General features: G+C 38.8%; 4 protein-coding genes across 10 annotated transcripts; 3 read left to right on the forward strand and 1 right to left on the reverse strand.

Annotated features, from left to right (window-relative positions):
- Window positions 1-15679: 15679 nt before the first annotated feature.
- SLC39A12 (solute carrier family 39 member 12) lies at window positions 15680-46761 on the forward strand (the record flags this gene model as incomplete). The annotated part of the gene is made up of 12 exons (XM_084279762.1): window positions 15680-15949; window positions 20030-20311; window positions 22735-22942; window positions 25043-25245; window positions 29641-29812; window positions 31986-32158; window positions 33149-33301; window positions 34479-34586; window positions 36937-37000; window positions 40750-40908; window positions 42236-42423; window positions 46633-46761. The coding sequence occupies 12 exons, from the start codon at window positions 15680-15682 to the stop codon at window positions 46759-46761; spliced, it is 2109 nt and encodes a 702-aa protein (XP_084135888.1).
- Window positions 46762-75477: 28716 nt separating this feature from the next.
- On the forward strand, window positions 75478-333937 carry CACNB2 (calcium voltage-gated channel auxiliary subunit beta 2; the record flags this gene model as incomplete). 7 transcript variants are annotated; one of them, XM_084280129.1, is made up of 14 exons in its annotated part: window positions 75478-75576; window positions 87274-87366; window positions 245393-245512; window positions 294254-294376; window positions 298602-298738; window positions 300484-300560; window positions 304465-304598; window positions 307990-308070; window positions 308374-308432; window positions 311433-311542; window positions 326121-326272; window positions 326995-327090; window positions 328398-328583; window positions 333275-333937. In XM_084280129.1, the coding sequence occupies 14 exons, from the start codon at window positions 75478-75480 to the stop codon at window positions 333761-333763; spliced, it is 1956 nt and encodes a 651-aa protein (XP_084136255.1). In that variant the 3' UTR covers window positions 333764-333937. The 7 variants fall into 7 exon arrangements, with proteins under 7 accessions (XP_084136255.1, XP_084136256.1, XP_084136259.1 ...); XM_084280130.1 differs by lacking the exon at window positions 304465-304598 and adding an exon at window positions 304744-304763; XM_084280133.1 differs by lacking the exons at window positions 75478-75576; window positions 87274-87366 and adding an exon at window positions 147949-147996.
- A 7580-nt stretch (window positions 333938-341517) lies between these two features.
- Window positions 341518-363254, reverse strand: NSUN6 (NOP2/Sun RNA methyltransferase 6; the record flags this gene model as incomplete). The annotated part of the gene is made up of 11 exons (XM_084279970.1): window positions 341518-341759; window positions 345475-345600; window positions 346568-346716; window positions 349123-349267; window positions 353599-353718; window positions 355082-355163; window positions 356712-356865; window positions 359429-359538; window positions 360713-360792; window positions 362352-362507; window positions 363180-363254. The coding sequence occupies 11 exons, from the start codon at window positions 363252-363254 to the stop codon at window positions 341547-341549; spliced, it is 1410 nt and encodes a 469-aa protein (XP_084136096.1). The 3' UTR covers window positions 341518-341546.
- Window positions 363255-368931: 5677 nt separating this feature from the next.
- On the forward strand, window positions 368932-385425 carry ARL5B (ARF like GTPase 5B; the record flags this gene model as incomplete). Its single annotated transcript, XM_084260191.1, has 6 exons — window positions 368932-368977; window positions 376833-376893; window positions 378141-378288; window positions 381044-381127; window positions 382677-382828; window positions 384614-385425. 6 exons carry the CDS (start codon window positions 368932-368934, stop codon window positions 384660-384662), a joined length of 540 nt encoding a protein of 179 aa, XP_084116317.1. The 3' UTR covers window positions 384663-385425.
- Between the last annotated feature and the right edge of the window lie 74106 nt (window positions 385426-459531).

Here is a 459531-nt window from a genome sequence, read left to right on the forward strand (position 1 = left end):
AAGGTCGTATTTCAGATTGTTAAAAATCATGAAGTTCTGTAGAAAATACTGGTATTACACATAATTATTTTTACAAAAGCATTCTGGTAATTTTAAGGTCTGGGAAGCAATACCAAGTCTGATTTTTCTGAGCTTAGTGCTGCATGAAATTCATAGTGGCCCACAGGGGATAAGACACCAAGAAAACGGTAAGAAACAAGATTTTCTGCAAGAAAACAGGACACATTGTTCATATGCAACTGTGGTAAATCAAAGCAATGTTTATTTGTAGTTTGAGTAAATGCTTTAAAATGCTTAACTAGTCAGCAGGTGAATCTGTATTTCGAGTTTGCTGTCATGTCAGCAGTGAGAGACATCTTTTAACTTCTGATTGTGATTAGTATGTGGTAGGACAGGACTCTTGGAAATAAAGGTATGTTTTTTTCTGCCCTCATCTTCAGTAGTTAATGAAGCTTTAGTGTCTGGCATGCTATATTATCTACAACCCCCAAATTCAGAACACATCTTCCTTGTGTTGATTTTGAGAGACAAGCGCTGTACAAAACATGTGGGAGAGAGGCGAAAACTGGTGCAGAGTACTACATTTATACCTCAATACCAAAGTAAAGATGATCTACAAAACAACATAATGATTCCAGGGGTGGTGCAATATTAATTTGACTAACTAAATCAAATGCCTGCTACCATTACTTGCTCAGAAATACATGAGGAGAAGAAAGTGTTCTGCTGAAAAGGAGGTGAATTCAGTTTCATTCATGCAAGAATATGGCATGCTACCTCCATCTTGAGTATTGTTTGACATTGAGGTCTCCACATCTTGGGAAGGACACAGGGCTAAAACAGGTACAAAGGCAAGCAAAAATTATTTAGGTTTAGAGCAACTGCTTTGTGAGAGAGAAACAAGAATGAAAATACTTAAAACCTGGAGTGGAGAAAGCTGATTGTATTTGGTGATGGTTACAAAATCATGAAGGTTGTGGATAAAATGGATATATAGTTTTTATTGAACAGGTTTTACAGTACACTAATTGAAACTAGTAAGTTTAAAAGGGTTGAAAGAAAATGCTTTTTTACATAGTGGGTAGTGAATTTCTGCAAACTTTTAGCACAGGATCTTGTGAAGGCAGGCAGTGCAAAAAAGAATTGAGGTAAATTTGTGGAAAACAGGTTTAAAAGCATATACTAAAGGTAACAGCAATGGTTATACAACAGCTAGTTTTACCGACTACATGCGTGCTGTGGGTGTGAGGAGCACAGACAACAAATGCCAGGCTTGCATGCGCTGTCTAAAGAGCACTTTGTTACAACAGAATGCTGAGCGCAGTAAAACATTGTTCAGAGACAGTGGGGCATTTCTTAGTCCTTATGGCCCTCTGTTCTGGGTAGCTTTTTGATTATTTTTTTATTTTCATTTCCCATCCTTATTTCAAAGGTTTGCCTTGTGGTTTGATGTAGTCGAGAAGTAATGAAAAATGCTGAGCTGTATTAAACAGATTGAAATTCACTAAAGCCATGGACCATTGCAGGGTTTTTGACAAAACCTTACATTCACAGAAAATCTATAGAATGAAAATAATTTTATCAAAAACTGCCTTATATTTGTGGATTATGGCTAAATTAGTGATGAGTCTAAATGATGTTTTTTTGGGTCCTGTTAAAATTCTGTGACAGGAAACACAGATGTCTGTGCCTTTCATTAGCTAAAGACATGGGTAGTTTGATGTGTTCCCATCTGAGGGTCCCTTAGAAAGATATATTACCTCATAATAATGTAACTGGGCTGCCCTACAGTGCAAGTTACATCTTTGCAGATATGTTTATTATGGTTGGGAGTATGGCATCTCAGAATGGATAGATGGATTAAAAAAAAAAAGAGAGAAATATTGGAGACAAAGTGTACTGAGAGAAGGATATGAATTCATAGACTATTCATGTTGGATTTTCTGTTCCTACTGCCTCCTTATTTATAATATTCATTGAGATATGACATTTAACATTAATGCCATGGATATTACAGCATGTTTAACTGAGTAAAAATATCCCTTCAAGTAAGTTGTTCTTCTTTACAAAACAAATTTGAAAATACATTAATCTATCATCTTTTATAATCATTTATTTACTTTGTTAATTTTAACTCAAACTGAAAAAAACATATTCCTCTGTTGCCAAATAAACTTTATGGAAAGTTAAAGGAATAAATTAAAGCCATCTGCCACTTGCAGTTGAATATCTATGCCTGAAACTAATCATTCCCCAGTTTACTATGAAATACACTGGGAAGCTGTTCCATACAGCAGAGGGCAGCAGTGGTAAAATGGCACATCAAGTAGATCGTTACAGTAAGTCTACTTTTATCGTCTTTAATCTAATGTAGCTCAAACAGTAAAACTGAAATCTATTAAATAAACACAGGGTTAAATTTTTTGTTTCATTTTTCTTCAGGATGCTCACGTCTTCATTTATTTTCTTTAATAAAACTATTCTCATACATGGTTTCCAAATTAAGGGCTAGAATTACTGTGGCTTTCACTTCAAATAAAGGTCACTGAACCTCATACCCTATTAACTTTGTTTTTTTCTTTGAAAAATTAAATAAAATCTGTTTCTGGATTAGAAAATAGACATATTTTTTCCTTCCATCATAAATTGCTAGTTCCACAGATGCATTTTATTAGGGATTGCTTCATTACATTCTAGTGGTCAATATCCTGTTATACTGCCTCTCAATCAGTGAATACTTTTTCATGAGTATAAAAATTATTGGAAAGCCTTTATATATCAAAGAAATAGCAGACACAATGAAGGCTGATTGTGTCCAATGTGTTTCCATGTTTTCCTTGGATTCTTTGTTTTGAATAAGATGGTTTCTGGTTTTAAGAACGTTTCTCTTCTGGTTTCTTTCATGTCCATAGCTGACTCTTATGTCTGCAGCTTTCCTACATGCAAATGCTAGTAGAATGCTCATTTTACCTCTTATTTTGCACAGAACTTGCAGGAATGAAGTATCTTTGAGATTTTTGTTCTTCTGTCAAATATATTTAAAAGTGGCAAAATTGTCAAAGGCTTACTGTGGTGGAAGGAGTGGGGAATTTATACAGGGAATTGACTGGCAAAATGCAGTTGAATGTATACATCTACAACAGACAATCTCTTCAGGCTCTCTTCAATGTCAAGGAAGTTATTATAAATATAATTGCAGAGGCTGGAGAGCAATTCCTGTCATCCAAAAGTTTATTCTAGAATAGGCCAGACAAATTGTCTCTTGAAATGCGTCTCCAGTGACTGTACAGGGAGTCTAGGGTGACTTGCACAGATATAGACTTTCACCCACACCAAATTTAGATAAAATCAATCCTGGCTGCACACAAAGATCGTGTCTGCTTAAGTCTCACTTCCTCAGGAGATCACACTGGAAAAAAGTAATAAAACCACCCCAAAACACCTCTTTGCATGAGGTGAAAGAAATTAAAATTAAGAGAAAAAGTAAATAATTGAGACTATACTGATATATGCCTAATGAAGGTAGGAAAGTATTTTATTTTTATTTTAATATAATGAAATAAAATGTGGGCTTCATGCACGTGTTAAAAAGCTTCGGTGGATCTATGTATTAGCATTTATGTCAAACATTCAAATCAAAGACCAAAGAGTTGCAGGCAGGTTCAGGGTGTCAGCTTTACTGTAAAGTTTGTAGTTTTATAAAGAATCGGTTAATCAACATACAGCTACACACCTGCATTCCAAAAAATTTAGAACAGCTTTATAGGTGTGTTAAAGAAGAAATAATACAAAGGAACATGCCAAAAGGAACAGAGTGTATTTTTCCCTCTCCTATGCGCATATACTTACCTTTTTCAAAATTACAGTCTTTGGCAGGTGTATGTCAGATTTTTTTCTGCAGTAAGAGAGCAAATTGAACATGCCAGTTAGAGTGTGCAGACAGTCAATATGTCTGTGTGTGGTGGTTTAGCCCTGGCTGGAGGCCAGACACCCACCAAAGTTGGTCTATCACTCCCCTTTGTAGTTGGACAGGGGAGAAAATACATATTGAGAAGCTTAGGAATCAGTGTAAGGATATGGAGAGATCATCCTGTCATCAACAATATGGGCAAAACAGGCTCAACACAGAGTGAAGGAAAGAAAACTATCTAATCTATTACACTACACTACAAAAACAGTGAAATCAGTCAGGAGCGCGACCAAATCTTAGAACAACGCGACCAGATCTTAAAACACTTTCCCCCCACCACTCCCTCCTTAGCAGACTTTAGTCAGGGATTTTGCTCCCTTCTTCCCTTCCATTGTGGCATGCGATGGGGCAGGGACTGAGGAAATGGGGTTCTCGGTAGCACCTTCCCCCCCACCCCTCCATTCTCAGCAGGCTTCCCTTTAGTCACGATCTTGCTCCCTTCTTCCCCCCCATTGTGGCATGGGGGGGCAGGGACTGGGAAAAATGTGGTTCTCAGTCACATCCTCATGAGCTGTTTTCCTTTTCAGATCTTAAAACACCTCTACCTCCCCCCCCACCCCCCCCCCAGCCCTTATCTTAGGAGACTTCACTCTAATCATGATTTCACTCCCTTCTCCCCCCCCCATTGTGGCACGGGGCAGGGGGGCAGGGACTGGGAAAGTGGGGGCTTCGGTCAGTTCCTTGCAAATTGGTTTCCTTCTTGGCCAGCAGGGGCGGGGCATTCATTCCACACCCTCCCCCTGCTGCACTGTGGGGTCCCACGCACAGGAGACAGTCCATGAACTTCTCCAACGTGAGTGCTTTCCCATAGGGCTTTATCTCTTCATCAGCTGCTCCGCCGTGGGTCACTGCTATGGCGGGCAGTAATAAATCACAATGTCTCTCCAGTCCTCCATGGGGTTACGAGCCTCCCCCCCAGCAAACCTCTTCCAGCACAAATCTCTCACTCATCTCTGTGTCTCTGCTTCTCTTCATGGGCTGCAAGTGCTGGCAGGGGCTTGCTCCAACGCAGATCACAGCATCTTCTCTATGTCTCCACCTGCCTCATCCAGCATGGTCTTGGCCTTTTGCATGGACTGCGGGGAGGCAGGACAGACACACCTGCTCTACCATGGGTTTCTCCACAGGCTGCAGGGGCATTTTTCGCTCTGGCACCAGGGGTGTCTCCTCCCCAGCCTTGGTGTCTGCACAGCTCATTATATCTCCTCACTCCTTTCTCCAGTGGCAAAATGCAGCTGCTTCCTGTTTTTTTTCTCCTATATGTGATTCACAGAGGCGCTGTGACCAATGCCGATTGGCTCAGCCCTGGTCAGCAGAAACTTTGGCCTTGAATTGGCCAATGATTATAGTCTGGGGCCTACAGAGCCTTCTAGCAGCTCCTCACAGCAGCCATTTTCCGTAGTCCCTGTTCTCTCCCAGCACCCGGCTATGCAAAACTGCGACACTGTTATTTATTGCCTTTAATTGACAAGATTTGCTTGTAGAAGAGTTCTGCATCACTCAAAAGGAGGCATAGAAACAATGCAGTGAGCCATTACTGAGAAGATGAGGAGGAAATCTGGTATGTTGGATATTTCCTTTCTCCAGACTTTCCTCTGAAGGTACATACACCCTCACACTTCCCTTTTTTCCCACTTTGCCACTTCTTGATGAAGAATCTTAGCTTTCTTCCTCAGTTTCCTCTTAGTTCTTTTCAGAATATTGGCAAAAAAAGAATGTTTGAAATAAAATTCTGGTTCAAAATCCCACAAACCTATTTGTAGAGATTTAATTAAAAAGATTACCTAAGAGTACGAATGTTTTGCATACTAATCCACTTAGGCTTTCTTGTTCAAGCTTACGAGTGCCAGCCATTGACTTGTTCTACTTGGCTACTTTGAACCTTATACTGGGCTACGGGTTGTATGTTGTTAAGTTTAAGCAAGTGTATCAAATTGCTTATGAATACTCTAACGTCATCTAAGTAATTTGTGAAAACTAAGAACACACTTTATATTGACAATTTTCCAAAATCGTGTCTGTGTTTAAAAAGAGCAGCAAGGAAAGGGTGTGTGTGTGTATATGTAGGATAAATATGCTTGCATATCTCAAAATCTGTTTCCAGTTGTGTAGAAGGCATCATGGGAGCAAGAACTGAAGCAAGAGCAGAGCTGCAGTAGGCTTGGTTAGTATTATACTAAGCAAACAATTTGCTTGTAGCAGACCCTCAGTCCCAGGAAAGTTTCTGCCTTTGGTGTTCACAAGCTGCTCACATTGAGCACTTCGGTATAAATCCCTGGCATGCATGAGAGCTTGCTCAGCTACTCAGTCAAAGCACAAGCACTTGCTCAGCAGAGAGCTAGCATGGACAACTCTCAGCAGGCACTTAGCATTCAAGACTACCTGAATTGTTACTGCTACTGGAGCGAATAAGAAGTTGCCTTGTAAATAGAATTTAAACCTCTTTATTTTTTTAATCTATTTTTGGTTACAGATATTTTTCTTGTCCTCATCTGTACAGATGAGACCTGAGGAGCAAAGCAGAAGCTGAAAGACTTCGGTTCTCTCTGTACTCTTCAAGGAATTTGTTCAGTACAGAGAAAGGCTTGAAAAATCTTTACAGAGGTACTGTAGGTACCAAATTGTTGCTATACTGCAGATTGCTATGTTTTGCTTTCAAAGACAAAACATATAGTTACTTGGGTGGATTTCTAACTCTTGCTCTTTTTTACATTCTTTTGGTCTTTTTGTTAGCTTTAAGCTGAGCATATTCTCTCTAGCAAATTGCTTTGAAGTTAGCATTGCAGAATTTTCTAAATTATAATTATCACAGATAGACTGATTCTAAATTAAAGGCCGCTGTGACTGGTAGAGGTGGATTGGTTACTGAACTCAAGATTGATGCCTACAAGCATCTGTTCATTTCTTGGATTCATATAGGTGCATGTACATATGAATAGTTCTTAACAAAACATACTTGGATGATACTTTAAAAAGGATCTTTCCTAAAAGCTGAAAACATTGATGAGCAAACCTAGATGACTGGGCTTTTTTAAAAACACAATGATTATTGGTGACTAAGAATATCCTAATAGACAGAAATAGCACATATTCTGCAATTTGTCTTAAAAAGTAATTTTTAATAGAAGATGCAATAAAAATTGTAACAAACCTTTTTGTCAAAAAACTGGTATTTTTCTTTACCAGTTTTATAAACATTGTGTATTTATATTGTGTACCCTCCTCTTCCAATTGTATTTCTATACATAGCAATATAAATATGCCATCAAATAATGTGTAAAATAACAAGGGAAAAAGACCCTGATGACAGTGAGAACAAGTATGTATGCAGTGTCAACATTTATGAAAAAAATCCCCATTAATTAAAAGCATAAATATTAAAGAAAAAAGTCTAAGGTTAATGACAAAGAAAGATTTAACAGTGTATGAAAACCAAAGTCATCAGTATGAAACTAAAGTACTCAGTAATAACTGTCAAAACCAACATAAATTCTAGCCCTTGTGTAAGGTCTAGATAAGACTTTGAAAGTGTATTTATGTGTAAGTTCATATACGTACATTAATGTTCTAGCTTTGGAAAGAAGTAGTGTGGGTAGTGTCTTATTCTGATATGTAGATACTTTCCACTCCGTCATAACCAAACAGTTAAATGTTTTAAATGTTTTAAATGTTTTCATGTTAAATGTTTTCATGTTTTTATGTTAAATGTTTTAAATGTTTTCACATCTGCGTGACAGAATGACATGTAGTTAGCCAGAAGCACTGGTCACAGTATGCTGAACCATTAATGCTTGCTTTATAAAAAACCCACATCTTGGACTGTGGTGAAATTTCAAAGAATGTAAACAAGGTTTAAGTGGTTCCAGTATTTTACAGAGGGTAACCAGAATGACTGGGTATCTATAGGCCATTTCACTAGACGTAAATCCTAGCCAACAGCAGAGACATGTGCTGTTGAATGCAGATGGTGGAGTTAAAAGACAGTAGCACAACTAATACTAATCAATATGATTACATGGGAAACAGATCTGGACAAAACAGCTGTGATAGGTTTTTCATAAGACTCTAAACTTGCCCAACAGAGTTACCAGCGCAGAAGCCTAGGCTTCCATGAAGCTTTCTCCTGATTCCTGAATGACTTTGCAATTTAAATAAAAAATAAATTACTTGATGGGATCCCATGAGGCAATATTGACTCAATTAAATGACTCATGAATAGCAAGTTAAATATATAAGGATTTGAGAGTGACTTGTCACCATAAATTGGGTATTTTTAATCAAATATCTCTTAGCATTAAAAAGAAAAAAATTACTAAGGCCAAAATTTAGTGAGAAGGTGGAAATTCCACCAGAAAAATGGTGGGAAAATGTACTCCACAAGAGGCATCCATTGAATAATCCAAATTTTAGCAATCCTTAGATTGCTAAGAAGAGTCCCAAAGGGAAAAAGCCTGAAAAAATACGATGGAGCAACCCTGACAAAATGAGGGATGGTGCTGTTGGAATGCTGACCTGATGGCATCATGGATACTTTTGGCTGATGAGCTCCCAATGTAGAACTGTGGGTGAGATCGTGAGCACAGTTTTAGAAACAAAGGCTGAGATGTACTAAGTAGGTAATTCTGTTTCCTTTATATATGATGTCAAGGTAAACTGTTGCTGCAATAATGTGTAAAAATTCTAAGTTCCAATAAGACATGTGGAAAACTTGTAATGATACTCAGAAAAAAGCTATGGCAGCTGACACCTTGGAAGTGTGTATTATTATGAGATTTAAAATGAATCTCCAGGTTTTATCCCAGTAAAGATTGACATGTAATGGTAAAGGTCTGCATATGCTTATGTTTGTAAAAGGGTTTCTTCTGTATTGGATGTTTAGTGAAAAAACATGGTACCTGCAGCTAAACAAATCCACACTGGAGGTAGGACACATACACGTTAAAGCTGAGGATAACAAAGGTCTGAAATAACTTTCCTTATGATGAGTTAGACCCTCAAATTAAGTTTTTGGTAAGGGCGGAATTTTCTACATAGATATATCTTAGAAGGAAAACACACAGTGGGTTTATTTCAAAAGTTCCTGGGTATAGTGTTTTGTCATGCTTAAATGCAATTACTGTGTAATCCATTACGGTGTAAAGATCTTATATGGTCCCTTCTGTCCATAAAACTATGAACTGGAAGGTACAGGTTGAAATCCTTCCATGTTACTGAATATAAGTTATATATGCTAAAAGAGGAAGTAATATCTTATTGGAACTGTGTGAGGGTATCTTCTAGCTAGTCATTTTCTAAAAGACATTATTTTAAATAAAACATGTTTTCAAAGAGCTTTTTTTTTTTCCTTTCTAGTTACCGCTTACGTTTCAGTAAGTGGAGACTGGAAGTTATGCAGTAGACAAACTAATAGTTTGTGGGCACAAATGTTCAGAAATTAGAAAGGTTATTTACTTTCAATTTCAATTGCTGTCTTGATGAAGAGACAACTTTAATAAAGACTGTTACTCTTCTCTATACAGGAGGTTATAATTAGAACTAAATAGAAAATTCAGGCAAGGGGTTCTTGGAACAGTGTGTGGGAGATTACAGGTACTGATTAGTCGTAGATTATCTGGGTGGTAACAGTTCAAAATCGGTAATTAAAGCTTAAAATACCAACCAACATCACAATGAGTGATGTTGTTACAAAGACTTGATCACTTGCAGCTGAGTATTATAAGGCTTTCCATACTTGATGAAATTCAGGGCCCACTGGTGTGATACCTATCCTGCTAGCAGCTGCTTCAGAGAAAGTTGTCTTCTGGTACCTGACAGACATGGGCTTCAGCCCTGAAACCCAGCATTCTGCCTTAGTGCCAAAATGTTTCTACATTAACATTATTTATTTGTTTATTCTGCACTGTCCTCTTGACTAGGATCCCTGCATGTGTTTTTACTAGTCAGTGAAATGACCTCCCTATTATCGCTTATAATACAAGAATACCATTAGTTGTGAAAAAACCTATACCATAGCTTCATTCGTTTTCTGGACAGGGGACAGGTGTTCAGGCAGTGACCTGAGGTTTCTGGGGTGATTAGCATAGGAGGAGTTCAGTGTCCATACTTGAAATCTGCTGTCCAACTCACAGTACTCCATGGTGTTTGCACTGATATGTCTGATACATGATATGTAACTTAAAAGTATGGACAATGAGCATTTTGTATAACTAGATAAAACAAATAGAAACAGGAAACAATCTTCAGGAATGGAATGGAGCCTGGTTATGCCAGTGCTGTTAACTGCTGAGTTGAAGGACATTAATGTGTCCTTCATGTCTTAAGAACATTTAGTTCTTAAGAAAGCAGTCTAGTGGGAAAGAGGAGTAAATCTGTCTTTGGAATTAGCCTGCCTACTCTGTACCTTTGTTTTGGAGCAAACTTCTATTTCAGACTTGGCTGATTGTGTATATATTTTTAGTAAGTTCCATCTTCTTTGCCAGAATTTGCCAGAACAAGTACAAATATTTACTTACCTGGAAACAGTCTCAGTACAAAAAAAAGATCTGATAAAGGTTTTCTACTTCCAAGTGTTTTGATACAATATCAATGCATGTTAAAGCTTTTTGTTTAAGCTGCATCTATATTGATTTTACTTTAAATATGTTGAATATTTTAAATATTCAATATTTCAGTATTTTCAGATTGTATTAAATGAATCTGCACAACTAGAAAAGACCTATTCTGTATTTTTTTTAATTTTCTTTCTTGAAAATGTAAATGTTTGCAGCTAAAAATAAGCCATTTTTCCATTCAAAAGTTGGCAAAGAGGACCTAATTAATAAAGTAGAAGGAAGGTAATTTTTTTGTTTGTTTTTAAGTGAAGCAGGTGCAGTAGATCAGATCAGTCAGGACTTCAGTGTAACAATTGCGGATATTTGGTGTGGTATACAAATAGTCACAGAGTTGGGCTTTTACAGCCTGGAGAAGAGTAGGCTCCAGGGAGACTAAATTACAGCCTACAAATATTTAAAGGGACTGTTCATCATTGATAGGACAAGGGTCTATGGCTTCAAGCCAAGGAAACTTTCTGCTGACAGGTGAATTTCAAAGTCCTGAACTAAGTCAAAGCTTATTTCAGAGACATATATTGTATATATATAAAACACTCTACAATAATATATGTAACTCAGAGAATTTCAATAGCATTCATTTATTTTAATTCATTGGCAATCTTAATATATGTGATATTGTTAGGAGTGACGTGAGGCCAGTGATCTGAATAGACTATGGCAATTTTAAAGCACTGACATTTTTTATTACAGCACTCTGGCATCCGTTCATTGGCAAAGATGCTTTATATATTGAAAGTCTACACAAATTACATGCAAAATGTAGTCCTTTCATATGTCAATATGCTGCCTATGGCTGTAATTACAGCAATGTGCACACATCACATTAATAACATGGAGGACATCTACAGTACCACAGGATTTCCTTCTATTTGCCATAATTGCTGCGATTAATAAAAGGGCAAAACCTGCTTTCACTTCATCCATCAAAACAAGTTATACAGTATTTAAGGAATAAGAGTTATACGGTTGCATTTCTCTCTAAGCTGTTAAGTTCAGTAGGGTTCCTGTTAAAATAATGCCTACATCCTCTCCCATTCTGCTTTACAAAATACAAATAAGCCATTTGTCAGATCAGTAGAGCTCATAGGAATGTCCTTGTCATCTCAGAGTGAGTTCTCTAAAGAGTTTCCTGTTCCTGTGCAATTGATTCGCTGATCCTTTGAAAACCAGTAAATTACAGAGTGCAGTTATTCATGGCATTTGTGAATGGGCAACTTGCTTTTGTTCTCGCAGCAGGTGCGTAGGTGGGAGAAACAAGAAGATAAGCAGCAGTAAGTCTTATTGGCTCATTTAAAGACAAATAAATAAATAAAAATCCTGTGTAATGAATGAGGGCTTCTTGCACGTGCTTATCATGATTGGTGTCTGGTTATGCCCCTTGGATATCACCTTCACTCCTATTCATTGAGAATGGAAGTTAGGATATTATTATCTGAACTTTCCAAGTAATGAAAGATTGCATTTGTCTGTGGAGAAACTCTGATATGCAGTTGTTTGAAATCATGAATCCAATCATTAATTGAAAATAAGAGTTTTGAGAAGTACCATTTCCATTGGTACATAAATTGTACCAATACTGCACTGTACTGATTTCTTTATGTCTATCTCAGCAAACTTCTAACAGTCATCTACCGACCCAGCTCTGCTGTTAGTACGGTCCCATTTTATCAGATGGCACAGCATCAGGATAGGTAGTAGGGCAATAATGCTACAAGAGAAGGGTTTGAGAAAAGGACTTGGCAATTGTTGCTAGCAATTACTTCAAGAATAGTAAACCAAGTGCTGTGTAGACAGAAAGAATCTTTGATGACAGGTATTGCCCTGATGTTAGGGGTACAACAGAGGTCAAGACTTGAGTTCCCATCAGTGATTTTGCCACCACTGAGAAACTCGTTTACAAGCCAGAGAATGTTTGCAACACAGCTTTAAGAAGGGAAGTGAATTCTCCTTTGAAATCAGCCACAGTGTCCTGTACCAATTAATAGCTGTTGCTTTTCAATACACTGAATATTTTCTTTTGTCACTGTCACTCTGTAATGTAAATACTAATGCAAGATACAGCCAGTGTTATGTAAATCATCAAATGTGATTTTAAATGTTAGTTTCTATCAGCAAAATGAAATAATTCACCCTCTTTTTGTACATAAAATTTGGATGGAATTAATTCTTAGTTTCAATTCGTAATTATATACAAACCAGCAAATTATATACCAAAAAACCTACTCTGGGTTTCTTTGGAGATTGACCAATCCCTAGAATTAAATGCTGGAAGGTGTTGCCTCATTATCTAAGGAATTATTTTTATTAGTGGAACAAATATGGAGGTAGTTAGCTTTATTTCACATAGCAAATTTTATACAAGCTAGAGGAGATATGTATTATGTGTTTCTGCTTTTCAGTTATTCATATAAAAATATATTTTTCAGATTAAAATTTATGTAATTTTTGTTTGCACAATGTTGCATATTTGGCAATGTTAGTTTGATAAATATATTTAGTAATTAATGAAGTAAAATAAAAAGTATTTTGGAACAAATCTGACATTTTGGACCTTTTTGTAATTGACTTCTAGTAATATGATTGAATTTTAAAATCTTGTAACCATAGAGTCACTGAGTTCTTTGGGTGGAAGGGACTTTAGAGATTACCTGGTCCCAACCCCCAGCCATGGGCAGGGACACCCCCTACTAGCCCAGGTTGCCCAAAGACTCATCCAACCTGGTCTTGAACACTGGCAGGGAGGGGGCAGCCAAAGCTTCTCTGGGCAACAAGAGCCGGTGATAAGCCTTGATCATGCCAAAGCTTGTACATACTTCCATGTACTAGTACTTTGGATTTTTGAGGACATGTGTTTACATTTTGCACTTTACCTAAGCTGGTATAGTCAGTATAATTTAATTTTTTTTTTGGTAGCTAGTATCACTTGCCATTCTTCAGCCTTACTAAACAAGGCTTTTCCTTTTGAGCTCACCACCTTATAGGAAACATCAAAGACTTTTTAGAACCTGGGATTTCGTCAATCTATCTTTATGGAGAATTAGGATCTTTCTATTACTACAGGCTTACTGCTTCACAGGATTTGTTGAGCCAACACTGAGGGTTTGGAAGGTGGGAGAATGATGTGACTGGTGTACCTGTTGCTGTGGAAATCTGTCAGTCATGACAGTTTTCACTAACTTTCAGTGCAACAATATTGTAATGGCATGGTGATGTAAATGCCAACTTTGTAATAGCATCCCTCTGGAAAATATGAGTGGAAGAAAATCTTTTTCACTGCAGTGTGACCTATCCCAGCTTTTTTAATTGGTGCAAATGTGTCACTGACTAAGTGGGGGATGAAAGAGCCCGTTCTCTATTGACAGTGTTTCCCAAAAAACCCCCCCATTTTTCTATGGAGGTGCTTGAAAAGAATTTTTTTATTTAGTTCTCATATTTGAAAAAAAAAGTTTCAATGAAAAATACCCCAAATTCAGGTTTGTTGTAAAATTGTTCAGATAATGTAGTAATGTAGAGAACAGTAGAGTGCTTGCATGTATTATCCACTGTAATGAAAGACATTCTTCAGTAGATTTTATACATCTTGCACTGCTGAAAAAAAGCAGAGACTGTTTACATAAAATGATAACTTCTAAAATATGTGAAATAAATGCAATAACATGATGGTTAGGACTTGCCAAGAAGAATATGTACTAATTCCTATCCACCTCCATTGTTACCTTAAGAGCAGCTCTCTCCATAGCAACTGAAAACTTTTCAAGGCAGCAATAAACTAATCCTCTCCAGCTTCCAGAGCACCATCAAGGAATTTTAAAAACATTGGACTTCCAGCAGCTAAATAGTTCTGAGGATTCAGAAGGCCACAAAGCTAGATACACAAGCATTCTTTTTCCCTTCAGAAGGTAAGAAAATAATGTTTAGAAATAAGTGCATCCTCGTAATGCTGATACATGTTCCTAACTGCTAACAGTAGAATATATCTCAACACCAAAAGATTTTCTAACATTGAAAAACATACTAATCTTTATCTGAGTGAATGCCAATTGGAATTCAGTAGTTTTTTTTTTTTTTCATTTAAAATACATTTTTTAGCAGAGTTTCCTTTAAAATACGACACACACGTTACCATATTGCAGTTAAAAGAATCTGAGTGTATGTGTGGCTGCTTAACATAAGTGAATTATCATCTGAAAATGTATGTCACTGCCAGCATCTGCCATTCAATAAAATGAAAACCTCTTTGTGGAAAACAGAAGTGAAACCCTTTTATGTTTCTTGTGCTGTGGTATTGAGAAAGATTACGGTTAAAGCAAAGGCGATGGTGCATTAAGAAGGATAGTGACAGGGCAGATTTACACCACAAAATGTCTTTGCATCTAGAGGTAACAAGTTAAGCTCATTGTTTCCGGAGTATATTTATTTTGTTTATGCACTGAGTTGTGTGAATGAATTAATGACCTCAGTTTTGTAACACTTTCATCTGATCATAAAATATCGTTAATTTGTAAGCACATCCTGTTCATTCTTGTTTTGTCCTGTATAGCTGGAGTTTAGTAACGTTGATTAAGTGTTTTGAAAATAAAACCTGCACTGTATCATTGCTGTGTAACATAATTATTGTACATTCATATCAGAATTACAATAGTAATCTTTATTTACAGCTTTTTTTACTACTAAAAGCCTGTTTCATAATCGAATGAAAGTGAAAGCTATGATATTTTCCTGTTCTTACTGAAGAAGATTATTAGTGAATGCAATAACACTGAAATGAAAACCATACACTTTACTTTTATGAGGAGGGAAGGGCAACCTCTTGTTGGTAATTCTACAGAAGTTTTAAGGCCATGGTTGTCTTAGTTTCCTGCTGTTCTGGGCTGTAAAGCCCTTACAGGCTCCCTGTTGTTCAAAAACAGCTTGTCACTGCAAATCTGCTTAGCCGACCAATTAATAAATCCTTTCAAACATATTGCATTCACACTAATGAAAGGGTTGGGGTTTTTTTCCCCTTTACCATTCAGATTCCTCAGGTTTCAAGTTTAAGCTGTGGAGTGCAAACAACAGTCCAACATTCAGTGCAGATCACGCACTGCAGGAAGAGGAGATGTGTTTTCTGACCAAGCATCCAGCTCTTGGGGTGGTATGTTCTGCTTTCATATTCAGCGTGCTCATTGCTGAAGGACAGCCTGGGGAAGAGCATGGGCAGGATGGCAGCTATGCTCCCAGCCGAGGCTATCTGATGGAAGTTTTACGCGTTCTTTCAGCTGACAACACTGAGCTCCACATGAACCACTCACGAAAACTGGTCAAAATCTTACTGGAGAGAGCTGAGTGCCCACAGCGGATTTATGGCATGCAAGAGGATTGTAATCTGGTTAGTGTTTCAATTAATGAGGGATATCTTTACAGGATCATCAGTGAGTTCTAAAATTATTTATTAGAGTGATACTCACCTGAATACAAAACCTAAATGTGTAAAGGCTTTCTTGTTGCTGCAGAAAATTGTCCCTGCTTTAATCACTTCATTCTGAACCATTAATATTTATTGTTTGAGCTCATGAAGAAGTATTCCAAACATGACAGGCATTCCTTAAAAACTGCATGCTTCAGTTGCATAACACTAATAATATTCCTTTTAAAAGTTGTGAAGTGTTTATTTTCCAACAAATGTTTTTCTTCTTTACCCTGATCTAACTATAAAAGTATGAGCTTAAATTTCGGACACAGGATTTCTGTTGTGGAAAGACATAGGTAAAAAATGGGGAACAGTTCTGCCACTTTGTTTGGTTCTGAATTTTAGTTCATAAAAATAAAACCCAGGCAGTATTGTCTTGGATTTATGTGCCACTTCATTGGAAGTGACATTTTCCTTTTCTTTTTTTTTTTTTTAATTGCAAGGTTTAGAGGAGGGTTTTGGTGAACGGCTCAGGTTAAGGAAAATCAAAGGCAGAACAATAAATCAACAAATCCAAATTAAAAGTGAAAATAGTCCAGGGTACAGCTTCACAGAAGGTTTGGCTGTTGAGTTGAGAATATTTTCAGAACTGATTTCCGGTTTTACAGAGAAAGGAACATGTGTAACAAGATCGTAGGTTCTGGTGGGATGAAGACAGTGAGCAACTTAGCTGAAAGGGACTGCAGAGGGCTTGGGCAGTCTTGGCTCTGGTATTGTTCAGTGACCTACATACAGCAGAGCGTCACTTTTTGTCAGAATTACAAGGATTGTCCTAAAGATGAATTCTTTCACAACATGACTGTCAAGCCAACGAGATGGAGACCTTTTTCTCCCATGCAGTAAGTAGACAACTACTCACTGAGTTGGCTCTTTCTGCAAATGCTCCTATTTTTCATATAAGCCACAGTACAAAATTTCATACATAAAGCACATAGGTGCCTATTATTTTCTACATGGGTCATTTTTATGCAAAAGATGGTACAGTTTTTCTCTTTGCACATATGGGCAAATATGTACCAGGTATGGACCCAGATCAAAAGTTGATAGTGCATTAAACAATAACGGGTATGGGATCATACTAAACTTCACAAAACAAGGGTTCAGGTCTTTGTTTTCCTCATCTGGTTTGCCTTTTTTTTTTTCCTTGTGTTTGTAATTATTTATGGAAAGCATGCCGCTGTGTCCTTGGATGGAAGAAGTCTAAGTGTATTTTGGTCAAGACTTCTGCTCTCTTTAGGCTTTGTCTTGGAAGTTTCCTGTGGGAAGAATTTGAGGACTTTCACCATTTCCAGTACTTCTCCGTGACCCTGCATACATCCTGCACTGCCAATGCCATGTGAGCGCAGTTGTTGTCCACAGAAAACCAATAAGGGAGAAAAGGCATCTTCAGTCATATGCAGCCCATATGGCACAAATCTTCCAGATTATTTAAAAAGATTTTGCTGTCCTTCAAGATCACCAAAATTTGAGACAGAATGCCCCACCTAAGCTTGACATTGTATTTCCCATAGTTGTTGGGAATAAATAATTGATGTCAGAATCAACTTTCCCTTCTAAATCCAGGTTGCCAGTCATATCACATGGATTTCTTTTCAGATTTTTTTTCCCACATTTTTAATGATGTTTCCAAAGGCAGTGAAGTTTAACACTTTTTTAGACCCTTTTTTGGTTTGTTGTTACATATCAGCTGCAAAACCCTTCAGACAGGGGCTGGCAGCTGTTGAAGGGCATCTAACACTTGATCTCCAAAGCCCACAAAAGTCATGTATTTCCTGCAGTGACAAGATTTTTTTTCCTAACTTCTGGCCTCTTTAAAAAAAAAAGTAAGTTGGAGTTCAGTTCCCAGGTTACAAGTTGGCCTCTTTTTATAGCAAAGAAGCGTTTCTAAACTGAGGCCATGCAGATGGTAGTAACAGCTAAACAACCAGTGATGAACTAATTTATATCCTCTTGGTATCTTGAGGGCCAGTGTGTATGGACTACCCATATACTATGAAGTAGCCACATCTTCTACAGCACACCTGCTTCCTCCCAATTAGCAGTTTCCTTTTTAGTCATCTTCCTTGCATAAACCTCACTTATTACAATTTATCCTTGCTGAGTTTAGAAATGTTAGAGCAGTCTTTGAAAATCTTCCACTACATGCAGTGTGTTTATTGTGTTATGACTAAGAGTTTGAAAAGGCTGGCTGAGGTCTTCTGGGACAGAAAGCAGAATAGCCCCAGTTCCTCCTGGCTCCAGTACATGCACTAGAAAAAATTCATAGAACTATAGAATCATACAATATCCTGAGTTGGAAGGGACCCATCAAGTGCAACTCCTGGCTCCACACAGGGCCGGCTAGGTCAGAGCATGGAACTGAGTGCTTTGTCCTGATGCTTCTTGAACTCACCCAAGCTCGGTGCTGTGACCACTTTTCTGGGGAGCCTGTTCCACTGCCTGACCACCCTCTCAGTAAAGAACCTCTTCCTAATATCCAACCTAAACGTCCTCTGTCACATCTTCATACCGTTCCCTCGGGTTCTATTGCTGGTCAACAAAGATCGATGCCTGCACCTTCAGTCCCCCTCATCAGGAACCCATAGACTGTGATGAGGTCTCCCCCCCTCAGCCTCCTCTTCTCCAGGCTGAAAAAAACAGGTGACTTCAGCTGCTTTATAGATGTTAATAGACAAGGGCTCAGAGCTCAGAGGATTAATCATACGGTAATATAGTTTATTTACAAATATAAATATTTAATTTGGCAATTTCCATCCACGGTTCTCTCTCTCTCTCTCTCTCTTTTTTTTTTTTTTTTGAGTATTTGTGAGAATTTTTTGGGGGGTTGTTGCTGTTAAAATGTAGGAGGTCTCTCAGCTCCAAGGAATATAGGCTTCTGAACATGACAATCTGTGTTTGATTCTACTTAGCTTCTGTGTAGGAAAATAAGCAAACATACAAGGAGAGCCATACTGACCAACATAACATGCTTGTAGCTACCAGAGTTTAGTATGACAGACTAAGTTCTGTCTGGATTTAGAGTGCAGTTTTGTTCCCCCCACAGTACCTTCATGTGTTGTAGTTTCTTCTCGGAAATGTACAGTCTGATTGATCTACTGTAATAGTTGACATTAGCTGACACTCCTATAACATGCTTGGAAAGGAGCTAGCTGGAAAAAAAACCAAACAGCTGCACAAAGATATACAGCAAATACAGGGTTTCTTAAAGAAAGGTAATTTATTCTGGAATTCTGTATTTTATTTCCCATAATCTGTCAAAGAACTCTGTTAGTCTTCTGGTCTAATCCTAAAAACTAACTTTCGCTTGAGCTGGCAAAAATTTCTGGAATATATCTTTATGTCAAGAAAACTTCAAGGTTTTTTTTTTTATATATATGTATGCTTTTTCTAAAATATATATATACAGTCTGTGCTCAGACAGAAAGCCTGCACAGGGTGAGTATATCATTTCAATCTCCCTTGAACTGCCTTTGGAGGACTAAATGCTACTGGGACCTCTACGCTGGACCAAATTGTTCCAGTTAACAGAATTCATTGAGAAAAAATAAAAATAGCTGTATGATTTCAGCATTAATTAAGTCTTGCATTGAATATTATATAAATTCTGTTTATAAACCCAGAACTAACTGCTGGTCGGAAATGTTTTTTACTTATAATATAAATGCATATAAAATGCACAGGTAAAAATACGAGTAGCCCTAGCCCTTATATTTAAAACTAGAAATAAAAATTGTTTTGGAGCCAGTGGACTCAAATCTCTACAATGATTGATGAGATCTAGTTTTGTAGTTAAGTCTTAATTTACTTGCATACTTGTCAATGAAGTCATAGAACTGCAGTGAATTACCTGCACTCTCCTCCTGATACCCCATCAACCTGTGTAGGCTTAGGTTCGATCCCTTAAACATAAGAGCTGAATTCTCCTATTTTTTCTTAATGTATTTGCAGCTAACTAGCAATGCATTAATTAAGTTGAATTTTTATTTATTTTTTTCACAGTGCCTTGAACCAGATGCTTTGTTACTAATAGCTGGTGGAGATTTGGAAGACCATCTCAGTGAAGAAGTATTTCAGAGAATTTCTCTTATTCTCCTCTACTACATTCTTCATCAAAGAGATGTCTGTTCTTCAGAACTCAGCTTTGATAATAAGGATTATAAATTTTACCTACAGAGTATGCTTTGTCTAAGACACGATGAAGACTGTTATTATTTCTCACGGAATGAAACTGAAGATATTTTGGCAGCAGTAAGGCAACATTTTAAAACTACAGAAACCCAGGTAAAGAAAACATAAATAAAAGTAACTTCATATTTCTTACTAATACTTTAGGGGAGTTCAGACATTGTGTTAGTATCATAGTCCCCCCGAAAAAATAATAAATAACATTCTGTTTAATAGTAGCCTTCTCCATGGCTTGCTTTTAGCATGTGCTACCTAGCACTTCCACAGAATCTGCTGAGACATGGTTGGGGAGATGGAGTGGATGTTAGGGACCATTCCCAATAGGTAATTTAGATACTGTTGCCCTTCTTAGGGCAGATGGAAAAGAATGTCGCTGTGTAGATGCAAGATCTTGCACTTGACTTCAATGACAGAAAATACTTTGTCATCTCTTGCATTTATTATTATAGGTACACTAAGAATGATTGTATTTAAATGGTATGAAGCAAAACAGCTCCAAACCTGATCTTGCTGTATAGCAGAAATAATGAATCACTTTGTTGTGACGAGGACCTTGCCAAGCCCTGCATTTCCATCCAAAGCAGGGTGGAATAAAAACCTGCCCAAATATATGATGGCTTCTTTCAGTTTGGATGCATATATCTGTGGTAATTATCTACCAGCATGAATATGCCTTACAGAGAGACTGATACAGATAAAGTTAAAATAAAAGTATAATGAGTATATTAAGCTGAAAACATCTTTTTTAAAGTCAGGAAACATGCGGCAAGTTTTCTCACCACTGTTCACTGTTCCTTACCTCAAGTAGGGTCTACAAAATAATAGAGTTATACTCTAGAGTTCACAGTCTAATGAAAAATTGTTTTCCTTCTAATGGGAATTAAAGTAAATTTTTGCCAGATTGGATAATTCCTAAAGTATAGGTTGATTTGCTGTGAGAAGTCCTTTAGATTTATTGATATTATACAGTTAAATTTGGCTTATTTCAAATTTTGGATTTTCCCTTTTTCATTTCATTAGGTTTTAATTTACAGCATACTGTAGTAGAGTTTCCTATGCAAAGAGAAGATGGCTAGGAGTTCTGGCTGTGCAGCACAATTCTGAGGGCCTCCTGCTCCTCTTTCTGTGTTCTTTGTGCAGTCGCTTCCCATCATAAATTATTCATTGACCAGTACTTTTGGTTTTGAGTCTTGGTGAACGTGCCGATTTCCAAGAACTCCAGTGGTATCTGGGCAACTGTAAAGAAGCATCGGTGGGTATTTGGCATGTCAGAGTCAGAGTAACAGTCCATAAAGTGCTTTACTGTGAGGTCTGTTTGTTTATGCTGGCAGTATAATCAGTTGTCAAGCCTGTTCAGAAACTGAGACTTCACCTCTCATTGACATGAGGGAAAAAAGGTTTGGGTTTTTTTTTTTTATGAAAGGTACACAAAACATTATAGACTTTAAAATGCTTAGGATCACAACACTTGAGTTATGGAAAAGGGCCAATGATGCAGGGTGGTAATAGAAAAATAGCATTTTTGGTGGCTCTTTGTATGTTTTGGTTTCACAGAAAATATCCTCTTCTCAGTCTTAGAAGCTAATATATTAATTTAAATGAGAAGTGAAATTTTGGGTCGTGGAAATGTAAATGTGCAATGGATAGACAGGAAAAGAAATGCCAGCCTCCTCTCTGCAGTGTTTAAGGCATATATAGAGAGGGATGAGTATCTGTAAAATAAATTATTGCTGTTCTGGCTTATCTGGTTGACTTTTCAATTTAGTTAATATGGGTTAGAGACAAATGAGCTTAAATAATTTTTGCCATTATTTTCTTTTTTCCTTGTCTCTCTCAAACTTAAACCGTTTGCAATGAAAATAAACAAGAAAGGCAAAAATGGAAGAAAACAGGGCTAAGTTTCCAGGTAACTGAGAGAGCTGTACTCTGCTCCCTCACTTCAGACCTGCGCACATCCACACCCATGGGTGTACATGACTGACTGCTGCTCCAGCAGGGAAGTCACCCTTTATCTGCAGAATCTTATCTTCCCATATTGTCCCCAAATAACTGCCCCATAACAAATTATTAATTCCATTTATTAGTAGGGAATGAAAAACATTGAAAGAATTCTTTCTGAAGTTTGAGTCTGTAGTTTTGGACTCAATTTCTTGTGCCATAACAAAAACTCCTCCCTTTCCTGCCACTTTCTGGAAGTAGTTGTAGGTGCAATTGAGGAGGACATAGAAATAGAGAAACAGCATGAAAATAACGCTAAAGTAAAGTAACCTGAGTGAAGGACTACACTTCTTCACCATCAGATGCTGAGAAAAATTTCAGGCTTTTTTATTCTGTGCCTGTTCTCCTGAAAATGTCCTCTGTTCTACATTTGCCATCCTACTGTCAATTACAGCTTTAATCTGTATTTTTCTGCCCTGGCTGCTTGTGAAAGTGTTCTCTCCAGTTTCTTCTCCTGTCACTCTGATTATTTAAATGGAGGTGACCAGGGCTGTCTTCATGCTGTTTTCTCCTGATTTCAGTGTGTTGATGTGAGTACTCTGGAGAAAAATGCTGATATAAAGGACAGAGATGGTGCTGATGAAAACACTCTTCCACGCTTGGCTGCTTTAATCATTACCCTGGCTCTCCAAGGAGTCTGTATGGGGAAAGCAAGTTTGCCCTCCACAGAATTCTTTATAAAATATATTTTCAATTCTCTAAACAGTACCACTGAGCTCCAGGTGACAGGTAAGCTATTTATTTGTCTCTAGTTGCCTTTTCCAAAACACATTTGATGTAAACTATCTTTAAATGCCTGAAACACTGTGCACTTTGGTTTACATTGAAATGCCATTTCATTTTAGAGCTGTTAAATAGGTTTTTTCTAAATTTAAAAATAAGGCTGGAAAGTTACTCTTTATTTTGATAAATCTGTAACAAATTGTTACTGTGATTGTTAAATGTGTACTGTGACATTAATTTATGACTTAATTGCTCAGCGCTGCCTGAAATAATCAGGGGAGCTCTGAGAGTAGGATTCTAGCTGTGAGGGCAAGTTCACTGGGACTCATTTACATTGCTCCTTTAGGCAGACCTTGATAAACTGCAAGACTCATTTAGGGGTAGAAAGGATGATTCATGTATGGTAGCCAGATAAGGCAGTTTAGTCACTCACATCTCAGTTTAGACATACCTGAAAACACTTTTGCAGTTTGGAATTCCCTGCCCACCTTCTGGTCTTAGTACGCTGTCAGTGAGCCTGGAGTATACAAAGTCCATTGTCTTAAGGAGCTAGGTTACTAGATGTAGCAGAAATGCTGCTTAACCATAAATACAGGTATAGAAAGTTCTAAATAGTCCAAAATAATAATACACAGAGTCACATTAAATCACAGAAGTAAATAAATTTTAAAAAGACCGAAATCCTCAGCCCTAAACCTGAATTCCTAGATTGTACATGCAGACATTGGTTTTGTAGCAAAACCCTTCATTTAAAATTGCCATGCCAGATCTTCTAAAATAATTGGCAATAAAAATGGATGGAGTCATCTTGGCACAGGGCTACTGCCTATCTGTATACGGTAAAGCCCAGACCCCAGTGAAGACAAAAGCAAGACTTTATGGTTGGTGGAGTTAGAGTGTTATTCAAAAAAAACAAAAAAATCTTCTTAATCAGTTTGTTCTACTGTAAGGATATTCTAAACCTAAGCTAATTAAATTGTCCATGTCCATTTAATTTATTTTTCTTCTAATTCTTAGTAGTAACTGGAGAAAAAAGCAAGGAACTGGCAGCATGCAACACAAAAATAGAAAATAGAGTTGACTACACTTAGAAAACAAATCTAGCTTCAGCTCCATTCAGATCTGTTTACTCAAGACAAAGAAAGTAGACGAACATCTTATCACAAGCCTTTTGTAAGATTTGCTATTAAGATTATAACATTTTCTTTTTCTGAATAACCACATTAAAAAATAAAGGATTATCACATGGAAACATTCTTAATCTTGTTGATCTAAATTCCTTTGAAATTAATTTGTGGAATGCCTTTGTTTCCAATGGACAAACTTAGGTTTGCAGAGGTTTCACTCTAGTTTCATCTTGAAAATGCAGAGATGAAATAGGATAATAAGTACAATATATAAGATAGAGCAAGCCCCTTTGTATAACCAAGCATTTCATCCGCAGGCACACACAATGCACTCAAGTTATGTCACAGGACACATCCCTGCATTGTCTCAGATTTGGATTAGGGGTTCTGGCCCCCTCCTTCCTACTTGAGTGCCATAAACAGCCATGTTTCCAGGTTAGCAACTAAACAAGAAGAGAAAGAAACTCCACTGCCTTGTATTCCACTTCTGAAGTGCAAAGGGCAGCATAGCATCCTGAATATTGCCTTTAGGATACTCTAGAAAGTTCCCCCTGTAAATTATCTGGTTTACTTGTCTTTCTGGACTATGGCATTTTAGCATGATGTTCCATTTGCACAGGAAAATTTGAAGAATGATTATGCTATTTAGCAGTAATTTGTAGATAACTTTGGCAGAGAGGGTTGATTAAATAGAAGATAAATTGCCTTTCAGTGACATTTCTTTTTCTCTGAGATAACCATAGGCAAACATCTGAGTGTGGTACTGTAGAGAAGGAATGGCTGAGTGTATAGGTGTTTTGAACTTCTAGAGGTCTTAAGCAGAAATTACCTACAGAACAGAACTGAGAAGAGAAAGAAGTATTAAAATGAGGAATTGGATTAATGTTAAACCTGAAAAATTTAACAATTACTTTTGATTTACCTTTTTAAAATATGTGTTTTGCTATGGTAACATATCTGTTTTCTAATTAATTATTAGAACTAGAACAACTCCTAAATGTGCTTACAGCCAAAAAGACCTGCACTGTGAATGGACAATTCAATAGTCACAGAAGAAGACATTATAGTATGGCAATCAGAGATATTGGAAGCAGAAATATTCCAGTCAAAGGAAACCATACAAAAGGAGACTTTCTGAAGGGTTATTTTGAAGATCGTGAAAGGAACACAGATTGGGATCAGGTTAATTTGTTTTTCTGTTATTAATAGCATTGGGCACAGAATTTCAGTGGTAAAAGTTCAGTTGGTTTGCAAACACTACATTATTTTGAGGTTAAATTTATTAATTTCAACAAGGGAGGTAGATACTGAACTGTGTTTTTATATCTTTATAATTGTTTAAATATTAATTGAAGAACTTTATGGAATTTGAATCTGTGATTAAAGGAGTTGGGAGGGGCTAACAGAATTGCCAGTGATATTCAGAATCAGGTATTTCTTCAAGACACAGAGGACTGAGTACCATGTCTTCAGAGTTTTCACATATTTATTAGAAGGGTTTTATTCCCTTTTATCATAGAGCATTTAGAGCCCCTTAAGTGAATGTACAGAAGAAAAGGTTGTTCTGTACATATTAAAAAATAAATTAAGGTTTCTAGGTAAGTTTCTTATAAAAGGCTTTTGTAAGCCTTTGAAGATTTGTCTTATCCAAACACTTTTAATAGCCATCTGTGGGGTTCCAAAGCCTCCTTTAGAAAATATAGAATCCATAAAATAGAACTTTTTCTTGTTTGCACCTAGTATCTTCTTTGAGGTGGTAGGAGGGCAGTGGCTCATCGCAAGTGATGTTGTCTTTATCCGAAATCTTAGAAAATAAATACATTTTCATTATTACGCTGACTGTGACGGTAACTGATTTTCATCCTTTAGACTGGAAGGCATTCCTTAGGCTAAAAAGGAGACTTCAAAGTATATACTTTGGATACATTATGATGAATACATTTGAAACATATACTGCAAATAATACGCTTCTTTTGTTTTCAGTAAGTTAACTTACATACAATGTATCTTCTCCATTTAGGAGAACAATAGAGGTGCAATTCACTTTTGCTGTGTTGTCATTTTATGATGTGGAACTGAGACAAATGGCATTCTGGTTAAATGACATTGTGACAGATATACATCTGTAATTTTATTGCAAATGTTTACATACTCTATCAATACATTCATTTCTTCCCAGCTGACCACAAAGTATAATCATTATGATCAGCATTTAATCAGATCTCAAAATAATTTTAAATTAAGATAATTTTAAATGTATTTCATATTAATTTTAGATTATGAAGGTCAGAAATCAATAGTGATAATATCTGTACAAGAGTTAAAATGGTTTAGAAGAATTTATAAAACAGAGTTTTTGATTTCTTAAACTTCTGAGAGTAGCTGTATCACAAAAGATAAGTGTGCAGGGGAGTTATCTGATGCTTGGTAGTTGAATTGAGAGCCAAATATTCTGCATATATGAAAATAAATCACAGAGACATCTGGAGAGAAGACATTTTCTCTCCTTTATTAATTCCTAGTTTCTCCTTTTTATCCCATTCCACTTCTTTCTAGCTATGCCTATTATCTTTGAGATATCATTCCATTAGAAGGCTTTGCGTTTCAGCATTGTGCTGCTAATTTTGTCTCCTGCTTTCTGCACATATCTACGATAGCCATTGTGCTCCATTAGTAACAGATGCTGCTCCATATGAGGCATTGACTTGCTTATGGGTTGTGTTTGCTAACCGCATTAAAATCTGTAGTCTGATGTTCAGATAGGAATTATATTTTGAAAAATTATCACAGAAAAAAAGGTCACTACTTTCTTTTTAAGTCATCATCTCTACTGTTAAAAAAAAATCATATATACCAAGTAAGTAGTAGATGATTTAATAAGAGCAATAATATTAAATTCCATTAAACTACATCACCAATATCTGTGTATTCTTTTATTATTCCCTATTAAAGAAACATGGATTCTGGAAACCAATATCATCCATCCATCCATCCATCCATCCATCCATCCATCCATCCATCCATCCATCCATCCAACCAGTTTTTCATATAAAAATATGCAAATTTGATTTACTTGCTTTTTCAGTATTATTCTCCAGGAGTACACACATAAGTTGCTTTACTAATGGAGACTTAGTACTTTGCCTCCCTATTATATCAAGATTAAAAGGCTAGGGCTTGAAACTGGAAAAGATTCAGGTCCTCATGCCTCAAGACTTTGAAGAACATTTTACTAAATAAGCATTAAGAATATTTTTTTAATGTGTTTTTATTTTTCCAGATGAGATCTTGCTTTTTCTTTTAAAATTCCTGATGATTAAATCACATTAGAATTTAGGTTCATAGTAATCCCAGACCTCATCTTGTCGAACCTACTTCTCAAAACAGGGCCAGCATCAATGTCAGATCCAGTTTCAGAGACATGTCCAGCTGAATTCTGAATGTCTCCAAATATGGAAATTCCACAGTCCTTCTGGAAAGCCTGTACCAGTGCTTTATTGCTCTCATTTTGATGGGATTTTATACAGCAAATTGGAATTCTTCCTACCGCAACTACTATGTGGTGCCGCTCATCCTTTTGCTGTACACCTCTGAGAAGACTCTGGCTCTATTTTCCCTATAAACCCCCAATAGGTAGTTGAAGACTGAAGATACCTACCTTCTCTTTTGCAAACTGAGCAAACCCAGACCCCTCACGCTCTCGCTGCACATGTGCTGCTGTTCCTTGGCCATCTTGGTGGCCCTCCATTGGCATTCCCCCAATTTGTCAATGTTTTTCTTGTACTGCTGATTATTGAATTGGACACAATCCAGATGTCCTCAGCGGAGGGCAATAATATTTTTCCATTACCTGTTGGCTACACTCTTGCTAATGCAGGCCAGTATGCAGTTAGCCTTCATTGCCACCAGGGCACACTGGTGACTCATGTTCACGTTGTCTATCAGGACCCAAAGGCTTTTTCTGTAAATCTACCGTTCAGATAGTTTTCCCCAGCCTTTATTGATACAGGGGATTGTTCTATGTGAAGAACAATAAATTTGTCTCTATCTTCTTGGATATCTTGTCAGACCATTTCTTTAGCTTGTCAAGATCCCTCCAAATATCAGCAGTGCCCATCAGCATATTGACTACTTGTCCCAGTTGAATTTCATCTGTGAATGGGATATGGACACTCTTCCATTGCTCAGGTCATTAATGAAGGCGGTAAATAATATCAGCCCCTGTACTGAATAGTGAGGAACGCTGCTCATAACCACCCTGTGAGCTAGACTTCCAACTCCATACCACATGTTGGTGCTCTCTGCTTCTAGAGTCAAAAATCCCTGTCTAGAACAGGCAAACTGAAGGTCTTTTCTAATATGGCTGTTCCTGTCTATGAATTGTCTTCACAGTCTCCTCTGCTTGGAGGCTGAACAGACTAGATATAGGTAGAAAGATCACCTGTCCTCCTGAAGACCTGAATGTGGTATTCAGAATAGGTGTATCAATAGTCAAATATTCTCAATTCATTCAGCCACTTAGTGAGCTACAAGGCAGAATTTACTTTACTAATGAATGCACAACCATAGAAAGATGTTGCTTTTTAATTGGGTTATTTAAAATTAATGATAATTCCAATTTTTATTTAAAAAGCAATTTTCTAAGGTTCTTTCTGAACCTAAGATTCAGTGATCATATTTAGGAATCTCGTGATTCTCAAGTGCAGACTACTTTAAGGAAAAGAAACAAATATTAATCTTTGAATTTAATTGAATCACAACTAATTATGTGGGATTAAGACATCAAGGTAATTCCTTTAATTAGGAAAGCATATTTGATACAGACTTCCTCTTTTTTAAAGTTCTTGTGGAAATTGCCCCTAGAAATAAACAAATGTCAACTGCACACATTTTCACTAGAATTCTCATCATGGAGACAACCAAGCCTTTGTGGAAGTTTTTCAAAATACAAGGGTTCCCAATACAAAAAATTCTTTTTGACAGATGTTTCTAAAAAGAGCAAAAAGTATCTGAGATTCTTAAGTACCTCTAATAATACAATTATTAAGGAATTTTTAAGGCAAATCTAGACTATGTACCTTCTAGTGTGCTTTCCTTAAAGTGACACACCATTATTAAAAGAAATAAAAACACAGCTTAGTTCCATATCTTACTAAAAATGCAAACATGCTGCACAAGGACAAATTACAGCACTGCCTTGTTACTGGCAGTATCATATATTAATTCCTATGAATGTGATTTGTATAAGCATTAGAATATTTTTATTAGCACATATAACAATAAAATATTTAGAGATATTTTTGTGCCAGGTCCTTGTGATGTTCCATAGAAATTTTGCTACTTTGTGACAAAGATTCTGGTCTTTCTGAAATACATTGAAGTATCAAACTTTAATTGAATAAAATAAAAATAAAAATAGAAGTAATTGAAATTAATATAACCAGAAAAGAATGTATGGAAAGCAAGTTCTTTCTAGATTGTATAACACTGTGTTAGTCTAAGCTTCCATATTTAACCTTAGCATTAAAAGCTGCTATATGCAACATATTCAGTAATACTGTATACTTTTCTACATAGGTTTGTTTCTCTGCCAATGAACTTGTGAAGATATTTTTAAAAAATAGTTCTTCCTCTATTTCTAAGGACCACTTCAAGCAAATCAGTCCAGCTATCATTCAGCAACTGTTAAGTTGTTCATGTCAGCTTCCTGACTCCAAGCAGACAAAGCTTCCACCAACAACTTTGGAAAGTGAGTTATGTTGTTTTCAGTACACTACTGTGAAAATTCAGGTGAAAGGGTACAGAGGCTTAACTTCTGGAGATGTTTCATTAATTAATAACAATAAATCAAAACATGATGAGATTTATGCACTCTGTAATTTAAGATTTCTATAATTGCATAGCATATATGTCAGCTAATAGTACCATACTGAGAAATGATAGGTCCTTATGAATGTTTTGCTGGGTAGCAATGACCTGTTTTGTGGAATTACCACAAGGTTTATTCTAGAATCATTACATTGCACCTGTATATAGCCTCAAGTTTATGTTAGCTGGCATTTTATACCATGATGTGGCAAAAATATAGATAAATGTACTGTGAATGTTACTGTTTTTTCATTGTTGTGATATTTCACAACAGAGAAGCTTGGGGGTCCTACTGTAGGAAGAAAACCAGTCACATGGGCAGCAGGACTTGGGCGATAGAGCTGGAACAAGAACTGACTTAGACTATAATCAGATTGTTTCCAGTCACAGTTATATAGTCCTTGCATGCCACTGCGACCAGGGATTTCTGCCCCATCCATTCTGCCAATTCTACTTCTTCTGCAAACAAACCCCAGTCTACAATATCAAAAATTTTAAAAATATTGGAATTTGACCTGACCTAAGGGTTTCTTAAAGTGTTTCCTGGTTTTGTTTACACTTTGAACCAGCAATATCTGGGAAGTGGTTACACAGCTGTGTATTACAGGGGCATTTCTGGTGTGGAGTTTTGCAGCTGGAAGTGAGCAAAAAAGAATGGTCATCTAACCAGAATCACCCGCATCTAGAGCAGCACTTGTAGGCTACAAATCAATGCCTTTATCCTAATATCTACATGACCAGCTCTAGACAACTTAATGTTTTAGGAGCTAGTAAGCTTTCAGGGATATGTCTGTTTTTCATATGGGGAATCAAGGGACAATAAAAGGAAGGAATTTACCCTGGTCACGTACAAGGTCCATGGCAAATTCACAGTGTGAGTAAAAGTGTCTCAAGTCAAAAGCTACTAGCCCAATCAATGATATTTTAGTGATTTCATAAAGGTGAGAGGTCTGTGTAGATGAGAAAAGCTGAACTCTTCAATCACAAGAAGGAACTAGTAGCTGCAACCCTTTCCCTGTGCTTTTTGGCAAGGGAAGGATTCCATGAAAACAGGGACACTTCTGCTGACTTAAGAGAGGCAGAGGACTTCATGCTTGACCTGTGTGTGACCTAGTGACCTGAGAACAGGCTTATTAATTTTATTCTCTGTTCTATTTTACTGACAAGCTGTGCTGTTTTGGCTAAGTCACCAAGGCCTGACCTTCCATAAGTATCTGCTATACCCTTGTATTTGGATGTGCTGCCTGTAAAATTTACTGTCTGATTTTACGAGGTGCTGAGCACTGCAGTGCTATTAAAGTGTGAAACATTAAGTGACAGTCTTGAATATTTTGACATCAGTTCCTTTATGTCTGTTTCCCATCAGTGTTTTACCTCCATCATAGGGATTAATCAGCATTCATGTTGTGCAAAAGTTTGGAAATGTGAGCAGTATGTAACTGAAGAATTAAAAGAGTAACCTTCCGAAAATCCCAGCAACCTGCAAAAAATAGGAGCAAAAGGAGTGTATGTCCCCAGCACATTTGTAAACATAATTTGGACCAAAAATTTTATGCTTACAACATAAATTAGATGTCTACATTTATCTGAGATTTTAGGCCTTGGTTTGTTTCCTGAATATAATTTGGTTAATAATGTGGTATTGGTTGTAAAGATAAACAGGTCTGGCATGTGAGGACATAGAATAACAGGCATAAATCTGTTAAGAGAGGAAACAAATGCAGACCAGCATTCTTTGTGCTGCTGTGAGTGTCTCTAATCTGCACAGTCACAGTCTGTTTAGCTCTTTCAGGTCTGAAATTTGGAGGCATTAGAGTGTATTACCTGTAAAGCCTGAAAAAGTTAATGGGTTTAGGCTTCAGATTCTGTCATCTCTATCATACATAACTAGAAAAATCTATGTGGCACAATGAATCACTTCTATGTGTGCTTGTACAGAGAGGTAGCAAAACAGCCTCAAAAACAAATACAAACACAAAACATGCGGGAACACAATTGTAAATACACAATGATTAAAGGTGCCCTTGGTTTGTTTCATTTGTTTTTCCCTACAGAGTACGGTTACAGCACTGTTGCTGTTTTACTTATTACTATTGGATCTATGTTTGGTACAACCCTCATTTTATTTAACTCCTGTCAAGAAATCTATACGCTCATTTTACAGCTGTTTGTTGGCTTGGCTGTTGGGACCCTTTCTGGAGATGCATTGTTACACCTTATTCCTCAGGTGGGTAATGTGCACTTCTGTGGTTTTAAAATGTTGACACATATGCACACACACGTAGACAAAGTTTTGTTTAAGCCTGTCTAAACCTCATCTATTTAAAAATAAAGCTCTCCATGAAATCTGTAAACTAACTACCCAGCATTCCAATTACATTTGCACTTTGTAGTTCAGAAAGAGATTCCAAGTAGTAAGAATCAGAAATCAATGAGTTGCTAATTCAGAGAAAATAAGGTTCCTATTTTCACAAAAGCTTTTCAGAAAACCCACAAATCCTGTGCAAGGCAGGTTTCTAGATGTGAATTAAACTCTTTCATGAGGTAGATTCTGAAATGTATTTTAGGATAAATTATTCAAAGGCTGTACAAGGCATCCACCGTCCCTTCCACACATTGTTTCAGAGAACCAGAAGCTATCAGCCTAATTAATCCTGCTGCCTAGTACTGTAATTAAACAGGAACTGTGAATTTTTTTATAAATGAATAAAATATATTTTAAGAATAAGGTAGCATGTAAAACAGAAACAAATTTTCCACTTTGTATTTAATTATTTTTAACTGAGTCTGCTCTGATACAACACAACTGTTATGAAAAAAGTGCTTCACACCTTCACTTGAAATTCTGGTTCCATGCTGTGCCACTAGGTGAAAAATGGAAGCACACTCACCAGCAGAAAACTGTAGGGATTATTTTCAATACGATGTTTACATCTGCAAATGCTGCAAGTAACCTTTAGACTTTAAAGATCAACATACTCTAAACAAAATATACTACATATATGTATAAAGGGCAATTTAATAATGCTGTCTCTAAAAATAATGGTTTTTTCAACATTGAGAAATAAAGAGTAACAGGATCCTAATAATTAATTTCATCCAATAGATTAGCTCAAAACACAATTTGAATTTGAAAGAAATGACAAAAGAAATTATGGATAACTCTAGCAAAACCCAAAACATTGCCATTTTAAATATTGTTATCTCTTTTTTATAGACACTTGGTTTACATAAACACGAAGCACAAGAGGTAGAACATTTCTATGAGGGGAAGGAATACATTTGGAAACTTTTGGGAATAATTGGAGGAATTCATGGATTTTTTCTCATAGAAAAGGGTTTCTTTCTTTTGGTAACACCACACGACCAGGTAAAGCTTTGCACAATTTATCCTTTAATAAACCTCTTCTGTTTTGAAATTTTTACAGTGCACAAAATGTTAAAATTATTGTGGAGAGTAATTATCACTTGTATAAGTTAATTGAAGCATTAAAAATTGCTTTCCAAAGGACTCCTAACAGATTGACCTTCATTTTCTGTTTTGCTTTCCTCTATGGATTTTGTATGCTTCATGAATATGTTCCATGTATTTATAACTCTGCTGACTAGCACTGCAGCAGGTGAAGAGTATGTATCCATATGAAATAATTGTTTACTAGATAGTTGTTTGCTTGAGGCTCTTTTTAAAGAGGAGGAAGACATAGATATAGGTATTTTAAAGAATGATTTCTTAAAATATCCAAACTGATTTTGACCCCTATCCCAGTAGATCTGAAAATCTAGTATGTATTTTGCAGTCAGTCAAATCCAGTCCTATGTTAACAATATCTCCTTGCTCACTGCCATGCTTTTATAAGTAATTCTATTGCTTTATTTCAGTGTCGCTGGCACCTGAAAATATGATTATGCACAAGGATATAGTATAACACAAAGTGTAACGGCTCATTAAGTTTCACAGCATGGGAGGCTATCTTAATGTCACTTAAGAAGGCTAAGCCTTTGTTTGTTCTGTTTTACAGAGTGTTTAATGACTGGCCTGATTTAGATACATAGCAATGAGTCCCTTTTCCCCCTACCTTTGTGTCAGTCATACGAATCATACGTGAAATTACTAGAATAAGACTGTTTTGTTGATGGTGGTATTTTGGTTTTTTTTAAGTAAAATGTAGTCCTTTATATTGCTTATTCTGAAAGGAAGCCTTTAGCATCATCTCACAAATCTTTAGACATGTTCTACTGAGAACTAGATTAATTCCAAAAGTTCAGTTTTATGTCCATCTCAGCTTCAAATTTTAATCTTCAGTTTTAAAACAAAATAAGTTTTATCAAACAGTTATGGTTGTCACTGATTTATCTAATTCACTTTTCAAGGTTTGGGTTTTTTTAAAACCAAATAAACATTAGCAAATGCTAATGCCAGACAACAGTCTTTTTCAATAGGTTTTGTTTTAGAAAAAATAATTCTCATAAATGCCAAACTTTCACAAAAGGCTGAGAGAGCGTTCATTGAGTTTCAGAACTAATTGCAAAGCATCTTCATTCAGCAGGGCCTTTCTTTAGTTAATGGGCACTGGGGACATTCCCATGATATTCCAGTGGAATCTGAATTAAATGAACATTCAGGCACAGGCAAATCTACTTCAACTATACAATTGGTAGGTCACCAATATGGCATACTTCTCTGATTTTATATCCTCCTTTCTCTGTTCCTAAAAAATGAACTAAAATAATGTAATAAATCACTATTATTTTTCAGTCTTTATTGATTTTTCCTTTATTACATGACATGATTGTCAGTAATCTCTACATTTTGAAGTTTAGAATGAGCTTTTGTGGAGATTTCAAGCACAGATTTTTACAATAACTTTTCTAAAGCGTGTAGCAGATTGATATAACAATACCCTTCTTGTACTACCTTTTATTGATGAAATTCTTGAAGATTTTCTTCCTCCCTTCTTTTTAAAATGTTATTGTATGCAAGGGCAGACATGGGAAAAAACTTGAGGATATTTTGCAGTGTGAATTAAGTGCATAATGAGTGAATCCTGATCTGTTCTTGGGGTTTTTTCCCCACAGGCTTGAAGAGTAACATAGACAAGCTGGATATCTAGGAATGGTGCTTACCTATGAGAAGTTACATAATTTTCTATTAGTCTATGGAGACGATCCAGAGAGATGTATCTTATAAAACTAAATTGGCTCACACCTTGTTTTCTATTTTTCCAACAATTCTCTTCAGCTTGTATCTAGTGCCCAGATACATAGGTTCCTTATTATTTAAATTAGGATCTGCAGAGATCTTCTATAATGTGAACTCTGTTTTACAAAAGCAGTTGTGATGGGTAAAAGCTTCATGAGCCACTGCTAATCTCTCAGAGACAGTTGGGAAACTCTCAATTGAATGCAGAGCGAACAGATGAGTGAAGAATGTTTACTAATTTGTAATCCACGTCATAGTTTCCTGTTTATGATCATGAACAACCTCATCATTCCCCTCAGCTGCGAGATCCCCCTCACATGAACTAACCCGGCTTAGCTAGTTTGTACAAGAGCAGCCAATTTTTCAGAATCATGTGAGTAATAGTAAGACAAACACTGGTTGACTAAGAAAAGCTTATAAATCCTTCAGGTCAGTGATTAGTCTTGCAGTTTTGACTCAGAGTTCAAAGAAGTGGCATGTGAGTAAATAGTGTAAGAGAAGTGGAACAGTTACTGGAATTCATATGACTGGCTGCAATCATGGGAATTAAACTTTTATTTTTCCTTTAAAACATAGAATTTGAAAACCAAATCCTCCCTCTTCCCTCCTAATGCTTCTACAGCACATATCCCACATCAGAACCCAAGTAACACCAGTCACAAAATGTATCCCATTTTGCAGCCAGTATAATCTCTGATGCAGTTTTTGGAGTGGTGCCTTCTGTCCCTAACAAAGCACTCTTTCCTGCTGCTGTTGACTCTTCACCTGGCATGCCATTTGTCCAAAAAAACCCCCAAAAAAACCCCAATAGTGATTGTAAAGTAAGTTTTTCTAGTTTCAAACAAACAAGGGGTTTTCTTCCTATCTCACCCTTACACAAATTTCTAATAATTTCTCTGTCAGAAAGAAAAGCCCCAGAGAAGTTAAGGGGTCAGAGAGATTCCTCACATTCTGCCTTCTCTCCTCACAATTGCAATTTCTGTTAACTAGATATTCTGCTGATGCATCAAATTAAGTCTCTAGAATAAGGAAAAAGATGCTGTCTCTTTCTTCACTTGAAATAAGGTTAAATTTCATTTACTTCAGTGGAGTTTACCCATGTGCTGCTATGCCCGGCCAGTGATGCTTGATGCAAAGACAAACCCCTAACTAAACACCAAGAGACAAGGCAATGGAGGCTGTACCATGCTGAATAAAAAAAAAAAACACCTTATATTTTGGAATGGTGTGAGACCTACCTGTGATGATCTCTTGTGGTCTTGTGTTTTCACAGAGTAGCTGTAAAGAAGAAATCCAAAGAGACTTTGGGATATACCCATTTTTCCTTGGAAATCCTATAGACCCCCTATCCCCATCCATTCATGACAAAATCAAAAAATATGATTTTTAGTTCTGCGTTGGGATTGGATTTTTGTGCATTCAAGCAGAAAAAATATTTTCTTGGTTTACAACAGTGCTTATCAATGTCTGTCTTCCTCCTTGAATTAGTCTGCAACCTTTTCTGGGCAATTTCATTTCTATGTGCTTCTGCAGTATCACAGAATCACTAGGTAGTAAAAGACCTTTGAGATCAAGTCCAACCATACATGTCCTCTACTAAACTATATCCTTTTCTACCCATCTTTTAAATACATCCAGTACCAATCATTCTGCCAGTGTTCAATATTTTTTCATAATTATATCTATGCAAAGAACATGACTATCTTTAATTCAAAAACCTTGAACATATTTGATATTTTCCTGTATTTATAGCAGCAGCTTGAAGAGCCCCTTAACACTGATCCATTATCTTTGCTTTTAACTAGAGAAGCCCAGAAGATTCTGAGTCTGCTGAAGTTTCTCCAGAGACCAAGGCGATCAGCACAAAAAGTTAGTATCAATAAAAAAGACTAGACAAGAAACAGAAAAGGCTTTAAGACTGAAGATGGAATTGAAAGTGTGAAACTGGCTTAGCTCTGTGTTTGCCATGTGCTACCTAAACACATCTGATGGTGCTTGACTCCATAATTAAATATCTTCTTGAAGACATTTTCAGCTGTCAACCCTGAAATTGTGAAGTTCATTAATCTTATACTGTTCATGCTTTAGTGTTTGTTTACTCACTGTTGCAAACCATTTTTCTAATGTCTTTGCTTAAAGGGAAATGTTCAAAATTTAATATAAAACAGATTCTTGTAATTGTAAACTTTCTCGGGCTCTTATTTTTCAAGGTAGTGAAATGATGGGATTTTGGCTTGCTACACTAATATAATTCTGCTTCCTTCTTCTCTTACACAGTAAAGCAATAACCTCTTTAAACCAGTAATGATTTATTACATGCACGCAATAATGGGCTCCTGATGGCTCTTAGTTTTAGGATAATCAGTTTTCTTCTGAGAGCTTCAAAGTAATTCTTATCTTCTCTGTCCTGTTGTGCTTACTCCAAAAACCAGAAAATAGGCCATAAACCAAACTCTGCCTTTGACTGTATTTGCACGACCATGGTGATTTTAGTAGAGTTGTAGTCCTTCAACCGAGAGAAAAGCATATTAATTGAAATCAGTTTATTTACTATTATTGACTCCCCTTTATTTTGTAATCTGAGGCCATCAGTTTGATTTATTTAACACTGTCATTATCTTTTTCTAGGTTTCTAATATTCTGCTCTGTTCTTGTGGACTTCATTTGCATTTCTGAGGCATTTGAAAACTGGATTTCTTCAGTTTTACCTATCCAGCAGTATATAATCTAGTGACAGTTTCAGTGTGACTTAGTCCATCTCTAGATGTTTCCATTATATTCAATCCTCTCACTACCTGCTAAGCACAAACAGATTTCTAGTGAACCCAATGTTATTTGTTTCAAACAACTAAATTTGGGCCAATTTCTTGGAAAATTCTTTGTTTGGTTCAATTTTTTTCCCCCTCATATTTCAGTTTTACCTCTGTATTAGGAATCAATAACTGAAACTTTAGTATGGAAGGGGACTGTTTCAGTTTAGGGTGGGGTTGGGTTTTTTTTGAGAATGTGTATTTTTCAAAAGCTTGGTTTTTTTCAGTTCTTACAAATAGCTAAATGAATAAACATACCTGGACACCATGGCACTGAGCTAAACTTTTAGGGTTTTTTTTCCCCAAATGGAATGGAATCTGCAGCTCTAAGACAGAAGCCTGACATCTCCAGAAATGCCAGACTTCACTGTAAACCCGTGTTGAGTAGGACTGTGAGAGGAGTTGGTCACCTTAGATAGCCAGTGAGTAACTCGGAAAGCAAGAAGCTGCTGGAAGAAAAAGATCCCTCAGTGTCCTCTCCTTCACATTTATCCACACTTGTTCTATCAGTGTCTGAAAAGATTAAACCAGTAGCATTTTATATTTGGTATACTCAGTAAGACCTTACATTAACTTACATTTTTGCTGTATGAGAAATGAAAACATGAGAAAACAGATCTATTTATGGATAAATGTTTGCTTTAAGCTCTTATTGAAAGCTTAAAATGCAGAATCTATGCTTTGAGTCCTGCACCCATTAACTTCATGAAAATTACAGAAAATAACTTGTTATGAGTTCCAACCCCTATTAAAGCAGAGAAAATGATAAAAATTAAATATAGGATTGTTTATGAGAAGAGGCTTTGCAGAAATAGGGTAATAAGTTAATAGTTACTGCTGCAGCAATATAATGCAGTGAGATAATGGCCAGTAACAAAGTTTCTTTAAAATAGACTGAAAGTAAATTAAGATAAACATTCAGGTTTGTTTATGTATGCATCTTCTTAACTTTCAGTCAGAGAAATTTACAAAGCTTACATTTGCAAATGCTCCATAATGTTAATCTGATCCCTGTGTTATACTATAGATGACACGCTGGAGTGAGTTCCAGTAATTATGGTACGTCTTCTTGAACAATCAGATATTTGAATAAAGCAGACCAGCACTATCTCAGGGCAGGCCATGATTTTATCCTCACCAGTGCTTATTACAAATCACAAACTTAATGTAAAGCAGCAGTCATTATTCCTATGTAATTCATGCTGTGCACTATTGATTACAAACTGCCCATAGTGTTTAGAAAGAACGGTGCAAACTGGGGACATCCACGCCTGGCTCTGTAAGCTGGCAGCAAAATCTAACAGGCCTGCCAGTTTTTTTGAACCCGCAGAGCTCCCAGGCAACTAGAGAGGATTTTCTGAATACAGTTGTTAGGCTTTTATGCACTCTGTGTGTTTTGGGTTGGGTTTTTTTTTGGTTTTTTTTTTTTTTTATAATAGTCTGAAGACCTCAATTCCAGCCAGTTTCTGTAAGAAAAACATCTTCCTCATTGCTACAAAATGGTCGTCTCTGGAAAAAACATTACTGAAGTGAAACCTTGTAATAGCTGCATTCAGACAGCTCTGTGCAGCTCCACATTAGCCTCTGTCACATTACGTCTGAGGAGGGCATTAAGAGTCAAGAAAACACATGATGTTTAAGGTCCAAATCATGACTCTGCTTCTTCAGGCATCCAAACAAGCCTTTGCAAAGTGCTCTGTCCCTTCTGTCTAGAGGCAACCCCCAGGAGTTTCCTGAGAGGCATTAGAAAGTCCAGCTTGTAAGACTGTGGATAAAATGGATAGAACAAAGTACAGGGTAGGGGAGCCAGTTACATGTTGCTAAACCTAAACATTGAGCCTATGCATTGGTCCCTTGCTGCTACTTGAAGACATAAAACCCCTCAGCATGAATCCATTCAGCATGTGGTCCAGCTCTCTGCATTACAGGCTGGACAGGGAGACCCTCCTAAATTCCCCAGCTTGGTGTCAGTGCTTCTATCAGTAGTAGCACCAGTATCACAAGTATCACTAGTCATGTCATATGCCTGAGCATTCAGTGTATCATTCCACACTAAAGCAAGGTCACAGAACAGTGTGGGAAAGAAAAGCAGCCATCTGCATCCATGAGTGATACTGCAGACAGGAGTTCTGTGAACATAACAGCCGTTAATTGATTGGAACAAAAGTTGGAGATGAGCATACTGTAATTCTGTATTAACAGTGATACTCTGAGGCTTGCTGCCTTTCATCTCTATCTTTCACTGTAATACAGTCTCAGAAAGAGCAGACCCTGAAAATGTCACTTGGAAGTGGCACGCATTGCAGTGCTAAAACGATCAGCTGCCTGAGACCGAAGATCCGTCTTCACTGTAGCTGCACAGTGCTGTGAGCAAAGTTGGAAAAACTCCCGTCTTTTAAACTAAAAAGAACCCAAACCCAATGAACCAAACATCTAGGAAAAGTTGTGTGAATTTCAGCAACCAAAGAAAAGATTTAAGGAAACCCTTAAGATATATCATGAGGCTGGACTCAAACCTAATTCTTGGTTTTACTAATAGTTGACCTGCTAAAAATAAGATAGCTAATTCATGGTATTTGCATCTCTGAAGTATTCTACAACCTACTTTTACGTAAAATTTGTATTGAAGGAATTGTAATAACAAGGACAAAAGAGATAAAAGCGACTAGCCTCTGATTATTATGACTTCATAATGTTGTATGTGCAGTCACAGGAAAACCAAATAATTTGTAACATAGCAAAAATTTCAGTATCTGTGTTAACAGTTCTGGGCTTTTTAGTTCTGTGTTTCTTTCTTTGTTTTGCTAGGTAAGAAGATTAGCTTGTTAGCAATAATGGTCCTGGTGGGTGACAGTCTTCACAATTTTGCTGATGGCTTGGTAATAGGAGCAGCATTCTCATCCTCAACAGAAACAGGTGTGACAACGACTATAGCTATTTTATGCCATGAAATTCCTCATGAAATGGGTAAGAAACATATATGTGCATTTTTTCTGATGGGCTTTTTATTTCCAGATTTTCCAAAGAAATCTTTCCTGTATGACCATAGTGGGATTTCTTCTTGCTTGTAGCATCATGAACTATAACATTAATGTAGGATGGATATATAAAGATATAGAAAGAGACTGTGATCCTCTCTTCCCCCTTCATGAAAGGAGGGGAGGCTTTTGTCTTCATTATTGGATGCCATCCTGTCTCACCTTCTCCAAAAGTAGATTTCATCAGGTCACAGCAGCCCTTTATTCCCCTGTGTACAGACAAAAAATACTAAGCTGTGAGCAAGACCCCTGAGTGCATAACAGGCATGTCTGACAGGCTCTAATATTTAACATTTAACAATGTACTCCTCATGCTACCCTAATTCTTGCTGCTAATCAAGAATAAAATGATAATAAAAGAAAATATATGATCCCTATTACCAGCAGACAGAACAGGATGGTAGTTCTATCGAGCATTGTCCTTGATAATCTCCTTGTGGTAACTCTTTTGAGATGAGAACTGTGTATTCTTGATTCTGTTCTTAAATGATTGGAGATTTCATGTGCTATCCATGCAGAAAACTTTGCCAAGCAAACAGGTGGGATGGGGAATTGCTGTTAAACTTTAACTCTTGTTTGCGTAGCAAAGAAATTACCAAAACACTGAACAGTGAACTCCAAAGACAGACCTTCTTAAATGAGGGTGAGGAGTGCCCCAATGTTAGAATGGCATTTCTACACTCACAGAGAAGATTTTTCAAAATCTTTCACTATGGCCCTGTTATCACTTATTTTTGAAGAAAAATCTATGATGGGGTTCTGACATACAATTTGTCACAGTTCTAAAATCAGTGGAATTAAGGTCAAACTGAAATCAGAGTAGCATCGGCCTTTCTGACTTGCAGCACCTGTAAAACACTTGAAGACTGTGCTGCAAATATGCTCACATGATTTGAACTGGCAAGTTCCCAGTCAAGAAAGATTTAGAAACTCTGGGAAAGCACGAGAATTCACTTTTGATGTATCCAAGTTGGAAATGTCTCGGAACATCAAGAACAAACAAAAAGCCACTCCTGTATACTGTATGCTATCTTTAGGAGCAGCTAAACAAATACAACTTAATACAGGGTTTTGGTTTTGCTGTTTTTCACACAGAATAAGTTTATAAGTAATTCTACAGAAATCTAAGGGCAGTCCTCCATCATTTACTATCTTTGTGCATATCTTCATTATCTTAGTCCATGTTTTATTGCCAAGAGTCTTACAAAGACATTTATCAACTAAATAATAAATGTTCTGTCTTTTTTTCTATGCAGGAGATTTTGCTGTGCTGCTAAGTACAGGGCTCCCCACGAAGATTGCAATTTTGATGAATTTCATAAGCGCGCTAACAGCATTCTTAGGACTTTACATTGGCCTCTCTGTGTCAACTGACTTGTGCATTCAAAACTGGATTTTTACTGTTACAGCTGGAATGTTCTTGTATTTGTCTTTAGCAGAAATGGTGAGAACTTCAGTCTATTGTTACATTTTCCTTTTAACATAGCCACATCGCAGGGTGTCAGACAAACACACGTGGATGAGCTTGGAGGGAAAAAGAGCTCACAGGCTTCTTATTACCATGTTTTTCCCAAGCCTGATAGTCTCTCTGTTGTGTTTATTACCATCCCCCACGTCAAGCCTAAGATTTCAAGCATAATACTTGAAACCTGATATATATTTCACCCTATTTAAAATCTAGTTGTAATAATTGACTTTAGACCTTGTGTGTATCTTAGTCTGTTTTCCAAGTTGCATCGTGTTCTGGCACAGGTAAGTTTGGAAGTGAGTCTACCTATCTACTCAGTAGGTACCATTTTACTAACATGGCTAAGAATGACTTAGGTATATTTTTCCTTCCGTATAGGATCAGCAGCCATTAGGGATACACAAGCTCCCAGAACAGCATCATGTTTTCCCTGAGTCATCAAAACACCGTGCCACCTGTAAATCCCAAGAGATTACACAGTTTAAGGCAGTAACAGGGGCATGTTTCCTCTTCTCAGTTTTTCACCATGATCTTGTTCATGATCTGAGAGGAGAAAGAAAGGAGGGATCTTATAGTAGCTTTCCAATATCTGGAGGGGGCCTACAGGAAAGCTGGAGAGGGGCTATCTGCAGGGGCATTGGGTGACAGGACAAGGGGTAATGGCCTTCAGATGAAGGAGGGCAGATTTAGAATAGGTATTAGGAAGAAATTCTCTATTAAGGTGGTGAGGCACTGACACAGGTTGCCCAGAGAAGCTGTGGCTGCCCGATCCCTTGCAGTGTTCAAGGACAAGCTGGATGGGACTTTGGGCAATCTGGGCTAGGGGAGGGTGTCCCGGCCCATGGCAGTGGAATTGGAACTAGAGGTCCCTTCCAACCCAAACCATTCTGCGATTCTATGAGAGGGGAAGATCTTAATTTTCTCCCCTCCCTTTTATCAAATCACCTTTTCTCTGCAATTTGTGGAAGGAATCGCCACTGGGTTGCTCACCTATGTTTGTCAGAAGTGCAGGTGTTGAATATCACATGGGTTATTTTATTTTAAAAATATTCCTGTAGCACTTCAGGAATCTATAGATCTGAAAAGTTTCTTATGTTTGTATAGTATATCTCAAAAGAAAATCAGCCATGCTTTATGCATTTTCCAAGTTTCTGCACAGAAATAACTTTTATTCTCTGCTACATTCTCATCTACAAACAGCAATTATCAGTGTTCCTGGCAATGGTGTACAAATGCTTAATGGTGTAACAAGTCTTAGCTATAATTTTCAGGTTTTGTTTCATGGGCTTTAACATATTCATGTTCTTGTCAGAGCAGCAGTTAAATAACAGAGCAGCAGTTAAACAAAACAGAGCAACCTCACTGGTTTCTGCACCGAGGAACATTGAGGGGTATGTGGTGTTCATTGACAGGACAGCCCTGTGAGATTGCACTGCAGTCAAGGAAGCATGAAACTACTTCTGTGGTTAATTAAAGGGGTTTTGTTTTTACAAATGGCAATCTAGCTCCACCAACAAGCAAGGTAGGCTAATATTTTTTAAAATCTCAGGAAAAGAACAGAAAATAAAATTACTTATATCCTTCATCATTTTTCACCAAGGAATTCTGCAAAACTTCATCTTCCCAGTAACTGGGGATGGTGGAAGGGAGGAGTATTTTGTCTTGCAGATGTGTATACACAGGCATAATACTACAATGTAAATTGTTTGTTGCCTCAAGATACGTGTGTGAGTAAACACCTGTAAGATTGAGGGTTTGGGTGTTGTTTAAACTAAATTAAATCCTCTGAAAAGCAGCTTTTTATGAGCAGTATAGTGTAATTTTTCATCCTTGCTATCTGTTTAGAGGTCACAAATATAATCATAACTTTTCACTGTTTTCAAAGATCCTTTCATTAGTACCATACATTTTCTTTACCATACCTTTAATCTGAATTGACACCTGAGCCACCAGTATATGGAATGGAACAGACCAACTCACTTCTAAGGAACTGGTTCATTGACAAAATGTGCCTCCTTTTCCTCTTGGAAAATAAACTTGAAAATCCTATATCATCCTCTTAAAGGAGTATCTATGAAGTAATCGATATGGATATTTATGAATTCACATGCATTGTATCAAACCCTAAAGACTGGGACATCATTCCCGAGTGATCATACAAACTATATTGGTTTATATGGTTCCTGACCAGGAAGATTTACTGTCTAATTTGAAAAGAGGGAGACAGAAGCAAGAAAGCCAATAAGGATATCAAAGAAACAGGAGAATCCGTGAAGTGTTTTGCATCTGCCAGTTGAATAGGCTTATGCTTCCCAAGAAACAAGCATTTCTCTGCTGTACTCCCCCCCCCCCCCCCCCCCCCCCCATTTGTGTGCAGGCGAGTTCAGAGAGAGTTGGGGAACCCTAGCTGATACTGTGTCAGCATTCTGGTTTTATTTTCAGTGAAAAGGTAAAGCATTCAGCTTTTTATGTCACAAAAGCTAAAGCTATAAAACAGTCTGTGTGCTTGGTAATAGGCATGTGCATTAGGTGGAGGGAGCAGAGACTTGCATTGGATGCAGGAAGGGTACTACCTTTTGAGAACTCCTTTTTAAAACTTTCTTAGCAACGTACTGTGCCTGTGTGTAACTCCTGTGCTGGCACTGCCACCAATAAGAGAAATAACTAGGTTTTGTGGAGGGACAAGTTTCCTAGTGTATAACTTTAGAGAACCTGTTTGCCCATGCCCTGGGGCATGATAGACTGATTGTAAGATAAGACAAGATAGACTGATTGTAAGGATAAGTTAAAAGGACCAAAATTCTAGTTTAGAACCCTGGATTCAGGCCTGGGTCTTGAATTACGGTTTTTACTTTCATGCAAGACAAAATCCACATGCTTTGAACACTTACAAGCTGTCAGTTCAGATTTTTACTTATGTCAGAATCTTGAGGTTTTTACAGTTGCTTTAGATTAAAAGTTTCTGATGATTCTTAAGTATAAATTAAATATAACCACACGAGTTTCTAAGATGTGAATTTGTACCATAAGCTAAACCACTGCGCAGTTGGGGTTTGCCTGTTATTTTTTTATACAAAAAGACCTCCAGTGGAGGCAGATCTTTTACAATAGTTTTCCTTTGGGCCCATGCCAACCTCCAGAGAAAGAAGAGAGCAGGAGAAGTGAACCCCCTTTGTCAGAGGGAAGGGCAAGCATAGCAAGCAGATGTAAGAGCCCGGTGAGCTTCCTTGGTCAGCACCACTCCACTGTCTCCCAGTGGCTGATGCTGTTACAGCTCCTGTGAGGAGACTAAACAGCAGAGGAAACCAGAAGCTTCCTTCTAGTGCAGGCTGTGAGTAGAGCAGGCAGGGATGATGGGAGAATACCCAGGACCACTCGCTCTTGTTTTGAAGTTCACAATAAATAGATAAAAAAAACCCAGACCAAAACCAGAGGTTGGTACCAGGCCATTGCTCTAGATTTATTTCCAAAGTTGCTATGAGAGCACCAGCAGCCCTTAGTGACTCCTTGGTGTCTGTAATACTAAGAGAGTCTAAGCCTGAGACACTATTTTCACAGGCTCTATTGAGACGTACGTTTTGTTTAAAACTCTGATAAAAGGTGGAAGGTCAACAGAAGTAGCTTTTAATATGATTATAAACAGCTGCTCCTTTACTTGATTTAAAACGCAGAGAGAAAAATATTGAAGGTAATTTTTTCAAGCTTAGTTCAAATATCATGTTTTCTACTTGCGTGTCAAAGCCCGAGTAAATCGGAGTGTTGCCAGTTATTTCAGTAAGAGCAGGGTTGACCCTATGTATAGTACTCAAACAAAAAACTCAGAGTAGTTTATTGCCACAAAAAGGAATCACCACTAATTTTACTAAATAAGCATTTCCTTGGAGACAGATGTATAAAATTACTAAAAATTATTGAGAAATTAACAAATCTTGGAATCTCATTTTCTAATTCTTGTCAGTGCTAGTAAAAGAATCAAATGGGTAGAATTTGGTTAATTAAAGATTTTACTGTCAAGATCTGTGTTATTACAATGTACAGAACATGCTGCAGATTAATAGCTATATTCAGAAACCCAGCATTTTGAAACTCTTTTTTTAATGAAGTCTGTCTTGTTTTCCCATAAGACTTTTTTTCCCAGAGATGAATATATCTGGCTCTCATTCTGGTGTCTTATTCTTTTTTTAGCTTCCTGAAATGACTCATATTCAGACACGGCGACCCTGGTTGATGTTTCTGCTACAGAACGTTGGACTACTATTAGGCTGGCTTTGCCTCTTACTTTTGGCTATATATGAACAGAAAATTAAAATATGAGTTTTCTGTTGGAAATCTTGAAGTACCACTTATGACAGTGGATAGCATTATTCACAATTTTGTCATGTCTGCTATAGTGATATATAAGTTAAGTTGCTGGGATTTTTATATCTGAACAGTAGATAACTATTTCACTTTATTAACTTATTGTTCAGCTTTTGTAATTTTTTTTTAAACATGAATGTTTAGAATCATGTTTTATTTGTTATCAAGTTTACTGGATCCCATGCTCAAACTCACAGGAGCTTTTGATTAGTTTTTATTGAGACTGTTCTAGTTCAATGCTCTAAGTGATCTCTGCCAATCTGATTGAAAGAAAAAAAGCACTTTTTTATGCAATAATTAAAGTGGACTAACCATAGTTGAACAATTTGAAGCAGAAATGTTTGTTGCCTCTTACTACAAAGAATAAATGTGTTTCTATAAAACTAAAAAGATTAGCAAAACTAGACAGTTAAATGGCATACGGCAATCTCATTATAGTATCTGCATTATCTACTTTGTCAGCATAAAGATCCCCAGTAGTCATATCTGACTGGTCCACTGTAGCAGGTAAAAAAATGACAAGTATAAATGTTGAAGTTTATGGTCTGGAAATCTGAAAATACATTTTTCTGACTGTAATATAATTTCTCATATGTGTGATGGAATCTGTGACAGCTAAGCATTGGCCTATAGCAACTGTCAGAGTAACCCCCTTCGGCATTACCCCACCTCTGATGGTTGCTCATAGCAAATGAATATGAATGCTGGTAAGAAATATTTTTAAATTATTTTTCCCTGATATCCCTTCCAGGCTCCTCAAATCAAGGGATCCCTTGAGCCAGATGTTGCTTCTGAGCCATCCTTTTTAATAAACACCAGTAGTGCCTTCCTGTCAGTGATTAACTTATTCATCCAAATGTGTTTGTTGTGCATTGTGAAAGAGCTTTTTCAGCCGCCTAAGTGTATGCAGTTGTGCTCTCCTGGGGCCTCACCCCTTCTGTATTGAGTGATTTTTGTGTAATTAGTCCTCTTGATTTCAAGGGAATTCTGCGTAAGGTGACTCATTTAATTTAGTATTGCAGAATCGAGCCTGAAACAAATATACAAATTCTCTCCCGATTCTGATGTGCTGAGCAACTGTGAGGTGATTCTGAGCAACACCCAGATGGGCGATTTCTGTGCTTACATGCTACCACCATGCTATTTTGGTGTAAGGACTTCCGCCACCTAATTTATATTTTTATACGAGAATTGAGATGGTTCTTTCCTCCCTTCCCAGGAACTGTGGAAACAGGGAGAGCAGAGAACACACATGTATTCTTTATGCAGCCAGTTGGTATTTTATTTTCCTTGTTTTAACTCAAGCTTGAAGTATGGTTACATTATGACATGATAGTACTGTCTCACAGCGTGCCCTGTGTTTATTTGACAGTTCCTAGTGAAGGTATAATTATTCTCATATTGCAGAGGGGAACAGCGTCTGCTCTCCTAGAGCACTGTCAGTTCTCAGAGGCTTCATGGGCACATTACCATGTTGTCATCAACATCTAATTTGAAAAGAATTATGAATTTCATTGTTCATAATAGCCCAGATTCGTTGGCTTGTGGACATCCACAGACTAATCTTGGGAAAAGTGCATAAAAAATTTTCAGGGTAGATACGTTCTCATTTTCACCACCTGTTAGTTCTGAGAATCTGTAGCAAGTATCTCAGCGCACATCTAGATGTACAACTAGGCATTACCATACTTTGAAAAACTTGTCCCAAACAATTTATCCAAGGTCACATGGGAAGTCTCTATCTGACTAGGGAAATGAACTGAGCTTGTTTTAGTCCCAAAGTAAAATCCTAGCTAGTTTTATTTAAGTGTGCAAATATTATGAATGCTTTTCAGTTTAATTTTGAAAGATGAGCTGAGAAGCCATGACTGATGCTTCTCTTTTCAAAGTTTACATTTTTCAGGAGTTTGTGATAGCTTTTAGTAAGGAAAGATTTTTTAAAAGTGGTTTCCTAGTATTTCATCTGTCTGTATTGGCACAGTGTCACTCCATGACCTTCAGCTGTGACAGTCAATTCAAGCAATAGCGGGACACCACTGGACGTAAGCAAAATCTATTCTTGTATCAGATGGTGCAAATGAATATTGGAAACATTTGTTGTTTCAAAGAGCAGAGCTGCCACAGTTTGAACGTTGATGTATGCAGAATGTTCACTACCACAGAAAATGTGATTACCAATATGATCATGTTTTGGCCATTTATTTGTATTCCAAATTATTTTTCTACTATTTATTAATGTGCCTGAAAGAGGGTGAGTAATTTCTGGCAGCGCGTGCTTTAAAGTCGCATGCGAACACAGGTTCACATACATCCTGACATGATCTGTGAACACACTGCATCTGCATCCACATCTGTTCAGAAAATGCCATCTTTTCACCATACATATTTAGTAGGTTTCTTGCTCACGTTTGTTTGGACAGCTTCCACTGCAGGCACAAATACCAGCGCTGGTCAGAATACCAGTTAGTCCATACTACTGCCACAGAGCTCGGATGCTTCTGTGGTATTTATCAGTCAGTGAGCAGTTCAGTCGCTGTTTTGCTTTGGTGTCAAGTGTGAACACCTCAATTCCCATTAGCAGTGTATGGAAGTTTGAATTTCTATGGTGCCTGAGAGAGAGCTTACCTCACCACTTCAAGCTGGTGCCTCTGCTGCAATCCTCTTGACATCAGTATCTTTTAACTGATACTGAAGGTGGAGCTTCACCACGTGTAAAACAAGCCTAGAGTGTACATTAAGAACAATGAATCATACAGAGGGGTGGAAACTATTTGTATAGATCACTGAATTGAAAAATTAAATTGGTTTAAACCCAAAAATATCCACCTGCAGGATTCATGTTTTGCCAGTATTCTCTGAAAAGCCCAAGGAAAAGGATAGAAGAATGCAGGTTTGCATCCTTACTAAAAAAGAGGGTGGTGCACAAGTATTCCTGTGATGCACACTCGTTTTGTTTGTTTTAACTTCTGCAGAGTTTATTCATACAGACTTCAAACAACGCTCTATTTAAAGCCAGTTATTTCTTTCTGTTCCTCCAAACCTAACAGACAGAGAGCATAAGATGCCAATGTTTTCATTGAGTCAAATCCTGAGTAAGGGCTGCAGAACTTCATCACTTGCAGCCCTTAAATCAAGGCTGGGTATCTCTCTAAGATGTATGCAATTACTCAAGCAGATGTTATGTGCTTGATGGAGAGATTACTCGGTGAGGTTTTACAGCCTGTCAGGCAGCTCTGACTAGATAATCATAATGTTCCTTTGAAACCCTAAAATATATGAATTTATAGATATGGGAATTTTTCTGGAAGAAGATGGTTAGGATTTCTCCCTTTCATCTATTCTTAGTTTTCACATGAAAACTCTCAAGATGAAAAAAAATAGAAAATCTCTTGCTTTCCTACACTGAAATTGAGGGAGAAAAACAAAAGGTTGAAAGGATTTGTTTGCTACATGATTTTATCCTGGAAGTTAAATGGCAGAGGGCCTCATAAAAAATACTCCCAATTCCAGACTGCCCAGGCTCCTAAGCAAGAGAGACCTGACCTTGTACCTCTCTTTTCTGTATATGTTACACATTACCCAGTGACTCCTAAGATAAATTGTACCTTCTCTGCAGCCAGCTATGCTAATGCCCTTAGAAGTTTCTGGAGCTCATCCGCATGTTTTAAATACTGCCATCTATTCCTTCCCTGTATTTTACGCTTTAGGCATGAATGTGGCATTTCTCCAGAGACAAGAAATGCCTTTTTCATATAAGAAAACATGGTTAGTTTTGATAGGTATATTTGGATTGTTTTTCTTTCATCTTGCCATTGCATTTGAGAAAACACATTATTATGTACCAATTTTTAGACTGCAGCTTGGAACCCAAAGCAGGTTTATATCAAAGCGAGGATTGGGGCTGATAATTTTGTAATAAGGGCATATTTTATCAACATTGTTAGCTATTCTTGCTGTACTGTAACCTTGTGTCATCTTCCTCTTATCTTAAAAATACGCTGCCTTCCATTGTGAGTGTAGCCGTAGGAATGTGACCACAGAAAATACAAACGGTAGTTACACAATGGCTTTAATCAAAACAAAAAGTCCTGCAATTTATTTTACTAGACACACCTTCAATCCCTTCTCCCCCCAAAAACCAAAAAAAAAATCCACACACAGAGCTGTTGCTCTGGGTCACGTAGGGGAGTGTGAGAAGTGCCTCCTTCCTTTTATGTCTCTGATAACAGGACCAAGCACAATGGGAGACCCGGTGTAGACATCTGGTTGCATTGAAGTCACTGCCAAGCTCCCATCGGCGGCAACACAGAACAGCATCCCAGTGCAGGGGGTGCCGGAGTCACAGAGGGCTGGTGCCTCTTCCTTTTGCAGAGATGACAGGATACAGAGCAGGCAGGGGGACTCTGGAGGGGCATGCTTCAGAGCAGCACTTCAAGTGTTGCAGCAGAACGATCAAAGGCTTTATAGCTGTCTCGCTATCATCCTGCAGCAGCTCGCTTCAGGGCAAATGGATATGGTGAAAGTGATGTGGCTGATAACCCCGTGCATGCCGGTTCTCGCAGTGCAGTGAAACGCAGCACCCTGGCTGGTGGCGTGACCCAAGGGAATGCCACTTCTCTGCAGAGGAACCTCCCACTACATTCTCATAAATAAAGGACAAGACCTGTGTTCGTCACTGGGGTGGTCCACCTCCACATTACAGATGCAGGGCACCCTAACAGAGCATGGTGGGCCAGTCCCTCCTCCCCAGGGTCTCAGCTCTGACATTGGCAGAGAGCTTTAAACATGGGATTCCCTGGAAACATAAATCTGCCTAGCAGCCTTTTACATATTGGCCCAAGATAATGCCAACCAACCACTAATCTAGTACTATAGACTTGTCTATATGTGACATCATTGTGTACCACTGCAGCTGGCTGGGGAACTCTCCCTCATACTTTTCCCAGGGGCCAGCGGAAAATAACTTGACCTATCCAAGAGAGATGAGAAGAGCTATGCATAGGGAAATAGGCTAAAATATAATGACACATTCCAATCTTAATTTAAAACCATGCCAAATTCTGTTGCCTCTCCATGGGCTCTCATACTGCAGGGAAGGCACCAGGGCAATTACCGTACTGGTCTGTGGGTAGCTGACCAGGCTGTCCTCAACAGACAACACAGCGGGTGAGCAGCGGCCACATCTAAGGCCTGACAACTGTTTCAGCATATCACAGGTGTCCCTGTCATTGTACACCAGATGTGGCATACACCAGCACACCACCTCCGACCAAGGTTCTTTCTCACTTTTATGGAAAGAACTTTCTAGCATTTGGCCTGCCACATACTTGTTTGCACTATGCAAATCCTATAACAGATATGGTATGTTCCCTCCATCTTCTATACTGATGGGTTTTGAGCAATGTGTTGCAACTCTTTATCACTTTTCTTCAGAAAGGGCAACAGAGCATTGGAAACTTCACTGAGAACCACACAGAAGGAGGTACTATTACCTACACCGTGGTAGCAGCAGTTTGACTCTTCTTATCTGAGAGACACTGCTATAAGTACTGAACACAGGTGCAAGTCATTCTTCTGTTTTTCACACTGAAGTGTGCTGGTGGTGTTTCGGTGGCCTTGGGAGGTTTTATCACTAGCAACTGGTGTGTCCTAATTTCAGGACTTCAAAGGCCATCTTCATATTCCTGTGCAAGGTTTAGTATGAGTTCGAGAGAAATCATACATCTATTTAATGCTGCCATCCCAATCCAGATGTGGGTGGGTATTGCTCTTAAGTATACAAACATAAGTAATCTATATTAGACATGGTACAGCAGCTCAGTAGCTAGTAGGTGTAACCAACAGCAAGTTTAGAAAGGCGTAAGTGGACAATACACATCTGGTAGTTTAATATGCTCAGGACGGCATAGCAATATTCAGAAAACATAACATCCACTACTGAACTATAGCCATGAACACAATTCTTTTCCTGGGCACTATCCACATGGGGATCCCAGGAGTACTGGAATCATTCTGTCGTATTCCAGAACTTCACTGAATTTCTTTGTGCACTTTGGCCAGGGCTTCAGAGGAAAAGAGGCAATGGAGAGAGAATAAGGCCACTTCTGTAATTTCGTGAAGAAATGAATACAAGTGTACTCTAAATTGCCTGGTGATTCATCATCCTGCACAAATGCAAAGCATCTCCCTTTCCACTTTGAGACAAACAGGGCAAAACAGATACGTAACAGGAAAGCCAGATCAAGGAAGCATCCAGGAGAAAGTTCTTGTACAGAACTATGTAAATGCCAAAACAAACAACAAATATGTAAGGAATATTACCCCCACTCATCATAGTTCATTCTCATTGGTAAACACAAAACCCACACAATTCTCCGCAAAGGTTGCTGGAAAATATCATGTCTAAGAAGTTGAGCTTTAGCACTGGAAATAGTTTAAATATTACAAAACAGATGACTTTTAATAACTCTTAAACTTGAGAAATGCATTGAAAATATGATCCATATGTTCACAGCCATATATTTTGTAAAATACATATTCATAGTTTATGAAATCAGTATAATTTTGTGTGCAGGATACCAACTCCATCTCAAGTAATGAGAAGGATAAAAGCTTATGAGATTGTAGTCCATTTTCTGTCATTTCGTACTACCATAAAACCTACTTTTTAATTTGGCTTTTTGTACTTGCAATTAGCAAGAATATGCCATTTGTCTAGACAACAGAGTAGCTCACTGTCTGGCATAGTGTTTCTGGCATTATTAGGGTGGACTAAGAAAACACATGACTGTTTGTTGCAAATTCTTTTCGAGCATGTAATATTTTAATATGCCATCAAAATTCTTAGGTCAGATTGCACTTAATTAACCCTTCATTCTTGATTTTGATTCTCTTTCACAGATCTGTTTTTTTTATAAGTAATTATACTGTATTTCACTTGAGTGAAGTGGGGTTTTTTACTTCCTTCCCTTCATCTCCATTTCTTCCCCAATGTCCATTTCTTCCCCATATTAAGTTTCAGTATTGGTGGTGAAAAACTAATTTGTTAGAAGTTCTTTTCCCAGGCATTTCATAATTATTGCATACGTTGGATCTTGGGCAAGAGGAACCTCAAAAAAGGGTGCTCTGAATTCTAAGGAGACATGACTAGAGCACTTCTTACCCACTACCAGAAAGCATGATCCAGCTTTTAAAAAACAAACAAAAAAACCCCCACAAAACCCAAGAACCAAACATCAAACACAAAGCCAAAAGATTTGAAGTACATGGTGGAAATAGCAACAGTGGTGTCCACCAGTCATTTCACACCAGAGTGCAAGTCATCCGATATCCTGCACTTCCTCAGTCACACATTTTTGACATTACTACTTCCCAGCTGAGGTATATTACCTGACACTGGGCATTGCCTATTTCTTTTTAAATTCTCAGTAAAACAATTGCTAATGACTTTCACTTTTACAGTCTACTAATATTGCATACAAAGGCGTAGAAAAACTGTTTCTAATAATGGGTAGGCATTTGATTTAGGCTATTTAAACTGAAGATTCCTGATGTACTTGCAATATGCTCTTGCAGTTTACAGTTCTGGAATGAATGTAAATCATTGCCTTAACAAGAGCTGCTTTTAATTCTCTTGTATCTGTATTTTATAAGACATATTTCATAGTTTTCCCTCTTCTTCCAGAATTCACAACACAAGATGTATTGAAGACAGTAAGAACAAACTTACAGAAATGTAGGTTTCTCAGGAATCACTTTTTTATGGTCAAAATTACTAATTGAATAGAAAAAAGACCCTTTCCTCTCTCCTGTGCTTGTGTCCTACTTACTTCAGAAATGTACACCTTTGACATAGAAATGTCAAGCCTGTTCCACAGCCAAATTGTGGTTCACCTGATAACAAAGAGACAGTCTTGGCAGAAGAGACATTCATGTTCATTATATTTATGATTAAAAATAGTGTCAGATGGAAGATTAAGCCTTTGCTCTCTAATGCTCTTACAATCAGCAAGATTTCGTTGTATGTAAATGCATAAATGACTTCTGAATTTTCAGGTTAGTTTTGTACAGGTGAAACTTTACTAAAAGCAGTAACTTCTGCTCTATACTATTTTAAACAAAAGAAAGCATGGGCTTTTGCATTGTTTATAATAAAAAAAATAAAAACCAGTCTGCTCAGTGCCTCTGTTGCTGCGATCTACATGATAAGGCAACCATCTGAAAAGCAGCCGGCAACCAGCACTGTTTCTCAAGTACTGAAAGTTCCTAGGCAGCATGTTTGATGAAAAACACATTGCGTGTTCATTTATCCCCTATGTCTATTTAAAATGTGAGATATAAACATCTCTTCCACAAACGTACTCAACAAACCCATATCTGGTTTGCATCTGTCAGTCACCGCAATGACATTTTGTTAGCTAATCCATTGTGGAACTGATTTTTAGCAAAATAGAAGCAAATTCAATTTCTTAAGTTTAACCTGATCATGTAATACCCTTCCAGTAAGTCTGCCACTACAGTCCGGGCTGCCTTATGTTATTGTTTTCTGGTGATTGATAGGCTGCTGCAAATACTTCTGCCATAATTAATCCAATCCAAGGGAAAAGAATAAAAGTCAAAAGTAAACTTCTAAATGACAGGGCACTGCACCTTACGGAGTAAACAGGTCCTTGTGATTTCTAGTTCTATGAAGATAAGGCAAATAAGACACAACAAAACTTGCAGAGGCAGGGAAGAAGCTGTGTTTGGTATCTCTGTGACTGCTAGGTAATAATCATCAGTGAGAGCGTAACAGTTTTGCACTAGGTTGTTTCTCCTTAACTCTGCCTATTGGCTACACACTCATCCACAGTTTTCAGTATAATTATGCAGTGTTTCATATCACATTTGTTGTTGAGATTTCTCAGCAGATTTAAGCAGCATCTCTGGGTGCTTCCAGTGACCCCTAGGGCTTGGCAAATTTATCAGTTTGTCTGTCAGGAGTTACATAGAACAAAAGATACTTCCTTAGGTGTGTGGTCTGATGTCTGCGCTAGACTTTGGAAGAGAGCATGAAGACAGGAGAATAGCATCATCACTGAAAAACCCCAAATATCTTGTACAGAAGCCAGCCATTTCTGGGGAAGGCTAATGCATAAGGCAGAAAAACGTCTTAATCCAGCCCTTCACTCTACAGTTTAGGGGCCTTTGAGATTGCAGAGAAAATCCTTTATCTAGTGACCCAGATCCAGTCCTCTCCGGAGGACACACACCTTATCTTTCAATGATCTGAACATGGTTGTTCCTCTCTTATAGAGACTGTCTGAAGGAGGTTGTTCTGCCAAATTTTATACAACAGCATGGCAAATCAGAATATGCAAAAGTTAGTCTGAAACTAGCTAGTCCCAATTCCAGAGATTTCATGCATTTTCTCCAGGGCCTATGCAACGTAGATACAGAAACACTCCTTGTAGCAAAGACTGGAGTCCCAAAGTGATAAACAGGTCATCAGGCTGGAAAGTATCACAGAAGAGGCTTCTCAGGAGACAGTTTAGTTCAACCATGCTCAGAACAGTCTCAGATGGAGAAGTTTGCCCATAGCCATGTCCAGCTAGGGTTTGAAACTCCCCAAGAATAGACACTGCACAACTTCCCTGGGCGACCCGTGTTAGTACTTGGTCACCCTCAAAGTAAAAAAGAATTGCAACCTTTAAACTAGGTGCTTGGGTTCTCCCTAATTCCTGCTCCAAATATCTTCATAGTCTATGGGCTCGAGAGTTACAGAAGGAAAGAAAATGTCACAAGCTTTTGGTCCAAAGATATGACATATGGTATCTTTACCCTGACATTGCCCTTTCCATGCAGCCTCACAGCCCCCACAGTGTCCTATGCTCATTGTCACATCACTGCTACCGGCTCTAGAGATGGCAGGAGAATAAGAGAGAAGGCAGATATTGCAGAGATATTTCATCCTAAGTCTCCCAGCCTGTGCACATGCCGGCAAATTAATACAGTTTGTTCTGAACAAAGAGTAGCAGAGCTTCAGGTTTTTATGCTTAAAAGTTGAAACCAGTATGCGTTTTTGAAAAAAATAAAAATTGCAAAATCTAATTACTACCTATCATCTCCAGCCATCTCCATTTCTGCCAAAGCTATGCGAATCTGTGAAGTACCCAAGCACCGGTTCACTAATAAACTTGTTTGGAAATCTGAAATTCAAGGAATAACATCTTCTTTTCATAAATTAACAGTTTAATTGCTATCAATGCACTCCAGTTTCCTGCACCACTCAGTTCTGACTGTACTAGGAGCTTTCCATGCTCTTGTTAATCACAAAACATGCCCATCAGATAAAATTTTCTATTTGTCTAGCACTTCTTGTCTTTCCAAATTTGCTCATAAGTCTGGAACATAAGCTTTAAAATGCCAAGTTGCTAAGACCTTCCTTTATCTGAGTGAACACATCCTCAGTTAAAGCAACAGTCCCTTCCATTTCGGAGACTGGCATGACAGAAACCAGGTAGAATTAAAGATAAACATGAGTAGCAAACTACAATAATGAATCAAATGTATCTCAAAAGTTGTATCAATGCATTTTAATTGTATAATTTAATGTAACACAAATTTATAAATCACAGATTCTTTTATAGGAATAGTTTTCAGAGCTCTTGCTTAGGATGCAAAGGGATTATTTTAACAGCAATATCAGATGACAAACTTCAGGACTCCTCTGGTGTCCTCAAGGGTCCAAATATAAGAACAATCTGTACGCACAAAAGAGAACTGGTGTCATAGAAACAGATAATATGCAGAACTGTGATTTCTTCAGAAGACTGCAGACTTCCGTGGGTAGAAGCAAAGTGGGATTTCTGCCTTATTTTGTATTTCATCAGAACAGAAGATAAACAGTAATCAGGTAAAATGTGGGATATGAGAAGACTAGAAGGCGTTAAACAAAGCAGACTGTACATAAGAACATGGATTTCCCACAAGCAACAGCTTCTTCGGCTCCTGAATAATATACTATGACTTTCTTACCTACGCAAGTTGAGAGAGAAGTGTCATCAGATTTTGGCCTACTGGCTTCTTCATCCCATGTTGTAGCAGCTGAGATTGGCCTGCTCTTCTCTGTGAAGGCAAATCTTTGGGGTGCTTCTCCACCCAGACTAGTCTTTTCCTAAGGGGTATTACTTTGTTATCTTTAACTCTGGAGATTTAATTGGGGCAGGAAGCAGGGAATAGACCTAGTAGGTCAATTGATCACAGAGTTTTTATTTTACATCCTCTGAAACACAAGAGCAGCAAGTATCACTGTAGGGAGCAGTTCACTCTGATTTTCACAGCTTTAACAACAGTTTACTTCAACAAGACACTCCAAAACGCTCTCTTCCTACTCAAGAAAGTTCATTTAAAGGCAAGACATGCTTCTACAAAATAAAGCTATTCAAGCATGAAAATATCCAAAACAAGACCCCAAATCTCAAAATTCAAACTCAAAATTCAAATTAAGAAAAAAACATCGTATTAGGCACATCTAGTCTGGCTAAAGCCCCAAAGCAGGCATGCTATGTAAATATGGCAGCAATAGCAGGCTGAATGTCTGTCATCGATTTGTACTGTATCAATGCTGTGTTTGTATTTTGTGGACTGAGAAGCAAACATTAAGTAACTTTAGATTGCTTATGCTTTATGAAGTACTGTTAGTCTCTCTTCTTCTCAGCTGAGCTGTACGTCTCTAGGTAAACTCATAATTATAGAGGCAGGCAAAGAAAAAGATCTTGTCCTTTGGTCTAGAAAATTATAAGACTAATAAAATGATAAGAAAACTCTAAAAAATGCAGAGAAAACATGTGGCAGTCAGTTCATGTATTTATCCTTCCACAACAAAAATGGAATTTTTTAAATTAAAAAAATTATCAGCATTTTTGTGGTTGTAACTGTAGTTACCTGCCCAACATTTCCTCTGTAGAAAACCAAAATGAAATAATTTATTTTACAGGGAAATAAGTACTTTGGAAGTTCAAAAACACACACTTCTGTGCTGCTTCAAGTACTTTTAGTACTTCGATCACACGCTTTTTCAAAGGTTTATCCGATGACTACAACTAGCTAGCACCGCAGAAAAGTGTTGCAAAATAAAATGAAAGATATTCACTGGGTTTATTGCAGCAAAATTTGCTCCTGTTAACTTTTTTCCAAAATGTTCAACATTCAGTTACTCCCGGAAAAGCTCTTTTATTTGCCTTAAGACTTATGCTTTACTGTGGTAAAGTGAAAAAGAATTCCTTTCTTGTGATGTAAACAGCTATAGAATTACAAACAACTTCAAATCACCCCAGGAATGATATTTTTCAATAATATTTAATCCCAAATAAATATATCAAGGGATTTATTTGATGTGAAATCTTTTTACTTAAGAAGTATAACTCCTATCGTTTCCATAACACAGGTTAGAGTGTTTACTATAAAATCCATTATAATCTCATTGGTTTATAATCCAGTCTGATTTCACCATGGAATTTTTTATATATTATTTCTTGACATCTTTTAAACAATATAAACCAGAAATCGATGTTATGGCTTCTCTAGAGAAACTAGTGTCTATTTTCTAAACGCTGCATTTTTTTCTGGGTCAGATACACATTGCTCATAAAATCATAGGTAACAACAGAAATCATATGAAAATACAAACGTTTTTAGTGAAGTGACCCCTACCTGTAGACAGAATGTCTAGCGTCAGATCACATTTATGCCTGGAAAAAATCTGGAGATACTGAAAGTAGTAGTAAATGCATTCTTAGGAATACTGTATACTTCATCCTAACCACTTATTTATGGTGTGGGCCAGATCCAAGATAGTAGAAAAGAAAATTAATAGCTATTTTCTGGCAGGAGAGTTTATTCCATTATTATGCACTGGATATCACAACCAAGAAGGGCTGTTTCTATTTGGGCTCTTCCAGTGAATTGACAAGACGTTTGGCTGTCATCCTTAAAATTTTTGGATACACAAAACGAGGCTTTGTAATAAATATTTACATTTGTTGTTTTATGTAAAGCACCGTGCCAAGACCAAATGAGAAAAAGTCTTTAAACCTTCAAAAAATATTGAAGAAATGTTTAGCTTTACTAATTTTAAAGCAATCCTTTCTTTTAACTGTGCTTGTGCTTCTCATTTGGGAATTCCTAGCAAGATTGAATTGTCTGAGGCTTTTAACATAATGGAAAAGAAAAATTGGAAGCTGCCATTGAAAACAGGTTATTATCTTGTGAACTTGTTTTCTACCCAAGGTTTTATAGAGCTTCAGAAGCTTAGGTGCATATTGCAAATCTCTTCAGTGACGATATTTTGTAAGAAAACAAGAAAATCTATCTGAGTAGATCTCATTTTAAAGGTTTTAAACTGGCTGGCACAGAAATCTTGAAGTGAGATTTGCATTTGTTTATTTTTTTGCTTGAGAGGATCGCAACCAAAGTGAGATAAATTGTGTTTGCATGAAGTTACCACTGAGGAATGGAAACGATGGCAGCAAATGTGGCTATGGCCTTTCCTGCTCCCTTCATCAGCCTGTAGGGTAACAGAGTCTCTGGGTGAGAGCAGCAGACTTGCCTGGAGTGCCCAGCCTGGCACAGTAGCGGGCTTGTACTTCGCTTCCCCAGGTTTCAAATTCCCACCAAACTGTAACTGTACAGAGGAGTTGTGTCAGGGTGGGAAGTAGATAAATGTGTCACTCAAGTTTGTTGATTATGAGTCAAATTTTGATTCTTTAGTATTACAGTATGACATTATTGCACCCAAACTGGTTTTGAGGCTACTATGCAAAAATGGCTATCTAATAGCTGTCAGTGTTACAAATTCTCTGAAGCACAACTGTTCTAGCAAATTTAGGGAACCACAATAAACCAGCTTCATTTTATGGCAGTTCTAATACTTGATAGAAGCCCAGAGTGCTGGAACAATCAAGCCAGAAAAATCTGATCTTCTCTCTGGAGTGACTTATCGGGCAATGCTCGGAGAACCTGACCTAATTTCAGCAACCCTTCTGCACTCGGGCTAATATGAAATGTGACAAGAGCACTTAAAAACTACTCCTGATAAAATCTCAGGGGCAAAGGGTGGCTTGTGTCTGTATCCTATCTCATTACCCCAGCAGGCAGCAATACAAGCTGAGCTGTCTTAGCTGGAATCCAAGTGACTCATCATTTTAAAGACAATTATGATTCCAGCATAGATTTAAAGCATGAATTCTATAGTAGCTTGAAATATTCCCTATGGCCTGTAAAGGAGATGACTTATAAATCCCAGTGAATATTTATATTGTTAATGTTTTCTTTTTATCTTGATTATTTATTATAATCATTCCAAAGTAGCCCATTAATAGTCTTTTTAAAATTATTATTGTTGCTTTTATACTAGCCTTTTTGATAAGATATCCTTATTAGACTTGCTTTGCATTTATGGAGCTGAAATATACTGTGGTTTCAAGGAGTTATGCCTACACCTGGTACAGCACATGTAATTGTCCATCAGCACCACTGGTGACACGAGTATGATGTTTACAAGTCTCTCAGCAGTTTTGTTTCTCACAGGAAACACTAATGAAATATTATTTCTGGAAATACTATCATATGTAGCATTTTTACTAGTGGTATTCTCACATATAAGACTAGTGCTGTTAGAAGTTTGTTTATTACATCACTGTTAATCTGAGAAGCTTTCATGACTGCTACAACCCATATATGCTTAAAATAACCATGATACAAGTTCTTTAATTCTCTAGTAATAAAGTCCCCAGGTAAAAGTGCATTGAAAACACAAATTAAAGTCAGAATAAGTACTAGAGCACGAGGGCATGGAACAACATGGAACAATAGAGCAATTGCTGCTTTGATGAAAAGGTAGGAGCCACCAGTGAGCAGACTGAGGAATTTTAGCCTCAAGAAAGTGATCAGATTTATTAACAAACAAATTATATTTTCATTCTGTATGATGGCTTTAATGGCTATTGAATCAGTTTCTAGAACAGATATTTTTATCATAGAATTATAGAATGTGTAAGATTGGAAGAGCCTTTTAGAGGTCATCTGTTGTCCAACCCCCCTGTAGTAAGCAGAGACATCTTCACTAGATCAGGTCACTCAGTGCCCCATCAAGCCTGACCTTGAATAACTCCAGGGATGGGGCCTTCACTATGTCTGGGCAACCTCTTCCATTGATCCACCACCCTCACCCTGAAGAACTTTTTCCTAATATCTCCCCTTTTGAGTTTAAAACTGTTATCCTTATTCCTACTGCTGCATGCCTTCATGAACAGTTCTTCCCCAGCTTTCTTATAGGCACCTCTCAAGTACTGGAAGGCTCCTATAAGGTCTCCCTGGAGTCTTCTCCAAGCTGAACAAGTCCAACTTTCTTCATAGGAGAGGTGCTCCAGCCTTTCAATCATTTTTGTGGCCCTACTCTGAACATGCTCCAACAGGTCCATGTCCTTCTTGTGCTGAGGACTCCAAAGCTGGACACAGTATTACACATGAGGTCTCACCAGAGCAGAGTAGAGAGGCAGAATCACCTCTCTTAATCTGCTGGCCACACTTCTCTTGATGCAGCCCAGGATGTGGTTGGCCTTCTGGGCTGCAGATGCACACTGGTGGTTCATAATGGGTGGTACTCAAAAATATCACGCTAGTAGGTACATATGAACAGCTGTCAGATAAATTTCAAACTCTGTATCATACTTACTTCGGTGTCAATGAACCTCGTTTTTTGATTCTGCTCCCTCTATAGCTAAAAATGTTTCCATGGTACCTATCAGCACGGCATAGCTTTTTGACATTTTGACCTTTTTTCTAAGTGGGAGGTACAGTTAAACTTCATGAGAAGCATCTGAGAGGCTGCAGAAGTGAAGGTCTCTTGCCATATGCATACTTACTAGGGTGAAAGGGACTGAGTCATGTAAGCGTACATTCTAAAATTCTTCTAAACTAAGATTAATTACCAGATAAAGTTCCAGGAACTTTATCATCGGTCCAGACAGTCCTGATGACCTTGCTTTGAGGTATATGTAATAGTTGCTTTTTTGACACTGTGTATTATTTACTGGAGGGCTTCAAGGGCTGCAGTTACATGGCTTTTTCGCATGAACTGATTTTGCTGCACACATGTTTAAGCTCCAGGAAATATGAGAAGCCTGTATGGTTTCTCTTTATTATAGTGCAATCTGGAAAGTACCACCACACGAGCTTAATCTGGTTTTGCTCTAAAAGCACGGGGATTAGCGCTAACAGACGTTGCATGTGAGACTCACTCTCAGTACCCAGAGAACAGTCAAGCACCACTTCCCATTCATGAAACCCTGCTGTGTTTATCTTAGGGCATTTTGGCCTCATAGTTTCCATGTATGTAGTCACAGCCGCATGAAGCAATCCCCAGCAAAACCATCTCCCCTCTAAAGCAGCGAGGAAAATAAACATCAGCAATGGCGTGTAAGCCCTGTGCTTACCTTACCCACGAATTTCAGCATGTATCCACTGTAGCCATGGCTCACCCGGGCTGCAGCCATGAATCAGTCAGTTTTACCACAGCCGCCAGCACGGGAGATGCGTGCTTGCAGCGGGACAGCCACCCAAGTACTACCAGCTTGCTGGGGCTGTGCTTACAGCCCTCACTGAACCCTGCTGCTTTCCTGTCACCCCAGCTGGCTCGCTTCAGCCATTTGCTGCACAGACTTCTGGCTGCCCGAGGACACGCCATGAGACATCTTTACACACTTTGCTAAACCATGTTGTCACAGGCCGGTTGCTGTTCCGCAGCGGGCTTTCATTTACCCTTGGCTTCATAAATCTTTGTGGATCAGCTGTGGTGTTTCAAGATAGTTTTGAAGCGGGGAGAAGGTGATGAAATAATTTGGATTTCCAATTTGCAGCAATTCGCTCTCAGCAAAGGCACTCACAGGCAAATGCTTAACAATACACGTGGAGGTTTTATGAAATGCGAAGATGCAATCTAGCTGCAAGCATAATGTATTCAGAATATTACTAACATCTTGGGATATTGTTACAGAGGGAAACCTGAGTTGATAGTGATCATGAAAGTGCTTTTCGACAAGGCTAATAAATGCTAATCATAGGTCCTTGGAGAAGAGTAATTTCTTACTGACAAAGGTACACAGAAGTTTCAAAGGTCATGTGGTCTTTGTACAAAACAACTAACAGACAATGGAGGGTGCTGACTGTACTTGAGTGGCAGTACAGCCTTGGGGCTTCACATGTTCAGAAGAGTCATAGTTCTGCTTCAACACCAGCAAAATGAGACAACCTGGTATGGTAGAGTCCATTAGCCTGTCAGGCAGGGATACCTGATTCACGTATTAACAATCTGATTTTCCTATTGCTAACCTGTATGGCTAAGTAAAGATTAAAACCATGGAAAAGATTTTGTATTCTATAGAAAAGAATAGCTTTTCATCAAATGACACTTCCGTCTATGCTTTCACTTTTCAAGTCATGGGGGCCTTTATTTTTTTTACCAGCAATTTTTAAAGTTTTTTTTTTTTTTTTTCACCAAGCTTGGCCTTGGATCACAGACAGCTCAACCTAAGCTAAGGGTTAAAAATAGGTTAATGATATGTTTTTGTAAATAAAGTTGAGAAGTAAAATCTAGTTCTTTTTTTGTACAAATGATAAACACAGTTATCAAGTACTTGCATCTAATTACGCTAAAGACATTTGATTCCACTTGTTTCCATAAGGAAAGTGATTAGGCAGCCAACAATTTTAAGATGCTAAACCTTGAAAGACTTGATTTTGTTTGGGGAGGGGAGGATTTTTTTTTGTCTTTGTCTTTGTAATAAACTGATTTTATAAAATTGTTGCTTATGGACTCCCACTTTGATAATTAACTTTGAATGCAATGCTATGCTAATTCTGTATCTCTGAGCTCTGAAAACCTAATTAAACTACCCTTTCATAATATTGTATATTCTACTTAGGTTTCTTTTCAAGTAATTTCCTTACTAAGTGTATGCTTAGTAAGGAAGATGAAATGTTAGTGAATGCTGCATGTTCCCTTGCGCTGGTGGCTTGCAATGCATCGTTTTACTTCCCAAAGATATTTTAAGAACATTTTTTTGAAAAGGAATTCTTTTTCAAATATTTTGCATTGTAGGGTTTTGTACTTGTATGTTACATTTACGAGCAATCTATCTTCTTATTTGTGATGGTCAAAAATAAAAATTTGTATGTGCACAGACAAACTGGACATATGGTGACTGTGCTGGAAGAGTTTTGGCTTCTGTTTGCAAGGATATTTTGGTTTCTAGTCTAATATCTAGTTCATTACCCAAAAATTACAAAGGGATATATTTAGACATGTAATATCAGCTTTGTTTACCACTTGTGTTTTGAATACTTTTTGTCACATTTTTCTGTTTTGAGTTGGATTTTTTATGTGTTAGATTTGTTACTCAGATTCAATTTCCTCTAAAAGAAGTTGTGTGGTACCTCTGAAATTTAAGCTACTTCTAAAAAACAGTTTGATCTAAAAATAGTATTACTTTTATAAAATGCGATGTGAACTGATATTCCACAGTAATAAAGAACAAACCTGAAAAGGACTGCTGGGGTGCCAGGTGACCTCAGAGGCACTCAACTTGTCGGATACCATATTTCTTTTTAGAGTTTCACCTGTGAGCAAAGACTATGTGCCTTTTTTTTTCCAAAAACACCCATAAAGATCCACATTATTTATCTGTTAGGAGGTTCCTGTGACATTCAGTTCTGAAAACAAGGTTTATTTGAACTAGGAATTATGGGAAGAATAAATATTAGCTTTTATTCCAATGGTTGAATATTCCAAGAAGATAAGAAAAATCTGAGAGTTAATTCCTCTTCTTAATTTATGCAATGCCTACTTTGGTTAAAATTCTGGAATGGTCTCGCTTGGAAACATTTAACTGTTCCATGCTGCTGTAGGCCTGATCCATAAATTACAACTTCACTGGCTTACTACACTGCTATTTCTAATCGACATTTGAGATCTGTGGTTTCTTTCTGTGCATGAAACCATAAATAAATATTTTTGAAAAAAGTTTGCATTTAAATTACACAGTGTGAGACAATTAGAAAAATTACTAATTCTACCAGGCATTCAGAATAATGAAAGCATTAAATGTACCGGAACACATACCTGTGCGTGAAGGCACTTATCTTTAGACTGGTTAGCTGAAGGATAGAAGCAAATGCAGAAATTGGTGACATTTCTTCCAATGTAAAGAATTTAGCTATGCAAATGAAGACATCGTATATAAACACTATACTAGATTGCGGTGAATAAACGTTTATTGCAGTTGCAAACAGCAACATGAATGCTAATTAAATAGAGTTTATAAACTGTTATTGCACAACAGCATATGTGTGCAATCCAAGAGAAGCAGAGCAGAGACTAAACTACACAGTAAAGCGAGGATGCAGTGTGGAATAACATGTGTCTTGACAGCAGCAATTCATGAGGAGCACCTAATCTTTGCTTCTGAGGTCTCAGAAGAAGAGGGATATAAGAAGTTCCTTTCTCCTACATGATCCTCATGTCCTGCATGATACTTTGGTATGAACTCTGCTTGCATTGCTAATTGGTTAGAAAGGCATGTAAAAGCCCTTATTACAATTTTAACCCACTTTAACCTTGTTTATTTAGGAAAAAACCAAAACACAACAGAAAAGGAAGAAAGATTATCTGATTTACTTAGGCTGGCAAAAGTTCCTAGTACACACCCCTTTAGTTTACGCTAGCGGCTGAACAAACGCAGCAGTCAAAGTAATGCTTCTAGAAGAAGCCACACAACAAATGAAGTTGGAATTGCAGAACAGGGTGACCACCCTCAGCTGGCCACTGCACTGCTTTAGGACATTGCTGCCTCAGCAGTAACGGTGGCCAAATGACTATTTTACTGGTTGGAGAACTATTGTGCTCAACATATGAGTGAGAACCAAGGATTAATCTTGTTTTAAATTAGCATAGTGGATTTGAAACAGCAGGAGTTCAGGAGTTGATTCATGAACAATAGTTTGGCTGCAAACAGCTACAATTTCGGTCCTGACTATCTCACTGTGTTTACTGTCATTGTTTCCTTTATGCTGGGTGACATATATAGCAAAACTGAATAAAACAGTATTGTTTTTGGTAAAGGCACGCAGCAGAGTTTTTTTTCCTAAAGAAAACAACCTCATAGAGTACCAGACTGCCAATCCCTTAGCACTTAATCATGAGATTCACACTGATAATTAATCCTTATGACACTGGCAATATTACTTATGCAAGTAGCCATTGACCAAGGTATTACTTACTCTAATACACAGTGTTGACTTTTTATCTATTCTAAATGTTTTGTGTCAGCCTGGAGAAATGAAAACATGTTTTTTAAGTATGTGTTGAATATTAGATGAGCATTTGGAAGAAATAAAAATATTCACTGTTGTAGATATTGAATTAGCTTGCATAAACTAAGAATTGTGTCAGTGTTTATAAGCCATACTGAAATACATCAAATGAGAAAGAAACCTTGTTGTTTGATATACTGTCATCCAGTTAAACACTACTATATTGCACCTTGTGACTTGTGAAAAGTTCTATGAAGTAAATGAAGTTACATGCATGAAGTCCTGTTGGTATCTTTACATGAAGCTCTTTCACAAACCTAGGAAAATTAAGGCTTAAGTAGTAAAGATGAACATGAATTGTTCTCTTTTTTGATGCTTCTCTCTTCAGGTGGGCATGAAAAAATTGCACTACAGTCAGTAGGACAAGTAGCAAGGGCTGGAGGGGCTTCAGAGTTCCATCCAAGACTGCTTTTCTTACTATTAGAACATGACTAAACTGTCCTCCAATTTCTCTAGACAAATCTGGATGTCATGATCCTGCTGAGAGATGGTTGAGATGGGAAATGAACAAGATAACAGATTAATTTGGAAAACCCCATATGACTTCAGCAACCTGTCACACATTTCGTGTAACTTTAAGTTAATTGTAACATAGTTGCCAAGCATTCTAATAGGAGAAAGTTCTTCCTTTGGGCACTGGAACAGACTCCCCAGGGAAGTGGTCACAGCACTGAGCTTGGCTGAGTTCAAGAAGCATCTGGACGATGCACTCAGTCCCATGCTCTGACTTGGCTGGCCCTGTGTGGGGCCAGGAGTTGGATTTGATGCTTAGTAGTCCCTTCAAATTCAGGATATTCCATGATTCTATGATTTTAAGAATCATGTAAGCAAGCTATGCTTTTAAACTGCCTCTGACTTGTTATTGTTGCAGTCTGAAATATATCCATCTCACTAAAACCATGTTGTCAGAAGAAAATAAGATTCTTTGGTAATAGAGCTTCTCTGTTTCCGTGAGCTCCACAATGATTCACTTACAGGAAAACAATACAGATTCATGTATGTTACAGTGAAAGCTACAGCAACGGATTTACAAGACGTTTATTTTGTGGCAGGGTAATAGAGGTACAACTTTAAAAATTTAAGATTCCTTTTTAATGTTCACACTGATTAATATGACACTGAAAAATGATTTTTGTGTCCTGATCAACTCCTTAGACAGAAACTGTCCACAGGCACTGGTCCAGCAGTAAATGTCTTCAATATTCTTGTTCTTTTAGAAACTCCTAGTTCAGCAGCGCATTTACTCACAGCTCATAAAATTCTGAACTAGGAGTAAATAAGCAGATACACACGGCCTGTATTTATTATTTTTTAAAGAAACAAAACAACTGGGTGAAATTTGTTTGAATATTTCCCCCCCCCCCCCCAAAAAAGGCTGTAAATTCTCATCCTGAAATAATTTTGTTCTCAGGAAAAATCATTTACAGTAGAGAAAAATTGCTAATTTCCGATGACTATGTTCTGCTTCCACTCTTGAGGGTGAATTTTTTTTAAGGCTTTGCTCATTATCACTGTCTGAATTGTATTTTTCTTCCTGTTACGCTAGAGCATGCTTCACATATCTTTGTAGAATTAGGGCTCTGGCTAACAGGCTGCTTCTTTAGCATCTGTTGCCATGGAGCTGCCTCTGCCTATTGAATTCACCTGGGCAGACTTTGCTGGCACATTGAAGTTGATTCAGTCTGTCATTAACACGTGTCTTCGGTGATCACAGCTTTTCATAAAGGTTGCAAGAAGCAAGTCCTGTTCAGATTTCCTATTAAGGGACTTTTTTAAGTAAAATTAAAGGTTTGCTTGTTATTTTCATGTGATGCTTTGTGAGATCGCTGATGGCCTGACATATGGTCCTTGACAGAACAATGCTTCAGCATTATTTTTCTTTGCCGCTTTCAGAGATAGCCAATCAGGAAACTAATCCAAGAGCAAAGGTGGGTTTCACCATGGCTAGTGCAGTATTGTTTGATTTTTAATGTCTTGGGTGTCACAGGATTGGAAATGTGTTTTTTTCATAGATATGTAATTTTAAAAGTTGATCCTTTCCTATTATTTTTATCAGCATAATTCTATTATTAAAAAAAAAAAAAAGATAGAAGAAGAAAGTCTTATGCCTATTTCAAACTTTTTTTCTACAAGATTTTTCAGGACAAAATTTAAGGGAATTTTTAAGAAAATTTAAGATTTTCCTTAACATCTAGTGATATAAAGAAACCATTCAGATTTGAGAAACATATCCTAGAAAGTGCTTGAGAACTACAGGGTTTCAAAATAAAATTAAAGTACATATTTATCTACAAAATGTAAAGTAAATCTGATTGATGCTTGCCATAGTTTTTTTTCTTTGCACATGACAAGGAACAAAATGTTGCTGTTAGACTTTGGGCATTTTTTTCTACAGAAGTCATATGGGATACCGTTGCAATATTGCATGAAAAAAAACTATAATCCCAGCACAAACTTGGCTCTTAGGTTTTTCAAAGGACACTTCAAGGACACTTAAAATGAGGGCAGCACAGAATCAGAGGGGAAGATAGCAAAGTCTTGTGCGCTGTTTCAGGTGGATAAATGTTTCTCTCAAAATTTTATTCTGGAAAGAGATAAGATGGTTTTGATGGCAATTAATTCACTGTGGCTAGAACAGAATTTACTTCATGGTATTAATGTGACTGCCAAGATCTTATTTTTCAGAATAATTATTCTTATGAAACTCAAAGGCCGCTAAAGCTTTATTGAAAATTGCTTTCCTACAAAGTGAGACCTTAATTTTGGTAAAGACTGGGGGGCAGTTGAGTAAAAGAAGTTTAGAAGTGAGGGAGAAAAAGGAGGAACAAACAAAAGCTTGAAGACTTGTCTTTCCTCGCCCTCCTTTTGCTGTATGAGCTAAAAGTACTTACCAAAATTACTTTTCAGAAGCCAAACCAGCGTTATTCTGCAGTAATGTTTTCAAAACTGACCCTGGTTGCAGTTTGATGTTTATAGAAAAACTGCTCTAAGGGCTGGTGTGCTGCCAGGAAGGAATTCCTGCAACCCTGCTCTAAGCTATGTGTTCCTGCTGCCCCCACTCTGCCTCTCACCCTGGCAGCTGCACTTGCTGGACTTCATGGTAAGATGGCTCACAGAGATAAAGCAGCAGAGAATTAACCCAATGGAAAGGTATTAACTTTTCTGCTATATTTTGCTTTTAATTCTTGAATGGAGTCCCTCATGCTCTGAGAAGCACAAGTGGTGTGCAGTGGCAGTTCAGGTTAGTGCAGCCAATGCAAGGAGTGAAGGCAAAAGCTCGTTCTTAAAACTGACTTGATGGTAACATGGAGCCATGCCATCAGCAATCTGCACTTCAGCTCTGTGCACGTATAAATTGGCCAAGAATTCGTAAACTCTTTGGCATATTAACTCTGCCAACAACCTTGGTAGTGATGAGTTAACTGCCAACCATGTTGATGGTTTTGTAATCCTCATACAGATTAGACGTTGTCATTGTCTTTTCTTATACCATTTATTTGAAGAAGTTTTGCTTCAGTGCCACAACTAAGAGATTATTGGGTGGGGAAAAAAAAAAAGAAGACAAAGAAAAAAGTCTTCCCCAAAACTGAACTTAGAGCTTAACGAAGGGTAGAGGGAAGGCCATCCTCAAGAAGCTGAGAAGAGCTCAGATGCTGCCCTTGGACATGGGCTGCGCGGTCTATTAAAAGCTGTCTCTCATGTCAGTAACTCACAGGGCCTGAGCATATTTGTGGGTGAGAGTGCTATAAAGCCTTTTTCTGCTCTTGTGACTCAAGTATTTAATAATAAGAGAGCAATAAGGCTATAAATAGGAACACCATAGTTGGTAAGGACTGGGGACACAAAAGGAGATATGTGGTCTGGGTTATGACAGGAGGGCAAAGAAAAAGAAAAGAAAGTATCAACTGAAAGCAGCAACTTCTTCAGAAGTGCTTAATCAAACATGAACTCTGTATACAACCCATCGACAACAAAATTGCCTCTCGCAAAGTGAACAGCTTGTGAGCAGGAGCGAGCCTTTTTTGGTCACGTTTTGCAAAGGGCTGAAAATATGTGCTTAGTAGGTGTTGTGGCTTTTGCAAATATTGCAAGCCTCCCCGTGCGTCAGGAGCATGTTCCCCCCTGTTTGCATCTTGCTCGTTTTGTCCATCATGTGGAAACCTCGCCCCTTTCAGTGCTGTCCCCACTCCCCTGAATATATTGTAAGGATATCAGTCAAGGTTTTGCTGCATGGCACCTATGTCCTACAGAATAAAACGTAATAAACACGAGCTGGAAGAGCAAACTCGTTCATTAAATCCAGCCAGGCGGTGTTGTGTTCTGATACAGACTGATAATAGATTCGTAAGTGAGCCTGTCTGGAGTGGTTTTGTTCAGACCTGTCGTGTGAAAGATAAAGCACAAAAATAAGAGGAATCTCTTCAGTCTGCACTTGTGATAGCCAGCTTCCAGTTTATCATCACCGGAGAAGACAAGCTGTGTCTGTTCCAAGATATTAAAGCCAGGTAACCCAGTGACTTCTTGTTTTCACAATATTGGATTTCTAGCTAAAATGTGTTGTGAGCGGGAGGTGCCACAGAGCAATGAATGGCCAGCACTTCTTTTTAAGTCCATATTTCTAAAGAAATTCGCTGTATCAGGGCTTTAAACATATGCTTAGTTAGAAACATTTCATTAGTTTCATAAGAGTCACTGCAAGCTCACCGGTACATAGTTATGCAAGTTTTTAATGGTCTCCCTTGGGCCCGAGTTATTAGCTTTTAGCTGCATTTACACAAACATCAGCCAACCATCCCAGGCCTATTTTTGCACACTCAGGTGATGTTTATAGACTAAATCAATCATGTAGTCACTGTACGTGTGTACAAAGATTGGGACACAGTGCTGACACCACATTCTTATGTTGGTGGTAGAGGACAATTAAACATGCGAAGTGACACAGTGATCCTTGCTATAAAGAACATCTAATCTCTCAAAAAAACATTTTTTTTTGGCACCCAAATCAGGTTATCATCGTTGTCAGCCTAAGGCTTCGGAGTTGATTTTTTTTTCTAAATGAACACAAAACAAAACAGTTTACCTTTTCTTCTGGTCTTCTAACATTTACATGTTTAGAAAAATCCAAATAAGCATGCACAACACCTCTCCATTGCAGATAAAAATGGGAAAAAAAAAAAAAGGCAGAGTGATTTTCTGTCGAGAAGTGGTTAGGCATAGCAGGTTGTTTTCCCCTTGAGAAAGAACGAGCCATTTGGAATCTCTGAGTATTGTTTTTACACATTGACCCTTATCCCAGAGCAGATGTGGCCAAAAACAGCATGCAGAGGGATGACTGCAGCACATGTGTTCAGCTGAAGGATTTTCATTGCACATTTCAAGGTTAGAGAACTCTGTTCAACTGGTAAACAAAAGGAGTGAAAGAGCAAGATACCTACAATTATATTTCCTGGCTAATCTTCTAACGATGCATTACATCAAGGCAATGAATGATTATTCCCACTGAAGAACACTTAGGCAGAAAATTTTTTCTCATGAAGAAAAATGAAATAAACTTCCCAGAAATTTGGTGATGATCAGTGGGGGGGGGGGGGGGGGGGGGGTTGGTGGGGGTTTAGAGGAAAGTGTACACCACCACTATTTATATTTAAGTACTTTTTTGAAAGTTGGTGAGTTCCCTTTTTTTTTCTGCCTTGAAAACTCCTTTCTTGAATCACTTCTTCTTGCAGCCCTTTGTATGCATGCACACAATCAAGCAAAAACATTACCTTTGTCTTTTTATAAAGGCAAGAAAAGCAGACAAAGTAATCACAAAAGATATAAGACTTAGCAAACAAAAAATGAATTTTGTTTGAAACATTCAAGCTATAATTAATGAGGGAGAAAAAATACCCTTTCAACACAGATACACAATTTATGGTTTTACAAACCGTAATGCTTCCAAAATGATCTCTACTACTGTTAAAGAACTGTGGCATACCTGAGAAAAAAAAGTAAGAAGGAGCTATGTTGTTTATATACTCTTTACAAAGTGAAAAATTCAGAGGGTGATATGAAGGACCACTGTTACATGATTTAATAACTTCCTTCTCTGTGTGAGACAGAACAGGCAATCTATGATGGAGGCCTGAAAATTTACCAAGTAAATGTACTGAATCACAGTGGGTCAAGTGCCTTTCATAGAGAAAGCTTAGACACAGAAGAATAAATGGTTCCAAAGCTATAAAGGTGTTGCAAGTCAAAGCATCTTACCATAACACCACCACTTAGCAGTCATTAACAGGAATACTGTGTTTAGGTTATTTTGTAAATCTTTATTTACCCTTCCGTAATTGTTGTAACAATAACAGAAATTAATGCCATTAAAACAAATTTGTCATTTGTCTACTTCAAGGCCTGCGTTAGAAGGTGAAGCATGCAATCTTCCCACCAAATGTGCAAAGATAAAATATCTTTTTGGGTATAGCCACTAAGGGAGTATCTGGAAGCAGTCCAGGCTTCAGCATCTTTACAGTTCAAAGATTATTCAACATCTCTATCGAGCAGTTTGAATGAAATGTAAGCAGGTAAATGACATTATTTTCACTTAACATTAAGATTCTGTTTTGCCATAGACAACAACCAGAACAAAAATCAAGAAATTATTTTTGAAGAATATTACAACAACTTTTCAAAATAAAACGTGAAACTTTGTGGACGAGTGAAAGTTCTCAACTCTTTCAAACCTTGGAGCATTTCCACTTGCAGAGAAAGCCAGTTCCTTCACAAAAAACAGTTAGTTCCTGCAGGATATTTTAACTACTCAGGAGAGAAAATCCATAGGGCTATGCTAATTCAGAGAGGAAATTTATTAGCTGTTATGAAAAATCAGATAAATCAATGACATGTGGGAGAAAGCTTGAAAGTTTTAGACTAAAGTGGCTTTTGGGCTGGTTTTGGTTCACTGGCCTTTTGTCCCATCTGCAACTGTTATAAGGATCTTAAAAGTACAAGATGTCAGGCCACTCAGATTTTCTATATCTATTTTTCACAGTTTACAATCAACTGACAAGAGATTTCACAATGACAGAAGTTTCCCTGTCATGCTGGATTGGACCTAGCTTGGGTCCAGTCCAAAGATGACAAGGTCTTCCTCTACAACACCTTCTTTGGCTACAGGTATCAGCACATTGTGTGCTACCCTCTGTTGGGACAGTCTTAGTGTTGGGTTTTGTTTCCAAGAAAGTAACAACAGTCCCTCTCGGGTCTCGGGTGACTTTTCCTTGTCTGGTTTTGGACAGGTCTTTCAAAAGCCTCCTCTGGGGTATCTGATAACACGATTGGAACTGCTCTGCTATAGGCTATATAAAATTAGACAAACTTCTTCATTTCACCAGCCAACTAGGAATTACTCATCCCTTTCGGATAGGCGCACGGGAATCTCCAGTAAGTACAGGAAGAAACCGTAATTACAAGGCAGACTTGCAGAACTTTCGCCTCGGAAAGTGCAGCTTTGCTCACTAAACCCACCATACCCCACGCCGCCGGCTGCCACACGGGCTGAGACTTGCGATGCCACACGGTCAGGGACGAGCAGCACCGCGGGGCTGAGGGAGGGCACCCTGGCCCCCCACCCCTCTTTCCCCCGGGTGTACCTGGCCAGGGAACGGCGTGCTTCTCCCACCCGACCCGCGGCCGGCAATGGACACTCCGCAAGCCGCGGAGCTGTCTGCCAGCGGGAAGGGCCGTTTGCCAATAACTTACTGACGGCGTACCGGAGCGCGTCCCTCCCTCTCGGCCACGGCCGCGCCGGTGCTGACCCGGCCCTTCCCGCCGACCCACCCTCCCACCGCCCAGCTGAGTGGCGAGGAAAAGCATGGCCTGACCCCCAGCCCCGCATCCCCAACTTTCTCGCTCGCCTCTCCGCCGCGGCCGCGCAGCCCCCGCCCCTCGGTGCCGGGGGGAGGCAGGCACCGCCCCGCGCCCGCCGCCCGGTAGCTGCCGGGAGGGAGATGCTCGTTGTCACTTTCCCTCTTCCCCACGCACCGCCCCCTGCCCTCCCCCCGCGCCCGGCGGCGGCGGTGCCCCGTCCCCCGGCGCCGCGCTGCGCGCTCCCCGCCGGCAGCAGGCAGGGTAGGGCTGCGCCGCCGCCCGCCTCCGCCCGCCCGCCCCCTCCCCCGGCATGGCCGGGCGCTGAGGGGCGCCCCGCCGCCCCGGCTCGGTTCGGCTCGGCACGGCTCTGCCCCGCCGAGGGGCTCCGCGCCCAGCCGCCCGCTCTCCTCGCCAATGGTCCAGAGCGACATGTCCAAATCGCCTCTCAGCCCGGCGCAGGAGGTGCAGATGGAGCTGCTGGACAACCCCCTGCCCGCGGCGGCGGCAGCGCAGGTATCCGGGGGGTGATAGGGTTCGGCCGGCGGTCCGGGGCTGCGGCGGGGCGGCGGAGCCGAGCCGGGCCGGGCTCGGAGGGCTTCGCCCCGAGGCAACGGGCGGCAGGCTGGGAGCGGCGGGGAGGGGAGCGGGGGGTGGATGCCGGAGCTCCGCGTCCTTCAACTTCGGGTCCCCGCCATCAGAAAAGTTTGACGGCTCTCCTGAGGCGCCTGAAACCCCTGTCCTCGCCCCCACCCCAAAATGCCATTTAATTAGCACGCACAGTGGGATGCTCTGTGCCATAGAAGCTTCTTAAGTCACCAGAACCTTGCAGTTATCTGGAGCGGTGGGTATGTAAGGATACGTTGCTATTAAGACGCTCTTCCGCGCATGTATGTATTACTCACAGGTTAAGGCTATTTTTCCCTGCTCCGGTAACCTGTTGTATCTGTACCTGATGCTTACTACACGCTGCTGAAACCTTCCTCATCTGTTACACAGGCTGGTAACAGACTGTGTTGACGGGGGAAGGAGATTCAGGCTGGTTGTCGAGCAGGATTTTTGGGGAGACTGAAGGTGTTGAGCACGCTGCAGATTTAAGCTGCTCGATTACCGTGCAGAAGGTGGTCGTACAGTCATCTCTGAAATTTTAACAGCTCGGTCCACGTGCACTGTGTTCAGGTGGAGGGAAGAAGAGAGGGGGACAGGGTATGGGTGTTTGCGCACTTGGTAAAGACTTTGTATTTTGAAAGGTGGTTCCTGTTTAATATATGAATGTTGCATAATGTCTTCGAGTTTGCAATAGTTGGCTACAAAGATCTATGATGCTATTTTTAAACCCAGTAAAAGGGTGGTAAAATCTGATTGCGTGCGTTTTAAATTACAAACATGCTTGTTCTCGTTAGGACAGAGGTTTTTTTCCCCTTTTGGGGTGGCAGCTTTTATTGCCGCTGCCAAAGCTATTTGTAATGCTTTATTTTCTTCGAGAAGGTGGTCCAGTTTCACCACAGAAGTGCTTGATTGCTAGGGGAAAATGCTGTCAGTCTGTCAAAAGACTCGTTAATTGATCTTTACTTACTGGGGACAGCAGTGACAGCAGAATGAAATCCAAGCACTGAAACAGAGACTAGGTTAAGCTAAAAATGAAAAAGTGTCTCTTTGGATGTGGATTTGACTGCAGCCTCCAAGTGCAAAACAGACATTTCAGTAGGGCCATATGCTTTGCAAGCTTCTCCAGAAAGCAGTGGCAAGGCAACTAATTTCTGACCTACAAATCCCGCCCTTTTTATATCTTTCAGCCCTAAGCACAGAATCGGCAACTGTCAAATCATATGGTGCCTCTCTGCTGTGGACAAATGTCAAATACTGATCATAAAATTGATTTTCACCCCTCCTTTTAACTAGCAATAAACAACCTCTGTTTAGGGAGGCAGGATAACCCATGTTTATTGTGTTTCAGGTGAAGTACTTTTATTATTTTATTAAAGTGGTTTCTGAACACTCACAGCCAAAAAGATCTGTTTTTTTGTGACAGTAATGCTGCAGCTTTTCAGTTTAGGGAATATTTTTCAGTTTTCAGAACCAAAGCTATTAGCCAACACAAGAACTATGTCTTCTCCATCTATACAGATTACAGTCGTACGTAAACATTTGGTGTAGAGGAAATAAGATTATGGAAGCAAAATAGCTTTTTCTCTGAATAATAATGTTAGTTAATTCCTTAGCACGCATTGCATCAAGAGACAATTATTCTGATCTGAATTTTTGCTCCATTAACATGATTTCCAAAAAATCAGTATTGTAAGATCTTACTGCATTAGAACATACACTGACAAGAGGAGGCTTAATGAGAACATGTGAACCATCAAGTAGATTGCCTAGAGGTACTTCAGTTATGCCCACCGCTGTATTTTTCACTGAGGTACTTGAGTATCAATCCTAGAAGCATTTCATGCCAAGTTATGCGTCAGGAAAAAAATCCCACCCAACATTCGAGCTTATGGAGTGATATCACTTCTAAAAGTATTCTCTCTGAAGTGCTGTTTCTGAGAATTATGATTTAGCAAAACGTAATTGAAGAGCCTTTGTAGAGTTGTAACAAGCCTCAAAAATTCTCTTATCCAAGAATTTTACTTTTTGCAAAGCTGAGGATTTCTTTTAACCTGGCTGTACATCACAGTCCATATCTTGGATTGTGCCGGTCCATCGATTTTGGCCAAACTTGTCACCATTTGGCAAAGGAGTGAATATAGTTAACGCTCTGGAAGTAATTACTCTTAAAAGGTACCAAATATGTCAAATATTCCTAGATAGTTTTGTTTCTTATTTTTGTAATGCACTTTCCTAACAAGATCTGAAAAAACAAAAAAATCCCCGTAGGTGCTGATGGTCACAGTTACACCCAGGGAAGTTCTTTGCAACAGGGACAAGGTATTGGTGCCTTATTTCTGTGTTAACTAAAATTCCATTACATTTAGGTCGGCATTACTGTAAAACACATGGTTCTAGGTACTCACTGTGATCCTAGTCTGGATGAGGTTGTGGTATAGTTTAGATGTCCATTTGTTTCCAGGCAGTTGCACATGCTGACAGTTACATTGTGGAGTTGTTCACAACATCCACATAAGTCAGTAACAATCGGTGCATTTAGGTGTGGCTCTCCTGTAATAAAATCAGCATTTAATTTTTCTGAAATCATAAACCAGTCAAACTGTTCAAACGCTTTGCTGTTTGATGATCAGTATCTGTCTTTTAAAAAAACAACTCCAGTCCTCTTTTTAATTATTTCGAGAACCTCTGAATTCTAGGAAGTTGGATTAGTAAAACATTCAATTTAATAATTTTATTTATCTCAGATGCTATGCTGATTTGTTTAAAATATATTATGGGATAGTATATTAATACCTTTCATGGTGACTCTTGGCCTCCTTTCTTTTCCCTTCCTTCCATGTAATTTTTTTTCTGATTCTACTTCAAAGTTCCTCAGTCCCCAGAAATCATTAGATTCAATTTCTATTGCTATTTTCTCATCATAAAGCTTCCTGTGTTGTGTCATAGGAACAGTCATAGCAAATCAGATCAGTGAATTATACTAGATGTTTCAAAGAAAACATAATGAAACCTCGTATCAAGCAACCGCAGACTACCTTGTGGAGGGAGACGCTGTCTTACCCTGGGTGAATTCTTCCCCATTCCCCATCATTATTTTCCTCCTGTTCTGTTTCTTGCCTTCTTATGCATCATCTGTCAGCGAAGGCTCTAACAACCTGACACATTTTAAATGAAAACAGTTCTCTCTTTGATTGTTTTCTTCAGCTCTTTCACTCACATTTAGATTTCTTTGTGCCCCGATACTGTTACGTGCTCCCCTCTTTCAAGTCTAAAGGGCTCATCATCTCAGGAGTGCTTGGCTCCATTTGGGTGGGTTGCATTGCTGAAGGCAGACTTCAGGCATGGGGCTTGGGACTTCCTTCTGTACTGACTGTGATAGATCTCAATGGGAATTTTAAAGTACATTGATTGCTGTGACTTCAGAACATCAGCTTAGTTACATGGCCCTAGCACTGACTGTTGTCCTTGCTGGATCTCCAGCTACCTTTTCAGTTGCACAGCACCATCCCCTCCTTCCCTGTCTTGTGGTAATGAGGAATGGAAAGAGTGGCTGGAGATTTATTCTCAGTAGATTAATCACACTGCCCTCTACTGCTGTCTTTCAGCTGAGCTGCTTTAACACAACTTGTACCATGTTTGCCTATTCTTCAAGTAAAGATTTTGCAACAGCATATTTCCCCAGTACTGGCTTGCAAGAATACTTTGTAAGTGATAAACAAACAAAATTTATATCCCTTTGCTTACTTAAATAAGGACCATAACCATTCATTGTAGAGGCATGGGAGGTTTTACTCCCTGCTGGCAGCATCCCTAGAATGAGCCAGATCCAATGTGGCTCAATGGGGTATATACAAATGAAGAAGAGATGAAATCAAACTCCATTCATTGGACTTTCTCATGGTCCTCAGCAAGAGGTAGTATTTTCACTCCTGATGTGGTAGCCCCCTTTCAGTGTTGTACTCCCTAGTGGTAAAAACACATTTTAATACTTCTCCACTAAATAGAGCCCTTCAGGTTTCAGCTGTTACTTTGCTGGTGGCAGTTCTTTGCTCTTTGGCTTTATCATTCATTGTCCTTAACTTCATCAGTAACAGGTGATCTTGCATGCTCATCACTTCCAGAGACATTTATTTGCCTCTTGAGTATTACACATCATCAGCATATATGGTCTATAATCTTTGTACTTTAAATTTTCCTAGCGTGTAAAATCCCTTTGAAACAATTCAGCAGTTTCAGTTCTAACTTAATTAAATATCTGGTAACCATCTTCTACAGACAATCTCTGGTTTTGTCTTGTTTTGTCTCTAGGTTGATAATTACAAACTCTTAGGGATGAAGAGTTCCTGTACTCTTCCAAGGCTGGCTTCTCTGGAGTCTCAGCTGTTTTTCTTCTGCTTCTGTTAGACAGTTCTTTTCTGTGCTGGGATAGAAGAGATTCAAAATAATGCAAAGCAACCAGAATCAGCCTTCTTGACCTCCAAGGGCTTGCCTTAGTCTCTGTTGGCAAGGCAGCAGACCCTCAGGAGAGGGAAGCTTGCCGACAGTTGGCTGTTGCTTTCTGTCACAGAGTCAGATGTCTCTTTCTGTTTGCTTGTGTAAGAGGAAAACAGGGTAGGGAGAAGCAGACACTTGCCTACAGCTGTAGCTGCTAGTCTTAAAAAGCAGCAGGAAGTGGAGTGGGGTTTGACCATGAGCTTCAACACCTCCTGCTGTTGCGTGTTCCTGTTTTGCTGAGTTGCAAACAGATATCTCCACCACTGGCATGACGGGTTGATGTGCAGCAGATTTGCACCAAGGTGGGTTCCCATGCCACTGGAGAAGAGCAGAGCAGGCCAGGTCCCCTGCTACTTGTCTGGTGGGTGGAAACTGCCAGGTGACCTGGTCTAAGGCCAGGGCAATAATGCTAGGATATGGTTTAGAAGTGTAGGAACCATTGAGAACTGGGCTATTTCTAGCTGCAGTACTGGCAAGGCTTTACCACAGGCCAGCACAAAAGAGCATCAAAGATTTAACCCTGTTACAGATTTCTCAGCAGATATGTGTTTTCTTTATATATGGAGGAGAATGGAGCATCTGTCAAATATTTATTTTTGGATTATGTATGCAGACTTGGAAAAATAAATTATTTGGTTTTTCTTTTGTTTTGGGTGTTTTGTTTTTTTTTTTTGTTGTTTGGATGGATTTTTTGATGTAGGTGGGAGATTTTATAAACGGACTGTGGAATGGACTTAGCAGACTCATCGTTGTTGATTGTGAGAATTCCGTGATCCTCACTTTGGTAGGATTCCTGAAGGGAAGTCTTGGCTCCTCTGAATTGTGTCCTGATAGTAAATGGTGTGTGTTTGAAGAAATATGGGTTTTAAGACCTAACCTTGGGACCCTTCTCTGCTATGGGAGCATGAATTTGTGCTCTTCAGGCAACTTCTTCACTGAAGAAATGGCATGGGGCTGCACTGGTGCTGATTGTGTAGGATGACCTGAAACCTTGGTCCCGAGACAGAGGCAAGCTAGCATATATCGCTGTGTCCAATATTGCCACCTTGTCCCCATTTCCATTATGGAATGGAGCTATGGAGTGCTGGGAAGCTCATCACCAAGGTCTATATACATCTTCCAACCCTTATCTGTACGGACAGAAGGCTGAAGACATCTCAGTTATGAGATTAGTGTGGTTTGTGAAATATTCATGTCTCTTTCTGTAGCTGACCTTTTATATCCAAAGACATGCAGGCTGTGTTACTTGAATGCAGGTATGGAGGTTTACAGTTGTGCAGCCAGTGCTGGAGGCTACACCACCCAGTAGCTGGAGGGCATCGTTTCTGAGTGGTGGCAAGCCTGGCCATTGACCAGAGAGGAGGGAGGGCTCAAGAGGTTTGACCTACAGGCAAATGATGTTGCTTTGTTGTAAGAAATTGATTAAATTGGCAATTACTTGTATTTCCAAGAGGTTTTTGAAAGGAGCTGGAAGTGCAAGTTCTGCACTGTCCTGGCATACTATTCTTTGCCTGGGACATGGGCGTTTTTAAATATCTTTTAAAGCTTTTGCATGGGACGGACAAATGGTTAGTGTATTCCTTAATTTTTGACATTTCTAGCAATCCTTTTGGGGGGGTCACTCATTTCCTTTACCTTTAGGCATTCTTTTGAAACTTGAAATTGGTCATGGTTCATCTGAAACGGTGAGGCCTCATCCCAGGTCTGAATTTTTATTTTTCTGTCTCTGTTCTCTCCAGTTCCTTTCTTGCATCAATATTTCTATTCTGGGACCTGACTCTACTCTGCTACCCACATATTCTACACCTTTCCTTTTTCCTTTGAAAGAGACCAGTAGGATAGTTTTTAAGAGTTTAAGTTTGCCACTGGCTCTATCAGACTCAGTGACTGGTGCTATTTTACTCATTATAGTTAGTAAAGATTCAGACTCAACCCTGTCTATACTACCCTGCTCTGATGTAAAATACTGCCAGTGTAGTTACTCTTGAAGGGCATTGTAGGACTTGTGAAGATCCATTCCCTGGTTGTAGATAGTTGGTCATTTTTAAATGTTTCACATTTCCTCTTCCAGATGATAGCATTTTGCCTGCAGGGATAAACCATGCCTTCTGTTTGTTGGTTGTGTTAGAGGATTAAATCTTACGGGTGCACGCTTCTCATGTGTTGAGGCAGAATCTCATTAAAATTAAAGGGTTTTGCGGAGCGACACTGATCTCATCTGTTTGCAATAACAAGTAATTGTATATGAAACTGTTAATTATCAGGAAATGGCTGTGCATGCCTCTAATGCTTCATATGATTCCCATATTTTGTTTGATTAGATGGGCTGAATAAAGGTTTCACGATGTACTTTCACATCAGAGTTGGAAAGCGGAGCCTTTCTTTGCTTTATTAAGACTTTGTTGATGAAATGCTTTTTACGAGATTACTTGATAGGGCTTGCTTTGGGCTTTTTTAAGGTTTCACATTGTCTGCCTGGTATTTTAAGAAGCTGTAGAACCAAAGTGTATGTGTTGCGTTTCTCATCTCTGGCAACACAGCCAATTTTAAAAGAACTTCACACATCTGACTAATAAACCAAGCTATAGTTTTGATCTTGTAAACACTTACATGTATCCATAACTTCGAGACAGGTGTTCTGCTGAAATCCAGTGGGAATGTTCCTGTTCAGCAAACTTTTTACATAAACAGTCTTGTTCGCAGTGCTGGAGTTGGTTGTATTAAAATTAGCTGGGGTGAGTAATGGTACGCCATAGGCAGCCAGTCATGATGGGTTTTGAGACTTGCTATTGGGCACTGTATACTGGGGTGCAGAGCTGTTCGGTCCCCTGTGGCTGTTCTGTTAGGTAGAGCTACTGGATAGGTTGAGAAAGACTGCCCCGTGTTGCTGCTTTTACTGGCCAATGTCCGCACGTCATGATTCAGCCCTTTATTTTTAGCTACCTAATTGCAGCCAACTGCTGCACAGAACACAGATAAGGCAGCTAATTTTAATATGAAAATCACAGTAACATATTGAGTTCATTGTGGAAAAAAAAATTCTTTTTTGTTTTCCAGAATTGAAAGTAAGATTATTTGTATTTATTTTTTGTACAAAGGTCTTGTTCTCGCATTAAGCTCTCATGGAAAAATACACTCAGAGAAGCAAAACATAATGAATGTGACAGGATGAGTATTTCTCATTCTCCACATGACAGAGATATTTAATATTATTTTGTTTAAAGTAAAAATCTGTTTTATTTATGGAAGACATCTAATTTTTAGAAGAAAGTTTCAGGCATTTCTATCTGTGGGAATAATCTTGAGAGGCCTGGAAGACAAGTGTAATCCCAGATTAGCATCCTTTAAAATACATAAAAAGTCCTCAAATCCCATTTTACTCACTTGCCAAAATTATCCCCCTTTCCTCTGGTTCAGAGTTGGTCTGTGCACAAAGCAGCTGTAAAACTGACTTTCCCTACACTGAGTGGACGTGGCCTGCCAATGTGTCAACTGGGCTTTTTTTATATTTAAAGTTAGTATTTAGCTTGTGCTCCTGAATAGTTTTCACTTGTGTAGGACTAGAAAAGAAAGGTGCACGCCTCTGTGCGCACACATGTGCACACACAAAAGAAAAATATCTGAAAAATCCCCAAGGTAAACTTCAGCTGGATCTGCCACGTGATCTTGCCCCAAGTAAATATTTTTAGGTGTTACTATGCAGGTACAAAAGTGTGCATTTTATCTGTGCTTGTAAATTGGTTTTATTCTGCTCGTGTGTGTTTTATCCTCATCACTCCAGACACAATCCCTCTTCTGCCTTTGTAGTACATTTTTGCATTATGAAACTGAACACTATGATTCTGTAAATAAAAAAAATATTGTTAAAACTGGGTGCAGGCACAAGAATTTGACTGTGCAAAAGAATATGTGTACATTTTTTCTAGTATCTCCTTGGGGATTACACAGTCCTATCCTGGACATGAGTTATGAAATAGTGTAGGTAGTGTGAACTTTATGTGGCTGCTCTATATTATTGAGCTGCTATGTGAATGTTTTGAATAATTTATTTGTTTGTAAATATATTTCAATATTCTTCTATTAAAAATTGGAGAAAAGAGAATGGGACTGTTGGCAGGTAACCTCAATAAGAAACATTTTTAAAAGATAAATTTTTATTTAAAGATATTTTATTTGAACACTACTGATGTCAAAGATACTCTTTATGTATTTTACATAGCTTATTATCATGTTGTATGGAATACTATATATATTTTTTAAAATGTTATATTGGGTGTAAAAAGATGGTTGTCCTAGAACTGTGTATTCCAACAGTAAATGGAAAATATTTTTAATAATTTGCTGGCAACAGTTGTTCTGATCTAATTTTTAGTCTTATAGATCTATGAAGACCTTCTGTTAGTCATGGATCTATGAGTTGTTCTGTTATCAAAGATCCCTTGTAGAAATGCAACCATGTACATTCATTCCTCATTCAATTTTCATTTTACATGTTGTGACATACTGGGTTACGGTTCTAAGCTCATCAGAAAGTCATATTTTCATCCCTCATACCATGCACCATGCTGATTTTTATACATTTCTGCCCTAACCAATGCATTTGTATAAAAATCATATGAATTTGGCTAAATATATTTCCCATAAATCCATATTTTGTGGAGAAAATCATTGCTTTTCTTGTTAGTTTAGCGACATAACAGATATTAAATAAATCTTTGCTGAGAATTTTGCTGTCAGGCTGACAGATCTATAGTTCCTTGAGTCATGTTTTCTAACAGATTGGTGTAATATTAGATTTTACCCAGTGCTCTGGACTTCCCTGGCATCAACACTAACATTCCGGGTGCAGCCTGAGATGGTTCCTGTGTGTCTGGTGGGGGCAAATTACCTGAAATTATCAGTTTGACACATGATCTGAAATAAGCCGTGGTTACCTCTTGTCCTCCTTGGCTGCTCTTAAATTGAAAAACATTCGATCATATCTACCATATGTGTTACTGTTATGAGCTACAGGCCGTATTTTGAAGTCTTGATCTTAAAAATCTGGCAATATGACACCTTAAGCACGCCTCCGAGCCTGTGCTGGAGCCGACCCTTCCCAGCCATAAGAACTGATGGGGTGCAGCCCCAGAGCTCAGCGTGGTGCACTGAAGACTGCCCAAGCCCCTAGGACACGCTTCACACACCTGAGCAGAGTTTTATCCCAGGGTTTGCTGTATCCAGGCCAGGTTGTCAGGAGGGTTGAATTGTAACACATCGTAACTTTCTCCTTGTGCCTAAACCCAGGAGCAACAAGTGGGTTAGGGCCAGAACTGGCAGTGTGATGGAGATGTGTGGACTTGGAATTCTAGGGGATAACAGTGGATAAATAATATAATTTATTAACGTAATGTTTTGAGATATCAACACACTACTACCTGATTACCGCGATGGTTGTGGATTTTTTTTGTTGTATATTTTAAGGACAACAATGAGATTTCTGTAAAGGAATTTTTATTCTTGGGAAAAGGATTGTGAGATAGTATGGAGGAAGATATGAAATTACTTTCTGAAAATTTAGCATGGAGGCTGGTGTTTAGTTTGGTGGTGGGTTTTATTTTTTCCACTGAGTTATTGTGGAACTCAAAAGTTCAGTGCTGAACGCATGACGAGAGCTAAGACTGGGAATAGTCCAAGGCAGACCTTGAAAGTGAAGACAAAGACCCTGTTTATTTCAGGAACTGTGGGAGGGATTTAAAGACAGGAGACGTGATCCAGGGAGATGGATTAGTAAAATGACCTTTACAGCAGCATGCTGAGTGAGGAAAAATAGTGCATTTATCAACCTCAAGGAAAATAATGTTTGAACTACAAGACATGATTTTGTTGTAAGCTTAGATGTATTTAAGCAATGAGACTGCATAGGAAGGGCTTCATGTAGCTGGGCAGAAAAAAACTGTGAGATTTTGCTGTACCTGGGAGGGACACCCTGGAAAGGGTCTGAGGAGGTGACATGGCACAATTTACAGTCACCACAAAAATAAGAGGCTGCAAATAGCATCATTTTAAGCTCTGTTGTGTTTGCTAGTTTGGTTTTATTTTTAATGATATTTATTGATGGTCCATATTAATCTCACAGAACAAATAGTTTTTTTAGGGTGGTCGGCCATTTTCTGGACTTCTAAACCATAGTTCAATATTTTTTTTCTTCAACCATTGCTTTCTCCTGCTGTCTTTTTGATTTCCTCATAGATAAAAATGATGCTTTGCTTTTAGTCATATATTATCACCACCTACAATTACCTGAAATGAAGTTGTAGAGAGATGGGTGTTGGTCTCTTCGCCCAAGCAACAGATAGGACAAGGGGAAATGACCTCGAGCTGCTTCAGGGCAGGTTCAGATTAGACATTAGGAAAAAGTTCTTCACCAAAGTGGTTATCGGGCACTGGAACAGGCTGCCCAGGGAGGTGGTTGAGTCACCGACCCTGGATGTGTTTAAAAGATGGGCAGATGAAGTGCTTAGGGATATGGTTTAGTAGAGGACAGGTGTTGTTGGACTCAATGATCTCAAAGGTCTTTTCCAACCTAGTGATTCTGTGATTATCCCTTTTTCAGTTAGATTTTTAGTCCTTTTTAAATTGCTATACTGCTTTTATTTAGATCAACTTTTTTTCCTTGGCTGGAAGATTATATCCAAATCAACAAGTTGTTGGTCCTTTCTTGCTCTTCAGTGTTCCCTCAGCTGACTTGGCTCACAGCTGTGATGTACTGGAGAATGCCCCAGTATGTCCTTTTTGAGCAAGTTTATACAAACCAGTTGCAAAACAAACTGTTCTTTTATAATCATTGTGACTTTCATGAATAATATTATAACTACACAAGTCTATAAATATTTCTCTGAACCTGAATGAGAAAAAAACCCATGAACTTTTAAGGCTCGATTGCCCAAGCCCTAGTTGTGTTGGTGAGCACTTGCACACATAGTCCCATCAATTACTTACTGAATAAGTGCTTATTAATTGACTGGAAGTCAATCTATCTGAATCCCTGACGGTACTGAAAGTTTTCTGTGAAGTAACACTGTTCTTCTAATATCTTATCTTCTTCACTTATTTTTTTTTTTATTACAGCCTTACGGTAAGGGGGCAAGAAGAAAAAACCGATTTAAAGGATCAGATGGGAGCACATCATCTGACACAACCTCTAACAGTTTCGTACGCCAGGTATGTGTTTTTTTGGCTTTTGAAAGACTGGATGACTTGCTGATGTTAATGTTCAAGTAAGTTTTTTTTTTTTTGTAAACTGTCGAATTAGAGTGATATTGTAGCCTGAGAAATAGCAGAAGTCTCTGCCAGCACAATGAAATATATTTGATTGCTATTGTTTGAATCTTGGCAGAAAAATACTTCCTCACTTCTTATTCATTTCCATGTATAGTAGTTGTCATTATTTTTGTTACTCTAATGCCATCAGGTGATTAAAGCTGGAGGAGGAGGCGGAGTCTGATTGGGAGTGCCTAAAGTATCAACATTTGTGAGAAAGCATCAAAACCCTACTGATCCTCAGGGTTTTCCTGCTTAAAATATTGCTGTGTGAGGCACTGTTAACTTGGATACTTTCCTCCCACATCCCAGTGTTATTTTAAGGCATGGGTTGGAGGGGAAATCCCTGGCAGCATTTTTCTCCATCACTGATGGTAAAAGGCCTGTAGAGGATGAATTGGTGCCTACATGTCTTTTCCTCAAAGGAGGAGACCCAAATGGAGCTTCATAAGGATCCCAGACCACATGTGGGTGCTTGGACGTACAGCTCAATCTGGTCAACAGAGGTAACAAGAAGTGCAGGGATGGCTATTCAGAGCCCATCGTGGTCTTCAGCTGCACCACAGTGCTACTGAAGCTGTGCTATTGTGGAAGGAGAGTGAGTTTCGATGTGGTTGACAACAATTGGAGACCATGATGGGTACCCAGAGCATCTCCGTGACTGTGCTTGTGCAGACTGAAAAAGTCTTTCATGCCCTGCTGATTTAAGCCATAGTTCTGCCAATTCAGACTTCGCCATCTTTTTTGGAGGGGTTCTGGAATTCAGGAGGTTTCATTGTAGATTTTCATTTTGCTGTAAGCAGGCACCAGACCTTCTCTACTGGCTTGTCCTGTGTTTCCTCCATCTCAAAACATTTAATGATTCCACTGCTGTTGCATCGGTTGTATTGGTACACATCTTCTCTGTGCAGAATTCTCTTGCTTTGTCCTGCTGTGATCTTGTTACTGGTTTTTGTGGTAGGCTGTGGATGTGATATTTCAGCTTCTGTTGGACACAGTGTTAAATATTAATAGATCATGGGAGTTTTTCAGTGGCAGTAAACAATATGAAAGTGTAAATCTTGGATTCATAAATCACTTATTTGTCACTTTTTTTTTTTCCTATTTAAAAATACTCCCAAAAAAACCCCAACAGTCCAAGTAATGGTTGGGACCAACAACTGGATCTCCCATTTCCAAGGAATCTTTGCGAGTAAATCTGTGTGGTGGTTTTCTTTAGCTCCTCATGGATGGTGAATTCAGTCTGAACATTTTTAGCAGAGTATGACTGTTTATTTTACACTTGCTACACATGGTTCTTCACCTTTCTTATTTACCTAACAGAGGTCTGAAGTTGGTCTCAAGTATCTCTTCTTGCTGTTGTGAGGGGGAGAAGGGCAAGGAGGTGGATCATAAGACTGCATACAGATGTTGAGGTCGGCTCCTGTAGTCAGAGGAGATGTGGTTGGCTCTGTAGACTGTGAGGCACGATTTCTCAAATCTTGAAAACAGACAAATGAACCACGGTTGGTGAGATACAGTCTAATAATGTCTGTATCTTTCTCAGGGCTGTAAAGGGAGCATAAAGCTCCCTCAATCTACCTCAAGTATAGATTTTTACAGAAGAGTTTTATATATTTCTCTGAAATAAATAAAAAATTATTAGTTGTTGAAGTGATATAAATGAAAAGTGAAATAGGCTTCTGTGAAAAAACAGATTTAATAGATTGCTGAACTCAGTTTTTAAATGTTATTGCCACTGAAGATAATGAAAGGATGTTAATGGATAAGTATGTTATGTGAAATTGTCTAAAATAAATTTTAGAAAATCATCACAAAACATTTCTACTAAGTAATGTACACGCAGAGCTGTCTGAGGTGTAGGAGATGTATAAGTCTCTCCTCATTGTTGCTGCTGAGAGGTTTCTTTCAGAGCTTGGCCGCATCTTCAACAGCCTGTCCTGCCCTGATTCTCCTCCTGGGACAGCTTGTTTTTCTCCCGCACTAAGGAAAAATTGCCATCAGGCTGACCAGGGTGCCCAGCACCCCAGATGCTAAACAGAATGGGTGCAGTCACTTTCTGCTGGCTCAGTTGCTATGCCCTTCCCAGAAACTACCCTGGTGCTGTGTCTTGCTTGTCTCTGTCTTTCTGGGAGGATGTTTTACATGCTACAAATGAACATAACTGTTTTGCCATAACTATTTATTTGCAGGAGCAAAAGTGGCTCCAAGGATTTGGTGTATCTCCTGGGATGGGTGAAAGCTGCAGAAAAGCAGAGTGGACAAATGATTCCAAACCCAGTAGAATCAATGACATAGCCATTTATTTTCAGTTAATTTATTTTAGTGCTGTCTTAAAACCAGGAGGTCAATTTTTTTTGTAAAGGGGTCTGTGGGGCTTTTTTGGCAGTGGTTTTGATCTAGATGTGGAATACACACAGCCTGTTTGTTTCAGCAATGCTTATGGTGCCTATAGCTGCCATTTTTTCCCTGTGACTTCTCTTTTTCCTCCCTCATTTCCTGTCTCCCTTCACATTTACTCCTTAAGTTGTCCTGCAACTTTTATGTGTGTCTCCACAAGTACTCCCTTCTGCACTCAAGAAGGAAAGCTGGGATTGTCCTGAACATTTATTGCTAAGTTCTGCCTATGTACCTCATAAAGATGAAGGAATGTTTGGAAGGTGGTTTTGCGTCATATTTAGCTGACCAGCCCTTATAGTGGGAGAGCTGTAAGAGGTATCCAGGTTCTTGTCATAAGCATCGATGGAAAGTGGATGTTTCCAGGCAGAGAAATTCATGGGTGCTGGATAAAAGAAGACAAATGTGTCTAGTCCTAAAGAAATGTTGTAAATGTGGAAGGCAGCGGAGGTATTGTGCAAGAGCAAGGATGTAGGATTCAGTCTTTGGAATCCAGTGAGCTGCTGGCCATTTAAGTTAAAGCTGCTGCAGGAGGGAGGGAGTTAGTGTCTGTTACACTGACAAAGCCTTATTGTGTCTGCATTTAACTGTTTCCTTAAGGACATATGCACCTCTGGCTCCAGCATGTACCTGGCAAGTTTCCTGCAACGCATACCAAGTGCTACAGTAGTAAAAATAATGCCAACTTAGTTTTACTTGAATGAGAGAGAACAAAGTAACATTTTATTCAAATTGCTTGAAAATTCCTGCTGTTGTATAAAGATAAAGAATTGCGCTCTGCATGGCCCTGTGTGCAATGAGCTTTTCCATTTAAATCTGTTTTTCAGAGTGCTGAAATGGAGCAATTGTATATAAAAGAAGCATTAGACTGAAGTAAAAGCATTTCTATACATATAAAATGCACATTTTAGAAAATGTTCTTTTCAGTGCAGTTAAATCTCCTCTGTCCTGTGAAGTTTGTCTGTTGGTAAAGACTTTTATTTTTGTCTTTTACTCCTGACACTGTAATACCTGTGAGATTTTAGGAGAAAGCTTTGGATCATGTTCTATTTGATTGTTACAAAACATTGTTGTTTAGTTTTGTCTCCAGAATATTGTTGATATTAGATCTTAGAATAATACCAGCAACTTGATCTTCCTTTCCTTTGCCAGCAGCTATTGCTTGACTTTTCAGTAGCAAGGAAGAATTTTTTTTCACCTCTGTTGCGTTGTGAAGTTGTGTTGGCAATTAAGCAGTGTATGTGGAAAGCAGAAGCATCATTGCACACCAATCAGCTCCGAGCTGACTTTAACCAGTTGTCTTTAGGGAGCTACAGAACACTGCATTATATATTTTCATTATCTTTTTTGAGCTTTGGAGTGATAAGCAGCTTGCTCTTAGTGTTAGCTATGAAAGACTGAATTGGATCTGATCTCTACTTGCTGCCATTTTGACTGATGCGTGGTAATGATTTTGTTCCCAAGGGCTTTTTCAAAATACGGATCAGACAAAATATTTTGCAGACAACATTATGGCACTTCCCAGCAGCATTATTTTAAGCAAAATGCATGTTCTGATAGCATTACATATTTTGTAGTTGCCCTTCTGGACCTGTCTTTGTCGAGGTTTTATTTTGAATCCTAATGATTAATCACAGAGGCAGTCTAAGTTGTTGGGATTTTTATGTATTGCAAAGGCAGATTAGATTGTGAAATAGACTGTAGACTATGGACTGACTTACTGAAATATTTAAGGTTTTACAAATCTGGGGGTTTTTTTTGCCTATAAATATTGGCTTGATGCCTGTTACACTGTGTTCACTCAAAAACACAGCTATAAATAATTATGTAGGGAATTCATTTATTATTCTTCTACTTTCCTCTAAGGACGATTGCCTAGCTGTGCAATTACCTATTGAATTTTATGAATGGCAAAACTAAGTTTTGCACTAAAAAGTGATTTGAAAATATTGACTTAGTTTATTGTTCATAAACATGCCTCTCAATCTTGAGTTCCCCAGAGAACTGGCCCATGTCAGAAATGTATTCCTCTTCTTTTAATTGGGGTTGTTTTGTTTGGGTTTTTTTCCCCAGATATTGAGAATATCTTTTATTTAGTTTTTTTTTTCTTTTTTTACATGAGGGAAAGAGATTATGCATTCAATTCAGGCATGCAGCCTGCCAGTGCCACAATGCATTTACAGGCTGAGCCATGAAGAGGTGGTTTAGACTTGGCACAAGTATTAGCTTTGGTCTTAATGCCCAGGACTAACAATCTTATGCTAGAAACCTGCTTATTCTTTCTCTGCTAAGACTCTTCCTGCCTCTTGAAGATTATGTGTGAGCAAGATTGTGAATAGCCAGAAAATCTGAATAAATAATTTAAAAAAAGAAAAAGAGCTAAATTGCAAATTAATACATTCTTACATTCTTTGTGTACCTCTGATTATAAGACATGTTTGGCTTGTGGAGAGAAAAGGAGCTTTTCAGACTTGCATTTGGCTTTTACACATAACAAAATGAGGTGTGTCAGAAATTTTTAGAGGTATTGTGCAAGCACTGAATGTAATACACAAAAATGTATACCTACTGCTCGGCTTAATTTTCTGATCTTTTATTTGTGATGCTAATGTCTGGGCACATTTTGATAGGTTCAGGTTTTTTCTGGTCTGATTCTGCTGGTTTCACTGAAAGCCACAGTAGTGATACTTGTGGCCAGTGCTTGCTGTTCTGGTTGCACTGAAGCCTTGCATAAGTGATACATCCTAGAAGATCTGTTTATTTGAAAAACACCGAAAACGTTATCTTGTGGGGGTTTAATTTAGTGGAATTGTGGCACTGTCTGTACCACTGTGTTCTTTTGGCATTAGTGGGAACCACCAAACTTTGCTGTTAAGCCAGCATGTCACCTGAAATCCTGGGCAGGCAATGTAGTTTTGGGGGATATGCTGTTTGTATCAAGCTCTGTTAATTGTTTTTTTAATCAAACCCACTGAGCCTGTATTTGTTATGATACAAAATTAGATAATGTCTCTAGTAGTGCTAGTATGGGAAAGCAACTATGTCTTATGTATTTCTTGTTGTGCGAAGTATACCAAGTTCACAGCAGAAGAGTGGGTGAAGCACTCAGAGCAGTGAAAGGATTCATAAGAATATGTCAGTTCAGCTGTTGATGTAGAGTTTCATTCATGGCTGATATCTCAGTTCCTCAGTCATGGTAAAAACTAGTTGGACGGGGAGTAGGAGTAGGACAGCTTTTAGAAGATGTCTGGATTGAGAGTGTGTGGCTGGAGGAAGGAGGGGTGGAGGGAAAAGAAAGGGCCCTTCCTGATGGTGGCGGTTGTGGAGCGGTACTTTGGGCTCTGTAGACATGGGAAAATCACATTACACTCATTCAGCTATAGATTTCCTCAGCTGTAGTAAGGGTTTGAAAAGTCTCCTTTTTTGGCCTGGAGAGAATAGAGCAGATGCCCCTATAAAGCATGGGATTTTGGCACGCATGACTGGAGGGGAGATGGCTGAGAAAAACCCAGCGGAAAGGAAGTTCATTTGCGGACTTCAATTCTTTCATGGGCCCTTTTTTGCCTCAAATGGTTTCTAAGAATAGAAATCAAAATGCTGCCATGTGTTTAAAAAAACCCCACATACCCTCTAACCAAAACAAACAGGCAGAACATCATAAAGCTCTTCTTACACGTCTGTTTACTCTTCTTGTAGCAGGGTGTGAGAAAATTGCAGGGGGTACAACTAAATATAATGCTTTATTAAAAACTAAGGGATAGGAATCCTCTTTATAGCCTTGAATGGGTGTACATGTTTGATGTTACTTTGCCTGCAGCTGAAGTAAACACATCCGTTTCTGAGCAGCCATGGAAATTTTGAACATGGGGCTCATATCTGATGGCTGCTGAGACAATTGCCAGAGTTGCTTTTGAGTTTGCTGAGATGATGGGTGAATCTTGCAAGATGTCTGAAAAGTGAGAAGATGGGGGAGATGTGAGCTGTGAATTGGGAGGTGGCATCCCCACTGGTGGCAGCTGTTGGACCTTCTTTGGCATACCCATTGCTGCTCTCTCTCATGTGCCTCCTAGCTATGTGCTTCTCCTCTGTATCTGTCAGGGAGAGGAGAAAAGGGCCTTTCCAGGTGCTGGGAACTACCACAGCCTGCACTTAAGCGTGACAGCATTGGATGCATCCCTTTGTAGTGGGGCATTTGAAGGGCATAGCAGGACTTGTGCATCTCTGAGCCCCGTGGGATTCCTGCAGGAGGCAGTGTTGCCTCCGTGCTGCAGAGGAGGAGGATGCAAGAGCTCCGCTGATCAGGTACTCAGGGCTGGGAGGGTTTTTAAACCTGCAAGGCAAACTGATGGAGGTAAAGCATAATCTTTATAACTTTTCCAAACATAGACTTTTCTATCATAGTGCATGGCATAGGGAATGAGAAGAAAGCCTTAAGTCTAACTGTGTTTTTAGGTTTTCTCCTCACCCAAATTACCTTCATGACTGGTGACTGCTCTCTGGTGTTCTGTGTCTTGTGACTTCATGCTACTCCGAGTGTGTTTTGCATGAGCTGAACCTCTCAAAGCCTTACAGCTCTGCCAAGAACCTCCTTTCCTATATTTGCTGGTCTTTTGAGTGGGGTATAGCAGGAGCTCCAAGAAAAAAAACAACCCAAAACAACTCCACAGTTGTAAACAGTTAAGATCAAAATTAGGAAAAGGATTGAATGAGAATCAAGTATTTTGTTTTATTTTGTCCCCTGCTTCTCCCAAGAAATTCACTGTGGTTTCTGGTTCTCGTGTGCAGCATTGTCTTACTCAAAACAATGATTTTGAACATTGTGGTGAGATGCAAGGTTTATTATATGGTATCATAGATGTCTTCTAGTTAATAGTGAGCACAGACATACAAAGTGTCTGCAGTGGGACATGGGTTCCAATATATCTATTTAATTACAGCTAATGCAAAAGCTGTCAAAAATATTTTATGAACATAAATGCAATATTTTCACAACATTTTCTTACAGCCCTATTTAGATGGAGTAGATTTGGTTTAGGTTTATTATTAATAATTTTTTTCATGGAGTAGTCTATTGGATTATTTTTTTTTAACAAGGCCTTGAAATTTGGATATTTTGTTTAGAAATAAGATGTTTCAAATCACTTATTCAAGTTTATAGGAATATGTAAACGCACCATAAACATAGCAGCTGCATTGGTTCCTTTTACAGAACAGTAAATCTGCTGTGATTTGGTCATTTTAAACTTTGCATCGATAGGTTTGCATTTATGCTGTATGGTTTTGATTGGGAGAGAATGCCTAACACAAGGGAACAGTTTGGTCCTCTGTAAAGCAAATGTCATCTTCTGCTGCAAAATGCAAGCAGTTTCAAGGAAAAATAACTGCCGGCTGGCAGATGTGCAGCAAGCTGCTACAGTTTCTCTCCAGCATGGAGCCGGTTTGCTCCTAGTCCCTGGCAGGGCGCAGGGAGTAAAGAAAAATACTTTGCGATTAGCCAGGGGGATCTATTGAATCTTTTCTCTTCCAGGATACCTCACCAGTATGTTCCTGCTCAGACTCAGGAGTGTTTGGTTTTGTACCTCACTAAGCAGTTATGTTGTAACATATACAAGTGCCATTTCTGTCCAATTAGTCATGAAGTGGCCGGTTTTACAGGAGGGAGCTGGCTTCTCTTGGGCTATGCGTTCAGACAGTGCTTCCAAAGCTAACTATCTTCCTGAAGATTTGCATGTTGCTTTTTTCATGTGATCTCACCCAGGCTTGACTTTACTGGAATATCAGCTTCATTGGAAAGTTTAGTGGTCCACTGCTTCTAAACCAAACTGTAAATCTCCCAAGGAATTTACAACAGAGCCTTCTCCTGGGTATGAACTGCGGAGTGCTATCCGTGCGAGCACAATTAGTGGGCGTGCTTTTTTTGTTGAATGTCACATAATATTTTAGTTCCCAAATATCTCTGGTCTGAAAAATAGAACCTGAAGCAGTCCTAGGTATGAAAAACTGCAAATCTACCTCTCCTTAAAATCTGATGTTATAGGACATCTGAATTCTTCCACGTTTGCCAAAGGTCATTAATAATCCTGTTAGGATGCATAGTATTAGTTCTAAGCTCCACATAAACCTGCATTCTCCTATACGATAAATGAGTGTCATCAGATGGTTTACTTGTAGGATAATCAAGCCCTGGGTAAGAAACAGAATGAGTGGGGAGCTGAAAGGGGGGGGGCGAGGGGGGAGTGAAAAGGGGGGAAGTAGATCTATATATAACTTTGATATCTTTCTTCCTCTTGTCTCTAGTGGTATTTTTGAGTTTTCAGCTGTTATGCAGATTGAACCAGAAAACATTTCTGAAGTCTGGAAAGGCTGTTACAGGATGAAAACTAGACTTCTGCTTTCATGCCAAGTTAGCTGAGATGCTTCGTCTTTTATGTTAGAAGTACAGCTTAGCTTTAAGCCATGGCTCATCAGTTGACTGTCCAAGCTCTGCTTATCAGATTCTGCTTTTGGAGGGACTGGGCTGAAGGTAGGCGCCACTGTTCCTGTAGAAACAGTGTAGCTGGGTTTATTTTTCCTACAAACTATGAAAATTATAGTATATATTCAGTAATCTCTCCTTACTGCTTTTCTAAAAACATGTTATTGCATGCATAGCTCTCTGAAAAATAAATTGTTCTTTGTCCACCTTCTTTGACCTTACTTACTTTAGTGAAAACAGTAATGTGTGAAGGAAATGTTTGCTTATAATAAGAAAAGTTTAAAGATAATTTCAGTCTTGCCCTTGAAATAATTGCCAAGGAAATTGCAAGAGTTAGTGATGGAGTATAATCAGAAGTCAGTTGGTTTTACACGTTTTCCTAGCATTAACTACAATTTGTCCATCATCTGCCATTTATACTGAAATGGAAATATGATGCTATCCTAAGCTGTTTGTATAGTTAAATAACACACTAAAATAATATGTTAAAATAAAATTTCCCATGCTTAGGAGGAATGCTGTTTGCTCAAACTCCATAAGCAGTTAGAAGATACTGAGGGGTAAAATTTTCAAAATCTTCACGTTCCTGTTATTATCTGAGCAAAGCGAACAGTATTTAAAGTGCTGTTACAGACATGACAAAGAAATGAAAGCACATTAATTGCTTTGACCAACTATTTTGTTACTGTACTTTGAAATCTGAGTGTAGAAAATGAGTCAACACTCTACTTAATAAGTAAGTGTGGTGATAAAGTGTGGTGTTGAGATAAAGCCTCCAAATGAGATGACACAGCCAAGTGGAAGAGAGACGGCATCGGTTTGAGGCCTAAGAAGCAGTGATTCATTGGAGATAGTCTGGAAGAATTGGCAGTGTGCTGTGTGGGTTTTTTTAAGGAAACGACTGTGGAAGGTTTAAGATTTTTCTGATATTATTTGATTAATTGCTCATAAGCAAGAACTACTTAGACCAGTACTTAAATTTTTTGCGGATTGTTCAGCCTATGGGTGGTATTTATTTATTGTAGAAAGACTGAATGCACTTTCATATAACTCGAGTTTGCTTTGTTAAGTAAAATATCACTGAAGGTTTTGAACAGGGAAACTGCTTGATGGTTATAATTCTTTTACAGCAGTTTTGCAGAAAATTTTGGGATTACCACATACAGGTACTGTTTTAACCTCAAGAAGACCTATACACACTAGAAGTATGCAGTTTTTATTTGAACCACCACTTAGGTCCGTGGTTCATGTTTTAATCGTGTGGTTTGCCATTTTCTCAGCAGTGCAGCCCTGGATAGCTGAGACAGTAAAGCCAGTCACTCTGCCAGTGTCCTTGTGATGGACAGTGGGTGTGAGAAGGGCTTGTACCACAGAGTTGGAACTTCTCCCTTCCTCTACTCCAAGGCAAATCTGCTAATACCCATTTTACATCATGCATCTATCTCTTTGCATCTCTGATGCATCTCTGTCTTTGCATCTGTTTTCTAGTCCGTAGTTGAACTAGTCAGATGATTTATTAATCCTGTATTAAAACTTGTGTACTGGAAGTTTTCTGTTTACCACAAAACATGATCTTTCTTAAACCTGGGTTAATGTCTGGGGCTCAGATGCAGGCAAGGAAGCAGTGCTAGTGAATGGAAACTTTGCAGGGGAACTCCATGTGTCCAGAAGATATGCGATTACCAAGTCCTTGTCAAGGATTTGGATTCATACAGGCCTGAGTCCATGGTTTTCCTTGAGAGATGCAGAGGATCTGCTCTGCATTTTGAGGTTTGTAATTCCCATGTGCACTAAACTGGAACCTGTAATGAAAAGTGTTGCCTCAGGTCCGGATCTACAGACTCCTGAGCTTCTGCACGAACCAGCAGGTCTTGTTAGGATGATACCTGTGAAGAAGATTAATTTAGAGGAGTCCAAAATAAGTTTGTTTTTTTTTTTTTTTTTTTCCTTCTCACCAAGACAGTGGTTTTCTTTTTCCAGTCCAGCTCAAAATGCTCATGTCAACCCATTAGATTCCTTGTTTCTTCATCTCTTTGCACAATTGCACAGGTTTTTTCACATCTACCCAAATAGCTTTTCAAATAGACACAACTGTCATAAATCCTGCAGAAATCCTATTAACAGATTATGTGAGTTACTCTGTCTTGAAAAAGAGCCAAGACACGTCATCTTTCTTCCAGTGGGGCTGGATTTTTTTATTCCCACTAGCAGCTAGCATCTCTGGTGGCACACTTGAAAATGAATAATCTAAGCAACAACTTTAAAATGTGACAAAGTATTGAGAAGCAATGAATATTCTGTGCACTGCTGGTATTGTAGCTCCTAAATATGAGTTTATATGCAAATAATGTACATCAACTGTTTATGAGCCACAATCACATTTAATATAAACCTCTGATGAGAGGTATTAACTAATTTATGATAATTGTTAGTTTGCTCTTTGACTGCTCTTAAATGATTAATATTTTAAAATTTACACTGAAAGTTTTATCAAATCTGCTTGAGGTATATGTCTTGTGTTAACTGACAGACTCACTGACACGATGTGTGGTACGTTTTGTGGGCTTCATGGCTGTGGTACTGAATAAGAACAAGGTGCTGTGAGGGAATTGTCATCTTGGCAGGTGAATGCTTCAGAGTCCTCACAAATCCCTCAGGTCAGTGTAATGATTTATGAGCTATTCTTTACTTCATCATGGGCTTAATTCCATTTCTAAGAGGAATGGAGTTGTATTACCCAATAGTTATCTCGTATATGCTTAGCAGCCTATTTTTTTTTTTTTTAATGTCCTCTTGGAACTTGGCAAAGTTTTCTAGAAGGAAGTAGTAAATTTCCAAAAGATAGAAGTAATTCCTTTGTTGTCTGCAACCTAGCTTTTAGATCTCTGTTTCAGATCTTAGGCAATCAGCTAACTTTCAAGTATCTGTAGAATATCATCATCCTGGACCAATGGATACATGTTGTTATACTGGGATGGTTTATATACAGCCTGCCTATTTCCACCTGTTGTCTTCCATGCTTTTTGAAGACCCATGTCCTTAATAGGTTCTAATTTCAACACTTTTAAATTCCAAAATAATGCAAAAGTGAATACCATTCATCTCATACCAAAGACAATTTGAAACTTTGTGACAAAATAAAACACTCTGGTTAGATTTGCACTTAGAGTTCTCTCTAGAACCTGGAGACTACCTCTGAATCTGTCAGGACCATGTACTTACTTACAAGTATTGGTAGTTTTAGAAATCTTGCATACTTCCAGTTTGATCATGAATATTTTAAGTAAAAAGGGGGTTTTTTTTGTATGTGTATATATATATACGCATATAAATTTTATATATAAAAAAATATATATGTATTTTATATGAAACTATAAATCTCTTTCTAATGGCCAAACTCCTGGCAGTCCCAGATGCACAGCAGTACAGTATCACACTTTATTCTTCCTGCAAATTTTCATGGTTCAGAGTGCAACTGAGAACTTACTTAATTGGTCCCAGTTATATGCCTGAAAGTCAACGTAGTGAAATCCAGTTTAACACAGCTTCAGAATTTAGCATTTAGTCTGGTATTCTTCTTTCTATCAGACATTGGCTTTCTACATTGGAAAGATTTGTCGTGTCAGTCCAGAGCTAAATCCTTAAACCATGCTCAGGAAATCCTTTGGTTTCCTTTGACATGTGATGTCATGCACTTTTTGTTATGCTACACCCTGTGCTTTTTCACAGAGCAGGGTTAGCTAAATCAAAGGCTTATTTCCAGCTTGCATCAACTGTATCTACTTTGGAGAATGCCCTATTGGTTCTTCCAAAAAATGGTAACTGGAGCCCAGAAACAGAAAAATCTGTGTCTTTGCTGCTTCATCTCCAGCTCATAACTGTAGCTCTGGATGTTTCATTGTTGATGTGGGGAAGCGTTTGTGGATGACTTGCATTTAGCTCAGAGTTATTAATCAGCAGGGGAAGGAGAGAAATGAAAAAAATAATGTAACCCACTGCTGCAATATTTGCTTGATTAGACGAAAGAAGAAAAGTTCATCCACAGGAACAGGTAGAGTCTGAGGTATTATAATTTTGGCAGATCTTTACTTCATTTGTGCTTTTATTACCTCTGCAGAACAAAAGTGCAGCACTTCCTCCCCCTGGCCCCGTTTGGGAAGGGAAGCAGTCCATCTGGGATGGCTCCCTTGGGGTTGCTCTGCTTTTACCACAGTCCTGACTGAAGACTGATGATGTTCAGAAGGTGGCATTGATCTGCTCCATTTTCTAATTTTTGTGCTGTAAAACACGAACTTGTTCAGACTTGCCACTTATGTTGGTCCTGCAGGCCATTTACACGAAGAGATAGACATTAGCTGTATGAAATCATTAACTCTGTTACAGTTTCCAAGATAGGTTTAATTTTCTATCATTGGGATTTTTGTGGTCAATCAGCATACAATTCTGGATCAATTTATGTATTGGAAAAGGAGAGTTCTTTGTTTAGGCATTCCTTCCTCTTACTGCCTGACCATTTGGTAGACATTGGACTTAGGGGAAATCCTATTCCTAGCTTATACAAAACTTAAACAGAAAGTTTCTAGGCAGACTCTCTTGGCAGCTCACACAGGATTTTATTTTTCATGTTAGAAAAGTTCATTGTATTTATAAGACTGGTATTATTCATGGTTTTTTAGAACACATACTTAAAGTCAAACTGCTGCAACTTACAGTTAATTTGGCTAACATTTACCTCTCTGCTTACTCTGAGTATCTCTCTGGGATTTTTGTCTACCAGCTCTTTATAAAGCTTTTTGAAAGGTCTCACCCACGTAGTTCTGCCAGACACGGAACAGGACCTTTACTTGGTCTTATTTGAACTCATGGTCCTTCCTTTCAAGTCTGTTTAACTATGTATGCATCATTAAATTCTTCTCTGAAAGTGGTATTTTAATGGTCGCTCAAGAGTTGGAAATACAATAGCCCTTATACTTCCAGTAAGACAGGATGTCTCAAAATACAACACTGGTTTTATAACATAAGTTATTCGCAAAGCAGAATACTACCAAAATCTGAAAGGTGTGTAAAACCATCTCTGCCAGCTTGGGAAGGTGCTTCTTACTGTTTTACACTTTGCTGGTGGGAGCGTTTGCCAGCCACTGGGGCAAGGACATACCACTAGAGCAAGGAGACACCCCTCAGGCAAGCGGGCAAGCTGCTGAACATTAACTTACCAGTGCTGGCAGCTACCAGACCTTGCTGGGGCAGCTACCAGGCTTGCTGGGGCAGTGGGGCTGTACAGGCCACTCAGCCTGCTGTAAGGGAAAGGGTCTCGATGCTCCATCCTGGCAGGTCTCCTCTGGAGCCAGCCCAGCAGTCAGGGGGCCTGTGCATTGCTGGTGTGCTGTTTTGGGTCAAGTGCTGGATGCTGCTTCTCAACCACTGAGGACCACAGGAGTAGTCCGTTGGATACATACTGCATACAGTACAACTCAGGGCTGAGGAGTGTGGTTGAAGACCCTATAATAACAAAAACAGTCAAACTTGGACACCTTAGTCACTCTTAGTCACTCTGGTTTTGCTCAAACTGTGGAAAGCCCCTAGTACACCCTGCCAGCATCATGGCAAGCAGAGGTGTGTGAGGACACTATTGCCTTTTTCCTCACCCCTACACTGTGATTTCCCTGGAGGAAAACAAGTCCACAAGGAGACCCAATCTGCTTTGTGTTCCCAGAGTTTGGGCAGTGACTGGACCATCCTCTCCTTGGAGCTTCAGGACATTCCTCTGACAGGTTCATACCTGTCTGGTTGGCACAGGTGTCCCCAGTTACTAAAAAGAGAGATCAAATCATGTTTTAAAAGAGTGTTTTGATTAAAAAAAAACCCTAGTATTGGAAATTGTGAGGTAAGCAGGTGTTCATTATGAGATAGGTCTGGAAACAGTCTGAAATGGAATAGAAGTTAATATAAAAAAATTTTTGCACAGAAAAAAATTCCCAGTCTTTGTGAGCAGAAAACCCCAGAATACCAGGGTGAATGAAGAGAAATTTTCCCACTGTGCCTGCAAACATTTTATACAGCCCATTTGCTCTACAGGGTATACCAGGGATTTCTGAATAGAACTGTTTTATCTGATTGCTAGCAGTCTGTTGTTTGTTAGGTCTCCAGGCACCATAATGAGGGTGACTGCAGCATTTGGATAAACGTTGCTTCTTCCTTATATGGTACATCCTTACCATCTAAAAGAGTATCTATTAATTACTATCCACTTCGCAAACTTGTCTGCTTTTTCATGATGAGATAGGGTACAATTTGTACTATTCTATTTTAGAATATTTTTTTCCCTTGTTTTTATCTAGCTTTTCTAGGAGAAAAGGAGAACCTGGTACAAAGTCAACCCCCACTATTGCTAGCACATTTTGTATGCCTCCAGTGGATGCTGCTGGCATCAGCCAAGGCAGAAAGTGCCATTTGAGCTCTCACCCAAGCTAGCAGCGTTCCTGAGCATGCTTGATGATTACAGAGACAGACCAGCTCTTCCAGAAGTTGATTTGTATTGCCTGTATTAGTCTTCTGAGTTCCTCTTCAGAAGAGGGTAATTGTAGCCCCACTGAATGCAGGGGGAACATCAGGGAACCAGCTTCCTCATTCAGCTGCCTGTGGTTGGTTCCTGTGAATAGTCTGTTTTGCTCATACCTGTATGTGATGGTCAGACTCTCTTCTCAATTGATGTTTCTGCAGCTGTTTAGCATTATTAGCATCCCTTTACTGTTGAGCACAGATTCAGTACACATTGCTATAGTGTTTTCTGCGTCTGTGCAGCTTTCTTATTTCACTCTTATTGCTATATTCTTCAATCTGTTCTACTCTATTGAAATCATATGGTCTATACCTATGGGGTGTATAATACAGCAGCACATAAGCTGTTTTTAATTTTATTGCCGTGCAGCATTTAGGGGTGACTCATTGCTCTGGAGATTGAGTTGATAAAACATTTGCACATCTCATTAATCTAATACTGTAATTCCCAAGAAACATTACAGTGAAAAAGCCTATTGTTCAGATGGTGCATGGTGAGCTTTACTTTATTGATCTGTATGTAACGGTCTACATGTAACAATCCTAGGTGTAATTTTCTGGCAGATGAAAATACAATACAAGGACTCCTTTACAGAATCCAAAAAGTGATGTCTTGGAACTCAGACCTCAGGGAGCACTGGATCAAGAGTTTTAAAAGGCTGCAGTTTAATTTTGTTAGTCATACTATTCATTGTCATTAATATCAACCTAGATGCTTTTCTGAGCAGTGAATTTTTTCTTTCTTTCTCAATATAAAGCTTGGAAATGGATGACAGCAACCTGGTTCAGCAAGAGATTGGTTTGAGAACTGTTTTAAAGCTCTTATTTTATGTAATGGTAGTCCATAAAGCGATACAGAATAATAAAACAAATGGAAAAACTCATACAGCCTTGCACCCCTGTAGTTTTACAATTCTTATCTAGACAAGAATTTTAATGAAAGTGTAGCTAGTGAGCGAAATTTTAAATTCCGAAGATCTTTTTGTTTCACTGACTATTTCTCTCTGCTTTGTCTTGGAATATAGTGTCTCATGTCCCCCCTGCTTCCCTTCCCCTCCACAAACTCCCAAACCAAAAAGAGCTAATGAAAAGTCCACACAATTTATTTTTGCAGGACATAATATTTTTGAGAGTGAGGAGAAACTGAAGGTAGAATGCACCTTGGCAAACAATCATTGCCAGTAATAATCAAAATGTAGTTTCCCTTTTGCAGAAACAGCAAGCAAAAAGTAGGAAGAAAAACCTGTGGAGAGTCCACTGAAGAATGCTTTATCATAGTAACGTTTCAAACCTCTCACAGCACAGTAATATTAGGCCAGGCTTAGGAGCAGCCTGCTTTGTTGGGTCTGGGCAGCCCACCTCCACATGAACTCCACGAAATGCTCCACGTCTCCCTGTCTGGAACAAAAGTTTGATTTTTGCTCTAACATCCTTCACTGTGAGTGTTAGATTTTGCAGCCTTTTTGTACCTTCTGGGAGTGATAACTTTTGAAGTAGTCACATTGTTATGATGATAACATGCTCAGGATGAAGATTTGGGCAGTGGTAGCATGTACAGGCAGTTCTCAACTTAAACCAAGCTATCTGGTTGTAATATATATATATACACACACATTTATTTTTTCCTGCTGCAGGAAGATGGGATGAGGAGATGCACGTGCAAGTTAAAGAGCTTTTCTTTTAAGTTATCCATAGACCATGTATATACATGTTTTATTTTCTTTTTCTCTGGAGGGCATCAAAGTAGTTTTGATGTCCTGAAAGTTCTGGCAGACTGGTGGGCATTTGATGCCCCACAGTTTCTGGAGGGCAATGAACCCAGATTTGCAGTAATTTTTTTTTTTTTTTTTTTTTTTTTTTTTTGGCTCACGTGAAGGACATCTGCTCTGTTCAACATTGTATGTGTTCCAGGGACTCTGTTTATTGCAAGTACAAGACTAGGTACAGAAGCACCAATTTAAGAATTATTTCTTGTAACTTCAGGTTTTGCCCTCCAGTTTTGGTTGGAGAGCATACCTCCATGCAATCCAATCCAGTAGATGATGTTTTATCAGATCTTGGTTCACGACACAGAAATATATATTGGCAAGTAAGCAACATGTAAACTTTATGGTCATAATAACCTGTAATTTATCAATTTTTAAATATCTAAGTCCACAGAAAACTTTGGATATTTCCTCTGCAGCCTGTCTCCACTGTCTGCCTGGGGTTCTTAACCTCTAGGCTATGATAAATGTCAAAGTAGTTACCTTTTCTCTCTCTGATTATTCTGTCTAAACATCCATTCTTTTTTGCCGTTTAAGATATAGTATTGCTCTGTGGATAAATTTTATGAAACATTGTCCTGAATAAAACAGAAAACTTTCATCAGAAAGTTGTGTCCTGAACATTAGCAACTTTATTATAAAGGACAAAAACGAGATACACCATCCTATACCTTGCTTAATTACCAAATAAACCTAATAAGAATAAATAATTGTAGATATGTTGGTAGTATTTGCTAGAAAGAGACGATTTTATCCAGCCTTCATTGCTTTTATATTTCCATAGAAATGTCTAATTTTTAGCTGGGATTAGTATCATCCTCTGTGTGCTAGGGCAGTAAAATAGTGTACGTAATCTTTTTAGACTGTGTTGGACACATTTTCACTGTTCTCTAAAATATTGATGTGAATTAGAATAGGCTGGTTTAAAAATTTGTTTGAAAGTACGTCTTCTTGGATGTTTTCTTTCTTTTTTAATGTACAAACTGTATGATTAAATAGTGATATTTCTAGCATTTCGATTTGTCTTTGTGTTTCTTCAGATAATTTTTTTTCAGGCTGTATTTATATAACACCTTTTGTTCCAAGTATCTTGCATATCCTTTAAAAAAGAAAAGAAAAAGCATTGTATTACCCAGATGATTAAAATGTGAATTTAATATCCTTTGATATTGAAGCAGCTTTAGTTGAGGCAAGGAAAATTGCAAGGGGAATAAGAGGGAGTCAAACATGGGGGAAGTGTGGCCTCCTTCTGTTTCTTTGGTGTCCTACAAGCATGGGGCCAGCTCAGTGAAGATTGAGTTGTAGATGGGTGTGGAAGCAAAGAAAATATATGCTGCTTTTGATTTTCTTCAGCTTGAAAAGCCAACGAGGAGTGTCTTGTTCATAGCCCCTGTCAGCATGTGTGAGGAACGTGTGCAAGGCTGTGGTGACCACTGTGTGAGCGGGGACTGGGGGCCTCTTCAGTGTCTGACCCTGTTAATTGTGCTAAACGAGCAGGCAGGGAGGGGAAAAACAGGAAGGGCTTGAACAGCTGACAGAAACATTCAGTATTTAATATCCTTATCTGCACAGAAATTTTAGGATTAAAGAGGCACAATTTGTTACAGCCATGTTTCCCTCTTGGAGCTGTCTTCTGGGCTGTAAGTAATGGATTATTTTGAGGAGGAAAAAAATGCCTCGAAGACACAATTTACTGCTGTCACAAGTGACTTTATATCTTTTTTTCCATGTGTGTTTGAATTATTTATATCAGAGATTCTGAAATAGTGCCCTGGTACAAAAGCTGTTGGAGAGTATCGCGAAAGCTCCAAGCTTTTGTATTCATCATTGTGAATTTCCCTGATCTTGACGAAATGCAGACTTAATAACCACAAACGAGCATTGCTGTATCTCAGAGAAAAGGCACTTACCCCTTTGAAGCAGAGGCAGACGGTTCCACGCAACGATAGGTGTCACAGTTCTGCATGGGCGGTGAGCAACTGTCCTGTTAACTGGAGTTGATGTGCATTCAGTGCTTTGCAAACTATTACTTTCTAGTGTTAATTTTTCTTTTTGAGCCCTATTTCATTTTATAATGTTTTAGGCCATTGGTATTTGATTTTTAGCCTGTCACTTCAAATCTAGCTACTGCATTAAGAACAGTAGTTAGTACAAGTCGTCTTCATTATTCACTGGTAAAAATCTAAAAATGTATCAATTGAAATTAATTTTTTATTCAAAAGTAGAGGATTTGTTTTTTTTATCTAACTCTGCAGCAGTGTTACATGAAGCTTTTCAATTTATGGTTTGTTTTTACTTAAGGATAAAGAGAACAAATATTATAAGGAAATATAATGTTCTATTTGCTGAGATCAGGATGTATTATATCTAATACATTATGTGGAAACCTGCAGTTTGTTTTCAAAATTTTATAAGATTGTGTCCAAAAGTAAGCAAAATTGGATATGAACTGAAATAGAGTTAAAACAGGGTTGAAGAGTTTTCTTGATGGATAACATGATTTGGTTAACATGATAGGTTATCTGTTTCTAGATATGAATCTCCAAAAATATGTTTTGAAGCCATCACCATTTATCAGACCAGGTGGCACTTTTTCGTGGTCCTTGCAGATAAAAATAATAATAAAAAATAATTACCCTACTGTTTTCATGGTTTTGTTACAGATTCCGAGATATTTAACTGCCTGGGCAATTTCTGAAAGGCAATGAGACATGTGCGTGTTGTCCTAAAGAGCTAATAGTAGACTGACTAAAGTTTACCCCATGTTACCTTGTTGTTTTATTTACATGTTAAGCAAAAAAAATGTTTTTAAATTGCAATATTTTATTCTACTCTGTTAGTCTACATACATTGTTTAATAATATACCAGATACTTCCTCTTCTGATTAAACCTACAGGAAAATATTTGAACACTATTAGCATTATTACTAATATCAGATAGTGCTGACTCTATTAAGTTGCCATAATACATTTATAATGAGAGCTCATTAGTGTAGCTTGTTAGCTTTTTATACATATGCTTTTAGCTTAAGAGATGTGGCAAAAAGGGAGGTTTTTTTCCTGGAGAGTCAAATGATATATGTTTTTACTGTGAGTCAGTTAGTTCAGAAAAATGATAAGTCAGTACAACCAATTGATTGACTTTGCATTTTCCATTTGCCCTTTTCATTCTTTTTTAATGTTACATATTTTGTCACATACTTTCAATAGGTAATCCCCTTAGCAGAAGCTGGGATTTTCTTCTGCTTAAAATAGCTAATTCTAATTAGCAAATTCCTTCTGTAGCGTTTTCTGTTTGATGTACCACCAAGTTGAACACCGACTGGGTAACTTCCTCATGTTACTAATGTGTGAGCGTCAGAGCTTCAGTACTGATGTGGACATCATGCTGGACATAGTTTGTTATGAAGTGTTTCTTAGAATCACAGAATGGCTTGAACTGGAAGGGACGTTTATGGGTCACTTGGTTAACCCCCCCTGCAGTGACCAGGGACATCTTCAACCAGATGAGGTTATTCAAAGCTCTGCTCAAACTGACCTTGAATGTTTCCAGGGATGGGGCATCTACCACGTCTCTTGGCAACCTGTCCCAATGTTTCACCACTTTTACAAAAAAAATAAAAATCTTCCTTATATCTAGTCTGCAATCTAGTTTCCTTCCCATCTCCTGTCCTTGCTCTTGCTGATATTTGCACATTGGAAGAAGTTTGATCCCAGTTCTGTTCCTGGCCCCACTGTAGGGTTACTTTGAATTCTAGGGATGGTTACTGGAAGCTTCAGGAAGATGTCTTGGAGCACACAATCATCAGAGAGCTGAAGCTCAGTAATCCTGAACCATTTGCATCAGTTTTGGCTCTATCTCACTACTGGTATTTTTTTTTACTCATAAGTCACTTTTAAAATAATTCTTTCAAGTTAAATGAAATCTAATCTTTAATAGATACAGCTCATCAATGGAGTGAAAGATTCTTTACAGTAGGTATTTTAAAATACATCTATTTTAAACCAAATGTGTTTCTTGTGTTATTTACTTGCTGGGAGCAGGGTTCAGGTGTCTGTAATCTTTCCCTGGCAGAGCTGATGTTATCATTACCAGGGCACTTCTGCAAGGAGCACTCATCCTTTCTCTGCACTGGGGAGAGTGATGGAGTCGGCTCTTGGAGATGAGACACAGGGCTTGACGCCTGACAGTCTGCAGGAATCAAATATTTCAGACATTGCAGAGGACAATCTAAGTCTTAGACACAAGGATGAGCTGGAAGCAATTCCTGCTGAAGAAATTCAAGGCCTTAAACCTGAGGACTTGGAAGAATCTGCTCCTGCTGAAGCAACGCAGGACACTAAACCTGAGACTGGGCAGGTAACAACAAAGGGATGCTGTAGGTTAAAGGCTTAGGACATTTTTATGTATGTGCAATGTATTTGTTAACAATTATAAGCTTACAGGTTTCTCAGTTATACTAGAGGTTTGCTTGAGGTTTACAGATTCAGCCTTTTGGTAGAGGCAGGATCTGTGAAGCCCCAGCAAGGCCTGTGGTGCAGGGCTTTTAGGTGAGTGCCATGCAAACCTGTTTTGCCTTAGCTGGACACACATTTCTGTATGCTGCTGTCATCTTCAGGTAGATTGAGTGGAATGTGAGTATCTGTTGCAAAGTGACCTACTTAGCTAACTTATAACGCTGGGCACTATCCATTGTGGATAAATTGAAATTGCCCTGCTATGTGGTGTGGTTTTTTCTGTAGTTTGAAATTGTTGGTCTCTGTTCAAAGTGATGCTGAAAAATACGATTTTTTTCTATCTGCAATAGCCTTTACTTTCTTTGTGGTATTGTGTTTCTCTGCAGAAAATTGCAATCTGCAGTGCCATCACACAGCCAAAGGAGATATATGTATATTGGGGCCTTCAAGTAGAACAAATGTAAAATAACCTTACTACGTTGAAATAAACTTTTAATCTTTTTCAGTGTTGTTCCTTAGAAGGGAAAAATAAGATGTCAGGAATGAGAGACAGGCTTTGATGAACAGTCCTGGTGATCTGATCCTTCGCTGCAGCCAAAGTCCTTACATTTCTGAGTTGCAGGAAGCAGACATGTCCTAAATAAAGGACTCTGTTCTTGCCCCAAAATTTTCTCCTCTTAATGTCTCTCTGAAAAATTTTCCCATTTATGTGAACTGTTCAGCACTCCTTGCAACAGGCAACTGAAACATCTGCTACACTGCAGGCGAGTGTCCTACCCAGCAGGTTATGAAGTCCGTATCTTTTCCTCCCAATCAGTAGTCTAAATCTACCAGAAGCTGGATCTCAGCCTGGCTATCTACATCCTGCATGGGTGTCGTTCTCTTCCCTGACTTCTTGTTTTGTGGTGTTTTGTGGTTCTTGTGATTAGTTGATTTTTTTAAATTGAAATTTTCACTAGAAGTTCTATCCTGGACTTGAGAAGTGTGTTCTGAAGAAACTTTTATTAAAAATAGCATATTGATTCAAAATGTCTGCACTGACAGATTGACTGCTTTTATCTACTGTGTCTTCCTTTGAAAACCTCTTAATCAAGAAATGTTAGGAAGAATTCCTTGTCAGAATGAAAAGATGACTGTTGTTTCTGGATGAAAGAATAGTTAATAATACAAAAAGAAAATTAACAAGTGTCTGACGTTATAACAATTTAGGAAACTGAAAATGTTTTTTACTGAATACATTGACTTTCTGTCAGAAAAATCTGAACTTCTGATGTTTTCTTTGTTGAGGGTTTGTCTGAGCTTTAAAGAGCAGGGCCTGGGTGGGATGGTAGTCATCTTTATCAATGTGACATGAAAAAACTCAGTTTGGCACTAAAATTTTGAAGGAATTTATGCTGCTGAAACAGAGCTTTTTTTCTACTCTAAAAATTATTCCTCAATGTGATCAGAATTAACTCTAAATCTTAGCCTTTCATCTTTGGTTTTCCTATTTGTCAGGTGTATTGATAATTTACTAAATGAGAATATTGGTCCATTGTAAGCATAAAGTGTGAGGGAATTCCTTATGCTCCACTTCAGCAGTACATCTTTTGCATCTTTTTATCCAGTAAATGTTTTTACAAAGCATTAGTAATGAAATGTGACAATATTTGGTTGTTACTATAATATAGCAGTCATTTAGTTTTGTTTTGCTTACATCAGTTGCTCACCCTACCATATATTTTGAGCAATTTTGCAGATTTCACCTAATTTCTCCAGCAATAATCCACAGAAGCACATGTGCTACAGTTAGAGCTCTGGTTTTGGTATGATGCATAGCACATACTGCGACATGTTTGCACTTAGCATTGCTGAATGTAAGAGTGTGCTTGATTTAATGAGCTGTCGTGATCCCATTACATGTGTCCTACATTCTTCAGGCTGGTTTGTAAAGCCGAATTGACAGGAAATCATCCCTGATGCGTGTCTTCAAGTGTTTGAGTCAGTAAAGGACAAGGGCTATTTTCAAAGCCTTGCAATTTAATCTTGGCATACTTTATTGCTTTGCTCTAATGCTGCTGAACATACAGTTTCAGAACATAGAAACACAGCTCCGTGAAAGTACTCTCTTTGGCATAGCCAGCCCTCCTTTTTTCTTTGTTTAATAGCTGGGAACAGTTCTTGCTGTTTAGTTCTGTAATGTTTTCTGAGTTCTTTTTGCTGTTGCTGACTGCGTGTGTGGGACCTCATGCATTATGGGGTTGTATGTGTATATGCCCCCTTTCAAAATGAAACTATTAATCATGTTGATAAAGTTGCAAAAATCTTGGCACATGTACAGAGGTTCTTTGCTTATATTCAGAAGCTCTTTTTATTGTTTTTAAGACTCGTCTAAAGTGCATCCCAGCGCTTCTCTAAACTCTCTAGTGAACATTATATTTAGCTAAAAAAAGGGATTCACTAGAAAATACGTTCTCTCTTAGGAAATGCCTTAGTCAATACTTTGAACTAGATAAAAGTAAGTTTATAAGTCATTTCCATTAGTGTTTTGGTGTGAGGTAAATAAAAGTAAAGAGCCGTTTATAAAAAATTAAAGAATGCTATTGTTAGTAATGATAGAAAATGCTCAATCTATGCTTTTAAAATATTTCTGCCTTTTTAGGAATGTCAAGAGGCAAACTTTCAGTGTATTCTGGAAACTAAGTACTTGCATTATATAATGATGTGTGTGTAGTTCTTGAACTTTTTAAATAATGTTTAGTTTATGAACTTTTCAACTTGAGATTCAGCAGACTCTGCCTGGTGACAGAAAGTAAACAGAAGTTACAACCTGCAGTTTCATTAGATGCCTGGACTAAATACAGTTTGTTTTCTAACACATCAGTATGAATGCCATTCATTCTCCAGCCTTCATATTCAGGAACTTCTAATAGATTTATGGATCTTGAGTGTCTTTTTCTTTCTGTCTCTTTGCCTTCCTCTCTCCCTCCCCTTCTTTTCTGGCATTGTTTTCTAATGATTCAGATATTCCACTATTATTCTCTCTTTAAAGTGAAAGTAGTCCTTGCAAGAAATGCCAGTCGAATGTACTGGGAGAGTCTGGTTTCTTATCTCTACAACCAGTTCAGGGTAGGCAGTGGCCAGACCAGAGTCATCATGCAAAGGAGAAAGCTATCATTTCTTATCAATCTGAGCCTGTGAATGTGTCCTTAGTGGCAAATGACTGCCCCTACTAACAGCAAAAGCATGTACATTACTGGAGTCCAGACTGAAGCAGGATTGAATCTCCTATTGGGAGCAGGAGATTGTTGCCTATAAAGGCTGTGTTTGTCCTTGTAAAGCATGTGTGAAATACTGAGCCAAATATTTGGGTTTCTGTGTAGCCCGAAAGGGATGGGAGACTTCTCTGACTGGAACAGCTGTGGCACTGTTCTCTGTTGGGATGTTGCTGGTGCAGCATTACTCTCAAGGTGTTACTCTGCACCGCCCTGACTGTGGTTTTCCATTCTGCATTGCTTGTTCTGCTCCCTTTCTCAATGAGAATAACTTCATTGGTTGCTCGAAGTTAGCCTAACAGGTCTCACATAAAGAAACTAGTAGTTTGGCTTAGACTGGCTCCTTGGTATAACATATACATTCATACCACCAGCATCTTCTGTCGGGGTTTTCTTTGGATGCAAACAGAAAGCAACCCTAAAAGGACCTGGAGTCTGCAATGCTGGCCCATTCCCAACATTGGTTACATCATGCCTTCTTCAGGGAGCGCAGTTGCGTGTCATATTCGCATATGTTCAGAATACATTAGACTGAGTGGATGTTGTTCATTAGACTGAGTGGATGTTGTTCTTTCCCAAACAATATGGAGCTCTGGACTCTGTTTGTGATGAGCGATTTACATTGATAATATCCTTGGAGGAAGAAAAAAAAAAAACAAACCCTGGTGATGGACATCCTGTGTTTGAAGCAGCACAATTTCTGTTCTCTATTCTCAGTAGCATCTTTCTCAGAATTTGCAAGGTCCATGGAGTTGCCTCATTTCCCTTAAGGGGATTGATTGCCCAGGGAGGTGGTGGAGTCTCCATCTCTGGAGATATTCAAGACCCGTCTGGACGCCTATCTGAGTGATATGTCCTAGGGAGCTGCTTTGGCAGGGGGGTTGGACCCGATGATCTCTTGAGGTCCCTTCCAACCCCTACAATTCTATGATTCTATGATTCTATGATTCTATGTCCAAGTTTAGTCAGACTGCCTAATGCTTTGTGAATTTTCCATGAGTTCTTTTAGTTGTATTTGAGATAGCTCCCGTGATTTTTGGCTTTTCTTTGAGTCTGCATTAATGATTGCTCCAGCTGGTTGTAACTGGGTTAACTTGGACATGAAAGGTTGCCCTACATTATTGGCCTGTCCTGGATGAGTCCTGTTTTATAAATGTGTATCATGCTGAATCTCAAGCCAACAACTGGAAATGAGTTTGGCTTGTTCAAGCTGCTCCGTGGTTTATTGGCACATTGCTTTGTGAACCCAAATGAGCTGTTGGTTACAAAGTTGAATATGTCATCAGGAAACTGCTGCTTCTTTCAAGCTGGGTTTTGCTGTCCCTGGCCGTGGTCAGTAAGCTGGTGCTAAAAGAGGTGAAACAAGTGCACTGCATGACTTAGCTTATGGTGCTGAAGCCTTCTGTAACCACAGCCTGCCCAAGTCCCTGTATGAAACCTGGGTGAGCAGCTGGAGAGTTATGAATCATTGCTTGTAATGAGGAGCCGTAACTTAGGCAAATATTAAGTGGTGACTCAGGGGGCCCTGTGAACTGTGAAAACAGAGCAGCAGATTAGTTTCAGAGGGGCAGGTAGCTGAATGCCCAGCAACCTCACTTCAGCAAACCAAGGAGTGGAAAATGGCACACAGAATTAAACACCAAATGATCCAAAACACAAGCTTGAGTTACATGCATGATCTCAGATTCTAGATGAAAATGAGAAGGTTTCATAAATCAATAACAACAAGGAGGAGAAGAAAGTGTGAGGCTGAGCTTAGTTTATACAAGGCCTTTTTAGAGATAGTAGGATTGTGAATCAGGTTTATTACTGCATCTGAAATAACATTAATTTATGCTTCACATGATCTAAATTACTTTAGCATATCAAGAGTGTTTCTCTATATTTCAATATTTATGGGGTTAACATGATCATTGCAAGTTTCTTCAGTTCATTTTAATGCTAAAAATCCCCTTTGATCCACTTCGTTCCCTCCCCATTTTCCCCTCCACTCAAATAGCCTTTCCTGTTTTGTAAAATTTGCACCATCTACCTTTATTCTAAGACTGTTCAAAAAGCAGTTACCCTCACCTAATTTGTTAAGCTTCAATTTCTAATCTTTTGCTTTTGTTGTGACATTTTCTACTAGATTAAATACCTGCTAGAAGCCCTTCCTGCTCTAGTTTACATGTAATCCTTGTTTAGTCATCTCTTCACTTGCTCACTGCAATGAACTGACTTAACTGCTTTCCCATGACTGAAGTATTTTTTCTAGCAATTCTCTAAAATTTTAGTTTTCAGCATCATTCTAAAAGATGTGTGGACACCAGTCCTGCACCTATTATCCCAGTAAGAATCTTACTTATACTGCAACACACCATCACCTGCTCTCTCTTGACATTTCTTTATAGGTTCGAAGATCAGGTTGGCCTTTGAAGCTACAGACCTGCAGAGATACATTGCGTGAAACCAGTATTGTCTATGATCCTTTCTAGATTGTTGCTTTCCTAGGTACTCTACTATTACCTAGTCCCCCTTTTAAAATTGATCCGTGTGTTTGGCTTAAATTAACTTCATTTTATCAGTCCAAGGTTCACATACGTGAATCATCTGTCATTGTGTATTGCATCCTAGAGTTTTCAGATCAACCTACCAGCAAAATGCCCAGCTTGTTGAATACCCTTTTCCTGCAAACTTATTTCATCATGTTTGGCAGAGCAGTGGGGACCCCAAAGACGTTAATTTTATGTGGACTGTGAAAAGCAGAAGGGGGTGTGCGGGAAGCTATGAAGCAGACAGAAATGCATGGTTCCACAATGGGAAGGCAGGTGAAATCTGGCCGCCTCCCAGTCTGTATGGCGATAGTGGGATGGTCAGTAAACGTGAAGCGCATTGTGAGGCAACAAGCACATGCATAGCTTCAGGACAGCCGCTGTCTTCTGAAGCTTGCCCTTGCAGAAGTGGGAGAGGACATTGGTGGAAGACTGGGAGCACTGTGGTGTCGCCAAGTATGGGAATTGGACGTATGAGCGAGCTTAGGGCGTCAGGGTTGCTGGGCTGATGCAATGGATATGATGGGGAAATGTGTAAGGACTTGAGCCAGACAAAGACAGGGTTTGCTGGTTTCGGCTGTCAGTAGCTCCACTGAACTGGTCTGATCCCATTTAGCCATTCCTGTGTTCATACGCTACGTATGTCATGGGTCTGGGCTACAGTTACGGAAATGTAATTGCTGGCACATTGCTTGTTGAATATTGCTTATTTCTCAGAGTACCGGATACCCAAATCTACCTGAGAAAGTATTTTTCTTCAGGTTAAAAAAATGACTGTACTATCCCAGTGTTTCACAATGCAGAAGTTCTAACAGCCCTAGCTAGAAGCACTAAGCAAATATTTTTAGAACAGCAGAAGGAACCTAGTGATTCAGGACTTTGTGTACCATATGACAAAACTGATTAGAGTGCTGTTTGAGACCTAGCCTGTGCAGCTCATGCGTTATTCATGTGATACTAGGGAGAGGTATAGATTTCTACTGATAGTTACATATGGCTGGCCAGAGCAGTAGTATCTAGTCTATCTTGCCATTGCCTGCCATGGGCCAACACAAGCAGGCAGACATTGGGCTTTTACAGGGCACGTTAGACCCCATCCTCTGCTGCATAGAAAGGCACTGGGCTGTAAAATGCAGCAAAGGGAATGGCAGTGAGAACTTATTTTTGTTGTATTTTTTGAGATAGTGGTTCGATTTCAAATAACACCTTTTAATACTGACGTTTTTGTGTAGTTGGTATTTTTAATCAGATTTGTATTTTCTTTCTTAAAAATACTCTAGCAGAAATGTTTATAAGTATGAATGTCAAGAAGCAGCAGATAAAAATTGTAGGTTGCCTTCAACTGCATTTTTCAGAAGAAGTTTTAAAAATGTTGCCAGGCCTGATTGAGTTTTCTGTGTTAAGTTCTGTTGCTTTTTTTGACGAATGGCTTCAAATAACAATGCACTGTGATATAAATATAGAAGTTAACTCGTGTTGCATGTCCTCTTTAAATGATTTGCCCATTGAATTTGCTCTACTAAAGCTATCTGTTATAAATATTTTGCTGGTGTCCAAGCACTGTTCAAATAAACTTTATAATAATTTCTCTAAAGTCTGACATAACAGGAGATTTGTTATGGTTATATAAAGGTGGGACTTGACAAGATTAAGACACTAGGCCATGGAGCATTTGACTGTGAAACTCAAATGTTCATTTTGAGTCAACTGTATAAAATTACTTTGAACTACTGAGGACAGCTGGTGGTGTGGTAGGTTTGACTTACTACAAAAACGAAGGAAAATTATATAAAAACAGGTCATATTGGAGTGTTTTATTTATTCTGAAGACCGCTTCTCTTAACGCTGTGGAAATTGGGACAGTTGTATCACCCCCAACCTTCTGTATTCCACTAATGTCCAAATGCTTTTAATTTCTACTCCGTTTTACTTCTTAGCTGTGAGCTCCCATCCAGATTTGACATTGTTTTCGGTAGAAATACCAGGAATGGAATAGTTTTGATTTTAGGTCAATTAAGGCCAGCATTTTATCATTTATGTCTATGCAGTGTCTTACAAATCAGTCTCTGATGTTTGCTAAAGTCTTGCATGACATTTTAAGCTGAATTTTTACTACGCCTACTATTAGCAATAATTGGTTGGAGAGTCAGTTTATATTTTTCTAGTTTATTAATACAGCAAATTCAGTGGTGTTTTTTTACCGGCTCCTCAGAATACAGCCACAATAATCTTGCTTTCCCTGAAGAATTTAATGAAAACCGTTTTATGGGGTTTTTTTAGGCTTGGTTGGGTTTTTTGTAGTTCGGAGGGGTATCTCTTTAGTATTCACAAAGATTGAATTAAAAGCTGTCAGACCTTCAAGGAGAGTTTTCACAGCTAGCATGTGATGGCATTAGACCTAAATTGAAAGAAATAAGTCTGAATTTCTGATGCTTAAGGTGTTTTTATGGGGCGTTATTAAAAAATTGCCTCACCTATTGGAAAAGCACACTACTTTGGTGGTCTACAAAGTGGCTGCCAGCAGTGTCTTCTGCAGTTCTAATAATCACATTGCAAAGATCAGTGTCCAGCAATCTACTATTCACCAGCATCAGGAGGTTTCATAGTCATATATAAAGCAAACGCTAAAAAAAGACGTGTTTAAAAAAGGGCAGTGAAATGTAATACATGCTATTCTGTGAATACCAATTAATTAATGAGTATTCACATTTAGTGTCTTGTCAAATGCTACACAGTCAAGTGTAAACTCCATGAAGTTGAGCTACGTGCTGCAATTGGCATCTTCTGGAAATTGTGCTTAAAGTGATAAAAAGGGCTTAAAAGTGTTACTGAAAGCCTGTAAGAAGGCAGAATTTAATTAGAGATGTGTGAGCATGATGGATTCATGTGTATAATATAAAGATAGGTAAATCTTTTCTTTTTGAACACATTAAAAAGACTATGCACAGGATAAATGATCATACAAATAAACAAAAGGTGGGGGAGGGGCAAGAGAAGAGACAGATGGCATCAGTATAATTTTTTTATTATTTTAAAGTATTTTTGTTCACTTTGGTTAATTAGAATTTTTTTTTCTTGTGACTGCAAATATAGTCAGCTAAGTTAATTACACTAATCAAAGGTAGTCATTGATGAATCAGGCAAGGGATGATAAGAAGTTGTCACCACTTCAGTAATAACAGGGAAAAGCATTAAATGCAAAATGCAGTCCAATCGAGGTGTGCATAGGGATATATTTTAGAGATGCTGCTAGAACTGGTTTCTTTTAATTCTTTCTCTCTTCATGGTCACTGCTGATACACGACTGCATGTTCCCATGTTTATCACTCAAGGGATAGCTCTTTGTGATTCTTATTGCCCATGTACGTTATTTAGAGTAAAGTAGCATTTATAGAAGTACTATATAAATGCTCTATACTTTATATTCCTTAAATACTTTATATAAGTAACATTTTATATGATGTAGCATTTAATATAAGTAAAAACCCAAAAGTTAAGTTGAAGTACAATAGCTTTATTTAAAAATAAGTTCTCATGTTTTTCTACCAACAGCAGTGATGCCCTGTTTGAGTAATCTGGTTTTGTTGTATCACATCAGTGTGCATTCAGGGAAACAGAAAATGTGGGCACCCATAGTTTCTAGAACATAAAACAATGTTAGAAAAACATCGTATTTCTTCTATGTATCTTTAAATGGCCAGGGTACTGTGCTCTCAGTTATTACAAGGGGATGTTGTTTATCCATTTAAATTAAACACAAACATTTTGAAAATGTAAAATGCATAGCTTCTTTGTGAAATAAATTTTTCCCTTTTTTTCTGTTCAGCAATTGGGTTTACATCCCTTTGAATATCAATGTTTATCTTGTGATTTTTGTATTAGAGCAGCACAGAGATAAATGTGGCAGAACTGAAGTTGCTGTCCACTGCCAATACTCATGTATTTTTTTCCTAATATGTATTCTGCTGTATGTACTGGCGAGCAGCATGGGCACGTGTGTAATGCATTCCTCTGTGTGTGTTTACACATATCCCTTTGAGGGTAAATCTTTTGCTGCATATAATTGCAATATTCAGAACATGTAATTTCAGTGATCCCAAATGTTACAGAGATATCTAAGCTTAAGGACACAACTATATCAAAACGTCCTTCCAGAATTCGACTTCTGTCCTTGATTGTTTAATATTTTGTAAAGTTTCTCAATACAGTGAATAAACAAAAACATGACAATTACTCAGTGCTGCCTGAATTAGGGCGCAACAAGTACATACAGAGGTTAGTGCACTAGATTGCTGTTTGCAGAACAGTTATAGAAAATGATTTTTTGCTTGTATTGACTGATTGATCCTCTGGTGAAAGGAAAACTGGCTTTGACACATCACAAATGTGTTATGCCTTCTAAATACTGCAGTTAAAAGTTAAAAGACATGAGAAGTTTTGTTAATGAATGTTGAAAACAGCCTTTTATGTCATTCACATAAAAATGCAGAAACCAATCTTAAATGTCTGTTTAGCATATTTAGGGCTAAGATAATTTTTTGTATGCTTGCTTGCTGAGAGGTTTTTGGAATTCAAAGAGTTACAGTGGGGAAAAAAGAAAAGCAGCTCTAAGAAATTCTACTACAGTTCGAAAGGGTAAACCAGCAAAGAGATTAATCATGTTTTCACGCAGTTTCCATGCAATTGCATGCAAGTTCCAGATAAATGGTTAAGTGCAATCCGATGACAGACAGCGAACTGGTTAATTTTTACAGAATTATATTCTTGGATACAGAACTGTTGCTCTTTTGTTGGTCTGGAAAATGAAATTCCAATTTTCATTCTAAATATATGTTTGTTCCCCCTGCTCTCTGAGTTTTATATTTAGTCCAATACATGTGACATGGATACTAAGTTTACCTAAAACAAGTATCAATCTTGCCAGCCTTGACAAGGTTAGGGGAATTGTTCTGACCTTTTGCAGTGTCATTTAAAATGGAATATGTCTCATGCTGCAGTTTTACAGATGTCAGAGATGAAGTCTTTCTAATAAGAATAGTTTTGATTCCATCATATACTTCACCGTCCTATGCAGGAAGTAGCTTTTGATTCCAACAGGATCGTCTTGTGTTTACAGTCTGTGCATGCTATTTAAAAAAAATAGTAATTGTATAGATTTTAATTTCTCTAGTAGTACACATATTTATCATAGATATAGTGCCAAACAATTAAGTCATAATAGATAAAGTTCTGCTGTACTGTAAATTTCTGAGGATATAGTTACCGTTAGTGTTCATTAACTTGGTTAGACACGTTTTGAAGATGTAAAGCAAATTGAATCAAACGCTATTGTTGCTAAACACCTAGAAAATGTTTTTGTATAGTTTTAAGAAGGTTGGTTTAAATGCCTAGGGGGTGGTGGTGTTACTTTTTTTTTTAATTTGTTTTGTTTTCCAAATTGTCATTATCTCCACAGATGGTCTGTTTGCTCACGTTTCCACTTTCATTGTGGAGTTTGAACACATCTATGGATCAAAACTTCACAAAACTCATACATTTCCTATACTATGTGTTGAAAAATTTGGATGATACTATTAAAAAGACGCAAGTGAACTCTACTTTGCTGCAAGGTTTCAGGGTCTTCTGGCTTTATATATTAAGACTACATTAAAAACTGATATGGAAATGAATATTTTGATTGTGGAATAGTTTTGGTATATGTGAACCAGTTGCCTTAGAGATGAAACTGAAGTGGAAGGTGTGTGGAAAAGTGGAAGCTCAACGTATGCCCCAAATTATGGTACCAGTAGGGTCCAAACCAATGGTTGAACCAGATGTGTGCTGGAAACATTTTGTCCAGGGAATCAGCCTAAATCTTGTCTGAAATAAAAATCTTTCTACATATAGTTGAGATGCGTAGGGGCTTTCACACCTATGTCTTCCATCTACTGAATGACTCCTGTTGTGCTGAGTAATGCTGATGGAGACATAGCCAAGAGTATGACCTACGGGTGTTAATGACTTCCTTAGATAACCTATTGCAAAGGCTTCCCCCCTAGCATCCCACAACCTCCCCACTTCCTTCTTGCTTAAGCACTAGTACATTTTGTAAAACTTGTTACTATGAGAGTTAATTAGAGGGTTTTTTTTAGTTTTAGGCTTCCATTCCTTGCATGCTGTGCAAATCTATTGGATGATGTGGTATGGTCTGGACTTTTTGGCTAAAAAAGAATAAGGATTTTTAGTAGTTGAAGGTACTTAAGAAGCCAGAGGATTTGTTTTTTTTTGAGTCTGTTACCTTTACCTACCTGATTTTATCAGGAAGTATGCATAGTGTCTTGACTTATTTTATTGCTCACTGATATCAGTTATGTGATAATCTCATCAACTGGATTTGTAAGCAAAGTTATGAAAACAAGACTTTAAATCAATTTAGCTTTGCCTAAGTCTTGTGAAAGAAGAGTATACAATGACTTCAGCTATCAGTTATTTTTCAGGATAATTACAGGTCCAAGCTAAATTGTGTGAGTGCTGAGAACTACTCTCACATCTAAACAAATATAGGCATCTTTACAAAAAGTATTTTGAAGTTCTGTAACATGAAAAACACTCTAGCACTCAACTGAACTCTTCTTACAAGACTCATTCCAAATTATGCTATAACTACACTCAGTCAAGTAACTTCTGACTTTGAGTTCCAGTACAACCTATGTTTTCTGTAAAAATAAAAGCTTCACAGTGATTAAAATCTCATCTCAGAATGGCTGCATTGCCATTGCACTCTGCTGTCTGGGTTAGGCTGTGTTTCTTTCTCATACGATGTGATAAGACCAGACACTGTGGAGGTTGATGCCACCTGAAGGACCAACTGCACTCCCTGCTTAGATGGGCTGTTCTCTGGCACATCTAGAGAGTGGGACAAGTGGTGACTGGGAACCTGCAACTATTTATTTGAAACTGCATGCTTTTCCCAGTGCTGTTTGGATATAGGCAGGAAGTAGGTTTCCAGGTTTGGTGAATATTTGGCCATGATTGCTCTCATCTGCTATCTTGTCCAGAGACCTCCATTTCCTCTCATCTCAGTGTCAGGTAGGGTGGTGTGTGCTGGAGCAGTCACCAGTGCTGCCATCCAACTGTCCTGCTGCCTTGACCCAGGACAGTGAGCCAGAAGACGTACAGACCATCCAGGTAGTAGGCTGAGTGTTTTAGTCCATCCTGAAGGTGAGGAAGTGGGTTTAAGTAGCTGTCGTGCAAGCTGTATCAAAGAATAAACTAGGGACAGCATAGGTTCCTTCATGCTGCTTCCCCATACAGAAGACAGGATTGCTTTTGTGATTATTCCAGATTGCCCCCTCTCTTCTTTGCATGGACCCAGGAGGCTGTAACACCAGCCTTCATCCTGTTAGTGAATGCTGTTCAGCAAATGTTAAGAATGATGTTCAAAATTATGTTCCCAGGCAAAAGAGATGGACTTATGTTAATTATAGTTTTTTCTTTACTGATTCCTGGTTCTGTAACTTATTAAAAGCCTATTTATAGCCAGTTAATTTCCACCAAAAATTAGATTCAGTACAAATGTATTTCCCCATCTAGATATAACAGACCCTTTTATTTTCTCTGGATTTAAAATACTGAAAAGTAAAGAAGAGAGTGCTTTGCATCACTAACATTGAATTTACCTTCCATTCCTGTATGGTGTGCCTTAATATAATATTGCTGTATTCAGCACATGAACTGCATGACACCGATACCTCTCTGGCTATAGAGGGTTTTGTTTTGTTGGGTTTTTTCCTTCCTTTGTTGTGCTCTCATATCCTAATTTATTTGATTTATCAGGAACCAGTTTTCAAAAGCTGTGTGAGCCCTTCTATTGTAGAAACATGGTGGTTACCTGTTCCTGTCTGAAACAGTGTCTTCCTAAAATCAGTTCCATGTAGTATACAGTAAGAAACAGTATGCCATTAGCTCTCTCACGGTATTTGAGTTTCAGAATAAAATACTAACCAAACACTTTATTAGGATATGGATTATGGATCTTGAGGGTCATAATGCTTGTTGCCTGAAAAACACTGGCTTTTATATAAAAGGTGTCATTTGTAGTCAGGGAGGTAAAGCTGGTGAATTTTAATTAACATTCTATTAAGTAAAAATTTTTTTTTCAGCAGCTTACGTAGATTTCTTGCACTTAAGTAGTATTACAACACTGGAGTTGAATATTAAGGAGTGATGTATTTTAAATACATGAATAGTCTTCCAGTATGCAAAATCCTCCATTTTGCTTCCCTTGCTATGATTCCTTTTGATTACAGATGGTCTGTGTGATAGTTGCTATAGAAACCAGACCATTTTACTTCAATCTCTCCCTGTTGCTATGGTGTGCAGAGAGCTGCTACATGTAAAGTGTCATTTAGATTTCTTGTGATCCTCTCTGTAATAGTTAACTTGCAATCAATATTCTCTAATGGCAGACAGAGTAATGTGACATGCTAATTAATGCTTTCTACCACCAACTGTTTGATGCAGTTGTTGTTGGATACAACAGTTGGGCAGAAATTAGTTGCAAAGTTAGTTTAATCAATTCTGCAGATAGAGCTTTCTTTAAATGTTTAATCTGAGAAGAAAACAACTCTGTTAACTCACTGTTAGGCAGAATTGTTTGTGACGTAACACACTCCCTAACTGAGTGCTGAATGTATACAAGGCACATGGCACCTGGGACGGTGGAGACTTCAGGTCTCCACAGAGCCCCGGCACAGGCCTATGGGCTGGTTTTGCAATCTCTGGTTGCTGATGGTAGCTGTAGCTTTCTGGAGGTTCCTGGAGGTAGCAGCAGTTGGGACCACTGAGTGTGAATGAGCTGGAGCGCAAATGTCCCGGCCTCCAACCTTCACCCTTCTGCCAGCCTAAAATAAAAATGGTGTGGGGTGGTGTGTAACACTTCCATGTTGCAGTTTCCTGTGTTGGATTTGTCACCTAAAAAAAGAAATAATCCATTTCTATCAGATTAAAAAATTGTATTTTCAGGAAATACTCTAAGGATGGCATGAGCAACTGCTTGGTGAAGATGATGTCTTGTCATTATTCTGAGATGAAGACCAAGATTATTTTTCATGCAGGATAGTTGTATCCAGAATGAAAGCCTCACCTAAGTAGGTTAGTGAGGGTATCTATATCACTCAGCAAATCAGTGATTTGTTGTTAGCCAACTGATTTAGTTTAGTAGTATCTCCTACTTGATTTATTTTGCTTATATCCCACAGTGAAGATGCCAGTGCAGCATAGAAGTAGCAAAACCTGCCCTGCATCTCGGGTGACAGGAGCAGTCCTCACCACAACGGTTTTGTGCCATTTGAGGCTCACCCATTGGGGTGGGCTGGCACAGCACCCTGGTGTGAAGTTCACCAATCTGGTCCCCTGCAACACATACTGTGCCAGTAAACTGAGTTTCATGGGGATTTGGATTTTTTTTCCCCAAAATTTTGCTACCTGGAGAGACTCCAAGATCCTTATTCCACTTTTCCTGCATCATTTCAGTAATACATTGAAAGAAGCATTTCTGTCTCTGTCATGAAAATGGTGCCATCAGGGTGCATCTGTATATGGCTTTGGTAGAGTTGTTTCAAGGAGGAGACTTTAAGTCATGTTGAGACAGGAAAACATAGGGATAGTCCCTTCTCAGATGTTAAATGTTCTTTAATATATAACTGCCAGTAAAGGGGTGGAGGTGGGGGGGTGGGGGGGGTGGGGAGAGGAATTATTGGTTCTGTTAGGTGGAGTTTTGGGGAAATCATGGAAGTGCAAGGAGATAAACCTTTGCAAACATCTGGATTTCTCCACCAGTTTATGTATTTTGTGCTATTTATAAATATATTTATATATGTTAGCATAGCTGTCTTGATTATGGTTGTGTGCAGATTTAAGCCTTGCATAAGTTCTTCAGCCTAGCTAATTGCCTCACAGCTCACACTTTCATCTTGTTTTAAATTTTTAAGGCATTTGCATAATAAATCTATCAAGTTAAATGTGGTGGGCTGGACTTTTTTTTAATCTGATTTGCAGCGCTGAAGTTGAGTAGCACATATGCCCATTACCTACCATCTGAGCAGCTGAGTCAGGAGATAGTCATGGCACTTCCAACTGTTTTTTTATCACTTATCTTTCTGTTCGTTCTTGTGACTGAGCTTAAAATTAAATAATTGAAACTTCTGCCTTAGGTCTCATGCCTTTGTTTAGGAAAAGAAAATGATTTTTTGCATCTTGAAGAAACATTGGATCACACAGTTCTGAGGGCAAAGCACAGGCCTTGATTACTTGAGAGACGAGTTTATCATGTTGTAGGAACGGGCTTTGAAATCGCACCCTTTCCAACATACACGTGTACAAATGGTACTTGTAGGGTTTATATTTCACATTTGTGCTTTGCTGTGAGAATGAAAATCTAATGTGTGAATGATGGGTTTGGGCTCTGTCATATTCTAATATAGTGGATTTTCACAGTTGTAATACCTTATTAATGTTTAAAAAGAAGAGGATAAATGCCATTAAAAACCCAATGCTGTATTGCAGACCCTCTAACAGTAAAATAGATGCACATTTCAGTATATTTTTTCATACCAAAAATTAAATTCTGTCTTATATAATCTGCTTAATTAAAGATTAAATCACCCAAGTCAGTACAGCATTAAGAAAAGCTGTCTGAAGCTGTTGCTGTAATAGTAAAAATTGAAAATAAGGGTAAAATTCATTCTTACTGTTGTTTTTGAGCTAATGAAAATGGAACACGACTAATCTAGATAATTGAGCCTGGTCAGCCAAGATGCATTGAGAACTGACATTTGGAAACACCAGGGTATATTAATACTTTGATTTTAAGTGGTTGTGTTTTAGAGACACTATTAAGACTGCTGTGCTGTGTTTATGGTTTGGGCTGTTTCCAAAATGAGTCTTTGTCTTAAAATATTTGCTCATGTGGACGGTATTGAAGGTAGATGGATGCATCAACACAGGGGAAACAGAGCCTTTTTTCTCAGGTGTGGGACTATGCACCTGTTTGTGGTTCTCTCAACAAAATGCTATAAAGGTTAGAGTGCAGCAGTCCTGGTTTTGTTTCCCCCTTTTTTTAGGAAGATTAATTAAACCACGGTCATCTGGTGTTGTATAAAATGTAATCCAGACATTGTTCCTAAAATTTTAAGGTTTTATTTTACAAGTCTCAATTGACTTGCGTCTTAGTATCACTCTAACCTAAAGAAAACAGAAAAATCATAGTAACCATTAGAAGTCGCAGTTTATAACCAAGTCACTTATATAGTGTCCTTGAGCTGGAAATCTTACTTGCACTTTGGTGGCATAAATAAATTTCAGTTATTGACTGGAAGGCATTTCACTACATTATCTCCAACATACCTTGATAGAATTCTGAGTATAGTTTCAGGTTTTGTAGTTATTTAGCATCTTCCTTACAGAAGAAGTATTTTTTATTTTTTTCTGATCAGTTAAGACTGTTTGTACTATTTTAGTTCTTTAGCAACATGTGAAAATGCCTAAACCATAACAAAAAATTCATTAATAAGCCTAGTCGTTGTAGTTTATGTGCAAGACTACTTCCTACAGAGATTTCCTTTATAGCCTAAAAAAGGCTGCTCCATTTCTAACTGGTTTTCTAACTCTTAATCCCTCTTCAGCAAAAGTGAGACATCTCTGGCTTTTTTATTTGTGATGAGCTGTACTTGCTTGCAGTAAACCCGAGTATATTGCCATAAAGTTGAGAGAAGGACTGTGGGATGTCACTACTGAGAAAGAAAAGGAGCAACAGCTTGTTGGTGCCGTTTGAGGGAGAGACATCTAGTGTCTGGTTGCAAGTTAGCAATGAAATAACCTTTTTTATATATACTTATTTTTTCTTTTCTCCTTAAAAAAAAGATTAGACTCAATAGCACCTTTAAGAGCAAACCCACAATGTCATGCCCGGGTGATTTGTGGGTCTTAGGTTTTAGGTCAGTTTTTACTGTAGGCAAAACATTGCCAGTGGTGCAGGAATCTCTTATTTGTTTGTTTTTCTTTTCAAGAGACATTTGATACTTGACGTAATAGTGCTTTACGAGGAACTATGGAGGTAGGGGTTTTTTACAATTGTTTCAGTAGAAAATTAGCCCTGGCATGGTTAATGCGTATATTCGTATTTGTAGCAGTGAAAATGCCTTTGTTGAAGAGTTGAGTCAAAGTGGAATGAAGCTTCTCCTGAAATGACATGTTTATTGCTGCTTTGCCGAAAATGGTTGTAGATCTAAATCCATCGTGGATTTTTTGGGAGTTTTTTTCTCAGTGTGGAATTTACTTTAATGACTCAGCGTGCTGTGAATATTAACTAAACATCCTTTCTATAAGCTTGTTAAACCAACATGTTTTATGTATTACTAGTAATAGGATTCTTGCTGATTGGACTAATGTCTGTCTCCTGTCTTCACATTTTTCTTTGCCCTTTGTGATACTTTTGAAGAGTACATTGCAATCTCATTGAAGCACATGCTTTACTCTTGAGTTCTGTTAAGTACTTCATGCAATCAGGAACAATGAAAATAATCAGGTATTACAAATATTACACCTAAATTCAGATTCTAGATGCTGAAAAGTAGACATGACTAAACGAAGAATTTTAGGGCGGGGAGGAGGGCTTCAGGAAAATAAAGGGGAAGATACACATGTAACTTAAAAGGGAAAGGAGAACTACCTTGTTTTATTCCAGAATTCAGGAGCCATTTGGTGCTGTCATTAGCACCCCCAACATGGCTCAGTTTTTACAGTTCTTGTGTAAGAACTAAATTACTAAACAAACTTGCAGGAAGAAAAACTTGCTTCGTTATTTTTTTAACAAAAGTAATGAACATACTGTTGAGATTCCTAGCAACAATTATATCTACATGACTTGATGGAGCACAATATAGATTCAAGCAGTGAAGTCCATAAACGTGTTTGACAACTAATTTCTTCATTCAAGAGAAAACTGCTTCCTCCTTTGTTTGGTGCTGAAACCATTCTGTGCCTATTGTGTATGTGGCAGCAGCTGTATAAAACGATTTCCTATACTGTGAATACAGTTAATTGCCGCAGCTATCATTTCCCTTGGTGGAAAAAAAAGCCCCATGCCATCTGAAGGGGAAAGGAGAAAAGGAAAAATATGCTTTAGGACTGGAATTGTAATTGTGGGTTTGTTTTCTCTATTCTTTGTCAAGGTAGTTGGGTAGTGAAAAGATCAGCCTGTCAGTGAGTTTTAAAGTTGCTGTGGTGCTGGAAGGTTGCTATCCTTATGATGAATGCAATGCCAACAGCGTGACATCTGTGAACGGGGTAACAGATACCCATCTCCATGAGTCATTAATGGCGAGGAATGTTCTTGGTTATTCTGAGTTGTAGGACTGTGTTGAGAAATGTCTTCCTTTTTCGCGAGCTGCACCTCTCTCCACAATGTGGAACTGTTCATTGCTTCATTAACACTGCCACTTCTGTCTCTAATTCTGCTGAGAGAAGAGACAATTTAGTGTGCACAAGGCACATCCTTTCACCTACGCTGCAAAGCTGTCAAGCTGCTCAAAATGTGAAAGGTGTGCTGGACTCTTTCTTCCTACTGCCCTTTTACTCTGCTTACTCCTCTGAAGATCAGGGAGTATATTAATGTATAGCTTTTAGTCTCTAAATTTGTTTCCCTTTAGTCTTTTTGGCATTTTTTCCCTATAAAATAACTATTTTACAGTTAAGTATGTAAGTATGTAAAACATAACAATTTTTATGTTAATTTTTAGTAATCCCTTTAGCAACCATAGTTGTGTTTTGAAGGAGAAGTTTCAGAACCAATTTCATTCACTGGTATAAAAATACAAGATTTTAAAATAAGTTCTTAATTTCCCTCCTGAGTAGTGTCTTTTTCAATGCCCTATTTCTCAGAAATAAGCTTAGCAGCTTGTTCAGTGACACAAGCTGGATAGCCTGGCTAAGCAGATGTACAAACTTGCCTGCGTCTGTGATCCTGAGCAAAAAGAATTTGGGGCAAGTTCTTCTGAATCAATTTATTCCGTGAGCGAAACAGGGTTAGTACTTGTCCAGGTCTAAGCATTTTGTTTATGATAGTGGAATGTAGCCTGTTATCAAATATCAAGACTTAATATACCTGATGGTATAGTGGTGAGTAAGCAAACTAGGCAGGCACCCTGCTGAACCTGTTCTTCACAAATAAAGAAGAACTTGTGGATGAGGTCACGGTTGGAGGCTGCCTTGGGCACAGTGATCACAAATTCTCAATTCTTGGGGATGGATAAGGGAATCGAGTGCACCCTCAATAAGTTTGCAGACGACACCGAATTGTACGTAAGAGTTGATCTGCTGGAAGACAGGAAGGCTCTGCAGAGGGACCTGGACAGGCTGGATTGATGGGCAGAGGCCAACTTTATGGGGTTCAACAAGGCCAAGTGCCAGGTCCTGCACTTTGGTCACAATAACCCCATCAATGCAACAGGGTTGGGGCAGAGTTGCTGGAGAGCTGCCTGGAGGAGAAGGACCTAGGGGTGCATTGTAGTTTTGCATGACTGGGTTCTGGTGGAGAAGGGGAGCTGCAGGAGTGGCTTCTGCAAGAAGCAGCCAGAACTAGGCCTGACAGAGTAAACACCAGCTAACTCAAGGCTGGAGTCATTGTTGACCAAGGCCAAGCCCATCACTGATGGTCATAGCGACTCTGGGAATCACATTTAGGTGGAAAAAAACCCCACAAGCAGCTGTTTTTTGCTACCAGAGAAGGGAGTGAGAAGATGTAAGGAACTAAGCAGACACTAAGACCAGTGAAGAAGGAGGGGGATGAGGCGCTCCAGGTGCGGGAGAGAAAGATGCCCCTGCAGCCCATGGAGAAACCCATGGTGGAGCAAGCGGGTGTCCCCCCACAGCCCATGGAAAAGGACGAGACCCCACCTGAGCAGCCCATGGAGACGCCCCATGCTGGAGCAGGTGGAGACATACAGAAGACTCTGTGACCTGCGTTGGAGCAAGCCCCTGCCAGCAGTTGCAGCCCATGGAGAGAGTGAGAGCAACACAGAGATGAGCAAGAGAGTGAGATTGGCGCCAGAGCAGGTTTTCTGGGAGGGATGCTTGTGACTCTGCTGGGAACAAGGTTGGAACAGTCTGGGCCTGAGACACTGAGAAACATTATATGATTTTATGACTGCACCCCATAGAAGTGACCCACACTGGGGCAGCTGGTGAAGAGCTGAAGCACCATGGGAAAGGACTCACACTGGAGAAGTTTGTGAAGGACTGTCTCCTGTGGGTGAGACCCCACGGTGCAGCAGGGGAAGGGTGTGAGGAATGCCCCTCTGGCTAAGGAAAACAACTCATGTGGAACTGACCGAAACCCCCATTTCCCCAGTCCCTGACCCTCCCTGTGCCACAATGAGAGGGGGGAAAAAGGGAGCAAAATCATGACTAAAGTGAAGTCTGCAAAGAAGGGACAGGTAGAGGGAGGTGCTTTAAGATCTGGTCGCACTTCTGATTGTCCTACTCTACACTACACACAGAGTGAGACCAATGTAATAAATTAGAGATTTTTCTTTCCTTTATTCTGTGTTGAGTCTGTTTTGCCCATGATGCTAATTGCGGAATGATCTCTCCCTGTAAATATCTCAACTCCTGAGCCTCTCAATATGTATTTTCTTCCCTGTCCAGCTGAAAAGGGGAGTGATAGAGTGGCTTTGGTGGGTGTCTGGCCAAACCACCACAGGGTGCTACTGGACAGCTGGCTGAACATGAGCCAGCAGTGTGCCCAGGTGTCCAAGAAGGCCAGCAGCATCCTGGTCTGTATCTGGAATAGTGTAACTAGCAGGAGTAAGAAAGTGATTGTTCCATTATACTCAGCTGTGGTTAAGCCGCACCTCGAGTACTGTGTCCAGTTTTGGGCCCCTCACTACAAGAAGGGTATTGAGATGCTGGTGCATATCCAGAGAAGTGTAATGAAGCTGGTGAAGGGTTTGGAGCACAAGAAATGCCTGAGGGAACTGGGGTTTTTAGTCTTAAGAAAAGGAGGTTGAGGGGAGACCTTATCGCCCTCTACAACTACCTGCAAGGAGGGTTTAGAGAGGTGGGGATTGGTCTCTTCTCTCAGGTAACAAGCAACAGAACAAGAGGAATTGGTTTCCAATTGCACTAGGGGAGATTTAGGTTAGATATCAGGAAGAATTTCTTTACTGAAAGGGTTGTGAAGTATTGGAACAGGCTGAGCAGGGAGGTGGTGGAGTCATCATCCCTGGAGGTATTTAAAAGGTGTGTAGATGCTGTGCTTTGAGGGCATGGTCTAGAGATGGACTAGTCAGGGTTAGGCTGTGGTTGAACTCGATGATCTTAAAGGTCTCCTCCAACTTAAATGATTCTATGATGGCACACAGGAACACTTCTCAATACAGCTGTGCTCTTTGTTAGTATCATTTACTCCTTCTTTTCAAACCAAGGCAATATGCAAATAGAGTCTAAATGAACCATTCTGTAAGTGAGGTAAACACTTTGAATCCTTTGTGGAAAACCAGTGAGGATGTAAGATTGAATGTGGAAAGTAACTTTTGACTTTTAGTACTATTTTGCTTTTAGTCCTATTTCCAAAATGTATTAAATATTAGGTGATAAGTCACTTTTGTCCGCTGTAATATTTGAAGGAAATTCTGGCAAGGCTCTCTTTTTGTAAGAGAAGAAGACCTAAAAAGAATGAATGATGTCAAGGGATGGGAGAAGGCAAGATTTATGTAACTGCTTCTGGTGACCTGGTAAAACTGTGATGAAAGGAGCAGAAGTACTGTATTGCTTTTCAGGAGAGCTGTAGCATACAGTTATGGAAGAGATTCTCCTTAAATAAGAATAGACACTCCTGAATTAGCAGCAGTTAAGATTTTTATGCATTGTGAAGAGTAGGTGAGAGACTGGAGGGGATCTCGGAACATCTTTTTGCATAAAGATTTGTTCTCTTGACTGTCATGAAACCGAGATTGAAACAGCAGCTCTGCATTCCCAGCTCTCATATATGCCACAGTAGTGTGAAAGGGTATGCTGGCCTCTCTTGGCCACTGTTTAACCATTCATGACCAATCCCAGCAGTGCTGGTGTTGAACATGTTGAAACTAGACATACTCAGGGATAATTTGAGGTGGGGTAAACTGGGCCATCTGCTTCACGAGCGGATCCCAGCTCTGAAACTCCTTATGCAGACTTCAGCAGGGGTACAGCAGCATGTGGTTGGGGAGTGATGTCTTCTGTCCACAACTCTTCTGTCACCCTGAAAAACCACTTCCCATCCAGGCCAGACCATTGGAGGGAGCGGGAAGGGCCCTGTGTTTGCTCATCTGTGAGTGATGCCGATGCTGATTCCCAGCCTTTCCCTGGGGAGGAGGCGGTGGGCAGTGGGAAGCTGGCTGCCAGCAGGGTCCTGCAGGATATTAAGCTATGATATAAATTCGTAAAGTTGGTGAAAGGGAGTTTAACTTCTGGTGTCAAAATAATATTTTTGTTTCAAGGCTGACCTTTCTTTTCCTTTTAAAATAAAATTATCTCATGTAAGAATACAGAAAATAAACATTTCATTATAGATCAAATGAAAGCTTTGGGGTTCTTGATACTGTGTTTCCTGAACTGTTCATGCCTGTGTAAACAGTCTAATTTTTTCTTTTTACTGGAACCCAATTTAATTTCTTAATCTGTAACAATCCAAAAATTATTTTCTTGCAGGATATATTTTGACATCTCTCATCTTTTTTGTTACTTGCTCTCATTCCTTTTTTGAATGCAGCTGCTGTTTTCCTGTTATTTTAGCAATCACTGCATGTCTAGTGTTATCCTCACTTCAAGTGGCACTTCCAAGGGAATGTGAAGATATTAGCAGCACTACAGTTTATTCTCTGAATCATGATTTTATTTGCAACTAGTAACATTTTTTTACTTAGTGATGCCTCTAGGAGAACGAAATGTATAACTGCAACGTGCGGCATTTCACAATACTGTGCTGTATTCCTTATCATAGAGACATTGCATAGCTATGAAACCTGCAGTCCTGTTCTGCTATGCATCCCTAGGTCTGTTTAAACTCCTGATCGCTCTGTTATCAAAACAATATACCATCAAAACAGAGAAGCCAAGATTAGTCAGGCTTTGGTTATCATGTACGCAGTCTGTCTCAGGAGACAAGGGCTTCCTGACACCACATCATGTTTCAAGCGAAGTAGCACTGCGAGGTTTAAAATGTTTTCATTTCCAGTGAAATTCTTTGGTGCCATCTGAATTCTTCCAGGCAACAAGTAGCTGGAGGAAGTAGATATTTCATTACTTAATACTCCAGGGATGTCTTATTTAAGGTCACGGGATGTGCCATCTGGAAATTCTTGTTCATTCACATGCTGCAGCCTTTTTTGGACACTGAAGAGCTTCAAGGTGTTTGGTCTGAGTTGCTTTGGACATGGCCCAGTAAAAATGGGCAGAAATATGTGAAAGTCTGTATTAAAAATAAATAAAGATATTTTTTTTTTCCATGTGAGTTGCCCAGGATACCCTGCTCTGCTCTTAAGTCAGTCCAGACTTTGCTGCTGCATACTGCTATGCTTCAAGCACTGTCTCTTTTCCTTCTACTTTTCAGCCAGTTGTGCCATAAAACGTCCCACAGGTGACTGGCAGCAGGGTATCCTCCTCTCCTTCTCTGTCCCTCTCTTTTTTTTTCCTTTTTTTTTTTTTTTTTTGCTCCCTATATCTTCACCCACCAGAAGCTTCAATGGGGTCCATGGGGACCTTCTCTCTTTGCCTGCTGCTCCACAACCTCAGCCTCAGAGCTCAAGGGCTTCTGTGGCCTTGGATATGGCAGCTGCCCATGGAGACTCATCCCCACAGAGACCGGCAAAACCCAGAGGGTGCTGCAGAAGTGGTAGCAACACATGGTTTGTATCACGCAGACATCCTTTTTGAGTCTTGGGTCAGGTTGGAGAAGAATGTTCTGAATGACTTTAATGAAGTGTGACGAAATTTTTATAATAAAACAGGATTTATTTTGATATTTAAAAATCTCTTCAAGTCTATTTAGTTTTTGTTTCTGAGTCTTCTTGTCTCACAATTGAGGCCCTTTGTGACTTCTGTGTAATGGTGTCAGTGTTTATCCCACAGTGTTTCATGCAGAATCTAGTTTCTTTTTATTTGACTACTTATTTAAGCAAGTCTGTAGGGAATTAATATTTGGCGAGATTCTCCCACTCAGTCAAATACTATCGAAACTGGCAAATGAGCCAGTCAGTACACAGAGGAAGAAGTAGGTTTTATTTTATTAGGAGACCAGACTGCATGGATATTACTTGCTTGCTTCTTTGGTTGGAAACAGTGAAATATTGCCCATCGTTCAGAAAATCAACTTAATGTTGCACAACTGCTTTTACTGTGCTAGACTCTGTTTATTTTCCTAGAAAAAAAAAACCAAAAAGCTGATTTTGAGTTAAAAAAAAAAAGGTTTGGTTTGTAAGAATGAACTTTGAGGGAATTCCACTGAGTATTCTGAACTTCTCTTTTCCCTATCATTTGCATATCATCATCAGTATGATTCAGTAGAAATAGGATAGACAGCTGTTTTCCAAGAGTCCAAGTTTGATAATTGTGGAGGAACTACTTGAAAAAGGCTTTGTAAGATATTGAAACTACTCTGAAAGGAAAGTTTTGGGTTGTTGTGGCTTTTTCTTTATTATGTAGCTCATGTTTACTTTCTCATCGCAGCAAATTCTTAAAACTTTCCAGTGTTGTCTTAATAACTATAAAAGCTTGACAAAACAATTGCAAAGCATTGTGTAATTGTTGAATACATTTCTTCTTCAGTTAGTAATAAGGACAGATTCAGAAAAAACAGACTTCAATAAAAATTAAACTGGTTATAAACTTGTTTATTATTTAAAATGCATAAATAGTAGAGTATTACTTTTGCATTGTTTTCTAAATACTGAGTATTAAGTAATTTAAGAAATGGAAATGGTAAATTCTTCCTTTAGGCAACAAGACTGCCCCAAGTTAAGTTTGAGCTAAATTCTGTGGAATTTTGTGTATTTAGTGTTTGTAGGATCCCAAGGTGGTTGAGGTGGGAAGGCTCCATTGGAGATCGAGTGAAATCCACTGTTCAGTGCATGTTGGGCTGAAGCTGGTTACTCAGGTTCACGTCCAGGAAGGTTTTGAGTATATGCAAGTTTGGAGACTGCATGGTCTCTTTGGACAACCTGTTACAGTGCTTGACCACCCTCACTGTAAAAGATAGGTTTCTTATATTTAATTGGAATTGTCTGTATTTTAACTTGTGCCCATTGCCTCTTGTCCTGTCGTGTGGTGTCACCGAGTAGCCTGTCTCTTTATGACTTCTTTTCAGGTATGTATGGATATGGATCTCCCTGAACCTTTTCTAGGCTGAGCATTACCAGCTTCCTGTTTCTGCTTTCATAACAGATGCTTCAAGCCCTTCATCACCTTCATGGCCAATGGCTGGACTCAATCCAGTATGTCCATGTCTGTCTTAATGAGGCTGTGTTTCTCTAGGGAAGAGGATTTGTGAGATTACTCCCTGCTGTAAATGTGTGGTGAGCTCTCTCCCTCCTAGAGGTGCCATGAGTGAGTGGTAGGAACCCTACTGAGATCCAGAGGCCCAGGTTGAGCACACCATTATAAGCTGCTGTCAACTAACCTGTCATCAGACTCATGCTTTTTTGGGGTTGATAATCAAAGGTAGCCAACAATGAGAATACTTTTCTCATTCTCTCATGCGCTTCAGAAACTAGGCTGCTCAAATGTGCTTAGCAGTTGTCTTCTGTTCCTCCATGTTGATTGACTCCTCCCTTCCCCCCTACACCCACCTTACAGCATTCTCTGGAAAGAGAATTGCAGCAGTCTGGGTTGAAAACTTCATGGTTTTAACTGGGGTCAAGGTGGGACTCAAACTTGATGTGGTTCTGGCTGCTTATTTTAACTTTTCCTGTAACACAGAAGTTCATAGATTTTGAGGTTGGGTCACTATGATCATCAGTGTACTGATATGTGAAATGACACACATCTAGGAATGAGAATGGATGCTACTGGGCAAAAAATACATTCCACATCTACTGCGTGTAGCTGGTAACTTTCCAAATGGGCAGTGCACATTGCTTTGGAATGACTCCTCCTCAGTCTGGTTTATTCTGTTTTCTTTCCTCATTCTGAGTGGGAGGTTTTTTGTTCACTTTCACTTAGAAGAAAATTCAAACTAAATACTGTCGCTACTTGGCATTAACTCTTCCTCCTTTACTGTAGAAAATATGATCAAAACTATCAAGCATTTAGTATCTGTAGTGGTTTGCTCCCCTTTGATGCCCACTCCTCCTTCTCTCCAGTCTCCCTTCTTTGACAATGTGATGCTGTAGCCCCAGTGACTTTTGAAGAGGTTGAGCTGGGTGTGAGAAGACCTTACTGTTAGCACAGCTGCTTGATACAGTAAATTTTTAATTTTCTGACTGGGTAAGTTATTTAGTCAAGTCAAAAGTCCTTTACTGTGGAGTTCACCATACTTCATATCTTAGAGCTAGTCAGATTATCCCATGAAACATGAGAAAACAAGACAGGATCCTCCTCTCTTGATGCACTCTGGCACTTCATGCTTCTGGTCCATGAATGTTTTTGGAAGAGGGCAATACTAATATTTGGAGTAGATTTTTATCAAATGATGGTTTAATTAGTTCTATGGGAACTGTGGGACATTTTTAACATGTACTCCTATGAGTCAGATGAGGTTTGCCCTGCAATGTATTTGCCGAGTTTGTGGATCAACTAGTGTAGTGTATTTCATATCACTATTCCCTGCACCGCCGGTACCACTGGGATGTGTAAGTGTACACACATATAGACAGCTTGAAATTTATCTTGAAGCATGATTCAACATGCACATATGCTGAAATAAAAAGTATGAGCTAGAAAGAAAAGATTAAGGAGAAGGAAGCACTACAAGGAAAGTTTAAAAGACTGCCTTTCCTAAAGTATTTTCTGGAATTCAACCATATGGAGAGTTTGTGCTGATTTGAAAGGGAGAAAAGTGGATTTTATGTCAAGAAACATAAGGACGACTGTGCTTTCTACAGTCAAAAGATAGCGCTACTGTGCCTGGTATCAAGTCAGAAGGTAGTGTTTGTGTACATATGTATTCTTTTTTAAACTTAAAGTCTGTAGTCAGTATTTTATTGTTGCCCAGTCCAGTAATTTCTCCTTGTCAGTTCAAGAACATTCACTAAAAATATTTACCTTCAGTATTTTAAGAATTTTAATAGGTATATGCAGCAGTTGAATAATATTTACAAATACTGTAATAAAATAATTTTCTTATTACTCACTTTTAGTTTTTACTTTTTTTCCTCCTGCGGTATTTTTAATAAGTCCTTTTATACTCAAATAGAAAATTGAGAAATCGTTTCAAACCAGTTACTGGTAATTGTTCTTTGGCCAACTTTGCCACCTAGCGGCTATAATTAAAAAGAACAGTTCGTTTTCTTGATTTTTTTTTTGTTTTAATTTTTTTTTTTTTAAGGTAATGTACCACAGTACTGCTGTATTTTTTCCTTCGTATTTAATATGCTATGATTTTTGAATTGGCATTATTTTAGATACAACTGGAACCACACATAATAAAAAGAAACAGTTTATCTCCTAATGTCATTTGAAAGCTCTAAAATGAGGGATTGCAAGCACAGGAGAGTTTAATGCTAGAATTTATTTATTTATTGTTAAAGAAAATAGTCTTTTTAAAATAGAATCAAAAGAGAAACTGTAAGCCCTGGTAAAATCTCTCACAAAAAGTTGTCATTTTAGGCCTCTGTTCGTGTATACCACAGGCTGTCTTTACTCAAGTATCCTTGTAGCATATGTAAAATAAATCATCCTTCTCCAGATATCAGCTGCAGTGCTATAGCTTCTAGTGTGCTTTAGAGATACCTTTGCAGGCAGCTGAGTCCACGTTAGGAGTAATGCAGGCTGTATAAGTATTGTTTTCTTCCCTTCCACTTGCTTCTAGTTCTCATGCAGAACCAGATCAAAAAGAAATAGAAATTATTACATCCCTAAACTGTAATTCTCTATGTTGTAGTGCCTTTATATCTGTGAAATGAAAATAAAATAGAAACTCTGCAAGAGCTCTTTCCTCAGTCTCCCCTATTCTGCGATGCCATACATGCTACAAACAACTGCACTAGACAAGAAACATGTGGGGATATATATATATATATATGTATTATACATAAATAATGAAAATAACATGGGCGTTTTGTTAATGTTGTCTTAGCATTTGTATTATCAGATTAAATATAGCAAAATAATTAAGTGTTGGATTATTTTTAATAATTCCCTAAAGTACAGGAGTGAGTAAACATGGGAGCAGAAAAAATGGGGAAGATGGTGCAGAATTTGTTTATAATGAGAAAAAAACAAGTCTTTGACTTTTGAGCTTGGGCCTAGGGAAAGGTGCTGATAGTGTCTGAGATGGCATCAGAGATGACCTTCACAGTGATGAAAACAAATGGCTAGGTGTAGAAGCTGTGTGTTGCTAATGAGATTTCTGATAACATCTGTGTATGCGTAGTATGACCTGAACTGGTGGCAAAACATAGCTGAGAATTAGAGTTCTCAGGAGTTCTCAGTGGGGTTGCAGAGAAGTTAGAGGAAAGAAGAGAGGAAACACAGAAACATAACATGTTTAAATACCCGTCTGACACGAAAACCTGAAAAGCAGGCTGCCAGTATGGAGAATTAAGGATACGAGTAGAGGGTCAAAAGAATATGAAATATAGTTGATGTTTATGGATAACAAGAACTGTGAGCAAAGGGAATGATGGGACATAAGGAATTTCAACAACCATGAAGAATACAGTATATGTCTGTAAGTGGGAATCCCTTTAAAGAAGACTGGACAGCTTGGATAGCAGATCACATAAAATCCCTTCCTGCATCAGAGTAGTTGTCCATCTAGCACAGTAGTCTGTCTAACTGTAGCTAAAAGTAATGATAGAGAGGGTATGAGAGTGCCTGCGGGCTTTGAGCTCCCTTGTTTTCTGAGAGGGTATATCCCTGAGTGTTTGCATTTGTATTGGTTTATATATCCGCTGCTCATGAATCCAAACAGTTCCCCTCTTCCCCAGTACTGTCTGTGGTATTGCCAGTGGCAGTGAACTCCAGAATTTCATGTCTGATGCTATAAGAAGTATTTTATTTTACTTGTTAGTGATTGATCCCCTACAAAATTTAAACTGTGGCTTGCTGATTGCGATTCTTTGACGTAGATCTGTATGAGAAAAACTACAGCTGTAGCTAAAATGATAGCTTGACAGATTCATACAAGCCAAGGTCAGTGAACGTTTGAGGCAGATTGTTTATTATTTGTCTTTGGAGAGCTTTTAATGTGTTAAAAAATGAGCTTTAAAAAATTGCAGTTTATATTACCTCCCTAGATTACCAGGCACAGTATGGTTTGCGTTTATTTCCTCTTTCAGGATCAACTGTGGTAACAATGAGGGACCACCTCATTAAAAGATAATTTTTGAATTGTTTTTGCTCAGAAATGATGTATGTCTGGATGATGTAAGCTAGAAGGTTTTACGTATTGCTAATTAATACATTAATACAGTAATCCGTGCTAGCAGAAATAGCATAGTGATACATCACTAACTCAAAAGATTTCAGGTTGAAAGTGTTATGTTCTTTTTCAGTCTACACTGACAAATAGTTGACACTGGAAGTTCAGCAGCTTTATAAGAAATAATAAATTAAGAATTGAGCAGTACAGCTCTGAAGCTAGCCAGCATGAAGCCCTCTTAATGAAAATGAAGATTCCTTCGCACTAATATTCTTTTCCAGGGAAAAGCTAGCAGAGAAGAGGACATTTAAAACATTAATAGAAAGTCAACATTTAGTTCTGGTGGAAGACAGGAAGGTGGGAGCTGTAGTTGGCAAAACCTCATCATCAACGATTAAATCAGCAAACTGTTATTTAGGAATGTTAACCGCATGCCGAAGTCTTAGTCTTAGCTAGTATTGCATCTGGTTTATATTAAATTTAGTTTCTTGGATTTTTCCTGGGTAATACAGATTGTATATGGATGATACAGTTGTTATCCATTTGTGTGAAGACTTAAAAAGCAGCTGACTGAAGAGAATGTTATTGTGCTCTTTCAAGATGTAGAAGGGCTGGACATAAACAAAAGAAGATTCTCAAAGAAGGTTGAATACAGCACATGATCAATAAAATGTTATGTGGAGAAAGACAACACCAAAGGACAGAAGTCATATTCTTATAGTTATTTCCAGCACTTTCTGAGAGCCACACCTTTCATGCTTTTGTGTGTGTGTGTGTGCGCACACATGTGTTGAATGCATTGCGTAACAGGTAGCCAAAGCTTCGTAAAGGTTGGACTGTGTTTGAGAATTTCATATAGGGTTTTTACCACTAACTTCATAAGCGAAATATGGTGGGATTTGGGGTTTGATTCTTGAGGGCAGGACTACATCACTTCCTCTACAGATCACAAAACCTAGGGATTCAGAAACAGCTTATTCTGCTAAAAAGTCTGAGATGTTTTAGTCAGAATTTCTCTGTAACCATAGACCCTTCATACAGTTTTGTATGGATGCTTAAAATACTTGATTTGTAGATAATTAAGTGGCTTAAAATATCTCACATTACTTTCTCTGAAGTGCTGCATGGAAAGAATGTTAAATGGTACTGAGTAAATTAATCTATTAAACAACTGACTAATATGCCAAAAACCTTTAGCTAAAAATAACACGTTATTTCATAAACGCTGACTCAGATAAACTACTAAGAAACAGGCCTGAAAATCTTTAGCAGAAGGGTTAGAGTTAGAAGGAAATTAAATATTTTGACCTAAATTTAGGAACCCGTTCAAGTATTTAAAAGAAATATGTTATGATGCAACTGCCAAAATCAGACCGAAATATTTGTGTGTATAAATTTTAGGGGACGAAGCCTTATCTGAGGGACAGTGGCTTACACTGAGTATACATGCCACTAAGCTGACATCTTAGAAAAATATTTGAATGGTCATGGTGTTTGGGGAAGGTTTGTGAGGACTGAAAGAAAGCAAATATCACCACAGTCTTCATGAAGGGTGAGAAAGAGGATCTGGGAGTTACAGGCTGGTCAGCCTTACCTTGATCCCTGTGAATGTGATAGAATGAAAGACAGGTAGGTGACTGGGAATAGTTAGCATAGATTTACAAATGGCAAATCAGACATGACCAGCTTGACAGTCTTTTATGATGATATGATTGGCTTAGAAGACTTTAGAAGAGTGGATGCTTTTTATCTTGCCTCTGGCAAGGTTTTTCCAAACTGTTCCCCAGGACATTGTCATAGACAAAGTGATGGAGTAAGTAAGTGGATGGTGAAGTGGACTGGAATCTGTCAGAACTGCCAGGCTCGAAGGGTTGTGATCAGTGACATGAAGTCCAGACCAGCTGTAGGTCAGTCACTAGTTTTGTGCCCTAGGGATGGCCCAGGGCCAATAGAGTTTAACTCTTCATTAATAGTCTGGATGATTGAGTGTACCCTCAACAAGTTTGCAGGTGCTACAAAGCTCATCAGAGCGTTGTGCTACAGTCCAGATGGACCTCAACAGGTTGGAGACCTGGTCTGACAGGAACCTCGTGAAGTTCAACAGAGGGAAGTACAAAGTGATGCATCCAGGAAAGAATGACCCCATGCACCAGTATATACTGGGGCTGATCAACTTTGTAGAAAAGGCCCTGGGAGTCCTAGTGGACCCCCAAGTGAACACGAGCCAGCAACGTGTCCTTGCAGCAAAGGTTAACAGCCCCTTGGCTCTGTTAGGAAGAGGGCTACCAGCATGTCAAGGAAGATGATCTTGCCCTCTGCTCAACTGTGCTGAAACATATCTGGAGTGCTTGGTTCAGTTATCTGCTCCCTAGGACAAGAAAGACTTGGACATTCTAGAGTGAGACCAGCTAAGGGCCACAAATTTGATAAAGGGATTGGAGCCTGTGTCAAATGAGGACAGGCTGAGAGGACTGGCTGGAACCGTGCAGGTGCAAAAGGGAAGGCTCAGGAGGATCTTCTCCATATGTATGAATACCTGAAAGGAATGAGTAAAAGAGGTGGGGATCCACTGACAAGAATCTAGCTCCAGGACAGGACCAGAGGCAGTGAGCACAAACTGAAATACAGGCAATCCCAATTAAACGTAAGAAAATGCTTTTTTTTATGTGGGAATAGTCAAGTACTTTAACAGGTTGCACAGAGATGTTATGGAGTCTCCACCCATGGAGACAGTTTGAAAATTGCCTGGACATGTCCTTGAGCAACCAATCTGTTCTTTCTCTAATCTGCTCAGCCTTCCCACCTCACCAGTTCTATGATTCTGTAAGTAAATTGAAATAGTAACATAATGGAGCTTACCCGTAAAGGATCCTGCAGGTAGCATGGCAAGGACAGTCATTTTTCTGTGGCTTGTTTCGATGGAGGGTTGTGCCTTCTGGTTTTTATCATCCAGCACTGTTTAATTCCATCGTTGCTCTCATTTGGAGTGGAAGTGATGCCATTTGAGGTAGTTGGGGCAGCTGTGCCTTGAGCTTGGCACTGAACGCTTCAGATCCATTTCATTAGCTCTGGGCAGTCACTTGATCAGATTATGGAAGGTCTGGCCACAAGCTTTGGGTGGCTGTGAGCTGGCAGAGTCTTTACCCAGAAAGCGCTGGTTAACTGAGGATGCCAATCAACATAAATGATAACAGTTTTCTGACAGCCGTTTTTTTTTTTCTTCTCCCCACCCCACACCCCCCCACCTTTCACTTTATATAACCAGTGAAATGAAGCACTTGAGAAGAATGCAAATAGCTGTGTCACTCATTTACCCTCTAAGGGTTCATTCCTACTCAATCTTTTATGCCAGCCTGTTCATTTAATTTCAGATAAAAACTTTTGTCCTTTTTTCAATGCTGTTTCAATATTGGAGAAGGTGCATCTAAATATTTGAAAATTAACATCTCCAATTACTTCAAAACACTTATAACCTTTTTCCTTATTTATTGTGCCTGTTGGTGTATTTGTCACCACTATGTCACTGTTTCTTCCTGCTCCCCAAATGTCTGTAGCAATCTCTTTGGTATTTTTTTATATGTATCTAATAAAATCTTGGTTTGAAGGTGCTATCATTTTGCCTTGAGTGCAAAAATAGAATCTTTCACTAAGGACATTAAACTTGGCATTGTCCTAATGATAACAGCTAGCTCAAAGCTAATTTCAAATATATATCACAAATAATACAAAATTAGAAGACTTGCTATATTCATAGCACTATTATTTTCAATTTTAGAGTGTGCAAACGAGTCTTTCAGTGGCTTGGTACTATTCTGTCTTTTAGTGAGTTTTTTCTGATTTTTTGATATTCCTGGGTTAGGTTCCTTGTTACACCTTTGATTTAAGATAGGATAGAGAGATTTTTATTGGAGTGACAATGTTAAGGGGGGGTTTGATTCCAAATTTACCAAGCTGTGTGCAACTATTGAGGGAAGGGCTATGGCTGTAATCCATGTGGATTTCTGCAAGGCCTTTGACATGGTCCCCAACAACATCCTTCTCTCTAAGTTGGAGAGATATGGATTGATGGGTGGACTGTTCAGTGGATAAGGAATTGGCTGGACGGTTGCATCCAGAGGGTAGTGGTCAATGGCTCCAAGTCCAGGTGGAAGATGATGACAAGTAGAATTCCTCCATGGTCTGTGGTGGGACCGGTGCTGTTTAATCTCTTTCTTAATGTTATTGACAGTGGGATTGAGTGCATCTTTAGAAAATTTGCTGATGACACCAAACTGAGTGGTGAAGTTAATGTGCTGGAGGGACAGGATGCCATCCAGAGGGACCTAGACAGGCTGGAGAAGTGGCCCAGGTGAGCCTTATGAGGTTCAACAAAGCCAAGTGCAGGGTCCTGGACACGGGTTAGGAAATGATGTGCTTGAAAGCAGCCCTGAGGAAAAGCACTTGGGAGTACTCATGGATGATAAGCTGGACATGAGCCACCAATGTGCATCTGCAGCCCAGAAAGCCAACCACATCCTGGGATGCATCAAAGAAGTGTGTTCAGCAGTTCGAGAGAGGAGATTCTGTCCCTCTGCACTGGTGAGACCTCACTGGACTACTGTGTCCAGCTTTGGAGTCCTCAGCACAAGAAGGACATGGACCTGTTGGAGCATGTTCAGACGAGGGTCACAAAAACGATCCAAGGGCTGGACCACCTCTCCTGTGAAGACAGGATGAGAGAGTTGAGCTTCTTCATCCTGGAGAAGAGAAGGCTCCGGGGAACCTTATAGCGGCCTTCTAGTACCTGAAAGCTGCCTCTAAGAAAGCTGGGACAGAACTTTTCTCAAGGGCATGTAGCAATGGGACAAGGGGTAATGGTTTTAAACTCAGAAAGGGAAGATTTAGGTTGGATATTAGGAAAAAGTTCTTCAATATGAGGGTGGTGGAACAGATTGCCCAGAGACATAGTGGAGGCCCCATCCCTGGAGGTATTCAAGTTCAGGCTTGATGAGGCTCTGAGTATCCTGATCTAGTGAAGATGTCCCTGCTTACTGCAGGGGGTCGGACTAGATGACCTCTAAAGGTCCCTTCCAACCTTACACATTCTGTGATTCTATGATTTTGTAATTAGATGGTTGCAATTTGCCAAAACACTAAGCTAACACAAAAATTACAGGACAGATAGTGAGGAAGTGTGCTGCCTGAATAGTCATCATTGTTTCTTTGAATGCAGTGAACGTGGTAATGATGAAGACAAAAAGAATTAAATTCCAGTGTGTGCGCTGAACAAAATTTAAGAGAAGATGGTTTGATTCAATATTCACTGCCTTGTCCTACAGGGACTGTAAACTGTCATATTTGCTGACCATAAAATTTCACTGGATTTCAATTAAAGATGAGTTTGACTTGGAGATACTCATGTGCATTCTATCCACAAAACAATCATACCTTCCCCACCCCTCCATAACAAGCAGGTTAGAATCATGTTGAAAAAAAGTCTTTGGTAATTGAAGGAAGGTAATTGCAGAGCATTTTAGTAATTTGGGAGTTAGGAGGGGAAAGAGAAAACCAAACAATTTTCCTGCCTATGTTGAAAGATTTTATGGTTGGGTTGTGAAATCTTTGGTCGTGACAGTAGATGAACACTAATTTGATTAAGGATTGTGATACTGGTTTTGTAAGAGTTGCTTATGGTTGCTATGGGTCATCCTGATGTGTTTTAGGAAGAGTTAGAAATACAAACGCATTTCTCTTCTTCAGACGCAATTGAATCTTCTAAAATGAACTGCTACTTTTTCATACTGTTTGCTTACTGGTGCAAGAAGCAAAACCAATATTATTGATGGTTTTCAAGTATACGTTTAACTTGTTTGTGAAATTTAACATATAGCTATCATATTTGGGTTATATTATGTATGGATCTTCCCCAAGAGTACAAAGTAGTCAGTGTAAGGAGAGAATATAGATAACTGGCTGTTATGTGTGTATGTAGTTGCTGTATTATTCTTTCTAGCTTTATTTGATTAGCTGTTTTGAACAAGTCATTATTTTTTATGGTAATTCTCAATACGTCCTGACTTCCAAATGTTTTTTTCCTTCCCACTAGTTGTCATTATTGATATGTTTATTAACGGTTTTGTTAGAATAACTCTAAGCAGTCTGATGTGAAGAGATGAATGGTTTGCATTGTTTATTGGTCTGGTATACTGCTTTTGGACTGTGAAAGCTTTGCAGGGACACTTCCTGATGTGTTGTTGTGGAGCACCAACTTCGGTCCTTCTGCTAAAGTTAAATCATTACCTATCAGACTGTGTAGTGGGAGGTCAAATAAAGCTAACTTAGATTTAGGTGTATAGATTAGTCCTTACAGCCACAATTTCCTGGTTTTAATTATATTAGTCTTATTATATTTTTTTAAGATGCTGAGAGCATCTGCAGGTCCAGCTGCGATGAGTTATCAGCAATTCATCTTCACTAACAATTGTAGTTTACACCCAAATACATTTGGCTTAGAAAGACCAGTCAATCCACTGGTGTCCATAGGAACTGTTGGGTTTTAGATGGTGTGGAAAACAAACAAACAAAACAAATTACACCAAAAAAAATCCCCAAGCCAATCAAGCTAATGATATTTAAATGGCTAAATATGCATCTTTGTCTGCAAAGATATACAGAGACTTAACACTGTGACTTTTATTTTCTTAAAGAGGAAGACTGCACATGAAAATCATGTACTTCACATTGGCAGGAGATAGGTCCCTGAATTGAGTTTTAGTTTTCAGACTGACAACTTCGTAAATGTTGATTCTCTTAGTTATGCTATTTCAACACAGTGAGAGGGCTTCCTGCTTCTATGGGCAGATCTTCATTGTCTTCTGCTGGAATAAAACCCTCTCCTGACCATTTGACCAAGTTTGAGTACCTGATACTATTTTGCCTGCACACAAGTAGTTTGCCTTCTTTGGAGTCCTCACTTTCAAGTTTGGAAGCCAAATGAATCTCTGAGGACCACCATTTTCTTTTTCTTTACCCTTTTGAGAAGACTTAACCCCTTCATTAGCCATCATCACACAGCCCACATAAAGACAGGGTGAGAATATCTTGTATAATCTCTAATATTTTCATTGCAAATTTTAAAAATAAACTCAGTCATTAAATTAAAAAGGAAAGTACCTTTACCTTTTTTGAAGCAATATACCAGTTCTCTTTTTTTACCATTTTAAGCACATGGTGTACCACATATTTTAGCAAGATGCTGGTGGTGAAACAGTTAAGTTTACCTCAGTGTTAAAAAGCTGAATCACGCATTCACCTCCCCAGAGATATACAGTACTGGACACAGTTAAGACTCGAAGACCACCGCCATATAGTACTGAAGGATATAACATAGCTATTAAGCCTTCTCAGTATTGGAATATTCAGTTTCTCTCAGAAGAGTGATGAACTGTGATCATAAAGATGTTAATTTAATCTGTCCTGATTTCAGAAGTGTCCCCTTATTGCTTTAAGGATAATAATTTTTCATTATATTTTCAAAACCATTATCCATAAGTCTCAATTATCCAAGCATTTAATTAGCTCTTTCTGTGTTTTAGGTAAAAAAAAATGAAAAAGAAAATAAAAGGGGGGGGAGTTGTTAATCCCAAAGTCTAAGTACATATTCTGAGTTGTGATGTTCTCTCAAGTTCTTTTTGTAAACAGCATCAGTAGAGGAGACTGTGCCTCTGATGCGAGTCAGGTAGTAAGGCCACTCAGCAGTCCTGCCTACAATTCATGTGAGACACGTATCGCCAGACAAAGCATCTGACTATTTGGAGGGTGGTTCTGAGTCTTGAGAATTCAGAGTGAATTAAAGTCTAGACTCCGTCATTTTTTCAGGCTGTTGGGAAGGGATAAATAACAAATCAGATATGCCCAAGATAGAACAGAAGTAACGCTAAAGCAAGGATGCACTTGCTGGATTGTGCTTTGGGAAGAAAGCTGTAATAGCAGCAGCAGCAGCAGCGATAACAGCAGCAGCAGCAGCAACAGACCTTCGGAAAGCTGGGTGTTGCAGTAGTCTGAGATGTAAAGATCCTGTTACGTCTCTGTCTTTCCTAAGTTCAGAATGGTTGATACAAACCTTGTGCCACATGTAGTAAAAGATGTATATGAATATGGAATTTGCTTTGTAATAACTGGATGCTGAGGAAATAAAGCCGTGCCTCTGGGTTTTTGTTGTTGGGTTTTTTCCTGCCCTTTTTTTTTTTTTAATCATCTGAAACAGAAGAGATTGGTTTACTCAGAGAAAGTAAGTTTCATCTGTCTTCAAGATAATTGAAAAGGACAGCTTTGGAGGGTGACTGTTTTTCTACCTGTTCTCTTGCACTTGGGGCTGAAAAGTGAGGAGAGATGGACAGTGTCTCAGAGGAGACAAGAATGACCGAAGCTTGGTGAAGGCACATACTGATTGCTGTCTGCTGTCCTCTTCATGCAGTGCTGTGGGCTGGTGCACCGACGGCGAGTACGGGTTTCCTATGTAAGTTTTTGTTTGCATTAGAATGATACTTGTGTGTTCAACTCCTAATATATTAGATGGTACGGTATGCCTCAGGCAGGTATTTTAATGTATATCTGAGTGACCAACCGGAGCACTAAGTATCTGTGAAATAAGTTTTTACAGCACGGAGACACGAGGATTGTTTTAACAGGTATGAGTTTCTTGTCCTTTATTTTTTCAGAACTTGATCATATCAAGAATATATCTTATTTCAAAATTACCTGCAGTGTTAAAAGACTGTAAGTCTGAGCCTTCTGACTTCTTTTTTAAATGGTGTGGTTTTTTTCTTACTAGTAGCTTTTCTAAGTGGAGTCATTAGGAAAGGACATCTCTATTTGTCCATACATTATAACCAAAAATCAATTAATTTTATAAGCAATTATGGAGTGGCATGAACATTATTCGAAAGACACTGAGGAGGATAAAAATCGTGTTGTGAGGTAGTTCTTTTGAAAAAGAGCAGTAGCACAGTGGCAGAAGTATGGTCTGATGATACGCATGGTTTGTTTGCTTTCCAGAACAGAGTATTTCATACTCTGGTATGGTAAGACTGCTCGGTATTGCAAAATGGCTGTCTCTAATAAATTCCACAAGCAAGGCCAGCGCCAAAGCTTAAGTATTAGTAATGAAAAAGATTGGCTATTACCTGAAATATGTCTGAACTACACTCAGCTGATGAGATAATCTCTTAATTCATTTATATTTTAACATTCCTTTTCTATTCTGCTGTTCAGTTGTCAGACAGACGTGATAAGAAACAGGAGACTGAAACGATCTGACTAAGCTGCAAATTGAAATTGCTGAGTACTTGCAACAAGCAGCTTGTAGCTTGTTGCACAAGAAAGGAGCAAATACATCAGGAGAAACAGTTCTGTTGTCAGGAATGCTGTGTGTTTATGTCATACAAAGCTCTTACACAATGCTTAAAAAATGATCACAGAACAAGCAAGGTCGTAAATAGGTGCGATTCAAGTCAAAGTTCATATGGAGGAAGGATAAAGAGAATAAAATTATTTAAAAGAAAACAAATCTCTTCTTCAGAGTATATTGCAGAGACGTAAACAATTATGAATGTGAGTGTGGTTATAGTTGTTTTGCACAGCTAATATGATTTGAGATGTATTTTGTTCTCACTGGTGCAACAGTTGATACTTTCCTGTACAAAACAGGCAGCAGCATGGAGATCCTTGCTCAATGTTAGTACTTACAGTACAGTATTTTGCATCATGCAATATTAATCAAAACCCAATGTGTAATTCATTTAACCATCAATTTAATATAATATCAAAACTCAGGCATCTATTATGCAGATACTTATTTCACATACAACTATTCCCACTGTTACGCAGAATTTGAAATATTGGTGAATTGAAAGCACTTCTTATTTCTTAGCAATCTCATGCCAGTGGAGTTTAGGGCACAGGAAAATAATGACTCCTTGATACACACCACCACCCTTTCACTTCTCCTTGTTATTGTTACTTAACAGTAGCACTGGCCACTATGTGTAGTATTATCTAGACAGAATAAAATATTTACCTGTTTGCAAAGAAATTTTCACAACTTGAAAGTGTTTGTGAACCACAACAACATACTTGGGTTTAGTCTCAGACCAAACTCCATGAACTCTGTCAATTTTTGGATGTTTGTGGGTAATGGAGAGAAAGATGCTTAGTGAATGTCTTCTAAAGTACTAAGGTTTGACCTTATTTCATGATGCTTGCTGTTTAAAGGGTATTGTGCTATGCAGCTGGGCCTTGAGGTATTCTGAGTACCTCACTAACTGTTTACAAAAAAGAAGGTTGCTCCATCTTAGTTAGGATAAGTCAAATGGAGTTTGTCCTTGATCTTTTTGGTGCAAACCCCGTTACGTGAATGATGACCGTGTTCTCAAATAACTTAATTACAATGAAAATTCTTGCTGTTGTGTGAATCCTTGATTATCCAAACCCGTTATTATTGAATTTTTTTGGTGCTCCCCACGGCATTGGGCTAATTGAGGTTGTACTGTGTGATTCTTTTGGGATGAAAGCACTGAAATTAAAGTGAGCCAAGATATGACCCTTTTTATTAACGTCTGACTCACTGGGGAAAAACATCAGACTTTTATTCTAGGTTATTAGTTTACCGTTCCTAAGTTGCTTATAAATTGTAGTGGTGAATGATCCAACATAGAAGGTTTTTTTTATTTTGGGGGGAGTTTAAGATATTGTACTTTATGTTTTATCCAAAAACACATGACCAAATCCAACTGACTTACTGTTTTGCAACCACTACAACTCTTTCTGGTCCAGGTCCTAAAAATTGTTCAGGTCTTAGGGATAATCAATACCTTTGATGGTATTTTGGTTGAGGAATAGACAGATCACTGCAATTAGTTACATGGGCTCACGTTGTTTTTTGGAGGAGCAGCATTATTGGTGAACACAGTTGTAGTCTTATGTTGATTCTTTCCATGATCTCCCATGCAGACATTAGTCCAGCATCTATATGCAGGGATAATATTGAAGTCCTGAATGGATTGTATCCATCTTTATGTTCTCTCCAGGTTTTGCTGCTATTCAGTGCTGTGCATACTATACAATATTTACAAGATTAAGTTTGGCTCAGGTGTTCTCCGCAGCCTTTCCTGATCATTGATTCTTCCTTCAGCATGGCACCATGTACTGCCTACATCCACTTGGTGGTTTGACCCTGTCTGGAGACCAGATGCCCACCAAAGCTGCTATCACTCCCCTTTTCAACTGGACAGGGGAGAAAATATATATTGAGAGACTTAGGAGTTGAGAATGGCATCATGGGCAAAACAGACTCAACACAGAATAAAGGAAAGAAAACTCTCTAATTTATTACACTACACTGCGCACACAGTGACACCAAAGTGCTATCAGATCTTAAAGCACCTTCCCCCCACCCATCCCTTCTTAGCAGACTTCACTTTAGTCATGATTTTGCTCCCTTCTTCCCCCCTATTGTGGCATGGGAAGGAGCAGGGAATGTGATAATGGGGGTTTCGGTCAGTTCCACATGAGATGTTTTCCTTCTTAGCCGGAGGAGCATTCCTCACACCCTTCCCCTGCTGCACCGTGGGGTCTCACCGATGGGAGATAGTCCTTCATGAACTTCTCCAGTGTGAGTCCTTTCCCACGGGGCTTCAGCTCTTCACCAGCTGCCCCAGTGTGGGTCACTTCTATGGGGTGCAGTCATAAAATCATATAATGTTTCTCAGTGTCTCAGGCCCAGACTGCTCCAGCCTGGTCCCCCAACAGACTCACAAGCTTCCTCCACAGCAAACCTGCTCCAGTGAGGGTCTCTCTCTCATGATCATCTCTGTTTCTCTGTCTGCATCCATGGGCTGCAAGTGCTGTCAGAGACTTGCTCCAACGCGGATCACGGAGTCTTCTGTATGTCTTCACCTGCTCCAGTGTGGGAACTCTCCACGAGCTGTAGGTGGGGTCTCTGCTCCCCATCATATTCCATGGGCTATGGAGAGACACCCGCTCCACCATGGGTTTCTTGACAGCTGCAGGGCAATCTTTCTTTCTGACACCGCATCCCCCACTCCTTCTTCACTGGCCTTAGTGCCTCCACAGTTCCTTACATCTTCTCACTCCATTCTCTGGTGGCAAAAAGCAGATGGTAATGATTTTTTTCCTCTTAAGTGCAATTTCCAGAGGCACTGTGACCATCGGGGATGGGCTTGGCCTTGGTCAGCAACAACTCTGGGCTTGAATTGGCCGATGCAGAGAGCTTCTTGGGTCTGCAGAGAGCTTCTGGCTGCTTCTTGCAGAAGCTACCCCTGCAGCCCCCCTGCTCCACCAGAATAGAGGCATGCAAAACTACAACACCACTACATTTCCACTCTTCTTGTGCGTTACTCTTTGTGGGTGGGTAATCAGGGTGATGGGGGTGAGGACGTCATTGAATGTGGTATGTTTAATACAGTGTGGCATAATCTGCAACTTGTAATGGTAGGCTGTGTCACATGGATGTTATGACTGCATACTAATCCTCCTTTTCAGAAATAACGACCCTTCTATTTGACATTTTATTGGCAGAAACTGGAGATAATTCCAAATAACAGCTTGTTGTTTTAGTTGTGTCTGTGAGACGAGGTCATGCTATTTATCAACCAGGGTCCATTTGGTGTAGTATGGAGGAGCAGCTGTGTGGAGTTTTTTCAGTGGACAATCTGATTTCTTTCTGGAATGTGAAGTCTAAAACATTAGTACTAATTGTATGTTGTCCAAACATGCGTTCACAGCTCTTACTGCCAGCTAGAGAGCCTGCTTTGGCAGGGGGGGTTGGACCTGATGATTTCTCCAGGTCCCTTCCAACCCCTATGATTCTATGATTCTGTGTCACAGAACATCTAAAAGCACGGGAGACTGTAGACTGACTGTTATATTTCAGCTTTCCAATTTTAGTCAAGCATGTCCACCTGTGGGTCCAGGCTTCAGGAGAAGTTGCAATGTGATGGAAGTCACAATCTTGCACTGTCTTCAGTTCTCTGCTGATCTCCCTGGAAGTGTTTGAAAATGAAGGCTGCTAGAATCCAGAGTTCAAGATATTTCTAGACTCTGCACATTTCTAAACAGAGCAATGAGCTGTCAACCCCTCTGCCTGACTGTATGTACTGTCTCTTACTGCTGTGAGCAGTCCTATTTGCAGTGGTGCAATATACCTGCCAAACTGGGAAAACTGATGATATTACAACATAACAAGGGGTTGGCTCTGAACCTTTTATCCATGGCAGTGGAAGCAATCACAGGTACGTACAGGAAAAAAGTTCATGAAGTTTATTCAAAGACTCTTCAAGATGGTGAACTGGGAAGTGACCTAACGCATAGCTGGAAGTCATATAGCAGTGGACAGAAGATTGCCAAATCCCAGCACGTTGAGCACGTATGTTAGTGTACTGCAAAGCATAGTGCAAAGCTTCCTGGCACCTCAGGGTGCAGGAGTGTTTGCAAAGTATGTGTTTGTTGCCACTCTTGCAGTGGCACAAGAAGAAATAGGTGAATGTAGGCAGGGAACGGCCAACATGTGATGATCTGTATAGGCAAGCCACAGGCTGGAATTGTATTTTTAATAGCAGCTTAAAGTCTTCAGCTGTTTGTTTTTCTCAACACTGATATTTATTTGATATTTATTTATTGGCAGCTTAAAACTAACCTTGTTGACTTTTTGAATTTTTTCTTTTTTTTTTTTAGTATTATCAAATGACATTTCTGCTTAGCTGAAAGTAGTATTCTGAGTAAGTCTAAGCCAATGTTTTTGAGATTTTTCTCAGATATCTAATTTGATAAAGCATGGAAATGATGTCTGGAAGGCAAATATTCATTACTCTGATGCTAATCCTTAACAAAGGACTATTACAATTCGATATTAAAAAAAACCCAAACAACTTTAAAAATGCATTCCCAAATGATATTTGGAACAAACTTTATTTAAAGATTAGAAATTTATGGTATGGCTTGCACTGTGTATTTTAGATTAATGTAATTAAGGACCTTGGTATGGTTTTGTTTCAGTATGCTCCTTTTCTAATGGCGGGGCTAGTAATTGGAGATCTTTCTGCCTGCAGCAGCAAGCAGGATCCAGACGGCAGGCTTTTTGTGCCTGTGCCTGGAGGATATCTCAGACCTCCTGAGGGAATGCTCCCTTTTTGGTGTTGTTAGATTTGGACTAGGGATTTTTGTCTGCTCCTCTTGAGACTGTAATCTTGTCCATCTATCACTTAATCGTGTTTCTCACCAGACCATTCTTTATCATAGCAGATGCTGTCCTACTCCTTGTTCCTTCTGCTTGCTACTTCCCTATCTGTTCTTCATTGCTGATTTATCAGGTTATGTTTTTGCAGATATAGCTACTTCTTTTTCCCTCTTCTCCACCATGCTTCTCTGGCTTTGACATGCAGAAATCTAGCTTCACATCTGGAAACTTTTTGTTCTCTCTGTTGACATTAGTCCCAGCCTTATATTTTCCCTTCCCAGGACAGCACCTGCCAGGGATATTTCTGTGACCCTTCACACTGCTCTGCCATCAACTCTAGCCTTGCATTTATCCCTCCTCTTTTCTCCATTGCTGTTGTTGTCAGTTTTAGCGGAAGTTTGATCTATTCACATGCAGAAGTTGCAGGCTAAGGCAGCTTTTGATGAACCATTGCTGTTTGAAGGATTTACCCCATATTTATTTTTTAATTTAGATATATATATACACACACATATATATCACCTATCACCTTATTGATATTGGGTATTGTGGGCAGAAAAACCACCCTGCTGGGATGGATGGAGGAAATGAAGTATAAAGAAGTGGTGGTTTACTGCTGATGAGAATTAAATGACATAAACTCAGCATAAACTTAGTATATTTACACCTTAATTGTCAGGACTAGCAAAAATTGTTCTTTTTAAGTGAGTAAGTTTTAAGTACTGGGTCGCTATGGCTGACATAATACTGTTAGGGAACAATTCATAATCTCTGGATTTGGGGGATACTTTGTGTATTTTAAATAGCTACTGGAAGTCTTTTTGCATTTTTTCTGCACCCTCCTTTTCTAATAATTTGCTTTGATAGTATGGGAAGAAAAGTGAATTGAATGGAATAAACTAGTAATATATGAAGGGGAAGTGACCTGAACCAAGACTGTCAGTTGCTGCAAGGGCAAACTTTGCATGGCCCAAATTAAAGGGAAATAAATCCCCTTTATCAGCAGTTACTCTGCTATAATTGACTAGCAGCATATATTTGTTATGTTGGGAGTATTACTGAAGCTAAATTGTTTCCATTGCAGCTCCAGTCCTTGCAAGTGAAACACATTAGCTCCAATTGTTTCAGTTTTTCTTTTTACGTGTTAAGTGGTTATAATTTATTATATTTTACTCCTGTGGCTGCTTTTAAATGATTGCATTTCATTTTACTAGCATAGAGTTTGCACTACAATGCCTCTGTTTAAGGAAACAAAATAAGAATATATTTTCTTGTCCTACTTTAAATTATTTCCTCTTACTGCATTCCCTAGGTACAATCTTTGAATTTAACTAGCAAAAGGGGCTTCTTTTTGAAAAAATAATTCTTACATTTGGGAGAATTAAATGGAGCATTTATCACTCATTGTGCATTTTGAAGTAAAATTATATAAACTTATGGCTGGTGGATAAAATATTGTGACAATATATGCAATAAAGGCCTGCTCTCTTTCATTTTTTATATCATCTAACTACTTGAATAACGTTGGTAAAAATATTTTAAAGTTTAAATATACTTAAATAAAGAATTAGAGAACACCATTTTAGTTATTTTCCTTTATCCTCATCTGATAAGACTGAATCCATGTTTCCATTGGTAATACTAGCAATAATTGTTAGGTGGGGGCATCATGTTATTATGCTGTGCTAATCTGCGTGCATCAAAGTAGTGACATTGTTTGCATTGCTCAGAGTTGTAAAACCAATCTGCTTCCCTCATAAACTCCTCATCCTATACCAGTAGCACCCATGACTTTGATTTTATGCATGTTATGTCTGAAGCTGTATTTTAAAGAAATTGTTCTTAAGAAACTTGTTTTCAGAAAACTGTGTTATGCTTATGAAAATAAATTGCAAATTTGCAAAAAATACAAGTGTATTTATTTGCAAAATACACTTAGAGCACCATATGCTCAATTATTAGTGTCTCTGAGTTGATAAGTGGGAATCAGGACCTGTAAGCTCTGTCTGTCTCCAGACCTGCCAGTAATTCATCCTGTGGCTGTGGACAAATCGTGTGGAAAGAGGCCTGAGGTACTTCTTTCCAGAAAGCTGTGATTCTTTGGTGGAAGCAGACTCCTGCTGCAAAGGGATATGTGCAAAAGTATCGTGTTTTCTCTGAAACCCAAATAAATTTTTAAACAATAAACACTTAAGAGATTTTTACAAGTAAAATATAACCCTTTTTCATCCTTCATTTCTTCTTGCATGACAGTCTTTTTGCACTCTTCCTTTTCTTCTACTTCCTACACAGTAAGCTTTTCTATCCTCACTTGGTGAATGTGTTTTCTCTTTCCTTCTTAGTCTTTTATTGCTTTGTGTTTTTGTGTTCTCTCCTTACTATATTTTTTTTCCTTCAACATATGCCTTGTCTTTCTGCTCTTCTTGGGTATAATGTCCTTGGGTACAATGCTTACTGACGATAGCAGTGTAGGAGACATTGAAGTATACTTGGCAATTTTAATACATTTTCTGTTGAGTTGGCATTCCATAACAATTTTATGAGAATCTGACGTCATGATAAATTAACTGGCTGTCTTACAATACTAATTGATTCTCCTGACTTCTCTGAGGAAGATTGCCATGTTTAATGACTTTCCTACTATTTTTATACTTAACCGGAGTAGCAATGTTATATCTTACTCAAAGGGAAATGAGAGCTAAATAAAATACTTTGGGATTTGAATTAAAAAGGTAGATTTGGTTAAGTTATGAACATAGCAAGAGTGCTTCAAGGAGCAGAAACTCTTCTGGAAAAGTTCTTCCAATGGATGATTAAATGTCCCCTTCTGGCAGGAATGTTGAAGAGAAGGAAACTGTTGGGTCAAGAGAGGGTCAAGATCAAGGTAAACTGGCAAGGCCAAACAAGAATACTTTCTGAAAGGTCAGTTCTTTGCTTCATCCTAAAAGAGCTGGAAGAACCCATTTTGTTTAAATAAGGGGTTAATATCCTTTTTATGTGTAACAGAAAGAGGAGCTTTTGGTCTTTGTGTAGTCCTTAAAGTTTTGCTAGACAAGGCAAGACAAAATGAAATTAGGACCGAGAGTCAAAGTGCTTTGGATTGGTTGGATTTGAACATGTAATTTACACCTCAGTGAACAAATTAACTTGTAGAGCTCTTTTATATGTCATTTCTAGTCACAGCTACTTTAACATGATTCATGGGTGCAGATAGTGCTAGGACCATCCGGGATGTAGATGTGAATAACTCTGATGGTTACAACATTATCTTTTCTGTCCAGTTCTACAGAACATGCACTGCTCACAGGCACAGGAGCCGTGACACCAGGTAGCAAGCCCTTTATACTGAGCATCTTGTATTAATAGTTTATGCCTATTCTTTTATTTTAAACTAGCTAGTCAGGGATGAGTAGTTTTTACACACTCTTCCTCTAGATGGAACCACTCTGCTGCTTCACTTGGCTGAAATAAATACTATTTGTTTAACAGCTGAAGAAACCACTGCAGCATGTACTTGCAATTGTACATCTGGAGTTGTACAAGTGCATACTGATGGATAGGAGAATCCTGGTATTACAGGCATAATATGATAGAAGAAATGCTCTTGGGTTTGGTGTTGTCTCTGGAAATAAATAATTTGAAGGTAGTGATTACAAACTTTGATCTATTACAGAGTTGTGAAAATTATTATCTTTATGGGATTAGTATCTTTATGCCCTACTTATTCTACATCTGGCAAAATGCTGTCTGATGTGTCATCCTGTCCCTCTTTCCTGCAAACTCTGTTTCAGGGTTTATAACCAGACTGTTAGCAATGACAGTCACCATCTTAATATTTTATAATCTTTTCTGTTCATGGGTTTGTGCACAGAACGTGATCTACTAGTGATCTGGAGTACTGTGTCCAGATCTGGGGCCCTCAATACAAGAAGGATGTGGAACTGTTGGAGAGGGTTCAGAGGAGGGCCACAAGGATGATTAGAGGGCTGGAGCACCTGCCCTACAAAGAGAGGCTGAGGGAACTGGGCTTGTTCAGCCTGAAGAAGAGAAGGTTACGGAGGGACCTCATTACAGCCTTCCAGTACCTGAAGGGAGCTTATAAGCAGGAGGGGATTCGACTTTTTAAAAGAGCAGATAATGGCAGGACAAGGGGGAATGGACTAAAGCTAAAGGAGGGAAGGTTTAGATTAGATATTAGGGGGAAGTTTTTTACAGAAAGAGTGGTGAGGTGCTGGAACAGGCTGCCCAGAGAGGTAGTGGATTCCCCGTCCCTGGAGGTGTTTCTGTACCCTTTGAGAAATGGCTGGATTATAGGTGGGGGGAAAAAAGAATCTCTGCTTTCCTAAATGTTATAAAAGTACCAAAGGAACAGTGTAGATGTTTTGCATTAGGGAAGTCATATATATTCAGAGAACACGAATGACAGATGATACAGAAAAGCCAGTTTGTGACTACTGCAGTTAAATAAAAAAAAGTTGTTCAAGAACAGTTCAACCAGCAGTAAATAAAAATTTCTTAACCCTGCCAAGGCCGTCGAGACCCAAAGTGATTTGCCAATTAAATGACAGTCACATGGTTGTGTGCTTATGGGTTGTGTTTAATTTCTGTAGTTCCATGCACAAAATTGAAATCATTCTACCAGAGGACAAATGAGTTGACAAAACAAAGCTTGTGTTTGCAGTCATTTCTGTAGAGGTTGTACTCTTTGTTGTGTGTGTGTGTTTACTTGACAGTTTTCAGGGGCTCTCTCCAAATACCATCTTGTGTGAATCTCAAATTGAAAATTTCTGTGCAACTTTGTCAGCACATAAAATGCAAATTTCTAATCTAGAGGGTGGAAAAGTTATTTATATACTTGAAATAAATTATTACATTTCTGATTTGACATAGCCAAATAGAAAATTCTTAATATAAGAATTTATACAAGCAACTGGCTTATTGACTTAAATACAAAATTCTTCCCATGATTTTAATAATTAACTTTTTCAGTTTGAAATTCAGGGATTTTTCTGTGTGCTTCCCAAACTGAATAGGTGCAGTGTGATGTTATCATAACACTACAGATCAGACTGTCTAGTCAGTAAGGTTTGCCTATGTCAGTGAATGTTAGGACCCAGGAAAAATTGGTTTGTAAGAAATTGCTTCTTTCTAGACTTGAGTATTGTTTAAATTTCCCAGTAAGAACTGGGATGAAAGAGTGAAAAGTGAGTTATTCACAGCTCAGGAGGATAAAGTTTCTTGCCCAAGAAAAGTGAATTAGATGAAATTAAAGTCTATTTGAAGGAATTGTAATGCAGTGCTCCTTGCCAAAACTAGATGCACACTCCAGCAAGCAGGAGAAGGTATAAGCAGGACTGGCTCTCCTAGTTCAGATTTGGCTTGTTGGGGCAGGACATCTATGTCAGCCCTGTGGCGGCAATTGCAGTGGTACCGAGTACATAGGACCCACCAGGCCCCCATGGCACAAGGTGAATCAGTCCCCAAACACGTCACATTAAAGTCTCGGAGATTAACATCAATATTTGGGTTTACACAGTTTATCACAATCAAGTTTTGAGGCTTTTCTGATGGCTGCACAAGGACAGAGGGGAGCCCACCAGAGGCTACCACACTGATGTCCTGCCTGCCTCCTGCCTGACAGCGCCTTCCTTGTGCAGAAGGCACAGACTGGAGTAATGCCACCTTTTTGCCACCCTAAATTTACAATGTATTGTAGCCCCAGTGTTATATATTGTGAATCTTGTTGAGATAGAGATGTTTGTGTTAGATTATTGAGTTTTTTTCTTCACATAGTTTGCAGAGGTGGTCTGACCTGCTGGCTCTTCTCTCAGCTCAGGAGGCCACTCGCTGACACCACTTACAACTCAGCACTCATGTTAACACTCACCATAAAATGCTGAACATCATTCTGCCACACGCTATACCCATCGCTTTCATCCCTCAGCACCAAAGTTGTGCTCCAGAGCTCATTCTACTGCAGGAATGTTTATTTTGGGGTGTGAAAGATGGTGTGATTTGTTGCCTTTTTCCACTTTTGATTAGATTGGATTGTGTTGGGCAATCCAGGAGGATAATCTGTATATGTAACATATAAATATTGCCTGGATAAGCTGAACGATATTTAATTACCTTTTTCTTTGTCCTCTATCTCAGCCTTTTCTCCTCAAACCTTCTCATTAACTAGAAAAGTACAATACACAGAGCCAGGTGTTTTCCCTTGATTTGGCTGCTCACACCGCACTCGCTGTCTTCCCTTCATATACATGTTAAACCCATGAGAAGCAGTAGAGATCCATCCTACTGTTTTGTTTAAAGCAAATATAAATAGGCATGAGAAAGATGAGATCAAAAAAGGCTGTACAAGGCAGCGTCTTTCTTGATGCATGGTCTTCAAGATGGAAAATACTGTCATCTTTGTTTTTAGGAGCATGTCTCAGAGCACTTTTGTTTTGAACTCCTTGCTTCACAGTATGTTGCTTATCCTTGAGGAGTGATGTGGCATGGTAAAACAGATTCTGATTTTTGCTAGCCTTTCACGGCTGATTTCAGTGATTAAAATACAACATTGTGTGAGATTAAAATGAATCTGCCTTTCTGAAATGCTCGTGCAGTGCTGGTAGAGATTGTGATTATCACTACTCTAAACTTCATTGCCTGTTTGCTAACAATTTATTACGTTTTCTAGTAACAACAGAGAAAATCCTGCCTAGGAATCTAGGAGGGATCCTAGGAATGCTGAATTGGTCTACATTGCATCTGATTAAAAAAAAGAGAGAGAGAGAACTAAACAATTAAACATTGAATAAATTTAGTATCTTCTCCTTTTCAGACATTGAATGTGTAACTCAAAGCTTTTTAATCTCAATTATTGCAGTAGTCTAGGATCTTTGGCTTTTCAGTCAGTGAATTTTCAATCAGTACAGGAGATAGCCACAGGAAAATTGTAGCATCTGAAGGGTTATTTAATTAGTGTTAGAAGTAAAGACAAAGTTAACATAACTTTTTTTGTCCCCAAACACCTTTATGCTCTTTCATGGCTTTGCTTATGTGTGTACAATATTACTTTTGATTTGTTATATAAAATACTGCAAATGAGTCATGTTAACTTATGTGTGTGTGTGTGTGTTTCAAAGGAACTGTTAGAGTAGTGATAAGACAAATGACAGGAAAATACAAAAAAAACCAACAAAAAATATCAAACTAAGAAAATATTCAAGTCAGTATGTTAGAAAGTCATAATAAAGGATATACCCAACTATTCAGAAAAATAAATTTTTAAAAAACATTTATTTAATATAAAGATGTGTGGATGAGATGCGTACAACAGGTTTGAGTAGGTTTCATAGTGTACTCACTGTAGTTCTGATTTCCTTATATAAGAATTAGACAAAACCTTCAGATGTGTAGAAAAAAATTAATAGCTTTTGAAAAAGTCATAGAATTCCTATTGCTTACCAATGCTTGAGGAATATATTTTTAATCAAAATATTCTCAATAACTGATACCTTTCTCAATGTATAGTGCATTTCCCTCTTTTAGAAAAGTGTTGATTTGGCTTGCCATTGACTATTGATTGATGCCTTTCATTATTTTTCTTTGTAATCTCAAATACAATTTAGTCAGTGACACTCATCAAGTATTAAATCTCAGTTCTTTGAGTATTTTTAGTATTTCCATTATTACTTGTATGCAGTGAACCAAAATACCACTGAAATATTACATTTACATACTGTTTGAGCTTTCTTTTGCCCTGAGCATGTCATTAATTTTCTACTTATAAATATCCAATGTGAACTTTTCAGTAACTTATAAAACATCATGCAGGAGCTTGTAAAAATCAAGGATATTTTCCATTTCTTTCTGTGAACTTTTTTGCACTTTTCTGTATTATTATGAAACCATTATGTTTCTGCTTTGCACTGCTGAATAGGGCAGCTTTGGAAAGAAGCTTTTTGTCCTACCTACCTTAGAAATTAACTGTTGGAAACAGATACTGTACATTATAAATATCCATAGAATTTCTTTCCTGCTTTGAGATACGTAATTCCTGGATCATTATCTCAGAATTTTGAACAGATGAATGATGCCTATAACCTTATGACAACTGCTGAAGAATCATTTTTCAATCAAACTTTATTTGAATTTTATTGGATTTCCTTCCCCTCCGCCGCCCCCCCCCCCCCCCAGCTTTGTAGTTTGTGGGATTCTGGCTGTTTGTAAGCCCATTCCATTTTTTTCTATGCCTGCTGGGCTATCCCAGCATGGTGGTAGCCTTCTCACTTTGCTACCTGACCCTTCCTTTCATCCCATATGCATCAGCTCTGAAATTCTGCAAATTGGTGTTTTTCTGCACTCACGGTCTCTGTTCCAGAAGTTGTTTAGAATTAGGTTAGAGGAAATAGGCTGATCCAGAGGAAATGCTGGTTACACGTCTGTTTTGGAATAAGCTTTGGGGATCTGCTTAGAGCAAGAGGTCAGCCTGCCGCCATCCTGCATTTGGCCATCGGAGCAGGATGGTGGCATTGCTGTTGCCTGGAGCTGACAAGAAGGACAGGGAGGCAGGGAGCTGGAGGAGGATGAAGAGGAGGCAGGAAGCTGGGCTATGCAGCCATTTGGTGACACAGAGGAGATGACTAGGACAGTAAGTAGCTGGAGGGGACATCAGGAGAAAGGGAGGTACCACTGTCTGAGCTGCAGTATCTTTCTGGTATCAGTAAGCAGAAGACCATGTGCCTCACCCTTTCTGAGAGCTTGGCCTATGTAAAGAATAACAGTTAGGGTTTGACAGCCCATGTCACGGGTTCCTCTGTTATGTGTACAAAGCTTTTCTTTAATGATCTTCATTAAGCACTGCAGTCTTTTTTAATGTTCATCTAATTGCTTCAAAACCTTTCATGAGAAAATTTACAGCATTTCTTCGCAAGGTTACGTTGTTATTTCTGTTTTATATCTGGAGAACAGACACGTTAATTCCAGTGTCTGCAAATTCTGAGGAGCCAAACCAAAATGACTCTGGCAGCGCATCTGTTTCAGCCACAGCTCTGAACTGAGGTCAGTTGCAGGCAGTACTGTGAAGTTTATTGCAGTCGAAATCATTCCATGCATTCATGGTTGATTTTGTGGGTTTGTGTTGTGTTGTTTTGGTTTTTTTCCTGGTGGTGACGATGCTGGGACTATTATATTAAAACCTATACAAAAATTAAAAAAGGAAAACCTCTGCATTGTAATGTGTTGAGATTACAAAACCAGTTATTTGAAGCTGAAACAGCCTAGAATTGTGTGTATACACTGCAATGCGGCATTGAAAGGCCAAGAACCATTCTCTTTTTCCTAAGATCACAGCTATATTCGTCACTGGATGGCTAATGCTCAGGAGAAAAATAAATAATCAATTTTCTTGATGTGAGGCATCCCTTTCTTGCTGAAGAGGGAGCTCAGTAAGTGAACATGGGACAGGAAGAGAGTTTTATGAATAAGACTGAAATGGATTTGGTGCTTGTTTGGCTCTTGGCAGGGCTGGACATTTTGCTTAAATCAGAGCTTCAATTCATTCTCTCTCTTCTTCACCACCATTTTGAATACCAGGCTTAAAATAATTCTGTGATCTTAAAATTGAAATGACCGAGATTTGTTTGAAGAACTGCTGAGCATGAAATAACAGTGTTGTCCGCAAGTGTGCTCTAAAGACAGATGGGAAAACTATGGGATGTTGCAACAACTGTACAGAGATGCAGCCTCAGAAAGGAGATGATGCATGATGAACATGTTTGAAGTAGTGGAATATGCCTGTCATTTCAGGTTTATTGTTCATCTGATGTGGACCTTCTGTTTTCTACAATGAGATTTGTGTCCTCTGGCATTAAAGATCATGCCAAAAACCAGGGCTAATTTCTCTATTTGCTAGTCTTGGTGGCAGCTATATTTTCAACCTTTATTGTCTTTTAATTATTTTTTGCAGTAGGAATTTTTAATGCATCTCGTTGGCACTAAATTAACTGCATTAAAGTAAAATTCTGTATTTCTAAATCCTTCTGTGTGATGGAATAAATGTGGTTCATTTTATTTGAGCACATGTCTGGCAAGTCATCAGCAACTGCTGCTCTAAAAGTCTGTGATCTGACTTAATAAGAAGGAGAAAACTCAAATGTCAGTTGTTTGTATGGGACCAAGGTCATGTTTATTAACACTGTGTGCCAGGTCAGATCTGATCTAACCTGGTTTACATCAGTGACACTAATGTAGGATGAGTTACTAATATAACAAACTCTATAGTTATATCCTCTAACTTTCAGACCAGAATGAAGTAATAATTTCTCTGTGAAATATTTTCTTTAATGTGTCTAGAAATGGTCTATTTGAAACAGAACTGATTATAATAACTGTTTAACATCTCATTGAGAATCTTCCTTGTTCTTTGAAATGTTTCGCTACAGAAAGTTCCACACTGCAGTAGGGACATCTACCCAGTCATACACCTTTTTATTTTGTTTCACCTGTCCAACTACTAGAATTTGAACCTCAGTGCACTTATTGGAGGCAGTTATTCACCATTTTATTTGAGCCCCAGTCATTTAGAAGTTGAATGTAGCTTTGCAGTGAGAGTTCTTCCAGAGGAAATGACTGCATTTACAGCACAGCATCCTGTCTGTACATATGTATGTATAGACAACATATGTCCATACATTGACATTGTAACTTGGACTTCAGGAGAAGGTGTGCTGGCTTTTTGCTGATGGTGACTCACTTCATGTTTGTAGGTCAGCATCAACATGGGTTCACTGACTAGGACTGTTTGATTTGAGATACATCTATGATACTTTAAAACTGTAGAAACTGAAAATTCAACCAGGGAGTGGAAATCTATGCCTTTGTAAGTGCAAAAATATATGTTTATAATGTTTCTGTCTGTGCAAGCATTTTACCTCTAGTATTCTGAGAAGCCCAGAAATTCTTACCTCTTATTTTATTTGCAGGTAATTTTATTAAGTAGAACTGAGATTACCTTAGTGACAGCCTCATTTAGCTTACATAGCCTATTTCAGGTAATGTTTCTTTTCATGTATGTATGCTGGTTTGTACTGTTTCTTCCCCCTCCCAGGACTAAAATGGGATTTGTACTCCTTAGGGCCCGCTCCTCCCAGGAATCGGCTGTAGGAAGATCTTCCTCAGCCCAGTTCCTTTATCGGTAATATATTGATTGTAGCACAGATGCAGCAAAGTTCACCAGAACCGTAAGTTCAAGTCTGTTTAGGTGCTTCAGGTTTCTCCTGCTGATACTAACTTCAAATTTTCACTCCACTGATACTGGAGGAATTACAGAGAATAATGACTTCATAATGAAACAAGTGTTGCCTGTTTCATGTATCTACTTGATTCTCAATCAGTGGAAAGCAAATCAGCTTCTGAAGTTATTTTTCCATGTTAAGAACTAACTTGTAGAACAGCATCAAAAACTCATTTGCATTTATTTCTGTCACTTTTATCTGTTTTGTTCCACCTGGAACTATGGGTTTTGTGGGCTTTTTCTACTTGATTCCTTGCGTATATCTTGCCATTTTATGGTCAAATAGAGGGAAATAGATTGATTTCAAAGTCTGTGGGAATTCTGTCCTGATATTTGCCCGTGTTACACATCTTTCAATAAGTATGCATACATACTATAAATATGGTATCTAAGATACATCTTGTCACTATTAAAAAAAAGAATGTCAGTGGCCGGTTTCCTAGTGCTAACAAAACCATAAATGAGATGAAACAATGTGTTCATCTCATACAAGTAATTTGTACTTTATCGTAGATCTACTCCAGTGATATTAAGAGAGAGTATGGAGATCTATAGTGCAGAGTTATTCATAATATATACACTCTTTTGTCTTTGGTGAGGAGCACATGTTAGTTTAGAAATGTTCTGATAGAAATGAGTGGATAAAAATACTGTAGTCATCATTGATACTGAAATCGAATCACATGCAGTTAAGTATATGCCTCTAACAGAAACAAAAGCATGACCTAAAATCTTTTCCTGATTATGTGTCACTGATGAATAGGTGGAAGAACCTTTTCACAGTGAGGGTGACAGAGCACTGGAACAGCCTGCCCAAGGGGGGTTGCGGTGTCTTCTTATCTGGAGATATTCAAGACCTGTCTGGACACCTACCTGTGCAACCTGACCTAGGGAGCCTGCTTTGGCAGGGGGGTTGGACTCAATGATCTCTTGAGGACCCTTCCAACCCCTACAAAATTCATTATATTATATTATATTATATTATATTATATTATATTATATTATATTATATTATATTATATTATATTATATTATATTATATTATATTATATTATATTATATTATGAATGGATGGCAGCTCCAATCAGTGAGCACCTCTAAAGTGCTTGAGACTGGCTTGTAGTTTCTTTTCTTGAGAAAATTATAAATCACAGCCATTGTTATATGGCATTTTGTACCTTAAAAACAGTTGTTTGTGCTTTGGCATCTGTAGTTTATGTTTTGGGGTTTTTTTTTAATTGAAAGGAGAAGCCTTTACTTGGCCATCTTAATTACACTGCTACCACAGAGAATTTTTACTCTTTTTGGCTCTCAGTATCAGTTTTTAAAATTTATAGTTTCTTTCTCAGGACAGGAGTGTTTATCTTTCCTCTACAAAATAATAAAAAAGCGTTACCAGTACAAAGTATTTCTTTGACTAGGACTGAACCAGATATGTTTCCTCTGACTTGTTTCAGTCAGAACTAGACATACCAGATATTTGAATGAACTTTTTCCCCTGGCGATGCAAGAGCTTGTCCAGGTGGTCATAGGTGAACCGACAAAATCCTGAGCTTCTGTTTGCCACTGGGCATCAGTCAACCTGGTATAATAAGAGAGATTCGTTAACTGCCTGCTGGCAAGTGGTTCTGTGGTCAGCATGAACAAAGGGGAGAACAGATACATTTGATACATGATTCATCTAAAGATGAATACAAGAAGAATGTGCCTCTTTGGCAAAAATCAATGCCAGCGTTGTTCTGAGACTCAGTAAAGCTACTTTGTGTGTCACATGAGAGAACAGTTATGTGCTTTTGGGGAGTCTTGATAGCCAGGGAGAAATGCTGCATAGTTTAGCAAGATAGATACAGGTGTGCCTATACCTGCATATGAATCTTCACATTTTCCTACCTGTCTGGGTTATGTGATTAAAGAGAAAGCTTGCTCATGACCTTGTATTTTAACTTTGATCTTTGTAGTTCTCCCAGAAACTTTCAAAACGTGTAATTTGTAAGTGGTCTCCTTGTCTAAAGGATGACATGAAAAGTACTATTGCAATTTAGGGATACAAACACATATCCAACTTTGAGTTACATTGAAGGAAGCAAATTCAACCTGCTGTTTTCTAGTGTCATCTTGCCTGGAACCTTTGATTTATACAGCCTATGTCCTGATGTAAGGTTGCCAACATACAGTACTACAGTGCTTCAAAATTTTGTTCTGTAATATCCAAGGTATTCTGTGTCTTAATATTTTTAAAAAAGCTAGAATGTATTTTTTTAAATATAGGCAACATTTAATAATTGCATTATTTGTATTTTATTTTCAGAATAAAATTATCTAGCTCACAGGATTTCTGCCTACTGGATTATGTTTGAACATCTACAGTAGAATGATATTTCTCTTTAAAAAATTCCTACTTTTAAACTACCCCTTATTCATACTGTCTCAAATAGACGATTCTAATTCACCAACTTCTAGAGTTCATCAGATGCTGACTTCCTAGATAAGAAAGTTTACAGATTCCTCTAGTTCAAGGTGCCAATAAGCCAGTAATTGATAGTGCTTCCTCTCCGTGAGACTGGGTGGACTTACTGAAAATAGGGATATGTATTAAAAAGCTGTGTGCAAATGAGTCTTAATTCTAATATATGCAAAGCAAAGTGTACCAAGCTTCTTGTAAATAATTTCATTGTGGACTACAAATCTGCAGAGGACTAATTATTTTGAAATCAGGTTATTATTTCCATTGGAAATTGCTTTTCTGTCTGCCCCAGTAAGGGTAAACAGTTTCTAGAGTTTACAGCATAAGAAGACCTAAATGTGAAAGAAATGAGGGACCATCCACAAGCTGAGTTATGCAAATACATTAAATAATGAGTGTAATGTGACAGATGATGCTTGGAGCATAATCTAGGTCGGTATCGTGAGTAGATAATAATATTAAGTTATTATTTCGGAAGTCCTGGAAAAATGGCATGTTGTAATGCAAACCGCATCTGTGTGTTGCATTTACAGTGTCTGTCAGCTGGACTTAACTGAATTCCGTACATTTATTTATTTACTTACTTATTTTTAGCATCTTGCCCCCTTACTTGTTCTGTTCCACCAGTCTCCTTCTGGATTTTAATTTTTGTTTTCTTCTTTTCAAGATCCAGTACCACAGTTTGACAATGGCACTATAATTTTATAATGCATCCTACCTTTTTACTTCTTAGCTTCTGATTGTGTTTAATTAAATTAATATATATGTTTGAATATGGTTCAGGCAGGCAATTTTCTCATGTTTAATGATATGATTTAGAAAAAAAACCACATTTGAGTCGGATTGTGAATTGCATAGATAACATCAGAAGGATTTGCAGGGGCTGCCCCAGGGAAGGATGATGCTTCTCACAGGTTTGGTGCTCAGGCAGCACGCAGCTACGCTTGTACCGGATCTGTATTTGAGCAGTTGCATTAGATACACAGAGAGCTTTTGGCACATAATTGTGCTTTGATACTCTGTGCTTTCTGGTGAATCCCTGAGACTGCAGCAGACTCTTGCATCTGGAAACACTTTGAAACATTCCCCTGTAAATTCAGGCAGCTATTAAGAACAGGATCTCTTTTCTGTTTTCAAAGACGGCGCCGTCTGGCTTGTTTATCCTGCACTGTTTCTCCTGGAATGGACTGCTCCAAATGTTCTCGGCCTGTGCGGCGAAGCGTGTTCTGCAAATGGTTCTGCCCCGCGTGCTGAGTGAGGAGGCAAAGGTCCTCCTGTATAATCCGATTTCAATCAACTCACTCTAATCACTACTGATAGTTGCAAAATTTAGCCTGGATCTGCTCTGGTAATCTAGATTGACGGGAGGTAAAAGTAAAGGGACAGAAGGGCAGAGGAACAAAGCGAAACAAGCAGGGACAGTGATTTTCTGCTTTTGCTTCTCCTTCTGGGACGCGTGTCTGTGCTGGTGGGTACGCCCAGCGCCAGGGCAGAGGGGCTGGGACAACAGGTGCCCTCCGTGGGGCTGGAGCAACAGCCGCCAAGTGTCAGGCACGCTGGGCACAACAGGTACCCGTGCAACCTGTTGGCATGCATTATTGATTGACATTGAGATCCTAATTCTCTTTATTGCTTGGAAGATCCTGCGGTCGTGAAATATTCAGGCACAGCAGCAGTTAAACGTCGCGGCCAGCAGCCGGGCGTCTCTTTGCCATCCTCTGGCTTCCAGTGTTGGGCTTCATTCTCCTGCAAGCTCCAGCCTCAGACCTTGTGTGAAGGCTTGGTGAGTAACCAGGTGCTGCATTTTGCAGGTGGAAGGGGGAAGTGTTTGAAAGAGTGAGTCCTTTTGGCTTTAAGTTTTAACTTTTCCAAGAGAAGGGCCAACTTTGGATTTCATGGATATACAGAAATACAGGCAGCTGCTGCTGAAGACAGGTATTTCACACAGATTTGTCTCTGTTTGACTGGATTGTGCATCGGGAAGAAAAATGACTTTTTTTATTGTTACCTGACCACATGCTCAGTTTGCCTGTGTCAGCCAGGCTAAGGGACTGTACTCCTTGGGGTAAAAGAGGCACCTGGACTACGCCTCCATCTGACTTTCCATGCTGGTGGGGCTGTTGTTGGTCATCTCAGCCTTGCATGTTGCCATGCTAAAAACACCCAAGGCTAAAAATGTGTCCTGGGTAAGTACAAAAGGACGAACAAAGTTTCTATAAGTATTAACTTTTTCAGATGTATGATGAATATGCTTTTATATATCTATATACATGTAGAGGTATAAACTTATAAACTGAGGGAAGGTAAGATTTAAAAAATTGTAAGCAATTAAATATAATTATTTAAATTATTTATAAGAATTTAGAAAAAATATATTACTAGGAACACAGGTATTTTGAAGGAACTATATTCTAAATTTAAAGTTGCAGGCTTTCAGCTGGTTTGTTATGTATACTTTTCATCTATACTAGTAAAGGGTTTGTGCTACGTACTTTTAAAACAGTTGCAAAATTGATGTGGCTTTCAGGGCACAGGATCAAGACTTTAAGAGTAAGATTTAAAGATCTAGATGGGATTAATGCTTTAATGATAATTTCTACTTTTGTATATTTCAATGATTTGCGACTGTAGGTATTGTTAAGTGTAGTATGATCCGTGACTTTAAACATTATTTTAAAAAGTCCCAGGAGATGTTTCAGGATGTTGTCTTAAATTGTAATACACATTGGGATGAGGGAGTTGGTGTTCAGTGCCGTTTCTGTTGACTTTCTTCTTTTTAGGAGGAAAAGACATTGTTGTTTTGTCCTTATACATTATTTCTGTGTCAGAAACTAGGATTCTCTGTTAGGGAATAAATTAAGCCATGAAATATAATTCCAGAATAAGTAACATTGCCCTTTCCTAATCCCCATCATGTATGATTACACAACACTACCATCCCACAGCCTGCTCTACCGAATAAGCAGAGTATCATCAAACCCCACTTCCACACAGAAACCTGGACACTCTGGCAACTGCTCAGCAGATGGATTTAGGGTGTTTTCAGTGACCTCACCAAGTCCCAGATCTTACCCCAACTCCATTGCTCGTAACTGCATTACCTTGTCTACAGCACTGGGGTTGTTAGGACATTGTGGCTAGAGTTGAGTATACAGATGTTTTTCTCTTCCCTGAGACTGCTCAGTGATTAGTAGCTATATGAAAATATGTTAAATTTCAGATTAGTTAGAAATTTGTGTGTGCTCATGAAGCAGGCTATGTCTGTCTGTAAGCATATTTGATGGACACTTGTATCCCCAAAACTGGAACTGAGGGATGAACTGCTCACAGACACAGTGTGTCCTGGAAGCAGGTATCTTGTATGTTTGCAGCTGTGATTATCTCCACACTCAGCTATTTAAAATACCTATTTCTGATTATTATGTTGGAGAATTCTGAGGTATTTACTGTAACCCATAGCTTTGGACTGTGGAACAATCACACAGAACTAAAGAAATAAGACCTCTCTCTCCCTCCATACTTTCACTACCAGTTTGCATACAAAAGGAAATAGACATATGCTATCAGGAAAACGGTGAATTGTAGTGATCATTTCAGTTGTATGATTGATAAAGAATTTATCCATCATGGCATAGCCATATGTTGCAGGCATCAATGGCTTTTGATTGTTTCAATAAACCCACAGCTGTACAGTGAGATGTATAAACTATAAACTGATTTGAAAATTCCAGTGCAAAAATGGCAACTTACATGATTGCAACTGTGTGCTATGTAAAGAAGTGGATGTAGCATCCAAACCACTGTAGCTTTTGGGATTATTTCTACTTTATGAAATGCTTTTCCTCTTCAAAAATTAATAAATAAAACTGCAAAAGTTATTTGTAAGGGTTTTTGACTTAAGGCTTTTTAATTAAGTGTGTTCTGTTAGTACCTTATCGTTGTGACTGGATATGTTTGCGACATAAAGAGCAAAAGTAAGAAATTCATAGTTCTGTAAAAAGATGGAGGTACTTTCATGTAGCCCTTGGGTTCACCTCTTTTCCATTTAGTTTTCTTGTGGGATGGGGGAGGAGATGTTTAATCACTTTATCCAGTTTGGGTTTTTTTAATATATATATATGTATGTAGTATAATTATTATTCACTACTAAGGGATGAAAACTATTGTTTCCTTAGTAAATACAAAGATAATTTTGTGACAACTATTTTAAATGGAGAAAAAAAAAGAGAGCATCTATTACACTGGGGAAGTTTAAAACAAATAATGAGAATTTTTCAGAGCATAATAGTATTTTTTTTTAGTTCTCTAGTCTTTTGGAAAAGAGAGCATCTATTACACTGGGGAAGTTTAAAACAAATAATGAGAATTTTTCAGAGCATAATAGTATTTTTTTTTAGTTCTCTAGTCTTTTGGAAAGCTGAGATACCCTGCAGTGACCTATAAGGGCACCTTACAGAATCAGATACCTGCTCAGAGTATCATTCTGTTTAAATCACCAGTGGAGATTATCTTCAACTCCCTGAAAATCTGGGATTTGACTCTGGAAGTTTTACCTGTCTGGTGATTTGGTCTTGACCTTTGTGAAGTGAAAATATGAGGGTCCAAAAAAGGATGAATACAAAAAAAAATCTTTGACTATAATCTAGCATCTTCAATATCTGCTGAAATTTCAGCTCTTCTCTCACCTACTTTAAAAAAAACCATTGTGATCAACCACTTTGCTGAATCTGTGTGTTTGCTGAATTAATGTTGGCCTGTAGTTAAAGTTGGCATTTGATCCTTGTGTCTTTCACATGCAAGTTCTTAATGACAGAAACCACTCTATGCTGGTGTATCATTGTCCCAGAGGGAACCTGCATAATTCATATTTCCCCTCTGGGCCTAAGAAGTGCCTACCTATCCAGATGTGTGAATTCTAGCCTTGGCTTTGTGTCTGTAGAGTTGAGGAAGGCTTTGGTCACTGCTGCACAAGTTGTGTGGGCTTTTAAGTGCATTAAATGGCCATGGGGGAGCTGCAGTGACTTTAGTGTTAACTTATATAGAGATTATTTTCACTTAACCTCTCTAAAGGCTATTGTTTTTGCCACATGTGAATGTTTCTGAAGGTTACTGGGAAGAACTAAGGCTGACCTAGACAAGATGACTATAAAATCTGTTTGTCATCTAATGCCTGGGTTTTTTTAATATTTGATTTGCAAAATGCATCCATTTAATTATCCCTGATGGAATCATTTTATTAAATGGACTCCTATTGACATAAATTTAATTTTTATTGTCCTATATAAGCAATGTTATTGTTTGTTTCTTTATGTAGATGCAAGATCCTCTACTTGAGCTCTGTAGATAGGCCCTACACCTGTGAAAAAAACCCAGTAGATTACAATAAATGCAGTTATGCGACGTGTTATGGTTTGGGTTTTTTAAGTATGTTTTTGGCCTAAGCAGCAGATGATAGTGAGATTTGAGCTTAAGGGATCTTTTAAATTTGAAGTACCTTAGGGTCTTCAGATTATTGCTCTACACCTGTTCCTGAGAGATTTTGTCCCTATCTTTCCTGTAAACTATTTGGCCAGTCTGTTACACTGCTATATTAGAGGAGTAAACACCTTTAAGTATTCTGTGAAAGTCATTTATTTAATTTTGTACCTGATTAATTTTCAAGGGTAACATGATCTTACAGAGCTCCAGATAGAACCCAGCTTTCCTGCCCCAACGTCCCCTGGCCATTGGAGCCATACAAGCCCTGCTGGAGGGCTGCAAACCTTGACTCCGTGCCAAGGCAACCTACTGAGCAGAAAGGTCATTGAGCTACAGATATCCAAAAATAAATTCTAGCTCTTTAGCTGAAAGCTGTGGGGCCTCCTCCCATGCTTTGCTGTCAGTAGTTGTAGATCATCGTACACACTGCAAAAAAGAACAAAATCTGTGTGCCACTTTGGTAGAGTAATTATTCTTTCCCTGAAAGACAGGTTTGGATGGGTAAGACATTTGCTGCATTGCTATTGCCATAAGTTTAGATCCTTAAAAGTGCACACACAGTATGTTTCTGCTTTTATTAATATTTAAATTGCATTTTCCTCGTTGGTATTTAAGAGCTAAACCTTCTTGATTGCAAAGTATCCATTATCTCAGTCCTCTTGCTTATTAACACTCTTTGTCACACACCTAGTATCACTCAAATACAAAGGAGTGGAATTTACAGAGGAGGAAGGCTGATTTTTATGTAATTAACTAAATTACAGTTCCTGGTGAATTCCCTGAGCTAATAAAAGTGACTGATATTTCTGTCTCTCTTTATTACTTAAGAAGTTACATGGTGGTACACATAGTGCAACAAGGATACAGAAAGTGAGGAATGAACGAAGAAAGACAGGATGTAAATAGTGAAATGTGCTTGTTCGAGCTCAGAATGCTTCACAAGAGGATGGAATATCTGGGAAAAATGAAAAGTATCATTCAGATATATTGATTTGGAAACTCTTGAAATATCAAGTAGCTTGAGAAATTGGAGGATTAAGTGGTCAAATAAAAAAGGAGAGAATCTCTAAGGGAGAAAAGGGAGATAAAGACAAAGTAGAGCTTTGAATCTTAAGATGTGATAGTATTAGAAAGGAAGGATTAAACAAATGCAGAAATACTAAGAGGAGGGTGTGGCTACATTAAGAGTTCTATTTTTATGTCTCCATTTGGGGTCAACTTGAAAATAGGAAATTAAGCAAGTAGTTTGTAGAACAGTGGGAAAAGCTTGAAAATAATTGAAAAATGATCTGAGTATGGGTTTACACTGAAACAAGCAGATTAAGGATAACAAAAAAGTAGGTGAAGTCAGGAAATATTAAAGATGGAAATGTCACCTGGAACAATAATAGAGTCATTTCAAGGGGTTGCTTTAAGATGTTACTGAAAGAGGGTAGGCAAGGATCTGATGGAGGGTCTAAGCAGAGAACTGCTGACTGCAACAGTATCTCTGTGGGCTTAAAGCTATATCCATGCAGTAATTTGAGTTGTCTATGGCACAAGAGGCAATTGATTACTCAACTCTGGCTTGCGTGGAGGACTTCAGCCTTTGATAAACTGTGGTTCTTAACATTTAAAGATTGACATAGCTGAAACAGCTGTAGGTATTTTTGGATGAAATATAGTATTATCGGGGAAAAAATAAGAAAAAGAAAAAAACCTCCTGATTGTTACATTTTTTATGAAGCTGTATTTCTTCTCAGTAGATTTTGGTTCTGTCTCGGCCTGGCCTAGTGTGTGCTAATGCGATACTGGTTCTGCCAAAGGATCACAGACTGAAATGACATTGTCATTTGCTTTCTCTCTGGTTGAGATCAAGTCCTTAGTTTCTATTGGAGACAGCTCTTAGCATTCTTGGGTGATAGAGCAAGCTTCCTCGGCAAAGTTCTGATGAGGACTTTGGCTCTGTCCCCTGGCAGCCCAGGTTTTTTCTATTAATAGAGTTGTCTCCATCCTTCAGCGGGAAACCTGTGGGAAAGCTACTGTGACTGATGGATTGCCCCCCTTTGCTTGCACGGGACTCAAGCAGTGTGCTACAGAATGTGCAGGGGATTCAGAGCACTAGGAAACAAAAGGCGAAAAGCTTAATTACATGTTATCCTCTCCTCTGATTTTTCTTGTACTTATTTATGGGTGAAATTCCCACTGATCTTGGTGAGAGCTATATGCATAACCCAATTAGCAGAAGGCTTGTTAGGGCAAGTAGTCTGCTGTAAGCTAAAGGACTTGCTTCCCCTGAAATCTGTGGAAGTTTTTCCTTGAATTGGGGGAACCAGGACTCTGTGCACGTCCTCACAGCTGCTGGGCTGTGCCAGCAGAGTTGCGCTGATGGCAGTTTCTAGCCTGCGTGTGCAGGGCTGTGTCGGTGCTCAGTCTGCTGGCACCAGGAGTCAATACAGGGCAGTTGATAACAATGTTTGACTCAGGCAGATTACTTGATCTTTAAAATTAAGCAATGATGTTTGAAAAATAAGTTAATGATACCTTCCAGATTGGCATCTACCGTTGATTTTAGCACTTCATGCTGAGTTCATGACTACAAGGCAGCAGTTTTAAAGAGGCTGGAGGACAATTTATGCTAAAGGTAAAAAGTTGTTGACTGACCATACAGTACGGAGAAGGTAACTTTCCTACAGTACTTTTTCTTACTACTGTCTAGTAGCATACATAAGCATTTATGATGGACATCTAATTGCTGCTTCTAGTCTTGACAGGCTTTTGTAACCACAGAGCTACAAAGAAGGTAAAAGGCATGTGCTTTCCCCTTTTTAAGATGTAAAATTTGGTTAGTTTTCCAATACCAAGAACTAATAAAAAGGCAGAAGTTGTTACTAGTTGACCTTGTCACAAGAGATTTGAGCTGCCTTGAACTGTCTTCATGAAGAGAAATTTTTAGAAACCTTCAGTTTATTCTGGGTTAGAGAAGAGCATAGAAAAAAATACAAACTTGACTTTGAAGGTAATGTTATCTGAGATGAAATAGATGGTGCAATTACAGAACCATCTGTGGATAGAAGAAAATTATGCATGTTTTTCTCAGTAGTATTTGTACTGCCCTTTGACATTAAAATCTGGATGCAGGAATGCCAGCTGTATATTCCAGGGGGTTGGTTATTTCTATTGTCATTTCCCTTTTCTTTTCTAAGTTTTTTTTCCCTACTAAAATCTGAAATGTAAATCTGCAATGTGATTTTCCTGCATTTGAATTGCAAAGACTAAAGCTGACTGTGGTCTGCTGTTACTTAAATGTATGGCAAATTGCCAGACACATCTTGCATTTCTAGAGGCATAAATGGACCCAGAGTGTTTAAAGTTTATTTTTCCAGTGATGCATGACGATTTTAACCACATAACTGTGTAAGCTTGTATGAGTTCTTTACTCAAATCATCAGTGCATCAATGGGAGAGTTCTTCTTAAAAATATGGTAGCCGAGGGAAATAGAAAGGGAGAGAAGAGAGCAGCTACTGGACATTTTGGGGCTGAGAACATATTGCAACACTAGAAAAACTCTTTGAATATTAAAGAAGATGGTGAAGTTTTAACCCTTTCATGTCTGAGTATTATAGGGGATGTAGAACTGTTGGGCTGGGTTTGAGCAGACTAGGGCTATATATGAAGGCTACAGGATTTTCCGTTTGAATTAATCCTTCTTCCTTTTAAAAATCCCTTTGTTCCCCACAGCCACTGAATTTCCACTGGAACCCTACTTCCGACATTATCTTATACCATCAGCTTATACTGACCTTTATGTAATTTGTGATGCTCCCCCCCAAAAAAAACCCCCCAAACCTGACTCACATAGCTGGAAGGCTCATGAGAAATATTCAAGAAATGCTTTCATATTTTAGTCAGAATGTTATTGATACAGTTGATCAGAATTTCATGGAAATTTGGTAATTTTATGCTCAAGGCTTGCTGGTTTTGTATCTATCTATTTCTTGCTATTCATACTCATTCATAAGAGTGTATTTATATCCAACCATTAACTATTTTATACTGAAGTCATAAGGGCTACTGATTACATCAAAAGCCTTACTAAGTGACATTTAGAACCAATCTGGATGTAATACTGTGCAAAAAAATAAAGCAAGTAAAGCATGCTTTTTAGTTGTCCTTGTGGCAGAAAAAGCTATAACAATTACCATAATTAAAAAAACCCAACCAACCAAAAAATCCCAGTTACTATTCTCTGAATTATCATCAGGAATATACTTACCTAATTAGTAGGAAATGTTTATTTGTTGCATCTTGAGTTGTCATGAAGAGGTGTCAGTAAGACATCTTCTGTAGTAGAATGAAAGTGACAGCATCACTTGTTGACACAAAATATAACAGTTGATTACTAGACTGGTTAAATCGGGGCAATGATATGCAAAGTTATGTCACACAGAAAAAAATATGTACAAATAACATGCAATAAAGTGTCATATGTGGAAGCATGTGTTACAGTCCTAAGGTGCACACTGCTGAAAATCTCCCTCTTTTCCATTATACATGATACCTAAGTCATTTCAATTGCAAGAGAAAACATCTTGGAAATCAGAGAAGAAATTCAAAAGACAATAGAGATTCAAAATAGAAGCTTTTGGTGTCAAGAATTTAAAAAAAGCAGACCTGTGCCCAGAGCCTATTCGTGATGCCTTCTCTGCAGAGGCCTAAGGAATTGCCTCTATGTCCCACTTCCCTCTGTTTCTGCTTCCTAACTTTCTTTACTTCATGTTGGCTTTGGTAAATAAGTACCTGGCTACCATAATAGATTAAATTCCATTGGATACAGTGCACTGAATTTTTGCCCTATTTCCAGACTTAGTGCTGTTTCCTCATCTCAGCAAGTCCTTGTCTGCTCTTCAGGGCAAACCCCACTCTGTGAGACTTCTGCCACAATACAAAACCTGGTTCTTGAATGCAAAGTGTTTATAATAAACCCTGGCATAATTTGTTAAGTAAATTTAATTTGATAAATTACAAAAGGCACTTTGACAGTTACTGTAATAATATCGTTATCTTCAGAATTTTTAGAATATAGCAGGAGGTGCTCTGCAAGCAACGCATCAATTTTTGAATATTCAGCATTTCATACCAATACCATATCCTTCAGTTGTGAATGACTTTATTGTGGGGCTTGTCTATGTTCACTACTGGCAGATTTTACCATCTTGTGTGTTTTTATCTTCACTGGAAGTTTGGCTTACAATTTGAAATTACCCTGTGGCACAGAGTGAATTGCACTTCTTTTTTTATCTGATTTCTCTTGAGCTTTCCAGTCATTTTGAGGTTTTACTGTCAACTTTCCCTCTGTATCTACCCAACGTTGAATAAAGAATTCATATGCACTATAGGAGAAAATAATCAGGGGAGAAGGCCATGAAATACAGAAAACACTTTCTAGTGAACTAGGTACTCTTACTGTGAATAATATTTTATAATAATATTAAATGTTAATTCTTGAAATAAGACTAGTAGACAGTTTGAGAGAGATGTATTTAAAGAACATAATCCCGTGGTAGAAGGCATGGAACTGGATGATCTTTATGTCCCTTACAACCCAAACCAACCTGTGATTCTGTGATTCTACTATGTGTCTAAAACCAAGAAGTGACGATACTATTATTAAATAAATACAGAGTAGTTTGTTGGGTCCTTTGTGCTAATATGCAAGAAATTCTTTTACTTTTTTTTTCATTGCTGTATTGCTGAATGCGGTTTTCTTTTGTTAAACTACAGGTAGCAAAACTTCCAGCTTACTCTTTCTTTGGCTAACAAGGGCCGTTCATGAGTAAGGGATGTTTTCTTGAGGTTAAAGTTTCCCACAAAAGATGCAAGAATGTCTAAAGACAGCAGGAAAAGCAGAATTAAATCCAAAAGCACAAAGCAAACAGGGAAATAAACAGATGTTGTCTCAGCTTTTGGTATCTACTTCTCTACTTTTTTCTCCTTAGAAGGAATGGGTTAGATATGACATCTTCTGACACTGCTTCTTCTTCATAAACCATCATCTTGGTCTAGTCATAGGGTTGTTCCTGCTTATTGCTGGAAATGGGATGTTACTGGAATGCCCTAAGATAATTATGGCCTTTTTTGGTTGTCAAAAGTTAGAGGAACAGTTAAGACAGACAGATTTGACTCAGACAGATGAATATACAGCAGAAGTACCCTAAATTCAAGACCTCTTGGTGGCTTCTCACTAAAACCTTAATTTGCAGACTTGGACATATACCATGACTTGCTTCTCACAAACCAGACAACTGGGGTTTTTTATGCTTTTTGTTTGGCCACTAAGGAAAGAATGCACTTTCTCCTAACTTTCTCCAAGCTTCCTAGTGTAAGGAAGTCAAGGTTTTATTTAATGACTGCTTCTGTACACTGACAAAAGAGGAACACGTAAGTACTTGGTGTGCGTAAGTGCATGGAATGCGATACTTGGAAGACCCCAATACATGGTTATATTCTCTGGAGTCATTAACAATTGATAGACAATAAAGCTAATGAAGCAAAATATAACTAAAGAATGGACATTAATTTCCCCTTAAAATAACATATTCTAGGAGCAGATTTTTTCAGAGGAAGAAGGAAAGAACCAGAATCACCCTTTGCCAGCTAAAGCAGCTCCGCAATTCAAAAATGGGCAAATTGTATTCTTCAATGAAAAAATAAACTTCTAATCTCAAATATGTTTTCAGCTGTTAAAAAGTATTAACATAATATCCATGTAGCATTAATGTCTATCATTAGTTTCACTTAGGTAGTTTAAGATTTTTAACAAATTCCTGTGGGTTTTCTTTTAATTATAAAATGTTTCTCAGTATCAGGGAGACTCATGTTAGGAGATTTTTCCCATTGTAAATAGAAATTAAGCAAGCCGTATGCCAGCTATTTCAGTGCTGACAATTGGGCTCTTGCAAGGTCACTTACAAAAGCTCATAAACTTAATTAAGTTCTCTTGTGAGCTTTGACATGAAGAGTAAGTTGAAAAGTGTCCGATTGCCAGAAATTTTGAAGTGTTCCCAGTGCTGCAGCCAACAAAGCGGCGGGAGAGGGGACAGGGCAGAACAGGGCTGTGCTCTTTAGTTCCTGGCAAAATGACACAAAGATAGAGCAAAATCTCTTGAGTGACTTTCCAACTTTTTTCTGAACAAAATGTACTCTCAAGTACCATTTCAAATGCCGTCAGCTCTGTCATGTGCTTAATGCTGTCATAGAAGGGTAAGATATTATCTCTGAATATTTGTTTGAAGTCCGTAAATATGGTCTGATTTAGCCTCTGTGTGCCTCGACAACAGCACAAGGACAGTGCTAGGTATGACACTATATTTCTGATGAGTAAAATAACATCAGTCACACAACACCTTTCTACAGTATCATCAGAGCAGACGTTTCAGACTTTCCACCTGCGCTGGGGATGACAGGGAGTGTGGGCTGCACTGCAATCCATGCGTTATTGGACCTGTTTTTCTCCATCAGATGATCTTGAGATAAATCCATCATCTCTGTACGCTGTTGGACTGGCAAACTTTTAAAATCAATAAAACTGATGCCCCACCTTTCCAAAACCAACAGGAATTTTACTTTCTATCAGCAAGTCCAGTGATCCAGTGGCAGCTCCCAGGTCTGAAGTCCTTGTGCCTGCTCCAAGGGGGGCATTTAGCTGGTCTCCATGTCTGGAGTGGGGTTGATGTGACTTCCCATACTGTGCTATGTTCCCACAGTAACGGGAACTACTGTATTCCTGTAGTATACAGTTTTCAAGGAAGTCCTCATACTTCTCTGTCTGAAGCAAAGCCTGTCCCCAGTGACAGCCTTGCAGCATGGCTGTTTAATCCAGCCCTGTGATTTCTAAGCTGTTTGCAGCAGGACCTGACCTGCATGGATCAAGTCTGCAGCTGCTTGATAAGGACCCCTAAATACCATCAGCCACTGCATCAATCTGCTGGCCCTTATTTTCCCTTCTATCCTCCAAACTACTTCTCCTTTCCCACCCCTCATTCTCACCTGACTACACAGCCCTCTCCTGATATGTTTTTTCCCAATAGGTCCAAATTTTGGTACATCTGACAGTGTTTCCCAGGTAACATGGGGTTATACCACCTTACTGATGGTCACCTGTGCATGGTGTTACCATTTCAGCAGCCACAGAGAAGGGTTCATGTATTGGTGGGTAAACGAGGCAATGGAACCACTGAACCACTGAAAATCTGAACCACTACTGCACAAACAGTGGCCTAAGTGATCAGATCCAAGCATGTGGGTCTTAATTTGAACTATTTTGGGGGGTGATTCAAGCACTCGAGAAGTAACGGCTTTTGAATTGCAACTTTTCCTATAAATTTTCATTAACAGCTTGGTAAATTTGAAAGAAATTATTTTTTGTAGGTGACCTCTTCCAAGGGAAAAAGTATCTGGCTTTTTAAAGTACCTTCTTTGAAATCCTGTTTTTAAGTGAAATAAATCCTAAAAATGAGCATATTGCCTCCTTTAGAAAAAAAAAATCAAGTTGAAGTCCAAAGCCCAATTAATCTAAACTACTCAAGTAATTTCTACATATTTATGAGTTGAACAGTGCTAGGCTAGCTCACAGTAGCGAATTAAAGACTTTTTTTTTTCTTACGGTCGATGTTTTTAAATACTCCTTTGTATCTTTTTCCGTAGATAGTTTCTAAGGGAAATACTTTGAATCCTATGAGAAATGTGGTATGTTCCCACAGTAACAGGAACTACTGTATTCATGGAGTATACAGTTTTCAAGGAAGTCTGCATGCTGCAAGTTACATCATGAGTAATGAACGTGTTGGCTCTGGGAACTGGTGTTCTCCTAGTGACAGCATAAACTCTCTGTTGTAAATATTGCAGTTTTAAGGAGAAGGAATTTAAAAGCTCTTTAGCAGTAACACATGCATTCTAGGTTAGGTAATTATAAGTTGTATGGTGGTCTTTGAAGTCAGGGTCATATTCATGTGCTAGTGGCCGATTTATTCTTGTTATACTGTAATGTGCTAATGTCTTACCAGTGGGTTTTAGCAGTGTAGCTTTATAGCTGTATAGCTGTCGGATAGTTATATTAACCGTTGTATTGTTGCCACCTTACATTGTATTGCAGTTCTAAAACTGCAGAGAAAATTGAAGATTCAAGGCCAAATCTCACTGTTGTGTGAAAAAAAGAGGAGTTAACTTTCTACAGTTATTTCAGGTATAAAGCACAGAAGCAAAGAGAAATATTAATAATGGTAATAATGTTGAAGCGTATTTGGAAAGAAAGGGTAAAATATCTCTGAAGCATGTTAGGTTTTGGTGTCCATCCATCATGAGCAAGACGCTTAATGGCACTGTTACAATAGTAGGTTAGGGTGAAATTTTCAGGACTTGCCAAATTTGTGTAATTTGTGAAAATCTGTAGATAATTCCTCATGTCCAGACAGCAAAAGTTGCTTCAGTGTTTCTCACTGAAATCAGAGCTTTAAAAGCAGTCTTGGCATGTGCCCATAATTAACAACTTAATGCACAGATTCATATAGGATTTTGTCTGTGTGAGTGCACCTGACTAAAAGGAGGAGGTTGAGGAAAAGCCATTGAAAATCATTGTGCTTCCGAAGTGATTGATCCCTATTATTTCGGATATCATCCATGCACTTCTATCAAGCTACACAGAAATTAGCCTAGTTAGATGTTCACATCTTGTGTGGCTATAATGTGCAAAGTGACAGAGCATATAAAGTGCAAAGAGAAAAAAATCCCTTCCTAAAGATGCCAAGTAGTCATTGTAGACAAAGGGAGAGTTTTATACTTCATTGATGCAAAGAGCTGTTTACTAACTACTAAGTGTGACTCCAGATGTAATGTTTATAAGCATAATGGAGACATTTATCTACTTGTTGGATGGGGACAAACTGTTCTTATTCAAAATGGTGAAGAAGAAAGTGAAGAAGTTTCATCCAGAGGGTAGAGGACGTTCAGGAATTCTGAAATCTTTGAATTTCTATCTTTAACTGGTTTGAGATAACTGTGAGCATATGTGTTGGGCTATTTCTCATGCAAGGATTTGGCCCATTTGTGAGCTGGAGCCTTGCAAAGCCATCAGATATACTCCATCTCTCCTCTGTGTTACTCAGTACATACAGAGAAGAAACCAAGGAAAACAGAAAACGTTTAGAGTTGGAGCTTAACCTTTAAGACTCAGAAACACAACAGGACCTATGTCTGACCCTAAATTCTTTGAGACAGTGGCTGATTCCCATTATAAGTTAAAGGGGGAAAACTTGTTAAACCAAAGTTCCTTCTTAGCCCTGCCTGTTAAACTGCAGCTGCTTGAGCTGTTCCAATAGAGTAAATGAAGTATTTCTGTAGTTAAAAACAACCTATCTTCCTTTCTAGCAGAAAAAACCACCTTGAAAGGGGATAGGACTGTAGAGAGAAAACATAAAAAGTGAAGTTGAATTACAAAATAATTCAGCAATAATAGTAATCAGTAATCGTAAATGTATCTAGTAACTAAAAAGAAGTAATATACATAATTTACTGGCTCTTCCAAAGCCATTATCAATTTCTACTCATGCATTCATTTTTAGGGACACTATATAGCTACTAGAAACACAGATTTTGTGTCACAATTTACTTAAAGAATGCATTCAGCAAAGAGTTACTGTAGAATAGACAGGTTTCATATTTTGTGATCAAAGTCTTCAAGCTGTTTACAGTAATTCATTATGTCTTTGCAATTCTGTGCTTAGGGTTATTTATTTTTTTCTGTTAATCCTTTGAAATGTGACTAAGTGGAGCTGTTGCACAAAGTGTAACAATTGGGACTATATCCAGAGCCTCCTGTAAAGACTAACTGCCCATTTTTCAGGTATTCATGGCACTTTCATCCCTTGCAAGCCGTGTTCTGGTGTGTTGTGTCCTTTTTTGGTACTGAACTTACTGGTCCAGTATTGCTATAGTCAGTTCTCTAGCTAAATGAGTGCAACTCCTCAGTGCTGTTACTGCCAAATTCTGCTTTCTGTTTCTGAGGTTTTTAATTTTTAATTTGCATGAATAAGCATTGCTTCATCTGTTCACAGCTGTAAATTAGGACAGTTGAATGCATTTGTTTTCACAGAACCGGGCAAATGACGGTTATTCATGGGAATAATATAGGGAAGAGGTTGGGATTGCTTACTGCATCTCTCAGTTCTTCCCAGGGGTGTCATGTCATCCCTGGCATCTGGGGTGTCTGGTGGGAAAAAGCCTTCATGGGTAGCCAGTTCATGGTCAGAGTCGGGGGTCGGAACTGGAAATCTGCTATTTCTGGAGAGTTCTTACTTCTTCCCAAGGTTCCCCTGATGTGGGCACTCCTAACAAGATGTTAGTAAAGATCATCCATCTTTTCAGCTTACCTTTCCCTGATCAAACATCAACCTCCAGACTCAAAAGCACTTCCGCTTCATACGTATATGAATGGGAATTGGGGACCCCATTCTACAAGAGGAAGGCTATGAGCTGTATCTTCAGTGAGACCCATTCCTGGCTTTTTTTAGACATAGCGTCAGCATATTAAAAAGAGTGGTATTTTAGGCCAGGATTGCTTCCTAGCAACAGACCATTTACTGTACTATGGGCTTAAAATGTATTAAATAATTTTAGCTTTCCTACTTTAACCTTGGTGGATTGTGGATTACACTAATGCCTCTAGGCTCTCTTCCTGTGCTATGCTATATGCCTTCCAATACAAGACAGCGAACTACTGTCAAGGCTATATTGTGCTTAACTCCTAACGCTGTTAAACGTTTTTTAGCATAAGGATGGTAATATAAATCCTGCTACCTTCCTACAAAGCAACTAGATAAGTAAATATTTGGAAACTCGAGAGACTGCTATCCACTAGGGATCCTGATTTATACTTTTGCAAGCTTAAAAAAATAAATAGCTGTGAAAGATGTGTCATTCTGTAGAACCAGTAAATAAAAATGAAGGAAAAAATCAGAATAGGTTTGGTTAACCTTTACATCTGTTAAATTTGCAGATTATTAATTATTTCAATGCAATAGGAAGGAATATATTTAGCCGGTTGGATTTTTGTTAAGAGTGTTATTGGATCTCTTTAATAAGTTTTTTCCTGACTAATTCTAAATATTTAACATTTGTAACTGAATGAAGTTCACTTTATGGTTCATTTTAGACTTTTGTGTTCACGGTACGGTATTGGTTTGCAGAATTTCCTCCAAAAATAGTTTTGATTTTCAGCTGAAATCCATGCTGAAGGCAAATAATAAACTTCTCTGGCTAGAATAGCTTATTGTCTAAATAAAGCCTGTACTGTTTAAAGAGGATACTTTGACTGAAGTATTTAAATAGTCTAGACTTGATAGTACAAGAAGGCAAAGGTCATACGAGTCATTTTCTTCCATACCCTCCCACCTTCTAAATGTTGGTTAAATCTGAGGAAGATCATCCCCTCAGACAATGAACTTACCTTTCCAGTGGCACAGCATAATTACCTAACACAAAAATTACTTTTACACACCACCCCCCCCGAAGCAGTTATGGAAAGAAGCAAATAATAAACCTTCAGTAAATGCCAGCCAGTGGCTACTCCTTGTAGACTTCTAAAATATCTTAAAGTTTAATTGTGGAATAGATTAACCAAAGTATTTTAAAATAATTACTGTAATGTTCTAAATGCATTTTGAAATTCCTTAAAATTCAATTTTTAATTTATTTTTAAATTTGAATACTTGAAATATTAGGGTATTCTCCAAATATACAAGTATTGGATATTTGAAACTTTATGTTCTCAAAATGCTTAAAATATTCTTTATCAGTTAAATATCTGTTGATTTAGGCCTTGTAACCTTTTTCTTTATCCTGTGAAGCTTCACATTTAAAATGTGAAGTAAAAGTCTTTGGGCTAATTTTGTTGTTATTTATGCATGGGTAAAGCAAATCACAGCTGTCAAGTTTTGTGCACACCATGGAAGATGTTTATGCAAATCACTGAATAAGTAATTTTGCATGCTTAATGCAATTTTGCATATAATAAAAAGCTTCCATTTGCAAAACAAGTGCTGATGAAAAATGTCTACTGTCTTCTGTTGATAAAGTCTCTTATTATGTACAGAGTAAACCTAAGTGCTAAAATACTGCCCTATTAGCAGGTCTCAGCCCTTGATCAGTGGGATTAAAAAGTTATTTCCACCTTGTTTCTTTGCTTCAAGTGTTTGTCTGTTTGATTACCAATTAATAGTAACTGTGATAATTAGTATGTACTACGGAACCTGAAACTGAAATCTCAGCAGTCTGGCAGATGGGAGAGATGTTTTCATGTTAACTGAGATGCAAAGGGAAATCATCAATGCATTTATGACACAGTTCATTAGCCAGGTCCAACTAAGAACAAGTTTCTATTGAGGGGTTGTACTTGTAACACATAATCTTAAATTAGACATTTCCTTAAACTGAGTCCCAAATTAGACATCAATTTTGTAAAATATTTTTTTTACCCTAAATGGTTAATTTGTATTTGCATTTCAATAAAAGTAAACAGAAATTTTGGTGCATTCCTAATATCGTAAAAGACATTGCATAGTGCAATGCTACTGCTTTGGCTCGTGCTCCCAAATATTAATTATTTGAGCAGCTTTAACCACGACTCATAAAACACAATCTTCAGCTTTCCTGCTTTTCAGATCACGTGCTTGAATTCTGCTGATGCTCCCTACTTTTCATATAGCTACGTGTTTGTTATTTTTATTCTGTTAAACTTTTTTATGTATCTGGGTCTCAATCTTTCATGTGCTTGGTTGCAGTAACTTCTATCTGTGCACACTCTGAAGCTGCCAGATGAAATCTGTCTGAGGAACGAGGCGGAGATATTCTGGGATCTCAGTGTTAGGAGACAAGGTCTTGTTTGTCTCAAGAGCAAGAAGATTCTTTCCCATAAGACATTTCAAAGCCTTGTAGGAAAGAGCTTTCAGGGTTGAAACATTGTGTTCGGCCTCTAGCCTTGACAGATCTTTACCTGTATCTTGGTACTTCCCATCCTTCATGATCATGCGGGAGGGCTTCACATGCCTCACACAGCTGGTTGAAGATCCAGTTGCAATGGCCTGAAGAGCCAGTAGCTCCAGAAGGTGCCAAGGGGAGCAACTCAAAATCCCTCTCCCCAAATGCAACACTGGGATATTCCCCTTGTCCATTCCTCGGGAAGTGTAGCTCAGTGTAACCATGCCCAGATACAATCAGCACCACCTATTGTGATGGGTGATTGTGATTGTACATGTCAGTTCTCTGGCATTCTCCATAACTGTGCTTTTTTTCAAGGAGAGAATAATTTCAACTAAAAATGCTGTATAATAAATATTAGGATTGTGCTAAGCTTAGAACTTTCTGCAGTGTCTTTTGTATCATGCCAGGAGGATTTCATCCCTAATAGAAACTATAGTTTGGGATGTTATTGAATGCCTATTGTGTACTGAGCTCCTGATTTACATGTAGTTTGATGAGAGAAAAGATGAAATTGAATGTATTTTGGAGCAAAACAGGATGCTGAAAGTGTCCATGGTAATGGGCTAAAGAGCACAGAGCTGAAAACTGGTTTGGAAAGTCTAGAGTTGTATTTTTTAGGTCCTAAAGTTTCTGAGAGATATATTTTAATTGTAGTTTTCTATATGCTTGAGAAATCTAAACGATGCTTCCCAGTAGGCACCCAGACTAGCTGGGCTGGCTGTGGCTGTGGGCAGGGACCTGCTGGGACCTCTCACTGGCATGTGCCGGGAGGCGCAGAGTTAGCTCTGTAATCTGCCGTTTCCTTCTAACTTCTACAGAATCCTACCATGAAGTGAGTTTGTGTTGCTGGCAGCACTTGATGCTTTTATCCTTCCGTATTTTGTATTGTCCCAGTTTCAAGATGAATTCTAGTGAGATTATGCTAGGAACATGTCTTAAATTTTCTTTAGTAAATCTGAATAGATTAGTCTGAATCATACATATATGAAAAAACATTAAAGTAGTTGTTAAAATCCCAAGCATGAACCGTCATTCTGAGTTCCTCTGAAAAGTAGCCTTGCCTACTCCAACAAAATTACCTTCTTGAATCCATACCTTTCTCTGCTCTGGAGTATTTTTTAATTCTTTGCTACATCACCATAACTTACCTCATGCCTTTTTAAGGATTTTGTTGAGCTTCAAAGATATTTATACTTGGCTGCAGTGTTTTCTGCATTATCGGTTGTCAGTTGATGGTACAGGAAATCCCCCCACATTCCCTGGTGTTTTACAGACAGATGGTCTGATAGGTGTTGAGGGGCATGCCAAAAATCTTTCAATATTTCTATGCCAATGTTATGCTTGAGTCTTGGTGTTCTTTTGTGATTCTTGGTTAAAAATCTCTATTGGCATTATGGTAGCAGAACACAAAAAATTCTGTTGCAACCAAATGCAATTATTTTACTGAGGCATCTTTAAAAAGTATTTGTCTAGGGTGAATATGAAATAATTAAGAATCTGGGCTTTTGTACATATGCCTAAGTAACTGTTCAGATATCTGTCTGACTTGAAGAAATCTTTAGTTGGCTTGATAGTCTTTCACTTTTCCTATTAAAATTGTTCCCAAGGTAGTATGAAGGAGTGCTATGGAGCAGATACACATTTTCTTATGCTGCTATACTGTGTTTTTTCAAGGGTTTCTTTTTTTTTTAATGTTGCTGCTTTAGTTATAAGTGAAGAAAGGGAAAAAAGGAACAGAAAAGGGAAAAGGGAAGAAACAGAGAGAGGAGAGGTGAGTCATATTAGTCTCATAAATGGCAGAGCTAAAATGAGTTGTAGTGAGGATACTAAATTTCATTATTTTAGACAAAGCAAGAGCCAACAGTTGAAGAAATTAAGTGAAACTGGAAAATAAGTTGTAACAAAATCAGTGGTCTTTAAATGGTACCCAGGTGTTCTAGGGGAGGGATCAGTGAAAATTAAAGAGATATGTCATGTCACTCATGGCCCTTATGTCATGAAGACAGGAATATCCTGAAAAGTACAGGTGTATTTATCTGCATAATACGATGTTCCTGGCTATGACATCAGGCAGAGCAGCATCTCCCTGTGCAGAACCATGAAGAACTAAGCACACCTGCTTGATGTGAACATGGAGCTGGTAAAGCCAAACTGCCAGAAAGCATGAAGCCCTGGACCTGGTTCAGAAGGTGGACCTGTTTAATTCCTACATGTCATAAATGGGAAATCAGAGACTGAATTTGCAGTACTCCTCCCCAGAGATGGCAGATTGTGTTGTCAGTACAGCAAAGAGCTGAATCTGAAAATATTTATAAAACTGGTCTCCATTTAGTAGAGAAGACCTATTTTTTTTCAGGATCTGGTTTTATTTATATCATAATGCTTGGTTTCCTACGCTAAACCCTCAGCATTATATTCAGGGTCACAGATAATGAGCCATAAGTGCAGCTCAGGCGAGGTGGTGCAAAAAGGCCTTGAGCCATCAGCCTTGGGACAATGACATGACTTCATGTAAACTTTCCCTGCCTAAGCTCCAGCAGCCTCTGGGATCCTCGGTCCATTGCTCCTCCCCATGTTCCCCTGCCCTCACAGGCCCTTTTTCTGGGAGCCAGGAGCTAAATAGTGTAAAACCAGCTGCTCCACTATAGCTGCTGTTGCAGTCCTGACACTAAACAAATAGGTTCTTTATTTTTGTCTTACATGTTAGAGGGTGCTCTGGCTCCCTGATACTCTCTTTCTAAATGTCTGCTTGCATTTTATAATTTTTGCAGTACCTTGTAGACATACAATATGAGGGACAATGCTACCCTTGCAAAGATTTGTGTTTGTCATGAATACACATGAGCATCCCAATCTACAGGCCAAAATAGTCATCATCATTTTTGATTTCTTTCTCAAAAAAGATACAGCCACCATTTCTGTGTTGTAATACAAGTACAGTAGAAAAGGTTTAGAAATTAAATCATAGCACTAGGCAAACTGATTCAGTGGCATTGAAATGTCATTTCTAGAATTATCCGGCTTACTGGGGACTGTTTCAAGGAATAACCTTCTGGCATGGCAGACTACAGTGCAGGGATTAGATGGGACTTGCACAGCAGGCCAAATTCTGCCTGGTGTTAATGAGGATTGTGTGAGCATAAGTGAGGACAAGAACTGTCCCAGTGATTGCCATTTTATTTTTACATATCTCTGGTATGTTTGTGACATTACTTTTCCCAGGTAGGGCTCATTCCCCTTTTACTTAAAAAAAAAGAAAAAGATAATCAGATTATATGTTGACTGAATTGTTCTACTACATTACAGCATCTGTTTTGTTTTCAGAAATTAGTATATGTTAGGACCCTACTTTCCAGAGAAATGCATCTGATTTTAATTTTGTCTAAGAAACAGTAATATTACCCTGTTAGCAGATCCTAGAGTTTTTTCATGGCAAAACCTTTGAATGTGACTCCAGAAACCAAATTAAGACAGACAAACTTTAGCCCAGAATGTTCACATGGAGCTTTGCATGCTTCCCAAATTGCTATTTAACAGCGTCAGAATGAAACATTCAAAAACACAGCTTTGAATTTTGAGTTGGTCCAAATGTAGAATATGCAGTCTGCAGCCTTCCGCTTCAAGAGGCTAGAAGAAATTGGAGCTGATTAAATAGCATTAATACTGTTATTTTCAATAATGTTCTTTTGATCTGTGAGTCTTTGCTATTTTTAAGAAATCAGATCAAAAGTTCAAGTGCTAAGAGGTGCTATAATTGTAATAAGCTTATAACATTGAGAAGGGAACTTTTGGAACTGTTGCTAAAAGGATGAGACCGATTTAATGGTGTTTGCTGGGAGCTACCAAACAGCTTATTGAAAGGAGAATCTAGGGCATAGAAGAAGCACTTGGATTTAAATTATAAGGAAATAAGACAATATGTGGGCTGTATTTTGGCCACTTCATTTCTACCTGGAAAACTGCATGTGTGTGCTGGTGGGGAAGAATGCAGAAGGGAGCGAGGAGGAGAAACACATCTGGCCCAGGTGCTGAGTGCTGACGGATGGACCGTTTTCGGGACAGGGATGTTTCCTCCTTTGCCTTCCTGTGGGCAGCTGGCAAACTGCTGATTTCACGCTAATTTCCTGAAGTTTGTTGTGGGAATGATTGAGACTGTTTTTAAAGAGTTTGTAATTCTGTTATGTAATTGTGCAGTTTGTGAGTATGCCACAGAGTTAAAAAGCAGAAACTTTGTTGCTTGCAAAGTCGTTTGTATTGTGTTGGTAGTGCAATTCAAAACAATTAAGTTAGAGATTATTATTTTTATTCTTATTATTCATTCTATTTACTGCAAAACGGTCTGACAAGACTTGAAGCCAGATGTCAGTGCTAATTTCTGCCATAGTTGTGATATAGCTGTACTCCATGGACCAAGGATGAAGCCTTATACATTAATTACTTGTTTGAGTTCTATCTTTTTCCTCATTTAGGCAGATGGAGTTGGAGAAACATTTAATGATTGTCTATGCTTAATGTGTTTATGGTTTTTGTTCTCTGTAGATAACTGTTTATTCTGGGCACCTAATACTGTTATTCTTCCTAAGAATTCTCATTTTATTTATATCTGTCTTTATAATATTTTTAAGCTTTTTTTTTCTTTTGCTACTGCAGAAAAATGAGGACCTTTAAAATCAGCCCCATGATTAAATGATACAATTAAATAGAATGTTTATAAAGGGATAATACACTAGAAATGACTAACTTCTATAATTTCTGCCAGCCGCCCATGCACCCTTAGCTCATCAAGGAAGGTGCTGGCAGCTGTTTGTTTATGTTAAGAGGGGATGGCATTTATGTCTCGTGTTAAATCCTTGATTGACGCAAACTGCCTAAATCTTCTTAGGAAGAAACAATCACTGTGAGGCACACTGGGTCGGGTGGGCAGGAGACTCCTCTCATACATGGAGCAGTGTCAGGACAAATGTGTGGCTTGCATCGCCTGCGCTCATTGGAGATGGTTTACTGGAGGAGAGGGCTGGGGAGCTGCAGTCAGACCCTCCCTTGTGCTTCCCTGTGCTCAGCCTTTGCTCGTGAGTTAGGTGGGAAATGTAAGGGAGTTAGTTCTGGGCTTAATCGATGACTTGACATGCGACTGGGGAGGTTTAGGTTGGATGTTAGGAAGAGGTTCTTCACTGAGAGGGTGGTTAGGCACTAGAACATGGTCCCCAGGGAGGGGGACCCAGCACCGAGCTTGACTGAGTTCAAGAAGCATCTGGATGTTGCACTCAGTCCCATGTTCTGACCTGTCTGGCCCTGTGTGGAGCCAAGAGTTGGACTTCATGATCCTTATGGGTCCCTTCCAACTCAGGAGATTCTGTGATTCTGTGATTCTATGACTGTATGTGGACTTCCTCTCAGAGTAACATACGGAGTAAACAATGAGAAGTTCATTTTTCTGTTCTCTACGGGCATTTCCCTTGATGGATCTATAAACCCAGCAATTTCATTTGCTTGTTTGTTTATGAACAGAATTGCAGCATTCTGCTTCCTTTAATTAAGCATCGAAAGACATGGAAAAATTGGAATTACATTATCAGCAGCAAGAGAATACCTTTCTGTGCTGGTTTAAAGAAATAATCAAACCTGGTAGATTTGCAGCCATGACATGACTTTTTTCATGACCATACTGGGCTTGGCAGTGGCAAACTGATACTTGGGTCTTCCTGTTCTCTTCTGTGCTTCTTTTCCCCCAGCCTGATGTCAGGAAATCACAAATACATAACCAAGGAAAGAGGCGGGGCCCTGAATCCTCCTTCCAAAGGTATCTGTCACAAAATGTCCTGAAAAGCAGCTTTAAACCAAAAATACAAGAGGTGTAGCAGCTTCGAAATAACCTGACTTTTCTAAGTACCTGAGTAATTTATGTTCTCCATTGCAAATCCATTTTTGTCAGACTGATCTGAAAGATTAACTACAGAACTAATTTTGCAAGTAATGGATCTTTATTTAGCTCTACTGTATTTAATAAGGGGAAAAAATAGTTAAGAGGGTTTTTTTAAGGAAATTGTATTAACTTACAGATCTTAGACAGAGTTTTAGTTCTGTTGCTGTTTGATTAAATTCTGATTTCCTGGGTGTTTTAAGAAAGTGAGATTTGGAGCAGGTGTTTCCTTGCAGAAGTCTGTTTGTTTAACAATGAGCGCCAGTGGGAAAGCAACAAAGTTGCAGTAGAATGGGTTAAAAGACTTTTGGAAGGACTGTTTCACGGAGGCAGAGAGAAGACAAAGAAAAGAATTACTCCAGAGTTGAAGGTGAGCTTTTAATTCAGCTCAAGTAACAGTCATGTTTGAAAAAAGGTGGATATAAAAATGTGCAGTTGTAATTTAAAAAGCAAGTAACATGAATAATCAAATTCTTAAAAATTAATCTGATTTACAGAAATTCATTTAAGGTGTTATGGTTGAGATCTTTTTTGAGGTGTACCAAAGTGGTATTTGGGATTCAGATAATCACATAAAACTGAAAACTGGTTTCATATCTGTAGCTCAGGGCTCTCTGCTGCTGGATGACACAAAACTCTGTAAACATCTGTTTTTATGTGTTGCTGACAACATCCGCACAGTGCAGGGAAGAAAGACAACACAGCCTGATGAAATGCTTCATCTCTGACTTCTATGTACCATTAATGAAACAAAGTATACAATAATTTAAAATTCAGTCTACAAGATTATTTCAGGTTTTAATTCTTAAAGGAAGAGGTGTAAGAGATTAATTCCATGTTCCTTTACAACCCAGGAGCTGGAAGAAGGAAGTTCTTCCTCCTCTCAGCCTCAGCTGTGGGGCAGGCAGAAGGGTTTGGGTGGGCAGAAAGCACCAAGCATGCTGCAGCCACACATCCCATTTGAAACAGTTTCTGTAGTAAAATATGCTCTTCTAGAAAATCCTTGTGTTTGCTTCATTCTTTTTTCTTCCTTAATCCCTACCCTTTCTTTTATTTCTGTTACACAAGCAGCCTAATTGCTTTTCTAATTCAAATTCTTTTTGTTCTACAATGTATTCACCTCTCCGCATCAGGAGCTAATCCCAAAATATCTGTTACGTACCAGAAATAGTAAATGGGAGTTTTATGTTCTGTTTTGGTTTGGTTTACTGTTGTTGGAGTTTTTGTTGTTTTGTTGGGCTTTTTTTCTAGAAGCTTCTTTCCAGCAGCCTCTTGTCTAAATACTGCCCAGCAATCCTGTGTCATTCCCCGGATCAGGGACACAAAATCATTCTCTTAATTCCCATCTCTGATTACTTTCCGCTTATGACCAGTCTCTGGAGCTGAAGCACACACATTTAGTCTGTTTGAATTGCAGCACCACTGAAATCTTTTATCGGCCAAGAATAAAAACCAAACCAAAACAAAAATCCCACCCAAACCTCTTCTCTCTGCAGCTGTACAGGAGGAAGCACAGTCTCAGGGAGCCAGAAAGCTTGAAAATCTCTCTGAGTGATCCAAAGTGAACACCTGCTTTCATTTGTGTTATGTTATACTGATCTAAATATTTTGCTGTGTTAAAAGGTAATGAAATTTGGTGTGGAAAGGTGATGAAAAGAGAAGCAGTGGTTGGGGTGGGTCTTAGGTTTATAGAAATAGCCCCAGTTGCAAGGAGATAAATATGTTTTTGTCTTAACGGATGCCATCAGCAATCCTAAATCAGCATGTAAAATGCCTGGAAGTGTGGCGGATGTGCATGTAATCCCGGCCTCACACAAACATCAACTGCATCAAACTAACCAGGTATTTAAATGACAGCACTGCATCCAACAGAATTTTCTTTCCTAAATCTCCTTTTACATGCTTTACCAAAGCTTTATGGGAGTAATTAACTAAGTTAAAGTGAAAAGCAAAGAAGACCCAGAACAGAAATAATCAGATATTAGCAGTGCTCCGATTCAGTGGAAAGTTTCAAAGTCTGTAAGAGCTGTGTGAGCTTCTCCATGCTGGCAGGCGGCCTGTGGCCTGGCCCTACCTATGGAGGTGGAGGGGGGCACGGCTGGCTGGCTATCCCACCAGGCAGGGATGTAGGGGAGTCTCTGGAAAGACACTAGAGAGGTTTAGCAGCACAGTGTCAGTTTGGGTTGATGCTGCATGGTGCTGGATTGAAAGAAAACTCCAGATGAGCAGGTGAGGATACAAAATGGAAATACTTGAGTTGGCTCAGAAATGGTGGTAGAAGGATCGCCTGAGTGCTTTTTGAAGTACATTTGTGGCCATAAATGGGGTCTGGCTTTGTCTGTAGGAGTTACTGAAGCTGTCCAGCACTAAGGCCTTTTCTGTACATGGAAGCTGAGGAGCATCAGAGGTTTTCTGGCACAGAAATGCAGCTCCATAGAGTTGTCAGAGTGGTCCCTGCTGTGTGTTTGGCTGGGAATAACTTGCAGTCTTCCAGGCAGCTCTTTGACATCGCACAGGCCAGGTAGTATTCCTGCAGTGTGGATTCAGCCATCCTTTTTGAAGGAGAAGAGAGTTAGCTTAATTCTATGGACTTGGGCAACTCCAAGCCAGTTGGCTTTGGTTCAGGAGAATAGTCCTGTTATGTTTGATGCATTAGACCCCAGTAAAAGGAGCCAGAAGTACTGTCCCATGCTAGTAGTCACCGATTTATCTTCTGGGGCCTGGCAGTGGTTGCTCTGCTAAGTGGATCAGGAGCCAAATAAGCAAGGAGGAAAAGCCCTGATGTTCCTCCAACCCTTGGAGGTACCTCCATGTTTACAGAAAAAGTGTTGCTGTTTCTGCCCTTGTGTGAAACATGGGCATTTGCATGGCCAAGATATTTTTCAGCAATCATTTTTAAGTCGCCTGATAATAAACAGAGAAGTAGTTATTTTGAAGAATATTTAATTTTTTTTTACTGTACATCTCTTCTGAAATGCAAATGGTGGTATTGCACTGTCTGCTAAAAAATATTGAGTCTTTTGGTTAAATTATGCTGTGCATGAAATGTATTCTGCTTTGGAAATGTAGTACCTTCACAACTATGCTCTGTGTTGAAAATAAAACCTCTCAAACGAAATACTGATGTTGGCTGTACAACAAAGTTCAACAGGAAGTGCAGTGTCTACTGTAACTTCTGGGTATGGGTAAAATCAGGTTTAAAGGAAGAGTATATCATGTTCTTGGCTCTTGGAGAATATTAAGGAAGTAATCATGGGAAAGAAATGTACTGAATTGTATTAGGAAGGAGAATAAAATAACACTATCAGCTGAAGTCTGTATGCAGAGATAATGTTACCTTCTCAGCAGTTCCTGCTGTCATGGGCTGTCCCTAGTTCATGGTCAAAAGCACAGTTTAATGCTGTAGGGAAAACTCCTTCCCATAGCCTGTTACTTGACAGTAGTGACATCTGTACTGACCTGTGTAGTTTAACGGAAATGCACAGCAGTTCTTTGAATGTGCATTTTTTTTCTCCTGAGCACAGTCAGGGACTCTTTGCCCTTAGTACCCCACATTTGGGTGTGATGTTTCTGGAGAATTTGTACTTTAACACAACAAGAGGTTGATTTCTTTTTTACCAGAGGGAAGGCTAAGTCCTTGATCACAAAAAACCCCCAACAAAACCAGAACCAGAGTTAAAAAAAAGAAAAACATAAAAGGAATGAAAAGGAAAAAAATGTATTTAACACCAACCTCCTTCCTCAGCCCTGAAGCCTTGGGGGCAGCTTAGCCCCATGATGCTTCTTGGGATTTATGTTTCATATCAGTCTTTAAACTAACTTTGAAAGTTGAAGAACTCAGAGTGTATCTCGTTTTCTTCTTCCTTTCTTCCCCTCATCTGTTAATTTAGCACTTGATATTAAAAACCCCCAAAACCTCAACTGAGTTAGATCAAAGATTGATCTGTTTCAAATAATAGTCAGTTGAGAAACAGAGGGAAGTACAAGCACAAAGCAAGTGTGTAGTGACACCCTTCCACAAGACAGTTTATTCTCCATGAGGACTGGCTCAAGAACTATGACAGTGGTACTGCATCTAAGGTTTATTTAATGTGTGTTCACTGGCTGTCAATGGTTTTGTATTCCATGAATGTGTTGTGTCTACTCTCTGCATATGTGATTTACTCATCAGAAATATGGTTTCAGAACTTACACTGCAGGTGGTTGTGATAGCTCAAGTTTTTACTGGAGGACTCACCTTTGTTATCAAAATGCAAAAGGAGGGAAGTTTCTGCTTTAAGGAGTTAATCTGCATTTTAATTATGTTGTATCCATTATTTAGCATCTTCCTCTACTCTAAAAAGCCACCTTTTTGGTTGTTACTCTGCTGTGTCTTCCAAAGTTGTGTGGCCTTGTAAGAGGGTCTCTTGCAGTTGTCAACTACTTGGAGGGGAGACCCTGGTGCTGGGGGCAGGAGATTTTCTCATATTTCAAATGCTGAGAAGATACCATGACCTTCAGAACTAGCGACCCCCATCTACCTGTATTCTGCCTGCTTTAAGTATCATCTGTAAAGCACAAAAAAGCCCCCTTCATCTTACTGTGCTTCTTATTGTGAAGATAAATTCTTTTTGAAGCTATAGAAAATACTAGTGATGAGCTTTTCAGAAAATTCCAATAACAAGTTAATAATACTTGCTTCAGAGCAATGCAGGAGGCCTGAGGCCCAAATACTCAGGAGAACAAAGAGGAGAAAAAAATATATATAAGGTAGCGGCTCAGTAAACATTCATCTGTCTGTGCGCTGAAAAATGTAGGAGCTTTCTGGAAATCAGAAAATGATTACATACATGAAGACAAGGGAATTAAATTTAAGTTGTCCAAATGCTTAATTGCTTTATTTTGCAGTCTTGCTAATCTTTTGTCAAAGTAGGCTTTGTGTGTAATACATCGTAGTTTAACCTCGGTATGACTGTGGTTTTTGTCATTCTTTCTCTGGTTATAAGAAAAAAAAGTTCAAGTGTTTGCTGTTATTTAAAAGAGTAAGTTAGTTGCTTGATTTTGGTTTGGTTTGGTTTTTTACCATGTTACATTGTTTTATAGACCCTATTTACATGTCTTAATTCCTGTTTACATGTCTTAATTGGCAAGTAATTGCTTTCTTAATCCAGATAAGTAGTGTTGAACTGTGAGTTGCAAAGTCCAGTGCCTTTTAGACCAATGGATAGAGACTTTGCTGTTGTTTGTGAAAGATTACTGAAAATTCTGCATTACCAGCCTAATAAACTAAATAACTTCTATCAGTATGGAAAGATGATCTCAGGTATTTGTACGCTGTAGTATTTGGTAGTAAATGGTTCTCCAGCAGACAACATGAAACACAAGATGAGAGTGTAAACAATCCAATTTTATTGCACTGACACAAGTTGGGAAAACAGTTTTTAAAAACCCTTATTTTTAAACTGTTTTTGAACTGTTGTGCTGACCTATATTTGATATAATCTGTAGGCTGTAATCTGTAGATGATTCTCTGATTCCCTGTAAACCAGTGCACCTTACTGGGTAGTACTTTTGGCTCATCTATTTATTTCAGAAGGCTTTTTCTAGAGTAGTAATACTGAATTCTTCACAAGGATTTAGTGATAATCCTGTTAATATTTTATTGTTTGTGCAATTACAAGGATGGATATAGATATCCTTCTGTGATGCTGCTGTTGTTTTTAGGAAGAAAAAAAGCAATTTCACAAGAAATTGTAGTTTCTCTTTTCCGGGGCGGGGGGGGGGGATTATGCTTAAGACAAAATTAGATTCTAACAGCTCATCATACTTCTTTATTATATATATATAATATAATTATATATTATATAAACTATATATATTTTTATATACATATATATATTATATATAACCTAATGAACTAATGTATGCAAGTTTTTCACTAATTAGTGACAATCCCTTTCAAACTTCACTGTGCAGTTGCACATAAACGAATATGCATTCACTCACATATTGGTAACTACCACGTGTGGGCTATGCCATTGTACTTTGTGTGTGTACATCAGTGTTAGATTGCTTTGCCATCTCCTGAGTGAGATCACAGATCAATCTAGAATTTGCAAAGTGTATACTTTGTATAAAAATAGTGTAGGAGAGGAGGCCTGACCCTGGACCTTCTCCCTTCCGGTAGTTCTGGCTGTGGTTTTTACCTCCTGTGCAGAGATGGACATGAATTTGGGAATCACAGAAGTTAGGAAAAACCATGCTGGAGTCCACTAAAGGTGTATATCACACCACATTGCGTTCTCTATTTTATTCTTTTCGGGGAGGATATGTATTAACTTGCATGTTCAGCTGAACAGAATTGCGTATCAGTTGTGCTTTTCCAAAATGTGGGCCTCTGTGAAGCAGAAACGAATGTATACACACAGAAACTGTGTCTGTCGGAACTTGCACAGTAGAAATGAGCCCCAGATGTTGCAGTTATGTAAGGGCCTAATCTAAAGCCAACCGAAGAGAGCCTTGCGGGCTTCAGATCGCGCCAATAAGAACAGTTTCAGGAGAATTACCATCCAAGGAGATTGCAGTAAGTTAACATTGTCTGTATCTATTGTAAGTATAAAATCAAAACATATGGACGGAGAGGCATGACTTATTCACTGTGGCCAGACTTGGATTTCTACTTTGAAGGGGGAAAATTTGACGTGAATTATCTTTAATAAAAAAAGACTTCATTTAAATGTTAAGCACAACTGTATGTATCTTAAAGCTGTCATTTTTTTCTGTTTACTTGAGTAAGTGTGTGTGGGGGTGGTTAATTATTAATGTTTTGAGTGTGAGATACTTGTTTCTTTTTCCCTTTTAAACTGATACAGCATTACTGTGCATAGCTATTACTGTGCATGATAAAATAGAAATTAAATTCACAAAGGATGTTAGGCCCTTGGTGGGTTATCTCATAATGCTTCACAGTGAGGCTTGGGTGGTGGAGGGTTGCTACCCCACCACTACCAGCATCCTTTCCCCTGCTTTTGTTCCTTCTAGCTATTTAAGCTTACTGACCTGGCAGGAAAAAAAAATATGGAAAAGAAAGACAAAGACAGAAGCTGTTCCTACTGCGTTAGCTATGTCACTCTTCTCTTGGATGGGTCTAACAATGTTGGGACCTGCAGAGGGTAGGGAAGATACTGCTGGAGGTACCAGGGATGGAGTCAGGAGTGTAGAGGACCAAGAATCTCAGCAGTGGTGTTTACTTATTTAAATTGTTTTATGTGATGTTTATGTTTTATATGCTCACTCAGATTCCTGTAAAATTCCTAACACATCTTTTGGTACCATAAGTGAACTTAAATTTTCATCTAGCGCTGGAGTTCCTTCTCTGCAGAGATTAAAAGTGATCTGTAGGAGCTCTGCGAATCCTGCTTTCCTAACCAACACCTGACCTTAAAGCATACTGAACCTGATTTGTGGACCTTGCAGTAAGGCAGTGTCATGTGAAAAAAGGAGTGTATTTAGACTTGGTGAAATTCCACATTTTCCATTAAATTGATTTTTCACAAAGCAGTGTGTACTTGAAGTCAAGGAGATAAGCATCTATGACCATGCAACAGTTTCTTCTCATACACAGCTGTTGCTCTCAGGAGTAACAGTTTCCAAGACCAATTCCTCAAATTAACCCATCAAAAATGAGGATTATAAAAGTGTAATTCTTGGTGATCTAGGCACTTTTATTGTGCATTTTACTGGTGAAACATAGCTTTGAACCTTTTTTCTACCAGTAGGTATCAAACCAAGTCAGCTTCTCTGGGTGTTCTAACAATGCTGCTGGCTATCCCATAACCAACTCAGCTCCCACAGTGATGTGTGAACAGCTGGGTTATTGTCTTCTGCTAGAAGCACTGATCAGCCGTTGTCTCAGCATCTCAGCTGGGGCTCTGCTGTGAGTGGCCTAACTATTCAGTTAGTGTGCAAAACACCAATTGAACTGGCCCTTTGGTAAAGATCTGAAAGGAAAAATGAACTTGAGAAACCTTTGTGAGCTTTGACATGAGCAAGGGAACTGAGCAGTGTCCTCTCAGCAGGACTTGGGTGGTTTTGCCTGTTTTCTGTGCAAAGGCTTTTGCAGCAAATAAGGAAATCTGGGTTTGGATCTGTTTGCTGCTGAATTGTTGACTCTGTAGGCTTTGACTAATTTATCATATGTCTTCTCAACAAAAATTTTGTAGATGTCAAAACTCGTATCTATCAACTTTGCGTAGGCATATACAGAGTTCTGCTGTCTTGTCATGTTAAATAAATGAGTGGTTTTAATACCTTGATGTCTTTTGGGAAGACTGTGGGTCTTCTCAAAGGGGAAATGAAAATCTCCCAAAGTTGACTCTTGCCGGGTGAGAAGAGCTGGTAACATACGTAACTTATATGAATGACAAGGGGGTAAATATTCACATTCAGATAGCGAAAGGGGACAGCTTGGACCACACTTCACTCTACCTGAGGTCATTTTTATGGGTTACTAGCATATCTAATAAATTGGCTGAGGTATCTCAGAAACATTGTTATCTTTTGAGAAACTGTGTAAGACTGGTGAGGTACCTGATGACTGAATAAAAATAAATTTGATAGGTAACTGAAGAAAAACAAACACAGTATCTACAGGCTGGAATGCTGGGCAGGGAGAAACCTAATGAAGTTCAACAAAACCAAGTGTAAAGTTTTGCATCTGGGAAGGAATAACCATCTGTATCAGTACAGGCTGGGGGATGACCTGCTGGAGAAGAGCTCTGTGGAGAAGGACCTGGGGGTCCTGGTTGACGACAGGTTGGCTATGAGCCAGCAGTGTGCACTGGTGGCTAAGAGAGCCAATGGGATCCTGGGGTGCATCAGGAGGAGTGTAGCCAGCAGGTCAAAGGAGGTGATCCTCCCCCTCTACTCTGCCCTGGTCAGGCCCCACCTGGAGTATTGTGTCCAGTTCTGGGCTCCCTGGTATAAAAAGGACATGGATCTCATTGAGAGTCCAGAGAAGGGCTACGAAGATGATTAAGGGCCTGGAACATCACCCCTATGAACAAAGGCTGAGTGAGCTGGGACTGTTCAGTCTTGAGAAGAGAAGACTAAGGGGGGACCTAATTAATGTTTATAAATATCTTAAGCATGGGATGCAGGGGGAAATGACCAGCCCCTTTTCAGTAGTCTATGGAGACAGGACAAGGGGCAATGGCTGCAAATTGGAGCACAGGAATTTCCGCACCAACATGCAGAAGAACTTTTTCACAGTGAGGGTGACAGAGCCCTGGGACAGGCTGCCCAGGGAGGTGGTGGAGTCTCCTCCTCTGGAGATATTCAAGACCCGTCTGCACGCCTATCTGTGCAATATGAGCTGGGGAGCTGCTTTGGCAGGCGGGTTGGACCTGATGATCTCTGGAGGTCCCTTCCAACCCCCTATGATTCTATGATTCTATGATATATGTGTATATAGGTTTAGGCATGTGGATTGACAAGTTGCCATTCATTGCCTGTACATGCATTTATCCATCAGCAAATGCCAAATAACATAATCCATAATGAGGCAGAATCACAGTAGATTGCCTTAATTTGTTTGCCATATGCGAAGAGTGCCCACATGTCCACATATGGATCAGCTGATGCACAATGACTTGGTGATGAGAAAAAATTACTCATATGTCTAAGCTTTTATTATTTAGGAGATATTGACTGTTGTGATCTCTAACAACTCATTTATAGTCTGTTTTGTCAAGAACTTCTTCAGGCAGACATGAATTTTCAGTTTGGGGTAGAAATAGGCAGAGGACAGATACCTTGGTTTGCTGAACAGAAACAAAACCCCCAGAAATAAAACATTCACAAGCAAGCTTTTATTGGTGTATTACAGAGTCCATCAGTGCTTCTATTCTCCTAAATGCTTAATGGCACTTATAGTCCAGATATAGTAAAGTTTCATAATGCTGTGTTTAAAATTGAGACTTATGACGAAAACGCTGTGTAAATATAGAGTATTAATATTTAACGTTAAAGCTACTTCTCCATTTGTGCTATAGAAAATTAAACTATGAGAGAAAATAGTAATTATGGGATGAATTGTAATTCTGTTCTCTTAATATAGACCTCATATTTTTCTGTAAGTGGCTGAAGGTCACTCGGTTTTGTTCTAAGGTGCCTTAATTAATGAGTCAGGCTGCACACAGCACACAGCTTTTAACAGTCCTGGTGTTTCTTAGGTGATAATTCACACTCTAGGGGCAGAAAAGGGCAGAAGTCATCTAGCTTGTACCACACACTGATTCTGTAACTGTTGCTCAGATTTAGAAAAAAAAAAAAAAAAAAGATTAAAAAGTGGTTTCTGTTCTATAGCTAGAAGATTTAAGGAGTTTTCAAAACTTTATGGTCATTACCAGGGAATTTCTCTATTGCTATTTCTGCAGCTTAATTCATCTTATTACTGTGTTTTCCAGTACAAAGTTGTTTTGTTTCAATATTGTGATGCCAAAATTTGCCATGATAACAGCCCAGGCTTGTAAGCTTAGTTTCAGCATTCTGTAAAATCTGCTGAAAGGCAGAAAGTAAGTCTCTGGAATCAGAGCTGCCCTGTTCTAATTGCGATATTCCAGCTCAGACTCTGATTGTGTTTTCTTCAGAGTAGTTCTGATTTGCCCCAAGGTATTTGCATCCCACAGCATGAGCTGAACTTTTTAAGGATCATAATTTTGCCAAAAAGCTGTCTCAGTAATTGTACTGCAAAAATCCCCAAACTTTTTATTAAAACTGTATTAAATCAGAAATTGCTATACTCACAGCCTTCTAAAATTGTATTCACTGAAGTTTACTTTTTGCTTCCTCTGAAAACAGTAGTTGTTTTGACTTTTCCAGTTCAGTAGCACATCTATGAAGTGCAGTATGGAAGTCAAAATAAAATATACAAGAGGTTGTCAATATTCTGTGAATTTTTCTTCACTGAATCTATTTCAGGTAAATGGAAATATCTATTTTATGAGGAAGAAATATTTGGTTATTCTCAAAAACTTATGACAGGTTTCTACTTATTTAATTCTACTTTGGCATCTCAACTGAACCTAACATCAATATTGGTTTCTGAAACAGTAGTAAAATTTTAACAACCCTGCATTCCCAGACTCCCCTTGGGGAAAAATAAATAAAAAGACCAATACCCCCCAAAAAACCACAACATGCCAACAAACCAAACCTGGTCATGTATAAACCAAAAGTCACTTCCAGTTCCAGTGAGTTATAATTGTTAACAAGATGGTATGCAGCTGACATAAATAACAAGTCACATTTTAAGTGTTGGGGGGTGTGTGTGCATAACTTTTTATTGACTTTGATACACCTTAAAGTGGCTGTGTGGCAATATGTGTAGACACAGTTAATATAAATGGAAGCCAGTCTGATGTCTTTATTAAAAGAGAAAAAAAATAATCTGTTTTGATTCTTACAGTGAGACACGTAGGTGGGTTCTGCCCTTCCCTCTCCAGACTTCACAGTCTGCTTACAGTCACTGTTAAGAGTTTGGCCTTTGGAAACAGGCAATGTTTTCAGCTCTCAGGGACCAGAGTTTGTCTCGATGGGCTTTGTTTGCCTAGCATTCTGATTAAAGACCAGTCTGAGGCATAAGCAAAGGCCAAGATTGCCAAGCACACTGAGCAGCTGGAGCAAAAAAAATGTTTGTGCTTGTTGCTAGCCTCAGGAGTCACTGCCTCTTCATTTATCATCTCAGTGGTAGCAGCAGAAAGCTGATTCTCCATAACTCTTTCTCTTTTCATATGATTCCCTGCCTGTTGCTGCCTGCTCCTTCCTCCTCATTGCTACACCCCCAGAAACCAATACAGACATGTATCCTTCATTCTTCTTATTTACATTTAACCTACTCTTAGGCTCATTTGGGACAATAATGCTATGCATGTGACTGTTCCTGATGACTTCAGTGGACTGGCTAATGCATAGAAATACTTCCATCCTGATTTGTCTAATGATTTTATTTATTTTTTTAGAGTGTAGTTTTTACAAAGAACTAAGTTTAAGGTACCATAACATACCTTCTCCCTTGATTATGATCAAACATCTTTTTCCTTTTACAGGAGAAATTTCCAACCTGAATTGAGATTTCTAACGTGCAATGGCAGCACCTTAATGGCAGATTTCCTGAATCAGTTAAGGGGAAAAAAAAAAATCTGTATCCACAAACATGCAGAAATCCCATTATCCAGTTTTCATGTTTGGATACTACTCTGTGATTTTTTTCTGGCTCCATAGCCAGTTGTTGTATGTTCACAGAAAGCCATGTGTGCTGCAAGGCATGCATCTGAGATTAATAAAATGTTATGTTGCTCCAGCAAGTGTGCAGGCTTCGTTCCTAAAGCAGCTGACGTCATTGGGGGCGCAAAGCCCTCCCACTCCTCTGTGGTAATTGATGGTGACGGGTTCTCTGCTGAGCTGTAACCTAACATAGGGACTGAATCAGATCAACAGCTGAGAGAAATCGCCAGCAAACAGTATCGCTCCATGTAGACAAAAGCTGGGCACTTCAGGCCAGGCCTTAGATGGACAAGGAACATGGTTAATGCAGGCTGATTTGCTCAAGTTTTCACTGGTGCGCTGCTTTGCGTCGGAGGCTTTGCTCCTGCAAGAAGTGTTGCTGCTGCTGGAAGGGCTGGCCCTCTTGGAGTGAGGCTGACATGCTTGACAGACGCCTGATGTCTCCTCAAACTAAGCACATTACTCCTGGGGTAAGCATATGTCGAAGGAGCGCAGGCCAGATGCTCGGGAGCCCTTTAATTTTACCATGCAATGTTCGGGCTGGCTTGCAAGTTAATTTAATTACAGCTAAACTGTTTCGCTTTGCTCTTGCCTAGGCAAGCTCAAATGCCGTTGGAAAACGTGCCGGCCTTTTCGTGGAAGTCCAAATTGTACTTACGAGCTTCCTTTTTAAATACGTCCGGGTTTCCTGTTGTGTGGGCAAAGCGCCGAGCGGTAGCGCCGAGGGAAGGGAAAGCGCTCACAGGTGGCTGCCGCTGAGAGCCCTGCTCTCTACAGCCCTACGCAAACCTCTCTAGCAAGTAACTTGCCGTCCTTCCCGCCGTGTTTTGGGGAATCGCGCTAAACAATTGTTTTCTCCTCAATACGAGAGCAATGGGACTCTCTGCTGGCAGTAGTCTGAAGTACATTCTCTTTGTAGACGCGAATGTTAACACGCTGGATTATTCTTGGTTTGGGTTAAATTTTAACATGCTCATGAGTTTCAGTTTGGCAGCGTTTAACTAAGTATGTGTATCCCGGGGCCAAGGGCTCACAGTATCAGGTGACCTGCCACAAGTGTGCTTCTCAAATAAAATACAAATAAATGACAAATCTTTTTTCTAAGTTTTTCTTTTTTCTTTTTTCTTTTTTTTTTTTTTTTTACACTGTAGCAAACAAAGTATGGAGATTAAAATAATAGAAGCAACATAGGCATAACCTTAAGCCAAGCATTTGGCTTAAATTTACTGCTTTCTATAACCTTTATGAGAGAAATGAACATAGTTGCTGGGAAGGAAGTGTACCATAGGCATGACAGTAGCTTTCCAGAGTTATTCTGAGAAAACCCAGGGACAGTGCCTTGTGTAACAGCTGCTTCACAGTTTTCTTCTATAAGGAAATAGAATGATCTGGATCATTCCTATTCCCGGATTATTTAGTGATCTCCACATAGGAAGCTGAGTAGTTATTGCTAAAATCCATTCTATCCTACTCTTATGGAAATCTTTACTCAATTTAGAACATGCTGGAATGTTTGTGGGGAGAATAAAGAGACGATGGGTCTTACAAGAAGTGTGCCCTGAAGGTATACAACTACCTTATGCAACGCTGCTGGACTTGTTTTCAGCATGGATATTGAGAACAGCAGAAATTGGCTACTAGCAGGATCAGAGACTCCTTTAGGTTGGAAAAGACCCTTAAGGTCATTCGAATCCAACTATAGCTTTGTCTGCCTTTAGCATTTTCTTATGTAATTACTATAGTTAAAAGCGCAAGTCTTTAATTTTTAATGTATATCTTTTCTGAGCAGTTCATTAAGATTTCTGATTAATTAATGGGCTTTAGTGTTCTCCGAGAGTCCCAATACCATTTTAAATGGGGAAAAATTGGAGAATAACTTTTTTTGGTGGGAAAAGATTGTAAAAAGTATTGGAAAATACTGTTTTCCTAAAGAGATTTCCTGATGTTAAGATTTGGCACAAATAATGTCCATGCTTGCATGCAACATTTTATCTTTCTATCTCTACTGGTTGCCAAATGATGTTACCAATAGTGATTTATCTGGGCTATAGAGTAAAATGAAGCTTTTTCCTCATCAAGTCCAACATCTAATTTGCATAGTCATACAGGTGTTGGTGGGTGGAGGAAGAGGTTACTGTTTGACAGGGTGTCCCGGTTCTGGCCAGGCCAGAGTGCACCTCCCCGACCAGCCAGCACAGGGGAGCTGAGTTAGCCCAAGCTTGTTTTCTACACCACCTGACATCAAGCCCCTACAAGAGGGGCTGGCCTGGGGATGGGGGTGTGCGCGTGTGCGTGCACATGTGCGTGCGTGTGTGCGTGTGCTCTTAGGTGCCTCCAGGGCAGGCTGAGTGTGGCTGGGGTGTCTGGTCAGTCCTCGCGTCAGTGCAGCACTCTGTGTTATCACTGTATCTGTAAGGTACTCTGTGTTATCACCAGGTATGAGTGAAATTTGGCATGGACTGTTACTGTTCCGCTCTCACTGTGATTTTGTCAGTAAGCTGTCCTTATCCCAACCCAACTCTGTCTGTTTCTCTTCTGGGAGTTAACAAGCCCCACTGTTTAGGGCTGAACCAACACACAGGGTAAGGGTATGTAGAGAACTGGTGAAGAGCAGCTACAAAAGAAGAGAGGTAAAATGGAACACAGAAAGGAGTAAAATTTGGCTGAAGGGATTCAGCTGTGTATATTATGGGGATTTCTGAACATTTGGTCAAACATTCTTTAAAGTGATGGTGGATGATCATTCTTTTTATATTTCCTCAGTTTCTATCCTATTTTCTAGATGTATCATGAGAGGAAAAGATCCTTTAGCTTTGCTGATGTGAATTTTGGCTATAGTCACTTCTTGTTCAGAAACATTTTAGAGGAAGGTGTGCTTGCAGATTAGCTTGGGTTTAGTATTACTACTCCTCATACATTATCTAATTGAAAAAGGTATCATTTAGATGGCTAAGAGGAAAGAAGTGGGAAGATTGGGAAGATTAAGAAAGAGATACAGCTTGAGAACTTTCATATATTCTGGGCATGTATAATTATGTAAATTAACTATTGATGACAGTCTCTTAATGGCAGATGTTCCATCAAAAGTGGATACAAATTACATAGTTGAACAGAATTTCAGATAACGATTTAATGGGTACTTTTTTCTGAATTGCCATATTTCGGGTTGGCCCTTTTAACAAATTGACCCCTGAAGTATTCGAGTCAATTAAAGTGTTACAGTAGGCTAAAATAAAATAAAATAAAATAATAACTATTGCATAACCACTGACACGTTTTCACCACCAACACAGTCCTTGTGACATAGAAATTCTTCAATATGGAAACTTCGATAACTGCCAGGAGGTGTAAGCTCATCAGGCGCAGTGGTTCCTTGTGGCCTCCTGAGGCTTTTTTGTCCTTACTTCACCCACTATGCAGAGAAGTGACATCCTGCCTTTTGCAAATTTACCCAGATTTTCCTGAGTTTACGTTTTAGCATCAGTGGAATAATTGGTGCTGCTATTTTTTAATTGTTTTCCAGATTGCAATTAACCAGCACAGAAATCCATAAAATTGAAAGGATGAATTCGGCTATTTGCTTCCCAGGATGTAAGTGCAACATAAAAGGGGAGTAGGAGGAGACATAAAGTGCCTTCAAACTTCATTGCATTGGGATATCCATTTTGTAGGCTCCTAAAGCACCGGACTGCTCTATTTTAGTGATGTTTTGCTGTAGATCAAAATACAGAAGATGTTATAATTGTGAAAATAGGCTTTTCTATTTACACAGATACGACGTTTTGCAATTCTTTTCCGTAGTGATCCCTAACATTTCATAAGTGCAGTATTTGCAAATGGTTTTGCACCACTGGTGCTGTACATACACTGTGTGGAAGCCCATGGTTTATATTGTACTTGGAACTGCTTAATAACAGCAACTGTTTCACAGTTCTGTGAAAAAAGAGTTTGAAAACTCTCCATACTGACTGACAGACTAAATGTTTACATGGCTGCTCATGCCATCACCTTATATTTAAACAAGTTGCTGAGTATTAAAATGTATGGACAGTCTTTGTGTAACAGCTCTGATTTTTAGGTTGGTTTCCTAAGACAAGATTTATGCAATCCCACTTTCCATCTGTTAGTTGTGCTTCTTGGTAACTTCAATCCAATGGCCAATTTAAATCGTTGCAGAGGTCTCAGCAGTACTGAGTGCTTATAACAGATCTTCTCTCAGGATCTGGATGGAGCTGTTAAAGCCATATCCTCGACATGCCAGTATGTGAGAGTCCAGGCACTGTCTGGGCTCCTCTGGCTTCCAAAAGCGAGCGCAGCACCCAGCCAGCTGAGGAGCATGAGTTTAACTCCACAGTAGCTGAAACAAAGGCTGCCTCTCGTTCAACCAGCAACTCGTGGAAAGAGCAGAAGAGTTTGTGGAGGGTAGTGGAGGGTATGGAGCATGTGGTGTGTAGGGAAAATGAGAGAGAGCTGAAGGTATTGTGGAGGTGTGTGTGGGAAACCAGGCTTCGTTACTTCTGCTGTTCACAAAACGACTTGGTTTTTTTCAGCTCATCATTAATGATACATTGCGTTTTGCAGTAGTTTAGTGGATGTAAAGTTCTACTTTTTTCTGAATGTTTTGAGACTATTGAAAGGACGCTGTCAGAGTGATGATTTAGAATATTTATCCCTTAAAAATGATTAGCTTGTTACTGAATGGTATTGGTAGCATCTTAGTATCAGGAAAAAATAATTCATTTTATAGCTCTGCTAGAAGCTCTAGGTATGAAAGCTAAATTTCACTTTGAGTAGGCTCATTCTGATCTAAGGATATCAGCAGAAAGATTGGATCATGGTTGCAATAGTTGTAACAGTGTCTTCTCTGACCAAGTCCTCAGTCAAGTCCATATTATCATTTACGTGCAATTCAGCAGAGTCTTTTAAGAATCACAGACTGTTAGGGGTTGGAAGGGACCTCAAAAGATCAACTAGTCCAACCCCCCTGCTAGAGCAGGATCACCTAGAGTAGGTCACGTGGTCACAGGAGAAGGAGACTCCACAACCTCTCTGGGCAGCCTGTCCCAGTGCTCTGTCACCTTCACAGTTCCTTATGTCCACATGGACCCTCCACCTTGCACCCACTGTACCTTGTCCTGTCACTGGACATCAATGAGAAGAGTGATGTAGTAGAGTAAAATAGTAAGGACCCAGTTCAGCAGCTCTGTTCATCAGGACAGAGTTTCTCTGAAAATCTTTGTGACCCTGACATGCTTGGGCTTTACATTTTTTGCTCATATTAAGAGTCTTATGTTTGGGGGTTTGACTAGATGACCTTAAAGGTCACTTCCAATCCAAACTCTTCTATGATTCTGATATTGCTTATGTGTTTAAGCACTATTCAGTGACTTTTACTTGAAAGTTTCTGGTTGTTTCTTTTTATGTCACATTCACATACAGTTCATCATTATCTCATAGAAAGATATGCATATCCTTCTTGCCTTTTAATAATGTAACAATGAAACAAATATTTTCAAATTGTATTATTATTTGAAAGAGTGTTCTCTTCGGTATTTGCTCTCTAGAAACTAGTGAATGAATATGTGTAAGACATTGGAAAAAGTGATGTTTGGACATTTAATAGCCATATTTATGGCTCTCCAGCCATAGTTCCAGTTCATCTTGGAAACAGGGCACTTTGGTATGTAGGAAAAAGGGTCATGCTTAATTATATAATAGTTTCAGTTGGTTATGCTACAGTGGAATGCTAGAGAAGTAATTTCCAAGCTAAGCACTTTGATAGCTTTCTGCAGAATTCAAAGTAAATCAGTGAGTTCCCAGAATGTTAAGATATCTTGTTTGAATATTTTCTGTCAAGAAAATGAGATCAGCTTCAATCGGTGTGCTTTCACATGGATCAGCCAGCTTCATTAGGATTTGTGTAGACTTAAATTAAGTAACTGGCATTGTAATGGCAGGAGTTTTTAACTTTAGAAGTTTAAGGTGTCTGAATGAAACTGCTTGAGTGAATAATTTCCTTCTTAAATCTTAAAAGCAACTTTCTGCATAGATGCTGTTTCAGTGTAAATCCATTTTTCCATTTGTCGTGAACAACACAATATACAGTTAGGTTCAGGGTTTTGCATTTACGGGAGAAGAAATTCTTGTACCTTGGAATTCAAAATACTGATACTGTGTTTATATAGGTCACTACCATATTAATCCCAACAATGATGGATTAGATCTGAATTCTTATATTATTGATTTTTCCTTGTGGCAAATCCATTGCCTAGTAAACTTTTTGTGCTTAGAAGGAGCATCTCAGTGACTTTAGAAATAAATCCTCACTCAACCCACCTTAGCATCATGAATCCGAGCTTGAAAAAGGAAGTGGGGAATAACTGCTGAATCACACAAACAGGTTCATTTGTAAAACTCTAACCACGATGTCGAAAATGCTGGAGTGCCTTTCTTGGAATATCAGAGCCCTGCAGTGTCAGAGAGAGAAGGCAAACCCAGCACAGAAATGCCATTTGAGGTCTGCTCCTTGGTTTGATGTATGACCTTTCAGTACTGTCAGTGCTAGGGAACCAGGCTCTTCAGAGCACTCTTTTTATGAACACCGTGAATCATAGCAAGAAGAAATAATGTACCAAACAGAAAAATGTAAGTGAAAAATTGCATTTTACACCAATCTAGGAAAATATAACTGGGGAAAAAGTGTAGGAGAAGGAAGACCTTTCCACCATGCCCTTAGTATTTGTGTTCTTACTCTGCTAACAAGACTGTGTTGAGTGGAGAAGAAAGATTGACTAAAAGTATTTTATCTTCTTGCTGCATCTCATCAGGGCAGTTCTGAAAATGCCATTGTAACATGTTGCAGTAGTTCTCTGTAAGGGACCACTTCCTCTACCTATTTCATCCATTACCTTTCAAACTCCTGATGCTGCTTAGGGAACATGCTGGTTCTGTGCGTGGAGAGTTATTAACCAGGGTTACACATCTGGCTTTCTGTTCATAAACCTGAAGTATGTTTCTGCAGTGCTCATCGTCATAGGGGAGAGAGGCCACTACAACAGCCCCTGTGCTGCCTAAATTCCACTGAATTCCTACTCTGAGCTCTGAAGTGGGTTTAAAGTGTTACACAGTCCTTTCTCCAGAGATAAGTTTTTCAACTGCCATGTTTCACCAGAACTCATTTCACTGGAGCTTGTTAAATTGTGCAAGCCTGTATTTTCCCCCAAATTAAACATAATAAATAAAGCTTTTAGGATTGCCCAAAATAGCAACATCAAAAGTATTAAAGGTTTCAAACACAGTAACAATGAGGAATGGGAACTGAGATTTGAAGAGGTGATGATGGCAAAGAAACCACACCATTTGGTGGGAATCAATAATTTAAATTGATGGAATTGTGGAATGATGGCTTGTGATAAAAGTGCACAAAGGCAAAGTGTGCTAAAATGCCTCCTGCAGCCTGCTGGTGTGGCTCTGCAGATCAGACACACTGTTGTTTCTGAAGTGAGAACAGAGTTTGGAGGTATCAGTAGCTCAAGTTTTACAAACACATTAAAAATGTTATTTTTGAGGTACAGTTGGAATTTGCACATCATTTATTATCAATTGATGAATCAATGACCCAGGTAGGGAAATGGCACAGCTATAGTACCCAGAGGGCAACCTGTAACTTGAGCAAGGTGTTCAGAAAGTGGAGACGTGGCCAGAGGTGGTTAATGTCCCTGGTGAATTCGTGGTAGCTCCCTTACACAGCTACAAGACAAAGTTACTCCTCAGTCACCAGCTCAGGGAGATCAGGATCTGACGATAGTTGAGCTGCTCCTGGCACTTGGAACGTTTCTGCGCACCCAGAAGCAGACATGTGCTGAGTGTGAAGAGTTAAAAGCCTTCCACTGAGATTAAATCCCAGTGTTTATTTAATGTAGTTCTCGGTGTAGCAGCATGTATTGGTGACGTTAGAGTTAAATTAGTAACATTTCAGTGGAAAGCTGCATTTTTTAAGGAACTAAGGCTGCTTTTTCCACAGTTGTGTAAGTTTTATAGATTTTACTTCAAGATCTTAGAGTTATCTGTGAAGATTGGTTATATTATTGGCAGTCTTGTGTTCAAAAGCATGTGCATTTCCCTTCTTGCCATTAATAAATATAGCAAAATGACCATTATCTCTGTTTTAATCTTCAGGGTATTATTTCTTTTAAGTGTGGTTGTTAAAGACAATTTTTTCCAACTACTCAAAGCTCTGACAAAATTTACAGCTGTTTCAGAAGTGTTTGGCTGCATACTCAGTGGCAGGTGACTTATGTAATCATCCTAGACCAGCAACGGCATGTTGTTCTTTCTGTCTGTACCCCCACTCTCTGTGTTCAACTGCTGCAAGGCTACAAGAAGACAGTGTTCCCCACAACTCCACATTCAATTTTAAAGAGAAAAATAAAAAAATCTTGCTGACACATAGGAACAATCACCTGGGGGTAGATCCTCCAACTTTATAGCAGCTCTTCAGTACCCGAGTGATGCAGAGGATCTATAATGCAGCAGGTATTTGTATTATGTGTCCGTAGTACAAATGGTTGCAAACCTTTGCTATGTTGCTGATGCTTGTTGTGAGTTGTGTTAAATGTTTTAACATTTGACGAGAATGAAGAAGAGTGGCAGCTTGTTATTTCTGTGACACTGTGAGAACAAACTCGTGCTATCTTTCAATACAGGAGGAGATAGCATGTGCCTCTAATGTATGTATGTTTGCAAGTTGAGAAGTTTAGTCTGCTGTTAATGTTATCACTGCTGTGTCCTGAAATAGAAAACTGCAGGCAGATTGGATCGTGTTAGAGAACGGTAACCATAATAACCAATAACTATCTGCAAATGATAAGCAGCTCTAGTGTTTAAAAATAAAATTTAAGTAGCATTCCAATAGTTCCACGGGCATACTTTCATATTTTATTTTATTATTCATTCATTTTAGGCTTCTTTTTGAGATGTAAGATGTGACATTAATCTTAAGGAACTGTTTCATTATGCATCTTGAATTAGTTGACATTGGTTTATTGCATACCTAAATTAAATCTCATAGAATAAAATGTTACTTATCAACCCTCTTTCAGACATATGCCATCTGTGAAGGACAATTGCAAACATCCTACGTGATATCTGAAATTTTAAGTAAGGAGATGGACTTTGATTTTATGGATAGATGTAAAACCAAAACATTCAGAAAAGAAACACGAAATGTGCTGGAGATGGATGCAGAGCATCTTGATGGTGTGGAATCTGCGCCACATTCTGCGATCCTTCCCAACACTTCTGCTGATAGGAATCTTAAAATAAGCAAACAAAAAACCACTTTAAACTTGACCCAAAACATGCTATTTTGATGGGGTGCTTTAAAAAGAAAGGAAGGTATCGTTCCAAAGAAGTGAAGAAGAATGTCCAAATTTTGCCTTGGCCCCTCCATTCCACTCCTTCCCTCCCTCCAACATAGTGACAGGGGTGTTTAGCAGGAGTCTGGGAACTTTGACCTGAACTACTTTTCTGTCATGGAAGTGTCTGAGCAGCGTGGTGCTGTGATTAAGCTGTTTACTCTTCTGTGTAAACTTGTTTTCAGTCACCCTTGCTGAGACTGTCCTATCATTTTCATACAATACTGAGGTGTTTTGTAGAACACAGACACTTCTTGCACGATTGTTGTAACTGCCACAACACTGCGGTTACTACTGTAGCAATGGCAATGAGAAGAATTGGAAAAGAGCTATCCTTCAGAATGTGCTGACGTTCAGAGGAACAAGAAGGTCTGGGCTTCAGGTCATTCCTGTAGCTTTTTTAGGGAAATAATTGTAAGCAAGCCACAGTTCATGCTGCTGGCAATGTGCTGCCCACAGTTATCTTGATCACCATGGGAGAAAATCAAGGGAAACCTACAATTCATTGGAAAAACAAAAATTACTTGCTAATCATAATTTTCCAATTTGAGTAACACGGTTAAGCTCTTAGTCTTTTGTCCCATATGTGAAAGGGAAAACGTTCTTCAGAGTCGTTTGTCACAGGTAAATGAAAAATGAAAACAGGAGCATTGCCAAAGTTCCCTTAAGAATGAAACACTTGTGTTTATGAGACACAATTCTGGTTGCTAGCAGTGTAAAAGAGACTTACAAGCTGTTGACATTCTTCACTGGGATTTGGATTTGCATCTGAATTAGGTAAGAGAGAGTCAATTGCTTTCCATCAGAGTTCCCGAAGAAAATAACTATGTTACTGTTGGATGCAAGTTGAAAGATTCTTGTTTATGGAGGAAGGTCTGTTTAGTCTATTAACCTTGACAACCATGTCAGCAGTTTTTTATGTTTGTTTTCCCAAAGGCACTATGTTGAAGTAGTATGATATACAAAGTTATTCATAGTGCGAGCAATTCATAGCTATGCTTAAAAGACATGGGTCAGAGATTAAATATCAGAGTTAAATGCTATCCTCCTAGACAATTTATAATGTCATTATGCTTAATCTTTGGAAACTAAAACGGTGAGATGAAATCACTAAAATATCAAGTGTATCATGTATTTTTATATGAATTTATTATAGGTTCAGAGAATGGCTGGGGTAGGAAAGCACCTCTGGAGGTAGCCCAGTCACCTGTTCAAGCAGGGCAACCTAGGGCTGGTTACCTGTGACCATATCCAGAAGGCATATCTCCGTGGGTGGAGCCTCCACAACCTCCCTGGGCAACCTGTGCAGGTGCTCAGTCAACCTCACAGTAAAAGAAAACAAAACTAGACAAACCCACCACCATGAAAAAATCCTTATGTTTAAATGGAATTTCGTATATTTCAATCTATGTTCAGTGCTTCTAGCCTTTTTGTTGAGAGCCACTGACAAGAGTCTGTTTCTGTCATCTTTACTCCATCCCATCAGGTATTATACACATTTAATACAATTTTACAAAAGGAACAAAATTTATAGAAACAATGAGGGCAAACTAAGCCCACATGTATTGACACACCTGCATTAGTACCTGTGTGCCACTGTTAACAGATTTTTAATGTTGCTATTGCTGTCCTGTGTTCCACAGATGAGCAAGGGCTATTCTAAAAGGACTTGTGAAGAGTAAAAAAAAAAAAAAAAGTGATTTAATTTATTCTTGTGATTTACTCATCATTTCAGACTGTAGTTTTGATTCTCACAGTCAAGCCTCCAGGTAGTCTGCCTTTCTGTAGTCTAGAGGCTGGTTGGTAAGTCCCAGTCTTCTTGAAGTTGGGTTTGTGGACCTGCGTAGCTCTCTATCACACATCTTCAAGCAGACATCCTGTTAGAAAGTATCAGTGGATGAGGAGAAATTCCACCCTTACCTTTGCTTCCACCTTCTTTTCTTACAGAACCATTGCTACCATTGCTGTGGTTTTGGCACTGTCTGCCTTTATCCCAGTTCCATTGCTCTTAAACTTCATCTCTTGCTGAAGTCTCCACCTCAGGTTTTTCAGTAACTCGTTTGCTTGACCAGCTAGTTCTGCTGACAGATCCCATGTCAGTGCCTCTGCCCTGCTCCTCACCATTCCCTTCTTCCCTGGTTACACCTCGCTTTAGGCTAGTCAGGTAGCCAGCTGTCCCTTTGCAGGCCTTTCCAAATCCTATTGTGTTCCCTACCTACCATGAACATTTTTTTCTTGCCTAATCTTATTTTCTGTCTTCTGTCCTAGCTTCTAGCACCTCCTCCATGTAGGTGACATAGTCACCGTGTTTCCTTCCTTTTTCTGCACTCCGCTTCTCTACCCTTCCCATTCCCACCACATCTCCAGTCCCATAGCTGTCAGATTCCTTTCCCCAACCTCCCTCCCTCCCCCATTTCCACTTCCATGCTCACTCTTTCTCTGGATCATGAGATTCTTGTCTGTACTGCCTTGCTGCAAGGATCTGCCCTGTGCTGGCCAGTCCCGTGCCCCCCTGAGCCACGGGAAGAAGGAAGGGCAGAGAAAAGCCACTGCTGTCACTTAGCTGGGAGCAGTGCACAGGTCGTCCAGGAGTGCTGTGCTAAGTTTAAATGCCATCAACAGGGGTGGCGTTTTCGCCGACTATAACTCTTGAACCATAAAAGCTATACACAGATTTGCTTTGTGGAGCCCTGAGATAGACTTGGGTACCTGTCATAATGTCTCAATTCAAGAGAGCAATGAACAATTCAGCTTATTTACCGTCCAAGCTGCCAGACCCTGGCTGCTCATACTATCTGTAGTGAGAATTACTTGTGACACGTAAGTCACTTATGGTGACAGTCTGAATAATGCCCTAAGTCTCTGTTGAGTATGTGAACTGCAAACCTCCCTGATTTCATATTCATGCCCAAAGTACAGGAGTTGATGAATCTTTAAAAAAAAAAAAAACACATCATTTTTAAAACATAGAAAACAGTATGTTTTCCTTCTTCTTGATTGTGGGAGCAGTTGTGACATTCTTGATGATTTTTTTTTTTTCAAATTTTGCTGCAAAAGCCATATCCAAGAAGGGAGCAATCAAGTTATGTTACCCAAATTTCAGTTCCTTACAAGAGCTGCATCAGACAAGCGAAGTAATGGGTGATGACACTAGCTTTGCCCAGTATTGACAGCTATGACTTCACACCAAAAAGCTATGCAAGAAAGCTTAGCTAATTACATTTAAACTAATAAGTGTATGTAACCATGCTCATTCAACATCAGTAGTGACAACCAACTTGGGCAAGTGATTATCACGTTCCACTAGTGGTGTCTTATGTCTGTTATTTACCTCCATGCAGGAATGGTGCATGTTTTGTTTACTTTCTGAGAACACAATATTATGATATTGCTTGTTTGAAGCGTAATTTGCAATTGATATAATGTGAAGTGACCGGTTTGGCTGACAGATTAAACTACAGCTATTTGTAAACATATGGTTGGAAGATAGCAAAGGGGAGTAAAATTAATGTCTTCTGATTTTTAATTTGCTCTTTCCCAAGAGTACATAGCTTGATTTTAACTCTGCTTGTGAAATCACACAGGAACTTTAAAAATCCAGATTTATGAGTCACATCACATATAACCAACAAAGGTCTGTTTTGACAGAAGAATATTTTACTCACTCCGGCAAAGAAACTGAGGTAGTCAGGACAAGATCTATTTAAAATAAGTGGGGAGGCAAGGCAGGAGGGAGGAACAGGAGGGAAGGAACAGGAGGGAAGATGTTTACAATGTATTTGGACTGCATCATTTGGTGTTTTCTGTTAGGAAGAAGGTCTGGTCCTCTTTCCTTTGTGGAAGGGAAGGAAGATGGGTGAAACAAACTGTTTTTCAATGCTATATGTGTTCCTGGTATCTAGACATGATATGTTGTGCATATTATATTACCATGATTAAAGACAGAAATGGGCAAGCATACACCCACACATTTCCTCCTTCAAACATCGCATACTCCATAATTTTTCCTGGAACTTATGTATAGTTCTGATGTGGTGGTAGCAGCAATATGAACTATATGGAATTTAGAGGACTGAGCAGAGAAGGGATGGTTTCCTGGTGCTGTTTTAAAGCTATTCTTATTGGGATTGCGTTACTGGATCCCAAACAGTAGTCTATTCCCCATTTGTGAAGGACAGCCTTCCCCATAGGCAATGCTTCTGTATGCCTGACTTTCTTTATGCTGTATCCCTAAACCATCTTTAATGAGATTTATTTTTAAAGCCCCAGTTCAGTATTAGATTGGGAATGCTGCTGGTGATTTAGACCCTGATGTCTTTTAGTCTGTAGTGCTTTTGGTTGCTTTTACTCCTTCTTGCCTGCTCTACCTGGACTGGAAGTTGGCCAGCAGTGAGGCAGGGCTCTTAGGCTCTTCTCTCAGGGTGTCCTATTGTGCACTGGGCCCCCTTCCCATGCTGGGGCAGTCGCAGGTACAACTTTCTGTCACCCTAAGTGCCATTGGTTATAAAGATGCACTGTGTTCTGCTAGCAGAGCAGTCTGGGATTAATTGGCAGAAGGAAGCAATGAAGTATGTGAAACCAAGCAACAGGAAACTAGCCTGGAATGATTTTAATTTTTTTTTAAGTTGAGAAAGATAGTGAGATAGCTCCATGGGTGTTGTAGTTTTTCATGACTGGGTTCTGGTGGAGAAAACCTCCATTCTCCCATTCCCTGCCCCTCCCTGTGCCACAGTAGGGGACAGGGAAGGAGGGAGTAAAATCATGACTGAAGTGATGAAGTCTGCGAAGAAAGGACGGGTGGGGGGAGGTGCTTTAAAATCTGGTCCCACTTCTCATTATCCGACTCTGGTGTCACTGTGTGTGCAGTGTAGTGTAATAAATTAGAGAGTTGTCTTTCCTTTATTCTGTGTTGAGTCTGTTTTGCCCATGGCGCTAATTGCAGAATGATCCCTCCCTGTCCTTATCTCAACTCCTAAGCCTCTCGATAGATATTTTCTCCCCTGTCCAGCTGAAAAGGGGAGTGATAGAGCAACTTTGGTGGGCGTCTGGCCTCCAGCCAGGGCCAAACCACCAGCAGGACCGCCTGAAGAGCGAGAGAGGCATCCAGATGAGCTCGGGTCATCGGGGTTGCGCGCTGCCCCAACTCCTCCAAGCTGAACTGCACGTGCGGGCTCGCACCCAGCGCTTCACCCCACCGCGGCATCTGCTCCCTCCCCGCCCGAGCCCCGCTCCCCGCAGCGCTGCTCCCGCGCTCTCCCGTCCCGAGCCGCGGCTCGGTGGGATCCCACTCGCGTTTCCCCCGACGCCGCTTCTCCCCGCAGCCAATCAGGGCAGAGCCAGCGACGCGTCACGCGGAGCGGCAGCCCGCACGAGCGCCCGGGGCCCGCTCGGCGCTGCCCGCCCGCCGCGTGGCTGCTGCCCGCGCCGCCCCCCGCCGCCGCTTCTCCCGGCGGCGGAGTCTCGTCCCCGGAACGCTTTGCCGAGACCGGCCCCGTCGCGGAGAAGAGGGTTGTGTTTCGGTGCCTGGAGAGCGGTCCTCGAGGAGCAGCGTGAGCGTGGGAAAGGAGCGGTGGGACCGCGCCGCGGCTGCGGAGGTTGCCTGGCTGAGGCGCGCAACTTGGAGATGCGGTTGAAGATCTGACTTGGGGCGGTCTGGATGCGCTGGGCGTCTCGGGTCAGGCCGCGGAGGTGCCGCGATGTACCTTTTTGGCAGCGAGGATTACGACGTGGTAAGATGTCAACTGAGTCTATTTTTTGTTTTTAACATTAGTTAACTTTTAGCGTTTCCTTCCTCTCGGAATTTATTGGGCAGTTTGAACCCCAGTCAGTGGTGTCATTTCTGTAGTTGGACTTCAGTCTTGCCCGTTTGATTGTTAAAAAGTGGCATTTTTCTCCAAGTTCCTCAAGGAGTGAGGTATTTGCCAGACACGATCTAATTTACTTTCCTTGTCATGTTTATCGCATCGTGGTGATACTGAGAACTCTCGAGGACTGACCGTTTTGAGGCAGTTCGGACTTTGGGTTAAGCGGAACGGTGCTTCCCAGTAATTCAGGATTTGTTATGTACTTTGCAATGTAGATAGGCTACAAGTAGCTTACAGAACTGCCCTTAATTGTATGTTTGTGGGCACGCTGCCAAACCATTTCTTTTGTAGGGTTCAAAACATGTCATTATAATGTAATGCAATGTCCATCAAAAGAGCTAGCTTTAAAATCCCAAACCAAACACACCCACATTAAGATCTCACGCTTCTTCAGTGTTTGTGTAAAATGACATGTGACATAAGTCGATGGTGTAAGAGAAGACGAGGAGGAAACCACAAATAACTCCACGTTGTTACGTGGCATTGGTAGCTGACATAGAAAGTTTGCAGTTTTGCAGCCTGAGGCTCAAGTGCTTTGTCGTCAGCAAAATGATGGATTCTTCCACCCACACGTCACTCCTGACGGAGTCAAGACCTGAGGAGCTTCGGGGAAAACTCTTTGAGACCAAAACTGTATAGGAGCTGTTCTATAGGACATCAAAGTGTTAAGAAGTCTCATGTTCTTTGCATCTAACTGGCAATTGCAAATGTTTTGCTCTGATTAGTGAAGTTGCTCTTTGAAGTATGAAAGTGCTTTTCATGGCAGTCAGGGTCCCACAACACGTTTCAAGGAATTAATCCAGTTATTTTGGATTTTTTTCCTTGTTTTGTTTTGTTTAATTCCAACCAGCTATGTGTTTGAGATGCAGGAAACATAGAAGTTGTGAGGGAAATAACCGGAATGCAGCTGTCTGCACATTGAACTCATTTGGGTGTGCGGCTCGCACAAACTTTCACAAACTAACTTAGTTTTCTCCACAGCAGGAAACAACACGCATGGCATTGTTGTGACCATGGTATGGCTTGAGTGCTTACCTATAAAAATGGACAAGGAAAAGAAATTTTCCAACTTCCAAAAATTTTAGTGGCCCGATTTCTTTTCTTCTTTTTTTTAATGTTACAACTTTGCAGCTACTTGTAAAGGGTTACAATTCTTCTTAATAGATTTAGCTCAGTCTCTACCTTTCCTTGAACTCTGTGTAGTTACTTACTGGTTTGTACAAGGAAGGAAGCTTGGAGTCTGAAAGTTCATAACCTGTGTGACTGAAGGCTTGTATTACGGTTTTGCACTCCAGTGTTCTCTCTCCATCTCTTTTCCTGATGCTGTTTCGGTTTGTCTCTCTCCATCTCTTTTCCTGATGCTGTTTCAGTTTGTCTCTCTCCATCTCTTTTCCTGATGCTGTTTCAGTTTTTAAAAGCTGTTGAAGTATTCTGTGTCATAGAAAACAGTTGTTTCAGACACCTTTCCCAGGCAGGTGGGACATCTTTGGCTAGTCCCATTTCTAATAAGTAAAGTGTTGATAGCATCAACAGAATAAGGTAAGAAGTCCACCATGAATTGTGTGGGTTTTGGTGGGGTTTCCTTTTTTTCCCCTTCTCTGATACCAGAGCTTCCTGAAACTGAAGTGTAATGACCCATTAAACAAAATGTTGTGTTAAGTGCAAATCAAAATATAATTTGGCTTTGTTTGTTTCCTCTTAGTTTTTACTTAAAGCAAGAAAGTTCTGCGGTAAATATGTCATTTTGGCAGTCAGACTTCCAGAGGTATTTGCTTTACTCAGTGATAAGTAAAATAGAATGGATGGTGTGCACAAAGCTTGAAGAACAGTTTTGTTGTTCAGTAAAAGCTAGAATCACTGTAAAACTTCTATTTGCACAAATCTGTAGTCCACGAAGCCATATGCTGTGGAAAAGGCATTTGTTTTATCTTCCCACACAAACAATTGCACATGAGTCACTAAAGGACGAAGTGAGTGAAAAGAGTGACAGTCAGGAATCTCGGGGTTTAAATTTAAGTTTGTTATTAATTTCAAATTTTAGATTAGTTTGAGGCATTCTTGCTATGCATATAAAAGTTGATTTTTTTTTATCCTAGAAAGGAGGTTACTCATAAAATGCAACATAGCATGATGAAAATATCTCTTAAAGGAATTCAATAAAACCCTATTTAAAAACCAAACCCTTAAATAGACTAATAGAGAAATAGAGCTTTCTGTGGTCATTGTGTGCATTCCATATGCACACACACAGCTCCACGCACACATGCACACACATTTTCAGAAACATGAGTGTCTGAAGCGATATTGTAACTCAGTTAAATTTAATAGCAACATTCCACAGACTGGTACAACCAGCTTTTGCATGTGATGTCCTTGCTGGCTTTCTTTTTGTTCCTGTGTATCAACAACTTGGATTATTCGCTTACTCTGAGTGCGTGAGAAGTCAGGATATCCGACAGGACCGATAACTGATTTTTACAACATCTCCCACAAACCTTGTCTAAGCAAATATAATATCACTTAAGGATCAGTTGTCAAAAAACATCACTCTAATGCTGGGCTTCCTGACCACTTTATATTAAAAAAAGACCATATTTTTTTAATCATTAAGAAAATCACGCAGTTGGGCTCCTCTCCTGTTTGAATTAGCTTTTGCATAAATGCTCTTACTTGTGATATTATCTTTGACGTTGCATTTTAGCACTTGAGGCAGAAGTTTATTAACCTCTTACAAACTGGTGGAGTAAACATGCAGTTAACTTTTGAGGCATTTTTGATGCCTCACGTACGTGGAAATTTAGATGTGTTTGAAGATAGTAAGCAGGAAACTATAAATAGCTACGGGCCAAGCAATCTCATTTGTGGCTTTAACTTTTCATGTAGGGATTTCCCTGTTTGCAAAATAAACCTCTAATACCAGAACATAATTGGAATAGTTCATCAGAAGCAGAGCAAAAATTGGGAGCTCCTTTTCACAGCTAACTGGTAGGTTATATTCTGCATCAACCTCCCAAAGCAAAAGCATCTAAAACTCATTCCCAACACCCTTTTGAGTTATTGCATAAGGGATGATGGAAACCCAGTGTAGTACTTGCACATTTGGGAGGCCTGGCTGGCTCTCCTGTGCCCCCCAGCAGTGCCTGGCACAGCAGAGCATGTCCCACAGCTGTAGAGCCCCTGCTCTTGCTATCTTAGGTGGGCCTCACTGGGGCTGTGGGTGCTGAGCCTTTCCAGGGGTCCTGGGTGTGGGTATTCAGACCAAAGCTAATAGCACTAACTTAACTGAGCATGGGACACCTTTGTGTTTTCATCTCCTTCCCAGCAGCCTTTCCCAGTAGAAGCATTGGGCTCTGTTGTAGTAGGATAGGCAGGCATTGCAATGTTGAGTGTAGGATTAATTAGGATTTCTTCTGAGACCAACCAAATTGTTGGAAAGTTATTTTATAGCAGAGTCGTTCTGGGGCAGGGAGGAATTTTCTTGATAAATGCTCATTTAAGGAAAATCACTGAATGTCATTCACTTCGTTGCATGCAACTTTTAAACTTTTGCAGTCCAGTAGCTTTTTTAAACTCTATTAAGTATCTCAAAACTTGACTCTCATAGATTTATCTGTCAAAATATCCTTAAAAAGAATGGAAGGCCTCTTTATAATTCCAGTGATTTGGTTGTGCTGTCCAGAACAAATGTTTTGGATATCTTGGAAATCCAGCATTTGTCACTTGTGTTCTCCAGGCAAAAGTTTTGAAGTTGTCTGTTTAAATCAAATCTTCATTTCCCTGGAGTTCGCCCATGTCCTCTTGCAGGATGGAGCAATTCTAAGGGAACATTAAGTATGATTTTGATAGATGCCAGTTATACTTACGGCTCCTGCAGGGCAGCATTATTTTCTAAAAAATATGAAAATCTGTCTGTTAAATTTCTAAAGGAGTGAAAGATCTTGAAGCAGCCAAAAGGCATTCAGGTTTGAGAAGAATTCCTTACTGAGTGCTACTCATGAATCAGTCAGACGGTGGTTCCGTTTGCAGCGGGCGTGCTGCTGATAGGGCTAATTTTGTTGTGAGGAGGGAACCCCCCCTATTTTAGAAACATGCTATTGAAGTCCTAGAAATCAGTGGGGAGAACGACTTGAAGTGTTTTCAGTGTTTATTCTGAGTCATCGCTACTTACCTTCTTTCATAAACTGAGTGAAGGGAGAAAAGATAATAAGGGTGTTCTTTCAGATTGGAGACTCACGTGGGACTGTTTAGCAACAGTATATTTTATCATGCTGTGGTCTAGCACAGGAACATGTCTAAAAATCATAAATCAGGGTTGCTTCTTTGGGAACCTACATGCTTGAATTGTAAGCTTCTTGTTGCAAGCACAGTTCTGCAGATTTCCTGTGGCAGAACACTGTGAAATGTTGACCCTAAAATTTTGGAAGGACTTTTCGTTGTTCACCTTAGTTCAAACTAAGGCAACACATCTCATGCTGTTTTCAGATAAATAAGCTGTGTGGCACATGTGAGTGTAACTACAAGTACAGAGTGGAAAGACAGGAAAATTAAAATCAGCCCTTGAGGTTTGCTTCAGAGTCCTGAGTCCATCTTTGGACAAATCATTTGACATTGTCTTTACATTTTACATGAGTCTCTGTTCTCTTTTGGCAATGATAAAGGTTTAACGTTTTAAAGCTGGTAAGTTGCTTTACAAATACCTGCTAGTTTTTGATTAATTTTCAACTGCAAATGTTGTACACCTGTCCTAGGAATGGAGATTCATGCCTAAACCAGGGTGTTTAGCAAGAAGAGCTCTATATGAAAGACAGATGTCCTCACATCCAGAGCTGGATGTGGGTTTGTGAAACAGTCACCCTTAGCAGGACTTCACCCGTGGATTCTCTGCAGCAGCCGAAGAGTAGAAGCAATATGCTTTTCCTTTCCTAAATTGGAGAAATGAGGGTCATGCTGTATGGCATCATCCCCCATGACTAGCTCAGAGATGTCTCAGTGGTGTTTCAAGCATTGCATGTGAGTTCTGCGATTCTCCCAAGGGAAGCCTGGGAGAGTTGCTGGCTTCAATTGGGTAGCAGGATGGCTCCTGAAGTAGTTTCAGTTTAGAGAGGGAAACACTAGAGAGGAAAAACTTAAGACATCTATAAAGAGAGAGGCATTGATCGTTTCTGTGTAACTCCCAAGACACCCGGGTGCTTTGCAGTTAATGATTTGTATGATTATTGTGACCATACCTTTTTCCCCCGAGTAATGCAGTGAACGTGAAGTAGATTCTTTGACCTTCATATAGCTTCCTTTTCTCGTCTCCTTTCTTTAATTTGAATTTCACTAACTAAGGATGGAGCTTTTTTGATTATTGGCAGGGATTTTTACTATGTCTGGCTTTCCCCTACTTCTGTCCCCACAATCCAATGCACAAACAGGCAAGAAAAAGGTGGGGAGCTCTGTGTAGTTAATGGGATAGAGAGGAAGAGGCGTAGAGTGAAATTGACCTGGGTTGGCAGGACCACTGCAGTTCACCTCAGAAACATGAAGACAAACTAACCAAACCAAAGTATTTCCAAATGGTATTACAAGTGGTGTGAGTGAGCAGCCTGGTGAACACTTTACATAGATCACAGAGTGGCTGAGGTGGGAAGGCACCTCAGGAGGTCATCTGGTCCACACCCTCCCCACCCCGGCTCAGGCCAGAGCCCCACCTAGTGCCAGTGGCCCAGGATTGCGTTCAGATGGGTTTTGTGGATGGAGACTCCACAACCTCCCTGGGCAGCCTGTGCCAGTGCTCAGTCACCCTCACAGTGAAAAGTGTTTCCTCAGGTTGAGAGAACCTCCTGCATTTCAGTGTTTGCCTGTTGTCTCTTGTCCTGTCTCTGGACACCACTGAGAATATCCTGAGTACAAAGAGGATCTTCAGATACTTATATGCATCAATAAGATCCCTCCTGAGCCTTCTCTTCTTCAAGCTTGAACAGTCCCAGCTTTCAGCCTTTCCTCATGTAAGAGATACTGCATTCCCTTCATCATCCTTGTGACTTTTCATTGGACTCACTCCAGTATGTTTGTGTCTCTCTTGTACTGAGGAGTCCAGAACTGGACACAACTCCAGGTGTGGCCTCACCAGTGCTGATTTGTTTGTGTATTTTTATCATAGTTCCCTTTGCTTCTCACCTAGTGAGAAAATCAAAGGGGGGACATGAGTGGAGAGACCCATCTCTGTGTGCCCTCCACCAAAGTCCTTAAAATAGCTCCATACCTCTGGGCTTCTTTTGTATTGGGAGACAGCAGGGGGAAGGAAGTATCATAGAATACACAGAGTTGGAAGGGACCCATAAGGATCATCGTTGGCTTCTAACTGTGTAACTAGCATGAAGTCCTGATGAAATCTTTAAGACTTGTCTTTGTTTCAGTTTTTGCCATCTGAAGGAAATAAATATGATCATAGTGCCTGCTTCTGGTGAAGCACTAATGCCCTCTCGCTGGACGGGTTACCTCTCTGAAGTGAACTGGCAGAAACATCTGAAAAAATAACTTAAAGATCAGGAAAACTTGAATTTTTCTTTTGCATATTGTCATCAGCTGTACAGGTCTTGATATTAAAAATATGACTCTTTCAGTGAGGAGCCTAATGTAGTCATAGTAACTATTACCAGAAGGGGCAGTAATCTGACTGCCGCAGCACAGAGCTATCAACAAGCTAATTAGTTGTCCTCTGATGTACATAGCTGCAACGTATTTAATTAGGTTGGATTCCTCTGCACCCATGTTTGTGTGTTTCCAGGCTTTTGGGAACTATTTACAACTTGCTTCCTGTTACTCCACATATATTCATACTTACTTTTTAATTTGATGCCAGGGGACCTGCGTAGCTAGAGAGAAGCCTTGTGGGTGAAAGATGCTAATGGCATGCCTGGTCAGTCATGTGTTTGTAACTCTTGGGGTAGAGCCCTACACGGGAAAGTTGTAGGTGTTTAGAAGAAGGTAGCTTGAAGAAATGAGACTTGTATATGATGTGCATGAATATGGTACAAGAAAATTCCAGATTTTACAGAGGCCTCAATCTAGTGCCTTGAACAATAGTTATTTTAAAGTTTGTTTTACAGTCAAGTATTTGTGACATGCTTTTTGATGTCTGTTGTTTAGTCTGTGGATGGATGTCAATTAGCAGAGGGGGTACACATACAAGATGTTTTATGTGAAACATTGAAAACGTGACTCCCCTGCAGCCCATATGGAAAGCTGAAGTCAAAAAGGCATGTTCACGCTGCCTGCCATATGTGCGTGCCTGCTGCCTGGTGCAGCAGGCTGCTTCAGATGCTTTACCCTGGGTAGCACAGTTACTTTTCTCCCATCAATGGTGTATGAGGTGGTGTCTGGCAGTCTAGCTAGCTCACTGCTCTCTTGACCTTTCAACACTATAGAAGTTACAACAGCTCAATTAAGCACTCCTAGGAGGCAGGCTGGATATAGTCCAATGTCATGTTGATAGGAAGCTTCTACACTGGGGAACCAAGGGCCAAATATCCTGTTTCAGATTATCTGGTCTGAAAGGTCTTTGATAATGTCTTCCAGACACAATTCTTTTTTTTTTTTTTTTATCCCCTCTCTCCTTTACAGTTGAGATTGCATGATTATGTCTCTGTGGGAATACATTTTTCTTTTCCAGTGGTTATAATAAGCAGGTCTGATGAACCAGTTCAGCAACAGCTGATCAGAAAAAAAAACATTACTTATTTTTATTAAAGAAGTCTATCACAGAAAAAAGAAATCCATCTACCTGTTTACCAAAGCCATGGACATCTGTCTTCTGTCTTCATGAAGACATGTCTTCTCTAAATTATGAACAAGCTCTGGAGAACTGGACTGACTAAATGAAGTCCTGTTTGTTTACTTACGCTACATATTATTTTCTAGATAACAACTTTAACTGATGAATAAGAATTACGAAGTGCTGTGGATCATTAGCTCATCTTGTACTGGAGTCATTAATTCTTTTTTCAGCAAATCATAACAAGCTTGTTTATTATTTTTTGCATCAGTGACTAGATTATTGTCTAAGATTTCTACATGGAAAAAAATCTAGTGCAACTTGGGTGTTAAGATTGCAGTAACTACAGGACTATAGGAACCAGCAATTTTAAAAGCTTTTCTCTTGAGATATGAAAGAATGAAATCCCTGAAAGGTCTCCTATGCACATTTCATTGTACCTTGTCATTTACAACACAATATGGATCTATACGTTTTAATTTAGCAATGCATAGGACTTTGGGGCATTTAAAATGCTAGAATAACATGCTGTATTTTATGATATACAATATAGTTCTAGTGTTCCGTTAAATCTTACAAGCAAGTCAAACATATAATAAGCATTGGCTTTAATATGTTTTTGACTGTTTTTTAATCAGTTTCTGTGTTTTCTTGCAAATATCTTGAAAAAAACTTATTAAAAAGAAATTCTTTAAGTTAAAGTATTTATTGGTGCAGGCAAAGCAATGTTGGTACAGAAATCCAAAATAAGAGTGCTCCCTACCCAGTTGAACTCTGAAGTCTTAGGGCAGGCAGACCATTACAGGAATTTTAAGCAGACAGAATAACAGAAAGCCAGTTTGTAGGAGCAAGGCAAATAAATGTATAGCTATTATTAGAGTACTATAAGAACATAATTGTACTGCAAAGTTATTCCTTTAAGGAGAAACTCAATATGATGAGAAAAAAAGGGTTTGTATGCCTTTTTATGAAGTGTATTTACCTGAAAGTAAATGAGAATCTTGCTTTTTTCTTCATTGGAAATAATTGAAGGTTTTTCCATGTGCAGAAATGGGCTACTAAAGCTGACTTTGTGCTGAACTTGATACAATTTTATTTGTCTGCCTGTGGAAGCAGCCCAGCAAGCTAATTTTTGAGGCTATATGTCATATAACTTCTTAAATTATTATCTCAAGATGATAGATTACTCTTAGAATTTCCTTTAATTTTTCTGGTGTAGGATAATAACTAGTAAAATTCTATATAAATTTCAAAATTTTCCATCCATGGAGATTTTCAAAACAACTACACAAGGTCCTGAGTGAGCTGGTTTTGAGTCTGGCACTGCATTTGGCAGGAGGTGGGACTAGATGCCCTGTCCTCCAGATGTCCCCTCCCCAACCTATTTTTTCTGTGGTTCTGTTCAGAGAATACAGACTATAAGATATCTTATGGGCTCCAAAGTAGAATTTCCAATCTTTGTGTTGCAAGACAGAGCTTACTCTTGGAAGTCTTCGTCTTGTCCAGCAATTGCCAATGGTTTAGTTCCCACTGCATTGTACAATTCAGAAATTTTAAGCCTCTAATCTGTAATTCACTGTGATTCTTTTGCCTTCATCTGCATTCCATATAAATATAATGATATATCTATAAAGTGAGATGTGAAGGACAAGGACATTAGATTGTTACTCAAGTAGGGTCATGTGTGTCGTATTGTTAATCATGTTATTGTGTCATATGTTAATCATATGTGTCATATTGTGGTTTACCCTGTGTGTTTAAGAAAGTTGTGGTTTTTTCCCCTGATTATCCCAAAGCCTTTCCAAGATGGAATTATTCGTATTGCTTGCTGTAATTCTGTGATTTGTTGTATGGATGTGCTGACAAGAACATGGGTGGCCTTCAGAGATGTATAAGCATTATTGTATAAGACTCTAGTAACATATGTGAAATTTTGCTTTCACTGACTAACATTTCATTATAACTTAACAGCAAGAAAATCCTTTTTTTTTTTTTTTAAATAATCCCTGCATACACCTATTTGCTGATACCAGCTAGTAACTTGAACTGTTATGCCTTCTGAATGAGTTTTCCCATGCATCCCCTCACCTTTCATCAGTAATGAATTTGGAAGAAACAATGACTAATTCTGTTCATCTGTATCTTGCTAGTACAAAATCAGTTTGGATCCAGAAGTTCAATGGAATTGGGAGGCAAGAACATCTGGGAAATAGCCTGGATGGGACTGTCCTTGGTGTGTGCAGGGAGAAAATAAAATCTAACAGATTTCCTCTAACCACTATTGTCTTGTCAGCACAGGAATACAATTTGAAGTCTTTCTCCTATCAGTTGCCTCCCAGTAAAAAGCATACATTTAAAAAAACCCAAACACCACAAGTTGTGCTGTTTCGCTTAGGACTGTTTTAAATAAACCTGGACATCTGTGTCTGTAAGTGTTGTGGGAGAGATTAGTTCTGCCAGTTACACAACATGTTTGTGGATCAACTTGCCTTGTGACAATTGACAGTGCTGTCCCTGCATTTCTCTGGAAGGTTTTATGACGTGAATGAAATGCTATTCAATTTTAAGCAAGGTCTATTTTAGCATAATCAGAGAGGAAACAAGAAGGAGCTGCTATTGAGATCATAGGCTATGATGATTTTGAAAAGAACAGGACTTAAAAATACTGCTGCCTTTTCAAATCATAAAAAAAAAAAATTGTAAGAAAGATCCATGCCTGCAGACAACTAACAAAACACAAGAGCACATTCGTGTTACTGTGCCAACTGCTGCAACAAACACTTCCTTTTTTTCTTCATGAGCAAAGAAACAATAAGCCATCAGTTTTGTTTTACCCTTTGTAAACTCAAAAAAATTTAGGAAGCTAGGGAGACACTAATTGCATGAAATACTGCTGATTATAGATAATTACTACAGGAGTGGTGGAAGGAGAGCAGTACAAATATACACTAAAATTCTGGTTTCCTTAAATAAAAGCTTACAATACTTTGTTGTGAGTGTTCCAGCCTAATTGAAATCAGTTAAGGATAAATGTAAAAAATAATTAAAAGATAATATTTAAGAAACTAAATTCCTTTTTTTCCAGGATGGAGATGAACTGGAACACTATTGAAAGCCAGTAGGAGTCAGAATTGTTAAAGCCTGAAAAGCCTGTCTTACCTTTACTGTTGACTTCTGAGTATAAGCTTGCCAGGAAAGCTGGCATCGTGTCTCTGGAGAATCTTCCAGGCAATGCAAGGATAAGCATATTTGAGTTGTGATGCAGCAGAATGCATACAATCTTCATGTCTATGGAGTGGGCAATAGGTATGATTTGGAAAAGATGGTGCACCTTGGGTTTCAGTATCATTGTGTAATTCTTACCTGTACATGAATATTTTGAGACCTGAGTTCATTTAGATGTAGAGCAGTGTGAACACAAAGCCTGTTGAAAGCTTGTAAGCAGAAAAAATGGTTGTGGAATTAACTTCCTGTTCTGTGCTTCAATGTGGACGTCTAGAACCACTGGGTATTTATTGGTTCTAATGGACAACTGCACACAATACAGAGGATGAAGTGGTTAGATGTTATAAAACGTATATTATTTTAAAAAGAGGCAAATACTCTTACTAACTCTGCTTGTAATGCCAAGCATGTAAACGCAAATAACACTGAGGTAAACTTTTTGTTTGACAGTATTTTTCTACAGTATTTTTCTTCCTAGAAAATATATCTTTCTACTTTTGTGATCATCTCCACTGCCAAACTGGAGAGAGAAAAGAGCTAGTAAAAATTCAGAAATGCTCATTGGCCTGCTGTCCATCTCCTACATTCTTGAAAACTTTCTCTAATATTTCTCCTCACAAAGCCTTGTCCTTTGCTGGTTTGTCAGAGGTACTCCTCTGTGGTAGGGATCATGCACAACATCCACCTCTCTACTTTTTGCTGGCTCCTTGTTTGCTCTTCTCTTTATCATCCAAATATTAATTGGCTTACTAATTAGCACAGCAGAACAGCAATCTCAGTGACATCTTTGTAATATTCCTGTCCCCTCAGCAGGAGTCCAGTGGTGATACCAGCAGTGGTACAGTTGATAAGTTTGGGTTGTAATTTATTAAGCAGAAACTGATTCCTGCGTAAACTGGAGGAAATAGGACTTTTAATTGAGCATAACCAGATGAGTTTAAGGAGAGAATTAATTCCATTTCCAAACAATGGAGCAGAGGGGAAAAAGCAGGCTTTAGACAGTGCAGTTCCTGAAGAAAACAAATTGTCAGGGATGACATCGATTCATTTGCGTTTCTTTGGTCAGAGTTAGCACAGCACATTTTGAGACTTTAAGGCTTGCAGAACCCGCGTTACCATTCTTCTGTCTTTCATCAGGGCAGATGCTGGAGACTCCTTTGTGAGCAAAAACTCAGTAGAAATGTGTTAGAAGGAATCTTTTTATCTGAGGGATATTACAAAGTTGAATGACCCTGGTAGCATATTAATAACGTTGCTTTACAGCAATATGAGGCATTGCTTGTCTTAAATTTTTTGAAAGACTATTGTATAGCACATCTATAAAAACAGGTTTGCCCAAGGTATATGTTGGCTCTTTTTTGGGGAGAATTCCATTTAATTTCCAAAGTTACTGATTCTTTTAAAGTCCTGAACTTCTGACCCTGCACAGGGACTATATCCAGGGAGGCAATCACCCTTCTCTGCACAGCACTTTTTAGATCATACTTGCTTTACCGTGATGGCTTTTGGTACCCCAAGAGAAGAAAGACATGGATAGAGTTCAATGAAGGGTGCCCAGGATGGTTGAGGCTGGATCACATGGCCTGATGGGGCAAGCTGAGGGACCAGGGCTTCTTCCATTGGTTTGGAAATGAGATGGCTTTGATGGGAAAACAAAGCCCCTCCAGGATCTACAAGGAGGTTATCAATAGTATGGAGCCAAGCTCTTCATAGGTCCATGGTGAGAAGATGTGTTGCACTGACCATGGCTGGAAGTTAGATGCCCACCAAAGCCATTCCATCACTGCCCTCCTCAGCTAGATAGGGGAGACAGTGTAATGAGAGGCTTGTGGGTCAAGATAAGGATAGGGAGAGGTCATTCAGCAATTAATATCACAGGAAAACCATACTCAACAACAACAAAAAATGATCTAATTTATTACCCAATCAAGACAGAGTAAGATGATGAGTAATAAAACCAAATCTTAAAACACTTCTCCCTACCCCTCCTTTCTTCCTGGGCTCATATTGATATCTTATTTTACTCCTTTCCCCCCTGAGCAGCACAGGAGGATGGAGAATGGGGGTTTCAGTCAGTTCATCATGAGTTTTCTCTGATGGTCCTTCGTTCTTAGGAGGGGGGCATTCCTCACACCCTTCCTCTGCTCCAGTGTGGGGTCCCACCCACAGGAGACAGTCCTCCGTGAACTTCTGCAATGTGAATCCTTCCCACAGGGGCTTCAGTTGTTGACAAACTTCCCCAGCGTGGCTTCCATGGGGTGCACACCTTCAAGACGAGACTGCTTCAGCATGTTACCCCATGGGTTCACAAGTTCCCCCAGCAAATCTGCTCTGGTGTGGGCCCCTTACTCCACAGGCTGCAGGTCATGCCAGGAGCTTGCTCCAGCATGGGCTCCCCACCAGATCACAGTGTCCTTCAGGTGTCTCCACCTGCTCCACCTTGGGGTCCCACAATGGCTGGAGGTGGGATCTCTGCTTCCCATCATCTTCCAGGGCTTCAGGGGGACAGCCTGCTTCAGAATGGTCTTTTCCATGGGCTGCAGGGAGTTCTCTCCTCCAGCACCTGCAGTGCCTCTTTCCCTGACCTTGGTGTCTGCAAAGTTTCTTACATCTTCTCCTTTCCCTGGCAGCAAAAAGCTGCCACTTGAGGGGTATTTTTTCCTTCTTAAATATATTTGTCACAGAAGTGCTACCACCGTTGCTGATTGGTTCAGCCTTGGTTAGTGGTGGATCTTTCCTATGACAAATCCTATGTCCTATGTCCTGTTATTGGCTCTGTCATACATGGGGGAAGTTTCTAGAAGCTTCTTGCAGAAGTCACCCCTGCAGCCCCCCTCCTCCCCTCAAAAACCTTGCCACCCAAACCCAAAACAGACAGCAAGAGAGAAACACCAGAAATTGAAAGAAGAGAGGTTCCACCCACAGGAGACTGGATATCAGAACAAACAACTTAACCATGAGGATAGTCTGTCAATGTGACAGGTTTGCCCAGAGAGGTTATGCAGTCTCTGTCTTTGCAGGTTTTCAAGGCCCAACTGGATAAATTCCTGAACAAGTTGATCTGGTCACACAGCTTGAGTAGGAGGTTGGACTGAGACCTCCTGAACCCCTTTTCTGCCTGAACTATCTTGTGGTCCTGAGAACATGATATAGTATGTTGTCATATTTCTGACACAGGAGAGAGCTTGCGTAGCTATTGTATTCCTCTGGAATTTTTTTTTAAGATTTTTGATTTATCAGCTAGTCAAACTTATTTTATGTCAATATTCAGTATTGCAGCATTAGATTAAAGAGCACCCGGTGGTCCAAAATTCAATGCTTCTTCTAGAGGAGGAAATGGCTCAGCAAGGAATTTGATGTAATGTTCTCTCCTGACCCAGACAAACTCTGTTCTGAATCAGAAAGAATTCTGTCCCTTATTTTTCACTGATGTTTGTTCTTCTAGGTCACAATAATTTAAAAAACTTGTGTTCACTTATTACCATAGAAAGTGTACTCTGCTAAGCTTTGAATATTCCAGAACACAAAAATGTTTCAACATTGAGTTAGGAAAGATCACAAGACCATGTGCTGCTTTTATGACTTCCTTTAATTTTTCTATTGCAATTAATTTATATTTTATTTTCCTTCAGGTTAGCATTTAATCATCATCAACATCTTCAGTAGCAGTCTTGTTTCTGTTTCTAGGTTGCCTGAAACACTCATTCTTCTTTTAACCCTCCCAATCCTTATTTAAACAGTCGAATCTCAGGACTGCCAATATAAATCTATAGTACAAGATCTTGAGAAGGCTTGGAATCCCGTGGAGGACTGGGTCCGAGAGACATTGTGATAAGGAGATAAAGCCCTGTGGGAAAGGATTCACGTTGGAGTTCACGGAGGACTGTGTCCTGTGGGTGAGACCCCACGGTGCAGCAGGGGGAGGGTGTGGAATGAATGCCTCCTCCCCATCCCCCGCCCGGCCAAGAAGGAAACCAACTTGCAAGGGACTGACTGAAGCCCCCATCTCCCAGTCCCTGCCCCCCTGTGCTGCAATCGGGGGGAAGAAGGGAGTGAAATCATGACTAGAGTGAAGTCTCCTAAGAAGGGAGCCGGTGGGTGGGAGGTTAGAGGTATTTTAAGATCTGGAAAAGGAAAACAGCTCATGAAGAAGTAACCGAGAACCCCATTTTTTCCCAGTCCCTGCCCCCCTATACTACAAGCGGGGGGGAAGAAGGGAGCAAAATCATGATTAAAGGAAAGTCTGCTTAGAATGGAGGGGTGAGGGGAAGGTGCTATCGAGAACTCCATTTTCCCCAGTTCCTGCCTCCCCTGTACTATGAATGGGGGGGAAGAAGGGAGCAGTATTCTGACTAAAGTCTACTAAGAAGGGAGTGGTGGGGGGAAAGTGTTTTAAGATCTGGTTGTGTTTGTTTTAAGATCTGGTCGTGCTCCCAATTCCAGTTTTCACTGTTCTTTGTAGCGTAGTGTAAAAAATTAGGTAGTTTCTCTCTTCACTGTGTTGAGTCTGTTTTGCCCATGTTGTTGATGACAGAATGATCTCTCCATGTCTTTATTTTGACTCCTGAGCCTCTTAATATATATTTTCTCCCCTGTCCAACTAAGAAGGGAGGTAATAGACTGACTTTGGTGGGCGTCTGGCCTCCATCCAGGGCTAAACCACCACGACATTTAAGTGGCATAAGGAACCTTATCCTCTTGGGAAAATTGCAAGTAGTTTGCTTTGGTTTAAGCCAGGCCTGGAGGATAGGTAATAGGTATAAAGAAACAGTTCTGGTGTTTTTCAGGCAGTTCTGGTATTTTTCAGGGACTGGGAAGACGAAGGCCGCAGCAAAGGACAGGTGCCTTAAACCACAAGGACTTGTGTGGCTTGGAGAACGAGTTTACATTTAGCTCACTGACAAGGATGTGTGCATTTTATGTAGCATTTTCATCCTGAAGTAAATGGTGCCATGCGGTGTGAAAGCTGCTCACTTGGTGTTTCTGGAAGCATCACAGAGAGCAAGGCTGCACATGCCTAAAGGATGATCGTGCCTGTTGGAGGTACCTGGGCTGAGTCACAAAGGAACTGCATTTTGACAAGCTTGTGCATTCGGTGAGACTGGGTGAGGGAAAAATAATTAAGTCAGTCGTTAGTCCCCTCTGTGTGCACTTCAACAAAGGTGTTGATAAGAAAACCTTTCCTAGTATAAGCAGTGGGCAAATTGCAGTATTTTCTGTCATGGCAGTAATTGACTGCTGTTAACAAAAGGATCATCATTAGAAATATCAAGATTTCAGTAGTAGATGATGAACTGGAAAATAAACTTACCAGAGGTTGAAAAATGTAGACGACTCGTCTGTGACAGCAGTTTCTTCAGAGTGTGTGCTTACCAAACTAACTCATGAAGATATGTGGAAAAAAAGATAATCATTTAAACAAATTAATAGTATATTTATGTTATAGAAATTAAGGGCAAAATTAATCAAAAATATGTATTTAAAGCAATTCTTACATTTGGAATACTAAACTATGGAAGACTTTAGTATAGATACTTAACCTCAACATTTTTTAACAAGTTAAAAATCAAATAACCAACCAAACCCCAAAACCTTCCATTTGTTATCTGGACTAGATTAAAAATGTTACATTTGAAAACCAAGCAGGGTTTGTACATCTAGAGGTAATTGATAAAATGCAAGGAAAATATTTTTTCCCTTCACAATTCTCCATTGCTAACAGAATTTCATGCTAAATTTTCAAGGAAGTTATTTTTAAGTATGCAGAAAATCTTAATGACTTGAACCAAAATCCCAGATAAAAATATACTGGAGATCTGGAACAGAGAATCTAAATTGGCACTTTTAACTGAGCGGAGACAAATTGAGATGATGGTTGCCATGCTTTCCTTCAGTTTCTTTCCTTTTCTAGTTGTCTTTCTGTTTCCTTGTTGTCATCCCAGATGTGTTTTTCATTTTTCCTCTTTTCAGTTAAACCCTTGTAATTCCATGGCTGACCCAGTCTTTTTCTCTGTGCTCTTGTATTGACACGTTACATTTTATGTTTTAAATCCTTTTTTTCTGAGTTGTCTTTCTCCCATTTCAAATCCTTCCTGTGGTTGATTAGCACAGGCAAAAACGTTACTTTAATTTTTCCTGTAAACCTTCAGGTTTTTACTCACTTCTGTGTCAGTAAACACTGCCACAGTTGAGCTTGTTACTAATAATCATAGTTTGTTTTTGCCTGAGGGCTTAAATATCTAATCAAGTTACCAGAGCTGTAAACAGTTACCGTAAGTCAACCAAGTTGTGTTAATAGCCAGGTATCTTGACAGTCTGAGGCAAAAGTCAGAGGATTCAAGCTTATGTCGCTTGCAATCATTACCTTGGTGTGTTTTTCTTCCTTCGACACCTGTCTCTCAGTTGTTCTGCTGGCAGCATCTTAGTTCTGTCATTGTTCTGACTTTTCCTTACAGCTCAAATTCATCAGTAATTGAATCCTACCCTTTAGATCCAATGAATTGTCTTGAAAAAAATCCCATTTTTTTCTTTAGTTTTGGTGGGTTTTGTTGATGTTAAATTTCTGTTATGTGATGATATTTTGGATAAAGCATATTTTGATAAGCTAGAAGACCTCTTAATGTTCCTGACTTTGCCCTCTTCCTCAAAAGCGCTTTCTCTTTTTTCATAAGTGGGAGAATCTCTGTCAGAATATAGAGAGCTACCAGATTATCCTCCTTCAGAGGCTTTCACAGAAGTAATCTCTGCCATAATACATATAGAAAACTTACTTAAACAACAACCCACCATGGTTATGCAAGGGATGAGTCATAATGCTGGGATCGAATATTTAAAAATGCTTTATTTTGTATTGCTTTGCTACCTTGATCCCTTTCTTTTTCTTCTTTTTTTTTTTCTCTTCTCATATTCTCTTCTCCTTTTAGACTGCACATTTTTCTAAGCAGCGTTTGTCATTCACTTTGTGACTGTACAGTGTTTAGTACAATAGAGTCTCAAGAAATTTTTTCTCTCTCTAATAGTTTTTACAAAGAAATGGGAAGACATAACAGACAACAATTTGGGGAAAGCTTAGCTCTGACTCTGAGGGGTCTGTTTCTTCACTGACTGGGCTGAGCTCTGCAGCTGCCCTTTTGGAAACAATTTGCATTTTGCCCAAGTTTGAAGAGTCACCATGAAAAGACTTACACCTCTCAAAATCACAGAATAACAGAATCATAGAATCGTAGGGGTTGGAAGGGACCTCAGGAGATTATCGAATGCCTACTTATGCTACTTTTTCTTACGGAGAGAACAGGAAAGTGAACATATGGGCTAATACGATGAAAATTGAGTGGGAATGTGGGGATGGTTTAAGGTGGTGGTGGTTTTGGTTTGGAGTTTTTTGTTGGTTTGTTTTTTCCTGTTAAAATACCTGGTGCAACTGTTTGCCTGGTTCATGAATGCCACACTCTAGGCTTCTGCAAACTTAAGGACTGTTTTAAAAATGTCCCATTTCATCCAGCTGTTCATTAGATTAGCTCCTTGGAAAGCTGTTAATGTTGATCTGGGTGCTGTGAAGTCATGTGAAGGAGTAAGGAGAAGACTGGTTTCCTAGATAATCTCCATTTTAATCACATTGCCACCTTAAAGCTCCAGAGCTGTTCTAAAATTTCACTCCACCTGTTATTTGAATGTCCCCAATGGCTGGGACATTGCAATGCCCTATTAGCTTTGTAAACAACAAACAAAAACACCTAATCAATATCGGTTTTGTTTTTTGAATGCAAAATTATCAGAGGATGTCGGTGATTACTGTAGGAGCTGGTAGCCATCCTTGTATGGTGATTGTTGGAGAGCAGAGTTTTGCATTAAGGTGTAAACGTGTGTATGTAGAGGGCGAATGGCCAAACACTGCAGGGCCCCTCCCAAGGACCGGAGAGGACATCAGGAATAGGCTTGGTGGTTGCCAGGCTGTGAAGTCGCCATGGCTCTTACATAAGGAGTCAGCAATTCCTGCTTGATACCCCTGTAGTGGGTACGTGGTCTCTTTATTTTCGCATCAGTGCAACATTGTGTAGCCTTCTTGGAGCAGCATTTTGTGTTTTTTTCAAAATAATTCCAAATAGACATCTTGAGAGAAATTCATAGAGAGGAAATCATCACATTTGCCAGCTGCGGGCACTCTGAGAAACAGAGGTCCCTCCTGATGGGGCATTTCTGATTTTCTAATCATGCGGCCCATACATTTTATTTTGGTCAGTTAATTACAAAACTAGACAATCTGTATTCTCTGTTGGCAAGTTAAAATTTGCCAATGTCAGGACTTTCACACTAAAATTTAACATCTTGCCTTTGTTCTGTACCGGTTCTAAAAATTTTAAGTGAAATGAAAATTTTACTGAAATAAAATTCAACATTTCACTTCAACATTTTTTCTATTACCTTATTTCCTAACATTCAAGAATTAGTGATAAGTCATAATGATACAGTTTACCATCTCAAATCATGCCTAACAGGACATGTGATGTTCTATTTCAACAAGATTAGAAGATATGCAGTCAGCAATATCTGTATATGAATTCTGAATATTGAAGTGGATTGCTCCTCTTACTATCCCAATAAGGACTGAGCTTTCCATATTCAAGGTATAAACTGAATGAAAATCTAAAAGATATTTCTTCTTTTGAATTTAAAATTCTCTTCAGGATTAAATGAATGAAAACATGAAAAATACATCTGGGAGAAAAACCCAGTATTATAAATTAAAAGTTTCTATGTGTGTGCAGTCACATTTATTCTTTTTTTCATTATAAAATCCTTATAATGTTTGCTTACTGCTTCATGCCTTCATTTAATAAATAATAATGTAAAAAGTCTCTACTTGAAGGAACTTGTTTGATGTTTTAAGAAGATAATTACTTGAGAATTTTCAAGAGTTCAAAAGTTATCTGTCCTAGTAATACCTAACGGATTACCCTGTTAAAGACAAACACATGGAACTCGGAGGATCGCTTTTCTTTTCTGAGGAAGACATCATATAAAGGCCATGACTGAATTTGCAGGCATAATGATAGCTGTGTTAACCCAGTCAGAGTTTGTTACAGTAACAGACCAAACACATCAGCAAATTTTACACTATGGATATAATGCTGCAGTCAAAATCTGTACTTATGCTCCTACTGTACAGACCAAAGTTAAGCGTGGGTGCTGAAAACTATCAAGAAAAGTAAGAGTTTTAGACACACCCCTTGATTTAACTAAGGAGTTTCTCCCTGCAAGTAGAGGAAAGTAACAAAACCCTTCATATTTACAGAGCTGTGTTTCTTACTTGAAGGACCCAGTCTCTGGAAGATGATACAATTCTAATGCTACACAAGACAATACATGTGTGGTCTTGAACAAAAAGGACATATGGCCAGTAGCAGTGTGCGCAGTATGGCTTCGTGTTACAATACCTCATAGAAGCTGCTCCATGATATTAAGTGATAGGATAGTTGGTAAATATTTGTCAAGCATGTAATGAAAACAGGAGATGATTTTTCAAACAAACTAGGTTTGTAGATCTGCCAGGTAAGGAGGAAAGAAAAGGAAGGAAGAATAAATAGATGGGCTAATTATTAACATGACTTATCTCACATTTATTAGACAGTTTCTCTTGAAAGATGGGGAATTGGGGGCTATAGTAGCATATATTACATATATACATTACTGCAGCTCTTCCATAGTGCAGTGGAAGGAGACGGAGACCAGCAGAATCATAGGCTGAATTTCAGAAGCTCTTGGGAAAAGATCCGTACTTCTCTCCAGGGAAAACCCAAAAACCCGTGTAACCCAGGGAGGAAATGTAGTTTCCTTAGCTCTCATGAATGGACAATACACATCCACTTGGCTCTATTTTCCTTAGTCAACTACTACTGTAGTTTCATCATTGTTTTTATCCAAGTCTAATTGTTTTTTCATCTTAAAGTGATTGAATACGTTCTTAGCTCATCTAAAAATGCCCAGTAATTGTATGTGCCTTCTTTTCCTGGATTTTTTTCCATGCTTTCCACAGAAAATCTACATCACCGTGTCCGTCCCACTGGGCAAATAAATGTAATGTTGCATTTGATTCATGTGATTTGTTAATAATCATTATAAGTTTTTGGATGCGTATTGGGACTGTGGCCAACACAGGACCAGGAATGTAAATGATCTCTGTGGACTGGAAGATGAAATTCCAATTTTAGGAATTCTAGCCTGGCCCAGAAGGCATTTTGCCCCCTTAGGGGGAAAAGGAGTTTTGTTTCTGTGACTATTTTTTTTTTTGTATAGGGTGAGAACCACTGTCCTGGTTTCAGCTGAGATAGAGTTAGTTTTCTTTCCAGCAGCTGCTGTAGTGCTGTGGCTTGGAGTTAGGACGAGAACGATGTTGATAACACACTGAAGTTTTTGGTTCTTGCCAAGCAGTCAGGAACTCTTCAGCTTCTTAGATGGTCCTGCTAACAAGAAAGCCGGGGACACACAAGAAGTTGGGTGAGGATACAGCCAGGACAGCTGACCCAAACTGTCCAAGGGGATATTCCATACTGTATGGCATTGTGTTCTGTATGTAACTGGGGGGTTGGCCATCAGGCAATCTGGCTCAAGAACTAGCTGAGTATCAGCTTCAGTTGGTGAGCAAATGTGCTGTGCATCACTTTTTTTGTATGTGCTGCTATTATTGTTATTATTAACAATTAGTCTTATTGTTATCATTGTTATCTTTTCTGTCCAATTGAACTGTCTTTATCTCAACCCACGAGTTTTAGCTTTTTTCTTTTCAATTCTCTCCCCCATCCCAATGTGGGGAGGAGAGTGAGAGAATGGGTGTGTGGTTGTTTTAGCTGCCAGCCAGGTTAAAACACGCCACCTAGCTAGGCAGCATCCCTTCTGGACAGCAGAATGAACAACAGTAAAAGTGATGCCATGCCACTTGGTTGATGGAAAACATGGTGCATTAAGTATGGAAGTGCTGTAGAAAGGTAACGCCTGCACTATCCATTGTGTGATTGCTGTGTCAGGATTAATGGCTGATTGGTTTGTTTACCTCCTATTTAAAGGCAGTGTTGCTTTGGGGTTGTTTTATGACAACATGCCTTCCTTGGCAGTAGAGTGGGTGGCACTGAGGAATTGCAGGACTGGTGGGGAAGGGCTCGGACATGCACTTTCTGAAAGTGGGTCAAGTGTTGGGGGACCCCAGAGTATCCTGGGGGCTGTGGTGCCATGTGGAGGGGGGGGTTCTCCATCACAGTCTCAGCTTTCATCAATGTTGTGATAACATCAGTGGTTCTGCTCACAGGCTACTGTTCTGTCAACCATAATGGGTTTTAAGTGCTACATGAAACTTCTGGCTGTATGTTGCTGCTCTTGTCTTTCACCACAGGTTTTGGTAGGGAGTTGTGGCAAATGGAAATTTTAAGGAATAGCCAGTTCTGAAAGGCTCTGAGGAGGTTACAGAGCCTCTAAGCATTTTCCTAAGAGACAAAACTTTGAGTGCATTTTCTTTTGTTTTCTGCTCCTCATGCTTTAGCTCAGCAAGCAGTTTAGTTTTGAAAGCTCACTGTAACATAGCAGGTGTACTTGGACTCCTGCAAGCAAAATATCCCTTGGAGAGTAATTTTCTCTATGTCAGTTCTAAGACAGCTTATTAAACTATGTTCTATATATGTAACTACTATGGGCTTGAGGAAAGGAAGAAAAAACTTTCTAAAAGTTAAAGTTTACCTTTATTTTAAACTGTGAGTTCAGTGACAACTGTTGTTTGTGCTAGTAGTGGTTAAATGTAGGCTGCTGCATCATTTGCAACGGGGCAGTTGTTAGAGACACAAAGGACAGCAGACTTCAGTCATTCATGGGATGTGCTGACATATTATGACACATACATGACCCCTGTTCTCTGCTGTAATCTATGTTTTTCTTGTAACTATGTATTTCTATAGGAGGCAGGTGCTGCAGTCAGCCACAGAGATCTTTTTCCACTAGAATATTACATGTCTGTCAGTGACTTGGAAATACCCCAGAACCATCCCTTAGCATGTTATATTCCCATGTCAGTTTATCAAAGAACAGAGGGTGACTCTGTAAAGCAGAAAACAGAAATTCAGTGCTGTTGTTTGGCTTGTGCTCTATTAGGGTCTGGTATTTCTGTGCTAAGTGGTGTATTGCAGTTGTTATTTGTTTCTTTGCTAATGTCAGAAAAATGTAAGCAGTAACTAGGGGGTTAAATTCCCACTCAACAGGCATATTTTTGGATTTACGTTTTCATAAGAGAGCTCAGAGTGGAGCTCAGCGCGTTGCAGTGGAGGGGAGCGCTGCATGACAGACCCGAGCATCCGAGGGAAACGTGGCTCGTAGCAGACATACATGATGGGAACGAGACGCTGTACCAGCTCTTCTAGTTTCTCAGGGACGCTGTGTTTTCCAGCTGTTTACCCTTGAGATGTAAAATGGCAATTTGGCATAGGCTAACAACCTGGTGTGATGTGAGCATCTGCGTAAAAGGCTGCACATATGGAGCATGCCCAGTGATATGAACAGCCTGTTACCCCACCCCCAGCCAATCTAGGAAGAGATGAAATGAACTTTGCACTTGCAAATGTCACTGAATACATTTTGCACAGGATTTTAAAAGGTTCTCTTATAAGCACTATTTTTAACAGCCAAATCCACCCCCCAAAACAGAAAGGAAAAAGCCGTAGGTATTTTTCTGTGATCGATCTCAGGTTTTGATCAGCTGAAGCATCTCTCACAACATTTACCTGAAGCCTGGCTTATTTTACCTTTTTATCATTCAAATTGAGATTTTTTTGGAGGTGGTGTGAAATTTTTGGGGTTTTTTTTTTTGGATTTGGGTTGTGATTTGTTTTCTTTTTTTTTAACTGGCATGAGAAAAATTGAGAATATAATTGCAGTAGAATACTTGGAAACAGTGAGGCTGCAAGCTTGAAAGGCAGAGGGAAGAGAAGGAAGGCTCTCAGAGCAGAGCATGGATAGGAAAGGAGCAGTGATTCTGCGGTGCTCAGTGTGCACATGTTTTATGAGATCAGTGCCGGGCGCTGCAGCTGCGGACAATAACTGAGCTGTCTGGCTAATGAAGGCCACCTGGATCAGGCTTCTGAAAAGAGCCAAAGGAGGACGACTGAAGAATTCTGATATCTGTGTAAGCCCTGTGTTTTCATTATCGGTGAATATTATATATATATATATATGTATTGCAGTGTGGGGAGGGGAAAAAAAGCCGGTGAGGAGAGGAGAGTTGTTTTTGTTCTGATCGAATTAGCAGAACTCTGTTTTGTATGCAGGGGGAAAGCAGAGCTGTCATTATTTATAGAGCTCTCCTGGCATTGTGGCTGCTTCCATTGTGGAAATACGGGGACATGTGTTGAGTCCAGACGGATTTTATTAGTTGGAAGTTGATTTGTGGTCATTTGCATGTTTTGCTGAGGGGCAGAGATGGATATGAGCCATTTGCGGTTCTGATGGGGAAAGTGTGTCAGGTAAAGAGGTTGCCCTAAAATAAAAATGGATAGCAGACGTTAAATCTGTTAGCAGTGGTATTGTGTAACAGTGAATATTGATACAGAATTTGCATTCTGATTATGAAAAGTCTGTTTCCTTGTTAATACTGACACTGTTCAGAGTTTTAATTTTTATGGAGCCATCCTTGAAGCTGCTGTGTGTCCTTCAGCCCTGCACTGCACCACTGCTGTAACTCTACAGAGCAACTGGCTTTGCTTGCTGAAAAGCACACAAATAAGAACATGGGGATAGTGCAGGAAATAGAATACTGAGGAAGACACCTGCACTTTTGGAAAGTCTCCAGAAAAAAAAAAATACTTACATAATTTTTCTAAGTGACTTTCCCTTTTGGAGAGTTGTTACCTACAGAAGTAAAAGGCAAGGTGTATAACCACTTCTGCCTTGTTTTTTTAACATCAAAAGGACTTGTGACATTTTTGCTTTCCTTGTGCAGGGTTCGGCGGACTCCTACACCAGCCGTCCATCCGATTCAGATGTATCTCTGGAAGAAGACAGGGAAGCAGTGCGGAGAGAGGCAGAGCGACAGGCCCAGGCACAGCTGGAAAAAGCAAAGGTAAGATGTTATTTTGTGTCACTGATTTATAAAATGCTCAACTTTTGGAGGACTGCTATCCATTACTGATGCAAATGTTCTTAATTTGTTGACATATAGCATAAGACCTCTTACAAAGATTTTCCAGATGGCTGTAGAAGACACATTTTCCAGAAAAAGTCAGTTATAATCAGTTTTCCATACAAGGATTTGATTGGCTTGTGTATTTCAGAAAACTTTTATTTAAATTTGTGTATTTCCTCTTTGTTGAACATACACATTTATTCCTGCATATAGAGTCAAAGCTTTGAGTTCTTACTGAAGATGTTTGTGAAAGTTTGCCCCTGGATGGCTATGGCACCCAAAACTTACAGTTCTAGAAATCAGCCCTCAAACATCCTATTCCTCTTCCTTCAATGAAGGATCAGTCCCTGCAAGTCATATGTAAATAGGGAGAATGTGTTGCAAAGGGTTTGGATTTTTTTTCCTGAAGACTTCACTGGCATTCTTTACAGTTAGCGTGTTAAATGATCCCATGCTCCAGGACTTGTTAAGATTTCTCTTTCTATCTCCATACTCGTGGCAGTTAGTGACAATTTATTAAGGAAATGCTACGTGAGCTTTAGGTTCTTACTGTGTGTTTGTATATTTTCCATGAGATGCATTTAGGACTCTGAGGGTTTTGTCATTGAAAGGGTATAGGTTTGTTTTTCTTTCATCTGTGCTTTATCCTTAAATATAAAAATCATGCTCATCTTATTTCTTATCTTTCATTTCTTATGTCATCTGACTTTTTTTCTGTTTTGTAAGCTGGCTTCTAGATCTCAGTGTATTACTGTTTTCCAGGATCTGTTTTCCATTTTCATAGCTTATATTTAAATATTGTACTAGGTCCTTACTCAGATGTACCTGACCTGCATTTCTCTGTCACTTTTTCTCTGACTCCCCTCCTCCATTTTGCCTGTCTTGTTATTTCCCCATCTCCCTTCCTTCTGCCATTCTGCTTCCTTTGCTGCTGCTGGCTTTGCCTCTGCCCATTGACGCCACCTGTTTTACAAGGGTTCTTCAGAAATACAGATCACTGAGCTGTGCACCTGATTGTATGGTGAGGGCCAGCTCCATAAATAATTCAGCACTATAATGCACAACCAAACAGCTTCGTTGGGCCAGAAAACCTGAACAGGGATGTCAAAGATGTGGTTTTGAAAAATGTAATTGTTCGACCAGTATTTAATAAGAGCTTCTAAAGCAGCATTTTAATGAGATGCTGGAACTTGCCAACTGTAGGAGATGCTGAACATCGCTTTGGAGTTGGGCCCTGCTGTCCTGGGATGGGTATAGCAGAAATAGCACAGAAGCAGCCTGCTTCCTCCCTTCCACCTTGTATCTTAGAGATATTGCTGATCATCATCGGGAGTTTCAGTTTTATCAGGGTTGCTTTTTGCTGGTTTGAGATTACTTTGCTCTTAAGAAAGATGATAAAGCCATGCCTGAAATTCAGGTGAAGTGTTAAATTTTATCAGTAAATGCACAGTCTTTTAAAGAAGAGTTGAAGTCATAATATCAGGGTAGCAGTACAGCACTTGCTGCGAACTGATGCATCTCCTAGCGATGAGTAAATCTATGTGAGTGTTGCTATGGGAATTTGGCTTAGTGATGCTGGCTTGAATGCATGGCCAGCCCTTATGCAATATTCATGACCTCTAGCACAGCTGCCATTGTAGTTTGTAGAGAAACTGCTAGCAGACCCTGACTTTTTAAAACTGTATTTCTACACATCAAAGCAGTGTTCTCACTCCAGCTGGCATAAGATACAGTCTCTAGGTCTGACACCGCCTGAGACTGTAAGACAACTTGTGAACAGTCAAAGTAGGAAAGGCATTGCCAAAATCAACCTGCTGTAACAATGGGTAATTCTAGTCATGTAGAAAACACAAAATGAATTATTTAAATCACTTGTGCTTTAAAATGGATCAAAGGCGGAACTGCACTAGCAGTTTTGTTTCTTGAGTCAAATGTTAAAAATCATTCCAGGCAGCAATATATGGAAATAATTTTACACATTGGCTACAGGAGTGTGATATTTAGCCTGGTGTAATATTTACCAGCATATTGAAGAAAATATTCCGTGTATTTGGTGCTAACACTTGAAATAAATGTTTAAAAAGACGTAATTTAAACCTAGCCCAGTAGATCTAAAATATGACAGGGTGTGCTTTTCTGCCTTTATTGGTGATTTGGTCATTCACCTCCCTGAAACACAGTAAAATTAATGAAGCGGTAACTTCTGTTGGCGCTGCCTGGCTCCTGCGTGCCCCCAGACCTGCTTCCTGCCTGCTGCCTGCTCTCCATGGGTGTCTTGCCTTCGCCCCAACCCGCTCCCAGGCAGAACCAAGTGACGCAGCTGCTTCAACTTTTCCCCTTTTAATAGCCTGAATGGAAGTGTTGATCCTAAATAAAGTCATTACAGTTGTATTTGTCACAGGAATTAGAAGAGGATGACATATGTGAATAATGCGGCGGTGGAGGGAAAATGATAGTGAATTAAGGATAGATAAAAAACAGTTGAACTGTGTCACACACTTAATGAAAACAGTATAATGACATCCATTTTCCTTCCTTACAACTGGGGAAATCACCTTAAACTGAAGAGAAAAACACAGTAATAAAGCACACAATAGCAAATTGTTAAGAGGATTTTAAGACTTTTAAATTTGGATTTTTATGGATTCTAAGTGTTAGTGTAACATGAAGCCAGAATATAATATGCATAACTGATATGGATCCAAATGGAAAATAAAAACAAAAAAAGAGTTGGTAATAAAATACACATTCTGGCCATATTTATTTATTTATTTAATACAAGCATTGCTTGTGTGGAAAACAGCTAAGCATATTTTGCTGACTCACTTTGGCATGTGACTTACTGTAAGGAAGGTGGGGCCACGGGCGCATGTTCAGAATCGTCCAGGGTTGGAAAATTAAGAGGCAAATGCCTAGACTACCTGCAGGCAGGTAGACATCCCAAGGGAAATAAACATGTAGATGAATCTATTAACCTCAAAGCTGAGATGAAATGTTCCTGGTTAGGACAGTTCTGCAACGCAAATGTGGAAAGTTAGGTTTGGGATTTTTTGTGGGGTTCTTTGGGGTTTTTTTTAATGAATACAAATAAAACATTTAAGGGCATTGAGGATTTCCTTGGTGTCCTCCTCATAGTCCATAGCTATCTCTAGGATAAAGAGGAGCTGGTTAGGGTATGCTAACAATGCCTAGATCTAAGGGCTTGTACTGATACTTTGCTGAATGTCCTCTTTCCTTTAAAACATGAACCATAAGCATTCACAAGCCAAAACCAAATAAGAACCTAAAGATATTAATTAGTTTTAGTGTTAGTATTTTGAAAATTGTCATTTCTACAGGTAACTCTCTCTAGTTTTGAAAGGTGAGGATTAAAAATAAATTATAGTAAGTATTTTTTTTCCTATTTCTTGCAACTATTCAATTAATTATCCCTTAAAATATTGCACCGAGTGATAGGGGTGAGATCAAAGGAAGCCTGTGAATTACAACTATTTGTGAGACCTTTAAATTCAGTACTAAATGTGCTAACGCTTGTACATAAGAAAGGGGACTTCAACATTGACTTTCCCCCCCCCCCCCCTTGTGGCCTTAGAGCTCTTTATGCAGAGAACAATTTCAAATGAGGTCTGTGGGATATTTTCAGCATTTTGGAAAATGATTTTTTTTTTCAATTGTTTCTAATACATTAGGTACTGAAAGTGCCAGTTAATCCAGGTTCTTTTTCTCAACTGGGACTGAAGGGCAGACCTATGCTTTTTATTTTCTGTTCAAGATTGTTCTCAGCATCCTTTGAGCCTGAAACTTCTTAAATGTCTGTCAAAGCCAGATCGTGGCCTTCCAGAAGTCAGTAATTGTGTCCAGAACAGGAAATCCTCTCAGCTCTGCTTTGTTTATGCTCTACCTAATGCTCTACTGCTTGCATCCTTTTAGGAGTTAGTTAAAACTTGAAATATCCATAGTCCTAATTTAAAGTGCCATTTAAATTGCTTTTACATCAAGATGGTGAACCACAGAAATTCTGATACCAGACATCCCTCTTAGGGTATAACATCAACTGTCATGTCTTGCTTTCCCGATGTGTACTGTAGCAGTGGTGATGACTTGTGACTGTGAGTAATAATGCAGTGTCTGAAGTGTAATGCATTGCCTCCATGCATGGTTTGGGGACCACAGCTTTGAAACGTGTAGCAGGCTGGGATAATGCCTACATATCCCTGCAAGGCTGAAGGCATGAAAAAGATTGTCAGATGTAATTATCCGGTGCAGTGTGCCAAGACTAGTTATTTATTCACTCTCAGACAGGTTTCGCTGCCTCTCAATGACCCCATGCTGCTAGCAGGCAGCTGCAGAGCTAGTTAAGGTATGTCTGTTTAAGCTGCAGTAACATTTTTGACAGACCAGAAGTGCCCATCACCTTGATGTGTGTCCTTATATTATGTCAGCTTGTTCCATCATGGAGACTCTGTTTTCTCTGTATTACAAGAGCATCATGGTGCTGAACAGCCCCAAAAGCCATAGCAACATAGGGTAGTATTAGCTGTTGTGTATGGTAATATTTTCTTCCATTGATTTCTTCTCATTTGCCCTTTTGTTTTAGAGTACTTCCATTGCGTGTTATCATTTAGATAGCTAATGTTGCGTGTCATAGTTGCTGTGATTACATGGGAGCTGGCACAGTGGTCTAGCTGGAAATAATTGAGTTGTTGATCCAGAAGTACAGTTACAAATCTGGTTGTTGTATAGCTGGAGATGAATTCTGTTCGAATCAGGTTGTAGATACTCTTTCCCTTTGTTTTCTGTGTTCATTTCTGCTGCTCACTCTTTGGACTGTAACATTGGGATGCAGGGCAGCTCCCTTTATACTGCTGTCTGTGACCTACAGTTTTGTCATGTTTATATGCATGATCTATTTTGTCTTCACTTTAAGTGTATGCACTTGTTCCACACTGGTGCCTGTCAGTATTTTGGTTATTTCCCTGAACTGTTTATCCATTCTCACTCTTGGGCTGCATCATTCGGTGGCTGGAATTCTTTCTTCCAGCAGGGTCTCAGGTAAGATGGAATCAAACTCTCCAGAAATAGTACCATTTCTAATTAGAAAACATCTGTCATCTCTCATTGATATTGTGATTACAGAGTGATCAAATCTGTTTCATAAATATCCTTTCCTCTTCTGCTTCTTGGATTTGAGTGGGGAAAAAAAGAGTGGAGGGATATTATGACAGCCTAAATTTAGATACCTAACTGTAGGTAGATCCTTTAGTTTCCTGGTGTTCTTCAAATAATCAGCAGAAAGAGATAAACTGTCTCCAAGGAATAGAGAGACAATACTGAGAAGTCCTAAGGACAAGTGTAACTCTTCTGCCTGCTCTCACCAGATGCTTTCACACGCGCCTGCTCCCTCCCCTGATGAGGCATCTTTGCTCTGACTTTATCTGTACGGTTAAGTTACACTTTTCTTTTTGTAAAAGTAAATAAGTTCTTTATGAAAAGAAGTGTTGAAGAAATGTTTTAACTGAAGTGAGCATTGCAAGCGAGGTACAAACACCCGTGTGCATCTAAAACTTTCATCTGGATGTTTTTCTGCTCCCCGTCCCTTGGGTCTGTGCCGCAGACACAGCCTGTTTGCTGCCAGCCTCTGCTGCGTGGCTGGCACGGCAGAGGTTCCTAAACCATGATGTGCCTGTTGCTGGCCAGTTGTACGTGGTGAAAGCGACATGGTACCTCCTACCTGAGATGCAGAGTTAACTGTGTTCAGGGCCAGCCCTTGCTGTGGCTCAGGCAGCAGTGCCTGTTGGGTCTGGTTGTCAGGCTGGGTGCTGATGTGGGGGTCAGCAGAGGATGCAGAGGGTTGTGGGAATCATATGAGAGGATGAGAAGTGGCTTTGGGGATGCTCTGTGTAACCAGCAGGGAGTGAGTGTGGTTGATGGACCTTGGGAAAGGAGGAGTTAGGATAAGATTTGGCAGGCTGTTCAGGCTGGCACCAAGGTGAGCACTTCGTTGATCTTAGATAGAGGTAGATGCTACTTGTCACTCTAAGCAAAGTAATTTCCTGCTAAGCTGCATATGATGCAGTTTATTAACTTTCTTGCAGCTAATAAGGCCTGATTTACTTTTGCTAACGTCTGAGACAGTATGCTGTATTCCAGAGCTGCACTTTTCTCAGCAGCTGGTCCAGCTATTTGAATGCCATTGTTTTTTATCTTGTTAACAAATGTCTTTTTACATAAAACAGAACATTGATTCAAAGATAGAGGGGAAAATAGGATTTCAGGGCACAGGCCATTGTTAAAGGTAGCTAAAATGTTTGAACTCCAGGTAAATGCTGAGCTTTCTGCATCTTTAACAGCTACTTGGTGGATAAATTACATAACTTTATCTTTCCTACTCTAAATAATTTATGTATATTTCCTGTTTCCATTCCAGCTTAATGTAGAACCTGAAGATATTTTTTGGGGGTTATCTTTTTTAAATAATCTTGTCTTTTTCTAAAATTAAGCATGTACTTACAAAATGTTTTCAAGGCAGGCATTGCGGATGCAGGTGGGGCTCTTAGTTATTCTAGAGTTCAGTAAAATATAGGATTTTTAAATCTCCGTGGATCTGGACCTGTATTTATATCTACCTGTGGTTATATATACATGTATGCATTACATATACCCACATACACTTGCATATGTATATGTGGGTATACATTTGTAAATAGGCTGCATGTATTAAATAACGAGCACTGGTGACTTGAACTGGCCATTTATGTTTTACAGATGATGACTTGCCATTGTAAAGTGTTTATTTTGTACTCTGGGAGAACTGTTGTATCAAAGGATTAATTTGTGAGGAAATAAAAGGGATTTATCAGAGAATGAAGTGGTCCTGTGATCAGAGCTAGAAGTGGGCTGCCATGGGCTTTTTGGAGGCAGAAATGAGTTGGAGTAAGAACTTCAGTGCCGGCAGCAGCAGCTCACCCTGCAGAGGTGCCCCAGCTAACACTGACCCATATGATGTGATACAATGGCTTGAGGAAAGACTAGTTTGGACAACAAAAGCTTTACGCTTTCTGCTCTTGTACCAAAATGGCTGTTTTCCAACCAGTTTGGCAGCTAACCTGATTTCTGATAGAGTGGGCACCTGGCTGATGTGTGTTGCTACGCAGGGAGGTACTTGTCATCTGCCATGCTCAAACACAATTCTTGAATCCTTGGTAAAGATCTGAATTCCCTCCCTTTTTACTAATCCACCTCCCAAAATAAACATGAAAGAAGAAAGAAGAGAAGAAATAGATTATATGTGGTTTTGGTTTTGTGCTTAATCAGAGGGAAAAAAAAAAGGAAAAAAGCTTCCTTAAAGATTTGTAATTTTTTTTTTCATAATTGCAACTTGTTTTATAACGCTACATTCAAGATGTCAATGAGTTCTAACTATAGGTAGCAGTAGAGTGCTTTGGTACAAAATTAGACTGATCTAAGATGCCAATTCAAAAGTGTTTCCTTCTAGAAAATTGAGTATTAGTTATATAAACTAGTCACTGGTTGTACGAAACTTTAGAAAAATCAGTAGGAGGCCAAATGAAACCCGTGATACCTGGGAGGAAGATACTCTGTGTTCCCGGGTAAGGAACATTTTTAAGTGCAAAACTCAATTTGAACTATGAAGACTGTCTGGATTCTGCATAATTCTTAATGAGAGAAATCAATGAAAAATAAAAATCCAGAGAGGCCCCAACTGATGCTTTTCTGGTTGTGACCCTGCCATCTTTTCATCTATACTCAGTGTAAAGCCAGTGCACACATCCTAGAGCAGGAAAACAGCATTAACTTCTAACATTCACTGGTGGAGCCTACAGAAACCACTGAACACCTCTTCTGTACATTTAACCTCCAATCCTGCAATGACATTTTCCTCCAGCATTCCAGTCACGTTGTCTGTGTTCCCAAATTCACTATGATCAAGAATATGCAATGCATAAACCCTCTAATTTATACCTTTACAAAAACTAATTCCAGAGGGTAAATGTATATGCCGAGATACACTTTAGGATGCCATGAAATGCCAAAGATTAAACACACACTTCTTTGTGAAAGTACAGGTAGCCTATTTCCCCTTCTCCCTCCATTTCTGTGATGTAAATGTCACCGGTGGGTTTCAGTCGTACAACTTTTACAACTACCTAGGGGTTTCTTTACTTACTTGATTGAACAAGTTCAGATCCTAATAGCAAGCAAGAAAACAATCAAATACTCTTGTTGAATCTGATATGAAATCTTAACATGGAAGTTTCAGGTGGCATTCTCTAGCTTTAGATGAGAGAGTTCCCACTGAAGTACTACTTCTTGCACTTATTTTCCTTAAAAATCCTTATCTTCCATGCTAAATAGTTAGAGTATGATGGTTTCACCCACGATGTTTTATTTAACTCCAAGTTTATTGATAGTACGACACATTCAAATGGCACCTGAGTTTAAAAAGTGGTGCAATATCAAGCAATGCAACTGCGCAAACAATTGAGATTAATACTGCTGTAGACAATCCAGCGGGTTTTCCCATTTTCTTTTTCTTTACTCTCCAGCTTTACTTAGTCCCCTCCCTGTATATTTGGGTAATTTTTTCATACCGTAATTAATATATTACTTTTCTGTTTGTTCTTTTTCTTGCCCTGAATACCTGACATTAAAATGTGTACTTCTCATTTAATTATTCTGAGAAGCAATGCTCCCTTCTTTCTTGTTGGAACATTTGATGAAATAAAATTTTCCCAGCTTTCTGACTCTTTCTGTGCTAACAGCTTAACCCAGTTTGGATTAGGAGTGTAAAATTTGTACTTTTTTGTTCTTGAAAAAATATGGTAGTATACTGATGGTAAAATAATATATATATATATGACTAAAATACATACGAACAAGACTGTCCTTTATTCTCATTTTGGAAATCTTATCAAGTAGATACCTATTTTCAAGATGATTTCTTGTTTCTTGTGCCTAGAATCCAAAATCCAATTTGAAAGCTGATGTCTTTTTTTCAGTATTTTGGACAGATCTGCATTTGACAGGCATGGAAAGCAGGGATGCACCCCATGGTCTGGGGGTTTATTGTGCAAATATACTTGTGTTATTGATCTGCAGTCATCCTTTTTCAGTGAAGGGTGGAAAATTGAGGGGAAAAATAACTTGAAAGGGAAGATGAGGGATCAAACTGCAGCTGCTTTGATTATTTTGACTGGAGATGTCAGATTGTTGAAGGGAGAGAAGAGATGTGCCTTCTGCTTTTTGACTCCATCCATTCTGCCAATTATTTCAAAATTGAGGTTTGAAAAGTTGTTGGATTCTAATATTTCACTTGCGGTAAAATCGACAAACACAAAGCACTTGGGGTTACTGTAACTCTGTTACCTCTGTGTGTTGTAAGAGAAACACTTTCTGACTGAAATAAAAAAAAGAGAAGAAATGTTGAGTGCCTGCCATCTTGCGAATCAGCTGTGCACATTGCTGGTAATAACCAGCAGTAATAAAAGGCAGTAATTGGAAAGGCAAAAGTATTTCTGACTTTTAGGAGCAGTCAAATTACAGTCGAATGTGCCCTTCCCAGAGGAGCTGTAAGAGAATTTACTACACTTTTCCCAGCTCTTTCATTATTTTGACCCTTTATTCCCTTTTTGCAGTGAGGCCCGTGATTCACCCACCAAGTATAAATTTCCTTGCCATTTCCCCTGGTGTTCCCTGGTAGTTTAGTCCAGTTGAGACGTAGCACAGAGCCGCCATGGAAGTGTTGGACTAGGGCTTTTAAGTTTGTGTCTTTGTAATAGTCCTGGTGTGTTCGCTGAACCTGGTCCGGCGAGGGCTGAGCATGGGCTTGTTTTCTCTCGCTGCCTCTGCAGTGCTTGAGCCGTTTGCTGTAGGCACAGGGTTGTGACATAATGGTTCTTCAAAGGAAGGTGAGGAAGAGGAGTCTGTCCAGTGCCTATAACCGCTCAGCTGTCAGTGCTCTGGGGACCCAGGTAACTCCATCAGCTTATGAGAAAGTTGGTGGGTGCTTCCCTCTCATGAGGATAAAGAGGTGAAGCTGTGTTCCTCAGAAAGGAAAAGATTCCTTACTCCTGGTTTTAAACTCTTCTCAACATAAAATCACATGAAATTTCTCAGACTTTAATCTCTCTCACATAAAATCATAGATTCAAAGAACAGTTTGGGTTGGAAAGGACCTTAAAGATCACCTAGTTTCAAACCACCTGCCATGGGCAGGGACACTCTCCACTAGCCCAGGGTGCTGAAAGCCTCATCCAACCTGTCCTTGAACACTGCCAGGGCAGGGACATCCAGAGCTTTTCTGGGTAGCCTGTTCCAGTGCCTCACCACCCTCACAGTGAAGAATTTCTTCCTAATATCCGATCTAAATCTGCCATTCTTCAGCTTAAATTCCTGTCACTCCAGCATTCCTGTGGGCCCCTTTAGGTACTAGAAGCTGCTATAAGGTGTCCCTGGAGCCTTCTCTCCTCCAAGCTGAACCTGTCCTCATAGGAGAGGTGCTCCATCCAGCCCTCTGATCATCTTTGTGGCCTTCCTTCTTTTGGTTGTGCTGCATCTCACAGGCAATTTAGTTTCATGGCAGTGTTTTGGGATCTAAAGCATTGTTTCTATCCGCACCTAATCAGTTAATTTATTTAGGGCTATTTCTAAGCCAGGCCTTTTCTGCAGAGAAGTCCATCTTCTTTCCGGGGTAGGATCTTGTACTTCAGCCCCCACTGATCCTAGTTCCTTAGAAGCTGTCTGATGTGAACATCTACACTCTTGGTACTTAATCCCAGGAAAAGAAGCAAGACATAAAAGGGCATAAAGCAATGTATCCACTTTGTCTGTTTCACTCTGTCATGAACTGAGAGGTTCTTATTTTTGTCTCAAAAATGACATGTTTCAGTATTTCTTCCTCAATGCCCTTGGCAAATCCAGATGAGAAATTCTACCTAGTGCAATCTGGTGGACAGTTGTGTTCCCACAGTCAGAAGTAAACTTTTTTTTTCTCTCTGAACTTCAATGTGTATTGCAGCAGATTCCCTGTATTAATGAACTATAGGATCTCTGATATTACTCAGGCAGGAATGAAGACAAGCATCATTCAACAGCTGGAACTTATAATATCAATATAATATCCTGTATGCATGTTTCATGTCATCATAAAGACTTTTTTTCTTCAACCTTTTTCTGTGTTTTATTAATTGCTGGGTTCTTGAAGCTATGCTCATTAATTCTAGGCACTATGAATGTCTGTCCTTGTACATGACTTCCCACAGACTCCCCCTGTATGTTTTAATCCTGATTTGAAGGTCTCACCACAGTGGTCTTTTGTCAGGGAAGAAAAAACAACCAACCCACTATGTTTAATAAACTGTGCCCACTAAAGCAAACTCATTTATGACAGTCTGGAATTGCAGAGATGAAAGCTACTAAATATGCTATAGCTGTATCTTACTCTCACATATGCATATGAACCTAAATCATATGTATATTAATAGTAGAAATTTTACTAGTTGTGAACACAGAGACACTTCCCTTTTGAAGAGATAAAAAAAAATTAACATCTTACTGATATTGTCAAGTTTCTTATGCATGTATAAAAAAACCCACCTTCAAATCCTAAACCTGTTTAGGATGTTGCAGAAAGCATATGAGTGTTTTGTGAGGTGGCTCATTTAGGTGCTCATGTAGAGTATTCATTGTCAGTATTGTCTGTTCAGGCCCTGTTTATCTGTATTATCGTAGCATCAAGCTCTAGGCATTATAAGCAAATACTATGACAATTCTTTTTAAAAGCATTGAGAAAAGAGTCTTGATTTTTGTCTATAAACTTTTCTTTTCAGAAACTTCTGTAAACCATAGCTAGTCAAGAACCTCCATGTCAAAACCTACAAAGCTTTTTTTTCCCCTATTGACATTAGTGTTTTTGTTTTGAATATTATAAGCAGAAGCAAAAGAAATCAAGTGACAAAGTACACACAAGGATTTATGGGGTATTAATACAGCTGGTGAAAAGTTCATGTACTGATCCCTCCTCCAATTAAGGGCTAAGAAATATCTAAGCATTTATAAGAAGTATGGGAGTTGTAGATTGGACACTGTTTCTCTTGATTTATGGCAAGGAGTTAGATTTGTTCTGTTGCTCCAGGTTTTTCTTGTCTTCTTACAAAGTCATTTTGCTTTGTTAAAGTATCTATTGAATATTATCTATTGAATATGTTGGCAGAAACAAGTTGGCTATTTTTAATGTCCTAAGCTTTCTTTAACTCGCTTTAACACATTTTCTAACATGCTGAAAGTTTATGTAAAAAGATAAAAGGGGAAGGAGCTCTTACCAAATGACTGAAATCTATTGATGCTCTTTTTTCCAGGGGAAGAACTTTGCATGGAAATAGAAGAGAATGTGTTATAAAATCTTGGGGCATTTCAGAACATACCATTTGAATTTGGCCAGTAAATTAGGCAGCTACTCAAGGTCCAAATTTATCTTGTTGAAAGAATATAAGTTTATTTAAGCAGTCTGGTCATACATATTCATTTCAAGAGATTCAAAATAAGCTTTTGTAGAATTTTGTCAGAACTGAACTTTGTCCAGAATTTTAAACCTTAAAAAAATGTATTTTTTTACTTCTCATTTTTGTGTATTTTTTTCCCAAATAAAGGACATCTAAGTTATTTTTATTAGCATTTTCAGTACATTCAGTATTAAAGTATAAGGACTTCAGTACAGTAAAAGAAAGAAAAACTGTCAAAGACTCAGCAGATTAGGTGCATGATTTCTTTTAGCAACTGTTGAGTAGCTGCTGTTTGTTGCTTTAACTATATTAAGGACAGAAACAGCTTTAGCAAATGCTGGGCCCTGTGTGAAATCTGTATCAAGTATGCACAGGACAGAAACCTTTTGCAGAGGTGGGGGATGCACATGTTCTTGCATAACACTGTCAAATTTAGCAGTGAGTTAAATAACACCCAAATAAATTCAATGTGTGGAGAGCAGGGCTTCTCCAATTAGCTGTAAAACTCCAAATGATGGGTACTAAACACTGTCTTATAGCAGTAAGCATCTCTGCTACAATGCAAAGATCACTCTATCATATTAAAGAGACAGGTGGGTGTGGTGGTCGGTGGTGCTTCAGGGTGTCCAAGACTTCTTTTGAAGTTCAGTCTCTTTCTGCACTTTATGGCTATTTCACAGTCCTTTGAATATCAGATGTCTACAGTTAGTATGAAGTATCTACTGATTTTGGGTGACCTTCATAAGAAAGAGAAGATAATAAAAATAGAAAACATTGTTTAAATAATTATAGTAAACTAACCACTGCCTCTGTCACATCTCTGTTGCATGAAGTACGCTTGTAATGGAAGGTACTAACACTTCTGCCTTGCTCATCCTTTGCAAATATTTTCTTTTTTTTTTCTTTGTTTGAGTTTTTCAGAGCAAGGAGACACAGTTGCGTGACTGTAGGTTCATCTATATTGTACCATAGCTTTTGTTGAGTCAAATCTGTGGTGTCTTCCAATGCCAAATGCTTGTTTGACATTGTCTGTAGGTGTACCAGATACTTATGGTTCACTGCATGTTGTCTGATGCACTGTATATTTACAGAACCACAGGATCCAACCCCCCTGCTAAAGCAGGATCACTTAGAGCAGTTGCACAGGATCGATTACAGGCAGATTTTGAGTAAATCCAATGGAGACTCCACACCTCTTTCGGCAGCCTGTCCCAGTGCACTGTCACCCACAAAGTGAGGAAGATTTTTCTTGTATTGAGGTGGAGTTTTCTGTGTACCAGTACACGCCCTTGTTCTGTCACTGGGCACCATGGAGTTAAGTCTAGCCCCGCCTTCCATACATCCACCCTTTAGGTAATTCTAAGTGTTGATAAGATCCCTTCTCAGTCTTCTCCAGGCTAAACAGACCAAGATCTCTCAGCCTTTCCTCATATGAGAGAAGATCCAGTCCCCTCATCATCCCTGTAGCTCTTCCCTGGACTGTCTCCAGTAGTTCCTTGTCTTTCTTGAACTGGGGACCACAGACCTGGACATAGTTTACAGAAAATTGTTTCATTTTGAGAGGGGATAAAGTCTCACAAACCTTCACTGAACATTCTGCAGAAGTTTCTGATCTTTTTCTTGTCTTTTTTTCACTTCTGAGTCCCAACTCGTGCCTCCTTAGGTCTCTGCCCAGGGATGACCAACAAACACTTTAGCACCAGATAGTTGAGGAAAGGATTTAAACTGCTTCCATTCCCTGACCAGCAGCTCAAAGATTTAACAGCCTTGCTAAAAGTCAACTCAGACTGCCATGCAAAAAGCCAGCCATGGCCAGCAGGTAATACTTAGGACCATACTGACACGGACTTGCTTCCAGCCAGCTGCTTTGAGACCTGACTCCAGCCCAAGTGGAGAGAGGCTTCCTTGGAACTGCTTTGTTACAAAGCAAATTTAATAGATCTATTTAGTAACACATAGATCATATTTAAATTATTATTTAATCTCAGAGTCAAATTCAGAGGAATAGGAGAAAAGTATATTTTAGTGTCATTTTAGAAAGGTTTGTAACATATTAAATGTTCCCCATAATCACTCCTACTTTCCCTGAAGTTGCAAGGTGGTAGACTGCATATGGAGAAAACCAGTTTTGAGCAGCATATTTTGTTTACTGTTGAATGTTTAAATTGTGATACAAATTCTGTATTCAGGCCTGAGCTTAGTCATTATATTTAGCCTAGTTAAAGTAGAAGTTAGCAGATAGGCTTTTGAAATTTTACAAAAATTACTCTGACCAGTTTAGAATGTATATCAAAGTGGTCACTTATTATATGTATAATGTATGTATGCAAATAATAGATACTGGTAAAGAAACAAGCCTGCACTGCCTGCAAAAGAAGTCTTTTAGTAGGCTGCAGTGAATTTCTGCCCATTAAATAGTGAAAGAGATTCTTTGAAATTTAAGTCAAAATGTAGTCATGAAGCAAAGTGCTTTTATCCCACAATTACTTAATAAGGCATGAAATCAACAACCAAATAAAGCATGGATTTGAAAAAGAATCATACTCCAAAATGTATTGTATTTAAACATATCTGTAAGCAGAATTAATTCCCAGCTATTTTAGTGGTTTATTGGACAGTTAGTGCTGTAAACTCTATGCAGGATTTCTCTATAGCTGAATGCTGCGGCCCAGCCCACTTCCTGGAGAAGCTTTTATGTGACTGCATGGTGAAATAAAACTGAGAACAATCAGAGCTAAATGTAACCAAATAAGAAAACATATGTACAACCTGTACCAGTTTTGTAATCCTGTTCACCCGGTTGCCATCCAGATTGTCGTCTGGGACCAGGAGAGCAGATGCACAGGAGTAAAAATACATAATTTGGAGTTCATGGGAAAACAGCATTAACTTTTGGTGAGAGTGTTGTGGCCTGAAAGACACAATTTCATTAGTAAAATAGCTTTGAAAGTGCATTTGAAAAGACTTCTGCTTCGCTTCAAAAAACCACTACATGACATCTAATCCAGGGCCATTCATTTCAATTATCTATGTCTTTCTCCCAATGGTACTTTAGAGAAGGGGTAGCTGATTTATATGGAGACATAAATGGACTAGTCCTGATTTTCTAAAATGCAAGGTTTGGCTAGATTTCATTACAACGGAGGATTACATCCAGATAAACATCATGGTTGTAGGACAACTACAAAAGCTCTCTTTGGTGGTAGGTTTACCCTGATTTTCTCCTCTTCATTGATTATTTTACCTGGCTTGTTACTCTCAATAGATTTCTAATTCTTTCCTCACAGTTTCCTCAATTTCTCCTTGTTAGTCATGGTGATGAGGTGTATTAAGACCCAGGCAGCCTATTCCTTTCCTCCATGCCTGATGCAGGAGCCAGGCAGGGCAGCAGGGGAGCTGCTGCTCTCACTGCCACGTGGGAGAAAGAGGCACCAGTCATCACAGAAAAAAAATGTCCTCTTTGCAAAGTGTTGAGTTTAAAAAGGAGAGAGGAAATGGACAGGAAGGAGTCACCAGTATTTGTCTCCTCAGCTGTGGAAATAAAAAACTGTGTAGACAGCACACATCATCAGTGCTTCATGTTGCTGGGGTCTTTCTTAACTGCCTTTGTTCATGTGTTTTTGCTAATCTATCAGCAAGTTGAGTAAAGTAAATCCACGATGAATTCATTATGCTGCCTTCAGAAAAAGCAGGAACTTTCTTATTTTGCCAGCAGTGAGAAAAGGGATTACTGAGCATGTGAAGTCTTTCCTAATGCGTGCTTGTATGATTTCCTTACAGCTCTTTGGTGGCTTTTTATATTCTATTTGTAAGTTGGGCATTTAGCCCATTCCATTTGCCTTTCTGTAAGTCATCAACATTTTCTCTAAGTTCAGAATACCTTTTGTCCAGGCTGTTTTTAACCTTTAAATGCAGCTGTGCTTGATATATGGCTCATATTTCAAAAAGATGGATGCATATGATCTGCAGAGAGAAAGCTGTGGCTGGATACACATAAACTTAGATTATTTTCAATCATCAAGTCTTAAATCCTTTCAAAGTGGCAATTCATGTTTCAACTGACAGATCGTCGAATTACACCGGTGTGATGTCATGTGTGAAGAAGCAGCTGAATTTACATGATATAAATTACAAGTTCCATTTTATAGCATAATAGAAAACCCAACTGTAAATGTGGTCAGTAAATACCTCAGATGTGACACATTTATTTGCTTGTCTGAATTCCCTCTCAAGGCATGAACCGTTTTTTCCCTCTTCCTCCCTCTCTCCCTTCCTCCCCCCTTAAGATTCAGTGCTGAATTATCTGGATGTATTAAAACTTTTTCATTGGTGTTTCATAATGTTGTACAGGTCAAAGTTAGGAGTTACTTCTTTATAAAATATGTGCTCACCTTCATTTTTGGACACGTTTGCTTGATGAAAAGTCTGTTGAAATTTAAAACCCCAACAAACCACTTGATTTGTTTTAGCTGAGATTTCTGTAATGCTTTGTGGACTCTGTGCTGACCAAACATGAAGTAAATGAATCATAGAATCATAGGGGTTGGAGGGGACCTCGAGAGGAGATGATTGGGTCCAACCCCCCTGCCAAAGCAGCTCCCTAGCTCATATTGCACAGATAGGTGTCCAGGCGGGCCTTGAATATCTCCAGAGAAGGAGATTCCACCACCTCCCTGGGCAGCCTGTCCCAGGGCTCTGTCACCCTCACTGTGTAAAAGTTCTTCCACATGTTGGTGTGGAACTTCCTGTACTCCAACTTGCAGCCATTGCCCCTTGTCCTGTCTCCACAGACCACTGAAAAGGGGATGGCCATTTCCCCCTGTATCCCATACTTCAGAGTAACCTTTTGAGCTTAGGCTATGTTATGATTCCTGCCTCCTTCTTCCCCTGGTTGTTTCCCCCATTCACATTTCTTAAAGGAGGTTTCTTTTCTACCAAGTCTGTTTTTTCAAGGTAAGAAAACATCTTGCGTGCTAACATACATTAGGATCAACCCCACCACGCTTGTGGCTGTTCTTCTGTGCATCCTGAAGACAGTGAGGTGGTGACGACTTCAGTGTGACTACTTGCAGTTAAGTTATTCTCTCATGCTAAAGCACTGAAGCCCCAAACCCTTGAAAGCCATGTGGTCTGGATTTTTTAGCATCCCTTTATTATCATGTGTCATCTACTTAAAACATTGTTGAGAGTGTGTTCAAAATGAGCTTCCTAAGAAGTTGGTAGCTTCTTCAAGGTTTAGAGGTTATTATTAGATTTCTACTGGTATTGCTGTTTGTTTTTGGCAGTTAACTGAATTTTTAAATAATATTCCAGTGTCTCACACTCTTTCCTTTCCTTTTAAGATGACCACTGGTCCACAGTGAGAGTACTGTTGCTATCGCTGCTTGACTTTTTGCTTTCTTGATTAAAGTTGAAACATTTCTCATTATCCACTTTTTGCCTTGTGATAACAAAGAATGTGAGATGTGTATGATATCAGTCAGTGCAGTAATCTGCATATCTATTACATGGAAAAGGAAATCTCTGTAGTTGATGACCTCTTTTTTTTTGGACTGGTGAAAAATCACAATAAATTTATAATCTTTTGAAGTCAATTTAAGATTGCAATGATGCCACCCCAGCCACCTGTGTTGCATTTGCTTTCCTATTAATGAGTTGGGGTTTTTTTTTATGAGGGAGGAATACTGTTTTTCCATAGAAAAATAGATGCAGTGGTTGTAAATCTAGTGGAATGGAAGATGTTAAAGTGCTCATGCATCAAGTTATAGATATCCCTTTCAACATGACTAAATAATAGTGCAAAACATGTTCCATGTTTTCATGTCTAATTTATAGTTCCATCTCTGAGCTTGCAAAGTCACTGCCTTCCTTCACTCTAGCCAGCAAAGGTTCTGTAAGTTCTCACAGACAGCACTAGCTTGCAAATCAGGAGCACTGAAAGGACTGTTGTTGTGCTGAAATAGAGAACAAACATTGAAATCAGAGTCCCTCCAAAACTTCAGCATTATATACATGTGATAGGTTGACACTGGCTGGAGGCTGGGTGCCCTCCAAAGCCTCTCCATCACTCTCCTCCTCTGTTGGACGGGGAGACAAAATATAACAAGAGTCTTGTGGGTTGAGATAAGGACAAGGAGAGATCACTCACCAATTACTGTCATGGGCAAACCAGACTCACCCTGGGAAAATTTACTTAATTTATTACTAGTCAAATCAGAGTAGGGTAATAAAAAATAAACCCCTACATCTCTGCTGCTCCTTCCTCCTCAGGGAAGGACTTCTTTTACTGTTCCCCTGCTCCAGCGTGAGGTTCTTCCCATGGGAGACAGCCCTCTGATATGGGAAAACTCCAACACGAGTCCTTTCCACAGGGGCTTCAGCTCTTCATGAGCTGCCCCAGAGTGGGTCCCCGGCAGGGTCACAAGTCTTGCCAGAAAACCTGCTCTGGCATGGGTTCCTCTCTCCATGGGCTGCAGGTCCTGCCAGGGGCTTGCTCCAGCATGGGGTTCCCAGGGGGTCACAGCCTCCTTTGGGCATCTGCCTGCTCTGATATGGAGTCCTCCAGGGCCTGAAGATGGGTATATGCTCCACTGTTAGCCACAGTGGGCTGCAGGGGGACAGCCTGCCTCACCATGGTCTTCTCCATGGGCTGCAGGGGAATCTCTGGTGCCTCAGCACCTGCTGCCCCTCCTGCACTTACCTGGGTGTCTGCAGATTTGTTTCTCACATATTCTCACTCCTCTCCACTGCTGTTGTTTCCTCAGCAGTCTTTTTTCCCTTCTTAGCTCTATTATCCCAGGGATGCTACAATCACTGATGGTCTCAGCCTTGGACAGCGGTGCGTCTGTCTTGTAGCTGGCTGGCATTGGTTCTGCTGGACAGGGTGGCAGCTTCCAGCAACTTCTCACAGAAGCCACCTCGGTAGCCCCCCTGCTACTAAAACCTTGTTATACAAACCCAATACAATATGGAAAAGGTAAAGACAGAGACAGTACTTGCCTCTTCATTTCTGCAAGTGTCTATTCTTCTGTTAGCAATGTTTGCTACTTTCAAGAGCTAAAAATAACTCTTGGCAATATAAAACTGAATAGTATTTCACTTACTCTTTTCCTTTGCAGATGCATGAGCATGCACAGGAGAAAAAATCCAAGTGAAAATACAGTTTATAGTCCGTGCATGGGCAGAATTTGTTGCAACTTTTGCCTTGTTTATATGATGTTGCTCGGTTTAAATTTCATGAGGCCAAGCAGAAGTTTAACTGCAATGTCAAAAGTGTTTGGAAAAACAGCATTTCATACTTAGCTTTTTATAAAAGAAAACAGGGTACAACGACAGTTAGATACATGCCAATGGTAGGGTCTGTTCCTGGTGTATTTGCCTTATCTTTGTATTTAGTAGTTTGCTAAGTATAACCCAAGTAAAGCTTGGGTTTGGTTTGTTTATTAGTTGTAGTAATGAAATATGAATGCATTTGTGAGTCTTGAATCTTGCAAGGAGTAGAATATAAGATATAAGAAATATACTGAAAAGATTTGACTGGATGCTCCTTTGACAAGTTCAAGGCAAATAATTTGAGTGAGGTGGAACAGTGGTTTGATGCAATCTATTCATCCAGCTGAGTTTAGCTAAGAACATGCCATTTTTGAGGAGGAAGAAACCTTTGACCTTTCTCTGTTGTAATCTGTTGTAATTTACTTCTAAACAGCAACATGCTTGATTTGGGGGGGATTGACGTTTTGGGAAGAAGTTCATTGAATTATTGCCAGGCTTTGACTCATAAGGTCATTATGGACAGAAGGAAGCACTGTATATGGAAAGGAAAAAAAAATAAGGTTAGCTTAATCAAAGAACTATTGTTATTCTAATTTCAGTAGTTTAAAATCATGTGCATTTAAAAGCATATACACACAAAGTTTCTAATGTCTACTTTTTTTTTCTCACTGTTGATGGTGGGTCCTAAAGTCGGTTGCAGCTGTTGAGATTAGAATGGGGGTGTCATCAGCATCCTTTACTGGGAGGAGCAGTGTTCATACTGGTGGCTTTCTTCCTCTTCCATCCAGGATCCATCTTGGGTTGTTCTTACCTGTTTGTCAGCGTGCTCTGGTGCTTGCGTTGGGCTGGAATTCTGCATTACAACCAAATGTGCTGTATGTGGTGTGCTTTACGTGTGCAGATAGGAGTTCTTTATTCTGTTTTACCCCTGAGGCTGGTTTCATGCACAGTGCCCAAAGTTGCATTGACTTGGTGGGCATGGACCACCAGACAAGTAGCTTCTAGCCTGTGGGCCTCCAGGGTCATTCGGGCTCTCTGCCTGTACTCCTCTCTGCTGCGTTTTATTGTAGGGTCGCAGACAGTCCACTCCACAGAGGTTTATTGTTTGCTGTTACTCCCTGTTAGTTGCAGACATATATTTAATAGGTGTTACATAGCAAAATTGTACCAAGCAAAAGGTAAATGAAAGTTTGTAGCAGTTACCTGGGCTTCAGATACTTTCTGTTAGGAGCTGAAGCCAGTCTCCAGGTAGGGAACGACAAGACCCTCAGGCCTGTGACATTAATTTAACAAGCCTGTGGCCTGGCACAAGCAGCAGCAGCACTTTGTCTCCAAGGCCTGTAGGAGGTTGATGGCTATATGCTCCTTCACTTGCCAGGTGGCATTTCTCTGGCCTTCTCCAGTGAGATTTTGCAAGGAGGAGATTTGCACAGGTACTGGCAGAGTTTTCTCCAGTGAATCCTGACAGAGCTGGAGGGAAAAGGGAGGGGACGTGTGGCAAGTGCCCTTTGAGAGAGGGGAAGGATATAAACCCCAAAGAACTTCAAAAAAGCAAAATGTAGATCTCAGAAACATAGTTTGTAATGGAGCTGCAAAGCAGGGAAGGAGATAAATGGGGGAAAGAAGATACGAGAAATAAATGCCATTTCCCTAGTTGCAGATATCAGGAAGTCATGAGCTGGACACTGAAAACTGTCATTTATTAAGCATGCTCCAAAATTTCTGAGCCTTTAGGCAAAGTTTGGGAAATATTTCCAAGACTTTTATTTTCACAGTTGAAAGACCTAGAGTATTAGCTTTAATTTTTTATTTTTTTTCCTGTGGAAGTTGAGTTTCTAACTAAATCATAAAATTGTAAGTTCATGGACTTCAAGAATAAGGACTAAATAATCCAAGACAAAAAATATATGCATATTGACAACACTGTCCTCTTGCTTTCACAAAGCAATGAGCTGACAGAGATGGGAGATGAGAAATGTGAATGTTTTCCTTATCGTTTCACCCTTGAAAACTGTCTCTTGGTGTATGCAGCCATCTGTACATCTCTTCTTCTGCATTTCAGATCTCCTTATCTGAATACACCAAATAGTTTAGATACTCCAGCACATTACTAACTTCATGAGTTCAAGGGTTCTGGGAATAAGTGAGGGCCATGAAGCTAATGGGTGAAATGTTAAGTGATTACTGACATTTAGAAAGATGATAATATCTGTTTCCATTTTGTGACAAAGGCTTTAGATAGCCTCTCACTTTTTTTTCCTTTCCTGAAGTGAGTTTATATCTCTAAAAACATTTTAGAAAACATCTTTTAAAGATAAAAATGCTTGGAAAGGAAACTTTTTAGCAAGAACAAAACCAGTTCAGTTGTGAGCAGCACTCAGTGCTGTATGTCCAGTAACTGCACAGCCAGATTTGTGTGAAGAGACTTACAGAAAAGCCATACAGTATCTAGATTTAGTCACTGCTGTTATATTTGTCTTCTATATTTAATCAAGAGTTATTATAGAAATACTCCTTTTAAAGTAATACCAGTGTCACATGAGGATTATCTCAGAGGTCTGTTTGTATCTGTTATGGTTATGACCTAAATTATCTATATTTAGAGCACATCACAGATCTTAATACCTGTGACTTCACAGTTTCTACTGTGAACTTCAAGGATTAGTCAATCATGAATGCACACAAGTAACAATATAGATTTTTTTATTGTGGTCTTTTATACCTGTGCTACATGGTAAAGCGCTCCCATTATTTAAACCAATTTCACATCAGAGGAAGAATAAAGGCAAAACTGTTTGCCATGGTCTTAGATTATGCATGCTCACTAGTCATCCTTGTTTTGTGTTATTCTAGTAAAAAATTGCTGTGTGTCCTCGTGTTGGCTGGGATAGAGTTAATTTTCTTCCTAGTAGCTGGTATAGTGCTGCAGTTTGGATTTAGTATGAGAACAGTGTTGATAACACACTGATGTTTTAGCTGTTGCTAAGCAGTGCTTACACTGAGTCAATGACTTTCCAGCTTCTCATGCCCTGCCAGTGAAAAGGCTGGGGATGCAAAAGGAGTTGGGAGGGGACACAGCCAGGACAGCTGGCCCCAGCTGACCAGAATGATATTCCATACCATATGACATCATTCTCAGCATGTAAACTGGGGGAAATTGTCCAGGGAGGGAGGGAGAGGCAGTCGCTGATCAGGGGTTAGCTGGGTATTGATTGGCAGGTGGTGAGCAACTGTTTTTCATTTTTATCACTTGTTCATCTTGGGTTTTATTTCTCTCTCTTGTCATTCTCATTTTCATTATTATTACTCAAATATTTAACTCTTCTTATCTCAAATCATGAGTTCTCTCACTTTTACCCTTCTGAATCTCACCCCCATCTCACTGGAGGCAGGGGAGTGACCAAGAAGCTGTGTGGTGCTCAGTGGCTGGCTGGGGTTAAACCACTACAGTATGTTAATAATTTTGTATTTTTAAAGAAGAGATTTACCTCTTCCTCCTTGGAAGAAGTATTATTCAGGATTTCTGTCACACCACATTCCCCTTCAATGCAATGTTCTTTGCACTTGAAGTTATATATGTGATTTCTTAATTACCCTTTGCAATGCTTAGTTTTGTGGGGGTTTTTGTCTAGGACTAATGTCAAGTGAAAAGTAATGTATGATTATTGCATTAAAGTAATGTCTTCACAACTGATATGTTTTAGCATATTAGTTGCAAAGGTTACTAATGGAAATCATAAAATTGAATGGAGGACAGTAACCCTGGTAAATTGGAATTGATTATATAGCCATGTTCTTGGATAGCGAATTGAAAATCAAGAATCTTGTATGAAATGCAAGATTGTTTCTGGTGTGAATTAATGCAGTTGAAAAAATAAAGACTTTTTTGAGGCCTTGTATTTGATTATCACAACTTTATAAAACAGATTTTTATTTTAAAATTATTTAAATAGATATGATTTCAAAGCAGCTGGTTTATCACACTTCGAAAACAGTCTGTAAGTTACCTGTGTTCTCCCACTATGATAGTACATTAGATGGTGCTTTACTGTTTTTATTCTATATTATATTGAAATGAATTGTACTTTCAGATGTCTTAAACTTTCTGATGGATGTAGAAGTTGTTGTCCAGGATATATGAGAGGCAAAACTGAGCTACTCATTCCTTACAGGTTTGGGTGAAACTACTTAAATTTATTATTTTTTCCCCCAAAAGAACAATAGGATTAACTTTGTCTGATATAGAATAACTTCTATGAAGTGATTTTTAGTGTTTCTTCTTAGATAACATATATGAAAGTTTGGAGGGTTGGACCCGATGGTCTCTCGAGGTCCCTTCCAACACCTATGATTCTGTGATGATTCTGTGAAAGCTATTCTTACATTTTTCTGAAAGTAATTTGTCAATAATTTGATTAAAGCCTATGACTCCCTAATGCAAAATTAATTTTAAGCATTGTTTGAGGCAAGAAGACTGTAACTTTTGATCAGCACAGCTTAGTCACATATTGGAACAAATAAATGAAATAAAACTTTGCAGCCAGAAGCACAATTTCACTTTTTATGCTAGAAATAAAGAATTGGTTCAAAAGGCAGGGGCAGTGAGGATGGGGGTCTGTCATTCATGGGCTGCTTGCAAAACTGGGAGGTGTTGAATTTCTTTCCTTTAGCTAGTTTTCAGTACTGGCCTTTCCTGTGCCATAACCAAGGTTGCACAGCGTCATCTCTACTAACAGTTCTAATGTAAATCTTTCTTTAGTCTTAACCCCAAACAATCTTGCTGATTACGATCCTGTGCAGTATTTTCATAATTAAATAATGCGCATGCTATCTGTGCAATTTTGTATTTTAGCTGAGTCACACAAGAGGGTGAGAAGTGGGGGTTGCTGTCTGGTGTGGAGGCATGAGCCTCCCTGAGCCGGGGCAGGCTGCAACCTCTGGCAGCCCCTGCCCCAGGCGGCACGTTGGCAGAGCGGCACCAGCCAACGGCTGTACTACCATGTCCCTTTGCGCAGGTGCACTAAGGGTCTGGCCTTCCTCCCTTGTCACCTTGCCATTTCACAATTAATGAATTCCATGAAATGCAGTAAGGATTTTATAGCCTACATTATGGTCAAGACAAATACAGTGTCTCTCCGTTGTTTTTACGGTTCATTGTTCATGTGAGTTATTTGTTGTCATGGTTTGCTGTGGTGTTCAGTCTTCCTTGGACGTGCATGCAGAAGATGGCCATGCTTTGATATACTTACAAAGGAAAATGCTTCGCTGAAAGGGTGGTATAAAAGCAAGACTGATCCTGTTAATTTTGACTTGCTAGGGGATCACATTAACTTTTGTTCCCCTGCAAAGGTAGCAAGCAGAGTTCTGTAAGGTGATTTACTGTTGTCAGGATATTCTAACACTGCAACAAAGAAATTTTGCTCCAAAACTGCTATCAGTTTCCGTCCTCTCTGAAACCAAGGAACCAGGGAGATGCAGGAATATGATACTGAATGGGAGGAGGTAGTCAGTGGGAGCACTGCAGCAACTGGAGATTTCTGAGGAACAGGACTGTCAGAGGCAAAGCCAGCAGCAGGGATTGAAAGGATGAAGCTGGACTGGGCAATGGAGGTGGATCGTGACCTGTCCCCACACAACCGGGCAACGGGGGCAGCAATGGCAGGTTTGGCTGCTGCTTTGCCCTAAGCTGGAGGAATGGGGTCAGAATGGTGAAATCCATGAGTCTCTTGGGAACTTCTCTAAGGTGCAAAAAGGTCTGTGTGGGCCAAGAGGATGCATGTAGATAAATCTGGAGAGCTCCTGGTTGTCCTGGTGGGAAGAGCGGACACATGGTGTGTGAAAGGCTACAGTGTTATTTGGAGGGTGGGAATTGGTGAAATGCACAGGACTGGCAGATGGCCACTGAACTGGCATATCTTCATTGCTAACTTCCATTTATATCTTCTGTCATTTCGTCACTTCTGTCTTCTGTCTGGGAGCACAGTTACCCTGTATGTAAATTGCCTGTAAAGGTCACAGTTTTCATACTATAATGACAAAATATTGTCATCTTATCTCTTCGGGGGACACCTTTTAGCCTGCACCTCAAAGACTCCAGTTATTCTCATTTTCATCTGTATGCAAAGGAAAGGATGGTGATTCTTCAGCCTTGAAAGATTTTAGTCCTTTCCTTCATGTGCATTGGCCACTCTCAGAAATGCCAGGCCTGGTTTAACAGGGGAGTTGTATGAGTATTATTGTAATGAACTGAATTGCTTTTTTCTTTAAAGCCAGACATTGATAGAATCACAGAATTGCCTAGGTTGGAAGAGACCCCTAACCCCATCGAGTCCAACCATAACCTAACCCTGACTAGTCCACCTCCAGATATATCCTTAAGGACTTCATCTAGACACCTTTTAAATACCTCCAGGGATAGTGACTCCACCACCTCCCTGGGCAGCCTGTTCCAATGCCTGACAACCCTTTCAAGTAAAGAAATTCTTCCTGATATCTAACCTAAATCTCCCCTGGTATAATTTCAAGCCACTTCCTCTCGTTCTATCACTTGTCAGTAGAGAGAAGAGACCAACCCTGACATCTCTGCAACTGTTTTGCAGGTAGTTGTGGAGAGTGATAAGGTCTCCCCTCAGCCTCCTTTTCTCAAGACTAAAAAGCCCCAACTCCCTCAGCCATTCCTCACAGGACTTGTGCTCAAGACCCTTCACCAGCTTTGTCGCTCTCCTCTGGATGTGCTCCAGCATCTCAATATCCTTCCTATAGTCAGGGCCCAAAACTGGACACAGTACTTGAGGTGTGGCCTCAACAGAGCTGAGTATAATGGAACAATCATTTCCCTGCTCCTTCTGGTCACACTATTCCTGATGCAGGCCAGGATGCTGTTAGCCTTCTTGGCCACCTGGGTACAATGCTGGCTCATGTTCAGCCAGCTGTCAGTTAACACCCCTAGGTCCTTCTCCTTCAAGCAGCTATCCAGCCACTCTCTCCCAAGCCTGTAACTGCCTGAGGTTATTGTAACCAAAGTGCAGGACCCAGCACTTGTCCTTGTTGAACCCCATAAAGTTGTCCTCTGCCCATCGATCCAGCCTGTCCAGGTCCCTCTGCAGATCCTTACTGCCTTCCAACAGATGGACACTCACATACAATTTGATGTCGTCTGCAAACTTCATGAGGGTGCAAATAATAAATAATAGCTTGGACTTCATTCACCCAGTGATGTATGTTTAAGGTGAAGAAGGAAAAATGTCATCAGACCTATGCCAGTGTGATCTAATAGAAGAGTTCCTTTATAATTTGAATGAAAAAGAACAGGAAAGGTAAAATCTTCAGAATACTTGAAACAGCTCATGAAATGCTGATGGGAGAGAAGTGACAAGGCTAGGGGGTCTAGTGGTTTCTGAGGTTACAGGATGTGAAAGCCAGTCAGCTACCATTACCCTTTAGTTGACCACTTGGATATGGTGAACAAAAAGGTTAAAGGTTTCATATTGTTTGCTCCTTCCCTCTTCCTTCTGGGAACAGTTACGTCCCTTTTCTTGGCTTGATCAGCAGTAATCTCCTGACCTCATGAGGCATTTTCCCAGGAATTAAAGTCCCCTCCCATTCCCTCCCCTCCTGCATCCCATGGGATGGTGCTTCTCTCAGCCGCCTGACGAAATATCCCCCTCTGAGAAGGATGTGTCTTCCAAAGTCTTTTCACTGGGGTGGTAGGATTTTCTCTTTCCAAAGAGAAAGAAATATTTATGATGGAGGATCTGCTTGGTGCTTGTGTCTCCTATGCTTTTAACGGCTCTAAGCTCCTCCTAAGCCTCTCGGGGGTTACTGGGTCAGTTACGGCTTCTGCTTCCCAGGGGATTCATTGGTTAGCTTCAGTGCTAATGGTTCAAATCTGGTATAATGTACTAAGCTGGTGAAAGGCAGTATGCTCTTCACTGCTTGCTTGTAACACAGGGCAGAAAAACACTCTCACAGGTTGCTTGAAAAAACACAGCTTTTTCACAGAGTATCTTGACTTTACCTTTGGTTGAATTTAATACTTAATTTGATATTTAGGATGTATTTCATAAACCATGGATCCTTTTTCATACTGAATTTCTCTTTGTTAAGGCTGTCATGTTCCTGTACTGCCATCAAAACAATTAAATGCTCTTTTTCTGTATCTTTGACTTTTGATTTATGGCAAAGTGCAGTTGACATTGTGCTGTTTACACTTTTTTTTTTCTTCTTTTTCCTGCTCACCTATCCTCACAAAACTTAAGAGAACTCACTATTTTTAGACTTCTGCTCCCCTTATCAAATTTATATGAAAGACCGGAAACGTACTGGATTGAGAGGTCATGGCATGTGGGATGGCTGTAAAGGCAGCCCCAGAACACAGCCATGTGCAGCCTCTGAGTATGATGCCGTGAACCTCATTCCCTTGGGCACTCGGTGTAAAAGCCACAGAAGCACTTTTTCTTTGATCTGCTGGTTCCCATAATTGCAGTGCTTTTGAATGTCAGAAGCAAAAAAAAAAAAAAAAATACAGTCTTAATACAAAGACCAATACAAAACCAATATCCTCTTATTCCTTCTGAATTCAGAAATGCATAATTTGATCCTGTGTAGGGGTGGGGGGGGAAGAAAAAGTGTGAGTAAATAATACTGGTGCTGGTAAATCAGAAAGGGTTTGGTTTCAGGGGATTTATGAGAACATTGAGTTACACGGCCATAACACATTATACCGAACTGGACTATGAAAAGGGGGGAATAAAATTGTTACTGCCAGCTTAAACTCTGTTTACACCTCTTGCCACTGGCTTGTTACATAAACTGAGACTAAATAAAAGGAATCCATTTATAATTATACTTATGAGAAAAGTTACATAGTGTTTGTATTGTACTTACAGTTGCAAAAGTGCAAACGACAAAGATAGGTTTATACTGGAGTTTTTAGATTAGTTTGATACAAAAAAAAGCCCCAAATTGCCACATAAAATGACAGGCTTGCTGCCTGACCAGCAGCTGCTTTTGCCCCTGGGACCGTAGCCAGGGCCAGTGCTGCCACCAAGAGCTGCGCTTGCCAGGATGCGATTGTTTCATGCGCTGCGGTCAGGGAGGACGAGGGGGCATGACAAAAATGTTTGACTGAGGCCAGCCCTCTGTTCATTAGAATGCCTCAGCTACTTTGGTAGCTGCATTTCATTGTGGCACTGTGTTTTTTGAGATGCTGGTCACTTAACAGATTTTTCTTCCTCTCTGTGACCCTCGGGTTTAACGCACATGCATTTTAGCAGGGAGATCTGCCAAGCTACATAAAGCAGGCAGATAGTGAACAGTCTTGCACTTTGGATGTGCATATGACCTTCCTTTAATGTTCCTTGGTGCAACATTTGAACGTGATGGGGGAAAATACAGAGGGAAAAGGAGGAGGGAAAATGACTTTTTAACTGTATTTTGAGGGATAGACTCTGCCCTTACTTTCTTGGCTGCTATACATTTGCCATCTGGGGAAAGCTCTGTAATAATCATGTCAGAGGTAAAGCTAAGAACCAGATCTACTGCTACTTCCACTAATTCTCTCCATGAGCAGTGCTGTGGTGCAGGATGGTACTAGCTCATGTGCTGGGATTGCTTTCAGAGCTCAGTCAGCCTGTGCTCAAAGACGAGTGACAACAATGTCCCATAAATTTCTCTCTATCATGCTCCTTCACAGTTTAAAGCTGTCTCTCTGTTTCTCCCTTCTTTGCCTTTCTATTTATTTATTTTTCATTTATGACAGTTTTATCAGTCTTTGAGATGTTTTAAATGTTTCAAATGTTTAATGTATTTGTGGTGAGTATAAAAAAAAGCTTTGGATCAGCAAGTTCTAGCTGTCCCTGTCATGCCCAGGGAGGCCAAGGCATGGTTACCTGAACCTCCTGTATTAGCTTCCCTGCAGTAGGTAGTCCTGCAACAAAATGCCCTCTGGGATCCCACCTTGTTCATGTCTCTTGGAGTTTTTCCTGCCCATTTTTTGGGAGTCTGGATGTTGAGATCGCTGCACTGTCTGGTGGTTTTACATTTTGGACCAGACTGGGACTAACAGATAGTTGATCCTTTTCTCTCTGTGCCTTAGATATTGTGGATTAAATGCAGGCCTGACTACTAATGTTAACTTCTCGGCAGTGTCCTTTGGGTTCAGCAATCCAGCATGTTTGGCTGTTTTTTCTGGTTCCTCTGAGCTTCCAGCTCCTGACATACTTCCCAATTTGTTTCTGTCTTTTTGTGATATTTCTGCTCCCAGATACGCCCACCACCGTTGTGGTCAGCTTCATCTGTTTTTCTTCCCTACAAACATGGGTAGCCCCCTTTTTGTGAGGGATCGAGGAGGGCTTTATGGGCCACTTTTTCCACACTTTTCCTTGTCTCAGTAAGTTGCTACCTGAACTGACCTACTAGAGTGTGACATTTTCTCTCTGCTTCGAATTGTTCCTGCATTGTCCCTAGAGGGGACTGTCTCATCAGCATTAATCTAACCCTTTTCCTCAGGGGTTGGGGATCTTGGCCTCTGATTTCCAACAAGGCATGGATCTTCCCACACCCATCAGCTGCTGTGGCAGCCTCCCACATGAGACAGGTTGCTATCCTATACCTACAACCAATCTCAGCACTGAAGGTTAACGTGCTACTTCTCAAATCACAGAAGATGCCCAAGTGCTGCTACATTTTCTTCCCTGCCTTTCCTTTCTGTTTTTCCAGTTGTTATCATAAACTGTAACTAGTGTTCCAAGTTACCTCCTTACAGTTGTATTTGCCCCAAACTTGGTCAGTAGTACTTTGGGCCTACTCCAGTAACAGCAGAAGTATTTTTTGGTGTAAACTGGAGGCAGCACATTGCTATTTCTCTCTACTTGTCTCATACATTTATATTAAAGTGATATATGTGATGTTCCACAAGAAAGATGTGGAACTGTTGGAGAGGGAGAGGAGGACCACGAAGATGATTAGAGGGCTGGAGCACCTGCCCTACAAAGAGAGGCTGAGGGAGCTGGGCCCTCATCCTGGAGAAGAGAAGGCTGTGGGGGAACCTGAAGGGAGCTTTTAAGCAGGAGGGGATTCAACTTTTTAAAAGGATAAACAATGGCAGGACAAGGGTAATGGATTAAAACTAAAGGAAGGTTTAGATTAGATATTAGGGGGAAGTTTTTTACAGAAGGAGTGGTGAGGTGCTGGAACAGGCTGCCCAGAGAAGTAGTGGATGCCCCATTCCTGGAAGTGTTCAGGGCCAGGTTGGATGGGGCCCTGGGCAACCTAGAGTAGATCCAGGTCTGGAGGTTGGTGTCCCTGCCTGTGGCAGGGGGATTGGAGCTGTATGATGCTTGGGGTCCCTTCCAACCCATGCCATTCTATGATTCTATTAAAGAACTTGTCATATATTAAAGTGTTTAGTAGTAAATACTTCTTTATATCTAGGAAACAGCTTAGTGCCATTGGGAGTCATCCAGAACCCTTGCATGGGATCAGTTCATCTTCCCTCCAAGCTGCCATAGTGCCTACGAGTCAAGTGTCTCTGTCAGTAAAATAATTTATAGAGTGTTGTGATCTGATTTGTCTAGACGTGATGAATATCTAGGTGTCCAGCCTGTGTGCTGTCTTACTCCTCCTCAGAAGACAATGTTCCACATTCACTACCTGAGGTACCTGCAGCTCCTGCACCCTCTGCAGTGGGCACTGTCACCGTCTAAACTGAGCAGCAGTTGCAGCACATAGGCCTCGGTCAGCTCTTGGTGTAGGAGCAGTCTGCCTGCACACAAGGGCTTACTTCACCTTTCTGGTAAGTCAGTTCCTTTGCCATGGTTCTTTCTTGTCCCTCTAACCACAGTGACAGGAACAAAAACCAACCAAACAAAAAAATCTTACTGAAATCTGAGGCGGAAATCTGCTCAAAACTCCTGAAGCAACTAAGAACTAGAGTGATGAGCTTCATGAAACAGAGAAAACTGGAAATGAGAAAGGCAACTTTTGCACTGAGTAGGGCTGGTCTTTAAGTCTTGTTTTCTGCCCAGCAACATAGTGACTTTTTTGGTTGAAATACACCCCACCTTGTCTTTTAGGATGCAGGAAAAAAAATCTTTCCTTCTGTCACTCTGGGTCTGGTCTTTTTTTATGCTTCTCTCTGCCTGCATATTGCCATTGTGAGCTGCATATGAATGCTTTTTTAAATTTTAATACTTAGCACTTAGATGCCACATTAATAAATGCCTGGAGTACCAGAAAAGGATAAGTAACTAACAGAGAGCCTGTCTGTTTTCTTTGAGGACAAAAAGTAGGTAAAAAATAATTAATGAGAAATATTTTTGCTCATAGAAAACAATAGTATGAGATGCACAAGAGCGATAAATTGTGCTGGTGACTCCATGAAGTCCAGCATGTGTTTGACCAAGCAAGTGGAAGCAGTGAAACAGAGGGAGTTTGAGCATTTTGTGAATGCCAGGTTCTACTGTCCATTCCCTGGTGGTTGATGTCATCTTGCTCTTTGGGTTTTTTTTGAGCAGGGACGTGGTTTCATTGATTGGAGGTTTTTTAATATTTAAATATAGTTAAAAAATCACACTTTTGACATAATAGCTGACAACGACTGAGTATAAAGTCTAAAATTAGTTTAATAAGATTCACATATTTTGGTTTTTTAAATGTATGTAAATGTGAAAGAGCTCACATGCTAAAATAAAAAGAGTTTTCAAGGCATCCCCAAGAAACCTGTGGTTGTACATCAATTCAGAATGAGTTGTACTTAAGCAATTCCTTATATGTGTTTGTGTGACTTATTCTTAAAACCTCTGGCAGTTAGAAAATAAGTACTATTTCTGTGTTCCACCTGTGGTTTTCTACACCTCTAATCATCATTACTGTTCCTGCCCAGACCATTTCACCTATCTTCTCACCTCTTCCTATACCATCCTGAATGCAGTGCCCGAGATGGTCCCGTGTGTGCTGGGTGAGGCCCACCTCATTCGAATCGTGTGAAAAGATTGTTTTGGGTCTTGCGGGCTGCCATCTTCCGTGGGATACTGTCTTTCACACACGTACAGCAGTCACTTCTGATTGTGATCCAGTCCTTCAGTCCTGTTCATTAGGACAACCATCAAGTCAGTTAAACATTTCTTATTTACAGAGTTGATAAGTGCGGTTTGGTCATCTACAGCTTTCCTGATTAAATTGTGGTCTGTTTCTCATTTGGATTATTCCTCTGGTTTAGGAAGACAGTTTTGAAGTCTTCCTACATTTTTCCACAGTTCTTTTAGCTTTTCCCAGTTTAGTGTCATTTGTAAATTTAAGAACATTCTATATCCCATCATCTAATACTGAATAATAATGAACCAGGTTCTACAAAGCTGCAGAAAATCAATTAATCCTTATTCCATATTTGCTAGCAACGTGCCATTAACTTTTCCAATCCATTGTGCCATCCCCTTATTTCAACAATACTTCTAAAGCTTGCTTTTGAGACTGTTAGAGGAGCAATGTTCAAAGCATCAGTCAGTCCAGCGGAGAGAGGGTTCTGCACTGTCTATATTCTCCTATAGAAAGGTGTTAGGGCTGTGTGACATCATTTGCTACAGAGGTTTTCCTTGTTGTTTTCTGCTTTCTGTTCATAAGCTTTTAATTTTGATTTTGGAGCATAGGAAGTTCCACACCAACATGCGGAAGAACTTTTTCACAATGAGGGTGACAGAGCCCTGGAATAGGCTGCCCAGGGAGGTGGTGGAGTCTCCATCTCTAGAGATAGTCAAGACTCGTCTGGACACCTCCCTGTGCAATATGCGCTAGGGAGCTGCTTTGGCAGGGGGGTTGGACCCGATGATCTCTCGAGGTCCCTTCCAACCCCTATGATTCTATGATTCTATGATTCTGTGGTTTTTGTAGAAACTGAAGTTAGTTTTATTGTTCTTCCATTTGTCATAGTCCTTTTTCCCCACTTACAATGGCTCAGATCGCTAGAGCAAAATATGCTATACCTGGAGTTTTATTAAACCTCTGTCTCACCGGTGCTTTTCTTTCTCTACCCTTAATTTTTACTCATTCATCATGAGAGTGACTTTGTACATTTTGCTATTTTTGTTTCTTTTGTTGGTTTTTTTTCCCAATTTAATATGTGAACTTTTTAAAAACTGAAGACTGAACTAAATACACATCATATTTCTGCTTTTTCAGGAGCACAGAGTTTTAGGTTTTTCTTTGTCTAAGAGAATTTCTAACATGGATTTTACTATAAACTATATGTTGAAAGCAGGAAGGAAAGTATTTTTAACCTTGCTTACTAATTTTATACAATTGTACTGATTTTTTCCTCTATTTGTTTGTTTTATTGTATTCATATTCATTTCCTCTTCAGTATTTTTTCCTAAGTTTCAGGTACATTCTATCTTTTTTTTCATATAGGTTAGCTTGTGCTTTTGCCCTTAAAATTATTTCACTGAGGACCTGCCACTTCCCTGAACTAATTTTTTTTCCTTGAGAATTGCTTCCCATGGGAAGCAGTTATACTTGAGAATACACTGAAAGTATATTAAAATCTGCTTTCCTGGAGACCATTGCATTCATTCTCCTGTTATCACTCTTTCCTCACTGCTGGTGAGCTTTACCATTTCATGAGCACTTGTTTTTTTCTGCTTTCATGTTCTTAAGCAGTTTCTACCAAGTGGTTGAAAACAAAACTAGAAGAGCCCCTTTTAATTTGTTTTCTCTGCTTGTGGTTTCCAGCATATTCGAAGCTGTTACTCTTATCCTGCTTAGCTCCATTCTCAGTAAACATCTATGTAGTTTAAATATGCCATTAAGACAATGACCTATCTGTATGTAATTGGTGAGTATTCAAATAAAACCCTTGTCACCTTCTTCTCCAGGCTTGATTGCTTATAATACCTCTCTCTGTTTCACTTTCTTGGCTTTCTTTTAATTATTTTTTGTAGTTTTATTATTTTGAGGGACTATCTCAGTAAATTCTGAACCTTAGACAATGTCTATATATTTGTTATGCTAGGCAACATCTTTCTATAAAATGCTGTCCTCTTCGTATAAATTGTAATTACAAAAATTATGACACAACCCTGTTTAGTTAATTAAGACATGATTTTTGTCATGCAGTGGACTTCCAATCCCTTTCAGTTACATATTGGTGAGATGGCAAAGTGGCAGCAACAAAAGATTTCTGAAAAATGTTTAGTCTTAAGTAAACAGGTGAATTTGTTGTCTTCAATTTTTACCAAATGCACGGATGCTTATTACTTTGGTAGACAATATGTATTGTTTCATGTGAAACCAACCTTTATAAACCCATTATGATATCATGCTCTATACGAAATGTTATTTTACAATAAATATAAATGTTTCAAAACTTTAGCTAATATTGCATTAAAGTAATATAAAAATAGCAATGCTGCATAAAGTTAATGTTGTGTTAATATTTATTCATTTTAGGTTTTGTTCCCATTGTGCAGAAAATGATTCATTTTAGATGAAAACTGGTAAAATACGTGTTCATCTTCCAATGCCTGACTCAGAAAATGAACAAAGCCATAAAAACAAGTGTTAGAAATCTTGCATTCAATACCAATCATCCAATATAAAATGTTATTCACAGTAGCAAGAAAGAGCATTTATTTGGGATGAAATATAAAACAAGATTAAGATGTATTATTTGAATAGTATCTACTGATTTTATTTTGTCTCTCCACTCTCCATATCTTATAAACAGATTTTATTTAGAAAAATAGAGTATTTTAAGAGTATTTCTAGCTAATATATTTTCATGCTTCACTCCAGTCTCTTAATTTCTTTACGGAAGTATGGAAATACAATATGGCTAAAAATAAAATTTGTTTAAAATAAAAGAATAATTAAACAGCAGAATTCTGTGATCTCTTTTCCTACATCCCCAGTATCTCTTCACACACACAAGTTATGTCTTAACAGCCATTTACAATATTCTGATTGACTACCAGCAACTGACAGAGGATTGCAGATCTCGTTGTAGTATAGCCATGCTTTTTATATAGTTTTGATAGCAGAGGAAGCTTTAAAGTATGCAGAGTTTTAGTTGCTTACTGGCAAACTGTAATAGCTGTCCACTAATTTTTTGTATTGGATGTAAACGACATTGATGTTCAAAGGGTGTTTAGGCAGGCTTCTGTGCACAAAGCTTTATCACTAGGTCCATAGTTGATGACACATATTAACTCTCTGTAAGAAAAGGTACTTCAGGGAAAAAGAAATAAAAGATGGGGGACCAAGAGGAAAAAAGGTAAGGGAAGACTGCCATTGGCCAGCTGGAGAAAGAAGTGGGTGTTCTTCTGGGTGTTCTCCCCTTGATGGTATATGGTGGTTTCTCTAGTGTAAATTTAGTCTTACAGAGTAAAGGGCAAGACAGTTTTGGGATTGAAGGGGAGAATCACAGAATCACAAGATTGGAAAAGACCTTTAAGATCATCGAGTCCAACTATTCCTGTCCTCTACTAAACCATATCTCTAAGTACCTCATCTACCCGTCTTTTAAATACATCTAGAGTTGGTGACTCAACTACCACCCTGGGCAGTCTGTTCCAGTGCCCAATAACCCTTTTGGTGAAGAATTTTTTCCTAACATCAAATCTGAACCTGCCCTGGTGCAGCTTGAGGCTATTTCCCCTTGTCCTATCACCTGTCACTTCAGCTGAATCCTATGAGGGCTGAAGCCCACATGGATGGCAGTCGCAACAACAGGTGAACGTATGTAAAGCCCTGTTTAATGTTGAGCATATAAATGGCAGCTATATCATACAATAATATGGTCTTGCTCAGGTTGATTACTGGGTAAGACTGGGGATGGGCTGCTCCACTTGCTTTGGTTCAGCCTGAGGAACTGCATCCCTGCAATACCCACAGAAAATTCAGCCCACCAGGCCTAAGAAAATAGAGTAAATTAAAAAAGTCCAGAAACCCAAATTAGAAATCTACCTCCTCTTTGCATTTTTATGTCATGTCTCTTTTTCATACAAAGAGAAAATGGTTACAATTCTGTGTCATTTTATTTCATGCTTTTGTAATACTTCTTGCTGCATCCAACCTGGAATTAAACCTTAGCAGTTCTACAGCTATAATAGGAGTAAGGTTTATTGCCAGCTAGTGTTTCATCTGCTGGCTAGATGACTAGCTGTGCACCAGCTGTATAATATATTCTGTAAGGATATCATCATCACAGCACTTCACTTTTGCATCTCATACACCCACCAGGAAACCTGTTTTATCTTGTGCTCTGAGCAAGGAATCCAAACGAGATGTCTTAAGGAAAAGTAAATAAGAATATTAGGAAATATTAAAAAGCAGTAATTCCATTTCTAGCACATTACTGTGAGAGAGTGGTTTTGGACAGGAATGGGATGAGAACTCTCATAAACCTTTAGGCCCTGATGAAGAATGGCCCAAAGCCTGGCTTTTAGCCACCTTAATGTTGGCTTCTCCCCTGAATGATTGTTCCTGGTACCTGGCTTATTCAAGAGAACTCCTAGTGCTGCTCTAACTTAATTCTAAATCTTTGGAGCAGTCTTCTGGCTAGAACATACAGGAAAGGCCGTGACTCTTCCTATAACAGGGCAAGAGATTTGCAGTGCAACAGCATCTCTGCTGGTGCTAAACCTTCCAGAAACTCTTCCATGCAATGAGAAAGGGCAGGGATAAGCACTTTCTGGTATCATAGGTGTGCACAGCTGTGGTGATAGCCAGGCTGAGGACTCGATAGGGGTGGTTTTGCCGAAGGAGCAAAAGGAGGATTATAGTAAATACAGGAGAATTGTAATAGATTAACTTAGTGACGTAGAATTTGTTCTTCTTTTGTTTGTCATTTGGTCTAATATTTTATACAGTTCACATCAGCTTCAGTTAAACTTTATTTTAAAAAGAAGAAAAAATCAGATAAAACTATTTTTCTGATTAACTTTACTTTAAATTGCTCTAGTTCCCAAGTCTCACAGTTGTACTGCTTTCAGCAAATATTTGAGAAGAGCACAGACAAAGTGTGCCTCAACTCTAGACCTATTCCTCTTACTGAATATTAAACCATTTGCAGTCTCTTAATTCTGCAACTGGATTTGCAAGGAGTTTTTTGGCAGTGGATGTAAAGATTTCAGTTGTACTGATGGTGTGTGAAAATGCCAACATGACACTGAAAATGCATTCCTTAAAGGATCTTTTTGGTTTGGGTTTGTTGCTTTTTTTTTTAAACATAGAAAATTGGACATACACACATACACAAAATTAAATAATAATTAAAACCCATCCAAACTAAGTATGGAATTTGAGATGCTCCAAAGCTGGAAAATTAAAGATGTTTGTGCTAGCTTGACTTTCCTGTGCAGGTATGTAATGCTATAGTCTTTACTGTATAGTCTCATTGTATTTAACTAGTAGCTGTTGATAATTTTGTTTCTCTCTTGTTCTCTTACTCTTAGTGTCCCAGTGTTGTATTTATTGCATATTAAGAAGGGAGAAATATCCACGTCTGTAATGATTTCTTTTCTGAATGCTATTCAAGCCTTGATTTGTCTTAATACCATTGTGCCTGGGCAGCTAGGTAACAGATTGAGATAAAACCCCTCCATTAGTGTTGAGTGACACATTTAAAGAGACCTTCTATCCTTAACAGTGATATGTCTGGAAAACTGGGGATTGGTGCTTTAGTTCCCTACTAGGGGATAGAGAAAGGCAAAAGGTGATGCATGCCATTTAAAAAGGGATAAATTATCACTTAGAGTCTGCTTGCCTTTTCCTGTTGAACTGGGTGAACCTCACTCTTTGATGGCAATAATTAATCCATAGGTACTACAGAGTGCTCCTTGTGTTTCATACATTTTTGATCTGTCTCAAGGACAGATCATCTCCTTGCATGTCCTGCATGCAAGTAAGATACAGTACTGAGGTGGGGGAGAATATGATGATGAAGTTCAGGGTTGAACCATAGTACTGTAGTAGTGAGGACTAAGTTAAAGATGCCACCACTGTTCCCCTAAGTTAAAAGTAACTTACATATTCACTTTTCCTAAGTCTGGGAGGTTTAACTTTCAACTTAAATAAATGTTCTTTTAGCACAGCTTTATATATATAATGTGCTGTTACTTCTGTAATCTGCATCTAGGCTGTCGGGGAGATTTGCAGTAGGGATTACATTTGAATTTATAGGTAAGAAGTATCTCAGATAGAGCAAGATCCAATAGGTGCTCAGTTAAAGAGTAGGATAACGGAATTCGTGGCCATAAAATGTAATATTGTGAAAGGGCAGGAGCACTGAGTCTGCTGTAGTGTTTACCATGTGCTGACATAACTTCTCAGGTTTTGTTCAGCATTTTAGTTATGAGCTAATATAACATCTGGCTTTTTAAACTCTGAAGTGTCATCCTTGGAACATATATTCATACAACTCCTGGAAAGAGAGCAGTCTATCTACAAAAAATATGTTTTCCATAAAGGAAATATTTTTCAGCCTAGTTTCTTAAAAACAAGATGCTTAACAAATTATGTAGAGGTGAAATCTTTTACCAACATTAACCTTTGGCTTCAGTAGTCATACTTTCAGATCCAGTTGCAAAAATGAAGTGCAAAATTATTTAAATACTGGAACCAGCAATAGAACTTGCCTGCATAAGACTGAATTAAGAAGTATTTTCAATTATACAGCTTTCTTTCAGGAGCTTTTGGTAATAGTATCTACATTTTTAGCTAACTTTGTTGATTTATTTAGTGTTTACTGTAGCTTGCTGTGTCAGATTTACACTTTACCTGGATAATTTTTTGTTTGCGAATAGCCTGAAGATGTTACTGCAGATCATTTCTCGATGTGAACCTCAGTTTAGCCAGAAAGCCATGATGTACAAAAATGCTGTCTCATAAGCTTAAAATGTCTCATAAGCATAAAATGTCCTGACTTGTGACATTGGAAAAAAAAAAGAACTTAAAATCCCAGCTCAGTATTTTTCTTGCAAACGACAGTTTTCATCTGCTGGCTTTTGCTGCCAGAATAAGCATGTTTTCAGTAAGCACAAACAGTCTTCTTCATCTGTGCCTGTTTCCAGTTGTTCCCGTTAACTCCCCAAGTGGGCGGTACCGAAGAGACACCTTCCTGGCACGCTTGCATGCAGACAACACACGGGCACCGATGAGTTTTGGCATTATACTCTTAATGAAAAAAAAAAACCCACCCTGCTCATATGAGAAGGCTCCGTGTGCGTCACTAAAGCTATTTCAGTCTTTGCTGCCTCCTGAGCTGAATGTAAACCGACATCGGTGACTCGCTATTCAAATATGATTTCGTAAAAGGAAGTCGGAAGCATGACTTTCAAGCTGTGTGTGAAGACGAGCTAAAATAGTAACAAAAGTATCTCTAGAGAGTAGGAAACGACCAAAAAATATTTTTTTTTTCTTAAGCCTACCTATTGTTAAGAAAAAAAAGGATCTGGCAGACTCGCTTTTGTACCAGCTGGATGTGTTACATTTTCCTTCTTTAACAATGACAGCAGGCATTGCTGTAGCACGGATGCCAAGGAACTGGAAGGATTCAGAGATTTCCTCAGCACATTTCACCAATGGGCCTTGATCCTAAGGGAAATCATGCTTAATCTTTAATAGCTGAGTTCCTGCACAGGGACCCTGACAGCCTGCTTAGAGAGTCCAAGAGGAAGGCTGATCCCGGCGGTGGCTTGGGGAATAGGTATGTCTCCTTGCTAGCTGCTCTTGCAGAAGGTTGCATGTTGGTGTCAGACTCTGGATAGCTGTGGGTGCAGTGTATCCAAAGCAAGAGTTTGGTGAGCCAAACCTTTGTAAAACAGCAGTGCAAACACTGGTAATGGCTGGGCATAGTTCACGTTGCCTTGCTTTTGGAAATAGATGATAAAATGTACTCAGATCAAATTACTGACTCAGGCACTGAGAAATTACAAAGTTTGTCTCCAGAACTCTATGTCTGTCTCCCAAATCCCTCAGGAGAGATCCATGCTGCCAAAAGCATTGAGAATTCAGAAGAGTTAAAATCTTATTTTACCATTATTATACTTGGGCTGCTACTTATTAACTACAATTTTATTGTGTTTTGTTCTTCCACTTTACTTTTGTTTTCAGCTTCTTCACTTTGTTGGAAGTGCTGAGTTCAGGACCTTGCACAGGACGGCACTAATACAAGACTTGAGCCTAGGGCATTCAATTGCTATGAGAACAGTGCTATCTGATGTAGGAAAGTAATACAGCTGCTTTCTTAATCTGAAATGATAGCATGTTTCACTGACACACAATAACACAAAACCCCCAAACTAGTGGTTAAAAAAATTTTTTTTTTTTTGATGACTTAAATTAAAACTGCAGATTGGTGGTTTCCACCTGTAATAACACTTTGTTTTCTTTGTACTGGAGTTTAAAATCCAGTATTTGTTGTCCGCTGTAGATTTTTATTTCCTTTGTAGATATATGAGTGAACCATAGTTCCTGTGTTTATTTTTTTTTTACCATGAGTGTGGTCAAATACTGGAGCAGGATGCACAGAGAGGATGTGGTGTGTGTCCTGAGAAGTTCTCAAGGCTGTCCTGGACACAGCCCTGAGCAGCGTAATTTAATCAGGCCTGCTTTGAGAAGGGGTTGGACTAGGTGACATTGGCGGCCCCATCCAACCTCAATTATTGTGTGGTCCTGTGCTGATGCCAGACTTGTTTGATACATACATTTGGGGAAGAACTGTTCACAAGGGCATGTAGCAGTAGGATGACGGATAATGGTTTAAACTTGAAAAGGGGAGATTTAGGTTGGATATTAGTAAAAAGTTCTTAAATGTGAGGATGTCGATCACTGGAACAGGTTGCCCAGAGATGTAGTGGAGGCCCCATCCCTGGAGGTATTCAAGGTCAGGCTTAATGGGGCTCTGAGTGTCCTGATCTAGTGAAGATGTCCCTGCTTACTGCAGTGGGGTGGTTCTAGATGGCCTCTAAAGGTCCCTTTCAACCTTACACATTCTATGATTCTATACCCACACCAATAAAAGAAGGTCTAATCTTTTCTGGGAAGTTATATTATCGATTGCTACTTTTAGTGACAGCAAGTGTACTCTAATTTTCTGTTGGGACATCATGAATGGTTGTTGCTTCCTTAGCAATGAGATTGCTGAGCTGATGCTATTTATAGTGGTTGAACAATTACTTATCTCTAATGAGGCTCCAGTAATTATCAGCATTTAGGATGTAAATTTCCTGTGAATTCTTTGCGTATGCAAGTAGATTTGGCTTTTGTTTCTTGTGTAAGGTGTATAAATTAATGTACAAAATAAAAAATATAAAATAAGAAAGCTCTTTTATTATTGTTTTCCATTCTTGCGCTGGTTTCGTGCAAATATGTTTTTTGTAGCATTGTAAGCTTCTTTAAAATAATCATGAAATACATGTAATCCTGTAAAACATCTAGGTTTTTAAGTGCTTTTGTGTTTTATATTTGAGTCTCAGTCAACAGGGCAAAATAAAGTGACATCTTTTAAGACGGCACTTATCAGGCCATCACATTGCTATTGATCTTTGTCCAGTTTACTCCCTACCAAGAATACTAATGAAAAGTTCAAGAGTAGTATCACCTTTCCTCAGCTGAAAAAAATGTGTGGTGGTTTAAATTTTTATAAATGCAAACCTGGTAGTGTTTCCACAGAGACCCATTACCCAAGAGAAAAAGAATTCCTTGCTTTCAGGATAAGGCTAGGGACATCTGTGAAAAGTGGGTATGATGAAGGATGCGTAGCATTATGTATCAACAGTAAGGGAGGACACTTGCTCTGAGAAAAATTTTCTGAACTTTAACAGAGATGCTAGCTTTGACAAGCACCTTGTCAAAATGATAGCTGAAGTAATTTTCTGAGTCGGTTCTGCATTCTGCCTTCATTTACACTGGTGTAAATGGTACCTCTGTTGTGGGAATGATGCAGTAGAGTGAGAAATGAGATGGATAAGAGACCCTAGATCCTCATCACCTGCAGCCGAAGAAAGTAAATGCAGTCTTAAGCCTTGCTTGTATTTCTGTAGCCCTTGAGTCATTGCTTCACATAGAACAGCCTAAGGTGAAAATGCAAATGGTTTAGAGAGTGCTCCAGTCTGTTTTTCTATGTTCTGATATTTGATGGGGATTAGAAATACCTTGATTATCAAGCAACATTCCCAAAATTAGTGGCCATGAGGGAGCTGACCTGATCTGCAAGCAAATTCTGTGTTAGAATTTTTGCCTTCTTGTCTGGGATCCCCAGAGGCTGCATCTGTTGGGTTTGTGGCGCAACATAAAAATTCTGAAATGAGTTACAGGGAAAAAAGGGTCCTGTCATAATTTAAATGTGTTACTAAAAGACATTACTGGGTGCAATATTTCTCCAGTACAAATTCAGCCAACCAGGTGCAAACTTGTTCAAACCGACAAATTGACTGAGACATACAGAGTGTGCAAATGCTCGTGTTTACATTGAATGCAAGTTAGTCATAAGACAAGAGTGAGGGAACAGAAGTAGCAGAGTATAATAGTACTTTAAATAGTAATGACTTAGTAAAGAGGGTTGGCGTGAAGATGTATAAAGTGAATATAACTTGTGAACCAAAAGGAGTAAGTGAGATCCAGATGAGAAAAGAGAAAATTCAGGTCTCCCTATTTCCCCTTTATGTTTGTTACTGAATGTCTATAGCCAAAGCCTGTTTAACAGTCGGTGAACGTGTTTTTGTTGTTTTGTATTCTCAGTTAAAATCAGAAACTGAAATCGGTTCATTTGGAACCCCACTCCAAAGTGTGTTCAGTCCTGCCCCAGGGGTACAGATGGTGGCAACATTCATGGGCTGGTTATCATTCTCCTTGTGAGGTTATTCGGTCTGTTGAATGCTGTGTTTTTGGGGGAAGGGGGCCTGGGGGGGGGGAAAGAAAACAAGGTGGAAATGTTCATTCTAAAGACAAGTGAACTTTTTCCAGCTACACTGTTTCTCTTGAGAGAGATGAAATGTTGAACTGTTTAACATCTGGGAGCCTCTGTCCTTGTAGTCCAGCCTGTAGATTAATGGAGTGCCAAACTGCTATCACATTTTCACGGAGATTTAGAGAACGAACAGAAAGTGCTTAACTGTTTTGACCCAGTCTAACTTTAGAACTGTAGAATATGTAAGCAAATGCTAGATATATTTTTAAATATACATGTGCATATGTTAAAGAGGTGGTTTTCTTTTTTACATAAGACCCTAATTATGTAACAACTGGACTTTTTTTAGTTCAAGACAATGTAGTTCAAGAAAAGTAGCTAATTTGATAGTTCTGGGAAACTTTCAGAATTATTTCTTTATGTTAACAGGCTAACATTTAACTTTTATAAATTAATTAGTTTTAAATATGCAATTAGATGAATTATTGTAGTCTAATCCCATGCTAATTCAGTCTTCCATTCTACCAGTATGACAAGTATCTAAAACGGGACATACTGCTTCTGTGAATATCCATAGATCAATGTTGTTCTTTGTTTTTTCTACTCAGAGCTTTCACATTAATGTTTTCATAGCAGAAAATGACAGTGTATTTTTTTATCTGCTACTGTCTTTCATGTTAGGATAGTTCTGGGGTACTTTCTGATTTTTTTCCTTGGGTAGTCAGGTGTTACCCTGTAATAGGAAATTTTAGATCACTTCTTAGAAGTATGTCAAGGACATTAACTTGCTGAAGGTGTCTGTTTGTTGCAATGCAGCAGAGATTTTAAAGTCTTTAGTCAGCCTAAAGTCTTTCATCCACTGATACTATTAGGAGTAAGTCACAATTCTCTGTTGAGCATTTTTCTATATTCACTAGAGGATATAGCAAATGTGAGAATGGATAAGCAAGCATATTATCCCCCTACCAGTGTTTGCAAAGATTGTTCTTTAATATTCCCGTTCTTGTTCTGAGATACGTTTCTATAATGACAGTTTACTATGCCTTGCAAAAAGATCACTCTTAATAGCAATGAATGATTTATTCTGTGTGGTACTATTTAATGATGAAGTATTATTTAGGAGCTTTGACAATTTAATGCTTATTCTTACCTGCATTTTCAGTATTGCAATGAGTAATAGCATAGAAAGCATCAACTCTTGTTAGTCTGTAATTTTTGAATTTAGGAAAGATTTGGGGCTTTGTATGAATATTAAAACCCAGTAATTTGTCTTATCTTTTCTTTTTAAGTAAGATATATCATTAAATTCAGTCTCTGTGTGACATTTTTCTTTGTGGCATGCCTAGTTCTGTAATAGTTGTCTTTTTATGTAGGGTAACAGTGCTAGTAACAGCTGGGAGGACTGTAGAAGAGTTGAATAAGACACAAACGTGAGCCGCTAGGAAGCGGACATAACCATGTTGCATAAACACTACAAGGTTTTAGAATTGATGTGGAGGAGTCACCCAACCTTATTTTCTGGGTGATCATTCTCATAAATACTTATTTTCAGAAATGTAATCATGAATGCATAATCATATCTCAATGCCCTTCTAACAGTTCATCTGTGTAATAACAAGGTAACTTATTGGGGGCTTATTGAGGGACATCTATGCCACGCATTCACAGACCTTTCTCTCATGCAGTTGTCTCTATTTTTTTTAAATATTATTTGTGATTTGACCTTTTTTCCTGTTGCACAGTGCAAATATAGTCAGGTTGTTTATATAACCTCTATCTATTGGGTAACATCTCCAGCATATTCCAAGAGCAATAGGATCTTCCTGGTTGAAAGAAAAGACAATATAAAAAATCACTGTCTATTTATTTAATTGTTCTTTAACATAGTACTCTATTTTTTATTTTTTTTAATTTTTCCTAGAACAGTTGACCTGGAAAGCAAAGCAATCAACTATTTGCAATATTCTAATTGTAGTTAAAGACCAAGAAACACATTGACCTCTTGGGATGTATTATTTCAAAAGTTGGGAGATGGGCATTAAAAATAGGCCTTATGTACTTATGACATTATTACGAGAGGGCACCAGGAAAGGGATGAGCGATACATGTATACGTAACTGCATAGGTAAAGAGAACCAGACTGAGAAAGAAATGGTTTCAGAAGATACAGAATCACTAAGACATTTCTTTCAGATGCTGTGGTGGGGAGGAGGGGAACAGACAGTGGAGTAACTGCAGCCAGGTTTTTCAACCTGTAAATATATTCAGCTGTATTTAAGTTTTAAGTCTGCCTTAGGCTTTTCCAGTTTAACTAAGTTGCTGTTTAAATGGTATGAGTTTCAGTCATTTGAGCCCTTCTACCCAACCTTTCTTAAGGTTTTTCTGCTAATTCTGGAAGAAAGAACAGATGGGATAGTGTAAACTCCTTTTCTAATGATTTTGTGAAGAAGTCATTGTACAAATACATATTTAAACCAGAATACAACATAAAACATGAAGCACACACTTCAATCCCCATCCAGAACTTATTCCTGTTGAAAGTGACTGTTTCATTTCTAGGCACAGAGATTTTATTTACTCCACTGTTATGAAAGAGAGCTAATTTTTTCTCCTAAATTAAAAACCCTTCCTATAACATGTACTTAGATGTAAATTGTTTGACTGTGGTAGTTCATTCAAATATAGGCCTATTTAAGGAGTTTTAAAATGTGCTTTATTGGAACCCTGTGGCTTTTACAGCACATTAAACCTAAATTAAGCAACAGGGAACCTTCTCTCCCTTTATTTCCAACTGTCCTTTCCAAGGCAGGTTACATGATACTGTCTTTACATTCATTTATGTATCTCCTTCATTATTCATCAAGTATTTTAATGTGGTGGATTTCTGTCCTCTAGCACTATGCAAGTTGTCAGAGTAAGCCTTGATGGAGCAGGCAGGGATTTTGGGTAATTGGAAAAATACAGCACAGTTTTTGGTTTCAGGTATTCGGGTTTGCTGTCATGAAGTAGGGGATGCATTTTCATGTCCGCTTTTTTGAGAATAAAATGAAGCAATTCCTTATATAGGAAACGAGATTATTTTTTTCTGCTTGTCATCTCAGCAAAATACCATATTTTTAGCCAAGCACAAGGGATGATGGATACCAACTAATAAAGCTAAAACTGTTGTCTGGTAGAACTTTTGGTATATTTTAAGACGAAAAGTGATGTCACGCCTTCCTCAGTCAGTCGTGAGCACTTCTGCTCACGTCTTTATAAATATGTTCCCAGCTGTAATGTATAGGAATGTCAGACTAGATCACAAGAGTAGCTTTTGGTGTGGGCTAAAAGTTTAGCCTGGGATATGACAATGATGGGTCCTAGAGATACTGTTGGATACTGTTTGATAGGACAAGCTGTGCCAGGGCAGTGTGAGATTAGATGTTAGGAAAAAACTTTTTACTGAAAGAGTTGTCATGGCCTGGAACAGGCTGCCCAGGGAGGGGGCTGAGTCACCTTCCCTGCATGTGTTTAAAAGATGAGTAGATGAGGTACTTAGGGATATGGTTTAGGATGGGAATGGTTGGACTTGATGACCTTAAAGGTCTTTTCCAACCTTGTGATTCTGTGACATCCTTTATCAGAAGAACAAGCTCAAGGTGCTGCTTCGTGTACAATAAACCGGAATAAAGGGTGGTACCTCTGAGAAGAGGAAACTGTCTATAGACACAGCCTGAGTTGAGCTGGATGCAGCTTTTACTACCAGCTTCTCCCTGTGTAGAAGGGTGTTCAACGCTGGTGGCACTTGGAAGGAGAAGCTGTGCAGGAGCCTGGAGGGTGATGGTGGGTCCAGGGGAGCACTGACTCTTCCTGCAACTGCTTCTTGAAAATAGAACTTGTAAAATTCCTGTAACTCGCTGACACCAACTGCTGGTGTAGGTTGTAGTATGAAATACAGGAATGAGCAAATCTCTCTGTGGCTGGTAATTGGTACCAACCTGATGATTTGGGGGCATGTTACTGTGCTCTCAGAATGCCTCTGCAGTGAGATGTCTTGCTCAGGGGTCACTGGCAGCCACTGGCAGTGATTTCCCCAAAGATTAGGGGAGGGCTGGTACGCAGCTCCTCCATAGCAGGAGGTGGGTCTGGGCAAGCGCTGCAGGAGAACTGCAAAGCACGTAGGGACTTTCAGCTAAACCAGAGAGGATATCCTTAATTTTCACCTGCATCCAGGGTCAGGTAACTGCTTAGTGCCAATACAGAGATAGCGGTTTTAGATATGAATGCCTGAAAAAGGTGTCTTATTGCTCTTATAATTCCTACGTTGCTGATGTGACTGGGATTGCATAGGCAGTGGAACCAAACTACAGTAGATTTGCCCCAAACCATGTCTGAATTTCATGACTTTACTTTGAAATGGCATAGTTAATTCTCATTGCTATACAAAATTGTCTCTGTTAGCAAGGCATAGTTAATGATTACAAATTCAACCTTAGGTACTAGTAACCTGGAATCTGATTCCCTTGTTTTCATTCCCTTCTGAATTCAACAGGGGAGTGGTATTTGCTGTCAAAGCACCATGAAAAGTCAAGCATATCTCTTAAAAATCCTGTCTCACAAGCTTGAGGCCTGACCACCTCAGTACAGAACTGTGGTTAGAAATCTCTAATAAATAAAGACCTGCTGTGCTATGCTATCATAACTAAACATAGTATATGGATTTCCAACTGCTTTATGATTTCTGATTAGTGATTTGACTCTTCCTAAATGAATTCAGACCACTATTATGTAGAAAAAAAGTCTTATATTGTGGTAGATGTGTTGATATGAAATAACTGAGGTAAGTAAATGTGATGCTTCGTAATGTTTTACATGGGTGTTTTGAGTGTTTGTAATTTTTTTTATTTCTAAAATATAACTTGCAAAATCATCCTCTGTGTATGTCTGTACATATGTCCACATTCACAACTGAAATATTCATGGTGTTTATCTTTTGTTCTGCAGACAAAACCTGTTGCATTTGCAGTTCGAACAAATGTCGGGTACAGCGCAGCTCACGATGACGATGTGCCAGTCCCGGGCATGGCCATCTCATTTGAGGCTAAAGATTTTCTTCACGTTAAAGAAGTAAGTAAAACCAGAAGACTAAGTGAATCTCTCTTCAAGGGTCTAATTTGAATAATAGTGCTACTCTTTCTTAATGTTAAGATAATATTTCACATTGTCAAAGCACTATACAAATGTTTAATAAATAAGGTAAAGCTACATAAGGAATTGAATGTTCTTTGAAATATTGTTCTCATAAAAACAATGGCACAACTTCCTTACAATCAAGTTAATGAAGTTTAGAAAGCAAGTGTTTGTCTTCTCTAGCAATTGTTGCTTACTTGGAGCTTTAAAAATCTCCCTCTATATATTCAATGATAGAATATCTCCAGCACTCTGAGCTTTCATTGTGATTCAGCACCCAGGTGTTGATTCTGGTTTATCTGGGACTTAATCTCAAAAAACCGCCAAATTTTCGGATCTTTATTATGCTGAGTTTCTTTCCTGGCACAGACAATACTTTGTTGTTAACAGTTACATACTGAAAAACTGATGTGATGATATTCAAGATGCACATAGCAACTGTCAAAAAAAGATGCTTTACGTTTGATGCATTAGTTGTCTTTTCCTGTAGTTTGGCTTTGAAATTTTCAGGTTTTACAGTCTTGTTCCTCCTCTGCTCCTTGCAAGACAATCCAAAGCAAATAACTTGGTATCTTTCCCATCCAAGCCTTCCAAAGCAGCCTGCTGCTCCCTTCTGAATGTTTGCCACATTTTATGAGATTTCCCAGCTTTTGGTCATATTCCATTGTGTTTTCCACTTTATAGTGAAAGAACTAGAATGTTAGCTTAAGGATGAGAGCAACTTGGACATACATTTGAAACAATACCTTTGCCCCATTTTAGATTGTTGAAAAATCCCTCAGCAGAGATGATGATGTACAGTGGCTCTGCCGCTGCAGGTGCTTTGCAAAAGCAAGAAATATTCCTAATACGGAGGTAGAAATACAGGTGGAGAGATGCTAAGGAAACACAAGAAAGCACCTTCACACTGACAGCTAATGATCATCATTTTCCATATATATTAAACATGAAAAAAGAAAAGAATAGTTTGGATTCAAACTGTATGTAGCGAAAAAAAATATGTTTTCTGTCTGATGGTAATTCAAAAGAACTGATCTGCTTGGTTTTGTGGCAAAAGCAGGGATGAGCAGATACAGAATAAAAGAAAACCATCAGCTTTCTCAGGTGACTCTGGAAGAACTGGAAAATACAGCTCAGTTTGGTTAGGTTAAGTGATTTTCTATAGTGATCTATTACAGGCCCATTTCAAACGAGCTGGTGATCTCAGACTTCATGTTTCCATAAGAACCAGAAACACAGTGCTAGCAGATTTTCTATTGTAATTTATGATTTTTTCCTCATAGACTCAGTTGTAGATATACATGGGAGATAATGAGGAAGAAAAAGTTCCCTGGACTTTTCTGGATCTCCAGAAATGTCTTGAAAGGAAGTTTAGCTCAGCTGAGTTGTTATGTTGTCTGAGGCTGCATGTAGCACTGAGGAATGGAAAAATTAATTTAAATGCTCTTGCAGCTTCAGGTGTAACAGAACAGGCACTCTGCATTCTTTGCCATCAAAAATACCTCGTTTTCACTCTAATCAGTTAAGGAAAGTTGACTGTTTAGCAATTATAGGCCAGAGCTGAGTTGTGAAAAGGACCCTGCGCCAAGGCTAGGTGAACCACTGGGGTGGAGAGGTGGGAAGGGATCTCCAGGAGCCAGATTTGGACTTGTTCATCTGTGTTTGGCAGCAGCTGTTACATTTGAATGATCAGTCGGATGACCTTCCCCTCACAGCTGTGCCCTTCCCTTGCGTCTTCCCTGACCGTGCCCTGCTGGTTCACAAAGGCTGTGTATCCCAAATGATAGTGCTCCATCTTGGTGCTGAGAGAACCGAAATACCAAAAATTTAATTATTTAGGCAGATAAAAAGTAAAAATGTATTTAACATCAGAATAGGGTATTGCTTTTATATTTTATACCTACATGGTTGCTTGAAATAAAGAAATCGGTTAATGTCCAGTAACTTTTGCCTGCACAGTAATACTGTATTGGATCAATGCTGTCCCATTCTTGTCTGTGAGGAGTGTTCTCCAATTTGTGCTGCTGAGAGGGCTCAAACAAGAAAAAACCTCAGTTCAAAATGTACATGGGCAATGGTAAAATGTACCGCAGTGATTGAGTATGAGGGAAATTTATTTTCATTATTAGGTTACATTAATTAAAACTCAGTACATATAAAGATGAATGATTCCTTCCTGCATGAAGAAAGATGTGCTGCATCACAGTCATTCCTGAATCTCTTGGGGCTTTAATGCATGGCCATAATTCTGCTTTGCATTTAATTCATGTTTGTGTTTCCCTTGGCGCTCTCAGCACAGGTGAATTACAGAGAATCACTCACCCAGCCCAGCACTGTGGGGGCTGGACACCTCAGTACCAAGATTTCCAGTACTGCTTTTTAAAACTAGAAAGTATTATGTGTGGTATTAGGTACTTCTAAAACTATCTTATCCTCCTTTTCATATACTGACACAGCATAGAGCTTTGAGACTTTGCAGGAGTGAATTCCACATGCGTTCATTTTTGTATGCAGAAAAATCTCCTATGTACTGTAGTACAACATAAAAAAAAGTAGTTGCTTTTCAGATTTTAATTTAATGATGCTTTTGAAGTGCCTATCTCTTTGTTTTACCAATATAATGATACTGCTTCTGGAGACTTCATGGATACCATGGAGCAGTGCCATGTAATGGCAGGCTTCACTGGCTCAACTGCAGAAGTCTTCCTACACCTATAGTATCCTACAACATATTTTAAATGTGTCTGTATATCTTTAGTTAGCATTTTGCAATGAAAGGTTATGACTTTAATCATATGTTTCAGTTTAATACAGCTTTGAGAAATTGCTATTGCAGATTAGTTCCCTCATAAAGGTTGGTACCCTTAATCAAAAGGCATCTCACTGGTTAAATGTTACAGATCCCCCTTGCATTTTATGAGTTTAAAAGTGCATTTTTTTGTTAGCTAAGTACCTCGATGTTGGTTTCAAGCATCACAACATTTCTGTAGTAGCCAAAATGAAAGGTAATACTGCAATTTGGGTTGTGTGTCATTGATCCACCAACGTTGTATTCTCAGTAAAATTAATTCCTTTTCATGGGAGCCCACACATTATACATGTTTTACTCCTAAACGTACACTTGTTAAAACTACTTATTAAATAATTAAACATGCACTATAATATCTACATTCATAGCTTCTTATTCAAGAAGGCAACTGCTTTTCCCATTCAGGTGTTCTCTCACAGTTTCATAAATAATCTAAAATATCCAAAAATTGTATTTGACAGTAGTAATTCCCATGGAATTCCTGAATATTGCATGCGGGATCATACATAACAGTGTCCTATTCTCATCCAAAAATGAATAAATAATAAAGGCAAAACTAAATAGTTCTGCTTTATAGACCTCTGTGAAGCAAGCAGTATGTGTGATGAGTAAATATTATTAAATTAGGCATTATCTCATAGTTCATATAGGTGAAATTTAGTTAATTGGAGTATCTTGTGCATTTGTGGGATTATAAGGTTTTTTAGTTATCCAAAGATATCTATTCCTTGTGGATCTGTCACTGTGTGTTTAAGATGCAGATTACATGGGCTGTATGCAGTAGACCGTATATAAGCAGCAGAATGTAGTCATATTTCAGAGGATTTTAGTGGGTTCAGAAAAGCGGGGGAGTTTGGGAAGTAGGGTTTTTTATTTTATTTTATATTCAGAGAACTGAATATAATGGAATGAGAAAAATAGATCATTACAGAGCTGCAAAAAATGTTACAGTGGGTAGGAGCAGATCAGAAGAAATCTCTGGTGTCCACCAAGGAGAAACATCAAGGCAGAACAAAAGTAGCTCTCATGTATGAGGAGAAAAAGCTGTGAAGTAGAAAAAAATAAAGATGGTGAAATGGGTGGAAATAACAGCCAAGGAGAATCATGAAGTCTGTGAAGGAGGTTTCTGTTTAAGTACTGTAGCATTTTAATGATTTGCAAGGTATAATTATTTTAATGTATTTCTGAATATTACCACCATTCTTCATTGCTGTAATAACATAGTATGGTGATTAACTGCAGGGAACAATTCCATAAAATGGCTTAGCTGGAAATTAAAAATAATAACAAAATGATCCCAAATTCTTAGTACATTACTTTTTTTTTTACTTCTTTCTTTTTCTTAACCTATAGAAATTTAATAATGACTGGTGGATAGGACGGTTGGTAAAAGAAGGCTGTGAAATAGGATTCATACCAAGCCCAGTCAAACTAGAAAACATGAGGCTGCAGCATGAACAAAAGGCAAAACAAGGAAAATTCTACTCCAGGTAATAACAGTAAATCGTTAAAAATAGTAGCATTGACTGTGACACAACATGAAAGTTAATGTTTTATATGCTACAGTTCTGTTTAATTTTTGTAACCTACAGCTGCAAACATTATGAATTAATGAAGAAAGTAACATTTATTTATATAACTAATGTCATTGCTGTTTGAGAAAGCAAGTAGATATTTAGCTTGATGGTCTGTAGTAGCATACAATAGCTAGTAATCCATATTTTCATAAAATACTTGCAAATATACATTGCATTTAGTGCATTTACTATATAAAAGGACAAGTTTTAACTAAAAAGAAAATTCATCTCCCTAAATTATTTAGCATTTGTTACTTGTTTTCATGATCTTGCAATTCCTAAACACTTTCAAAGATCACATTAGAAGTTACAGAAAATTTTAAGATTAATTTATTTGTAGTCTGAAGCCACTGCCTCTTGGTAAGCTCTTAGGGAAAACAAAAGTTGAGTCTGTCAAATTCATTTTTTACAAATACAGCTTTTAAGAATACTGCATTTCATGTCAAGTCATTTGTAGTCTCTGACTGTAGCCGTCATATGAAAATAAAGATTCTGAACAATACTGCAACATGGTAATAATGTCATCTTTACTGTAGAATTCTTAATAAAGTAGTTTTCCAGTAAACATTAACACATGTGGATGCAAATACCACTTGCTTCACTTTGGGTATGTAGGAAACAAACACACCCAGTATGTCTGAGCAGGAAGTGAGAAAACAGCTGGGAAGCATTTGGGAAGCCAGAAAAGTTCTTCTGCTTCAATAGGAAGGGCAGCAGTGTTTGAAGAGCATGTCTGCTGTAGAAGGAGACCAGGATGCTTCAGTGCTCAGCTGTATTCGCAAGCTGTGAAAGGCTTTTCCTCTGAGTGTGCTGTCCTTAGCAGGGACACATTGGGTTTCTTATTCCTCTCCTGATACAGCAGTATCTGACCCAGTGATTAGGTCCCTGTCCCACTTGTAAAGGCTTCCATTCTCCAGAACTTTTCACTGGAGCTAACACTGTCCTATGCCACAAATGCATTTGCTTAGTGCTTATTCATGTTTTAAGATGGAGAAAGTGGAAAGTAGTACTATCCCATGAATTATTTGAAGAGTGTAACAGTCTCTCTTATATTCTGTTCAGTGCTTTTCTTTTTATGGGAATTGAAATAAAAAGACTAAAAATATTGTTTCATTTTCACAACTTGGATAGATTTTCACGAAGCAGAACTTGACAAAACCCTAGACTGGTTTATCTTCATTTGAGATACTTTTTGTTTCCCTAAGTGCTGCCTTGTATTGAGACAGCAGAAGAATTTGTACTTTAATTAAATAGAAAAGATGTTAGGCAAACATGCTATCATTTTCATTAGGGAGCTATCAATAACCTTTCTGTTAAAGGGAACAGATAGGCTGGCTGGCTTTAAAAATAGTAATGAGTAATAATAATTATATATCAGTAACAACTGTAATAATTGGATTGGATTAAGATCATGAGGTAGTGAGAGCATATGCAGCAGAATGAAGTTGCACAGCAGAACAGGGAGCATGATTGATGTTTGCAGTTCCCCAGTCCTCAGAATGTACACGCACTTTGTATATGATGTATATTTTATACCACTGCCAGAAATACTGTTTGTCTCTCAGCTAGCAGCTCATTTAGAAGGCGGGTAATAAATAAACTAGAATAAATACCAAGAAAGCTATGAGACTTCAAACTAATTTGCTGCTTTACTCCAGTAAATCAGGAGGAAACTCTTCATCCAGTTTGGGTGACATCGTTCCTAGTTCCAGAAAATCGACGCCTCCATCATCTGGTGAGTTGGTCGTGAACCCTTCAGTTTACAGCCTCATGCACCTAATCTCTTAAACTTTATATACATTTAATCCTATTTTTCTTACTCCCTGTACTTCATAGTTATAAGATCGGGTGGTTATGTTGACCTCTAAGGCTGGTTTGGTTAGGTTTGAAGTAATGGAGTCAATGCCAGGCAGTTAAGATGGTGACAGAGCTGTTAACAATCCTTAAAATTCCCTCTTTGCTTTTCCCATGGTGTTTGGTAGCAAAGACACAATAAAACGATGAGACTGCATTGCAGTAGGGTAGTTAGAGATTTGGTCTGGTCTGAGCATTCCTGATGAACAAGAAATACTTTCCTGTACAAGAGAAAAAGCAGCAATAAAAATAAAAATTCCCAAGAGGTTTCTGCAGTAACATCAAGAACGGCATTATTTTCTAACAGGAACTTTTCGTTTCACAATTCTGATGAGGATGTGCTTCACATAATTCTAGCCTACTGGATTTTTTTTTGCGTTTTGTGACAAATTTTCCACACATACTGTTTTGTATTTAGAGCATCAGGAGACAGATTTAACTCTAGTTAGGTTGGATTCAAGAGGTACGAAGCAAATACCTAGCGAGTTTTGGAGGAAATTAGCATTAGCTCCCTGAAAGAAGCATAGCAGAAGACTAAGAAAAAAATTGTACTAAATTCAGTTGCTGTGTTTATGGATGTTTCATCTTTTTGCAAAAGAGAAAACAGACATTTTGAATACCCAAAATCAGAACATAGTAATGAATGTTCCTAGTGCCTTGACTGCTGAGGTAAAGATGTGTATTTTCCAATCATATTAGTTTACATGGAGCCTGGTCTACAGAGCAGGCATCTTAAAATGATCCTGAAGATTTTAAAGTATTTACATGGACATTAAGAGAGAGACAGAGGAATTCAATCAAGTTATGGTAGCAGCTTCATTTGACTAAATTGATTGAAAAATATATCTGTCTTTCTTGTGAAACCATGAATTTGTAACAACAAACTTTATCAAATACAGCTGCAGCTTGTTTATCAAAATTCCATTTAAGTTCCCTACCCCCTTTTTTTTTTTAAAAAAAAAAAGTGGTTTAGTTTACTAATATGTGTCCATCACAAGTCTGTAGAAAACACTGTAATCTTTTATTTTTCAATGACTTTTAACTGTCATACTTACTATAAGGCCTGCTCTTCTAACAACTGCATTTTTGCAGTAGAAAGTGTTCATGGAACTAGGTTGTAATTTTATACTTAGAACATCTGAAATGCTGTCAATTTTTTTTGTATCCTAAACCCATTGGTACAGAAGAACAGACAAAATTTTCAAAGTGTTGCACAGAATGTAGAGGTAAGAGATTGGGCAGCATGCTTGGGCTACCAACTGACTGATCGCTAGCAATGCTGTAATTTTATGTGCATTGAGTCATTTCTTCAGAGAGTGGTTTTCAGAAATCTGTTTTTCTGAAGAAAGAAGAAAATATGTTTTAATTTCTTCAGTTACAGTGAAGATTTCCAGAATATTTATGAAAAATTTACATTAGCTTCTTCTGTGATCTTACAATTTGGGGTCTGCAGTATTTTTTTTGCTTAAGACATCCCAAGAAACTCAAAAAAGGCATAGCTTTTGACTAGCACAAGAACTCAGGTGGCTTTGAAGAACAGTTCAACTACTATTCCCAGATCTCCTCTTTTTGAAGATATAATAAAAGATGGATACAAATATATCTTATTTATTGATTTTAAGGGATTTTAAATGGTAAAGTTAACTTCTTTTTTTGAGTCAGAGATTTTTATTTTTTTTCAGTATAAACTAGAGCCACAAAACAAAGAAACAAAACCAAAATGAAGAACCTGTAAAAAACAAGTGAAAAGGAGTCCCACAGCCATTTAAATAATCAGTATTATCTGATATAGTAATCAATCCTTGTGGGCCTCTAATCAGGATAAGGGTAATGGTGACAATTACTTTGGAAAAATCCAATGCAGTAAAGATAATTAACGATAAAGGAACTTCTCAGAAGGTGTTACATAGTCTGACGATTGAGAAGGAAAAAAGGAGATGTTGATATCTAGCTGATCAAATGCCACATTTCTTTTTTATATTAAGAACTTAAGAACCCTGATTTTTCTTTACTGATGATTTTAGTTGAACATAGAACTGAAGGAGTTTTAATATGCCTTATTATGAGTGATTTATAGCATCTGTGCTGGCCTGCATTCAAGAAAAGATAATGTGTTCTTTTTATACTTATGAAGAGGATGAAGGAACAGTGTTGCTAGAAGAAAATGTTACGTTGAGTTCTGTGGCTGTTTTTAGGAACAGGAGTATAGAAACAGGGTGCGGATCTACTCACAGGCTTTCCTGGCAAGGTCAGGCTCAAAGGCACAGTTCTGCAACTCAGGGAATATCAGGCATCATGGCATTAGATCTGGATAATTCACATGCAAAGATACACTTTACTCAAACAGAAGAGATCACCATCCCAAGTGTCTCTTTAATCAGTAGCTGCATGTAGGCTTGACAGAAATCTTTATTTGATGCATAATTTGATAGCACATGCCACTGTATTATTTGATGTCCCACCCATCAAGGAGATGAGAACAGGTCACTAAGGTGGTTTCATAAAAGTTTGCAATGATTAACTGTGGGTTTGGATAAAGTCAATGCAAATGATACTGCTTACAGATCTATTTAGAGTTAGATTCAGTTCAACATAACGGCACGGAAAGATCAGCCCATGTTACTCACAAGATTGGCGAGCGTGTCGAGGGGTGGGTAAGATCTGTACCCACAAGGGTCATCAGAATCGCTTTTGTGTATGTACTTGCTTTCTGAAAACAAATTTAGTGCATCACCTAAGGTCAGGACTGAGCATTGTAAATGAGAAAGCTTTATTGGGTGGTGGTGGTGGTTTGGGTTAGCAGGTATCTTTTGTAATCAGCACTCAGGAGAACATGGCTTTGTATTCAGACAGTGTATTTATTTCTGTGTCCATGACGATTTATCCATAAACTGTGTTACTTACTTGCTAAAGAGCATAAATATTTTTTATTTATGGTCTAAGCATTGTGTGCTGTATATTGTTTTGGGGCAGAGGTTGAACAGCAGTGCTGTATTGTATTCACTTTCATTGTGCCCTGCCTATACCCTCACTCTTTGCAACAGGATCCAGATCTCTGAGACAAGCTGGGATCAATTTCCTCTTTTCTGCTACCCATTCTTTTTAGTTTTCACTGTTAGTAGGTCTGTTTTCATTATTTCTAATAAATGTATCTTATGACGGTGGTGCATTTTTAGTTAAAGTGCTTAAAAATGCCAATTGTAGTCTACCCTGAGATAAATCTAGATATTATTGTACTGGTATCAGGCTGATTTGGTCTTGGAAATGATTTTTCGTCTCTTATTAATTTCCTATAGACCTGTTAGGGACATTTCAAATTTCAGTTGATAAACCCATTTGAATTGGTGTTCATTGCTGTAAATTAATTCAAATATAATTGTCCATGTTCTGCAGGTTACATTGGTGAAATTCTTATCTATTCCAGTGAACTGATTTGTATTTACACTGGTGTAACAAGAATGAACTGGCCCTTGCTCTGTTTTATAAAAGTAATTCTGTGTATGTCTGATGTAGCCGTGTAAAAGGGGATTGGAGGAAAATATATAGTAGCTGTTACAGATTGCCTTCTGTCTTCTAATCCTAATGTACTGCACCTTTAAATTTTTCCCTTTGTTTTATTGTGTTTTGTACTCATGGTCGATTTTAAATTTATTTATTTGTTTGGTTGGTTTTTTATTTATTTATTACTCTGGACAGTTTTATTTTTCTTTACCTGTTATTTCCTTTTTAACCTATCTTTACTTTCCCTGTCATCTGATAATTCTGAATTGTTTGTCTGTATATAGCTATAGACATAGATGCTACTGGCTTAGATGCAGAAGAAAATGATATTCCAGCAAACCATCGCTCCCCCAAACCCAGTGCAAACAGTGTAACATCACCCCACTCCAAAGAGAAAAGAATGCCCTTCTTTAAGAAGGTAACACCGACTTCCAAGCTCCCATCTGTCCACCTGCTCACCTGCAGTGCGTCACATTTCTAGTCCTGTTAACTGTCTGCGTCCTTTGACAAGCCAATAACATGCATGCTTTGTTGTTCTTTGTTTCTTTTCCATGCTGCTGTAGCTAAGCAGAAGCAGAAATCGGTAAGTTTATATCAACATTACCTGTGTTTATCCTGCCACTGGCATCATTAGCATTCTTACCCCAGATTAACTAATGCAGCTCTTCTAGAACTAAGGAAGAATGGAATAATGGAATTAATCCAGCTGTTAGTGGATTCAGTACAAGAAAACAAATGGTCCCAAATACAGTGCATCTGTGAAGCTCTGTTACAGTACTTATCCTTTTTGATGGAATAATAGGACACACATAGAAGCCTCCCAGAAGTTTAAGAAATCCACGTGATGTGCCTTTCTAGTGCGTGCTTATTCTTTCTATATCTTTTTCAGAGTTGGGTTTTTTCCTTATAACTCAGTCTATTTAAATATTTTTTTTGAATCTAATCAGATACTCAGACTGTACTTAGAAAACAAATAGTCAAATCCATTTTGTTCTTAATTTAATCAGTATTTAAACTTTAAATTCTCTAGGTGCAAAATATGCATTTGAACAAGACCATTGGAAAACCACAGACTTGTTTTGAAGGTCTACTTTGAGTTTTTCCTGTTGTCATGTATAAATTATCAGCCAAATGTTCTTGCCATCCATCAGTCAGACTTTTTTAGTATCTCAGCTATTGAAAATGGTACTGGTGGTTCCCAGGAGAGCTGATGTCTCTCCATAGATAACCCAGATAACTGCAGAATTATGCAACTGGCATCCTGTTACAGCAAACTGCAATACATTTCTAGGATCTTTGCTGGAATAAGTAACCAAGACCTTAGGTAGCAGTCAAACTATGCGGCGAAATGACATATTTCTACTTTAAAGTCTTTAGTCTTCATAGGTCTTTCTCATTTTTTTTTCAACCACTGAAATCTGCAGTTAACAACAGACTCTTACGGTGCCAAGTGACACTGAATGCCCGTGCTGTGGATGTTCTAGTGCTAGTAAATAAAACTTATCACTCTCTTTTCTTCTTGAACTCTTTCAAATAATATAGAATCCTTCTCATTTCCAAAGTCAACGGTATTTGCTTCAGAAGGGTCTGTTAAATACTGTCTCATTCACAGCCCACTGTGGAGATCAACAACTGTTTCTTGCTTCTGAGTAATTTCTTCCTTAATCATATATATAACTAAATATAAATGCTAAAGAAGAATAGTGCATGTTGAAATGTATTGGATGCTATCTGCATAAGCATCTTCTAGATGAACCACCTTGGACTTGGATGGTGGCTAGTCCCATCTCTTTCTTTGTTCCCTGGTGCCTCTTTTCTTCTATATCAGAATCATTAGTGGCAATAATGGGTTTTGTAATACTGACGTTTACAGGAAATACTGGATGGGCATCCCAAACTGATCTACATAGTCAGACCTCTGAGCAAAAGCTGTATGGTCAAAACAATGCTAGTTTTTGTACTGAGTTCATATTTCAACTTGAACCTGTATAGCTCAGTGCTAGTTCCTTAGAAAATATGCTCTAATGCTAATTTAAAGAACTTTAATGCTTCCATTAGACAACTTTCACTCAGTTTTCTGCTGACAGCTTCATTACTTCAAGCTGTAAAGATCAGAGAAAAAAAAAAAAGCCTGTTTCAACAGAACAGCTTATAAAAATAGCTCATATTCCATCAAATAAGGTAATTTCTGTGCTTTCCCTAATTTTCAAATAGCTGGTTCACTTCTAGCATGAACACCTTCGGTTGAGTCAGCCATGTGAAGACAAAGATCTGTTGCATCAGGACACTCATGCTATAAGAACTTACAAATCTGTCATTTTTTTTCTTAGGATCTGTCTCTAATACACTTCTGAGATTATTAGTAATATTATCAAGAACAGTGGAGGGCTGGATTTGGATACTGGCACGGCATAATTGCAGGGTTTTGCTTTGAAATGTGTTGAGTCAGATTCTGCAGTGTGTAAAATAAATTCATTTCACATGCTTATGATGCCTTGGGCACTGGTATTCATTCTTATGTAACTAATTATCTGGTGAAGGTACAGGTAACGAAAACCAAGATATAATCCGTTGAAAAACATTCACAAAAATGTTTTCGATGTTTTAGACTGCTTTAGACTGCTGCTTGTGTAGCATTTTGTGCTGTCACTCTATTAATGTCTGTCTTTGTGTTTTTCTGTTTTGGAATGTATATACTTATTTTAATGTTATTGTGAAACACCTTGGGATACGTTGAGTACTGAAACAACGAACAATGACTGTGTTCTGGGATCTTGACTGATGTATTTGTACTATGTAGGCATTTGAAAAAAAGATCTGGCATACCTTTTTCTGTATCACCCACGTGTTCCTGGGTTTGGATTTCAATTTTTTTTTTCCCCAGGACAAAGATAAACGATACCCTCCCTTACAAATAAAACACTCCTTCTGATAAGACTTGTTCTTGGTGATATGTATCGAACAGCCATTTATTAAAGGGAAAAAAAAAGTTAATTTCTTTATGTTATATTTTAGTAACAAGATAAAAGCTTTTGCAATCTTTGGAAGCAGCCAATCTTGTTATCTTTGCATTTTGAAATATTTTGTATAAATTGTGCACAATACATCAGTAAGTAGTTTGGTGAATACTGTACTAACAGAATCCATTCTTGGGGGGTGACAGGAGCTTCCCAAAGTGGAAGGATTGCTATCCCAAGTGCTGTTTATGAAAATTTTCTAGAAATACTAACTCGATCAGTCATTATTTTGATTTCATTTGCAAGTGAATTGCGGATGCAAATGTGGAAGTCATACTTTTAGTGCTCCCATGGGAATTTGCAGCGGTGTCACAATGTTTTGTCAAGCAGTGGGCAGATCTGAACATAAGAAGAGATGTGTTATGCTTTCCCCGTCCCTTTTTGTTTTACTTTTCACTTTTATAATTTCCTATGTAAAATTTTAGTGGGAAACAGATGCCACAGCTGTACAGTCAATCATTTCATTTCATTAACTGTTAGAAAGAACCTTTTCAATTGACCAGTTTGGAGTTAAGGAGTGGGACATGTGAATGTCTCCAGAACAACAGTTTTGTAGTTCTCCAGAGCAAATACAAAACCAGCAAGAAAACCAAAAGACAATTTTTTTTTCAAAAGAAATCCCTGACCCTGTTAGGTCCTTTTACCTTATCCTACCGGTTTTCGGTAAAAGTTAATGAATCCATGATTCCTGTGTTGGTGACATCACTGGAAATTCAGAGTTCCTAATATTGTAAGTAATTTGTAATGCTTCCTTGACGTGCTGCAATGGTGAAAGCTTTTTCTGTTTTGCAGACAGAGCACATCCCTCCCTACGATGTAGTGCCTTCTATGCGACCAGTAGTTTTAGTGGGGCCTTCTCTGAAGGGATATGAGGTGAGTGATCATTGCAAATCATTTTGTTTTGCCAAAAACATTGTGATTCATTTGTATTCAGCTGTTCAAATCTAGTTAAGCTGAATAACAGACTTTACATCACAGACAGCTTTTACTTCTATCAGGTAGCTGCATACATGTATTTTATTTCATATTGGAATTCAGATTAAGAATAAATTACTTCCATTCCAATCGTAGTGTTCAGATACAAGATTTACTGTGAACTTTATTGTATATTAGTAGTAGTATCAAGTATTATGAGTTTCCTTTTTGAGTATTAATTTATTGTTTGTTTGCTTCTAGGTAACAGATATGATGCAAAAAGCATTATTTGATTTTTTAAAACATAGATTCGAAGGGCGGTAAGTACTTTGCAATGCCAACCTATTTGAGTTCAGGTCCTGTTTAGGTGCCACCAGGTTTTTAAGAAATGACGACATTCTTTTTGTAGAAAATTAGGAATGGCAGCTAATTTCTTGATGAGCGGACTATAGCATGGAGTGGAAGCTTCCTTGTTAGAACATGCTGAAGCTATGTTTCAGTGGGAAGTGTTCAGGGGTATGTATTTGTTGAGAATGTAAAAGGATGTTGTCTTCTTGTTGACTTTGACATTCACACTCCAAATTGCTATATATTTATCTACAGATATGTAAATCTGTACACTTACTTTAAGTATTTTTCAAATTATATCAGTGGTTCCTGGGTTCTGTACAAGCTGATGAGACCACCATTCCACCTCAGCTCTAATTGCTTACAGTGGCATCTCATCTGAAAGTGATATGAGAGTCAGACTATTTAATGTATGTGATTGTCAAACTCTTGATCCCTTAAGATGGGAACTTTGTTTGATAGTAGTGCTGGATTCTATGATGGCAAGTCTCAAAAGGACTACTGGGAGCCTGTCAGTCCCCCACCTTGCTCAAGTATGGTCACCCTTGGTAGCAGACAGGCTGCACTTCCCTGGGTTTTGATCAGAGTGCCTTTCCCCTACGGCGTAGCAGGCAAGGTCCAATCTGATTCCTGTTTGAGCCTCCAGGCATTGCTGTAGTACAGATGTCAAATGATAATCTGTCTCCAAAACCAGTGCATGTTCTGTAGTTCAAACATCACAGCCCCATGGACCAGAGACATCAGCTGGATTCTCCAGATGTGGTTGTATTGCTACAGGATCAAGCCGCAGATCAATATGTGCTAGTGGGCTGACATTGGCAGGGAAAAGTTGAGAAACCAAAAAGATCTTGTTTTAATGTCTGTAACTTCAGTAAATGTTCTATTTAATTTGGAAGTGGGCAGAGCAGTAACACTGTTCTATCTGTCCTAGTGTCAGACTTTAAAGAGGGTGCTTGAGGTTTTCTGTCAATAGCTTTGGCTCTTTAAACTACTGGACATTGTGGTTTAAACTGTTGGATTTTTTCAGTCAGAATCATGATGTTCATACCTATCCACTCAGTGGTCCCTCTTTATATTAATCACAGTTGTCAAATCTCAGATATATACCTTCAGAATTGGAAGTTAACAAAATAGTGAGGGAGCAGAAAGATGTTTTTGCATCTTAAAGTATTCTAGAGAACATCTGATTTTCAGTTATAGATCCAGTTCTGGCAGGATGAATCCAGAAATACTCTCAATACATTGGTGTCTATAATAGAAGATATGAAGCATCCCAAACTTCAATAGCAATCTGAATTGGTACTCAAGTTCCTCAACACGTGTATAGAGGAGGTTATTAGATTCATGATGCTCCTTTCACTGCCACTGTGCTGTCAGGCTGTCCCCACTCTCACTGCAATTGTTTTGCTGTATGAACATACATACCCTTTGTTTTGAGAGCAGACTCATTATTCCTGGTGCTACGTGTCTCTAAAGATACTAAAATGACCTTAAAAGAAGACGGTAAATGATCCAAAAATGAAAAATAGCATTTTCAGAATGGTAAATCTAGCTTTGTTCAGTATACCATAATTGCATTTGAAAAAGGGATAACATATCTTCTGTTCCATGTAGGAAGGAAGACTGGCAGGAAAAAAACAAACCCAAAAAAGCTGTAAAACTTTCTAGTGTTCATAAATTAACAAATAAATAATGAGTACCCCAAACTATATGTTGGAGTTCGTTTAAAGACAAGTGGCATTTACTGCGAGGAGCTGTGCCAGAAATCACAGACTTTGCTTACGTTTTTAGCGTTAGTTAAATCATGCCTAAATTTCCAAAATGGTGTTTCTGATCAGTATTGTACAAAGAATTCTGCTTTTCTATTTTAACTTCTGGCTTCATTGCATTTTGTTGGGTTTCAGATAAATATATACATATGTTGAGCTCATTGGGAAATGACATTTTGGTTACATTTCAGATGAACAGCATCTGACTGTGCATGCTAGAGAGAAGCCCTCCCTGTTCATTTCCTCCTTTTAAATTGCAAGTAAAATCATACAAGGGAGAACGAGGGAATATCATCAGTATGATTTAACTCTCAGCACTGGAAAAATGTGACCCCGAAACCTCATTAGACCAAAAACATTGAAAGGGAATTTATCCAAAGAGTGCATTTTGACCCTGTAAAGCAAAACAAACAGAGTTAACTGTTTTCCTAGTGAGAAGAATATGCAGAAGGTTATATAGCGGGTCAGTGCAAACAACTGGAAGTAACCACTTCTTTCTTGGCTCATCTTTTCTCATAAACACAAAACCAAGCCTGCCCCATACTCATCCCAGAGTTTTCATTGTCATGCTTCTCTGAGTCGCAGTCCCTATTCTTAGTTGGCCAACATATTACTGGATTTTTCTAGAAAATTGCAGGTAACTCTTGCACTAACATGTAACATGCTAGTAAACTGAACAAATAAATAAACAAAGTAAGAGTTATGTGGCTGTACTAGTTTCCCTGTTACGCCTTACCTTCATCTGTTAACACTGCACATCCCTACATGTCTTACACACATGGTTAAAGTAAGCCAGGTGTTCATTCGGTGCATTTCAACAAATTAATCAGAATTATGGAAAGGAGAAACCAGACAATTCATCCTGGGGATACTGGTGCAAAGTCCAACCACATCAGGCCTGAGGCCCCAAAGAAAGTTTCATCTTCTGCAGTACATCTCTGACCTCCTGCCTCCCCTCACCCCAGACAACATAGCTTTGCAGTCTGTGGTTGTACTCCATTTTGGTAGGCTACAGAAAGGGGGATGCCTTATCAATAGTTCTTGTAAGGGTGTTAGATAAAGTTTCTTCTGTCTTCACATTGTGTTGCTGAGACCTTGTTTTCCTGCAGTCTTAGATCTCTTTTAAACAAGTCTCTTTTTTCTCCCCACATCCCCGAAAGATAAATAACATTCTGTTCCTTTTACTGTGTTTTATTTCTGCAGTATATCAATTACACGAGTCACAGCAGACATCTCGCTTGCCAAACGCTCAGTATTAAACAACCCCAGTAAGCATGCGATAATAGAGCGATCTAACACAAGATCAAGCCTGGGTAAGTACCTGTAATGACGCGATCTACAAATTCCCTGTAAAATATACTACTCTCAGTTCATATCTGTAAGCTAAAAATAGCCTTCTCTCTGCTGGGAGGAAGTCACGATTCCCGTAATTCAGAAATCCTGGCACTAGAAATAATTTTTAAATCACTACCAGGTAAATTTCCTATTGAGCCAAGTTTGGTTTATCCTGCTTATGTTTAGTTTTCATGTTTTGCTGTTTGCCTCAGTGGGAAGAGGTAGCCATCCTTAAGGTAAATAAAATCTGGTTAAATAGAAGTGACAGTTTCAGAATACCTGAAATTATGTACATATTATGGATATTATACATTATCTTTGGTAAGACCACTAGGAGTGATAGCTACTGATATTGGACCTGGAAAAAAATAATTATTGAAGTATTTATTTTCTTAATTTTGTATCAGTTTAGACTGGTTGACACAATAAATAAAGGATGGAAATGCGGAAATGTTTTAAAAAACTGTATCTAGGCACATATCATACACAGTCATCTTACCTGACTCTTCTGGTACTGAAGCTGATAGAGTTATATAACTAATTAAATATTTTTTAGCCAGAAGGGAAAAAAAAGCTTAGACTGGAAGATGTAATTAGAAACTAAGAGGGTAGATTTAGATTAGATGTTTGGAAAAAATTCTTCACAGTGAAGGGTTGGGGCACCCTGGCACAGGCTGCCCAGAGAAGCTGTGGCTGCCCCCTCGCTGGCAGTGTCCAAGGCCAGGTTGCACGGGGTTTTGGGCACCCTGATCTAGTGGAGGGTGTCCCTGCCCATGGCAGGGGGGGGGTTGGAATTTTGAGGTCCCTTCCAAGCCATTCTATTATTTTCTGGTTTAGTGAATTATCACTGTCTACAGTACATGTGGCTACACTGAAGCTTGCCATGCCAAGGTGTCCTTAGAGTAAACAGGGAATGGTTGTGGAGTATCATCAGCTCATGTGGACAAACCTCAGCCTATCCCAAGACTCTGCTGCTGCCACTCGCTCATTCCCTGTGTAGGGACACCTGGACGTAGCTGAGATGAATCCTACCAGGACTTTATGTACTAGTGCCAGGGCATTCAGCTGAGATACATGATGCCCAAGTTCATGTCTCTGCTCAAATTAAAAAAAGGAGGAACTTGAGCTCAAGTGTTTAGCCAGGTTTCCATCTTCATGAGGCTGCAGATGTCTCTTAGTAGCCTTTGAGAGAGTTTCATTTCCCCTGAACACAGCATTATTTCTTGAAATCTTGTAGATTTTGTGGAACGGGAAAGGAGTTTCATTGATCCTACTAAATGGTTTATTTATCAGTTTTATAACAGAATTTCTGAGTATACCTGTACTTGGAATATTTAATGCTTTTCTAAGATAGCTGTCTTTCTTAGTGTGAGCTTCTCTGCCTTTAAAAAAAATTGACTTCCCTTTCATGAAAATTTGCTTCTTAAAACTCTTGGTTTTAGTTATGTGGAGGCTTTGAATCTTTACTTGCAGGTAGTGTGATAGCTTCCAAGTATGTCTTATTTTAAGTGTTTTCAAATATCAAAATGCAGTGTACTGTAACTACATAATGAATATCTTCACACACAAGACTATTCTTCCAGGTGAATTTCAGCCTTGTCACCAAAGTCTGTTTAATAAGCAAATGAAAAGATAAAAGTGTCACTAGTTTTGAATAGTCAGTAGTAAGGATGGAGACCACCCAGCTGTGAAACAAACAAAACCACGGTGATTAATTTTCCAGCTTAAACACCAGAGCATGTGCGATTTTGTGCAGTACTGCGCAAAGATGCACAGCAGTAAAAAGCATGTCATCTATTCCTCCTTCTGAAATATTTTCATGTATGTAAAACAGCTATCACACAAATTTATACAGGAAAAAAAATTATAAAACAAAAATTCATGGAGAACCTTACCCTTAATCACATCAACATTTCTTCTTTTGGTCAATGTATTTTTTGATAGAGGTAATTAAAGTGGAAGCTGACAGAACCTCAGTTGATGACAACCAAAAGATGACAGTCATTATGTCTATATGTTAGTATGTGAATAGATATATCTCTCTAGTTTTTGTAATGGATCTATTATTATTACCTAAAATTTCTTGCTAAATATCAGGTTTTCAGTTGCTTCTAACTGTTCTAAAAATTAACTGATTTATAAAATAATATTGAAATATCTTAGGAAATATTAGAGCAACTAAGTCATTTTAACAATAAAGGTAGGGCAAAAGTTAATTTTACTTATGTTAAAATATTCTGAAACCTTTGCTTTCAGAAGCTGTAGCACAACCATACTTGTAATAATCTAGCAGGAATTTGAATTTTGGTGGTGAATTGAACAATATTTCAGTTAAATGTTTCTGGGCATTTGTATGAAACTAATGAGAAAACCTGGCTAAATTATTAGGAGCTGCCATTAACACATGCCAAGCTTTTCACCCGAGTTGCTTAAAGATTCAGGTCTGTGTGGGCAAGGCTGAGCAGAAGTTAAACAGAAGTTGAGCAGAACTTGACCCCAGCAGATTGAGTCAGGGCACCCAAACAGAACTAAAGCAGGAAGGTGCTCTTCTTTCACCTTTCAATCCCTACTTTGCCATGCAGCACAGCATGTGCAGTAAAAAAGTTGTTTACTTTAGAGATGCTCAGCTGGAGGAGCAGGTGGCTGGGCTAAGGGAGACAGGAGAATAGTGAAAATCCATTATGGGAAAGGCTGGAGATAGAGAGTAGGAGCTTGGATAGTTGAATCCACTGGTGCAATATATTTAGGGTCTGTGCTCCAGACATGGGATAAACCATGGGAGGACAAAGACCAGCCAGGAAGGAATTCAAGGAGGGGAAACAATGTGGTACCAGTGGTTGGGAGGTAAACTGAGATTGATAAAACAACCTGAAGTCAGAAAAGGGAACTACTTTTGTCAAGGCGATGGGAAAACCCTTGTGCAAGGCAAAACCAAAGCGCAAGGAGTGTTATAGCCTGTTGCCTTGCTTGGCTGCAATGTATGTCAAGGTAGAAATAAAAGTCAGAATCAGAAAATACCATTGTAGCCCGCTGGTAGGTGGCCTCTTCTGCCAGTGGTTCGCAAAGATAACAACACACCACTGCTGTGAGTACTTAGCTGGCTCAAGTAGCAGAGGTGCAGGGCAATATCATACCATACAGTGGAATTTTTTCTTTTCAGTTTGTGTGATTAATTTGCTGTAAGTCAACAAAAAAAACCACTGTTAAAAGAATATTAGTAGGTTTACAATCTAAAGTTGTGCAATATAAATAGAAGGTTAGCTGTGCAACTTATTGAGGTTAAGTATGCTGTGATTCAGTTGTTGGATATGTGTTTGTAGACTACTTTTCCACCAGTCCTCTGCCTTAATTTTTTTCTTTTTTCTTTTTTTTTTTTTTAAATGTAGGAACTAATGTGGGGAATTTGAATTGCTCAGTGAATTGCTGTCCGCTTGCTATGAAACTTGTACATTGTATGAGGCAAGAAAATTTAGGAAGGGAAATAAAGATCTCTAAAAGCACAACAGGGCGTTTTCAATTTAAATTTTGTGAGAACCAGGACAGGAAATAGTGATTTCACCAAAACTTTTTGTGGCAGTAAATAAGTCAGTTTTAACATGAAAGATTTCTTGGATCCAATATTGGATTCCTGATAACAATGCAGTAACTTCTTCATCACCCATCTGCTACGCTCCAAGAAGCTCATACCCCATGAATTAAAACACACATTTGGGATGTAGGACATGCAGAGTCAAACTTCTACTCTGTCTAGTTTGGGACAGGGATCTGAATTTCAGTCTTAAGCGTGCTGAGAACTGGTCTATCTCTGGCTGATGTTGACAGATGTAGATTCTGTTGAAAAAAAGGATAGCGCCAGTGGGAGAGAGGGGTCAGCTGCCTGATAGCCTGTAAGCTACATGATGTTCAGTGAGTCTCTCAATCACAGCAGCCTGGACACCTCAACCACAGCCAACAAGTAGCCCCTTGTCACTGCTGAGGGCTCAGTGCCAGAGGTGGTATCCTGCAAAGCTCACCAAGGTAGTGCCTGTGGCATGGTGACTGCCTGTGCCTGGGAACCAGGGTCAGTGCCAACGGAGAACAGAGGCACAGAGGGAAGGGGTATCCCTTTGCTCCCCTTCCAGCCATGCTCCTCATGCTGCCACCCTAAGGGGTGGAAAAGGAGACCTTTTACTGAGCTAGCTGAAGAGCCCAATGCAAGAGGAGGCTTTGCTGTTTCTGATGCAGAGTTCCTGTACAGTATTGGACTAGTTATTTGCAGGCATCAAAAGATGTCTGTTTTTTCCCCAGTGTTTTCTGCATGCCTCAACCGTGATTTGTAGAATTACTAAGTATTGTGGCTGAAACTCAGATTCAGGCTTCAGACCTGTCAAACAGTAATGTATGTCATCAAAATCAGCACATTCCATGGTAATGCATTGATTTGAAAAATGCTGATGGACACCAGGCAATATACTTTATGACCTACTGGAGTTACTGTTGGGTACCTTATCAAATACCAGCCTTATGGTTCTTCATCCCCCAGAAGTCCTCTTATTTTAGGCTTTCCTCTTTGCAGACATTTAACTGGGGAGTTATTTTAATTCCCAGGCTAGCTCAAAGAGCCTCCACTGTCTCTCAGATCAGTACTGACATCATGTACTGACAGTACAGAGCAGCATCAGGAATGTCCTAAGTCTTAGTACTGACTTCTAAAAGAGGTTTCAAGGTTGCAATCCATTTTAGATAAAAAGAATCCCCAGAAATCAGGCATTCCTGTAGGATGGCTTCCATTTTTTTCAGGTTTGAATGTAATTTTTATGATTGCAATTACTCTGAAGAATCAGACACTATCTTTCTGAGATGTAATCCTCCCAAATTAGTGATAACTTGTGATTATTCTTTGATTCAATTTTCTAACTGGAAAACACAAATAATTCCAGCTTCTCACCTAATCATGGTGTTTCAAAGTGAAAAATCATTTTTTGCATCAGTGAAATACCACCACAGTAAGTTCCATAAAATAGCCCACAAATAATTTATTCGTTCTATTTTCAGCAGATTTTCAGTGTTCTAAATGAGACATGAAATACATATTTGGCGATGAAGAGAAAGTAAATGATTCAATAGCTGCTAATCAGTTGACTGTGTGTGGAATTGTGTACTGATGGAGAGAGACAGCAGCCCTACAGAAACAACTCTGTTATGTTTTCCTAAGCATGCTGTCTTATAATACAGATCACAATAGGTTTGATTTAATAGAGCTATCTTGGTATTTCTTACTTTACTAGTATTTGGCTATTATAATAATATTATAATATATTATAATAGTCAAATAATATTGTCTTCTAATCCAGGTTTCAGTCATAGATAAATTGTTGAGTCAGGACACAGGTTTCATTAGTCCTTTCCTAGTATCTGCTGAAGGGTCCTGGGAAGTGAATTCTTTCTTTACCTATATTTTTCCAGGTATAAAATAGGTCACTTTCTCTAAATGACTGAAAAAGAAAAAAAAAAACCCATAAAATTTCGGCAAACACTAAATTTGTGCTTTTATTTGGGGGGAGGGTTGTTTTCTGTTGTTGTGGGTTTTGGGGTTTTTTGTCCAGACTATCTACAATGATTTATTCCTGGGCCAGGTATTTTTTGCAATAAAATTTTGTTAATGAAAAACCAGGTTTGTTTTTGCTCTGAACAAATCTCCTGGCTGCACAGCTGTGGGACATGGGGTGGGGGCGGGGGGGTGGCGAGTTGCTGTCTGTCTCTCTCCTACTTCCACAGCAGTGGTCGTGGGCCAAGCCCCATGTGTTTCTTTCTACATCCAGAATCATTTAAACATGGCTTTTTGTTATAGCAAATACAGCTATGTGCTTGATGTTAATCCAAATCCCGCCCCCCTTCCAAGTTCAATGGGAAACTATTCCTTTACTCACCCACCTCTGTGTGGTGGTACCTCATGGGGCTAGGCAGTCAGGCTACTGATTTACCCCTCGGTTATGTGCACATTTGTAAGCAGCAGTGGTAAGTGCAGCAGAGAAGGCTATTTCTTAGACTTTTGAAAATATATTGCTGGCTTTTATGTAAGTATTATTTGCATGAGTATTGTATCAATGAGTTAATGTAGTACAAAGGTAGCATGCTTTATATATTAATAGCAAATCCTTTTTTCCTAGGAAATAAACCTCTTTTTGAGAACAGCTCTTTCCTAATCACCCAATATAGGTTTGCAGTATTGTGTATATTGTTCGTAATGGTGCATAATAGTAAATGGGTGAGTCCAGTGACAGGCCAAGGGGCAATGAGTGTAAACTAAAGCATGGGAGGTTCTATGTGGGCATAAGGAAAAACTTTTTCACTGTGAGGGTGGCAGAGCACTGGGACAGGCTGCCCAGAGAAGTTGTGGAGTCTCCTTCTATGAAGACATTCAAAACCTGCCTGGACGCATTCCTGTGTGATCTAATCTAGGTGATCCTGCTCTGGAGGGAGGATTGGACTAGATGATGTTTTGAGGCCACTTCCAACCCTGATCATTCTGTGATTCTGTGACAATAGGACAGCAAACAGTGAAGTGTGAGACTTTACTTGGAACAGATTTAATAGATAACCCAGCAATTCAGTTGAAGGAAGCAGGGATAAACAATGAGGTAATCAGGAGCAGAAATAGCCATGAGGTACCAGATTTACAGGATGACATGGAAGTTGCAATAGGCTCTATGCTACACACACCTATTCACTCCAAATTTGCTTCTGTAAAGGAATCAGTGAAAAATACTTGGGATTTGACTCATTGGAAAACAATGTTACCACTGAATATTCTAGTGTAAACTTAATTTGTCCAAGACTTTTATAAAAATGTTGTCTGCCTCGTAAAGATTTAGGAGGGCAGTACAGGCTTTTGTTTTGTATATAAAGGGAAATGTTTGCTTGTCAATACTGTTAAATGTTTAATATGTGAAACGCTAGAACTAAATTTAAGGAAAGGGCAATTGATTAATTTCTTTAAAAGCCTAAAAAAACTCTGTAATTTTGAAAAAACCTTCCTCTCCAAAGAAGGTACAGTACATAGTTAACTCTCATGAGTCCCAGTTGGCTTAGTTAAATTTCTGTAAGCACTTAGGCCATTTCCAGAAACTGCTGACCAAGCTCTGTGCTTTTGCTGCATTTCTTCGCCAAAAGGACCCAAACCTTTTTCTTCTTGTTTCTGCATATGTCACATTTGTTATAACCTTACCTCATGCTGTATGCTTTGTACAAGAACCTGATTGTCTTGGCTTTTTCCATTCTTTGCTTCATTAATGCTCTCCCTTTCCAGATGTTCTGGGTATGTATACAAGCTTGCAAATTACTTTTCCTGCTGTTTTGTGTTCAGTGCTTTATTGTACCTCACAGAACCACTGTGTGTTTCTCGTAACTGGCTCACTAATAGACAAAAAAAGCCAACCCTGTACTATGTTGCTAAGTATTTCTTTTATAAAATCACGCTAGTTTTCCTTATTTATTTTCAAGGAATTCTAAAAATAAAGTTGAGATTGACAAGTAAACACTAAAGATTAGGTTTTCCACTGTAAATTTCTTAAGGTATGTGCACCTAATCTGCATATTGTAACGCAGATGTGTGAATGTGGATGCAAAATACATTGTTGTCTATATGGTAAATTGATTGCAGAAAAATGGCTGAGAATCTATTTATTTGCTTTCTGTGTATATATGCAGTAACCTGTCAGGCACCTAATTTGCACGTGCAGTTGAGTGCCGACCCTTGGAAAGCCGTCGCTAGGAGATGTCTAGCGCTGCCATTCACATCATTGGTTTGATATCCCAGGGTTTTGTTTTCTGAAAATGAAACATGGATGCTTAAAGAAATGGTAATGGATTATCAATGCAAATTTCAGCCTTGTATTTTTATTTTCTTGATATCTGTGTGAAAAGCCAGTTGAATGCTTGAAACTATGGTAACAATTTATTACATATATATGTGTATACACATTATATATATGATGCTGTTATGTATTCTCCATGTTTGGTAATTTAATGACAGTTGTTGTATTTGATAAGTTTCAAGTAAATTCTTCCGTGACTATAAATTTAAAATTAACTTAAAAGATTGCCAGCTAAGCCTGATAAAAATCCTTCCCTATTTACAGAGGCCATGGAACTGGAGTGCAAAAGTGGGATTTAACCAAGAGCGTATTTCCATTCCAAAGTCTCTACAATCTAATACAGTTCAAAGAGCAGCAGTGCAGTGTTCAATGTGTTATGGAAAATCCTGATTGTCCCTTTATAATTTTCTCTTCAAGATAGCTGAGACTGATGTCCAGAACTCTCACTTTCAGGCATTAAATCCTCAGATATAGTAATCTGCCAAACCTGAAGCTGCTTTGAACCAGAATGTTGTAATGTAGTGACCAGGAGCTTTTGAGTTATCATGAGGATGTGGCAACACTTCTATTTGTACGCAGATGGAGAAAGGGTAGCATGAAACCTCAAAGTGTCTCAAAATGCTCTTTTATCCTGGTGGGCTAGCCTTTATTTTATTAACATCTAAGGTCAGAGTCTCTCTGATGAATTGTCCAGGTACTTCTGCATTAGAAGTTTGGTACTAACTTTTAATGTTTTAACTTCCGAATATTTTTTGATACAGTATTGGCAGAGTATTTTAATGGAATTACTTGTGTGTTTACAAAAGATATACACAGGAAAATATTCTTTGTTTCTGTAAATTAGAGATAGCTCTCAGCAGCATGTCACTGTATTTTCTCATGGTACGGCACTGAAATATATATGATAGATAACTATATTGAAACAAAACATGTCGCAGAGACAAAGCAATGTGTTAGAATAATTTTTAAAGTTACATATATCTGAATATAATTCAGATACCTGAATAGGTGAATGAAGTACTTCTAGCAAGTTAGCTGTGTAAGAATACAGTTTGTTTCCATTAAAACTATTCACCCCCGTAGGTTTTCTTCCTCATAGCACATGGAAATGATAAAGTTGGTATCTCTGTCCTCACCTTATCCAGGACTAAGGGCTTGGATTGTTTAACCAGGATGCACAACGTCTGGGTTCATTTCTATTCTCCTCTAACAGAGGCATGAACTCATCATTTCCATCGCCAAGACAGGGCTATGACCCCCTTTATGATGTTTGTCAGTTGGTCCTGCTGAGTCTTACACATTTTGCTTAATAATTAAACTTTCCCTGGAGAAAGGGCTGGAGTCACGTGGTTTGCCTCCCACTCTGAGCATCAGGCTACAGAGTCTCTCCCACTCAGTGATACGCAAATGTTTTGCGAGTGGCACACCATCCGCAAAGGGGTTGAACAGACACTGATGGAACTGAGCATTTTTATTTATGTCTCTTCTGAATAAAACAACAGACCTGGGGAGCAGTTCCTTAGCATCTGTGTATGGACCAGAGCCGTAAAAGCCTATAGCACTGCGCTGAGTAATGAGGCATGGTGCCAAAATATCCAAGATAGTGCCAGCCTTACATAATGATATCTGTTCTAACTATGCAGAGACACTTGGTTAGTCCCTTGGGCAAAGTAAATGTTAGACAGCTTCTTTCCCCAGTCTTACTATCCCAATTACTCACTAACAGAGTGTAGGGAAGCTAATGATGGATGCTGTTGTTTTGTTGGCCCAGAGAAATACAATCAGAGAATAGGTTGGAAGGAAGTAGGAATTTTCATATGCTAGTTAGTATTTTTAAACAAAAATAGCTTTTTTATACTCTCACATAATTACAGTATTGCATTTCAGATGTCAGTCCATTATAAATAGGTCTTGGTTACGTTGAGATTTCCAAGTATCTCACTACATCTCTAAGTACCACTTGGATGTCTGTGTGCATTCAAGGCCATCCAAATTCTGTCTTAGCTGAGCCTCGGCTGGCAGGCAGAGGAAACCCCTGGTTTCCTGCAGCACCTCGCCCCGCAGCTCCCCTTCAGTGGAGCTCCGACAGGAGCGCTGGGCAGAGCAGCAGACATTCTCCTCTCCTTTCTGCCTTATCCCTCACAGGAGCCCCATCTGTTAGGTATGAGTAACACATGCAGCCACTTTCCCTGGAAAATATTGTCATCCTCCCACTCCCACCCTCCCCTTTTTATGTAACAAGCTGGTGGCTAAGCAATTTTGTTGAAACCAGGGAAATGCAAAAATATTCACAAAAGTACATTTATGTTAGAAATCCGATGAAACAACCAGTAATTCCAGGTATCTTATTGCCATTTGACTGAGGACTAAGCTGTAGCATTTATTCCTTCTTACTTTCTTATGTTCCCCTCCAAAACTTTCCTTCTTAGCTGGGTACGTTGAAGGGGAGGCACAGAGCCTTCTGCTCCTCAGCACTGCCACCGATGTGTGGTGGGACACCTAATCTTGCCTGGAGGCCTTGGGGCTGAATGTTTCTGACTGGGGAAGGGATGAAGCCAGTTGCCCTTCCAGCATGATCATGCTGTTAGCTCCCTACCTACCCAGACCAACCTTGGTGCTTGAGAGGAGGAAAGGGAAAGATGAGAAGGAAGAGGCCAAGCACATATGTGTACACGTGGGGCTTGCTCCAGACTGTTCACACACCATGTATGTATGGATCACCCATGGTAGCATCTTGGTCTCTCCACTTAGTGTATGGCAAGCACAGGCATCTGATGTGGTCTGGGATAGCCTGCTGTGGCCAAATACCTGCATCCCAGTTAACGCAATACCTGATGTAGGCACTTTGCTAATTTTGCCTATAATATCAACATGTGCATTCACACACATGCTCACAACTTAAACTTCTAATTCTGTCAGTCAAGCTCATGATTTACTTCATAATCAAGAAGTGTGTGGGCACAACTCAACAGTCATCACTTCCTTTTGGTTTTTTTTTTCATTTGCTTGGATTTCTGATCAAACCTTTATGTGTTTCTCAGCATTTTTTTGGTATAAAAATTTCTATGTGCTTTTAAGGCCCTGGGGATATATAGCATGTTGGTTTCTTTTGCCTTTGTTTTGGAATTCCTGAGGATGCCTTAAACTTTGCATTTTTTTAATTACGTTCATGGAATTTAGTGATCTTTTTAAAGTATGTGTCCTTATATATAATAATTAGCTTAAGAAAACTCACAGCTACTGATGTCTGTTCTTAGTTTATAAAATTATTTGAAAGCCATTTGTGCAAGATGTTGCTAATCATTTTTTATGTGACATGCATTGATATAGGTATGTTCATTCTGTGCTATAAGTTTGTAATGTCAGGAGCTCTGTGTACAGGAACAGAAAGGCTTGTCTCCGTGGCTGTTGCAGTCTAAGTCATAATTTACAAATTTATTTTCTTCTAGGAACAAAACAGTACCACTGATACCATAAAGAGGTAGAAAAGGTCAAATTGCATAGGATATTAAAGTCATGTAAAATTCACTGTTTCTGCTGGCCATCAGTACTTCTGTGTGTCATATAAGCAATATTTTGTGGTTCCAGTCCGGCCTTTGCAGGCCAGAAGCATGGACATTATATGAGTGAGCTTAAGGTGCACTATTTAAAGCTGGCTGGGAGAGGTGTACTTCTTGTTTCCTAGAGCTGACCCCCTTAATGTATGGAACAAACAGTTGGGTGCTCTTGTCCTTTAAAATATTTTTCTTTTCTGATTACCAAGGAAGACATATCACATAGCTTGTAAGAGTCACTTGAAAACTTGATAGCTTATTTCTGGTTCTGAGTGTTATAGCTGGGCTGCTAGTATTTCGTGCTGATTGTCACAATACATCTAATTATGTTTATGCTTCTTATTTAAGATTAGCAGATATAATTCATTGGAGCTAACTGTTACAGCCCCACTGTTTTGCCTCTCCAGTGCATCAGAAGGGACATTTCTATAAATAGATGATATCCATGGAGGTGGGAAGATTGCCAAGCTATTACTGTGCAGCTCTGAAGATACGACACTGTCATTGTTCTCAGTTCCCTAATTTAACAACCAGTGACATTTGTGTTACTATTCCCACATGATATTTAGAGCTTTTTTTCTGACTTTGGTCAAAAGTCTGAGAGAAAATTTGTGTTGAGTGTTTGGTTGGGAAAGCATCTTCACAGGTATAGAATTTAGGCCTTTGAGAGATGTTGCTAAATAAGGATGAAAACAAAAGCTGCAGCAGTAGATGAAGCTTTTTTCATTTAGAAAGGGAAGCTACTATTATGTAAGTAAGTTCAAAATGCAGGCTTTTCCAGAAGCTGAAGAAGTACTCTAAGAGACAGGAGATCCAGACCTCTTCTGCAGTGTCTGTGGTATTTTTTCCACCCATTCTTTACTGGAGAGGTAGAGACACAACATATTAGTTCATCAGCAATGCAATGCAGTTCCTTCAACTGTTCTCATATACCAACGCTAAGAAAAATAAATACTAAAATACTTTTTAATCTCTCCATTTTTGGACTCAGATGGAAACTGTTTATTCATAGGACCATAGTTACCTGTAATTATTACCCTGGGTATGTTTCACAATAGAAGATACCCTGAGGCATACTCCGCCCTGGCAAAGGGTTGTTTCAAAAAGCATAGCGAGAAATCTAGTTCACAGAGATGTATTCTATACTGGCAGAAAAGTGCTCCCAGCAGTGTAGCAAATACTGCTTCCCCAGACAAAATTATGATACACTGGCTAAAAGACAGATTTTGCTAGTTATAGATTGTCTTGAACAAGGGTTTTTAGCAGTTTGGAATGGTCTTAAAATGATAAATTAACAGATACTGTTATACTGACTGAGCCTGCTTTGAAATTGCAGGAAAGCAATCCAAACTCATCATCAGGACAGTATGACAAATTATCTCTGATATGTTTATTCTAGTTGTCACTCGGCCTGAAATTAGGGATAGACTATTGACTGTCGTCTACCCAATCACTGAGACAATGGCATTTACTCATTTCAGCAATATCACTATGTAACAAAGTTGCAAAAAATTCAATCTTGAATGTGCCAAGAACCATCAGAAGTTCTGTCTTCAAAAACGTCCTCCTAATTCAGACAGCAGCTGGGCCGCGGGGCTTTTACTGACAAGCAGGAAAGCACGCACTGATGCTTTCTGCACCGGCGTGCCACCGGCATCTCACAGCGGTCCCTGCTGTGAAAGACTGAGTGGCAGGTTCTCAGCCAAAATTGGAGATAACTGCAAACAGAAGGAGGTGATCTCTAATAGATCCATAACAATGTCAACCTCCTCCAGTAGAGAGCATCAGATACAGATTTGCTGATGGCCATTTAAGATGTTACTTCATTTATAAAATGATTGTAGCAGTCACCTATTGATTTGGACCCAAAAGGCTTGGAGCTAAATGGAGACTAGCTGGGATGTTTTGCTCTCTCTGGGAAATTTTGCAACCTTATCATGGGACTTAATTTTTTCAGTTAAAAAATATAAATCAATCTCTTCACACCTCTTGAAAGAGACCAAAACAAAATCCCTGTCCCTAAACAGATCAGAGAGGTTGTGTTTTCAAGCAAACATAATGCTTAGGCCAACATAATAGATAAAATGCTGATAGTGTGATTTCAGGAAACTCTCTAATTTGTTACATCTTATTGACGTTTAAGTTCCTCTTGAATGGGCTAGAGGTTTCATCTCGTTTTGGTTCCTGGTGTGTTCACAACCTATGTGACCTACCATCTAGCTTGGCTTTATGAAACAGACTTTCACAAATCACTCAGCTGATAGCAGGATTTGAGCACGAAAATGTGGTTCCATTCCAAGGAGGCCTTTGCTATTGTAAGGTTTAGTTTTGTTTCATTTGGGAATGCAGACATCACTTGTTTCTACATGACTTCTGAAAGCGGACACAGTCTGTCTGTCTTGGAGACGTTTCCCCTGGAAACTACTGCCAATCAGGCAGAGTGCTAAGGAGCTGGGGTCGTGAGTTACCAGAAAACAGTTTTTCTGGGAAAATCACCTTTCCAGAACTCCTGGGCTGTGAGGAGGATACCACGGCATTATTTGGATTATTGATTTTTTTTAAAAGTGTTTCACACGTAGTAGTAAGTTTTTTAATATGGCACCATGCTGAGGCCACCATATGAAGGAAACTGTTTTCCTGAGGAAGTGTAGCTAAATGGAAAAACAGGAGCTACTTCTATTATAGGCATGTCAGTACATCTTAATGCCTACCTCAGGCACTCCAGTTCAAGCAGATTGATTACTATGTAAGATTAAAGTCAATGCTGATACTATTTACCTGTAGGAAGTTAATGGTGTAGTAAGATTACCCTGTGATGCAGCAAGAATTCTTAGCTGGGGTTTTTTTTTTCCTTTACATATGTGGACTGGGGTCTTGTAAGAAAGTACCTCTCTAGTCTGGGATTGCAGGAAGTGGTGGAGGTCAGAGAAGCAGGCTGTGCTACCTGCAAGGGCAAAAAACTGGGGGGGTGGCAAAATGCTCTTGTTAACGTTGCATTCATTTCCCTCACCTGCCAGGCATGTGCACGGCAGACAACTCCTGCCAGCCTGAGGAGGAGCAACACACCAGTCTCCAACACTTTTACATTTTGTAAAACAAATCCCCTTTTCATGTTTCATCACTCTTAATTTTCTACTTACCTGCAGCTGAAGTTCAGAGTGAAATCGAACGGATTTTTGAATTAGCAAGGACACTGCAGTTGGTAGTGCTTGATGCTGATACCATTAACCACCCAGCTCAACTAAGCAAAACCTCTCTGGCTCCCATTATAGTATATGTAAAGATTTCTTCTCCTAAGGTAAATATTTCACTGAATTTCTTGATGTTTCCGTCTTTTTTCTCCCTTTTCTTTGGTCTTAAATGCAGATGTTCTCATTAAAGTTCAGAGCTATATATTGTCCTAGCTTCCCTTTGTATGGTGAAATATTATTAATCAAAAAAGCAGTTCCGATGTTTCCAGAACCCATTTTGGAAAAGATGCTGTTGCTTCACCAGTTTTGTAAAGAAAAAAATAGTTTTGTTTTTCAGTTGGGATTGAGCTTTTAGGATCAATCATGTTAGTAATGCTAATAGCTTCTTAAATCAAAATAATCCAGAAATGAAAGAAAAATTTTCAAATAATGAATCTCAGACTGATTGGTAAATTGTAACATCTTCTGGTTACATACTTTTCATTCTGAAGAGGCATTTGTAAGAGAAGAACTATATGACGTTCATAGAAGAAACTATGGGAAGAAAACTCAGGAGAGCAATTAAAGAATTTCAACTTTGAAACAAACAAAACCAGAAGCAGCAGAGGAAAATGGGAGGGGAGCATTTTAGAGCTCATAACAGGAAAGGAGATGTTGGGAAATAAATGAAAATTAACTTGTTCGGGCTGTAAGCAGCATGGGAAATGCTCCTGAAGCAAATGGCGAACTTGATCTGCTGAAGGCAGTGAAAATGTAAACATTTTAAGTGGTTATATATGTACCTTAAGTGCAAATCTGCTCACTTCCGTTATTCTCTTACTTTTCACAGGTTTTACAGAGGTTAATAAAATCTCGAGGGAAATCTCAGGCCAAACACCTTAATGTTCAGATGGTGGCAGCTGATAAACTGGCACAGTGTCCTCCCGTGAGTTACTGTTAATTTATGTCTTGTCTTTGAAAGGTGCCTTTCTTGTCAAGCATTAGGTTAATTATGCAATTTCTGGGAATGATTGCCCTCTTCTGGTCATATTTCACTACTGATTTTTTGCAGAACACATCCTGAGGTCTCTGGGCCCTGCACAAGGGTGCTAGGAAAAATGGTCCTAGTCACAAGCAGTTCTTGGGATGTGCGCTAAATGAATTTACCACTCAAATAAGCTGAGCATTTTCTTTACTTGATATTTCTTTTGAGGTTACTGATCTTAAAATGAACATTCTTATTGTGTTTTATCTCTGCCAGTGTAGGGTAAGGCCACTGGTTTGGGTAGCTCCCCTTGGGCGTATGTCACTGCTGCTCCATCCTTGGTCACAGTTTTGGCAAAGAGCTGAGAGCTCTGCAGTTCTTCAGTTGATGTGCACTGAAGGAAATTCTTTCAACTTCCACTTGTAAAGTGGAGATGATAAGACCCCAGCTGTGTTTTAAACATGGCAAGCATTATTACCTGCATACTCAGCTATCAAGAGTATGGGTAAGAGACCAGAAGATGAAGGCTCAGTGCAGGTATGGAAATGTTCTATAGTTACAGAGCTGAGTGAGCGGGATGTTTTCATCATTTAAGCTCAAGCATTTCAGATAAGAGACTAGTCTCCTCAAGTCCCCAAGGAGTCAATAAAGATTCCATAGAGACCTGTATAGTCTTTTCAAGCTGCCTCCAGGAGGACTTATGTCTCCCTGACCGGAGAGGGAACAGAGGAAACTTGCCTTCTATCTTTAGATGCCTAAAATTAGACTGTGTGACTAATCTCTTACCTAATATTTGTACAACACTTGGAAACTGGATGATCTGTATTACATGTGTTTCTTACTGTTACTGGTTATTTGTCTTAGTTTGTCTTAGTTTTGTCTTAGTTATTCTAGGTATGGGGAGTGAATCCTTTTTCTTGCCATTTTGTTTCTTTCGAATAGCCAAAAAACTTCAATATTTAACCTTTCTTTCTGGATATTTGAGTTTTAAGGTTGTTCAAGATGCCTCTTCCTAGCTTCATTGACTGTACACTACTAAGTGGAATTCATGAGGACTCGCTTTAGCAAGTGTAACCTTAGTGCTAGTTATGATTGCTGGGGTTTTTTGTATCGATTGTGTTAAAAAACTAAAGCAAAGGGTGAAACACCATAACACAAGTATTAGAAATGTGGTTCATTTATGGTGAATGGAAAGTGTGGTCATCTACATCTCTAGCCAGTGTCCCTTTAGCTGGTGGTTATTCTCACTAAAACCTTTCCTTTATCAGGAAATGTTCGATGTAATTCTTGATGAGAACCAGCTTGAAGATGCTTGTGAACACCTTGCTGACTATCTGGAAGCCTACTGGAAGGCCACACATCCACCTAGCAGCAATCCTCCTAACCAGCTTCTCACTCGCACACTTGCAACAGCCACTCTTCCTATTAGCCCAGGTCCAAATATTAATTTACAGGTACAGTTTTTATGCCATCTCTTCTTTCTATCCACTTTTTCCTTTCCAAAGCACAGCAGTAGTCTGATACTAGGCCTGATGGGGCTCTCAGTGACCTGATCTAGTGAAGATGTCCCTGCTTACTGTGGGGTGGTTGGACTAGATAACCTCTAAAGGCCCCTTCCAACCTCGCACATTCTATGATTCTGTGATACTATGTCTTACTGTTGTTGATAGAGCAAGAGTTTATTCAGTAGACATTCACCCATTTTCAGTATAAAAGGCAAACAGGAGCACATTATTCTTGTTGCTTGTATTCATAGTAGCGTGTGTTTGCATATTGACTAGGGGGCTGGTTTTGATTCCAAGAATTAAGCCAGCCTGACTGAAAACATATGGTGATGTGAAGTGGAATACTTAAGATTTCATTGTGCCCAGGACATCACTGTGCCAGTAATATGTGCACCAGCCACAAGCATTTTTATAGCTAGCCATATGTAATCCAATCAGAGGAATAAAACTAGGCTAATACCATAGCCATTACAGGCACTGGTAGCTCTCTGACTGATAGGCATGCTATCACTAATAGGCAAATCCCAGCCCCAGAGGCCCTGCACAACAAATTGGGTTATGTACCAAGTGGATCCACAAACGGTGGAGGGAATCTGTTCCTATCTTCCCACAGGCTATGGAGTTGTAGAGGTTCAAAATGACTGACTGTATTACCAAAGTCTCAAGGTCAAAGTGCCCCTTCCAGTGTTTCCTTTGTTCTTTTATTCATTGGCCATTGCTCTGAAAAGTACATACTTCCTTCCAGCGCCAAACTCTTACATAAACCCAAGTCCTGCTGCACGTTGTGCAGAAAGACCTTGAGAGACAGGATGTTCTGCACAGCGCGGTACTGTCTGACGAGCTGGGAAAAAACAGGCTTTATTCCCCCCTCCTCCGCACTGACCTGCCTGGTGACTTTGGGCATGTTTTGTCCTCTCTGTTCTCCTTCAACTTTTGCTTTGTCTAGTTGTATTAAGGTTTTCAGCATAACGAGATACTCTCCTTTGTGTATGTGTAAGGTCTTTAAAGGTACTACTTCATTACAAATAGTGAGTGACACCTTTAGGCCGAGACAGTTGCACTGGGAGATTAAAATACATCTGTCCAGCTAAAAGAATGGCTTACTACATCTAAATTTCCACTTAAGTTCCATAACTACCCATAAGTTACATGCCCATGACAGTTAAAATTCATAATTTTTCCTAAGAAAAAGGTGTCCTTTTAGATAATCCAAGAAAAAAAGATATATCTGCACCCAAATTAAAAAATTTGCTTCTTGCTTGTATGGTCTTGCAAAGCAAATTTTTATGTCAAAGAATTTATTTTCCTTTAGAAACCCCCAGACTTGGTAAGTTTGGTATTGAACAAGAAAAATTGCTTCAGCCACCTTGCAGGGTATCTCCTTCTCTTGCCTTCAAAAGCAGTTGCAGGAAAAGGGACTGTAAGCTATAGCTCATTTCTGCCTTTTTTTCTGTCCTCAGAGCTGAAACACCCTGAAAAAATTGTGAGCTGGAAGAATTTCTGAGTATGAAATTCAGTATTGTTGTGTGCAGACTTGCTAGATAAACTTTCTTTGCTTTGTAGACGTGTTTATTATTTTGCTCGAGGTTTTTTTATGCATTTTGGGTGTGGATTCATAGTTCACTTGCGCAGTTTGTTAACCACATTCTCTGGAGGAGCTATACAGAGATCTAACCGCACTTTTCTGAATGTTTTGCTGTTTCCTTACAAATTAACAGATTTTTATTTTAAGGACTAAAAATGAGAATGTATTTGCAGTTTGATGGTTTGTTTGTAGGTCTACTAATCCAAAGTGAGAAGCAAACAAGGTCTCTTACGGAACACAGAACTCTCACATTCCTTTTTGTTTCCTTTTCCCATGATACATTTTCAGCTGACCTGAGCCTGTCATGGCCTCAGAGAGTGGGTTTGTTTTCTAATCACAGTGGCTGAACCCATTCTTTCAGTAGTGTTCAACCCTCTGGAGAATTTAAAGTCTGTGTCTGTGGTGTTCTGCCACCAGCCCAGAAGCTGCAAAGCTTTTGAGCCGCTCCCCTGAGGCCAGTGCAGCACCCCTTTGCCATGAGGTGTAATCAGGTTTTGTGGTTTTCCAGTCCTGGGTGTACCCTGCAATGGGAGATTTGTGTTGCCAGCTGCCAAAGTGGTGTTTCTGTAGCATGATGCTGACTGTGTGCATTGCATGGCACAAGGCGCTTGAAGCTGTGAGGCCTCCTGGGACTGTTTGAAAGGAAGTCAGTGAAGACCCTACACCTCCTGTCTAACCTGATGGAAAGCTTTGGAGAAAACTGTCCTGACAACTGTTCTCAGGCTTCCTCTTGTAGGGAAATAGTTGGCTAATTCCAAAAAGAAGACTGTAGCAACCTCAGACATACATGGTACAGGCCATTAGGGACCACTGGATGGAAATAGGGAGTGAGCCAAATTGATTTGATGGACCCAGACTTCACTCTCCTGCTTGAGCTTTTTTCCAAGAACCCCTACTTCTTTGAAATTATATCCTGAATAATGATATAGACTTCTCTCAAACTTTCTCCATTTTAGGCAAAAAAAAACCTTAGGATATTTGGCCATAAAGTTCCCACACTGTGGAATCCAATCTTATTCAGAGCCCTGATTTGGTTATGAACCACAAAGCCAGACTCTAACCCAGATTCAAATGTCACTGTCATATTGGGAAAAGCTACTGCCCATGAATTTACCCATAAATCCCAGTAGCCCCAACAGTATTCTGAAACTGCAGGCACTGGTTCTGTATTTCTGCACTGTGCTCCTCCACGTGTACTCATCATAGCGGAGATGGTGTATCCAAGTTTGTAAAAGTAGCGTTCTGTTCAGAGCAGGCTCACGTTTTGCATTTGTTCTCAAACCACACCAATGACAGATTTTATTAGTCATGATTATATATGTATATAGGTACAAACATGTGGGGCATTTGACCATGCAAGAATTAAAGGGTTTCAGGTGTGTACCCAATTTATGTGCCTTAAAACGAGTCATGGTTATGAACTAATAAAAATGTGCTTACAGATCCAAAGCAGGCATTGCTTTAACCCGTTAGCTTTTCACTTGATTTCATTTGTTATTCACCTCTGTTGAGTCATTCCTGTTCACCTTGAACACATCTATTCATGTTTACAATTACTGCATTCCTTTTCTGGCAAATCAGAACCATCTTGAGAATCATAAAAACAGGAACAAAAAAGAAATTTGACCGCTGTTTCTGTTACCTTCTCCTCATCTCTACCATTTGTTTCAAATTAGGAACACATGGAGCATCCCAGTCTGTTGCTGGGAAGTTTGCAGAACAAAGTATTGTCTTGGAAAATGAAGATTTGTCAAATTTATCAAATTGCTGAATTGAAATACATTGCTTTTTTGAGTTTCTGATAAAATACAGGTTTGTTCCTGTCCAGTTGCCTGCTATTTTACTTTTTGGGTTGCTAGGAAACCCACCTGTCAGGATCTGTGGCTGAAGGACAAAATTTTCTCCTTCCGCTAGCTGTTTTTTTTACAGAATAGAAAGACAGAAGGAAGATATGTCTGTGAGCTACCCTGGAGGCAATCCTTATTTTTAGACAACTCTGAGCATAGGAGAGCAAAGTTTAGACTAACTTCGGTAAATTCAGAACACTCTCACAACCAAAGTCTGTGTAACTCCATTAAAACCTACTTTAATTTTTTGCCAGTCGAGATGACTTTGTCACCTCACCGAGAAGGGTTAGTTCAATTTTGCCATAAACTATTTCTTAAAATTTTGCAATTAAGCTTGAAAAGTCTTTGACTGTGGTTTGGGAATAAAAGCAGGTTAATGTAACGAAGCCCCCGGATGAGTTAAATAATGCCACTTGTTCGTTTTGCAGTGATTTCAGAGCATTATGCTGGTGAAGAGTAGGTTTGTTATTAGCTGGTAATTTTTATTTCAGTCTTTTAATAGTAGTGGTGTGTTAAGAAATTCTGTAGGTGATAATATTACTCTCCTCCTGTTTTTCTTGGCAATGGTATCTGTTCTTGAGCTCTTAAAATTATGTGATCAGAGTTTAATTTTTAATACCATGAAGAAGTGGAATTATTGCTGAGAAAAACAGAAGGTCAGTGATACTATTAGTATCATAATACAAACCTTATTCATACCAGATTCAATTGCAATTTTTTTCTTTGGACAAAAAAAGAAAAAATGCTACTCTGAAAGAGCCAAGGATTTGTACTTTGGATCTCTGCTGGAATCCACCTCAGCCCTCTGAAATCACTTTCCCAGAGCGGCTGTTTCCAAGCAGGCATCTGCAAACTCTCAACTGATACCTGCCCTATTTAATTCGGCTGCAGTTTTTCTTGCTTCTGCATGCTCTCTTTTTGCTAACCCTAATAGTCAAAAACGTCACAGGAGCCGAGGAAGTGTCACAGCATAACCCGAGTGCCACCCTCCCTTCTGATGAGAGTGAAAGGAATTGTTTGTATTATAATACTGAATTTTCAGTAAAAGTGGAATTCAATATGTTTTTTTCCTAGTTTAGATTCAAAGTGGATTGTTGTGTTCTAAAACTTTACTGGCTTCTTGATACTTTCTAGTTGAATTTGATTTCAGGGAAAGTTTTTAAATGTGTACCTCATGTAAGTGAACTTACTGCTGGTTGTGATAGCAGGGATCTCAAGGAGACCAGAGGAATGACCATTCAGTCCCTGAACGCAGCGGTTCACAAATTGAAGAGGAAGCACGGGTTGAACCCATCAAGAAATCCCAGCATCGCTCTTCCTCAAGCCAACACCACAACCACCGCAGTGGTGTTAGAGGCCTTTCTAGGCAAGAAACTTTTGACTCAGAAACACAAGACAGCAGAGATTCGGCTTACGTAGAGCCGAAGGAGGACTACTCACACGAGCACGGCGACCACTATGATTCTCACAGGGATCACAATCATAGAGACGAGTCCCACGGGAGCAGTGATCACAGACATAGAGAATCGAGGCATCGCTCAAAGGAGAGGGACCGCGAGCAGGACCACAATGAATGCAACAAACAGCGTAGTCGTCATAAATCAAGGGACCAATATTGTGACAAGGATGGGGAAGTGATATCGAAAAAACGTAACGACGCAGGAGAGTGGAACAGGGATGTTTACATCCGTCAGTAACTTTTGCCTCCGGCAGTCTTGTGTTTCTTTGAAGTCTTGTAACAATGCCCCTTGAAAATATCTTTGGGTTCTTCATTGCAGAACATATGGTATCCTTCTGTATGCTGATTTGTATTGCTGTTGCTTGCATAGCAATAGCATGAAATAGAATATTCATATACTTATTTTTTTGGTTAGTGCTATATGAATTAGCGTGGTACAACCGCAGGGTTCCTGACGTTGTACTGCGCCGTTTTTCAAGCTGTTTTTTGGTAGCTGCCACTTGAACAATATCTGTTGCCATCAAGGTGTTGTTAGTGTTTTTTAAAAAAAGGTACATTTGATGTTTAATAACTTCCCGTGTATTCAGCAAGCCAGAATCAGCACATAAAGAGAAAAACAAACAAAACCTAAAACTTTTTGTCTGCTCTGATTTTTAATTTGTATGCACTTGATTTGCATTTTGATTTAAGAGCCACTGTCTGTTGCTTGAACCTCTGGTGGACTCCCTTTGAAGACGAAATTCAGTCTTGCCTTACACACAGGGGATCATGAAGTCCAAATCTATTTTCTATGTACTGGTACTGTGTACTGTATATACAGTTTCTAAATGTTATTTCTGCAGACACCTTCTTACTATCTAAGTTTGATCACACTGTTTGAGAGTCCTAATGCCAAGTCAGCAGATTTGCTTTTGAATTACTGGCAACTGGAACTAGCCTCATTTAGGAAATCTGTGACAGTGTTCAATCTAAATACTTTTTCTTCTGTAGCAGAAAGCTTATACTTAACTGTAAATATGACTGAGTGCTTGAGACAAAGGGTCTGACTCTTCTACCTTACGCTGTCCTTGCAAACCCAATTCTGCATTTTAGATTTACAGTAAAGGTAATGAACTCACCACTATAAATTATTCTTCTCTGCACAGGTCACAAAAGCGCGATGGGGGCAGCTTGACTTCTGTTCTCAGGCTAGTAGAGCACACATGGCAGAGGTGTGTATGTGAGCGGGTGAGCGGCGGGTGGGCGTACGTGTGTACGTGTGCGTTCGGCGGCGGAGCTGAGGATCTACGGAAGAAAGCGAAGGTGACTCGAAAGCCCAAGTCCATTCCTTCATTCTAGCTGTTAATTTAAAAATGTAAATGGCAGTCAGGGAATATGAGGGAGTTTACTGGCCCAGGTAATTGAGAAAGCATAAATCTGCTGGCTCTTTGTTGAGACTTCAGGAGAGTAAAACCAGGCAAATGCTACTGTGAGCGTTTCACTGGAAATGTAAAATCTTTGTGTTTTAGAGTATTTGTTTTAGTAAGAAAAGTTTACACAGCTTGTGGAGAGTTATTTTGTTGGAAAATAAATTTTTGTAGCTTCTTCACTTTATTTTTTCTACACTTGCCAATTCCCCTGCATTCCCACTCTGCAGCCAGCTCACTGCTTTTCCTTCACCTAAACTGATGTGCTGCTGGTGAGAGCTTTCCCAGCTTCTAAAATGACTGTGACAAAATCCTTTGTTAGGAGCTTGCTGGAGGAGAAGCATTGAAGTCGGAGGGAGTGAACAGTTTGTTTTGCATTGAACACCTGTTGCACTGGTAAGTGGGGAGATGTTCACTACTGACTGCAGGTTCCATACCCTTGCCCAGTGTAAAAGCTGTTCTGCATCACATATAGTCTTTGTAGTAACTGTCTGAATGAAATACTTCTTGTATTTCACTGTAAATAGCATATGACATAAAGACTGTCATGGGGGTAATCATTAATTTAGCTGGAAATCCTTTTTATTTATTACTTTAATTCTAGGAATATCAGCATTGCCCAATTTTGGGTATCATTTTAGTGAAATGAGTAAGAGAAATGGCAGGTGCATGTTTTTTCCATCCTGTTCTAGCATCTGAGCAATTCAGTTTAACTCCCTGAAACAAACTCTGTGTGTCCCCGCCCCTTTCTGCCTCTTTTCCCTGATGCTTTATATGAAGTTCTACAACAATGTAGGAGTGAGCATTCTGCTGTCAGATACCTGGCCCTTCCTCCCAGTGCTGCTGACTGTTGTGGTTATTCAAGGGTAGTATTTGGCTCGAAGCAGGAACTGTGGGGAACACAAGGAAAAGGTCATTCTTATAGAAATAAAATTCTCAGCACTTTCTAAACGTCACTAGATGACTTTTTAGGCAAAGGAAGCATAGGTAAGTAGATCTGTTGTATTGCTAAATGGATATATAACAGTATATAAACAGTGGCTTTTGATGCGAAAGAATTTCAGGATATAAGTGGAAAACGACATTGAAAGACTGTTGCGTGAATCGTATCAGATCACATCAGTGGGAAGAGAAGTCCTATTGCCTTTTGTCTTGCTCCCTGTAGCATAGCTATAGCTGTTTTACCAGCTTCAGTAAATGTTGTTGCTCTCCTCAGCTGTTACGTGACAGCCGTGGCCTCCACGAAGTGATGATGATTCCACTGCAACACCTTGAATCTTTTTTGTTGGGTTTTTGTTTGTTGTTTTGTTCCAGAGTGTTTATTTTCCACCTACCTTAAAATATTTTTAAGGAATGTTTGGCAGAATTTTAAAGCACTGTGTATGAAAACCATGGAGTTGGTAGCCGTGTATTGACAAATAAATGAGAAAAAAAAGAGCAAAGCCCTAGTATTTAACTAGGGGTGATATATTGATTTATGGACTAGAAATGTAACCAAAAAAAAAGGCATGTCCCTATCTAACTAATGAGAGAATGGTGGTTCGTATAGTGCTGCTGATTATGTACAGACAACACACTAACACATGTGTTTCTTAGGCAGACTCCTTCAGTGGGTTTTTATGAGCTTTGCTGAGATGCTTTCTGTCAGTGATTGTTTTTAAGAGAGACAAATCATTTGTAATGTGAGCTTGTACTACGCGTATTGCACAATGCCACCTGCCTGCTGAGCACTACTTTGAAAAGCACTTTAACAGAACTATGAAATAAGAAGCTTTAAAAATACTCCGACTGGAGGACATATCAAAGGTCATTGTGATGAAATGTCTTGCAAAGTTTTGCCACTAGGAAGTTAAATAATACTGTTTGCTTTAGGGTACTAATGAATTGGTATTTCTGTACCTGGTTTCAGGAGTTTTGAATTGGAGGAATAGTAGAGGTTCCAGGGAGCTTCAGTCTCCTTATGTATGTGTGGTATAAAACCACCTGTAAAATTTCTGTTCAGATGAGCTAAAAAGATGGGGAAACCAGTGAGACAGAAGGGAGGAAGAGAAAATAGTTAAGTAAGTGATACATAGGTCTTGGCAGCTCTTGGTCTGTGTTTTTCTAAAGGACTTCAATGTGTGGAAGGAATGGGGTGCATTTTAACACCTATGTGTATATACGTTAGGTGTTGACATTATTTTTGTATGTCTTTTCAAATGAATACACATCAGTGCTGCTCAGCAGCCCAAGTCTATCCTTTATCAGTTGTTCAGTGTCACACGGACATCATGGAAGAAAGGGGCCGAAATTAGCAGTCTTCCAGCCTGTTAAGGGACAGTACAGGGGGAGAAGAATAAGCTCACAGGTATGTGCACAAAGGCAGCATCAGTAGGAGTTGAGAGCTGAAAGACACTATTTTTAAATCAATCCATAAATTACTGCCTATAAATCAAAAAATTCTTGTAGAATACTCACAACTTTGTATTTTGCACGTGGCATCAGAATTTCAGAAGCGTTCCACAATTTTTGCTTCTCAAGGCATAAAATTTAAAATTACATAGTTCATCCTAAGGATTTGGTCCTAATTAACAAAGACCAGTTGTAGACTCATTGTAGGTTGGAGTATCAATTTTCACAGAAATCTGTAAAATCTTAACCAATAGCCCTTATTGTAAGTGGAGAATAAGGCACTTACTTAAATTCCACTAACCACACTCTGATTAAAGCTAGACAGATTTTCACTTCTCTCTAGCTACTCATCCTGTACATGCAGTTCCTGCCCAGGTCTGACACCCTGTCTCTTAACACTTACTGTCCTTTATGAATGTGTTAATAATTACTGGTTTTAAGCCTGTTGGTTTGTAAAGTCAAAGTCACATTCTGTGACACCTGCAGAGTTTTAATCTAGTCCACGATTATCCCCTGAGCTGGAATGCAGTGAGTGGCCCGATGGCTCTTAGTCAGTGTCTGTCTCAAGCAAGATGGTTTGTGTAAGGCACCTCCCGTGTTACTAAAGCATCATCAAGATTTATTTTGGCTTGTGGTTACATTCGACCTCTGATTGCTTTAACAAATCAGGCTGAAAGCTATTCCCCAAATGCTTTTGACTTTAATCCTATTCTGTTCATGAAGATAAAGCACATTGCAAAAAAACTTTATTATGTAGTCTAGAAGAACAGAGAAATTATTTTTCAGAGTGTAATATAACATTGCTGGTGTACATTTACTTATATTTATTACTTCATTGCCGATCTTTCACCAAAATTCTAGTTCTATCATCTGTAAAATATGTGGATGCCATTTTTATTGTGAATGTTTTTAATCAAATATTGTTCAACCAAATATATGGCTTGGCAATTTGTCTATAATTTATTTCCCCACTTTTATATAACAAACTGTTACATATGAGCTTACAGTAGTTTTATAGACAGTTTCTTTTTATAACTTGCCATCCTAAAGATGTGTTCCTACGCAGCCCCAAAAAAGATTTATATCAGATATAATAGAGATTAAGCTGGTTCTTCTAACTCATCCATGTTCTCTTTTCATACTTTATTCTTATCACTTTTATCTATCATGCTTACCTACTCTGCAATGAATTCTAGAAGTACAAAATTGGATTTGTTTATGAAGTTTTTAGCCAAGAACAATTAAAGATAAAAAGAAAGGTCTTTATATTTTAAACTGTCATCTGCTCCAAAGTAATTGCTTGTCGATCACCATCACCAGACTATTTCTTACGAAAACATTCCCTTTTCCTTAAAAAGCATATGAAATCCTGTGATCTAAAAACTGGTAGACTCCATGACACTGAAACAGGAAAAAGCTGTATAATAAATAATTTCGTACTATACTAGGCTGCCTATTTTATTACCTTTATATTGACCAAGATAAATACTTAGATTTGGCACTATTACTACTCACTATTTCTGCAAATAGAGAAAACTACTTTTCAGACTTTCTTAAAGACAGGATGTGACTGCATGCCTAATCTGTCTATTTTGTAGGGTTACTCTTTCATTACAATAATTTTTAAATTTAATATATAAATACCTCATAAAGTATATATATAACTATATATAATATATATATTCAAGTGTGCTTCAGTATCAAACACTGAAGCATTATGAGTCAGCGTGTAAAGCATTCTTACCGGGAAAGTAATCCTATTATATACTAAAAATTCATATACACCATAAATCAAAACTGTGACAATGAGAAACTATTCCTGCACTTCTGGTTAAAATCACAATCAGGTTGGAAAAGAAAAGGAAAGAAAGAAGGGCATCCCTCCAACTTTAGTGATCTAACTTAGCCAAGCCTGTAGTCAAAGGAAGGACACTGGCTCCTTCAAGGGATGATTTGAAGCATTATAATTGAGTTTCTGTTCTGAACTGCCTGATGGAGAAGCCTTCTCTCACCAGCCCCCCATAATTACCAAGAGAGAGGGGCCTAAGGGAAACAGCTGGGGCTCATACCTTTAATATGCTGAAAGTGCTTTTCTAAGTCTCACAGAGGACTTTTGCAGAAACAGTTCTAGTAAAGTCCTGATACCAGTAATTTTTTTCCGGTGGAGTCTGGTCTGAAAACACACTGGAATCAAATGCAAGTCAGCTACTCTTTCTCTCCCCCACCCCCTCAGAGACACTTCTCATATACAGTCAAGTGTGATCAGCTTTTGAAAAGCCTGGTTTATCATTCAAAATGAAAGAAATCTGGGAAAGTCTCAACAAATCTTCCATTAAAAAATCATCAATCTTATTTCTTTCAAATTCAGCGTTGCACAAGTCCCACTACAGAAAATGGGGGCAAAGTTCCTTTCTCTATATGCATACACAGATTTCAGTACGTAGTCTATGTGTGCTGATTCATGTTTACAGAATTTATCTATTCTGAAAAAAATGCTTTATTAGCACTGAGTTAAAGATTTCAACATGTACTCACAATAAAAAACTAATCCCTTTTTTCCCACGTAATTGTCTCAGCCATATTTAGACTAAACCAATTGTAATTCATACTATGAGCTTTCATGATTCTAAATAGGATCTCTCACTATTGATGAAACAAAATTACTGAAAATCTTCTTTAAGTACGTTGTGGGTAATGGCACGGAGGGACCAACAAAAGCAGACAAGTCGTAGACAAGAATGCCATCCTCCCATCCTGCTAGGACAGGCCTTACAGAGGACGGATTTGACAACCTTGGCAGAACAGAAGAAGAGAGATTTGTTTTATTTAAGGACAGTAGAAAATACAGTATCAAAACATTTATAACAAATGTAAGTAAACAACCAGACTACTGAGAAACAGCGTTGTGTAACTTGTTTCGATTGTGAGAACATACAAAAGCACTTCTGGCAGTATAAAGAGAAATTATAAAAGTAGTATCGCTCTTTTTAATCCAGGTAGTTATGTGTGAAAAGATAGACACTTTTCAGATAATGCTTTTAAAAACTGGAAATTGATGAGTGAGAGGAAAAAAACCCAAACACACAGAGTTGTCAGTTTACATTTTTGAATTGTACTCACCTTTTCCCTCTCATTTTTGAGCTATTGTCAGTTCCAGCAGTACTGAGAAAGAAGAATAGTGTTCAAAGGGAGAACATCCCTGGAACTGAAGCAGAATTTTCAAATACATCTAACACCTTGGAGAAATTTAGTTTACTAAAACTCTGAGCAGTGTATTAAGGCAGTTCTCATTAGCATGCTTCTCCAGTTCCAATTTTCACATGATTTTAGCTGGTGATGCTTTCTAACCAATAAAGAGTTAATATTCTTAGTTGTTTGAAAGGTGATTTGCAACATTTCAGATGGCATTATGCGTTGTTTTTTGTCTTTTGATATATTAATCACAACTGTAGCCCCTTCTGTTGCAAATGTTTGATTTTAAAATTGTCACTTGTCAGCCAGTCCAATAGGCTACTTCAGAACCAATACAGCTTATGCATGGGAAGTTTGATGTTGAAACAATATTTATTTACATTCCCAGAGTGAAATGGTTTAATATATTCATGCTGCTATAAAAGACATGCTACAAAGCCTAATCGTATTTTGTGTATATACTATGTGTACAGAGAATCTTGCTTGTATTAAAATAAAAGAGAAATGAGGTTCTAAGTATCAACTTATAAAACAGTTCTTTGTAAAATGTTACAGTGTTACATGAAGCACTATTTAATGCAACATACAATATTGGTAAACATCCATAGAGACTGCACCTTTTCTGAAACTCACAAAGATAATTCCCATCTGGTTTATTTGTGTTTGCATTTCATACAGTAGCTTACTTCCTCTCCCAGAGAAACCCCGTTCTACGCTCGCTGCACGAGATAAGCGACTCACATGGGGAAAGAGGGAACAGACAGCAGCATGAGCGAACATACTTCTCATTCACGTGCTGACCTGCTGTAAATACAAAAAGCAAATGGAGACTTAGAAATGATACTCCCCTTCCCCCAACCAGGACTGACTCTGTACAACCTGTGGCTCTTTCCCAGCACAACAGCTGGCAGGTTGCGTTGCTGCCATAGCAACTCTGCCGTCAGCCTGTTGGCTTGGCAACATTGCAGCAGTAAGAAACGCACTTCACGTCAGACTCGCAGAGGTGTTTATTCAGGTCGCCTTCCTAAATGCTTACTTACTCTTCAATTTAATAAATTTTGCAATAAAAAATCCTATACAGTCCTTATTTGCTAGGGAAATCAGATCATCTTCCCTGGAATCTTGCAAAGAATTCATATCCATTCCTTGTAACGTCGCAGCAGAGGGATCAAACCTCTGCAGCAGCTTCAGCTGATCAAGTGACAGTCCAGCTCCCCTCATGCCCTCTCCTCCAATGTGAGGTTCCTGTTTAAGTAACAAAGAAAAGCGAATTATTGCCTCAGTAAAGTTCTTGAATGCCCTAAATGCATTCTGCTGAGTATAAGCAGAGCTGCCTAACCGTTCCCGTGGATAAACTGGGTTTCTGTCATTTAGATTTAGAGGTTTCATGGCACTTCTATTCCTGCCTTCATCTGGCCAATATGGGTACAAGCATTTACACAAGGCCCAAAGTACTTTGAGGAGGTTGGGGTGCACCTAATCCACTTCCTCGGAAGTTTAGAGCACTTGCGAAGGACAGGTACACAGATCTAAATCAATTCATTACTCAAAGGACTGAAACATCACAAGAAATCTGTCCTCAGCAGACAATGAGAAGGTCTAAAGGTTTTAGGTTGACACTTTTAAATAATGCAATGCTGCTGAGTACTGACTAATGAGTTACATCAAAAGTAGTGATTCTATAGCCAGTTACTAACATACTCAGCAACACTAGTAGAAATACCAGAATTGGTCACATTGAGAACTTCAACTGGAGAGACCGAAAGCCCCAATCCAGAATGCTTTACTGCCTGGAAGGTGATGCCGAGAAAAATCTGAGCTTCAGATTTTCTATGTCAAGTAATCAGACCAAGGGGTGAATGTGTCTACTCTTACATATGCGTGTGAGGCAGAGAAAGAAAGAGGAATAGCTTAGGTATCTGAATTCAGGAGATGACATTTGGCATCAAAATCCTGGAGAGAAGTGCTTGAAATCACAGCCTTTTCTTCTCAGCCTTTCTCGTGAGTAGCCTTGACTGCTTTTTATTTAATACACCGATGCCAAGACAAAATTCTTAGCTGGTTTCTTCTTTCGATGCATTCGGTAAGGAGATAGAACAAAATGTGCAAAAGCTGCCACTGCAATATCAAAAATAGATTTCCTTAGTAAATCTAGTCTAGTGTATCCTGCAATGCAGCCTACAGCAGAGCATTTTTTGAGCCATCACACTTTGCTAACACATCACCTCATCCAGTCAGCACATGATGCGAGTAAGTTGCTTAATCGCAAACTCGGCGCTATAAAGCTGGGCAGCTAAGAGGTTGCAGTCTTATTCTTCTCTTCCTTTTCCTCAGCAGGATTTCAGTGCTTTCCAGGTGAGAGACAAAAAGAGATGTCCAGTGCAAACTGGACAAAGGGAGACAGGCCTAATGATTTGAAATACTGGAACAGAAGGATGGAAACGTAACAGTCTAGGGAAAACAGTATTACAAAGTGTCAGGTGACTTGCTCAAAGCCAGATCAATTTTTTTCCTCTACCATTTCCTTTTTCCTTCCAGTTAGTTACTGTATTTAATTTGGTCAACAGTATCTCCCGTGTAAGCCCCTAAGAGGAGGTAAGTCTGCACAAAGGACCAGCTGCCATGCAGTAACCTCCACCTGAGAGATCAACACCAGTGGCTCCATCTCCTGTTTTTCCTTACCCAACACAATTCCAGGATCTGTTGCCAAACTGAGAAAGTGGGAGACAGTGGACTGGGTATATAAGGAGATGTTTGCTGAGAGACTAAAGAATATGGAAAATACATGAACATGAGGTAAGTTGACCCTAAAATCCCATTTCCTATTCACTGGAAAAGATCACCTTAATTTACGCTATGGGGAATTGGTTGCAAGATACAATAAACTATCTGTGGGTAAACAAGTCAGTGTCATCTCATTTAAAATATACTATACACAAAGGCTTCCTTTTTACAGATCCGGCATGTGAAAACTCGTGCTTTATCCAAGATACATTACTGGTGAGAGAATGTTTCTTACACTAGAATTAATCTTGCATTTGAGTTAACGGGGCTTGTGTTTTGCTTTGTCATTCTATCAAGGATAATTTTTGTGCTGTTAGGTAAAATGTGTAATTGGAATTTTAACAGCTGGAACTGAAAAAATCCTAGTAAATGGATCACAGAATCACAAGGTTGGAAAAGACCTTTAAGATCATCAAGTCCAACCAATCATATCCTAAGCTAAACCATAACCCAAGTACTTCATCTACCTGTCTTTTAAACACATCCATGGAAGGTGACTCAACCACCTCCCTGGGCGGCCTGTTCCAGGCCCTCACAACTCTTTCAGTGAAAATTTTTTTCCTAACATCTAATGTGAACCTGCCCTGGAGCAGCTTTGTGCCATTTCCCCTTGTCCTATCTCCTGTCACCTGGCTGAAGAGACCATTCATTGCCCAACTCACTACAACCTCCCTTCAGGTAGTTGTAGGTGGTGATAAGGTCTCCCCTCAGCCTCCTCTTCTCCAGGCTAAACATCCCCAGCTCCCTCAGCCGCTCCTCATATGATTTGCCCTGCAGCCCCTTCACCAGCCTGGTTGCCCTTCTCTGCACTTGCTCAAGGACCTCAATGTCCTTCTTATGGTGAGGAGCCCAGAACTGGACGCAGTACTCGAGATGCGGCCTCACCAATGCCGAGTACAGGGGCACAATCACCTCTCTAGACCTACTGGCCAGGATGCCATTGGCCTTCCTGGCCACCTGGGCACACTGCTGGCTCATCTTCAGTCAGCAGTCAACCAACACCCCCAGGTCCTTCTCTGCCTGACAGCTCTCCAGCCAGTCTCCCCCAAGCCTGTAGCAAAGCATGCGGTTGTTATGTCCCATGTAGAGCACTCTATGCTTGGCCTTGTTAAACTTCATCCCATTGGTCACAGCCCATTGGTCAAGTCTGGTCAGGTGTCTTTGAAGAGCCTCCCTACCCTCAAGCAGATCAACTCTTCCTCCCATCTTAGTGTCATCTGCAAACTTACTGAGGGAGCATTCAATCCCTTCATCGAGGTCATTGATAAAGATGTTGAACAAGACTGGACCCAGGACTGAGCCCTGGGGGACACCACTCATGACCGGCCTCCAGCTGGATTTTGTTCCATTCACCACCGCCCTTTGGGCCCAGCCAGCCAGCCAGTTTTTAACCCAGCTGAGGGTCCACCTGTCAAGGCCATTGACAGCCAGTTTCTCAATCAGAATGCTGTGAGAAACAGTGTCAAAGGCTTTACTGAAGTCCATGTAGACCACACAGCCTTCCCCTTGTCCATTAAGTGGGTCACCTTGTCGTAGAAGGCAATCAGGTTACTATGGTGAGAAAGCAAACAGAAGAACCCTGACATCCAAATCTTTTAAGAAAGGCTTCAGTTCTGTTAAATCTTTACCAGCTTTTACATAGTTTTTCATCAAACACTTATTGTATGTATTTGCTTAATTTCAGTTAAAAGATGCATATAAACTTCTTAAGACAGATACAAGTCATCACAGAATTATATAGGTGTCAGAGACGTTTCCTCAAAGAGATGATAAACAACTAATGCACCCAACTCGTCGCATCAGCAAAGAAGGAAAGAGATGCATACAGTCTCATGATAAAAGTCTCTCAAGGTCACTGACTCCAAAAGAGACACTGCAAGAGAAATTTTGACCTGTCTGAACTGTCTCTTGCCCCCATTGCATTTTAAATGACTGTCATACAAATCAAAACAACTACAGTACACAGTGGGAAACTACTTAACAATCCCGAAATGAAGCTTGGTTAGACATAAAAATTCATTTAAAAGTGCCTCAGAATTCCTTGTACTATTTCTACCCACAACAGTTAAAACTGTGTGCAGTGAAAAAGAGATTTATTGATAGTAAATACTGTGTAACTTTACAGTGCCAAAGCAAGCTCACCAGATAGTGTGAATGACCCCGGAAATGCTGTTACCTGTGGCTGAAGCTGGAGGCATGGAAAAGTTTTCAGGGCCCAAGCAACTTGTTCCTCATTTTCAGAGAGCGTAATTGTACATGTACTATATACTATAACACCTCCTGGCTTCAGCAGTTTCACTGCCTGCAGGGAAACATAAACAATAGTTAAGCTTATTTCTAAATGCAAAACCTTTCATATTAAGCACCATTAACCAAGAAACCATTAAGCCATAATATTAAAACTTACCACTTTAATTAAACTTTTTTTGTTTTTCTAAGAGGCATTAAAATACTAATTCTTCTCAGGGAATACAGTAAAGTGTCTCGTGGATCAGAAAGATTCTTCTTTCCAAATCAGCACTATAGTTCATGTAGTTTATTAATGCCATTGAGATGATCCACCTTGTAAGATTTGTTGCTTGTATGGCTCTGCATATCCCAAACAGAATAGTTCTCATCACCTGCTGCCAGTGATAGATACATACATAATATTTTTCTAAGTGATATTATCACCTGCTTCCACACATGTGGCATGGAAGCTCTATCTATGCTGCTTTTCAAGCTGTGCTTCATTTTGAATACATATATTTCAGATTTAGACAAGCTTCACGAAACCTTATCTTTAGCATCAGACCAAGCACACTCCTCATAGCATGGAAAGCTGCACCATGGCCTCCTGACTTGCACTAAATCTCATACCCCACCTCATATCCCATAAAGTACCACCTCACAGCACCACTGCATGGCAGATCAATGCAGTGAACTTAGGAGAGTCTGTGCAGATGCAGAGAAAAGACTTTAACCTACCCCATGGCTTGGACCTTTGCGGTCATTATAAATTAATACTGATGAAACCGAAGGAATAAAAACCACAGGCAAAGGTTTTTGTTTACTATGGCTTACACATACCATTCCTATGCTCCAATGAATTGACTTCACCTAGCAACAGATACAGTGGAGGTGGTAGGGTAACCAAATTCTAAGGCTATTTTCTTTACTTAACTGCTGAAAAGACAGGGAAAATGAAGCACCACGTTTTGGCATGAAGCTTTATGCTGCAAACACATCTATCTTCAATTTAACTTATCTGCTCAATGATTACTACATACCACAGTGAAAAGCTTGCGCTGTAGTGGCTGGTAAGAGGTCACTTCCTTTAAAGTCGAGGAATAAGCCATGTTTGGTCTCTGTCCCATCCCACTACATGGAGCATCAAGAAGAATGCGATCAAATGACTCTGGTAAGAATGGAGGTCCTCCTGTAAAGAGCAGTTATTAATGTACAATGGGTCTAGCTTTTTCCTTGAGACGTCACCATAGAAAAGAACAAGAAGTTACTGCTCCCTTGACATCAAACAGGTTCTATAGATAATGTCTGAAAAAGCAATCTCAGCTAGAAACAAGTCTCAACACTGCTACTGGTAGATTCCATCTCCCAGAGAAGTACACAGTTTTAGTTCTGTGAGGTCAAACAATATACAATCTCTTTAGGCAGTAATATTTTTAACCTTAATTTAGTAACTTGAAAGTAAAATGTAAAAGGAATTAAACAAAAATGTTGAAATATGACTGATCAGAGGTGCTGAGTACAGAGTTCCCCATATAGGCTGCAATGAAGCACAGATCGTAACTGAACCAAGTATGCAAATCTTTACTGAGAGAAGCCTGTAGTTAACCATTAAGACCGCTAATAATAATCACTGGACTGCCTATACAGAAACTATTTATAGTGCTGTATATAAATTTGAAGAAAATAAAGCACTTCCTAATAACATAGAATCATAGAATTATCAAGGTTAGAAAAGACCTTCAAGATCATCAAGTCCAACCATCAGCCCTACACCACCATAAACGGTCTCCCAAAGGCTGTTCCGAAGCTTCACCATTCTTTCAGTGAAGAAATTTTTCTTAACGTCTAATCTGAACCTCCCCTGGCAGAACTTGAGACCATTTCCACTAGTCACTAGCAAGAAGAGGCCAACACCCACCTCCCTACAGCCTCCTTTCAGGTAGCTGTAGAGAGCGATAAGGTCTCCCCCTCAGCCTCCTCTTCTCCAGGCTGAACAGCCCCAGCTCCCTCAGCCTCTCGTCATAAGACCTGTTCTCCAGACTGCTACTCAGCCTACTTGCCCTTCTCTGCACCCTCTCCAGCACCTCAATATCCTGAAATGCTGAAAGCTGTAACCTGTGACACATGCTGTGTCCACAGCAGAACAACTGAGTAAACAAGGACTGTGAAGACAAGAATAATTTCTGAATATTACCTGGACAGGTAAGGAAATACGTAACTTCTATATGCAATGCCGATCCTTTGATCTGAAACCCCAGCTCAACAGCCCCAAAGTTTCTATTACCTTAGTCCTAGAAAGACTCTTTAGCTCAGCACTACCCAGACAAAAGTGGGTCTGTATGTGTATCTGTGAGTAACCAATGAGGAAGAGAGCCATGTATATGCTTTATCTCCTTTCCTCCTGCTCCTCAAATATTCAAGTTAGGTCACAAATGAAAACAAATGAATAACTTCGTACCGCTGCTATCTAGCTTATTCCAGCACCACAAAGCAAGTCTGTCTGATTTACCAATATGTGGAAGAACTTTTTAAGAGTGAGGGTGACAGAGCACGAACAGGCTGCCCAGGGGGGCTGTGGAGTCTCCTCTGCAGATATTCAAGACCCGTCTGGACACTACCTGTGTGATCTGTTCCTAAGGAACCTGCTTTGGCAGGGGAGTTGGACTTGATGATTTCTTGAGGTCCCTTCCAACCCCTACAATTCTGCGATTCTGTGATCTACCTCTGAACCATTACTATAACTTTCAAAATATGTATGTCTTACTTTGCAAGGATGTACAGAAAAGACTTTCTGACTTCTCAGTATTACAGATAGCTCTTGTTCACCTGTGTAAGCGCTACATACCACCTACAATGTTTTATGTTCACAGGAAGACTATTAAGAAAGTACCTTTATTCCTCCAAAACATGAACAACTGCAAGGCATAAGGACAAGGAAGGTGAACTATACAACCTCGTTTCTATTTAGGCTAACAAGTGACTGGGATAAAATAGAGTGAGAAAGAACAGCATACTGTGCACAACAAACTAAAAATAATCAAGACATCAGATACTGTTTAAATCGTTCCATCATGGGAACAGAACCAGTATCATAAATACAGCACTTCAGAAAGCAAATTAAATTAACTTAAAATAATACACTGTGCTTCTATAGAACCTTACCCTGAACAGCTGAACAAACATCAATGAACTAAACCTTGCTGCACTCCTGGGAGTTAGGTATTAATAACCCCACTTTCCAGATGAGGATTCTGAGGCAGAAAAGCCAAGCAAGTCCGCAAAATATTTTTTTTCCTCGGAGTCTGGGGTTGACCATGATCCTGCTAGAGGTTTTAAGGCTTCTTCAGTTTTTGATATTATCTGGGAAAGGAATGCATTTCTTTTGAGCATATTAGCTTGCGATAAGGACAGTTAGCTTGAGTTCTGTATTTGTTGATAGTCACAAAAGAGTACTAAATTCACAGTGCGGAAACAACTTAGGTATCTCTCAAAATTTCAAGGACTTGCAGACCTATGGTAGGTTTAATAGTATTAGCACAAAAACTGATTACAATTTTCTTCTAAAAGCTCCTACTGTCCAACTTGTTTACTTTACCTTGTTCATCCTCTCTCTTCTCAACTGAAAGTGCCTTTGTTCCATCGTAACAAAAGGCCTTAATGCAATTCAACTGTAGCAGTTCAGCATTCTGCTTAATCTTTTTGACCTTGCTAGCTATCTTGTCCATGGCTATTACTTCACCCTGAAAAAAAAAAGTTTTTATCAGAAGCATATGGATTGAATGAATGTGCAGTTCCTGATTTCCTCCCCCCATCCCATTAGCAGTGCAACAGATGAAGCTTAGTTTTCCCTACAGAATTTTGTTATCCTTAAATCCACACTCCAGAGTCCTTGTTCATCCTTATTTTCCCTGATACCCACATAAGTCTGAAGCTGTGAGCATTCTCACTTGGCACAGTCAGTCCCTAAGGGACCTATAATGCCTGACTTCTGTGAGTGGGGTTTTTTGTTTCGTTTTGTTTGTTTTGAACTGTTTTACTGGCCACTAAGGGAAAAATGTAATCATTTGAAAGAGGGTAGAAGTCTCAAATATTTGGTAAAGTAGGTCAACAGGTTTTATATTTGCATGGAGATGGTAGTAAACATGATCACATACAGCTCAGTCCTGAGGAAACAAAGCCCACAGCCACGTCTCTGACTTGCTCAGACTTGTAACACATACTTGCAATAGTTGTCACTCAAATTACTCTGGGAAATACTCCAAATACTAGAATAAAATAGTTATGTGGGGAGAGGAATCACAATTGCACATTATTCCTTTTATGTAAGAATAAGATTTCTCTTTTCCTCTCCCAAGGTAAATCAAAGCAGACACACACCCCTATCTGCTAAAAGAAATCTGTAAACACAAAGAAAAGTAAGCAGTAGAATCAGTAAAATCCAGAACCATCTTTAAAAAAAAAGACCAAAAACCTCTACTAGACTTGTAGCAAATAGAACCTGCTGAGAAAACTTGACAAATGTTTCATATTTGGTGATGGCTCTCTAGAAGCATGGCTAAGATAAACGGTGTAAAAAAGCCCACCAAACAGTAAAGATAAACTGTTCACTGTATGTCACATCAGCCAATATGTAAGTTGAGGACTGAAGTAAAAAAAATTTATACTGTGTCGACTGTGTCTGGCCTTCAGCTACTCTGAGCCAAATCACCTCTTACAGGAGCACTAAATGTCCATGTACCACTGTTTCTCCTGTATCACCTCCATTCAACCTGCTGCACATGCACACGACCAATTGATTGTGTTTGAATGCCAAGCCTGCAGCTAAAACAGTGGATTTGCTGCCCATGTAGATATAAAGAGGTAAGCCCTTTTCCTGAGAGACTCTCAGAACACAGAACAAGCTGGAAGACAACAGTTCTTCCCCATCTGGCCCATGCCAGCCACTGCCAGAACAACTTCCTGAAAGACATCTTTTACAATGGTGGTCTGGACAGGGATCCAGACAATAAAACATGCTCAAGTGTTAATTATTCCCAACTCTAATTTAAAAGCTCTTAACAACACCGAGAAATTTTACATTTCAATTTTCTAATCTAAACCAAAGATACTAATTTTTACTATTAAATCACAAAAAAATACAAGATTGATTCAAATATCCTGAAATTTTAATGATTTAATATACTGTCTATGGAATTTTAGTATGGAAAATCTGTCAGCAGAACTTAAGAACCAAAATGCAGTGCAAATTCACAAATGTATTTCTTCCATATCTGAAATAAAACTTACATATTCAGAAAACAGTAATTCAGATAAATTTCATCATCAATATTCTTAATCTTTACCACTTCAGTTGGAGATAAGCACGAACTATCTAAGACGACTAAGGAAAAAAAGTTATGCAAAGTTATACAGAATCTACATACACAAATGGAAAAAGCATAGATGTAAATGAATCTATGATAGAAATACGTGCTTTTACAAACTTACTTTATTTATCACACTGAAATTCTTTACTGGAAGCTTTATAAATCATAGAATCATAGAATGGTCTGGGTTGGAAGGGACCCCAAGGATCATAGAGCTCCAGCCCCTCTGCCACAGGCAGGGCCACCAACCTCCAGGCCTGGATCTACACAAGGTTGCCCAGGGTCCCATCCAACCTGGCCTTGAATACTTCCAGGGACAGGGCAGCCTGTTCCAGCACCTCGCCACTCTCTCTGTAAAGAACTTCCCCCTAATATCTAATCTAAACCTTCCTGCCTTTAGTTTTAATCCATTACCCGTTGTCCTGCCATTGTCTATCCTTTTAAAAAGTTGATTTCCCTCCTGTTTGTATGTTCCCTTCAGGTACTGGAAGGCTGCAATGAGGTCCCACCACAGCCTTCTCTTTTCCACACTGAACAAGCCCATCTCCCCCAGCCTGTCTTAGTAGGGGAGGTGCTCCAGCCCTCTAATCATCTTTGTGGCCTCCTCTGAACCCTCTCCAACAGTTCTACATCTTTCTTGTACTGCGGGCCCCAGACCTGGACACAGTACTCCAGATGGGGCCTCATGAGGGCAGAGTAGAGAGGGACAATCCCCTCCCTGTCCCTGCTGGCCACCCCTCTTCTGATGGAGCCCAGGATACCGTTGGCCTTGTGAGCTGCAAGAGCACACTGCTGGCTCATGTTAAGTTTCTCATCTACCAGAATCCCCAAGTCCCTCTCAGCAGGGCTACTCTCAAGGAGCTCTTCTCCCAGTCTGTATCTATGTCTGGGTTTCTTCTGGCCCAAGTGCAGCACCTTACACTTGGCAGTGTTGAACCTCATTAGGTTCCCCCGGGCCCACCTTTCCAGCCTGTCAAGATCCCTCTGGATGGCTTCCTTTCCTTCTAGGGCGTTGACCACACCACTCAGCTTGGTGTCATCCGCAAACTTGCTGAGAGTGCACTCAATTCCATCATCCATGTCACTGATAAAGATGTTAAAGAGCACCAGTTCCAAGACACAACCCTGGCAGACCCTGCTTGTCACTGGCCTCCACCTGGACATAGACCCACTGACCACCACCCTTTGTCTACATTCTCTCAAACCGTTTCTTATTATCCACTGGATGGTCCACCCATCAAATCCACATCTCTCCAATTTAGAGATAAAGATGTGGTGGGGCACTGTGTCAAAGCCCTTGCACAAGTCCAGGTAGATATCAGTTGCCTTCCCTTTATCTACCGATGCTGTCACTCCATCATAGAAGGTCACCAGGTTGGTGAGGCACGACCTTCCCTTGGTGAAGCCATGCTGGCTGTCCTGGATCACGCGCTCATCCCTCATGTGCTTCAACATGTCATCCAGGAGGATCTGTTCCATGAGGAGGATCTGTTCCATGATCTTCCCAGGCACAGAGGTGAGGCTCACCAGCCTGTAATTCCCTGGGTCTTCCTTGCTTCCTTTCTTATAAATGGGAGTGATGTGACCTTTTTTCCAGTCCCCACAACTTCTCAAATATGATGGAGAGCGGCTTGGCAACCACATCAGCCAGCTCCTTCAGGACCCTGGGATGCATGTCATCTGGCCCCATAGACTTGTAGACATAAATCTATCTAATGAATGCCTAACGACTGTGTAATAACTGTTTGATGCATGTTTGCTTCATGTTTAATGCATGTTTGCAAACCTTCTCCACTGAGGGAAGAAACAAACCATCACAGAACCGAATATATGTCTTTTCTCAATACATTCAGATCATTACCCACTGTGCCTTTCTATTAATGTGCAACCATTGAAGTACTACTGCATAACCTAACTGCAAAATTTCTAAATAATTCGATGTATTGCAGTACACCTATTGGAAGTATCACCTTATGAAATTTTTAGAGGAAACATTACACGTTTTCCCCTATGCTAGAAAAGAGTAACCTACATTTCTGTCTTTTATTTTGCATACAGTAATTTAGTATATGCAAAATTTTATTCCTATAACCACATTCTTTTTGGCTTGTGTGTTACTTTCCTTTGGCTTTAGTTTTTGTTTCTTCTCATGTTGTCATTTTCTCATGAGGTATTTTTGATTTTGCGATACTGTGCCTTAGAATGACAGATTCAGACTAGAAATTCAGTCCAAGATCATATCTGTACTGCATAACTGATAATTTCTACTGAGAAGGAAGTCAATTGGATTATAAACTTCTGATATGCTTTTGGACAGAGTTTTGCATTCTTTTGGCACACAGTAATAACCCCTGATTTCCATGTATTCTGTTTCATTAATCCAGCATATGCCTTGCATGTTACAAATTCTTCCGTTACAAATAAATTAGTAACATTTAAGAAGTGAAATAAAACATATTTCAGCAAATCAATTTGCAGCATGCAAGGTTTTAAATGTGATGGTGACTATTTGATAAAGATAGGCTGTGCCCATTTCATTAACCGATGTGTAGCTAAATATATTGGTATGCAGAACATTCAAATATTAATTGTTTGCTGCTGTAAATGATCTGTGCATTCTGACAGCGAAATGAAGTGAGCTGTGCAAATCAACAGTGGCCAGACTTTCTTCATGGAGACAGAAAATGCTCAATGACTTCTCTTACCTGGTCATGCATTAATGTTGCCAGATGGGTTGTTTTCCCTCCAGGTGCAGCACACATATCCAAAATTCTCTCTCCTGGTTGAGGGTTTAAAATATGGCTCACAACCACAGAAGGCAAGTTCTATCATAAAAACAAATATGAAAGAATCAAACCTTAGGTCCTGTATCGAATCCTGTATTGAGGAATGACAAACTCATTGAAACAAAAATTAATTCAGCAGTGAAGATACCTGTGGCACTGCTGTCGGTTCCTTAACAGAAAATTAACTACTGGGATTACACAAAAAGAGACAGAAGTGTCCAATGGCTCTTTTTTATTTAAAGCTATATATGATTCTCTGTGACTGAAGTTGAAGGGTTCGTGACTACAGAGACTACAGTGCTAAAAGTGTCCTAGTTTCGGTGAGGATGGAGTTAACTTCCTTTGTAGCAGCGGATGGAATGCTGTGTTTGAGTGTTAAAATGAAAGCAGTGCTGATAACACCCTGATGTTTTTAGTAGTGGTCAGGCAGTCAAGGACTTTTTCAGTACTTGATATTTCTCTGTTAATGAGAAAGGAGGGGACAAAGTCAGGACACATGACCCAAACTGGCCAAAGAGAGTATTCTATGCCAATTACATCATGCTCAGTATAAAGGGGGGCTGATGGGAGGAGGAGCGGACAGCTCCAGGACACATGGTTTTTGGGGGACGGTCAGGTTCCGGGACAGCTCTGGGTGGCACAGCCTGAGTTGTGGGTTCGGTGAGAAACTGCATTATGTATCAACAGTTTCATAGATTTTTGCTCTAAAGCCCTGTTACCATTGTTATATTTTATTTTTCTGCTATTTGAGTAAACTATCCTTATCCCAATCCACGGGCTTTTGGTTTCTTGGTTTTGGGGTTTTTATTTGCCCCTTCCTTTTCCCTTCCCTTGCCTCATCCTCCCACCCTCTCCTCCCCCTCCTCTTTTCCTTTAAAGAGCAGGCAGCTGTGGGGATCTCTGCTCTCAGCCGGGGTAAAACCACGACAAAAAGTCAGCATTAGATAGGCTGATACTATCATAGACACACAGCAGCTCTGTATATTACAAATATTTTATATGAAGCTGTTTATTGCAACGTTTGCTATACGCACATACTGGTGTAGTACAGTAACCAGCAGTGAGATCAATGGGCAGGAGTTTAACTTGTACCCTGACAGAGACTCATATTCCACAGTTCACAGCCGGATTCCAAAAAGCTAAAAGTTGTATGCAGAGTAACTATGCAAAAAAAGTTTTAAGTGCGTATGTGACTTTGAAGTCCCTCATCAGATCTCAGATGCAGTCTGACTAAATCACCTACATGCAGATACTGACTTCACTCTGAACACTTTGTTTTCTTTAAATCCAAATAGTGAATTAGGTGCCATAATACCCAATGAATTAATATGTATTCACATGTGCTTAGAGGATATTCATTATTCTGCAAATAGTACAGAATTTTTTTTGGTAACAAACATACCTGTAAAAACAAATGACTAGGGAGCACATCATCAAACGAAGGACTAAGGTAGACTGGCTCTATCATTCTTACGCCCATCCCACTGAAATACACAAAAAATATTTCAACAACTCATAGTTTTTAACAGTATTCACCTAAAATCATTATGACTACAAATAGAAACAATAATCTTACAAAAACGAAAGCACTTCTAAATCAAGTAAGAAAAACACTTTCACAATTTTGTAATATGAGATTATTTGAAATTACATCTTTAAGTTGGGTAAGCCATTAGAAAAAATGTATTACGTTATAAACTGGAACTACCTGTAAGAATTGCAGAAAGCAAAGTTTTTTGTACACAAGACAAATTGAGACCTAATCCAAGCCTTGATAATGTAAAGAAATGCATAAAACCAGATTTAAATATTTCAATCCACAACTGCTGTTGGCTAGCCATGTATATGCTACAGCACTGGCACAAGGTTTCCTACTTAGATCTTCCTCCATTTTTTTCACTGTCTGCAATTTCAGCCAAATAACTAAAGAACAAATCAACACATTGATTTGCCTGCAAAGCAAAGGTTTGAACTTAGAAACAACCTAAACGTTTTAAATATGGATGAAGTTCTGACACAGATATCATGTACAAGAAAACAGATAACAATAAAACCAAGAAAAAAATAATACTGAGCCTGATAACAGATTACTGACAATAACAATGTGTATTATTTTGCATATGCACTGGACAGTCCAAAAAGAAAAAGGAAGAATATGAGAAAGCAAACTTGCAGGCACCAGATTTAGTATTACATACTGCAATTCCATGTCAACAACTCCTCAGATATATTCTACCACTACTTTGACTAAATTTAAGCTCCAATAAATCCACTGACAATGTAATCCTCTTTACTAGATCTCCTGTAGTTTGTCCTCATGATGTAAAGTCTCAGTCATATATTTGATGCCCACACTTTTCTGCACCACTTTTTATATATGTTTTAAATAACAGCAGAGGAACAAACATATGCTTTGGTAAAAAAAAGGAAAAGCAAGTAATCTGGAAACAGATAATTACCTTGGCAAACGCTATTCATTTTTCTAAGATATTTGACATTATGTTCTGTCCATTGATCCACCAAAAAACACCCCATCAAATATTTTTAGGAGATGGAGAAACTGACAGAGCTGTACTTCTGTTCCATCCAAATAGGAAAGTGGTACAGAACAATTTACCAAATGCAATTTTGCCACAATGAGAATGTTTGTGACTTCTGTTTGTTCTATTTTATTGAAGTCATATGCTAAACACAAATTCTGAAAAGGGTCCCATTTATTTTGTCCTTCCTCTCAAGTAAACTTGCATCTGTATGCCACTTCAAAATGAAATGTTGAGTCTGCCAACACCTACTTGCCATCACATTGTTGCTACCTTACATGTGAAGTTACAGAAGACTGCAGGAGACGTAAGTCATTTATATTCTCAGAAACTAACACTTCCCCAACAATGTTGGAAATCCCAACATGCATTGTGTTAGTCAAAGCCATCTTGTGGTTTCACACAGGGTATAGAACATTTCAAAATGTCTTCCCTTCTTCTTCCTTCCCTTTGCACAGTTTTTGGTGTAGACTGCAGTTACCATGCACTTACTTCAATGGGCCACCTGAACTGAAGATTTCACTGCGACTTAGTTCTGAAATCCCATTTCCAAGGAAGACTTTGACTCCTTCAAATTCTTTGGCTCCTCTTCTACATTTCCCTTCAATATCTGAATACACTGAGACCAGATCTCCAGCTTTCATAACTGTGCAAAGAAGAAGGGAATTTTGAAATTAGTGTAACACATGACAAACAAAAGTCATGAAATAATTTAGGATTTCCAGTAGACTACTTACTATCATAGCAAAATTAAAACTTTCTTAATCAAACAAAAATTAAATGATACTAGGCTTGTGACTGTACATGATGAATGATAGCTATCAAAAGACTATAGCTACTGAGAGACACAAGGTTACAAAGGAGACAGTGTGTCTTAAGTCTGAACAAATCTTCACTTTATTTTTCACAACACAGTCACCCCTAAGTTTTAAGCACATTTCAGGATTCAGACCTTTGTGTGTGCTCAAAGCATGTAAGTACATCAAACAACACTGGTTCACATTTACTGCACTCAATAGGTAGAGTACAGCTACAGCTGCTATTTCTCTTACTATGGCTTTGATACAAGTGATTATATAGTCTTGCTGGAACAAGAGTTTTACATCTCAAATTAGAACCCTTCAGATCAGTAATGTGTGTAAATTTTGGTCAGCAGTACACCAAACTCCAGAAACACAGTTCTAAGGTCTTAATTGAGCAAGAACAAAAACAAATGGAAAAGGTTTAAGTGATTTTGTAGGTCAGCAAGCTGTGTGCACTGACCGGATGAAAAATACTCTTAAAAATCAAGGCCTCCACTGACAGCAATAAACACTTTTCCAGACTTACATTCCGGACTTGTCCAACTGGCTGGAACAATCAGGATATGATAAGACTAATTACAGTTCAGCTTCCCGAGAATTCTTTAAAATGTATTTAGGAATCTTTTTTTCCATTTTCAAGTGGCTTTCTGAATATGCACAATTCTGAATATCCAGAATCCTTAGAAAGTAGCATTTCTTGGGTAGCCACTAACAATTGCTTTTTTTTTTTTGCATATCTTCTTTTCACACAATGTGTCACAAACATTACATGATAGTCTACTGTTACTGCTACTGTTTCAACTTCACTGTTGAATAAAAACTTGCAGTAATTTTCACTCTTCCATCAAGCACGTATTTGCCAGATTTTCTGCAGTATTCAAACATAAAGGATTTTATTTTGCTCTCTGTTGACTACTGTCCTTTCAAAATGCATTAATACTGTATATAGTTCTTAAGCTTTTTGTAGCTTATGTTGGCATACCATAAACATAAAACCTAGACTTCGATTAATTACCCTGAAAGCCCCCTTATAATTAGTTTACTCTCATTTGGGTTGCAAGTTCAGAGATTAAAACTATGTTCTTGCTATAGTCTTTTTTTCCCCCAGTTAGACCATCTGTGCTTAATACGCCCTTACTATATCTGACCTCAAGTGGGTAGCATAACCTTTTACTTTATTTTCCTGTCTGTAATTCCTAAATGGTTCCTGAAGTTTTATAGTATCTTTTCTTTAAATTGATGTTGCATGCATAATTACGTGCAATTAGGATAAATCACTAGTTGATTCAAAGATAGATTTGAATATTTATGAGGCTAAATAAGCAGTTTCAACAACTGCTACTGCAATATATTTATTTCATTATCAAGTCCTAGATTGAAAAATGTTCCTGTTCAGTGAATTGGACTTAAGCACGTGCTTAAAACTTCTTGAAAGGTCTTTCCTGAAAAGGAATGAAGTGAATAGATAAATGCTTTCCTGAGTGCCTTTGTTTAATAAGAAGAACCATGATGATTAGTAGATACCATCACAATTGAATAATGAGGCGAATCATCAAAACAATACTGGTTTCACGGAAAGCTAATGTGGCCTTTAAATAAAAAATAAATAGGCTGCTGAACACTAAACATGTATGTGTAGATCTTTTACCTTGTCTCATAGGCACTGAAACAAAAAATACAATTTCTTAAGAGCCTAAGATAAAAATTGAAGTTTTTTCTCATTGATAGAAAATAACTTTTTTACTCAACCTCCCATCTACAAACAATACCAAAAGAATCACCAATGGATTAAGAAAAAGAAATACATGCTTTTAGATCTGTAACTTAGAACCTGACAGAATCACGAAGGCAAGTGCCCTTGTGACTGAATGAAGAAATAACAAACTGGAAATAGTATCTATTAAATAATCAACAACCAACCAGTTATCAACAAGTTGTATCTGTTGTGGCATTCCTTTTATTTTTTTTCCTTATAAGAATGAAAAGGAACAAAGTTCTGAGAATTTATTCTCCTGAACATCTATATTAAAAGTTACAATATTCAGTAGTAAAAAAAACTTACATAAAAGTCAGGTTTTACTTCAGACATGTTCTTTAATAAGATTTTAAAACAAAAGAAACTGAAATCCTTGAGAACTAATAAATAGTTCAGCTCTGAACTACATATGGAAAACAGAACTTAATTACATATAATTTATTATGAGTATAATGCAAAAATGCCGAAAATCCCCCCCAAAAGCTAGAAAAATATTTAAAATGCATATACCATAAATTACAACTGTAAGAATAATTTCAGTTGTGAACGAAAAAAGAAGTTATTATTTATTGGTAACTGTCATCAAGATGTGACATTCTTTTCATCCTCTTTACATCTTCACAGGGTGTATGTACTTAGAGAACACTTACATCTTGAGGCAGACATGATTCCAGGGACATAAACATGTGCTCCTCGGAGTACTGCATAGCCACAGTGTGCACCAACCACGACTTCAGATGCATGTTTCTTCAAATCTCGCCTAAACCCACAAAATGTAGTTCAGTTAAAAAAAAAAATTAAAATTATATTGAAAAAAATAATACCCCCAAGTAAACCCTAGTTCACAAATACTTTTTTTGTCAGAATGAACAACTACCATGTGCTACATTTAACTATTTTTTTTTATTCCCAGAAGAATCAAAAGAAAGAGACAACGAGGAAACCAGTCCTCAAAATAAAGCAGATTCTGACACATTCTGACACTATTACGAACCTGACTCATAAATACAAATAAATTATACTGGGATGGAGAAATAAGCCTCTATCCCTTCCTAGGCCAGCTGATTGTAAAGTGATTTGTTTGTGCTTAGCAACTGCAAAGTACTTCTATAACTGATGTATAACCAGGTGCAAGGAACTTTGCCAGTAAGAATTGCGAAGAAAATAGTTACTCAAGCTTATTAATGTGCCAACACTTTGGGATATAAAAAGAACAGAATGTTTAGAAAAAGATGCTACAAAATTAGAAATGAATGAATGAAGAGTAAATAAAAGTATTAAATGCTATTTTAGAGTGTACAGCATTTACAAAGTAATACTACTTGTTTCCAATCTTTTTATAATCATGGTATAAACTGAATCTGGAGTAAGATAGTCTTCATTATGAACAAGACACTTAAAATAAAATGTCCATCAGTGAATTCAATAAAACAGTGAAGAAACTCCATAGAGGCAGACACACATGCAACAAGGGAAATACCCAAACATACCAATAATGGAGAAAAAATAGTAACCTTGTAGGGGATAAAATTGATTCAGGAGTCCTCTCAGCATTATTGATAAAGTAAATCTTGTAAGTCTTGCCCTGGACTTGATTCCAGTAGAAGAAAACCCTACTTTTATTTAGCTCTAGTTCTATACCCCACTGAAAAAGCTTGGTTCTTCTGTCTGCCACCTAGCTAGATTTCCAGAGAGGATGTACTTCTGTTACATTTTCCCTATAAAAAGTTAATTTCATAAATAAGGACAGAACTCTGTGTTTCCTTACATCTCTGAAGAACTAAAAATCTGACTCTGGACTGTCCACTAGGTCTTAATATAAATGAAGTTGTGCTTCACTTACAGTGAGTTAGCTATCCTAGCTGTTTAACAAGAAACATGGAAGTAAAATATGTGTTATGACATTTCAAGGCTAAAGACTGAAAATTTCAAACCTGGGTCCAATGACAGGAATTAATAAGACGTCCTGGAGTTTCGGGTGCTCAAGAACTGGAACACATAGCCCTTTAAACTGCTATTTAATAAAATAAGATTTTAAAAAATTAGGCAATATTAAAAAAACTGAAAGCTGTTTTTCCATTCATAATATATAGCTGTAGAGTAAAAAAACCCAATGTTGTGAAAACAGTTAAGAGAGGTTGTAAAATAGTGTATAAGGAGAGACTGCATGTTACAAATACATGTGGAAAAGACTAAACATTTAATAACTTCAGAAATAAGAAGGCCACAAAGGGATTCACTGAGAACTGACTTCAGGGATTAGGACAGGGTTCTGACATTCATAATCCTACCACTGCTTTTTGCTTCCTTCTGGAAGAAGTTTGTGTTATCACCAGATCACAGTAACACCACCAGAGACACTTGGATCTAATCTGTGTTATCATTCTGATGTTGTTAATTATAAACCACTGTTTAATTCTACTCCTGTCTTACTTAATATGTCAGGTTGGTAATGCTTTTTATTTTTCTTTTCAGCTTAACTTTGGGTACTGAGAGCTGAGTTGTGTGTTTTGCTGAGAAAAATGACAGGCTGCCATTTTAAAACTAGTCCTTTTGTCTGAGTCATCTAAAATATAACCTTAAAATATGCAAAACAATAAATCAGTTTTCATCTGATATTTCCTCTTAATACAAAAGCAATTCATAAGCATGCTCCTCTTTAAACCTGTTTTGCAATTTCCAACATAACCACAATTCAAAATACAAAAATTTATGAAGAGCCAATCATAATTCAGTTTTCAGCAAAGCATTTTCCCTTGAAGCAGAATATCATATTGCAATACCCATTTTCAGATTTCTACAATCAAGCTAAAATTAGCATAATTCATTATCATTCCAGCCAGCAGAATACTGTCAACTGCCTCTGCATCACAGAAATGTCTTGGCTTCTGTCACGCTATAGCTCCCTGTACACTCACTAGCATTAATAATTTTCTTAAAGAAGAACTGGATCTTTTTAGCTAGAGTGAAGATCTACAATAGAGTTTCAAAATATCTACCTCTTAAATGTAAAGGCTTACACATTTTCATATTAATAAATGTTTAACTAAGACAAGTAAAAATCCAGAAATTTATATAAAGATTGAAAACAGGGTTAATAAAGGAACTACAGAAGCTTCAGGGCATCACTCTAACTCCAGAGTTTAAAATACACAATTTTTCTCACTTTACCAAACCATTTGTGCAATAACACATACAGCCATTCTTTTTTTAATCTTAAATGAAAGTTCTGAACAGGATGAACACAGCATACTGAAATGCATTTTTTATCTCTTTCTACCATTTTCTCTTAGACGTACGATGCTTTGCAGGATTTACTACGGTAGTACTCCAATCCTACCTAAGGTCTGGATCTGCCACATGAAAAAGTTGGTTGTATTCTCCCTCTCTTATTGCCTCTCTTGGACATGTTAGATGAGGAATTCTGATAGACAATGAATTTTCATTTAACATTTAATGCTGATGGGAAATCAATATGATTGCATAAAGTTAAAGAACAGTTTTCAGTAATGAAAAGCTCTCATAATAAGGCAAAATATGTTATTTTAATTCCTGTTAAGAAATGGCACAAACCTTTTGAATCTCTTCTAAGAGCAACTTTTTCACGTGTTTCACTGAAGCCACGCGGGTATTAACTCTAACAGTTGTGAAACCTGGTGGATGGGATAGATGACTTAACAGAGACTGATATTTACTCTCCGCCTCCTGTGTACCTAATGCAGTGATAAGCTGAAAGTGAAAGAAGAAAGTTCATATTAAAAGAGATTCACACAGCAGCCTCCTCATCAGTACAAAGTGCCGAACACACATTCTGTAGAAACAGAGGAATACAGGTGAGCGGTGTACAACAGTGAGGAATGAAAAGGACTTGTTGGAAAAACAGGCATTTTAGCAGGATCATTGTAAATGGGCAGCAGCAAGTACCAAAAGTAAATGCTGGCAAGGTCTGTGATACCATACAAAGAACAGTCCTAAGGAAATGGAAGAGTAGATTAAAAATTATGAATTATTACTCTTTACCCAATATACAAGAAAATCACTTTTGTGTCCTTTGCTTTAGGAATTCACAGATTGTCTATAGTATAGTTCTGCATCAGGTAAGGGGTATAATCAAGATTACGTGGTTAATGAGGTTTTTTCTGTGATCATTTTCAGTGGGATCCAAACCTGAAGTCTCAGATTTATGCTAAGTTTAGTCTAAATATTTTTACGTTACTTTGATCTAATATGCATAAAGAGTAATTTTATATTTTAAATAAAACTACTGATGAATAAAAATCTAATGTGAAGACAACACATTATTGTAAGATATTAAAAGTCACACAAAATATTGAATCAAAGGAATATGAACAGTGTTGAACTAGTGATTTTTTTATTATTAATAATATCTATTTTACATACCTCTTTATTTCTGAACACTTTGGTGAGATACTCTTCAACTTCAAATTGGAAAGAGATTTTAGGGAAAAAAGACATCTTCCTTTAGTTTTTAAAATCTGCTGGTAAAGAACTGGAATAAGCAAAGTATTTTCTTAGTATTGTTTATCATATTCTGCAAGTTCATAAATGTAATGTAAATGTACACACAAACTAAGCTGCTCTCCCTGATTCTTCTGTTTAAATAATGCAATTTTACTGTACTCAGAATTCCAAATATTGCTCAGGATATGACTGCAACTCTACTGTTAATTAAACTTTAGAATATATTCATTTACATGTTTAGCATTTGCCATTATCTTTAAAATGAGGCAACTGGTTTCCTTGTTGTCACATCCTTCCCAGCCATACTTTCCACGGCTACTTTATCGGTGTTTGAAATGTGAAGCAAGTGTCACCACATGTAAATCCTGTCTCATCAAAGCCCCCCTAACTATCCTTGGGGAGAATTTGCTGTTTAGTCCTAGAATTCACTCACAAAATCTCCTCACAGAATTCTGCTATGACTCTTCTAAGTCCCATCTTTGAAATTCTTATTCCATCACATCACTGCACCTCTTGGTATTTAGAAATAATCTTCTATTTTCCCCTGTCAGATTTATTTTTCTCAAGATTAACTTCTTAGGTTTCTCCAAAGTTCAAATCATCCAAACTTTGTAACAGGAAGACAAGTGCATGACTGTGGGAAATTATTTTTAATTTTTCCATACATACTTAAAAAAATTACAGAAGGACTACAAGTACCAGTTTTCTCTTGAGTCTGTGTTTAATTCACAGTAGGAATAGTGAAGCATTCAAGCAAAGCTTCTGTTGCATTAATATCTTCAAGTTGTCTGGTGAAAGATTACATGGTTAAAATGTACAGGAAATTTCTAGATATTGCTTTAATTTCTTCTGTAAAGGCCAGCTATGAAGTGTCTATTGAAGCTCAGCCCTGGTGCAGCTTTTATTCTTTGTAAGTCTTCTCTGTTTATCTTTCTCTGCAGGTAATAAAATAGAGCTATCTTCCAGAATTGTACCAGCCCACCCCTACATTGCCTGTTTTTTTGATCATTATATACACTTCACTCTGAAATGAGACTTCCTAAAAATTTCATAGTTTCTTTACATCAACTTAAATGGAGGCAAAGTGAGAACCACCCCCATCAATGAGGTTTATTCCATCCATAACAAAGAAATATGAATACTTAAATAAAACATTTTCATTGTATTAAACATACTTAGAGAAAATGCATCAGAAAGTTTGGTATTGATTTTACTTGCGTAAGAGGCTATTTGTCACTTTCATCATATAAACCCCCTCAAAATATTTTTTTTAATATTTCAGATTCAGATGAAGTTCTATTGCTAGAAAAACATTACATTTTTTTAAAAGACAACTTTTGAGGGCAGACAAAGGCAATTTTCAGTTTCAGGGGTAGGACATTCAAAGCCTTATTCCCAAGATTAGCAGCCTTTGAAAGAAAGAAATTCTAACAGAATTAATGAACTTCTTTTTAGAATCAAACAAAATGCCTAAAAGAATTACCTTGATATTTCTACTAAATCTAATAGTACTACCATAGCTCACATTACAACAGAAATTACCAAAGTTCGGTTTTAAAATTACAGGCAACCTGACATATTATGTCTCTCAGCTATTGTCCTAGTATGCCTACATTACAGAATCACAGAATCTTAGGATGGGAATTAATTACATAGGATTTTTTTAAAAACCCTAGATAAATTAAAATACCCCGCCCAAAAAAACACCTCATATGATTCACAGTTGAAAAATTTTTCTTCAAAAGCATAACAAGCTAGCATTTAAAAAAAATCCGACATTTGTGATTTTTTAAAAATATTGGAATATTGAAAAGAATTAAACAGAAATATGAAAACTCATCAAAATTTGTGTTATTTATGGAGCTTACAAGTGACTTTGGTATTAACATTACAAAAGCATATTTTTAGGATATAGACCGGTATTTTGTAACTGCAAAATCTCACAGAATAACTCAGGTGATCTTACAGTTACACCTTTGTGAAAAACCAACCACTGATCTGACACAGCATATTGGCAACAGGACTTGTTTCTACCTCATTTTTAAAATGTAACTTAACACCACCGTGAAACAGGCCACTGGTGATTAAACCCAAAAACTCCTGGCCAAGACAAGGACACAGAAAACTGAAATGAAGTTCCCTAAACGTGTTACAAAATGGAGGCTAGTCCCATGATACAGATTAACACGACAACTACGTCAACAAATAATGCAGCATTTCCAGAGTTTGAAATTTCATACCATGAAACAATGAGGGCCGAGAGAAAAAGAAGAATAAACCCAAGGAGATTTTACTTCTCCCTGTGTAGATAGGAGGCATCACACACAGAAGCATCATGTCATATCTGTGTATTAACCACAGTTAATGAACACTTTAGGAAGACAAGGAACACATAACAGGCTAAGTTAAGATAAGCCTGCATAGTTCGTAGGGCCTGGTACAAAATGTCACTGCAGAAGAGCCATCCTGTCACAGCAAGTGGCCTCAACACATGCATTCAAGCAACAAATACAAGAAACTCACTATCACTGTGCTTAGGTCAGGGAGAGGAACCACACATAAATGAAAAGCAATTCCTTGGTTAAGTAGAGCAGTCAAGAAAATAAAACCATTGTGTAAGCAGCCTGGAAATTTTAAAACCACACAGCTGGAGGTCCTGAGCACACCCACACAACCTGCATCTTCCTGCTGTATGTACGTCCTTTCAGCGCCCATTATCTCAGAAAAGACACGGTGTAGCTTAGAAAGGTTCAGGGAAAGGGGATAACCTATATATAGGGAATGACTTTCAAATAAGAAAAAGCTAAACAGTTTGCAATTTTACAGGCTGGGAAACGTAGCTGTGTGGGGATAGGATAAAGGTTTATGTCAATTCAGACATGGCAGGAAGATAAGCTGATCACGGAGACTGTCTACTCCCTCTTCAACCACAGGAGTCAGAGTTCAGAGCTCACAGGAGGCAGGTTCGAAACCAAAGAGTTTGCTTTTTTTTTCCCCACACACACCTTGCCCAAGAAAGGCCTGGCGTGCTTCAGCAGACAGCCCTTGAGGGAACATCAGCCCCTGTTCACTATCTACCTCACAGATTTTCCTGAGTCTGTTGGGAAGAGGGGGGGTGGGGACGGACGGACGGACACGGGGACGACTGTGGCGACGACACGCACACGCGACGCTACACCGGCGCTTTGATCTAACTACGCACATAAGCGCTGCGACAGCCAAACGCTGCCAGCGCTCAGAGGTGCCGAGACAGAGTCAACTTTCCCCACCCCTTCCCACACAGGCAGAAAGTCAGATGGCTCGTTGCTGTGCCGAGCGCAACCTGGGGCTCCCTCTTTCATTCCCCCGTTATTGAAAACATCCAGGGGAGGCGAGGCGAGCTTACAGCTCTTTGCAGCCTCCCTGAGACCCTGCGCGGCACCCCAAGCCAGGCCCATCGGTACTCGGGAGGAGGCGCACCTCAGCTAGACGCACCGCCACGACCACGACGACCACGAGAAGGGCGGAGCAGCACGGACCGAGTGCCGCGCCGCTCCGCGCCACCTTCCCGCGGCGGCACGCAGACCCCCAACACGCCACCAAGTCTCCACCTACCGCCGCGCCACAGGCCCGTCTCTCCTCCTCCGTGGCAGCGGCAGGAAGTCCCGCCTCTGCGGCCGCCGGGGACTGGTCGGAGGCTCACGGGGCGGCGCCGGCTCGGCTGTTACTATGGCAGCCAGACACGCCGCGGCGGCGCCGGGATCTGGTCGCTCGACCTCGGCGGGTCGTTCCCCGGGGGCACGGGAAGGGCGGCAGCAAGGCTTATCCGGAGCTCGGGGCTACTCAGCGCGGCCCGAGCCCTGGCCGGGGTAAGCAGGTTCCTCACCACGCGTGCCGCCGCGCACGGGGGGCCGCGGGAGGCTGCCCGCGGGCAGAGCCCACCTTCACAGAATCACTGAACGTCGGGAGTTGGAAGGGACCTCGAAATGTCATCTAGTCCAACCCCCATGCCAGAGCAGGATCACCCAGACTAAATCGCATAGGAACGTATCCAGGAGGGGTCTGAATGTGTTCAGAGAAGGGGCCTCCACAACCTCTCTGGGCAGCCTTCTCCAGTGCTCCATCACCCTCACAGTGAGAAAGTTTCTACTTACGTTCACATGGAGCTTCCTATGCTCCAGCTTACACCTGTTACCCCTTGTCCTATCACTGATCATCACTGAAGAGAGACAGGCTCCATCCTCCTGACTCTTGCCCTTCACATATTTATAAACATTAATAAGGTCACCCCTCAGTCTCCTCCAAGCTAAAGAAGCCCAGGTCCTTCAGCCTTTCCTCATACAGAATGTGTTCCACTCCCTTCATCATGTGGTGGCCCTGCACTGGACTCTTTCAAGGAGTTCTATTTCCTCCTGGAACTGAGGGGCCCAGAAATGAACACAGTATTCTAGGTGTGGTCTCACCAGGGCAGAGTAGAGGAGAAAGGAGGCCCTCTCTTGACCTACTAACCTCAGCCCTTCTCATACACCCCAGGATGCCATTGGCCACCTTAGGCACTGGGGCACGTTACTGGCTCATGGTCATCCTGACGTCTACCAGGACCCCCAGGTCCCTCTCACCTACACTGCTCTCCAACAGGCCAGTCCCCAACTTATACTGGTACCTGGGGTACTGCAGCACTGCTGGCGGGGCCGCAGTGACATCCTTCTCCCACTCCAGGGCGTCAAGGTCCATGTCTCAGAGCAGCCACCCACACCACTGCCTGCAGGTGCCTGAGGTGGAGCAGCGTGTCCCTGTGTTACGCAGCAGCAATGAGTTTGCGATGCTGCAGTAGCTCAGTCTGAACGTCAGTACACAACTCCAGTACATGAAAAAATATTCTGATAAAGCGAAGCTGACAGCGCTGTGGGTTTTTTTTTTTCTCACACCGCCAAACTTAAATACTGCCACGTGGATTGGAAATAGGTATTGTACTTCCAACCCTGCTGCACATAAGCACCCGCGGATTGCTCTGCTAAGGCGGCACAGGGTTGGTGCTCCTCTCCTGACCCTCCCCGCGGTGCTGCCGAGTGAGAGCACCGGGCACCCGCCTAAGGTTCAGTATCCAAGAAGCCCCAGCACAGCACTGACAAGGAGCCCGCTGTTTCAATGTGACTGACCGTACAGGTGGAAACGGGAGTGCCCTGAAAGCCGCGGGCCCTTCCCAACCGTATCGCAGGCCGCGGAGCCGGCACGGCTAGGCACGGCACGCCCGAATGACACCGCGACGGGAACGGGATGCTGCCAGCGCAAACTGCCAACGCTCCCTCTCCAGGGCCGACCACCGCGGGCGAGGCACGAGATACCCCGCGGCACCCCTGCCTGGCGGGGGCGTCCCTCTTCCCTTCCCCGGCTCCTCCTCGCGGCTCCTCCCAGAGAAGAGCTTTCCCCACCGCTCCCGCTGAGGCCACCCGCCATCGGTGTACGTGGTGACGCAGGCAGTGACGCGGCAGCCGTGTAGGCATTGGGGCCAGCCCCTCGCGCCGTGCGGCCGTTGGCTGGGGGCGGGGTGAGTGGGTGTACGGCGTTACCCCCCGCCCCCTGCCGCGGGGCCGCTGAGGGCTGCCTCCGTTCGGAGGGAGTCGCCGCCGCCACTGCTGCTTGGGAGACCCTTGGGTGAGCCCTGGGTGCCCGACGGAAGCCGAGGCCAGGCATGGGCCTGATATTCGCCAAGCTATGGAGTCTCTTCGGTAACCAAGGTGGGCACGAAGGCCTGGGCCGGTTGCGGGGGACGAGGGGGGGGGGCGGGGACGGCGCGCCGGTGGCGAGGGTGCGAGTGGGGCTGAGGGGGCCGTGGGCAGCCGCCGGAGGCTGGAGGCTTCCTCTGGCCGGAGGGCTTCCCCTGAGGGTGTGCCCAAGCCAAAGTTGGGCTTCGCTTTGTGCGGCGCGTTGAGCGCCGGTTCTGCGGCGCCTCATGCCTCGGAGTCGCTTTGTGTGTCTGACTGGGGTGGTCCGCGCCGCTCCCGTCCTCCCCGGCTGCCCCAAGCGCTTCGTTTATCCCGGGCAGCCCTCCAGGCGTTGGGCTCCTGAGTTCGCATCCTGGTGAACGCTGCTGCCTCCCAGGTATGTTTTATCGCCGTCGTAGCGGCTGAAGCTTAGATGGGCGATGAAGGTCTTGTTTGTCTTTGCGGATCTTCTGTTTTTAATTCTGAGTCTGCTGTTAAATTCATGCTATCTTTTAGTATCAAGAACAAAAAAATCCACCAAACTTGGTTTGGGGCCTGTGAGGTAAAGATCTGTTTGTGTTTTGGCAGAGATGCTAGTTAAATACAGTTAGTGACCCAAGAAAAATCACTTCTCAAGCCAAGAATAAAAAGGTCATAAGGGGATGGCTTTTCCTTCTATCTAGTGCACCCAGCCCCACAACAATGGCTCACGTCTAATCCAGAGTTCAAAACTTGTGGCTGCCACCACCTTTAGCTCAGACAGTTATCACAGAAATAGAAATTTATGTTTTATCTATTGACTTATTTTAATGAGTCATGTTCACCTACCATTCATTGGCTAGGAAATAAAAAAGCCAAGTAATTTATTATATGTACTGTTTTGCTTGAGGCCCTGAGATTGGAGCAGGCATACTGGTGCTGATGTACTGTTTTCTCATCAGGTTTCCAAATGCATGCTTTTTTCCTTCTTTAAAGTTATTAAAAATGTAGTTAAGCATTTTTGTGCAGCACTGTTGCAATACAATTTTGGGAGGCAGGTAGATCTGCTGTCCCTTTATAATAGTGTTGTCACTGTCAGTATACATAACCCATTATAATTCTGTCAACACCAGAGCGAAGTCTCAGTCGGTGTACACACTAACATACACGTATCAGACTGTCTTTTCCTGGCATGGGAGGGAGATTCAGACTGCTTATGTTTCCCTAGCATACACTATTCCACTCCATTGCTCCTGAGGCCTTCTAACAGAGGCTGCTTTAACTTGTTGGTGCTGTTGATTTGAAGATTATTTCTCTGAACTGAAAAAACCCATTTGATAAGATTCAAGGATTCCCCAATTCTCCAGAAAACTGTTAAGTACTGTCTTGGTTTTCATCAAATACTGCAGTTTGTGACTCTTTCCTTCCATCACAGACTCTGAAGAGATAGCTGTAAGTAGCGTACTGATCAGGAGATAACTTCTTGTGGCTTTTAGTGTTGTTCTACATGGTACCTTATGATGTAAATATTTATCTGGAGGAAGGAAGTAAAAGGTGCAGTTACATGGTTCTGGTTTCTTTTTTTGTCAGTACATGACGTTAGATTACATTAATTCCATTTCATTAGTGGAAAAAACACCGTTGTTACATTTCATACATTTAAAATGTTAATGAAAATTAGTATCACAGTTAAGAACGATGAGGCAGTACCATGAAATTCTTACAATTTGGCTTTTGTCCCAATGAGAGGCTTCTGGGATGTGTTCTGATTTTGTTTTGTTGCTGGGGTTGTTTTTTGTTTGGTTTGTTGGGTCTTTTTCACCCCCTTTTCTTGTGATCATAGTGAATGAAGTGAGTTTCTTGGCCAAAACTGAAATTCCACCCTAGAAAATATTTTTCAAATATAATTTTTGGAGCATTCTGGTGGGAAATTATTCTTCAATTACCTGACTATTTTCCACTAAATAATATTAAAAATAATAAGAAAGGGTGGTGATTAGTGAATTGGTTTGTGTTGCTCTTCTAGGTCAATCAACTGTGGATAATTTCCTGTAGAATTGATAGGCTGACCCACGAAACTATGAATGGAGTAGCACAGTAGCATGCACAATGATTTTGACTATCTGGAAGGAATATCCCAAAGATGCAAATAAACCCTGATGTGTGTGGAGCACATCATCAGTTCATTGTGGCTAGTGTGGGCTAGTGCTGACTGAAGTGTTTGATGAAGGCAAAATGAAAGGTTAAACAAAGCAAAGATTTAGAAAGTGCCATCTGTCTTCCATCAGGGAGAGCATGGGGGAGGAGGTATGCCTAAGTGTGCTAGAAGATACAGAACAGGAAATCGTTGGCATTTCACTCTACTATTAAACATAGACTGCAGTTTTGCTTTACATAAATGTGAAAAATAGCTGATCTGAAAATGCCAGTCTGAAAGGTATTTGATCAATGTTGTCTGGACAAAGTTAAAGAAATATCTGCTGGTGAGGTAATACTGTTTGTTAACTCACAGGAACAAGGTATGACGGTAGCTTTCTGAAAAATGCACATCTTAGGATAACTAACATCTTAAAATAAGCCTGATGTGGTTTTGTGCCTCAGGGTTCAGGATAGTTTTTGAGTAAATGTGTATTGTACAGAAAATTGAGTTCATTCAGAGTGACTTCTGCCTGACGAGGAAAAAATTGTAATGAAGGTGCCTTAGATCCTACTAAAGCACTGAATGTCATATCATCATTACTACTCTGATTTGATTCCCTTGTCCAGCAGTAAAGATAGGACACTGGAAGTAAGGTTGAGAGGTTTGACCTAATCTGTTTATAAAGACATTCAGCAGTAAGTGTCTGTTGACTAATGGCCACTTCTAGCAGCATTTCTTACTATTTGTATTCAACTTCTTTAGCCTGGTGACTTGGGTCACACTCGTGTGTTCCTACTAGGAGGGTGAATCTGCCTGTTGTTCCATTTCAGCTCACTGTACATGCAGCAGAAATTGTTGCAGTTGATTCAGCCCATTTTGATTGTGGTTATACCATTTTGGCAAACCCAGATTGGCTCATGGTGAAAAACATAACAACTAAAATAGTATTGCATGGTTTTGACCAGTGTTAGGAACTTTTAGAAGGGGAAAGCCTTTAGCTCTTTTTCTTGCTTCCCTGGCAGAATGGACTTGCTTTTCCGTTGCAGTGCACCATCTACTTGCCAAAGCTGGTATGTGAATATAGAATGAGAAAAGCTGCATTGCTGAGCAGTTTAAGGAAACTGGGTGATGCCTATGCTGATCTGTGAGTCAAGGACAAATGAAAGAAAGGAAGGAAAACAGTATTCCCTGAGCACAGTCCATCAGGGAGTATCTATTAAGTTCTGTGGATATGTTTGGAAGGGTTCATTTCCAGCCAGAGTTTGGCAGTAGTCTTTAAAAGATGGCTGGTTTTGTTTGGGGGGTGTTGGTATTAGTGAACAAAATGGTTCCAGTGCCTCATTTAATTTTCTTGTTTCTAGTCTCTGTGCCTTTTCAGTGCAGGGGTTAAAGCCTGAAGGAGGGAGAACAATAAGCATTTCTGTGCCTTTCAGCTCAATGTATATAGTCTCTTAATCAAGTAGTAATTGAATCATGGAAACTGAAATACTTCTAAGAGAAACAATTGGCTTAAAAATAGACTTTTGTCTTTTTCTCCTGTGTGACTTAATGATGGCTTCCTCATGCTTTTCCCTTATTTTCTTCAAGCAGACCAAAAAAACATTGAGTATTCCTCTAAAATATTGTGTCCTGCAGCCATTTAAAGGCTAGTTATAATGTGTTGTAAGTTCAGATTTACACTTATTTTTAAGGTAAATTTTTTAAGTATGTTCAAAAAAACCAGAGCGGAAATGGCTGTAGTAGCTGTGACTCAGTACTCAAATGGCACAGTCTTCTAGCAACGTGTAGTGATATGAATAAATGGTGGAGAAACTGACTTTATTCAGCAACTGCATAAAACTTGCTTGACTTATCATTCCATCAACATAGCACTTGAATGAAAGTGAGGAAAAAAACAGAAGTGTATGTCAGCAATCCTGATAAAGGCATCTCAGGATTGTCAATACCTCTTATTCCTCTGTGTGTATGTGGCTGGCTAGAGTTTGCAAATCTGGGTGTTTTCTGGGGTGGTTTTTTTTTTTTTGAAAAAAAGGCATTCAAAGTCTTTCAGGTTGTTCTGAATAAATGCAATAGGTGTTAAAAAACTGATGTAAGAAAAATACTGCAAGCTCTAAGTCGAGGTTGTTCAACTTCTGTAACTGCGTAGTTTACTTCCCTTAAGCTTGCTGACGGTTCACACACTGTACAGTCAGGTTAACGGAGAACACTATCTAGATAAACCAACTGAATTTTGGTTCTGCTGACTACTACAGGCTACTTTTACTTTCTTGTAATCAAGTCTGGACATACAAGATGTATTTAAGCTGGTCTTTTGTGTTTAAAAGAAGGCTCTAAAGCAGCCTGTAATGTGCAGAATGGATCCTTGTATTGAAATATCTTTGAGCTTTAGTAAAATGCTTCTCCTCCTGCCTCCTCTTCAACAAACTTTTGTCTGCATTCTGTCTTAAGGCTTGAAGCCACCATGATTATTGTTTTTCAGAACTAGATGTGGGTTTTGTATATCATAGCCTGAAAAATATTAGTACGTTTTCCAGTATTCATTTTTCCTTTCAAATCTGTTGGCAGAGGCTTGCTCATCATTTAAGTACTTAGAAATGGTTTTGCTTTTAGTTTTTGAAATTACGTGGGGACATTAAATGGTAAAGTTATGAAAATTGAATCTTCAGGTTTGGGTCCCTTTAGCACAGAGGAGTATAGAAAAGTAAGTGAAGAAAATAATATATTATGTCTTCTAACAACTGCAGGACCACCATCTTCTCTGTCCCGTTATTTCATAATACTAGACTGACAGAGTTTTTTTTAAGAATACTTTTTTTTTTTTTTTCTCCAAAGAGTCTTCCAGGCATGGTTGATGTAGCAGAATACTTTGGATTCTTTTAAACAGTAGTCTAATACTGTCTTTTTTTACCCCTTCCATATATCGACCTTTTCTACTTACTTTTTCTCCTCTTTCTACCTGATTTGTAAAGACACTGCTTTTCTGCTCTGGCAACTCTGTTACGGATTTTCTTCCTTTGCCAAGAACATGGTGGAATGGGAAGATACTAATGAATACAACCCAAACTGAGTTTGAATACCAGCCACTGAAAGGGAGAAACTTGGTTTAGTCTGTAAGTACAGAACACAAATATGAGCATAAATCACTGCCTGTGGTTTACTCCGTAACTGTCCTTTCTCTTAAATGTAGCATCTATCTTCTATTAGTTGTTTTTGTAAAAGAAAATAAATAAATATGTCTTGTTAAATTTTTGTTCTGTCTCAGTTTTTAAATTCACTAATGCACATATACGAGTAAAATTCTGTAATGTAACCAAACTAGACAGAAATTCAACTTTTGAGTATTTGTAAATGAAGAGTTTTCCATTGCTATAGATAACAATTCTGAAAACAGCTGCCATTAATAAAACTGCTACTTGGACGCAATGCTGATGCTTTCATCTTATTATTTTCATCCCCAAATCAACATTAATTAACACTTGTCAGACTTCCTCGTTTGTATTGGGTTACTGCATAAAATACCTTTTCACTATGGAGCAGCAGATAAGCTGTGTCTTCCTCCCCCCTTCCCTCCCCAATTAGTGTTGAACCATTCACGCTTCAGTGACTTTCAAAACCAGTCATCTCAATAGGGATTTTTTTTTTCATTACTTTAAGCAGTGTGGTATTGTTTCACCCAAGACTTTTCTCATTCATTCCTAAATAAGACTCTGTATCCTGATGTGAAAGTGGGAAAGAGCAATGTAGTGCCTGGCTGGAGTTCTTTTTCTTTTCTTCCTTGAAAATAACTCAAACATAACACTGCAAAAGTAAAGCCTTCCAGATAATAGTTGACAAGACGTCTGTTTTGAAAACAGCAGAAGGTTATTTCTGTATTTGAACTTTGAAAGCCCTTTAAACTTAACTGAATTTGAAGAAGAGATGAACAGTCCAGCTATGTGACATGTTCTATTAGAGTTGAAAGCAGAGAAGGTTTTGTACAATTTATGTATTGGGAAAGGTTATTACTTGCTGATGTTGCTTCTTATGAAGCGAAAACTATTGCTGGTCAGGATATGTGCTTCCCTAAGTATGTAGTGGCAGGTTGCAGTAGTAGAGGAGCAGATACAAGGAAATACATTTCAAAGTTCATTAGGGCTATATAGCATAGCAAAACTTCTAAAAGTCCTATTCAGGAAATTGTTTTATTAAAATCACTTTTGGTATGAAACGACCTGAATTATTGTATATAAGTAGAGTAAATAACCAAACCAAACAACAACAAAAAAAAACCCCCAACCCCAAACCAGTTTGTTTCTTCCTCAGACCACCCACTTGCAGGCAAAAAACCCAAAGTTTGATATTTATGATCACTCTTCTGATTTCCTATAAGTTTGTTACAAGTCTTATAGATCAAATGTAGTATTCTAGAGGAAATCTTTAAGTTTTAAACCGTGTGTTGCTCTGGAATGAATGCCACAGAATTTTAAATATTAATCCTTCAAAAGACTTTACATGTAAGTTTTGCTTCTAGTACCGGTTTGTAAATTCTCCGCTCTCAAATGACTTGCTTTTTTTGTCAGTGAGCAAATCAGTGTCTTCTAACCTCATACATATATCAGGAGATCCACCATTCTACTTGTCTGTGCTGCTGTTTTAACTACACAGAGGCATATTTTGGTTTTGTTTCTTTCCACTTACCTGGAAAAATAGTACTGTAGCATTAGGATATAGGCTGGATTTTCCAGCCAGTTGAGGAAGGTTAGCTTTCTCTTATAAACAGGACTCACCTGGCCTCGCCTGGGGTAGTGTGTCAGATTTAAGGCTCCCCAGTACGATAGAGGCATGAAGGTACTGGAGAGTCTAGTGATGGGCCACAAGGATGAGGAAGGGAATGGAGCATCTCTTGTATGAGGAATGGCTGAGAGAGTTCGGACTGTTCAGCCTGGAGAAGATTCAGGAGAGATCTTATCAATATATATAAATGCCTGAAGGGAGGGTATAAAGAGGACAAAGCCAGGGTCTTCTCAGTGGTGCCCAATGAGAGGACCAGAGGAAAAGGGCACACTGTGAAACACAGGAAATTCCCTCTGAACGTCAGGAAACGCTTTTTCACAGCGATGGTTACTGAGCACTGGTACAGGCTGCCCAAGGAGGTTGCAGTCTTTATCCTTGTATCGAAGACATGTCCAGACATGGCTCTGGGCCACTGGCTCTTAGTGGCCCTGGTTGAGTAGAGGGGTTGGGACAAATGACCTCTAGAATTATCTTCCAGCCTCAACCCTTCTGTCATTCTATGACTGTTCAGTTCAGAAATTGTAAAGTTGGAATTAGTGTTCTATCCAAAATATAGCATCCTCTTAGTTTTTACCATGTGAATGATGATGGTCCCTTAACAAGTGGTTGTTCATGAGCTTTGAATGTTAGGCTAATGTTTTGTGTAGTCTTTGGACATTCGCTGATGTTCTTAAGATGATCCATCTTACGAGTCGGGTGTTTTTCATTGTACTTTTCTTTCTAAAACCAGATTATTTTTATTTTTTTAAAATGATATAATCGTATTAGTAATCATTCTTTTATAAAGACTTCCAGTATTGACTTTTCCTAAAACTGCAGTCTCAAGAGTGAGGCTTTGTGCATTTTTCTTTGTCCTGAAGTCACCTGTAGTCCGTGTAAACTGCTGAAATATGACAAACAAACAGTTGCTCCTTTTAGTAAGGAAAAATGACTAACCAGAATTGCAATTATTGCTGTTTCCAGTAATTTATTCTTGTCTCCTTTGTGTATATGCAGAGCACAAAGTAATCATAGTGGGACTTGATAATGCTGGAAAGACTACAATTCTTTACCAATTGTAAGTATATGAACTATTTCATTTTTTCTGCTTACATTTTGGTATCTGGCTCTGTTATGTCATTGAAAATTCAGCTTTGCAACCTGGTGGAATCTGTAGGTCTCTAGATCATAGTTTGTATATTAATGGTAGTAGTTGCTCTAAACAGAGGAAATATTTAAAAGGTAAGTGAAGGAACCACAGGGTTATAGAACTTAACTGTAAACTTAACTAAATTGTACAAACAGGCATGAAGTGAACTGTAAATTCTTTTGCCATAAAAAATAATATTTATTTTTAAGTATAGAAATAATCACGTTGCATAGAAATAATCCTGTTGCCAAGAACTGCAGAGAAGAAAGTTATTTCTAAATTAATGGAAATTCTACCCACTCTGCAAAAATCCCTAAGTGTTTTCAAATGTTTCCTAATGCTAGCATCTAAAACTTGTGAAGGAGGATTCATGAAAATGCTATTTCATCTTGCCTAGGTCCTACCTTAAGCATTTTCAGTACCATCTTTGTATCCCAATCTTGCCAGCATTAGAAAAGTATCTGTGGTAAATTCAAGAATATTGGCAGGAACATAGTTAGTATTGTAATTGTGGAAAAGGAGGAGGGTGTAGCCATACTATGCATATATTTGCATACAAAGGCAGTAGAAGATATTTTCTAAAAAAATCTTTTCCTTAAGCATTTCTGACAAAGGTTAAATGTAGAACTAAGAAATTTTCATATATGTAAGCAAACAGTCCTTAGGAATTTGTTATAATATTTAGTTACTGACTTGAGTGCTCTGAATAAAATTATATTCTGATTTATGTTTTGCACAGTTTAGTGTTCCTCTTATTTAGAATCTTTAGTATACCAGTCTATACTTTGAATCAAGTGCATTTTAAGTATCTTTTAAAGAGCATCCTTTAAAAAGAGAAGCCTCTCAAACACAGATGCAGGTGTATATCCATTTGTTACGTCATTTTGTTGCTGGTGCCTGTTTACAGTCATTGCTACAAAAGCACACTAGAACTCCATCAACCACTGTTCTTAGTCTGAATTCAGATGGAACTAATCTTTTTTACTGAAGAACTGCTCTTAAATATTTGCTTGATTTCCGTAAGAATTCAAAGGTATAGCTTTTTAAAATATGTCTAGTTTTGTAAACTCTTTTTATCAGTTACACATACTTACTTTTTCTACAACAAATTTGTTGTAATTGGGCTGTCATAATTTTACTGATTGGACTTTATGTTGTGATATTGTTTCCTTTAGTTTAATGAATGAAGTGGTTCATACTTCTCCAACAATAGGAAGCAATGTAGAGGAAATAGTGGTGAAAAACACTCATTTCTTAATGTGGGATATTGGTGGACAAGAATCATTACGGTCATCATGGAATACCTATTATTCAAACACAGAGGTATGAGAAGATGCTTTGAAATCTTTCCATTCAATAAGTTTGTTTGAAATTGTATTTATTTATTAGGATTATTGCTAGATTTTTATAAAGATTGCTGCTGTGTTGTTTTTAAATCTCTTTGAGGAAGAACAAATGCATGAAGTGTAAGATGTCTCTTATATGTAGCCAACTTTATGGTAACATTTTAAGTATTTTTCCTGTACACTTTACAGTAGTGTTGTGTGATCTGTGGTATAAACGGTGAAGTTAGACTTTTTTCCTAGACAATCAAATGACATCAAAACACATTTCAGAAGGGTTTTGCATGTTTTTTGAGTAGGTTAAGAAGATTTTGCAGTGTTCTTTGCAAATTTGGTGAGGATTGTTAGTGGTTAACCTAACTTCTGTACATTTAGTCTGAAATCCTTTTGAGGTAACGATAGTTAAGGATAAGGAATAAACATTCTCTAAGCCAGAAGTATTAAAAAAGCTCTAACAGTTTGTGGCTTGTATACAATGGATAAAGGAAAGTCTAGTTGTGCAGTACTCATGACATACTGTTAAAGGTGCCACTGGTGGAAATGTAGAACTCAGCAACAGTTAATGTTTTGAGGGTTTGGTTTTTATGCAGACTGTCTTGATGCCAGAAGTTTTGTCAACACAACATGCACATAAAATCTCTGTAGCCCCACTTTGAGATTTCTATGTTCATGTAAAAGATTTTTAGACTTAGTTTCTACTAAAAGTAGAGATCTCTTGCAAATACTGCTCATTATAGAAGCATTCCTTCTGCAAAATCTGGTTTTCTACCCTGTGGCCCCGTTTGAGAGAGGGGAGATTAGAGAGATCCACCCCACATGTTCAGAAAACTTTATCTAAGACTCATACACATGAGGGTGAAGAGACTTCTGTCAGCATTACCTGGTAAAATAAGTTTAATTTATCCATTGACAATCTGATTTTGGGATTTGAGGAGATGCATGTATTAGGTGGGGTTTTTTTGATCCTTTTGGAATATTTTTCATTATATTCTGGCTAGTAAGGGTTTGAAATCCAGTGCTTTCTAGCACTTGGAAAGAAGAACTTTCTCTTTTACTTAGAAGCCTTGTCTGCTGGAAGCAGTTGAAGAAGAAAAGGGATCTGTTTAGTATGCTAATCCTTGCCTCTGATATGAATAATTCCTTTACTGTTCCTCCTCATCTGCTAGACATCTGAAAGTCACAGCAGCATTAAATTGACATAGTTTTTCATACTTTGTGGTCATTTTCAATGGGTAATGAATCTCCTTAATTTTATACGGCAAATGATTTGGAGCATATGTTGGAGAATTATAGCAGCGACTTCTAATCCTCCCTTTTTTGTTATTATCTATATTTTCTCTCATTCATTATTTGTAAATTGAAGCAATCCAAACAAAATATTGGGAATAATGTAAAAATCCCACAAACGAGCTTTTCAGTGCATACCTGTCCTAATTAATTTCTGTTTAATATGGCCAATTCTACAATTCTATTTTAAGAGTCAGATTGTATTCCTACAGAAAGGATGTTGAGACAGGCTTACAGGCACAAGATCTGGGGGGAGAGAAAAGTGGAGAGAGCTCTCATGGTTATCAAGTATGGGGGCAAACAGTAAGAGAGAATAGAGTTGGAAAAGTATTCCCATCTGGGCATAGAAGTGATGGAGTGTCTCAGGTGAATGTCATCTCTTCAGTTTCCTCTCCAGTGAAGCATGTAAACTTTAAAATTTTTCTTTAATGGCATCTGTATAATTTTCATCAGAACATGCTGGATCTCCCTACTGGTTGTTCCCACCTTTGATACTGTTAGTTCTGCTCAGAGCACACTCTAGGCAGGGCAAGCATTCAACACTGAGTTGTTACGGTTTGTGTACATGTACTATTGTGTAGTGCTTACAAGCGTGTACTCGAGTATTGCCTACTACATAATGCCATGTAGTTATCATACCAGTGACAGGGACAGTCGCTTCCCATAGGAGACCTGATGTACCAGACCTAGCAGTGTCTCAGGATGCACGAGTGCATGGCCAGGACAATAATGTGACTGTCAGGAGCAGTATGGCTGAAATCACTGCTACAGCCATCTCCAAGTGCCTAGGTGAATGGGAATAAAGTTGAGAGGCCAACTGCACAGGTCTCTTCCATTAGAAAGGTTAAGGTGTTGTGCAGCAACATAATGCTAAGCCCTACAGGTACGGAGCTTTCTGAGGTCCGATGCACTAGTTTGAATTAGTTTCTTGAGCCTTTGAGTAAGATGTGCTGAATTGCTAAAAATACTTCTTTCAAAATAGGAGATTTCAATTTCAATTTTATAGTGTTCTGAGTATGCAAGCAGAAGGGGGCAGTAATAGCTGGTTTAAATGGCTGTGTAGCAAGTTTGTCATCCACATTTTAAATATAATCTGGCATCTGTAGGTGCTTTTGCTACCTACATTCCTACATTCCTATTTTAGGATTTAGGGCTTGAAAATCCACCAAGAAGACTTACCCATAGTACATGAAAGTAGATCTTAATAGCAGTGCTGAAATGTACAAATACAATATTTTTTTACTTTTTAAAAAGAAAATTATAATCATTATGTATGATTCCCAGTGTTCTTGTAAAAGACTGTAATGATAAACCTTATTCTCTTTTCTAGTGTGCGCAGAAAACCTGTCTCTCATATAGGAACACTTGTAGGAGTGGTCTCTTGGAAACGTGCTTTCTGTAATTCATACTTTGTACTTACATATTGTACTATTGTGTTTTTCCCCTAGTTCATCATTCTTGTTGTTGACAGCATTGATAGAGAGCGACTTTCGATTACAAAAGAAGAACTTTATAGAATGCTGGCTCATGAGGTATGGTGGGGAGTTGGGATAATAGTTTTATTTTGCTGTGAACAGTCAAATAACATTAGGCGCTTCCTATGTTAGCAAAATAATACTATCACAAAAAATTTATGAGCCTATGTGTGCATGCACGTTGGTCATTTAAATAATAAACAGGAAAATTATGTAGTGATCATATAATAGGGCTTGCTCAATAGTAGTCAAATCACTCTTTGCATATGTTGAACTTGTAAAATATCTTAAACTTGATATAAATGTAGCTGGGTATTACTGTTCTCCACTCTCTCATGTCTTTTAAATGCAAGAAACTTTTTCAAATTTAGGAAGTAGGCAGTTACAGTTCTCTTTATTATTTGAATCTTGTTCCTTAAAATTAAGGAGCATATCCAATGTTACAGATAAAGGAGTTTCAGTTCAGTTTCTTTCTGAATTACTTTGTAGTTTTATTATTATATGTTGTATTGAGGATTGCCTTCTGTGATCACTCTCAAGCTATATAAGTTCTTTTAAACCTAAATATCTCCCATCGTTTTTGAAGGAAAAGAGTTGAGTACAATGCAAGCAATTCTGTGGAGTTGATTTCTTTGAGAGAATTGCACTGTTTAAAAGGAGTGAGGTTTTTTACTTTTGCTTAATGTAGTTTGGATCTGGTATTAAGGAGCAAATACACTATCAAAAAGAAGTGGAATATTGTGCTGTTTTTTTCCCATGTAATTTATTGGTTTCCAGTGTTAGAAATCTCAAGAGAATTTGTATCTCCTGTGTTTTCAAAACAATCAGTAGGCCTAGGCTGGACTTCTTGTAGGAGTGAATTGTCAACTTTGGGTCATAAAGGTTTGGGTTTTTTCCTCTTGATGGAGAAATAGTCTCAAAGTTTAATATGCATTTAAATGTGTTTAATTACAGCTGTCAGCTTCCCAAGTTTTGCATTTGTTTACCCTTCTGCACCCTTAAAACCATATATTCAATTGTTATCTCATTGCTTTATAGAATCCTAGTTTTCACACAGAAAAAACCCCAACTTCTCTTTTTACAGAAGCTGCTGCAGCGTTATTTGAGCTCCCTTTTTGGAACAATAGGATAAAACTCATAAGAATTTAGATAGCTTTCCTAAATTGAAATTGCTTTAATGACTACAGAACTTGTTTAATGAAGTTGAAAGTAACTTCAAGGGAGGCTTTTCCATTTAAATAGTATCTAATTTAGATTTAGGAATGTTTATCCAGTGACAGTTCTGCATGTCTGGATGATTTGGAGCTTTATGAAATATATTTTAAACCAGATTTTCATTAGTTAACGTATGAGTGTGTGGTCAACACCAGAAGGATAATCGCATAATACATCATAATTTGATTCTGTGTGGTGGAGAGCACTTGTGAATAAATTGGTTTCTTCAGTCTTAATGTAATTAACTTTTAACGTAGTATGTCTGTTAAAACCCTGTGCTGCTGTGTAATTGTAGATTACCTTGAATACAGTTCTTTTAAGAGCTTCAGTTAATGCAGTAGCCTTTTAGTTCTTTGTAATAACTGTTATGAATACTCTAAATTACTTCTAGGATTTACAGAAGGCTGCAGTTCTCATCTTTGCAAACAAGCAGGACATGAAAGGTTGCATGACAGCTGCTGAGATATCTACATACCTCACCCTTAGCTCCATAAAGGATCACCCGTGGCACATTCAGTCCTGTTGTGCTTTGACAGGAGAAGGGTAAATGCATCCTGCTTAATACAGTAATACATGATAAATAAGAATACTGATGTAGAAGCGTGTTGACACCAATGTCCATTTCCTGAAAGAACATATTTTCTGACCTTTGCAGTCAGAGGGGCACCTGGATTCTTATTTTTTTTCCTTCTTCTATATTGATGCTTGTGGATATTTTCATACCTCACACGAAATTAGTATAGAAGCTTTTCAGTGCACTGTCCTCTCTTTCTGTGTGTCTTTGTATAGTTAAAGAAATAGCTTCTGTCTTCTTCCGTTTACATTCTGATCTGCCATAAGCTGTAAAGGTGGGGTACAGTTGAAGTGGTGGGGTTTTTTTGTATTTTTTTTTTTTAAATAAGCATTCAAACTTTTTAATTAAAAAGTATGTAGATCTGGCATAAGAGATTTGTTACAAATATTAAATCTTTTATTTATATCTGGCTGATGTAACTAATTTTAAAATGTTGTACACCTTATGCCAGCGATGAATAAAATGGAAAGCTGAGCTTTTCTTGTATATCATATGTCTGTAAAAATCAAAACCCACTTTTGGATGCCTGCAACGAGTTGGATAGTTTCTTGTTTACATGATTGGAGGTGTACTTAAAGCAGTCTTCTAATGTACAATAGATAAGAGGTTTTTTCAGCTGTGTTGTACCACCTGTACAATAACATGATCAAAAATAGCGAATCTAGCTGAGTACTTGTGAAGTGAGAGCATCATCTTCACTTCTAGCATGAAGTATTTTCTGATGTAATAGAGGTGTCTTGTAAAGTTATTGGTAGCAATCACTTCCTTTTGGTGGGAAGTGGTGATGAGGACAAATTGACTGGGTCTTTGGATTGTACTTTTTCACTCTGAGTTAACTGCTTTCCTTCTACCAGTTTTGAAAAAGTCATTTTTAAGTATTTAGTTTATGTGCTATCTTACATATTCAAATAAGTTGGATTTTGGATAAAGATAAAAATTAATTAATATGAACTTGGGTTTAGAAATACTGGCTGCCCTAGGCTGCTTCTTAATCTAATTATTCATCCTTTTATATACTTAAAATTGTGACAGTATTGAAACCAACTCACAAGAAGAAATCCCAGAGTTAAATTACTGAGCTGAGTCTTCATTGTGAAGATTTGACAGAAGTCTAGGGAAATTACCCCCGTGTGAGTGAAGCTAGCCCCCTTGAATAGATAGATTACAAAGGTAAATCTTAAAGATGATATAAACTAGGTAAGTAGGGAAAGTCTATAGTCTGAAATGGAAGACGTGTGTATAGATACGCAAATTGAGTGAGTAGCAGATTAGATCCCACAGTCCCGGTGTTGGATATAAACGTATTTATTTTTCTAATGGGATTTTGGAATTCTTGATAAGTTGCTGCCTTATGAACCAGTCTGGGTATATGTCCTTTGTCTTTTAGTATTACTATGTAAAGTTCTAGCTTTGAAGTAAGCAGTCTTTCATTGGAAACCTGTAGAAAGAAAAAAACCTCTTTGGCTCTGTGTACTTACAAGTAAACATTTTAAGACAATACTGTTGTTTAGATTTACAAGGAAAGGAGTTGCAGTGCCAAGCTTCAATACAAAAGCATGCTTCATCATCTTCCTGTGGTTAAAGCTTAAGTAGACTTAGTTTAAAACACTATTTACTCTCTTCAAATGTCAGTCCACATTCCAGCTGTTTTGTTCATTTTAAGTAAACATTTTCAAAGATAAATGCAAGTAGAACATACTTTAAAGTTGTTTGAAGTAGAACTAGTACCAATATAACATCTCTTTATCTTTCAGATTATGCCAAGGCTTGGAATGGATGACCTCCCGTATTGGAGTGAGATAGTTTTTTGGGGGAGTTTTTCTGGTGGTTTTGTTTTTGTGGTTTTTCTTACCCCAGAAAAAGAGACTTCTATTTATCCTGTGAACATTGTACATTTTTCTGTACTTCTGGCTGCTGAGGCAGTGACCATGTTTAATTTATATCAGCCAACTTCCAAGCTGTACTTGAATCAAGTGCAGTTGAACTGAAACACAAAGTATTTTCTTAACTTTTTTTAAATACACTAATCTTCAACTGGATGAACATATGTGAATCTGTTTTTAAGCATTCAAACTCCTCTGAATATGTATTCTAAATTTTTCAATGATAGCTTTTAAAAATCTGTTTTATCATTGCCAATATTTCATACTTCCTCTTTCTAAATAGTTTATATAACTTACTAACGTAAATGAGGGCAATTTGTTTAATAAAGTAGTGAGTAGGTTGACTTTACTCTGGCATAGCTGTAGCCTCTAAGGATAACCATATCTCCAGCTGGGCTTCCTTGGAACATCAGTTCTAGCCAGCATGGGATTTAATAGTTATAAATGCAAATTTTTAGATGCTGAACGAGTTAGTTATATTTAACGTTGTGGTAGTTTTTAACCTGGAATATAATTGAACTTCTGCCTTAAAAGAAATGTATTTCATTCTCTTTCTAATAAATCATTCTAGGATAGGATTCTTTTACTTGAACATAATCTCTGTACAGTGGATAAAAATTATGTTATATGCTGGTTTAGTCATTTCAAACTTGAATACCATTTTAAAAATAAACCTCTTGATAATTAAATTTGGAATAATGACAGGCAGTATTATGTGTAGAGTTGCTGTAATCTGTTAAAATTTTAAATACTGTACAGATGAGCCTTCCTCACCTTTCGGTGAGAGTGCTGTTTTCTAAGTGAATGCAAATTCAAAAGGGAAGCCAGATGTGTAAACAGAACAAAATAATGGTGCTGTATCTGTATTCTTCAGAGTGAAGTTAACCTTAATGTTTATTTGCCTACTATCAAATATGTTTTCAGATTCTGTTGCAGAGAAAATATTTCTTAATTTTTGGTTTTGGTCTTACTTGCAGGGGCAGAGAACTTTTGATGGTGTTTGGGTTAGATTCTCGTACCTAAAATTTAGGAACTGAAAGTTGAAAAAGTAGATAGAGAGCTTATATTTGAAGAATGGATGTTGGAAGATGGGACCTAGTAACTTAATTCAGTTTGAAGGGGAGATGTTAGGTCTATAAAGAAAATGTAAATTTATAGATTAAGTTAGTTGAGAACATTAGATGCAAAAAACCCCAAAATCCAACCACCAAATACCCAAAAAGAATCTGAGGGGAAAAAACCTCCAACAAACTACCAAAACCAATAATGGACACCCAATTCTTAGTGAAATCCCAGTAGCAGTCAAGGATCGATAACCTACATAAATGCTTGATGAGCTTTCCACAAATACTATGCTGCACTTTTGCATGCTTATAAATTATGTGAAGTCTGGTTACTAGAATCATTATGCTATTTGACTAAAGTCTTTTAATGTCAAAATGGTTTTGATAAATCCTGTTTTTATAATTCAAGCACACTGAGTTTTCTTCAATAAAATTAAGTTTTGTAAATTCAATTTGATTCCATTTTTATTTTAACAAAGTGTAATGTTAAAAGTATCAGCAAGTATGTTGTCATAAATGTTAAAAAGAAGACTGAGTACATGTGGTATTAGTGACTGGTTGAATGAAGTTATAATGCTGGTTAGCAAAAGTTACATTTAGGAGAAAGATTATTTTGAGTGTCAAGTCAAAATTCTTAGAAAATTTACATCAGTGAAAAGTAGTTCTTAATGAAAAAAAGAGTAATGCAAGGCAAAATTAAAATCTGATACTAAAGCTTCTTGCTCTGATGTTCATGCTAACTATTCTAATGTGTGGAAAAAAACCTGTTTTGTTCTTAGGGAAATAAACCACAAAAAATAAAATGATGCTGTGAATGAGGTTCCTGGTTTGGTGACTTCATTTGAGTTTGCAATTTAGGTTTATTTTTAGGCTTACTTTTATGTGATTCAGAATGTAGTCCTAAGTATTTATAAAAACCACTATGTGGATCTTTAGCCCTCTGATTAAAAAAAAAAAAAGCCCACAAAAACCCAAATGAACAAGCAAACAGAAAGTAATGATTTCATATTTAACACTTTGCAGGGTAAAACCATTTGTAAATATATAGTGTGATTACTAAATCCAGTGTCACCTGAAATAATACATCTAACTTTGATTAGGAGGAAATGGTCATATTCTAGACCTTAGACTATCAGAATAATGGAAGTTTCATTTTAATTCCTCTGAGTACCTTGACAGAAGGAAACATTCTTGGCAATAGCTATGGTTTTGATCACCTTACTGCTTCATTTTCTACAACAGTTTTATATTTAGCTGCTTGTTGATGGCATTTATGCTATGGCTTGTTTGTTTTGGAAGAAGGCTCGTGTGGAATTTTATAGGATTTATTCTTAATCAGCTTTGGACCCTGCTAAAGTTTATTTGATTAAAACAATTTTTACAATAAGGTGCTTTGGAGCACTGTATGTGTCTTTGTACTGCCAAGCACTGCATTATTTTTCATTAATCTGTATGTAGAAAAGATGTTGGAGGTAGGTTTTGCACTTTGAAAATATTCTGCCTTTAATGTATTGTTCACAAAGCACATTTGATCACTTTCTGGAGGAAATTAGAAATTGAAGGAAGCATTTTAAAACATTCTCAAGTAAAACGTCACAACTTTTTTTTCTCCTAATAATGTAATTTACTCAAAATATGGAATGTCGTAATAAAGTAATTGATATACGTGTGATAGGCTAATTTATAAAGTCAGACATACTGAGTTAAAAATAACACATTATATTATGAGAAAAAATGTTCTGATTTGTGTAGCAGCTTCTGTGAGCAGTTTTTGTCATGCTTGGATGAGATTGGCAGGATCTGCCTTTTGAAAGGAGTTTTTTGTAGACTTCTAAGCTTTTTTGCTTAATTGAATTTGCTTAGTATATTCGAAGTGGAATTAAGTTTTACAGTAAGACTTTCCTTCCCCTCTTCCCCATTGTGTTTGTCTGTAAGCTAACTTTTGTTACTAAGTAGATTCAGTAATAATGTTTCTCTCTCTGTTAATCATTTTAAGACTGAATAGAGCCTTGTTGCATAAACATGTAGCATAGTACAAATAATTTAAGTGTTATGTACTATCCTTTCTATTTTATTTTTTTTTTGTTCAGCTACCTTTAATTGCCTTCAATAATATGTGGTAAGGGAAAACTTATTACTAAGGAAAATAAATTTTGTGATCATAAAAAGTTTGTTTTCCTTTTGCACCATTTTGTATGTTAGTGGATCATTTGTGGTTAAGAAGAAATAGTTTTTCTTTATATTATAGTTCACAGCTACTGTAACTAACAAATACTCAAGTTCTCTGTTACAATTTCATATATTGAATTTTTTTAAAGTTCATTGTCTCTTCATAAACTGAAATACCCCCAGTACAACAGTACAACGTGCCGTTTGTATGTTTTCTGGGTTTGAAAACAAGATTCTTTGGTCGAACTGGTAGTCGTTTCACTGTGTCAGTATTGTAACAGACACCAAAAGAGGGGTTTTGGTGAGAAACTGCATTGTGCCTCTCCAGTTCTGTATATTTTGCTATAAATTCCTGTTATTGTTGTATCTCTCTCTCTCTGCTGTCCCAGTTAACTGTCCTTATCCCACCCGTGAGGTTTGGTTTATTGGTTTTCTTTTCCCTCCCTTTTCCCAACACCACCATGCCCCCCCCACCTCCGCACCTGTGTGGTGCTCAGCTCTGCTGGGGCAAAACTGGGACAGTGCCTTACCACCTTTCCATCCTGTCTTGTAATTTGAGCCCTTGTCTCTTTTTTTTTTTTTTTTTTTTCTTTTGGCTTTTGCACTTCTGTAAACGGGTTGGCATGTGGCTTTTTATTTGTTTCTTTTTTGGATATTCTTGTCTATGTGTTAAAGAGCTTCAGCTTCCCCAAGCCAGTGATTCGTTCCAGCTATTTAAGCACACTGCACATATTAGTGGTAAGAGGATGTGGGCAAAACAAAAATAAAGTTAATTGAAGACTGGTTCTGTTAAATTTGGGTGGGTTTTTGTTTGTGCTTGGTGAAAGGGTGTCAAAGGAGTGTAATACTGTCATTTGAAGTGTAGGGGTTGGGGAGAGCATTTCATCTTAAGTCCTTTCGCCGGAGCAGAGTCTGGGGCTGCATCTTGTGCTACTGTAGCTAGTTCACAAAATGTCTTGGTTGTACACCTGCTTCCTGTCATCCCAGGAGAAGCTCTGACTTTGATTCTAAGGAGACTTTGACATCATTTCAGCCATGGGAAGCATGGGTCTTTGTTTGTTTAGTGAAGAGTGTTTGTTTTAGTGGACAAAGGAAGAGCAAAACAAATCCAATTGGAAGAGGAGGACAAATCTTGTTTGGATTTTTGTGTGTGCAGTTGACTATGCTTAGCATTTAGCTGAGTCTGCTCTTTCCTTTTGTAGAGTCAGCTGTGTGAAAGAGCCTGGAAGGCAACAGTGAAGAGAGCAAATATGAAAAATGTGACCACCATGCCAACACTAGGAAAAGGAACTTGCACCTCAGAACAACCTTAAACTTTTTCTGAAATGAACTTGATGACCTTTTAACGCTGAATGTTTCTGTGTTTTCTTTGTAGTGTAGAGCAATAGAGGTGCGCAGTGTGTGGAGCGTGTCTTTACATACTAGATTTCTACTCTGTCCACCATGCAGGCAGAAGAATGAGGATCTGAGAAAGTCCTTCAATGTAGAAAAAAAGCAAGTTCTGATACTGAGCTATGTTTTCATAATATCAAGCATGATATACCTTTGCCTTTTCTGACTTTCTCCATCTCTGTGACCACAGACAGAATGACAGAATCAGAGTCACTAAGTTGGAAAAGACCTTTAAGATCATTGAGTCCAACCATTCCAGTCCTATGCTAAACCATATCTCTTAAGTACCTCATCTACCCATATACCTCATCTACCTGGTCATCTCAATCCTTTCTTTTTATTTCTGTATTGGCTGTTGATGGCTACATGCTGTTTATGGCAGCATAGACCTTGCTCTCTTCAGGTATCCAGGTACATCAAAAGGCTTTTCCTGTAGCTTAGTAGCTCAGAAGACATGGCTCTGTGTCATAAACACTCTATTTTTGCTGGGCATTTAGCAGAAATTTACTGTAGAAAATTTTAGGGTTATGCCAGAATTGAACATAATGGTCTCTAATTGTGCTACTCTTCAGTTAGGTTTTTTCTTGGTAAGTGTGCTGATCTTCAATTAAGTTGACTTTTGTTTTGTTGCGTAGGGATGAACATTTCATGTAGGAAGTTTTCCTGTATGTAACAGAAGATAATCCTCTTTTCTGTTTGCACACCAGTATGTGTCCCCTAGATGGCAGGAAAGGATCACTTTAACAGTGCCAAGATTGTATTAACTCCTCTCCTTCAGCAGCAACCTGAGAGATTTTTAAAATACCTCAGTAAAACATAGTTGTGTATCACTAGGTAAGTTGTGGGAACTGTGCTTAGATGCAATGGAGAAAGCACAGAGGGGAGGAAAGTTGAGTCGCTTCTTCCATGGAAGTGAAATTAATAGTTTTGAATAAATCTGAAACTTGGTTCTGTAGCTTAAAAGCATTTTGTCTTCATTTATGGTTAGAATTTCATTCCACATCTTTTATTGCTCCATCTCAGAATGGAGATGACAGAAAAATTAATACAATTCCTGACATATTTCATTTTATAACAGCCTCTTCTGTCTATGATGTGCTTTAATTTCTTGAGTTTTAGTTGATTGACAGTTTTTCCTCTGAGGGTCTGCAAAGTCGTGCTACTATACAGAAATTTGCCTTGCAATTTCTGAGATATTTGGGATCAATAACACTTGAACTGTCAGTTGTACCTCTAAAATATACCTTGCTGTGTGTTTTGCTGTGATGATGATTTCTAGTCTTTCCTATATAGTTATAGCTTATGAAGGCTAAATTCAGGTCAAATGGCAGTTTGCTTGCAGGGTTTAGATTGACTGTAATGGTAAGCAGCACTCAAGATAGCAGTGGTCCCAATGTGCAGTACCACCAACAGTCTTCATTGCCCATATAATTTCTGTTGCATTTGTTGTAATGCACGTTTCCTGTGAAACTGCTTAATTCTTACTGTTTTGTACAGTTGATGCTAAGTGACTTAGTATTTATCAAAACTGCATGAAATTTGAGAACAAAAGAATGTAGAGTGGTACCAAGTGTTGGAAGGTTCATGGAAATAAGAGAAGTGTCTGGGAGAGTTGTTCCTGCAAGAATTCTTTTTTCTCTGAAATTCAGATAAGGGTGAGAGGAGAAACTAGAACAAAGATTAAATTGTGGTGTTGAAATAGTGCGGCTTGCTGAGGAGGGCACTGCTTTTCTCTAAGCCAGAAGAGGTACTACACCACAGCTGCCCCTCTAGCATCCCATTTAACGCTTAGAGTTGTCTTTTCATTGTTCTCAGCTAGTTTGTAGTTCACAAGTTACTTTATTTCAGGCCTGAAGGAAGTCCTATACAAAACACTGCCAGTCTGTTCCAAATACGAAAATACTTGAAAAAATTTTGGTCTAAAAAAAAGTTTTTGCCAGGAGGAATGAGTCTGGAAACATGACACAGGGCAGCAGCAGTGCAACCAAAGACCTTGCAATTGAAGTGGTAGACAAGGATCAGTGCTTTGTTCACAGGTAGAAGCAATGTTAATTTAGGGAAGACAGCAAAATAGCTCCCTTCCTGTCCCTGATAAATCTTTCCTTTGTGACTTCACAAAGCCTGCTGCCATCATATTTAATCCTAGCACAGTATTCAGTCCTCAGCTGGGCAGCACATGGGCAGAATTTAAATTTATTTTCTGTAAAATACTTTGTTTTTTCCTCTTGTGCATATTTCAATCTCATATAAATGCAAACGAGAAGCTATAATGCTCTCAGTATTTCATGGTCTTGTATTTTATTTGTCTTTATACAGTTTTTTCAAAAGCTATTTACATTATTACTATTGACAAGAGTACTGCCTAATAATTAGCACTTTGTTTTTATGTCCACAATGACAGTTACTGCTGGCCAAGCTTCATTAGAAGTGGAATTGACTTGAACGGTCAAAGGGCTCATCCTCCACATTGAATAAAAGAAGTGGTAAACAGTGTGCATGTGGGAAGAGCACAAAGTCTGTCAGGCTGTAATTTCTTTCTTTAAGGAAAGTGATGAGGAAGAAGTTCTTGAAATTCACTTTCCAGTGGTTTCTGCAGCACATTTTTCACAGCTAGTTGCAGAAGTAACTTTTATGGGCAACTTGTACCAAGGAGTAACAGCTAAAACTTTAGCCGTCTATTGGGGTGGGTGAGAGCAGTCATGATGTAGCTCAGTTGTGCTCTGAGTCTGTAGGGTGAGATCACGTTGTGTTCCCAGAGCTGCTCAGATAGATATACTAGCACAGGTTTGTATCAAAACCGTGCATACTCCAAGATTTGAGCTGCCTTTCTTAGAAAACTGGCCTGTACCTTTCCACACCCGGATTGCATAGGTATGCCCTGGATTTTCCAGCCCTCAGAAGCTGTCTCCAAGTCCTGCGCAGAGGCTCCTGTGCTTATAGTGGCACATGGAGCACTTGCTGCATCCACAAAGTATGCGGTGGGTCTGTCTCCTGAAATGACTTTAATCTCACCGCGCTGTTCTCTAGAAGTGGCCATGATTACCAGTGATTGTAGTGAAATTACTGGTTAATGTTTTCAGATGTAACAGCTGACCTTAGAATTGAATAAATAAAAAGGCACTGTTGGTCAGCAAAACATCTCCTGAGTTCTTTCAAAGGCTCTCAGAAAGCAAGTTTCAAAAATAGCTCTGCAAAAACTGGTAGGTACGCAAGAAAATCTTGGCAACTGGCCAATACTGGTCAAAATCTTAGGCAATTTAAAGTAAAATATGTCAATTTTCTTTTCAAACAAAACTGGTTTCTGGCCTTTTATTTTTGAAGACTGCACTTCTTAAGCAGTGTTTTCACTGAATCATTTGAGCAGTTCCCAGTTTTTCATCGCTTCTCCCATGTTCCCTTGGAGGTTTTATTCCATTCTGCAGACAGTGAGACTACAGCAGAGAGGTCACTAGTTTAACCAGAGTCAAAGAAGAAGTTGCTGTCAGATATTATGCTTGAAGATTTGCTATTTTAATCACAGGTTGAGAAAAGGGGTTTTGGCCGAGATGTAAAGTTTGACAACAGTATCTTCAATCACCACCAAAACTTGAACTTCAGTGTTGACAAAAGCTTTGAATGATTTTTTTTTTTTTAAATGGCATAATTAGAAATTTGGTGCAGATTTCAGCTGCAGTTGGGTAGAAGCTGAAGAAGACAACTGAAAGTATAATGCTCAAACTTGTAGGAAAATTGGAATGACTGATTTTTTAAGGTTTTTTTAGTGAGATACGTAGATGTCTCTTGCATATAAAGGAAATTGATGCAGATACATATTGTAGTCTATCCAGTGAATATCGAATGACATTAGTATTGATCCTAGAAAGTCCCAAGCACGCTTGTCTTGGCCCTGCTTTTCCCACCTAGCACTTGTTCTTGGGCTCGGCACCTTTCAAAGATGAATACAAATTCTTAAACTGTTTTTTCCCTTTGCTGCTTTATCAGTAAGTTGCAAGACAGCAACTACTTGATAGAGCCTGTTTTCGGTTTAGTAGGAAATGTAATATACTTCTGCTCTGAAGGAAAATTGGGAGGTAATTACTGTGGAATTAAATCCTATCGCTTCTGTGAAAATAAACACGCTATAGGCAGCATCTGGGGATTTGCAGTAGGATACGTAATCCAACAGTGCTCGTTCTTCTTTATAGAACTATCTAATTAGGAGTTAATGAACAAAATATTGGACTGCTTGCAACTGTTGTAGACCATTTCTTTTCCTTCTTGTGAATCTTTTCACTTTGCTTTTTAGCTGCAATGAAAATGGGATCTTACATTGACATGAATCATGTATATCTGGACAATATACAATTAAATTCAGTACTCTCAATTTGCTTGCTGCTCTGATTGTGATCTTCACAGCCAAGTCTATTTCTGCTAGTCACTGTGTGGTTTCATAAATATTTCTTAAAAAAAAGATTATATATGAATCAAAACAAGGAGAGGGCAAAAAGATTCTCATCGAAGGTCAGAGCGTTTTTGCCTTGTGAATCTGTGTCTGCCTCTTGCTGTGTGACTAATTTAGAAGATTCTATAGGAGAGAAAGGAATTTGAGGCTTTTAATTGTACTGAGCAAGTGCTAGACAAGGGGTCCATGTGTTGAACCACGGGCTTTACATTCCAACCTTTTTCTTTTCAGTTTTATTCTATTGACTTCTTGTCAGCTGGGATGTCTCAGCACTGAACACAAACTCTCTAAGATTCCTGGGCAGGGAATATATTGATGGCAGTGTATAAACCATGGTGTACTGCTGTGCCCTGTTTTTATTCTGCCAGGATTGTTGTCTTAAGCCAAAGCCCCTCAATTACAAGTACAGGCACAGTTTTAGGTTAAAAGTTGTCCAATCCGTTTATAATGTGGCAAGTAAAAAATAGCCATTTAACCTGTAAATCTACTTTAATATGCATACTAATGAATTCAGGGTGATGGAGGAAAAAGTACTTGCGAGACTCATAAACATTTGATTGCTTTCAAACCCAGATGTTGGTGGCTTTCTTTTTAAAGTCTAGTACTACAATCAGGGAGAATTCTAATATTACTAAAATTATGCCATTGGAACTTCAGGCAAAACAGATCTAACTTAGGCTAGTAAATCTATTTCATTTCAAAGGAACAGAGCAATAAAACCCTTGAAGCGGGCATTACCTGAAGGTAATTGACTGCATCTATGAGTTAAATGTTCCAAGGAAAAGAGAAGACTGCTTCTCCTGACAAGGTCAATTATCCCCTCACTGTGTCCTTTTTGGGTGGTACTGGCATTCTGAACCCATCCAAAACTGTTAAATAAAACCTTTGAGAGCAGAAAAATATTTATTTTAAAATAAAATTCCTATTATTTTTTAAAAACACAGCATTTAGGTAATTTCCATTGGAGTCATGGACAGATGTAGTACTAATGCTATGGATATACGTTTCACCTCCATGTAGTAGTTACATACCTGTCATCACTTGTGGTTGGGTGGAATCCTACAAATGATTTTTGTAATGGGTTTGTTTAAAATATGTTGCCTATAAAATGGCATTGTGTGATAGAGTAAAAGGTTGGTGTTCAGTTCTTGTATTTGAGCATCTCTGTAAGCCTTGTTTCTATCATGGGTGAAGTAGAAACTGATTAAATGCTTGTGGGCCAAATCAGGCAGTGGTGAAACAAACAGGGAATTGGTAAAAGGTTTGCTTACTGACTTAGAAAGCCAGCAGGCACTGTCCTTTGTTTCAGGTGTCCAGGTTCAGCTGGTGAGTCCCACACACTGTGCCTGAGTGGCATGAAGTTAGATGGGCTCTTTCAGGATGTTCCATGGGCAGCATCCTTGACTCTTTGCCATAGCTGTTTCTGCTCCATGTCCCTCTTTAACTGCTTTCCAGTACCTGGAGACCATGACGCATTGTGTACTCTATTTCAGACTTTTTCTCTCCCCCCTTTAGTAATGGTATGTGTGGATTGTACCTTTTCCCTTGCCTTAGTTTCCTGTTCATTTACTTTATAAAACTTTTCCAGTTGGGATTAAAGGCTTTATAACAACATTTGAGTTTCATCTGTTTTCCTCCAGCTTTTTTCTCAAGAGCAACAATTACTGTGCCCTGATAACAGCAGATTGTTCATCCATGTCCAATTTGAAATTAACATTCTGCTTTCTTTAAAATTGATAGCCTGTTCCCTTTCCACTGCAGCGTTGCTCATTTCTTCCAGTATGTTAATAGCCCTGCTCATGCTGTTTATACTCTGCTAATGTTTGTGTTTGTGAAATCATGGGACGCTCTATATTGTCTTACTGTTATTTGTAAGTGATGGGCGTATTCTTGGTTTGGAGTCTGCCATACAAAGCAGTGTTCTGTGCAACTCTTTTTGTTTTGTTTGCTTCCAGTGTTAACGCCTGCAAGTCCTTCTGCTTCTCTGTCATTTTTGGGGGTTTGCCATGTTTGCAGTGCTGTAGGTTGCTCTGCACACTGTAGGCCTGGGAAAATTATTATTTCCTTCAAAAGTAATTCTGGGTCTAATTTCTTAACATTTTGTCCTACACTCTTGTGTTGGTTTTGGTTTTTTCTGCTCCCTTTCTGATGAAAAATCATAAGGTTTTGGTTTTGATCTGTAGTTGTAGACTCATTTTTCCTTTGGTTGTTCTTCATACTACCTTTTTAAAGGTTTGATTAAGCTACTTCAGAAATAGTTGTTTGCAGAAATAGTCTTGTGTCTGTCTTCATTTCTTCCTTGAACCCACCTCTAGTATCCAGCTACAGAAGTTCTTTTTTAAATCGTCTTTGTTGTCCTTCACATTTCCAGAACATTTCAGCTGTTAACAGATACTCGGAGCGTTTTCTCAGCCTCCTGTGCTTCCCAATACCTTATTAATTGTTCAAAAGTGTCTACTTTGCTGGCTATCTTACAGGGTGCTTGAGTAGGAGTGGAGAATGATGCTGCCTGTGTGATCAGATGTTGTAGGGAAAAAGGAGAAAAGACCATACTGGTGTAAGGGCCTTGAGTCTGCCCAGGTGAGGAAACTTTGCAGTCTGCTTCAGTCAGAGGGCACTGCTCTGTGGCAATTGGAATAGATTGGGGCTGAAAGATATCTTTAGGGATAGGAGTTGGTAGTGTTGCTTGATGATAATCTTAATGTGACCCCAGCAATATGTGCTTGCAGTCCAGGAAACAAAATCTGTCCTGGGCTGCATCAAGAGAAGTGTGGCCAGGAGGTCAAGGGAGGTGATTCTGTCCCTCTGCTCTGTAGGACCCCACCCAGAGTACTGCATCCAGCTCTCGGGATTCCAACATAAGAAGGACATAGAGCTGTTGGAGTGAGTCCAGAGGAGGGCCATAAAGACCATCAGAGAACTGGAGCATCCCTCCTATGAAGACAGGCTGGGAGAGTTGGGGTTGTTCAGCTGGATAAGAGAAGGCTTCAGGGAGACATTAGATTAGCCTTCCAGTACCTAAAGGTGGGCTCCAAGAAAGCTGGAGAAGGAGTGTTTACAAGAGCATGTAGCGATAGGACATGGGGTAATAGCTTTAAAATGAAGGAGTATAGATTTTAATTAGATCTTAGGAAGAAATTCTTTCCTGTGAGGCTGGTGAGTCCGTGGCACAGGTTGCCCAGAGAAGCTGTGGCTGCTCCTTCCCTGGCAGTGTTCAAGGTCAGGTTGGATGGGGCTTTGGGTAACCTGGTCTCATGGAGGGTGTCCCTGCCCCTGGCAGGGGGTTGGGACCAGATGATCTTTAAGGTCCCTTCCAACCCAAATCATTCTGTGATGTAAAAAATGCCCAAGTACACTTTTCAGCTATGTCTCAAATTTAGGCTCCATGCAGAAGCATGGTAGAAAAACAAGCATTGGCTGTAATTTTCTCAAACCTCCCTGAAAGTTATAGTTCAATTCAAATTGTAATTCTAGATTTGGTGTGAAAACAAAATATGTAAAATCCAAACCCTGGTGTTTAATAAACAAAAGCCTTCAGAAAATCCTTTCTGTCTCAGATCTTTCTTAGCTTTTCCACGGCCCAATATTAAGCTCAATGACAGCCAAAGTATTCACTCTTGTTTAATCTATTATAGAAAACCCTTTAATTTAGCCTCTAGGAGATTTGAACCTGCTGTGGAGAGCTGTCACACTCACTCTGATTCTGTGTGCAAATCTGCTCTCACAGCCATTCAGTGCTTTATACTGTTTATAAATAACCTTAAAATGGTTTCTGCTGCCCTGCATCAGGTTTTGGAAGCACATAGCATGATAATAGGACAATCTGATGTCATGGAGATCAAGTTCTAGTACTTTGAATTCAACAACCAGCTCTACTTCAGAGATCTTGTGTCTCCGTTTCCTGAATCCTTGGGATTTTTTTCATCTCAACAAGGGCAATTGTGGACAAAGGAAACAGGTGGGAATGGAGCTGGGGGAGTGTGTGGTGTAAGAGGAAGCTCTAGTTCCAGTAAAGCTATACAAAGTGGGATTCTATAGATAGTATGTAAAATAGAAATGGAGACTGCACTCTGATTATTTTTTCACGTTCTTTGTAATTCTCTGAATATTTTTTAAAATGGTTTATTTGTTTTTATCCTTTACTTTCCAAGCTTCTGAGTGAAGCATTAGCTTGGAAGATTTTGGGTTTGTTGTTTTTTTGGGGTTTATTCTCTTCAAGATTTGTATATTAGAGTGGAGTTGAAGATAAGAATAAATTGGGCATTGAGTGTTAAAACTGTCAATGCCATTCCCATGTAACTTTTTTTCTATGTATTGCATGCATTTTTAATTCAAACAGTTTCTTCAACATTAAACAGTGCTTAATGGCCTGCACAAATAGAGACAATACATAATTTTAAATCTTCCTGTCTGCACCAGGCCTGTCTTCTGTTCACCCACATAAACTGGATGAAGTCTAACAGAGATGGAATGTGATGTAAAAGGTCTTTTTCTGAAGATTTTAATATTGTTTATTTGTTATTATAATCTTATGTCCTCTCTGTTGTTTCCTCTAGAGATCAAATAAACTTATTTATTTTTGTCAGTTCATTTCATCCAATATCCTATCCTGCTGAGTTTCATTGGGATTTTAGTCTTAAAGATGTTTGATAAATTTAATAATATTTTTATTCAGCCTGTTTTTGCAATTTGTCTTTCCTTCCCTTTGCCATCAAAGTAAAGAAGTGTAAACTGGTTCCCTAGGAAAAAAGGCCCCTCTGTGCTGGCACAGAACAGTTGGCCTCTTACGTAGATTAGTTCAAGCCATGTTCTGTACATAAATATCTCTCACTGCAAATGTGTATAGTAAGATGGATATTTTTATTTCAGACCATCAGGTTTCTCTCCTGTCATGACTTCACGATGAAAAATATCAATGCCATTGGAAATGCAGGTCAAAATGAAGTTAACATTAGATGCATATTTTCATGACAGTAAAATGTTTTGCAAACATGACACAGCAGAAGTCCTACAAGGATATTAAAGACCCTACAAACGGCCAGCAATTTAGACTCACTACATGACTTCAACTCTACAAATTAGAAACTGGCAGATGTTGAGATTGAATATCTCGGAGGCAATAAAAATTAAAAGCTAGAAGAGAAATGTATTAACTGCTACAAACAATTAAAATTACAGATGTCAAGTGTCTGTAAAAAGACATTCACACCGTTGTAGAGCAAGGATTTCAGGAGTGATTGATATGCTGAGTCGGCTTCTCTTTCAGTTGAGAATGAATTCATCATTCAACAGATACACTGACAACATCTGCACTTGTGTAATGAGATTGCTGACAGAATTTTATGCTTTACTCTATGTGCATGTAATGTTTCAAATTAACAATCTAAAATTCATTCAATTCTGATGACCCTCCCACTGAAGCTATACATTTTTAGCCCTGTTAACTGGTCAGTGATCTTCCGTGATTATCAGTGAGTTATGTTGTCAGCTAGCCATATTTTGTACTGTGTACTGGATTATCAAAACTGCAAAGGTCTCACAAAAGATGGTCTGTTTATCAACATTAATTTAAAGAAGCGATAATGAACAGGAAACAAAAATCGATTTTGTGAAAGAACATGTAGAAAGTGTAGCTTTCTATCACTTGTTGAAAAACTCAGGTCATGTTGGTGAGATGAAAAAGAAATATGTTGCCTTACTTCCAGTATCTAAAAATACGCTTTCCTGAGCTAGGGAGTAAGTTTATAAGCAGTTATTAGCCTTCTGAAAACTCTAAAGGTTTTGCTAAGCACAGACAAGAGCCAAAGAACATTGCTTTTGTGCTTTGGCATTGAAAGTTAGTAACATACTGCATCTGACTTAGTGTATGGAACTCGAGTGCCATTTGAGCTGTCTAAACACTTGAGCATGCATTTTTAAACACTAAGTAGATGTGAAATAATAAAACCTGGGGTTCTTTTGGTTGTATAGATCACCTAATGTACAATGAAGGTTTAAAGGATGTTCTTTAGTGAGTTTGCTTAATGGGGAGGTGCCTTCTGTAGAAAGAGCTTAATCTGAAACAGGTTCTGTCTGGGACTGTGTTCAGCTGTGCTGAGCTGCATGGGACTGCAGATTTTGCTGTCTGTAGGGACAATGTCTCCTTACAACTGCATAATACAGTTTAAAATGTTTAAAAATTAACAAAGTCATGAAAAAACACAGCTGTGTGTGCATCTGTATCCTCTGTCGCCATCTCTCCCTGTAGGCTCATGTCTGTCTTCACTCCCATAAGAAGTGAGGAGGAGGAGCGAGTTGCAAAGAAATTATTTTATTTGCTTGTTTAAAACACATTAACAGTTCCAGTACTTTCTGTGGGCAAATTAAGACTTTTAACCAACTTTATCAAGCCCAAAAAGTTTATAATAAGTAGAATTGCCTTAAGGGAAGTTAGTAGGTCTAGTGGTGGTGAGAGTATGGCACTGAAATGTCTCTAAAACTGCTTGGATAGTTCCTAAATGTTTATGTTGGAGCCAGTATATTGCTGTATTCATTGCTAATTATATTTTGAGTCTATACAGGGATTTTCAAGGTGTGTTTTATGAAGACATTAGCAGGTAATTGCTAGTCCAAGGAGAGAATTGTCTTAATATAACCATAACCTGTTAAGTGAAACCTAACACAAGGAGTAGTAGGTTTGACTGGTGATGTTGTAACTCTTACTCAGGAAGCTATGAGTGTTGATGGCTCAGTTAATTTTCTTTTCCCAATTTGGCTACTTACTCTCCCATTCACTTCTCAAAGTGAAATGTTTATTCAACCATTTCCTTATACTAGTGAAGGTTATATGAAAGAATGTGAAGAAAATGTTGTGTGAACGGACTGGAGATATAACTTATGTATCAGAAGGCTTTAGAGCATTTAAGAGTTATTTGCAGGCACCACTGATGCTTTAACACTTTGTGGATGTGATTGAAATCAGCTGCTCCTAGGGGAAGGGGGCAGAATTTGCATATGAGGAGATTTCCCAGCTTGGTGTGTTCAGGTTATCAGCTCAAATGTAAATCTGATCTGGGTCACAACTTCATAAGAGCTTGCACACTGGTCCCCAGGGAATGTTTGTCTATACACCAATGTCACCTTTCAGTTTGGCACAACAGTAGTGTGAAAAACACTTTCTCAGCAGCTGCCCTGTATGAGCCTCTCCTGCTGTGGAATCAGTCCCGTGTACATCAGTCTCATTCACCATAGGCATGAAATATTAAAGAAAAAATGTTACCTAAGAGGAATTGTGGCTATTTGTACAGATTCTTTTAATGACTTACATATGTGATATCATTTTCTTTTTTCTTTTTACATTTATTCAACACACACCTTGGAAAACCACTCAAGAAGGAACAGTAAAATAGAAGTGCTTTATCTATTCGTTGTATCTTATCTTACTTTTGTACTTTAAATCTCCTTCAAAATGTCTTCAAAAGGAAGTAGCATTCTGCTTCCTCCTGAGAGTAGGCTTTTATTTCAGCTACAATCCAAAGCCAACTGGTTTCATAGGGTGGGTTTTTTTTTGCATACCTAGTACAGATATTTGAAAGGCATCATTTAAAATGTCCCTTTAACTAGATCTACAGCACTTTGTAGACCCTGTTCAAATTAGTATTTAGGTTGTTACCTTTGCCAACCAGATGAATTTCAGAAGCAAAGTAATGTGATGGAAAGTAGCAGCAGCTGGTGCTATATTATTTAAAAGTTGAAACTGTATTATGTCCCATCTCCAGTGTTCAGGATGGGGACAGATTCTTATACTTTCTCCAAGTGAGGTGCCCACATCTGGTCATAGTGCAGTTTCCTCAGACCAGGAAACTGCTTTCCTTTGACGAGCCAAGTGGGATGGATCCTAGATACCTAGTCCTCAGAACTTCAGGCATGCTGATGTATCTACAACATGCTCGTAAGATCTATGTAATTCAATACCTCTCTCCCTATCCTTCCATCGTTGTTCCACTACTGACTCCAGACTCCCTCTCAGAGGTCCATATTTCTTCCTTGCCTGTGAAGCAGCCGTCACTTTCCTGCTTAGGATGCCAGAAAACAGCCATTGCAGCCAGGAGTGAAGATACAGTGCCAAGGACATGGCCTAAGCGTCAGTCAGCTGAGGAAGAGACAAGACAATTACAGGTGCAACAGAGAAAAACACCTTTATTGAAGTTTCTATATAACAAATTTTCATCATCCTGAACCCTCCCACAGCCTGAGCTGTGCATTTGTCTCATAGAGCACACATGAAGCAGCTTCTTAGCCAGCTTTTCATCATTACCTACAGTTCAAAAACCCCCTGTTTTTCTGCTGTTGCATTGCACAAAGTGTAACGTGCCTTGCACCCCAGAGTCTAGCTGATTTACTTTCAATATGTTTTTTCCACTTTTTTTTTTTTTGAGTTAATGAAAATAGAAGGGAGGCAGAGGATGTGGGACATGCCAGTTTCCAACAGATAGAGTTCACTGACACTTTCCTGTATTAGTTTTAGGGCAAGTTGCTCAGAAATACTTTCTAAAAATACCGTAGGTTTTTTCCTAAATGTTACTTGCCAAACAGGTAACCTTTATCTAAGGTGTGGATTTTTTTTTTTTTGTTGTTGTTTGCTTTAGGGTACAGAGCTGCTTTAAAATGGAGCTGTTAAACAAGTGGGCTCTCAGCTGACCAACTTTTCCCTCACAAGCAGGTGACAGAAATGTCTGAAAGACAGACATAATGGGTTAGTACAAGAAAATATAAGTATTTGGTGAACTGAGAAAAAAACCCAAATAAAACAAATTAATGAATTATTTAAATCTTTCTAAAAAGGAAAATCCAGCAAGCTACAAGTCTTCAAAGGGGAAAAAATTGACCTATTAATTCGACTTGAAATTTTAAATTTTAAACATTTTATGATACAGCTTTTCTGATATATTTGGTCACTTGAAACAGTTGTCAAACCTCTATTCAAAATAACTTTATTTCCCTGGATTCATTGCTGTCTGAGGCAGGAGTGGTGCACCATTTTGTAAGCCTTAGCGTAACATAGTAGGATACTTTTCTTAGAAGTGTTTTATTGCTTCCATTATTTAATATAACACCTGTTAATCATAGTAGAGGCGCTTCATTCTGTGTGACGGCTACAGCAGGCTGCTCAGAAAGTCTTCAGATATAAAACTGGATATATATACTGGAGCTCTGGTAGGACTTCTTCAAATCCAAGCTGTAGAAGGAGCTCGTGTTTGTGGCTTTGTGAACTGGCTGTGAACTTTATGATACAGCTTTTCCAGTATTATTTGTTTTTATTATTATTTATTATTTTGTTGTGATCAGGTGTCTGAGCATGTGAATGGGGACTGAAAACACTCACCTGTGTGTCTTTTCATACAGTACGGTCCTGGTGAGGGAAACCTTCAGAATTTTGGTTTTACTTTGAAGCTTGTGGTCAAGTTGCTCAAGACAGACCAAACCAATGGTTGTTGGTGACAAGTAGTTCTTTGAATCTGCGTGCAAGGTGAGATTGCTGAAATGTTGTTTTGTAATTCATCACTGTGGTTGCTTGACCCTGGCTGGAGGCCACATGCTCATTGAAATGCCTCCATCACTCCTCCTCATTAACTGGACAGGGGACAGAAAATGTAACAAAAGGTATGTGGGTCAGGGTAAGGACAGGGAGGGATCACTCTGCAAACGGCAAAACAGATTTGACTTGGGGAAATGAATCTAATTTATTACCGAGCAAATCAGAGCAGGTTATTGAGCTACACATCAGACTTGTACCCTTTACATGACATGTGGGTCCCCCACAGGGTCACGAGTCCTGCCAGCAAACCTAGTCCAGCATGGATTCTCCTTTCCATGCGTCCACAGCTCCTGGCAGGAGCTTGCTTTGCTGTGGGCTTCCCAGCCTCCTTTAGGTGCATACATTTGCTCCAGTGTTGAGTCATTCATGGGCTGCAGGTGGGTATCCACTCCACCATTAGCCTCCATGGGCTGCAGCATATCAGGTCTTTTCCATGGGCTTCAGGGAAACCTCTCCTCTGGTGCCTGGAGCACCTCCTGCCTCTCCTGGACTGACCTGTGTGTCTGCAGAGTTGTTCGGTTCATATATTGCCACGCCTCTCTTCAGCTGCTGGTGGATTTTTTACCCCTTCTTAACTATGCTATCCCAGAGGCATTACCACCATCGCTGGTGGGTCTGTCTTGGAGCTAGCTGGTGTTGGTTCTGTTGGATATGGGCAAATCTTTTAGCTAGAAGCTGCCACCCTTGTAGCCCCCCTGCTACCAAAACCTTACCCTGAAAATCCAATATGGTCATGTTGGAGACTTTTTGTTTTGTACTGTTCTAAGAAATTCCTGTTGCTAATAATGAAGAATAGCTGCCGAGGCAGGAGAAATAAAAGAAATATTAAAACAAATCTTCCTTCTGTTTTTGTTCCCCTTGGGCTAGTAAGTGGGTTTTCCATGGAAATTGAATAAGTATGATTAATATTTTATTGAAGTTGTAAACAGTTTCTTGATCACTTCTAAAATGTCCAATATTTAGGAAAAAAGTTACAGTAAGAACTGAATTCAAAATCCGTTTATTAGTAGTAGTACCTATTGCCATCAGTGTGACTGACTTGGTCTACAAATATTCCTTCACCTCCCTGACCTATTTCGCCATCTGGAAATTAGGGAATAATGATACTTTAGAAACTGCTGAGGGAACTAAGGCTGACAGGTGCAGTAATACTGCTGAGAGGATCTTAAATCTAACCTGTGTGTTCCTTCCTAAGGCATCACTACCACAAGAGATATTGCTCCCTCCTCTCTCTGTCTCTATTCTCCTGTTACCATGTGCACATTGGGACTGTAAATTCAGTTTTCCTGAAAAAAGTAAAAAATCCCTGCATTCCAAACAGGAGTAGTTGAATCTATTGCATAGTTTCTCTGTCTGCAAAAAGCTGTTGAGATGTCCCAGAAGAAGAAGAAAAATGTGAATTATCACAGTAGTCCTGACAAAACTGCAAGTATGTTGTGTGCTGTTTAGTGAAACTATTGAAAGCTACATGAAACTGTGACATCTGGAAGATACATCAAACTGTAACATCTCACCTGCTAAGGAAGATGTTTGAGGTGCTGATCCTGTAGGCTGATCAGTTCCCATGCTACTTTCTGTTCATCATTTCCACATGTTTTTGGTTAGTATTTCATTCAACTTTCATCTTTCCCAACAGCCCCTTCCCAGGATCATGGTAGCAAAAACATGTCAGTCCATGATGCACCATGGCTGTGGAATTAACGGGTGTTGTGTTTTGACCTGTGTATAGGTAGGCAGTGGTTACAAATCACCCTGTGTTTCTAGTGACCTGTTCCAGAATCAGTGACCTGCCTGAATAAAATCGTTAGCTTTTTAAGACAGTGTTTTCATGTTCTCTACTGGTAAACAAGCTGACTCCTATTGCTCAAGTCTGTAGTGAAAACATTTGGGATAAAAAGGAATTACTACACTTACACATTCAGTTTTCCTCAGGCTACAGTTGCTTTTTTTCTTCTCAGAATCAATTGCTGAAACCCCTACATCATAAAACTTTGTCATCGTTTTAGTGGGCAGTAAATAAGCTTTTAAATTCTGTTCTGTTCATTCATAAAGAAATGCCTTTTCAGTCCTGCTATTTGCAGTTAAAGATGTATCATTGTTGAATCTCAATTACTTTAGATAGGTCCTTTTGTCCAGCCCAAAACTTGTTGAGGAATCCTTTGCACAGTTGAGAGGGTGCTTATCCTAAGGCTTTTAGAGTTGAAAGGAAAAAATCCTTGTAAACTCTGTCTTTCTGTCTCTGTTTGTCTCTCTGTCTCCCTCTACCTTCATATGAACAGGACAGGTTTATTTTATTACAAAGCAAGCCACTGGACAAGAAACAAAATAATAAACCCCTTTCCTTGTCTTCACTATCGTGCCAGCCTCTACTTTCCTGCTTGAATCTGCGTGGGGAGCCATGAAAGTTCCAACATGCACCTTTCAGTATCCAAGTCCACCCTTTGGTGAGGCTGCAGCAGCCCAGATGAGTCAGGTGGAAGCACTGGGCACACATCCCTCTCCTCACAGAGCCCGAGGAAGAGGTGATGCTTGCAAGAATAGCACACCTAATCTTTGCAGGGTAGATTCTATCCTGGTCCTCAGATGTTCAGGGCATCCAGCAACATAAATTCAGTAGCGTAACTCCTCTCTCCCTTCAGTCTCCAGACTGTGACACAAAATCAATGAGAGGATTGATTGCAAAGCTAGTGATGTTAAAACTTACTTTTTTTTTTATTTCTTTCCTTACAAAGAGAGAGATCCCTGTGAGAATTCTTATTGGCTTAAAGAACTACAGAAAAGTTTCAACCAACATGACACCAAAATTACTTTTTCTTTATGATGGTAGGAAAAAATACCTGTGGGTAGCATGCTGGTGCTATACCTGCCTGCATCTAGAGCTTACGCTGCAGGGATTTTTCAAAAAAAAGACATCAGTTACATATGTGAAAAAGAGAAACCTGAGGTGGCTGAACATAACAACTTTCATATACTTACCAAGTTTCAGCTTTCTTGTCTATTTTTAATAGACACTGTTGCATTAGATCAGTCAAAGGCATCACAGGAAAGCACGAAGAGCTGAAGGAATTTTCAGGTACTCGTATTAGGTTGTGATACAGGTTTTATGCCCTCATCTCTGTAATGAGCAAGGAGAAAGATCAAAACTCTAGAAGCTTTCTGGAAACACAGAGAAAGGAGAAAAAAATGAAAGAAAAAAATAAATAAATGTTCTTTATTTAAACATATTAACACCAAATATTAATGTATGTTACCTAGATGAAAGGAAAATTTAAAATAAAATAGCTACAGCTGGTACTTTCTTCTATTCTACAGTTCCAGTTGGATTAATGTTCTTGTTTCTTTAATTAGTAAGAAAGTTACTGCAAACACAAAGAAAATAATTCTACTTCTTAGTTGTGGACTGACTTTCTTTGACTAACAACTAGCCTGTTATTTCTTAAAATACTAAATTTTGGAAAAAGAAATGAGTACTTGGTACATTACAGACCCGACTGACCTCTACGGTTGAGTAGGAATGTCTCATTTGTGGAGAGTGGAGTTGGACTTTCTTCTTATTATTATCACATGCACTACGTAAAGAATAAAAATTATGTGCATTTCTTCTGATGCCTGCGTAGATCATACCCTTCCTAAAATAGAGAGATTTAGCCGTATTCTGTTTTGTATCACACAGTAGGGAGTATCAGGCAACGTATGTTGTGAGAGCTAAAGCCTAGATCTTATCTTGATGAGCGTATATTTATGTCTCCTGAAAAATTATTTTTGCCTTTTCAAATAGAAAATAATCTGTCTTTACTTAGAATAAATATATTTATTATGCATACAGCTGTCCGTGCTTCATTGGGTTAGAACACTCCTTTGAGCGAGTGCAGCCCAGTGTGGAAGGGAGGTAAGGCCCTGCTTCCAGGGCCTTCTGGGGGCCTCAACCCCCCCTTCTAGGAAAAGGAGGAAACTTTATTTTTAATACTCATGGGCTACAGTCATGAACTTGAGCTTAAATTGCTCCTTGTTTTTTTAGGCATATTTTTTCCCAAGAGGAATATCCCAAAGTGCTTCCACTGTGCAGGCAACTGCAGTGCTCTCTGCAGCATGCTGCTGGTGCATCACTTGGAAACCAGTGTTTGCACAGAGGCCTGGGCAGTATGTGTTTCTGAGATCATTTTTTTAAAGAAAACCCTGCACAATAACATGTGTTATTTCACCCAGAAGTAACTACCTGGAAAATGAGAGAGAATACAGTATTTTTTGTAGGCATTTGCTATTGCTTTCTGCAGCACTCTCTTACTGTGTTTATGAACGTGCTTAACACAGCTATACTCATTAGACCCACAATTAGCAGTGTATATATACACACGCCCCCACACACTCTAAAATATCATCATGACTATTAACTTGACAGTTAAAAAACAGTTGAAAAATCTCAGTTGCTACAACTGCGTCCATCTGGCAACTCTGTGATTTCTTTTCTTGGTACTCTTGCCAATTCCAATGTTTTCCTTCTTATTTGCTGTTGTTATCAGACATACCAATATAAACTGAACTTTACTACTGATTCTGTAATGAAAATAATTAAATAGACTTCATAAAGAAGACCATTACTTACAGTGGCATATAAAATTGTTTTTACTTCTATTTTTTTTTTCTTTAGTCTCTAAAATCTATTACTTGAAGAAAATCTCAGGTTTAAAGATATCTTCACATTGCTGTGATTTAAAGAATAGTTTCAATAACTATTTCAGTAAAACACCGAGTTCTTTCTGCAAGTATTGGTTATGTAATATCTGAGGTCCAGAGGGCAATATCTCTGCAGCTTTTATCTTCTTTTAGCCTACACTTTTAAACTGAAAGATCCAAACGTGAGGGGGGGTCTAGCACGAGCTTTAGAACAACTGAAATTTTCACTCCAATTCTGTCAGTCCTTTACCTGCAACCAAACTCTTTGGGCATTAACAGGTCTGCAACCAACAGTGGATAAGTGAATCTACACAAACAGAAAAAATGCCTGATAGACAGACATTGCAGATGAGAGTCACTGATTAATAGCTAAGCTAGTTACACTACACTCCTCCTGCATTTCTCTAAAAGAACTTGCATGTGAGTTGCTTGTCCTGTGTTAGATGTCGACGTTAGGATGACATGATTATTGACTTGCCCTCCTCTGAGTATAACTACTAGTTGACGCTTGAAGGTAGTCCTGGGTGATTAGCTCGGGTGTGGACATTTATACTAAATCCAATTAATTGCCTCCTATACCTTCATTTGGGTGGTTTTAAATTAATGTCCTGTTGAAAAAGATGCATGTATTTTCTATTTTGGTTGCTTTTGGTTTAGTTTATTAATAGACAGGCTTAAAAAGATGCTTCATTTACTGTGTTTGTGTACAAATCATAAGTATTTGAAAATTTTTTTTTTTTTTTAAAGGGGAAATAATAATCTTTTTACAAGGAATAATATTTCCCTAAGGTAGGTGAGGATTCCTTGGGCATCTTGAAATGCTCATACTGTATTAATACATACTACAGAAAATTCAACAAGCTAAATTAATATACCAGAAGGTCATGATTTGAAATAAGAGGCCTGCAATTCTGTAACTGCAAATCAATGATAGATTTGATATATCTGTATATCTGATTTACAAGTACAGGCTTTATTGAAGCAGAGAAGTACCTAATAAATATTCTCTTAGTGGTCCAAGATAGCGGTACTAAACCAGAAATCTTGTTAACTGCTCGTGAATGTGCTCTGGTATCATTAGGGGATACATTTAACAAGTATGCTTTTGTAACTAAAATGGAAAATAAAGTAAAAGTAATTGAAATGGAATTTTCTTCTGCCTTTGGCATCATAGATACAAATGACATGATGTTAGTGATTGTCAGTTCAAATAGTGTTGCAGCTGGTCTCTACCTTTGAGATTTTATGATGTGCCGACAATAATTATCAAATTAAACAGTCACTAATTCTACATATCACTCCTCCAACATATTTGCATGTCTCAATGAAAGGTCCCTCCCACCCTTAAATCAAAGCCCCCAAAACAAATTCTAAGATCTATGCATCACCACTTCTGTGATCTATCTTTTAAATACACCTGAAACAAAACCTGCACATGAGCACAGTGGTAAGATGTCTTTGGTCAAACTTTAAAGTTGTTTCTAAGACATGAAAACGGTGACAATTGAAAGTGTGAAGATAACAGTGAAGAAAACATTTTTCCTGATGCCTTGCCTAGCTATTAAGCCAAAAGCCTGGTAAATCCAGCTAAATTACAATGAAAAGTATAAAGTCTGACAGGAAGAGTAAAAGGTCTGAACGTCAGGTGGTATAAATCATCAGTGTGGTGCAAGTATCATGATATTTGAAACAGTGCTCAGCTCTGTTGCCTTCAGTGTATGAATGGGAATGAACAAAATGATAAACATTCATTTTGGATTCATCTCTAAAACTGGATTAAACCCTTAGTATTGCCTCCATCTACTGGTGGAGGCTCACTAACCATCTCAGAAGCCACAGTGCTGTGGAAATCTGTTGGTGCATGGTGCCAGTGCAGAAGGGACTGTCTCATTTCTCCTCCAAGGGTTCAAGTGCTGTTTTGAAGATAGAAGACTTGCTGCTCACTAAAATACCAGTCAAAGGTCCATGAAGTTTCTAGAGCAAAACAAAATTCTTTCCAGCTCCTGATAAGGTGATCAGCAGTAGACAGCCAACTCACTAAAATACTGTCCAATAAATTCATATTTGTTACATGTGTGGCTAAAAGAATCTTCCTCAACTTCTAGATCACTAATTGAAATTTATGAGGTTTCTATTTTCCTGGCAATTTTCTTCTACTTTCAACACTTTATTTTGCAGTAATTTGCAACTGACTGTTTCCTTTTAACTCTCTTTTACTATTTCTTACTCATAAATAATTTATCTGAATTTTGCATGGGTGTACAAGAGATAAGTTAGTACTTTTTTTTTCTTCCATTAAGGGGTAATCTCTCTGATTCTTTTTACTCATAGAGACTTCTGTTCACAGCAGATTTTCATAATCCTTCTGAAGCCCCTGAACTTCCATGCCCTGTAAAGTCTAGTCAATTTTTTATTTCATGCCATCATGCTTAATCTTTTTACTGCTAAAAATTGTTCCACGTTGGTAATGGGCATGTCAGTCTTCACTACACCAATGTGTGTGATTAGCTCTCATCTCCTGTACTCATGCCTGACTTACCATGCTTTCTTGTTCTTATCTTAGAAGTGATCTGCCTTTTCCACTTTTTATCTTATATAAAACAATTTGGCTTTTTTTATCTTGAATTGAATCACTGAATGGGATAGCTGGCAGGTATAGTTCAGTTATTCATTTGATGGTGTTGTATTTCAGAGGACTGAAGAACTAAAAATCGTTGTTGTTCTACCTAGAAGAGTAGCCATATTAAAAAAAAAGAGCAAGTGGACTGAACCTGAGATAGAACAATATTTGGTACTTAGAAATGCATCTAGAAATGTAAAATAATTTTGCAATAAGAGAAGGAAAAACTATGGATTGTCCTGTTCATTTTTCCAACAGTCATCTAAAAATGTAAAAATCTGATGGGCTGTTCAAAAAGCTCTCAGTTATTTTCTCATTCAGATGGAAAACTTTTAAGAGGTCCTCAGATGTTTTTCTTCCTTGATGTATTAAACATTTCTTCTTTTTTATGATTTTGTATATTCACACTGACAGCTGAATTCAGTTACCTAACATTCAGTGTCATTTTCAATACTTTAACCCTTCCCATTAGGCTTCTAGCTGCCATTAGAAGCCTTCATTTCTTCATACTGATTTTTCACTAGTACATGTTCCTGTTGGCTATTGCTTTTCCTGGATGGAATGCCTAAATCTGCTCGCTGTAACTCACACAGGGATCTGAGGCACCAAAGCATTTTTTTGCCAGCTGTGGTTAAAGGGTTTTGTTTTTTCTTTTCTGCCCTCTGTTTTGAGCCCAATATCAGTTTTTACGAGTCAGCTTCTGGTGAAATATTCTACCATCTAGTGGTCTTAAGTTTCAAGTAGCAGACAAGAATGCTTTTTACCCCTTGTCATCAGCACAGTTTTAATGTTCTTAGACTTAATTTCAGTTTCATATTGATCATAATACATTGCGTAGTGGGAAACTTGCAATTACTCTCTATACATCTAGTATTTCTTATACAGGAGTTTGAAATAATTTTCATTTTACTGTGCTTTTATTATAAAGTGAGAGATGTATTCAACATGTTGTTTTGAAGGACTTTAATGTTTTTCCTGAAACCAATTTGCAACACACAAATTTAAATTTTTGATCCCATTGAAAAATATGGCATAATTATTGATCTGAACATCTTGTTTCAATTCAGCAGTAAGACCACTCATTTCATCCTTCTTCCACTTTATCTTGACCATGTTCTGTGTTTCATTGGCTGCTAAGAAACCAGAAGATTAATTTTATGTCTTTGACTGCAAGCTTTCTATATATTTAAAATTCTTGAATGGCCCCCTTTACATTTGTTAGAGAAACTAGAAATCTTTTCATTGGATGCTTACATTCTTTTATTCCTTAAATACTTTCTAGCAATAAACATACTTTATGTCTTAGAAAATATGAGAATAAATGCACAAGTAAAATATAGCACATTTAGGTAATGATGCTGGAAACATAAATGGCAATAGAGGGGCCATTGTGATCATCCAGCTGAGAGTTCTTGCGCACTTCACTGGAAGACAAAGGGTTACGTGACTGTCAGTGGGTGGATTAATTTGGCCTGCACTTCTTGGATTATTTTTAAAATTATTGAAGACTTTTGCACTTTATGAAAAATAAAGTGCTCGGTTAATATTTGGAGTATGTTACTAGAAAAATTCTTACATAGAAACGAGGAGCAAAAAGACATGCTTTGCATTTTCAGCTTTGGCAAAGCTGTTTTTACGTTTCAGCATTGAAGTTATTAGCCAAAAAGCTTTTCGTTAACTAGATAATGAGGCGATAAATTATTTGCTTGTACTTTTCCCAGACACTAATGTTAGAATTCTGCCTCTAATCCTGTTTACATATTGCACCGTGTATCTGCCATTTGGAACAAGGGCTTTTTGTTATCACCAAACAATCTCGTGTTATCATCTTTAAAAGTAAAGACAAAGTAGGATATTTGAAAGGGGTATAATAGCATTTTTCTCAAAGCCTGGGTATCTATGCCAGTGTTTATAAGGTGAAACAAACATAGAGTTTTATTTTAGTGAAAGTCCTTACATTTTCTTGCCAGAAAAAAACTTTTCCTGCTAGAAAAGAAAGCTGCTCATACTGAAACAATCGATAGCTGTCTGCTAAGTGGTTTGCAGCCAGTGGGGCCTTGATGAAACATTTGAATGCAGAATGTGAATTAGATGGGGGTTTTTTTAAACAATTTTTAAACAATTAAAACGATTTCTACCAGTTTTTATGTCTCTAGTTCCTTTACTTATTATGAACTGGGCTCTCACACTGCTACAGAATCTTGTCTGTAATTGCTTAGCTAAATTTTAGCCCAGTCCTTGTATAAGCTTTGTCTCTGTATTTGATGATGCAAGTTTGTCTGATTTCACAAAGAAAGAAAAAGAGGGTAGCTTACAAGTGCTTTAGTTAAAATGGATGCTTCTTTTGCTGTGCAGCTAAATTTCTCACGTGCTGAATGGAGCTTCCGTTAATATAGGATGCCAGTGCTTTTGATTTAAAAAGGCGCTACCCATACAAAAGGAGGTTGGAATGTACTTTCTGGCTTTGAAGCCACTTATTAAAGCAAGGTCTGAATTCAGTGTTGACACTGCTCGAAGCAGTAGGTTGCATTAGACAACCAGCCTGCCATGAAGGGAAACCAGAAGATGTGGGGTTTTATATTAGCAAAGCTTTTGATGCTGTCTCTCACAATATCCTTCTGGTAAAAATGTCAAGCACAGAGATAGACAAATCGGTTCAATCATCCTCAGATGCATGGATCTTATTTTTGTCTTTCTTACTTAGAGCATAGATATTCCATTTATACCTTTAACCTATGGCCTCAACTATAAACTGCAGCCATCAATGTATTACCAAGCTGAAGCACAGGCACTTAAAAATCACCATGAATAGCCTAAGTGCCATGACATTTAAAATAAAAACATTTACTTAATAAACTGATATGATTGGATTTGCCCTCAATTTTTTTATCTGTTTCCACTCCCACTCAGTTTTGTCATCTTTAATGGAGGAATGGAAGTGTGAGGGAAGGGGCTGTTGGTTTTTGGTTTGGGGTTTTTCTTTAAACTTTCTAAATGGAATTCAGTGGAATTCAAACTTGATTCTCTAACAGACTAACCCTAAGTGCTGCTGGTTAGGACAGCATTTGGGACCTGATAAAGGAGGAAATATTAGTGTTTGTTTGTTTCTTATTACCAGAAGCTATGAGAAAAAAATCTTCCCAGAATCAGCCTCTGGGCTGTTAGAATTATGTTATATCTGACAAGGGTGTAGGATAATGGTTTCTGAAACCACTGTGCCTTTAGCAAGTGGGTATTAGAAAATAGATGGTGGAGCAAAAACTATGTAAGGACATAAAATTTTCTATAATAAGTCATGTAAGCTTGTGATTAATGGTTTCACTGGTAAATATGTAAAATTCTCTTTCTGAAAGGCCATTGTAGGATGAGTTAAAGAGTGCCTTGTGAGAGAGGCACAATTTGAGGAATTTCCTATCATGTTGTGCACAACAGCAACTAGAATGTTACTTCTGAGAACCAAGTTTTCTGCTATGACTTTTACATGTTCCACTCAGTTTGGTATTTTGCCTTTTGCATAACTACGTAAGTACAGTAGGACAAAAATACTCCTTTGCCTCATGACAAACAGTGCTGGTTTTTATGTGTGTGCCGTCATTTTGTGTAAACTTGTCTTGATCTTAAATGAGAACCAAAAGGGAAAAGAATGTATTCCACTGAAAGGAAAATACAGCCAGTTTGGTGGAGTGCAGGTACTGAATTTCGGTTCCCTTCTTTCCAAGTGAAAATGATTAATGTGGCACGGCATGTTCTCAGCACAACTGCTGTAGCTTGATCTACATCAGCACCCTCTGAAGAGAGCAATAGGTAGTTCACTCTAGCCACGGGCTGCACAGTGCTCTGAGGGGAGTGTCCATGGAAGCATTCAGAAATCAAAAGGGGAATAAATTGGATAGTAGGTATGGAACTCATTTAGCACTCAGGATGCAAGAGAAAAGGTGGTCAAAGAAACCGATGAAAAACGTGTAAGTCAAGCTGAAGCAGAAATACCTGTGCATTTTATTTTAATCTCTCTCCCCTTCCTTATTTTGCTTTTTCCTTCATCCTACCTAAAATTGGCCATATGGGATTTGATCAAAAATTGCACCCAAGTATCCCATTTATCTCAAGAAATAGTAACAGAAACTTATGAATAAGAACAAAAGCTGAGCAAGTATAAAGTGGTTTCTCCCTCCTATGCCCCTCCAGTTTCCAGCAACCTTCAGGTCTTTGAAAGTTGCTCTGCTTTCCAGTATGTCTCCATCTAGTTTATTAAAGATTCTATGAACTGACATATGAAAAGCAGATATTGACCAGCAACAAGTTTAACTCTTTGGACTTAATTTTTTTCTCTTGAAGACAGACAGTATCTACTACCCTCCTTTTCTACAGTCACAAGTGTCTTTGATGCTCTTCCCAGCAGCAGAGCTGGAATGAACTTCAGACCCCATACTGGGCTGAAGAAAAAAGGGAGGAGGATAAAGCACAGATAGGTTTTGAATAAGCAGGAGAAAGGTCAGCTTATTGGAAAAATAAGCTGCAGGAAAGTCAGAGAAAAGAAGGGGTGAAGGGTCCCGTGTCCCGTGTTACATGGGCTATCCTGTACAATCATTTTAAAAGAAAATAGGTTGGATTAATGAATTAACTGTAGTTTAAGAAAGGATGAAGACTTATGAATACTGGTGATGATAAGAAATTTTATTCCCTCTTGAGTCAAAACTAAGATTATTTTAATAAGAGAAGCAGAAGTTTAATATCAAATTAATAGCTATTTATCACTCTGTATTAGCATATTAAACCCAATAATCCATATTTCATCTTTCTCCTACTATTCCAACTCGTCCTGCACTATCTTCCCTGCCTCTTTCCTCCTTTTTGTTATCTTAGTTAACAAAACAGACTGGGGAAATATGGCATGCTTGCTTTTTCAGCTGACTCTTTTTTTTTTTTTTTTTTTAATGGGAGTGTGTGTGTTCATTTGACCAACAGGGAAACCTTTCTGCTGTCAAATGTCTACTAATCAGATAGTTTGCTCTGACTGTAACCTCCCCTAAATTGTGTTTAACTAGTTTTTGCAACTCTTTTCTGATTGTTTTTCCATCTGTCAATGCCTATTTTAAAGCACTGGCAGAAATTGGATGTGGAATTGCCAGGGAAAGGTTCATTTGTGCTTCAGGTAGTAATCTAAGCTTCTTCCTGTTTCTATTCTCCCCAGTTTACGGTATAAATATCCAATAAATAGCATAAGATTGCAGCGTGGTTGCAGGTGCTACTATAGAATACTAGTAATAAAAAACACAAGAAAACCCTTTGTATCTTTTGTGATTAAATCCTCAAAGTCTTGCTGAGAAGTAGGTGAAAAAGGCTTTAGGTCTTGATGCAGTTACAAGGAGGCTACTCTTTTCTGGATGAAGTGACCATTCTGTGCTTTAAAAAAGGAAGGCCAATTTTATGATGGTACTTTTTAAAAAAAACCCTTCTAATCTTCCTTGTCTTAGTGTCAGATGTCATTAAAATTCTGTCAGGATGTCAGATATCCAGATCAGCTGTGTATCCACCAAGTTTCCTTACTGGTTTGACCTTGCTAAAGATCATTACTATTTATTGTGATGAATGTGTAATGCAAGATTTTTCTTGTCCAAAAAGCGTTCAAAGAACTAAGACTTTCAGAATTCATTAGTGTATATATCAAGAAAATTAGATTCAGGGGGGTGGTTCAGTGTTTCTGACTGGCTTCAAGAAATGTAGCATCAGTTCAGGTTTATTTTCTCTAAGTGTTCATGTGATGGACAGGTAGTGATGAGCAGACCCGGAGCAGCAGTTGTGTGTGAATAAGAGGAAAAACAGGTGGTCACTATCCCTGAGGTGTCCAGCTGGCTCAAAAGTGTGCTGATAGCTCCAGACTAAGGGCTGAGAAACCTAAGGGAGGAGACTGAAGCATCCAGTTAAAGTGTATGGAAGAATTTTTATTTTCCAAATTTATTATGTACCATTTGTGAGCTCTTGGATTGGTTAGGGAGGAAACATTTTAGTAGCAAGAGCTGTAAGCAGTGAGTTTTACATAATGAAATTGATTATTATCTTTACCTTAAATTATCAGAAAATAATATTATCCTGCTTTGGAAACAACTACAACGGGGTGGAATAAAAAATAATCTACAAAATCAGAACTGACATAGTCTTCATTGAAGTGGTTTGGACAAATATTTTTAATTGAACTGGTTTGGACAATTAGACTGCAAAATAAACATAGTCAATTGCTCCATTGGAACTAATTTTTTTTATAACAGGCAGCTATTAGTGAGGCACTACCTTGGAACCCTTTTTCTGTCTGAGTTTTTAAAAATCCCAGCATATTTGAAGCAGGAATTTCAGACATATAGTTTGCTGTCCAGTAGAAAAGTAGCCAGTAGCACCTTTACCAAGATCATCTAAACACTTTTGTGGACAAATAAACAGTTCTCATTACTACATCAATCAGCCAAAGGTGCTGAGCACCACATTTTCACTCTTCATAGTAGCTCATCTTTCTCCCAGAAGGTTGTGAAAATGCTTGGTCTTTATGTTTCCTCTTAGGAGTTACTTTATTCCAGGATGTAACAGGAAAATTAATTCCCTCTGACACCTCTACATATTCATATTTTATGTTATTTTTCATTGTTCTTTGTTATATGCATTGTATTGCCTTCAGATGGAAGTCTCCAGATGATCACATGGAAGGGTGATAGGGCTGGTCGCACAGTGAGCAGCATGGTGTCTCTGGGATGCAGGTGTTCTTGGGGAGGTTTAAGCATGTATAGAGGAAGATAACTTTACAAAATCTGGAGACATTTATCAACATTAAAAATGTGCATCCATAGTAATTCTATACACATGGCACCTTTTTCCTCCCAACTATGTTCCAGACTATGGACATGGGAATTAACTCACCTGCACTGATACATGATATGTTCTAGGGCTGTAAACATCAGCTGTTTGGTAAGAGAGCATGAAGTGAATAGTACTGTGTCTAATTGAGATAGGAAGGGGAAGTCAGTTAGCTGGAATGTAATTTAAAGCTGTTTTAATTTTGTTTCAGTTAAGGTAAAAAATGCCCTGTCAGTAGAAGCAAGATCAAAGCAGATAAAATTGTAGTGTTAGATTGCTTACATCACTGAAAACGTTTCTATGGTGATCTTTAATCAGATTTTATCAGAAAAACACCATATTGAATTCCTGCAGTTACCCTGTTTATATTAGTGTGCCTGTACAATCTGATCCTGATGAATTTAAAACTTAGTAAGTTAAGTGCTCTTTTTTTTTTTTTTTCCTAATTCTAAATTAGCTGCACATACGCCACATTCCACCCCCACCCCCCCCACCCCCACCCCCAATCTTTTACCTAATCAGAGGACTGATTTGCTTGGAGACCACTGAATTTGAGGTTCTGATTTTTTTTTACTTCTTGTTTTTACTTTAGGTTTTCATAAGCTTCAGTAGCTCTTTCAGCTGAGGTTAAGAGGTCTAGTACTGGGTAGTAATGAATTTGAGATAAACCATCAGTTACTAAGCACTTGATTCTTTTTTTACTCGTATTTTAGAATGACATTTAATAACAAAAATATATTACTTGTCAAAAAGTCACTAATAATGCTTACCACAAGGAAAAGAATGTGTTAAGCTGATCATGCTAACTGCATCTTGACTGAACACTGATTTGTATGTTACTTTATAGTTTTGTTCAAGTATTGGATATCTGAGAGGCTTTAATCACAAACAGATCATACGGCAGTCTCCTTGTCTCTGTTACAAATATCCTTGTCACACTTTTCATATGATATTCCTCAAATATAGTTCTTAAAATGAATCTGGCTCCTGATGACTATTCTCACAATTTTTAATCACCATTTCAGTGCCTGTTCTAGGGGATCAAGCAAGTGGTTCTAAAACCTGTGAAAGTTGCGCGTATCAGAAAAGGGCTTTTGAATTGCACTGTTCTTTGGAGAGTCATTGTAGATGGTGGAGTAGTAGCCTGGTGTATCCATGGTGACCTCTGACACTTAGTAGACAGCTATAGTACTTAAGACTGGGTGCTGCTATTTCTGAACATTGTTAGCTATGAGCTGTAGTCATAATGACTACAGCTGAAGATCATGAGTGTCTGAAACATAATTGTATACGTAAAATGGTGGGAACAGCTTTCGACCCAAAGGTAGGTGACCATAGCTCTAATGGGAATAAAAATAGTAAATACTTAAAATGAATCCCAGGTGTGAGGTTCTGCTTTGTTTGATATTAGGCATAAAAAAAAAGAAGAAAAAAAGACCATTCTTTTTCTTTCTGTCTGTCTTGATAATTCATCTTCAATAAGATGTTAAACAGCAAGACTTGGGGTGGGGATTGGCTGAGATTTGCTGTCACAGAATTGCAGGTTGGTTTGGGTTGGAAGGAACCTTAAAGATCATCTATTTACAGCGCCTCTGCCATGGGCAGGACACCCTCCACTAGACCAAGTTGTCCAAAGCCCCATCCAGTCTGGCCTTGAACACTGCCAGGGAGGGGGCAGCCACAGCACAAGCAGTTAACTAGTGTCATCAATAGTGTGCTGGCTTCTTTAAAGTCGTTCGTCGGTGCATGTGTGTTTAATAATAGATTTCTCACTTTGAAGCATGGATATTTTCTTTGATAAAGGTCCTAGCCGTGGTTAGAAGCAGAGACAGAACACTTGGATGGAAGCATTCAGGCTGTCTGCAAACTCACTTTTCCCAGTGCACTGAAGCTTCCATCTAATCTGCAAATGTATAGTTCCTTTCCATGGAAATAAGCGTGGATGAGGGATACTGTTTATTAATCTTCCCCTGACAGAGAGTTGGTATGTGGCTAGAGCAAACTGTGGAGAACCTGAAAACATGCCTGAGTCTGATAAGGCAGATGAGGGTCCAATAATACAGACACAGCTTGAGGTGTTCCCACAATGGATATCATGGAGGATAAACTAGATTATTCTTGGTGTTTACAAGCTGTGATATCTCCTAAAGCACTTTCTGGAGATGAAGCAAACGTTCTTCAAAGTTAATGATGGTTTCTTAGAGAACTAAGAGATTTAAACAACCGGAACCTACAAAGAACTGTATCTCTTTGAGCCTTTAAGGGTAGCAACCTACATATATGAAATAGTTTCTGAGCAGTATTTTTCTACTATTGATTTTTTTCCCCAGGACTTTTCAGAACTGTCATTGTCTGTTAACATGGATGTCAGGAAAAGATTTTTTTTGATGCAGTGTTCCCAATAGTCAAAGAACTACTGTTAGGTTTTACAAGTTCTTTTATTTTCTGATTACTTGGGGTGATTCAGTATTACAATTTGATATTGATATGGTCCAAGTTATTTCAAGGACTTCAAGTTTCTTCTTTAGAATAAAGGATGATGCTGGGTTTGCAAATGAACCAGAGAATGGTTCAGTGATCAATTTTCTATTTATTTATGTGTGGATCAGGGAACAGCTAGCTGAATGTATCTTGGGACAACTAAGATAGCACCACACATTCTCTCCTTGGAGCACATATTTTATTTTTGGAAGGCTACAACATTCTGTGTATGTATTACAGTATTTGATCAATACTTACAAATATATAATAGACAAAAAGATTCACTAATGTCATTCTATTTTGCTATATTTTTTATGAAAGCTCTGAAGAATTTATGTCATAATTCAATGTTCTGGGTCATTTTTATATTCTGGGAATTTGATTTTATTGTTAATTTGCTTCATTTTTTTGTTTGTTGTAGGTTTTGATTCCTTTTTGGTTGGGTAGAAGTGTTACTGAAAATTAGGTGTTTCAAACTGTAATTGCTTTCCATCGCCATATGCATACGTGCAAATATTTCTGCTCTACTTCTGGGAAAATGTATCTATTTTTACATTTTCAGTCTTAAAAGAATTATTCAATAGTCAAAGTATTTATACACTGTTGGTTTTGTGCATACATTTTTGTCAATAGGGAACATAATGATCTGCCACGAGATGGAGTATTCACTCTGGATTTCACACATCCTCATACACCCTTCAGTATCTGGAGACACGGCTTATGTCACTGAAATGCTAGAGTGAAAGTGACAAGACACAATTTAAATTACTTATTTCTATGCTCAACTAGTGAGGCAACATGGGAGACCAGGAACAGAAGTTAGCCAGAGGTGATATTGCTTTATATTGGAATTATTTGTTTATCTGTTCTATTCAATTTGTGGTTAGTTTTAAGCAAAAATGGGTACCTGAACATGTCTTTATTTCTTATAGATTGTAATGCAGAGCAAAACACTTTCCTAATAAGAGCAATTATATAGCTGAGACTTTAGCACAGCTCATGTCATTAGGTTTGGTGACTCTGCGGGTTCCATAGGAAAACTTATCATGTGCAGAATAAACGTGCTGGCTTTGCAAAGCATCTTCCCAGAGTCTGACATTGCCTGTCTGTCTCGCTGGAGGTATGTGCCAGCCTGTTGAGCTGCATCCTGCAGCATTGCTGTGGCTCCCACCACTAATAGCAGTAAAGAAAAAGCACAATACTCAGGATCCACTATGACAGACTTTGTCTGTCACAAGATATACTTCAACCAGGAATTGGAGCAGGCATAGAGGAGAGACTGTGGCAACATGTAGAGTTGTCTGGGGCTCCACAGGTTACAGCTGCAGCTCCTTACATCTGTAAATCCTTGGCTCTTTGAAGCTTTTCTCTTATGCTTTGCTGCTCTAAGCCTCTGAGGACAAAAGCACAAGTCAGAAGTCACACAACAGAAGCTAACACAAATTTATATTTTTTTCTTCAGCTAGTCATTTCTATAGGAGAAGAAAGTGCACAGGCCACAAACAGTACGTGGTATGATTGACATTCATTTGCAATCATTCAGCTTTAAGCCCAGTTCATTTCAATATGTCTCCTGATATAAATTGCCTGAGTTTTTCTAAATTATCAGATAGGTATATACTGCAAATATTCAGCACCTCCCCTTCACTCCAGAAACCACGTGTTTTGATTTTGCAGTGCAATGGTTGGAGGCTCTGCCATCTACTGTGGACTAGTCTTGATGGGAACAGAGCTCTTACAGACATCTGTTGCTTGCCTATCTTCTCCTCCCCATCCACTGACTGAATATTAATAAAAATCTTGCTAGGAATCACTTATGTTCCCAATGCTTTTCCTGCTGCAAATAGTAAAAACTCTTCTTAGGTGCAGTTCAGCCCTGTAGGCTTGTTCTGGTGAGATTTGTATAACCCTTCTCCCTTTCAAAACTGTCTTTTTTCTATGAGCGCATTGTCTGAAGTGGACTAACTAATGGTGAAGGGAATCACAGATGAAAAGTCTCCTTCGTATGGCATTCTACTATCTTCATTTGGATCAGCTCTTCATTAGCCAAATGGAGTTTTCATTTGCTTGTATTGTTTCTATTACACATAAAGGGGTTTTGGTTTAGGTTGGTTTTTTTTTTTTAGTTTTAGTATGTATTTGCCTTTTCTGCCACTGTCTGTTGTTGTTAGCAAACACCTTTACTCGAGGATACATTAGTTTGGATTATTTAATGGTTTATATATTAGAGAACATGGAAGACATGGCTGTTCTATACACTAACCATCTGGCTTTTTTGGATGGGTTCTTCACAGCAATTCATAAACATATCTGGTGTGTGGTCCAAGTATCTGAGACATCTCACAGGTTATAATACCTGCTGTTTTACAAAATTCAGTTATGATTTCTACATAGTCTGTCCATACGAAATAAACTGTTTGACATTATCAAGCAAAGATGAAAGCAGCTGCTGTGCTTTTTAAATTTTATTTGTTACAGCAGCAGAGTTCCATGTCTTTTAAAGTATTAGAAGAACTGTTAGTTTAACACTGTATTACTCAGAGGTTTCCACGCCATGTAATTTCAATTTTTAAAGTGCTGAGTGAGACTTAGTGCAATAATTGAAAAGACATCATTTGTAATTATGAAGAAGTTTATAAAACTAGCACAACAGCATTAGATTCATAAAACTTGTCTGTTCCTTTCATACTTTTTTCCTGTGTCATCACATCTTGCCCTTTTCCCTGCTCCAGTGTTTTCTAAAATCTAAAGAGGAACAAGTCACATAATTCCACCTCTGTAGCAGAGGTATGTTGTTTTTCCATAGCTTTTTTTCTTCCTAATAGCTTGCTGCAAAAGTTAGTGGTTTCCTTTGGCTGGGGTGTAGTCCACATAATTTTTAACCTTTATTTTCCATCTCTATAGTCACAATCCGAGCTCTGAATACTTCTTTTTTCATTTTTCTATTTTTTTCTGATGTCTAGAAGATGCCATGATAGAAAATGGGTTCAACTTTGTGCTAGGTGACATGTTAGGATTTGATGCCTTCAGTGGCACATGTACTTTTTCAAGCACTGGACAAAATTTGGATGGCATTCAAAGCTTTAGGGCAGCTGGGAGTCCTGTTAGTTTCAATCAAAACTCTAACTACTCATCACTTTTTAATAATTGTGCCTCTGAAAGCTGTATTCAGGTTGTCATAAATCTTATAGAATCTGGTTTTGTCTTTTTTTTCTCCTATGGAAAAGATTTACTAAAAATGGCCTGTGGCACTTACAAAGTGTAGGAAGCAAAATTTCACATCTTTTTTTTTGTCCTACAAATTGCTGGCTTAATTTGGGGTATAGCACCAGTAGGAAAAATGAACATGCAAGAGAGCACTATAATCTCTGCAGAAGAAGCTCTACATCCTTTGCTTCCCCGGGTGGCAGATATGATTTCTTTCTGCTGTGTGTGTGATTGCTTCTGACACACGGAGGAAGGATGATACTGATAAAAATACAGAAAAATATTTATCTTTAAAGATTTTTCATCCTAAATTCTATTTGAGATACTGTATTATTGTGTTGCATACTATATTCTATATATTATATCAGATAGAGATACATATAATTGTTTGGAGTAAATTACTGGACAACTGTAAACATTAAAGAATAGTGAATACACTGTGATGGGGAAAAATAAGAACAGACCCCAATCTGCTCTAAAGCTGTGTGTCAAACCTTACCTCCTTGAGCATTAAGGCTTTATGGCCTATACTTGGTCAGTTATGGCCGAGTGCTCTCCCTCAGAGAGTACAACTACAGTCACAGTGCCTATAGAAAGTATGCCATTCTGCTGAAACATCTCCACAAAATAAACGTTTCTATTTTATCAGTGTAATCACAAATTTGGCCAAAGGTCTGCCTTCCACCCCTGCCAGTTTTAGAATTCTCTTGTACTGACAAATGGTCTTTCTGTGAATGAGTCCTGGAAGAATGGGCATTTAGAGATGGTGGAATGGGGGAACTGGGTAAAAAAATGTTTCATAGAAGATCTTTACAAAGTGGATCTTCCCACATTTGATATACCAGATCTATTTCTAGTTTAGATCTATATTGGAAGACAAGACAGTTGGCTGAATTTTAAGAATCTGTACTGATAGAAGTTGCACACAACAGTAGTAGCTGCAACCCCTCTACTAGATTGCTAACATCTTCTGATCTAGAGGATGACAACCCCAGCACTTGGTTAGGAAATAAAACATTTAAGACATTAGAAGAAAAAATAGTTTTAGTATCTTTAACTGGAACTATGGTGGCTGCAGGTATAAGACTTAAACACTAATTTGGCTGCCAGTTCTGGGAATGTCCTAAAATATAAAATCCTAATTTAGAAGAAAGCATGTTTTATGTAAAGAGCAAGATAAGTGTGTATTTGAAGTAAGGAATGTATTTTATTCCTTTATAAAACTTGTATGTCTGTTAGTAGACCTAAAAGGTAGAGGTTCTGGTGAGAGCTGAATGTGGAATTTATCGTTTCCTCTAAAAAACCGTGTTTTGAGAACTGAAAGCTCTGATGCCATTCGGTGTATTTTATAAAAAGAAAATTGATTTAAGTGAATAGATTAATGGTGTGTAAAAAGTAGAAACTAACTCTTTAAAAAGAAATCCATTATTAGGTAATAAAGATAATGAGATCTTTTAACTACCATATTAATTTTTAGTATATATTTAATGGGATTCTTTTAAATTTGTAAATGAACACTCATTAATGTGTAGTTTTCATGGTTTAATGCCAGCCAGCAAGTAAGCATCATGCAGCTGCTCATTCATGTCCCCCAAAGTGGGATGCAGGGAAAGAATCAGAGGAGTGAAAGTAAAGAAAACACATGTAAGTAAAGTAAAGATAACAACAGTTTAACAGCTAAAGCAAAAGGCACACATGCAAGCAAAGCACAACAAGGAATTCATTTACTATAGTCTATTGGCAAGCAGGAGTTGAGACATCTCCAGGAAAGCAGGGCTCAATCACCTGTAATGGTTACTTGTGTAAACAAGTAATAGCATCACTCTGAACATCCTCCCCTTCCTTCTTCTTCCCCCAGCTCTACATGCTGAGCATGACGTCACAGGGTATGTACTATCCCTTTGGTCAGCTGGGGTCAGCTGTCTTGGCAGTGTCCACTCCCAACTCCTTGTGCTTCCCCAGCGCACTCACTGGTGGGGTGAGAAGCAGAAAAGCCCTTGGCTCTGCGCAAGCACTGCTCAACAGTAACAAAAACATCCCTGTATTATCAACACAGTTTCCAGCACAAATCAAAATCATAGCCCCATAGTAGCTACTGTGAAGAAAAAGCCAGGACATTAGTGAACTACAAATTTAATGTTTTGAAGAGGTACAGAGTTTGATTCTGCTCTGAAGCTTCTGTAGCACTCCTACTCGTGTTCAACTACCAAGAGTAGATTTAGCAATAAGAAGGAAGAAAAGTATTTGGAAATGTGATCTTCCCATCTAGAACCGGTGAGCATTATGTCTCCTACAGCACTTGCTCTGCTCAATGCCGACGTGGGGCTATGCTACACACAGATACTTGGTGTACATGGTATGCCAACAATTTTCTTGTACAGCTTCTGTGAAAACTCTTTGTAGTAACTGCCAGGCTATAGAACAAAGCAATTGGACTGATCATGTAAGCTGTAAGGAGCATATAGTTAGAAACGTGCACAGTTGCTTCTGTCTGTAAATACAGCTACAAAGAATTGGGCAAAACATTCAGCTACATTAAATTGGTTTGTTTCAGTTAAACTTTTGTCGACAACACCATTTAACACTAGATGTAGTTGGAGCACACTGAGTCTAGACACTATTGTAATTTCTGCAGTGGAAAGGATTTTCAAGCAAAGAATTAGAAACAATGCACTAAGTCAAGTGGAAATTTTTATTATAACTCTGCATGCTTCCGAATGCTGATATCTTCTCATTCAAAGGATTACTATTCCCAAATCTTTTTGTGTCAGGGTGATAGAGGACTACTTGATTGGTTGCTTAGAGGCTAATCTTGGGAACTGTAAATAACGGCTTGTTAAAAACAGAACAAATCTATCTTAAAGCCTATAAAAAACATCCCAGGAAAATTCTCATTCTCATTTCAGTGTCTCTGTTTTGTACATTGCTTTTTTTTCTTTATTAACCTGTCAAAAAAAAAAGGTTTTATTTATATAAGCAGCATATACCTGCCAAAAAGCAATCAAGAGCATTTTCCTTTTCAGTCAGTCAGTTCTTCCATGCATATGGAAAACAAAATAATCCCTATTCTACAATCTATGCTTCTCTGCTGATAAATTTGGTGCAAGTTCTTTTTTTTTTTTCTGCCTGCAGAGCCACAGTGACATCCCTTTTCCATCAAATGTTTCTCTGACGGTCCTGACAGTTGTTGCAAAATTCAGAATTTTGCAGCCTTCAAGGACAAGTGCTGAACTTTGTTGAAAAACTGTGGGCTCAGTGTAGTATTTACTGATACACTGATGAGTACTTAATGTTATTTGCTATAAACACTTCTAATATTTTGTGGATTTTTTTAAAAAAACCCAAAACAACACACCATACAAATTTAAAACCCAGACAAAAACTTCTTCAAACATCTACAAATAAAGTTGATTATTTGTATTCTGTAAAGAAGATGGTTGATGTCTTCATAGAACTGGAAGTCCTACTAGAACCACTATAGTGGAGAAACACCAGCCTGAATGTAAACACACTTCCATACCCGTTTAAGTTAGCATGGCTGCATGCTATGAAAAATGAAAGTGTTGCCAGCTCCTGCAACTTCCTTACTTTGATTTTTGTTGACTTGTCATACAAACAGAGGAAGTTCATGGAAATGCTGCTGTCAGTACAGGTGAGCAGGTGTAGCTTCACTGGCACAGCCTTTACTAGGACTGATGTGGAAAAACCAGCACAGAGAAATTTGTACCACTGGTGACTAGAACATTTTTCTTTTGGTTAAAAGCTCCCTAAACATGAAACAGAATAATGGGAATGAAAGCAAGATGGGCTTCCTACAAAGACATGTGTAGTGGTGTAGTGTTCCTTCTCAAAGCAACAGTCAGCCTTTGGATTTTATGTCACCTTGCAGCTAAATCTGCAGACGCTCTTAAGAACCAGTCTTAAGAGGAGCAGTATTTTTAATGTTCTTTGTTGCCTCCCTCATGTAAGTCTCCCATTTTCCTAGTCTTGCACTTGCTACATTTTAGCCCTGCTGTGTTTCTTATCATGCCATTTATCCTTTTTAAAAACAAAACCAAACCAAACCAGTACTTACAAAACACCCACAACATCCTGTTATTGTTCGTAATTTTTATCTTTGGTCCTTGGTTGCTGACTATTTTACCTTTCACTATTTGGTGAGTAGTTAAAATCAATCTGAATTCCTCCCCACACGCCCTTATCAGGCAGATACAAAGTATACAAATTGCTTTTCTATGTCATTTTGTCTTGACACAGCATGTTTTGCTGTGTCAGGCACATCTGTGCTAAGGAAATATTACAGCAGAAGTGTATTAAGTTTGAGCATTTTGGCTTTCAATAGTCATTTGAAGGTCCTTCTCTTCCCATATCAATGGAACCGAGTTTGAGCCTCTGTTACTCCAAGAGAAACTAACTTAAACTTACCAACTTTTTCTGGTCATTGGTATGAAGACGTAAACTGGCTGAGGTTTGCTCTGAGCTAGCGTAACTTTCTGGGAATTCATGAAGTTCAACCTGTAAAAAATACCCAACTGACAACTGCAGAGTAGCAAAATTGGTGGAATTTCCACAAAAGTTTGCTATTAAGATATTTCCATAGGTGTTGCAAAGTGAAAGTTTAGCTGAACATCAAGGTAACTGACCAAAGCACATTAAAACTGTCTGGGGGTGTGGCTTGATTTGGGGGTGGGGTTTTTTTTTGGTTTTGAGGGGTTTGCTTGGGGGGGGAGGGGGGGTTGTTGGGTTTTTTTTTGTTGTTGTTTGTTTTGTTTTGTTGGGTTTTTTTAATCAGCTGTCCTATCAATTAAAGACAGGAATTATTTCCACAGGTGAAAAACACAGCAGGGCACTGCATTTACCAATAGCTCTTCTCAGAGTCTTTTTTGCAGCATAATTTAAGTGATGGTATTACACACCCTATATTACCATGCCGTGGGCTCTTTCTAATTCAGGTCGTGTTTTGCTTAATGGCATTTTCTCTCATTAATATTCTGAACTTTTAAGACTAGTAACAGCAGGAATAAGTCACTCCACAAATGCCTGTATGGTGGAATTTATAAGGGCTTGGTCCAAACTACTCATAAATGACAATAATGACATAGTCTCCTTGAATCTAGAAGTGCTTAGCTGGGATTAATATCTTTACTGAAATCTCCAAATCACCTGTGAAGTCTCCTTAGCAATCATATTTAAACTATTGTTTACAAAGAAGCCGACAATGTCCCTGCCATTTTAATGACCTCATAAAGCCAAAGTCAATGCCCACGTGCATGAAACACCCAATTATCTGAAACTCATATGTGTCAATAACTTGAATATAATATCATACTCCCACCACCCAGCTGTACCATCAGTTGTCACTTCAATAAAAATGTGCTTTAAAGTTTTGATTTTTCTTTTTTTTTTGGTCAACATATTCGTTTCATTGAATCAGTTTTTCTCATATGCCTACAGATAATGTGCTTCCATTGATTAACCTATGACAGAGCGCTAAAATTATGTTTTACTGTACCAGAATCTCCCTGAGTGTTAAGGTTTTTAATAAAGGAGCATCCTTCCCAGTATATTTCTGATGCTAGTTTAGCAAAACTAGGAATTTTTACTAAAGGCGTATCTTTCCCTTGGGCTACTTTATTAATCTATAATTATACAAATATTTAACACCAAAGATCCTTTATGTGTACTCCAAAGCTACATATAGACAATAGCTCTTTCATACATGCTCAGAAGAGCAGTGAGGCCGCCTTATGAATATAATTGATATGACAGTGTGCTTTGGTTCAGTTGTTCTTTCAAGGTATCTTTGACTCCTTTAAAAGCAGGTCTAAGAATACTCAACCCAGTACAGGCTGCTGTGTGGGAGGCAAGTCACCTGGCGTGTGACATTCTGGGTTCCAGAGTTTTCGATGCTCTAACTATGCAGCAGTAGCTTGAAGTCTTTCTAACAGTCCTACTGTATATGCACTTTTTAATGGGCCTCAGTGGCATAAACTATTTTGCTTTCTGGATGAGTGCAGAAAATTTGCAGTAGAGTTACTCAAGACAGAATTTGGGAAGAGATGACAAGAAAATAGAGAGAACATTGGTGAAAATTAGATTAATGTAGTCATGGATCTTAATCCAGTGGGCATTGTTTATTGCATTATTTTTTAAGTTTCATATTGGCCTTCCTTGTTGTATTGACCTAAAATAGTCCCTCTTTTTTTGTGTGGGACAGTTTCTGTTTTCAGTGTTCCCTTGTTTAATATTAATTAAATGTACCAGAAAGCTTGTTATCTCTGGAAGGAATTATTTTTCAGTAAGATTAATAATTATTTCTGACAAATGGAAAGAAAAAGGAAATTAGATGATAGAAAGTGGCAACAAAATAAAAGTCACTATGAAAGTGATGAATTGAAATTGCTTGGGTCTTTATCAGTTATGAACTGGTACTTTTCTCAAGGACCACAGAACTAAGCCAATTACGCAACCACAAATTTAGCAGATCAGTAGACCAAAATTAAATATCTATTTAATGAAAACATAAATTATTTGGTAGCATCTTGTTCCAAAGAGATTTAATTTCAAAAGGAAGATGAGTTTGTTTATTTGAAACTGCAAAGAAAAACAGTATTTTTCTACTATATGTGATAGGTTACATTCTGTTTTCTTCATTATTTCTTTTTTTTCTCTCTGTTTTTTTTAAAAAAAATCATTGTACAGGTTATGGTTTCTCCACTGAAAACCCCCCAGCAGTTAACTTATTGCTATGGAAACACAAGCAAGGATGTGTTCCTCTTAATTAATGGAATAATTTAAACATCAATTTAATTAAAGAAAACCAAAAGGATGTTTTCATATCATTTTAAGGAATGAACATGCAAGTTAGCCTCACATGTACAAATTTGACCATTCTAATTGCTCATTCATACACTTCAGACATGACAAGTCACAAATTAAGTCTACTTAATGTCTGCGTGGAGGTCTGTGATGAATGGTGTTCCTCGGGGGTAAGTACTGGGACCAGCACTGTTCAGTATCTTTGTTAGTGACGTGGGCAGTTGGATTGAGCGCACCCTCAGCAAGTTTGCTGGCAACACCAAGCTATGTGGTGAGGTCGACACGCTGGAGGGAAGGAATGCCATCCAGAGAGACCTTAACAGGCTGGAGAGATGAGCCCATGTGATCTGCATGGAGTTCAACAAGGCCAAGTGCAAGGTCCTGCATGCAGGTTGGCGCAATCCCAAGCACAACTACAGGCTGGGAAGAGAATGGATAGAGAGCAGCCCTGAGGAGAAGGATTTAGGGGTGCTGATTGATGACAAACTCACCATGAGCCAGCATTATATTCTAGCAGCTTAGAAGGCCAATCCTGTACTAGGCTGCATGGAGAACAGCGTGACCAGCAGGTCAAAGGAGGTTATTCTGCCCCTCTGCTCTGCTCTCGTGAGACCCCACCTGGAGTATTGCACCCAGCTCTGGGCTCCCCAGTACAGGAAAGATGTAGAGCTGTTGGAGCAAGTACAGAGGAGGGCCATGAAGAAGATAAGGGGCTGGAGTACCTCTCCTGTGAAGACAGGCTGCAAGAGTTGGACTTGTTCGGTCTGGAGAAATGAAGGCTTTGGGGTGACCTAAGTACAACGTACCAATACTTAAAGGGGTCGTAGGAAAGTGGGAGAGGGACTGTTCACCAGGGAATGTAGTGATAGGACAAGGGGCAATGGCTTTAAAGTGAAAGAGGGTAAGTTTAGGTTAGAAGTTAGAAAAAAATTCTTTACTATGAGGGTGATGGGACACTGGCACAGTTTGCTCAGAGAGGCTGTGGAAGCCTCACCCTGGAGGTGTTTAAGGCCAGGTTGGATGGGGCTTTGGGCAACCTGGTCTAGTGAAGGTGTCTCTGCCCATGGCAGGGGGGTTGGAACTAGATGATCTTTGAGGTCCCTTCCAGCCCAAAGCATTCTATGATTCTACTTAAGACACAGTTGAACAAGATTAAAGTAAGTGGCACTGCTTCATTTTGCTATAGGTTTGGAGTGAACAGATTGCCACAGCCTAATTTTTAACTAGTGACTTCTGAAACCATGTCAACTTGACCAGGTGTCTGAGTCTTCAGTAGTTTGAGACATAGTTTAAACTAAACTTAAATACTATTTGTGTACACTTGAAACTAAAATAGATTACTTAATAGTATTTGTATTGTTTCAACCTAATGAGAGCTTAAATCAAATGAAAATTAAGGCTTTGTAAGAAGACCTAGTTTGGCCATGCAGAACAAAAGTAAGGTCAGTCCTCTGGTATGTGGCATGCTTTCAGTTCTAGCAGCACATAATTTGACTGGGAAAAGCTGCACATAGTTCAAGCTTCCAAAGAGGCGACTGGACCCTCATGAGTTTAATGGAGCCTAAAATTCATTTAGCAAACAAGTTCTTTAACTTGACCCTTAATACTGCAATTGCAAAACACTGTTTGATTATCACTAAGAAGGTCTTTTGTTAACAATTATTTTCTCTGATTATGTGCAAATATATTCTAAGTGTTCTGGGTGTCTCGATAAGGACTGTGCTTTAATATAGATTTTGAATACATTTTTATATATAGTTGTACATTGGAAAAAAATAAAATACTTGCAGGGTTTCCCTTTTTAGCAGCTACATGTTAGTGGTACAGGAAAAAAACATCACCTCACTCCATAAAACAAAGAGGCCTTTCCTTTCAAAGACACAGAGTGATAAATACTTATCGCTAATTAGGATAACAATAAACTTTTAGTCATGTAAGTGAGGTTTGCTAATACAGGAAGTTAACCACCCATTTAACGAGAGGCAGGCATTTCTTAGAGAAAAAATGAAGCAGCTTCACGGACAAGTCCAAGGTCAGTGCAGGAGAGGATGAGGTGCTCCAGTTACTAGAGCAGAGATTCCTCTGCAGACTGTGGTGAATCCATGGTCGGAGAGATTGTCCCCTACAGCCTATGTAGGAGCACAGGGGAGCAGATATCCACACTGCAGCCCATGGAGAACTCCATGCTGCATCAGGTGGATGAGTCATGAAGGCAGCCATGACCCTGAGAAGAACCCAAACTGGAGCCTGCTCCTGGCAGGATTTGTGGCCTTGTGGAGAGGAATACATACAGAGGCAGGTTTCCTGACAGGACCTGTGACCCTGTGAGGAACACTGGAGCTCCTGAAGGGCCATAGCCTATGGAAAGAGCCCATGCTAGAGCAGTTCTTGAAGAAAAGAAACCTGTGGAAAGGACCCATATTGGAGAAGCTCATGAAGGACTGTAATCCATGGCAGGGATTCTATGCTGAAGCAAGGGAGGAGGAAAGAGTGGCCACATCTCCTGTTCTCTTCCCACTGCATGGTCAGGGATGAGGTAGAAGAGTTGGGAATAAAGTTGAGCCTGGGAAGAAGGGAGGGATGGAGGAAAAGTGGTTTTAGACTTCTTATTTTTCATTATCTTGCTTTGATTAATTGGCAATAAATTCAATCAAATACCCTAAATCTAGACTGTTTTTCCAGTGAAAGTAATTGACAAGTCATCTCCCTGTCTTTATATTGACCCAGGAACCATGAACTTTTTGTCATATTTTTTTTTTCTCCTGTCATGTTGAGAGCGAGGAGTGATAGAGAGGTTTAGTGGCTAGACAAGGTCAACCCACGACAAAACTAATTGTAAATTTGCTGTCCAAAAAAACATTCAAATCCAGTTGTAACAGGATTTGCACTGACCTTTATTAAAAAGGGTCTTTAGTGGGCTTTAAGTGAATTTGTTGTGTGACTGAAAATATACTAAGGTCTCAACATTGGGCTAATGCTGAGCTGCCAAGAACTGTAACTACCATTTACACAGTAAACTGTGCAGTAAAGAAGGTATTCAGAATGGCTGTGCCCAGGGTGACGGTTCAGATGTGCCTGTTTGCCTCACTGCATGCTCTAAGGACACAGATATGCCTGAGAAGTCTAAAACCAGTTAATGTGCCTTATTCTCATTTTCATTGACTGACTCAATTTTTCATTATGTTTAATCAAATCAACAAGAACTAGGTAATTTATTTTATAATTAATACAGCCTTCTTTTTAATATTCGTGAGTTTTCTATTTGGATGGTTCACTCACTGATGCCTGAAAGAAACCTGGAATGATTGCAGAAAATAACAGTTTTTCTCCTATAAATGTGCTTTTTCATAATGGTTATTTAACTGTATTCGTAGTTTTCTCTGATGGGATACAGGAATGCCTCTGTTACAGTGGTCTGATCGATGTGGTAAGACCTGCATTGCATTGTTTATTTCCTTAAAACAGTAAAAAAAATGTTTTGCTTTGTCTTTTTTGTCTTCCTTTGGGCTGATGTTGCCAGGCTGTAAGATCCAGGAAAAGCTCTGTAACATTTATAGAAAATTTTAGACTAAATAATCTTAATGGTCCCTTTTGTGCATAATACCTATGAAATAATAAGTATTCTTACCTGCACCTGGTCAAGTAACCTTGGAGTATAACCTCATGCATTCTCTTCAGCAACCTTGACAGTCTTTTTATCTTTTTAATTATGTTCTTGTATGTGTCACCCAACTACTACTTCATACATAGTCACGACAATCTTTATTCATGTGCTTGCATACATATCTGGAGAGGAATGTATGTATATTTATTGATTAAAAGAGTAATACATTGTAAAAAACTGTCAAGTGTATGGACTTTGCCTCGGAGGAAGCTGGTGCATCAGGAAATATCTGAACGTGGATGACACTCACTTGTGAGCCAAAATCAGTGGCCATGTAGAGGGCTGGATTAGGTAGGCTCCTTGCATCTCTTCCAGGTGCCATTTCACAGTCACTTCTGCTCCGCTTCTACTTTCCACATGGCCAAGTCTGCCTTAGACAGTAAGCCCTGAGTCTTTGGCCTCAGACATTGTTCCATGGACTTTCAGACATGCACCTCTGGTCACAGGAAGACAGTGCAATGTGTGTGTTTGGGCCTGCAGATCTAGACTTTGAAGTGTCACTTAAATTGCAGGGTGTTGTAGCTTGGAGGAAAGTAAGCACATTTGCTTCCAACAGGTTTAATAATGTGCCAATAATATTACTGTGTTGAATAGATACTAATAATTAGTAGTTTCAATAGCACAAGCATATATACATGCATATGTATATGCATGTACATCTATGTGACATCAAACCAGCTACTCCTGCACACTGCTACAATTCTGTTTTCCTCCAACAGCCTATAGGATGTGGCTTCCTAACTAATATTTTGACAGCATGGGCCACTCACACATACATATTTTGTCTAGGGCAGTCAAGTATATCATGCCACAAAAAAAAGATCTGGTAGAAGATAATTAACTATATGTATGACTGCAGTTGAGTGGAGTTGTTTCAGAGGCACCTTTATGTCAGAATCAGGTATGATTAAGTTGGTCACACTGTTTTTTGGTATCATGACATATCTGTGTTTTGCTTTATTGCAATCAGAGGGAAACATGCTTTTGTTGCTTTGGTATTCTGTGGTTGTGTTTGATCTGTGCTGCCCTTGAGGCCTGGTTGCAATGTAAATCCCACAAGAATCATGGGAAACACAACCGAAATATCGTCAGTAAGATACTATTTTAAGTCCCACGTACAAGCTGACATTTTCAGTCAGATTATGTGCACACCAGCTTTTGTTAGGAAGTATATGCAGTACACTATGATGGCTCTTGAGTTTTTCTTCTTTCTTTCCTACAAAGGCAGGCTTTCTGGGCATCTGGAACTCTGATGAAGTTGTGATTAAAATATATTGCAACAACTAGTACCAAGTGTAAACGTAAACTTCCTTGTGGATGATGCCCACATTTTCACAGCCTGTGGTCCCCAGACACAAGGATTACTATTGGCTAGTGCCTCCGGGGCACCAGCTACCTCACATGTCTGCTTTTTTCCCAAGGCAATGTAACAGCCATTAATAATCTGGCACAGAAGAAATATCTCAGTAAAGTACTTCCCAGTGGTAGGAGACAGATCCCACAACTACTGATGTTGCATTTAGTTTTCCATACTCAAACTTTCTGAGTATATAGTAGCTTGTTCCATCACCGTTGTGACTGAGGATGGAGGAGTTCTGATTCAGCCTCCAGATCTGTATAAGGTTTCATTTGTGCCATTAGCAATTTAAAACTTTCTGTTGTTCCCAGACATGGCTCATTATTGTCCACTATACTGATGCAGTTACTGAGTACCAACTATATTTAGTTTCCTAGGTCTCATATAAAATAGGGCAGAAACATTAATCAAAGCTCTGGAGTATTCAGCAGGTAAGTTTCCAGTCAAAGAAAAAAAATCTATCCTTTTACATCATTGTAAGTGGCTCATAATTTATGTCAAGGGAGAAGTGATAGGAGCACCAGGCAGCAATTTCCTTCCAGTGGTCCATGCAAAGGGAAGACACATTATTTGTTTAGTGGGCTAGTGACAGATGCTGGTGCCTCACTTACAACCCCTACAAAAGCCAATAAAGCAGAAAGGGTTTGTGGAGACCTATAAAACATAAGAAAGTGTTTTGAAATCTTTGGTATGATTTTATGCTTTGTAATTACCGTAATCAACTATATTAGATTATTCTTTATTTTTAATTTTTTTTTAAACCAAGCAACATGTAACACATTATTGATAATTAAATTTAGCTTTCAATTTTGTCAAAGAAGAAAGGAGGTGCACTTTGCTAAGAAAATGCATTTCAATACTTTTTGTTTTGCACTGACTTCACTGTGTAACTTTACTTCTGAAGACATCTGCTGAGGCAACTTTTAATTTTTTAAAATATAAAGGGCAGTTTTGCACCTGTAAAGGTACAGTCTTTTTTCTACATTGTTCTCATATATAGGCGTTGTTCTTTCAAATCCAATGCTCTAGCCATTTTGATTTAATTCTGTAGTCGTACAACTTGCTGGTACTTTTTACTAGTAGTAGTTTCTTCAGCATCATTATTAATTAGAGAAGGTGCTTTGCAAACTATTGTTATTTTTTAAACTTCTTGTCAAAGAAATGTAACTAACAAAGGAAATTACATTTTAAAATAGATGGAAACCTGTGTTAGTAAACAAAGCAGATTATTTTAAACCAATATTAATTTTGCTTCCAACACTAGGAATGGATTTTTTTAATTGTAAAATTAAAAATCTGAAGCAAATGAGAAATCCAGTTCTGAATCTCAAATAAATCCTCCCTCCTCTGCCTATTAAAACTAACTGCTCTAAGTCCCTGCTCAGACATACAGCAATGGGAAGAAATGGATGGATTTTTCCTTGCTCATTTTGACCATACATTTCTTCTTATTGACTGAAGTGTCATTTCTAATGAGAAGTTGGGGTCCTGAGCGATGAATTTTTTTTCCAGTGGGAAAATGCTCTCATCATATATTGCTCTTCAGACATTGGTCTTTGTTGTCACCTGGATTGAGTGACAGATTCTTTGTCCTTTTCTACTCTCAGCCTTGGTGACAGGGAAAGTCTCCAGCTGTAGTACGCTTAGTTGTACCACCTCTGTGAGCAGCAGTCTCCATGACAACCGACACTTACATGGCCTTGGCGCAAGACATGAGCCTAGAGGTGGCATGGTCAGCCAGGAGGTAAACCTTAGTCTTCTCCCACATGTACCTGCTCCAATGAGGGGGCAGTTAGTTACTCGGAGTAATTTTTCTGACTTTATCTCTGGTTCCCTCTTTACAATTCTTCACCATGCCACAGTGATAATGAAATAGAAACTTCAGCCTTGGGGTGTAATAGCACTTGTTCACTAAAGCTTCAACTTTTTGGACCTGCCAGAGCAGGTCATTTCTCTTCATCATGCATAGCAGATTTTTCTGAAGGAGCTGTGTGTATGGGTTTGCTCTAGCATGGCATCAGTAATGCAGAAATAACAGTATTTGACTTTTGCATTACTTTTGCATTCCTTAGGCTTTGTCGGATCAGCATTTTGTTGGCTGACCTTTTTGTTTCTCTCATGTTTAGCCTCATTAACCTTTGAGGAATGAGGTGGATGGGACAGCAGGCAATCAAAACAGAGAAACTGAGAAGGTCACTGTAATGTGTTGTGCAGTTGGTCTTCACAGAATAAAAGAGTACACATTTCTCTTCCTTGCTGTCACACTCATCTATGCAATATTTCTTAACAGAGGAAGCACAACATGTTAGGTAAGTTGTGCTGGTCCCTCAGGAGCACTGTCCATCTCCTGAGCACATTGGGCCTTCCCTGTGATCTTAGCTGTATGTCTTGATATCCAAGTGCTCATCAGCAATCTTCCCCATATCTTTGTACCAGTGGGAAGTTTTTAGGGCACACAAACCAGAAAGGAACCATAGTTTCCTCTGATAAACCCTTCACTCTGGACAATGTTGGGAACCAGGGCCGTGCAGTATTGCACGTAACATTGGAAACCTATCTAGTCACTGTTTTTTCTCTTACAGATTTGAGGAGTTATCAATTCATAGTTTGCAGCACATCCTAAAGGGTTCTTTTCGAGATCAGGACATTTACAAAGCTGGACAAGTCTCCTTATCTCCAGTGGTCTGAGAAGATTCTTGATGGTAGATTTTTACAATTTGGATCATTCTGGGGGTTCAATTTAGTTTAATTTCAGGGAGATTACTTCTCTAACTCTGTGAATTTATTGTGGGAAATCTGTCAAAGCACAGCAAAATCAGGAGGTACTTTGATCATATATTTAAAAAAATATGGAGGGAAGACAAGGTTGAGAGCAATAGCATGTGAGAGGAAAACCATGGACAAAATCATGAGAAATTAATGGGTGAGAGAAGAATAGAGATTTGAGGGTTATTTTGGTTCTTGTTCTGCTCCTTTAGGACCACTGTCCATCACCTGTGGGGTGTGCTCTGGATAACACTGGAGCACACAGTTAGTATAGTCAAAGTTGTCACACCAAAGTCAGGTAGGTTGGGTGAATCAGAAATAACTGGGCACAAGGTGGGGAAGATGCAGAAGTTGTTGTGTTGTGATTTCACATATATGGTTGGTTTTAACACTTGCAGACAGAATTTTAAGATTGAACACTCTGAACCAAAACTAAACCAAATCAACCGATCCCACAAATGTATTCATCATTGATAATTGTTCCCAAAAATTCTGCTTTTTTGGACGTGGAGAGACTGATTTAAAAAATGTAGCATTTGTGAAAAAGGCCAGCCTGACAGAAATGGAGATTGACCAAGGGACAGAGTTGTACCACTTTAAATAAATCAGGTCCCTATTGGCGATACCCCTCTTTCAGAGATTGTGCTTTTTAGAATTAAAATTAAAAAATGTAGACAAAACTTTTTGTGCCATTTTAACTACTTCAGCATCAAAAAAGACATATAATTATACCAGCACAGCTTGCTTCCTAGGACGGGGTGGACACTTTGCAAATGGCAGTGGTGGTATAAGTCACTGGTGTCCTTTTTATTCCCTGCGCTTTGCCAAGGATTACTACCCCCACAGTTCACCTGACAGGAGAGACTATATGGAGTATTCTCACTACAGACCAGGCAAAGGCAGGTTTAAGTATACTGGGGTTGGGGGGGGGGGAGCTGCCTCCATGCACAGAGAGATGAAGGCGGCAGCACCCATCCAGCTGTCAGTGACAAGCATCTGAGGACTGTAATATCTCAATCGCACAACTAGATCTGGAAAGGATACCTGTCCTGGCCTTGGGCAACAAATAAGTGAGTGTAAAAAAAGCCCTGAAATCCCATACTTACTCAAAGTATACATCTACGTTAGAAATTTGCAGCAGCTTGAACTAATGGATAGTCAATAAGTTATTATGTTTAACTCACACAACTGAATCATCTAACATTGCCTGTCAATGCTTGTTCTTAGGCATGATTTTTAAGCATCCACACAATACCTAATTTTAAGTACACGTAGGGCAGATGTAATCCAGTGTCATTTAAGAGGTCTAGAAACTAATTTACCATACCCCAATGTGACTGATAAAGAGAACAATAATTAGGACTGTGTTTTATAGAACTGCTTTAATAATAAAAAGCAGGCAAATTCCACTTCATTACTGATAAGCTCTTTGTTTCAGAAAGGAAAAAAAATGTGTTTGTTTAAGACAGACACCTAAAAATCATAAGCATTTCTTATTGTCATGTGAAAGGTGATGCCTATGATAGGGTAGTTGCCTATGATAGGATTAGACCCAGCAGCTTTCTGAAGTTTAAAAATGTTTTAATATATAGCAAAAGATTAAAAAAGTATACTTTCACATGCAGGGAATCATGATTTTTAAATGTCTTTTAAATTCCCCTTTTTTGGTAATAAAGATGAAAAATACCCTTTACAAAAATGAGAGATTTTTGTATGTGTGTGTGATTTGTATATATTAAAAGAAGAAAATGTAATGTTAATATTACTTATACAGGGCTTGTATAAAGCTTGCAGTTTAAAAAACATAATGCCATGTGGGTAAAGGAAGCTGTATTATTCATCCAGTGAAAGACAAACTGTGATATGGCTGTTCAGCTATCTCACTTGGGCATTTTCTCTGACATCTGTGACACAGCTTCCAAGTATAAGATAAGCAGGATTTGGGCTCTGAAGTTGTGCTCTGACTATTATATTGTACATCACTGTATCTTGCATTCACTGCTTATAGAGAATTATAAAACAGGGTAGAAGTGGACTATAGCAGTGTCCATCCAGAGTCTGAGAACTCAGTGGTATTACTCGTGTCTTTTGAGTTAAGCACATGCTTTACCAGATCCAGTGTAGGAATTGTGGGACTCTCAGGATGAGACAGCATCACCCTGAGCTGAAAATCTTCTTTTCTTTCTTTCTTTAAAAAAAGAAATCCCTATCAACTCTAATCAAAAAAATGAAAAAAAACCTGAGGAATATCAAGAGCTGTTCATTTCAAAGCCAAGCAAGTCTGTGCTTTATAGACCCAGTTGTCTTTTTATAGAGTGTGTGATTTAGTACCACTGAGACTGAAACAGGTTGTCAGGTAGAAGATGAAGGAAACACGCGCTACTGAGCCCTGCTCTTGCAGCAGCTCTGTCATAACTGATGGCAGCATCTGTACTCTCAGCACTAAAATAACTGTGTGAATAAGGACATGACCCAAGCACAATTAGCAATTTCTGCTCTAGTAAATATCCAGTGAATTAACTATCTGGTAACCCAGCAGAGAAAATAGTGTTTTTTCATTGCTTCATTTTCTAGTTTCTGTTTCTGTGTATATGGCACATCTGAGAGAGCTCTAAACTCTAGGAAGTAGCATAACACTTTCCTCCAAACACAAGGAAGAGAGACAGAAAAGCCTGTTCTGTCTGCATTTAGATTTTGCTAAATGGAGAAGGTTTGAGTAGTAAAGATGGCACTTGTGTGTCACTTGCTTTATAGTTTCTCTTCCATTTGGATTTATCATCTGGTGATGTTATTCTGTTACTTCACTCATAACACTTTTTTGCTCCCTGTGTGACCATTCTGGACTTGAATAATTCATTTGCAGCCTTGAACCTTTCACAATCTAAAGCATCTGATCAGGAATCACTGTGCCCGTGGCAGACCCAGCCAAAAATGGTGTGTCTGTGGCTACCTCTGTGTGGGCCATGCTACAGAGAAGATGGAGTCTGGCCTTTTTAGGTCTCCTGGTACTCTTATGCCTTGCACATTTAAGGACACTGCAGATGCTTGCACAGAGAGAATACCATCCTGAAACATAAGTGTTCTGGGAAATAGCAAAATGGTGTCAAGAAAGTCAAAGCCATTGTGTCCTGGGCTCAGCCAGATCTGCTGAAATACATGATTTGTGAATTGCTGTGCTCTTTCATGTATGCCACAAAGGAACACGCACTCCACCTGCAAGGCATGTTTCAAACAGCTTTGTGAAGCTGCTCAGATTTTCCTGCCTTTTTGAGCTCTTCCCTCTGTGAAGACGAAAGTGTCTTCCTGGAGTATGGAGCAGTCCATGCCAACGTAAGAATGCAAAAAGCAAAAATGATGCCACCTTGTGTAGGACAGAGAGATGTGACTTTCGTTTACTTACAGATGAAGAGGTAGTCTGATCTCCAAAGCTGAAAAATATAAGACAAAAATAGAAAAGCTATATAATACTGCTATTCAGCATTGTTTGAGGGCATGTTACAATTCCTCGTGAGATCATTTCAGATGAAGGAGACCAGAGGGAAGAAGGATACATGGAACATTAAATCAGGTGGTTGAAAAATAAGTATAAGTGGCTTTGACATTATTTTGGAGGAAAAATACCCAACCCAAACTGTAAAATATCTACATATTATCTAACAATAGATTTACTTCAATATCTGTATCTTCATTACTCATTGTTAATGTTTATTTCTACTAGAGAAAGAATCAGTATATGCACTGTCTTCTCACAAAATATCCTATGTTATATCTGCCCTTTAGTCTTGCCTCTTTTCTTCTCCCTGTACCTCCTTTACTCCCTTAAAGAATACAGGGCATTTGGATGTTGGGTTGTTTCATACATGCTGCTACTCCTTTCCCTAAAATATCCCTGAGTTAAATCTGTGCCTCTTTTGTGCAACATGCTCAGACCATCTCATTTCAAGACTCACCTCTGAAAATTGACTCAGGCAAAGAAATACTCTCTGTTCTTCTTAATTTAAAATGATTGAATAAACAACATAAAAATAAATTCTTCCAAAGCTTAGAAAGTCAGGCCAGCGTATTCTCATTGTCCTTATTTGAATATTTTTTTTTTGTAGGGAGAGCCTTAAAATGATGGGACTTTTATATTTGAAAGTCAGCACTGGGGGGCAGAGATAGTCAGTGGCTGGTCCTTTTCTATCCTGCTCAGACAGGAATCCTTGCTCTTTGTTTTCACAGCAAAGCAAGCAGCAATAATAAAAGCATCATATTGAGAAATTGTTTTCCTTTTTAGAAGCTCAGGGCAAGATGCATATTCAACCACCTGAACTGATGCCTGTCATTGCAAAGGTCTGTTCATACCACCTTCCTTGAGGCATCTAATTAAAGGGAGCCTTTTTTCTTTGGCTCCTAAAGAAATCACTGGGGACAATATAACGGATCTTCTCTCTGAAGGAGCCTACCTGTGCTATGACTTCACTTTAACTACCTTCTTTACTAGAGTGTCTAAATTACATACTATAGTGAACATCCCTTGTATGATTTAAATCGGATTTGATGTACATAAGGTGGTAAATGCTGCAAAATGAGGTGGTAACAGGGTACTATACTGTGAACTATCGAGCTATTCAAAGTTACAAAGCTCTGCATTTTGCTACGCTACCCTAAAATACAACACTATGGGAACTGGCTTAACTCGTGCTTGTTCTCTGCTTTCAGAGTATACTAGAACTTTTGCAAATGGATTGATGAGAGCACTCTCTGAATAGACAGGACAAAGATAGGACTTCACAACAGCTTTCTGAAAATTTCGGGCATGGGGAAAAAAAAAAAGATCTTCAGAAATACTTTTTTCATCTTTTGATATTGTTAATGCATACTAAAATCCCTTTAATTCCTAGGTCAGTTGAATCTCAGATTTTTCTTTCATTTATAACCATAATTTTCCAGTTTTTCATGCATTATCTCTTTTAGCAGAGGACTGTTTTCACTGAGGCTCACAGTTAAGAATCATGATTAGGAACAAGGCAAGGTTGATGAGGTTTTTTTCCATATACACTGTCTCAGCTTTCAGCAACCTATAGCTCAGAGATTAATCTAGTTGTTCTTATTTTGTGTATAGTAGTCCTTGATTAAATTCTCTTCAATGAAGGGGGTCTACTCACTTCTGAAGTCAAGTAAACTTTTATTCTCAACATCTTGGGACAATAAATTGCACAGTTTACCTCTGATTTGTGTGGGAAAAGTATTCTATTTTTTTATTCTGAATTGCCACATGCAACTTGCATTTGATGTCTTCTGCTTTTTTTTTTTTTTTTTGTAATCACAAATGATGAATTACTGTTTCCTATTTCCCTTCAGTCATGTTTTTATAAAGATTTATCACATTTCCCAAGGGACAAATCTTTTCTGGGCTTCAGAACCCAAATCTTTTGTGTTGCCTTTTCAGTGCAAGCCATTTTATCCTTCTGTTGCCTTTCTTTGCTGCTATTCTAGTTTTACTCTAACCTTTTAGTGACAGAAGAGGAACACACATTTAAGATGTATCATGAATTTATTCTGTGGTATAGGGATATTTTTTACTATATGTTCAATATTACTGTCCTAAAAATAACTAACATCATAGTTGCTTTTCTGAAAGTATCATATTTAACCTATTAAAAACCATATTTTTTTCATGAGGGATAATAGCTATTTCATGCATACAGTAAGTTGTTTTTTTCTGTGTGCATTACCTTATCTTTATCAGTAATTTACCTTCCAGTGGATTGCTCAGTGACTTAGCTCCAGCATGTCCTTCCTCAGTCATTTGCTTCTGGCTTTTGTATTTACTGTCCTGAATTTATAATCATGATAAGATATTGTCACCTTACTTTTATTACCTTCTACAAATTTATGAAAAATTGCCATAGTTTACTATTTATGAGCATGTTGAAGAGTATCAGACTCAGCTAAGATCCATCTGGCATCAAAATGGGTCACTCTTACCTTTTGAGTTTGTTTTAATTCTGCTCCCTGTTTTGCAGGGAAAGCCCTAGGGATGCTGGTGGGCAAGAAGTTGAGTATGAGTCAGCAATGCACCCTTGCAGCAAAGATGACCATCAGCTCCCTGGGCTTTATTAGGAAGAACACTGCCAGCATCATGAGGGAGGCGATCCTTCCCCTCTGCTCAGCCTTGGTGAGACACCTCTGGAGTGCCATATCCAATGCTGGGCTCCCCAGGACAAAGAAGATGTGGACACACTGCAGTTCAAGCAAGAAAAGTAAAACTTTTTTACTGTGAGGGTAATTGAACAAGGAACAGGTGACCCAGAGAGGTGTGGAATCTCCATCTTTGGAGACATTCAGAACTTCACCGTGCATTGCTGTAAGCAGCTGGCCTCTATGTCCTGCTTTGAGCAGGAGCTCAAACTACCTCTGGACAATCTCCAGAAATTCCTGCCAACCTCAGTGATTCTGTGTTTCCACATTTCTGTGGTTGTTACAGTTTCTACCAGGTTCCCCAGTGCACATGTCAGAAAAAGTTGTCAATATTTTGCCACCAGACCCTTTCAAAAGCAGATTGTTTTTTTGCTGTTTCATTCACATGTACTAATACAATTTAGGGCATAGAGTTTAACAACACAGTTAATAATCTTGAGGTTTTATTTTTCAATTTTTCAGATTTTTCTATATTAGAATTCTCTTTATTCTCTGTATTTTTCTAAAGCCTCTTCTATTGACTCTTCTGTCAGAGACAGATTCTTCAGTCTGTTCCAAGTGAAGAAAGTTTCAGTCATGAGAACTTTTCTAATATCTCTACAGTAACTACAGATATAAATTATCTGAAGATCTCTCTTCTTTAAGAACTTCTTTTATACTTTCATTTTCTATCCCCACAGACTCTTCATCTCCAATTTGGGAGACACATTCATTATTAGCCCTTATATCATTAGCTCTTACGTGTTCAATTAGGTACTACAGTCCATAGACTACTTTGTGTTTAAAAGCATACTACAGCCATGCATCATATTTATTCATACTTGGAAAAAAAAATTCCTTATCCAAAACTATGTTTTAGGATATGAAAAAGTTGTACCATTTTTTCTCATCTTTACAGTGTTCAGAATTTATAGATAATGACTTTGACCCCATCAGGACCTTTTCAAGTAATAGATAACCAGAATGATGTCTATGCCTGGAGAAGACTATGTGGGGTCAAGAAGTTCAATTTCCAAAAGGCCTTTAGGGGATAAAGCTAAAGATTTCTAAGGACATTGCTAGACAGCAGTGTAGTGATATTGAATTTTAATGAATACAGCTGCATCTGTTGGATGGTCTCTGTCCTAGCTTATAGCTATGAATTATGGTCTAAGTAATGTTTGCCCTATCTTCTTTAGGTCATTATCACTTCTTCATGCACACTATTATTTTTAGTAGCCAGTCAATGTCACTTCATCAGAGTTTTCATTTGTTGAAAAACACCTTCTCTTTTTATATACAAACATTTATTTGTGGATATATTTGTTAGCATAATTGGATGTATATATATTTATATACTATAAGCATTACTTATTTGAACCATTATGATATACATATATCAAAACTGAACACCCTCAATCAATATTTCATTAAGAAATTGAATTTTGGATTTCCCTTCAATACAGTGACCAAGAAAGGAGTTTAAAAAAGCACTTGTGTAAATGGAGTGCAAAATGACCTGCATGGAGAACTTTTTGGCACTTGTAAATTAATTTCTGTGAGTAGTAAAGATGCAGTCTACTAGAAGCAAATTTGCAGAACAAATATATTAACAACAACAGGATTTCTTTGACAGTGTTTGCCAGAACATCATTTGTTCTTAAACATTGGTTAATTTTTTTCATCAGTTCAAAGATGGGGATGTTAATTCCAGTGGGGTATTATCTCATTTAAAGGAGCATATCTTGTTTAATTTATTTAGTTTCATGTGGAATATGGATAATATACTATGTGAATTCAGGACCCATTGCTTGTATTACTGCCCATAAGATAAATCTGCCACTGCAAAAGGATTTTGATCTTTACAGAGATTTTATTTCTCCAAATAGCTCCCTATGTTATCCAAAATCAAGGGCTGGAAAATATGTTCGGTCGTATAAGCTACTAAACAACACCATGTCTGCTTTAGGAATTCTCTAAATGCAGAATGTCCCATGATAAATGCAGGTTGTCACTGCCAACTGTTGCCAGTCTTTGCCACAGAAAAGTTTATGGATTAATGGCCAGCTGTAGCTCTACCTTTTTGTCAGACAGCAAGAACTTTGAGGTTAGATGAAGTAGGCATTGTGTCTCAGAGAAGTGGGCCATTTTCACACTATGCTATAGTGTTGATGCAGAGTTTAGACAAAAATAATGTTTTATATTGAAATATAAAATCTGATTATTTTATTCCTAATCATGAGAATAAATTTTGAAATAGGCAGCTCGTCATAGGATGGCTCTGTTGTCCTCCTGTGTTAGTATATGGGAAACAATTTCCATGAATAATGGCTTTTAAATGCACAGACCTTTACAGATCGGAACCAATAGACCAAATCCTAAAAAAAAACCCAAAAGAGTCCACAAGTAATTGCACAGGTGAAGAACAACTGAAATATGTTCATGATAACATATCACACTAAGCAGAGTGTAGCATGAAGTTTTTCTTCCAGATTACTTTGGAACAGTAATTCTATTGAGTCATCATTCTCCCTTCTGTATACCAGACTTCAGATCAGCACTCATTCACCATGCATTGTGACTTTAATCTGGGTTGATTTGAATAGGGATATGGACAACAGTCTTGTCTGTAAGCCAGGAAACGATGTTAGAATCAAATAATCCAATCGAGCCAGAATGGCTGAGTTGAGCTGAAAAGGGATATACACAATTCCTGCTATGCCTGGAATTCTGGAATTAAGGAAAGAATAAAATTTAGCACAGATAACTTGCAGCTTTATTATTGACTGAAAATGATTGATAGTTGTATATTTTTGGAGGATGTAGAGAGTATATTTTCTTCCTGCTTGGCAAGTACTTAGAATGAAATTGAATCTGTAATAAACCAGCTTTTTACTTTGCCCTCTTCAGTGAAGATTATATATGCCTTCACATAGAACCTTTGGTTTAAATTCATTATGAATGCTTAAAAAACATCCAGACAGAATTTGGTCAATGGTTAGTCCTTTGTAAAAAAAAATTGTCTTCTAATGAGGTCAGCTTTGGTCGCAGTGATTTGTTAGAAGCAACAGACCATATTCCAGTTCATCAAAACTTCATTATATTCCAGTTCCTAAAAGTGCCAAGAAAAAATAATGTTGTAATCTAAGATGTCAAGGAAATAATGTATCCAAACAGTTTATGTGCTTCTTAACACTTTAGTGAGGCGGTGATATGCTGTGCTGCAACTTCCTTTTTATTACATATGACAAGACACTAAATCAGACTTTTGCAACAGAAATAATCTGTAGTTAAGAACATAATTCTATTATCTTTATCAGAGGTATTGAAAGCTATCTTATAACTGAGACCTTCTTTAGGTTCTTGAGGCTGTGTGGCATCTACCTCCTTCATGTCTGTTCACAGTTGCAGAAGGATAAAGGAGGAAATGAGTCTTGAAAAGTTTTTTATGTCATCTGTTGCACGATCTATAAGACAGAAGAGAGCAATGTGCACTCTACAGCACATATCTCCCTGAACATTCTCAAACTCCTGGATTTTGGCTCTGCTTTCTGCTGAGATTAGTCAGGAGTCTTTCTGGATTGCACTTCTAGCTTTGTTTTGTGTCTAAATCCTCGTTATGTCCCTCTTGGCATGTTAGTCTTCTTTCAGGCCTGGCCTTCAGGTACAATAGTGATCACTAGAAGGGGAAAAAATGCCTCAAAAGGGACAGGCTGTATTCCAGTGTGCAAACTTGGAGGTGCAGGAAAACGGAAATCTCTCTGTCCCCCACATTCCAAAATCTTTGTGCGAGTCCTGCTTTTCTACTTCAAAGAAGGCTCTAAAGTGATAATTAATGTCCCCTTGGTATAACCTTAGCATTCTGATGCAATTCCATCTCAAATAATTGCATTTTGACTTCCCCAAATTCTCTGTGCCATTTCAGCTGGATGTGCTTAGCTGTTGTGAGCAATCACTGTCTAGAGGCAATGCTGCAGTGGGTGAGCAATAGTCTCCCCTTTTATTTCCCGAAGGAATTCTGATTCTTAATTTAAGGTTTTTAAAACACTGTAGGAACAATTGTTGTAAGCATTGGACAAAGTGTTGTTGCCTTTCCTATTTTACTGGTTTTGATACATTGTTAAAAGTTTGCCCTCCTTTCAGCTGGGATAGAATTAATTTTCTTTCTAGTAGCTGGTATACTGCTGTGCTTTGGATTTAGTATGACAATAATGTTGAGAACACACATGTTTTAGCTGTTGCTAAGCAGTGCTTACACTAAGTCAAGGACTTTTCAGCTTCTCACCCCTGCCAGTGAGAAGGTGGGAGCTGCACAAGAAGCTGTGGGGGAGCATAGCCAGGACAGGTGTTCCCTTTTTGTTAATCCTTGTTTTTTGCAAATAACAATTGTATTAAACAATTTTAGCCTCACAGTGGTTACTTCGGAGCTGACTCCTACACAATTTCCATTGGTTTTGTTTCCAAGAGAGGCCTGCTCTCCTTGTTTCTTGTTAAATGCATACATTTAGCTGATTTGAAATAAAGGTTTTGTAAAGACCTTTTAAATCAAGAAATCTGTATTATTTTGTATGATATCTTATTAGCAATACCTTTATATTCCTGTCTGACCACTGATAGTTGAATATTATTTAAAGCTAGATGCTATTAGAAAATCCACATTTGCTGATGAGTCTCACAGATACTCCTTTCAAGCTTGGCTAATAGGCCAATTTGTAATCTTCTCATTATGTATTGGCAGTGCTATTCAGATGCCTTTATTATTCCTAGAGTCTTATGCTTCCACAGTAGGTATGCTTAAATAAATTAGCCATTTCATCGAATAATTAAGTCAATTTTGCTTGAGAAGATCAATTTCCTGTAAAACAATTAAAAATTAAATAATTTGATTCTGGTAACAGGGTTTCCAAGTTTGTCTCATTTAATGTCAGTAGCTGTTCCTGTCATCCTCTTTGCCTTTTGTGACTTTAGCCCAGTGTTAATTCCTTAGCAATATTTTAGCTTTTCCTTGGAGTAGCAGATTTATAGAGATCAGAGACCGTACACTGATTTGAAAGTAAACAGTGCTACTAGGTGTTGATTAGGACCCTCTTCAGCTATCGCTAGTTATGAAGTCTTCCACATTTGTGGATTTGTAGATCATCACGCTCCGTCCCAAAAGTAAAAAAGAAATACTTCGTGAGCACTTGACTCTGTTCATTACTTGTGGCTGTTGTGGAGTCCAGGGGGGTTGTGGAGTGTCCTTCTCTGGAGATACTCAAGACCCATCTGGATGCCGACCTGTGCGACCTGTCCTAGGGAACCAGCTTTGACAGGGGGGTTGGACTCAATCTCTGGAGGTCCCTTCCAACCCCTACAATTCTGTGATTCTGTGATCATCACCATCTCCATTTGATAGTGGATATAAATTATTGCTAGATGTATTTCTTTCTAATACACTTAAAACATTTTTCCATCTTTTGCTAAACCAACAATTGGTTTTCCCCAATGTATTAATTATCCTTTGTCACTTCTATACATGTTATAACTTCTAATTTACTTTACATGTTATAACTTTCTAATTTACAGCAAGTGGGGTGGGGTGAGAAGAAGAAAAGCCATTGGCTCTGTGCAAGCACTGCTAAACAAGTGAAAAACAGGTTACCTGTGTTATCAATACTGTTTCCACCAAAAAACCAAAACACAGACCCAATCACTTCCAGCTTCCACCTCACTTAGCATAATTCTTTCTCCCCCCGCAAGAGAAACTTGCCACCCATATTAAACTTCTGACTCCTCTGGCCAACTGGAGAATTTCTCATGTATTTTTACCAGTTATGCTGGTGACTATGGAATTGTATGCACAGTGGTGTGAACCTCATCCCTGCTAACAGCAGTTTCAGTTTTAACCAGGCATCTAACGGGGATCGGTCGATGTTCAGGATTGGGGGTTCCTTCAATTTCATCATCAGCATTGTCAGACCAGATAGTTCCACCCCATGTTTCAGGGCTGGTGCTACACAGCAATCTATGAACCTGCCTAACTGGAGGAGAAGGATGTATTTCATCTAATAGTAGATTCACCCTCTCCAACAGTTGTTAAGATGACTGTTTTCACTTGTGAGTTTATCAATGTGTATAGCAAGGGCTTTTTTAGCTTCTTCATGAGCACAAGATAAACAGGCTCGTAACACCACACAAATGACACTTATTTTTTTTCACTCTACCCTTTTGAGCAGCTTGATACTGCTTAATGTGTTCTATCACTTTCTCATCCTTCAAAAACTTTTGAGCCCACTCCTTCCCAGTCTGGGAAGGGGTACAGTCATATTTTTGTAGCAGCTAATCCATGGCAATTCTCCCAACTACACCAATTTTCTATCATGTTAAGCAGGTAAAGGAATTTGATAGGAAATAAATCTCCTTGCGTTCCAGCTTGTCCTCGGATATGAGAATGACCAGGAGTATGAGTGCTGAGTGTGGTCAATACTGAACTATCACAACTGCAGATTCACAAATAGTGCAAGTACTGGCCAATCTAGTCATGTTCAATGAACTACTACAGCCAGACTCAAATGGCTTGGGGATGGGGCAGGGAAGAGAGGCTCAGTCCATCAACTGGGCCTGTAAGTCAGAGATGGTTCGTGATGGTATCTTCTTGACTTGTTGCACTGGTATCTTCCCTAACACGACTTTGTTTTGGGGTACTTTCATACTGTTTTGTACTTACCAGGTGGAGCTTGATTGACACTAGTCACACATATGTTTGTTGTGATTAGTGTAAATTTTCGTCGCTTTCTGTTTAAAGGTGTAGGCTAACAGAAATTAAGAGTGCATACTCAGTGAGAGGTGGTTGCACCTTGGAGGCAGGTAGCTTTTGGGATGGAGGTGTGGTTTTGTATTTTAATGATATTATAATAAGCAAAAGTCAACCTGAAGAACACCATCTGGTCATCATAACCTGGAAAATGATGAATTGCTACCTCAGTTCTGGTTCAGTTCTCACTCAGGGCAGAAACAATACAACGTGTTGGTACCATAGGACAGCAGGTTCCCACATATCATTGAGGCTAGCTGCAGCATCTCCACTCTGCTCTACCCTTTGTGTATTGTTCTCTTAGTGTTAGCACATCAAGCTGCCCTGATGTTGCCAACCTCCACCTGGAGAATTTACTGCAACATGGATATCAGCTGCTCTTCACCCTGGAAGATCCTTGAATGCTGAAACTTTTCTTAAACTGTTTTAATTTTAAGTCACCTCCAATAATTGTTCCATACAGTTACAGGGAGACAACTTGGGAAATGTTGCAATTAGAATTTTGTTTTACTTTAGTCCAACAATTATGTCTATGAATACATCTCTGTCTTTATCTTAGTTTAGGATTAATTTTCTCAAAGTATTATTTCATGGTCCAAATTGTGCATTTTCCAATCTATGTAAAGCTGGGAGGGATGCAGTCAGATTCCTTTCTGTGACCTTATGTCAAACTTCCAGGGGAGAGGTCTGTAAACGTTGTCTTTCCTCCACCAGAGAATAGTCTGTATCCTTGAAAGAGAGGAGGAAGATGTGGTGAAAGTGGCCAGCATGGCTGACAATTTCTGTAGCCAGTGGTGCGAAATGCCTCCTTCCTTCAGATACCTTTTACCTGCTCAGGTCCTCCATTTACAGTGATACAGATAAAGTTTAATTCTCAGAGCTGTAGTGACGTGCCTTCTGTTCGCTACATCCTGCCTGATAAAGAAGGCAGCATTTATCATGTGAATGTGCAGTGGAATGATTTTGAAGTCTATTTCCACAGGAATGTATTTGAATAAAATTTTTCTTGGAGAATGTCACCACCAATCTAACCAGAACTGTTAAAACAAGTGACTGCTGTAATTATTATTTTCACAAACCGACCATTTGTTCCATTTGGTGTGAAATAGTCAACAAAAATAATTTATTATGTTGTACTGATTAAGCTGGTCAAATTTAGTAATGTTATTACCATGTGTTTTAATATTACTATGTTAGTTCCCACCAGACCTATTCAAACGATGCTGAGGACCTGAAGCCCACAGTGGTGGGGTGTGAGAAATGCCTGTCATTCGGTTGCTTTGGCAAGGGTTCACCTTCAGGAAGTAACCATCACTTCTAAAGTTAAAGCCTCTGTCCCAAGCATGATGCTGTCAGCCAAATTTCACTTCTATACGAAGACACAACCCTTTTTTCAATGCCAGAGTTGTGTCTATGGTTTGCTTATTTTTTTTTTCTCCAGAAATAAGATACATTACAATAAAAAGGTTGCAAGCAATTTTCAGATTAGTGTCTAGGCTTTGGCAAAGTCTCCAATAACTTTTTTTTGATGTTTGATTTTAAATAGGCTGACATACCCAATACTGGCTAAGTATGTTACATAAAAACATGTGAGTGGAATATATAGCTCAACAATTCAGTTTATTCTTACTATTTACATCAGCAACACTTTATTTCACCTTGGATCAAATTCTAGTTCCAGAGTGCTGCATATTGCAAAATAGAACCTTCCTGAATTGTATTGAAAACTATTATTTGGTAATCGTGACAACAAAACAAATGCCAGCACATTAGTGCACCTTGTTATTAAAAATAGAAGACAAGGAATGTTAATTCATGTGCATCTATTGCTCTCACTGTCATGTAATTCGATCTACTGAAAAAGAAGATACACCATTCTTAACGTGTAATCAAGAATAGTGCGATTCAGGCAGGCAGTACTTTCCTCAAGTTGATTCCATCATTAACGTACTACTAAAGAAAAAGAATCTTTCTGAAGTGGTACTAATTGCTGTACACTTTGAGCCCTTCTGAGATATATATAAAAGCATGTCAAAATGTCTTAGTCTTCATTTGTCATTATAATGAAATTTTAGAACATTGCTTTAAATTTGCCTCATTTCAGGTGCACATTGTATAATGGTAAAATATCCTGATAGCCGCTATTTTTCATGCAATCAAGTTGCTATTATGGTGTCTCTTTGATTTGAAAATATAAAGACAAATCTTCATAATGATATTATGTGATGAAAGCAAATGGCATTTGTTTTAGTTGAAGGATGTGAAAGAATGAAAATACACTAATCATTAAATTTTTCATAACCAAGATGTTTTTTGTTCATTGGAAATATTCTGCAGAAAATATAGGTGTCTTGATAAGTATGAGCTTGCAAGTGAGCTGAAGATCTTTAGGTTTTAAAAGCATTCCATCTACTGAAAATAAAAATGCACTATTGTACAAGTATTTACCTATGTCTAGTGAGGGTAAAATTGCTTTGACTTGATACTGCAAATCATTGTGGGAGCAGTTCTTGGTAGGCAAAAATTTACTATTTTTAATCTACTATTTTTACATACAGCTAAGTTTTGGGTTTATGTTGCCTGACCATAACTTATGTATGTTTGTTAACTACTGTTTGAATTTCTATTAGAATCATAGAATGGCATGGGTTGGAAGGGAACCCAAGGATCATAGAGTTCCAACCCCCCTGCCACAGACAGTGCCACCAACCTCCAGGCCTGGAACTACACAAGGTTGCCCAAGGCCCCATTCAACCTGGCCTTGAACACTTCCAGGGACAGGGCATCCACCACCTCTCTGAGTAGCCTGTTCCAGCACCTCACCACTCTGTAAAAAACTTCCCCCTAATATCTAATCTAAACCTTCATTCCTTTAGTTTTAATCCATTCCCCCTTGTCCTGCCATTATCTACTCTTTTAAAAAGTTGATTCCCCTCCCGTTTGTATGTTCCCTTCAGGTACTGGAAGGCTGCAATGAGGTCCCCCCGCAGCCTTCTCTTCTCCAGGCTGAACAAGCCCAGCTCCCCCAGCCTCTCTTCGTAGGACACGTGCTCCAGCCCTCTAATCATCCTTGTGACCTCCTCTGAACCCTCTCCAACAGTTCCACATCTTTCTTGTATTGCGGGCCGCAGATCTGGACACAGTACTCCAGATGGGGCCTCACGAGGGCAGAGTAGAGAGGGACAATCCCCTCCCTGTCCCTGCTGGCCACCCCTCTTCTGATGGAGCCCAGGATACCATTGGCCTTGCGAGCTGCAAGAGCACACTGCTGGCTCATGTTAAGTTTCTCACCTACCAGAATCCCCAAGTCCTTCTCAACAGGGCTGCTCTCAAGGAGCTCTTCTCCCAGTCTGTATCTATGTCTGGGTTTCTTCTGGCCCAAGTGCAACACCTTACACTTGGCAGTGTTGAACCTCATTAGGTTCACCCAGGCCCACCTTTCCAGCCTGTCAAGATCCCTCTGAGTGGCTTCCTTTCCTTCTGTTGTGTCAACCACACCACTCAGCTTGGTGTCAGCCGCAAACTTGCTGAAGGTGCACTCAATTCCGTCATCGGAATTTAGCTTTGTTTAAAATCTGAATTTTTCATAAGGAACAAGGTTAATGGATTCATTATCAGTTAATGACAAGCATTTTTATATAAAAAAAAAAACAAAACACATTGTAGCAACTTGGTTACATTCATGTCTGATTCCAGAAATGTCTCTATTGGGACATTTCTGATTTCCTTGGTCTAAGTGATATAAAGACCATGAAAAGAGGTACAGATCTCAGTTTTTGTATAAAAACCACCATAGTTTTGTTATTAATATCTTGTATTGGCTCTGGGTGAGATGGAGTTCATTTTCCCCACAGCAGCCCTTACAGCGCTGTGCTGTGCACTGGTGGTGAGTGAGGTGTTTGTAACACACCAGGGTTTGAGTACTGCTGAACAGGGCTGACACAAAATCATAGATGCTCCCCATCATGCCCCCTCACCAGTAGACTGGAGGTGGGCAAGATCTTGTGAGGGGCCACAGTCAGGACAGCTGACTGACTAGAGGGATGTTCTGTACCATATAGCATCTGATCTGCAATAAAAATTGAGAGAAAAGAGAAGCAGGGTAACTACTGTACATACTGAAGCTCTGCTTCCTGGGAAGTGAAAGGACATCACCTGCTGATGGAAGTACAGAGTTTTTCCACTGCTTCCATGCATGCCCTTTTGCTTTTATTTTATTAAACTGCCTTTATCTTAACCCAAGATTTTTTATTCCATTTTATTTTTCTCACTTCCCTGTCCTGCTGAGGAAGGGGGTGATAGAGCATCTTGGTGGACACCTGGTTCCATTCCGCCAGGACCAACCCAGTTCAGGCTATGAAGTTCATAGTTGAGGTCATGACTTCTTGCGTGCGTCCTACACATGCCGTTGCATGTATTACATGCATAATATGAAAATATACAATTTTGCTCTGCATATTCACCAAGAATATTATATATGTATGTACAATTATTTGTTTATGGATGTACACATGTATGAGGACCGTATATATGTACATACCTACAGACACATACCTTTGGCTTGTAGGACATAACTAATCAGTTTGAGTTTCATTATGAGCTCAGAAAACATCTTGGCATTTTCGATGTATAGGACATAACAAATGATAGCAAAAGAAAAGCAGGCAATTGAAAACCAATTAATGCTTTAGCCATTGCTCACCCCATATTCAATTATTCTGTTTCATTTAATGTTCTCTAGTATAACTATCATCCCTACAGTAATAAGTCATTATACCACAATGTGGATCATCACTGGCTGCATACATGGATGTGTACCAAGGAGAAGTAATTCGTCTGATTAAAAAGCTATTCTGTCACTCCTTGGCATGCCACATACAATTTGGAGCACACCTTTGAAAGAATATATTGCTAAAGGGATGGAGGGCTACTAAAGAATTAAAATATTTATTAATAAAGCACCACTGTGTTCTGTGGTAGTGTAAGGTTGAAGAGTTCAGATTGAAGAGTGTTTAGACTTTGAAAAAGTGACAGCAATGCTGCCACTTCCAAGCTCCTGTTTTTCCACTGATACTGTAATAAATCATGTTACTTTCCCATTAAAAAGAAGGCTTTAGTACTGCCACACCTGTAAAGTCACTGTAGACACCAAAATAAAATCATTTATCTTCCTACATAGATAACAAATCCAATTAGGATCCATCAGACTGTGATGTCTCATTAAAAGGGTTTCAATTTTACCTTGGATAATCACAGATGTGTATTTATTTAAGATACCAGAAACCAAAAAGGAGAGATCAAAAGGCAACCACTGGAAGTACACCTACACTGAAATTCTAGTGTATATTTTGACTTCATGTTTATTTAATTCTTTGTATTGTCATCTTGGCCTGCTCTTATTTAATATAATTCCTTTTTCTCTTTCTAATTTCTTGGTTAGATAGATAAGTCTACTGTAAGGTACACACTGAGAAATCTTATGGTAGTCTCTGTTTTTCCTACGAGACACCACTTTTTTTCCCCCAGAAGAGTATCTTCAAAAGTATTATGTGATGTATTTTATCTAGATCTATAAAGAGTGCGAACTCAAAATTAGTCTGTTAGTTTACATTGGCATTTTTTAATTAATTGGGATTTGTCTTTGAATTAGTGGCAAAGATGAGAATAGCAATGGTAGCCCTGGCTTATAGATAGAACCATTAACTATTTGGCAATGTAGTCTTGAGGGTGAATGAATTTATGAGATGAAGAACTCCAGCAGTGGTTGGTATGAATGAGAGGTTCATCATGTGCCTTTTTCATTTTGATAAATGAATTCATTTGTAACCTTAGATCTTTGAAAATTAAGAATTATTATTTTCTGAAATTGAAATACATTTTTCACATTTCATAATTTATCAGCAGTGGAAAATCAGTTTGTACTTACTAATTTTCATTCATATATGTGTGTATATATAAATATATACAGACACACTGCAGGAATGTTAGACTAATTTATTTCAACATCATTTTCTATATGCATAGTATTTTGATTTACAGTTCCTACATTATTATTTGTAAGCACTGCAGTATGCACTATTGTTCTTTTCAGCTTTACCATTCACTAGTGATTTTTAACCAAGCAACTTTCCCTTATTATTCACTTGAAAACTTGGAAAACTCTTCACTTTGAAAATTCTCTACTTGTGTCTTGGAAAACGGGATAAAAAGTGACCTCCTGAGCTGCTGATGCCCAGTCCCATGTGATTTCAGACAACCACACACCATAACATCTTTCTTTATTTGATCAAGTATCCAATTTTGTCCCAGTTGTACTCCAGAACTGCAATGCTCTGTAGATTAGAGACCTTCTTTATTAGTCATGGATAGTTTATAGCTGCTTATATTGCTCCAAACACCCTTTTATTTCAAGTATATCCTTTTGATGAGCCCTGCTTACCCTCCTATCTGCTGATGTACTCTCCTCAAAAGCAATTATATCCTCTCTTGTCTTGGTTTGCTACTTCAGCTTATTTTAGCCTCTTTTTCTAAGCTTATCTTTTCATGCCTTTCTCAGTCTAGGTAATTTATGCTTAACTGAAGTTTTTTGCAAATGAAGGAATAATGCTTTGTAAATTATTTGTTGTGCACTGTTGGTAGCACTTTAGACAATGGTGTTACACTTTCTTATCTCTGTTCACCATACCTCTTCCATGGCTACAGGACATCATTAATAGCTCATGAGTCTTTCTCCTCTGTCATCTTCACTTAATTCGTATTTTGGACTTCACTGAAACTCATATGACCCTGTGCTTTGCACTGTCATTTTCTCCTGTTACACCCCTTTTCAGAGTCTGTAGTGTTTGTTATTTTCTGGAATGGGGAACTAAAAATACATTTTTGTAGGGTAGTACCTTAGATGTCAACACAGAGACTTCTAGGTCAAGTCCTTCTTCCAAAGAGTGTTTATGTGTTTAAGCTGTATCTTCCACATCCCTTTTTGAAGTATGTGGTATCTGTTGGTAAGTTCTGCAGACAGCCGAATGACCTGTCAGAACATGTCCCTCACCACTGCCAATAAGCAGGAGGAACACAGGTTAAAGACCGTGACTGAGCTTAGGGACTAATTAACTAATCAGATTGCTTTCCACTGTCAATTCTAAGGTTCTTCTGAGAGAGTATACCATCTCTGGACAAACATGATACATTAATATTGATGAAGTAAGCCTTCAGGGCTGCAGAGGATTTAATGGATTTCAGATTCAAAACTAAATGCCTATATTCTGCTCGATTTCCATTATAGGTATCTTGACATAGTCTATTTTGGGTTTGAGCTTTCAATTCTATGCCTCAGATCTCCATTCTTAAAAGCCTGCAGACCTTCTTTTACATAGCAGGGTTGTTGAGATAAATTTATTCCTGTCTATGCAGTACTTAGAACAATAAAATATTTGCTAAACCCATTATAGAAAGAAAAGGAAAATTTTCCTGCTACTCTCCCTGTTATTTCTGTCAGGCATTTGCCCAGAAGTGGGTTTGGCTCTTCATTTCTCAATTACCTGGTCCTCTCCAGGAAAATTCAGGATAATTTTGATTTGCCTTTAATGGCTCATTGGTTCCTAATCAATATTCTCATATGACATTTTATTTCTTACTGGAAATTTATGCTTAACACAGCTACAGAGAAGTCAGAGAAAAGGGCCTACTTAGGGCTCACATCTAGTACAAATGTGAGACAAATGCCTTCAATATGTCTAAAAATATCCCATCACATTGATTCTCAAGGACTGTTGAGATTCCTTTCTCGTGAGAAGTTTAGAAATTGCCATGTAAAGCACTGATGTTGCCTCCTGGTACTCAGTTTCAAACATGAGCACAGTCCCCTCTTCAGTGGAAATATACGCAGGCATAGAATAAAGGCAGGGTAAAGGCAGTGTTTTAATGCTGTGTTGATACACAGTACTTACCAGAATTTGCACAATGCTGAGACCTGTTGCTACATACAATCCTCTATAAACTCCACAACCATGTTAGGATTGTTTGGTATATCTCTAGGGATATCAATTAATCTGGATATCATTTAGCATGTGGTATTAGTTTTATTAAATATGCAGATTTATTAATATTTCACTGCATCATTTAGTGGGATGTTTAAAAAAAGATTTTATGAATCTATTATTTAAATGAGATAAGGGATTATATGGTTCTTTATGCAGAAAATATATCTCATTTCTCTTACTTTATTATCTCATTTGGTTTTAGATGAAGGATGTCGGATTGCATAATGAGGGAATGAGATCTCATTTTTACCAAGGCTGCTCAAACTTAATGCATAGGCTTCAAGCTCCACTGTTCTTCTAAGTAGTAAGACTATGGCATACTTTTTTGCTTGCAAAATGTGGAGTAGCGCATCCTGAAGTTTCTAATTCTATGGTGATCAACTGCCTGTGACATTATTAATTGAAAAGACTACAGTATATTATGGCTTTCTGGGTTACAGTTTCTTCTCCCTTTTAATATGCATGTGGGTTGTTTTTTTTTTTTTTGTCAGGGCTTTTGGAAGAAAGAAAACAAGTGTGTGGTCAAAGAATATCCAGCAATAATGCATCAGTGATATTCTCTTGTGTACAAGATGAACATTTCAAATGCTTTCTAAAAACCTGACTACAAGTTAGACTGTATTTCAGAGGTAAAATAGAGTTAGCAACCAAATCTTTTTTCAGATGTTACTGGATTTAAAAGATTGACTGCACACCACCTGGCTCTGGTGATCATCATCCA

The sequence above is a fragment of the Gallinula chloropus genome (assembly GCF_964237585.1).
Source record: "Gallinula chloropus genome assembly, chromosome: 2".
NCBI classification, from domain to species: Eukaryota; Metazoa; Chordata; class Aves; order Gruiformes; family Rallidae; genus Gallinula; species Gallinula chloropus.